This window comes from Patagioenas fasciata, chromosome 5, assembly GCF_037038585.1.
Source record: "Patagioenas fasciata isolate bPatFas1 chromosome 5, bPatFas1.hap1, whole genome shotgun sequence".
Lineage (NCBI taxonomy): Eukaryota > Metazoa > Chordata > Aves > Columbiformes > Columbidae > Patagioenas > Patagioenas fasciata.
Genome location: NC_092524.1, coordinates 19,668,642 through 20,209,899, shown reverse-complemented (window position 1 = coordinate 20,209,899; position 541,258 = coordinate 19,668,642). Strand labels below are relative to the sequence as shown.

Here is a 541,258-nt window from a genome sequence, read left to right as displayed (position 1 = left end):
TAGAAAATTAGTTTTATCTGAAGAATACCAGTATCTGAAAAGTCCTTTGAAATCTCATTAAAACAGTTGAAGAGGATTTTTCTTACCCTTTAAACGTTCATGTGATGTTTTTTGAATTGCTATTTTATTAAAAAACTAAACCAAAAAACAGAACAAACCCCCCACACACACACAAAAAACCCCAAGCAACAACACACCACCAAATTGTTTTTTGTAACAGGCAAAAGTGTTAAGCTTTTTGCTTTTCTGGATGTTGCAGCATTCACTATATAAAAGAAAACAATGATCACAGTGGTTTCAGTTTCACACATCATCTCTCAGATACTCGTAGTCCCTGGTTGTATTTCAAACATCTCCCACCAAGGCTGGATACTGAAGTTGTAAATTGATATGTTCAATCTGTACAGAAATGCTGTATGGAAACTTCTTGGCACAGCAAATACTGATTTATTTGGGGATGATTTTTCTCCTCTTCCCTTTGCCTGTTTTTAAGGGTGGCAAGTATAAGATGCATCTTATACTCAGAAGATGTTGCTGTAGTTGTGCATGATGCATGGGATTAATCAGGTCTGGCTGAGATTAAATCCTGTTGGGAAGTATTAGAATAAAAAAAAATTAGCTGTTAGATTAAACCTTTGAGCAAGGAGGAGAAAGTATGAGGTTTCTTTCATCTGTTTTGGTTTTCCCTCACTTTCATGGCTGTAGACCAATGTAGGCTAATGGGGTGGAAGTTGGTAACCAAAAACAGAAGGAAAAATCAATTCTGGTTTCTTCTTGGATTAACTGTATGGATTAACTGTAACTTCATGGATGAAGGATACTTTGAAATTGTTTTGGGTATTTTTTGTTGCTGTGGGTTTTTTTAAAACACACAATTCCTAAAAATGAAGCCATTAATATATAAATTTAAAAGTTCAGGTTCATTTCTGCTTTCAAGGAAACTTGTCTTAAATGACCATAAGTAGTGGTACATTTTCTAAACTCTGAAATCTTTACGGCACAGGGGTGACAATTCGAAGATTTACATAGTGAGTTGTAAGGGCGCTAAGACCAGAAGCTGGAAGCCAGCTGTTTCACAGAATCACAGAATAGTTGAGGTTGGAAAGGATGGCTGGAGGTCATCTGGCCCAACCAGATGGTTGCCTGATACCATGTCCAGATGGCTTTTTGAGTACCTCTGAGGACAGAGTCTCCACGGTCTCCCTGTGCAACCTGTGCCAGTGCTTAATCACCCACGCAATGAAGAAATGTTCCCTGATGTTCTGAGAGAGACTCCTGTTTCAGTTTGTGCCCATTGCCTCTTGCTCTGTCACCAGACACCACAGGAAAGAGCTTGGCTCTGTCTTCTTTGTACCCTGTCTTCTTTGCACCCTCCCTTCATCTCCAGGCTAACTAGTCCCAGCTCTCTCAGCCTTTCCGTATAGGAGAGATAGTCCAGTCCATTAATCATCCTCATAGCCCTTTTTTGGACCCTCATCAGTATGTCCCTTTCATACTGGGGAGCCCAGAACTGAACACAGTACTCCAGGTGCAGCCTTACCTGTGGCGAGTAACACTCTTTTACATGGATTACAACAACCTAGTACTCAGTACCAGGGTCCTAGTTAATTTTTTACTCCTTGTAATGCGAGCTAATTTCCAAGGGAAGTTAAACTTTAAATACAAAACAAACAAAAAAATCCCCATAGCCCCCAGCCAAATCCGCAGGCTGTGTGTAGGCACACTGCTGCTCCTGCGAACGGAAACACTCGGCCGCGTTGGTGGTGGGGGCGGGGGGAAGATGGAAGCGGCGCTCTGGCGCATGTTTAACCTCAGTTAACGGTCTGGCGCGAGGTTCCCCCCACTCCCTGGAGAGCGGGCGCCAGAAGGTAAATTGCCCGGGGAAAGCGGCAGAAACGTGCCCTCTACTGAGGGCCCGGGTTGGAGGTGGGGCTTATCCATTTTTCTTCTTCCTTGGAAACTGGCATTGTGATGGGGAGTGAGGGGGAGGGCAGCTAGAACTTCTGGGCAGGGCTGGTTTCCCTACCCTGCCCTGCCCTGCCCTGCCCCGCCCCGCCCCGCCCCGCCCCGCCCTGCCCCATGATGTCCCAGAGCTGGTAGTGGTTGATTCGTATGGGTGAGAGAAACGAGCTTTCAGAGGGCTGCTATATCCCGGTCCAGTCAGGGGGACATGGGTAGCTTGACCCACCCCCTATTTGCCTTAGTCTAAATCCAGAAATAGTAGTGACGACAGTGCAGTGGATCTTGGACTGTATATTTTAAGTGGTGGCCTTGTGATACTCTGGGTGGAGCTGCTTTGGCTTCTGTTGTCTGTAATGGCAAAGTGACATGGCGAGTACAGGCAAGGTTTGGGCTTAATGTGCTCTTTACTGGCGCAAACTTAAACCAGCATATAGCTGTCTATGTCAAATTTAATTTATTTTTTTTCACTACTAAAGCCAAGCGGCAGAATTCTCATTTAAGTCTGAATGCTGTTAATGTGTTTAAAAGTTACAAAGAATGTGTTCCTAAGGTAAAAGCAGGTTGGTTGTGTTGGCATGGTGCCCTGTGTTTTTTGAAAGCTAGATTCAGAACCCAAACAACCTCTTCTAACATTGTGTTTTTAAGTTTCACAGTTACGTGTTAATCGGGTTAATCTTCAGTATTATATAAATGTGTTGTTTGGTTAAGACCATTTCATTCATTTATAGACACAAAAACTATTCAGAAGAAAGCTGAAATAGAAAATTTAATTGTCTTCAATGAAAAAAGTCAGTATGAACCAGGTGACAGTCTGTCCATGACTATGGAGAATCAGATGTTGCTTGATATAAGATCAGTAATAGACAGTGGGCTTGTAACTGAAGTATTTAGTCAAAATAGCCCTGTTAGTTCTGAAAACTTTAGTCTGGAAACTGCAGTAATTAATAATCCAACTGAAGAAGGATTGCTGTCTAGTCAAAGACAATTGTTTATGCACTGTGAATGTGGGAGAGACTTTGTTAGATCACTTCAAGTATCCACTTACCATTGACAATCAAAATACAGTATTAAAAGTTGAAGTGTATCCATATGGAAACAACAGCTGTGATGATTAAGATCTTGAAAATTACAAGGAATTAAATATACCAGAAGCTGAACATATGCATTCACTTTATCTGCCTTCAAATGGTGTCCACATTATTTCTTCATTAGCGATGCAGCATAAAAATTGCAGTGTTCCAGCCTCAAGCATTTTCTCTCCTGAAGGAACAGTCAATCAAAATGTCAGAATGATACCAGTAAGATTAAGTGGAACAGAAATTTTTATATATTCATGCTTATTTGTGACTTAAATGTGAGGAATTGCCACATTAAAACTTACATGGGCTCCACATAATGTTTAAAGTTATTTCATAAATTTTATACTAGGACAAATTTAGTAGTAAATACAGAAGTAAATTTGTTTTATATTTCCAGAAATAACATGCCGTGTGAACATATGGTTCTGAATGGTATTCTGTTATGTCCATGTTATTGAGCTGTTATTTTTAAATGGCTGGGTAGTTATTTTCATCATTAAAAAAACTTACCATGTCGCAAATATACCCACTTTGGTTTTATATATTATCATATATATTAACAACCATTAGATACTTGTACAAAGTAGAAATAGGATATTAACTCCTGTTCTTTAGTTCCACAGATGAGACACTTGTCATCTTAAAATTTAGAATCCAAATGAGTTTAAAAGTAACTTATTTGCAGCAGTAAACTGTAGCCTTTATTGTTAAATCTCTGTGGGGAAAGTAGTTTTCCAAGCAAGAGGGCTTTCCCACTGCTTACCACATTTGGCAGTTTTTCTCTATCATTTGAATTTGCGTTTTCTATGTTGAATCAATGACTAGCTAGAAAGGTATGCAGCATAAAACTTCTTATGATGCTCACAGGACCAAATCCATCTGCTTAATGTAGGCTATTAATATGTAGAATACATATGTGTCCTCACATCTTTGTTTATGAATGGAGAATATAATCTGAAGAAATCTCCAAATTTTGAGTTTGTACTGTGGCTGCTTCTAGAAGGGCACTGAGGTTTTCTCTGAGAAGCTATCTTGAAATAATTAAGCATAACAGTGATGTTTTTTCCATGTTAATATTTTGACAAACAGTGCTGTTGTTAGATTCGAAACTCAAAATCATTAAGAAAACAAAACAAAACAAAAAGCAAACAAACAACAACAAACAAACAAAAACAAAACCCCACCACCACAACACCAAGCAAATGAAAACTCACAGAAATTACTTGATTGAAAATGAGATCTGGTTTTCCCTTGCAGTATCCCACCATGGTGCCAGGCTGTAACCAGGTAGCAGTTGTGAGGCTGTCTGTGCTGGAAGCTTCCTATCATAGAAATGATTGCTGACACTAGTATGTTTCTCAGTGCTGTTTCATCCTGAGATGCTTGAGGTCTACCATGGCAGTTACCTTAGGTGTTTTGGTTTTCTTCCTGATTTCAGGTTATGGTTTAAAAGTGTCTCTTTCTTGGAGGGTTGTTTACACACATGCTCAGTATTATCAGTAGTCCTTTAATAATCGAGACCTTAACTCTTTTGAACTGTTAATAAGATTTAAAAGACTGGTGGAAGACTCTAGAAAATAAATATGTGATTACGGCATAGCAGTTGCTTTATTCAAAGTCATGTTGAAAATAATGAAAATTTGTTAGTCTCTGTACAAGAAGTTAACTAGACATAGAAAAAAACTTTCTGACCAACTCACTTCCTGGTATCTTTACAGTTTATCACACTAGATCTGTATGTTTCCTTAATTGGCACTGTTTCTTAAAGGTATTAGAACAAAATTCTAATCAGGTTACTTGTGTAATTTTATTGAAACAAAGAAAGCTGATGGGTTGTTCTATGCTGCTTGCTTATCCTCCTAAACTGCTGTCTATCCTAAGAGAGGGCACAGCACGCACAGAGAGCAAATTGTCTAGATCAAACAATGTCAGTTCTAATTTGAAACCAGAAAAAGTCTGGTTTGTGTCTTTATTTCATTTTCTGTTCATTTGGTTTGTTTTTGAAAATACAAATGTAGGTATTAAGTATTATGCTTTTATAGTTGTAAGTACATTAGATATGAACCATATGTTGAACAGAAAAAGCAGAAAAAATATTCAAGGTATATAAAAGTGTCTGGTAATGCTGACTGGCTGGCAGCATCTAGGTACTTAATTATGTAATTAAAATGTAAATAACTTCCAATTTTCAAGGTCACTTTAAGTCAGTTTTTTGTTTATTCATTTGGCTTTTAAAAATTAATCATTTAATGCAGAAAATAATTTTAAATAAAACATTCTTTTCTTCAGGTGTTCAGATCATTCATACCTCCAGTTGCAGGTGAGAATCAGTGTATTTGTTATGATCAGTTTAAAGGGATATAAACCAGTATCTCGCAGTTACAAAACTTGACCAATTGCTTAAATGGTAGGCACCCCGGGTGACTGAGGGGGATTTTGTTTTCTTTTTCTCCTCTTACAAGCTTAGTGAAGGCCTTAAATAGCTAAACCAATTAATTTTTTGATTTTGCAAGTTGCAATATGAGCCTTTTCTGGTGATGTTACTATAACTAAGAATGTTTGAAAGGAGAATGTACCACTGTTTGTTCATGTATGTTCATGTTGCTTTGAACCACGTAGTTCAGTCTTACTTTTGATTTTCCGCTCCTCTCATACCATGTCCTTATTCCTTCAGGGGACTGTCAAGAATATATTCCTTTTTGCAGCATTTTCTTTCTTTTTTAAACTGAGTTGAAATGTTGAAGAGTGTTTTTATTTCACTTCGAAGTTTGACCACCAGTTCTGAAAGTTAGGAGGTTTGCACTCTTGCTGCTGATGACAGTAAGCTCGTGAACAGTTGTTTGATGTATTCTACCTGTTCACATTCCTGCTCAGGGTTAAACTGAATGCTAGATTTGATCTTACAAGGTATTTTATTCTGAAGCTAAATTAATTTTGCCAGATGGGCACAATAAACCTTTTAAAGACATCAAAAGACCCAGACTGAAATCTCTTTTCCCCAACCAGTCTGTTAAAAAAGAATATTAAATATTTCACAAGAATGTAACACTGTAGTGATGTCCGATCTCTTTTACTGATGCTGTAAAGGAGTTCTTGGTATAAAACACTGATCTTTTTTTTTTTTTTTTGTAAACAAAACATGCTTTGTTTTATGTAGTAGGATCTTCTAGTGATACCTGTGGCTTACCTCAGACTGGTGCTTCTGTCTATGATTAAATAGTGAGTATGCATGCAAGATTTCATCATTATTGAAAGAGTCTGTCCAAGTGCTGAATCGTCTAAAATGGGATTTACTCTAAGTACCAGAGGGTGAAATGTTCTTTCAAACAGTGTCCTATCTCATCTGTTCACAAAAGTGAGGGAAAGAAAAATGTTGCTGCATAGATTTTTCTATACTGCCACATTGTGGACGAAGGAAGAATAGCATCTAGATTTTTCACCTGTTTCCATTCCTATTGACTCGAGTCTAGTTGGTGCATGTCTGCCACTTGCATAATCTGGTTCCAGTTCAGGCCGGTTGGGGAGGGTGCTTCTTCTAAAACCACCTGAATACAAACTGTCTACTGGAACACTGCCAAATACCCTGAGGCAGCTGATTAGTATTTGCATCTATACCACATGTGCAGTGTATATAAAGGAAAAGAGTTGAGGATGAAAATCTGGCTTTAACATTAGCATTCCCTGCCTATGGAGAGATGTTCTCTGCAACTTAATTATTCTCTTAAAATGTCTGAATTTTTCAAACATAATCTCCTAGATATGTGTAACACAAACTATAGAAATTCAGGTATTTTATGAAAGGGAGATTTCTGAAAATTACTGGAATTTTGTAGCCAGGTTTTTCAGGGTTGTCCATTTGGTGTTTTGACGTGTATACTGAGAGGGACAAGGCTTCATCTGGAAGTGTGACTTTTGTAAAGATGACACTGTAGTAAGTTAATGGATCAGCAAGATAGGTGATAAATCAGTTTTCAACAAGTGCAAGTTGCACCACATCTCTGATGGAATGCCCTGACACACAGTAGTTGATCACTGTAACAAAAGTTCATTTTGGAACAACTTGATTTATAGATATGACTGGATTTGCAGTTGAGTCTCAGATGACTACTTCTTTCTTAGACTAAATCCCAATGATCTTCAGTCAAGTTACATAATTCAAGATTAATTCTTGTTTTGCGTAATTTGATATGACTATATTGCCTAACTTCTCCAAGGCAGTTTAGAAATCAGTTGATGCTTCATGATGTTGAAGAACATAGATACCATTGTTGCTGTGAAATATCTTACTGTTAATTGTTATTCTTCAGGAATATTTTTACTTGAAATATAAACAAAAATCATTCTGCCATTGACAAAGTAAAGCAACTCTTCTCAGCATTACATTTCAATGCAATCCTTGCTTTAAAATATATGATTTAAGCAGATAAATTTTTACATTTATTGCATTTGTTTGGAATTTAAAGTAGATTTAATGTGTACCTGTTAAGTTTAAAACTTCATATTTTGGGCTGAGGTAAGAGAGGCAGTTAGTGATGTTACTGAGAACCACCAAGACAGAGCAATTTTTCAGAGTTCAAATGTTGATGAGTCTGACTGCAAGTTATTAACATTGCACTGTGTATCAGAGGAATCCAGATGTTCACACAGAAACGAGTCCAACCCTGTGGTAGTTATATAATGTATCTGATAGCAAAATTGTATGCTAAGGAAAATTAACTGATTCATACCACACTAGCATCAAGAAGTCCTATTTATTAGTGCTGTATCAAGAATAATAAGGCAGTCCCTTCCTTGGATTCAGAGTCTAAATTTTATTTAGTTATAGTATTACTTTATATATATGTATATAACATTATTTTCTGTTTAACAGCTGGAAACAAACAGGAAACAATATGAAGATTACTTCACCCAAAGGAAGTGTCTTGATTTAAAATCACGGCTAAATAAATGAAATATGAACAATTACAATGGCGTGTTCTGGTTAGGGAACTGAATCTAAAGCCAGCATGCTAGTAAATAGCTAGAATATGCTCTACAAAGCCCCTTGGAACAATTTAGAGAACCAAGAATCCAGATCACCTAGATTGAGGAGCTACAATGTTAGATCTCAATAGCTGCTTCCAAAACTAAATTAAGGGTCAAAAAGCAAACATCTTAATGCATAATGATCCATTTTTTCCATTTTTTCAAATCTATATGCTTAGAATTACAGTTTCCTAGATGAAAGCTAATCATTAGTTATTCATTCCAGGTTATCTGCCAGGTAGAAGGAGGTCCTAAAATACTGTGTAAACAGTTGTGGCACACAAGAACTAAACCCAATTCATCTAATTCCCAAGTATCATGACCAACATAATTACCTTCAAGCAGGTACAAAAAAATGAAAATTATCTCTATCGTATAGTATTTTATAGATTGTTAATGTGCAGCTGCATGTTTATGTTCTTAGCAGCAACAGTTGGAGATGAGCCAAGGCTAATGTAGCTATCATCAGTTATTATTTTATTTTGTAGCTGAAAAATTGCACGGCACTTCAGTGTAATAAGAATGATGTAATGGATATGTTGAATTTGTTGAAAGTTTTTAATATATATATTACTTCTCGTACAAAGCACATTTAGCATAAGCATACCTGCATACCCTTGCTTGCCACCAAGTGTCACTGTTTCTCTGTAAATGAAGAGCAGCATTGAGGCCTATGAGTATACTTTAACCTTGGGATTCAAAATGCCTCAGTAACATTTACATAATTCTGAGAACTTGAAATGCCATCAGTTAAAAAAGTGGTTTCTGAGGTCCTAAAGTTAATGCTAATTAGATGGAGTTATGCATTTTCATCTAAGCAGCAACAAAGTATTTGAGTGTTGTTTAGTTTTAATTTAAAGAAATATTTCTTTACCTAAATATAGCTTCCTCAAAAATATTATTGACATGCTTATTTTATTACAGTGAGGCATTTTGATTGCAATGTGAAAACAAAGTCTTTTAATATTAAGCACCATACAGACACAGGTATTGCTCTCAATATCAGTAGGTCCTGAGTGTGAGCGTCTCAGCAGATGCTCCAGGTATGGAGCCTGTTTACTTATGTTTGTCATAGGCCATTAGAAGAGTAAACCAGGCACACTCAAATTAAAGATCATGTTCCTTTAGAAAATTCAGACTCTCATTCACTTGCTGTAACATGAGGGAAGAAAAAGCTGAGGAGGAGTTCACTTGCATATGTTTTTTAGTTTTTATTTGCTTGAGCTTTTATTCATCATCAAAGCAAGTAAAAGAATTAGATCCAGAAATTAAATCTGGAAGTTTCTAGTGACTAATCTCTTTAACTGTCCTTTGACTTCCATTTTTTTTCCTTTCTTTAGATGAAAAGGAAGAAAGTACAGGTATAAGATTCATCCTGTAATCTTACTGTGACTGATGTTTGCTTTTTTCAGCATAGGCTAGGGTGTTCATGTACTTATATGCAGTTCTCTAACAGGACTCACACAAAGATTTATTCTTAAAGCTCCATGGGTCTTCAGCAATTTTTTTCATAAGCTAAAGACCTCTGTTCCAGATGCTTTCTCAGAACTCTGGAAATTGGTAAAATAAGAACTCAGGATAAATATATTTGTTTCTGACATTTTTCTTATTTTATCAAAATATTTTATGTCTCTATGGCATTTGAATTTTCATGTTGCATAGCTGCTACTCTCTTGTAACAAAAATGCAGTTCTGTAAGAATGCTTTGTGTATGTATCTTGGTAGTCATTATTCCAGTGGCTGTCAGTCAAGACTATGTAGCATGGTTTCAGGTTTTCTTAGGATCAGTGTAGTTGTGCTGTCCATTTGCCTGAAAAACATTTAATTTTCTAAGTTAATGGATGATTCCAAATCGAATTAGCATATGTTTAGCCTGTATTTCTAACACTAACGGAATCCTTTTAATAATATTTGATTGCAGATCATTTTTAAATATGAGGCAGAAACAACCCTGCTGTGAAAGGTGAGGGAGCTTTGCAGTTGCACAGCCATTGCCAGGTTGTATGACTGAGGGTAGACCTGTCCCAAGTAGTGACAGCTGGTGGATGGCGGGAGATCACAGATTTCTTATTCTCTTTCTCACATACTCTGTGAGGCCGCACTTGCTAAATAGCACCAATATTGGTGTAAAAAAATAAAGTCTATATGTATTGTTTCAAAACTACAGAATAATGAGTTTTCTTTGTAGTTGTACATTTTTTTCTAATTTTTTGCTTTTTTCAACCTGTGTAGCTTACCTTTTGGTGCAGGGGTTACAAAGTCTAAGAAGCCATGTAACTGCACAAAATCTCAGTGTCTTAAATTGTGAGTAATAGTTTATCAAAATTAATAAATGCTAATAACAGTGTATAGATGAAAGGACAAATGAATAGTACATATGTGTCAAATGTTACTAATCTGATACTGAGTTAGGAAGATCCACAATTGATGTAAACTACTGTTACACAAGCTCAGAATTTGTTGCAAAGATGTAGATGACTGCATACAATCCAAAGCATGAAAACTAATAAGCTAGAATAATTGTTCAGAGCATGTCTGGAAAATCCTATGTAGAATGTAAATGCTGTATACTAAAATATAAATCCTATGTCTTGCTGCTGCTCTCATACAACAATAATATGCACAGAGATGTACACATGGTGATTAACATTTGATCCCTTGAGGAACTGGGTGTATTTTACAAAATGTAAAATTTAAAGAGAGGGGGAAGCTCTTTGTCTAGGTTTGGATGTGATTCAATTACAGAGGAAGGAACGTTTTTCATGAGTAGCAAATGGATATTCTGACAAGAAGTAGAATTTAAATTTTAAAAAATATGCTTAAACCAGTTAATATTTTCATTTCTTATGTTATTTTTCATGTTAATCACAGATACTGTGGTTGCTTTGCCAATGGTGATTTTTGCAAAAACTGCAGCTGCAATAATTGTTACAACAATCAGCTTCATGAAACTGAACGACTTACAGCCATTAAGGTAAAAAAAAATGAAAAAAGAAGCATAGTACATGTTGATATCAGGTTCATATATGAAAAATATAGTAGCATTATTTTTTCAAGTCATTATAGTATTTGAAATATGGTATTTTTAAGCTAAATAAAGCTAAGTGTTGCCTCTGTAGTATTCTTACACAAAAAAATTTAGGTATGTTTTTCCCTTATTTTTATAGCACTTCTGATACTTTGGATTAATACTAGTGATGTGTTAACTGAATGATAATTTTTATTCATGGAAGGAACTATTCAAACCTGATTTTATTCAAAAAATTTTGTCACTTGAAGGAGCATTTATTGTATCCCAAAGTCAGATAGTAGTTAAAGGAAAAAAATATATTGCTATACAAATTACTGTTCTCATTGATAGATCTTCTGCAGTTGTCTGTATTAATTTTTCTGGTTGACTCAGGCAGAAACACAAAGTTAGCTCTCCTAGCAGCAACACTGAACCCTGCACTAGTGAGAAGCGGGTTGCTTCTACATTTGGAGACTGATTTTATTAGTGGAATAAAGAATAATATGTAGGCCGGTTTTTGTGTGTATATCAAACTGCACAATCTGGGCAATAGTTTAATCTAATATGTATGTTATGTTTTGTAATTTCTACTGCTGATGCTTTAAGGATATATTAATGGCTTTGTGCTTCTTGTATACAACTTTCCAGAACTCTTTTTGTATCATTCACGTAGTTTTGGGATTGTACAAGATGTTGATCTGATTAGAGCTTTGCCATATCCAACCGGTCAAAGCCACAGCAGTTTTTGCTGTCATTATGCAACAATTAGTTTTGAAATTGTCTGTAGTTCAGCTGATGGGATTGTTTGTGTCTAAGTACTCCTTTCACTGCTGTAGATGGCATCTTGTAAAGCATAATAGGTCTTATTTGTCACTGATGAAAGCATACTTGTGCCATCTATAAATACTGTACATAGAGGGCATATAACCTCTTTAACCTGCCTTTTAATAGTCTGTGGCATTGTGAGGTCTTGTCACCTAATCAAAACCTGCTGTTCCAATCCAATGCTGATTTAAGTGAATGGTCTTTGTATTGGGCCATTAATAAAATATGTTTAAAACTTCTGAGATGAGTGTAACTTTGTATGCAAGGGTTCTTACTTCACTGAGAACTTTTATTTCTGGTGAAATTCGCATCAGCAGTGACAGAAAACCAGCCCCAAGTGGATAGGTCACTTAGGTTATCCCATAAAGACAATGTGAGTTACTTTCTATGGCAGAGCCAAGTCACTTAGTGTTCTGGAATCTTTGAATTCCTGCTCTCGTTGCCATGGAAGACTCCTTTATCCATGTGCTTAACACCAGCAATAATTAGAGTGGAAAGCAAGAACTTCTTTGTTAAATGTTGGACCACAGTCATTCAGATGTTTAAAAGCATTTCTTTGGATTTCTCATAATCTAGCAATTTTTGTCTTAGGCCTCAAAAATCAACTCACTAAGATTCCCAGTGGACGTAAGGTTCAGTAGGGTCAACGTTAGTAAGAAAGAAAATAGGTTTAGGACTAGTGACATAAGTATGGACTGAAAACAACAATTAGGAATAGAAATGCAAAATAAAATTAAAAATTATTATGAGGAATAGAAAAAGATAAATACGTTGTAAGAAGAACTGTTAGAATTCTTGAAAATATTAGTGTGATACAGTCTCATCTTCAGATGCATCTTAATTTGAACACATGCAAGAGTTAAAATGACAAGTTATTAAGACCAAAAGAGAGATAAGCTTGAAGGAAAAAAAAGATCAGAAAGAAAAATAATAGGATTTTGACTAGTCAAGAAGTTGGAAAACAATAAAGAAAAAAAAACAGAAGAACAATTTAAAATAATTAATACTGAGAATTAAAATGGAAATAGAGTGGGAAAGATAAGAAAATTCTACCACCAAAAGTAAAAGGTAGGGGTGCAGGGGAAGGATACAAATAGCATATCAAGGGAGATTAATGAAGACATGAGCTACAACTTTGAGTAACATCCCTAGGCTCTCATCTCTGATAAACATTATATATATATGCTGAGACTTTCACCCAGGGTGCCAGCTAAGAAGTCTTGAGGGAAGGTTTCTGCATTTTCTGCATAAAATTTTGACGTCACTGTATAAATAAGACTGGCATAAATGAAATTAATTTTAATTTTATAAAAAATAAAAGGCACTAGAATGTGTAAGAGCAACAAAAAACTACTAACTGTAAAAAACTGACATTAATTCTCTTTTTCATATGGAGAGGTAAAACTGGTTTAATTTATTATTTTTTTTTATATTACAGGTGGTATAAACGCCATCTGTAAAAACACTCCCAGATTCTGTGGTGACTAGGATTATAATTAGATTCTGATAACACAAAATAAATACAAAGCTGTGGTTGGTAATATATAATGTAATAGACCTATCAGACCAATTTCTATAGTTGTTAACAAACTGAAAAACTCTGTCAAAGAAGGTTATATATTCAATGAAGAAAGCTAAAACTAGCTTTGTGCTCTTACAAGAAATGCTGTTTTGCAGTCAGTGGTGAAATTACTGGACAACTTTGACAAATCCACAGATTTCTCCCTGAAACAGTCAGGCAGGAAATACGTATGAGTTTTCTTAACTAAGTATAGCTGTTCTGTACTAAAGAAAGGTTTGGTTTCATAATAAAGGTGAAAATAGTCTTGAGGAAAAGGATACCAGAAACCCAGTCCTAAGTATGTCAAGAGGTTGTCAGCTGTACAGAAAAGACTGAGAAGAAAAACTTTAAGTGAATAGAATCAGAATATGTGGGTACTGTCATAGGGGAAAATAGCTTTTCAAGTAAGTTGATAATTTGCCTTTCAGTTTCATAGAATGGTCTTGGAAATGAGACACTAATGAATGGAACTTCTTCAAATGGCTTTACATGAACAACAGCTAAGCAGAATTGCCTTCAGTCATTGCTGCTTTGTCTAGCAAAAGAAAGCCTGGCCTCAGCAAATAAGTAAATAAAAAGGAAAATGATAGCTAAGAGATGACGCACAGATACCTCTCTTAATAGCAGCTATTGTGCTGTTCTGAGTAATGGGTCTTTTTTTTTTTTTAACAGTGTTTTATCATTTGTTCAATTTCTGAATATGAAATTTTGACATATCAGAAACACAATGTATTCGTGTTTCTGAGGAAACAAGCAGGAATTAAAAAACAAGCAAGCTCATGGATTCATAGCTCCATGAACTACTTAAATTTTAACCTTGCAGATAAAATACCTTTTTTAAACTGACAATGTGTCAGTTGCATCTGAAAATAACAAGAAATACTCATATTTTAAAAATAAGTAAAGATAGAGATTACTCTGATGGGTACAATTGCAAAGTTACTTAAATGTCTTCTTTTCTATTTCATTTTTTACCTATGGGTATATCAGACAGTAATCTAAAGGTTTGGTAAACTGTTGTGAAGATCTTCAGTGCAGAGACCAGGGTGCAGAGGAACATGAAAGCAAATGGAGGTATAAGAGGCACACCTCAGAAAGAATGTCAGCTGAAGCAAAGTAGCAAGGTGTAAGAAATAGCTTCTAATTTTATATATGTTTTGCATAAGTTTGAGGCAAGGGGAGGACAAAAGAATTATGTGAATTATGATGAATTATGGTGAAACAAAATGTTACTTTAGGCTACCAGTATTCATTCATTTCATACAACTATGAAAAAGCTTAATACTGTTTTGGAGAATATTAGAAAATAGGTTTTTAGTAGTGTCCTGGTTTTGTTAAAAAACATGTTTCTCTTTTAGTGAATTTGCCTGTCAGCTAAAGCCTTCATATTAGCTGCATTTTCCTGGAGAACCAGATACATGTTTTGGTAAACATAGCAATGGAATGTGAAGTTATTAATAAGCATGGATGGACATCTCCCGAGAGGGGCAACAAGAAACAGGTGACCAAGAAACTGACCAACTGTGTATAACATTCCATTCACATGAATAGTTCATATAAAAGTGGGAGATCACAAGGAGCTTGTCTCTTTTTTCCCTTTTGCTTATGGCCGACATTAGGAGAGGACCTTGCTAGTTGTCCCTGCGAACTGAGGCCTAGTGACAGACTGAATCCAGCTCCGGTTGGCTGCAGAGTCCAATCCAGGACTTTGGATGCTGGCTCTGCAGTTGCTGAGACTTTCAAGATTGTTTTTGTATGTTTTGTATTATTTTTGCTATTCTTATTAGTAGCATTAGTAAAACGTTTTTAATTTTTCCAACTCTCTTTTCTCTGTCCTTCTTTTCCTCCCGATCGCTTGTCCTTAGTGGGAAGGGGGGAGAAGGAGGGGCAAAAGGGGGAGAGGGAGGAGGAGAGGAGGTTAACAGTACATCTGCCAGGGTTTTATTGTCACCCTGCAATCAAAACCCTTGACAAGTAGAGAGAGGAAAATGTTTCTGTTATTTTATAAAATGCTGCTAAATCTTCATTTGGAATATTGTGTACACTTCTGGTCATCTGTGATCAAGAAAGATACACTTTATTTGGAATAGATGCAGTTCTCAGAAAGGCTTCTGGGACAAATGAGAGAATGGAATATCTGTCTTTAGGTGCAGAGAAGAAAATAATTTGATTTAGTCTAGGCAAATAAAGGCTGAGAAGATATATGCTTCCTCTTTATAAATAAATTCAGGGCATAAATATCGAAGAGGCATAGAAGCTGTTCAAAGATACATATCACTTAAATTTGGAGGAAAGTAAGTTTTCCTAACCATTCAAAGCGTAAGGTTCCGAAATGGTCTTCCGGATAGGATAGTGTGAGCTGTTTAAAGTTCCATTTAAAAATGGAACTTCAAAAATCGAATCATTAAAATAGATTTTCTGGAGACAATAAACTATATCTATGGTGTTTTTATGGCTGCGGGTGTCTTTATATTGATACATTCAAGGGATTTTTAAAGAAAAGACAGTAGATTATTCTATCAATTGCATTCTATTTTACTGCGCTGATTGTGGTAGCAGTCATTTCTTATTGGATGATATCACTCTCGTGCCATCATTTAACCCCTGTGTTTAGGTGATTTTGATTTATATTTTTCAGCTGCAGGAATTAAACAAACAAATAAACAAACAAACAAATAAATAAATAAGTGAGAGAAAAAGATAACTACTATACCTGTTATAGTGACAGTCCTATATACATTTGGTACTTTGGGTATGTCTATTTCTGCTTCTAGGTAGTGGTAAATCCTAGTAATGGTAAATTAGTTCATTCTGTAGAACTACTTGTAATTAATTAATAGATTGCATGGACAACTGTACACAAATGGCCTTCGACTGTTGCAGTGTGGCAACCTGCCGTGGCATACTTACTCATTATAGTTCTTTTGTACAGTCATAGCCAATGATTAATTAAACTATGTCAAACAGGCCTTTTGAGAGGTGCTAGTAGTTAGCAAATTTACTAATGTATTGCACATCACAGAGCTCTGTTTTCAGAAATTATGTGGTTTGTGGCTAAGGAGCTAAAGAGAGACTTTGAAGACCTGAGTTCACTTCTTAGCTCTGCTGTGTGCCTCCTGGCTGGTCTTGTGAGATTCACTGAATTTCCACAGCCTTGATTCAGGGAAATATTTGAGTGAATACTGAATAATAAGTCAAGCATGTTGTTAAGGACCTTCTTGAAGTAGAACTCTTAGAAGCAGGATGAGAGACCTCCCCCACATGCCCCATTTTCCTTTAGTCTGCCAATTATTTAGGGCTAAGTCCATAAACCATCAAAAATCTCTCCAGTTGCTTCAGCAAATCTGAGTCAGGAGTGACAATCTAGCTGAAGATGACACTGCTTATTGCAGGGGGGCTGGACTAGATGACCTTTAAAGTTCCCTTCCAACCCGAAATGTTCTGTCATTCTTTAGAAAGAATAAGGAGTATCAGATCCTGAGCAGGTGGCTAACAGAATGGGGCCCTGATCCCAGCTCCAGCTGTGGCCTCTACTATAACAGAAATTATAGAAATACTGCCAATATGTTTGGGGAAAAAAAAAAGACGTCTATAGTGAATTTGCAAGGCTGGTAGCTATCCTATAACCATACCCCAAATGCATTCATAAATCTTCGTTACAGTGTGGATATTTGCCATTCAGTATTACCCACTTCAGGGACCAAATGTGACTAATTATTAGATGACTGCAATCCGTGCTGATGTAGAAGCACCCCGACACAACTCTTTGTGAGCAGTTTCTCCAGAGTAATTGCATTAGTAATAACCGATTACAGATCAGTATTATGTTCCTACAAAATTAAGGTAATTACTGTAGCTAGAAACACTTCGCTCTATATACTGTCCTAGCAAGGAAGCTGGTAAAAAGGCAATGCCTCAGTTCATTGTAATGAGAGAAATATTAAGATATAATTATATTATTGATGTGGCATAGGAGAAGTTTTCATATCTGAAAGGAGTATGAAAACAAAATCATAATTTGAAGCCACAAATTCCTAGTCTGTAAAGCGAAAAAAAAAATCTTTTGCATTTAGGTTCCTTAACAAGTATGGAGAAAATATGTAAGTTTATGTTCTGTAGTTTGAAAGTAGTAGATGTCTGTCTTTTAATTAGATTCATTATGCAAAAGGTGCATTTTTCTTTTAATTCAATCGTCCAGAGAAGCTGGTATGGATTTATTTTTATACTGAAGTAAACAGATATTAAGTCATTCATATGGCAAACCTCCTGAATACTATAGTCAGCTTCTAATTAGCCTGCATGCTATAGAATTCAGTTAGTGTTTTGATTTTCATGTTTCTTTGTGTCTTTGAGGGAAACCTGACATTTCATATTTTCTTTAATACAATATTAGATGTTTAATGTAACTGAGGAAGGACACACAGACCATTCCCTGTGAACTTAGTTAAGTAATTAAATCCTAAAAGGTCTAGAAGGGATACTGAAAAGCCAATCTCTTCACTGCTTATCCAGTGTCAAAATTCATAGACGGAGGGTGCCACTAGGTCATTTGAAAGTGGCAGTTTGTGTTTGGATGTAGGCTAATGAAAGTGTATTGCATGATATAAGTACTCCTTGAAGGTTTTACTTTCTGTTGCATTAATGTGCCATGTTTGAATTGCTGAGTGCAAGATGATTGCCCTGGAGTAGAAATGTTCATTTGTGGACTATTTTTGGCAATATGTGATATAGAAAACTGATAAGAATAACAAGATGCCCCGCATTGCTTTGATTCCAAAGGTACAGCACAGCAACTGAGTATGGATTGTTTAATTAACATAGTAGAATATGAGAAAGTCAAGTGTCAGATTAAGCTAAATTCCTTTGATGCTAGGGTCTTAGCAAATGTTGTATATTGTTGCCATTTATTAATAATATTTATGGTAAATAAAGTAACTCCTTTAAAATGTCTAGGAATGAGAAAACTTACGGAATCAGAATAAGAAGTTTAAAAACATTTTTTTTTCAAGAAGAGAAATTATGAAAGAAAATACTGTATTTTTACATTGCATACCAGCAGGACTGGGGACAATGAAAAGCAACTTCAGTAGGAAGGTGTTCAAATTTACATTTTTTTCACATTTTCATTTCGTTGCGTGTCTTTTCTCTTGTGTCTTCTTAAGAAGCCTATTAAAATGTGCGTAGTGTCAAAAGCAGCAACAGCCAGACATCAAAAGAGGTTCTGACTGCAGTGAGTATATAATAACAATAATAATTGTCAGAGATTGCTGCAGGTTTGCTGTGATGTGGAAGCTGTCAGTGCTAGTGCAGATATAATTATGGAAAAGATATGTGATACATTGTCAAAGTCTGGTAATGATATCTGTATTGTTAATAGAGCTTGGTTAGGCGCTACTATTTGAAAAATTAAAAGAGTAGCAATAGAACCATAAGTATTTAAGTTTAACTGCCATCATAGAATCGTAGAATGTCCTGAGTTGGAAGGGACCTGTAGGGATCGTAGAGTCCGTCTCCTGTCCCTGCGTATGACAAACCCACAGTTCACGCGATGTGTCTGAGGGCATTGTCTAGTCTCTTCTTGAATATTGACAGACTTGGGGCCATGACTACCTCCCTGGGGACTCTGTTCCAGTGCTCCACTACCTTCTGGGTGAAGAACCTTTTCCTAATGTCCAACCTAAACCTCCCCTGAAACATTTTCTTACCATTCCCTGCTAGTGACTGGTCACCAGCCTGACATAACCCCACTTACTATGACCCTTTGAGCCTGACCTGTCAGCCAGTTGCTTACCCACTGTATTGTGTGTTTATCCAGCTGTATACTGGCCATCTTGTCCAGGAGAATACTGTGAGAGACAGTATCAAAGGCTTTACTGAAATCCAAAAAGATCGCATCAACAGGTTTCCCTTGATCAACTAGATGAGTAACCTTGTCATAGAATGAAATTAAGTTTGTTAAGCAAGACTTTCCCCTCATGAACCTGTGCTGTCTGGGACCAGTGACTGTGTTGTCGTTCAGATGTTTTTCAGTAAGTCCCAGAACAATCTTGTCTATTATTTTGCCAGGAACAGAAGTGAGGGTGACAGGCCTGTAGTTGCCAGGGTCATCCCTGTTGCCCTTCTTGTAGATTGGGCCAATGTTTACCAGGTTCCGGTCATTCGGGACCTCTTCAGATTCCCAGAAGAGTTGAAAAAATCACGGTGAGAGGTCTTACTATGATGTCAGCCAGCTCTTTAAGCACCCTTGGATTAATCCGATTAGGCCCCATCGACTTGTAGGGATCTAGCTGTTGTAGCAAATCCTGTACAAATCCTGAGGTAATAGGAGCCAACAGGAAAACAGCAGTTAAATACTTCAGAGGAATTAAGGGGTGTTCCTCTGAGAAGGTGATGCAGCCAACAGCCCAGCTGAAGTGCCTCTACACCAACACACACAGCATGGGCAACAAACAGGAGGAGTTGGAAGCCACAAAACTGCTAGAAGGCTACAACCTAGTGGCTATTACTGAAACCTGGTGGGACAGATCCCATGATTGGAGTGCAGTGATCAATGTCTGCAGGCTGTTCAGAAGGGACAGGCAAGGAAGGAAGGGTGGAGGAGTTGCCTGTTAATTCAAGAGACGGATAGAATGTGAAGAGCTCTCTCTGGAGAATAATGAGTAACAATCAGAGACCAGGGCAACAAAGAAAACCTTGTGGTTGGTGTCTACTACAGGCTGCCCAATCACGGGGAGATTACTGATGAAGCCTGTGGGAGGCAACACGTTTGCAGGCTCTTGTCCTGCTGTGGGAGTTCAACATCTGCTGGAAAAGCAGCAGAGTGAGCTGTAGGCAATCCAGGAGACTCCTGAAGTACATTGAGGATAACTTCCTCAGCCAGGTAATAGACAGCCCTATCAGGGGAGATGTAATACTGGACCTGATGCAAGGGAGCTAATTGGTGACATCAAGATTGGAGGCAACTTGGGCAGCAGTGATTATGCATCTGTGGAGTCTGCAGTCCTGAGGGAAGTGGGACAAGCAGAAAGCAAAGTCAGTACCCCGAATTTTAGGAAAACCAACTTCCAGCTCTTCAAGGAGTTAGTCGACAGGTTCCCCTGAGAAACTGCCCTCAGGGACAAGGGAGCAGAACAGAACTGGCAGATCGTTAAGGACACTGTCCATAGAGCACAAGAGATCTCAGTCCCCAGGTTTAAGAAATCAGGTAAGCAGGGCAAGAGGCTGGCATGGCTGAGTCAGGACCTGCTGGTTAAACTACAGGGCAAGAAGGAAATGTACATGCAATGGAAGTAGGGATGAGTATCCTGGGAAGAGTATAGGGACACTGCCTGGTTGTGCAGAGATGTGGGTCAGGAAGGGCAAGGCACAGCTGGAGGGATGCAAAGGGATGCAAAGAATAACTAGATGGACTTCTACAGGTATGGCAACTAAAAAAGGAAGGTCAAAGAAAGCATATCTCCCGATGAGCAAGACTGGTAAACTGGTAACAACAGACAAGGAGAAGCCTGAGGTACTCAACAAGTTCTTTGCCTCAGTCTTCACTGGTAAGCTCACTTCCCATACCTCTCAAGTGGATGAACTGCAAGACAGGGACTGAGGGAACAAAGTCCCACCAACTGTTAAGTGAGAATCTGGTTTGTGACCACTTACGGAGCCTGAACATACATTAGACCATGGAACCTGATGAGATGCATCCCACACTCCTGAGAGAATCGGCTGATATAGTTGGCAAGCCACTCTCCACGATACTTGAGAAGTCATGGCAGTCAGGTGAAGTCCCTGGTGACTGGAAAAATGGAAATATTGCACCTGTTTTTAAAAAGAGTAGAAAGGATGACTTTGGGAACTACCGACCTTTCAACCTCACCTCTGTGCCTGGGAAGATCATGGAACATACCCTTCTAGAAACCATGCTAAGACTCATGGAGGACAGGGAGGTGATTCAGGACAGCCAGCATGGCTTCACCAAGGGCAAGTCCTGCCTGAGCAACCTAGTGGCCTTCTACAACAGAGTAATTACATTCGTGGACAAAGGAAGGGCTACGGGTGTTGTCTATCTGGACTTCTGTAAGGTCTTTGACACAGTCCCCCACAACATTCTGCTCTCTACATTGGAGAGTTATGGATTTGATGGGTGGACTGTTCAGTGGATGAGGAACTGACTGGGTGGTCGCATCCAAAGAGTAGTGGTCAATGGCACAATATCTGGACAGATACTGGTGCCTTGCGTTGTCCGTCAGGGGTCTGTATTGGGACCAGTACTGTTTCATATCTAATCAATGACATAGACAGTGGACTGAGTGCACCCTCAGCAAGTTCGCAGATGACACCAAGCTGAGTGGGGCAGTTGACATACCTGAGGGACAGGATGCCATCCAGAGGGACCTGGACAAGCTTGAGAAGTGGGCCCATGTGAACCTCGTGAGGCTCAACAAGGCCAAGTGCAACACCTTGCACCTGGATCGGGGCAACCCCTAGTATCAATACAGGCTGGGAGATGAAGGGATTGAGAGCAACCCTGCAGAGACGGTCTTGGGGGTACTGGTGGATGAAAGACTGGACACCAGCCAGCAATGTACACTTGCAGCCCAGAAGGCCAATCTTGGGCTGCATCAAGAGGAGTGTGGTCAGCAGTTTGAGGGAGGTGATTCTGGCCCTGTACTCTGCTCTGGTGAGGCCCCACCTGGAGTACAGCACCCAACTCTAGAGCCCTCAGTACAGGAAAAGAGATGGACCTGTTGGAGAGGGTCCAAAGGAGGGTCACCAAGATGATCAGAGGGCTCTCCTGTGAGGAAAGGCTGAGAGAGTTAGGGTTGTTCAGCCTGGAGAAGGCTACAGGGATACCCTGTTGCAGCCTTTCAGTACTTGAAAGGAGCCTATAAGAAGGATGGTTAACAGACCTTTTAGAAGGATATGTTATGACAGGACAAGGGGTAATGGTTTTAAACTAGAAGAGGGGAGATTCAGGTTAGGCACAACGAAGATATTTTTTACAATGAGGGTAGTAAAATACTGGAACAGGTTGCCCAGAGACCTGGTAGAAGCCCCATCCCTGGAGATATTTAAGACTGGGCTGGATGGGGCTCTGAGCAACCTGACCTAGTTGAAGATGTCCCTGCTCATTGCAGGGGGGTTGGGCTAGATGGCCTTTAAAGTTCCTTTCCAACCCAAACTATCCCATAATTCTATGAAACCTGTTCTGTCACACAGGCTTGAGCTTTTTCATTGTAGAGCACTATTGCCACCTTGTGGCCATTGAGACCGCCTAGTGTTACGCTCAGAAGAATTGGACTCGCATATAGTGCAGACTTCTGAAGTGGCATCCTTCTTTGCTTTATAGTTGTCCTTTACTTTCACCTGGATGCCCTCAAATTAGAGAACTACAGTATTAGGAACTAACCATCCTAACATGCCCTGCATATTATTTTAAAATCAAAACCATTTCTTTAAAATAAAAAAAAAAAGCTATAAATGTTGATCCTGGAAATACTTGAGCCTTTTCTTCTGGAAATCCTTACCTTGTTTCCCTCAAAGTTTAGCAAGCAGTGATTGTTTGCCTTTAGGAAAAGAATCCACAAGGGTTGTGACAGAGTGCAATGCAACTGTCTTGAAACATACTGGTTTAGTAACAGCAAAGGAAGAAATTATTCCCATGCCCATGGTCAATAAAACAAATGCTTCATAGAAAAAGCAGAAAGAAAGTTGCAGTTCTATATCAGGTAATGATTTTGAATAGTAAAGGATAGTGAAGCACTTCCTAACTAATTTGTTGGAGGAATAGTAGAGACTTTAACATTGGTCTTAAAAATAAGCACCCTTCAGATACAATTTATGAGCAGCTGATCCTGCTGTGAACTAGAGAATCATTTAGATAACCCCTTGCATTTCTTTCTTGACCAATAATTTTATGAACTGAAGAATTATCAGATTTTAAAGTGGGAAAATAAGTCCCTCTGTGAGGAATTCCTGGCATTTCCTTGGTGGATTGGTTGGCTTAATCAATCGTTTATTTATGTTAGAAAAACATACCATGACAGTGGCGTAGCATCTAGAATGTATTCTGCTATCCTAAAAGTGAAAAACAGATTCTTTAATAATGTTTTGCAGAATTTCCCAGTGTGTGCACTCCAGTGCACAGCAGCATTTTGAAAGGCTATTTCATCGCAGAGTGAAAGTTATCTGAATGTGAAAAACCTTTCTAAGATTCTGTATCGTCTCAAACCTCTCCTCATTCTTAATGTTACATTTATTGTGTATGGGTTTACCATTCTGGTCCCAGTACGTCAACGGGATGTAATCCCCTAATCATAGAGATTAAGTATGTATTCTATTGTTTTGCTGGCCTCAGACTAAAGCATTTCATTTTATTTTTTCTTCTTTTTTTTTTTAAATCTTGGAGGGGATGGGAGAGTTTCTTCATTAAAGAATACAGATCCAGTAATCTTTACTCATAGGATTTGTGTAAACCTATTACCTGTGTAGAACAGTTAAATTTGTATTGTGTGAAGATATGCTTTGCTCAATGGGCTGGTGTATTACAGGTGAATAATATGAAATTTCAAATGAAGATGAGCTTATTTCATATCTATGAAAATATGAACAGGAAAGCTTCCATGAAGTATAGAAGTATGGACAGATCTGTGAACTAAAAAGACTCTCTATGGCAGCAGTTTGAAATCACTGCTCTTTCTCAGATAGCTAAAGTACTCAATACAGAGCATTTGTTTTATTTTACTGTAATTTTGCAGAGTATAGATGCAGTGTAATCTTGCAGTTTAATCTGGGCTCTGTATATGGTGTATTGTGTGCTGACATGTAATTAATTTTAAATTGAAACAATGTAGTTGCTCCTTATTTTTATTTTACCATTTACCTACAGAAAAATTTTACCAAGGCAAAACTTTACACCACAACATCACAGGAAAGGAGTGGAAAAAAAAAGGGGGGGGGGGGGGCGACACAAACAAAAAAACCCCAAACAAACAAAAAACAGAGGGCCCAATGCTGTTTACCATTTCTCAGATTAATGCAAACAATACTTCTTATATTCAGCTCATCTGGTTCTTCTGTTTTGAATTGAATCTAAATCTACACTACAGAAACATAAAAATGCATTCTTCCTCAAAACTGATTTGTTTCCTCTGGTGAAGGTAGTTTGTCAAGTGCTCCTACCTCTGAGGGAAAAAAAAAAACAAAAACAAACAACAACAATGGTGAATTAACACATATATGAGAATGAAATACAATTTCATTAGTGTATCTATATGTATATTTTTTTCCTTCTCTCAACTACAAGAGGCAAATCCTTGAACTCTTCATATTTTAATGTATAAACTACTGGGTTTTTTTTCTTTTGAATGTTACTGTCTCTCTGGTATACCCTGGTATAATTTTTATAATGTCAATTGATATCGCTGGATCCCAGTACCTCAAAAGTTTCAGTATAATCTAATTACAGCCCTCATCCTACAGCCCACTGTATACAGGAAGCCTTTAAAGCTGGAGGGAGGAATTTTCAGCAGAAAGAGCTGAAGGCCAATTTTAGTTATTTCCAAGATACTTATTGGTAGTTAAAATATTAACTTTATCTTGCAGATTGAAACGTATGTCTAATCTGAATAACCAATACCCTGAATTTGAATCCCATGACTGGGAACATTCCCTCTCCCCACAAAGGAATACATTTAAACCAATATATTTAATGTATTAAAGTTTCATTTGAGTTAAAACATTGAAGTGTCTCTACCATAATAAAGTATGTTTTTCACCTCTTATATCTACAGTTCTGATTTTGTGTAAGAGTTTGTGCTAATTCTTGTCAATAAATATTTTTAAGGGATAATATGGTGACACCCTGTGTCTTTCAAAACATGGGAATACAAGAACCTTCTCAGGGAAAAGCTATTTTATATGATCTGGAGATTCCTTTTTTTATTAGGACAGATAATAATACCAAATTTTCTGAATAAAACCTGTTGATTACCATCACTATCCTATACAAGGAATTGCTACTTAGAGTTACAATTCAGCCTTTTTTGCTCATTTGCCCCAGGGAAGTAGTGATTTGTATTTCTTTGACACAAATTTTATTTTCTTGCCCAATTTAGCAGCTCTTAGCCTACTCATCCAAGAGTGCATGCTTCAGCTCGACATATTTCACACCCTTTCTCTGTGTCCAGTTATTGATTTTGCTTCCTAGGCTCACACAGCAGGGTAAAGGAGTGTTCAGAGCTCCTTTCTCTAGTCACAAAACAAACAAGCTACTACTTTGTCCGCAGTAAGTATACATGCTAATAATCTACTTTAAATACATATTTGAATTATCGCGGGCTGTTAGTACTAACCATAAAGAGTTTTTGTTTCAAACACAGTTAATTCAATAAACACTGGGTTGATATGTTCAGTAGTGAGAATTATTTCACTTGGGTGGATGAAAATAATTTAGAAAATGTTGCCAAAGAGGTCTAGAATTTTGTTTCCTAAATACACAGAAAATGAGCAGATCTCTTGAAAGTGTCTTTTAATAATGAAATTAAAATACAAATATAGCACACAGTTCTTTGTTACTAGTCCACAGCATATACTTGCCACAATATTTCTTATTTATATACAAAGGTAAGAATATACAAGTTACATATTTCTTGAAATGTCTGCTTCCTGAGACAGAGAATTCCTCAAACATGTGCACTAAAATAATTTCTTCCTTCCTGTTGTTTCTTCACATGTATATATTATGGTTTTGAACATTTTGTAGACAGTTTTAGAATGGCCGAAGGTTTTTAAAAGCTCAGAATTATGTGTGAGGTTCTTTTTGTGTGGGTTTGTTGCTTTGCTTTTTGTTTTTGTTTTTTTTTTTAAACAAAGCAAAACTAATGAAAACTCAGATGTGGTCAGGTTTCTTTACCTAATGCCATAATGAAGTTACTATTCTTATAGAATCAGATGTAAGCTCAGTTTTATAATTCTTTTCACAATTTTAAAACTCCACAGAGATTTTACTAGCAGCATTTTGAGCTGATTGTCAACATTCAGCTTAGTGTTTTTGCAACCACATGATGTGACTTGATTGTAGAACACATGCAGAAAAGGAGATTTATTTCTTTTGCCACTGACAAGTGTCTCAGAATTTCAACAAACTGTTCTTGGTAATACTTCAATATGTTATTGAATTGTTTTATCTTAACTCCCATGTACATAGTTTTCAACTCTTCTAAAAGCTGGGTCCATACAATTTTAGTAGTAACTATTATTATTTTCACAGTGCCCAGAGTAATCAAATGGTATTAGAACCCTGTTATGTTGGATATTCATTAATCTGCAGTTTGGCAGGACACTACTTACCCTCTCTAAATCGGGCCTATTCCTAAGTGCAGTAAAGTGGAATTGACAGTTCCTCTGCCAAACAAGACACACTGTTCAAAGCCTTGCACACTCAAATCTGTAGGAGACTTGTACATTCAAGGACAGTCCTGTCTTCTCAGTAAATTTCACACCAGAAAATGTGAAAGATTAAAAAGCTATTAACTAACCTTTAAGATGTAAGTACGTCAAAAACTCAATTACTGTGCGCATGATGTTTTCATCAGCCACTGGTCTTCCAAGATTCCCTGTAAAACAAGCTGGTTGTTACTTAACATTAATATAGTATAAAGATCTATTTTATGTGACTTTGTGGCTAGGTTTATGAGCACTCTGATAAAAAAGCTGTCTGAAATTTCTTTCTCCTTAAAATTCTTAATAGCAAACGTCATTTCATGGAAGAGCAAATCTGCTTTAAGGTAGGTCACTGCAGTTCTCAGAATCAATTGTCCAGCTTTGTATGCTACTGCTGCAGAAAAACTGTTTTAACATCTTAATGGTCGTGGTCTTTAAGGCCTTATGTTGCAGAGGAGTGTTATCCTCTGTTCTAAACTCCCTCCTTTATGTCCACAAGCCTGAGATTGAAGGGAAGGGTAAAACCAGCAAACAATTTTTTCAGATTTTCCCAACTATGCTCATAGATCCCCCCCCTCCCGCCACTCCCCACCCCTGCCCCCCTCCCCCACCTAGTGTTATATAACTAATACAGCTTACAATTTCTCCAAGGTTATAAGGAGAGCTTGTGAATTTTGCAGTGGTCCTTCAGGGAGAGTGACTAGTCCTTTGCATGAATTCTTTTACAGCAATGAGGTGTATGTATATTGCCATTTTAAGATACTTTTGTAAATAATCAGCAGAATTTACCTAAAAAAAAAAAAAAACTTTCTTATTTTAATTAAAAATGAAAGTATTTAAGAAATCTTATTTTAATTAAAAATGATTTCTGAAATACTTTTATTTTTAATTAAAATAAGAATTCTGACTACCTTATCTGTTTACTATATTGAAATCTCCTTTGGACAGGAGCTCTATAATAGCATTCAACTTCAAAGAAAATTTTTTGTAAGAGAAGAGCATTTAAAATGAGGTTCCTAACAGAGGAAGTTACGTAATCTGCAGATCCCATCCAGACAAGTTTGGTCGGGTTTACTTGTAGTTGTGGAGCTGTAGCAGCATGCAGCAAAGGAGTTCTGTAACCCTAAAATATCATATTTCTATAAAGAAGGTGGTAGTGTATCCACAAATGATGACATGTTGCAGTGTGAGCTGCATTGTTAGATGGCACTAAACAAACCAACAGAAAACCAAAACCCACAAACGACAAAGCAACACACGCAGGACTTGCACAAAACCCCAATACATAACTATGTATCAGAACTAAACTGGCAGTCATTCTGAGAATGTAACAACTAGTGTTACTCTTCTGTTTACAAAGTAATTACATCTATGAAATTGCAACCAAACACACTTTATTTATAAACTTAGCTAAGTGTTAGCTAAATTTGCATTGTGTTGGCTAGACTCAAAAAAAACCTGTGAGAGCTGTCTGGGAATCTTTGCCCTTTAGCGATGAGTACTTAAGTAGGCACTGCTTGCTTTGGTTGCAGTGAAGAACAAATCACACTTTGACAGTCCAAAGGTGATGTTCATCCCAGCTCACTTCATATGTCTGCAGCAGATTTAGTTTCTCCTCAGAAGAAACAAACATGTTTTTGGAGACGTTTCTAATCTTATCCAGAAGTCAGTGTTCAAAATAAATCCTAAAAGCACCAGCTTCTCCACGTAAAGACGGTCTAGACATAAATTGTAGAGGCCCAGCTTTGGATGACAAACACAGAACAAGGTTGCATCCTTTTCATTGCCATGCAACCTCAAAACAGTATGTTGACTTGACCAGTTTTGACCAGATTCGCAATCTTTTAATGAAGGTGATCCATCTTGCTAAATACAGGAAAGAGTTAAATATAGATAAGACTTAACATGGTGGGGTTTGGGGTTTATTGTGGTTTGTTTGTTTGTTTAATAGTGAAGACTCTTATAACATAAACAGTGCCATACAGTTCTGAGGTCTGGTTTCAGCTCTGGAATAACAGAATTAAAAAAAAAAAAAAAAGAGAGAGAGAAAAAAAGTATAGCTTTCCCTACTGAAAGTTTTGTGTATGGGCTCACTTCTTTGCTGAAAAAAGTTAACTCTAGAGTGCATAAGGTGACATTTGAAATACTTATTTGAATATATGAAAAGAAAAAATAGGTTTATTCAGAGTAATATCGTCTATTATACTTTAAAAGCAACATAACTATTGTACCTTTCCCTGGGCACCAAGATACTTTAAACTATGCCAATGTACAAAGAGCACACTGAATGGCTGGATTTCATTTTTCTTCCCTTCATATGTTTATTAGGATTCTTGTTAAAGGGCAGGAATAGTCCTGTATCTAGGTAGTTAGTTAACTCAATAACATTAAATAAATTACTAAACATTAAAAACAACTCCACAATATTTGCTTTCAAAATTTACTCACCTGATTTAATATGCTCATCAGACTGTATTTCACGTTTACCAGTGAAACGATGTTTGTCATTAAAAGATCTATGGTTATCTACTGCATCTAATAAATGAATTAAAAATCAGAAAAGTTAATCAACTTAACAACCAGCTTTGCTATATTGCTTTCTTTTCATGGACTTCAAAGAAAATAATATGCACTGTACAAAATTACCAAGAAGCAATTAATGTGTCATTAAATAAAATAACCTTTCTTCTGAATTTGTGCTTACACTTTATGTAGTTTACAAACGCAGTCCTGTACTACATACTTGCTGAAGTTACAACTGAATGCAGAGAGGAAGTTGTAAAGAAAATTTAGGAAATTATTTTTGCTACCCTTTCCTCTGTTTTTCTAAAACGTTGCCTGTGATTCCGCTTAAAAAAAACAAAACAACCAACCCAGCACCACCACTCCCCATCCTCCTCCCCCACCTCCCGCCCCCGATAGTTTACACGACTGATCTTTAAAAACTATCTCACATGCCCCTGGTGTTACTTCTGTCCTCCTTGCAATGGGCATTTCCTTTATCAGGAATCAATACCACAGGCAACAAAGGATGATTCCTCTTATCTAGTCTTAGATAAATGGCACTTTGACAAGTACATTTCCCCACAGTATCTTTGCCAATCGGGTTAGATCTGCTTCAGGGCAAATATACTTCCAGACATTTACAGAACCAGTTAATATGTTTAAAATGCATTAATCTCTTTTTTAGGTACCCTTAAGGTTAGTTAAAAAGGATTAAGAGAGGCATAGTAAATATCTGTATTATTTGTCATGTATTACTGAGACTAAAATGGTAATGAGTGTCATTACATTAACAAGAAATAATGGTAGAAGGACAGATATTTGAGACAGCTTACCACTGCATTTCAGTTTTCTTATAATCTGCATTTGTGATTCTCCACCTATGTAAACCAATGTGTTCCTGTATTTTAAACACCTTGTACATTAAATATTTTTCATGTAGTGAACTGTTAATATTTACAGTCATGAATTCACATGTTATTGTTTTAATTTGTTTTGCTTTAATTAAAAAAAAAAAGTAATATGATAAAGCCAGGTAGTGTAGCCATTTTCAAATAGATTTAAAGGTGAACTCTGAAATACATTGAGAAGTGCCAAAATGTCACATTTTGTCATTCTTCCCTTGATATTTAAGAGGTTATAAGATTTTGTAACTATTCAAGGGGGTTGGGGAAAAGAGGAGGGGGGGCAGAGAAAGGGGGAAGTATTTCTCAAATGAAAATTAAGGTTCAGAAGCACAGAGAGTGACTAGATGAATTTTTGGATATTAAGCCTCAGAGCACAATTCTGCTTTAGAAAAGAACAGTTATTGTTTAAGACAACACAGTTCTATAATAGGCATGAAAAAATATCTAAACAAGTATTCTCTCAGATGAGTTTATTCAGTCTTTCAGGTTTAGACAAAATTACTGTATTAATTGGTAAAGTGAGTAGCACACTGCAGCAAACTGGTTTACAATAATAAAACTTCTGCATTTCGAAATAATGGGGGAAAAAAAAAAAAGCGCTTGACTTACATGGCCCAAGCAGGTAACCAGCACTATTCAAAGTCCAGCCCTTTTTTTCTTTTGCCTTTAAGAAAAAAATGCAAGTATGTTATTGCATGAAGTACACTATGCAGATAGCAACCAAATGGACATTCTCTTAGCAGAAAATGTCTTCTGAAGGTTTGAAATCAAGAAAGATTGTAAAACATAAAAGCAATTAATATTGAAGCAAATATTAATGGTGAACTCTTGACCCCTCCCCATTTATGTCTATAGTTTTGCTGTTGACATCTATGTAGTGTGAAGATTTCACACCATGAAAGTGAAACTGCAAACCACACCTTGGAGGCAGAAATTTTGACTCTCTACTCCAAGTTTATATTACCACCTGATAATCACCTTAACAAACATCAGTGTTTTCTTTAATTGTTTACATGACAGCCTTTTTATTTAAAAAAATCCATATGTGCACCACCTTTTCAGAGTCAGATAGGACATCCATTCAATTTTAGTCTATGAAGTAGACACTCCTTTTTCCCTTTGGTCATATTATTTGTTACAAGGGCCCAAATTCTTAGCTAAAAACCTGTTTACTGCCCAGAATGTTCTTGAGTGCTGCATCTTGTCCAACCCCTATATCTAGATACAGTGTATAACACTACAAGGTTTACTGTTACTTGCCAGCTGAGACATGGATACTGCTCAATGGGTAGGTCCTCCAACAGTGAAGTTAATACTTACTGAGAAAACCAGTCCAAATGTTTCTGACAGGGTGGCACAAAGGATTAAAGACAGAAACAGGAAACTAATGAACCTCTGCATCTGGAAAGAAACCGTACTAGGGTAAATGCTCTGAGTTATCACTTTGCCTTCCAGTTATGGATCCCCCAGGGCACTTGAGCATCCCCGTCGCCAGTGGGAAGAGGGGGTGAACCTTCTTCCCGTGGGACAGGGAGCCTGTGGCTACCGATCTGGCAACCAAATTCCCACTGGGAGAGAGACTGAGAAGCGGGGAGGTGAGTACCTTGAGCTGGGGCGCGATGGCCTCTCCCTTGCAGCGTTTCACCTGGTGCTGGCAGCGCGGCAACTTGTCCCACGGCTACGGTCTTGCCGGTGGGCACTCACTGCATGGCCACGGTGCGCGAGTGCAGATCTACACGCCCACTCCCTCCGCTCTTTATGGGCTGCAGTACGACCGCTCAGGAAGGGAGCCCTTCGGGAGGGAGGGAGGGGAGGAGAGGGAATGCTGAGAGACGCCCAACCCACTTCTCCGCCTCTCTTGGGTCATTTTCCCCTCGCCAAACCACTGCATTAGGCAGGACAAAAATGATTGCAATTCAATTAGAGGTATTTGGAAGCACGACTTAAGCTGCAAGGAAATAACAGCGCGGGCAATTACCTCTGATTACGGTGGCCTTGGGCAGGCTGGTGAGCAGGAAGAGCTCTGGTCTGGGCAACCTGGCCTGCGCCTGTCACCTGCTGCAGCTTCACAAGGGCTTGGGTTGGTGGTGAGCAGTAAAAAGGCGTAAAGTGAATACAAATCACTTTTCAGAGACTCGGGTATGGAAGTAGAGCTAAGTACAAATGTCAGTGTATGATGCTGCCTAACAAGATTCACAGTGTTTGGGAATACTGAGGACTTCCACATACCCCCTGCTCTGCTTGTGACCCCTGGAACTCCCTGTTATTCAGGTTACTTGCAGTCCCTTAAAATCCGTTCAACTCATACCTCTAATATCAGAGCAAAAGGAACTGAGTCAAAACTACTGTTATTGTACTTTCTCAGTTTTTGGTGTGGTTTTTTTTGTTGTTGGTTTTTTTTGGTTGTTGTTTTTTTGGTTTTTGGGTTTTTTTTTGAAAAAATTGGTATGTGAATGGCTAGGGATGTAGCTCTCCCTAGTGATTAGATTAGCCCCAGCCTGTCTATTTACAAACAGTAGGGTTTCACCAGTTTGATTATCTTAGTTGTGGTTACAGCTGGCATCGGGATGTGCAAAATTGAATTACAAGGCAGAGATTCCAATGTTAGTTCCCTTTTTTTCCTCTGCCAAATTGCATTTTCTATGCAACAGATGAGTTTATTCACTGCAAGCCTCTCAAATTAATCTTTCAGTAGGAAGAGCATTGCAGATGTTGCGTAGAATATACTTGCAGCTCATTTTTCTAAAGTTGCTTAAATTCTCTGCCAATTTTTACACAGAGTGTGTGTGAACTTGAGTGTGAAGCTGAGCGAATTATTGAAAAATGGAATATATCTTACATTCACAAGTTTAAAAGCCAACAATTTTTAAAATTTAATATAACCTAATGTTCATAATCCAGGCTAGAAACAGAAGTTCTGTTTCCTACACTCTTTTATCAAGAGCAGTAGGGTTTTAATAGTCTAGCCAGGTCATTGGATCCTGATCTAATACTGCTGAAATAAAGTTTGTTTTGTACAATTCTTAAATGATAATGCACAGAAATGGGAAACTTTACAGATTTCATTTGATGCTTTTTATCGTTTGCTGATATTCTGTCAGCCATTGCATGATCCCCACAGTTCAGATTAGATAGATCTGGAAAATAGTAATATTATTTTTGCAAAGTGTTGCTTTCCTTTTGGCTGGCGTTCACTAGCTTTCAACTTTTAACTCCCCAAAAGTAATTTTTGAAACTTGAAGAAACTTCTCCATGACACAAAATGTTTTCTTGATGTTATTTGAGTAAAACCACAGAAGTTATATGGAAAGATGTCAAAATTTGCATTCAAGCAATACTACAAAAATATATTAATTCTGTTCTCTTTGACTACAGTTTGTTCTTCAGGTTCCCGGAAAAACTATTTGAAACAATATATTTTAACCTGTAATTTTTATTCCAATTTTTCATCATAATACTTGCATCTTCTTGTCAAATTACAGAGTAAAATGATCTCTTCATCTCCATTAGAGTCAGATGCAAAAGAAAGGCTCTTTGTACACTCAAAGGCACTTGCCCATGATGTTTTTTGTCTAAATCTGTCTTTAGGTTAGTGTCAATTAAAAAAATTTATCACTCATTCCTACAACTGATGTTGTCATTTCCTCTACTTTCCTTGTCAAGAATGCTGTTAGTCTTTTTCTTTTTTTTTTTATTCTGTAGGATTTTTGAATCTCACTGTTCGGACAGAAGAATTAACATTAGGCTGAAGCCTGTCTTTTCTAGTTTAGCTTTAAAAATGGCCATATCTATGACTAAATGATTTATTTTCTTATTGAGGTGACCCTCCAACATACTAAGTCCTCCACTGTTTTGTTTTGTTTTGTTTTGGTTTGGTTTGGTTTGGTTTGGTTTTGTTTTGTTTGTTTTTTTTTTTTTTTGTTGATTGTGAAGGCTTAATGCAACTTGCAGTAGCCATTAGGTTATGCCTAGTCCTCACCAGATGTTCACCATTGGACAAAGTCACAATGAAACTCATGTAAAATTTACTCAGATCAATAGAACAATAAGCATTAATAACAAAACTGTCTCTAAATAGATACTTGAGAAACAGGAGTAGCACGGTCTGTCTCACACAAAAACATGTATTCTGTTCTATAATTGTAACTGCATTTCGTAATTAAATGAAAACACAGGGGAGAATATTATTTTCAGCCAGAGTAAAAAGTTCCCATTTTTTAAGGAAATTATAATATGGATTAAGCAAATGAGAGCATTGAAACTTTTGCTTGGGAAGAAAATAATTGCATTTTTGTTACTGGAGATTTAATTTCAAAAACAACTATTAAATCCTAAGAATTCCACTGTGTTTGATGGTAAACATTTCACGTATATACAACTGATGAGATAGGATGACCTATTTTATTTTTAATTAACAAAAACCATAAACCATCAAGAATAGCTACTTTGTTTAATATTCAGGAAGAACACTGAATAAAAGTGGATTTTGCAGTATATTTTAGAAGGGTCTGGAGCTGCAGTGGTTCTCCTCACTGTCAAGCTTGCTGGGAGACAATGAATGAAGCAGGAAAATGTGTGTCTGCTACTTGTGTGTTAAAGTTGTATAGCCAGGTTTGGTTTCATCAAGTCATCAGTTAATATTAAAATCAAATATTTAAACCCACTGCATTCACAGAGTGATGTCCCTCTGCATGAAAGACAGGGGAGGTTTTTTCCTACTTTCCTGGTAACTTCAAGTGTGAACATATTGTTTAAGACCATCCTCAAGTATGTACACAAAATCTCTAATATTATATGAACAATGGCAATGAATTTTACCCTTGGGAGATAAGTTATCAGAAAAATTTGTCTCACATACGCTGGAGTAATTCCAGTGAAACATTGACATTACTGAAAGTAATTGCTTTATTAAGGGAGTGTTGTCATCCAGCTAACCAGAAATTATTCTTTGTATAAATTTGAAGATGTCTGTATTTTAATATATATATTTTATTCAATGTTTATCAGGGGACCACTAACATGTAGTGACACTAATAACTTGTGTTACTGTATTTTGTGCATTGGAAACAATATTAGAGTTTTGAGATCACTTTTTTAACCCTGAATACAGAGATTTACCATAACTGAGCATGGAGATCACAAACTCAAGGCTTTCTGTGGCTAAATTCAACTCTGAGTGGGAAAGGCACAAATTTCTTTCCAATAGAGTATAGACACTGAGAGATCTGAGTATTCAGAAGCAATGAGGATTTCCAGTTGCCAACAAGGCTGTCAATTGCCTTGCTGATCTAAAGACACTGTTATTTTAGTGCTAAATGAGGACACTGTTGCAGAGCTAAAAAATTATTTTGAGTTTTTCTTTCTGTTCAACAGCATTACCCCACCCTTTAGTATTTGCATCTCAGCTCTTCATTATTAACCTAAATAGAGATAAGTTGAAGATGATGCTGTTTGCATTTATCTGAAGATGACATAGAACTTCAATATGCAACTATAATCTTGAAAGTAGTTTGCTCTTTAAGTCTTTGAGAAACCTCTTGATTATATTTTCCCTCACATGTACAGATGGAAACTTGTTTCTTCTTTAGTGGATGCAGAATAGAGAATATAAGTAAAATTTTAAAAAGAAAAAAAAAAAAAGAAGAGAGGGGTAATTTTCTTTATCCTTCCAAAGCCTTTGCTATTGTTGTTTTCCCGTTTTGTAATTCCTGTAAAATGTAGGCAATTTTCACTGAGTGAATCTTTTGCCTGTTTTACCACCTGCAGCTCAGTGTCAAATAGAACTAAGTATTATATAGATACCTTCTGAATGTTGGGCTAGTTTCTGTTCTGAATTACACTGGTATCAACTAATAATTTCCTCTTATTACATCTGCATGCTACCAGGGCTATTATTCACACAACATTGCAACAAAATTGTGACTACCACATGAGATCATCTTATATCTCTTAAAAATGAGGAACAACAGAATAAAAACTTCAGAGAAAAATTTTGAAAGTTAATTAATGTACACATCAATAATTTTGTGAGAAATGATAAAAATAATTCAGTCTTAGTTCCTGTTTCATAAAACTTTCAGGAGTATAAAGTATCTGTCCCATTTGGTTAAAATTAACTAGTAGGTTCAAATCTATCAAGGACAGGTTGCTAGCCAGCACAATCACCTAAGCTTCATATGCTAAAGAAGTCACACTAAACCAGAGGCTCTCTTGATGAGGTTTTACCTGAGAAAAGCACCAAGAATTTGAAATATTATAAGAAATACCATTTGCAAGGGTTTCCAGTTCTGATAGTAGTGAATCAATACAGATTGCCCACCCTACTGCCATTTCTAGTCTTATGCATCCCCAGACTACTTCTAATTGGGCAAAGTTGCTCTATCCAGAAGCCTCATTGAATTTCCAGGAGACCCACTGCTGCAGCAATTTTCTTCATAGGCCAAGGAGGAGGATGGCTTCAGAGCAACTGCCTTTCTCAGAAGCAAATACAATATCTCAGCTCTGTTAAAGGCAACAGAGCTTGGCTCTCAGCTTGTGCTAATGTTAGAACTCAGCTTTTTGGGAGGCAGCAACTCTGGCCAAGTCTTGCAATAGCAGGGAAACTCTGACTCAGAGACCAGATTCAGAACTTGTAGATACAAAGGCTCTTTTCCCAAGTTGTGAATTATTATGACTTCCTTCTCTTTTGAACAGTAAATTCAGTGGAAGCTCACACCTACCAAACACGAGGGAGCTACTTCTTTTCCTGCAAGATCTCAGAAGGAATTACTGCCTACTCTCTCATAAGAAAAGATGTGAGGAGCAGCTGATGATATAGCTGCCTGTCTCACAGTGAGCAAGTTCTAAGGGCACCAAAAGTTGAGAATATTTTCTTATTTAGAGACAACACGAATCTGAAGTATTTTGTGTCAATCTCCTGCTCAGTGTGAAATCATATGCCTGTTATATTGTTTCTCATTTTAATTACACACGATTAATTACATGTGAATAGCTCTATACAGATGCATAATACCACGATATCCTTTTTTACATCACATAAAATAATCTTTGTATAGTTTGTGCATTTTAACGTTAAGCAAACTGAACCGTCACTTTAAAAAATCCTTCCTGACTTAAAAATATTAGTTCCTTACTTGAAAACAAGACCATCTTATCTCATTTAGAATTTCTGTAGTGGCTTTGAAGGCTCTTAAAATGTGCTTATGAGACATGATGCGAAACGTTCCTACTATTAACTTATAGCTTTGTGTTTAAATCAGGATGAAACCAACATTCTGCAAATATTGTAATTTTTTGCATGGGAATTTATTTCAACATCGCTGGATTAATGAAGTCTGCAAAATGTAAACAATTACCACACATTTTCTGAAACTGTATTTTAGAATGGGGACTAAAATGTATTAATCCAAACATTAGATTACAGTGTGGCAGCAGGAATGGCTGCGTACTCTGCCAGTTGTTCAGCTGCTGTCTGCTCTGCTCACCTACAAACTCAGGCTGCAGCCCTGATGGTGGCTGTGCAAGCCTACCCAGCAGATTGAGGATTCCAGGGAATCAGAAGGACTTATTAGGCAGTGCTTTGAAGTTGTCAGAAGCATGGTGGTCAAAACTAGGCAAGGGCTGTTTGCTACAATAGACAGGAATCAACTACCTGGCCAGGCTAGCCTGGAATTATTGGAGGGAGCCACCCAGACAGTGCTTCCTATGAGGGAAGCAGCTATCCAGGTGAAAGGCTGAACATTCCCTCCACTGTTAGACAATGGTGGAAGTGCAAGCTGTGCTCTGGTGAAATCACTCAGGGAGTAGGTAGAGGAGCTGCAGGAGGAAGTTAACAGGCTATGCTGTACTATGGATAGTGAACAAGAAATAGATTATTACTTTGTAAGAAGAAATATTAGCATCTTGTGGCATGGAGTCCTAAGAACTACCAAACAAAGAGTTTCAACAGTGAACAGACAGCACCTTGGAGAGTAAGGCACACGCCTTTGGTGACCTGTGGGAACAGGCTATCACTTCACTCTCCTTCCTTCTAGGTACCAGCCAGCAACAGCTCTGAAGCCTTGGCAGTAGACAAAGCCAATGAGAAAGATTCACAGGGAGAAATGGCACCAGCAGCACACACTAAAAGCAGCAAAAGGAAACAGCAAGTGCTAGTAGTGGGTGACTCTGCTGAGAGGCACAAAGGTACCCATCTACCAGCCTTCTGTACAGTGAAAGGAAGTTTGCCATGAACCAAGACACAGAATGTCACAGAGAAACTGCCACAACTGGTTAAAAGCACAGACTAATCTTCCCTACTTCTTTTCTGTGTAAAGCAAAACCTGGACAAGATTAATCAAAACTTTAGAGCCCTGGGGCAGAAGTGTCCTGACAGTCAGAGGCAGGAATGCAGGCAGATCAATACCTGGCTTCAACACCAGGGCTTTGGTTTCTATGATCACAAGACATTCTTTGATGAATACAACCTGTTGTGGAGAGGTGGTATCCACCTATCTAGAAAAGGCAGACAAGTGCTGGGAGTTATATATTTCAGAACAGTCTCCTGGGAGCAGAAGAACAGTCCATCCCCTACAAAGGGAAAGCAAGAAGGCAGTACAAGAGATTACCCTGGATTAAGAATGAGCTTTTGGGTATGCTTAAAAGCAAAAAAAGAAAAAAAGCATACCAGCTGTGGAAAGGTGGCCGAATACCCATTGGGGATGACAGGAACCTTGTTAGGGCAGAGATGCAGTCAGGAAGGCTCAGCTGGAACTGAAATTGGCCAAAAATTTCAAGAACAAGAAAGGGTTCTTCAGATATGTGAGTAGTAAGCAGAAGCACAGAGAAGACATAGGCCAATTACTAAATGCATCAGGGAAACTAGTCACTAATAACACTGACAAGGCAGAGGCTCTCAATACCTTCTTTGTTTCTGTCTTCACTGGTGTAGGTGGACCCCAAATCATAGGATCAAATAGCCACGACAACAAGTATGTTGACTAGTCGTGGAGGAAGGACACATTTGAGGCTTCTTGCCTCAGACCCACATAAAATCTATTGTTCAACCCACATAAAATATATGAGCCTGGACAGAATCCACCCCGGCATGTTAAGAGAACTGACTGACATTGTTGCAAGGCCACTGCCTATAATCTTTGAAAAGTCATGGAGGTCAAGGTAGGTCTCTGACAACTAGAAGAGAGCAAATTTGACGCTCACCTGCAAAAAGGGCCCTAAAAAGGAACCAGGAAACTACAGGCCCATTAGTCTTTCTAATGAGTCCTCTTGGGAACTATTACAAGCCAAATGAAGCAGATGACTGGGAAAAGTGAACACAGATTTACCAAGGGCAAATCATGCCTGTCTAACCTGATCAGCTTCTACAACAAAATAACATCTTCTGTCAATGTGGGAAAACATGGACTTCAGCAAAGAGTTCAACAGTGTTCTCCATAGTCTCCTCCTTGACAAACTGTCACAATATAGATTGGATGGATAGTCTGCAAGATAGGTAGGAAATTGACCAACAAACCTCACACAGAGGTTGGTGATCAATGTTTTCTACTCAAGCTGGCAGCCTGCCACAAGTGGGGTCCCCAAGGGATCTATACTGGGCCCCACACTGTTTAACATCTTCATCAATGGTGGAGATGATGGAATAGAAATCACTTTCACCAAGTTTGGTGCTGGCTCCAAACTGGGTCGTGAGGTGAACATGTCAGAAGGGTGAGCCATCTTACAGAGAGACCTGGACAGGTTGGACAAATGGGCTAGCAAGAACGCTATGATATAACCAAAGACCCCAGTACAGGCTAGAATCTGTGTGGCTGGGGAGCAGCCTTGTGGAAAGGGACCTGGAGATCCTGGTGGGCAAAGAGTTAAACGTGAGTCAGCAGTCAACCACTGCAGTAAGGAAGGTAAATCACATCCTGGACTGTAGCCACAGGAGCATTACTAGCAGCAACAGAGTTGTGATCATCCCGGTTTAGTCAACGCTTGTCAGGCCATACCTGGAATACTGTGTTCAGTCCTGATCTGCAGAATTTAAAAAAAAGATAGACAGACTGGAGAGTATCCAAAGGAGGGCCACAAAGGTGATCAAAGGGCTGGAGAACCTGATCTATGAGGAAAGACTGAAGAAGTTTAGTCTCTTCACCCTGGAGAAGGCTTGGGGGGATGATCTCAGCACAAATTTTCAGTACCTAAAAGGCAGCTAAAAAGAGGATGGAGGTGCTCTCTTAACAAGGAGCTACATGAAGAGGAAAAAGGGCAAAGGGTATAAGCTGCACTGGGAGAGGTTTCACGCTGATATAACAACAACAAAAAAAAATACAGTGAAAACAATGTCTCTCAGGGACTTAGTGGAGTCCCCACCACAGAGGTTTTAAAGATTCGAGTGGACTGGGTGCTAGATAATTGGTTGAACCAGGTGATCTTTCAAGGTCCCTTTGTCGCAGATGAGTGATTTAAGGGTCCTGCTTGCTGCAGTGCAACTCAACAGAGTTCAATGGCAAGGTTCACTCTATCACTTACTTCATGGAGGAAATATGCCAAGCAGAATCAGGTGAGAGTTGTTTTAGAGTGATTTCTATGGGGACAGGAAATGTGAAAGGGTATAGGGACGCCCTCCCATTCAGTCATAAGGTTCTACACTCCTTCTCAGAGAGGAGTCCAGGTGTGGTTGGATCCAAACTTAGCCCCAGACTTGATCAATGGTGCATGCCTATGGGACATAGAGGGTAAGGGAAAATAGGTAAAGGATTATATACATTTATGGCCGAAGGAATATATGTGCGTACCCGATTATTTGTATTGCTTGACTAGGATTTCAAAGTTTCATTATTCTGCATGTCGATCTGCTTACCTCCCCTCCAGGGGCCTGGCATCAGGTAGATCCAAAGTCTGGATCCTTGGTCTCTCAAAACAAACTCTCAGGCATCAGTGTTCACAGAAATAAATAATGTACTGGAGTAGTAAAGCAGCAGGGTTGGCTCAAGATGGGTGCCTTCACAGAGGTCCCAGCCAAGCATAGAAATCCCTGGGTTTTATTTTTATACCCTTACAGACTATTTACCCTCCCCTGACACCATGATTCAGTCTAATAGCAATATTTGAGTCTGGGGTCTTCTTGCTTCTCGTTTTGCTGATCTCAGATGAGCCTTTGTTTTGTTTAACTGTAGATATCATTTGCCGTTCATAGCTTTGAAGGTGTTGTTTTGTCTGAATGAACCCTATTTCTTCCCAGCAAAGTGCAGAACAGGCCTTATCTCATAGACTATAGCCACTTTTGTTTACATTAAGTAGATGCAAGTTTGGTAAATATGACTAGAACTTTACAACATACAGCTTAATATTTCAGCAAATTCAGCTTACTGAGTAACATGAAACATACAGTATACTAAAAATCACACAACCTTATAATTCTAAGTGATTATTCAGTTTAGTACACATTTATTTAAGCTAAATGATGGATATGAAACCTAGATTGGGTTCATCCAGTAGTAGAATATCATTGCCATACTGCCAGCTTATTTAGCATAGAGAGCTCAAAGTGGGCTCACCCAGGCTGTCATATGTATGGAATAAAGTGGTTGGCTTACAGTGAGCTTGCATACAGTGGGAAAGGTATGCATGAGATTCCTAGCACCCACAACTTATTGGTGTTCAGTGTGATGTTCTAATTCCTTGTGGGTTTCCTAAAAGGAGTTCTTGACCCAACTGCAGCTCAGGGCTTTATCTCCTTTGGAGTCTGCACCAACCTGCTGCTGGTTTGGCTGAGGCGGGGTTGAATGCATCCATCATACCCTTCCATCCTTGGCTGTTCTATGTTAATCCACTTAAAATATTATTTCTAAATTACAATAAGTGAGTTATCAAATTTTGTGTACTAAATAAAGGACCCACAGGAAAACAGGTCAGTGCTTTCATGACTTTTATTTTTTAATGCAAATTGCTTCATTAACAGGTATGTTGCAATATTATACCAAAAGCCTCCTAAGCAGGCATTTGAGAGATGAAGTACATTCACAGTAATGCAAAATGGAGCTACAGGACAACATTTACACTAAAGATTTCTTCAAAATATTTTTATATTAAGTTCATTTAAGTATAAGAAAATTAGACATAATGTTTTGTATCTGTGTTGTTACTGGTTTTTATTTTGTTAAAACACAAAATAGAATTAGCAGGATGATATTACGCAGCCTTCATAATCCTAATGTAAATTCACCCAATTATTCTTTTTCTGTTTTGGTAAGAAATAACCTATTCTGTCTTAAAAGCTCACTGTGTAATCTGAAAACAGGTTAGGGAAAATTTGGTGTTCTGCATTGTATTCCAGAAGTGGAAAGGCTTGAGCATGTTTGATCTTTAGCAAGCAAGACTGAAAGTTATAGCTGAACAGACAAGACTGTTCTCCCACATCTTCCCAATGGAAAAATAAATTGGGGGAAAAGCGTTCTTCTTTTTTCCTCCGGAAGTCTTTTCACCTGATGCCTTGGTGATAAGAATACACTAGTAGTAATTCTGAGGCAGAAGTTGTTCTCCCCAACAAAAAAAACTTTCAAAAGACAAAACAAGCAAAAGAATCTCCAAAACCAGAATTGTTGGATCTCAGGCTAAAAATACTGATTCTTAGTGGTCCAACTTTCAAAAGTGGAGTTTCAACTCTGATAGAAAACAAGAATTTCATTACATGTTCAGGCGTATGGTCCAAAAGAGATTGTGCAAAGCTAAAAATTACTTTAAAGTTGTCTTTGCTTATATCTGTGATTCATATGGAGGCAAAACTTCTATTATATTTGGTAGAATATATACTGAGATTGTGATATATACTGAAGACTCACAACATTTCTGATTCTCAGTGCGTACAGAAGCGCTGATCATCTTTCAAGATCCTAGTTTCCATCAATATTTTTTTACATATAAAGCTGGATGTATTGATGTATTGCCCTCTTTTTTTTTTTAATTTGAAAACATTTTGTTAGTAATTTTGGTATTTCCAGTCGAATAAGTGGGAGAAAATTCAGTGTGTTTGTACTGCATGTGACCTTTTCCATGGTTTTGCACTGTAAAAATGGCAATGATGTTATGCACAGGATTGATTAAATAAGGTGCCCATGCAATGGTGTTGTATTGCTTAAAAAGAAATGTTTATGAATTAAGTATCAAAAGAACAATTTACATGCAGATTTTTGCACTGTAAAGTACATACTCTTTTCACTGGTGTCAAGTTTAAGGCAAGGTGGCAATAAACCGTGGCAGACGCTCCCTGTTATCCCCCCATTTTCCCGCCGCCCCTTTCCTTTAGATCGGAAAGATGATAAGAAAGATAAGGGGAAAGGAAGAGAGACTTAGACTTCAAGATGGAGAGTTTTAAGGGGTTTTACTAATACTACTAATAAATAGAGACTATATATACAAAATTTACAAAACCAATCTTGAATGCCCGATATAGAGTTGGCATCACTCCAGCAGCAGTGGAGCTGGGTGTGCAGAGCTGGCGTGGCTCCAGCAGGTGCAGGCCAGGCCCCCGGAAGTCACAGGCAGGACTTTACAGCAAACCGGAAACTGGTTGCAGGGATGCAGGGCCTGAGGCCTGTGGATCACAGGCAGACAGACAGGGTCCTCTCTAGATACCAGCCACAGTCGAAGAGAGCTTGACCCCCGTGATCACCCTCTTATATAGGGGGTATGATGATTATGGGATGGAATACTTCCATTGGTCAGTTCTAGTCACCTGTTCCATCCACCCCTCCTCAAACACACCCCTCTCTCAACAGAATGTGGGAAAACTTAGCAGTCTTTCTTGGCTACCATAATAATAAATCTAAACATGAGCTTCTTCAACATTCCGTTGGTCTCTTATCAGCACTGAATACAGCATCCTAGGAAAAAATATGCAGAGAAGTACAGCCACCTAAAAGAACTTAGCTAAAAGAAAAATCACTAAAAGAGAACTGGTCTTGTCTTTAACAAAATCACGACACATTGCTACAGAGGGCACCTACGCTCTTAATTTAGAGAAGGATTTAAACAATGAGAGTTGCCAGGTTATTTTCATTTTGTGGCAGTAAGAGTTTCTTGTCAAACTAAGCCCACAAATAAAATGTTATTAAGGTGTAGAGGGGGCTCACAAAGTCTGCTGAAATACTAGATTTAAAAATAATTACTAAACAGTCCCAACAAAACAGAAGTAAATCAGGGCATGTAGAGAAAAAATTTTCTGTGACTGCTGTGCATGTCTGTGGAGGCGGGGGTGACTTGCCACTAAACTCGCTTCAGTTCCTTAGCAGTGCTCCTCCACCCCCAAGTTTCCCTATTACAGAAAACAGATGAGGGGTTGACGTAATAACTCCCCCCACCTCACAAGAAAAAGCTTGACAATGAAGCAGCAAGATAGACACATGGGATGGGATTCAGCTTAGCTCTAGGAACTTACATGTAAGATATCAAGCTCCCATGATAGTCAGTGGAGAGGCAATCCATATGATCAAGAGTGACTCCACTTAAGCTAATTTAAGTATCTACGTGACTTTTGTTGACTAGTGCTCTAGATTCCAGTGACTCTTTCAGCTAACTATCCCTTGACTATTAAGGAAGCTTTAACATGTGGCTGTCCTGGTTTTGTTTGAAACAAGACCATTTCTCTTTTAGTGAATTTTCCTTTCAGCCAAGTTCTCCTAAGTAACTATACTTTTTCTGAATTTGGCTGCATGCTTTTTGGACATTTGCTTTGGAGCTGATAATGGTAGCAATGGTATGCAGAAGCAGCCCAGTTTAAGACTTATTGCTATGGCAGCCAAGGTTATTGATAAATTCTGCATGTTCCATGTGAGGGGCGTATTTGCAAGGGGGGGTGGACAGAACAGGTGACTAAAATTCACCAGCTAAGTATTGCATCCCATACAAGTCATACACCCTGTAGGAGTAGGAAATCACAAGAGTCTCACCCTCTTTGTCCATGGCCTGCATCTGAAGACGACCCTGCCAGTTCTGCCTATGATCCAAGGTGTAGTTCCAGGCCCTGCATCCCTGAATCCAGTTCTGGTTTACTGTGGGATCCAGCCTAGGACTTCTGGGTACCTGTTTATTGTCGCCCTTCAGTAAACTGTGACAGTAGCTCACCTGTAGTGACCTAAATCAATGGTAAATAACTCCAGTCATTATGACAATCTTTCAAACAATAAAAAAATGTTAGGAAACAGTGGTCAATTGTCATCCGTGCCTAGAAGGTAGAGCTGAATTAATGTTGAGGTTAGTTATTATGAAAAACTTTCTAACTATATGGTCAGAAAAATAACGTCATGAGAAATATAACAGCAGAGGATTTATGTGGAGGCTTCTGTAGAGAACAGGTTCAGCAAACGTGTCATAAATAATGCAGGTACACTTAAAACTCTAACTGGATGATCTCTTTCCATTCTACCTGTATGTCTCTGTCTGCATGTCATGGATGCACTTGAAAACCAAAGCAGACAAATAACAAACTCAAAGCAAAATTTATTCTAACTGAAATAGTCCTGTAAAAACATGGTTTATCAAAATCACTTAGCACTCTGACAACCTTATAACAACAAGTTCAGGATACTGATTAGGAACTAATTACTACATAGACAATACACACAGGACATAGGGAATTCCCAGAGATCCAGAGCGATGATTCAAAGCATGGAATTATTCACTCACAAAGGAGGATTCTCACATGTACCCAGATAATATAATCACTCACCAATAAGCCAAGGGCACTCAAGGACAATCCAGAAGACACAGTCATCAAAGGTGAGGGCACTAAACCTCAAGGAGTTGCTTAGGTAGGGTCCCAGTCCTAAGCAGAGAGAGTCCCCAACTGTAGACCCACTGGTCTGAGAAGAGTGGGGTCTTTGGCAGGCTCCATTTATAACAGACCAAGATCTGATCTGTAGTCATATATGGTCAATGGTTCAGAAGCTTCTCTCAGCTGAGGCATTTCATTGACCTGCCTGCCAGAGGGCCTTGTGTTTCCTGTCCCCCGATTGGGGTAGGGGATGGAGTGGGGGGGATGTGTATGGGGTTAGTGACTACAGTCACTGTGTGGGGTCCATCAGAGGGGAGAGCGGGGAAACATAACTACCACATTGTGTGTCCTGGTTTTGTTAAAAATAAGTTTCTGTTTTAATGAATTTTCGTATCAGCTGAAGTCTTCTTACTAACTGCACTTTTCTGAAAGCTAGATACATGTTTTGGTAGACATAGCAATGGAATGCAAGGTTGCTGATAATGATGCACATCCCACGAGAGATGCAAGCAGGAGGTGACTGAAGCTGACCGACTGAGTATTCCAGCCCGTTCACATGATGCTTCATATAAAAGCTGGCGATCACGAGGATCTCATCCCTTTTACCTATGGCTGACATTAGGAGAGGACCTTGTGAGTTGCCCCTGCAAACTGAGGCCTAGTGACAGACTGAATCCCATTCCAGTTGGCTGTAGAATCCACTCCAGGACTTCCAGGTGCTGGCCCTACATCTGCCAGAGCAGTTGCCAGGATTTTTCAAGATTGATTTTGTATATTTTGTATTATTTTCTCTATTTTATTAGTAGCATTATTAACACATCTTTAATTTTTTCAAACTCTTCCTCTCTGTCCTTTTTTTGCCTTCAAATCGCCCATCCTTAGTGGGAAAAGGGGAGTGGGGAGAGGCTAAAAGGGGAAAAGAGGGAGAGAGGGGGTTAACAATACATCTGCCGCTGTTTATTGTCATCCTGCAATCAAACCTTGACACTGTGTCAACAAAATTCGGAGACAGTGCATTTCTTAGAAATATTTCAGATCTATTTATGCAATGATATAATCTGGATTTTTACTGTTGATTGTGCATTTTAACTTCATGTACTCTCCCAGTACATTCATCAGGTTTACTACCTAGCTTCCCTCATGTGTTGTCATGTTACATTTTGTTATCTCCTTTATTAATTCCTCTATAATTTTTTCTGCTTTGCTGTAGGATCATCGCTCCTTTTCTTATTTTTTTTCTATCCTTGTCTCATTTTATTTCCACTCTTTTTAGTCTGTTTTCCTAAAGAAATACTCTCCTGTCTTCTCTTTTGTCCTTTTCCACATGTGCTTAACATGAAGCATGCCATCAATTGTAACACATTATGTATGTATACATATAATCTGTAGCAAATCAGGTTTCATTAACCTTAATGATGGCAGAATTAATGAAATAATTATTTTTATTTCCATGGACTCATACAGGAACTAAATTGGAAAAATCCCCTAGAGGTTGTCTAGTCAGCCTCCTGCTAGTAGCAAAACAGTCTCAAGTTGTTTTAAGGGGCATTTTTAACTAAAGCAACCCCATTTCCTTCTCCAGAAAGGGTAGTAACTGCTGTCACTTGCAAAGAGCAATTAAATCCTACTGATCCAGTCAGATACACAGTGAATATTCACTCAGCCTTCAACATTAATCAGCCAAGTTATAAAACTAACTAACAGTATGGACAATTCAGAGGCAAACAAGAAACAGAAAGGAGTCCTTATTATGTCCTTTCTTGAAAACTTCTATTAGCTGCATGTTGCAAGAGAATGTACGTATTTCCAGGGTTTAAATTTTAGGGTCTATTATGATACATTTATATATGTGGTTGAGAACTGTAGGTATCATATACAATTCAATTGCATCTTTTTCCTGATCTATTTCCAGATTTTCAGTACTGAAGTTCTATAATACTTGCAATAGGTCTATAGATCAGTCCTGCATGAATTTCGTATGTTCATATAAGCCTGTGTTCTCTTTCTTTTGACTTGTACTTTTTAACTAGTACCTTATTGTTCTGAGGGTTACACAGTATCAGGGTCTGTTTTTCTACTAGCAGGACAGGCAGGCAGATTGCAATGGTTCACTTTCTGTTATGCAGCCCAGGAAAAAAAATCGTAGTCTTTATTCTTTGGGTTACAGGTTGTCACAGATTTCTTAATTTTACTTTATCATCCCAAGAAATAGAAGGGAAAGAGGCCTTCTAGCTGCTTCTAGAAATCAAATTAAGAGTATTAGATGTCAACTCTTTAATATCAAATAAGAAAAGGTTTCCAGGAGTCTGCCTGGTCCTGTTTTCTGGTCTGAAAGAGATTAGAGATTTAAGCCTAGTCTTAGATCTATCATGAATCTTCTTTCCTGAAAAAGAAAAAAAAAAAAAGAATTAGAGAAAGAAGCAGTTGATAATCGCAGAGTTTATTGTACCAGGGGATTAGAGGCCTTCTATGTGCATAAAAGACTCAAACTACATGTATGTATTATACAGAAAGTACTTATGCCCTGATTTGGACCAGGGAAATTTATAATGTCTGGTTAAAGTTCATGTTTTGGGGAAATCTGAACAGCTATTATAAGACCATATCAGTAATGGATTTATGTCAATACATTTCCTAGATTTTCCTACTGAATTTGCATGAAACTAAAGAAAAGCTTCATTTCCAGGTCATAGAAAATGCTGATATTGCATTGTTATGAAAAACCTTGCAGTTTATCTTCTCAATTTAGCTACTTATTCTGTTCAAGACCACATAGTTTGTAGGTTGACATATTGTGCACCTCTTCCCACACAGCCCCTATTTCTCTAAACTCTTGTTTTTCAGTCCACTTTGCTAACTTTTCTTCTGATTGCTTCGCTGAGATAGGTTGTAGTGGTACTTCTGTAAATACCTGAGTTCCACAAAGAAGAAAAAACAGCAGATATGTCTTCTAACATTAAGATTGTATTGATATATTGCTCTGAAAATTATCCCTGCCAGGTATTTTTTGCCTTCTTTTGAATTATACAACAGAAGTTTAGAAAAGCACTGACTATGATTGAAGAGCTGATTTAATTTTTATATACAGGAAATCTAACTAGAGGCATATAAGTACCTAAATTAGGAATCAGTGAGGTCTCAAGAAAGTGATTCTGAATATGCTTTAATAATTTCTCTCTGTTTGTTTGATAAAGGGGCATTCACACCATCAACATTTAGTATCCAACTAAAACTCTTAAGATAAGGTCTTAGCTGCTCAGATTTTCAACAAAGAAAAACAAACTAACCTAAAAACCTACTTGCCTGCATTATATACAAGTCTTTAAAAAAAAAAATTAAATGTTTTACAGAAGTATAGGATTGTTCTTCAGAACTTCAGCCACAGATGCCAAATGCTTGACCTCATAAGCCAGTCTTCACTATAAAAGTTCATTCTTCATCTGAAATTTTAATTTTGTAAATGTGCAAATTTTGAGGTAAAATAAATTTGTAGTTTTTCTTCGGATTAGTTCAATGGTTATATACTTCTCTGTGTGTTCCTTCCTTCCTTCCTTCCTTCCTTCCTTCCTTCCTTCCTTCCTTCCTCCCTTCCTCCCTTCCTCCCTTCCTCCCTTCCTCCCTTCCTCCCTTCCTCCCTTCCTCCCTTCCTTCCACCCTCCCTCTCTCCCTCCCTCCCTCCCTTCCTCCCTTCCTCCCTTCCTCCCTTCCTTCCTTCCTTCCTTCCTTCCTTCCTTCCTTCCTCCCTTCCTCCCTTCCTCCCTTCCTCCCTTCCTCCCTTCCTCCCTTCCTCCCTTCCTCCCTCCCTTCCTCCCTTCCTTCCAACAGTGGTTCAGTTATTACTGAAAATTTACAGGCTTCATTTCCCCCAAATAATTGAATAAAGCAAATTAAATAAACCAGAAAAAAAAATGCCTAGCAGACAGCTAGTTTACTAGTTTTCTTGTGTAATTCAATAATATTTATCAAATAAGCTTTATATTTACTGGAAAAAACAAAAACAAAACCACAAACAAACAAAAAACCAAACCAAACAAGCAAAAACAAAACAAAAAAACAAACAAGACAAACCAAACCAAACCAAGAAACATTACAGTACGGACTTAAAATACTCATGCCTATTTTTCATTAGATATCTGCTGTCTTGAAAAGGTAAATGGTGTGCACTTCAAGAAGAAAATAAGCAATTTCATACATGTTTCTGTAATAAACACTTGTATAAATGTTGATTTTGCTAGCATGATAAACACAGGAATACTTATTCTGGTTTCAGTTTATTTTCCTCTATATGTCCTGGGTATCATAATTATGTCTTTGTGAAAAGAATTTATATCAGTAGCTGCAGAATCTGGTATGACCCACATGTTACAATTTAGCAAATAAATGAAATAGCATGGGTGGCCAAAAGGACTGCCTCCATTATTGGGTAAAGATATGCACACATGCATAAACGTAGCCCTTTGCTTTCCCATCTATCAATTGCTAATGCAAATGGCTTTCTCTAATCCATGAAAGTTAGTAAATACAGACTCTGGTGAAGGTTAAAAGGAAGTGTTTTGTAATCAAAGCCCTAATACAATACTGAAAAACTACATATTGTGACAGGAAGGAGAGTGTTTTCCCAATAGGAGGTTTTAAGTTACTGAGGATTTTAGAGATTGTGTATGGTATTTTGAATTAGGAATATCAGGAAACTGAACAAAATTGGATTCAGGGAGGGGGGAGGAAAGGAAAAAAATTGTCTTTTTACTTGTAGGTTTATTTCTAGGTGTGCCAGTTTGACTGAAAGTGAGTTAATTTTCTTCATGCAGTTAGAAACCTTTCTTTTTCATAGCTAGCACAGTCACTGTTTGGATTTAGTTTGAGAACAAGAAGATAACACCCCAGAACAGACTTAAAGTTTTTAATTGTTGTTGTCTGGAAGCCAAGGTCTCTGACCTCTCTGCCCACAGGTGTGAGGCAGCTAGGAAGGAGAGCATAGATGGAGCAGACCTTGACTGACATCTAGACTGATCAATAAGAATATTCCATGCCATTAGCCTCATGCTTCATATTTAAGGAGAGTTGGCATCTTCCAGCTAGGGACAGAGTCAGGACAGAAAGGGACGGAGACCTGTTCTGGTTCTGCTCCATTTCAGTGGAGTTCCGTTCGGGAATTTCTTTAGCTTGGCCTTTTGCCATTCTGCCATTTTGCAGAGGCTTCTGGGCCTTTCTGCCTTTTACACTCTTCTGTCCCCAAGATCAGCTGTTCAGGACCAGGGTACTACTTGCTGAACACCCAGAGTGCAAATATATCCAGCTGTAGATAACTGTGTACTCTAAGGTAAGAGAGGTCACTTTCCAGATTCCATTGACTAGCTGACTTCATACTATAATGACAGCTTGAACAACTAGTTCTTATGTAAACACCTACACTGTTGACATGAAAAGTTAGGTACTTACCAAACAGCCAAAATTATATCTTGCAACATGCCAGATCTAATTACTTTATAGAAAATGAGAATACAATGCTTGTTTGTAAGGGGAAGACATCTGTACCCCATCACCTTTCAGTTATTTACTCTGACTTTTTTTCTCCTTTATAGATGTACTGGTTTTGGCTGGGTTAGATTTAATTTTCTTTGTAGCAGCTCATATGGTTGATAAAACAGCAATGTTTCATTTATTGCTGAACAATGCTTGCAGAGCATCAAGGCTTTCTCTCTTTCTCATATGAGTGAGACTGTGAGTGTACAAGAAGTCAGGAGAGGATACAGCTGGGACAGTTGTCCTCAGCTTCAATATATGTTCAATGTATTTCAATATTCTGAATATATGACTGGTGTGGCAGACTGCGCTGGCTTCCTGAATGACTTTGTCAGAAAGTTTGTTCATTTATACAAAGCCTCCTTTCAAAATTTTTTGCTAGTAATTGATATTCTAATCCTGCGTATTACTCTATTGGTAATAAAGTCTACTTTTTTGAGTAGAACTAGTACAGCAGTCAACTGCTATAGGAAGTACACTCTACACATTTTCTAAGGAGGTGTTTCTCACTGATAAATTCAAGACTGAGATGAAATTGAACTTCAGATGAATGGAGAAAGATGATGGATGAAAAATGATGAAATAAGAACTCTTTAAAGGATATTTTCACAATTTAGCTTCTAATGTTTCAAGTTTTTTGTTTTAACATTAGAACAGTATCTACACTCCCACTGGCAAACAGCTGGTAAAGACTTGCTGAAATCTTTGGTATTTGAAGAGCTAAACTTGGAGCATAAGCGGTTAGAAGATTTCATTGTATACTGTGGGGAAACAATGCAAATGCTTTTTCTGCCTAATTTAGCAGCAGACAGCTTCTGAATGTATCAGGGAACTTTCTTTGACCTTGTTGCAAGATAAAAATGAGACATGCTTTTCATTTGCTCCCCTTAAGATAAAATGAGATGCCTCAGTTTTGAATTAGGTCACTTCAGGTTTCCACTGGAAAAAATGAATACTTCAAGAAGAGCAACAGAATGGAAGAATGATCACTGTCCCATCTGTTAAATGGCATATATGTCTTTGATTCAACACTATGAGTGATAATTTTCCTTTATTTTATTCATTTACCATGCAAGCTAAATGCAATAAAAAGTAACACCTTTGCAAAGAAATTTTGAAGAATTTTACTGTTGGTTAAATCTTACTTCTGGTACAGACTTCAATCTGAAGAAGACTGATTTGTTAACAAAAGAAAACCTAACCACAGAGTTGAGCAACCTCATTTTATGTTGTCCTAAGTTTCACTGAATTCTTTCAATTCATTAATGTGGTTTCAAATTTCAAACTGTGCTTGTTAAAATGTGTTTTCCTCTTTCACTTGTAACCCAGGTATGAAAAAGTCAGCTAATGAAAAAAAACGCTGCAAGATTCATAGACTGCATAGCATAGAACAGCACAACTTACCATGTATTATAGCTAGTTTCTTTTTTTTTTTTTTGCAGAAGTCCTATAGATATTGCATGCATAATACTAGTAATTGCTGCAGTTTCTGAAGAGTAGTAAAAAACTTACCCTTTGAAGTGGCAGTTCTGCTTTTTTTCTGATCCAAATCTCATATATTGGAAATAGCTAGGTCATTTTCTTTTCCATGATATCTGTCACCACAGAGATGTTGCCCTTGGTTTCAGAAATTGTTACCAATCTTTAAAGAGCTTCACATTTTTCTGTCAGTTATCACTGTATGGTATACAGTTAGCAAATGACATTCATAGTTTATATAGATGAAATTTACTTATTTTATGTATATTTATGGTTTACTTGCTTATTTTATTTGCATTTTATTCCTGCATTAACTCTTATTTGAAGAATGTATGAGATATTTAGGGAAATTTTAATACTTTGAAAGCCATTTTGATATTTAGAGATGTCTAAAACACTTTTTATTATACTTCTGTAAACGAAGACCTTTAAAATGCAATTGCTGTCAACCGTGAAGCCTTTGAGTCATTCTGGGCAGACTCATCTTTTCTCAAGACAGCATTTTTAAAACAAAGTACTAATTCATAGACTATTCAGAAAACATTAAATAGCAAAATACTCATTTCATTGGCAAATTATTCCTCTGTGAGCAATGTGAATTACATTCATTCATTTGTTTCCACTTCCACGTATCCTTATAATTCTGTTTTCCAGATACTGTTTTATTGCTTGGTCTGGTTCCTTGGATATTCTCCATATTCTCCAATTTTGCTGAAACAGTTCTCACCCTTTGACTTTTTTTTTTCTCTTTTGTTTATTCTGAACTTCTCTGTTTCCAGCCCCACTCTGCCAATGAAACTGTTCATGAAACTTGAGGGAGCTGAGCAGTACTTAGCTTAAGACTGTATTAACACTGGTTAGGGGTTGGGGGGATGGAACTATTGTCCTAGTCATACATTGGTTCTTTTTAAATAAGCACTACCCTTATACCGGATGCTGTATGTGCAGGTGTTCACCACAAAGCTTCCTTATTGAGTGTTCAAATAATTTTTAAATTAAAAAAAAAAAAAAGCACCACTAAATTTAGGGTTCTAACTCTGATACCTTCATATATTATTTGATTACCTCTAAATTCTAATTAAATTCTAATTCTGCATCCCTTTGCCTGTAATAATAAGACTTGATAAATTTGTGATGACTTTTTTTTTGTAGTTCTACATTTAGTTGGGATCAGAATTAAAAAAAAAAAAATCAAACCTTCAACCTATATCCAACCTTATTTAGAAAAACCGCGTTTAGCGTTCATGTAATTAACAGCTATTACAGTCAGCTCTAAGCAAAAAAATATTATTGTTGTTCCTTCCCTAATTCATGGCTTTAGAAGGAAAGCCATCAGAATTTCTCATTCTTCCTCACTTTCCCCTCCTGCAGAGATTTTTAAGGCGGCAAATCAGGTGAGGATTCAGTTCACCATGCAGTTATATGTTGTAAATTGCATTCACTGATGTTGTGTTTTCAACCATGACATTGACTTCGATGCAGCACAAGCATAAAAGCACATAATTTAATAATATCTATTTGTTAGTCTATCAACAACCATATCTGAGTAGAAATCTCACAGGAAAATTGGAATAAGCTATAATTACTCAGACTGGCCTTTGAACATGACGCAGAAATCCATTATGTATTCATGGGATGAGTATTATGAGATGCTGATGAGTGCAGGCACACAGAGCAGCTCATTGAGGGACACAGCCATACGAGCTACTCCTCTTAAAGTGTCTGTTCTATGCTTACCCACCCTCTGTCAGGCATTCAAGCTGTAACTTTTTTACCCTAGCAGTGGGTGTTAGGTATGAAGCTATGCCTCTTGGTGTACCTTGAACAGAGCCATTGGGCAGGCTATATGGTCTTGAGTTCAGTCATTCAGCTGTACTGCAGACTTTACCTTAAAACTGGCTTTATGCTACACCTTTTATTTTTACCATATTTTCTCCTACAAAATTATCAGTGAGCCTCTTGCTCTTGTCTTCCGTGCTGATTTTCTCCTACTCTGTCTTTTTTTTTCTAGATATATTTCTTTTTCCAGTTTTCCTTTTCTTCAGTTTTTCATTTTGTCTATTGCTTGGTGGCTTTCCATTTCCTATGTATGTCTTCAAACTTCACCTGTACCTTTTTGGGCATATTCCTATCACAGAGGTTCATTTTCACTCTGTATTGTGTAAGTGAGGATTTGGATTCAGATCGTCTTTGGATACTGTAAATCCCAGGAAATTAAAATGTCTTGGGTACAAGTCCAGAAATACCTTTTTGAGAAATATATTGGAATGTGAAAGTCATCAATCCTTAGCACATGTATTGAACCCTTTTTCATTTTTGTCTGAGTGACTTCCTGCAACTTGTAACCCCAAAATGGGTTGACATTCCTCGTTGCTATGAGTTGTGAGAGGCAATATTGGCCATCCACATTAGCCTGTAACAGCTAGTACTGACCAAAGTGATGGTTTATGACAAGATCTTCATTTCCATTTTTCATGAGTAAGCCTCATCAGAGAGAAAACTCTACAGTCTTGGTACTGTTCTATGACATATGTCTGCCATTCAGGTACATATTAATAAAAAGTAACAAATGACAGCTTTAAGCCTCAGCTTTGTTATCTCCAGTCCCCAACACTGTTTCATCTATTCCCAGATCAGTTCACATACAAATCTGGAAATGCAATTATTTTATCCTCAGTAGCCTCCATTTCATGGCATACCTGTTGAATGACTTATGAAATTAGAGAAAATGTTTGTGGCTCTGACCCTGAGTTACTTCTTGTATCTCATGGAGATTTGTTGCCCAGTGAAGGATCAGCTGTGATTATAGCCTTTCTATTGACAGCTAGTTGGTGTTTATTTCCCCTTCAACCCTGATTTTCCTAGAAGTCTGGTGAGACTCTTTCCTCCAGTTGGAGAACCTATGTGATATATATCTAATTTTCAGTACCACCCCCACCCCCGAGGACAGTTCTTAAATGCTTAGCAACCCAATTGCTACTACAGCTTTGATTAATGTTTTGTTGTTGTTGTTTTTGTGTTTTTGTTTTGTTTTTTTTTTTTTTTAGAGATTGACAGAATCTCACAGCTTACCATCCCTGACTTCAATATGATACAAGTGGCTTCCTCTGTTCCTTCCTTCTTCCCTTCATTCTTTCTTTCCTTCCTTGCCTGCCTTCCATTTCCTCAGCTGATTCCAGCACTTTCCGCAATGCAGGTCAGATCCAGACCTATTCTGCCTTTTTGTTTAGCTATCATCTGTTATTATACCTGCTCTTGATAGCATATTTCCTTCTTAGCCATAGATGTAAATTTTCCTTTTTATTATACAGTTATGTCCTAAAGAATTACAGACTTTAATGAATGATGCCAACTTTTCTAGAAATATTTTTTATTTATGATTACACTTCTACTTTTTCAGAGTTACACAGTATGTATAAATGCAATACAAAAAAAAAGGGGGAGTGGGGCAATAATTTATTTAAGAGGAATGTTATTTTTTTATATGCTGAATGCAGGATGGATATCAAAGAACTAGACTTCTTTCTACTACTGCCTAGTCCTTAACCCTCAAAAATACTTCCTACTCCCCAGAAACATAGCTTCTAGATAAAGTGATAGAACCCTTAAATGAAACTTCTGGAAATTCTTTCCACTAGTCTGTGGGTTCGTTTTCATAATCTATAGCTATTCCAATGACATAGGTAAATATCAATTATAGTAGAATATCACGGTACTCTCTGTAACAATGTTTGGCAATTTAGCATATCAGAATAATAAAGAAATATTTCATGTGAATTGAACATCAATATATAAGACTTGTATAGTGGTTTCATCATACAGATGGAAAAGTAAATTTTTTATTGAATGAAAACATAAATATTTGCATGTTAAAGGGAATATGCATTGAGAAAATCAGAAAAATAATTGTTATGTAAAGATCAGATTTTGTAGGTCTTGTTCTAATACAGAACTTGTCAATAGGGAAAAAAAAATAGTTTGTAGTTTGCTGTAAAGCTGGACTGTAATGTAAAGAACTATATTCTAACATTTATTCCAAATTCTATCCAGTATTTAGAAGCTCAGAGAAGACATAAGGCATGGGGAAACTTTCTTAAGGGTAAGAAACAGTGTTATAAAAATAGTTTTTATACCATTTTATCCAAATTTAGGCACAGTTAACAATGGTATCGTTTTGTCTAAGTAGATATTAAGCTCGAGTGTAAAGAAAGGGTATCAAGTGTTATCAAGCTTGAACTTTCAAAAGAAAATATTTCTTGAGCTGTAGTTGACAAAACCAACCAACTGATAAAAAAGGACTGTATCTCAGTACCGAATTTGGTGAGTGTGAAGTCAACCTCTGCTTTCAAAGTGCTTTTTATCCCTGTAGGTGGTACTATATGAAAGCACAATAATCTTAGGTAGATTGCTTTGGGATTCATTTTGCTTAGTTGGAGATGCTGCAGGAGTGGAATAAACTCATCTAATAAATCTGAATATTGCTGACAGAAAATTTCCAATTGTACTTTAAAATGTCCATTTACATGAATGAGAAATGTTTTACACTTTAATACTTCATTTTAATAAAGATTTGATTCAGAGCTTACTCTTTCAAGGAGGCAACTCTGACTCAGAGACACAATAATAGATGGCTGGGGAAAGAAGAAAGAAAGAGACAAGTACAATGGTACCACTCCTGGTATACCCCCATTTACCATACTCTGTAGCATGTGGTTTTCCTGAATAGAGGAGTGAAAAGTCCTGACTTTTTTAATTGCCTGTCATTAATTTGTCTAATCACTTTTGAATCTGTCCAAGCGTTTTGCTCCACAGTAACTTGTATCAGTGAGTTCCACATTTAGTTATGTAGTTCCTTTTCTTAAATTTGTGGTTTAAGAATTTAGTTAAATGAATTTCTTTTGGTGGTCTTTGTCATGTTCTCAGTCACTTTTTTCAGTGCAGAAGATTTCAATTCCACGTATGTTGTTTCTGACTACTGATCTTCTCTGCTGTTGCTATCAGTAGATTTCATTGTTATCCTGTATTGTTTATGTGTTTGTTGGGGAAGCAATATTCTAGGTGCAAGTGCAAACTACATTTATAAGAAGTTACTTGTTTCTAGTAATTCCTAAAATTCTTCTAGCTTTTCTATTAATAACTACCCCCTCATAATAAAGTTGATATTTAAAAAAAAAAAATTGTAGGAGTTAATCCCAAGCACTTTGAAATTATCAATATAGACTTTTATCTGCCATCTTTTTGCCTGTTTTATTCAGTATTGCAAAATCATTTTGCAACACTCTCAAAGTTACTTTCATTTTTGCTCCCCTATTTCAGTTTAGAAGACAAACTTTCCATGCATGCCCTTTTCTACATCACTTACCAATACTAAAGCACAGTCCCATCATAGCTTTGTATGGGTTTCCACTAATTGACAACTATGCTTCAAAAGTTAGTGGAGATGTAGGCTAGATGGGATCTCCTTCCCCAGTGTAATACTAGTTTGAGATGCTCAGAAACATAGTTTAGGTTACAGGCATGTATCCAAATATTCTAACAATGATAAACTTTCAATGTGTCCTAAGAGGAGGCAATAATCAGCTTCTCTAACTAAATCAGGACAGTAAAAAAAACAGGGGCAATCTGTGTGAGAAAGGATTACTATTTAGATCAATATAATCCCACAGAACAGTAAGATGTCTAAACACTGCAGTTAATTAGAAAATCTTGTACAACTGGTGACCAGGCTGTCCCTGTACTCTAATGACTTAGCCAGTACATCCTCTCCCTTTGGAGGAGCAATACTTAAAGCTCTGCATACTAATAAACTGAAGTTGAATGTGTATGTGAACTTGGACTCTGTTGTAAGGCAGGATATTTGCAAATAGCTTGACACAGAAGCGTAAGAGACTGATTCAACAGTTGGATCAGAATAACTCAGTTGTTCTGAACAATACCTAGTTTAAGCTCTCTTCTTCACAACACCTTGAGACTGAGCTTAATCTGAGCTTGTATTTGCAAGTGTTCCTGCTGCTTTACATGAAAGCTGGGTTAAGATGCAGTATTTCAGACCATTCTGAACCATACAAGCTTGTTTAGATTTTTATTTTAAGAATGCAAGCAAACAAAATTGTATTAAGAAAGCAGAGGATGGCAGATGACTGGAAATACCAGTGCTAAGGCAATACAATAATCAGCAGTACTAAGGAAATATAGAATAATACAATAGTTTGGGTTGGAAGGGACCTTTCAAGGTCATCTAAGTCCAACCCCCCTGCAATGAGCAGGGACATATTCAACTAGATCAGGTAGCTCAGAGCCTTGTCCAACCTGATCTTGAATATTTCTAGGGGTGGGGCATCTACCACATCAGGGGCAACTTGTTCCAGTGTTTTATCACCCTCATTGTGAAAAAATTATTCCTTGTATTTAGTCTGAATCTACTGTCTTCTATTTTAAAACCATCACCCCTTGTCCCAACACAAGTCATACTTAAATTGTACATATGCTGAAGGTTCCTTCTTAGTTCCATGAACGACATGACTAGGTGTGTTAGAGTAAAAAGCATTTGTGACTCTCTAATGTGAGTATGGTGAGTAGTTCAGCATCAGAAAATCCATTATAGAAGGAACATTTGCATATGGTCCATATTGACTAGGATGCTGCTGACTACTTTAGTGAGCCAAAATAATAGATCATGAAAGAAACACAGAAAATAACTATATTTTTCCACATTATTTCTTTCTGTCAGCCTAAACCTGGAGATAAATATTTGACTGCTATGCAAATGCAATCTGATAAGAATTAGAAGTTTACCAGGGGCATATAAAAAAATTATGAGACAAGGCCAGGACTACCAGGGTTTGAGTCTGTTTCCTATACCTAGGAAACCAGGATACCTACACCCCAAACTAGCCAGGTTTTGCAGGAGGAGGGCCCAACCACCAACCTGATTACAGTAGCTGGCAGCATTATGGGAAGAGCCATCAGCAGGGACAGAGAATAAAGTTTGCTTGGAATAGTTCCAATAGTTAGTTTTGGAAATATCAGAACAAACTACCAGGTGTATAATAAATGTGAGATTCCCTCCAAGTGAATGGCAGGATGATGTGCCAGGGGAGGTCTAGGTTGGACATTAGGAAAAGGTTCTTCACCCAGAGGGTGCTGGAGCACTGGAACAGGCTCCTCAGGGAGGCAGTCAAGGCCCCAAACCTGACAGTATTCAAGAAGAGACTGGACAACACCCTCAGACACATGGTGTGAACTGTGGGGTTGTCATATGCAGGGACAGGAGTTGGACTTGATGATCCTTGTGAGTCCCTTCCAACTCAAGACATTTTATGATTCTAAAATCTTTGTGCTTTTAGTTGCACCTCATCACAAAATACCAAAAACATTGGTAGGTCTTTTTACCAACTCTGTAGATTTAGAAGCAACTTTATGGTGGCATAATTGCACCTCCTTTTCTTTCCTTCCCCCAACCTGATCAAAATATTATTCCTTAGTCTATGGAGGAAAGGTGGCAAAAGCTGCAGTGATGCAAATTCAGCAACCCCACAATCTTAACCCTCGACAACTGGGTTCCTCAGATACAGTATTGCATCTTCATGGGTCACTAACATGTCATAAATCCCCGTGTAAATGAGATTGTTTTAAATAGTGGTACATCCTAAGAATGGGAGGTGGGGGAAGAGGAATATTTTTCTATAGAACAGAATGGTTTTAGGCTCTCAGAGCTATTGTGCCAAGCTGTGTTTCTGCAGTTTGGGATGCTCAGTCAGTGAAGAACAGCTGTTGAAATGAATGTGCTGTTCCACATTTCTCTGCACACAATGGCTGCCCTTTCCTATTAAAATGGCTTATACACTGTGAAGCCTGAAGTGCTACTTCATTCTACTTCAGGCTTTGCTCTCAAAGAACTTTGACAAAGTCCTTTTTTATTTCTTTTTTCAATAATCCCTGTGGGCCAGCAGATATGTGGAAAGTCCAGAACAATATCAGAATTGCTTGGTGTCTATGCAATGGTGTCCTCATTGCTTCTCAAAGAAACACAAAACAACAACAAAGGAAAATTTACAGGCCACTGTTTGCTAATACAGGTGTGTGATTGCTAAATATGCCTGACATTTTTGTATCCTTCAGAATGCAAATGTGGTATTATGTTTAAAACACAGCATTGTTTTCATTTTTCTATGTAACAATTCAAAGTATTAGCGAATAATAAAAATTACTCTCTGCAGTCAGGAATAGCACTTTCTCTTCAACCTCATCCTTGCCTCCCAGCTATTTTATCTCACAGAACAATGCTGTGATCCCAGTCCTTGACAAGCACCATAACCTTTCAGGCAATATTGCACACTGTGTGCACCCAGAGGAAAGAAACTTTCAAATTGTGATTTTAATGAACAACAAAGAAACAGAAAGAATCCTCCCCATCAAAACAAAGCTACAAAAAGCAGAAGGACCTGACAAGCCAGATTCAAGTGGTCAAATGCTATAATTTTTTTAAATCCTAAAATTTCCCTTGGTTTACTGCTGTGTGCGTGTATATACACCCCTGCCCTTTTACACATTTTCATGTATTGCTAGAGAGCTCCATAGTATAATCTTTAGCACAGAAATAAGAGGGGAGCCTCCATTCCTAATATAAATAAACTCATCCTCAGAATAAGTTGTCACAGTCTGTCACAAGCAACTGTTGCTCCAGAAATGAAAAAAAGTTCATTATGTGCCAACAAGAAACTGGAGCATAGGCACATGACTAGCAAAATGTAGTGTCAGATTAAACACATCACAAAACAGAATACTCAACCGTTTAATAATTTATTTTCTTATGTTTATTTTTGGGCTGCATATCTGTATTATGCTTGCACTGTATCTTCTTTTGATTCAGTTCCTGGGGTTATGTGGCTTGCTATGAAGACTGTACACTTCAAACCTACTAATTCTGTGTTTTCAGCACTTTCAACTATTAATACTCTTGGCATCCTGGAAGTATAGAGCATGTTGCTGAGACAACTACAACTCTGTATTTACAAAGCTTCTCAATGCTGAATGCATTCAAATAAGTTGAAAACGGACATAAGGCTAGAAGACAAATTTTTGTTGCTTTTCAGGGAGATAACATAGGAGTTTGTGCATGCTGGAGACTTCTACTTGAATCAAAACATGTATGGAAAGTGATATTAAGATTACAGAGAAAGAAGATCAGTTATTTTTCAGCTAATGTAAATTTGAAAAGACTGAAGTGCACTTGAAACAATGCTTTATCATTGGTGACTGTTGCCAAAGATAGGTTTGAAGGCTAGATCCTTTAGGATGAGGATCAATCAACCTGCTTAGTGCAATGGCTTATAACAAAGGGTACCCGTATACAGTATCAGTATGCTCCACCAGCAAAGTTATCCCTCTGTGGATACAGGTGTATCAGGAGAGTTAAACCTTCATCACAGTATAATAAAGCCATCTACCATACTGATAAAATCAGTTTTGTCAGAAGTTGGTAGAAATTTTGAGTTGCAGATGTCCTGGGACTGAAAGACAGACATACGACACTGAACACAGCTGCTGCAGTGGAAAACAGTGATGTAAACTGAGTATATGCTTTCATTTTAAGGACAGTTCATGGGAAATTTGTGGACACAGGCAACAGGGACAAAGTGTAAGTCACCCAACCTTCCTTACCTGAACTTGTGCTTACTAAAATAATTTAGTATTAAAGGTATTTAGAGGCCTGTAGGGCACATATATTACCTTCAGGAGAAGACAACTCCTAGAAGCAGTTTACATGAAAAAGGAGACAGTGGCTCCTGAGGAGCTCCTCCACACCACTGCAGGATGAACCTTTGACTCACAGAATCACAGAACAGTTTGGGTTGGAAGGGACCTTTAATGAACACCTAGCTCCCTCTCCCATATTATGGGCATGGACATCATCCAAACTGACACTTCCACATCTCAGTGCAAACTCTCAGTATCTCATCAGCCTTAGCTGGTTGTGCTGCCAAGGGCAAGCCAGCATTATTCAGCCTTGCTGGCCTCTAGTAACTCATTTTTTTTTAATCCCAGAAGCAGGAATGCACACACCCTAGAAGCCTGCCATATAGCAGAGTCCACAGTTGATAATGTAGTGTGGTCTTACCATAGGAGACCACATACCTATACCATACCACAAGCCACAGACTGGCTACTTTCTCTAACAGCATTGCTTCTACAGGAATTGTGGATGAACAAAAGAGAAGAATAAAAACAGTGCAAAATTCAACAACTGCTAAGGACTCTGTCATACTTTAAGACCCCTCAAAATTCAGTTTTGAAAGTGCCTATCTTGTCCAAAACAAGATTTGCAACAGATTACTTAAAAGAAAAATTGCAAATAGTTACTGGAAAACATGGAGAATATGATTCCTGATTCAAGCTCAAATTATCTACAGACTTAAAATAGAGGAAAGGTAAGTTTTGTCTTTCAAATCTATTATCCTTGAATTAAGAACTAACAATTTCTGGTATATAAAAAAGCTTAGGAGACACCCACCAAAAAAAAAAAAAAAAAAAGAAAAAAAAAAAAAAGAAATCTTATTTCAAATTCCTGTTTCCAAAACATCATGATTTTGAGATCTCTGTAGCAATAATTTTGTGAGTCATTGTGGTGGTGCAAATGAAATCAGCTCATAGCTACAATTTCACTTGCTATAGCATTTCTGAGTAAACATACTTGTACAATGACTCTTTTTATATTGCTAATGGAATTATCCACATTCCACATTTAAGATTGTATTCTTATATGTAGATTTCTACAAAAAAATTATACCTGTGTCGCAGATCAATAAACATATCTTCATATGACAAAAATTAAGAAAATAAGACCTGTGTTTCTTGTGCAGCTTGGAGTGTAACGTGTGGTGGGGTTTTTTTGTAGTTTGTTTTTTTTTGTTGTTGTTGTTTTTCCTAGATATCTTTATCCTTATTTTTGCAGTACACCTTTGCAACTCAACATTGCTATTACCTAATGGTTATAATGTCTTGCCTTAACTCTAATGGCAGTAATTTTGTTTCACTCATGTACAGTTTTCAGACAGAAATCATACAAGAGCATTTGTCTTTTTATTTAAAAGAAAAAAGAAAAGTAGTAAAATACTAAAATTATTGCCAAACTTTCATCATGCAATTTTTTCTAGCTGCATTGTAAAGTCTTTTTTCCTCAGTGTTCCTGAATTTCTAATGATAAAGAGGCTTATGACTAATTTGCAGATAGAATAATCCTTTTCTAAATGCACACTACTCAATAAATGAACAAGCTGCTTACAGTAATTAATGTCATCCTGTGCTCAAATTGCTTGTGCTAACAAAGCTAATTGGCAACAGCAAGCATTAACTGTGATTACTCAGATGCATCTAATGTCATCACCAGTGCCTATAATTACCTACAAAGAGGGAATTTCACTTCTGGTTTAAATCACTTGTCTGTTGTCAGCATTGGTGTTCTCTCCTATATGATATCAAATATCCCATATTGTATCAACAATACTTCTACTACAATAGATGATAGAAAAGTTGAATTTCCTTTTCAAACAAAGAACTGCACAGTAGAGAACAAGATATGAAGTATTTCCAGGTCACTTATTCTGAAATAAGTGTTTGATTTCAGCTAAATTAATAAATCTGCATTTTCCTTCTTTTGCATATGATCTGACATCTATCCCCTTCTACAGGATGTAAATTATTTGCAACAGAACATTCATCTAATCAATTTAGACCATAAGCTCTATTTCACAGTAAAAGAGACGAGCCAATAGATCCATTTTGTATTTGTGGCTAAAAATGCAACTTTAAAGACAAAAATTTACTACTTACTTTTTTTTTTTTCAGCAGTTTTTTTTCCTATTTGAAGTTTTCCTTCTCTCCTCAGTTTAAGAGCTAACTAGTAATTTCTGCAAGTATTTTTTCTAAGTTACATTTACTAGACTTCTGTAATTCACATAGCTTTCTACATTCTCTGTCCAAATGAATACACTTTTCTGAAAATATGAAGGTATTCTCAAGTTCTCCAGCTGATGCTTTTTGCCTACGCTGGATGGAATAACAATTTCATGTGTTACTTTGTTTGCTACACTGTACCTTTAGAATTACTGCTGCTTGGAATTACTGATTTACGTTTAGCTGATGTTTGGCCTCATGCCTCGCAGCTTCATTGACCACATAAAAACGCGGAGCTATCATATCATCTCAGGATCAGTAAAGGCAAACCAACTGATCTCACCCTACACAGAGAGATGCATAGTTAAAAGGAACATCTGCTTGACGAACAGCTCTGGGGATCCCTTTTGTTTTGCAGCAATTTAGCTGTCTTTTTCTACTTCAGATTTCAGGTATACATCCATTACTCAAAGTTACCTATTTGCTTGTGATTTTTTCATCCCATTTTAGAGTATGATCAGGTCATGACTTTTCTTCATCATTCTTCATTTTCTAAGACTAAGTTCCAGATCTACTCATAAAAATCCTATAAATGAGGAATTGGCATGACATTACTCATATGAATTACATACATGACTATGACTCACCTCTGGGGCTAATGTGACATTAATGTCAGTAGTCTCACTTTCATAGAATAGACTTAAGTTTCACAAAATAACTAAAAACATAGATCGAGCATGATACTTACCCATATCAAAGCAGCAAGTTCTTAATCAGATTCTATTTTCGGCTTGTTTTTGCTTAATAGACCACAAACGGTCTTGTTTTGTTGGGGTATTTTTGAAATCAAATATATAAATCTGAAATCACATCTAGAACTGCAGGTATTAGCTTTTGTTTTATCAGCTGACAACACAAACTTCACGATTTCTTGTTCAAAAGATATGAGCAACTTGTTTGTGAGCTCAGAAGACAGTTGCCATATTGGTTCATTATGCTTCTGGATCTCAGAAAATATTCTTTAACTTTTAGATGGCTTAGTTGGCAAAACCTTCTGATTTTTGAGAATTTAAAGTGGTCCAAACAGAGACGGGAGATTTTTGACAGCTTAGATAACTTTACAAGTACCCAACTTCTTTGGAATAGCAGTAGTTCTTGTGTTTATAAGAAATAGTTGTCCTGTTTGCTCAGGCACATAAAAATCAGTAAACCACCTCTGTGAAATCTCTGAAAAGAGCCCTAAGCTTTTACCTGTGTATACCCAAGAGTTCTATGTATTTGATTTTTAGACCTCAGCACCACCACTAATGACAGCTCATTCTTTCTATCCAATACAGTGAACTCACTGTCAAGGGTTAAGATTGTGGGGTGACAATAAAACCCTGGCAGATGTATTGTTAACCTCCTCCCCCACCCCAACTTCCCCCTTTTTGCCCCTCCCTCTCCCCCCTTCCCACTCAGGACAGGCGATCGGGAGGAAAAGAAGGACAGAGAGAAGAGAGTTGGAAAAATTGAAGATGTTTTACTGATGCTACTAATAAGAATAGAGAAAATAATACAAAATATACAAAACTAATCTTGAAAGTTTCAGCAACTGCAGAGCCAGCACCCAAAGTCCTGGATTAGACTCTGTTGCCAACCTGGAGCTGGATTCAGTCTGTCACTAGGCCTCAGTTCGCAGGGACAGGGAAAGGGAAAAAGGGACGAGATCCTCGTGATCTCCCACTTTTATATGAAGCATTCACATGAATGGAATGTTATACACAGTTGGTCAGTCTCTTGGTCACCGGTTTCTCGTTGCCCCTCTCGTGAGATGTCCATCCGTGCTTATCAATAAGTTTGCATTCCATTGCTAGGTTTACCAAAACATGTGTCTGGTTCTCCAGGAAAATGCAGCTAATATGAAGGCTTTAGCTGACAGGCAAATTCACTAAAAGAGAAACTTGTTTTTTAACAAAACCAGGACACTCACAGACCCTGTCCAGGGAGCACAATTACAACTCCTAGTCCTGTGGATGACTGGGCACAGGAGCTTTACAAGAACGTTTTACAACCAAAAACTTCAGGACCCAAGTTTAGATGCTCTTTCATCTCAGTTACAGAAGTATACTATCACTACGTGGTCAGTACAGCCAACAGGTGGATCATTTCCTGCCATAAGACTCACAGAAAATGTTTCTTGGAAAGAGATGAAGAGAGTGGGCAGGATGAAATACGACGCAACCACAAAAAATGATTTTGAGATCTCATGGACTGATTATGAGGAGAAACCATTTAGCTTGTAACCAAAGGAGGGACTGCAATGAAAGGCAAATTACAAGTTCCTCATGTTTGCCCTCAGGGATTTTAGGTGGAGACTGCAGCAGTTAGTATGGTGATGCTTATGTTGTATTTGCCTCCAAGAGGTTTGCACAAGGGAGAAGTCCTCTGACATCAGAGCTGCCTATCAAGGACAGAATAGAGAATAAATGTTTTTGGAATAGGATGATAAATGCTACTTCATACAAGAGGAGTGGAAAACAGGGCCTATTTTTGGGTGTTTTTAAGGAGATCAAGTTAATAACATGAAAGCATAGATTATAATTAGGAATAAAATCAGAAAAAAGTAGATTAAATATGATCTTTTTGGCAAACATGAAAAGTTAAAGAGAAGTTGTGCCCTACAGGTCTAGGAGATACAGTGTTACAAATCAGACTGTGCCCTGGAAAACTAACCTAATAATAGAAATGCAACATACTTTTGAATTAATTTTTTATAAATTATTGATCAGAATTGATATGCATCTGAGGCACTTCATTTGTATAGTGCTCCTCAAAGTAATAGGATAGTTACTTAATTCCTTAGCATATTCCTTGTCACTGCTTTTTCATGTTGTCCTTCTCAGTTGAAGCTTTATGACTTCAGATTTTATAAAGGACTACCTGTATAATTTGATTTTAGTTAATGTGACTATATTGCTACATGAGCCAGCTAGGTTCCTAGACTTTCCTGATAATCACTGGAGAGGCAGATTCCTCCAGGGGAATACTCTGGATCTACCTTTTGCAGCTCAGGAATGTGGCCTTCTCAAATATAAAACACAATTAAGTAACTTCTTTCAGTCTAAATAAATATGAGAAGGTATTAATAGATATGTACAGCCAATCTAAGTTTTAGAAGTTAAAAATGCAAGCTAGTTTCACATCAACTAATAATGTTAGTCTTATGTCAACAACACAATACCAGTAATTTACAAAAAGAAAAGTGTTACCCTGGTCATCATTCAAATGCATTTTCTCCAGCAAATGCTTCAAAAGTGCCCAATTCTGGCTAAATCTCAGTATAATGACTTGTTAAAAGACTTATTTTAAGTGCATAAAGAATGTTACAGATTCCTTGACAGAATTCCAGTACTACAGCCAAGACTGTTGATACTTGTTTGTGGTTGTTTTTTTTTTTTTTTTGGTAAGAAAAGATTTATTTATGTGGTATTATTCCACACCAGTAAGATAATTCTGGTGTACTTCTTCATTACGAATTCTAAAACTTTTCTTGAAAGATAAAATTATCTAGCTTTTCCTCCTGTATTCTTTCATGGCTATAATAGTAATGAATTTATTTTAATGATTATAGTGTGATGGATGATATATGTAATTGAGAAGTTTTACTATTGCTGTTTAATAGCTGTACTCAAATCTATGAGAAGGGGACATTTTTTCCCCATACTGTTTTTGAAAGGGCAGTTATTTCTTTTAATATCACATTAACCATTTGAGAACATGCCATCACTATTGATTCTTTGAAATCATAAATAGTTGTAAAACTTGATGAAAATTAAAAAAGCTTTAATATCAAACCAATTTAAGCATTCATATATTTATTCAACACCTGTAATGTATTTCAAACAAGTTTCTATCTTCAAAATGAACAAATGTCTATCTTTAAAGATAGTGCCAGTAGTAAAATATATTACAGAAAATACTTTTGAATCTTTTAAATGCTTAGAAAGTGGGTGGAAATGCATAGTGGAAGAAAACAAATGACATAGGATGGGACGAGTGGTCATGTTTTCCCTTCTGGCTACAACACAACTTGGTTGTGCAGCCCAGAAGGTTTTGAAGTTTTTCCTACTACCAAAGGGAGATATTGAACTTTGCTGAGCCTCAACTTCTGCAGGGCATGAGGACCCTGCAAATTAGGACTCATGCTGACTATTGACAACCATGTGGGCTGGAAATCCGGGGACTTTGTTGACCATTAAGCCTTCTGCATCATCTTGGGCATCAGAATTCAAGCAAGCCTCTTCTCACTGTCCAGTTGTCAGTTCTTACTCCTCTTTCAGCAGAACAGATCATTTTTATCTCCTTAAACAGGCAGGCTTCAGTGTCCCAGAGAGGAAAAATATGTCCTATTTGAATTTCTACAATTTTGCCATTTCTCAAGAAGTGGGCAAGGGAAAGGAGGAGAAAAAGAACAAGAATTTAAGCATAGATGAGCTGGAATTATGACTGTATATAACTCAAAGTTAAACTGAGCTGCTCACATATCATGCGGCAGACCCAGAGTCTGAGCTGATCTAGCATGCTTAACTGGGTTAGAGAGGGTGAAAAGAAAAAAAAAAAAAAAGACTCAGGGAAACAAGGCTACAAGAAATTTGATTCTAAAGGCTCAGCAGTAGATGACTTTTGGGTTGCTAGATGACTCTAAAGTCAGTGCTTAGAAGTTACTTATATTTCACATTACTACTAGAAATAAACCAAGCAGTTCTGACCTATTTCCTCATTGTGGCAAAAAAACCCCACTACTAAAACTGCAGTATACTAAGTGATATCCAAGAAAAAGGTGTGATACATCATACTATAGATGTAGTAATGTACTTAAATTTTTCTTTTACGAAAATCTGATTTCAGATGCAAAGCACTGCAGTTGTATGGGTAGCTAGTAAACAGAAGATGTAAGGCCTTTTTTCTGCATCATCTAAATCTTTAGATATGTGGTAAGAACAGCTTTTTAAATTTTCAGTCAGATCTACTGCCTTGACTTATATAATATTTGCCACTTCTGAATTGTAGACCTATTACCAATTACTAACTAGACTACTAAAATGGTATGCTTTTTTGATTGCTACTAGTAAGTTATTTTATCCAGATCTATTGAAAGCTGTCAATGAATATAACTTAATGTTCACCAGTCAGAGGCAAGTTACTAGACTCAAAACAATAGCATTAAGAATGAAGTGAAATTCCGGTCTTTGTTACACAGATTTGCAGAAAAGATGAATTGCCTCTTTAAGCTTTAGACTGAATGCTTTTACTTATAACCCTTCATCTCCATTTAGCTCCTAAATCTATGAAAAAGGAACATCTACTTCACAAATCTCTTTCTTGGGTATGTGATTTTTGCAGTCCTCATAACAATTCATTCTATCTTTGCACAGTTTCAAATCTCAGTTCCATGAAATCTTCCATGAGATATCAGGCAAGAGAGAATGCCACACACAATGCTGTCAGGACTCTTAATGCATAGAAAGCAAGAGCTATTTGCACTGTAAAAAAAAAAAAAAAATTTCAAAGCTGGAATAATTTATCTGTCACCCTATTTGTAATTTTCATCTTTTGAGTGTAGAAAAAAACCCCTCATCTCTAGTACTGTTTCTTTTCCTTAAGTTCTACCAGAAATTATCCTGATTATATAGTTCTTAGGCAAAAAAGTTGGTTACAATAAAGAGTACTAGGCAGTATTGACACTGATTCTCCTCTCTCTTTCGCTTCTTAGAGTAAGACCAGTTTGTTTCAAAGTTCAAGTACTATACATGATGAAACACTGCAGTAACTACACAGCAATTCCATCCACAGCCACTACAGAAGCTGCTATGGCAGCAGCAAAGCAGTGAGCAATCCTTGTACATATATTCAGTAAGTTGAGGATGTAATAAGTCCATGTCAGCTTAGCAGTAGACATGATTACATTTACTTCTCCTCAACATAAAAGCTGTAGCTAATATAAAATTCTATGCTTATTTTTGAGTTTCTAAAATATTCTTAGAGGTTTGCAGAGGTGTGCACCAAGGCCATACATTGTTTATTAAAAAAAAAAAATCATTCTTGCCCCATTAACCTTTCTGCTAAGGTCAAACCACTTTTTTGTTATGAGAATATAACAGTGATGACTGTCAAAGTATTCAAGCAGGGATGTACCAGCTTGAACCAAAGCTGGAGCAAACCAGAAGTCCAGAGGCCATAGTAAGTCCTAAAATCAGATAAGAACTTGTGGAATACCTTGATGATATATACGGTTGGGTTTATGACAATCTCAAAAACAACATTAGAGAATAGACTGCCTTATCTTATTGAATTATTTGGTATAATGCTTCTTATAGAACTTGTTCAGAAACTGTTTACACAGAATTTGCTTAGCATAAATAAGTTTGCTTAGGCTGCAACCTGTGAACTTTTCAACTTTCTGCCTCATTAAGCAAAAAGGGCCCTGGATAGAGGATAAAGGAGCTACATCCCTTGAGATCAGAAAAGGAACAGAATGGTGTGAGAGGGAAAAGTGTTTTGGCTATGCCAAGAACTTATTTTTCTTCCAAGCTACAGGTGTAAAATATCTGAAGGTCAGAACTTTGAGTGACATCTAGTCTGTGTGGTAAAAACACAACTACCCACAGAGATAAGAAACTGCCCGTTTGATGAAAGAGATCCAATGAAGAATGGGGAGAACCCAGACTCTAAACTTCACAATTGACCCAAACTGATGCACAAGGGGTGGGAAGCTTAGATTGTAAGGGTATAATTGTCAAAGTTTTTTTTTGGCTGGGGGTCCCTCTTCTGGAAGCACCCAGCTGAAGATACTCTATGCTGTACCTTGCAAATAAGTTATTTAAGAAGAATGTCTTGAATCCATGCCTGAATCTCTGTACCATGAAACATACAGAAAAAAACTTCACAAATCTCAAAAGTTAACTAATTACACTTTCAAACATGCCGTATTATCAGAGTCTGCATCTTTTGTTACACAAAAGTGAAGACTAAATATGCAGTCCTCATAGCAAGTCTAGACAAGAGAATATCTTAAGACAACTGATGTCAATAGAAAACTAATAACCTTGTAATTTTTGTCTACTAGCAGCAATCATTTGAGTTTCTGAATCTTCACATTCCAGAGGGTCAGATTTCAGTACATAATACTCAGCCCACACCACAGTATAAATTCTGACTTTATGTTATCGACTTATTCAGAGGATTCAGTTACCATGTACTCGGTTTCTTTCTCTTCTGGTGCAACCCACAACTTCATCTTTTTCCCTCATGATTAATTTGCCACAAGCATCATGGCCATGAACTATTGGAAAAAATTCCCCTGGGAGCACAAGGCCATTCAGAGGTTGTTTACAGCAGTCCATTATTTTGCGGTTAGCCAGCTAGAAAGACTTAACCTTCTTTTTCCAGCTCACTTCAAGTGTTGAATGACCGAAAAAAGAAACAAGAGCATGTTTGAGATTAAGAACTCTAAATCCCATTTCCCCTGCTCTCAAAGCTTAAGTTTATCATCTGCTTTATTTCTTTTAAGCCAGTATCTTGACATGTGCAATAGATATTATCCTCCCATTTGACTTTGTTGCCTACCTATAACCTTTTGGTGATCGACTTGCACATTTGTGAACATGAAGAACTTCTTGCTCCTAATAAATGTTTCAGTTTAACTGAGTGATCTAATTTCTGTATGAATGTGTCACACTATCCCAACATAGCTTTCCTTATTCTTCTCCAGACATAAAAATGCATTTTGAAGTAGCAGCTACCCCCCCTCATTGAGGGAACCTGTTACTTAGTCATTTCATAGTCCATAGTTTCTCATATGACAGCAAAGGATGTTGGAGAATAGCTCAGACAAAAGAGCATCAAGCACCCTCATATGCAAATTCAAACTTAACATAACCATTAACCTGCACTTCAGTTTTAGAATGAAAGCCTTTTTCAGAAATACTCAAGTCTATATCATAATTGGAGGTTCACACTAGGTATGCCTTACCTTATGAAGAAAGCTTCCTTCAGAGCTGAGTCATCTACAAAGACTTTTCTATGTAGCCTGCTCAGCTCAGACAGTGAGATAGCTGGGGGCAAGAGGTCCTGCATGCATCTGTAGCTGCTGTTCTTTGGACTTAATGCAAAGTCAAAGGCAATTTGTTCCTCCAGCAGAGACCAGGAATCTCCTAATGAACAGCAGGTAACCACCCAGGTGAGTTTATTTCTTTTGGACTGTTTTCAGGATGCATTAGACAACTCAGAGTAACTAGAGGCTTGTTCCACCACATCAGAGAGACCCTACCTTTCTCACACAGGGTATTATAATGGTCTACACCTGTGCAACACCAAATTCAGTGCTGCAGTCAACCTGTCAGTGGGTTCTTGAGGATAGTACTGGTGACAAGTTGCTGAAACAGATAGATCTCATCATTGTATTGAAAAGAATTTAATGCAGCATGTAGAAGCATAGAGGTTAATACATTAAGAGCATCAGTACAAGTTTACAGATGAACCACTTTTGGCTGGGCAGTGTTGATTTAATCATCACAAATACAAATTCTTGCCTTGGTTTCTGGGAAGGTATAATCATGTAAGCAAAAAGGCTCAAACATATCTACTGGTTGGACTTTGAGAGAAGCAGAGAAATCTTCAATAAACATTGAAGTTGGCCTCAGGAACCAGAGTCACTTGTTCTTCCTTCCATCAAATTACACTCAGGCTAGCCAGAGACCACTGATAGTGTCTACACACGCAAAGACAGGAAGTTAAAAACATTTTATATTTACTCAAGTGCTTCAGGAAACGCTACACCATGTGCACAAGTACTACTTTCTTCTTCTTAGTATTCTACAGTTCAGTGCATTTAGGAAGTGTACCATGAACACTGCAGCTGGCCATATTAAGAAGAAAACACATTCTACCCACTGATGTGCACACACAAGTGATTCTCTCTTATTTATACAGCTTAGTTAAAATTTTTCTTAAGTGCTTGGACATGGCAATCAATATGAATTATGTATGAATCATGTAAGTTAACACACTTGAAACGATTTACTTATCAGGAAGTCACCCACCAAGTTCAGAATTGTCTTCAGAGTACTTCAAACTAGACACGCACAGTACTAACATTAAAAAAATGCTGCACACTTCCTCAGCCCTTTTCTCTAATTCTGAAGTGACTACAGAAAAAGAATAGGACCCTATAGTCCCATGAGCACCTCACAATACCTAGTCACTATCTTTTCTCATTTGAATGCTGGCTGATCATTATGCACAGTACACTATGGCTGACTCTAAAGCAAATTGTCATTTGAAAGCACACGTCAAAATATGATTTAGCAGTGACAACGGAAGAACAACACTTGTAAACAAATACAGCATTAACAAGAAGTTTGTCTATAAGGATATATGCAGGAAAGGTTCTCTGGAGAACTCCAACAACAGAAACAAGGTCACTTGTTATAGTAGATAGAATCAGTAGGCCTATCTTGGCAAGCTCGTGCCATTGTCTGATACGAGAACCTCTAGAAGACAAACAACTCTTCATATATTTCAACTAAAAAAAAAAAAAAAGCAAAGAGGGGTTTTCCAAACACGTATTTCTGTCTGACTTAAGGAAAAGCAAGTTTTATTTATGATGCATGCAGTCAGGCTTCAGTGCCCTGGCAAATGAAGCTCTGACAGATAACTGGTATAGCTAGGCAGGGAACGGAAGAACACCTCCCCATTTAAGAAAGACAGGAAGAGTAACAGAGAGTAGAGTTCTAAAGTGGTCTCCCCAGATCTGTAAGTAACAGATCCAGGTTCCACCAGAAAAAATGAAATATCTCTATTATACCCTTGAGAACCAACAACCAGCCTACCTAATTATCCATAGACTTCATAATTCAACAACAAATATATGAAGTGTTATTCAGACTTCATAATTCAAAGATTTCATGAACTGTCCTAGCTAAAGCAGGCAGGAAGATGCCTCTATTTTTTTTACACTAAGAGTAATTCTAATTTTATTGCCTTTGTCTTCCTCCGTGCTGTAGCCTTACGTATTCGAACAATAAGTGAACAGAAGGATGCCATATCCTTACCTGTTAGGAAGATGCAGTAGTGAGACAACCAGATAAACCTGACCTGAGTAAAGGGATAAGTTAAATCTCATGAGATACAAATCACAAAATCTATTCAACCACAGCTTGGCAAGATTTGGTTCTCTTACTGGATGACTGTATACCGACAGACAATCATGATCCAAATTACAGTCTTCAGAATCCATGTTTTGAGATGCAGAGAACACACATCACAGGAAAGCACCCACACCACTCAGAAAAGAACCAGAATGAGAGGGAAGAACACTCCTTCTGAAGAAGGTACTAGAATCAGAATTACAGTACTTAAGCTAAGACCAGAAAGATGAACTAAAGGGAATGCTACCTCATGTTGCAAGGTACTTAGCAATTTAGAAAATATTAAAGTGCAGAAAAAGTTCCCCTCTCCAATGGAAAAAGATGCATCAAACACTAATCCCAGACTCAGCTATGAGAGAGAAATTCTGAAAGATACTACTAGAAAAACAATGTAAAGTTCAGTTCTTGTTACTCCTTCAGCTTGTGGCAAAATAGTAAGAAGTTCACACTTCCTTGCAATGTTATGAGGTGTAATGACACATAAGTCATTAACCAAGACTAAGCACAGGGCAAAACACAGGAACAACATGAGTTAGAAAATGCAGTCAGGTCTGGTTAAGTCCAAAGGATTTCATGAACTGTTCTAGCTAAAGCAGGCAGGAAGATGCCTCTATTTTTACACTAAGAGTAATTTTAATTTTATTGCCTTCATCTTCCTCCATGCTGTAGCCTTACATATTCAAACAATAAATGAAGAGAAGGATGCCATATCCTTACCTGTTTTGATGTAAGATGCAGAAACTAAGAGACATAAATTTAAAACTTAAAGAGGCTTGTTTCAGCAAGTTTGGGAAACAATACAGACAATTTTATAATGAAACTTGAAGCACTTACATGAGACTGGAGAAAGTACTATTTATTCTGAGACAGTCAGAAGTGATTATTTAAGTATACTAGTAGAGCCATCAGTTATATACAATAAATGCTTCCTGATATAATATGTATGTCAGAAAACAAAAAGATCTCCAAGGAAATTAAAGCTAATTTAAACAGGAAGTTTATAATGAGGGACAGTAACAACCTGATTCATCTTCCTCATAAATTCCTCAATGAACTTCACACAATGAATGTCACAGTAAGTTTCCACAGGAGTAACAATACAGAATTCACCACTTTCAAGAGGTAGATGAAAGGCTTAACAGAAGCAAGAAAGTAAGTTTCACTCAAGAGCATAGTCACACTGGGTTGGATTTACAATTATATGAGATTATTTCAACTATCCTGTTGTCTTCCCAGTGACTGCCTTTCAACTATCTGAACAGGGGGAATGCTTGCTTAACTATTAATAATGTTAGTCAAGACAATGGCTTACACTTTTACTTGAATAGAATAATCTTAGTATAAAATCTAGTACAAGGTTTACTCTTAAAAATAATGGTTTCACTGGTCTAAAAGGCATGATTTATCCACTCTGCCAGTTAATAGAGACACAGGACTGTAGAGGCAATGAACTAACGCTTATATTGCTGGTTTGGCCACCTCTGCAAAAGACTCTCCTTTACCAGAGAAGTCCTGAGGGTTAAATCCATTGCCCTATAATATCAACTGACATCACTATTCCTCAGCTTCAAGTGACTCAGCCTTTAGCCATTTCAAAGAGCACTGTGAAATATGGCAATGCATATATTCAGTATGAGTCACTCAAAACAAGCTTATTTCATCTTAACTGCTCCTAAATACACTGTAGGAAGTCAAAACTGTAAAAAGGTATTAGACTTTAGTCCATCTCACAAATGCATTAAAAATATCTTTTAATAAAGACTCAAATTCTATTTGATGTAAGTCAAATTTGATTAAACATGTTGGGTAACACAGCCATTCATAAGAACTCTCCAAGTATGTTCAAACCTTCATGAGCCCCATGTGAACAGCATAAAGTGTTGCTAAAAGATGGCAAAATGCATATGTGTGTGGGTGTGTACACACACCCATACACTCTCAAAAAAAAACAAAACAAAAAAACCACCTCCAAAGCTTCCCCTTGAAGTTCAGGACTTGTACTTCTTTGTACAAGTAACGCAGTTAGTGGGTAAAACACTCTACACCTCCTCAGAAAAAGCTTACACTACATCCAGTCTAGGTTAAATCCCAGGTTTAACTCACCACCCACACAAGCTATTAAAAGCAACAATAAATGCAAGACTAAGAAACACCTCCCGAGATCATTTGAATCAGCACTAGGTAAATCAACCCAGTTTACCTCTACTGCATCCTTTAAATAAAAGGCAAACTACACTGAAGGGTGAACTCTACTCACCACCACTTTTCACCCCTCCACTCAGCTGATAATACCTCTAAGCAAGCCTTTTCAATTTTGAGCTCAGTATGAACTGGATAGCAGACTGATATGACAACTCATTAACAGAAGGAAGGACAACATACCAGAGGACTTTGCTGAACTGCAGGCAACAGGGCTAAAATAGAGTTTCACCTTATTTCATGCCAGTATCTCCTTCAGTTTTCATGCCTATGTAGCTCATTCTTAGCAAGGGACAAATACCTCCACTAGAAAGGACAAGAGTTTTATTTCTTTTAAGTGTCAAACTTATGTAAGCCAACATACTGCTCTCCTGGATTTGGAATTCCTACTTAGATTGCAATTCCTGTGTTTAAATGAGTAGTTTTGTTTCCAAAACTGGTTGTTCAATAACAGATCAGAAAGCAATAAAGGACAGCCACCAATCTTAAAGCTAACATAACATTTTTGGTCAAGCTGATCTGGAAGTAATTCTAAACTGAAGAAGAACCAACTTAGAAATTGTCTGGGGTTCCATAACTTATAAAGTACAAATAAAAGTTACCAATTCCGCCTACAATATTGTGTTTTTCCCCTCAATTTTTGCACGACTGATTGGTTTGTAACAATTTGCAGTGACAAGTGCCACTGAAATTTGCTGCAGAAAATGGAAGAAAGGAAGCAATAACAACAATGCCATTATACATGTGTTTTGGGATTTTTTTAATTATTTATTTCTGTATGCAATGTAGCCTTTAGGCACGTTGCTTGGGACGCCTTCTAAAATAAATCATTAACCATTGTTTAGAGTATCCTTTTGGCTTTAAATACTGGTCAGGAAAACCAATGACGTAAAAAATAAATGAATATAACTATTACAGAAACAAATATGGATTTGCATCTGAAAGTGCAGGAGGTGAAGTATTTTAACACTTTCACCAGAAAATGTGGCAATATACAGTATATTGCTTCTGTTTGTATAAGAAGGTTGTTGGAGTTTTACACTGACATAGAAAATTATAAATTACACAGAATTAGTTTCCATTATCACTACATATATATACACAAACCAGCTGTAAAAAAAAAACTGGTTTAGAACATACAAATGAAAGCCTCACACAGATCAGTACAATGAAAGTAACATGCTCTGCTGCCAAAATCTGTATTAAAAACACTATATACTTTTAAAATACATGTACTGTAATTACATTAGCAGCATGGGCATTTCATTTACTTGTCTAAAAGGATTACAGCGTTTTAAAATACAGAGATTGTTCTGAAATGTTCCACTGTATAATGCTTGGTATTAAACTAAATCTTGGTGAATGGGTTAAAAGGCAGGTGAATCACTTAAACACAACAAGCCATGTGCACTTCAAATATTCTAGTGTTTCACCTGTAAGGTATTGTTTCAAGCAAACAAGACTTAACAGAACATATGGCTTTACAGTAACATCAATTTGTCAACTATGTTATAGCAATAAATACTTAAAATCTCTACCAATAGACTTACATTTTTGATTTATTTAAACAACACAGAAAACAATTACCAATTAAAAAATTTGTGGTAAAATGTTGAACACAAAAAAATTCTTATTTAAATCACTTTTTGCAATCTAAAGCAACCAAAATAACATTTATATGAATTTGTTTCTTCTGAAACTGCCCTTTTTTTCTTTTCCTTTTACAAGGTGAAAAAACATATGAAAACTGCTAAATACTTTGGTCACACTAATTGTCAAATAGTTGTGTCTCAAATACATTAGATTTGTGTATTCACTTTTTTATAAAACTATTCTTACAGTAATTTTAACTATAGTAACACTACTGCCATCATTACATGGGTAGCAGGATCTTATTTCACAGGCCACCCACTTTTTAGAGCAATACAATATAAACATATGCAAAAATTACTGGTATTTCCCAATGTGCAATATTTTTACACTTATGAATTTCTGTACAATGTCTTAAAACCTAGAATATAAATGTTGCTGGTCCTGATCCCTTGCAAAATTAGTGCAGCAGTGCCTGGCTTAAACCGGGTCTAGATGAAATCCTCAAGAAACACTCAAACACCTGGATATCAGTTCATTTTCTTCAGCCAAGGTAGGGGACATCACATATCATACAGGGCCATTAACAGATGCCTCTCCTAAATGGGTGTGTTGATCAGTCCTAAGAGGCCAAAAAAAAAAAAAAAAAGAGAGAGAGAGATAAGTATACAGGAAACAAGAAGGGTCCAAAACAAGTTTGTGTAGGTGCAAAATCCACCCCCCAAAAAACCACCCCCAGTTTGTTTGTAGCATGACCCCTCAGTAGAAGAGAGGAAACACAAACTAATAACATGCTCATCCCACTTATTTTCTGGAGTCCAGTATTTCTGGAGTCCTTATTGCCTAATTAAGCACAGCACTTCAATTAACTGAGCACACCACTGTAGAGCGTTTAATCTTTATTAATTGAGCTACTAAGTGATCTCCGGACATGCAACATCTCCCCAGGAGAATCACTAATAAAAAGCACAATCCTGATACTTCTCTAAATTTTATTCTGTGAGGCAAAATGTGATACCAGGAGTACTGTTGTTGCATTTGAAAGTAAGCAGCTAAGACACAACAGAAAAAAAACAAGTGTCTTAAAAACTGCTTTAGTTACTAATCTAATCCACAAACTGCCATTTCACAAATACTTCGGAATGTCAGTCTATTAGCATGGAAAGTTCAGGAAATATAGAGGAAAATACGGAGCTAGCCTGCAAAAATTGAAACAATAACAGTATATACATTTCTAAATAAGAAGTTTAGTGTAAACGTGGGCTCAGTTGCTCTGGACTAACACAAAGTGCTCAAATCAGTAGCACATGAGAACATTAAGAATTGCAAGCAACAAACTCCCATTCAGCGCAAGTCTAGTCAATGTATTTGAGGATTCCCTTAAAGAATATAAATACCATTTGGAACTACACATGAAAAAAGTTACCTGTAACTCTTGTTCTCTGATGGTGTACATCACAGAGAAGCCACTCTTGGGTCCGTGCTCTACATGCACATGACCAGCAGGAGTCCCCTAGCTAAGTATTTGGCTGCTAAGTTCTAAAAACACTTTTTAAAAAAAAAATATGTACACATTAGACAAAACACAGACAGCACTATACAAAAGTAAACACTTTTTAGAGAAACCTGGAAGGTAAAAACCAAGTGCTGCACGAATAGGAAGTCTGCAGTCCACAGTAAGTCCATGACAGTACAGAGCTGCTAGCAGATATTTCTACTGCTGGCCACCAGCCAAAGACCTACCTAGGGGACTCCTCCCACTAGTCATACATGCATGGAGCCCCAAAAGCACAATTATGTTTATCTTGATATTTATACTGCGCTTATATGAGGATCTGTTGTGACAGCCACCTTTAGAGAAAGTACTGAACTTCGGTGAAGCCAGCTGGATTCAATGAAAGGAGTTCCTTGAGATTTCCTGCAACTCAAAGGCAATCCAACAGTTTGCTAGCTCTGAGAGCCCTCTGTTGGTTTAGCCAATCATCTTTACTCAAAAGGCAGTCAGTCACCTAGCTCCCAAAGACTTCTTCCCCGCAATTCTTACTTCTTCCCAGCATTAAAAATACTGTCTTGATAAAAACATCACCTCCAGATGAAGAAGCAGCTGTGAAAGACAGTTTCTGTATTTCCCACTTTAACTAAGTATACAGAGTTTTAATAGAATCCACTTCTCAATTGAATTTATGGAATTTATGCAGAGCAGAAAGTTCTGGCTTACAGGAAAAGGTAGTAGGGTTTTCATGTAACATCCAGTACCACAGAGGTAAGACATACTCATAAACAAGTCTAAATAACAGAATCTAAATTTGTCAAACATGCTTGCATCTTTGTCTGCATACAGTATAATGAGAACACGCAGCAGACTTCTCTACATCTTTGCTTACAAAAGCATTTCAATTTTGTCCTCACTAGAAAGCTAGATATCTAAGTGTCCACAAACTCTTAAAAGTGAATTACTTCTTTCACAGTATTTCTTTCTCTAATAATAGTTTAAAATTTCTTGAAGAAACACAACATCCTTTAAAATTATTACAACTATTTAAGTACAGAATCAGAAAATATATACGTGTGTGTATATATATATGTATATATATTCTAAATTCTGATTCGTAGAGTCATACCCTTGTTTATACTGAAAGGCAAAAATGACTCCTGGAACTGTGTTTAAGTAAAAATCCTCTCTTCCTTCAGAACAAGCTCCCATTCAGAACACCTTCAGCTCCCCAACAAGAAAGAATCATGCACAGCTCTGCCCCCACCAAGCCCTGCCCTGCAGGAAGAGGAGCAGACCCTATGCAATACTCAGGGTTTAGTCAATACACATTTAGATTTTCCTTTCACAAGGGTTTTCTTTGAGACAGCACAGTTCCTCTAGACATATCTGAATTCCATCTCAAACAGGAAAACAGCAGTGTACTAAGCTTTACCTTAACACCAAGAATCAAGCCTGTGGGATTGTACCTGATGTTCAACAAGCCATTACTTTTGCTAGGAAACTAGTAACTCTTGCCTAGATATTAATTTTGAAGTACTTATGAACACCTAAGTTCCACAGCAAGGTCTTCACTGAATACTGCCTTCAAGAGTGAAAAATATTCTCACTCACATTAAGCTCTTCATTGTTTTAGGTTTTTAAGATAAAGATTAATCCCAATCTGACTAAAGCACAGAAACTAGCTCAAGATATGAAACATCTACATTAAGCATGTCTAACCTTTGGTGATTAATGTCATCCTATGTGTATTTGATTTTGATGAACCCATACTAGGCTTAAGAGTTCATTGTGTACGTTTCCATAGCACTGTAACTTGGGAGGCAAAAAAGAACCCAAGCAAGTACTTCACTAGGAAATGAAATGAGAAATACTGTCAAATGTCTTTTTTTTGTAGAAAGTCATACTACCTGACAATTTAAGAGAAACAAATCTATGCAAGAGCAGCTTGCTTTGTTCGTTGGTGGTCCTCAGAACTGTATCTTGAATTAGTATTCTCCAAGACTGTACTAGTAGCCAAGCTGCCAAAGAAAAACGTCATCTTTTTGTTCCTCCAATAAGAATGCTGAGCAGTTCATATTGTTCCAAGTTTCAGGCAAGTTTTATTTGAAAAAATTATTTGTACTTTGAAAAATCTTCACAAAATCTGCAAATATTCAGATTAATACCTGATGAAGACAAGGGTGCAAATAATAACTGATTCACAATCAACCAACCATGACCTTAGGCACCATTTCCTTTTCATACACCTGCATGAGTGGACTCCCCCCAAGATGTTCTGTAGTACAGAATACAGGGAAGAAAAAAAAAAAAAAAAAAGAAGTAGCTCTAAGTTATGTAAATTTTCAGGACAAAGTCAAACTTATTTCCCTAATGTTTTTTTTTTTAATCATCATTTTCAGAAGTTTATTGATTCCCTGTTCTAACTCAGTAACATATCACAAAACAGAATGGGGATATTTACAACACCCTGCAAGAGAAATAATACAAGGCAAATACATTTTTGACAGAGAATATAACTTGTGAGAATTTTATAAAATAGATGCAAGGACATGTAGATTGAGCTAAATTCAGAGCTTATAACTAACAGGAATTCATTAATTTCTTTAGAGCAGTTCTATTAGAACAACATGCAAACTTCTATTTAGAGGATTGAAAGCATGCTTGAATGCAGTTACCTCTGTTCCAGACTGCTGTTAGCAGGCTGCAGAGCTGAAGGAGCCTCTTCCACAACCTCTTCTAATACATATTTACAAGAAGCATCCTGTGAGGTAGACAATTTTCCTTCCTCACTTAAAAAAAAACAGTAAAAAAGCTATTTAATTTTTAAGTTAACTTACAGGGAAATTTCATGCAACAGAAGAGAACTGAGAGACAGATCCATATTTCACATGTAAATGGATTTTAAGTTATGATTGCAACATGAAGATCAAACACATGGCTCTAGACCTTACAAACACCTGATAATGCACCAATGCTTATGTTCATTAAAACTTGACTGCATAAAAGGGCTGAAAAGACAGTGATTACAAATAAGATCAAAGGAAAAAATAAATGTGTGTGATGCCTGAAGTGGTAACAATCACATCATGATCCTTTACTATACATACCGATAGGATTTCAACACTCTGAAGCCAAAAGTATGCAAAAATGGAAGGAAGAAAGTATAAAACAAATTCAAGATTCCCTCAGAAATTGGCATTGATGAAGTCCACCCATGAAATGTATCAGCAGAATCATTAACTCATCACCATTTTTATTAAACTCCCTAATAACTCCACAGTGAGATATGGTATTATGCATTACGCAGTACTAAGATGGTAACCCAATCAACCTCATGAACTTCCTCTTGGACACAAAACCTCTGAAAAAGCAGTACATTCACACTATATAAGACATTACCATGTAACTAGGCAGCCTCAAAAGTCACTAGCACAAACTGTGTTTTGTCACTACATTAAAGCTTTTCTACCTCTCTATTCCACCCTCTCCCACCTCAGCCATACCATTATGAGTGCACTAAAACACAAGCTTGATCATATATACCTGCAAAAGATAGTTATAAGTTAGCTCCAAAGTAGACACAAACAATCTTACACCTCCGTGGCAAGAAATCTATTTATGCAAGAAGTTGGGAACATTTTTGAAGCCACTCTCTGCTGATTTTTCTTCCTATTCTTAGAGTCCTCCTTCAAATTTAAATGAATTCAAATTTCTCTTTCCTCCCATACCTCCTTATATCTACAGAGCCCATACAAATATTGTCTTTTGCATTGCAATCTCTCATCAAGATCCAGTTTCCCTCCCCCTGATTTCCCCATCTCATTTGCTTTGATACTCTTTATATTTGTTCAAAATAAAATACTTGTCACCATCACCATCAGCACTGGTATAACACTTTTTATTTTTTAGAAAGGGGGAGTCTCTGCTATCATTCTTCCCTTCTCATTCTCCATTTTGAACTAAGTTTCTGAACCATATTGTCCTTTGTAGCTTTCAACAATTAGCTACTGGGCTTATGATGCTCCTCCTCCCCTCAACATTAACTTTCAACACGATCAATTTTCTATTGGTAGAAACCTATATAAAACTTAGGTCTGGAAGCATCCACTTTGCCAGGTACACAGTCTAGAATAGGACCTTCTCCTGCTACTCTAATTGTCTCTTAATCTAGACTTTTTTCAGCATTGTTTTAAATATTCGTGCCAAAGGAAATATTACTTTTCTCTCCCATTTGTTGTTTTGGCATTTAAAAGTCAGTTTATAAAAAGACACGTGAGCGTTGACTCAGTATGAGGCCACATACCTCTTATTAGAGTAGTGTTCATATTTAAAGACCTCACCTTTCAGCCTTCTCCTACAGTTTTCTTCATCTCCCCTTTCCAAATCAAGATCTCAGAGTCCCCATTGTTAGAGGCTTTCAAGATGTGATTGGACAGTGCTAGATAATCTCATCTGGGCTTCCCTTCCTACTAAAGGCTGGACCAGATAATCTTCTGAAGTCTCTTCTGACCTGGGTGATTCTACCCTGTTTCCCCAAAAATAAGACAGGGTCTTATATTAATTTTTGCTCCAAAACTTATTACTTTTTCACATGTATAGATGCCTGGACACTATTTAAATTTACTTTTTTAGATAAACTGTAACTAGGCCTTATTTTTGCAGTAGGGTTTATATTTTGAGCGTCCTCAAAAGTCCTGAAAAATCATGCTAGGGCTTATTTTCAGGGAAACAGGGTATGATATTGTCTCCCTGTGCACCTCTGTGTCCTTTTAACTACAAGAACTGAAGTGCTTATACCACAGCTCAAACAGATAATTCCACAAAGATGGGTTGGAACTGTCACCACATACCGCCTCTTCATTTTAGTTTTTGCACCAGTATCAGAAGTCACAGAACTTTAAAGCGCCTGTGAACTAAAGCAATTTAAGGAGAAGCGTAAAACCATCACGGATAATGAAATCCGACTGTAAACATCTAACACAACAGGACTGCAGACCATATAAAAGCGCTCCCCAAAATACCAAAAAATACATAAAAATGCACAATAGTGTGCATCACAGTTGAGAGTTATTGATTCAGTCTTCCACTTATCTTGTACCGAAATTAAGGCTTGATAAGGAAAGTAATATGTCATAGTAACTAACTGGAAGTAAAATTTCAGAACAACAACTTTGTAAGAAGGTTTAGTTAAAGCCACAAGAATTATCATTTGCAAATAACTTTTTTCAATGACACAATAGTGTTCCATCAATAGTGCTTATTTTACAACAATGGGAAGTACTCTCACCTTTTGAAAACAGCTGTTTCAGTTTTAGCATCTACAGTAAGGCTCAGTGTCTCCTTCATGCTGCCATTCATTACTGTTTCAGTTACCTTGTCTGCATTTTCTCCCTCATCCTCTCCATCTGAACTGGCCTCCATAGCAACACTTCCTGGGGCTAGATGTACAGAAGTAATTTAGTACATGGCTGGTTATGTTTTTATTTCATTAAGAAGCATACAAGCCAGTATAACCAGTATGATATTTTTGGAGTTTGTGCACTTCTTGAATTCATCCTTACAGAGCAAGTCACCTTTCTACACACATATATAGAGCATAAGTACTTCTTACAGACAGCTTAAGGAAAAGTCATATTCTGTAACTACTTTTTCCACTTTACAAGCCACTTGGTGATTTAGATTGACAATAGTTATTGCAACAGTTCTACCTTAGCAAGACCAGTAGGATTATAGGGATGTATTATTTTTCTTGACAGTCAAATTCATTACACAAGCCCACACAGTACAAATTTGACAGTAAGTTTCCAAGTACATACAAGCCTTTGGAAGGCCCAGTCACTCTGGACTTCCCATCTGCGCTTTTTGTTCTGTCTGTTAATATACACTAAAAAAAGCTAATTAGCACATTATCTGGCCTTTAACCAGTTCATACATATTGAAGAAAGAATTAATGCATGCATAGTGAAGGTCACTTAGAAAGGAATGAGCAGAAAGGGGAAATTTGAACAGGTTGAGGCTACTGGCCTATTGCCACACAGACAAAATACTCTTCCTCGGTATTAGCTCAGCCAGCTAAGTACTGACACAGGTGAGGATTCTCTAAAACAGGGGTGTCAAACTCATTTTTACCAGGGGCCACATCAACCTCACACTTGTCTTCAAAGGGCCAAATATAGTTTTAGGACTGTCTAAGTGTAGGAGTAGTTACATTTATGCTGTCTTAAAATTACATTTGGCCCCTCAAAGGCAATTGTGAGGCTGATGTGGGCCCCAGTGAAAATGAGTTTGACAACCCTGCTCTAAAAGAACACACTGAAAATTCTTTGTAGTGCTTTTCTGTTCATGATGTACTGGCTTTTTACAGGTAATAGTAACACTGGCTCCTGTTTTAAATAGGAAACTATTTTAAATAGTTCAGGAATTCTTTGACAAGCCATTTTCATCACCTGGCAGAACAGTGGCAGAGCCAGATAAGAGGTCTCTGGAAATCTTAAAGTTCAGGGACATCTTTCTTTGGGTACAACTCTTAAAATCAATCTGTTTGCATTTCTAAATGCAGTGTACTTACTCTCTAGCTGTGTTGCAAGAGCAGTTAGATTTGCACTCAATGGATCAATTTGGTCTGTGTTTGTTTCCATTTCCACAGGAGAATTACTTCTTAAGGAATCTTTTGAGCTTCAAATACAAAGTAAAAGCACTTTAGAAACATTTTTGAATAGCATTTTTAGTTCTATATCAAAACTATGAGGTCTAGAACTCTACCCAAACTGAATGACAGCAAGTTTGTTTGTAGGAATCTTAGGAAGACATGCTAAACAGAAGTTTAGTAGTGCAAAATCCATCAGAACTGAGCTGACTGAGTATATGTTTGGTGATGGTTTTATTTGGTTTGAATACAAGTAGTAGTTGACATGTCCCTAGTAAATAAGACATACAAATATCACTGGCTCCTTATAGTGTTTCCAACACTTTAACTGACGTTAAGTGCACTCTGCAACTTGAAATATGGTTCTCTGATGCAACTGCCAACGCAGTCCGCATCGACTCCTATGGAAGTGATTTTACTACTTAATCCTATGTACAGTACAGCTGCCAGTTTTTCATTCTGAAGGCACTCAAAAGACAAGATTTGGCCCCTTGAAATATTTCTCAGAAATACACAGAGGAATTCAGTTATTTTTTATGTAGAGTTCAAGCCAAAAAAGGAAAGTGTAGCCTAAGCATCACAGATGTTTTATAACACCCATTAAAGAGAATCATCATAGATGTTTTAAAGACATTTTATGACCTTTACATTGAACAATTCATGTTCAACCATTCACTGAGTTCAGTCTACACTAACAAAAAAAAAGCAACAACAAATAAAATCACAGAGCAAATTCTGGTCAAAGACCAATATTAAAGGCCCCAAATATTATTTAAAAACCCTCTAAAACAATGATGCATCAGGATCCACTCATCCTACAAAAAGCCTGAGATTAGGCAGATCATACAAAGACATACTGCAATAACATGGAGTCCTTCAGACATTAAGCACCTTGTATTCCACCAATGCAGGCTTGGTTAGAGACACTCCAAAAATGCTAGCTGTCATTACATTTAGTAGTGAAGAACTTGCCCTGAATCACTAACATTCTTACCTCAAAGACGATGTGAACTCTGAAAAGGAAGCCCAGCCAGTTTCTTTTGCTGGCATAGGTTCTTCTGTACTCCACACATCAGACCCAACAGAATCCAGATTGGCACCATGCACAGTCTCCATGGGTACATCAAAGTTAGCTGACCAGTTTGGTGCTGAAAAACCATCACTAAGTTAATGAACTTAAATTTAAATAAAGAACATGAGTGCACATACGCCAAATACACTGGTTCTCTATATATACATTCCTAAAAGAGCAGCAGCATTCATAACTAGACTTTAAAGCACATGAAAAAGAATCCTCTATACACTCTTTAAAAAGCAGACTCCCTAAAACGGAAATTTTGCTAGTACGGCAGAATTTTAAAAACATTAACAGAGTATTCTGCTAAAAAACAATAGTTATCTGAAGAACCAAAAAAAACCACAAACCACCAGACATACTAGATCACGAGTATAATTCCACTTTATTTTTTAAACTCGCATCAACATTAGTTTGGAAAATGATAACAAGTTTTTATAATAATAATAATAATTTAAAAAAATCCCAACACTGCAAAGAGTTTTCATCCCTTTTTCAGTTTCCTAAGCATGTTTTCTTGAACAAAGAAATGAGCATGTCAACTTATGTATGCGCAATCTCTAAATAATTTCTCATGCACTAACACTACTGCTAACTTTCAGAAAAGTTTAAGCCTTTTTACAACTTAAAATATTTATTGGGATTTTAAACTTTGGAGCAACTGTGACTTAACAGCATCTAATTTAGGATAGGTCAATTCAAAATACTTCACCTAACCAAGGGAAACATGTTTTTCATTAACACTTACATACAAAAAAACAGGCTGAAAAGGAAGCTCTGACTAGCAATTAGAAATTCCAACCCAGGCAGATATGGGAGGAGACCCACATGGATCAAAACTTGTTTGAGACACAGATGCCAACGACACCAATCTGACAAAAGAAAAGAAAACCTTAACTTTTCCTTCTATTTTAATTTAATTCCTTACAGCCTAGATAAACACTGGGCTTTTACCTACAGATATTGTCAGTTTAACTAAAGCCAGTTTAGTCTACTGTGACTTGATTGTGAAAACTTTTAAACCAATTTCCACGTAAGAGTCTACTGATGTAGATCTTTCATTCGCACATGAAACCAGACCAATGCAAATCCACTTGGCTTCTGTGGGAAGTTGTTTAAAAGAGCGTTGTTAGAAGAAAAGTTTGTCTAAAAGGTAAAAATAACCACATTTTAGATTTGGAGATTAACAACCTATTAGTTTTGCAGGCATTCAAAATGTATAAGTTATTATGTTTCATCCTTCCATTTCTGATTCTTCCTTCTTTCCTTCCTCTTGAAGAGCAGAAACATAAATTTTAGAGAGACAAAGTAACCAGACTCAAGACACATAAGCAACTGAAACTTCCAGCATTTGCATGGCTCCGTTGCAAGCAGTCTTTACAGTGGGAAAGACTACTTCTTTAAGATAGTTAAAATAAAAATGGTAAATGAGGAAAACTCCTACAAAACAAGACTGCTATATCTAAGACTTTCCTACAATTCCATGCAGCTGGCAGAAAAGCTACGTACGTTCACTTAAGTCTACTTCCATTTTGTCCTCTGTATTGGTGTGCGATTCAAACAGGTCTTGTTTTGTTCCATCCTCTTCTTCAGAATCTGTACTTTCTTCACTGTCTGTACTGCCCGAACTTCAAACACAAAGAGAGAGTTTACCTTCTGCATTTAGTATGAGACACTGGGCAGAATTAACATTTCTGATAGATTAACCGAGGTATAATTTGTTAGCTGTTAGTATTCCTCTGATTTCTCTCTCAAAACCCCAAGGTTTAAGGTTTTTCACTTGATCACATAAAGAAGTTATCTATTTTTCCCCCTCCCATTTGCAAGTAAAAGACAAAGACTGGTTTTACTCCTGCTATGCAAAAAGGATCAGAAAAGGAAATTAAGGAATCAGAGATGTACTGACATTGTTGGTCTATTTGGTCTCTTCACACAAAACGGAAGTGCTAAAATACAACTCTATTCGATAGAAATTGATTTATTTTAAATCTAACAGCAAATCTATTTTAAAATCTTTCCACCTGTATTCAAGTCCGTTATCTTTAACTACATACAAAATTAAACCCTACGGGCACCTCTCCCTTCCTGGTGAGTGCAACTAACACAAAAAGCAAGCTAATACGAGAAGGTAAGGATGTCCCCAAAGCACATCACATTAAGTAATCACAACACCAGCAAACAAAATAACTGATTTTGCACAGAAGGTATTAGCGACGTGTACTTCAGAGGTTGCAAGGGAAGGAGAGATTTGGTTTGTGACTCAAGTCACAAGAAGGTCAGAAAAGCCAAGATTATCATGCGACAAAATTCAGTAGAAAGGAAGTTGCACGGTCCTAAGAGTTTTGGGGCCAACATGCTCCTTTACCCTCAAGGCAGCTTCCCATGCAGTTTTGTCCACAACCACACTGGTACTGTAGAGAGGACAGCATGGTCTAGAGAACTGTGGAGATGGATTGCCTTGTCCAAGATAAAAATGACTGAGTGGGTTTAAAAGCAGAGGGAAAGGATAAGTAGCAGGAAAAACAAACAAAAAACAAATCACCACCAAAAACACAAGTTACAAAAGCTGAAGTCCAGGAAAGGCTGAGTAGACATGGCAACTGCTGCCACCTTTTGCAAATCATGGCCAGAAAGTAGTCACTAAAGCCACCCCTCTAGTCATTTCTTCACAGTATGGAAAAAGCTAGTTATGCTGGACAGCCTGGGCTAACAGTCAGTATGAATCAGAAGACATACTTTGTATTGAGGGATCACTATACTACCATTTGGATGAAAAACACATTTCTTACCTGGAACGCCTCTGGGACTCTGGTGTAAATGCAATATGTTTTTCTTCCCAAATGTCATCTTCATCAGAGCCACCATCATCAAACTGCTGTATTCGCTCCTTACAGCATGCCTCAAACAAGGCTATATTGCCCTAAATACAGCAAAAGTATAAAATCTGTATTTATGATTCATTGTTTCATTTACATTAGTAAATACTTTGGAAATTGTGGCAGAATGCAAACCCCCCTCTCTCCCCCTTCCTCATTCAATATGGAAGGAGTAGACACATCTCCCTCTCTCTCTGCTGTTTGAGGCTAACAGCTTCTTTTGTTTGGGCCCAGAGCACCCTGGCCATGGCCCTTAAGAGAAAAGAGAAGGGAGTGCCAAGGCACCACGGAGCCACTGGGCACCTGCGGCCAGTGTGGGGGATATTTGGAAGCTTCAGGGGCACCCCACAGCCAGAGTGAGGGTGCAGAGAAGCTTCTGGAATGCCTACAGTCAGATCTGATCAGGCTATAAAAAACGGGATTCTCATTGAGACTCTGCCCACTTGTTGTGGATCTCTTGGCATATGAGCCAGATGCTGCCGCCGAGAGCACCCCCCCGGATGGAGACTCCGCTTGCCTTGCCGGCACGTGCGTGAGTAAAATTTCTCCTCGCGGGATTGCGAGTGTATCTACTTTCCATGCACATATGCACGTGTACTTTCTGTGCTCAATAAGAGCACGTGTAAAATTATTTCCTCGCAGAATCGCGAGTGTATTTTTCTCCCATGCTTCCACATAAGCATGTGTAATATTCTGTGTACATTTGCATGTGTATTTCTCCTCACAGGATTGCGAGTGTATTATAAATTTACCCTCGCAGGATTGCGAGTGTACACTTTCTGTATTCAATACGAGTACGTGTATCCCTTTGAAATAATCCCATACTGTGTTCAGGCAAGTGTGTACTCTTCCCGGACTCAGGGGTGGCTCTGGCATTGTTTTGGTGATGCCATGTGCATGCACACTATGGACCTCCTGAATTATTAGTTGCTGCCCCTTAATAATTTTCCTCAACTGATAGCCCAACCTGTATTCAAGTCACTTTTGGAGTGCTAAAACCCTGTTTCTCACTGTTGTTTTGGACCCTGTTGTCCCTTAAACTAACCTCAGGGTGCCTCCGTGACAGAAATCTATGACTATTCTGAAAAGAACCTCAAAACAGTATGGAAAAGGACATTCCTCTAAAAGCAGCAAAAAAATGAATGTCTTAAGAAATTAAACTTGCCAAGAAAAAAAATTCAGTGGTGCTTGTTGTACCCAGCTACCAACAAGTTGAGTGGACTGTCAAACAACAGATTTGAGTTTCCATCATGTTTAAGAATAGCATGCAGGAATGACATAGAAGAGCTTTTCAGATAACCAAACCATCAAGTACTCCAGCTTTGTTCTGTGCAGTGGGGTTTAGTTCAGCTCAACTGACAAACAGTATCTAGGGTTAAAGTCTCTGTCCTTACTTTCCTGTCACCACAATCTCATTGGAAGACTGAAATAGCTTCTAACCATAAAACACAAGTATGTAACATGCACAAATCAGATCCAAGTCTGTTATTGAACCTGATGAGAGAAATTGAAAGCAATTCTGTTTAATACTATTCACAAAGAACAACAATGATGTCTTCCAATTAGAAAATATCATGACACAGGAACAAGGTAGGATCGTTATTTCCCAACAACTACACATCAAAGGAGTTGCAACGACCACCAAAACTTTGAGGTCACACCAAAGTTTAAAACATAATAATCATTCTGACAGTACAGGAACACATACTTACACTTTCATTCGTATTGAGTGTAAAGTTGATGTCTGAGACCCGATCAAAAGAAACACTATGAAAAAGCAGATGTATGCAATAAAACAAGATGTTGTATTATGATGTTGTATTATTCTTATACCTTCTAACTGATTTCACCACTCTATAGAAGGACCTTCTCAACAGGAAGAAAGTGAAAAATACAATAGCAACTTTGTTTCCTAATGAAAAAAAAATGTTTTTAAGAAAAAGTAGAGATTCAATCACTTAAGTTTTTTTTTCCCCTCGAACTAAACACTAAATATTAGGCTTTACACATCCTCACATATTAAGCTATCAAGCAGTTTCACTAGAGTAATTACAAACATTTCTTAGATTAAAAATAGCATTAGGCAAAATAAATCTCTAGGGGATGCAAAAAGAAACAGAGGAGGAAAAGAGAAACAGCATGAGACTTTCAAAAGAGCTAACATTTTCTTTCTCTAGCCACATACAGCAGTGCATTCAGCAGAGCACATACTACTACTCCTCTAATCTTCATTGTATTATAAAGTAGGGAACAAGGTAAGTGGTCTCAAGGAACATTAGTTTTCAATGTGACTGAGTTACTATGCAAGTTACCATCTGAATTACTGCACAACAGCAAGCAGGTAATTTAAGATGTAATTGATTCTTGCACAAAAGGCATCATTTATCTACATCTTAACCCAGCTCTTGAGTACATCATCAGTATACCTATTACATACCTCAAGAGATCTGCTTATACAAGTAGTCGTCTTCTTTCCACCAAGAACATATACTACTAAACAGCATGATCTGAACAGAATCCCAACTCCTATCCTTGCCAAAATCCACTTGCTCCTAACAAAGTTAAGGACTATCCTGAGTTGCTTCCTCTCCCATCATATTTTAATCTATAATCTCAGAAGACTGTGGTGCAAAAAGGCAGCAATGCTTCTTAAATGGCACATAAAAGCTTCAGCCAAGCAGCACTTACTAAACACATCTTATAGAAGAGCACTGAGACATTTTGTCTTTTACTTTAATGCTTTTTACTCTTATATGGATATTCTTGCATTCCAAGCCATGAATTCTTACAAAAATCATGACAAACTCTTTACAGCAAGAAGGTCCATTCTTTCCCTTTCCCATTATGGTATTGGCTTAGTTGGTTGGTTTGTTCTGTTTGTTGGGTTTTGTTTGTTTTTAACCTGACCAAGATTGTTCTCAGTTCATCACTTACCCTATTTGTAGAAATGAGTCTTAATTGCTTTGACCTTGAAAGCAAAGGTAGATTTACAATGCCCTTTCCTTACTGTCCCATACAAAACAGTACACTCAGAGACGGGTTGTTCCTGTCATCTTTTCCAGGCAAACTTAAAAGTAGAGCTATTCATCTGGTCTGGTACATAAATTCACCAGTGGGAAAAAAAACCCACTTTGAGGCACAGAGGAAGTGAAAGTGCACCCAACAATGCCATGTCATTGAACACAAATAGCTTTCAAAAGCTGAGTTATAATTTAGTTATTTATTCACAAATGCTGTGTTCTGATGTTGGCACAACCAGGACATTAGAAATGGAAAACAAGCTGTTGCTTTCCTCTGTAAACTGTCCAGGGAGGCTTCTATCAGTGCACACATATGGTATGAAAAGAGAGGATTGACTGGCAACTGCCTCACATCAGTAAAGGCTTGCATTTATCACCAGCAAAAACACAGCCAAATACTCAGTAAGAAAACTTCCAAGACTATAGTCAAAGCCAGTATAATGTTATACTCACTTGCCGATGTCATCTTGATCAGCAAACTTCTCATCGTTGAAGCCAAACTGGTCAATAAAATTGGACGTCATTTGTTGCATCTGATAATCAGAAAAGGCCTGGCAACCCCAGGACCAATGACAGTGATATAATGATTCTAATAATACTCTAAATCCTATTTGCCCATTTTGCTCCAAAGAAATAAGTCTCTCTAATCTAAACATAAAGGACAGGAAAAGGATCTGTCCTAACCTTTGAATTTTAAATGGTCATACTGACTACATGCCTCTACCGACTTGAAAGCCAGTCTATTAACAGTTCTCAATAACAAAGTTAAATCTCTAGTTTAACCATGTGTTCCTTGGTACCCTTCCAAATGCACCCCAAAGAAACAGTGAAACAACACAATATGAGGTAAAAGCTGCCTTTGTTCAAAATAACATGAAGTTATAAATGGTAAGAACCATAAAAGTACATTATATATAGATACTAAAGCATAGTTTCATATTTATCATGTAGTTGTCACTAGAAATTTCAGTCTCAGGCACACATACCAGCAGGATCTACTCAACCTCTAGAAGAAGGAAACTATTGGACATTTTACATCTCAGTGTAGTGTCATTGACTCAAATGTGCTTTATTTTTTGTCTTTGTTTAAATAAATAAGTCAGTGTCAACTGCTAGCAGATAGGTATATATACATTAAGGTACACATGAGCATTTTCTCTTATCGATAAGAAGTTTTTGTCCCTTATTTCTGAGGACTATAATTAAATTATCACACATTCTCCAGGGACTTTTAGTAGCATTATTTCCACATGTAAAGTCAGCCACTGCTAAGACATTATAGGAAACAGCTGTCACATCAACTCTTGGTTTCTCGCCAAGGTAGTTGAAGGGACAAAGTATACAGACAAAACCTTTCAAGAAGAAATAAAGCTGAATACGATAAGGCGAATATGGAAAGAAAACAAGAGACTGGTCAAAAAAGCAAGTTTGGATTATGGCATGATGAAAGCAGGAGGAAAAAAGAAAGGAGTCATAGAAGTATGAGGTATATAGCAAGACACTGGGCTGGGAGTGGGTCTGAAAATCCTCATGACTGGTAGGGTCACTATGCTAACCCAGGTCAGTACAAAAACTCTTACGTTTTGATCCTATATTTTAAAATCCAACAGTTCTGAAAAACTTTGGCATTTGATACTAACACAATTAGTCTACCAACATGAACACAGAAGCAATCAGATACTGACTTCCCTATAAAATAATTGCTCTGCTTTACACTGGTTACTAAGCTTCCCTTTCCTATAATTATTTTCACTATTATGGATATTAAAAAGTGCATGTGACTAAAATATATTAGTGAATTATCTTCACAGGAAGAAAAAAACCCCAACGTTAAACAGATTTCTTGTGTTTTACAAATGTGCAACCATTAAGAAGACCACTTATAAAGCTAAATAGAAAATTAAGACATTAGGTTTATAACATCAGCTAGTTATAAAACTAGTGTGAAATCATATAACATCAAAATTGCCTAGAAGTATATAAAATGCAGTTAAAGTTCTGGCATTTCTCAGACTCTAGACAGTTCTATCCCATTCTCTAACATATTTTCAGTACACTTAAAGGAGACAAAAAGTGGTACTAAGCTGGTGGAGAACAGAACAACATATTCCTGAAGCAAAAGTTTCTAAGGCCACAGCAGGATAGCATATAAAACATTGCTGGCACAAGAAATCTTACAACCCAGAACTAGGTGAGGGATCATTTTTTTCAAACGTGTCCATTTTGAAGTGTTACTCAGAAATTTACATGAAAAGGGCTTCTGAGGAAAAAGGAGGGGAAAAAGAAACATTCCCTCTAGAAGAAAGGGTCTTCATTAGAAGATAACGGTATCAAACTAGATTTGGATGCCAGGAGAAATAAGTCATAGCAAATGTAATTCTGCACAGGTGAAAGTTACATTTGACAAAAATAAACCAAAGATCAATAGGTTCCTTAGTATTTTCCTCCTTTACCCAATTCCTAATGGGTCCACTTCAATTCTGGAAATCTACCACCTGTTTTCTCCTTTAACATGGTAGAATACTAGGGTATTCCAGCTGATCCAGAGATACCACTATGAATGAATTTGTGCAGCTGTAGAACGTTTAAAGTAATTTCAATGCATTTCCCAGTAGTTATTTAACCTGTCTAGTGTCACGTTTTCTTCACAAGACCACTTTAGAAAGTATATTTCACTACCATAGCTTAGAAAAATATTCAGAAAACTGTGACAAACTTGAAAGAGAACACTGCATCAACCACGTTTCTCCAGATTAACTACTTGGAACTGCTGGGATTGCCTAGGTACAGCAGGTCACTAAGGAGATGCATGAAAAGTACAGATATTTCAAGATCTTACTTTCTCACTAGAGCTGCTACAGACAGTTCACAATTCATTGAATTTGTATTTAGGTGTACCTCACATGCACAAAATCACTGAATCAGGTAAAAATGCATTCAGATTCTCAAAACTTAAGCCACCACAATCCAAATTTAGGCAATTATGTATTATAAAAACTATAAAAGATGCATAAAGTACAGAAGCCAGTCTTAGGACTAGGTATTTACTACATAGCTGTCGGTGAGCTGAAAGATTCTATTTAATAACCCAGGTTAAGCAATGTGTTCCATATAAGAGATCTATTGTCAGTCTCGTGCTGCATGGTTCCCACTTTTACCACTGGTGAAAGAATTGAAGGATATGCATATTGCAGGTAGGACAGTACTATTACAGAAATTCTCTTATTCTCAATTTTTTTTTTTTCCAGTAAACTAAGGGATTAATAGTTATCTTTGAAACACTCACAAAAGATTTTTAAATTAAGTTTATGCTTTTGATAACTAAGTGATAAAGTTAATTGGAAATCTAGTTTGGGAAGATTTGGCTATGTACGTTTACTAGGGATCAAGCATCTATAAAGTTAAAACACACTAGAGTCGCTAGATACAACCTGTTACAGAAGTATACTTAGCTCTTGATTTATAGTTTTGTGATGACTGCAGTTTTATATTTTGTCAAAAATTAAAAGCATGTAATAACAAATAGCCAATCCTCCTTGTTTAGTCATTAAAATAAGGGTAAATATTTAATTAAAAAAAATCTATTAGCAAAACCAAACAAACCCATATTTACTTTCACAACAGTTCACGCTTGCCAGAAAACACAATTAGAAGCCACCTTTTCAAACTTCTACAACTATTAAGAACTAAAGTTAACATAGCAACTATTCAATTTAGCCAGAGAGCTGACATATAAAAATCTGTTCTTTGGCATAATGAGTAGAAATCTGCATACACAGCATGATCGAAGACTAACAACTGAACGGAACACCAAGATATCATGACATGTTAAAAACCATACCTCTGGGTTTGATAAAACACAGTTGCACGCATGCACATACGTCTAAGTTTTATTTTAAACTTTCTAGATTTGCATTTGCTCGTGATAGAAATACAAGTTCCACTACTTTAAAAAAAATCTTGTTTATCTCTATAGAAAAAGCAACTTATGCTGTTAAAAAAATTCAACTCACCTGCTGTAAAGAAGAATCCTGTGAGAAGCCAGTTTCTTTAAAGTCAATTTCATCATCACTGGAAGAATGAATGTGGCAGGTAGTAACCTATAAAAAGGAATTTAGTTGCTTGCATAGTACATGACAGGAGCTTTCAAGGACACTAACTTGAAGCTGTAAAGAAGTCTTCCTTCTTGACAACTTCCTGGGATGAGGTATACAAACTGAGCAACTTCAAGATTCCCATATAAAATATTAATGATATGGCTTTAGTTGAAAAGTAAACTAAAGAACTATCAGTTCAATAGCTCAGCAGCGAGATGTACTTGTTGACACAAGTACATGGAAGTTGCTGACAAAAAGAAACTGGGGTCCAAGTAAACAGCAGCAATTTTGATAACTCACCCACCACTACTTACCAGGTCCACTGTATTCCTCTTGTTAGTTTCTCCTAAAGAGCTTGTGCAGAATGCCTCCCATCGCTCCCTGACCTCCTCAGGAAGCTCTAGCATACAAAGCAGATTAAAAAAAAAAAAAAAAATTGATACTATCAACAAAGGAGCATCATTTAATTTTTAATTGTTCTCTTCTGTTCTACCAGAAATACTGCAGAGAACATATACATCCTCCTAAATCCATAAGGAATACTCCATACAGCAAACAAGTCCAAATTAAGTAGGTCAGCATCTCTTTCCATTTATTTCAAGGAGCTTTGATATTGTTGGAAAAGAAGACTTAAGCATATGTTTAAGTATGTCTGGTTTTAAATTGAATGCGTCAGAAACAAAATTTTCCTCTTCTATCTAACAGCTGTCTTTTAATTTAAGTCTGATTCATTTTCTCAAAATTTGATGATGAAAGCCTTGAAGACAAACTTAAGACCATTAACATTACCTTTAATGAGCTGTTGGACTAGTGTACTGTTTGGCCCCTTATCTGTACTATGCACAATACAGTTTGCTATCCTTGTCAGATGACCCATATAGCCATGCCGTCTTCCTCCTTCAGCCCTGCAAGAGACAAAAGGAATTCAACTGTCCACACTCAGAGCAACTGTGCTACTATATTTTCTTAGAAAACACTCTACCAGAATCAAGAAATTACACAAGAGAAATAGCACAGGGGGCTCCTAAGCAGAAGAGTTGTACCCTAAAACCAAAGGTCAGCAAAAATACTCCAGAATTTCAGACACCAACTGGTTTGACTACTATGCCAATTCAGAAGACTTAAGTATGTAAAATACCAAGAAGGAAGTGAGGAGTCTCTGGACAGATTATTTCTGCTTTCCCATTTCTGTGTGTAGAAAGAAAAGTCTACAGCATTATGAAAACAATTACAAAGTTAACAACAGATCCACAGTTTTCTGGAAATCTCTCTTGCTGAGAGTATTTTTCAAAACCCCACTTCACTGAATGTTCTCTCAGAGCTTTGAGTCCATGATCAAAATGTAGTCATTACCACTTAACAGAATGAATCCCATCTGCAATTGCTAACCTCAAGATATGTAAATCCTCTCAGTTTTAGGTCAGTCTGGTCCTTTAACAAAGATATGGGTGACTTGCAAAACACTTAATCAGAAACTGCAAAGACTACTGACTTTGCAGCTTTAGACATTCTGAAGCCTGCACAATTAGTTGAATCTTGTTTCAACATATATCTTGAGACTGTTCAATAAAGTGTCCTTTAGCTGAATGTTGCTCATTATATGCTAAAAATCAGTACATAACCAATACGCAAATGTGTAACCAATTGTCTCTTCACAACTGTCCTGAAGGTGTGAAAACAGTGATAACATTCTGTATATAATGGCTGTTACTTTTCTTCCTGGCATGCTGGCGTTCTTTCAGCATCCAGACTTGTGCAACTCTGTAATAAAAAATACCTTGTTTTGTTGTTGTTTCTGTTTGTTCATTTGTAATTTTTTTTTTTTTTTTTTTTTTTTTAAATTCTCTCCCCCATCCCATCAAGCGGGTGGGGGGCAGGCAAATGGCTTTGTGGTATTTGGTTGCCAGCTGCAGTTAAACTACAGCAAGCAGCTAAGAGAAAAATATCTTAAGATTATCTTAAAAGACTTATGTTTTATATTTGGACTCTTACTTGTACAAAACTAGACAAAGGGGTGAATTACAACATTCAGCTCATTTCTCACAAACAAAAATTATTTCCAGATAAAAGCACAATCTGAGGTTTGTAACAGTATTTTCCACATTAGTATTTGCAAATACGAAACTAAACTAATTAATTAATTATTAATTCATCCATATGGTAAGCACTGGATCAAGAACATTCTTATCCAATCACAGAATAGTTTTAGGTTGGATCTATGCAAATAATTTCCCATACATCTCTCCTATGAGAGTCTAATTGCTGATAAAGTTCACAGTTCTCTATAATGTCAGGAGAATACGATAAACATGTTTTCCTAAGTGTCTTCTACAGTAAATTAAGTCACATTCTCTTTATACCCACCTTCTTCAACACTATTTTCAGATTAATTATATTAGCCATGTATTTACTATCTGATGCACATGAAATAGGAACAGGAATACTCCGGGGAAAACTGTCTGAAATAATAAGTAAGCAAACCAGCAACACCATCCCAGTCAGCTAATTCAGTATTTCAACAACTTAAAGCTAACATTCACTGTTCAGTATCTCCTAAGCCAAACTTAGGAGCCTTCAGAGAGCTGTTTTACCACCTCAGGTGAAGACAGAGTTTTTTTTCCTACTAGCTACTTGAAACTTCCATCCTATCACAAACACATACTTTCAGAAGGTATTCCATTGCTGAGGACATGACTTCTACTGCTTAGGAGTCTGTTGCTCCTCAATATGCAATATGCTTTGATGTGTTTGTAAATAATTTTAATTGCTTACTGGAAAAAATTATTTTCTGTCCTCTCAAAACTTATGGTATGTTTGTGTACTTGAACATGGGCAGACTTTAAATACCATAGTAATATCTTCCACATGGCAAGAACAACAAACTATTGTATTCTGAAATGACCATGGGAAAAAGCATTAGAATGCTACCAAAAGGTAATATGTGAGAAAGCTTTAATCTAAATAGTAACATACAAGTGTTTTTAAAACTGGTCAGATCAGTTATGAATTAGTCACAAATGCATTTCACAATTCAAGTCTTAGGTAAACAATTGGAGGGAATGAAACAACTGGTTACTCACTGTTTCTTCTCATTCATCTCCCATGCTTCAAGTATTCGTTCTATTAATTGGCACTTGAGGAAGAGCTAGCAAAAGGGCAAAATATGCTTAGTAGCAGTGAAATGGAAAACTATTATGCATTTTACAGTTGATTTCAAAGTCTTACAAGACAAATAACATAAGGTTCATGATAAATACTTTCACTGAAAGGTTTCAAGTCGAGAAGCAGCGGTCAGATCCCAACCAGAAACCTAAAAGTTAAAACTATATTAATTCTACTTCTCTTTATAGCTGCTGGTTTGTAGTAGCACCAAGCTACTGAAAGCTATTTTAATTCTTAAAAATAAGAGGAACACTTTCAAGGAAAATAAATACTTACAGCTCTGCACATATGCTCACTTTGGAGCAGCAAAAATCTACTCTATGGCATTTTCAGGTTTAACACCCTAAACTGACATTTAAAAAAAAAACCAAAAACCAGAAAAATATTCCTGTTCATTCTATACATAAAGTAATATTGGGGTATATTTTACAGAAGAGTATCTGCTACAGTAGCCTGGAGACAACAAAATACAACAGATTCCCAAAACACCCACAACTTACATGTTTCAGTAAGAGATTGCCCCCTGTGGAATCCTGATCTGTAATTGTGCCATTTTCTGTGCTTTCAAGAGGACTTGCAAGAATCAAAGCAATACAGATTTCTACTTGAGTATGCAAAAAGTTGTTCCATGTATACTTAAAGAACATGTCCTATAAAACAAATTCAACAAGGTTTATACAAAGGTCTTCTCATGAAACGCAACCAATAGTCTCATTTCTAAAAGTCATTTGAATGACTACACAGGAACAAATCAATTTTTACAATAAGTATTATTGTGCAAGATAAAATTTGTGACCTACAAAAAAGTTAATTCTTGTACCTGCTACTATCTGAACACAAGGACTATCATACTGGATCAGAACAAACTCAACTGTAACTGGATTTATCCTGGGGGCAAGCAATAATGCAATTTTAGAGAACAGAGAGAGGAAGGAATGACACTCACCATTTATATTCTTTCTGCTAGCTGCAGCCCAGAGAGTCCTACAGTCAGAAGCGTTACTTCTGACCTTAGTAGCCCTTGACAGATTTCTCTTTTTTTTGAGTTCACTTAAGCTTCTAACACCTGCAATACTGTTTATAAAGTCCTCCTCACTTTAGTGAGATTTTTTACAAAACCATATGTACCTGTTTTGGAGTTGTCATCTACTAATTCTATTCTTCTGTTACAGAAGGCTACCTCAGATAACCTAGATGCAATTTAAGATTATTAAATGCCATACACATACTGAGGCTGAGATACAATACACAGCATTCAGTTAATCATGTTCTCTTGTCTCTACATTTTCCCTCTTCAACACAGGAAAGATTTTTCTCAAGCTTTATGTCCAGTTATTTTACACTACTTCTAACTGGAAAACTCAAATGATTGCTGCCACTGGCAAAATAAAATTAGTTATGAAAAGATGTGCAGTGACTGGAACCATATTAAACAATTTCAGTCTCCTTCAAAATAAAGCTTCAGTTTTCTTTCAGTTCTCCTAAACAAATAACATCCTACAATAAAGATATGCTACTGGAACTAGACAATTACTTTTCTTAGCAGTCAAGTCTGCACAGTAAAGCATGTGCTGTTTCAGCAAACAGCAGGAAGCACTGAGAAGTTTGTATGGCTATAGTTACTTTTTTCCTCACCTTATGCAAAGAGGAAATAGCACATTCACCCCTCACTGAATTTAGTTTATGAAATTATCTATTTAACGCAGAATAATAGAATCATTTTAGTTGGAAAAGACCTTTTAAGATCATCAAGTCCAACCGTTAACCTAACACTGTCAAGTCCACCATGTCCCTAAGAATCACCTCCCTACAACCTCCTTTCAGGTAGTTGTAGAAAGCAATAAGGTTTCCTCTCAGCCTTCTTTTCTCCAGGCTAAACAGCCACAGTTCCCTCAGCCATTCCTCATAAGACTTGTGCTCCAGACCTTTCACCAGCTTTGTTGCCCTCCTCTGAACTCGTTCCACTACCTCAATGTCTTTCTTGTAGCAAGGGGCCCAAAGCCGAACACCGTATTCAAGGCGCAGCCTCACCAGTGCTGAGTACAGGGGGATGATTGCTCCCCTAGTCCTGCTGGCCACACTGTTCCTGATACAAGCCACAATGCTGGTGGCCTTTTTGGTGACCTGGACACACTACTGGCTCATGCTCAGCCAGATGTCAATCAACACCACCAGATCATTTTCTTCCCAGGCAGCTTTCCAGTCACTCTTTCCCAAGCCTGTAGCATTGCATGGGGTTGTTTTGATTCAAGTGCAGGACCCCAGACTTGGCCTTGTTGAACCTCATACAATTTGCCTCAGCCCATTGATACAGATTGTTGAGATCCCTTTGTTGAGCCTTTCTACACTCAAGCAGTTTAACACTCCCACCCAACTTGGTGTCAGGTGCGAACTTACTAAGAGTGTGTAAGATAACCTCATCTAGATCACTGATAAACAGAACTGGCCCCAGTACTGAGCCCTGGGGAACACAACTCATGACCAAGTGCCAACTGGATTTGACTCCACTCACTCTTTGGGCCTGGTCATCCACCCAGTTCTTTACCCAGTGAAGAAAATACCCATTCAAGCCATGCATGACCGGCCAGAATCTCCAGAAAAATTGTGTGGGAAAAAGCAAAGGCTTTACTGAAGTCTAAGTACACAACATCCACAGCCTCTCCCTCATTCACTGAGTGGGTCACCTTGCCATAGAATGAGATCAGGTTGGTCAAGCAGCACCTGTCTTTCACAAATTTATGATGACTGGGCCTGATTGTTTGGTTGTCTTGTATGTGCCACAGGATCAGCACTCAGGATGACCTGTTCCATGATCCTCCCTGGCACCAAGATCAGGCTGACAGGCCTGTAATTCCCCAGATACTCTTTCTGGACCTTCTTATAGACGTGTGTCACATTTACCATCTTACAGTCGACTGGGACCTCCCCAGTTTTGCCAGGACTGCTTATAAATAATTGAAAGTGGATTGCTGAGCACCTCTGCCAGCTCCCTCAGTATCCCTGGATGGATCTTATCTGGCCTCACAGACTTGTGTGTATTTAAGTGGTGTAGCAGGTCATTAACCATTTCCCCTTGGATTTTTTTGGGCTTTGTTCTACTCCCTGTCCCTGTCCTCCAGCTCAGAGGGCTGGGTACTTGGAGCACAAACGATCTTACTGAGGCAAAGATGGCATTTAGTACCTCAGCTTTTCACTCATCGTCTGTCACTATGTTTTTCCCTGCATTCACCAGAGGTTGGAGATTTTCCTTAGCCCATATTTAGGGAAGTTTTTTTTTTATTTCCTTTCACAGCAGTAGCCAGGCTGAACTCTAGTTGTGCTCTGGCACTTCCAATTTTCTCCATGCATAACTTCACAGCATCCTTGTAGTCCTCTTGAGTAGCCTGCCCCCTCTTCCAAAGATTATAAATTCTCCTTTTATTCCCAAGTTCCAGCTGAAGCTCTCTATTTAAGCCAGGCCAGTCCTCCCCACCAGCTCATCTTTTGGCACACAGGGACAGTCTGCTCCTGCACTTTTAAGATTTCCTTCTTGAGGAGCAACCAGCTTTCCTGAACTCCTTTGCCTTTCAGGACTGCCTCCCAAGGGACTCTGACAACCAGCCTCCTACACAGGTCAAAGTCTGCCCTCTGGAAGTCCAAGATAGCAGTTCTTCTGACCACTCGCCTTACTTCTCCAAGAACAGACAACCTGATCATTTAATGATCACTATGCCCAAAGTGACCTCCAACCAACACATTACTCATGACTCCTCCTCTGTTCACAAACAACAGGTCCAGTGGGCGGCCTTCTCTAGTTGGCCCACTGACGAGTTGTGTCAGAAAGTTGTCTTCCACACACTCTAGAAGCCTCCTTGACTGCTTCTGCTGTGTTGTATTTTCAGCAGACATCTGGTAAGTTGAAGTCCCCAATGAGAAAAATGGCTAGCAATGCAAGTTTTCTAAGTGTGTACATTCTCTTACACAACACATCTAGGAACAACTTCAGTTATTGTATACAAGTTAGTACCTGTCCACAACTCCAACTTGCGCAGAGATTGATATGGTTACAACTACAGCTGTATTAATTAGTTGAAGCAAAAAGGGATTTTATACTAAAACAACCTAGTGCAGAGAAAATATTTATACCTTGTTTGTAACTGTTTGCTTCGAAGCAGAAGTTTACATACTGTATTCAGAAACTGTAGTATAAGTTTTGGCATGTTTTGGTAGTTATTTTTTAACCAATACCAACTTTTGAATTTTTTGGTCAACCTAAATACAAAAAAATATGTCCTACTGTAGTTGAAGTATGAGATAGGAAGTATTAAAAGTATACATTCCACTTTAGCACAAAAGCAGTGAGTTAACTGACTGAAGGTTTGCTGTGCAACATCTTGCTTTCAGAGGTTTGAAGGCATACGAACTACCAAGAATAACAGTCCCTTTATAGGACACTGCTGAGATACTATTTGGTGTGCTATATATTATTAAGAGAAGAAAATGGGTTGAGGGAACAACTTAATAAAAGAATGTAAACAGCATGGAAGCCTTGAACATGGCTGAAAAATTCAGAACATATAGATGAAAAAATAAGCTTGTTATCTGCAGTGACAGAAAGACCAATCAAGATCTTAACAGCAATCATTAAAAATAAACAAGTCAGTATAAAGTTCTTACCAGTATTACTCCTATACTGTTAAGCTCTATAAGCTCCTGATTAACACTGTTTGTATTTGTCTGTAAAAGGCTAGATATTAATCTAATAACATTTAAACGTGTGTTTCCGACAGGTGGATCCAATATACCCCAGGATGTCTTCATGACACTCTTCTGAAAAAGATACACACATAAAATCCATTAAAATATCTTTAAAAACCAGCCCATCATTACTATGCACAGTGACAGGGTAGTGCTTAAAAATATATACAATCAGTCCTTGAACAACAGTCTTACTTTTACCCTGCAAAAAAGCAACTTTATTTCTGAACCCTATAGCTTATTTTATGTACACAGACCAGAAACACTAAAACCAGCCACATGAAACCAACGACACTGTAAAAATTGATTGTTAACTACAGACAGGATCTCAAAGTAGATGCATTCTACCCAACCTTGAAAGAAAACAGGAAATACTACCTAGGAAATGTGTCTCACTACTTAATCCATGTACAGTTATATTCTACACCACAGGTGTCAAACACACAGCCTGTGGGGTTGATTCCAGCCTGCCTCCTTGTGTTATCCAGCCCAGAACTTTGTTTCCACACAGCAGTGCCAAGCTTCTTGTTCCCAGGCTCCTGCCAGCATGCTGGTCACATGGTGTGTGATGGGCATTGTGCTGCAGGAACATGGTGTTTGAATGAGTCTGACAGATCTGCATTACAGGATTATCACTGCAACAGTTATGGTTAGAGAAAACATCTTTTGGGATTTCTCTGTGCACAGAACAAATGGGCCTTGCGGAAGAGAGCACAGCAAAGTTTTTTAAATAACCTTGCTCTGTTTTTCCCTGAGGTATTTATTATTTTACCAGCTGTATACTGCATTATTACATGATGCCAGCATTTCCCTCTTCCGCTTATACTATCAGAAATATTTTAATTTGCTCAAGTGAAATGTGGAGGAGTAGTATGCTATAATTTCTATGGTATTTCTGATTAGAAATGTGTTCACGTGTAACAGTTTGGAGGATGAGGAAGGTCAGAGAGAAGTATCAAAAAAGCTAAAGGCTGCATAAGAGTACCTGAATGTTTTATCCCTTTTTAGTTAATATACAGTTACAGTTACTAAGTGGAAACTACTGAGTTTCCACTAGTGCTACTGAGTTGCCATGGAGTGGAAAGAAACCACACACCATTTCTGATTCTATTCTGAATGCCTTTTACTTCCCTGTTGCTCTCAAAACCAGTTTCACATCTAGTAGATTAAAAATATTTGCTTTTGTTAATTAAAACAAAATCTAGTATTCTAAAATGCAAGACTTAAATCTATTTGATTAAGTTTATATAGACCTATTAAAACAGGACTGTATAAATGTAATTTTAGGACTGTATAAACAGTCCTAAAATTACATTTGATCCTTTAAAGACAACGTGAGGCTGACGTGGCCCCTGGTGAAAATGAGTTTGACACCCCTGGTCTACACTGCCACAATATACACAAAACAGCTAGGTGGACAGTCTCTAATTATATTGCAATGCCTCAACAACCTTAACTTCACATACTTGAAAACAATTTCATTAAGCAACAAGTTTCTCTGCTTAGTCTAATGTTATACAAGAAACAAGCTCTATCTCGTCTTTGAAGGAGTTAGCTCCAACACCGCAATAACCTCTTTCCATGCCCTGATGAGTCCTTGTATTAATATTACAATCATAAGTTTCATGGTTCTTACATTCACATTTTTGTTTTGCGACAACTCTTTTGGCTTGTTAACCTGCCAAGTGCCAGTCAATAAGAAAAATCTGGTATTAGCTACAATAAGGGCTAAAAATCTAGTAGCAAATATGCAATGAGCAGGGGAATTAATAATGAAAACATCTTCCTGTCTTAAGATATGAGCACATTTTGACACGGAGCCTACTACTGCCTTCTGTAATACTGGATGTCATTTTTGCCTGACCATCTTCACCCTTGCAGGAGAAAAAAGATGACTGACATACTGCTAGTTCATTTAGCCCATAAGGCAAAAATCAAAAGGATGCTCATTTAACTGGTATTTAAAGTGAGCAACGGATTCACTTTGCTAAGTGAGACTCAGATGCTAAGTATGCCTAATCATCAGAAAATATACCTGTAACTTGTCATGTTGCAATAAAGACAGTTTATTTGCATTTTATTTCCTCTTCTGCATTTGGAAATCTTGAGGTCTCATCTTCTTCAATCTAAAACTTTAACACTACCTTGACCCTGTCTGATCTGGTATTTTATACACATTTAGTCTTTATTTTCACTTCAGCCCACAGGTCCTCCTCTCTTATAGACTGTGTCACCCAGTAGAGGGTGCACCGCTTAAGCTGTAATTCTGCCAATAAAAATTTGAGTGGAAAAATATAAATAGATCACTGGTAACTTCCTTATTTATACCTCTCGTATTTATCTTTTACAACAGGATGACACAGATAAGTCGCTTAAATCAATTTAAGAGTTCAAAGAATTTAACTTGACTACAGTGCAGTGTGCACATCATGGAGTTGGCGTACTTGGAGTCCTTGCCAAGCCCAGAGGAACTGAGCAGGCCTCCTGTGGGCCATGTCAAAGTTCCAAACAACTGAAACATAGTTTCATGTTTCCATAGTCCATGTTCCCTATCCAGATACGATTTCCAAGCAGAAAACAGGACCCCACCTTCAGAATACATAGCAAATCTCTTATTGGTTTTGGAAACCAGTAATTGCCTCAGGGCTGTTCTGTTAATTAAACAAAGTTTAAGCTGGAAAAGCATATCAATTAGCACAACACACTGGCTCAGGGACAACAATAATGAGCAGCAAAGCTCAGAACAGGCTGGGAAGGAGCCTGGCCACTTGACCAAAAGTTGTTGAACTGGATTTTGTTATTATAACCTGCCTAAAGTACAGTCACACAGTGATAGGCTTATTTCCATTAATTTGGTAACACAAGATTTCACTTACTTTTGGAGGCTCAAGCAGGAGTTCATGGAAGGATGAAAGTCGTGCCTTTATGGCTTCTAACACACTTCTGTTGACCGAATATGTTGAATTGCTCATGCCTGGAGGACAGATCTCTATATGGCCTTCAAATCTAAAACACACATAAGGAAAACGTGACAATATCAAAACTAGTTGTAAAACATCTTTGAGAGTGACACAGTTCTGTGAAAATAATTAAGAGGCAAGTTAAAAGGTTACAAATATAGTGTAAAGTACTTGTTGAACAAGGTTTTTCCAAACACTAGCCCCAGTACTTTTATATTTATTGTGCTTGAAATCTTCAACATGGTTTTGAGATAAAACATCACAGCTTTTTAAGGCAGACAAAGAGCTTCACTCATCTATCCTGAACATAAAAAAGTTCGTTGTGACTGCCACTTAACAGAATGAATCCTGTCTGCAATTGCTAACCTAAAGATAGGTAAATCCTTTCAATTTTAGGTCAGTCTGACAAAGGTAAGGGTGTCTTGCAAAACACCTGATCACAAACTACAAAGACTACTGACCTTGCAGCTTTAGACATTCTGACATCTGTACGATTAGTTGCAGTCTTGTTTTAAAACATCGAGACTGTTGGATAAAGTGTCCTTTAGGTGAATGTTGTTCATTATATGCTAAAAGGATTATGTAATGCAATATGCAAATGTGTAACCAATTGGCTCTTTAGGACTGCCCTGAGTAGTGATAAGATTTTTATACAAAACAGCTGTTACTTTTCTTTCTGTTATGCTGGCTTTATTCCAGCATCCACACTTGTACAACTCCGTAATAAACAATATCTTATATCTGTGTGCTACAATTTGGCTTTTTTTTGCACACTGGGTGATAGAACCTTGGGTCTGGGTCAACAAGTTGAATGTTCCACAATGATCTGTCCAACAGTTTCTCAAAGTGAAGTTGTAATAAAGTTCCAAATAACTTTTTAAAAAAAACTCAATGCCTACTCACTGCACTGTATATATTTACTCTATTTCTTGTATCCAGAAACAAACTGATGAAATGCAATTAGCCTGATCTGCCAATTGGCACTTTAACTAGCTTCTGGAAAAAACTGCAGAAAGACCAGTCATTTGCTGAAAGTGTACTAATGCCAACTGCAATCACTTGGTTTGCTCTTTTACTTCTTCAGATATAAGAAGCCATAAAAATAGTTCAATCAGAAGTACAGGGAAGACACTTGCTATTGCTGAACAGTACTTGAGTTAAAATACGCAAGCATAATTTAAGCAAAATAAGAACACTTACGTCTGTCGTCTTGTCTCAAGTAAGGTCAATAGTATTTGGATTGCACTGACTATTGCAGATTCATTTTTTTCTTTATGGAAAATATTAGACAGCAGCTGCTCTACAATTTCTTGTCTGAAAAGAAAAGTATTGGCATCAGACGTAACACTGCTTCAGGAAGCAGCTGTTAACAGCAGTAGCTACCATTTCCCTATGTAAAATTAATAAGGGAATAATACAAAGAACACTACTAGCTATTTCAAGATAGCAGGACAATTGCTCCCATCCACACTGTCCCCATCGTGTTTTCTTATTCCTTCCAGTGATCTATTTTTTTTGATATGACAACAAACACTACACAAAGGGAGTTTTCAGCCAGATCAAAAACCTGATTCAGCTTGCCATAACAGCCACACAAACCTAAACCTATAACAAGCAAAACAAGGGAATACAGGAGAATCTTCTCTGGCAAAAACACACACTTAGATCAACTTAAAACAAGTAACAGATTTAGGCCAAAATATCCCATCTGTGCTCTGCACAATATCAAGCTGACCTCCACATGTCTGATTCCACTAACTTTGGCAGTGTGGGAAAATTTTTTAATGATTTCTAACAATTTTTACTTGCTGAGGTATTTTAAATAATACAGAGAGATGATGGATAGCAAAAAAAAACTCACCTGAAAAGTAGAGCCTGCCATTTCTAAAGGTTTTCATATGCAGAAGTTAAACATTTTTTTATGAACTGAAATCAAATCAAATTCAGAAAGGCAACTTACTTCTCTAGACTTGCAAGCAGTGGATCTGGTTCTGAACTATTCTGTACTTGTAACATCTGGTCTCTGCTCAGACGAATAATTTCACAGAGTGACTGTGATGCATTTGAGTGCCTCTGGAACAGGAAAACATAGCTTTGCACTATGGCAGTAACAAGATCGCACAATCATAGAATGTCCTCAGTTGGAAGGGACCCACAAGTATCATGGAGTCCAACTCCTGTCCCTGCATATGACAACCCCACAGTTCACACCATACATTTGAGGGCATTGTCTTGTCTTTTCTTGAATACTGACAGGCTTGGGGCTGTGACTACTTCCCTAGGGAACCTGTTCCAGTGCTCCACTACCCTCTGGGTGAAAAACTTTTTCCTTAAGTCCAAGCTAATCCCTGCCCTGCCACATGGTTCCTGCCATTCCCTCCAGTTCTGTCATTGGTTGCCAGAGAGAAGAGATCAGCACCTACACTTCCTCCTCCCCTTGTGAAGAAGCTGTGGGCCACAATAAGGTCTCCCCTCAGTCTCCTCGAGGTTGAACAAACCAAGCAACTTTAGCTGCTTCCCCTCCAAACCCTTCCCCAACTTCATAGCCCTCTTCTGGACACTCTGCAGTAGCTTTTTCATACTCTGGCACCCAGAACTGTGCACAGTACTCCAGGTCAGGCAACACTAATGCATAGTAGAGTGGGTCAATCACCTTCTTCGAGCAGCCAGCAATGCTGCACTTGATGTACCCTAGGACACTGTTGGTCCTCTCAGCTGCCAGGGCACACTGTTGGCTCAGGTTCAATTTCCAATTGATCAGAACCCCCAGATCTCTTTCTGCTGAGCTGCTCTCCAGTCTCTCATTCCCCCACCTGTATGTACAGCCAGGGTTGCCTTGTCCCAGGTGCAAAATCCAGCACTTGCCCTTGTTAAACTTCCTGTGGCTGGTGAATGCCCAGTTCTCTGATTTATCCAGATCCCTGTGCAGGGCTCTCTGCCCTCTGGAGTGTCAATAGCTTCTCCCAATTTCATGTCATCGGCAAACTTAGTATGCCCTCAAGTCCTGAGTCTCAGTCAAGCTATTTAAGTACCCTCAGATGAGTCCCATCATACCTAATTCACTTGTAGGGATCTAGCCAGAGTGGCAAATCATGTACAAGTTCCAGATTGGTTGAGAGTTTATTGTTCAGGCAGCCATGGTTTTCTAACTCAGGGTTATGTGGGCCCCTAAGTCCACCTTTGGTGTTGAAGACTGAGGCAAAGAAAGCATTAAATGTCTTGGCTTTGTCTATGTCCCTGTTTATAAGGTGACCATGGGCCAATGTTACTTCTAGTTTGCCTTTCGGCATTAACATATCTTAAAACACCATTTTTATTGTCCTTCACAGTACTAGTCAGCTTCAATTCTAATTGAGCTTTGGCCACACAAATTTCCTCCCTACAGCAGCATCTCTGTAGTCTTTCCATGACACATGACCTTGCTTCCACTGACCATTCAGTTTCTTTTTTTGCTGTAGTTCAAGAAGATCCCTGCTCAATTGACTCGGCTTTTTGCTTCACCTGCTAGATTCCTGGAATTTTGGAATTGCCTGGTCCTGTGCTTTTAGTAGGTGGTACTTAAAAATCGACTAACACTGATGGACCCCAGCACCTTCAAAAACTTTTTCCCAGGGAATATTACTAAGTAGTTCTCTAGATTCCAGAGGAGAGGGAACCACACTTAAATACTGAAATCAGCTTACTGAGTAAAGTAAGCAGAAAACAGTAAAACTAAGATTTCTACTACTATGCTGTACAGATAAACCCAGAAGAGTGTCAGATCAATACTTACATCTTCATCTTGAGACGGATGTACAATTTCTACAAGCCGCTGAATAATTCTCTCCTCATTTAACCACTGCAAAAGTGTTTGTGTGTGTTAGTAAGAATGTTATCTAAGTGAACGAATTAAACTAATTAACAAAATGAAAAGAATGCCACAAGTCATACTGTTAGTATCTCTAAATAAGGACTATCAGTACTTTAGAAAAAAGAGTAAAATTAATGTTTCTGAGCAACTGTAAAAAGCCTTAGGTATAATTTTTAAATAAGCTTTCTGATGCAAGAAAGGGTGTTTAGTAAGGTCCAAAACTTTTCAAAAACTGCATCTGGCAGTTTTAAGTTAGATATCAAAGACCAGGGAAAGGGACCAGCCACTCAGGTTTTATGTTGTCCCCACAAGCACTGTTGCTCCACTAGAAGATATATGGGCAGCTCCAAGCAAAAAAAAAAAAAAAAAAAAAACCCCACACCAAATTTCAGTACATTTAAGAACTAAACTTTGTAAAACCAGAAGAAGATAAGCCATTTTACAGTTCACCCATGTCAGACAAAAACTCTTAGACGTTTCACTTACATTTAACACTTCTTGTCGTGGCTGTGGAGGTTCTATGCAAGTCAGTAGCCTGAGCAGTAAGTCCATTATAGCAGAGGTCCCTATGTGCTTAATAATCAGGTCTACAAAATCATGTTTCCTCTTTAAAAAATCCACAATCTAGAAATGAAAAACAAGTAAGCTTACATCTGCTTATCTGTATGTTACATGTTAAATTATACCAACCAGTTGTAGCTTCCTAACCAAATGGAGGAAATAAATGAGAACTTTTTAAACACTTTTGCCACTTAAAGCTTGATAAATTAATACAAGATAAAATAATACATATAGAGTAGCAAAAGTGGCACAGGACAGATTCATATTACAGAGTGTCTTGGGCCTCCTCTATATACCAACTTGCTGACCATCAACTACTTATAATCCGATGCACAGTCAGCTTTCCTTTTTGGTACGAATTACTCTCATCCCTGCTTAGTGGGCAAAGTTTGACACAGCAAAACCTTAACACAATATAAACAAATACAGAACTCACTAAGTTAAAGATACAGAATAGAGTCACAAACTTAATCTGCTCAGGGACAAGAGCCAGTCCTTGCAGCTCTTCACAGTATTGGGCCACATGAATGCTGCATACAACATTCCTAAATAAGGACTTCAAATGTCCCTCACCATGTCCTATAACCATTCTTCACACCAAATTGGACCCACCCCCAGTGATTCACAGTATCACAGTATGTTTGGGATTGGAAGGGACCTCAAAAGATCACCTAGTCCAGTCCCCCTGCTGGAGCAGGAACGCCTAGGTGAGGTCAGACAAGAACATGTCCAGGCGGGTTTCAAATGTCTCCAGAGTAGGAGACTCCACAACCTCCCTGGGCAGCCTGTTCCAGTGCTCTGTCACCCTCACTGAGAAGTTTCTTCTCAAATTTAAGTGGAACCTCTTGTGTTCCAGTTTGATCCCATTACCCCTTGTCCTATCATTGTTTGCCACCAAGAAGAGCCTGGCTCCATCCTCATGGCACTCACCCTTTAGATATACTTACCTTCACCTCTAACAGCAGTTAATGCAAATATCACCACATAAAATACTGAGCTAAGCCAAAAGGTAAGCACTCACAAACTGACTGCACAATTATTATAGCTCAGGCAAATCTGAATCAAGTACAACTTACTCATACACATATATTTTTAACCATGTGCATACAGTTAAAAGAAAGTGTCTTCAACTAGTATGGAAGTTGAATGGTCTTTTTTGAGTCCACTGCTATTCTTCAAATGTGCAGCTTAAAGGTAGCACTGCTGAGTACTACAACTTCATTAGAGCACTTGTTAAACTGCAGAGCTTGTAAATAGTTACCTGTTCTGGTTTTCTACTTATAAGAATACTTAGCACCTTGCTGAAGAAACTGGCCAGTAAAGGGTTTAGAGGAGATTCATTTAAGAGGAAGCTGTACAGTTTCATAAGTAAGGATTCTTCTTCTCCCAGCCTATCATTGATCTGTGAGACATCTGATGTAAGCAGCTCACATGATATGTTTGGATATCTGGGGAAAAGGAAAAAAAATTATCCATCATTCATACTTCAAAGTTGTCATACTTCGAGTTCTGAATTGAGAACCTGGTTAAGGTCTCTGACCAAGTTTTAAAGCAGGGTTGATCTGCACTAATTAAAGCAGCAAACTACTGCAAGTTAATATCACTGCATTTCAGCCTACAAGCTCTATTCTTTCATTTAAGAAATGGGCTACTTTGTTCTCCAGTAGCAATAGGACAACACTAGAGAAGTGGAGAAAAGAAAATGCAGGCTTTTATTTGTAAGATCTAGTGTTAAATTCATCTGTTCAAGTATTGATCCACCTCTTTTTTTGAAGGTAAAAGGAGTTAGTTACCAAGAAGTTAAGCAGACTGATAGTACTGAACCAATACTGGGGAGGGAGCAGTGTGTTTGACCCTTTCTAATGTAACAGGGATTTTATTAAAAAGGTCAAAAGTTCAGAATTATATATATATATGTATATATATATGTATCTCAAATATGTAGAAATTCAGTGAACTAGTCGAAGTCTGACAAAGCCTGCAAAACTAGTTAGCACTGTTTCATGACACAGAGTCAGAAGCACAGTTCAGGACATGGAGTAACGAAATTAAGAGGCCATCAAGATCTAGTTATTTCCTGCCTTGGACAGTATTATCACCCACTCACACTAACGTGAAGTTTGATAGCATCATCAGCTTAAGGTTTCTAAGTGAAAGATGCTTCGACTTCAAACACTACTACAAACACTTACAGGAGGCTTGGTTTACCAGAAATGGTGAAGTGCTACAACTAAGAGTGTAGCTTATGTCACAATATTTTTTAGATACTATTTTAAGAAAAAAATCAGCTTTCTACATAACTCTAGAATAGGCCAAAAATGGTAGAAGTGCTTTTATACTAATTGCTAGGTGTACTTTTGAGTTTGAACCTTCTCAACAAACTAGTTGAAGTCATGGTCATACTCAATTCTTACAGTTCTAGCTCTGCAAAGGCAAACACCAGCAACTAGATGTTAAGTATATTCTTTGAAGGAGTGGTACAGACCTTATTATAAGCATCCTCAAAACATATTACCAATCATCAATAAAACAAAGCTAAGCACTTAACTATACTACCCAAATAGGGTTTTTCATCCAACTATTTCCTTAAAAATCACAACTACAAGTTTCTTCACATGAGCTCCAATTTGAATTTTTAAGCCTCCTTCAGACAGCAACTGGTTTTGGAAGCACTTGTGAATAAGAGGCTTCCATTTGGAAAATACACAAATATTAGAATAATTTATTTAAAAGTTCCACAAAGCCCCTTGACCACAAACTTACTCTGAAGAGTACTATATGCCAGCACACAGGAATTTAAAACACACTATCAAATTAATTGGAGTAAATTACTCCTCTCTCCACCTTCCCAAGTCTCCCCTACCCCCAAAAGTTTTCCTACTTATATCTAATTTTTTCATCCATGTCTTGAGGTGGCTCTTCGATAATAAATGAAACTAAGTCTTCCAAACATTCTGACTTCAGCAGAAACTCTATAAGTTTGCGATTCTGAGCCTTGCACTCTTGCAGAACATCCTCTTCATCCATCAATTCCTTCAGTGTTACATCTTCTCTCTCTAGAAGTGTATCTATGTGAGATGACGAATGGAGATCAAATTTCCAAAACATGCTGGTCTGGATAAAAAGAATATAGACAAAACATTAAGTTTACCGATCTATCTAAGCAGTATTTGTAGTAACACTTCATAGTAGTATTTCATAGTTCCTAGTCCCAAAGGTACCTGCATACATAGAAACTTTCTAGAACTCAAATGAGACACAACAGTAGATGTTGATGATCAAAAGCTACAAAATCAGGTTTGATTAAAGATGACTGAATACTCCATAGTAATTTTTGTATCTTTAGCAGCAGCCAATATTCTAACAGCCAAAGAAAAGTTAGGCAGCTCCAGGGTTTCACTTACATGAAAGGAACATGCTAATCTGCATTAAAGAAAAAAGGATAACTTTAGTTTCATTTTTCAATTTATTTAATCTGCTCTTCCCAACCTTTGTTTTTAATCTATGCGCCAAATCTCAGATTCAGAACAACTTGCTCAGCAATTAAGAGTTAGAAGATAAAATGGGCACTGTATAAAAGCGCTACAATACTATCCATACTGTTGAAGAAAACACCTATAAAAGGTGGAGGAATTACAATAATTTTAACTTGCTTTACATCAAAGTACAGTGGCCCCAACCACTGAAACAGAAAAAGCTGTAACAGAATTGTGTAAGTATGAGCAACTTAACCTTTCCTTACAAAACACTTTGGCACCTGTACATTAATCCTGTTGCTCTTAGACACCTTGCAACCAGTTGCTACTGAGACAACTGTGCTATCAGTCTATGATAGATCCAATGAACTGCTGATTTCATCTCTTAAGCTCAATATAAGAATTCACTCTGTTACTCCCTTTCTAAAACAGGGCTTTTATATGACAACCTCTGATATAGTATCAGCTGGTCTTATGTGAATGCAGAATTTAAACTGATTAAAAGAGATACTACAGATAGAGACCACTAAGAGAAAGTATCCTTAAAACTGGAAGGAATATGGTTTTGAGCAGTACTCAAATAAGGAAACACTCCTTTTGCTTCTTTAGTAAATGCCTTCCATGTGTGAAGAATTAATTAAATATGTTAATTACTGCTGTGCATTAGCAACATCACCAGCTGCAAGGACATGTAATTACCACAAAGAAAGTAGGTGAATAGTACTATTTTAGCCAGAATGCTTCTGTAAGCTGCAGGTTGTATGCAGAAGCAAGCTTAAAGACAATAATCAAACTATGCTTTTGCCATGCACTGTTGTAAAAATCTACAAAAACTAGAATATAAATATCTAATTCTTATGCAAAGAGGTCAACAGCTTTAAACGTTTACTTCCAAATTAAAATTGATTGAGCATGCACACTACAGCTACTTAGAACAGTGGACTGTAAAATTTATTATAGTCATTGTGAGATGTTTAGAAAACAGATACTAGTCCAAGGATCCAGCAAAACCCTTATGACTTTCTTCATCAGCAAGATTTCCAGTATTTGATCTAAATATTGAAAAGCCTGGTATACTCAGTATGAAGAAGTTTTAACTGATTTTAGGGTTTTCATTGTTGCTTTAATCATTACACACTGATCACTTAATACCACCTTACTTTGCTTAGCCTTTTGTCAGAGGCTGTAAGCATACTTAACTGCCCCTAGATCACAGAGCTTTCTGTTTAAAGATACGGGAATCAAACAAAATAAATCAGGAAAAGATCCAGATAATTTCGCTTGCAATATCAGTACTTATGATCATCTGAGATCACACACAAGGATTAAGTGGTTACAAATAAATAAAATTTATTTACTAAAAGTATTAGTAAACCTACAAGCAGGGTTCAAAACATCTTATCTCACAAATTAGCTTACATCAAGTTATAGAAAGTCATTATTAAAAACACCAGCTTGTGGGCAATTAGGTTACACAGAGAATTACTGTACGCAGGTGAAACTAGCGCATTATTAAATTCACAGAATTTTTTTGTTTTTTAAGCCTCTAGAAAGATCAAATCCCTCTCCTTGCCCCATTTAGTGAAAGTAGCATCTTTACAAGTAACCACTACCAATGCTAACTACAGCAATTAAAGCTCATTTCAGTAGCTTCTATTTATTTGTTACTTATTTCAAGAGAAATTCAACAATGGAAGATAGCAACAACAACAACAAGGCCTACTACTGCAAACATGTTACTGCGTTATTTCACAAACTGTGTCCTGGGCAAGCTCTTTTAGGTGTCCTCCCTCAACATGTCAGGTGCTGGCCAGAGATTATTCCAGCACTTTTCAACAGGAGCCCAGATCCTTTGAAATAAGGAAAAATAAACAATATAAAATGTGCCAAAGAGGAAGTCCAGGAACCCTGAAGAGAATTTCCTTAGGTGATAATCTAGAATCAGCCTACCATAGGTCTGAAGTTTTAAAACAGCTGTTATTCTTCCCACAGTTCTACCCTCCCTCCCAAAATGTATCAATTCTGAAATTCTGAGTTATCTCCATGCTTTTTCAAATTTCAGTCCCATTCACAGTCAGAATTACACCCTATGTCCACAAATCAGGAGTGCTCTTCCCAAAACGTCACTAACTGGAAATTTAGGACAAACTCCACAGGTCAGTCGGATTGTGTTATTCCCCATGTACAAATACATCAGCAATATGACAAGAAAAATCACAACCTTTGGTTGCAATGCAAGATGTAAAAGACTGCCAAATACAAGGCGTTGCTCAAAATTAGATACTACAAGAAGCAAAATAATCCAGGACACTATTAAAAATTATCAGATGTGGAAAGAAAAATCATGGTAAAGATAGTAAAGCTGCTGCAGATATTTGACCATCTTTTTAAACTTGAGTTAGCTTTCCATAATCTCAAAACTCCCAGCAAGTGAGACTAACAGACTTCCAATTCATGTAAACAGAACTTCTAAAAGTTTACATCAACTTGCTAACATACGAGTTATGACAATTCAAGATCCCAAGGAACACCTAGCATTCACAAAAATAGTTTTCTTAGTTAATATTGTTAATAGATTCTTTCTTCTCTAAATGAATGCCTAAATGACATTACATGTAACAAACACCTGACTTAAATCTAAAAGAAAGTTCACCAAAATGAAGAAAGCCTATCAGCTGCTCTGAGACACAGGTAACTGAAATTCTCACTATAATTGTTTGCTGAAGGAAAGAAATAAAGCTTAGAAGCGATTCTTCCAGACAAGGAAAAATTGAAGTCTTCTGACTATCATAGCTGAAGAAAACCACAGATTGTGGTTAGTCTAGGGGCCAAATCCTTAATTGCCACACGCATTGGGGGGGGGGGGGGGGGGGAGTAACAATTGTATCACTAAGTTTATCTGTAGCTTTGAGTTGACCTAGCCATCAAACAACTTTCCTGAATACAGACATTCCTGTTTTCAAGCTACAGGACAAACACATGAATTCTAGTCACACAAGCATAGTTTAATTTTAGAAACGCCTCTTATATTGAATCTTTTACAAAACAGACTTGTTGCTTTAACAAGAATAAGAAAACTATTAAAGTAAGGTGCTCATCTAAGTTAAGCTTTACGTAAAACAAACATGAGAAACATACTTCGCAAGGAGTTAATTCCAGCTTGGTACCTCATACCTCAGTTCAATATTATTGGTAGCTGCAAGTATACATGGGCATCTAGAATAACTAGAAAGGACTAGAAGGACCTCAAGCTAGCCAGTTGAAGGCTGTTTTACCTGATAACTGGATGTTAAATGCATATACACAGAGCTTTCAGTAGGAACTCTGTAGATTTTTACAGTAATACCCAATTTCATTCTTCAAGCAAGAGAAACTTTTTTAAAAAAAAGTGTATCAGTGTCAAGTTGAAGATCCTGTAATATACGAAAGTCTGTGAGATGCCAGAGCTGTAACAAGGATTGTATTATAAAAAAACTAAACTGCGAATGTAACTCAGTTTTCTCTATGTACATTTTCTTACCATACAGTCCAAGTATGCAGATGAAAAAAAATTATTTTCACACAAACTTCTCCATGATTGAAACACATCCTAGATTACATAGCCTCCTTCAGGAAAACAGGTTTTAACAACTCTATGGTGTAGCAAATAACAAAGGACAACTTTGTTGGATGCAAGGAGAGAAACCATCAAAGGAGTCCTCGATGTCCAGATACTTCACCCCCTCTCAGCCGCTATGGGGCACTGCATCACTTGCAGGGAGCCAGGTCAGTGGAAGGTCAGTGAGAACCCCAGACTCTCCTGCAACACTGTTGCCACCACCTCATGCAGGGGATCCCAGGCACAAGATAAAGAGGGTGCTGGAGGCCATGCATGCAATGGGAGGCAGAGTGCAGTTCCTGTGCCCAAGGGGCAGCAGAATGCCATAAGAGAGCAATCTCTAGGAAAGGAGTCCTCAGCCCTCCTACCCTTCTCCTTTCCCACATGAGGGCATCTTTCAGGCCACAGCTGCCCCAACTCCCAGAACAGTCATGTTCGGCTACATGCATCATCATCACAGTGGCCTCCTGATGCCAGGCTCTATAAATACAGGGACCCTGGGAGCTGGCCAACAGTTCACTGAGCTTCAAGGCCCTCAGCTTTTGAAGATGATTGGAGAAAAAAAAGGCCCCACAACAGCAAAGTGAACAGCTACCTACTTTTGTGAGGGAAGACAGATAGGTGGTTGCAGGAGACACAGGAAGAAGAGGCAGCATCATAGTGGGGGTACGATCAGCCATATGGTAGTGATGCACACCACTCATATGGCTGATGGTATGGAGCCCATGGAGGTGGACCCACCCAAAGATCAAGAAATTATGAGAGTGGATCCACCTCCAGCATGGCTAACCATGATACTACAACACCATGCCAGGGCTCCCTCCCATGACACCAACAACACACATCACAGGAACACCTGGCCAGCACCCTACCATCAGCTCAGCCTCTGCAACAGATCAAGCAAAGAAGTTACAGAGACAGTTGATCCTATAGAGGAGCAGAACACTGCAGTTCTGCTATAGGATGATGTGCTGGCCTGCAGCATTAAGGTCTCTTCTAGGTGCTTCATTAGGAGCTCTTCTCAAGGTTGGTAAATAAAAAAAAAAAAAAAAAACAAACAAAAAGAAACAACAACAAAAAAAACCCAAAAAACTCAAAACACAGCAAAAACAAAAAAGGAAAAGCCCCAAACAACAAACCAAGAAAATAACAGTAAAAACACTCTTATTTGGTACTTTTCCAACTGCATATGGACTCTGTCCCCTCCTGGTCTCCCTAGTCCATGAAAGACACTAACGTGTGAGGTGTGGGTCCAGCCCAGGGCCTTCGAGATGGTGAGAGGCCAGGGCACATGACACAGAACGACACACTAAGAGAACTGCCTTTGGTCCTGAGGGTGGTAATACACTGGAGAAGGTTGCCCAGAGAAGCTGAGGATGCTCCATCCCTGGAAGTGCTCAAGGTCAGGTTAGCTGGGGTTTTGAGCTATCTAATCTAGTGAAAGTTAACTGCCAGCCCCACCTCTGTGCTGGGAAGACCATGAAACATTATCCTAGAAGCTAAGCTAAGGCACACAGAGGACAGGGAGGTGACTCAAGACAGTCAGCATGGCTTCGCCAAGGGCAAGTCCTGCCTGATCAACTTAGTGGCCTTTATGATGAACCAACTACATCAGCAGACAAAGGAAGAGCTACTGATGTAATCTAGCTGGATTTCTGTAAGGTTTTTGACACAGCCCCCCACAACACTATTCTCACTAAATTGGAGACACATGAATTTGATGGATCAACTACTCAGTGGATAGGAATTGACTGGATAGTTCCATCCAGAGTGATGGTCAACAACACAATGTCCAGACAGAGATCAGTGACAAGTGGTGTCCTTCAGGGGTCTGTATTACAACCAGTACTGTTCAATATCTTCATCAATTATACAGATATCAGGATTGAGTGCACCCTCAGCAAGTATGCCATGACTCCAAGTTGAGTGGTGCAGTTGACACATCTTAAGTACAGGATGTCCTTCAGAGGGACCTGGAAAAAGTTCAGTAAATGGGCCCACGTGAACATCATGAGGCTCAACAAAGCCAAGTGCAAGGTCCTGCATCTGAGTCAGTGCAACCCCCAATATCAATACAGGCTGGGGGATGAAGGGACAGAGAGCAGCCCTGTAGAGAAGGACTTATGCATATTGACTGGATATGACCTGACAATGTGCACTTGCAGCCTAGAAAGCTAATCAAAAGAAGTGTAGCCAGCAGGTCAAGGGAGATGATTCTGGCCCTCTGTTCTGGTGAGACCCCACCTCTCCTATGAGGAAAGGTTGAAAGAGTTGAGATTGTTCAGGCTGGAGAAGAGAAGGCTCTGGGGAGACATCACAGCTTTTCAATAGTTAAAGCAGGCTTATAAAACAGATGGGGATAGACTTTTTAACAGGGCCTGTAGTGACAGGACAAGGGGTAATGGTAACTACATACTCTCGAGTAAAATGCAAGCAAGAGACACCACCTGGCAATCCTGAGACATCAAGAAAACTGCATGAAGACACTAATTTTCATAACATCCTCTTTAATAGCTGCCATCCTCCGCCTAATGAGGATGTAGTTTATCTATTAAGTAGGAGCTTTCACTCCCTTTTCAGACAAGGGGAGAGAATCAATGAATACCTAGTTGGAAGGGACCACAAGGATCATCTGGTCAAACCTTTCTCGGCACAAGCACAGCCTAGACAAGACGGTCCAGCACCCTGTCTCCCTCCTGGGGAGATTGCTTCAATGGCTGATTGTTCTCATCATGAAACACTTCCCTCTTGCGCCCAATCAGAATCTCCACAGGACTAACTTGTACCCATTAACGCTCATCTTTCCTATGTGACTCCTTGTAAAAAGCAGGTCTCCATCTTCTTTGTATCCACCCTTTAAATACTAGAACATGGTGATGAGGGCTCCCTTAAGCCTTCTTTCCTCAAGGCTGAAAAAGCCCAGTTCTCTCAGCCTTTCCTTATATGGCAGGCTTCTCAGTCCTTCAATCACATTTCTGGCCTTTCTCTAGACCCTCTCCAGCCTGACACATCTTTTTTGTATAGTAGGGACCAAAACTGAACACAGTATTTCAGGTGTGGCTTGACAAAGCACTGACCAGAGCAGGATAATGACTTCTTTGTCTCTGCTGGTGATGTCTTTGCTAATGTAGCCCAGCATCCTGTTTGACTTCTTTGCCGCAGCAGCACGCTGTTCACTCATATCGAGTTTATTGTCAACTAGGACCCCCAGGTCCCTTTCCACAGACCTGCTCCGCAGCAGGGTAGACTCCATTCTGTGCTGCACTTTTGGATTATATTTTCCCAGGGGCAAGATTCACATTTGCCCTTGTTGAACTTACTAAGGTTCTTGTTAACCCACTGTTCCAGCTTATTCAGGTCACCCTGCAGGGAAGTGTCCACTTGCTCACCCAATTTGGGGCCATCAGCAAACTCCACAGGGTACACTTGATCCCAACATCCAAATCACTTATGAAGATGCTAAACAGTGCTGGGCACAATATCAATCCCTAGGAGACCCCATTCATGACAGGTTGCCAGTTTGAAAAGGAACCATTTACCATCACCCTTTGTGCATGGCCTGTCAGTCAGTTTCCCAGCTACTGCAGAAGTCTAGAAGGTAATGCATCAGTTTCCCTAGGAGGCAGACCCAGGAAGCTATATCAAAAGACTTTGAGAAAATCCAGGTAAACACCATCCACTGCTTGTCCCATGTCAACTGAGCATGTTATTTTGCCCTAGAAGGCAATCAGGTTTGTTGAGCATGACTTGCCCCTGGTGAAGTCATGCTGGCTATTCCCAATCACATGCTTCAACTGATTTGTGATAGCTCACAAGAGGGAGCCTGCTATGATTGCACAACAGTTAAGAATTGAAAGAGAAGTGAAATCACTTCCACCCTTACTTATCACACTGCCCTCCCTATTTATGTACACTAGCTGCCACTTCTAACTAGGTCAGATCTATAAATATTTTATTATATAATATATAGACAATACATATCCATCATGTGCATATACATACACACAATTTTACTGAACACCTCCCCAAAAAAACAAACCAAACAAACAAAAAAAATCAACTGCTTTAACATCCTGAAGTACATAAACAAATCCAAACTAGTTAATGTTTGATACTGTCTCTCACAGTATTCTCCTGGACAAGATGGCAAGCACACAGCTGGATAAACACACAATGCAGCGGGTGAGCAACTGGCTGATGGGTCAGGCTCAGAGGGTTCTCGTAAATGGGGTAATATTAGGCTGGCAACCAATGACTAGCAGGGTTCCACAGGAATCCATCTTAGGGCCAGCACTCTTCAATGTTTTCATAAATGATGTGGACACAGGACTTGAGGGATTGCTTAGTAAGTTTGCTAATGACACAAAACTGGGGGGAGCTGTTGACACTCTCACAGGAAGAGGGGCCCTGCAGAGGGATCTGGACAAACTGGAGAACTGGGTAATCACCAACCACATTAAGTTCAACAAGGGCAAATGCCAGATTTTGCACCTGGGACATGGAAACCCCTGCTGTACCTACAGACTGAGGGACGAGATGTTAGAAAGCAGCTCCATGGAGAGGATCTGGGAGTTCTGGTCAACGGGAAGCTGAATATGAGCCAACAGTGTGCCCTGGCAGCTGAGAGGGCCAACTGTGTCCTGGGGTGCATCAAGCACAGCATTGCCAGCCAGGCGAGGGAGGTGACTGTCTCACTCTACTCTGCACTGGTTCAGCCTCACCTGGAGCACTGTGTGCAGTTCTGGGTGCCACAGTATAAAAAAAAGATGTAAAGTTGTTAGAGAGTGTCCAGAAGAGGGCTACAAAGTTAGTAAAGGGTTTGGAGAGGAAGCCATATGAGGTGCAGCTGAAGTCACTTGGTTTGTTCAGCCTGGAGGATACTATGTGGAGACCTGATCGCAGTCTACAGCTTCCTCAAAAGGGGAGGAGGAAGGGTAGGTGCCAAAATCTTCCCTTTAGCGATCAGTGACAGACCCGAGGGAATGGCAGGAAGATGTGCCAGGAGAGCTTTAGGCTAGACATTAGGAAAAGGCTCTTCACCCAGAGGGTGGTGGAGCACTGGAACAGGCTTCCCAGGGAGGTGTCACAGCTCCAAGCCTGTCAGTATTCAAGAAGAGACTGGACAACGCCTTCAGACACATGGTGTGATCTGTGGGGTTGTCGCGTGCAAGGACAGGAGTTGGACTTGATGATCCTTGTGGGTCCCTTCCATCTGAGGACATTCTGTGATTCTATGATTTATGTTTACTCAAAGACACCAATCCCTCCAATCCCTCTAAATGCAAAAAGGTGTAACTGTCCAGCTAAAGCACAAAAAACCAGCCGAAACCTATAGTTTGCAATGAAGTTATAAGCACAATTTTATACCAAGTAACAACTGTATCCTTGTCAATTTCTACACACTCTCCCAAATCACAGGTTAGCAAGTGTTAATAAATACCAATCTTTATTTCCTGCAACCTACAAATTAGAAACTGATGTCCCCTGTCCCAGCAGAAAAAGATGAATCATTTTCCAGTAACTCCACTTCAACAGCCAGACACACATTTAAAATATTCATTGGTCACAAAATTCAGTTAGATTCCTCATATTTTGAATTCTCCTAATTATCCTCAAAACAGAAGTGAAGAGATCTATGTATTGAGAAAAGCAGATGGTTCCATAATATTATAATAAAAGCTAAACCATGCATAACTATTCAAAAGACAATTTTACACTGGAGCAAGCATATACCAAAAATTCAATTGTAGAAGATAGTATTACCATACTTCAATATAACAACCTATAGTGCTACACATCATTCGTGCCTAATGTATGTCAGTTCATGAGCACATCTGCTTTGAAATTCTTCCACAGAATTGGAGGCTGGGCAGCAGATACACCTCCTGGCACAAAACCAAAACACTTTAAAACATGCTCCCTCTAAAACAAATAGAATAACCACAATCATGTGTCTAGATGACCTCTGATTGTAAGAACAAGTGGGGGCAGAGAAAGCATACAGTACAACAGCAGAGTGTGTTACAAGACAAAGTTAGAAAGAGACAGCTAGAAAGTAGCCAAAAAAGCTGCAACAAAAGAGAAGGAATGGCCAAACTCTGAACTGCGGAAGGAAGAACAGCTTAGGCGGTAAATGTTAGCCTACAGAATTCAGGCAGATAAGCCTTTAATGAACATCAGGGAAACGAAACAAATTTTAAGTGGTTTCTGAATGCTTTAAGATAAAGCTTCATAGATGCAAAAGGCTAAATCTACTGGTAAAGTTTAGTAGTTTCTTACCTGTTAAACACAAAAATCAGGAAAACAGAACTATTTGTATTCTCTCAGGCTCCTTGCCCATTACAGGGTATCCTGGGTTTGGGGAGGGGAGTGGGGGGAAAAAATCTTTCAATCTACAGTATCAGCAGATTAGCAGGATTGAATTAGGATTGAATTAGATGAAGCAGATTTCTTCCTACAACGAAAAAAGAAAATTTATAATTTAATATTGTTAACGGGTTCTATTCAATAGCTCAATAACTGTACGAATACTAAACATTGCTTTGCAAGGAATAAGACATATGAACTGAAGGAGGAAACAACTTACTAGGAAGAAAAGTGTCAGTTCAGTGTAGTAACTCTGAGAATAAATTCAAAAGCAGCTTGTCATCTGGAAGACTTAAGTACTTTTAAACTGACTTTGATTAAACATCCCCTTTTACTTTTAGGAGACAAAGGAAGAAACTTCATTGTCTCATTGAAATAAATCTGCCTTTAAAATCTGTACTTGACTGTTGAATCTAACATGAATCCAGACCTTTTTTTTTATAAACTACTAGCAATTTCATATGAAGCAACATCTTCAGACCTGAAATACCCATTATTAGAGTTTTTTGCAGCAGTCTCTTTTGTCCTCATAACTATTCTCATTATACTAATACCTGATTTATCTACAAACCTGCACAGAAATAAACATACAAGCATTAAGAGTTCCAGTTATTTTGGCATAAGTCTGCATAAACAATTCAGCCAGTTTCAATTTAAAAACAGTTTATTTTCGCAAAAAACAATACAGTTCACATACAGACTTACAAAGCAACCATCTAAGAGAACAGTCACTTGAAATTCATCATTAAGACAACCTCTGCTTTTGATAGTTTAATTATTTCAATGTAAAGCAAAGTAACATTACAGAGCTTCATTACATATGCATAACTGGCTTCAGAGTGATACCTGCCCACACTTCGGTCAACACTAAACAGGTAAGAAAAAGCATCTTATGAATTGATGCTTCTTTCTGACGTAGCTGTTTCTGGCAGTTGTAAAAGCAACTTTCAATAGAAAAAAAATAACCTCCCCTTTCCACCAGTTTTTGATTTTGCTTTTCAAAGTAGGTTTCAAGCAAGACAAGACTTTTGTTTCTTTCGGAACATGGCTAATTTTGTTCATGGGAAAAAAAAGTAGAAGTACTAGCAACTACGAAGGGTAGCAAATATAGTAGCATGTTCCTTAATTCACGTCAGTGACTACCTAGTCTGTTATAAGAGTTCCTCACAAACACACGCCACCAAAAAGCACACCCACACACGCCACCAAAAAGCACACCCACACACGCCACCAAAAAGCACACCCACACACGCCACCAAAAAGCACACCCACACACGCCACCAAAAAGCACACCCACACACGCCACCAAAAAGCACACCCACACACGCCACCAAAAAGCACACCCACACACGCCACCAAAAAGCACACCCACACACGCCACCAAAATGCACACACCACCAAAAAGCACACACCAAAAAAACAAAAAAAAAAAAAAACAAAAAAAACCCCCATGCACCTCAAAAGTATTCTGCCAGAAAAAAATTATTTAACTTTACGTCTCCCACGTTAAATATAAGAAGCTGTGTCTTCAAAGCTGTTTCTTCATCTTTGTCTTTAATAGACAGGCTCTGTTAACCTAAAGAAATACACTACCAAAAAATCCTCTTCAATGAAAATAAACTCCTGTATTCCAGTTTAAAAAAAAAAAGTCCAATGAATGTGGGGTATTTTTCTTAGCTTTGTTAGGGCTATTAAGTTTTGTGGCTTGAAATATGTTTGTGATTTCCAGGGGTTCTTGAATTAAAAGCCATCACATCTGCTTTTTATTCAAAACAGCACAAAGACTCCAAGCCCTAGCATACACAACACTAATCACAACTTTCTCTAAGGCTATTTTAGTAAGCAGCATGCACATGAACTGAAGGTCAATGGAATACACATACTGTAACACTTTCAAAGGTCACGTGTTTTTCATCCTTAGACCTTCAGGTCCACATGTCAAGTAGGCTTGCTGATCCCTTGAGTCAAGTGACTAACTAAAACAGAAAAAGTAAACAAGTTTACTGGACTTAGTTTGCTTTACTGAACTTTCCTTGGTTATTTCTGCATTTCACACCTATGTTCTGAAGTAGAGCTCCAAGAAGGGAGAGAATCCCACTTCCTCAATTATGTGTGAGCAACATTAAGAAGCCTGCTTAGCTTAACGCACTTTCAGAGGAGTTTACAAATTCTTAAGACATTGTCCAAAGAGACCTGAATTGGCAGTAAAACTATCCAAATGAAAGCCACTATCATAACTCCCCTTACAAGGATGTCCTTCTGATATTTCTCTATTTTTCCTCTCATATGAAAAACAAAATGGAAACCAAAACCAAACACCCCCTTTCCTCCCCCTCAAACTTCATTGTCTAAATACCATTGTTTAGCACCAGAACAGTCAGCTTCCGAATTCCAAACTGTAGGATTATATAGGAAAATAACAACATTAGTGTAATTGAAATTAACAAGATACTAGCAGTGCAGGTATTTCAGCACATCCTGGGAAGGTTGTTCCACTAGAAGCCTGCCATGGTCAACCAGGACCTTTTCAGTCCACCTTAGTCTACAAGAGTAGAGAGCTTGGTAGTGGTATGGATGGTTTATTGGATCAGACTGCTCACCTCCACAGCAGAGATTAGGTATTGAAAAGAGACTGCAGTATAGATAAAGGAAAAAAAGTAAAACCACAGGAATTCCTTCATTAAAATAATAATAATAATAATAATAAAAAAAATGAACTGATTGAATGAGGTTCAATTCTACTTAAGTCTGTTTTTCCTACATCTAGGGATGGCTCATCAGCAATAATAGTTCAGTCACATTAACATGGTACTTCTGTCAGGTGGAAGTGGGGCCATAATGGAAGGTATCAAAAATTTAAACTTGAAGATAACATGCAAAAGGCAGAATGGAAGTATTTCCATGTATACATATAACATTCAAATATGAAACTATGAAAACATGTGCACATGTTTATCTGATATACCTGAAAAACAAAGGCACAACTATCCACTTCATGTGAAATGCAACAGCATGGTAAGGTCTGTTCTGAAGTACTGCCTGATAAACTTCAGTTATGCTTTCTTAGATAGAGAAGTTAACCACTACATGACCAGTTGTCATAAATAGGACTAAACAAACTTTATTAACACTTCATGGACTGGAACACCTACTTTTAAAACCATCCCATGCATATCTATTGACCCAAACACTGAAATTAAAAAGGTCTCTTTGCTTATAGAAATCAATTTGTACATCCTGGTAAAAAAAAAGTGCAAGAACTGCAACTTACTGAGTGCTGCTCTTACAGCAATTCATTCCATGCATTCAAAACAGTAACTCATATAAGGTACTGTATCTGAAATAAAGATGCTATATAAGATTAGTTTTTTGCAATGTAAAACACCTCAGTGAAAATATTCCAGTTTTATTTTACAGTCCCTACACCCCCATCATGGGGGCAATCAGTCTGACAAAACCATCAGCATTCCTACAGCAAGAAGCAGTCTGGACACAACTAATAACAGGAAGCAGAAGCCACTGAATGGTTTAGTTCTATTACCTCTTTAGACGATGTCACACTCAGAAGTACAAGTGTACACAGTACAATACTGTGCTTCAGTGAAAAATACCTTTTTTTTTCTCCTCTTTTTTTCCACTGGTTTATTGGCCCAGAAATATCCCCCATGGAAGTTGCAGTCTAGCAATACAAAATTGTCTAATGGTAATGCTTGAGGTAGGGCACTATGAAATCATCACTTAAGACTCATCATTCTTCCCTAACACACTTCTCCAAATGTCTCACAGGAAAAATAACATGTCTTCCTTGTAAGCCCTAAGACATGAGCGTTCTAACAGAAGTTAATCACGATCATGTCTTCCCAAAAACTTCTATTTAAGCAATGCCTTGAACAGATAGTCTTCAAAGAAAATAAACTCAGCCTTAAAATGATGTCCACAGCCATAATTAAGTACGGTGGAGACAGATGAAGGGCAGAGAAATCAGTGCATCTGATCTAGTCCAAAATTCTAATTTTTGAACTAGTGAAGTTTATAAAACACTGCATGATAATCAAGACAACTTCTAAACACTGTAAGAAGTTGCTCACTTACACTAGGACAAATTTTGAATGCTTTGTCTATTAGTTCTAAATACCTTGCTTAGAGGGAACATTTGTATGCTGAAGTGTCACTATCCACAATCAGAATGAAGACCAAGATTGAAATTCCATGCAGTCTCTGACAAAGACTGCTATAGGAAGATAAGCTGGCTATGCAAAGAAGTCCCAACAGTATCCCTTGCTGTACGGTCTCCTTCTGTTGGGTCCTTGACACAGAAATTACTTGGCAGAAGTCTGACCAAAGTGAAAAATATATTTGAAGAGGTGACAAACAACAGTTGGTAGAAGGCAGGAAGGAGTTTTTCTGCCAAATTCACATGCTGAATCAGCTCAAAGGGTCTGTCAATCAGGGTCACCACAACCAAGAAGAAGGAACACACCATTAGGGACAGGGCAATCAGGATTTGTGTCTTACATCTTCACTCCAAATTACATCACCTTAGGCTTGCTGCAGGATTGCAGATGATAAATAAGAATAAGACAGGTAAGGCTGAATTTGGACAATTCAAGATCAGTTCTACTATTGTCTCAACCACTGGATAATATGCAAGTATAAATGAGTCCTTAATTCCTGTACTACCACTCTGGCAATGTAAAAATCAGTAATGCTGGTGGACTGTTTCAATAGTCCACTTTTTTTTTTTTCTGTTTAAACATTCAAGGAAAAACTACCATAACTTAAGGAAACAGCCTTAAGGTTAGATGCATTAATTTTAGCAGAGGTTTCTTAGGCATTTATTCTATTCTGTTCCAGTTAGTACTCTCAAAGAGTGTGTGGTCGTTTTTTCCCCCAAGTCTAAGAATCTACCATCAGATCACAGGGATACAGTTACCATGTCTGCAATGATGCTGTGCATGACTTGAGCCACATCTTAAATCTCCAGCATTTCACTCAATCTGCGCCACTCCACACTAACCAGATAGAACATCGCTGAAAAGAAGACGAGAGGACTACTGTTTGAGCATGTTTACCAGTATTTGGCAGTAATATGATAAAGAGTTCTTTGAGGTAGTACCAGAAGTAGTGTTACTAGAAGGCAATATGGCTGCAGCAAACACTTTGCTGTACCAAAGCTACTCAGTCCCATCTCTCACATCCCATCATTAATCAAAGTATATCAGCATGCTAACTGGCCACAGAGTTTTTGAACCCAAATCACTACCCTGTATTGTACGCTAAACAAAAGCATATGCATAACTGGCTTGGACATTCCTAGCAAGAAACTGTAGTGTATCATGTAAACATACCCATTTTCTCTGAAAATCTTTAACTCTTCAGATAAACAAGTTTATCCTCCTTTTCACCTCGTTGATTAGACCTTGGAAGCTGGATGCAAATCAAATGTTGTGGCACATGAAAATATGTAGTTCTAGAAGAGCAGTTCTAGAAATTGTAGAAGAGAAATTAGAAGCCAAGCAACATAACGAAAAATCACTGAGAAGGCATTTTGCACGTAAGAGTTTCAAGTGTCTATTAACTTAATATTATCTTTCTTCCTCCTTCCCCCAGCCAGTTCATGTTTTGGAGATAACCACTACAGTAATCTGAGTTTTGCCATGCTGTGCTTTTACAAAGGATGCACATTGCAATTACACCACATTTTTCAGTCACAGATGTCTCTGGTGCCTCCACTGAACAAAAGTATGCTTTCCCCATGGAATTCTTCTATTTTGATAGAAAACACTAGAGGAAAAAAACAAACACACACATTCCACCCCTCAAGACTGCCCAGCAGAATAAGCCACCTTCTTCCAACTACAACACACATCCTACTTGTGAAGAAAAAAAACACTAAAGTTTCATATGGAAATGACAAGCCTACTCTGTTTTCTCTGTAAATTTAAAAATAATCTTTTTTTAAAGCTCTACTTCAATGCTTCTCCCTGGAGCACCAGAAGAGTACACTTGTTATGCATTGTCTTTCAAAACTATCATAGTTGCAAGTGGCAAACTACAGGGCACATCAAGCTCAAAGATTTAGTAGTATTTCTTAAGAAAACTGTTTTCAAAGGGAAATTACTTTCATATTCTTAATCCTTACACTGAAGTGATCATCAGCTGTGGAATATCATAAATGCACGAATATACACGCAGAGTTCAAAAAAAGCCATTTAAGCAACATGTCATAGTTTAGCAATACAATGTCAGTTTGGAATTACTCTTATTTCAGCTATGCTTTCTCTCTCATCTGCTTCATGCCCTTTCAAAACAGAGCTACAACACAGTAATTCATAAAAAATTCTTGTAGCATCCATTCCTTCCTACAAGTCCCTTCTCTAGTTACCAATATATCTGTCAACAGTTTTTTCCCCACTACAAAGTCTCAGCTCTCACCACGAAGTGCTATTCTAGTAACTAGGAATTACCGAAATAACTGTGTTATAATACAAGACAAATAGTTACTGAAAACTGCATTGATACTTTGTAGTGACCAAAAACGCAACTGATACTTCTGTGCCCTATGCCTTCTCAAGGGATTTGAAGAATAAAGTCTGAAATAAAACAAGCTATTTAAAATGCTAGCTCAGAACTTAAAATGGTATTTATAAGAGCATGACACAATATGGCCCTAAAAAGCAATATCCTGCTGAGCAGAAACTTAAAGTCAATTTACTTGAGACCTGAACTTAAGTCTTCTATCTTTCTATAGTAACATTTAGGGTTCCACACAGATTTTTGTCAAGTAAGTCTTACTAACATTCCATAAAGTCAAGTCATGGTTGTGGCACGTAGCACGCTAATTAACTTAGTTCGAAATACCTGAAAGTCTAGAAACAGAACTTTCAGTCATTTAGCTGCAATTAAAAAAAAGACAACTTCATATCTTTCCCTCTTGAAGTTTCTCTATCTCAATTGGCCGTTTGCTTTTAGTTTGGGGGGAACTGATTCACTGGCTGTTGCTTGCAGTTTTCCTATAACAAAAAAAAAATTGAGATCACTTTTTTCTCCATAAAAACCTACTTAACAATAAAGCACATTCACCATTCTTACTTGCATTCTGCTGCTTAGTAGTTCCACTATATACCATCATAGTCACCTAGTTACCAATCCACACTTTCAGAGAAGACCCTAATCTTCACAATCTCCAATAAATTAAAAAAAAAAAAAAGACATTGAAATAATTGATAATCCTTCCTCATGATGATGACATCACTATTGTAGTTACAAATTTTCTATTGTACCTACTAGTAATTTCATTCTTGGCTGCAACTTCAACATGGGAGGGGAAAAAAAAGCAACTGCACTGCATCCTAGTCTCAAGCCCTATGGCTAGCATATTTTTCTGAGAACTGTACGTTAAACTTCAGAATTCCCAAGTCCAGGGAACAGGAGTATCAAACCAATCTATTTCAAAGAAAAAGCTACTGTAAAAGTATTAACATCATTGCTTTCCATTATGCCCTAAAAGGAAGCAAGTTTCCTATAATGAAAAAGAATAGACACCCACAGGTGTTTTGAATATTACAGAAGACATCAAACAACCTATGGCTTTCAAGACTTTCAATAGATTTTCACAGACACCCACATCCGTAAGAGACTAAGCCTTTCTTTTGTCTGCCTTCAATATACCATCTCTACAAGCCCAATTTGGGCAACTAAATTCCTTATTCAGTAACTACAGAGATAAGGATTAATTTATATTTATCAACTGCATTTTTGAAGTAGAGCTTCCAAGTGAGGTGTGGCTAGTACTCAGTCTAAGGTTTTGTTATTGGATCTCAAAATAAATAAATAATACTTAAGTACAGTGGTAGAGCATACTGGAATAGCCAGACACAGAAAAAAAAAGTATGTGCCCATCTATGACTGAAATCACATTAATAAGACAACTGCAGCTGGCACAACTACTGATAAATGTTTGATTGCTTCTATTTCTAATGGTTTGAGAAAGAGTAAACTTCTAAGTTCAGTCCCCAGTCACACATTATTTGTCTCACAGTGACATTTGTAAGCTTTTGGATTATAAGTGACTCTAGAAGAGGACCTCAGACCAAAAAAAAAAAAAGCTACATTATTACAGACACAGCTTTCTTAATCTGATAGCAAAGTAGATTCCTTTTAAATGAGGAAAGACATTCCATAACACCACTGGTAAAGAAACACAAGGACACAGTAATGTCAAAGGGAATTAAAGTTTTACAAGCATCTAACAGTTACTTAAAATTAAGCACAGAATGTTACTATCAACTCGCAGCCATGACAGCAATTATCTTTTCTTACACTCTGCAGAGCTCAACAGTCCAGTGGCCTTACACTATCTTTCATCAACTACTGGATTTCTATCTGCATTGCCTTTAAATCTTCTTCCATTTCCCTTCTTTGAAGGCCAACTTGCTAAAATGAAAACAGCACACTTATCACTACAGTAAAGGTAAGCAGCATGAAAAGACATATTCCATTTTTTTCTTTACGTTGACCATTAAGAAATGCAGACCTCTCACTAATGTTACCCTTTATCACCTCCTTAATCAGACAAATTTCATCTAAATACTATTTTCAGCATACAACACGTTTTGCCATTAAATGTGGCATGAAGCTATAACAAAGAGCCCATCATCAGCATCAAGTACACATGGAAAGATCCTTTGACAAATGCTTGCTCATCACAGCCAAAAGAACTGACTACTTCATAGTCAGGTCAGTCTAACTTCCACAGGTCTCACTCATAAGCAGGAAAAAAAACTTCCCAAAATCCTATTAGCCCTCAGAATTGCCTTGAACAGTGACAAACTCCCCCCTTCATAACAGCCAGAAAGACAAACATGGAAGATGGGAATGCAACCCCTATGCTGTTGCAATTTTCAAATGGACTTCCATCTGAAATGCATGCTGACCAATATCAACATTAACCTGAAGCTGGTTTCCTGTAGATGCAAGCCACTTACAACATCAGCAGGAAACCCACCTAGTCAGAAATGGGTATGTTCCTGCCACCACTACAGTTTTGTTTTAGCAGTCTCTATAGAGTTTCCATCCTTCTTCAAAATGTTTGGTGACAATATCTAAACTTCTCAAATAAATGCAATCTACTATTTATTATTTTCTTGAAGAGTTAGCTTCCAAAGATACTTGGATATCTCACAAGTCTGTCAGGGCAGCAACAGAATAAATAATGTGAATTACTGTAGTTCAAACCAGTTCTAAGGTGTCCAGCTGACCTCTTTAGATCAGAGGTTGGTTAAAGTAGTACATAGTAAGTAAGAGCAAAATATGAAGAAAGCCCTATGTCTGCTTTAGAAGTAAGGTTACAGTGTGTTTCACAGAAAGTTTTTTTCACCAAGACTTTATGTATGATTTTTGACCTACCGCAACTCTTAGTAAAAAAAAAAAAAAAAAAAAAAACAAAAAAAACCACACACCCACACACCACCCCTCACCCCCCAACCATAAAACCCACAAGATTTGGTTTCCACTATATTTACACAAAACAAGAGCAAATAGCATTGTTTTTTTACAGTTTCTATACAAGACACACTAATTGGATAACCACTCTGGTACAAAGATGAAAAAATCTACCCTGTGGAGGCAGCAGCTGATATTTCTTTCATAACACAAGTAGCACTGAAGTAACACCAATCTGTAGGAAGCCAAGCCTTTAGAAATGTCTATTACTCCTTTGCTTTCTGTTTTAATTTGACCACTCAAACCAGTTACAGGACAACAACAACAAAAAAAGTGATGTAATCATATCTTTGCTATCATTGCCCACCACCACTGTATGAAGCACTAGAAGTTTTATTAACTTGCTTTTGATTATCAATTAAGGCACTACCACAAGTGAGAAATGCACAGCACCTAGCTGGGGACTAGCCTCTTACGCTTCACTCTTCTAGAGAAGCATAACATGTATTTACAGAAAACATCCTTCTCTTTACTACTGGTTTGGGATATAATAAGATTCACTCCAAAAACCTCTAGTAGAAATTAAATCTGCACAATAGAATCCTACTTGATATACTCAGATTCAGTTAGAAATTCTACCTGTGGTCATTCAAGATGAAGATTGTGTCACTGCATAGCAGGGATGAAACAGGCCCAGGGTTACTTGATACATAATAACAATGAGAATGCTTTTAGTACTGGAATTGCTATGGTCTGGAATATAAACTCAGAAACAAGTCGCTAGGTTTTACTTCAATAACCACTGGAGGTTTCCATCCTCAATCCCAAACATGTTTTGTTATCAAACTGGAAATCAAATTGCCCTTTCACAAGCTTCATTCAGGGCCTGCCTGATCATCATAAAAAAGGCTTTTAGAGTTTTCTTCATGTTTATAAGTATTTTCCAGCACAACTGACAAAAGCTGGCCTATGGTCTTTCAGTGCTCATTTTCCAGAAGATTCAGTGAACACAGGACGGAGACCACTAGGCCATACATTCCATCTCCTTGTAGATGCACAAGTTAGACTGTGTAAAAATGCTTGAAACAGTCTCATTCAAAATGAAATAGGAACGTTCTCAAAACTTTCTTCAAGGAAAATAACTAACTAACCCGCCAGTCTCATAGGTGCTCTTCCTAGCCCTTTTGTCAATGAGCCTAACACCACATACCACCACTCCTGCAGAATACGTTATTAGCCTGACTGTTCCATCCAGTTGTACACTGAGGTACTTTTGGTATTCTTTCCATTGCTAGCATGCAATACACTGCCTAGATTCTGTTACTAAGCATTCCAAGTTTTTAAGTCCCATGGAAGAGGAAAAGTTACATCCATTTAACAGGATTAGAGGACTACTATACAGAGTAACAGCAAGAAGAAAAAAGGGTTAGTCAGGGACTTTCTCACCCACTCCAAACCACATATACCACTTTAAACGTGCTTCTTTACACTTTATGGAAGTTACTAAATAAAAAAAGGTCATAAAGAGCCTCCTATTTCCCAGTAACAGAATTTTTTTTTCCCCAATATGTGTTTTACAGACAAGTGAGGTGTTAACAGTTTATACCAAATGTCTTCCTGATCCTATCAATTCAGTTTATCCCATTTCCTGAGAAGTGTCCCAAGCTAATTATTGAGTCACATATAATAGCCCAGAGTAGTAAAATATTTTACTTTAGTTGCTTAGTAGTACAGGGTTTCCAAAACAGATGCTGATACTCTGACACACCACAAAACCAAGTAAACATGCTATGCAGAGCTTTCAACATTATGTTCATATTCTGTATTCATTTTCTAATGCATCTTTCAGTCTTGCCTCCCACCCCAAAAACTACACGATCAAACATCATCACTAAATAGTTTCCCTAAGTTTTTGGCTCTCTTCCTCCAACTCAACAAAATGAGACAAGATATTATTTCTCATTTATCCCTACTTGGTTTATTATTGTGGAAAGTTTTGCCAAAAATAGTGGCTCCACATATTGCTCTTCGGATAATCCAGTTAGACATCTGGTCTTCTAGAATTCAGATGTGGTGTCTACTTCGAGGTAACACACTATTCCTAAACCTGACATATCAAATAACAGAGTAAAGAGTCACAAATAAAGTTGATACTCTGAGAGCCAAATCTAGATGGCAGACAATATGCTCGAGGCATCCCACCTTACTACAGAAACAGAGCACTATGCTCATACTAGTGCCCCTTCTGCCCAAGCAGAAAAGGTCACAGTTTCCATCATAGCTTCCAAAGGCCATAAGAAGTGAATATGCAAGCCTTCTACCTACCAAGATGTTGTGTAGTATGCCGGAACACTGAAGCTAGAAATACCTTCATTATACTGATACAGAGTGATCTTAACTAAATGCAGAGTAAATACTTCAAGGCTTCTTAAACACTTGACAAAAGAGTGCATTGGTGGAGATAAAGAGAGTGGACCAGACAGTCCTTCAAAGTTTTTTTCCCTTCTGACTGTTTCAATCCCATTCTGGTTGTTTTTGAGTCAGCTCTTCAGCACCTCATAGTAAGTACATGCATTTCAAGCGTAAGCTGAGTAGACAAGCAAAGTTGTTGAATCATAACAAGAGAGTTCACTCTCCAACCATCTGTTCATTTTCTGGTTTAATACCACTACATTCTGATTCTGTTCTACTAATTCACTTGAATTTCACTCGTAGAACATCACTTGATTATCTGACTGGTATAAAGGCTATAGCATCACCTCTGTTAAGTGGAAGAGAAAAGGGTTCTTGAAGGTGTCAGATTTTCTCACTTTAGCAAGTTAACAGAAGTAAAGTCAAAAGTTTGCACGCAGTATTGTGAAGAGAAACTATTTAGTATCTCTAATTTGATAAGAGAATAATAATGGCTAGTTAATTTATATTTAAAAGAATGTAAAGATACCACAGTCACAGTAGTTTACACATAAATATAACTTGCTTCCAAATAAGCTGTAATACAACTACCCTACTTAAAGACATTTTGGTTGAAGAGGCCACTCTTTCTGAATTTCTAAACTCCAGCTTTCACTTTAACTCAATGTTCTCCTTAAGATCATTGAGAACAGACCTCTTCAACAGTTCTCCTGGCAGTATTAGAAGACAAATTCCTTTAGTCACTCAGGAAGTGCAGGATTCAACACCGTCTATGCATTCTGCTTTTCAAACAGAAAGCAAGTAAGTAGTATCACCTCTGTTCAAGGTATGTCACAGATGGAGAGGGGAAAAAAAATCACTTAAGTGAACTCAAACAAGTACTTAGAACTACAAATTGTCAAGAAATAAACGTGCAGACTGAATATCACATTGGCATGAAGTCTCATTGACAAGTTCTATACTGCAAGATAATTCTGTAGTGTTCTCTTGCAAGCTATGGTTAGTCCATGCCTTACTATTGAAAACATAAATAACACCGAGCTAAGTAACCGCAGACTCTTACTAGAATGCACATTGTACTGAAAATATACATTTCAGTACTCCAAATAGGTTATTTGAACTGCAACAGGGAGACTTCCCAACTTTCAGCATTACTGAAGAAAAAAAAAAAGCCCACATGTAATTTGTGCAGTTCACAAGCCACTTTAAATGCTACCGAGAAGTTTTAAACCAGCTTAATAGTCATCAATTAAAAAAAAAAAAAATCCACACAAAACCAAACACACATCACACTATTAGAGTACATTTAGACTCCTTCCATTGGAGGAGATTTTAAACCTAATATTACTAGCAGTAACACAACCTTTCATTTAAGTCGTCAACATCTCACAAGGAATACTTTATAAAGCTCCTCGCTTTCTCCACACTCCTCGCTCAAAAACTGCCCCGGAACGGCCACGGCGTTCCCGCCCCTCCCTGGCTGCCGGTCAGCTTCCCACCCGGGATGAAGCACCACGGATTTAAAAAGTACTTACGACCCAGTCGTAAGTTTTCTGCACTATTCACTACAAACACTTTCTTAAAACAGCAACACACATCTTCAAAGTATCCTACTGTTTTAACTTAAATAGCATTTACCCTGACAGAGATTATCTTTAGCCTCAGTTGTACTTATGTCTTACGAGACACAAGATTATTGCACTAATTGCCTCTTATGCTTCAAGAAACTTTTAGTGACTAAAGAAAGACAAAACCTAAAGAACTGGCGGGTTCAAAGTCAGATTTTGCCCTAAGTATTTAACAGGAGTTAAAACTTACCCAAACACTGCTACACTCTTAAAAACAAAGAAACAAAAATAACCCAGCAGCATCCTCACAGAAATACTGAGGCACTGATTTAGGGAAAAAAAAAAAGTGAACGCAAAATTATCTATGAGTAAGGCTTATCTGTTTTACTACCCGAGAGATAACAATGAAGACAGAATAAAGTTCTCTAAGTTACAGCAACAGAACACGGGACTACCGGGGGAGGGAGTAGTGCAAGCAGTTTCCCCCATTTCGACAACACTACTCCGGTCTACCGCGAAACAAAGCGCTGCTCACCATACTCAGCCGCGCCACGACTCACACCGCGCCGCACCAGGGCGCCAACACTCCTCGCTCAAAAGCTGCCCTGGAACGGCCACAGTGTCCCGACCCCTCCGTGGCTGCCGGTCAGCTCCCCGCCCGGGATGAAGCGCCACGGATGCCAGGAAGAACATTTGGGGCAGCTACCGAAGGACGCAACATCACAACCACGAGAAGAAAGAGGTGGCGGGTAGGCAGTGTTCCTTTCAAGCGCGGCCTCGTCCTTCCCCTACGCGCCCAGGCCCCTGGCATCCCGAAACCGCGCCGTCGCCCTGGCCCGGGCGTTCCAGGCTCAATGGTGCGCGTACGAGGCGGCGCCGCACACGACAGGCCCCAGCAGGCCCACCAGGCCCAGGCCCAGCGGCACCTGAGGAGTGCCCGGAGCCCCTAAAGCGGAGGGGAGCAGGCGCCAGGCCCGCGCCGCCGCAAAGTGAACCGGCACCGGGGCGCCGGTCCGCTCTAAACAGCGGTAGGGAGAGCTCACCGCTATCCCACCCATACCTCAGCAAGCGCGTCCCCCCGCCACAGGCCCCAGGCTGCCTCGCTCAGGCGGGAAAACCACCACTTGCCACCATCACCGACACTCTAAGATGGCGGACATATCGGCTGTTGCGAGCCCTCCTCTCCCTCCTCCCTGGCTGCCAATCATACCGTCCCAACACCACCCTCCTTCTCGACACGCGCCTTTCTATTGGGCGGTGTACAAAGTTCGGCCTCTCACTGGCAGTCGGGTGGGTGTCAGTCACTCAGCTATGCGGTTGCAACAGGGTCGAACAAGGATGGGGCCGGGCTCTCGGCTTCCTGTTGGCCAGTTAACGCATGGGGCGGCTGCATCTCGCTTCCCACCTTCCCGACTTAGCAACAAGGAAACGACACACCGACAGTCGTTTCCCTCGCCCAATAGAAAAAGTAGGCTCCTTTTAAAAATAAACCCTTTCCGCCCAATCCAGAGCTGGGGCGCCCACACCCAGCAGGAGGCCACAGCGGGAGGGATGGACGCCTGTGGTGGCGACCGCTCCGTAGCCATACCCCCTACGCCTCGCCATTGGCCAGCGCATAGAGCCACGCCCCTCAGGGCGCGGCGCGGGCGGCAAACTGCCTGACAACAAGTCAGTGGAGCCCGCGCAGCCTGTGCGATGTAAATGGATGAGGAAGGGTGAGGAGAGGGAGGAGAGTAATCAGCTCAGATAGTAGAGCACTTGCCTAGCATGAAAGAAATGGCGGGATCAGTGTCCACAGGCAGGGCCTCTCTTGGTCTGAGTATCCATGTGGATGCCTGTGGCACTTCCAACTCTTACCTAAGAACTGGCAATATATTTTAACCAAAGTGCACACACATAAATGTGTGTGAAAACCTGGGAAGGCAGCTTTGCAACCCCACTTGACTAAATCCCACTGGCAAGAACCTCTGCTCAAAAGCTTGAGTGAAGAGGTGGCCTTGTGTACCTCACAACTGGCAAAAAATCCCCACTGGCAATGCAGTGTTTCATGCCTTGTGTCGCAGGCACAAAACACATTCTGGCTAGCCAGGATACCTGCAGCCTTCCCTCACAAACCCTCCTGAATTACCTTTGCTCAAAATGGTAGTGACCTGCCATTGGCGGGATGACATACCCATCCCCAGAGGAGGCACTCTCCTACTGTGGTCAACAGTACTTCACCTGTGGGCAGCAGAGCTGCCATCAGGTCAGTTGACTTGTCGGGTTTCAACAGGTTTTGTCTGGTTTTGGTGGGCTTTTATCTGGTTTCAATTTGGTTTTGTCTGTTTTTAGTGTGGTTTTGACTGGTTTCTATTGCACATGGCTCTTGAAGAGCTGGGGGAGGCTGTTGTTTGGAGGAGGAACCAGCAGGGCAGGGGAGTGCCAAAAATGTCTGGTTGCACTCTGGGATGGCAGTACTGGCCTGGTCACCATCTTCAACTACTTTTGGTGCTTCATCCCTGGGACCACCTCAGTTTTCCTGGAAGGGAAGGTGCAGTTGAAAGGGGGTCTGCTGAGCCCATGCTACTATGTCTGATCCAGCATGGCAGTGCTGCCCTTTACGTTTTGTGTGTTTGGGTTTTTTTCCAAAGTTTAGGGCTGATCATGGTGTTTATGTATTATAAAATGTGTGCCTGTCGGTGAATGAAGGTGTATGGAGGAGACACTGTGTAAAGCAGGGAGTCACCTTCTAGAGCAAAGGGAGACAACCTGTCTACAAGTCCCAGCTCCCACACCTGCCATCTTCTCTGTGCCTCTTCCCAATATATAGTAACAGAGCCAGGAAAACATGTTGTTCTCCTTATCAATTGACATAACAAACTTTCTTGGGGGCTTGCACCATCAGGCCACTGCAGCACCATGATAGCATGGTGTTAGCAGCTCTTCATCAATGTGTGTGAGCAAGCAGCTGAGGTCGTGTGGTGCAGTCCACGTGCGCTAAAGCGGATTTTCCATCGTGCTAGCATTTACCTTGCCCATTATGAGGGTGGTGTGTACTTTCTGTGAATGGCGGCGGAGAGCTCTGTTTTATAAAGACTGTGAATAATGCATGAGGTAATTATTTTTTTATATTTACATATATTTGTTTTGATAGTTCCTCATCATAATATGTTTAAGAAGATTAACAGATATGTTATTGTTAAAACAATGACTTATTTATTTACAGTGGGGGAAGAAACAACAGAGCTGAAAGAACTTAAGGATGGGGTAGCTCTTGTAGAGCACATGAGAACTTAAGGATAGCACAGATCCCTGTGTTTATTTCATATACCAAAAGAAGGGAAAAATGATACATTTCTTTAATTTCATTATGAATCAGCAATCTAGGATAAAGCAATGCTACTTTGAATAACATGTCTTCAGATCTTTCACATGCTCATCTGACATACAAAGTTAAACTCAGTACAGCTGTACATCTTGCTGCAAATCAATGGCCAACTCAGCAGATTAGCTCCCATTAAAACAAAATTATTGATATTATAAAGAGACATAAAAATTGAAGGTGCTGCTGCAGAAAGAAGCATCTCTTTCAGGAGAGAAACAGTGAATCAAGCTAGAAATAGGCTCAAATCTTGGGCTAGAACAATAGGGTCTTAATGGGAGCCTATCTTGGCATAAAACATCTTCAAGTTGTTTTGTGGACAAAGGGAAGATGTAATAGGTAAAGCTCTGTGTTTTTCTTTCTGTGTATACCCCCCCTTTCAGCGTAAGGACTGAATTTTGCCTGCAGATGAGAGGGAGACCACACCTTCCACTTCACACTGGCATTGTGTTCAGGGACTTTAAAGTTGGATGTAGGCTGCTTGGAGTTCCTCTGTTTTTTATCACTTTAGACTCATAGACTACTTCAGATCATCTAGTCCAGCATCTAATAAATACAGAAAGATAGGTTAAGATACTTTCTTCTAAAGAAAAGGTAGCCAGCAGATTTATTATATAATAGCTGCAAACACGCTAACATGTCCTGACCTCTGTCCATGTACGTAGCAGAAACTCTTGCCAGATGCTCAGGTGCTTGGTTTCACAATGCCCATTGCATAAAAGGCGGGACATGGTATCAGCTTTATTTTTGTTTCTGTTTTTTTCCTACAAGTTGACCAACCTTTGGCTCCTGTGCTTTCTTCAGGCATTACTGGTTCTCCCAAAGACTGAATCATAGCACAGCAGCCAACCTTGCTCACATTGCCCTTCAGCATATGGTGGCACATCCTCATTTTGCAAAACCTCTGTAAACAGAAGTCCTCCCCAAGTCATGGGCCCAGTGGGTTGCTTCCATTAGAAGGAGATTGTTGGCTGCTGGCTCGGACACGTGATCATCTTATTTTGCCTGAAGAAATTGCTAGAGCTGCAGCAATTATGGATGCATGTGATCTTAATGTGTCACAAACACATGGTGAAAATGCAGCAGCATGAAATGTGTTTGCTGATCCACTGGGTTGCACAGTTAGGTCTTGAGTGTAGAGCCTGATTTTGTTTTCTTTTTCATGCAAGCAGATAATAAAATGTAGTAGTAATAAAATGTACAAAAAAATGTTTATCCTCAAAACAATCATCATGAAATGAGACATTGTTTCTTCTTTTTTTTTTTTTTCTCTTTTCCTCGTTATTTCAGCTGGTGCTCAGTCCAGAAAGCTCTCTAGGCTGTATTTGTTCCACATCTAGCAGTGAGTAACTGCACTGACCACAGCAAATGGAGATTTCACAGTATAAAGTATATAGAGGCAGTTCAGGTTGTGTTGTCAATTGTCAATGACAGTCTGTACAAACTACATTGCCCTGGAAACTGCAGGCAGGGAAATAATAGGAAAGAATGGTCTGTGGGTTTAGATAGTGGATAAATTAGAGTATAATGTAAAACAGCATTCTTAGGACAAACAGCTAGGTTGTTAAAAGGATGATGAAGTTATAACCTTTGACAAGTACCAGAGGCAGTATCTGGAGAGGGTATTAATAGAGTGTAGAACAGCTACTACAGTAAAATAGGTAACTACCAAGTATATAGTACAGTTTTGACAAGCAGAAGGCTTGTGTTTACAACAGAGTGCTGTGAAACTGTGCTGATGTTGGCACATCCTCTATTTCAAGTAAATGTGCCCTGGATGTAAGGGATGGATCTCAACTTAGAAGGAGCAGGATGGTGTTTACACTGGCACGCATCTGAATTTCAAGGATTTTGTCAATGCCATCTCAGTTCTGGGGAAGTCTGGGACATCACGGGTACCGATTTTGTCTTACAGAGTTCCTGTCAATGTATTTATAAATCTTGATTTCATGTAATTATTTTTTAAATCTACAACTGTCTAGGTGATACTACCATTACCATATAAGTTGGTGTGGCAGATGCACCCACCTTGATAAAGACCAGCATTTCTAACATGTCAGTTGCTAGTGCTTTCATGCCCTTATTTTCATGCCTTTCACTCCCCACTGTAGCTGTCATCATACACACACCTTGGCTGGGTGCCAACCATCACATACTCACTCACCAGGTGTTGTGGTTTAACATGAGTTAGCAATACAACCATGATAGCCTCTCACTTGCCCTCTTGCCCACCCCCACCCTCCTCCTCCCCTGAGAGAATCGAAGAGGAAGGGAGAGACTTGGATTGAGATAAACAGAGTTTAATAAAATAACAAAATACCAATACACTACTAGTAAATATATATAAAATAGAAATAGAGTATTAAATAAAATATACACAATGCAATTCCTCACAAACTCCATCCACAGTGAGCAGCCAGTCCCAGGAAGCAGAACCTGGTCCCAAACAGCTGATCCCAAGGAGAGAAAAAAGGGAAAAAAGGCAGAAAGGCCCAAAGGCCTCTACAAAATGGCAAAAGACCAAACTAAACATACTGAGCTGACCTCCCCAGGGAGATCCTGACTCCCCTCAAATATGAATCTTGATGCTAGTGGGGTGGGATACTCTTATTTATCAGTCTGGATGCCAGTCAAGTTCTGGCCCATCCGTGCCCCCTTTCCTCAATGCCCCACACCTGTGAGCAGAACCTCCTTGGCTCTGAGACCAGAGCAATTTAAAACATTAACTCTGTCCTGGGGTGTTATCTCTTGTTCTCAAGCTAAGTCCAAATAATGACCATGCTAGCTATGAAAAAGAAAGATTTCTAACTGCATGAAGAAAATTAACTCATTTTCAGTCAAACCAGTAAACCAGGGTACAGTGACCCCAGTCTCTCCCATCTGGGGGAGCAAGAAAGGTTGGACCCCTTGGTTAACAGACAAGGTCCACAGCCCAGAGAAGCTTCTGGACTGTGACAAGATAGGACAACAGCTCAGATCGGACCAGAGACTGTCTTTGAGTTGGTCTCCTTGGAGCAGCAGGTCCGTGATCAAAACCTCTCCCCCTAGATTGGGATGCTATTTGATGAAACTTCCCAGGACTGAGTGTCCTTTCCTCCCCCTAGTGAGTGATTATTTCTTCTGGATATATCCTTGAGAGAGCCTTCACCCTCCAGGTGACCAATGATATCTTGAGAGACTTTCCCCTTTGTGAGTGTGTTCATCCTTTGGATCATCACTCTTCTGTGTTTAAGTGCAGTAATAATACCCTAACTGGTACAATGAACTTGTGTGTTATATGTTATCGGAGTGTTGCATGATTTTGGATTATCCCCATTTCACATTGGTTTCTGTCACTTGTTTTTGGCATTGTTGCACAATAAAGTTTGTTTGAGCTTATCCTTTGTTTGGATTGGTTTTGCTATAGCTCCATGACAGCTGGTAGTGCTAGGGCGCTTCTATCTCAAGGTAGAAACAATTCATGTCTACAAGAAGGATCTCAAGGTTTTGCTGAACAGTTAGATCAAACAGGGAGGTGATGTATATTGATTGTCCAGTGTCACACAGTAAGGTAAAACAGAGGCAAAACCCTGAAATCCCAGTCCTTTATCTCTGAGACTTGTGTTCAAATCTGAAGAGTGCCACACAATTCCTACACCTGTGATTACAGGCAAATCAGAAACAAACAAACAAACAAACCAACCAACCAAAACCCAACAAACCAACAACCAAAAAACTGGCCTGCTCTTTGTGAATGTAGTATTTAATTGCTGTCAGACAAACTCTGAGAACTTATAGGCGTGGTCTGTGAACTGAAACTTGATAATATTTCACAAAGTGGGTTGTTGTTAGTATTGCAGATGTCAGTATCTTTGCAATGGTTGCTGTCTGGGGCACTTCAAGAGGCAGCCACTTCTGATGGATTCCTCTGATCATTCAAGTTAGGCACTTCCTCAACATAAAGTGGTATGCAATTAAACAAACCAACCAACCAGCCTGCTCAGTCACCATCATCCCATCAAGCAATGCTGAGCATATTTCCTCTCTGTGCACCATTAACCCCTCAGCCATAGCTGCTACCGCCTCCTGAAGCTGGTAGGGTCTGGTGGACCCCACTGCACAGGTGCCAGGGGGAGTGTTTGCTAGGGACCACTGTGACTCAGCAGCTCTGCCACACCTTGGAGAGCAAGATTGTCTTCCCAAGCAGTGATGTAGCCTGCCAAGCCAGCTCATCCTGTGGCTCTGCGATTGCTAGATGTGACACAAGAGGAGGGGAGGCAAGACTATACCCTTTCAGCAGCATTTCAGCACTTGCTGCTGCATAGTCATGTCAGTCTCTGAGCATGTGGGGTGTGCTGCTGCCTCAGCTCTGCCAGGACAACCATGGTACTGTCCCTACTAATATGTTGTCTTCCCTTTGCCCTTCCAGGACAGGCTGAGGACCTAGGTGAAGTACATTACGAAAAGTTATGTATTTCCAGTTTGCAGACTTGTGTTTCCCTGCAGAAGCAGAGAAGAACCAGTGTCTGCAAGGCAGTGGGAGCACCTGCGTACAGGTCTAGAGCTGAATCTTCCTAGAGGCAACATCTGGTCATTTGATCACCATGGGCACAAAATGAAAACATAGTTTAAACCAGTTTTAATCTGGTTGTAGTTAACTCTTCTGAACACTGACAAGTTACACTTAGGAAACAAACCTAGAAAAAGTGGGACAATTGGGTGCCATGCATCAAATAGTCCACAGTTGTGTTAACACTAAATATTTGTAGAATAAGGTCAGCCAAGACAGAAATATCTCTGATTTAACCATAGGCCTTACTAAATCCTTTATCCCTCCTCATAGTTCAGGAGAGAATAAAGCCCTTTAAAGAATTTTAATGACTTAATTTTTAGCCCAACACTTCTTAAAATCCTGAAAACTAAGAAGCTTTAAGAAAAGGAAAGGAGCATTTCTGAACAGTGACTTCATGGTTATGCTCCTAAGGGTGAACATTAATATTTTGCTGTACCGAATCCACAAGTTAATCCATTTGGTTGAAACAAAATTCAAACAAATTCAGTTTTCTAATCTCACTCTCAGCCCTGATCCTATTAGCATTTTTAAGGCAATGCTGCTAGGAAGTAAGATGAGACCTGTATACCATCCCTGTTGCCTTGCTGGAAAGAGTATAGGCATGGAGGGAAGCTTTGGTACCAACCCATTTGATTTTCACCTGAACCATGTGAGCTTTAGCCATTCCCTGTTCTATCACCATGGGAGGGCTTATGTCAGCACTGGTGGTCTTCCTCTCTCCTCACGTATTTTCTCCCACCTGCCCAGCATTAGCAATCATGGCATGTCACCTGGAAGCAAAAAGCAAACAGAATATGTTAGCTTTGGTGATCTGCCAGCAAGGCACAAAGTGCAAGCACAGCATGCAGACTGATGAGATGTGTGAGCCTGCTGGGTGCCTAGAAAAGCATGGTGGCTCCACATGACAGCTGTCCTGGCTAACCAACCTCATCTCTCTTGGCAGAATGGTTCTCATGTTTTCTCAGAGGATGTTGGATGCTGGCAAGGTGTGCCGGCAGTATGGGCAAAACACTGAGTGAATCCCTAATAAGCTCAACTAGGCTCACCAGCATGAGCTCCATGCTGCTCCTGCTGGAAAAGCGTAGGAGGGGGCAGTTCTGGTGAGCAAGTAAGTGAGCAGCAGTGAGGAGATTCCTGAGACAGGGAGGCCTGCTTATAAAGAGACTACTAAGGTGTGTAGAGGGAAGCTAAAAAGGAAATAACCTACAGGAATTATAGGTTCCTTGGGTCTGGGATGTGATTGGACAAGATTGTTGCTTGTATGAAATTAGTAGGAATGTGTGTCCTCTCTCTGGGAGGTTTTGCAAACAGAAAAGCTGGAAATCACTGAAGGACTAGTGAAGCTGGCAGCTGATATTTATTAAAAAGATAAGTGAGTTTGAGGCAGATTCTGTGCTGTGAAGTCATCAAGAGGAATTTATTGCACATGGTGGGGGGAAATTTGGTGCTAGCCTTCTCTCCAAAGAAAGCATTGCAGTGATGAAGGGGCTTGCTTTAGTAGGAAAGAGTAAATAGATTCACAAGTTTATCAGTAGAAACACATCCCTGTTTTAGTATCAAAGGTTCTGTAGAGCAGTCTGTCTTGGAAGGAAGCAAATTAAAAGTTCAGTAGCAAAGAAGAATACAGAAGAAACTACGGAACTCTACAGCTGGGCTGTCATCTCTGCAGAGGCAAGAAACCCTTATACTGGGAGCTAAAGGGCGGTTCAAACTTGTGTTTCCTTCACTTCTCCAACTGCAGTCAGATGAACAGCAATTACATTGCCATTGACAAAAGCCTGCAAGTATAAGGGTGTCTTATGCCCTCGTAGAAAATCCTCAGAGGACTAGAAGCCATGATTTCCTTTATCTAGTAAGTTTAAGGGCTCCACAATGTTGTAGAAATGGTGAATGTGACTGTAGTGAAGAGCTTTGAGGAACCTTCTCTCAGATTTGATTCTGTCCTATTGCCACATGAGTAGTATATGGTCCTTTTAAATGTTTTGAGCTCTCTGATGTATCTATGTGTTTCCATCCTGTGTTATGTGTATGTATGTATATATATGGTCTTCCTTGCATGTTTTGCACAGCTAGGAAACATAGTTACTTAGCTGAGTACTTCTTGTGATTTCTTCACATTCATTTTCTAAAAGAGCAGAGGAAACAATGATATACTGGGTAGACCATGATCAAAAGCCGTTTGTGCAGCACAAAGCAACTTGATGTAGTTTGTTGGAAACTCCTGTACCTTATTACATCATAAAATGGGTGTAGAATTGGAAGCCAAATGATCCTGAACATTGCTCCCTGGTGTTACCACTGACCCTGTGTATGTGGGATGGCTTCCCTTGAGCAATGACCTGTGGGGTTTTTGTCCAGATAAAAGGGTTGGATGTTTATAGTTTATCTCAAATCCAAACATGATACTGTTAATTAGAAATCATGGGGAACAGAGGAAGACCTAGTTACATCAATTAGTAACATAAGAAACAAATTCTGCTCTAATAATAAAATGTGGGACTATGGTGGGTCTGTGGATTGCCTGACAGAGGGCATGGGAACAGAAATCAGCCTTGAAGATATTAAGCCCTACCCATGAGAAAGATGGGAGTAACCAAGTGTCCAGAGATGTTAAGGATGTACCCGTGAGAGAGAAGGGAGTAAAAGAGTAACATTGATGATAGCAAAAATAGCCAATGAGATGTTACTGCTGTAACTTGTAACCAATAGTGAAGAGATACATGAATTGGTAAAACTGTATAAAAACGCACTTGTGGCAATAAATGGCATCTACTACTTTCATCCTGGAAGAACTTGGTCTATGTCATTTGTCTATCTCAACTGTGACAATAAAATATGTTGTCCTGTAAGCAGGAGAAATAATGAAGTATACTTTCCAACAAATATTTGAGGCTAAATCTCAAGTCTAGGGATAAAGGTTAGCAGAACTCAGTTCAATTACCATTAAACACTCACTAGGCAAAATATGTTTGCAGTGCTCAGAGCAGACACAGAGAAGTTGTATTTGACGGGACTATGCAGCACTCATCTTCTGCGGGTCCTACTGGCCTGACAGAAGGGTGGCACCAGGAGAGCTTGTAACCTTGAGAGGTGCAGGTCGAAGTTCCCATGGGCAAAGAAGGGAACAGGAGCTTTTCACCCTGCAGCTTCATTAAGTGGGCTAGGCACTGGACCAGGACTGTGTTTATATGTTTATGTAGGACCAGTTACACCTGTACAGTCCTAAAATTACATTTGGCCCTTTGAAGGCGACCGTGAGGCTGATGTGGCCACTGGTGACACCCCACCCCTAGACTGTTTTATATGAGGAGCACCCATCTCCATTTCTTTTCCCTATGGCTGCTCTTCAAAATAAAATATAACCAAAGACTCTGAGTTTTGAAGAGTCCAGTATCTTGGAAGCCTGCCTAGGACTTGGGATGCCAACTGAACTGAACTTCTGGGGACTCAGGCCAAGCAAGGCAGAGTTTCTGCATTGTCATTCAGATGTGAGCTGCTTGGCCCTCACAGGGATTTTTTGATAACTTAAAGCTTACAGAACAGCTGAGCAGGAGGATTGCAATTTTAGACTGGAGTGTCTTAATCCCATTTCAAGCAGTTAAATGCTTTGGATATAGATACTAATATCACAGAAGAGGAAAAAGGGAAGAAAGCTGCTAAACAAATAATTGGTAACACAGATTTGGGGAGAGAAAGTTTTTTTTTTTTTTTCTTCTTTAGATGTGTCAGGTATGTTTTTGTTATCCCTTTACTTATCTAAAAAAACCAGTAACACTGAGTTCAGCAGCAGTGCTAATTATCAGCATAACCACATGACTGCTCTAGGCTAATGATAGTCCTAAACCCATGTTCTCTTTTAATAGCTAAGCTGATTAAACTAGCACAGTGGAAAAACAAGTTAGAGAAATACCTTCGTGGTACTTCTAGAAAAATTAAAATGCTTTCCAAGTGTGCAAAGTGAATATCATGTGTCATTTCCCAACAAGCCAAGATATAGCTGCCTGATAACTACTGAGTTCACATTTCTGTGAAACTAGCCCAAGACTGGAAGTGATGACAGAAACAGGCTGGGTCACAGAGGCAAGCTTGTGAGAACATGAGGAATAGTCATCCAATCAGGTGCATGTCGTAAGCAGCAATTGCAATTTATTTTTGCTTTAAGCCTTCTTCTCACTTCTCTTTCTTCCAATTCAATTCCACCACAGAAAAGGGTGTGTCATCCCCCAAATTGGTCAAGATGGAAACTTGTACAGAGTTTAAGTACTGCAACCTTGAAATACAGAGCCAAATTCTGGTTTTAACCCCTTGTTCCACTGGGTAAGAAGGAACAGAGAAGGAGGATAAGGTATTTCCGTGTTTGAAGGCCAGAAGGGACTGCTATGATAAGTTAGCCCATCTTTTGGTAGCTGATTAAATGAGCACATTAAGGTGGAGAAGTTACCTTTACAGTACTTTTAGGAGAATGAAGATGGTTTCTTTATCTCAGCTACCATCTCTTCCTATCTCTCCTAACTGACTGCCCTCATAGCATGACACATATGTTCAAGACAGCCAGCACGGCTTCACCATGAGCAAGTCCTGCCTGACCAACTTATTAGCCTTCTATGATGCATTAACTACATCAGTGGACAAAGGAAAGGCTATGGATGTTGTCTATCTGGACTTCTGTGAAGTCTTTGACATGGTCTACCACAACATCCTTCTCTTTAAATTGGAGAGGTATAGATTTGATGGGTGGACTGTTTGGTGAATGAGGAACTGACTGGATGGTCACATCCAGAGAGTAGTGATCAATGGCACAATGTCTGGATGGACGCTGGTAATTAGTGGTGTCCCTCAGGGTTCTGTACTGGGACCAGTGCTGTTTAGTATCTCTATCAATGACACAAACACTGGAGTTGAGTGCAAGGCTCAGCAAGTTTTCAGATGACACCAAGTTGAGTGGTGCAGTTGACATGCCTGAGAGGTAGGATGCTATCCAGAGGGACCTGGACAAGAGGGAGAAGGAGACCCACGTGAACCTCATGAGGTTCAACAAGGTCCTGCACCTGGATCAGGGCAACTCCCGGTATCAACACAGGATGGGGGATGAAGGGATTGAGAGCAGCCCTGCAGAGAAGGACTAAAGGTACAGGTGGATGAAAGACTGGATATGAGCCAGCAACGTGCACTTGCGGCCCAGAAGGCCAATCGTGTCTAAATGACAACACATAATTAGAGCCCATTGTCTACTCCTGTCCCCTGTTGTTGTTTCCTTCTGTGCATTGTTTGGGCTGTCACCATCAAACCTCACCAAAGGTCTAGAAAGCACCTGCAGTGCATCGGCATGAGAAAAGTCCAATGGCAAAATGGGCATGTTCTCACTTCATCCCATAAGATCAGGTGCCTGAGTGCCTTCATCCAGGCTGCTGTAAGGGGAAATAATAGAATCACTTTTGAAGTTACCCTCAGGATCATGGAGTCCAACCATAACCTAACTCTAAAAATGCTACCCTTCCCCTCCTATTCAACCATGACTACCTAGAGGAAGCAGGACTCCCCAGCCAGAATTGACCTTTTCATTGGCAGTTTAAGGCTATGATGGAAAGTTAGTGAAAGGGCATCTCTACTGTGTTATTTCTTTCTGAATCCCTGGGCATCTTCCCCTGCCCCCCAGCCTTGAGACAGAGCACTTACATTCTTGATCTAAACATGCCATCTGCTGTTTGTCAAAAGGAAGACACTGTATAGTCAATAAAGCCAGTGCATATATATTAACCAAACTAAAAACACATTTGTATTGCAAAACCAATCAAAGGACCTGCACACCATAGGTTAGAGTCTGGTCTCCACCACCGTGAAATGATCATCCTGCTACACTCTTGACCTATAAATATGCAGATGCCATGGAGCAGCAAGGCCAGAGCCTGGACAGCCTTACAGTCTACCACCATACAATTCAGAGCCAAGGCACATTATTGGCACTGCCTGAAAAAGCTGCAATGCAAGCAAACACTACTGCTTCCTGCTGGTGAGGGTTTCTGACATAGGACAGGGAAGGGGCTAGCAGGGACAGAACAAACTGTTGAAGCTGACTGCAAGGTGACACTCAAGGGCTGCTTTGTAAGAACACTCATAGCAGAGAAGGCCCCTAGGAGGAAACAGTGCCTCTGTAAAAGGGAAAATTCTGAATGAAGAAAATTCATAACATGCTTTAATTTTTGGTCAGCCCTGAAGTGGTCAGGCAGTTGAACTACATGGTCATTGTAGTCCCCATCCAACTGAAGTATTCTATTCTATTAATGAGAAGTAGGATGAATATTTAACTACTATCCATGGGTGCTGCTGAGCAAGCACAGAATTCCTGTTCAGCATAAGGAGAGAGTATCTAGGAAGTTTGTGGGAAAGCAAAAGTCTCTCTCAGTGCTGGGCCCAGGAACCTCCACTCAAGTGGAGACTGTCTCAGGGTCTGGGGGCTTATCTGAACTAGGCAAGGAGAGCTTTTCCCTTGTTCTCAGGCTGCAGCCAATGTTCCCTCCTGTTCCCCACCACCTCTCCTAACAGGCAGCAGCCTCGGTGCAGGGGCCTATGTGGTGAAGGATGGAAGGAGCAGTGAGGAGCTCCCTGTGGTGCTCTCCCCATTTGGTGGGAAGCCAGATGTGTCCTGGGGCTCCCATCTCTTCATCCCAGTCCCACCACTGCTCCCTGCTGAGCCAGGCCTACAAGGGACTGATAGATGCTGACAGGCTGGATCCAGATCCTCTTGGAAACTTATGTAGCAACACTGCAGGGCCAACTGCAGGAGGCCTGGCTAGGTCACCAGCATATGAGGGGGAGGCAAGGTGCACTGGGACTTTCCACCTGGTACCTGAGTCCAAATGACTTTGTGGACACTACTGGGGTGATCTTCTGTGGCACATAGACAGAGCTACAACCTTCTTTGATATCATGTATGCACCCTCACTTCAACACTGCCTCCTGGATTATCTACCTGTTGCTACAGAGGTGTCCCCCCAGTCCTAAAGCAGTCTGCAGGACCAGCCACACCTCCCTTGAAGGGCTGGGAGATGGCAGATGCTCTGCAGAGATGGAGGGAGGGAAGAAGGGGTTAAAGGACAGGGGGATGGATGGGCTACAGTTAGCAGATGTCCAGGGCTGGAAAGTAGGTCACCTGTTTCTGCCTGAGGCAGGGAATTTGAAAATTGACACTAGATCAATGCACAAACAAAGCCAAATAATTCAACAAGGAATAAAACTGAGCCTTGGAAGCCTGACATAAATCCTCCAAATGCACACAGCTCCTCTAACACACCATTCACATCTATTAAGATTGTCTGATTAAAAAAACCAAAAAAAGTATTTTTACCTGCATATACATATATAGAGTCACATGCAAGGAAAGACTACTGAAAAAAAAATAGTGAAACTAAAAAACCCACAACTTTCAAAATCTACAAACCCAAGAAAAGCAGAAATTATCAACCATGTACAAGACTTGGACATATATGAGCTTATTTCCACCTTTTTTTTTTTTTTTTCAGCAGCTTTAGGCATATTATTTAGGCCTAGATTCTCAAGGCTAAGTACCAACTTCTATTGATACCTTTGTGAGTCCTTGGAAGACAGGTACTTTCAAATACTTCTGAGGTTGTTGTCCTTGGTGTGCCTATGTCCCTCTTAACATAAAAAGGTTTAAACAGCATCACCAAATCAGGTCAAGAGGTCTCTGCAAGGCATTCCCCATTTCAGATGTTGGAACTACATGCACAGTTAAATGCAGCCTCGTACACTTCTTCGGAACCTAATCCCTTTGACCAGCCCTCCTCATGTTTGCATACGTGTACCATGCTTTGGGGGCAGCAGGTCAAGAGAACTGGGAATAGCAGCGAGATGAGATATAGAGAGGTAGGTGGATTTCTCCAGCCAGGTCAGAGTAGAGTCATTCAGTAAGTATTGAGAGTTTCTAATTTATTCAGAAAAAATAAATTTGAAGACAACTTATGATTGATATAGAAGCAGCCTCCAACAGATACTAGCTGTTCCTGACACCACATTATTATCAAAGGATGAGAGGTATGACTCACTTCAACACAAAAGACTTTTCAGGTAGAAAAAAAATTGACTCTTATTGCTTTCTACAATTTGTTCAGGAAACAGAATATTTCTTAACTTCCACAGATTTTTAAAGTAGCCTGGACGTTATTGAGAAACTTCTCAAATATTTCAAATGCTGCAGAAGGCACAAGGGTGAGGGTTTTTTATTTGTTTGAGGGTATCACAGAATGGTTATCAGGTACTCTTTAGAAATCTTTAGTGCAGGACATTGCAAAACTCTTGTCCTCCTGTTTCTTTCACACCAATAGGCAAATTATTCTTGGAAAAGAAGCTGTCAGATTAAAACCTCAAGCACAAGGGATCAAATTAGCTACCTAAATCCCAGAGTTGAGAGTGGGTGGGTGTTGGAGAATGGCTTAAAAATAAGGGACAGTTGTACGAGCAGAAGCCTGTTCTGAAGGCCTTAGCATAAGTAGCAAGACTAGGCTGCAGTGGGAAGCCCTGACTGTTTCAGTAAAATCAGCAAGGTCACTGAGACCTTGGCAGAATTTCACAAACAGCTTTCAAGAGCACTACAATGTAGAATAAGCATAGCTAGTAGCTGCAAGTAGGAGGACCATGCAAATGTACTGTTAGAGCTTAAGCCAATTAGTAAGTGACAGGTATGCATAATTATCGTGAACTATATAAGTATATGCTATTTGGGCTAATAAATCAAACTATGCTGTATCACTCATATTGAGTCGACCTGTGTGTTCTTCCGCCACTCAAAGGTGGGGGAGATAGAAATAGTGGGGCGCAGGGCAAGTGTTTAACATTTGTTACAAGGCAAGTCCTTAGTGAGATGAGTTTAGTTTGGAGATATTTATTCATGAAAATATCAAGCAGGGGCTGGAAAACTACTACTCACATGGTGTTATTTGTCTTAATCCATCCCAAGGTTAGCTCAAGCTCTGTTCAGCCTGGATATGGCAATCCATGTTATGCCTGTGCCTCTTTCCTAACAAAAAAAAAGATTTAACAGCATTGTCCAAGTAGGTGAAGAGGTCTTTGCAAGACAGTTCCTGTCTCAGAGATGGGGAACTACCTGTACAGTTACTTGTAATCACACTTCTTAGGAGCCTAATCCTCTTGATGGGCAGTCCTCATGTTTGCACATACCATAGAATCACAGAATAGTTAGTGTTGGAATGGACCTTCAAAGGTCACCTAGTCCAACCCCGCTGCAATGAGCAGGGACATCTTCAACTAGAACATGTTGCTCAGACCCCCATCCAGCCTGGCCTTGAATGTTTCCAGGGATGGGGCATCTACCACCTCTCTGGGCAAAGAGTTCCAGTAGTTTACCATCCTCATTATAAAAAAAAAAAGTCTTTGTCGTGTCTAGCCTGAATCTCCCCTCTTCTGGTTTAAAACCATTATCCATCGTGCCCAGTCGTAACAGGCCTTCCTATAAAGTATGTCCATATCTGTATTATAGGCCCCTTTTAAGTACTGACAGGTGACAATAAGGTCTCCCTGAAGCCTTCTCTTCTCCAGGCTGAACAACCCAAACTCTCTCAACCTGTACTCACAGGAGAGGTGTTCCAGCACTCTGATCAGTTTTGTGATCCTCCTCTCGACCCTCTTCAACAGATCCATGTCTTTCCTGTACTGAACGCTCCAGAGCTGGGTGCCGTACTCCAGGTGTGATCTGACCAGGGCAGAGTAGAGGGGCAGAAACACCTCTTTCGACCTGCTGACCACACTCCTTTTGATGCTGCCCAAGACACAATTGGCCTTCTGGGCTGCAAGTGCATGTTACTGGCTCATATCCAGTCTTTCATCCACCAGTGCCTTTAGTCCTTCTCTGCAGGGCTGCTCTCAATCCCTTCATCCCCCATCCTGTATTGATACCGGGAGTTGCCCTGACCCAGGTGCAGGACCTTGTTGAACCTCATGAAGTTCATGTGGGTCTCCTTCTCCCTCTTGTCCAGGTCCCTCTGGATAGCATCCTACCTCTCAGGCATGTCAACTGCACCACTCAACTTGGTGTCATCTGAAAACTCGCTGAGCCTTGCACTCAATTCCAGTGTTTATGTCATTGATGGAGATATCAAACAGCACTGGTCCCAGTACAGAGCCCTGAGGGACACCACTAATTACCAGTGTCTGTAAGGAATGTTTAAGGAAGAAATGTTGTTTTTTCAAAACTAAGGAGCTGGTGCCTGACTCCAGCAGGGCATGGGGAGGACTGGGAGACAGCAGACTATGAATCCTTAATGTAAAACAAAGTCTCTTCAAACTAATCCTGGAATGCATACTGATACCTGTATTTGCAAGTTGATCTAGGGGGGAAGAGTAGCCAAAGAGCCAGGAACCTGTATTTTAAATTGATTGATAATGGAAAGGGCATTTTTCGGATTAGATTAATGAAATTTGTAAACTGAGGCAGGCGTAAGGTAGTCTGTAAACCCTGAAGTACCCAGCCAATGGGGAACAGGGGAGGGAAATTGTGGCTGGGATTTGGGGCAATATAAACAAAGGCTCTTTGCCCTATTTTGTGTGCCTATCTTTAGGTAGAACACCTGATCTTGCAAAATTATTATTAAAATATGCTTTGCTTAGAGATCCTGCCTGGCCCTATTATATTTGCAAGGTAATTGTTTCCTACATGTCCATCCAGACAGTGTGCCGTTGACCACTACTCTCTGAATGTGACCATCCAGTCAGTTCCTCATCCACCAAACAGTCCACCCATCAAATCCATACCTCTCTAATTTAAAGAGAAGGATGTTGTACAGACCACGTCAAAGACTTTACAGAAGTCCAGATAGACAACATCCTTTGTCCACTGATGTAGTTACTCCATCATAGAAGGCCACTAGGTTGGTCAGGCAGGACTTGCCCATGGTGAAGCCATGCTGCCTGTCTCAAATCATCTCCCTGTTCTCAATGTCCCTTAACATAGCTTCTAGGAGGATCTGTTCCATGATCTTCCTGAGCACAGATGTGAGGCTGACAGGTCAGTAGTTTCCAGAGTCTTCATTTTTACCCTTTTTTAAAAATGGATGTAATGTTCTGTTTTTCCAGTCACCAGGGACTTAGCTGACTGCCATGACTTTTGAAGTATCATGGAGAGCAGCTTGGAAACTACATTGGCCAATTCCCTCAGGACTCTGGGAGGCATCTCATCAGGTCTCATAGATTTATGTATGTTCAGGTTCCTTAAGTGATCATGAACCTGATCTTCACTTTACAGTGGGAGGGACTCTGCTCCCCCAGTCCCCATCTTGTAGTTCATCCACTTGAGAGGTGTGGGAAAAGAGCTTGCCAGTAAAGACTGAGGCAAAGAAGTTGTTTGCTTGATTAGCTTGAAGTTGGCTTTCCTAAAATTCAGGGTGCTGACTTTACTCTTCACCTGTCCCACATGCCCACTTACATCCACATTTAAATAACGAGTTGGATGCTGCATCCCCATATCCATTGTGTATAGGGTATTGAGTTCACAGACATTTCAAGCTTCTGATTTCCCATGCAAGGAAGAGGAAATCTCCAGTTATTTCATTAACTAAAAAAAGAAAGGCCATTCAAAGCAAACCCTACCCTCTTGATAGAAGAAGCAAAGCACATCCAGAAATTTGACCTCATTCTTTTTGAAATAAACTCTGGGCTTACACACCTGCACGATAAACAACATAGTCTAGAGCAGGCTTTGTTCGGGCATACTATTTGCAAGCACTCAGCCCTGAGTCTGGCTCTCTCCAGCTCTGCCATCTCCTGCAGCAACATTGAGTCTGCACAGAATCATACTGGTGTCCCTCAGACCCAATCTGCTCTATACATGAAGCCTTCACAGGAGACAGGAGGCTCAGCACAGCCATTTAAGCCTGTGGCATGGAGCAAAGGTTAAAAAAGGGACAGTACAGAAGTTATGGTCAGGAGAATAAATGTATGTTTTCTTTCTGGGAATCTGGCTTGGGTTTGGGTATATGCAGCAGTTCATTTAAGCTGGACAGAGTCAAGGAGAGTTAGTTAATTCCCCAGGATTCCCAAGCACTGATATCTAAGCATATGTAGAAATTATAAATACATATCTAGAGAGATGTATGTAGAGATGTATTAAATATATATGTAACCTCAAAAAGACAGTACAGAAAGGGCTAGGAAGCAAATGTGTATATATATTTGTATGGACAGATAGATACCTGTTTTCAACAATACCGAAGAATCAGTTGTCAGAACTGTTTAAACATCAAGCACTAGTCATGAGACACTTCATCGTTGGGTGTCTTTCTGTTGGCAGTGAACAGCAAAGCATGGGCTGTCCATGGGCAGGTCAGGCACTAGCATATTTCCTGTTAGTAATAAGCGGAAAAACAGTATGCATGAGATAAATTATTTCCATGTGCTGTCAAACCGCACGCAGTCTGCAAACAAAAGTAGCTACAAGTGTCTGCACTTACCTTATGGTTGGTTGTGCCACTTCTTCCTCGCAGTTCTAATTCTTCCACATGTCCCTGTCCCATGCAGGTGTCCCTGCAAACAAGGGAAAATGGGGCGGCCTCTTTTTTTCCAAAAGACCCTTTGATCCCTCTGGGCATTTGCCTTCTTCTGATTGTCATCTCTGGATTTCCATACCTTCTATCTTTCCCTCTAAAGAAGAAAATGCAAGAGGGAGACTAACATAGTTTTAAACACCTGCATTGGTCTTATGATATTCAAGCTGAAGTCAGGCACCAAACGAATTGATACTATGGCTACACAGATAAAGCTGCCTAGCAGAATCGCTGCTTCTACCAGAAAAAAGGGGGGATTTTACCATTACAGATTTCCTAGGGGTGAGGAAAATCAACAATAGCAGCAAAATCTTTATTGTCATGTAATTATTTCCATGGTAGGGCCTTATTCTATAATAAAAAATATCACTCTCAGAAAAGTTACACCCACCTTCAGTGTTTACTCTATGAAACCTAGCACAAGTGGAAGAGAGAGGGTAAATACCTGTTGAAAAGAGCAGTTCTGGAGCTCTGTTTTTTGGAAATGAAGTTTGGTGAGCAACACTTCACAGCAGGCAACTGTGCCACCTTGTGGCTTTGGTTAGTGCTAAAGTCTAAAGTGTTTATATTTTTGTACATGGTTGTCTCCCTGTAAATGCCAGATCTAGTGAAACAGCAAGAAAAAATGCCCAGTAGTTCTGCAAGAAAGGCATTAAGAGTCACGAGTCATCCCTAATGACCTAAATGACCTGCCTAGTAGATGAGGGAAAGGCAGTGGATATTGTACACTTAGACTTCAGCAAAGCCTTTGACTCCGTATCCCACAGCATCCTCCTGGAGAAGCTGGAAGCTCATGGCCTGGATGGATGTACTCTTCGATGGATAAAGAACTGGTTAGAGGGCCATGCCCAAAGAGTTGTTGTGAACGGAGCGAAATCCAGTTGGCGGCTGGTCACGAGTGGCATTCCCCAGCGCTCAGTATTGGGGCCAGTTCTGTTGAATGTCTTTATCAATTATCTGGATGAAGGGATTGAGTGCACTCTTAGTAAATTTGCAGATGACACCAAATTGGGTGGGAGTGTTGACCTGCTGGAGGGTGAGAAGGCCATACAGAGGAATCTGGACCGGCTGGATCATTGGTCTGAGGCCAATTGTATGAGGTTTAACAAGGCCGAGTGCCAGGTCCTGCACTTGGGTCACAACAACCCCAGACATCGCTACAGGCTCAGGGCAGAGTGGCTGGAAAGCTGCCTGGCAGAAAAGGATCTGGGGATGTTGATTGACAGCCAGCTGATTATGAACCAGCTGTGTGCCCAGGTGGCTAAAAAGGCCAATAGCATCCTGGTTTGTATCAGGAATAGTGTGGTCAGCAGGACTAGAGAAGTGATTGTGCCACTGTATTCAGCACGGTTGAGGCCCTACCTTGAATACTGTGTTCAGTTTTGGACCTCTCATCACAAGGAAGTTAATTGATGTACTGGAGAGAGTGCAGAGGAGGGTGATGAAGCTGTTGAGGGTCCTGGAGCACAAGTCTTATGAGGAGTGGTCGAGGGAACTGGGGCTGTTTAGCCTGGAGAAAAGGAGGCTGAGGGGAGATCTTATTGCTGTCTACAACCATCTGGAAAGAGGTTGTAGCATGGAGGGTGTTGATCTCTGCTTGTAAGCAGATTTCAATGAATATTTTGGCTGTGTGATCCCAGTCTTTGAAATGGAAGAAGTTATGTCTGTTTTAGCAGAACAATGCTGCCATAACTGCAGTCTTTGATCTCAGATGGAAGTTATTTGCATATCTTGGGGAACTGTCTGCTCTCTCTAGCCTGTTGACTTACCTGACTGGTCTTTGAGGAACCTATCTTATGGACATCCAGGGTTTTTCATTATTCTTTTTGATTTAGGTCTTCTCCCTATGCTTTGTTCTACAGTCAGTTCTCCCTTACTTTAGTTACAAACTAACAGAACTAATTATTCTTATAAATCATTAATCTATTTTCTATTAAATCGGAGATGCACTAAGACCTTTGGGAAACCTGTGATGTTTAATACTGAGAACTCAGTGTTACCCTGTCAAAGACTACCATACACATTGAGTTTCAATGTCATTTCACATACATTTGTGGAAACATCACAGACAGACACTGGCTTTGTAATAAAGACAGAAAGTGGACCAGTAAGGCAAGACGCTAGCTGTTATATACAATTTAAGGTGATTGTAACTAAACAGCTTCACTTAAATGCAACAAGTTGTTGGTAATACTGAAAATTTTGGTCTTTCTAGACACCAAATATTGATTTTTTGGAAGACTGATGTTTCTGTGTTTCTGTTGGCACATGTGATAAGGAAGTATGAATTGTCTGATCTCTTGCATTACCGGATTACAGGCTACAGAATATCACTTCTGCAGAGCAAGTAGCACAGAATAATCCTGTCTGGTTGTAAATCTTAAGACATAGAATTTGATTTCTAATATGGTTTCTAAAACCAAAAGTGATTTATTTAAGAACATGAGAAAGAACATGCCACTCCAATAAAAAAAAAATCACTAATCCATCTTCAAAAGAAGTAATTCAAAGAGTTTGAAACAACTTTGAATGACACAGAACACGTGAAGGAAGTGAAAATTCCTTTAAAAATTATTTTCACTTATTTTTCTTTAGCCAGAAAAAAGTAACATTTTAGCAAAATTGGAAGAAAAGATACTGTCCCTTTGACACCTGTCTTCTTCTTTGTTTTGTGAGCAAGATGGAAAGCCATCCTATGCCTCTTCAAGTATTCCTGCCCCATAGCCTTAACTGCAACCGTGTTACTGAAGTTACGGCAATGAAATACAATCTTTTGTTATAAGACTGAGAAGCTTTTGTCCCTACATCTCTTGCTGTCTTTACAATGCCTGATCTCTGAGCAGCACTTCTGGATAAAGATTGAAAATAGTGGTCCCAGGGATTCTAAGCATTACTTTGTTGGCTGCTTGTCTAGAAATTCAGCAGGATCTGTAAATGAACTGGAATCAAGTGCTCAATTCACAAAATTTAGCCTTAGTTGTAGGTGGGAAAAAAGGACACCAAATTATAAAAAGGGAAAAAATACTTGTCGCAGTGAACACTGTTTCTCACAAGGCCCAAGTTTCTAGAGTAGGCTACAGAATGCACATATTCCTCAGTTTCATCACCATTTCCTCATTTTTCAGGTCTTATTCTCTAAGCATGCCTACTAGTAAAGGGGAGCTCCCATTCAGTCTAGCTTCCACTTTAAGTGTACTGTACAGATACAGCAGTACACTTTCTACATTTTGGATTTTCAAACTTTGAACTTTCCCTAGCCCTGTTTATTCTACCTGGGAGATGAACGCTGTATGTCAACGAATACGGGAAACGTTCTCCAGGAAATCACAGAATCACAGAATGTTAGGGATTGGAAGGGACCTCAAGAGATCATCTAGTCCAATCCCCCTACCGGAGCAGTAACACCCAGATGAGGTTACATAGGAATGTGTCCATACGGGTTTTGAATGTCTACAGAGTAGGAGACTCCACAACCCCCCTGGGCAGTCTGTTCCAGTGTTCTCTCACCCTCACCCTGAAGAAGTTTCTTCTCAAATTTAAGTGGAACCTCTTGTGTTCCAGTTTGAACCCATTACCCCTTATCTTATCACTGGTTGTCACCGAGAAGAGCTTGTCTCCATCTGTGGAGGGGTTTCGTTAGATGGAGATATGTTGTTGAATTAGTCAGGCCCAAAGGAATCTCAAGGCCACTTCGAGAAGCTGAGAACAGAATCTGCTGTGAGAAAGAGGGGCGTTTCTTCATTAACAGGGCCTCAGCGTGGCGTGAGTCGTGGGGCTCCAGCGTGTGGACTGCTCGTGATACTCATTTAGCGAATCCATGCTTGGAGTGTGGACGCGTGATTAGAGAATAGTGGCGTATATAAGGAGGCTTGTTTCTGTAATAAATGGCTTTGTGTGATTCACATTGAATCGGAATGCTGAGTCCTTTATAGCTCCAATATCCATCCTCATGACACTCACCCTTTATATATCTGTAAACATTAATAAGGTCACCCCTCAGTCTCCTCTTCTCCAAACTAAAGAGACCCAGCTCCCTCAGCCTTTCCTCATACAGGAGATGCTCCACTCCCTTAGTCATCTTTTTTGCCCTGCCCTTTGTTCCCTGTCCTTCTGGAACTGAGGGGCCCAGAACTGGTCTCACCAGGGCAGAGTAGAGGGGCAGGAGAACCTCTCTCGACCTACTAACCACCCCCCTCCTAATACATCCCAGGATGCCATTGACCTTCTTGGCCACAAGGGCACAGTGCTGGCTCATGGTCATCCTGCTGTCCACCAGGACCCCCAGGTCCCTTTCCCCTACACTGCTCTCTAATAGGTCATTCCCCAACTTATACTGGAACCTGGGGTTGTTCCTGCCCAGATGCAATACTCTACACTTACCCTTGTTATATTTCATTAAATTTTTCCCCGCTCAACTCTCCAGCCTGTCCAGGTCCCGCTGGATGGCAGCACAGCCTTCTGGCGTGTCAGCCACTCCTCCCAGCTTGGTGCCATCAGCAAAATTGCTGATAGTACACTCTATTCCCTTGTCCAAATCATTGATGAATATATTGAATAATACCAGCTCCAGTACTGACCCTTGAGGCACACCACTAGATACTGGCCTCCAACTGGACTCTGTCCCATTGACCACAACTCTCTGGCTTCTTTCCTTCAGCCGGTTCACAGTCCACCTCACTACTCAATTGTCCAGACCGCACTCCTTCAGTTTAGCTGTAAGGATGCTGTGGGAGACTGCGTCAAGTGCTTTACTGAAGTCAAGGCAGACCACATCCATCGCCCTGCCATCATCTATCCACCTTGTTATGTCCTCACAAAAAGCGATGAGGTTGGTCAAGCATGACTTTCCCTTGGTGAAGCCATGTTGACTGCCCCTAATGACCCCCTTATCCTTAATATTCCTTGAGATGGTGTCCTGGTTTTGTTAAAAACAAGTTTCTCTTTTAGTGAATTTGCCTGTCAGCTAAAGCCTTCATATTAGCTGCATTTTCCTGGAGAACCCGACACATGTTTTGGTTAAACCTAGCAATGGAATGCAAACTTATTGATAAGCACGGATGGACATCTCACGAGAGGGGCAACAAGAAACTGGTGATCGAGAGACTGACCAACGGTGTATAACATTCCATTCACGTGAATACTTTATATAAAAGTGGGAGATCACAAGGATCTCGTCCCTTTTTTCCTCATGGCTGACATTAGGAGAGGACCTTGCTGGTCGTCCCTGCGAACTGAGGCCTAGTGACAGACTGAATCCAGTTCCGGTTGGTTACAGAGTCTAATCCAGGCCTTTGGGTGCTGGCTCTGCAGTTGCTGAGACTTACAAGATTGGTTTTGTATATTTTGTATTATTTTATCTATTCTTATTAGTAACATTAGTAAAACATCTTTAACTTTTCCAACTCTCTTCTCTCTGTCCTTCTTTCCCTCCCGATCGCCTGTCCTGAGTGGGAAGGGGGGAGAGGGAGGGGCAAAAGGGGGAAGTGGGGGGGAGAGGAGGTTAACAATACATCTGCCAGGGTTTGATTGTCACCCCGCAATCTTAACCCTCGACAGATGGCACCAAGGATGAGTTGTTCCATCACTTTCCCAGGGATGGAGGTTAGGTTGACAGGTCTGTACTTATCCGGATCCTCCTTCTTGCCCTTTTTGAAGACTGGAGTGACATTTGCTTTTCTCCAGTCCTCAGGCACCTCTCCCATTTCCCAAGACTTGTCAAAGATGATGGAGAGTGGTCCAGCAATGACCTCAGCCAGCTCCCTCAGCACCCGCGGGTGCGTCCCATCTGGACCCATGGATTTATGGATGTCCAGATTGCCCAATTGCTCCCTAACCCAGTCCTTATCCAACAAGGCAGGCTCCTCCATTATCCTGACTTCCTCAGGGTAGTGAAATCCCCCATGACAACCAGGGCCTGTAATTGCGAGGCTGCTCTCAGCTGCCTGTAGAAGGCTTCATCAACTTCTTCACCCTGATCTGGTGGCCTGTAATAGACACCCACAACAGTATCACCCCTGCCAGCCTGCCCCTTAATTCTCACCCATAGACTCTCAACTTGCTCCTCATCCATGTGTAGAACTGTGTGACAAACAGGTGCTCTGAATGCTTATACACCTCTCCCCTAACTTTATACTTCTGTATTTCCTGGATACACCTGCCAGAACTGTGGAGTAAAGGGGTACGGAGGAAGCTCTAGAGCCCATGAAATGCTCACCTCTCTGCCAGGATCCCTTGTCAGCCTTCCTGTAAGGGACAGGATTAGTGTGTTCAGGTTGAGAAATGCCTGTCCTAAATAACAATAGTTTCACATGATGAACTTTCTTCCCCTCACAACCACACATGGGCTTTTTGGCAGCATGTGTCCAGTGTTACTTTATGCTTAATTATTTTCTTTCTGGTCTATAACGGATAGCTTCAACACTGCTCTGTTTAGGAGCATTTCACTCCTAGTTGCTTTGGGGCTGTCAAAGCATGGATGGAGATCCAGATAACTGCATAGTTTGAGACTGGGCTTTTTCTCAGCGTAGCTGTGGGTCACCCATGGTCTGGCAGAATGCATTTTTATGGCTTTAGCCACTTCCTAGTGAATCCACAGAGATGCTGCACTGAATCAGCCAAACACCTGGATCTGCTCTGCAGTGGACAATAACAGCTGGAGCAATTTTATAAAAAAAGTGGATTTAGAATTAGGCATCCTTCCCTGTGAGCACAGGATTGGTCCTGGGAACATACACAGAGTCCATTGGGACAAATGGCATAACAGAGTTGTATCTCCCGATTAGCAGATTAAAGCATCTGTAAGCTGTGGAAGTCTAAGAAACACTACAAAGATCCAGCCATACAGCTGAGCAAGATTTTCTGGAGCAAAAAGAAAATACTGTCTCCTCCAGTTTAAAAAGAGACCTTGAAACATCTGTCATAAAGGCATTGGAGGAGCAGGAATGATTGGTACGTCATGCAGAAATCTGTATTCTTTGTGTGAGATGTATGTGCCAAACTCCTCCTACAATCAGCTGCTGTGTCAGTGAGGGTCTGCTCCAAAAGATGAAGACCTTGTGCATCTTCTCAGTTGAGAAAGCCCAGCTACAGCCGAGAGTTCTGGAAAGAAGAGTGGTGCTGCTCTGCTTCACACCATACAAGTTCTTGAAAAGCTTTCTGTTCTTCTGGATAATTTGGTTCAACTTTTCTAACACAACAGGATGATGAATGGCCTGCTCCAGGCTGTGCACAGCACCAGAAGGCCAGATTTTTTTTTTTTTTTTCCCTCAAACTAAAAATATATCAATCATAGCAATGGAATAAGTCACTAGAGTTAGGCAGTTGTCACATGGCTGGTCCATGGTCCACTTATATTAAGCATTATTAGCAAGGGTAATGTGGCTAAGAGGAAAAAGTTTTTGATGTTTTCTGGTTCAGAACAATACAAAACCTGAAACAACTTCGTACGAAACAGAAGCAAGTTTCTGAGTTTGTATATTTTTCTCCTACCCTGGCAAAATCCGAAGAAAGGGAATTGGACATCACAAGGACTGCTGATGACTGGTCAGAAAAACTTCATTCTGAGTCTCATCTAACCAGCATGCAGGAGAAAAGATATCTCGATTAAAGGTTATTTTGACTTTTAGGTTAAGATGGTAAATTTCACAAATCTAAGACCACCAATACTGACCGTGGAAAGCAAGACCAAACTAGACTCAATGGAACTAGTTTCCAAGTATGCTCACTATAATTAAAAAAAAAAAAACAAGTCTGATCTGGTCTAGTCAAAACACAAGGGATTATTCCTAGGGAGTGTAACGTTTTTGATAAGGTCATGATGCTGACAAATATGTGGTAAGCTCTATAACTAGCTAACAATTTTAGTTCTAAAGGCAACCAATTTTCCAACCAACCTCCTAACCTCCTTGCTCTTGCTGTTATTGTACATTTGAAATTAAAATCAAAGAGACAGTAACACTATCCTTATCTTAAACAGTATGTAAAAGAATTGTGACGCTGGCTGGTTGTGTCTACTGTAGATGATGAAACAGCTTCGCTCATAAAAAGGGCTGCTAACCAAATATTTTAAAAGTATTTATTATAAAACAAAAATCCACATAATCTACAGTACAAATGGAGAGTCTGCTATCTGTACAGATATTTAGATAAAATACCAGTTCCTTCAAACAAGACTTTGGTTTTGTTAACAAAAAGAAACATTGCATTTTCATGGCCAGAAAATTTTTAACATACAGTGGTCTGAAAGCCTCAAAGAAGTTTTTCTTAAGACAGTATTATCAAGTTCATTTGTATGCTAGAAGGCCATGCTTGGAAAAATACTCGGTGAAGACTTTCTGCAACACAAAAAAGATTTTATGGTTCTAATGAAAAGTATTCTAGTGACAATCTGTAAATAGCATTAATTTAATCCCCAAATACATAAGTGTCAGTTTGTCAGTTGCTGGTTTTTCTTCTTCTTTTTTTTTTTAAATGTTATGTATTTTTGACAGGTGTCAAGATTTCTGTTGAAATAGATATGAAGATATTAATCAAAGTTCACTTGAAATAACGCATTTGAGACAAATTCCAATATATTGCAAATTCAAGACATGCATGCTCTAAAAAAAATCAGAAGCTGTCAGCTTTCAGTTAGTTCCACAACTTGTGGATATATGTATTTTAACTGAAGAGAACCCCATCAATGATACAAAGTTTTGTTAAAAACAAGTGGAGTACAATCTACATATGATTCTCAGGGCGCTTTTGATTTAAGGTCTTTTTTTCCCCCAGCTAATATGCTGAACTGTTTAAAAAACTCAAGGCACTGAAGTATTTGGTTTGGTTTTCTTTTGCAGTAACAAATGCTACAAAATGATACACATATAAAGCTGTAATTATTAGGCTGTTTGAAGAATACACAATTTAATATAAATTAAAAAAAAGACTGTGTGTGGGTTTTATCATAAAAATTCTTGGTACTCTTTTTATATTCATGTACATTTACAATAGCAGCAATTGCAATACAATTAGGTAACAGTTTGTTCATGATGCCCTCCAAATTTCACATACAACAGCAAGGCTGTTTTCAACAGATTTTGTTTTATGAATTCCATTTACAACTGTAACTTGTAGTTGCAACCAAAATACTTCCATGCTTACTTGCACACTGCAGGATTTCTGTACAAATCGAACCAAAATACTGCTCCCTTTGTCAAACACAGCTACCCAGGGAACACCATCACAGGAGTAGCATCATTGTTATTTAGAGAAAAGTGTGCCAGTGTGCCAGTGGGAGTACTTGCTTTTCAGTTATGTGAATGACAGTGAATTTGTCACTTACTGCAGCTGTCAATACTCCTCTGATAAGTCTAAGCACATTCTCTGCCCATATTTTGTCAATATAAAATGACCCATTCAGGCATTGCCATTGTGGTCTTCCATCCACCAGGATTCCATCCACCCCTGACTCCAGAGGTGGGCTGCAACAAGAGCTGTGGTTCATGCTGGGAACAGCCAGGATGTGACAGCTTGCTGTCATGAGTGACTGGGAGCACTGTCAATATGTCAGGACATGGCATTTTGAATGATTTTGTTGTGGAATGCAGAAGCCATTTGTACCATCAGACTTGTCTCCATTATTCCTATCAGCAGGCTTACCATTTATTTAAAATAAATTCTTCCTCTTTACCCCTCCAAGGAATACAATCTTATGTGAAAGGGTCCACAGCATAGTTAGCCAACCTCAAAATAAACAAATTAAAGAAAAATACCCTTTACAAAATCTAGAGGAAGTGTTCTCAGGAAGGAGAGCTAGAAGACATGACAGGATTGAAAATATCTATGTATTTCTTTTAATACGTGGTAAATACCTTAAGCTGTTCAGCTAAACTTACAATAGGGGAAGAAAGGGGCTTTTTATGTTTAATGATGAACAGAAAGTGTTGCTACACATAAGAGAACAGCAACAGAATCGGCAGACACCTCTCAGGATTCAGCCTTCCCTGAGCATTCTATAGACAAACCACATTTATGGTGAGGACTGCACTCATAATTCATAATGGAGTAATAATAAAAGCATAGAAATAAGTGAATAACTGATTTGTAAATAACTACCATTGATTGTGGGTTGTCCAACGCTCTGTCCAACATGGATATTTTAATAATGTCCTTCAGCACTGTAACAGCAAATATGTTACTTCTAATTCAGGGCTCCATGCCAGGCACTCTTGTCTGTTATTAATTATTGGGAACATGCTTGCCTTCTGTTTTCATTTCCTGACATTAATAGATATTACTTGCATCACAGTTATAAGCACAGCTACTCATTTGAATTGACTCAACATATACCCCAATAAAATGAATGACATCAGAAAATATCTGCTTCTTAAAATTCTTGTAGCAAACAGGGCACACAACTTTTGTGAAGTTTGATCACACTAGTGAAGTAGGACAACATACTCCAGAGGCTCTGAAGAAGGGTATCACAGTTCTCCCTAGCAAAGGGATCTGACCCTGCAGGCAATGGAAGAACATCCTGGTGACTGGCGTATTACTGAGTGCTCCTGCTTCCAAATCTGCTGTGCACTGAACTTTAGAATTCCAAAAGTCTCAGAATCCAAGAGGCGCTAGTTGGCATAAAAATGGGGACAAAATGATGAGTCCTAGCATATGACCTTCTAGATACCAGATGGAAAGAAGATCTAGGATAAACAGGACTGTAGATTTCCAGAAGGCCCATCCTAGGTGTGTGGAACAGGTATTGAAGTAAGAGACCCTTTTGTTGTTACTTTGAAAAGAACCAGAACTTCTAGGAAAGTGCTTGCACCCATTGCAAACCAGAGAGATCAAAGATTATTACTGAAAAAACAAACTCATTGTTCCAAAAGTAGAAGCTTGTTTCCACTCATTACCACATTCCTCTTTAGAATATCCTAATAATGACAGTCTCATTTTTAGACATGGGGCATTTTGTACTATGACACTATCCTAAAGAAAACATTATTTGTCATACATACAGATTTAGCTTAATCTTAGCCTAAGTGCTCTTTAGCAATCTGTCCAGACAGAAGAAAACTGAATCAGTAAGAAAGCTGGGATACTGCTAATGAAGTTTCCTCAAAATCATTCAGCAATAATGAATAAATTCATTATCTCCATTCCAGTTTCCAAGTGCAGTGGCTGTTGACAAGTCTAGCTATAATTTACACAAAACTTTTGGTTGAAATTAAGTAATACTACACTGTCAAAGATCATGACTTGTCCATTTACCTTAAAAGTTCACACACTGTTGCTGCATCTGTCCTGCAAATAGGATAAATGCTACAAAAGAGAACACAGGTAGCTGCTTTCATAACTGCACTGGAAGGCAGGTAATTTGCTCTCTGCTAGGACATCTGTCCTTAAAATCTAGCACAGAATCAACCATATCATTTGCCCATCACTAGCTGCTCTCCAGGCACAGTTCTATATTACACCCTGAGCTGTTTCAAGTCATAATATGCAGTTATAATGGGCTTGGAAAATAGTAGTTGAAAACACTGGTTCAAGTACTCACAAGCTCACACAGGTAGTCACATGGATCCCCATGCAGGTTTGTAAGGGAGAAACCTTATAGTACTTGTCAGCTTTCTCACAGTAAGCTTTTGCACTGTTAAAGCTACACCTAAGCCTTACCAAAACACAACTTTATCCCACTTATTTCCTATTCAGCCCTGAACTACCGTAACTTGTCATATGCATTCACCAATTCCCTGCAACTCTTCCTCTCATCCTGATCTAGAAGAAAATAACACCTATTTTCTACATTTTAGCCTCAAAGTTCACAGGATGGAAACCACTACGAGCACACTGAGGATATTTCTGCAGAGAAGTAGCTCCTGTCCCTCAGGAGACCCTTCTGGTCTTTTCTAGCACCATGTAAAACTTTAGAAGTATATACAGTAATTAAAAATAATATTTAGTATTTAAATGTTAAGATGCTAAACTTGTATACAAACTCTTTTTAGAAGAGGCTTTTAAAGTCAGTATTATGGAGCACTGTGGGGCTTAGATTCTCATCACCAAACTTCAAGCGACTCAGAGGAGGCAATTCTTCAGCAAACATCAGGCTATGAATGTCCAACTGAAATTAAAATGTACACTCTTAATTCACCACATTCGCAAGTGCTTCCTTCCTTCTGAATACCTAAGGTCCAAAAGAATTTGACTCTTGAGATAGTTTATGCTAATTTTCTCTGACTCAACTCCAAATTTTGCAATAGGATACAAGTCTTCAGACAAAGTTGTTAAGATCATCGTAGTTGTGGTTCTTTAAAAAGATTGATGTTTTTATGAAAAAAAAAAAAATCAATGTAGTTTTGCATTCAGTGTCACCACAGGAATACAAGAAAATTAATGTAGTATGTCTCTAAGCTAGAACTATAGCAAAAGCTATACTAATGAATTAATTGTAAATGGTGAATAGTTATCATGCACAAAATTACAAATGATATGAAATTGGACTACCAACTGCTGTAATGCAGAACAAGTACCCCTTTATATGATTAACATGGTCCATAAAATATCCTGGGTATCTATATTCCTATTTTAGTTCACTGAAACATGATCACAAGAGAATTGCTTTGTTTCACCAAATCATTAACACCTGTTCAGAGATTTGCCAAGTCAATCTGAGAGTAACAAACTACAACACTATCCCACTTGGCATAATACAGAATGAATAATGTTGATAGGGTATGGTGAAAGAACCCATTCTTAAATTCCAAAGTTGTATTCTCCAATTCTGAATTCTTCTCCATGAAAAATGGTGGGCACATTTTTTGTGCTAAGTCTCTCAAGTGAAAATTTAGACATGAAAGTATTATAGTAAAAGCTACTTTTAAGAGTTTTAATAACACACCCATGACAGCACAAACCCTATCCTTGAACAATGTAGATAAGAAGAACAAATCTGGACTAATAAATCTGAAAACACAAAATGGATCTGGACAGTGTGGTCCTAGCCCCTCCACCATCACCACAAAGACCCCTCTCCTGGAGTTACAAGGTTCCTCTGCTGTGCTCTTAAATAATCTGCTAAAAGATGCAAAAGTAACTATAATTTAAGTTCAAATGAGAAAAAGTTTTCATTGTTACAAACAATATTAAAGCTGTCAAAGGCCCAACACATTTGCTGAAGAACAGGTATGACTTTGCATATTCAGAACTTCCCTTAGATGTCACAAGTAAGCACTCATATTTTTGTTACTAGAGCTGAATTTATAAAGTGCTATACAATACTCAATCCCTTTTCTTACAGCAAGAGAGCAGTCAACACAAAAATTCTGTATTTTGAAAGGGACTGATCCTAGCTCCCCAATCCCAAAGGGTTTTTTTGGTAGGAGTCTGGGAACATGAGCACTTTACTGATCATGATATCCTTAGGTTACAGCAGTTTGTATGTGAGTTCATGTTTTTTATTTCAACACAATTAAAAGTAATATTTGTGTCCACTCCTTCCTCCCCTGTGCTTTTTCTGTCTATTTCTAAACCTAAACTAATGCTGTGGCAATTTTTTAAGATATATGGCTAAACTGTTTGAATGGGAGGTGTTTAAGTTTTGAGATATGCAGATACCATTTTCTAGAAACACCAATTAAACACCAAACAACTTTCCTCATTTAAATGAATACAAGTGACCATATCATTCCACTTTGGAAAATGAACACTAGATATGAAGCAATTCTCTGATCAAGTCAACACAGATAAATACCTCAGAGACCAGGCACAGTGAATTACTGGACTGCTGGGAAAAAGAGAACTGTGCTTTGAGAAGTGGTTGACTTCCCAGCCTCTTCCCAGACCACCATCAATACCTGACATCCTCGTGGTGGATGAAGGAACTTGGTTTCATCACTGTTAAAATGGTGAGTCTGACCCAATCTGCACTTTCTGAGGCATTTCTGTTAGCTTAAATACCACTTCAAACTTGTTCCTTGCTTTCACCCACAGATCAATACAACTGCTTTGCTACCATTCACCCAGTGCAGTGGGGAAATGATTGGAGCTAAACCAAGCTAAGTTCCAGAACTGGACATGTGTAGTGACATGAGGTAGGGTATGATGCCTGTGGGCCTAGTTAAGCTGGGAGGTTTGGCCAAAATAAGTGTTTTTGCAGTTCAATGCTAAGCAAATCGAGGAGGAAGTTTGAAATACAAGCCTCAACATACAAGTTCTGCTGGGAAGCATTCAGCTCACTTGCAAACAGGGGCATCTGAGGGTCGTGATCTTTGCATGTTTTCTCCCAGTGGTGTGTATCTCCCAAGCAGATACTGACAATTTTATTTAAATGTGGTTTTATTCTCTGCATTGCTTCCCCAAATCCTTTGGAGACTGAGTCATTTTCATGACTTCAAAAAGGCAAACATGGCACAAAAAAATGGAAATTAAGTTAAAAAAATCAATTTTATAAATATCCTTCCTCTGTACAATTTTTCACAGCTCCATCCCCCATCCCTCCCACTCATTTTTATTCACATTTTATTTTTTTAAATTCCCACCCTAATTAAATCATAAAATATATATTTAAAATCTGTTCATATTTTAAAATATTTACAGAAAAAGTTCCTTCTGCTGAGGTCATGAGGAGTCCGTACAAGGAGAGGGTGGAGGAGGATAGAGGTGAAAATAGCTTCGTTCCGTGGCAGGAGATGGAGGGCAACTTTCTTCTGCTGACAAGTACTGACTACGAGGAGTGGGTGGAGGGGGATAAGGGTCTGAGTCAGAATTTAAATCTATATAGTATTTGTTGGCTTTCCATCGACTAGTAGTATAGTCACTGTCACAAACATCTGTGCTGCATGGGGTTGTGGGTGGAGCTATCCCTCGTATAAGGTATGATCTAAAAAAAAAAAAAAAAAAAGGACACATGCATTAGTTGCAATCTGGTGAAAAAAAGGAAGAAAGAAAGAAAGAGATTGAAAATGAACAAGCTCTATGTGCTCTGTCAGGATGCCTGTCCATTAATATTATGTGAACCTTAACTCAAGTTTTCTTAGGAACCCGAGAAGTACACCTGAACTGTGTTAAATTTAAATGGTACAACTACGCTCAGTCAGCAGTGCATTCTTCCAGCCCCTGACCATCCACAGGAGGCCACCATGACCATTTAGCCCAGTCACTAACAAATAGGTTGACTCATCAAAGAGTTTTAAGATAAGCTTGAGGAACTGAACACAAAACACCAGCCTTCTCCATACAGGATGCTTAGTGACTGTTACATATCAATATAGTCTATATATATTGCATTATTACTCAGTAACATTGTACTTAAAGGTGCTAAAACCTGTAGTGCCAAACTAAACACAAAGCCATTGTTTAACACCAAAACTGGCATAACCTCCATTTGAATGGCCATTTATTAAGAGAGGGAAAAGTCTTTTTAAACAAGGCAAAGTCTGAACAAAAACATTTTGCTTAAGATCCAAAACTAAAGGACAGATCAACAGAAGATTTATTATACCTTTTATCTGAGCTGTACCTGTAAGATCTCGTGGTGGAAGGAATGTTTGAGGAATAAAACATCTCTGCATTATACAGCGAGCGATCAGTAGCTGGGGAAGGAGGTGGGTTCAAGATCTAAAAGAAGAGCAGTGTGAAAATTTGGGTTAATTATTCAACTATACTTATTTTGTCAACATTATTGATGCTTTCATCCTGTCACTCATTCTTATTTTAGTTTCCTTGCTGCCTGGGTGGGTAAGGGCATTTTTAAAGATCATGGAAGTTCATTACGAGACTTTACTCTGGGCTTAGGTACACTGCAGGCATCCAAAGTTCTCAGAGCACAGGGAATTTTCTTCCTTGCCACACACATTACCTGGAAGGCAGTGGTAAAGCTGGAAATTAGACTCAGTTTTACAGAAACTCAGTGCACTTTCTTGAACATAAGGACTGATATCATCCTCAGCAGATGCTAATGGTAAATGAAGTCTGTTCCACACTCAGCCCCTAAACATACCCCCAGTCAATAGCAGGGTCAGGAGGCCAAGTTCCTTTACTATAACTAACACAACTTCATCCTTCCCTGAATACTTTTTACTGCCATTCTGTAGACATATCATTTTGGCACAGCTCACAATGCAAACAACCTAAGAGCTAAAAAACAGCTATAGCCTGCCCTAGCCTGTGTGTATATACACATGTATATGAACAAGCTCTGTGTGGGTTTTGTACTGGTAACCCTCACAGTAGGAAAACATTTTATTATGCTTCAGAATCCTTTAGGATTCTTCCTCTGGCAGGAAGCAGAAGCCCTGACACAGCCAGCAGGACACTGGCCTAAAAACAAGGAGAGTGCTTCATCCCTTCCAGTGTGGAAAATTACAGCATTGGTGTTGATGGTAGGGCCTTGCTACTGATGTGAGCATCTTGTACACATCTAGCAAAATGATTCCTGGCCATTGAGTTGAGCTCATCACTACTAAGCGACACGCCTTGCATCTGGATCCATGTGAGGGAAGACAAGCTTCAGCATCATCATTGGCAGCTGTGGAGAATGACAAGTAATTGCCCCAAGAATATCTTTCAGAAATCCTCTTCCTTGGAGGAGCACTGCATGCTACTCCTGGATTCTCTCCTACTAGCACGCTGAGCTGCATCAACACCACTTCACAGTCAGGATGCCTGTGGCCAGGTTCCCAGGTATAGAAACTCACATAACTCCATTGACATAAATTCTTTCCTGGTCTCTATTCACTAGACCATCTCTCAGTACCACTAAGAGGTGTTAAGCAAAACAAAACAAAAAAGCCAAGACAATGAGATGCTTAGATCTCTCATTTTTATTATTAACCTAAAGCTGGGTGATTACCTACCAGCTAGAACTAACCAAAATATTTGGATTAAGTAGTAACTTCAATGTAACAAAGCCCTTGCAACAGCTTCCTTTAAGAGTACAGGCCCTGGCTGACACAGCCTGGAGTGGAAAGTGTGGAATTCTTCCCCATAATAGTCACATTAGCTCAGGCCAGAAGCCCAACTGAAGAGTTGATCTTTTGGCTAACATGTATCCCGTAGAATGGCACAGGCAGATCAGCTCTTAAGCTTCTTTCCTTTTACAAGATTTAAGTAAGAGGTTTTTCTTATAAATTCAGGGAAGCTTTTTCTGTTCTTCCTTTTTAGTGTGTCACTGACACATCAACAAGGTACCGACATGAAATTGTTCAGCAAGTTACAGAGACACTGGTGAAGCATGAAACAAGCTAAATTAGGAGGGCTGCTGAGTTCCAAACTTCTGCTAGCTGTGACTACCTTCTTGATGGTTTCATTGAGAAGGTAATGCAAGAAATTAGTTACTTAATTTTAATCAACAAATAAGCTCATGGGCTTCTCTTTTCTGTCTTCGTCCTTCTTAAAGGAGAGAGAGAGCACATTTGACACTGGTCAAAACACTATCAGTCAAAATTCTGATACATAGCATAATAGTTTACATGTAAACACATTACACATATACCCGCACAGTAAGCAGGTTCCTGATTAAATACTACTGGAACATCAATTCAATAGCTAGTTGATTGACTCTGCAAGCCTGTGTGAACAGAAGAGTGAATATATGTATTGCTCAGAAGCACTAATGAAAAAACCTGTCATATGACAAAATGCTGGTGAACAGTAACCTTTGTATGTCTTTCCTAGATATTCTAGGAAAATAATTTCTGTTCACACTATACATCTTTGAATTCATGAAACTTTGACATGGAGACTAAAATTCTGTTACTTCCACCAGTTAAAAGCCAGAAATGAAGCTAAATTACAGCTGCAAAACCCAAAAAAATGTAACCTCTGCTGGTACCAGTGTTTTCTCCCAGTGTATGCACTTAGTTTTCTAATAAAGTGTCAATAATCGATACTTTATCTAAACAGCAAGCCAAGCTTATTTCTTCATGTGTTTGCATTCTAGTCCTGCCATGTCTTGTTTTTCTTTTAATTCCAGGTGTGCCTGCAGTATTACACAGTGCAAAATGTCACTGGGTCACTGACATAGGAGTTTACAAAGAACAAGGAAGCGGCATCTCCAGGGGACTCAAGACAGAAGAATGGAAGTGCCCAGGAACAACCCAACAAAACATTTTTGACACCATATAGCATTGTGTAATCCTGATGGACTACAACAAAGCCCTTTTGTGAAGTGGACTGGGCCTGCATATCATAAACAGAGAACAACCACTATTAACATCTCATTTAGTAATACAAATTTTGATCTTCCTTTCCTTCAGAAGTGGGACATACCTAACTCACAGGTATATTTTCAAAACATACCTGAGGGTAGAAAGTAGCTTTAGTGCTGGATGAGCTACTCGAAGAGGCTCCGGTAACGTGGTTTCTGTCATATAAGGGGGCACCACTGCTTCCTCCCATGAGACTCATGGAGCTAATCACAGACTTTCCACAAGAGATGCCTGCAATAAGATGGAGAAGAAAACAAGATTAGGTAAACCACAATTTCACCTACCAATGCAAAACAAAACAAATCCACAGATTGGCAATGCTACTGGTTGTCACTTTGGAAACAGTGTTTTATGTAAAAACTTCAGGATTACAAGGAACAACATATTGTGTAAAGCAAACACTTCACCTCCAGACCACCTACTGTCTCACTGTAGCACTGAACTTCTCACAACCTGCTCTCACACTCTGCTGAGAACGGAATCTCCAGAACAGTTGATCCAAACTTTTACCCAAAGCATTAACTGAGAAATTTCCAATTAAACAAACTCGGACATTTGCAAAAAAAGTGTTATACCTTGCCCAAGTAAAATAAGCTACAAACCTTCAAAGTTTTCATTTCCATCCAAAGAAATTCTATTGCAAGTACATGAAAAACAGCAAAAAAAAATATTTTTTTAATAGAAAAGAATCACTGCCCAAACTGGAAATCAGCAGAGGCAAAAGGAAGGAAACCTGGGTGACAGGAAAGGTGAAGACAACATTCTCCTATCTACTTTACTCCAATATACACTTAAATCAGACGATGTATTTTCAGTTTCTTCCTGTCAGAATATTCAGTGCTAATGGAAAAGCCTAGTTTGGGAAGTTTTCAGAAATTTATCAGATGCAGGAAATATTTGTTACAAGTAGAGTGACTCTATTTGTGATCCTCATTCATGACTATTTATCTTTTTTGGAAATAGTATAGTATTAGGAACCTATGTTTTTTCTTTAGAATTAAGTCTATGGCAATATTTTCAGCTGTTGTAACTTGTGACAGCCAGATGGATTAGAAAAAACTAACAAATACGAATGAGAATCAGAATGGCAGCTTAGTTTAGCACCCACAGAGGTACAGATGGAAACCACTGATATTTGCTTTATTTAAAAAAGTTTCAGAGTGAAGTCCAATTTAAAACACTACTGCAAAGATTTCACTTGCTAGGATTTCATCCTCAAATTTTATTTCCTACCACAAAACCCTGTTGATAACCACAAAAACCTAATTTAGACAGGAACAGCTGTTCAGAGTCATTGAAATGCAAGAAAGGCGAAACCTAAGTTGTATCTCCTTACCTTCAAAGCCATGGCTAGAACAAAACAACAATTAGCACATCTCAAAAACTTGTTTAATATTAAGCAGTGCCACATCTTTTCATTTGTCTTTATCATCTATCTGATTTTCAGCTGACACGAAAAGCAGACTCCAAGCACTCCAAAGTATGGATTTCTTGTATTCTGACCCTGAAGAGATGATTTTTCTTCTCAGGGCTTTGTAGTTAAGAATTTGCTACTTCCTCTACAAAAAGTGTATTCTACATTTTTAAATAATAATTTGACGTACATCATGGGGGTCACAACACCACCATGCAATGCCACAAGCTTGGGGAAGAGTGGCTGGAAAGCTGCCCGGTAGAAAAGGAACTGGAGGTATTGGTTAAGAGCTGGCTGAACATGAGCCAGCAGTGTGCCCAGCTGGCCAAGAAAGCCAACAGCATCCTGGGTTGTATGAGAAATAGCGTGGCCAGCAAGACTAGGGAAGTAATTGTCCCCCTGTACTCAGCATTGGTGAGGCTGAACCTCAAATACTATGTTCAGTTTTGGGCCCCTCGCTACAGGTAAGACATCGAGGTGCTGTAATGAGTTCAAGGAGGGGCAACAAAGCTGGTGAAGGGTCTAGAGAACACGTCATATGAGGAGCAATGAAGGGAACTGGAGTTGTTTAGTCTGGAGAAGAAGAGTTCTGAGGGAAGACCTCATTGTTCTGTACAACTAGCTGAAAGAGGTTGTAGTGAGGTGGGTGTCAATTTCTTTTCCCAAGTGACAAGTGACAGGACAAGATTAAATGACCTCAAGTTGCACCAGGGGTGGTTTAGATTGGATATTAGGAAAAAAATATCCACTGAAAGGGCTGTCAGGCATTGGAACAGGCTGCCCAGGGAAGGGGTTGAGTCACCAACCCCGGAGGTGTTTAAAAGACACACAGATGAGGTTCTTAGGAAAACGATTTAGAGGTGGACTTGGCACTTATTAGGTTAATGGTTGGACTTGATCATATTAAAGGTCTTTTACAATCAAAATGATTCATGACTTAAGTGTTTACTTTGATGTCTATATGAGGTTTCTGGGTTCTTATCTACTGGCTGAATATCCTGAGCTTTTATGTATACTTCAAGTACTCCTTCTATATCAGCATCATAGCTGCATGCACTTCTCTGAATGCATGCTTTGAGTCCTTTGTGAGGTAGAGAAGCTTTGCTGTTTTACCGATGGACGACTGAGACACAGAAAGATTAACTACTTTGTCCAAAAGCAAACAGGAAAGCTATCTCAGACGTGAGCTAAACCAAAGGGGATGTTTTCATTACGCTTCAGGCAATGAGCAGCCAGACCACAAAACTGCAGCCAGACTGCTTGTGTTCTACATTTGCTGTTTTAACTTTCGGCAGGGCGGTTTATCCCCTTTTTTGTATTATAGTACACTAAGCTGCTTCACTTCTCTGCTTCTTTCCACTGTGGAATGACTTATCCATCCTGAGCAGACAGGACAAAACCGTGTGAAGACCCTGACAGGACAGAAACAAGGATATCTGAGTACAAGACATGAAGAACAACTCAACGGAGCTTTCACTAGAATGCTGAATGGTACATGCATTCTTAGTTTCCAATATTTCATGTGGTTCACTACTCTTCATAGTGTTTTTCAGGCCTTAGATAAGAAGTACTATGCAAACCCCAGGCTTTATTATACACAACAGAATTAACTATTTAAACAGGATGTTTTCACTGGCAAAATACTGTAGCTTTTCTATCAAAAATATAGATATGTATGCAGATGCAGCCTAGCATGAAAATTGCATTTGAAAATCTGGCAAGATGCCTAATGAAATGCATCTAATAGTTTTGGCATATGATTCAGATGACAGATTTATACCACAACCACTGAGCAGGTCAAAAACATCTAATCTCTGTTCTTTGAAAACTCCACATCTAGCACTCTTAATAACCTGTAAAACTTCAAATCCAGACAATGTAACAGTACTGATTAGATGCAAGGTCCTCACCATCCTTACCAGTAAAAGTGCCATGTTGAGAACTTCCTGGAGCAATAAAATTAAGAGGGACATGAGGGGTTCCACTGACATACTCATGTGGAAAAGGACTATTAGGCCCGGCATAGCGCTGACACACCACTCGCTGACAAACAAAGTACATTCCTCCCATGACAAAAAGTGACAGTATTATACCAATGACAGGACCAATGGCACTACTGTGTGGCTGTGCCTCATCTGAAGCTGGCTTTGTTTTTTCTGGAATGAGAGGAGAAAAAAAAAAGGAGATCATTAAACATGGGGCAATATATATGTTGTTGTCCTGGAGCTTGTGCAGGAAATCAGTCAGCTCATAGTCATTCACACAGTGTCTTTGAAAGTATCTACAAACTCAGGCATCTATAACTCCATATATTTGGATTCAATGCATCAGACTTCCTCCTCTTCCCCTCCATGTACATAGAGCAGTATTAGCATGGTACTCTCCATTTTGCCTATCAATTAATCTTATAACAGGATTACTTACCATCTTGTATGACAACAGCCTAGAAAGTTTCCATTTCTTTCCCCCACAAAGTCTACAGGTTAAGGATATAGCACATTTATAAACATGAAGTCCTGAATCAAAGGGGAATCTGCCTTCTCAAAAGCCTTTTGGACTAGCAATAACATTAAAAAATCAAAAGAGTTTACAACTATGGAAGCTAATATATGTATTAAGCAGTGGTTGCCTTCCTAGCTAAAATAAGTCTTAAAATAGAGTACTTCTCCTTCCTAAAATATTACTTGCTTTCTAAAAAAACCCCTTACAAATTGCAAGGAAAACACAATCCAGAATATTTCAAATACTTTCTACTTGTTTTTTCTGCTTTCCCTATATAGCCCAGTGTTAAATAATAAAAAGTACTGCAGTATTTGAGATGAGCATCATATCTCCCCTCATTATAGGTAACACATTCAAAATTCTTGCCAAATAAATCCAACAGCTTTGTTTTTTGCATATGTGACATCCTTCAGTGAAAACGATTTTTTCCCATGTGATCCACACAACATTTATTATTTTATTTTTTTACATAACCAAATATGTAAAGTGAAAAAAAATAAACTTGGTAAAAGCTGATCAATTTTACATGTTTCAATCAAACTACAGACCCCTTCCCCCCTTAATGAAGTTGTATGAATTGAAATGGTTCATGTAAGATTCAAGCCTTCTCTTAACAAAATTTTTCTCCAGTGGTTCTAGTTTCATTCCCTTCAACGGAAGGGAATGAAAAACAACTGAAATTTGAGGAGGGAGATAAAGGAAATACAAAGATCTACTGAAGAACTCTTTAACAGCTCAGCATCAAGAATTAATTTCTGTCTTAAAGTCTTTATCTACTTTTCACACTTATTAGTGCATGATAGCTTTTATGTCAACTAAGGTCCTAACTTTGAAATAGTCAAATAAGTTCAGTTATGACACCAGAAGAAAGCAAAGCCAAAATTAAAACATGTTCCCAGGATTTTAAAACACACAATTCTCATTTTGGTTAAACCTAGCTTCTTTTCAATACAAGATCCTTGTCTAGAAAGACGCAATCATTTTTATTGCCTACTTGAGTTCTCTCCCTCTGTCAAGCAAGAATCCACAGAATGCTCCATTCCAGAGAGACTCCAGAAGAGACAGTATTATGTCTACAGAGAGACATGTTTAAATCAGTTAAGACTTCATTGTAGGACTGGACTCAAAGTGCTAACAGGAAACATCTGCATTAACTTGGCACCAAAAGAGTTTGCCAAGTGCACAAAGAATTTAAAATTAAAAAGAAGAACTGGATTACATTATCCAGGGAATTGGGGAAACTGGGTGAGACCCGAGAGATAAATTGAAAATGTGAGAAGCCTGAGAAGCATAAAATCATATAAGAGCATTGGAAGGGACCTCTAAAGGTCATCTAGTCCAATCCCCTGCAATGAGCAGTGACATCTTCAACTAGATCAGGTTGCTCAGAGCCCCATCCAGCCTGGCCTTGAACGTTTCCAGGGACGCGGCATCTACCACCTCTCAACCTGAAATTCCCAACAGGAGAGCTAAACAGTTTTTGTCACCATTCTTTTAGCCTTTTCTTATTTTCACTACTTGGGGTCTTTTCACCACTCTTGCTCATGAAATACACTTTTCCTTGCTGTAGCCATCGTGAGAATGGAAGGAAGAAAAAAGGTTACCCTGACCAGACCTGGCGACCCCTCCTCTCATCCCAGAAGTGGTACAGTTTCTGACAACTGGTGCTTCAAAACATGACAAGACTCTAAGATATTAAAAATATCACAATTAGCCAAGGTCCTATAGCCAACAAGTGCAGCATTTCTCTACACAAACCCAACACCACATATTTGTTCAGAATGACTCACTGACAGATCAGCACATCTATTTGCTTTTGTTCAAAAATGCTATGTTCCAACTATTTTGCCAGGCCACTCATGAGCTACTAAATTCTCCCTTTATCTGCCCCATTGCCTGAAAACTTCATGTACTAGTCACCCTGATGGTGCAAAAAGAGGGAAATTGCAAGCAAGAGCACAACTAAGTGAACTTTACTGCCCACTTCAGACTGCAAAATAACAGAACCTGCTAGGGACTAATACAGCAGTTGCCACCAGCGTGCCTGTAATTTGCATATACCTACTGCCATGAAAACTCAAAGTAACATTTTGACCAGAAAAATCAAGGTCTCTCCTTAAATTCTTTCCCTACTGGCACTTTAAGAGACCAGCTTATGGTTTCTTGTGGACATTTGCTTATTATATGCTAGTTCCTCCACATTATTATTCTCCAGCTTGACTCTGTAACTGCAGTGGATAGGGCTGCACATTTTTGAAAGCCACACCTAGCTTAGCAGCAGCTCTGCAAGCTCCAAGGTACTGAGCACAGCAGAATCAGGTCCCTTTCGGTATGGATCTGAAGGCCCAGTGTTGTATCTCATCCAGTATTGCAGAACTAGCTTGAAGTAACACTGGTATTTCAGTTCACCTTCACTACTGCTGTTCCTGTATTATCTGGAATACTAGCATTATAGACTCACTACACTATGCTGCAAGCTCACACTTTTGCTGCACAGAACAATGGCAGAGGATGACTATATTTAGCAGACAAATACAACTGTGAGAGTATTTGGCTTCCTGATTCACTGGGCTACCCTGAAATAATGTAACTATGTAAACACTGGGGATCTGCATAACGATGTAGGGCAGTACACTTGAACATAGCACTTTAATTTCAAAGAAAGGCAACTCACCACACATAAGCTCATCAGAACCATCAATGCAATCTGGAAAGGAGTCACACTGTTGTTTCAGGAGGATACACTGGCCACTTGCACATCGGAATTGATTGGGTAGACAAATTGCTGTGCAGAAAGAAAGAAAAGATTAAGTAGTACTTGCATGGGAGCATTTGAGTATCTTAAGAAAACCAAAAGTAAGTCATGAAGAAACAGTGCATTTTGGATTATGATGAGGTAGGCACCTGAACACCTTGTTTGCTGCTGTGGGTCAAACGCAAGTCTGTATTTCTCAGATTCCTCCTTCTTCTTATATGTCATACTCAGTGGGGCTAAAATAAAATTCTGATCCCAGTAACTCCCCATCCTTTGTCTGGGATCAAATCAGCAAGAATCTCTTAGAATAACTAACAGAGTGTAGTTGATCACCTGATAGGTTAATAGAACCACAGAATCATAGAATGTTAGGGATTGGAAGGGACCTCGAAAGATCACCTAGTCCAAATCCCCCTGCTGGAGCAGGAACACCTAGGTGAGGTTACACAGTAAGGCATCCAGGCGGGTTTTGAATGTCTCCAGAGAAGGAGACTCCACAATCTCACTGGGCAGCCTGTTCCAGTGCTCTGTTACCCTCACTGTGAAGAAGTTTCTTCTCAAATTTAAGTGGAACCTCTTGTGTTCCAGTTTGAACCCATTGCCCCTTATCCTATTATTGGTTGTCACTGAGAAGAGCCTGGCTCCATCCTCGTGACACTCACCCTTTACATATTTATAAATATTAATGAGGTCATGTAGTAACCTGGCATATTATAAAACCTTACATACTCTATACTATCTTAGGTAGCCCTGTATAATATAACCTTGCAAAATAACTGCTAAATTTCTTTTCTATATTCAGAAGCCTTTGTTTCAACAAAAGGGAACTGTTAATTAACTTTTGAACCTCTGTCAAGCCAAATAACACTAAATTATCAGTAAAGAGACTGTCTTACAAGGGCTATTGACCAGCAATTCTGGAAGGTTCACAGTACAGGTTATTCAATGTAAAAAGAAGAAAGGTTCTTTTCTTCTGGAGGAGAAGATACATGTTCATGTTTTGGGTCACAGCACTTGTGGTGTTGTGAAGTGGACCTCCTGAACAGCCATACTTACTTTGCCCTGATCTAGTTTGCAGAGCAGTTCTTGGGTAAGAAAACTAAATTATGGAGAAAACAACTTAGCTAAAATCTCCAAATGCATCAGGTCCTGATTTGCACTGTTACGCCCCCAGTAAGCTGGATGCAGCTCTGCAGGCTCCTACAGTGTATACAAACACGTGTTGATGGAAGGCTCTAAAAACATCTAACGCTCCCATCAGACTACTTAGGTTCTTGCACTATGAGAAGGGCCACGTTCTGTGTGCACCTTCCTATTTGCCAACAACTGCCAGCCATCTACTGGCTACCTGCTGCTCCTTTGTCTTCCATCGAGACTTCTGTCTTAATATCCTTTTCCTTCTGTTGTGGTTTAACCCGAGCTAGCAACATAACCATGATAGGGACTCGCTCACTCCACCGCCTCACCCTGAATAGGGGACAGAATTGAAAGGGAAGGGAAAAACTCATGATTGAGATAAATGCAGTTTCATAAAAAAATAATACTAACATACTACTCCTACTAATAGTATATATAAAAGGAAAACAGAGCATGAAACAAAAGATACTCAATGCAATTCCTCACGAACTTCATCCACACTGAACAACCAGTCCCAGGAAGCAGCACCCTGCTCCCAAACAGCTGGTGCCAGAGAGAGAAGAGAGGGGAAAAAAAAGGCAGAAAGGCCCAGAGGCCTCTGCAATAGGCAAGATGGCAAAAAGCTGAACTAAAGAAAATCCCAGACAGAACTCCCCCAAACAGGGAGAAACTTGGGACAAACCAGCTCCGAAAAACAGAACTAACTGGAAGATCCTGACTCTCCTTAAATATGAAGCGTGATCCTAATGGGATGGAATATTCTTATTGATCAGTCTGGATATCAGCCAAGGTCTGTCCCATCTGTGCCCTCCTTCCTAGCTGCCTCACACATGTGGGCAGAGCTCTCAGAACATCCTTGGCTCCCAGACAACTTTTACTCTGTCCTGGCATGTTATCTTCTTGTTCTCCAACTAAATCTAAACAATGACTGTGCTAGCTATGAAAAAGAAAATTTTCTTCATGCAGTTAGAAACCTAACTTGTTTTCAGTCAAACCAGCACACCTTCTCATGTGCCGCATCTTCTCTTTCTGTCCTGCCTTATTGGTGTTTGTGCTGGTTTGACTGAAAATGGGTTAATTTTCTTCGTGCAGCTAGAAATCTTTCTTTTTCACAGCTAGCTGGCACATTATTTGGACTTAGTTTGAGAACAAGCAGATAACACCCCAGCACAGACCTAATGTTTTTAATTTCTCTGGTCTGAGAGCCAAGGACACTCTGAGTGCTCTGCCCACAGGTGTGAGGCAGCAAGGAAAAGACAGGGCAGAGCTTGATTGACAACCAGATTGATAAATAAGAGTATTCTATCCCATTAGTGTCATGCCTCGTATACAAGGAATCAGGGTGTTCCAGTGTACTCTGCTCTTCCGCCTTCTTGCTCACTTGCTCTAGGGCACAGCCAGGGGAGTTTTTAGCCCAGCCTTTTGCCATTTTGCAGAGGCCTCTGGGCTTTTCTGCCTTTTTCCTCTCTTTTCTCTCTCTGGGATCGGCTGTTCGGACCAGGTGTGGCTTGCTGGGCCTGGCTGCTCAGTTGTGGACAGAGTTTGTGAGGAATTGCCTTGAGTATATTTTATTTCTGTTTTATACATATATTTACTAGCAGTGTATTAGTATTTTATTATTAAACTGTGTTTATCTCAATCCAGGTTTCTCCCTTGCCTTTTGATTCTTTCCCCTGTTGAGGTGGGGTGGGGGAGGGGGCGAGTGAGCAGCTACCGTGATTGTATTGCTAGCTCAGGTTAAACCATGACAGTGCTGCATAAAGAAGATTAATTTAGCAGAAGTTAAGCCCCCTCTGCTGGGCTGAACCCGAGTGATGCCCAGTTACATCATCTAACCTCAAGTTGGCACTACAAGTCTGATTGTGCTCAACGTCTAGTAAGCACTTGCACAGATTCACAAATTGTATAATATAAGTCTGAGTGCATTCAATAATGTTGAATTTGCACAATAGATTCATTAATAGTGCAGGGCAGTTGCAGTAGCTGAATTTACACAGTTGTGCAGATTCACAAATAGTATAATTTATACTATAAGTCTGAGAGCATTCAATGAGAAATTCTCACTACAAATGATGAGGTCTATTAAAGCAACAGGTGCAAGTTCTTTTAGATGCTGTTGATAAATACACTGTCTGCAAAAACACACTTTAGTTGCAAAATACACTTTAGTTATAAAAACAAATGTTAGTTGCAAGAAATAAGTATTGCTACCATATATATGTAAATTCTAAGATGACCAAATAATGCTACTAATGCTACAAGAATGAAGTCTAAGTGTCTCTGGGAAAACTTGGTACAACTACATGCGCAAATCTTACCCCAAAGCATCCCTTTGGGGTGGAGACAACAGACACAGCCTGTTGACTGGTCTCACAAGTCTTACTATGCTATTCCCTTGACTTCTCAGTGATGGTGTCTTCCCTCACCCTTCCTCTATTGTTAGGGCATTTTATACTATTTTCTACATTTAGGCGGAGCTTGAGTGACTCTAGTCACATAGGCCTTTGTTATTGATACAAAAAATGTTGCTTTGATTTTTAAGGTAAAATCTTCACTATGCATGCTCCAAAGTGTGCTAGAGGCATATACCCTTTGAAATGGAGGTGTGTTTTGGTATTATTATGAGATTATAATGAGCAAATTTCATCCATTGGACAAATTTCTGGCTCAGTAACTAGTATTTTGGATGGAATTGACTACTTACCCTTTTTAATAGACAGCAGTTATACCTTATCTTTAGAACTGGCAGCAGCTGTACCATCTGGTTCCTGTACCTACGGGGCCTGGCTGCGGTATCTTCATATCCCTCTGCTCCCCTTATCTTCTTAATTGGTACTATACTGAGCTCCCCAGGTATTATCCAAGAATGCAGGCCAGGTGCAGGGAGGAGCTGAAACCATACAGAGCTGATTTCTTCTCCACCGAGCAGCTGCCTTATATGCTGAAGATGTGAATATAGCTTTATTCTCAATAAGTGTATCCTTGATAATTAGTTTCAAAGACTTGCCCCCTCAGTAATTATCCCACAGTGGGACCCCTTGTTTCTTCTTGATCCAGCAATGGACAAGTTGGAGCACTAAACTTCTGTTGTACAGGAGATTAAGTTTCTTCAGCAGCATGGTAATCCAGTTGCAGTATCAAGAAACTGTTAACCCTGTGACTTTCACTTGGTATGAGAGGGTCAGCTAGCAATGCCACACTAAATTCAAGAAGATGAAAGCCACAGTCTTGAAGATGTGGGACAAGAACCACAAACCTATCCAGAGACATTTCTTTGGCCACTTCCAGTCATAGTCTGCAAACCCTGTGCCAGTGTTTCAGATTTAACTCTCCAAAAGCATGCCTTGGGAAACCAGAGCACAAGAGAAGAAGCTTCTGATAGAATCAAGGCATTGAACTCAGACCCATGGAATGGCAGTGATTACCACTGCTCTGACCAGAAGGCAATTCCTCTGATGCATGTGGTATAGTAGAAAAGTTCTGTTAAGCCCAGTTAGCCTTGCCACCTTAATAAGTCTCATCTAAAGTAGGAGAATGTACTATATGCTACCTTCCCTCCCCCAAACACAATGGATTATAGGCTGATACACACTAAGGCATGAGAAAGGCCTATTGGTTTTCTTTTTCTTAGGAACCCACTCAGGCCTTGGCCTGTAAAGATTCCTGAGGACTACAGAGGTCACGTTTGCCACACCTCTCTCAGTCTAACCCTGGACACTGAGTATGTTCATAAGCTTTCTAGGGATGTGTCAGACAGCATCCTGGACAGAAGTCTAGTCGTGGGTGGTCCAAGTGCTTTGCAGAGGACTAGGCATACAACCACTGAGCATTTCACCTCTGAAGAAACATGTCTTCAATTCTTCTAGACCAGATGGTAAGGCTCATCTGTGCCTGCAAAGGGGCTGTGCAGGGCAAGGCAGATGCCTACAGTTCATATGGTGCCAGAACACTGGTATTAAGTTTGCTTAGCAGGGCCTACCATTTCACAGAGAGATGACCAAATGCACATTTCACTTTGACTCTGTGTGTGGGTAATAGCACTGTTACACTGCATATGGGCTCCATGGTGGACAAAGCAGACCCTCTTGATGAAGCAGTACAGGTAGTAAGTACCACCTCCCACAAGAAAGACAGGAACTCGGACATGGTTGATCCTCTTCTTATTTGCAAATAAGGTATTGATGTTCTGTTGTCCAGGTTTAGAGTTACAGAAGACATTGCAAATCCACAAAATAGCTCACTGAAATGTCCACAAAAATCTACTCTGCTGGCCCAGTGTCAATGGTTAGCTACTGAGTGAGTAGAGACTAAGGTCTTGAGCCAAAGGCAAGAGCCTCCTAGAGCCTAGAGGCTCCTGAAAATTTGTACAGCAATAAGAAGCCATGGTGCCAGCTCATAGTCAGGTGTCTGTTTCAGTTATGTCTTAATACTAGACACAGAATATGCAAGTTGTCCCAGCAATGAAAGGATGATCAGTTGCACCCATTCATGCTTCTCTCTTTGACCCAGATCCTATGGCTGACTGCACACAAAGCAGCTGCAGCAGTAAGAGTTCCTTGGATGTCATTCCACAGATTTCTCATAGAAAGTTACATCGAGGATTATAAGCATCAGCTTGCTACGAGTGAACTCTCAGAACATCCATTGCAGCCACAGGATTAAGTCCATCTCTTCCTCCCTGTGGCACCTTGCAGTGACCACTGTCCAGAGGTGAAGTGGACACCATGGAAACAATGCAAATCAAAATGGTAATTATGCAGGGGATTAAAAAAAAAAAAAAAAAGCATGTGGTAAGTTCTGCCAGTTTCTTTTCTATTTTCATTCTGAATATGGATTAAAGATACTTTCCCCAATCTCCCTCACGTCTGTAGTTACATGGTCAGCAATTTATGGAGCTATAAAGAAGTTTAATATGAACAATTGAGTAAGGAAGAGTGAAATACAGAATCACTGGATAGCTAAGTTAGGCTTATGGTTGAGGCTGTTTTATCCCATTTGAAACTAAAAATCATATATATATGTATATATAACCAAGAGTTCAGGAAAATTAATCTTACTATCACAATCTGCTTCATCAGATTTATCTTGGCAGTCAACTTCTCCATTACACCGTAAGTGTACATCAATACACTGTCCTTTCTCACACTGGTACTGGGATGCAGAGCATATGGGGCAGTTATCTTCATCACTCTGGTCATCACACTCTGGAAATCCATCACAACGCCATGCCATTGGGATGCAGTCAATCTCTCCAGTTGCACAGGTAAACTGGTCAGGGGAACAAGTTGGGGGTTCTGGAAAAAGGGAAAACAAATCACATTTATATATTCAATTTTAGCTCTTTCAATAGTAAGAATTTGAGTAAAAATGTGACAGACATTTTCAAGAAAAACACAATGATTCCTGGACTGATGTTCTGTGACAATATTAAGATTCCAGCATAGAGGAAAACATGATTTTGCACAGGGAATGAAATTTTGCCAACTTCATAACAAAAACTGTATGCATGCCAATTAGAGAAGCTTGCTCTAGCAGGTAAGCACTAAATTAAGGAAAGGAACTACTACTTTTTGGAAGACACTGTCATACACATAACTTCAAATGAATACTCAATTTCTGATTGCAAACAATATTCTACACAATTCTAATCCCTGCAATTATATTAGCCTGGAACAAATCTTCATTAAAAAAATCTGGCACAGAGGGTTACTTGGCAATGAATACACCTAAAACGTATAACATCTTGTCCTGGTCTTGTTAAAAACAAGACCAGTTCGCTTTTAGTGATTTTTATTTCAGCTAAGTTCTTTTAGGTGGCTGTACTTTCCTGAGTTTTAGCCTGCATATTTTTCCTTGGATGCTGTACTTGGTGCTGATAAGAAGACCAACGGAATGCTGAAGAAGCTCATGTTTAGATTTATTATTATGGTAGCCAAGAAAGACTGATTAGTTTTTCCACATTCCATCATGAGAGGAGTGTGTTTGAGGAGGGGTGGATGGAACAGGTGACTTAAATTGACCAAATAAGTATTCCATCCCATAATCGTCATACCCCCTATATAAGAGGGTGATCACGAGGGTCTCCTCTCCAACCGTGGCTGGTATCTAGAGAGGACGGTGTCTGTCTGCCTGTGATCTACAGGTCTCAGGCCCTGCATCCCTGCAACCAGTTTCCGGTTTGCTGTAAAGTCCTGCCCGTGACTTCCGGAGGCCTGGCCTGCACCTGCTGGAGCCACGCCAGCTCCACTGCCGCTGGAGTGATGCCAACTCCACATCGAGCACTTAAGATTGTTTTTGTATATATTGTATATATTCTCTATTTATTAGTAGCATTAGTAAAACCCTTTAAAACCTTCCAACTTGAAGTCTAAGTCTCCCTTCTCTTTTATCTTCCCTATCATACTTCTGATTTAAAGGAAAAAGGGTGGCGGGAGGTAAGAGGGTAACAGGGAGCGTCTGCCACAGTTTATTGTTGCCTTGCCTTAAATGGTAACACATCTGCTTCTACAATATTTGTTCCTCTATTTTTGCAGTGGTTTCTCTGCAAACAAATTTCCAAGTCAGATATGAACTGAAAAATATGAATGGAGAAAAAGTATCTGTAAAGGTCTGTTAAACATCAAGCTAAGTCCTCTGGAAAGTTTCTGAGCTGCAGGTCAGTGGATGTTCAGACAGCAGCTCTGTAGGCCTGTCCTGATCTTATATGCTTTCACTACAGTCAGAGACAGAACACTAGACCTTCTGCACAGCCATTTTTATGTTTGTTGGACTGAAGAAAGCTGAGACTTCCTTCAAATTTGACCTTTAATGGATCCCAAGATTCTGGCATCAATGCATTCCACATCCATACTGTTACTCAAGTTGCAATCACACACTGATAGCATTAAGCAGCAGCTACAACCTCATGCAGAGATGCAACAGTTATCCTGTAATAAGGCATTCATAGTTGCTTTCTTCAGAATGTCAAAAGACAAAGGCATTCCAGATGAAGAATCTATTGCAAAAAATGCCCCTAATTCTTACATAAAGCAAATTAGCACACACCTTTTCACCATTACTATCAGTGAAAGAAACAGTCAACATATTATATAAGTCCCTTCAGTTGTTACCAGCACCAGTTAGCTATGTGCAAAATGAGGGGACCATCTCAAAACGCTGCTGCAGTGAACAGATACATTTCCACTAATTTCAAAAGCTGTTGTGTGAAATCCCTGTGACCTAATTAAACCAGTTAACAGAGGCAGTCATTAGTCTCCAGATTTGCTGTTGTCAGCTAATACTCTAAGTAGATGCTTTACCACTATGATTAACAGAGTACCACATCATACCCTGTCTAAGACAACAATATTGAGCAAGCTGGAGGTGTGCTCTGACACTGGATGGTAACATCCCTCTGGAAAACTAATGAGGTTTTAACATTCAGGCTCAGGAATGGACTTCACAAAGAACCCAGCAAAAGGAAAGCTTCCCAGTTGTAACTAATGACAATAGTTTTGTACGAGTATTTTTCTCCTGAGGGTGATGTTACTGATCCCAGAGCTATGCAAATACATGCAAACCATTTTCCAAGTACTTCACTAGGGAGAAATGCTCAAGAACAAGACACAGGTATAATCAAGAGCTTGAAAAACAACATACAAATAAAAATCCAAATGCATGTGATTTTTGAAAATGTTATGATATTTAAGTTTCTGACTTATGATTATTTGGTGTAGCAATATGAGAATTACAAATCCAGCCAGTGACCTGACAGCTGTAGGTAAGATAAAGACACCAGATACAGACATCAAGACAATTTTTGAATTAGATTTTGATATGAGTGTGCTGTTTAGATAATTCAACAGACAGATTACTACTTCTGTATTTAGAGCCACATTTAATGTTGCATTATGGTTGCAGTTCACAGGCATAAGCTTGTCTTGTCAAGGGCATTCATAAGGTTACATGGATAAATGTTCTCCAGCTAAAATTGCTATTAATTTATTTTGAAATAGTGGCTATTGGCTGCTACTATGGCAGACAAGATATGTTAAGAAGTTGTTGCAGGCTTAGTGGAGGATTAGAATAAAAAAACCCTGATATGGTCACTGATATGGAGGCCCCTTAATTTTAAGATTTATAGCTGAAGATAACAAAAGAGGAGGTAAGAATCTCTTATGGCCATGTTTTGCAACAACAGCACAAGAAATATAAACAGATTGATTTCCTATGTTCCTGCAGATGTAACCACTACTCTAAAACCACATAGCCTGCTGTGGTCATGAGAAAGAAAAAGTCTATAATGGACATGACTGTCTCAAGGGAAGTCAAGAGTTCAGCCAGAAAATAAGATCCATAGAAAATGAATACATAAAAATAAGTCAAGTGGACCAACAGAACCAAACAATTTAAGATATGATGTTTTCCAGAAAGAAACAATGTTTTATTTGCTTTGTTTTTAATCCCCTCTGCAAGTATAACATAACAATTTTCAGAAATCCTGGGACTGTGAAAGTGAAGTCTAAAGAAAAAGTCTACCATGTGGAAAGAGGATTGCAATAGAGCTTTTGGCCTACATTTCATAATGAGACAGTACAGTGTTTCATGTCATGAGGTCAAATTAATTTGAAGGACTGGTGTATGACACTGTGGGAATCATATGCACAATTTCTGCTGCTAGGTCATCAAAGGTTGATGTGACATCATCTCACAAGCATTTGTTTGAAGCACCAACCTGTCACATCATACAATTATAAAAATGTCTGTAGAATATGCAAATATTTTAAGGTGAAAGAAGGATATTCTGCTTAAAATGAAAAGTCACCTATGTCCAAAAACTGAAGGAAAAAACAGGTGGTAGAAGAATCAAAGGTCAATTTAACATGATGCAACACACCATGTGTAACAAAACTGTGTGTAAATCCACATTTTGGATTGGAATGCAACCTCAACCCCCATCTCTTCTGATGTAAACTGCTTAGCAGTACTGTTAAACAAAGCTCACCTCCGCATGTTAAGAGATTCTGTAGAAGCACGAGGTGCTCAGGACATGAACATCTTGGAGTCCCGTCTCCTTTGGCAATGCAGATATGCGAACACCCACCATTGTCATGGGAACATGGATGGACAGCTGGAGGAACAAACAGAAAAATATATTAAAGAGCAAAAAAGAAATCATAACCAGTCACAGCTAGGGCAAACTCACAAAACCACTTGTGGACCACTTCTGTTTGAGTAACCAAAATTGCACTACAAAATAAGAGGAAGATAAATGCAGGATTTTTCAGTTCAGTGCTCAAAAGTTGATTTACTACTTCATCAGGACTACATTTCTCCCAGTCTCAGGTGAAGAGGAATGAGAAGGCAGATTTGAGAAGGTTGCATTTACAGTGCACCTAGACCTAGGACAGCTCACTGTAGGAGCTTCCTGCCAATTCTCCCTCCCTCACTAGTGTCTTTTAAATCATCGATTGTGCTAAGTCAAACCAGTTGTGCTTTACAGAGGGGTCTAAAACCTCCAGAGAAAAGGCAAGTACAATTATTTTATTTCTTTTTAAAGGTTTTCCAAATATTATCATTTGGTTGTACTTAAAAAATAACAACCATAATTAGAGTGAATTCCATATCATGTGAGCTTGTACAAAGCAGGTAACTAAGTGCCATAAAATCACATATTCTAGCTGTGCAGAAATACTCCTCTGCACAAGAAAGAAGAATTTGTTTCTCCTTCTCTTCTAGGATCCTGACTGGCTAAGTTGAAAGCACTCCATGGCTTACAATATTCAGCTGGATGAGGATTTTTGAGAGAGAGTGACCAAGGCTGAGAGATATTAAAGGTATTGAAATAAACTCACAGAATTCCTCCATATCAAGCTCTTCCACAGCATGAATGCCTGTTAGGTGAGCAATTCGGCCTTGAATTCTAGTCCTTTTGTACCCATTTATTTTCTCCACTCTCTCAATCATCTGCTGCTGACGATCAATCCAATACAAGTGATTCCCCAGCACAGTGAGTCCCATTGGCTGAAGGATGTTGGAGTCCTCCAGGGTCACACGGTTAGCACCTGAGTTAAATAAAAAAAAGACTAGTTTTACACTAGTCAACTTTTAACTAATTTCTTTAAAAAACCCCCAACCAAACCCAACATTGAAAATAGTTAGGTGTAAAGTCATTAGCTTCATTTGTCTATGCAGATGAAGGCTCTGCTTGTTCAGCCTTATCTCAGGTGAATGTGACCAGTTGCCATGTCATGAGGGCAAGTAGATAAAATGTGAAACACAGTTCATCCTTGCATACACTGGCTGGTCAGCCAGCCACGATCAGCCTCATGTTAACACGCTCTGTTACATGTAACTGTGTGCAATCCCTAAAAGCCTCTGTCACCAATAAAGCCTCAACTCTTGGGCCAAAATTTTTACAATACATTCACACACTGAGCAGTACACTTTGTTGGAATCTACAAGCAAGCAAGAAATACTAGCAATTAGCTTTACTGCCATTACTCAGATAAAACACACTAATCATGCAAAGCAACAGGGAAATAAACCCTGTCATATGCTGTATCACAACCACAGAGATATGATCACAAAAGAAAAACTCACATTCTAACAGCCACACTTCTTTCTTCACTTTCTCTTTTTCCTTCAGTAACCAACCAGAAAACCAAAACTCCAAGTAATTCAGTATGCCCTTAAACAGAACTCAAATGCTCAGATTTTCTGCTCCACAGAAATATGCAAAAATCTGCTCTCAGCCACTGTGTAAAAATCAGGATAAATAAAAATGCATTTATGACTGCTTTTAGCTTTAATTGCTTGCAGTCTTCTACTGCATACTATCCTACACTTAGCGGCCTTTAACTGTTGCTTTTGTTATGCTTGTCTAAAGTGAAAAACTATTCCAAATTATTCTTTTAATTCACAGAAACCATTTTAAGGCTGTGTATGCCTATGTATACTGGATATATTTGTTAATAAAAATGAATCAAAACAAAAGCTGCTTCTGCTCTCGTATTTCATTTTGGAATAAAGACCTTAAGTCTGCCTGCATTTAAAAAATAAAAGTTTTTAATATCTACACAAAATAAGATTACAGAATCTGGATATAGAATAAAATGCTATGAGCACAGGATTCCACTATTTTGTGGCAGAAATCATATAGAGCTCAGCCATGCATAAGAATGTAACATCTATTTCAATTACAGATTCTGTTAGTTTGGCACATAAAATTACTGCCTGCAATGACTCTTGCTTGACTGTCATGAAAAACAGCATGCATGCATACAAATATAATTTAGTTGTAGAGAGATCAGAAATTCTTGGACTTGGAGTTTCAGTTCTTTAGTGCTGAATTTCTTTTGTTTCCAAATCAATGAGGAAGACATCTTTGTTTCATTCCGTTTTCTGAAGAAACATGTATGAACTGTATGTGACAGCAGAGTCCTGTAATCTGATATATCCATTACTGTATGCACTTTCCAGGTATCACAGAATTTTACTCTTAGGCAGAGTAAAAGAACAGAATGGATGCACCTGCACTATTTCTACTACATGGGCACTAAACCTGACCCTTAGTACTACTCTCTAGCAGTGCAGTTCCTGAGATGTTCTTTGTCTTCTCCAAAACAGGTCTTCAAATTTAGAAATACTAGGAAACATTTTGACAGAAGAACATTCTCAATTATCAAACATAGGGCTCTTTGGTCATTTGCCCTGCAATCTGCTGAGCGCCCTTGGCTCCTATGAACTTCAGTGTCACTGGATTTTCAAAGACAAGTCCTTTTGTCAGATTAAGTCTTGCATTTTGAAGCAAAGGTACAATTTTCAGCTGCATTCAAGATACCACAAGAACAGGAAAGCCACATTTCAACCTGATATAAAGATAACAACTTCTGCCTTCGTGACTTTTTAAGTGCTAAATTGCTCATCCCTTTAGATATAAAAGGCAAGCTGGTTTCCTGAAGGATATCCTAAAATCATGAATACTTGACGTGTTAGGTGACATTTGCAAGCTAGCATTCCTGTTGCAATCCTAGCCTGTTTGGACAGCCTACCAATCCAGTTCTAAAACACACTACATTTAATGGTTTATAGGGGTGTACATCAAGCATCATCGTTTTTCTCCCTAACATGCAAAAAACTGAACACTGGTGATTTGGGAAGCTGCTGGAGATAGCAGTAGATAAAGTGATTAATCAATGCTATAATTACATTGGATTTGATCTTGAGTAAATGACAGTTCAAATTATTAATTAATAATTTTAAAAGGAGAATGGCACCTATAGCACTGGATGACATCATTAAATTGTTGTTTAGAAGAATGATCAACATGAAAAACTTGATCTGAATAAATAAAAGGATATTTCCAACATATATGGTTAGAATAAAGAAGACAAAACATGTTGCAAATAAAGAAGTGTCAGATTTCCACAGTAATCAGTTTGATTCTCAGAATGAAACAGATGTGTAGTCTTTTCAAGATGGAAATCAATAATAAAATGTAAAAAACATGAAGCAGGAAAGACACATAACTCCTCTATTTAAAGTCCAATTGAAAACAAAGCAAGTCAAATTTATTCAGCAGCCTCAGTTTATACTAAAATCCTTTTGCTAATATATGCCCATTTCAAAGTGTTTTGCTCAGAAAATAGGTTTCAGAGGAACTAATTCAAGCCAGCATAACTTTGGCTGTCAATTTTTTTCTGATGCAAGATTGCAAAATATTTTAAAATAACAATACGCTGTTAACTCATTTAAAAAATCAGTAGCTCACTGAATCAAATTACACAGATCTCAGCTGCAACAAATACAACCATCGTTTTCAAGCTATATTATACATATCTTCTAGTTAATAAAAATTGTTTTCTTTTAATCCTGTAGCTTTCCCCTGATTTTATCTTACCTACAGGGTTTGACTCTTTAGTTGTGGCCCATCAAATATATGTGCACTAAAAGCTTTGGTTCAATATTAACTACAGAAAGTTTAGTTTTCCCTGTAAAAAGATCCAAAGAATGGGATTAAAATACATATCCAGTATGCAAAAATAAGCTTACAGGGAGTTTTAATGGCATGAAAATGAAGAATGTGTACAAAGGAAGTTGCAATCACAGGATACAACTACCAGTATGTAATGGTCTAGTTGCTGATTTATTCATGTATCAGTTTATCTAAGTCCTATCGTCAGGTCTTATTCATTCAAGACTTAGATCTAAAACAATAATAAACAGACTTCTCTGCATTTCATGCTGTACTGTGCAAGGTCACAGTCTACATCTTCCAATCTTTAGCAAGAAAAACTTGCCCCCTGCCCAGCCCCATCTGCTAGCTGTGACTCAGCCTTGGATGTGTACTAAATCAAAGGGGAAAAAAGAAAGTTTATGTACACACAAACAGAAGATCTACACATAGCTAGATTTGCTAGCTACAGTTTCATTAAGTAATATGGCTTCCTCTTACATGGCGGGCCACCTTTTTATCAGTACCAGCACTAGGTGTTGATCCTGTCTTCCCTTCTCAATCCATCAACTTCTCCCTGGTACATTCCCCCTCTCCCAAATCATATGATTTCCACATAATCCTCTTTGGTGCATCTTCTCTAGCTCTTGCATTTGTGGATACCACTGTAGCCACAATATCTGCATGATATGCTGCTTTTCCATCTTAGCCTTTTACTTTTGTATTTCCTCCTACAGAACTTATCCTTTAATCACTAGAGAAAATCCTCTTAGTATCTCTGATGCATTTTGTGTTACATGTCCCAATCTGTCAACCTTTACTTCTCAAACATGGGTTTTTGCACAAGCCAAGCCCTCTGACACCTATCCTGGATTGGTCATTTTGTGGCTACACAGGCAGTTTGACAATACGCCCCCATCCAGCTTCATAACTGATGAAAGACATGGGCTGCTTTAGCTTTGCAGTTCCAGATTCATATTTTTATACCTTCTCTGGCAAACCCGAGTCCAACTGTGACTCAGTTTTAGGTGCTCGAAAGTGAACTGTCCTTGTAAAAAAATGAACAATTTTCTCCTGTTCCAGTTTGTTGCCCCACTACAACACAAGGGAAGGATGTGACTACATGGCAAAAAGAGAAGAGCTGCCAAAAAATGGAGAATCAGCCTGTTAGGGCAGTTGCCAATCACTACAACAGCCCAGCTTTTACTCCCTCACACTAGTTCACTTTTCTCTGTGCTTCCTTTGGGATTTCATTTCTTAAGAGACTGAATCGTGAGTCAGAAAGTAGGGGCATTGGATCCTCTGTGCTATACTGCTCATGAGATAAGTGAGCCCATTTCTCCACTTCTTCAGCACCTTTAAGTGCTTTTAAAAGAAGTCAATGATGAACAGCAGTCTCTAAAATCCATGTGGTGCTATTGCTATGAACATGGACTAATGTTTTATTTTACTGATGTGGGAAAACTGCAATTAATTGACATCTCTCCACTGTTTTGCAACACTGGTATTCCAGATGAGCTGCCTTATCATCCACCTTAGAAAAAGTCCATTCCCCTTCCTTCTGTTTTTTCAGGCTACCTTGATTTACTAAGATATAAATTCCAGAGAAGGAAAAATTGAAGAGTTACGCAAACTTTTCAAACCATAACAAAAAAAAAGGGCACAGGGGAGGTGATTTAGACATTCCATGACTGGCAACATCTATTTAAATCTGATCTTGCAAAAGTTGCTTTCAGAATATACCAAAAGTCAAATGGGTCTCTTGGAGGGTGGCAATCATTACAGACACATTTAACACAATCAGATCAAAGATGGGAGCCCACAAGCAATAGTTCCCTGTGACTGCTTACACAGAAGTGGAAACAGCAGAGATAAAATTTACTGGGGTCAACATTGAAGAGGGAATAATGTCCTATACATATACACACTCTGCTCCAAACATTTAACTGCTACCACATACCTGACAAGTCACAGCTTTCGATGCGCTTCAGATCTGCATCCACCCAGAAAAGCTTTCCAAGTTTGTTGTCAATCACCAGTGCTACTGGTCGGATCAACCCTGTTGTAAAAAGCACTTCTCTCTCTGTGCCATCAAGGGCTGCACGCTCAATCTTGGGAGCTCGATCTTGCATGTTGGTGAAGTACATGTACCTGAGAACAAAGAAACCAGGTACTTAACTGAGAGCTTCAGAAGGGAGGCAACTCACCTTTGCACACAGGTTCTATGTTGTAAGTGGGAATGGTCTACTCAGGGATGACTGCAGCGACCCTTGCTCACAGCTACAAAGGCCCAGATCTGTCAGCTGCAGAACCCCAAACATTTGTTAACTGGCATATTGAGATAGTCTGAAATTAAAAGCATTTTTCCTTAATAGACCAAGCCACAAAATGCTTCAGGACTCAGCACTACTGCACTGTTCCTGCAGAGGAGGTGGGGCTCGTAGGAGACTAGCACAGACTTTCTGCAACCACCCTTGGGTAAAGCCGTCCCCATCTGTGAATCAAAGCCCAGCACCTCTTCCTGACAAAAAGCATTAACTGTCACCTCCTCTCCTTCTGGGCTGCCTTCCTTCTCAGCAAGCAGAAGTTCCTACCAAATGTGAGAGAAGCAAATATCAGAAGGAAGAGGAACTGAGGATGCCACATTCCTGGTATCTTAGTTCCATGAATTCTTTGTATATGTCTAAGCCAGTTCAGATGCAAACAGAAGTCTCTGTCCTCCCCCTGTATAGGGAAGTTCAGAGTTTTAGAGATAACAAACCTAAACACCCATTTGAATGGAGAAAACGGATAAGCTTTTATAGATACAAACTATGTCCAAGTGACTTAGCCCCAATAAAATTAAAATCTTTCCTCTAATCCCCTGCTCCCCCCACTAGCTTTTGAACTGTGCAGAGTACACTGAGTACTGTGTAAAATACCAATCCTATAAATGCTCAAGATAGACTCTCTGGGTACTACTGTATCCACACAGTTATGAAATATTGTCAGTCAAAATCTGTCAAGCATATGCTAGTAAATTGCAATTTAAGCATCTAGCTTATTAAACAGAACAGTAAAGGATCATCTTTGATCCCTAAGAATTAAGGTACTAACCACCTGAGGTAGAGATGAGGTCTGCTGAATCTAACCAAAATTGCTTTGCAGCAAAACAACACATTTTCTTCCCGTGGGAAATCACTCCAATGTATGCTACCTGGTTCAATTAATTTCAGACGTTTTTTGAGATACGCATCAAGCCAGAACTTAAAAAGTATAGAACATAAGGGTTTTGTTTGTTTGTTTAACTTGCTGCTATTACATAAGCAGGAATAGTTGTATCAATGAGAGATCCTGCTTTTTTTCTGGAAGCATTTGTTTTATGATGACCAAAACTCTAATGTTTTTCCCATTAGGGCTGTGCACTCATGCAGCAAACAGGGTAAGATTGTTTTGTTTTGCTGTTCCCACCTGGGTTAGTTTCTCATTATAAACAACCGCAAGGCTGTGTGAACATCTAAGTCAGTACACCAGAGGAGGCAGCAAAGGAGAGAACAGTAAGAGAAAGGTGGATACCTTTAAAAGCCATACACGCAGCTGACATACATTCCAAGAGTGCTCTGTACAAGGTACATAAAAGAATCTCACCCTCGCTCTGCATTCACTACAATGGCTCTGGGCTTGTCATGATCCCCTCTCAGCACCATCCCAATCGACTCGCCATTCAGCCTGTGGACATTGACTGAGTTTGTGGCCTCACAGGTCCAGTACAAGGTATGGCTGTATATATCGATGCTAAGGTCATGTGGCTGCTTCTCTGGGTTCTGACTTTGGTTTGGAGTACTCATGACAGTGAAAGGCTGCAAGACAACATATGGGGAACAATTTCCAGTAATTATTCTGATTACTGACTGAAGAACACCGATAGCACAGAAATACCGTTTACCTACCTGATGGTCCAGAAACACCTAAAACCACTCACAAGGAAAAAACAGATACAAGAAATGTGATAAAGCTAAGCAAAAAAATATTTGATTCAAACTGTGGATTAGAGGAACAACATCTGTACAAAATTTGCTATAAAATTATGCAAAACTCCCCAGAAAGCAGTTGTGGGGCCTCCTATAGTAGAATTAATTACCAGGAGATGGAAGAAAACAATATTGAATGTTTATGCATGGAAAAATCTTGAATGAAACAATGCAAGAAACATGGCAGCCTTCTGGCCAGATCTGCACTGTTATACAATTAAGTGAACAAATCTCTACCTATTTCCAAAATCTCCTTACTTTATTTTCTGTAGTGTAGTAGATATTTATTTTAAGTCCTGGCTTATCCTAAAAACTAAAAAATTTAGTGAAACTGGGTTCTGTCTGCTTACATGTGAAGTGGCTACAGCTCTGTCTCACACCCATACTAACAACATTACCTTGCTTTCACCCTCATGTCTTTATGATGAACCTTATTGACATTATTGCCAAGTTCCTGGAATCATTACCCTAGACCCTTCCCAATCCAACTAACATATTATTTACTACGTTTTTTAACTCTATGTTGAATACTAACAGAGACTTCAATACTTTATTACTGTGGAGAGCACTAGAGCATATAAAAAATCCCTAAAGAAAAATAATCGTTCTGTTGTTTAACATTACACAGGCTTCACTAGTGTACAGCCAATCCCAGTGTCATTGGGATAGTAATACTGCTGGCAGGACTCCTGACATCAAAATAGCCTTCAAAGGTGACTGCTTCTTGTGACGTGATAATGGTGAGGGTAAAGCAGTGACTTCCTTCCTTAAGTGTCCTAATGTGGTGCTCTCAATCCGTACATAAAAAAGTTCATATAGGTCAAGAAAGCTGAAGATAACATTCCGTGCTCAACTTAAGTCCAATGAATTACCCAACACATAATTTCTTGTGAAAGTTATATTTCCACAATTTGGTTTTAGTTCACCAAGTTCTGCAATAGTGATATACAGGCTTTTTTATTTTTATATAAAGCTTTATCCCTATTTTGTCTTGAGAGTGTGCCTAGAAATCATTCTTTCCTGAAATCAAAGGTAATATTACCCAGGTATGACACTCATATTCATCATCTGCAAACAGCACAAGTTGGCAAAACTACGTAAACATAGTTAGTGAAATAGAAAGTCAAAATCTGCAAGGGACCTGCATCTTCAAAGCTGTTTGACCAAGGTAGAAGAAAACACAGCAAACAAATCTCCATTGCAATTTACACTTAGCAAGTACCAAAGAGAAGCTAGACTACAACAATTAGCACCTAGCATAATCACAAAAAGAAAGAGCAAAACTTCTTCAAAATTAATCCACAACCCTGTTGGCTGCTCATCTCAACATACCTTCTCCCAATCTTAAAAGAAATGGTCAAAAAATTGTCACCTCTTCCTTTAAAGGAAACTGTAAAACCTCTAAAACTCTAGATGCATGAAGAGACCAGTCCATTTCTACTGATACCATGTCACATTGTTTAGACATGACTGCTCAAGAACTAGGAAAATGTCCATTCTTAGCTTAATATTGTGATTCAAGGCTTATAGTTTCAGATACCTATGATGTGCTATATTCTATTGCACTTCTTTGAGTATAAATTAAAATCATGATCCTAAAAGTCTTCAGTAATTTTCACATATGAATATAATATTTATGAACAAGTGCTTGCAAGAGTACAGTTGACACCAACGATCCCTTGGTGCAAGGGAGGGAACGGGAAAGTCAAGCACAAAGGACACAAACAGACCAACACAAAACTATATACACCAGGTAAACTTGCCTGGGTGCCATCATCTTTGGCTCTTTTTATAATATTCTGACGTCCATCTACCCAATAGATCAACTTATCTAAGGGATCATAATCAATAGCCTTGACACTCCTTAGACCATGCATAGGCAGGATGATATCTGGACTTCGCTGATCATCTGGTATCATCCGGCTGATTGCAGATTTCTGGCTAAACAACAAGAAGCTGGCAGGGGCTGAAACAAATCAAAACAGAATGCATAAGAAAATGCAACTCACATGGTCAAAAATACAACCACATAGAGACAAAGAATATTTAGGACAAAATCCCAGAGAGACAATTATATTCACAAAGAAAATGAAGGTAATTCATAATTAGAGATTTTTGCTATTAAGCTGAAAATGTTTCTTTATGTAGTTCTGGAGGGTAAATGTGCACAAACCTCACCTAGAAAGTATTTCCTTTTCATATTCTAAAATAACTCTGTTCCCCATGTGGAGTTTAAGCAACACCATTGACAGTGGGCAATACACAGTCACAGGTTTCCTATATTAGTATAGAATAATTTTGGTTGTAAAAGACCTTTAATATCTAGCCCAACTGTTAACCTAGATCTGTCAAGTCCATGTCTATATGTCTTTTACATTCCTCCAGGCATAGTGACTCAACCACTTCCCTCGGCAACCTGTTCCAAAGCTTTACAACTGCTTTGGTGAAGAAATTTTTCCTAGTATCCAGTTTAAACCTCTTCTGGTACAACTTGAGGCCATTTCCTCTTGCTGCTTGGGAGAGGTGACCAACACTCACCTTGCTACAACCTCCCTTCAGATAGCTGTAAAGAGCAATAAGGTCTCCTGCCCTCAGCCTCATTTTCTCCGGACTAAACAAACCCAGTTCCCTCTGCTGTTCCTCATAAGACTTGTTCTCTAGACCCTTCACCAGCTTCACTGCCCTTCTTTGGACATGCTCCAGCACCTCATTGTCTTTCTTGTAGTGAGGCACCCAAAACCGAACACAGTATTTGAGGTGCAGCCTAACCAGTGCCACAAACAGGGGGGACAATCTCTTCCCTAGTCCTGCTGGCTGTACTATTCGTGATATGAGCCAGGATGCTGTAGGCCTTCTTAGCCACCTGGGCACACTGTTGGCTCACATTCAGCCATCTGTCAACCAACACCTCTAGGTCCTTTTCTGCTGGGCAGCTTTCCAGTCACTCTTCTCCAAGCCTGTACCATTGCATGGGGTTGTTGTGATTCAAGTGCAGGACCAAACACTTTGCTATTTTGAATCTCAATTTGCTTCAGTCCATCGATCCAACCTGTCCAGACCCCTCTGTAGAGTCTTCCTACCCTCAAGGAGATCAACACTCCCAGCCAACTTGATGTCATCTGCAAACTTACTAAGGGTGCACTCAATCCTCTCATCCAGATAATCGACAAAGATATTAAACAGAACTGGTCCCAATACTGAGCCCTGGGGAACACCGCTTGTGACTGGTTGCCAACTGGATTTGACTCCATTCACTCTTTGGGCCTGGCCATCCAGCCAGTTCTTTACCCAGTGAAGCGTACCCCTATCCAAGTCACGAGCAACCAGTTTCTCCAGGAGAATGCTGTGGGAAACAGTGTCAAAGGCTTTACTAAAATCCAAGTAAACAACATCAATAGCCTTTCCCTCATCCACTGAGTGGGTCACTTTGGCATACAATGTTAGTTAAGCAGGACTTGCCTTTCATAAACTCATCCTTTCATCCAGTTAAAATTTCCTTATATGCTACTGTGTCAGGATGCCTGAAGCTTTTTTTTTTTAATGTCAACAGTCCACTTTCTATTCATCTGCTATTTTCACTAGAAACCTAAATTCTTATTGGACAACCAGTGAACTGGTGGGCTTATAATATCACATACAGGGGGCAAGCAAACTTATTTGAATTTCAAGTGCATGTGCATGTTGCACAGACTACTTCGGAAAATCTTCAGCCCTAATTCACGTCACAAACATGGATATAAAACCCCCCACTCTGTCCTCCTATTTAAATCAACTTTAAAGCCAGAACCTTTGAAATGGACTTCACTTTCTATACTTGAAAAGGATCATAAGCATCTGGGAGCCAGAAGCACTGAAAAATATAGCAGCAAACAAAAAGGCTTACAACTACAGTTCCTGCTGTTGGGATCCAAGGTATAGTGAGCAGCACAGCCACACCTAAATCCATTTGGTATGGCAAGGCACAAGTGACCACAGTGGCCGTTATTTTGCACACAATCATTCAAGCCATCCTGACGTGAAGAATGGAAGACCAATATATCCATCACAAAATCCAGATGGCCCTGAATAAGTGTCCTGTTCTTCCCACTGGTCTTGTCTGCTCTTTCTATGCTGTGAAGATTCCAGTCTGTCCAGTAGATGTAGTCACTGTATTGGGTTAATCCAAATGGATGAGGTAGATCATCTGCTATGATTTCTCGTTCTTGTCCTGCAAAAATATGGATAATCAACTACAGGGCAATTCCCAAGTCATGAAATGAAGAGTGTGAACGAATAAAGAAAAAAGCTTTTTTTTTCCTTTTGAAAATAAAACCTCATTTCCTGAGTCAGCATCATGAGATTCACTATTAAGCAGTATCAGCTCAAGAGGTAACCTAAGCACTTGCATTCAGAAACCTTATACTGATACCCTCTTGCCTATAGAGCAATTTGAAACTGTGCCAGTGTATTGTTGTTTAAATAAATACTACTCTCTATGTCTCATGCTTATAATCCCAAATAGATATTAGAAAATATATTCAAGAATGCTACCAGCTCCAGGAATCACTTAGGCCAATAAAAACCCCAGTTAATATGCACAAAAGCAACAACATACAACAAACATGAGATTCACAGAGAAACAGCTATGATAAATTAAGGTGTTCAACACAAGAAACACAAATATTTTGCAGTGCAGTTTAACATACAGCTAGCCCAAGAGATTAGGAAACCATTTGTTTGGCAGAAATGCCAATACTCTCACACTCAGTGGCTCAGTTAGCAACATTCACAATAGATTTAACAGTTTGTAGAGTGTTAGATGGCCTCTGCCAGACATGCACTACTGAAGTATATGAATTCTTTCTGTAAATCACAAAAGCACTATGTGAGCTGCAGGAAACAAAACTTCCTTGTATTATGCAGTTATCACGTCAACATCGATGTGAAAGTTCAGTAAATCTTAGCACACTCCTTGTATGTATAAACGAAATTCCAATGGAAGATATGCAAATGTGTAAAGTTGTGTACAAAACATGTCATGATACACTGTAGAGGTAGTTGCACAACCTTTCAGACTACAGGAAACGCAAGCAGTATTTGGCTTTGGTTTTGAACTAATGCAATTAGTGTGAAGGTGCAAAAAAAATAATACTTCAAAACAATATTGGTGGCCAGACTGAAAAGTCAGGGGTGGTAAACCTATAAATTGTCCTCACTTCAAGAAATTCAGAGGCCATCTCTGCTTTGATAGAACACAGGCAGTTTTTCATGTCAATACAGAGAAGTGACACCATTTCTCACCATCATTATAAATCATCATATGTTTTTTCATCTAGAAAGTTATTTTTATCTCCTTAAACATTTAACTCTCCATTTCCTTTCATAAGAAAAATATACAGGCAGATTTAATATCAATAATATAATTCAAATTTCATAATATTCAATTGCTTTACTATGGTCAGTGCATATTTCTGTACTGGTTAGTGTAATATAACACTGGATTACCTAGCATATTTGATGACTCAATCATGCTTGTGTCTAAGTCAGTCCAATATAGCCTTTGGTCCGCATAATCAATAGTGAGGTCATTGGCACGACCCACTTTATCTACCAAAGTAATGCTGTTTGTTCCATCCATATACGCTCGAACAATCCTAGGTTTACCTCCCCATTCAGTCCAGTACATGTATCTGCAACGAGAAGTGGAACAAAAAGAGTACATTAGCTAGGCAGGATTGTATTTAGCTGCATGCCTTGATTTTTCTAAATTTATTTTCAGTTCTTAAAAAAAAAAAAAAAAAGAAAAAGTCATGTGGTTCTGTGCAGTATTACAGTACTCCTTTTTTAGACAAAGGTAGAAAAATATGATTGACAATTCTTATTTTTTCATCGTAACCCATAGGGCTGTGGAGCGTTTATTGTATTTTCAAAGACCCTTGAAGCTTGGAGCTATTGAAACTGCCAAATAACTTGTCATGTACAAGAACATGCACACAAAGCTTTGAAAAACAACACCGCCCCTTACCCTTTGGTAGGATCAAGAGCCAGAGACCTTGGGTTGTCCAAGTCCTTCCACACAAGAACCTGCCTATGCTGTCCATCCAGGCGGGCTACTTCAATGCGATTGGTTCCAGTATCCGCCCAGTAGAGGTTCCTTCCCATCCAGTCTACAGCCATTCCCTCAGGATAATCTAGCCCAAACTCAATCACATGTTCAACAGAGCTCCCATTCATGAAAGCTCGGCTTATGGTCTGGAAAATAATTGTGTAAAAATATTAAAGTGTTTACGGATATGCCACTGCAATAAAAAGGAATAATTATTATGAAGTTTAGAATACAAAAATAAATTAGTAAAAAAGATAAGCCAGTGTTATATTTTTAAAATTCAATTAAATTTCTGTTGTCAAATAATATGTAGCAATTCACAGGATAAAAAGACCTGAATTTTCAGAAAGCTACTGGTTTCTGATGACCAATCTAAGACATCTTAAAAGTACATGACTTTCAGAAAGCACTATGTATCTGCACATTCTTCATTGCCCCTTCTCCCTCCTTCTATTTGCACACAATAAGGAATTTTTTTTTAGTTACTCAATTTGCTGCAATGTTTTAAGTCTCAGAAACACATCTCAATTCAGAGAAATCTGAATTGTTTCTCATGATCAGTCACCTGGAGCAAGTTTGCTGATCCCATCTATAATTTAGTTACACATACTCAACAAAACAAGTCATAAGGCAAGGACTGTGTACATATAAACAAGCCGCTCCTAACAAGGAGTACAATCCCCAGGTAAATAATTAGTAACTTCCAGGACCAATGTACAATCACCCACCCTTGTTATCAACACTAAGCAATCATTTTACATGCCTGCTAATATGTCAGCTATCAATTGTTAATAATGTGATAAATGAACCTATCAGGCTAAGAAACATTCTATATTTTTAAAGGTAAATGTCAAAACCAGAAATCATGGAGTATGTTTTTATAGGTTACACCCAGATCTCAGAAAAACTTTAACCCCTTTTTGAAAACGAGTCCTCATATAACCAGAGGCAGAAGGAGGTCAGGGAAGTAGTGGTTACCAAAGGAAAGGGAGACAACTATGGGCTCTCAAGGTACACTACCTGCTGCTAAGCTGCAGGAGGCTAGGGCACAGGGGGAATGAGAACCCAGATGTGCTGAAACATACATTGATACACATGTGAAAATACAGTATTCTGGATAATTCAGGAGGCCGTAAACAAGTTAAATGTTTTCCAGATCCGCATGGAGTAAGAGTGGGATCTATGCACGGGTACAGTTTAAGTCATGTATTTTCCACTGTAAATGGTTAAGATGATCATAGCTCCAGTTCTCCATGTGTTTGTGTGAGACTTATTTAGTAACTGTGTCTACAGTATGCTAATTTATTACATCGGCACTGTTCCTGAAGGAAAGGTATCCACACCACAAGCAGCACTGTTAATACTGAAGCAAAACCCTCGTTAGTCTTCACAGAGAGGCTATGGAAACTGCAGGTGCCCTGTAGTCACTAAAAGTGAGCTTTCCCCTATTATGACTTAGGGACATTGGCAAGGAAACTTTCTTTGCTCTTGGAAAACCTATTAAGAGGCTAAGTAGAAGAATTCAGTTCCAGTGAACTGCACCTGTCATTTTCTACCATTACTTAATTAACTTCAAAAAGCGAAGTTAACACTGATGAATGGCACAACACTCACTTTAGTATGCACCTGGATGTGAAACAAATATGTCACAGGAAACATCAAACTCCTGGGGAACACACTCAGACAGAACTGGGGCAGGCGGGGACTTAACAGTGTGGAGGGAACCGGGTGAGTTCCCTGGCCTTCTTTGTGCCAAACTGGAGACACAGACTAACAGCAACTAACCCAAAGTTCACTTGCCAAATGTTGACTAAGATTGCCTTCCAAGCCAAAATTGGAATAGGATAGAAAGCTTGGGGTGTTACTCTACTATGTGACATGAAAATAGCTTTTAAAAAAGATACATATTTGGATGCAACACATGCAGCCTCCAAGACTTCGGCATTCGGTATGAGCACACATCACTTCAGACTTTTATTTGAAGCAGGAAGATGCCTGTCACACAACTGTGCTTTCAACAATGCAACTGTCTTCATCTCCAAGAGTCTCCTTGGATGCAATTGAATGACAACATTAGCAACTGCAGGACAGATCATGCAACAGGGATGTTTGTTAGATCAAAGCAACTGCTCTTTATGCTGGCTTTATATTCAGGGAATTCACGTGTCAATAATACCTTCAAACTAACATCAGTCCAATAGATTCTGTTATCAGAGACATCAAAATCCAGAGCAGATGCTTCTTTGACTCCAGTAAGAGGAATAGCAACATCATTATTATTGGTTTCAAGGGAAATCCTATGAATTGCTGCTCTGCTTGTGAAAACTAAGAAGGCTTCAGGAATGATGCAAGTCTTCATGTCACTCAACAGCTCAAGGCCAATGGGACAGGCACACCTGGTCTCCTGAGGTGTAAAGAAACACAGATGGCTGCAGCCTCCATTACTCTCTGCACATGAATTAGTTCCTTAAAAAAAAAAAAAAAGAAAAGAAAACAGTTATTGGTGCACTGTGGAGGTAAGTGGGAAAGAGGAAGGGAGAAGGCTGAATGGAAACACCGTGTAATTATAATTTTTCAAAATAAGTTAACACTGTGCATTGTCAACATGGAATTCTAAAAACATCACTGAAAAAATGTTTCTTTCCTTCTACCCAAGGATTAGGAAGCTGGTCCTAACCTTCTTATAGTACAAATAACAGCTACAAACATATCCTTCTATTTTCCCCAAGGATTAAATTCCTTCACTGAAAGCAGGCAATTACATACAGGTTCAGCTTGGTTATTTTTGGCCAAGTACCTCACCTTTGTATCTTTTTCAAACCTCCGGTTTTACAAATGTTCAGTGATTAAAATGCTGAGAAAAGAGCTGGATAACCACAGTTCTTTCCCAGCTGTCTAATTTAAAGCTGAGAAAATTCATTGGCAGAAGCATTTCTCAGAAGATTACCACAATCTCGCATTTATTTTTTTGTGTGAACAACCATGATCACATGGGGAGGGACTGTGAAGAATGCTAGCAAAGGACCTAAAACACTGATTGCACCTTTCAGCAGATGCAGTGGAAGAACATGAAGCTTAAGCTGCTGAGGATGCTAAGGGCAAGATTTAGTTGTTAAGATTTAAGTACAATTTAGGTGTTAAAGCTAGTATTTAAGTGCCATGTGCTTTGAGTGGCCATTGTAATGGCCACTAATTCTGCCTATATCACCCAACATAGTTTTTACTGCTTTCTATCCTGTTCTGCTAACTGAACATCACTGGGACTTTCCACTGGAAGAAAAGAGTATCAGAAAATGGAGTAATTAAGTGACCACCAGAAGTAACAATTCCTATAGACTGGAGGGAGGAATAAAATTCTCCTCACAAAAATTCAGAGTGTAGTGGAAGTTGTGGAAGACTTTTGTCAAATGTCACTAAATACTGGAAGCCCATACTTCTTTTGCAACACTCTGTTTTCCCAACTTTACAAACAATAGGTGAAGCTTTCCCTTAAAATTATTTAAACATATGAGACCACAGTTATTCTCATTATAAGCAATCAACAGTTGCTTAATGAAAGCAAGACCATCTAGAAACTACTACAGATCCATCCTATGATTGCTCATGCTTACCAAACACTTTTGTAACACTTGTTGCTTTAAGGCCCATTAAATCTGGCAGCTGATCAATTATGATGTCTCTGCTAGCCTTTATCTTGTGAACTCTTTCAATGCTTCGTCTCTGCCAGTCAGTCCAGTAGATGTAATCTCCCAGGAGCGTGAACCCAAATATATGTGGAAGCTTATCTTCTAACAGGGTTTTTCTCATTGTTCCATCAACATTTATGACCTGTGAGGAAAAAAAAAAAAGGAAAAAAATAATCTTCTCTAATGCAGGTACTATTAAAATGGCAATATCAATCATATTTTGACAACTTCTATACTTTTATGCAAGAAGCTCCTGAAATTCACAGCAGGCTTCTTTCAAAAGAATGTACCTCCAGGTTTGTTGAAAGAAAAATACATTGGAATGACAAGACTAGAAGTAGCTTATCTCACCCCTTCTCCACTGGAAAACCTAAGCAACATGAATTTCACTTGCATCAGTACAAACCTGCAAAGACCACTACAAAGGGAGTGTTTCTTGGGATGGGAGTGAGGCTCAGGAGATATTTAATTTCTGTTAATGTCTTGGTCTCACTACTGAACTCTTTCCCCAGAAACAAGGAATTGCTGGACTGACCTTCAACACTCAATCATGGGGAACAGAGGCCATCAGAATTCTTTCAGGGTATGATAAAGCCAAATAGAATCTGTACTTTCTGAAATTTCATTTCTTTTACCATAAAAGAATTGAGTTTTTCTCACTCTTGTGATAAGCAAGATCTTTAAGATGTGGAATAAGTATTGACATATGTAACTGCAGGGCACCTACAGTTTCCATAGCCTCTCTGTGAAGACTAATGAGGGTTCTGCAGTATTCTGCAGTATTCCTAAAACTGCAGAGAAAGCAAAATAGTAGAGATGGGATAAGCTCCACATATATATATGCTATTGGATAATTATTTCATAACCAAGTACTACAATGATCTCATGCTACTCCACTTTGCTTGGTATAAGGAAAGAGATTCATATAGTCTGAGCCTGATCAATAACCATTGGGCAAGATGAAATTAAAATGTCTGCATACAAATCCCCATGCCACATGCCTGAAGTCACCTCCATCTACTACAGGAATCTGCAATTATCTTTTCAATCATCCAGACATCTCTTACACATGGCAAAGAGTGTATATTTATAAGACCTAGGCAAAATATTTACCTGACAAATTCCTATATTCCTCCCCATCACACTTCTTGCAACTGGTAGCTGCAATGTAACTATAATATTTTTAAGGTGTTACTTGAAAATTTATACTGTAAGCAGTATGAAGTTCAGTACCATACTGAAACCAAAAGACCACAACTTAAGACAATTTATTTTCCAACATACTTCAATTAAATCTCCATTTGTTGCTAGAAACGCTTCACAGGTGGACAATCGCTGTGCTTTAATACAGGCTAATATGGCTCGTCACTGAGGTTTTAAATAGTCTCCTCTTTATTATAATTTGGAAATAAAGTTTTTATTCAGATACTAAAGCTGTATCTTGTAGGTGATTAAGTTGCCTTCACTACGAAAAACTTCTATTTTCTTGTGATTTAAAGACAGCTATGGTCGTCGCAACTCTGTATTCCTCTGACTTTTAAACTGCTAAGTGTTTAAGTAATATTTCTTATTAAAAAATATTGAATGCTATGTAATATTAAACCATTAAGTGCCTCACAGTACTATCTACAGTCAAAATCAACCAGCAGTTTTACCACAATTTAATACAGATATTATAAAACAGTAAGTTGTAAGGTTCTGTCCATACAAGTAGAAGCAGCTATGATTTCTGTTTTTTTAACATGACCAATGACAATCACCACATCTTACTAAATTACCATGTGAATTTGAGTATGCTCACGCAAACCCAGGGAAGATATCCTAACAAACTAAAAATTAGAATCTCCGCTTGGAAACCCTATAACTCTTTACAAATTTGTGAAAACAACATGCATTTCTTCCATGACACAGTTACTTTGGGCACAATATTTCCTGTTCAGAGTAATACAAATAAGATGTGATCACCAATTTTACTATATGAATTTTATCTGAAAATACTACTAAATGCTAGTACACTGTATTGGGTTTCATGGTGAGGTTTTGGTAGCAGAAGGCAATACATGGGTGGTTTCTGTGAGAAGCTGCTAGAAGCTTCCCCTCCTGTGCAATAGAGCCAATGCCTGCTGGCTCCGAGAGGGACCTGTCGCTGGTCCCGCTTGGTGACAGCATGGTGATCTTGGTGATACTACGTCTGTGATAACATATTTAAGAAGGGGAAAAAAACCTGCACCAGTGCAGCTAAAGAGAGAAGTGAGAATATGTGAGAGAAACAACCCTGCAGACACCAAGGTCAGTGAAGAAGGAGAAAGAGGAGGTGCTCCAGGTGTTGGAGCCGAGTCTCCCCTGCAGCCTCTGGTGCAGTCCATGGTGAGAACAGCTGTCCCCCTGCAGACCATGGATATCCATGGTGGAGCAGATATCTACGTGCAGACTGCAGAGGACCCCATGCTGGAGCAGGTGGATGTCTGAAGGAGGCTGTGACCCTGTCGGGGACGCATGCTGGAGCAGTCTGTTCCTGAAGGACTACAACCAATAGGAAGGACCCATGCTGGAGCAGTTCATGAAGAATTGCAAGCTGTGGGAAGAACTGACATTGAAGAAGTTTGTGGAGGACTGTCCCCTGTGGGAGGGACCCCATGCTGGAGCAGGAAGAGTGTGAGGAATTCCACACTTGAGGAGGAAGAAGCGGCAGAGATAACGTGTGATGAACAGACCACAACCTCCATTCCCTGCCCCCCCGTGTTGCTGATGGGGGAGAAGATAGAGAAAATAGTGAATGAAATTGAGCCTAGGAAGAAATCAGGTGTGGGGAAAGGTGCTTTAAGATTTGGTGTTATTTCTAATTACCCTACTCCGATGTGATCAGCAATAAATTAAATTAATTTCTCTGAGTTGAGTTTGTTTCGCCCATGATGGTAATTGGTGAGTGATCTCTCCCTGTTGTTTACTCAACCCATGAGTCTTTCTTTATATTTTATCTCCCCTGTCCAGCTGAGGAAGGGGAGAGGTATGAGCAGCTTGGTGGGTGGTTGGAGTCCAGCCAGGGTTAAGGCACCACAAACACAGGACACACACTAGATCTTACAGTCACCACCAGCCAAACTGCAGAGACAAGCAGTCACCTACTGCACCCTGGATTTACCTATTGTCGAGGGTTTAGATTGGGGGGTGACAATCAAACCCTGGCAGATGTATTGTTAACCTCCTCTCCCCTCCACTTCTCCCTTTTGCCCCTCCCTCTCCCCTCTTCCCACTAAGGACAGGTGATTGGGAGGGAAAGAAGGACAGAGAGAAGAGAGTTGGAAAAAAATAAAGATGCTACTAATGCTACTAATAAGAATAGAGAAAATAATACAAAAGATACAAAACCAATCTTGAAAGTCTCAGCAACTGCAGAGCCAGCACCCAAAGTCCTGGATTAGAATCTGTAGCCAACCGGAGCTGGATTCAGTCTCTCACCAGGCCTCAGTTTGCAGGGACAACTAGCAAGGTCCTCTCCTAATGTCGGTCATAAGCAGAAGGGAAAATGGGACGAGATCCTCATGATCTCCCGCTTTTATATGAACTATTCACGTGAATGGAATGTTATACACAGTTGGTCAGTTTTTTAATCCCCAGTTTCTCGTTGCCCCTCTCGCAAGATGTCCATCTGTGGTTATCAATAAGTTTGCATTCCACTGCTAGGTTTACCAAAACATGTGTCTGGTTCTCCAGGAAAATGCAGCTAATATGAAGGCTTCAGCTGGCAGGCAAAATCCACTAAAAGAGAAACTTGTTTTTTAACTAAACCAGGACACCTATGCTATACACAAAAACCATCACTATAACACAGTCTGTCTTGCAATGCTAGAGTGAAGATGTCTTCAACTGCAGAGAACAACTTCATGAGAACTTTAAGACTATCTACCAGCTTATGTGAATTGGAACACATGCTACAACGTAAACCTCTGGATTACAGAATCATAGAATATGGATTCCTTCCAGACAAAAAGTCTCTTGCTGGAGGCATTTAAAAATAACACTGGGATTCCTGAAAGCTAAGTTTCAGGGGAGTTTTGTGTCAGCCCATCAACCTGCAATTCTTCTACTACTTGATGAAGTAGCAGAGACTGAAGATTAATGTATTTTTATTTTGTTAAGCTAATTAGAGTGCATTTAAAAAAATAGGCTATATCTGTGGTTAAAAGCCAAATGGTTCTGCAATTATCTCATTATATCATGCTCAGGCAAACCCCAAATTGTCACTTTTTTACAACAGTATCAATCCCACAAGCAATGCTGCAAGTTCAAAAGTTCATCATGCATACTCAGGCGCTGTAGGCAAACTGGTGCCACACTAAGTAAACTAGACACCATTTCCTTTACAACAATGCATCAGCAGGACAATGATCAAACTAGCACATTTCCAATTACTTTTACAGATATGGGCGATAAAAGCATGATTCAAATATTAGAGCTGCAGATTAAAATACACCAAACAAAGATTAGATCCAAAGATGTAGAAACATACATTATTTAAAACCATTCACATCTGAGGATGTTATAGATGACACTAAGCTATTGAACTTTATGAGCCTCATGAAGTCCAACAAGGCTAAGTGCCAGGTCCTGCAACTGGGTGGTGGCAATTTCCAGTATCAGTACATGCTGGGGAATGAAGGGATTGAAAGCAGCCCTGCCAAGAAGGACTTGGGAGTACTGGTGGATAAAAAATTGGACATGAGCTGGAAATGTGCGCTTGCAGCCCAGAAAGTCAATTGTCCTGGGCTGCGTAAGAAGCAGTGTGGCCAGCAACTGAGGGAGGAAATTCTTCCCCTTTATGCTGCTCTCATGAAATCCCACCTGCAGTACTGCATTCAGCTCTGGGAAAAGACAGACATGGACCTGTAGGTCCAGAGGAGGGCCACAAAAATTATCAGAGGGCTAGAAGACTTATCCTATGAAGAAAGGTTGATCAGCTTGGAGAAGAGAAGGATCTGGGGAGACCTTATTGTGGCATTCCTACATTATATCGCTGTTCAAGCATAGTGGGATGGAGATGTAAAATGTGGAATCAGACATCAATAAAATGCTTAATGGCTTATATTTTGGCTAAGGTGGGGATAGCATAAGTGTTTGTTCTCCCTCTCCCAAACATCCCTCCCCCCAATCCTGTGGGCAGAACACATATGAATCCAAGCAGGCTGCCCTTGAATGAAGAAGGGCACCTCTGACTGGGAGCATTTTTCTGTGCTGTGGGCAATTGAGCTGTCTTAGTGGTAGCTAGTTTGTGGCAACAGGTAGGAAACGCTAACTATAGTTATATTATATTATATTATATTATATTATATTATATTATATTATATTATATTATATTATATTATATTATATTATATTATATTATATTATATATTTAATTAGTTAGTTATAGCTAGTAGCAGGCACGACAAAGCTCTAACAGTGAGCTGTTGCATGCAGTTCAATACAGGCACATATACATAGCCTTTGCTTCAAATTTTGCTGCCATCCATCTTCCCAGAGATTTATGCCTACTCTAGAATATTAACTGAAACCCTGAAAATACAGAATAAACACCTACAAACAGGTCTCACGTTATGGCCAAAGGCACGATTCCTTTCACTGATATGGAACAGCTAATAAAATTCTGTATTAACTCATCATTTAATATTTGAGATGGTGTGTAGCCTGCCAACTGCATCCAGGCAAGTTTTTCAGGGGCATTCCTTATCATTTAGCACAAAGAGACTAGAATAGGCTTTTTTTTACTGAAGGTTTTCATTCTCTTTCTAGAACTGATCAATGGATCTCAACTTAGGTGAAAGGATAAATGCAAAACTAAATTTGTTGTGCTTTCCATACCAAACACTGAAAACCCTCCTTGAACAGAGGCACACACTGAAAGGCCCTAATTAGTCTTAAGACTTCAATGACAAATCCCCTAATGAGGCATTGCCAAGCTCAGCTAAAATCTGTCATGGGCAAAATGAAATCAACATCAAACGCTTTAATGAACTGCATTACACAAAAAACACAGCAAGGTGATAAGGTGTGATTTTTTTTGATGCTGCAGTGTATGCAAAATGATTTAACAAATATTTTTAAAATATAACACTCAAAAGCTCTTGGCTCTTTGAAGATTAAAATAAAACAATGCAATTAAATTCTACACAGCAGTCTTTTGACAGCACAACAAAAAGAACTCAGACACTTTGCTCCTACATTTAATTCATTAAGATAAAGCATAATTTATTCAATTGCTACAGACAAAGCTCTAATCAAATAGAAACAGACTCTTGGGGTGAGGAAAATTATTATGTGAGCAGGAAGCAGACATAGCAGGCTGGCAACAGTAAAATGACATGACTGCCATATTATCATGAGACCCACAGGATGGACTTGTGGATCTACTCCTTTTCCCCTGTGGAAGAGGAGAGCTACATTTTCTTTTGCTGTGAGGGTGACTGAGAACTGGAACAGGTTGACCAGGGAGGTTATGGAATCTCCATCCTTGGAGATATTCAAAAGCCGTGGTCCAGGTCATGGTCCAGGGCAACTGTCTCTAGGTGGCCCTGTTTGAGCAGCATGTTTGGACCAGACAAACTCCAGAGGTCCCTATCAACCTCAACCTTTCTGTGTTTATGTGAATGGCTTCTAATGATTCTCAGTTCTCACCAGGAGACTCTTAAAAAGCAACTCAAGTGAACAATGCCCAGTCATCTTTGACTGGAGAGAGAACTCGTGAGGCAAATCATGTGGTTGGCAGTCAACAGGGAAAGCAAAAGACAAAAATGGAGAGAAGCGGAAAACGCTGGAGGGTAAAGAAGCCTGCCCCAAAAAGAGAAGAGTGAGGCAGCTGTAAGCATTCTGTACCACAGTCTATATTCAGCTGAGTATAAGCTCTTCATTAACATTTCCAACAGCTGAAACACAAACATCTTTCATTGATGCTTCGGGATAAAGAAAACTTTTTTTTTTTCCCCCTGCCCTGAAGGGTCTTAATGCCAGGTATGTATTGGCAGACACTAGCAAGCAGAAAAGAGAATGACATTAAAACAAAGCACAAGAATCCACGTAGGTTTTGATGTTGACATGCATTTTTATTATTATTTTCTGAACTCTCACACTGCTTAGATGTTAGTGTTTGTTGTCAATTGCAAATTATCAGCACCCACCTAGATTTAGAATAAGCTATGAACCAAGAAAGCATGAAGAATGAAGCTATACAACATTATGAGTGTACCCCTCACAAGTACATTTACAGCCTCCTAAAACTAAAGCATTGCAGTAATGGCAAACCATCCCTGCTGCTTGGCTCTATATTGCAGCTGGAGTCATGTGCTATGTATGGCTGGTAGGGCAGCTATGCCTGTTCTACAGACAGGCAAAGCAAAGTAGCTGGTGTGTAATGCCAAATTAAAGCCACTGGTAAACCAGCCCTGTGCTGGCTTGACTGAAAATGAGTTAATTTTCTTCATGCAGTTAGAAACCTTTATTTTTCCTAGCTAGCACAGTCATTGTTTGAATTTAGTTTGAGAACAAGAGATAACACTCCAGCACAGAGCTAATGTTTTTAATTGCTCTGGCCTGAGAGCCAAGGATGTTCTGAGTGCTCTGCCCACAGATGTGAGGCAGTCAGTAAGGGGGCACAGATGGGGCAGACCTTGACTGACATCCAGACTGATCAGTAAGAATACTCCATCCCATTAACATCATGCTTCATATTTAAAGAGAGTTGGGATCTTCCAGGGTCCCTCCCCTCCCCTTCTTTTTGTCTGAGCCAGGACAGAGACCTGTTCAGGGGAGCTCTGTTTGGGAATTTTTTAGTTTGGCCTTTTGCCATCCTGCCATTTTGCAGAGGCAAACACTTGAGAAACACGGGTTCAGTCATGACCCTGTCTTGTGGTCTTTCCACCTCTGTTTTATATGCAATGCTAGGTCACATGCAGTCAACTTCCATTCACAGTAAACTAAAATTAAGTGTTTTGTCCAGCATAATGGGGCCTCTTGCTCAGAACTCAGCTTCTTACTCTTGCCTTGGAGAATCATAAAATTTTCATATTCTTAACCTCACCACAGTGCAATTATCACAAACTGCTTGTACCTCTTAACTCCATCTTCATACTAGGATAATCAAGTACAGCGTTTCAGAGAGACAAGCAATGAATCCTTTAAGGTCTATGTCACCAAAAGTGTCACATATAGAAATTCCAGCAGAAGTCAAAGGTTAAAAGAATAGACCCTAGATTAGCTGACGAATCCATCTATCCATGGCACTACACCTTGAAGAATGGATGCTTTTATCCTAATTTAATAATGGATTAGCCAGGTTTCATGTACCTCCCTTAGTTATTCCTCAGAAATTGAATTGAAGTTCTCTCATTAAACAAAAATGTCTATCAGAGGGAGACAGATGAAATATTAATCCACTAGAAATATAACCAAAGGCAGTGGGCATACAATACCTCCGTTGGAGGGAGGCAATGAAAGTCTAAGGGCTCCTTTATGCATCTATATTCATTCAGTTCCTCATCTCATGAAGCCTCCTGGCGCAACTAAACAACAAATTCTGATCACGATTACATCCTATTTGTACCATTTTTAGAAACATTGCATTAGACTAATCCAATAAATCCAGTCTTATGTATCACCATGCAGGGTGCATGTCAGCAAAGCACAAGTAAAAGTCACACACAGAAACCTAAATAAGGTTGTCCACAGTTAGCTGGAGTATCACCAGCTGTACAGAGCCCAGGATAAGATACTGTGCTAACACAACTACATTGCTAGCTCCTGCAGAACTAAGCCAGGTACCTCAGCACAGCAAACTCTGACACATGCAAGGCCTCTTACATCTGCTGAAAGAACAGATCATGGCAAGACCCCTCCTGCCTTGATAAGATGCCTGCACTCCACTATCACTTGGGAAAAGCAATATTATCAATCATATTTATTTGAGATACTATTAATATCAGTAAGTTATACAGGTAGCATTCAGAGAGTTTATTAACACAATGTAGTTACCAGATAGTCTCCAGTCCCTGAAGATGGTTAAAAAAGCAAAACACAACTTTTGGCCAGCACAATCTTCTCTGTTTTCAAATAAAGCTACCTTTGCTTCTCAGGCGAAAGTCTGACAGGACAGACAGACCCTTAGAGGATGTTCTGAAGCTCAGCCCATTAGGTTCACCACAGGAAATCAAGTTCTGCACAGCTGAAGGCCCTGACTCTGGTGATCGTGGTACAGAATGTGTTTTGTGGTGTTGCATAGGGAGGATGCCACTACTTCTGCAGCCAAAACTCAAACCCTGTTGCGGAGTAAAGGTAACACCGAAAGATGCTCCATTACATCGCTCTCTTCAGCAGCCCCCTCTGGAGGTCAGACCATCAGTTCAATTGCCCAGAATGTCACATTTTTCACGTAGATCTCACAATCGTATGAGCTAACTGTCCCACCCCAGTTCTTAAACAGCTTTTCACAGGATCACAGAATGGTTGGGATTGGAAGGGACTTCTGGAGATCAGGTAGCCCAATCCACCTGCTAAAGCAAGTTCACCTAGAGCAGATTGCACAGGAGTGTGTCCAGGCAGGTTTTGAATGTCTCCAGAGGAGGAGACTCCACCACCTCTCTGGTCAACCTGTTCCAGTGCTCTGTCACTCTCAAAGGAAAGACGTTTCTCCTTAAGTTTAGATGGAATCTCCTATGTTTCAGGCTGCATCCGTTGCTCCTCATCCTGTCATTTGGCACCACTGAAAAAGGTCTAGTCCTATCCTCTTGACACCCACCCTTCACATATTTATAAGCATAAATTAGATCACCTCTCAGACTTCTCCAGGTTGAACAGACCCAGTTCTCTGTCTTTCCTCATAAGAAAGATGCTCCAGATCCCTAATCATCTTCATAGTTCTCTGCTGGACTTCCTCTAGTAATTTCTTGTCCTTCTCAAAATGGGGATCCCAGAACTGAACACAGTACTCCAGATGTGGCCTTGCTAGGACAGAGCAGGGGGGAGGATAACCTCCCTCGACCTGCTGGTCACACTCTTCTTAGTGCACCCCAGGATACCATTGGCCTTCTTGGCCACAAGGGCACACTGCTGGCTCATGGTCAACTTGTCCACCAGGATTCCCACATCCTTCTCTGCAAAGCTGCTTTCCAGTAGATCTACCCCTAACCTGTACTGGTGCCTGTGGTTATTCTTCCCTAGGTGCAGGACACTACACTTGTTGAATTTAATTAGGTTCTTCTCTGCTCAGTCCTCCAGTCTGTCCAGGTCTCGCTGGATGGCAACACAGTCTTCTGGTGTATCAACCCTTCCACCCAGTTTGGTATAGTCAGCAAACTTGCTGACGGTACACTCAGTCTCTTCATCCAGGTCATTGATGAACAGGTAAAACAAGACTGGGCCCAATACTGACTCTTATGGCAGACCACTAGGGTCTTCAACCATAATAAGACTCTGCACCATTAATTACAACCTTTTGAGCTCTACCATCCAGGCATTTCTCAATCCATCTCACTGTCCACTCATCCAACCTACACTTCCTTACCTATGAGGATGCTGTGTGAGACAGTGTCAAAAGCCTTACTGAAGCAAAGTTAGACAACATACTCTGCTTCCCCCTTGTCTACTCAGCCAGTCATGCCATCACAGAAGGCAAACATGATTTCCTCTTGGTGAACCCATGCTGACTACTCCTGATAACCTTATTTTCCTCCACATGCTTGGATATGACATCCAGAATGAGTTCTCCCATCACTTTTCCAGAGATGGAGGTGAGGCTGACTTGCCTATAGTTTCCTGGATCATCCTTCTTGCCATTTTTGAAGACTGGAGTGACACTGTCATTCTTTTAGTCCTCAGGCACCTCTTCTGTTCTCCAAGACCCTTTGAAGATGATTAGGTGTGGATTAGCAGTAATATCTGCCAGCTCTCTCAGCACTCACAAGTGCATTCCATCAGGGCCCATGCATTTATGGGTGCCCAGTTTGCCTGAACTATCTCTTACCTGATCCTCCTCAACCAAGCGAAAGTCCTCCTTTCTCTAGACCTCCAGGGTCTGGGATTTTTTGAGGGCCAGTCTTAGCATTAAAGACAGAAGCAAAGAAAGCATTCAGTAATGCTGCCTTCTCTGTATTCTCTAGTCACCAGGGCACCTGTCTCATTAAGCAGCGGACCTACATTTTCCCTAATCTTCCTTTTGCTGCTGATACACTTGCTGATACACTTATCTTGTGCTGTTATTATCCTTCAGTTTCAACAGGTCTCCTCCCTACCTGTTGCCCTCCAAAAGTCTTTAGAACAGTTTCTTCCTGAATATTAGATATAAATAATAGGGAATGGAAGCTTAGCATACTTCGTCAGACAGAAGGGAACCATTCTCTGGGAAAACATATTTGACTTATTTTTTTACTAAAGAACAAAAGGCAGACACTAATTTCTTTTCCTAGTTACTCCAGTATGAACTGGGAATAATGCCAGTGTGGAGAGCAAACTACAACCTATGGTTAACCAAGAGGCAAGAATTGTATCTGAGTAGTCATCTGTCTAGGAGTTGGGATTTGAAGCATCAAGCTATCAGTGGAGAACAAATACCTATAATGAGGAGAAGAGAGCAGTAGGGATCTGCCATATAAGAGCCATCCTTTTAGAGGCCTTGAAAAGTGAAAGACATTGACCATAGGCTTCCTCCACCCCAAAGAGGCTAGAAAACAAACATATCTGTCATCTAGATCTACTCTCTAGGTAAATGCTGCACCTGCTTCAGGTCAGACTGGACATTAGGAAAAGCTTCTTCACTGAGAGGGTGGTCAGTCACTGGAACAGGCTCCCCAGGGAAGCAGTCATGGCACCAGCCTGTCAGAGCTCAAGGAGTATCTGGACAATGATCTTAGTCATATGGGTTAGTTTTAGGTAGTGCTGTGAGGAGCGGGGAGTTGGATTCAATAATCCTTAGAGGTCCCTTCCAACTTAAGATCTTCTATGATTCTGTGTCTATGCAAAAACACAATTTTATCTGCTCTCTCATTTTTTAATGTTGCTACCACACTTATGTGTTGAATTCAGTGCCCTTCATATGCGTTAGGAATGGTCTCAGCACACATAATGCATCAGGTCTCTCCGAGTGGCTAAGTGTCTCACTGCTGTCTCCAAGCTGTGGTGGCATTGCCACCCATGGAGAACACTGAGACTTCTCACTTCAACCATAAGGGCTGAACATTCATAGATGCTACCTTTAAAGATCCAAGAAGGTCCAAGGTTCAGGACAGAGGGATTGATCGCTGTAAAACAGGCGGCCCTCCAGCACAGCTTCTCTGTATTGATCTTGACTTCAGCACCTGGGGAGGATTTGTCTCACCAGCTGCAGATGTCAATACCTGAGCTCATCACCTTGGGCTACCCTTAATTGAGAGAGTTGTTGTCCTTGACATCCCTGGCCAGATTTAATTCCAAGTGGAGCTTAGCCTTACATACTGCATGCCTGCACACTGTAGCAGCCACCTTATATTACTCCCAGGTGGTCTGTCCTTTTTCCAACATTACATAAACATCCTTCTTCCACCTCAGTTTTATCAGGATCTCAGTGTACTTTAACAAAAAGGAAAATAACACCGTCCTGTTCTCCTGATGGGACAACGGAAGCATTGGATAGAAGTTGCTTTGAATCAGCAACACTGAGAAATCAAGAGACTCAAAGGCCAACCTAACATCGGATTTACCACACCATAGTGCCTTCCTTCCAATGCTTATGTAAGCGAGAGCATTTGACAGGTGGAAAACCCTTTTGTCCTGGTTTTGTTAAAAACAAGACCAGTTTATCTTTTAGTGAATTTTCCTTACAGTTAAGTTCTTCTAAGTAACTGCACTTTTCTGAAGTTAGATACATGTTTTGGTAGACATAGCAATGGTACGCAAGGTCACTAATAAGAATGCATGTCGTGTATTTGCAAGGAGGAGCGAACTGAACAGGTGACTAAAACTGACCAGCTAAGTATTCCAACCCATCCACGTCATATATCATATAAAGGTGGTAGAGCATGAGGTTCTTGTTCTCTTCGACTACGGCCGGCATCTGGGGAGGACCCTGTCTGCTGTCCCTGCAACCTGAGGCCTACTGACAGATCCTGCATCCTTGAATCCAGTTCCGGTCTGCTGCAGAGTCCAACCCAGGACTGCCAAGTGCCTGCCCTGCAGCTGCTGGAGCAGTGCTGAGCTGTGACAGGAATTTCAAGATTGGTTTTGTATATTTTGTATTATTTTCTCTATTTTATTAGTAGCATTAGTAAAACATTTTTAACTTTTTCCAACTTGCAAGTCCCCTCTCTCTCTTTTCCTTAGTGGTGAGAGGGGGATAGCAGGGGGAGGGGGGGGTGTGGTGGTAAGGGAAGGGGGTTAACAAAGCATCTGCCACGGTTTATTGTCACCCTGCAATCAAACAGCGACACCTTTCAAACATGGTTAATGTGCAGTATTTTCCACTTACTGGAAGAAAAATAAATAAATAAATAGCCTCCCTATGGTTCATATACAGGGCTGTTTTCACTCAAGAGAATACAAATTCTTCAGTCCATATCCTGTATCTTATTTTCAGTCCAAGGCCTTACACCTAATCAGCAGAAAATGAAAGATGTATAGAAGGCTCCCAAGAGTAGATCTAAGTAACATTTTTCATCAAGAGCTTGCTAGGTCAAACCAATGTGAAACAGTGGTGTCAAGAGGTTGACTGAAATTCAGGGTGTCCTTTTAGCTTACAAGACATATTTTTTTAAGGGCATGATTCCCTGTATCCCAAAATAAGTAAATAAAAGAGGTATATTTAGCATCTACTGATAGGAGAAGCACAGACATATATAATGTCTTCAAGAAACTAGCTATGGTCAACTGCAACTTGCAAGCTTCTTCTCTGCCTTTATCAGGCTGGTCTAAGATCATAATTAAGAACTCCAGACCAAAAGAAACATACTTAAGAGCCTCTTCATATTCAAAGTTGAGCAGTTAGCTCAGGTACTGGGAGGATTGGCATGGTGTTACAGCTCAAGTATTAGACAAAGATGGATTACACTGCGTAACCTCAAGTAGTCAAATGTCTCCACGTGCATAACATTGATAAAATTTTCTCTTTTCTGAACCCTACTTTATATGTTCAAACTGCTTCTCAATACCAAAGAAAGGAGTCAAGCTAATATATCTTTCAGTGTACACCTTGAAGTTTGGCAGGTACTGCTGCCCAGATCAATTCAAGCAGATGCCACCTTGCTTCCGGTCCCTCATTCCCCTAGTCACACTGACATGTTCTTGCCATGTCAGCACAACTAACTGTGAGGCAGAAAACATATCAGACTGAAAAATATTATGTAAACCTTTTTGGCTGGTTATTTTTCAGCTGGATCAGTTCCCTGCTCTGGTTTTCCATGTGGCTGCACAGTCTTCTATTTCGGCCAGAAAAGAGCAGGAACACACTATAAGAGAGGGAGGACAAGGACCACCTGCAGGTACGGATGTAAAGAACTCATATAACACCGTGTTAAGCAATGTAACAGACCCATGGGAAAAGTACGTCTTTAAAATGTGCCTCACTGGGTAACACGAAGCATTATTTCCTTTCGAAACAGTAAGAGTGATTTTTATACTTAAAATTAATTAGGGGAGATATTATAAAACAATAAATATGTTTAAGAATTGACAACTTATATGTTATATAGTTGATAATTGTACATTAGAGGGCTGACAGTTAATTAGAAACAAATAAGAAAGCTTATGAAACTCAATCCTACGTAAAATGGGCAAAATACAATCTGTGCATGTGACTGAGTCACCCACAGGGCATGTCTGCAAAGCCAAACAATAAAAACTGACCCAACACCACCTCTCACCTGCAATCTGCCTACTGGTGACTCTCCTAAAATAACTAAACTACAAAACTCCAGGCTCACTTTCAAATTATTATCTGTGAAAAGTGAGGAGCCTGATACCAAAAAAAGGGCATAGTTTTTTTGCCCTGAATTTGCAGAGGAGACAACGATTCCACCTGCCTGCACTCCAAGATTTATTTTTCTGCCCTGTATTCCCCTGACCTTGCAAACACTGGATTAGAGCAAAACCTCATCTTTCCAAACAGAGATTGCAACATGATGCTTCTAAGCCTGGAAAGGTTCAGCAAAAAAACAGGATTAAATTTTAAAGGAGTGAGGAAGAAATCTATGTGAATTTGAACAATAATTTAAAAAAAAAAGAATTCATTTATTAAAGTATTTCCCTCCCTGAAGGCCAGAACAACAGAGAAGTTGATATTACAGAAGACTGGGCTTACAAGAATAGGACAATGAAACACCAGTAACTATATTTTTATGGTTTGGGATTCAAGGGCTTGTTTTTGTAAGGACGGTTACTTCTAAAATAGTTGTTTCTGTAGCATACAAGCAACTGCAACCATGGCAGTCCAGACTGGGACAGCAGTGATGAAGTAGCAGATTAAAAAACAAAGCATTTCATGTGAGCCACAAACATTCTTCTCTAACAGTACATTTTAATACAGGTAAAGAACAAAGACAGAACTGCTAATCACTAAACTCTTTCCTCCCAGGATCAATTGTTGACCTGCCATGTCCAGGGAAAACCCCTGAGCTTAAACCTATCGGAAAGACAAAAGAGTAGTTCAGGTAAACAGCATATGCATACCCAGCTTTTCCTCTTCTGAAGGTATCTGTTTTGGCTCAGTGAGAGTCAGATACTAGGAGCAGATGGACTCTGGCCTGACTCCAGATGCCCTTTTTAAAGTTCTTACTCAATAATGTAATAGGAAGTCCCAAAAGAAACGAGAACTAAAAGCTGACTGAGAAAGAAAGACTGGAAATGACCATCTGAGCAAAGTGTTTCCTATCTTCTGATCCTAATTAGGAGGGAAAGTATCTCCAAATTAGAATCCTTTCTGTCTCTGAGCTCAAGCATGACTTTAGCAGCACTCATGCTCTCAAATAAAACAGAGGGATCACCAGGAGCTAATCAGCTGCACCCATTTATCCTTGACGATATTTTATTAATACCTCTTCAAAAGTTGAAGTTTTCAAGTACAAGAAGAGAGATATAGTTGTAACTGATTAATGCAAACCCAAAGCGGTGTCTCTCATTAGTAATAGGCTGAGTTTGCACCTAGACTGGATGTGACATTTCTGTCTCATAATACTTTCAACAGAGAATTGGAGACAACAGTACTTTCAATAGAGAATTGGAGACAAATGGAAATACTGTACAATGTTAAAGGCTTTGGAGGAACTCTGCCCAGTATAATACGCATGCACAGCAGTGAACACAACAGCATTCACCTTGGATGCAACTTTTATCTGCTACTATAGCATAAAGGCATAGCCCTACAACAGCATTTGTGTGAGTATCTTTAAGAATATATGTCAATACATTGCTTTTTTTTGAAAGCAGCATAAAAGAATGTATTTCAAAATAAACAAAAATATTTGCAGTCATATTAGTGGTCTACATTCCAATACTCCTACAGAAAGCTTACAAAATAATCAGAAAGGTATGCCTAGCTCTATTTAAACTTGTTAGGACTCCTGACAACAACAAAAAAAGCTTCAAGGAATCATTGGTAAGCTGCCTATGAAAACACACAAAGAATCTAAAATTTTGCATTAAATTCCTGAAATAAGCATTTATTTTGACACCAAAAAAAGCAAGCAATCTCCAAAAAAAGGTTACTAATGAGGATTTGAGCCACAAATACTTAGATTTGCAAAAAATTATGGTTGTTTAATTGAAACCTAAAGGCAATTTATTCAAGATAGATTACAGATAATTATTTTAACCTTGTCAAAGCAGTCAGATTTCACATACTAAAAATTATAAACTGTAGCAAGGCAAAAAAGCATGAGGCAATTTTAAAATCAGCCTCTTTCACTGGTCTCATACATTAACACGAATTACGGATTTAGCTTTAACTGGAGAAATCTCCAGTTAATTTCACTGGCGGGCTGGTTCCTCGAATTCTAGAACATTAATCTGGTCCTGAGGCATAGGCACTATAAGTCATTCTACTATAAGTCATTCCTTCAGTAACACAGAACTATTTGCCTCTCTTGTGTTCAATTCCAACCTAGCTATGTCAGCCTTGCCCAATCTAAGGCTTAAAAAAGATCACAGCAGTTAATCTCAGTACAGAGAACAAAGTCAAAAAGGAATTTGAAAGAAGCCTATTCTCAGGTCAGAAGAGGTCAATAGCACAACTGAAAGATGTTGCAGACATATTCACAGAAGTACATTTAGGAATCAGATATCTAATATTAGAAAAATAATCCCACTCTAACTGGAAAAAGACTCTAAAAGCTCCTTCTGTGAAAATCAAAGAATGTTTTCTGAAAATATTTTTTTTTGTGTAAAAAGAAAAAAGAACTCTTAGCATTTTCCAGCGAAGAAAAACTGAAGTATTGTAATTCAACAGTGCTATTTCTTCTCAAGGTAGTACCCCTAGAAATGCGTAGATTTCCAATTCCCTTTGTGTGCTTTTTTCAGAGGTATGTGAATGCAAGAAACTGGTTTTCCTAGTTCCTGCAAAACGATTTGGTATGCTTCCCAGGAAAAAGTTCTTCAATCTGATTCTCTTCTTGCTTTGGATTAAGAGCAACAAAAGCCATTGTCATTCAACAGGTATCCATGAGAATGGTTAAATCTTTTTTATCCCAGGTGAGTGTTTGGCTCCACATACTCGAAAAAATTGAAGCCAAAGGTAAAGGTTTAAGATGCTCGTTTACCTCTCAACATAAACTGGGGCTATAATTTTATTACACATCAGTCCTGCAACTTCATGATCATTTTAAGCCACTGGAAGAGATAGTGCAAGAACATCTCCAGCTCATTCTCATTTCCTCCTGTGCCAGTATATGCATTTCTGTACCCATACAGTAAGCTAGACCAAGGATTTGATTCAGGGTAAAACTAACAATTTTTCCTGTCCTATCTCAGCTACAGTGCTGACTTAAACCAATCTCAACACTGGTGTAAATTTGGTTTAAAGCTTTCCATCTCCAAATCACAAATGCCATGGCCACCTGGAGCAAACTGCTCTTATCATATTTTTCCATCAATTTTACTCAGAACACCCTGAAAGGATAGATTAGTGTCAATGCATTTTATAGCACATCATGTGCTGTCTTCCCACATCTGTCATAATATGAATTTATACCAGTGCTGTGTGTCCTGGGTGACACAAGAGAAACACAGCACTCCTGCCTGACCCAGGATGTATGCTGTCAGGTGACCTATGGCACGTGAGATTAAAGTTCAAGTGAAGAAACACCTTAAAGCTGTAAGTAGCAAGGAAACCTAAGACTCTGACACAAGAACAACATGTTCTTCTTCTGCATTTCAGTTTCAGCCTTTCAGAACAACTGGATGTTGTCAACTGCTTAAAATGATAGAAATACAGTAAAGATCTATATATATTAACCACTAGTTTATTTTTGTGGGTGTAATATCCTTTACAACATAGAAATATATTTTTCTTGAGTACCCTAGCCGTGTCTGCAGTAAGGTTGATGACATCGACACTCACATGTTACATTAAACACAATTCTACATAGTACGTACCAACATACACCTACAGTTTCTACAATCCCTTCTGCCAATCCTGTCATTCCTTAGCTGAAGTTAAATTACGTTTGGGTATTCATTCAAAGGTTGTATATGAAGGCTGAAGAATCAGGCTGACAGGAACCTCATAAAGTTCAACAAGGAGAATTGCAAAGTCCTCTACCTGGGGAGGAAGAACCTCAGGGCACCTATACAGGCTGGGGGCCACCCAGCTGGAAAGCAGCTTGGCAGAAAAGGATCTGGGGCTTCCCATGGACACCAAGTTGATCGTAAGCCATCAACATGCCCTTGTTGTAAAGAAGGTTAATGGTATTCTGGGCTGCAGTAGGAGGAGTGTTGCCAGCAGGTCGAAGGAGGTGATTCTTCTCTTCTACTCAGCACCAGAGAGGCTACCCCTGGAGTACTGTGTCCAGTTCTTGGCTCCTCAGAACAAAAGAGATGTGGACATGCTGGTGTGGGTAACACAAAGGGCTATCAAGATGATCAAGGGACTGGAGCATCTCTTTTATGAGAAAAGGTTGAGAGAGCTGGGTCTGTTTGGCCTGGAGAAGAGAAGGTTTAGGGGGAAATCTCATGAATGTATGTAAATATGTGGAGGAAAGCTGTAAAAAAGATAGAGCCAGGCTCTTTTCAGTGGTACCTGGTGATGGGACTAGAGGCAATAGGCAGAGATTGAAACACAGAAGGCTCCCTCTGAGCATAAGGAAATACTTTTCCGCTATAAAGGTGACCAAGCACTGGCACAGGTTGCCCAGGGAGGCTGTGGAGTCTCTCTCCATCCTTGGAGGTATTCAAAGGTCAACTGGTTCTGGGCAACCAAAAAGTCATGGTCCAGGGCAACCAGCTCTAGTTGGTTCTGCTTGAGCATGGGGGCTAGACATGATGACCTCCATAGGTCCCTTCACACCTCAACCATTCTGTGATTCTGTGTGACTGCTGTTCTGTGAAGCCCTATTAGCACTAAAAAATAAGCAGAGATGAGTGCTTTCTACCCCCATCATTTGTACTCCATCTTGTACCCTGTAAATCCCTCCACATTGTGGTCTCCAGCACACATGGAATGCATTGCAAACAGACAATTCACCAGCTGCGGTGGCAATTGAGAACCACAACACCGTTACAAAACAAGAAATTTCAATCCCAATTTGGGTACAGTTAAGTTAATAAGTCGCAAATAGAACCATAACAAGAACAAAAAAACCCCAATGCATTTTCTTTTTCTTTAGATTGATTTAATTAGTTTGAGAAAAAAAAAAAGGTGCTTCCTCACAACTGAAGTTACAGAACTTTAAATTTTTCTTCTAAATTAAAAAAAAAAAAAAATTAAAACCTAGTTTTACAAGGTAAACTTAGATTTCAGATGTATTTCTGGGTGTTGTTTAAAACATACGTATTGTTAACAATATCTGATTTCTGTTTGGTTTTGCTACCTATCGGTTATTACCATCCTACAGGTGTAAAGTCCCCCATATGTAGTCAGAAGCTGCATCTTTATAGTGTTTGTAAGCATATTTTGAAGGAAAAATCCCACACTCTTGAAATCTTATTTCCCTTCATGGTCTCCCGTATTTGCATACACTTGATGAACCATTTAGTAGTAAAAGAGGGAGAACCTCTGCAGTATTATCACAGATTTAATCAAGACTACCTCTTTGTCAGATTTATGTGATTCCACTAACTTAAAAGACTTACCTTATCACATGATAAAAATTTGAGGAGTTGTTGATACAGTTGGGCAAACCTGCATGCCATATGTCAAACTAGCAGGATACTTCATATCAAGAATGTCCTGGATCCAAAATTCATTTTGCCATTGTAATGAAAAAACATCGACAACAACAGACCGGTACCAAAGAGAAAAACATATTCCTCTCACTCAGCACTGCATGGGCTCAGAAGACTCTTGTGATCTTAGTTGGAAACATAGGTATCAGACCCAGCTTTTGAAAGATGAGAGAAGAGACTCCTAGTTAACAAGTACTTCTCAGAGATATCACTAGCCCCCTCTTAGCATTTATTTTACATTAATTTTAGGAAAGCATTTGCACACTCTAAGTTTGTCATTCCTGGAGTTTGTGGTTAATGAAAACAAGTGACTTAGCTGCTCTGTGATCCAAATTATAGAAAAAGCACATGACTAGGGGGCAGGTGGGCAACTTCCTATCAGAAGACCATAGTTTCACTGGCTCAGAGTTCACCACAATAGAGGACTCATTTCCCCAAGTCTCTGCAGGCTTATGCACTTCCTTTATGCATACACTTATGGACAACATAAAAGTGGGAACAAACATACTTTTTTTTTTTTTTAAAAAAAAAAAGTGTAACATCTCATGGTGGCAGTGTGCTTGACATGTTTTCTTTGTAAGCTGTACTGAGTATCTGAGCTCCTTCTTCTGGTTGTTTAGTTAAGATGCAGTCTTCCTCAACGTACGACAGCTAGTATTTCACTCACTCCTTCAGCGAACTTTAAAACAAAGCAGTTCATAAAGTTCATAAAAAGACATATTCTTGTTGATCAGTCTGGATGTCAGTCTAGGTCTGCCCCATATATGTCCCCCTTCCTAGCAGCCTCACACCTGTGGGCAGAGCTCTCAAAAAACAGCAATTAAAAACATTAACTCTGTCTGGGATGTTATCTTCTTATTCTTCAACTAAATCTGAACAATGACCGTGCTAGCTACAAAAAAGAAAGGTTTCTAATTGCATGAAGAAAATTAACTCACCTTCAGACAAACCAGCTGAGAAAGCAAGCAAAGAAAAAGAATGACGCCTGCCTTTTTTTTTTTTTTTAATAAAGAACTTTACTGGGTCAACAAAGGTCTTAACATCTAAATTACAGAATGGCAACAACTTCTTCAAGAACACGATTAAAAAAATTATCTTGTCAGCAAGGAAAAGTGGAGGAAAGGGCAGAAAAGAATGCAGTTGGAATACAGCCAATATTAAATATTTATTAAAGAACACTGCAAACAAGAACTAAATCACTAATTGCACCTGCAGTGATAACACTCATTACTTTCTCCAAATCCCATCCCTCCTGATTCTACAAACTTCTGGAGATTCACAACCTTCTATTTTCTCCCATGTGTGGAAGAAATGGTATACTAGAATGGGAAGATTTTTTTTTCCTGCTACTGGTCACTTGCAAGACTGAATTAGTCTCTTAATTTCAATGCCTCTGTCTCACTTCCCTTTTGTTTTGTTTATTTAGCTTTGGGGCTTGTTGGATGGCTTCTGGGGTATTGTGTTTGGGGTTTTTTGTTTTGTTTGGGGTTAATTGTAACTTACATTTGGCATTTTACTTAAATCTTCAGCTCTTGAGAGACACTGGTTGGAAATCTTGGCTTAAATTCTACTATAAATGTTTCAAGTGTTCTGGGTTTCAGAGAAATTAAAAAAATGTAACATGAATCCCTGAAAGGCTTAAAAGAAAAGGGTAAAAGACAAGTAGTAAAAAGTAATTTTAAGTCCCCATTTTTAAGCAGCTCTTTACCGAGCAGATCCATTTCATGCATGAGCTGCAGTGCCTGGGGCAATAGGCCAAACCCATTGTCTGAGCTTAGTAATACAGGAACAGCCACACACTGTGTTTTCAGGCTGTGACTGGCATTAACAAGGTTCACAGTCTGCATTAAGAATAAAAAATAATAATCTTCACTTTATCCTTATCAGGAACTTTCTCATGAAAGCACACCTTGAGTAAGGGCTAAGAAAGAATTTAAAGATCTGGCTGCATGTGTGTGCATTTGTGCAAACATACATACATACATATGTGTGTGCATGTAAGTGCACATGTGTATGTTTCTAATATGTTTTCAGAAATCCTGTTTCCTGTTAAAAGATTCAAAGACATGAATAATCTACAAATCATGGACAAATCAGTTATGAATTCTTTACTTCTCAAGTAAAATTTTTCTGATGATATATAATGAGATTTTATTTTATGCTTCACTGACTAATTAGATCAATGCCCCTGTCCCTTTTTGTAGAAGGGACTTTCATTGCCAGTACTTACAGAAGTGTGGTTGCTTTTGCCAAGTACTTGGAGACACTGCTAATGGCTTCATTTGAACTCTGCATTGCTGAATATTCGTATGGAGGAGGGGGAGGTTGCATATTTTAATCTATATTGTGATTGCTTTGATGTTGTCTGTAATAAGGAATATGTTTTTGTTTACATATATCAGAGCTGCTACAGGAATTTGTGCTTCCCAAAGGATTAGATTTCCACTATCAAACACACACAGTGTATACTTAGGAGAAGCAGGAGGCTAACTAGAGGTCAAACTACACTGCTTAGGCTTTTTCACAGTTCTTTCACAAATCCAAACACTTGGTACAGAATGCTATCAGCTATCCCCACTTTGCATGCAAGGAAACTGAGTCAGGACACTGCCACACACTGCTGTACGTCACATGGATGGTTAACGCAGCATTAGTAGAGTCACAGGACCCACTGCTGTCTCCAGATTGATGCTGTCCCTGCACATTTTGAAAACACACAGAGGAACTTCCAGAAATAAGGATCCACAATTTTCACATCCCTGACAGGCAGAAAGAGCAAAGCTGATGGGAAGGTTTGTCTGAATAAGTTTTTAAAAGGAATAGAAAAAGTATAACCAGTGGAATATGTATGGATCCTGTTACTCTTCCTACTTCCCCATGCCAAGACCACAAACTACAGCATTACTTTTTTCTCCCTTCAGAAGCTCAAACTCCACATATAAATTACTAGAGGTTCTTGAAATGAGGCATTTATGCCAGAGGCAAGAATGAAAATGCATCTCTACAATATAGAAAAATGTTATCTCATTGCTAATGTCCCAGGTCAAGTACTTAGAACCCAAGATGGAGATGACTGTTCTTGGGGAAAAACAACCAACCAACCAACCAACCCACCACCTCCCCCCAAAAAACCAAACCACAACAAAACCCTCCCAAATACCTAACATGTTAAATGAACTTTCTTGCACACCACACTTCCATGTAAATTAAAGCCTAATTGAGTACAAGGTCTTACTGTACAAAAGCCTAGAAAATAAACCTGTCTTGCCAAAGTGAGTTTTGCCTCCCAGTTGTCAATTTGAAAGTGCTGCATGAGTTTTTATCATTTCAGTTTCACAAATTCCTCTTAAGTCTCATTTAAACATTTAAAGATTAGGATTTTTAAAAATTACAATAACTGAGCACTTGCAATGGCAGAAAAACTTTCCAGAGTACTTTGCAGAGGCTCCAGAGTTTCCTTTTCAGAATGAAAATTCTGCTTGGGGTCTATCTTTGTCTCTTCATATTTATTCAGTGTTTTGTTTTGACCGATTTAGTTCTTTATGATCATTACAGTATTATAGTAGAAAGAAATTATGAGGGTGAAAGTGGAAGGGAAGGAGTGTGAAAGTGTTACAACACTCCGGATCTGGTAGAAAAGGCATTTTTACAGACCTTTCAGCACCTTCTGAAAACAATCAGATTCACTGCAGAAGGAAGAGGGCTCATAGTTAATATATGAAAAACCTGGATGGTCCTGGCTGCCAGAACTGCACTCTTCACTCACAGGTGTGTGAGAAAACCGGAGTTTTTCTCTGACCCAGTGAGTGGCACATATTCTAAACACTTTTTAGACACTAAGAAAGCTGCTGCAATTGCATATTTATTTAAGGAATGCAAGCATCATCTGAATAAAATCCTCTGGTACTGCTGCTGGACAGGACTAAACTGTACCATTCTCCTATGACACAACAGATGAAGATGTGGTGGCACTTTGCCTCACTGGAGAAGAGTGTAAGGACAGATGGTCACCCACCCAGCCTCATGTGCCTAGCACTGTGATAACCCCAGCTGAACACATAGTGTCTTACCTGCTACAGGGAAGGGCTTAAGGCCATACCTGAGCCTTAGCTCCCAGCTTACTGTCAGCAAGGATGAAAAGCCAGGTCACAAGGATGCTGCAGAGAACACTGTGTGTCCCAAGTTACAGACCTCCCCCTGATTTTATTAAACAAGGCTGAAAACCAGAGAGAGCAATCTAAACAGAGCAAAATAGTATTCTACTTTGAGTTACTGGGCTGACATAAAAGAACAGCACTTATAACAACTGTTTTTTGAGTCTGAGAACATGGGAGGAGGTAGTCACTGTGCCTACAAAAATACTGGTTTCCTGTTTAAATTTGAGACCCTATTAAGACTTGATGGGTCATCCTCTGAGAGGTTTCTTGAGATAGAAGGAAGGTTGGTTTGTTTGTTTGTATTAGGGATAAGGCAGTTTCCAGTGTTTATATTAATCAATTTTATGTCTACTGTGAACAAAAAAATAAATTAATTTACTCAAATATTGCCTGTGGTGAATTTGCTCAATACATTCAATACCAATTCCTTTTTTAAAAGAATTGGTCATTTCCACACAAAAAAAATATTTCAAATTTTGGGAATGCCTAGACTATGCAGCTTACATAGTAAACTATTACAGTTTACTGTAATAATATGCAGTTACATAGTAAACTATTAGATACTCAAAGGAAGTTCTTCTCAAAAAGGAATTTGAAGCTGGTTTGATCAGAAATAGGAGACTTCCTATGACTTTCTGCTGTCTTTATCTTAATGCTGATGTGTGAGTTCCAACTGTATATTCATCAAAAGAGATTTCACCTACCCCCTGACCACAAACAGCTGGCATTGCCCCAGTACAACTCTGCCAGACACACCCACTAGCAGGGACACCTCTCACACTGAAGGAAGGAGTGATGGTGCTCTCTGGATGATATAAGCACTCTGAGCAAATGACCTGTCGAGCTCTAGCACAGGCTGAGAGGCATGACTTCTTCCACACTCCTAACCCTCCCAACTCTTAGACCTGGCCTGAGTCCCAAATCTACTCACCTCCAGACAGTTAACTGCAACATGTCACGATTTCGTGATCCATGATGTGAAGGGCACTGATGCTCCCTACCTACAAGAGCTCTTAAACTTCCTAGAAATGGGTAGTGCAGTTTAACCATTCTCTAAAAGGAAAGTACTTATGTTTTACTGTCTCACAGGATGTGCTTGAAAAGTTGTAAAACACAGTATCTCCCTAGGAGAGCAAAACCAAGCCTGGGCCTTATTAAACCTCATGCAACATGAGAATGCAACCAGCCTTTAAGAAAAAAACAGACACTCAAACCCAAGAGCTTTGTAATTACTTCTTCAGAATGCCCCTAAGGTGGTATTGTGCCTTAGGTTGGGCCTTGCCATTCAGAAGGGCAAAGTAAATAGAATCACAGAATAGTTTGCATTGGAAGGGACGTTCAAAAGTCATTGAGTCCAACACCCCTCCAACGAGCATGGACATTTCCAACTAGATGAGGTTGCTCAGAGCCCCCTTCAGCTTGGCTTTGAGTGTTTCCAGGGATGGGGCATCTACCACCTCTCTGGGCAACCTATGCCAGCATTTTACCACGCTCATTGTAAAAAATTCCTTCCTCATGTCTAGCTTGAATCTCTCCTCCTTTAGTTTAAAATCATTACCCCTTGTCCTATCACAACAGGCCCTGCTAAAACGTCTGTCTCCATCTTTCTCATAGGCCCCTTTTAAGTACTGAAAGGCTGCAATAAGGTCTCCCCGGAGTGTTCTCTTCTGCAGGCTGAACAATCCCAACTCTCTCAGCCTTTCCTCATAGGAGAGGTGCTCCAACACTCTGATCATTTTTGTGGCCACCTCTGGCCCCTCTCCAACAGGTCTTTGTCTTTCCTGTACTGAGGGTTCCAGAGCTGGACTCTGTCCTCCAGGTGGGGCCTCACCAGAGTGGAGTAGAGGAGGAAAATCACCTCCCTCGAGCTGCTGGCTACAATCCTTTTGATGCAGCCCAAGATATGATTGGCCCTCTGGACTGCAAGTGCACATTGCTGGCTCATGTCCAATCTTTAATGCACCAGTAACCCCAAGTCCTTCTCACCAGGGATGGTTTCAACCTCTTCATGTCCCAGCCTGTACTGATACTGGGGGTTGCCCTGACCCAGGTGCAGGACCTTGCCCTTAGTCTTGTTGAACCTCGTGAGGTTTGCATGTGCCCACTTCTCACACTTGTCCAGGTCCCTCTGGATGGTACCCCATCCCTCAGGCATGTCAACTTCACCACTTAACTTGGTTTTCTTTGCAAACGTGCTGAGGTTCACTCAATCCCACTGTCTGCGTCATTGATTAAGATATTAAATAGTAGTGGTCCCAATACAGAACCCCGAGGGACATCACTTGGCATTGTATCCATCTGGACATTGTGCCACTGACCACTACTCTCTGGATGCGACCATCCAGTCAGTTCCTCATCCACCAAACAGTCTACCCTTTAAATCCATACCTCTTTAAAGGGAATGATGTTGTGGCGGACTGTGTCAAAGTCTTTACAGAAGTCCAGATAGACAACATCCACAGCCATTCCTTTGTCCACTGATGTAGTTACTCCATCATAGAAGGCAACTAGGTTGGTTAGGCAGGACTTGCCCATGGTGAAGCCATGCTGCCTGTCTCAAATAATCTCCCTGTTCTCCATGTGCCTTAACATAGCTTCTAGGAGGATCTGTTCCACAATCTTCTCAGTCACAGAGCTGAGGCTGACAGGTCAGTAGTTCCCACAATTCTCCTTTCTACCCTCTTTAAAAATGGGTGCAATATTCCATTCTTCCAGTCACCAGGGATTTCAGCTGACTTTCCTGACTTCTCAAATATAATGGAGAGTGGTTTGCCAACTACATTGGCTAATTCCCTCAAGACTCTGGGATGCATCTCATCAGGCCCCATAGATTTATGTATGTTCAGATTCCTTAAGTGATTGTGAACCTGATCTTCGCTTACTTTGCTCCTCCAGTCCCTGTCTGGCAGTTTATCCACTTGAGAGGTGTGGAAGTGAGCTTGCTAGTGAAGACTGAGGCAAAGAAGTTTTTGAGTACCTCAGCCTTCTCCGTTGTTATCAGTTTGCCAGTCTTGCTAATCGGGGGGGTACACTTTCTTTGACTTTCCTTTACTGGTTGGCATACCTGTAAAGTCCTTCTAGTTATACCTTGCATCCCTTGACAAGTTCAGCTCCAGCTGTGCCTTGCCCTTCCTGACCCCATCTCTGTACAACCAGGCAGCGTCCCTATACTCTTCCCAGGATACTCATCCCTGCTTCTACTGCCTGTGCATTTCCTTCTTGCCCTTCAGTTTGACCAGTATGTTTTGGTTCAGCCATGCTGGCCTCTTGCCCTACTTACCCCATTTCCTACGCCTCGGGATTGAGAGCTCTTGTGCTCTATGGAAAGCATCCTTGAAGATCTGCCAGTTCTGTTCTGCTCTGTTGACCCTGAGGGCACTTTCCCAGGGGGTCCTATTGACTAACTCCTTGAAGAGCTGGAAGTTGGCTTTCCTAAAATTCAGGGTCCACATCCCTCAGGACTCCGAACTTCACAAGTGCATAATCACTGCTGCCCAAGCCACCTCCAATCTTGATGTCACCAATTAGTTTCTTTGCATTGGTGACCATCAGGTCCAGTATCACATCCTCCCTGCTAGGGTTGTCTATTACCTTGCATAAGAAGTTATCCTCAATGCACTCCAGGCATCTCTTGGATTGCCTACAGCTTGCTGTGCTACTTCTCCAGCAGATGTCCCCCAGCAGGACAAGAGCCTGCAAACAGGCCTCCTGTAGCCAGAATAGTCTCCCCCTGACTGGGCAGCCTGTAGTAGACACCAGCCACAAGGTTTCCTTCGTTGCCCTGGTCTCTGATTCTTGCACATAAGCTTTGAACATGCTCGTGGCTGTTCTTCAGAGACAGCTCTTCACATTTTATCCAAATTCAAATTGGGTGGGAGTGCTGACCTGCTGGAGGGTAGTAAGGTCATACAGAGGGATCTGGACTGGCTGGGTTGCTGGGCTGGGGCCAATTGTATGAGGTTGAACAAGGTCAAGTGCTGGGTCCTGCACTTGGGTCGTAACAACCCCGGCAATGCTACAGGTTTGGGGAAGAGTGGCTGGAAAGCTGCCTGGCAGAAAGGGATCTGAGGGTGTTGATTGACAGCCAGCTGAATATGAACCAGCAGTGTGCTCAGGTGACCAAAAAGGCCAACAGCCTATATCAGGAATACTGTGGCTAGCAGGACTAGAGAAGTGATTGTGCCACTGTACTTGGCACTGGTGAGGTCCCACCTTGAATACTGTGTTCAGTTTTGGGCCCCTCATCATAAGAAGGACACTGAAATACTAGAGAAAGTGCAGAGAAGGGCAACAAAGCTGGTGAGGGGTCTGGAGCACAAGTCTTATGAAGAGCGTGGTTGAGGGAGCTGAGGCTGTTTAGCCCGAAGGAGGCTGAGGGGAGACCTTATTGCTGTCTACAACTACCTGAAAGGAGGTTGTAGCATGTCTCTTCTCACAAGTAGCAAGTGATAGGACAAGAAGAAATGGTCTCAAGTTGCACCAGAGGAGGTTCAGATTTGATGTTAGGAAAAAATTGTTCATGGAAAGGGTTGTCAGGCATTGGAACAGGCTGCCCAGGGAAGTGGTGGGCTCACCATCCCTGGAGGTGTTTTAGAGGTGTTTAGATGAGTTTCTTAGGGACATGGTTCAGTGCTAGAGTTAGGTTAGGTTATGGTTGGATTCGATGATCCTGAGAGTCTCTTCCAACTGAAATGATTCTATGATCTCTTGATGTGGAGGGCAACCCCTTCACCCTTCCTTCCTTACCTGTCCCTTCTGAACAGCCTGTATTCATCAATCGCTGCATTCCAGTCATGAGATCTGTCCCACCAAGTTTCAGTAATAGCCACTAGGTTCTAGCTTTCTAGCAGCATGGTGGCTTCCAGCTCCTCCTGTTCATTGCCCATGCTGCGTGTATCAGTGTAAAGGCACTTCAGCTGGGCTGTCAGCCAGGTCACCTTCTTAGAGGAACACCCTTTAATTCCTCTGAAGTATTTCACTGGTGTTGTCCTGTTGGCTCACCTCCATAAGACTTCAAGTGTGCCCCGGTGTGGCCAATACATCCCAGGGCCACTGGGTGGGGGTCCTCACTATCACCTTGCCCCTCTAACTGTGGCATCTCACTCCACAGCTTGTCACAGGCAAGCCTGATATTGTCCCTCTCCTCCATCATGTCTAGTTTGAAGCTCTGTCAATGAGCCCAGCTAGCTCATGAGTAATGAACCTCTTTCCCCTTTAGGAAAGGGGAATCCCATCCAATGCCAGCAAACCTGGTGTCTTATAGGTCATCCCATTACCAAAAAACCCAAAACTGTGGTGATAACACTCACCATGGAGCCATGGGTCCATCTGTTTATTCTAATGTTGTTAAGCACAACTGTAAGGAGAGAGGAGAAAATAACTTGTGCTCCCAATTCCCTTACCAATCATCCCAAGGCCCTGAAGTCTCTTTTGATTGCCCTCAGACAACAGGTCACAGCTTCATTGCCACCCACATGGAAGACCAGTAATGGGTAGTAGTCCAAGGGTTGTACCAGTTAGGAAGTTTCTTACTGATGTCCTTAACCTCGGCCCCAGGGCGGCAGCAGGCTTCCCTAAGAGGAGCATCTGTCTGGTATATTGGATGTTCTGTTCCACTCAGAAGGGAGTCACCTACATCTGTAACCCATCTTTTCTGCCTTGTGGAGGTGGTCATAATAGGCTTTTCTGACCATGTCAACATCTCTGTTATAGATGGACCTTCATCTCCTCATCCATTGACTGATCTTCCATATCCAGAGCCTCATACCTGCTGTACAGAGGCACCTGGCAGGGTGAAGTGGGCAAGAAGGGGTTTCACCTGCCACCACAAGTGTGGACTTGCCTCCATTCAACTCCTTTCCCCTTCAGTCTGGCGGGGGGAGGATACAGGACCCCACTGATCTTGTTTTTCTTCTGATGGCCATTCCTCTTTCTGTCTCAGGGCAGCCAGAGAATGGTTCCACAAGTCTGTCTCCTTCTCAGACTCCCTCATGCTTTTTAACCTTTCTACTTCCTCTCTTTTAGCCCTGCCACCAGGCTGAGAATGTCATCCACCTGGTCGCATCTCGCACAGCTGTTATCTCTACATACCAGTGAAAGGCTCTGGCACTCCCTGCAGCCTGAGGTCTGGATGGCTGCATGTTTCCATGGGAACTCTGCCAGGGTTGCTATGTCCTTCCCTGGTGAGTGCAGAGGACATTACTTTGCACTGGCTAGTTACCATAGCCAAGCTTCTTTGGAGAGGGTGATAACCACCAACTGAGCTAATCTCTTGAGCTGGTAGGGTAACTACACCCTCCCTGTATGAACTGCTGTGTAAACTGCCGCAACAATCTCTGCTTACCCACCCTGTTCACAGCACTCCTGGTTGCTAGTGCTAGTGCTCCCTGGGCTGCCTTTATAGGCATGGGGTGGTGGTCACCATTGCCCTGGCAATGCCCAGGGCTTGTCAGTGTCTCCCGTGAGAGAGCTGCCAGCTCTTGGCAGGTCTCTCCACTGCCCTGGCATTTCCCTGCCTCAGAAAAACCCTTGCTGCATCAAGATCTGTTGCTCCACTGCGGATTGGGTTGGCTCTGGAGCAGCTTCCCTCAGCTACATCTTTTGTACCAGTTTGGACCAGCAAAAATGATATCTCCGAAACATGGCACAGTCTTCAGGAGTAACTTCAAAGCTAAGCACAAATTCACAATCACAAGATTTCCCAGTTGAAGTGATTTCTACAGAAGCTGTCACAGGTAGTGACAATTTGGGTATCAAAACTTTGCTTAAGTTGACATTATTTTTGTGGGAGCTGTGCAAACAAACCTACACAATTCTCTTTTTAATGCTCATGACAGATATTTCATTTACACATTAACAAAAACACACACTTCTGTGTTTTCAGTCCAGGTCCTCCTTCATGTTGCTACATGCAGGTAGTACTGGTTCTACATTCAGCTGCTGGTTGTGTCTTCTCTTTTAAGCATTTTTACTAATTTGATTTAATAATATGCCACACATTATGTTCTGACAACAGACTTGGGTAGTTGTATTATTTCCAGTGAGTATGAATCTACGCCAGTAAATCCAGTGTTCTGAAACAGTTATATGATGAGAACAGGGAAGATGTAGATTATCCTGTGCTGCTGTATGATGACACCATTTCTCAGTGGAAAGCAGAGAATTATTTTTACCAAAAAGTAACACAAGTGCTTTGCTTTCCAAAGAAAAAAAAAAATCACCCTCCCCATCACAAATTCACTAAACAGTTCATAGACTTCAATCTCAAAACCATGTAAGAGAACAAGGTACACTTAAATTCACACACATTTATCCATACTGACCTTCCTCTAGTTGCACTGATGATAACTAATGAGCATGCCACAGGCAAAGTGACAACACCATATTGCCACAAAGACACATGGCTTCCACTTCCATACAATGGTAAACCTAAGGGGATCATATATCAGGCTGGACAGCCAGTTTTAGAAAATATTCCTTCCTAACCTCAAATCCTTATGATTCTGCACAGAAATACAAGGTACATCAAGTACCTATTAAAAAAGGATTTTCTGCATCATCTCAGACCACTGATTCCGTGCCATGTCTGCATACGCAGCCAAGGTGAATAGTCTTCTCAGTTGTACATGAGACACAGAAAACTTCTGATTCCTATAGGCTTGGAGCTGGACCCCTGAGCCATGGGAGTTAACAATAATGCTACCACGTGAGGAAAAGTAAAGCAAAGTAAAAACAAAGAAACATATGGAAGAACTCAGAAAATGCAGCATTACAGTAAACACAATGTTTTTATACCTTACATCACTGGAAAAGACAATTCCATAGCTATCATTGTTCACAGATAACATTTGGATGTAACTTAAACATCCGTTGCTTCTCGGTTAGGAAAACTTCACATGACAAGAGCAGAGAGTAACCTGATGAAGTAAACTAGAAGACTGACTATCCACACTCCTTGAACACAATTTCTAAAAGCCTCTTTATTGCTATCTGAGTAAGGAAAGGGAAGCCTCAAACCAAACCACAGACACCGGTGAAATTGATGCATCGAGTTCTTATTGATTATCTGACAAACTGAAGGTCCATTCTGAGATGTTTCAAAGAGACAAGGAGTTTGAGTGGGGACTTTTCTCATGCAGATCTATGCTAACTGCTTGCAGCTAAAACAGAAGGACTTATGATAGGAATGGAAGATGACAACAGGGTAGCTGGGTCTACAACCTTGCTGGTTTAACCAGCTTGATAATAAGAAACCCCAAGGGGAGGTTTTCCTCTGCTTTCCTACAGACAGATCTCACCTGCCTTCTCTAAAAGGACAGATTTCATGACCAGTGGTTTCTAAAGCAGAGGGGCTCTCCTGTGCTTTAGCAGCTAGGTGAGAGAAATGGGGCATTCAGGCATTCAAAATAAGACTAAAATGTCAATAACACATACGACAGAAAGGAGGCAAGTTTTATGTTAGAAGTAACTACGCAGGCTCTAATTATGTCATTCCTGGAAAGTTTTTTCTTGCCTTAAATTTGTCAAAAATGTTCAATAATTTAACAAGGAATAAAAACAGATTTCTAGCTAGAAGAAAGGTGCACTCTGTGCTTGCCAGCCATTTTCACTTTTCAACAGGATATACGTATATTATTATATACGATTATTAATTATACATATTATATATAAATACTATATATAAAAATATCTTACTGATGCATTTTAAAGCACATGATCCAACATTTCATATAATTGTGAACTAGTGAACATAATTAAAAATAAGCCAACACAATATTTGATCTCAAAAAAACAGCATGTGGTTTTTTTTAGCTAGAAAGTAACTTTAAGTCAAGTGAAAAACTCAAAGGCAACTCAGATAAATAACTGCCAAAATAGAATCTGAGCAGCCACTTGTCTTTCTAAACTAAGAGCTCTGCTCAAGCAGAGGTAAAGGTAAAGGTAAAACATCTAATGAAGTAATGTCACTTGAAATTAAGAAGCAGGAAAAAAATTACTGTGAATTATGAGCCAAGATGGTAATAGCGGCAGGCAAATTTTACAGCTGTGAGTGAATGGTAGATGACATCTATAAAGTGGCTTTAAATGTTGGACAAAAATCACTGGAAGCAAGGCAAGACAAAAAAAGTTCATAGAATAGCTCACAAGAGGCTTCTGAGGGAAAGGGAAAAGGCGACAGAAATACCTACACTAGCTGTAAATGCAAAAGAACAGCAGGGCCCCAACATAAGTGAAGTCGGTCACACAATAAAGGTCACAAGGAAAACATAGGACACCCTGGCTGTATGTTGCACCCTGGCTGCTCTTCCTAGATTTCTGCAGGCAGAAGAAAATGTGACACAGAAGGCCTGAGGAGAAAATTAGAAGCAGCTTTCAAAAATAACACCACACAAAACATCACTGTTTAGGAGGGAAAAACAGGAAGCAGGGGGGTGAGGGAAGAAAAAGGGAGAGGGGGAAAAAAGAAAAAGGGAAAATAAAAGAAGTGAAAAAAGCGAAAAAAGCAAATCCAACAGCTCGAGTAATAGGGTCTTCAACACTGCTAACTCACAAACCTGTCAAACATTTTCCTCCCATCCACTACACTTCTTTCTCTAATACAACAATACTTTTGAAAAGGAGAGGCAGAAGAAAAATGATTGCACTAAATTTGCGTAACTGGACAACATGTGAGATTTATGGGCATTTTTAACAGCCAAAACACCCACACAAATTGTCTGCAGAACTGCAACAGTAAGCTATTGGGCTTCTTACTTTTGACAACATCACAATTGTGTTGGGGAGAATCAAGCCTTTTACTATCAAAATCAATCACAATTCCCATTCTGTTCCTCAGTCCCCAAAAACCCAAACCAAATCACCCAACCAACCAAAAAAGCAAACCCAAACAAACAAGCAAAACCACACACAAACAAAAACCCCCAACGCCCAAAACGAAACACAAACAAAACCCCCAAAACCATGAGTGCTGCTAATTTCGCTTTCTCACTGAGAATGAATACCAGATAAAAAGGGAGCTGACAGCTGGCCCAGAGCCAAAAAGAAGGCTTTCAGGCACAAAAATTGCCAAGAACGATGTTTTTTCTGTGCTCAGAAATTTTTTTACATGCATGTCTGTACAGGCAAAAGGGGCGTATCTAGCAACATGGCTAAAAATATACATTTTATGCTGGAGCCCTTTAAAAGGAGAAATAAATTAGAGATTAACGCCTTTATACATAATCTGCAAGAAGAATTCCTGGAGTGATTCAATTCAGCACAAGGAACAAGGTTTCTTTCAAAAGTCACCCTTTAACCCCAGTCTTTCAAAAAGTCGCCCTTTAACTGGGAAGGGTGCTCCTTTGCAGGGAGTCTGAACTGAGAAATACACAGCTTCTTGCTCTCTATTTATAGTCATTCACGCAGTGAATAGTCTCATTCCAAATGCCACAAGGCATACTTACAATCTTTTATTCCTGAGACCTGATTTGTGTTTCATTTCAAAAAGTCCAACCTGCTGAAAAACAAAAAAGAGGCAGACAGAGAAAGAGAAACTGCAATGCAACAGAAACTTTTTTTTTTTCAACTTTACCTTTATGAAGTTGGTACTGAACAGTGTGGAAAAGAGGGTTTCTTTTAAGAAACTTCCCTATGGGACAGAAAAGTGTGAGCTCTGGAAGTGTCAGCATTTTTAGTTATTAACACAGAATACCAGTTGCCCTGCAATATAAGCAAGTCTGGGAGAAAGAGGAAAAGGAGCAAGTGGTGAGAGCATTTCAATTACTTGGCTTTGAAGGACACTTCTGCATGAGAAAGAGACAGAAAACACTTGTCAAATGCAAGATCAAGTGAAAGCTACTTCTGCCAATGAAGTGTGCAGGTGGCTGTGGGGGTTCCAATGAACCCTAACTGGGCCTCTATTATGTCTTTATTGCTCACCAAAAGGCAAGGGTCACCTTCCGTTTAGAATAAGTCAGAATACTTTCCCACAGAATGACTCTGGTCAATCAAGCTAAGCAAAGGAAGTCTTCTCTGAATGACTGCTATCCCATCAGTGCACTGAAGAATTTTTAGAAAGGCTAAATACACACAAAAACCTTTGGTCTCATCTACACTACTGACACTTATCAGAAAAATTTCCCACCATTACAGGCAATCTTGGGAGAACTATGGTAGGCTGTCATGTATGTCTGTTAGATTTCTTTTTCGTTAGGGCCGGATGATAGGTGTCTAAAAACTGTACTGGCAGCTATCAAAATTTCAGTAATAAGACATGTCACACAAAGCTAGTTCTACACCTCTATTTTTAGTGTGCATTCTTCAGAAATGTGGGAAACCCACCAGGCCAGCCTATCATGTCAGGTCTCCTGTTTGTAACAGCATGCAGGTTCACATGTTTCACAACAAAAGGTTGCAGGAATTTCTGCTGATAGGCACTGGTGGTATCTGTACCTGCCCTCCCAGCATTGCTCAAGACAATCCAATCAGTGCTTTCCAACATTATCTTCTGTGATGTTGTGAAAAAATCATCACGAAAGCAGAAGCCTTAAAAAACCCAACAAAGCTGAAAAAGGCAGCAGCTAGAATTTGTTTGTGGCACAAAACTCTGTATTCTTCATTTGAAAAGCTCGCACCTAAGGTGACAAGAAGGGTGCGGCATCCTCTCCAGTGAGTTCAAAGGATTGCACATGAGAAAAAGAATTCCAGACACTGAAAGGTCAAGTACCTCTAATAATTTCCTTCCAAAACAGCAATAGGAAAATATTGTAAGAGCAGGGGAAGTACTTCTTCCTAGAGAAAAGTCAGTTCCCAAACTATGGTGACAAATCAACCTACCTGATAGGGTACACTATGCATATTGAAACAAGTCTCTCTCAACACTGCTGTAAGACAATATTAATTGGATCACAACTCCTGGGCACCACAAATCACCTTCCTTCTAGGCCAGAAGTAAGCTGGATGGCAAAGCTCATAATTATTCTTGGAAGAGAACAGGAGAAAGTAGGAAAACAAAAGCAAAAAGAGGAATAGTAGTTTAAGACAATTCCTCATAGTTATTGGGAAACAATATAGCAAGTAACTTTGAGAAGATTACTAAGTTAAAAACTCTTTTAACTATCCTACCTGCTAGTCTGATAAACTCCCAGGTCCTCCAACTTACACAGAAGCCACCTTTTCTTCAGCAACTAGGAAAAGACATACTTATTCTATGCCAGAAAACACAACAGATTCTCATAAAGGGAGGCCCATTTCCACTTCATAGGTACAGTACAAAAGCCTTTGTAGTGCTAAACACAAAATACCTCTTTTAAATATAGGAAGTTGATCCCAGGTAGGTAATTAAAGCAGAACTCTCTCCCTAGCAAGTGGAAAAGGGTGATTTGATATTAGATAGCCTAAATAATTATTTGGGCAGAGTGTCTCAAGCATGTAAAACTCAAATAATTCTTCAACTTCGTAGTTTAATACATCCTCAGGATTTCCTCTTGGTAAATACAGAAAAAGCTGCATATAGAGAAGTAATTTCTGTGTACTACACAAAGACTAAATTTAGAAGCTGTCAGCTGCTCATTTTTTAAGTTGTCCCTTTAAAAATAGTAGTACAAAACAATATAATCCCTGGAAAACTGACAAGATTTACAGGTCTTTATGACTTTACAGCAACTCTAATAAATCATAAATGGTGGTTGATGAAAATAAGTCCACACTGGTACAGATTCCACTGCAGAAAAACTCAAAGAAGTACTTAAATTGGCAGCTGCCAATATTTGTGGATTTTTCGCTTTGAAGCTAATTGATACAGTACCAAGCTGGGCACATAAAACTTTGGGAAAAGCTCTGATCAAGAGCATTCTATAGAGGGTCATTTAATCAAATAGTTATTTGAGAGTTTTCTACTAGTGCATTAAGCAGGACAACTAACACAGGCTACATCATCTCCTGTATCTTCTACTTTGGACAATAAGGTCACGCTGTGACTGCTTCCACAAATGGGGTTTTGCTACAAGGCTGGTTTTGCTCTGCTTCTTTACAGGTGAACATTTCTGGTTATTTATCATGTAGAAGGTTAAGGCCAACTAATACAAACCCTGGACTTGGAACAGACAGTATTGAAATTTTTTATGTTTTTCAGTTCCTGAAATTGGGAAAAGAGGGAAGGAGGGGATATTAATCCAGTATCTCAGCACAACCCTTGAGAAAAAATTCTCTTTCCTACAGAAAAGATTCACCTTTATTGTGGAAAATCTATTTATGTTCAACAGTACCCCAGACAGCAGTCTTCACTTCAGACGTGTAGTTGCCTTTTCCATATGCACAGGCTAGACCATGAGCAAAAGAACCAGAGTCTCGAATTTGAAGTTATCTGGGACATGTCAGCTTAAAGAACTGAGCATGTGTTTATGGCACCACATGCTGCTGAGGAGACATGGCACAATGTTTTTGGTCCAGGACATTTGCCTTGAGGATTGAAGCCTCACAACCTTGTCTACTGGGCATGTGCATTTCAGCCAAAAGGCAACAAAGACAAGAGCCCTATATCTCCAAAAGCCCTACTGAATACAGGATGGAAATGGGCAAAGTTCAGATGTATCCCTTCTAGCAAACATCATCTTCTTCAACACTGTCAGACCTTTCTGTTGCTCAGGGCTCAGACAGAAGTCGACCTGGTAGCTAACTCAGAACACTGAAAAGAGACAGGAGGGTAATCACCTTGATAAGTTTATCTTCCATTTGGTCAGCGAGTCTCCATGATCTCCTTAGTTTATAGCTTAGAGCGGAAATGTGCAAGACTTATGATTTGATGAGATAAAGCATCTCATTTTCTGATGCTGGACCTTACATTCTTCAGCACCTCCCACACTTGGTAACAGTCCTCTTAAAAGTAAACAAAACTCACACAGTGCAAGGTATAAAAATACATATTGAAATTCCTAATTAAGAAGTAAGCAAAATACAGACGACTTCATCTTGTAGTTAGAAAAGTGGAGTTAGAAGGCTCTGTCCTCCTAAACAGGATATGGACATTCAATGTTGGCAAGTAGAGGCTGGCTATATTTCTGAGTTCCAGAAAGAAGTAGTCTCACACCTGGAAATCCTGAACCAGAGTTCAGGGCTTAAAAACTAACACAGCCAGAAAAATTTAAATTAATAAGAAACCATCAGGATCGTAAATGACTCAGCAGTCTGACCTACTGAACATTACAGATCATTGTATGACATCTCAGCCGTCTCCATTCCCCATTACAAACTGGTATGTACAAGACTGGACCGACTGCAAAATAATTTCTATGGTAGCAAACTAGTTAAGATCAATCCATATAGACCTGAACAGAAAACTCTAAATTTTTACAGCAGAGGAGGTTGAGACTCCACTAACATCCTTGCCAGTCTGAACTGAGGTGATTATTCTTGACTCTAAATCTGGTGATGAGTCTGATGGTGCAAGCAGAACACAGCCAACAAACAGATGAGACGGTGGAGATTGTTGAAGAGGAGGGAATAAATGACCCTCTTCCCCCAGCTGCCAGATCTTCTTCCTAAAGGGGCACATCCCCTTTTCACTGAAGGAGACCTTTAAGGCTTTGTATAATACTGTAGAATTAGTGAGAATCTGTTTCACACTTTATGCAACTCCCCACAGGTATTTGTAATTGTCATCATTAAAGCACCCAAGTAAGAGATAGCTTTCTTCCCTTCCAGAAAGCCTGTGTTTCATCCCAGCAATATCCCTCTGGGAAAACCAATAATAACTGATTTGTCATCAGTCTTAATGAAGTCCAAAAACTCTCAGAACCCTACAACAATATTTTAAGATAGCCCTTCCTCCAAATGACTCCTCCTGTCCATTCTACAAAGACTATCTGGCTGCTGGAAAAAAGTCTGGTCCCAAGCTCATTATAATAGATTATTCCCTTTCAGAATTTTAAAATATATTTAGTTATACACCAGGTCTTTGGACACTGCTACAAATACACCTCTCATGAGACACTCCTTTGCTGTTCTTTTAAACTGTTCTTATACCAACCCCTGAATTTTGCCTTTTTGTTTCCTCATTCTCCTCCATCCCACTGGGGGCCAGGGGTGGGTGAGTGAGCGGCAAGTGGTTTTAGCTGCTGGCTGGGGGGCAGGACTAGGGCTAAGCAGTTTACAGTCCTTTTTGGTGAGCCAGACAGGAGAAACGAAGGGTTGACATAACAACAGAGCTGACCAGAGTGAGTTAAAATACACATTTACTATATTAGTTAAGTAGTCACTGGTCATGATGTTGCTTTGTTTATCCACATGGCTGTATTATGTAAATTCCTACATGCCGTACGTATTCCCTGCGGTGCTGTTTCTCATCTCTGGGAAAAGGATTAGGTTTGTCACAATACCATCCTGTGTAATATCAATTTATGATATGGTTATTTCCTGTTTTGGATGTTTATGTTCATATTTTTATATAATATTCATGTCACTTCCATACCTTGGGCGCCATCTCTTGCAATTGATTAGTATTGCACCCAGTCTGTGGGAACAACAGAGGATGGGGGGATGTCTTCCCTGCTTTGACACCTCACTTTTCACCTCTGGCCCAGGTGCAACAGTTTTTGAGGATTTTGAACACCCTGGGATATTCAAGCTAGCATGCTCTTTTTGCTATGTCTCCAGAATGTGTCTCAAGTCATGTACAGAGTTACAAAAGGATTTGTTCAGACTATTACCCAGAGACTTGCCCCAAGGTTGGATGTTCATGGGTAGAATGGCATGTGGGAAAACATGGGCAGGTATCTAGAGAATTTCTCACCACCAACGGTTTGGAACTTCAATCCTGAACAACTATAGGACCCTGATGCAGTGATAGAATATTTACAATAAAAATGCTCTCACTATTCCAAAGAAGCAAACCTTACTGCATTGTGCTGGGCCCTGAGCAGTAACTACCAAACGCTGATCAATACCATGCAACACTCCCAAGGGGAAGAGTGGGATAAAAGACAGACAGGCACTCTCTCACCCTCACGTCAAATGCTGTAATTGCTTAAACCCAAGCAACAGGCACTGTGGCAACTCAAACCCAGGGCAATAGGTGCTGCAGCTGAACCAGAGAACCAACCTGTGCCTGGATCAGTTGCCCTTATACAGAAAAAGAAATACACAAAAAATCGGTTCACTTAGTGAGGGAGGATGATGACCAGCCCCATCACAAGAACAGGAGGAGGCAGAACCAGAGATAATCACCGATCTCTATCCCCAAGTGAGCTGCGAGATATGCAAAAATATTTCAGTGGCCAGTATAGCAAGTATATCATTGCCTGACTGTTTTGATGCTAGGTCAACAGTGCCAATAGCTTGGAATGAGAGGGGAGGGAAGCCAAGCAGCAGGGATGCCTGTCTAGGGAGAGGGGCATTGACAAGGCAATTAGGAAAAAGACACAAGCCCTCAGCCTCTGGAGGTGGCTTCTGTCAGGTGTGAAGGAAAAGTATCCTTTCAAGGAAGATGACCACCATGGAGAAAGGTATCCAGTACTTGAGGGAATTAGCTGTGCTGGAGGTGATTTGTAATAGCAAGGATTTACCCAGAGATCCAGATGAAGTCCAATGCACACAACGCATGTGGCAGAAGTTTCTATGGGGCACACTATCGTCCTATGCCAGGTCATTGGTAGCAATGTCCTGGAAAGGAGGCGAGGAACAAAACGTGCATGAATTGGCTGGTCAACTCTGGCAATAGGAAGGAAGAGGGGCTTCCCTCTTCCTTCCTATGAGCAGAGAAACTACCAGACATCTTAGCCGAAAAATTATCCCAAGAGTTCCAGCATTTTGAAGACAAGTTCTGCTCTCTACCTGTATGGTCTAGGATCTCAGCTACTTGGAATGAGCTTTTCTTGATCAAGAGAGAGAATATGAAGGGTATACAAAATGGCACACCCTGTGGTTTTTCCTGTGTGACCATGGAGAGGACATGAGGATGTGGGATGCAAAAATATCCACAGTCCTAGAGGCACAAGTACATGAGTTAGAAGGAAAGACAACCACAAGAGGGGATTCTGCTAGAAAAAAAATGCTGCTCCAGTTTCCAGTGAGCAGTCCCCCAGACAGAGTAGAAGGGTGGATCCCCTTGAAGGGACTTCTGATTCATTTTTGTGAAAAGCAAGTAATGAATACTATGACCAGGACTAGAGGTGCCCTGCCTCCAGACAGGCGAAGGAGAGACACAACTGTGCTTATTGAACTGTGTGGATTTGGTGGCCTGGAATGTCAGGCCCACAAGAGTACAAGTCTCCAGTGGACATCAATGCACAATGTACTCTAATTTCATTGAACTACGAAGAGGCAGAATCCATCAGTATTTCTGGAGTCACTGGGAGATGCCAACAGTTGACTGTGTTAGAAGCTGAAGTGAGTCTCACTGGGAAAGACTGGCAGAGGTACCCCATTGTGACTGGCTCAGGCACTCTGTGCATCCTTGGTATAGACTACCTCAGGAGAGGGATTTTTAAGGACCCTGAAGGCTACCAGTAGGCTTTTGGCATAGCAGCCATGGAGACAGAGGATATTAAACATCTGTCTATCTTGCCCAATCTCTCGGAGGACTCCTCTATTTTAGGACTGCTGAGGGTCAAAGAAAAGCAGGTGCTGATTGCTACTGTGATGGTGCACTGGTAGCAATACCACACTGAGGCTCTCTCATTCCGATCCATAATCAGCTTCGTCAACTAGAGAGCTAATGAGTGAGCAGTAAGACTCACTCACCCTTTAACAGTTTGATACGGCCAGTGCAGAGGTTCAAGGAAGAGTGGAGACTAACAGTAGACTACCGTGGCCTGAATGAAGTCATGCTGCTGTTAAGTGCTGCTGTGCCAGATGTGCTAAAGAGGCAAGATAAACTGGTGTCAAAGGTAGCCAAGTGACATGCCTCAACTGACACCACTAATGCGTTTTTCTCCACTCCTTTGGCAGCACAGTGCTGGCCACATTTTGCTTTTATCTGGTGGGGCATCCAGTACACCTGCAATCAACTGCTCCAGGGGTGGAAACATCTCTACCATTTGCCATGGACTGATGCAGACTGCACTGAAACAGGGCAAAGCTCCAGAACACTTGCAATACATTGACAACATCATTGTGTTAGGCAACACAACAGAAGAAGTTCTTGAGAAAGGGGACAGAATAATCCAAATTCTTCCGAAAGCTGGTTTTGCTATAAAACAAAGTAAGGTCAAGGGGCCTGCACAGGAGATCTAGTTTCTAGGAGTAAGGTGGCTAGACAGACATCATCAGATCCCAATGGATGTGATTGACAAAGTAACAGCTATGCCACCATTAACTAATAAAAAGGAAACAAGTTTTCTTAGGTGTTGTGGGTTTTTGGAGAATGCACATTCCAAGCTACAGTCAGATTATGAGCCCTCTCTATCAAGTGACATGGAAGAAGAAAAATGTCAAGTGGGACTCTGTGCAATGACAAGCCTTTGAACAAATTAAATGGGAGACAGTTCTTAGGCCAGTCCAGGCAGGAAAGGTGTTAAAAATGTGCTCTGCACTGCAGCCAAGGAGGATGTCGCTACCTGGAGCCTCTGTCAGAAAGCATCAGCGGAAACTTGAGGTCAGCCCCTGGTGTTTTGCAGTCAAGGACACAGAGAACCTGAGGCCTGCTATACTTCAACTGAGTATTAGCAGAACATGAAGAGGTTAGAGCTGCTTCAGAAGCGGTTGCTGCTGAACCACAGTTTCTCCTGGCATCTTGGCTGCCTGTGCTGGGCTGGATGTTCAAATGAAAGGTCTCCTCTACACATCATGCAACTGATGCTACATGGAGTAAGTGGGTTGCATTGATCACATAACAGGCTCAAATGAGGAATCTTGATCAGCCAGGGATCTTAGCAGTGAATACAGACTGGCCAGAGGGTAAAGATTTTGGAGTACCACCAGAAGAGGAGGTGACATGTGCTGAAGAGGCCCCACCAGAAAATGAGAAGCGATATGCCCTGTTCAGTGGTGGGTCCTGTCATATTGTGGGAAAGCACTGGAGGTGGAGAGCTGCTGTGTGGAGTCCCATATGACGAGTTGCAGAAGCCACTAACGGACAAGGTGAACAAAGTCAGTTTGCAGAGGTGAAATTCAGCCAGCTGGCTTTAGACATTGCTGAAAGAGAAAAGTGGCTGGTGCTTTATCTCTACACTGACTTATGGATGGTGGCAAATGCCCTGTAGGAGTGGTTACAGCAGTGGAAGAGGAGCAACTGGCAGTGCAGAGGTAAACCCATTGGGGCTGCTGAATTATGGCAAGATATGGCTGCTTGTAAAAGTGCACCACGTAGATGCTCATGTGCCTAAAAGTCATTCCACTGAGGAACATCAAAACAAACAGCAGGTTCATCAGGCTGCTAATATTGAAGAGGCTCAGGTATATTTGGACTGGCAACATAAAAGTAAATTATTTATAGCTCAGTGGGCCCATGATGCCTCAGGTCATCAAGGAAGGGATGCAACGCATATATATAACAAGTGCTATCGAGACATGGCACCCCAGAAAGAAGTAAGTCAGACAACAGGACTCATTTCCAAAACAACATCACGGACACTTGGGCCAAAGGGCATGGCATTGAATGGGTATATCACATCCCCTATCATACACCAGCCTCCAGGAAAACTGAACAGTACAAAGGACTGTTAAAGACTACACCGAGAGCAATGGGTGGTGGAACTGTGAGAAATCTGGATTCAAATTTAGCAAAAGCCACCTTGTTACTTAACATTAAAGGATCTACCAGTCAAGCTGGCCCTGCCCAACCAAAGCTTCCACATGTTGTAGAAGGGGATAAAGTCTTACTGTTGTGCACTTAGAATGTGTTACGGAAAAGTTTGGGTTACTCCTGCCTTGCAAAAAGGCAAACCCACCTGTGGGAAAGCTTGTGCTCAGGGGCCAGGGTGCAGTTGGTGGGAAATGCTGAAGGATGAAGGAGTCCGATGTGTAACTCAGGGGGACTTGATTCTGGGAAGAATACTAACATGATGCAAACTGTATGATGGTAATTGCTACTGGTAATTGCTACATAACACTACACAAGATACTAACAGTATTCAGTAAGTACCTTTCAGGTTAATGAATCGTAGAACGTCCTCAGTTGGAAGGGACCCACAAGGATCATCAAGTCCAACTCCTGTCCCTTCATATAACAACCTCACAGTTCACACCATGTGTTTGAGGGCATTGCCTAGTCTCTCTAGATAGCTCCCTGGGGAGCCTGTTTCAGTGCTCCACCAACCACTGGGGGAAGAATCTTTTCCTAATATCTAGCCTAAACCTCCTCTGGCACATCTTCCTGCCATTCCCTCGGGTTCTGTTGTTGGTTGCTAAAGAGAAGAGATCAGCACCTACACTTCCTCCTCCCCTTGTGAGGAAGCTGTAGACCATGATCAGGTCTCCACTTAGTCTCCTCTTCGCCAGGCTGAGCAAATGAAGTGACTTTAGCCGTTCCTCATATAGCTTCCCCTCCAAACCCTTCACCAACTCTGTAGCCCTCTTCTGGACACTCTCCAGTAGCTTAATATATTTTTTATGCTGTGGGGCCCAGAACTTCACACAGTGCTCCAGGTGAGGACGAACCAGTGCAGAGTAGAGTGAGACAATCACCTCCCTCGCCCAGCTGGCAATGCTGTGCCTGATGCACCCCAGGACACAGTTGCCCTCTCAGCTGCCAGGGCATACTGTTTACTCAGGTTCAATTTGCCATTGACCAGAAACCCCAGATCCTGCTCTGCAGAGCTGCTTTGCAGCATCTTGTCTCTCAGTCTGTAGGTACAGCCAGGGTTGCCTTGTCCCAGGTGCAAAATCCAGCACTTCCCTTGTTGAGCTTCAGGTGGTTGGTGATTTCCCAGTTCTTCAATCTGTCCAGATACCTCTGCAGGGCCTCTCTGCCATCCAGCGCATCGACAGCTCCTCCCAATTTTGTGTCATTGGCAAATGTACTAAGCAATCCTTCAAGTCCTCAGTCTAAGTCATTTATGGAGACATTGAAGAGTGTTGGCGCTAAGATGGATCCCTGCAGAACCCTCCTAGTGACTGGTCACCAGTCTGACATAACCCCATTTACTAGAACCCTTTGAGCCTCGCCCATCAGCCAATTGCTCACCCACTGCTTTGTGTGTTTATCCAGCTGTGTGCTGGACATCTTGTCCAGGAGAATACTGTGAGAGACAGTATCAAAGGCTTTACTGAAATCCGAAAAGATCACACTGACAGGCTTCCCTTGGTCAACTAATGAAGAATGAACTTTGACAAAACTGAACAAAGTGCAGCAATGATGGAACCAGAGCTGGTTGGAACAACTGGCAGACAGCTTCCTCCTCGAGGCTGATACCTCTGACCTGCAAACCATAGGCAGGAACTACACCAGGTGCATGAGCTACAAATTCCAGATGCAGCATGCAACAATGCAACACTCCAACATGACATTCCATCTTTCTTGTCCCAGACAACCATCCAAACAGATAGAATCAAAAGTCATGGACTAAATGGACTCAATGAACATTTTAAAGGGATGAGGTTATGCCATGAAGCAAGGCAAAAATATCTCTGTGTGTATGTGTATATATACATCTAAGGTAGTAGTAATTAACTGAAATGTACTGGTAAGTCTAAGACCTGAGCATGACATTAATGGTATAGAATAAGTGGTGGAATATGATGGGTCAGCTGACATAGGGTTAACTTCGAAAATTAGCTGTGAGGATGACACAGCCAGGACAGCTGACCCAGAACTTGCCAAAGGGGGTATTAGATACCATCTAAGTCATGCTCAGTTACAAAGGTGGCTGGTCAGGGGGACAAGTCTTGCTTACTCTCTTACTGCGGGACCGGGGCAGTCTGGGATGCACTGTTCTCTCCAGACCACATGGTTTGGTGCCTCTGTTTTTTGGGCGCAAGCAGTTGTATGGCGGGGTGGAGGTTTTGGTGCAGGCTGCAGTTGGGAATCCACTTGCTGCTTCGGGGGAGCTGGGCTACAGCAGCGATTGCCATGTGGTGACGTTGTGCTGTGTATCCATTGCTTTGTATATTCTTTCATTATTGTTGTTACAATTTGTTTGGTTTCTGCTTCACTGTTCCATTAAACTGTTCTTATCCTAGCCCAACAGTTTTGCCGTTTGTTTCCTGATTCTCCTTTCCACCTCACTGGGGGTGGGAGAGAGGCGAGTGAATGGCACATAGTTTTAGCTGCTGTGTGGGGGGTGGCACTGGGGATAAACAGCAAGACTTACTCAGAAAAAGCAGCCTTAAATTATTTTAGTTGTTAATTTTTCTCCTCAGTACAAGTGAGATCTGAAAAGCCTGCTCCCATTGAAGCAGCAAATTGTTACAAATATCATTTAATGCTACTTATGCAGAATATAATCAAACTCGAAGTAGTCATAAAGCTGGTTTCCTTAAATTTCAAGGAGAGCCCACATAACTGCATCTTTAAAATTTTTTCAGTGAACTCCAGGATTGTCATCTGGTGCTGACTTCGACTTTAGACTTAAATACCCTACAAACTTGCACAGAATTACTGTACATAATTATGAATCTTCTGCAAAGACAAATGAAGGACATTTGTCAATAGAGGGGGGAATGAGGGGAGAAGTGAGGGGAAGCTGCCAGAAAGGACAGTCTGCATACAATTAATTCCAAGAATCTTTCACAAACTTAAGTAAAATGTATATGTAATAACAGGCACCTGAAAATTCAATAATTGCTCATTATGCAATTATACCTTAGGTACTTTAAGCAAATGCTGAAGAAATAAAACATGAGAAAACCTGGCTAACCACAAAATTGTTTTAAGGGGAACTAGGAAAGTCTACACATGGATGCCATCGGGTCTTTGTTTCTTTGCTGAAACCTGGTAATGCTTATTAATCTGTTGTTTGTTCCCGGAAAGTACCTTTTCTCTGTCAGTGAAGTCCAGAGCTCAACTGGATTAATTCACATCGCCTACGCATATTTGAAGCCATGCAGACAAACACTTGATCTCAACAGACACAACTCAAAATCTGCTATATATTTTTCCCTGCTGTACACTTTGTCAACTAACTAAAAAAACAAACAAAAAAAGCTGGGAACAATGTTACCCTAGGGTGCCAAATCCGCAGCTAAAATCCCATAGGGTCTTGTCACACAAAATTTTGACAAGCCTTACCAAATGGTTTCTTCAGGCTGCAAACTGTTTGCGAAGTGACTGAGTCCTTTGTGTTGCAGCTGAATGCTGCAGATGGAAAGGTCAATAAAGGTTTTTTGCCAGGAAAGGATAACTGCTATTTTCACTTCGTGAAATAAGACGCACAAGAAAGAACATACTCTCCTGGTATAAGATTCTGCTTGGTACCCTCCACAGCCCTGGAGCTTTTATTTTCTAATTGTGGAAGAGTGTACCCAAAAGTAATGTCAAAATGTGTTACCAAAACTGCCCCTAAAACAAACAAACCAACTCCACAACCCTTCCCCCCCAAAAAAAACCCCACAAACCAAAACAAAAAAAACCACAACAAAAACAAAACCAGAGAGATTGACAGTACATTTCAAACCCGAGGTCCAGCAAAAACAGGACATACATTTTCAGCTTGTCAAATTTCCAAGCTATACAAAGTTCAGTCACTCTTAAGCACTCTAGGTGTGAACAGGCCTTCCCAGGGATAATAAGATGGCTCCCTGCAGATCTAAAATTCCAGAAATTAAAGCAGAACACCAAGCAGAGATACATACAAACATGCACAAGTTGTATTCACTCTTGTTTTTTTTCTATTTGGAAAGCAACTGAAGGCATGCCATGTGATGAAAGCAATTATCATCTACAAGTTGTTTGTCAGAAAACTACAAAAAAGTCTACATAGTGCACTTTCTACATTATCGGGCATCAGTCTTAATACTGCTTCTCCCCCAACAGGATTTAAGTCCAACCATGCTCCACACAATAGTGGAGATAATGGTTTATTTTATTTTGCAGTTTCTTCACAGTGAGCTGGGACATTTTGACACAGGTAAAAGTAGACGGATAGAGGTAAACACTGGAGATGGGAAATTTCTCCTTTACCTTACACCTTTAGCAGATCTTTGGTTTACATAAAATTTCCAGTTGCTTCTGAGACTGCAGTTTTTGGATGAGAAAACAATCAAGTGACAGCAGTGCAAAAGCCCAAGAGAAACTAATTAGTCTGAAAAAAAGGCAATGGGAATAGAGGATGTGCATTAAGTCAACTATTCCAATGCAGAGCAATATACTGGACCTGCTACTGTCCCTCTCCATTACCACCTAATAGCTCTTTGGCCTTGAATCTTTAGCACATACAAAGCAGCACACAGAGATCCACATGTCACATAACACCTTCTTTGCCTTCTGCAGCACAGTGCTGCTGCAGAGTGCTACTTTCTGAACTGTGTGACAGCCCTCCATTTGGTTAAAGTCTTCCTCCTTCAGGAGCACTCAACATAAATCTGAATATCATTTTAAATGAAGCAAGAATTCTCTTCCTGCAAGTGTAGCTACAACCACCCAAAACTTCATCAACATTTTTTTTCCCCCTACCTAATGAGTTACAAAATAGAGTTACAGCTCACTATCTACTATCCCACCCATGCTGGTTTTAGGTGTTAACATAAATTAAATTTATCCAGTAACATGCTTCAAGGTAGTTTTAGGTGCTTACCAAGAAAAAGAAAAATAGGTCCACTATAGTATAAAATATAAATTGACTTGCAGTCAACTGGATTTTGTTTCTGACAAGCTGTGGATGCAACAGACATACATACACAACAAATCACCAAGACACCAGCTGCATTGGCAAGCCACTTAAATAGCATGCTCTTGGCAACAGAACATATGCGTAACAGAATGAGTTTATGCTGAATAACTACAACATTGAGTAAAAGTCCCACCCCATACAGTGAGGTTTCGCATGTACTGAGGCCAAGCAGAGTAGTACAAGCTTACTAGGAAAATCTAGCGTATCAACAGAACCTCGCAAACACAGAAATCTTGCAGGAAAGGACTGTGAGATTTCAAATACAGCAAGATGAGCAATAAATGTGAAATGCAGTCCATTGGATCAATTTGCTTCTATTCTAAAATATTTCCTTAGCACACATTTTTCATCTTACAGAGAAGTATTAATCAGAACAAGGTCTATTACAGACCAATCTCAAACTGGCCAATATCTGAGCTGTGTCAGTGATTGGTGAAGTCACACAGCTCTTTCCCAAGTGAGCATAATACACAAATATATCTGGTACATCTTCCAAAATTGAAAGAGAAAATTTGTTTTCTAAAGGAAGTTCTGCAATAGACATCTAATATCCATTTCTACTGATAACATGCCAGTGGCATTTTAACTCATGCCAGAGCCTGGAATGGACCACAACAAACCCCTTCACAGCATAGTTCAGAACTGCAGGCATTTTTTCCCACAATATCCTAAACGGACCTATTCGGGTATTTGTAAATACAGCCTAAGAATGAGTCTATTTGTGATAGCTAACAAAAGCAAACTCCAAGTATAAGGGGAAAAATTGCAAAAATTAAAAAAAAAGAAGGGGGGGAGACTTAAAATGAGAATATTTACACCTGTTTTCATCTAAGAAAATGTGAAATCCATTGCTAGGAGCATGGAGATTCCACTCTTTGTGCTAACAATTAAAACAGGGTTGCACAATATATAGTAATCAATGTATCTACAGAGAATCACAGAAAGTAAGTACAATAAGTGAAAGAAAAAACTGAGGGGAAAAAAAGCCCTTACCTTGTCTTCTCTGATTTTCCTAAACTTTGATGCCAAACCAAACTATCCTTGGCTTCACTGCCTTACAGTGAAGTGCAATGGACTGACTAGGCTGCTTAAACCTATGAGACACATTGCACAACTACAGTCCCAGATAGAAAACGTGGCATCTGGAACATTCCCTGTCCTGCAGGCTGAAAGATAAGGGGGGATAGGACCTCTCTGATAGATATCAAGCCCCATACTGCCAAACACTGAAGCTGTATTTCTGGAGCTGTCTTGCTTCCCTTCTTCCTGAGGGCAAAACCTCTAAACAACACAGTCATTCCTCAAGATTTTTTTACCTAAAAATGTTACATATAATACTGCTGAAACAACATGAAAACTCAATCAACTTTATAGGCCATGACCAAGGGAAAAATTTCTATATTGCTTTTCTTAGGTATTGTAACAGTAAAGGCAAAACATGACTTCAGCAAACTAGCCTATACCACAGGAAAAAAATGCTAATTATTGCTTCAAAGAGAAAAAACTATTTTGGAGGGGGGACTTCGCCCTCACATTCTGTTTTGATTATTGTTTTTATGAATAGATTTAAATCAGCTAGTTATTACCCTCATCTTACTTTGAAATTAATTCAAATTCCCTGTAGAACTCTCTTTTCAAAGTAAAATACTCAGAGCTAATTATTTAGCACCTTTAATTTTCAAACTGTTTTTCTGACATCTTTGTGGAAGTCAAACAACTACTTCATACTAAGAACATACCACACCTAGGTGAAGTGACCTATGGCCACCAGTCACCTGGAGCTTAACAAGACATTAAAAAGGAACGCTTGTGTGGCTGACATATCTAACAATCTAAAGAGAACAGAGCAGGAATTTCTGAATTTGCCTGATCTCAGGTCATATCTCACGCTGTCATCCAAACCCTTGGCTTAATTGTAACCTACTAAGAACTTTAGACTGAGGTTCAAAATCCAATTTTTCCTTCTCAGAAATATGAACACAAATGGCCATTAACCAGATGCACTTCTTAAATAACTATTTTATTTAGAAACTAAGAACTGATGGTGGTGGGGAACACAAGAAGATCTTAAGCAACTGTTTGAGACTTCCTCACGATATCTGGCTGTATCCATGTCCTTAGTTGTCACAAATTAAATGGACACACTCATGCAAGTAAGACCGCTACTACATAAAGGTCTTCAGCAACTCCATGAATACATCCACAACCAATGTATAAAATGGCTGTTCATCAGCATTACTAGATTACACAAAAGCCATTTGCCCTTCTATATCACAATATTATCAAGCTATATCAATTTGCTGAATTTCCTCTCAGTTGAATAGTGTTGTTAATAATTCACTGAAACCTCAGAAGCCCAAAAAAAACTTTGCCCAAAACCTTCATTCTAATCTTTCAGATATTTAATTTGCTATCTCTTGCTTTGAGTGAAACTACTTTGGGGTTCAGTTCTTTGCAGTGACGTCGAAGACTTGTTTTGCTTCTGTGGGAGCACAATTATTCTTTTAGATTAAGATACTAATGTGAAAACAATCGGAAAAAAAGGCGCCTCCTTTAGGAAAATGTCTCCTGAAACATCTCCGGCCTCCCTGGTGCAACTGTCAATATCCATGATTAGATCAGTACAGATGCCTGCTTTGACCATATTTTAAATTTAAAGGAGTGAAACTCCAGAATCACTTCACTATCTTGTTCCTTGGAGCACATAACAACAAACAAGCCGATAATTCGTCCGGCTTGTCTAGTGTTTGAGCAATAGGTAGGCAAGATGAATTTTTTGCATTTTTAAGAAAACTCTTCCCAGAGAAAAGGGGGCATAAAGGAATCACGCCAGGTTCTATCATTCTTTCAATAATTAAGAAATAATAAGTATTGTCATAATAAATATTTTTATAAATGTTTATACAACATTGTGAAGAGGATTTCTCCTCCTAAAATTCAGAGGTAGAATGCCTACATTGATTCCAAAAGAGACTGTACATTAAAAATTTTTTAAATTACTTCTTGTCCATGCATCTGGACACCACACCATTAGTAAGGTCCTGATATATGGCTCTCTAGGGTCCCCACATCCACCATCTCCTGCACACAAATGTTGCATCAAGACTTGTGCATGCAGCAATTTTAAATACTAATTCCAAGCACAACACACAAGTCAGAACATCTTTTAAGGATGTTGCACCTGAGCATCCCAATTTCTCACAAAAGTTTCAGGTAAAACCTGAGATTTCAAGCTATTAAATTACACTTGTAGCAATATAGACATAACAAACATAACACTTTACGCAAAAGTTTTCTGAACCACACAAATGCGTTTCCTGTCTTCTCAAATGTCTTGTTATGCTAAATACCATGTTAATATTAATGAAACAACAGACTCCTTAAAAAATGCAAAAATGTACCCGTAACATAAAGCAGCACACAAGAATAGCACTTGTTTTCTAAGAATGCACCCAGGTATGGCTCTATTACTCACCTCAATTTTATCTGTTTTTGCATCTCCCCAGTAAAGCTTGTCTTTTTCAAGATCCAGTGCCAAGCCATTAGGCCAACCTAAGGATGTATTCACCAGAACTCGCCTTTCTGAGCCATCCAAATAAGCACATTCTATCTTTGGACTTTCACCCCAGTCTGTCCAATACATGTAGCTGTAAAAAAAGGGGAAACAGACAATGCACATAACATGCAAGACAAAAAAGTGTCAAGATCTGTCCTGCTTTCGAAAGAACATACTAACTTTCTGCTTTCCCAACTGCAGCAAACAAGCTAACTCAGACCGTAATCAGTGATGACAATATGTGTGACCATTAAATATATTAAACTACTGAAAACATGCACTGCCCCCATTCTTTCATTGTTATGGTAACATTGAAGACACAGAGAAAACTCAGTAAAACACACCATGTATAGGTTCACTGAAGAACACAATATTTAGAAATCTCCTTTTATATACACTGTATTAAACGGATGAAGCAAGGGAAAGCCAGTTATTTCCAGAGCATTTGACAAATAATACACACATAATCTCACGATTTGCAGATTTTCAGTTTCAGGAGACCATAAATTTGATCCAAACACCTATCACAGGGCTATTAATAAACACAACACTTACCCCATTATGGGATTGAGCACTATTGCTCGAGGTTCATCTAGGTTTTCTGAAATAAGGATCTTTCTTGATGTCCCATTCAACCGGGTCACTTCAATGCGGTCTGTTCCAGTATCAGTCCAGTACAGGTTCCTTGCCACCCAATCCACAGCAATACCATCTGGATGGTTGATTTCTGTGGTTACCAGAGTCTGTGCTCCGGAACCATCGAGGTAGGCTCGACGAATTGCCCGGACATCATCATCAGTCCAGTAGATGTAGCCTTCTACAGGATCATAGTCTATGGCAATTGCATGTCTGATGTTGTCTATCTGCAGAATAATGTCAGTGAAATCTGGCATGTCTAGGGAAATCCTTCTCAAGTCAGTCCTTCTAGCAAGCAACAAGACTTCTTCAGCACCTGGGGAGGAAAACATTTATGGTATAATTTCCTTTGCTATTGATGTGGACGCTTCACTACAGCATGGTGGGCTGTGAACTGTCACTAAAACAAGAGTGACTGCACTGTCACTCAAAGAAGAAGAGATTTCCTTAAAATAAGGACATCAAACTTTCATTGAAATATAGACATCTGAGGATGGTTATTCCTAATCAGTTCTTTTCAACTAGCTACTTGTGCTGGCACTCTTATTCACAATGACTGCATCTTTCTCACAGCCTCCTAAGCTAATACGGAACATAGCAATCTCTATCTAGAATCTTAAAAAAATAATAAATAATTTGGTCAGGGGCGGTTCAAATATTTCATCACATTCCTCAGTCAAACTTCTCACTAGCTGTGTATCAGTGTATTAGACATGGTTTTCACACACAAGTTCTACATAATAAATGACAAAGGCTAACAAAACACTTGATTATTTTGTAAACAAATTACATTAATTATTTGAAATTAAATTAATTATGTGCTCCAGACAACCCAACAAGAAAGCAAGCTGCAACTACAGCAAGTATTTCTTATCTGGCCAAAGTTGATGCAAAATTAATTCTAAGCCAACAGGACTGTTGTTCTTTTGTCTCCTCTGTTCTTCCTCCCCACTGCAAAGTTTCACTGCTTGTGGAAAGGGTGCCAAACAACAACACAGAGCACATGTCAGAGACAAATGGCATCTTCAGTGTCGTCTTTCTGGCTACTTTTTTTTTTATAAGTACAGAACCAGGATACACAGTAAAACATGCAGTTGCTTAACACATTTTCCCCATGTCCACCCATGTGTGTTTCAGCACAAAAAAGAGCGATATGAGTATATGTCTTTTTCCTGCCCTGTTACTGAATCAATGCTGTGTAGAGTTTGAACACTGACAAGGAGATTTATTGTTTAGCAACACTCCAAAACTGGAAACCAGAACAAAAGTAACTCGTGGCATTTCAGCTAGACCAGTACACACCAGCAGGAAGTGGAAACTTCCAGTTCCCACCAACAGTATAGAATGAATGAAAATCACCCACATGAGACACATGTTTTGAGGCCACTAAGAACAGTGGAAATTCAAATCCTCACGAGAATAGTCTTCTAGAAATAATTCTCACCTAGGCATGCATATGGAGTTCTGCAGACTCAGAAGTTGAATCTATTGCACATCAAAACCAAATTCACATTCACTGTGGGAGCTGGACTGTGCTGCTATTTGCTTTTGGGTTTGGAAATCAGACCTTAGTCTCCAAATAATATCTCAGAAGCTCTGAAAAGAAACAGTGCTCAGGCTGAAAAGGTATAATAAAAGGAATGGATCTAGAAAAGCAGTATTGTAGCATCACCCAAATAAGTTTGCTACACAGAACAGAGGACATAGTTTGATGTGCACTTTGAACTACCTCAAGTCACCACAGCTTCTGAAAGAACTGATGCTGCCCTTCTTGCCATGGGTTGTTTGTTTTCCACTTGTGTATCACCCCTTCTCACGTGCATACACATCATGGCTGTGTGTTGCAAATCATACTAAAGAGCTGATCCAAAAAAAACCTAATTCAACAGAAATAAATCCATTGGCCTAAGTTAACAACCACAGTGGTTCACTACAGAGCTCCAGAAACATTTGTGCTGGCGTGGGGAGAGACACCAGCAAGAATGTTTCTTCCAGTCAGCAGTAGCTGACAAGGTTTGGTAACTACAGCATCAGTAGCACCAACAAATTTCGAGGGAAGGCTTGGGTAAAAGGAAAGCCACAGTAACTTGAAGCTCAAAAACCATGTAAAGAAAAGGGAGGGAAAGTCATACATTCCCAACAGCAAGGCAAGAGAGATGCCTACCATCAAGATTTCATTAATACATGTTTTCCAGCTTCAAAAGTTGCAAAATAAAAACAGGCTTTCAGGAAGAGTGTTTCTTATGCTTGAAACTTATGCTCGCTACTCTAGGCATAGGAAAACTAGTAACCTCTTGACCAAGTTGAGAAGGGAACAGCCCCAGGTGACCAGACAACTCGTAAGGCTTTCTTCCTCCATTGCCCCCTTAGGTACACACAGCAACAGTTTTTCATTTTTTCAAGTTTCCTTTCTGTTAGGGGACCAACATGCATCAGCAATCCTTAGAAGGCACTGCTAGCAAAAGTATGAATTTTCAAAAGCTTTATGAATTGTGGTGGATGCACTCAACCTCCTCCCAGCCAAACCAGCAGCAGTTTGGTCCAGACTCCAAAGCAGATAATGGTCTGAGCTGCAGCTGGGCCAAGAAGTCCTTTTAGGAAACCCACAAGGAAGCAGAACAGCACACTGAACACCGATAAGCTGTGGGTGCAGGGAGTCTCATGCATACCTTTCCCACTGTATGCAATTTGACTGTGAGTCAACCACTTTATTCTATATATATGAAAGCCTGGGTGAACCTACTTTGAGCTCTCTCTGCTAAATAAGCTGGCAGTATGGCGATGGTTTTACTACTCACAAGTCAGTGGATGAGCCAAATTTAAGTTTCATATAAATAATTTAGCTTAAGTCAATGCATACTAAATATAATGAATCATCTAGAAGCATAAGGTTGTGTGATTTTTAACAGACTCTTTGCTTCATGTTACTTAGTGAGCTGGATTTGCTGAAATCTTAAGCTGTAAAGTTCTTCTCATATTTGCCAAAAGCAACTACAAACTACACCGAACACCTGCAAGGTAAGGTCTAGTTCACACTTTGCTGGAAAGACTAGGGGAAAAAAATAATGACTTCAAGGCTAACACAAAGACATTACAGACATCTGCAAAATGAGGCCTGTTTTGTACTTCTCTGAGAAGAAAAGAATTTATTCAGGCAAAACAGCACCTGCAAGGCTATGGACTATAGACAATATTTAGAGCTAAAAAAAACAAAGGCACATGCGAGATAAGTGAGAAAGATCCAACAAAAAGCAAGAAGACCCCAGACTCAAATATTGCTATTGGACTGAATCATGGTGTGATTGGTTTGTAAAGATATAAAAATCTATAGTTTTCTATGTAGTTTTCTATGCTTAGTTGGACCTCTGCACAGGTACCCAGCTTGAGCAAGCCCTCCTGCTATCCTACTCCTTTTTTTTTTTTTTTTTTAAATTTCTGCAAATGCTGTTGCCTGAAAGTTTGCCTCTGGAGTTCTAGAATACAGACTCTGGAGTGAACGGTTATCAGGGAGAGAAGACACCTGGAAGTTTGCCCCATGAATGATTATCAGGCTCCTGGAGAGAAAGTAAGCAGCATTCAGCTTGGCTTATTTCCTACAAATAATAGAGCAAACTTGCCACCGAACTCTTTTAAGTCACAGTTTTCTTTGAGAAATCTATACATTGTTCTGCAGTAAGCAGAACTTTAAGTCACTCCTCTGTGACAATGAATCCCCTTGGATCTTAGCACCTTTACTAAATAAAAATAATCAGTGTTTGATATTTTACATTATGCTTAAAAATGTTGTTTTACTTCCTGAACAGTGAAAAATCAGTCAATCAACTGTTTTCTTAAAAAAGACCATGGTGGAGAGAAGTCCAATGTAGAGCTTATACCTCTTCTTCTACCACGCTTCTTTGAAAGATTAATGACATGTAATGGCAAACGGCATGAATGTAACGTGGCACTGTCAACTACTTCACTGTAACTACAACTCAAAATAGCATTGGGATCAATAGCCCAGCTGAAGTGCATCTACAAACAGAAGGAGCTGGAAGTCTTTATGTGGCAGGAAAACTGCGATATAGATGCCACCACAGAAATATGGTGGGATGACTCACACAACTGGAGTGCTGCAACAGATAACTATAAAATCTTCAGAAGGCATAGGCAAGGAAGGAGAGGTGGTGGGGTAGCCCCGTATGTTAGAGTCTCTTGACTGTCTAGAGCTTAATGATGGTGACGAGAGGGTTGAGTGTTTCTAGGTAAGAATCGGGGGGAAGGCCAACAAGGTGGATATCCTGGTGAGAGTCTGTTCTAGACCACTCAAACCAGGATGAAGAGGCAGACAAAATATTCTGTAAGCATCTCCGAGAAGTCTGACAATTTTTAGCCCTTGTTCTCATGGGGGACTTCAACTTACTAGATGTCTGCTGGAAATACAGTACAGCACAGACAAAACAGTATAGGAGACAACTTCCTGATGCGTGGTCAGTGAGCCAACTAGGGAAGGCACCAGCTGGACCTGTTGTTTGCGAACAGAGAAGGACTTGTGGCTGGATGTGATGGTTGGAGGCTGTCTTGGGCACAGAAATCACAAAATGACAGGGTTTTCAATTATCTGAGTGGGGGTGGGAAGGCATGCAGCAGAACTGCCACCTTGGACTTCCAAAGGGCAGACTTTGGCCTGTTTAGGAGGCTGGTTGACAGAGTCCCTTTGGAGGCAGTCCTGAAGGGCAAAGGAGCCTAGAAAGGCTGGACATTCTTCAAGAAGGAAATATTAAAGGTACAAAAGCAGGCTGTCCCCATGTGCTGAAGGACAAGCCAATGGGGAAGAAGACTGGCCTGGCTGAACAGAGAGCTTAATCACAAACTCAGGAAAAAAAAAAAAAAAGAGAGTTTATGACCTTTGGAAGAAGGGGTAGGCTACTCAGGAGTGCAAAGATGTTGTGAGGTGATACAGGGAGAAAATTAGAAGGGCCAAAGCACACTTTGAACCTATATGGTTGCTGCAGTAGAACACAATAAAAATGTTTCTATAAATACACTAGCAAAAGAAGGAGGGCTAAGGATCCTTTATTGGATGTGAGGGGAAGCAGTGACAAAGGATGAGGAGAAGGCTGAGGTACTTAATGCTGCCTTTGTCTCAGTCTTTAACAGTAAGAGTAGTTGTTCTCTGGGTACCCAGCCCCCTGAGCTTCAAGACAGGGACAGGGAGCAGAATGAAGCCCTAATAATCCAAGGGGAAATGATTAGTGACCTGCTACACCACTTAAATACACAAAATTCTATGGGGTCAGATGGGATCACCCAAGGGTACTGGAAGAGCTGGCAGAGGTGCTCACCAAGCCACTTTTTCAATCATTTATCATCAGTCCTGGCTAACTGAAGAGGTCCCAGTTGACTGGAGGTTAGCAAATGTGATGCCCACCTACAAGAAGAACCAGAAGGAGCAACTGGGGAACCACAGGCCTGTCGGTCTGCTCTCAGTGCCAGGGAAGGTTATGCAGCAGATCATCTTGAGTGTCATCACGTGCTATATACCAGACAATGAGGTGATCAGCGTGGGTTTATGAAAGGCAAGTCCTGCTTGACTAACCTGTTCTCCTTCTATGACAAGGTGACCCACTTAGTGGATGAGGTGAAGGTAGTTCCCAGACAACTATTTTAAAAAGCCATTAGGAACAAAAACGGTCCATAGTTTGTGATGCTCTTCTCACTCCCTACATCAGGGATTACCCCAGGAACAGTGATCTTAGGGCTGCAGTGACATCTCTGGATTACAAAACAGGTCAAAACCACGAGAATATGGAGAGAACCAACTTCAAGCAGAAAGGGAGGATCTTCCAAATAGTATAAGGGTTGTATTCAAAACTGATCTCTGCAGTGTTAAAAATTGTATTTTTATGGAGTCTGTTCAAATTGAAAGGCTTTCAGATCTCTTTTGTTTCATCAACTTGTTCATGTTGACATTTTGTTAGAAGTCCCTAACTTGTATCAAGTCCCATGGTGCTAAGTATTAAACATACTTGTTTTTTTCTGACCACCTCCAAAGAACTAACAGTGTCACTGATTTGTCTAGAGCATGTTAGCTTGACAACAGCAGAAGCGAAAAGTAACCCAAGTCATATTATATATGCATTAATATTACCTCCCTATTACCGCCAACAGTACAGATTGTCCACCACTGAATAGTTTCTTTACAGGAAGAAATTCCAAAAGGTCTTATTTCTTCATACATTTAAACACACAAAAAACATCTGATTTTCCAATGTAAATTAAAATTACACCTTAATAGCCAAAGGGAAAAAAAAATCCCTGTTAGAGAGAGCACCTGCAAATCAGGACACTGATCTGCAACTGAAGAGGTCAGAGAGCAAGCTACAGCAGCATAGCAACTACAACAGAAATGTCTCATGTAACAAAGTTTTATGTTTTGCTTCTCCATACCTAAAATATTTCACCTGTGGCAGTCAAAATAAAACCTCCTGTTTAGTGCAAGTTAAGTATAAATTCAGGCCTCAAAACTCACGATGAAAAGGACGATGTATCTGGTCATTCAAGTGCTCTACAAATACAGAAGAGTTTTAAATTATAAATTAATTTTGAATTATTTTTGCTCAACTGTCTCAAAAAGTGAGCATCACTGCAGCTGTTCAGCCAGCCACAGCACTCAGTTTCATATCCATCTTAGCTTCTAAATTTCTTCTTAATACTGAAGTATGAGTAGTGTGAAGCAGAGGAGCATGAAATACACACCTAGCAACTGATAACACAGCAATGTATTTCTAAGATGACCGACATCACAAGCATAATTGCACTGGAATAGATAGATAAGAATCAAATGCGTATGTTTTGCCTCTTTACACAACTGATTGCAGCTTCACCTTAGTTCACTGTGAACAAGGTCAGAGTTGAATGTACAAGAGAAGGGAACTGGCAGTCCAAGGCCCAAATTATGCCTAGAGATATTAGTTAGACAACAAGCTGAAATACGCTGTTAATACCACTCTAAAATTCACAAGTAATACCAAAACGGTCCTTAGTTCCTCATAGCAGCAATAATTGGACTCAAATTCATCTCATCCAGCCCTGCCATATGTTCACCCGTGCACATGGTCACACATTCACTTGCACGCAACAAAATATTTTGACAGGACAGCCAGGACCCCTTGAATCAGCAATTACATAATGACTACAATCTTCTTGCAAAGACTAAAAAACATGCCTGCTCCTGACATATTCAGCTGCTCAGGCTTCTTCTGCAGGCAAACACTACTGTAGAAATATTTGCAACCTCAGTTGTGTCCCACAGATGTACATGGCTAAAAACAGGGAGTAGAAAACTTTTCTCTGTTGACCTGGCAGATCAGAAAAAAATCTTAACTTCAGTTGACAACCTGGACATTTTATTGATAGTTGAATTGGATGCTTCTTGGGAAATTCTTCCAATTTCTAACATACCTCTAATTGTGACTTATGGGGAAAAAGAAATAATAAGGGGAATGAGCTACCTGACCAAATTATAGTTCTGGCTGCTTGGCAATTTCTACTGCTTAAAATTAAGTCAGTTACTACACAACTGCCCTGGTTTTGTTAAAAACAATACCAGTTCTCTTTTAGTGATTTTTTTTCTTTCAGATAAGAGCGAATGGGGTAACAGAGAGCGTCTGCCACAGTTTATTGTCGCCTTGCTATAAACGTTGACAAGAAGACCCTTGACAGACATGCATCTATATCCTTGGATATTAAAAAAAGTGTGAACAGAGAAAATGCTATCACAGCATATCTCACTACATTCCGCTTCTCACTTGAAAGTTGGTAAATGAACATTGACATGGGTTATTTTTTATAGGTGCAAAAACCCTGGATTTTATTGCAACACATTCTAAAATTACAGTGTTGGTTACAGCTGTACTTGACTCTGTTAACAAATTTCTGCTATAGAAAAGAGAGTTGGCTGCAGGCTCTGTGCACATCACTATGAGAAGAGAACTTGACATTGGTTCTCTCTAAAAAAACTGGAAAACATGCTTGTCTGCCTCATTATTTTTATCTGTATCATGGAGGTATTTTGATTATTACTGTTGGTAGGAATATTTTCAAGGCTACATAAGTGTTATGCTGTGACTTGCCTACTGTTATCCTAGATATCCTAGAACCTGTCTAATATATTACAGTTAGCTATTTACCTAGTGCTAAAATGCTACGACATTTACTTAGTCTTCAAAAACCTCTCTCACTACAGTCCTTTTGTAAACACATGATTAAGAGACTCCCAGCAGAGTCACATATAACACCACACAATGAACAAATGCCTCTTTGGGGGAGAGCAGGGAATGCATGCTATTCCAACATCACAATTGCAGCAACGAAACACTTCAGCCTAAGTTTATGTGAAGTCCTCTGTGCAAATCACAGGTCAGAAAAAGAGAAGTAATTAGGTCCCCTAAAGTTTCAATTTAGAAAGCATTTTAAAAGACCCAAGTTCAAATTGTTGTTTTATTTTTCCAACAGGCTTAAACTTTGAACTGTTCTGTTGTGTGGTTTTGGTTGGTTGGGTTTGGGTTTTGTTTTGTTTGTTTTCTCTAGTGTTTTTTTGATTCAGCAAAAGCTTTTTGCAGATCTTCCACATAATTTTTCAGAAGGTCTAATAGCCATAAAAGCAAATTAACTGTTCTGGTGAACAGGCAGAATAATATCTGAATTTTAAAAACAAACAGAATAGAAAACAAAATACCATTGAAGGCAGTTATTCTCACTCCCTGAAGACTATATTCTCTCTTTGCAATCAAGAAATTCTATAAAAACAGGTTAAAAGACTTTTTTTCCCCTCACACATGTGATGCTTACCCCCCATACCCAGTAATCAATTACTTGTAACATCTGTGCTACATATAGTGTTTACTTTGATTTGGTTGTTTTGTGCTCTCCTTATTAAAAATTCATGCTTCAGTGCTGGCAATGACAACTGTATTCTATTTGCAAAATGAACTGGAATCAGAGTTGACAGCAGCAAAGCAGGCCAGCTCAACAGCTTAGCAAGAATCCTTTATTCTTCCCTTGTCCCACTTCACGTTTGACAAGTAATACAGTAATACTGTAATACAGTAACAAATGCTTCAATTTATTCACCCAGCCTAAACAAATGCAGACTGTATTGGCTGCCTCTGCTAATCTATGCCAGAAAATGCCACGCTATTCCTTTCCCATTTGTCTGTCTGCTAATTAGGCTAGAACAATGGTCCATTGTAGGACTCTTCCCTCAGTTAAGTTTATGTGCATGTGCATGCAGCTGCACATATAGACTCAGCCTAGTTACAGGCAACTTCAGAAATCTCTGTATTTATCAGGAAAAAAAATATCAGATTCATTGTAAAAATAGGAAACCTTTTAGCTCTTCTCTGAAGAACAAACTAGTAAGCACTTTTTGAAAAGAGTGCATTGGAAGTACTTTGCAGGCAACTTTTTTACAAGCTGTTTGAGTACAGCTATCTCAGTATTCTTGATAAAATAAAAAGATTTATCAGAAAAGCAAGGGATTTTGCTAATTGCTGTAATGCAGTGAATTACCTGGCAAAGTTTCGGTGTACAGCAAAAAGTGGGGGGGGACATGCACAGAATATGGGGGTGGAAGAAAATGTCATTGTTCTGTAAGGAATGCATGAAAATAGGTAACGTTGCCATGCTGTTCAATAAGCTTGCCAATACTCAAAACAATTACAGCACCTTTTATAAGGGTTTAGCATTAGCCGCTCTTCACACAACAGGAAAAAAGCTGTAATGAAACTCACTATGGGAGGTTTAAATCGACAACACTGTGTAAAACCCCATTCCTGCTATTCAGCTTCCACAGAAAATAAAAATATTTAAGGAGTTGAAACAAACTTTGGTAATACCTAGAAACAGACGGCAATTCTTTTTCTGTATTCTCCTTGGGCACCTTAACAGCCAGTTCCAATATGAACAGCACTACACATCTCATTTCAGGTCTTTATTTATCTTCCAGGCTGAGAAGAAGAACATGATGCTTCATACTGCATGATGGCAGTGGGCTGGGAAAAGTTGGCCATGTACTCTCCTACTTGACACTACAAACTGGAGAGAGCACACAATGCACATCAGGTTTACCAATTTAAAACCAAGAGTTGTGTGCACTGGGCATATGCAACCAACAAAACAAACAGGAAAGGTTTCTTTGAAAGAATGTTTTGAGTGCCTACATTCAGACAGGACTTGATTTAATTGAAAAGTAAGTAAGCATAAGGAAAACACTTGTGACAAAGAAAGGAAATACCAGAGCCCTCACATAACTCATAAATTACATCATATCTGTCTGCATGTTACAGTGAAAAGCTATTGTCTACTGTTTCTTCCATTAGCTCAGTAGTAGACTTCTAATAGTTACTTTAGCTGAACCAGAAGAAAAATACTCAATTCAGAGTTTTGACACATTCATGCAGCCATTAAAAATAACCCCACAAACAGAATATTAAACTGAACAGCTGATAAGATCACTAGCACAAAGCAGCTGACTAAGAAAAAAGTCACGTTTCTTCCAGAGAAAGCCATTGCACCACAGAAGTCATAGTTACCCTATTCTAATTTAGGACTAAGCTTCTGTGACACCCCTTAAGTTTGTACATATCCAGTACTACACCTGTGAGCACAAAGCTTTGTAAAGTTACTACTGACAGAGGAGAAGATAACTCTTATGAAGACTTACTCAAAATAGCATTAGTAGAACAGTCATAACCATATTGGTAGTAACCAGAATCAAAGATCAACACAATTTTTTAGCCACCCCTGCACCAAGCAAAGAATATGCCCTTATACAGAGGTCTGATCCAAAAACCTCAAAGCACTTAATCTGCCACTCTGAGGTCTGCTTATACTATATGTACTTTGAAGAATGAGAAAGTTTGAAATGTTAAGTGGTAAATCTGAATGCTAGCTTACAGATATCATACTCCCAGCTTCTAGTTTTTATTAACAAAAAAAATGAATATCCCTTTGCACAGAATTCTTAATAATATTCCATCACAAGCCATGTGAAAAAAAGATGGCTCAAGAAGAAGTCTGTCAAAAACACCTGCTGCTAGAAAAATGGCACAGCCTTGGATTTCAGTATTTCCTGGGAAAGCATGGGTTTAAAGTTTAAATACACCTATTCTCTGCTGGAGATATACAGCCCCACTGGTTCATAGTAAGGAAACACTGAGTTCAAAAATGACAGCCATTTACTACCTAGCTTCTGTTAAACAGAGTTCTGGCACTGACACCTTCAAATACAAACAGACAATAAAAATTCATTACAACCCAACAATACACATAATTAAAAACAAACAAACAAAAACGCAAACTGAAAAGAAACAAACTTACAACACAAGGTGTTTCAAAAAGATTGACCAAGTTTCTAAGCATAGTAATTTCAAATTGGGTCCATGTTTTGAAACACCCTCTTTTTTTTCTACAACCTTGTTTATGTTGACTTCTAATTGCAGATGTTTCCCACTCACCAAGAGACCTTGAACATATTAGTTTCTCTGCACTGTTGTCCTTTTTTACACAAACAGAAAGAAAAATTACTTTACATCCCACGGGCCCTCTCTAAAGCTGAGAGCTCCATAATGCTTTGCAGTTCAACCATTTTTTATTATGTTCCAAGTATGATGGAGCCACAGAAAATTCAATTCTGAGCTAATACCAAACTGACCTCCTCCTATGACAAGGTGACCCACTTAGTGGATGAGAGGAAGGCCATGGATGTTGTACTTCGACTTCAGTAAAGCCTTTGACACCATTTCCCATGGCATTCTCCTGCTCATGAGCTTCAGCAGCTCATGGCTTGGATGGGTGTACTCTTCACTGGGTAAAGAACTGGCTGGATGGCCCCTCTCAAAGAGTTGCGGTGAATGGAGTCAAATTCAGTTGGCGGCTGGTCACGAGTGGTGTTTCCCAGAGATCAGTATTGGGGCCAGTTCTGTTTAATGTCTTTATCAATGATCTGGATGAGGAGATTGACTGCACCCTCAGTAAGTCTGCAGATGACATCAAGTTCGGTGGAAATATTGACCTGCTGGAGGGTAGGAAGGCCATTCAGAGAGATCTAGACTGGCTGGATCATTGGGCTGAGGCCAATTGTATGAGGTTGAACAAGGCCAAGTGTTGGGGCCTGCACTTTGGTCATAACAATCCCATGCAGCACTACAGGCTCAGGGAGGAGTGGCTGGAAAGCTGCCTGGCAGAAAAGGATTCGGGGGTGTTGATTGACAGCCAGCTGAACATGAGCCTGCAGTGTGCCCAGGTGGCCAAAAAGGCCAACGCCATCCTGGCGTGCATCAAGAATAGTGTGGCCAGCAGGACTAGGACAGCAATTGTCCAACTGTATTCAGTGCTGGTGAGGCCCCACCTCAAATACCGCATTCAGTTTTGGGTGCCTCACTATAATAAAAACACTGAGGTATTCGAGAGAGTTCAGAGAAAGGCAACGAATCTAGTGAGGGGTCTGGAGAACAAGTCTTATGAGAAGTGGCTGAGGGAACTGGGGCTGCTTAGCCTGGAGAAAACGAGGCTGAGGGGGAGATCTTACTGCTCTCTGAAACTATTTGAAAGGAGGCTGTAGCAAGGGGGGTGTTGGTCTCTTCTCCCAAGTAGCAAGTGATAGGATGAGAGGAAATGGCCTCAAGCTGCACCAGAGAAAGTTCAGATTGGATACTAGGAAACATTTCTTCACAGAAAGGGTTGTGAAGCACTGGAACAGGCTGCCCAGGGAGGTGGTTGAGTCACCATTACTAGAGGTGTTTAAAAGATGTATATGGCTGATGTCATAGGAGACCTCTCTCCATGATTTTTCAATACTTTTGTGAATCCGGAGGGAACCGAGATGACTGGAAGCTAATGTTGACCAAACATTGGCCAAAACTATGAGAAGGGTTGATGACCCTGGCAACTGCAGGTCTGTCAGCCTCACTTCCGTGCCTGGCAAAATCATGGGGAAGATTGTTCTGGGAGTTATTTAAAAACATCTGAAGGACAACACAGCCAGCACAGGTTCATGAGGGGAAAATACTGACTGACAAACTTATCTATATTCTACGACAAGGTTACACACCTAGTTGACCAAGGGAAGCCTGTCGGTGTGATCCTTTTGGATTTCAGTAAAGCCTCTGATACTCTCACAGTATTCTTCCAGACAAGATGTCCAGCACACAACTGGATAAACACAATGCAGTGCGTGAGCAAATGGCTGATGGGTCAGGTTCGAAGGATTCTAGTAAATGGGGTTATGTCAGGCTGCCGACCAGTCACTAGCAGGGTTCTGCAGGGATCCATCTTAGCGCCAGCACTCTTCAATGTCTCCATAAATGACTTAGACTGAGGACCTGAAGGATTGCTTAGTAGGTTTGTCAGTGACGCAAAATTGGGAGGAGCTGTCGACACTCTGGAGGGTAGAGAAGCCCTGCAGAGGGATCTGGACAAATCGGAGAACTGGGCAATCACCAGGCATGAAGTTCAACAAGAACAAGTGCCAGATTTTGCACCTAGGACAAGGCAATCCTGGCTGTACCTACAGACTGAGAGACAAGATGCTGCAAAGCAGCTCTGGGGGTTCTGGTCAATGGCAAGTCGAACCTGAGTAAACAGTGTGCCCTGGCAGCTGAGAGGGCAACTGTGTCCTGGGGTGCATCAAGCACAGCATTGCCAGCTGGGCAAGGGAGGTGATTGCCCCACTCTACTCTGCACTGGTTGGTCCTCACCTGGAGCACTGTGTGAAGTTCTGGGCCCCACAGGATAAAAAATATATTAAGCTACTGGAGAGTGTCCAGAAGAGGGCTACAGAGTTGGTGAAGGGTTTGGAGGGGAAGCTGTATGAGGAATGGCTAAAGTCACTTCATTTGCTCAGCCTGGTGAAGAGGAGACTAAGAGGAGACCCGATCACGGTCTACAGCTTCCTCACAAGGGGAGGAGTAAGGGTAGGTACTGAACTCTTCTCTTTAGCAGCCAACGACAGAACCCAAGGGAGTGGCAGGAAGATGTGCCAGAGGAGGTTTAGGCTAAATATTAGGAAAAGGTTCTTCACCCAGAGGGTGGTGGAGCACTGGAACAGGCTCCCCAGGAAGGCAGTCATCACTCCAAGCCTGAGAGTATTCAAGAAAAGACTGGACAACACCCTCAGACATGTGGTATGATCTGTGGGGTTGTCATATGAAGGGACAGGAGCTGGAATCGATGATCCTTGTGGGTCCCTTCCAACTGAGAACATTCTATGATTCTGTCATTCTAGATGAGGTTGGTTTAGTGCTACAGTTAGATTATGGTCAGACTCAGTGATCTTAAGTGTCTCCTTCAACCAAAATTATTCTATGATTCTATGATTCTAACATAATCATATGTTTAACTGTAAACACCATGGAAATATGTTATAAACAACTGTAAATTAGGGTTTGCAAATCTAGGTAGCGTCTCAACCTCACTGTTCTTACACTGATGCAGTAAAATAGAGATTGGCCATCAATGTTTGAAGAGGTAGCCAAGCTACAGCAGCTTATCAAGTTATCACTGGGACTTTGTCACTTTCTATGTGTATGCCCCTAGCCCATGGTGAACACAAGATTACAATATTTACACATACACCTGTTCAGTGCAGACACAGGGCATGGTTCTCCTGTAGCATAAAACCAGAATCAATATAGAGACTCAATAGTGCTGAAAAGTGAGACTATCGCTTTTTCCTTTACATACTATCCTTCCTGTCCCCACCCACCCCAACCCTCAAGAAAAAAAAAAGAAAAAAAAGAAAAAAAAAAAAGGAAAAAAAAAAAAACCACACCCAAAACCAAACAAACCACATGCCAAACTAACCACACACAAAAATGAGCTAGTTATCATCTCTAACTAGACAGTGCTTCCTAGCCCTGGAAAGTAGTCACCAATCTGAAACATGCACCAAAGCACAAAAAGAGAGCTTCATTCACTAGCCCAGCAAAACCACTGACAATAGAGCTAGAAGATGATATGGGAGATCTTCTAGAATACTTCTCACTCCCTCGCAAGTTTCTTCTTTACAGCATGTTTCTAATGGCTTTTATCCACTGAAAATATAAACAAGGCCATTTTCATATGAAGCTATTCTATTTTGTCATTACATGAAGTACTCCTCATTTAGGAGAATAAAAGTTTAAATGAATCTTCATAATCTTTTCATACAGATCAAGTAAAATCATAAACATAACATATTAACAAAAGGGGTAAACAGACTTAAGACAAACAAACACAAAATTTTTCTTAAATAGAGTAGAAGAGGTAGCCTCTAGATTTCCTAGATTGTCAGGTACCCATTTCTGGACAGTTTTTACATCCCTTTCTGGCAAATGTATCTCAGTGAAATATGTTTCCACATGACACTATTTCTCATTGAGTAAATAGTACCCTAGCCCATTGTTTTAGGGCTACAGAATCAATAGGATGTGTTTGGAGTAAGTAGCACAACACAGGTCAGATGCAGTGAATGAAATGCCATTTCCTCATTCAGCCCACTGCGCCTCATTTTCATAGCCTGGAATCCGGATAATTATCCACCTTGCACAGGAATCACCGTAGACTACTTGTACATTTGATCTATTGTCCAAATGCTTCCTCTCCTTTAGTGCAAAACACCCTTAGGCCCTTTCAGTAGATCACCTGCTGTCTGGAGGGAATTAATGTGGCTGTAGGCATTGAGAGCAATGCCAATTACCCAAATCCCTCCTTCAGAGAAGGATCACAGTAATCTTTAAGAAGACCCATCTGAGCTTAACAAAGGAAAAACATGAGATCAACAATTCCTTGATAAGCCAAGGAAGCATGATACACTTTTGGGAGGGCTGTAGGGAGAGGCAGAACGAGGAAAAAGTCCTCCGGAACTTCTGGATAACATCTCCCTATGGTAGTCAGATACTGGGCATAGGACGGAAGACACCTATGAAGTCAAAGCATCCTCCAATCAAAAGACCGTGGTTTCCTACAGTTGCATTTCAATCACAGGCTGGGCAAGGAGGAGAGACAGGCATGCATGTACCTGTCAAGGATCTAGGAAATAGGGGAAAATGGAGTTTTCCTTGTTTATTTTCTCCATGACAAACAGATTAAGACATGAGCGCTCCTTCCCAATACAGCCCCAAATCAATGGTAGAATATAACTACAGTTTATCTACTGATATACAAGATCTCTCTTTCAGCATCTTCCAAGTGCTAGAAGACTCCTGATAGTTATTTTAGGTTATTCACACAATGCCAACAGAAGCTTTCTCAAGTACTTGAAAGAGCTGATTTACAGCAATTATCCCAAATAACAAATGTGTCCCTAGCCCTACCCTTTCACAAAGAGGCTGTTCATCTGTAATTAGCAGTTGTTCTGCTTAATCAGAAAGTCTGTATTAGTCCATACTGTTTCTCTTTATTAATCAGGAAGATTTGTTAGCAAAAGGTTCTTCTTCTCAGGTGGTTAAATTGCATGAGAAGAAATACTTCACAATGAAGGTGTTTGCATCTGCCTGCTTGTCTTGCTTGGAGGCTTAGCTGCTCAAATAACCTGATGATTGCTCAGCAAAGGAACCGCATACACAAAACTTCTAAAATGTATGATGTGCACCAATAAACACATGGGAGATGAGAAAGAAGGGCCTTAACATTTTTTCCTTCAGTACTCTTCTATCTCTTGCATAAAAAATAGTGTGACCCCTGCAGCATTAGCCAGCAGGTTCTAAAATCACTTTTCTGTTTTGCATTGTGAAGTATGGCAAAGAGAAATAAGACACTGGGAATATTATCCAACCCTGATCAACTGCCTCAATGTGCTGGGTCATCTGAGACATGGCTAATTTCCACAGGTAGCTGGGTGAATGACAGAGCCGGAACAGCTGACCCAAAACTAGCCAAAGGGATATTACATACCACAGAAGGTCATGCCCAGTCAGCAACTAAAACCATGTGCTGCTCATTCACCCCACCCCACCTTCAGTGGGACATGGAAGAGAATCAGGAAACAAAAGGCAAAACTCCTGGGTTGGGATAAGAACAGTTTAACGGAATGAAGAGAGAAGAGGAAGAGAGAAGAAAGAAGAGGAAGCATATATAAGGTGAGGAATACACAGCACAATCTCTCACCACATGGCAATCCCAACACAGCAGCTCAACTCCTCCAAAGCAGCAATTGTAGATAGCAGACCACAGCTCACACAAAAACCTACTGAAAACACAGCATCAAACTGCATGGTCCAGAGGGAACTGGGAGCATCCCAGACCATGCTGCTCCCAGCAGTGAGAAAGAGCACACTGTGACATACAAGCACTAAGCGTTCCTGCACTTGAGCATTTATAGCACACACTAAGTGTGTGTATATGTGTGTGTATATATATATATTAAAAAAAATATATATATTCTAACTTGTAAGTCAATTTACTGCAAGGCAATAAAGGTGATCTTCCTTCATTCTAGACAATGTAAGGAATTTAAAATACATGTTGTGGTTTAAGCCGAGCTGGCAAGTAAGCACTACGTAGCTGCTCACTCAATACCCCACAGTGGGATGAGGGGAGAGATTCGGAAGAGTAAAAGGTAGAGATTAAGGCGGTTTAATAGGTAAAGGAAAAGCTGCACATGTATGCAGAGCAAAAGAAGGAATTAATTAACTACTTCCCATCAGCAGGCAGGTGTTCAGCCACATCCAAGAAAGCAGGGCTCTCCATCTGGTATTAATATTTACTTGGGAAAACAAACACCATACCTCTGAACATCCGCCCCCTCCTCCTTCTTCCCCCAGCTTATATACTGAGCATCATGTCACATGGTATGGAATATCCCTTTGACGAGTTTGGGTCAGCTGTCCTGGCTGTGCCCCCTCCCAGCTTCTTGTGCACCTGGCATGGTGTGAGAAGCTGAAACAACTTCTTCTTTAGCAAAAACTAAAACATCAGTGTATTATCAACATTATTCTCCCTTAAATTCCAAACCACAGCACTATAGCAGCTACTAGGAAGTAAATTAACTCTACCCCAGCTGAAACCAGGACACATTACTATAGTGTTGCTTTTGCAGCCTAATTCGTTACCTTGAATTACTGCAGAAAATAATTTATGTTTTTATAGCCTTTTTTGGAGATGACTGTGCTCAGTCTACTTAGAATCATGTAATATCTTGAGTTGCAAGGACCCATAAGGATCATCAAGTCTAACACCCTGTTCCTTGCAGGACTACCTAAAACTAAACCATTATGACTAAGAGCATCATTCACACGCTTCTTGATTTATATCTATACTGGGCAATGTTCAGTATATTAAAGAGACATACTTTAGTTGGCACTGCCCTTAGTTCCAGGCATTGCTCCTTTGTGTGAGTTTCAAAATTGCAAGAGCATTTCTCTGAGAGTATGACAAACTTGGAGGTCATGGACAGGGAACGGATATCTCATATAGATGGACATCAAGTTCTTACTGCTGTTAAAGATCAGAACCTGAATTTAGCACTACAAGATAGAAGTAGTCTAGCTACAAAAGGCTAATGATGCAGGTTGCCACTAAGTACTTCCCCTTGCCAGATATTTGCTTAAGTTGCCCTTGATTTGTCGTCTATTGTTTGCATGGCATGCCAGTACACCTATACCTCAACCACCTACATACGTTCTTACCAAGAGGTCTCATCTTGCTTTCAAGTACAAGAAAGGGAAAAGACTCATCATGCTTTCCAAGACAAACAAAAAGAAAATAAACCAGTGTAAAATTAAATCTCCAAGAGTTTCCGGTGTAAACAATGCTTATAGAAATGCACAAAAGTGTTTGGGTGTGGGTTTTTGGTTTGTTTTTTTGTTCGTTTGGTTGGATTTTTGGGAAAGCAAGCACAAAAAGACTCCTATTAATGGAGACTTAAATTTGGTTGTAAAAGGTTTCAGATATAAGAAATGTGTATAACTTAACACCCAGGAATATTTGATTTATTAAACGCACGTCTGACACAGGTTGCATAGGAAACAGAGAAATCACCCAGCATAGAATTAGAGAGTAAAATACATCATACAGTTGTTTTAGGTTAACTGCAGTGGGTAGCTCAGCCCCACCCAGCCACTCACTCCCCACAAGAGAAAACTCATGGGTTGAGTTAAAGACAATTTAATAGGTAATGCAAAAGCTGTATGCTCAAGCAAAGCAACATAAGGAATTAATTCACTATTTCCCATTGGCAGGTAGGTGTTCAGCTAATTCCAAGAAAGCACGGCTCCATCACACATAATGGTGACTTGGGAAGTCAAATGCCGTAACTCCAAAGGTCCCTGCTTCCTCCTCCTTTTCCCCAGCTTTTATTGCTGAGCACGATGCTGTATCATGTGGAATATCCCTTTGGTCAGTTAGGGTCAGCTATGCTGGCTGTGTCCCCTCCAGACTTCTTGTGACCAGCCTACTCGCTAGCAGGGCAGAGGGTGAGAAACAGAGAAGCCTTGACACTGTGCAAGCACTGTTCAGCACTAACTAAAAAAATCCCTGTGTTATCAACAGTTTTCGTCACAAACCCAAAATATAGCACCAGATGAGATGCTATGAAGAAGACAAACTCCATCCCAGACAAACCCAGTACGGCAATATTAGTAAAATGGATCATAAACTAACGATGTCCAGGCCATGTGAAACTGCTGCAACGATGTTGCGTAATGAGTAAAATTCTGTTACTTTTACTGAAATATTTTATCCCTATACTGCAGCAAAGCATTACACATTTAATGAGAAACAAAAAGAAAACTGGAACACCGCTTCCAGAAGCTGCATGGATCTGGACTAATTCTGACATTGTGTAGCTCTGTGTGTCCCTGCTGAAGTTGAAAATATACAATAAAAAAAGAACATTAGTTAAAGCCCTAGTTTATCCTACTTATTACAGCCCCATAGCCATAGGGCCAAGCTAGTAAAAACTTAGGAGGGAAAGGTGGGGAATACTGATCTTTCACTCAAAATGCTTTCTGGTATGAGGTTTGGGTTATAGGTTTTAAAATGCTCTCAAATTAATTTTATTTCATTTACAATTGACTTATTTGGCACCATGATACCAGAAAATTATGTGCAAGGAGAGTAGGATCCTTTGGGAATGCAACACTAACAGGTAGAGGGAATTTAGGAAGTCAGAGTGACCACTTACAGGGAAATATATCCACTTTGAAGAAAAAAGATGAGGTTTTTTATATTCTTTAAGAAGATTGCACCAATAGCTGTATGCCAGAAACACTGAATACAACAGAAGGAAATTATAAATTTGCTAAAAACATAAGAGAAATAGGCTCCTGAACACTGTTAACAGGAAACCGGAGCCATCAGAGACATACAAGAGACTCATGAATCAGACTAATTCTGCTCATAAGGAAGATAAATGTGATCCTTAAACAAAGAAAGAAAAACCTAAGGATAGCCATGAGTCAGCAAAATGACTGAAAGAAGGTCCTCAAGCTTTTGAATTTCCACCTTCTGCACTGCTTTCTCAACTGGCATATTTGCTTTTCCACTGCTGATCAAACCAAACTTTGCTTCCCTGAAAATATGCATAGAGCACTCATAGTTCTTACTTTGGTCTTATGACTTTGCATCAGAAAGCATCCAAAGCAAGAAACTGCTGAAGATCAACTAAACCAGGCTTGCCATTTTATGACTGCATGAATAAAGAGCTAATTAGGTAGAATTACACATTTTAAATGACTGCAACCAAACCTTTTTTCCTTCCTCAAATATTCATGTCATTGCTCAAGCAGGCTTAGAGAAGATTTAAAAAAAAAAAAAAGCAGCAAATTAAAAACCAACAACAAAAACCCCAACCAAACAGGAGCAAAACCCACAAATCAAGAAAGTCGTCTAGTCTAAGAACCGAAGCTCCATTTTGAAACATGAAATTTAAGAGGTCAGTCATTCCTGGACGCTATCTGCTACCAAGAGTTACCACTGACCAGGCCATGCTCTACAAGCACTTCAGACTAGAGCAATCAGGCTCTGACAGGAATTACAAATTGTAACTTCATTATCTTCTACACAGGCAAGACTGGGTTCACATACCTATCTAAAATCATATATTTGGATAAATTCACCAAGACAGTAGTAATCCAACACAACTTCTTATGTAATTCCAAGGATCATAGCTTGAATGCTCACTTTGCTAAGAGTACATGGTCAGGTGTAGCTGATTTACTTTCTAAATTTACAACCCCCCCTGCTCGTTGATATGGGAACTTCAAGCAAGCCCAGAGGATTTTCAGAGCTAACAAACGAAAACAGATTTAATATCACAAGTCTGAAGGGAAGCAACACAAAACATCTACCTGCACAAAATATGTACAGCTTCCTAGAAAGAAGCGTATACTTGATGCCAGTTGCAATCTATGTATTTAATACCCATTATTAGTGATGGATATCTACTATAGAGCTAATTTTTTTACTATTTGTTCAGAGCAACTGTTTAGAGACAGAGAGAAAGCAAGAGAATGAATCAACACCAAAAGCCAAAACTACAGAATAACAAATTATTCTTAACACAGATACAACACTTATGGCTTCAGCATATCAGAAATTACATAATTAGAAAAAGTGTAAAATTCCAATTTTTGAGTTTCAATGCATCTAAACACAACCCACAGCAAAGCAAATAGTGGCACAGCCTGTCCTTGACATCATGTTTTCTTAATTATCTAGGCCCATTACAGTTCAACAGCTACAGAGCTCTCATATCTGAACATTACCAATATATACATTCTTCAATACCCAAGAGATCTGAAATTGCCTTAGGGCTCCAGAGCTTTTCTGCAGAAAAATACTTTCTGACAGAGATACAAAGTAACATTGTATAGTTAGAGTTGCACCAGTAAACTCCCACTGCAGACAAAGATGTTGAGAACAGAACACTTCTTCCCTCTTGGAGACAAATCCGCAGTAGCATCTGTGTAATTCACTTAAAAGCCTAATGTCAAAGAAGCTGATTTGCCCAAGTGACTTTGTACTCTGGCACTTCTGCCCAAGCCAATATAGGGAACAAAATGGGGAGGTGGTCAACACTGTTGCAATCATAGTTCCTGATACAACTTTACTATAAAGGACTTGTACACAGAACAAAAAGACAGCTCATTGCAACCAAGGAGTTAACTAATAAGAGAGGAAATTGAAGCACTTGGATATCGGCGTAAGGCAGACAGGACTACAAAAGATGTGGAATTTGGGAAAGAAATAAACCATAAAACTGAACCAAAATGGCACATTCTTATGCAAAATCAGATTTCCTGTTCCTATCCCACTTTTTTGCCCTCCTTTGACAGAACACCATTGACAGACTGGCCTGAAAATGAAAAGGTGAAAGTATAGTATAAGAAGTCAATCCTGCTTGTGCTATCTGCCAAAATGCTAAAGGCAGGCTGACCTTCATTCCCACTGCCAGAAACATGAGGTCAATATGAACGTCTAAAAAGGTTGTCCTGAGCATTCAGCAATGTTTTTTGAAAGCTGTGAAAGGGAAACTTTCCAAAGCTGGAAGAAGGAAAGAGAAAGGTCTTTCAGCAGCTGCAATAACTACCTCATAAGCCTTTCAATTGTAGCAGGATGAGTTAATAAAGCTGGACCTTAAACCCTGGAGGTTCAGTGTTAAAATTCTGCTTCAAGTTCACAAATGAAAGGAATCTATTACACTTGGTTTAGGACTCAGATGAATCATGTCACATCAGAAAATGACTTTACTCTTTGACTAGACTCATTGAAAACACATCAGAGACAAGCAACAGAGTGTCTTTTAGTCTCTTGGCAGAACATTTTCCAAAACCTTGCTTCCTAGTGTCCTACTGCTGTATCAGTGTTAATTGCTTGCTTTTGTAAGATGCATTTTTAAAAGAGGCTTCTTGATCAATGACAAAAACAAGCTTTCAAAGTATACCACTAGACTCACTCAATTTATGGATATGAAATATGCATCTAATTATACTTTTCAGTTAAAGCATGTACTCCAGCTATTAGTCTCTAAACAGCTTTCTACTGGTAATACTCAAGTGTCTCCTACTTGTATGTGACATGGAACAGCCACCTAGAACATTTTTTTCTCTCGCTCAGTTATCTCAAGCAGCGAACTTTACAAGCCTCTTCACAAAAAGCCTTGCCTCACTTTTTGAAATTAAATATAACATCTGAAAAACACAAGCTAGACCCAGGAAGAAAAAAATCCCAGTGCAAATTTCTCATAAAGCCTTCCCACAAAGCAGCCCAAAGGGAAACAGAGGGATGATTGATCTTTGGAATGACAAAAATCTGTACTTTCAGTTTAAATCTTAATTTTGAATTATTTTGAATTTTTCTGTACAGATTATCTCATTATAAAACTAACTGAAGCAGGGGCAACTCATTGGACTTGACCTTGAACAAATTTTTGGCACATCTGTGCCATTGTTAACTTCGAGATGCAACTGGAAGGCAACAACTTGGCCAACCGCTACAGCATCATTGACCGCTACTGGACAATGAATGGCAGGGAGCAGAAGTCTGTCCATGGCCCATTGTCCAAATGGAAACACGTCTCACAATAGCCTACTTCTAATAAAATTCCTCTGCAATGGGCTCCACATACTACTTCATTCCTACAGAGAACTGGCAACACAAAATACAGTCAAAGACACAAACTACAGTCAAAATGTTCTGATTTCAGATGCAAGGGATTACTTTAGTTCATAACAATCACTTTCTTTAGTAGCTTGGCAGGAGATTTTGGTGCAATATATCTGCCACCTTCATCAGGACAAGAGTGACATTTCAGTGTGTCAGGCAGTTCCTTTCAATTAATTTCCTCAAGGCTCAACTTTTAAGCAAACCCAAAACAAGTCAACACTGGCTCTGTAGAAAAACGAAGGTCCTACCTGATTTGCATGTCCTGCCATCATCTTCTAGCTGCACACCAGTGGGACAGGCACAGCTGTAGAAGGGATCTCTTGGAGACAACAGGCACAGATGGGAGCAACCACCGTTGCTTTCTTCACATGGGGTGTGAACTTCAAGAAATGAAACAGATTTATTTTAATTTTTCTAGAACCCCTAAAGTCCTCTTTTCTCCATGAGGAAGAAATAGATCCCAAATGACTGACACCAGCTTTTGTGCTAATAGACAGAGGAAGCACAAAATAAAGTGTTTGATTCCCCTTTCCCTAGTGCTTACTTCTAGGGGCATCTAAATAGAGGTGCACGCAAAAGTTGATTTTGAAAGAGCTGACAGCTCAGAACGTTCTCACTATACAGTTATTTCAATGCTTCTAAAGCCGAACATGGCTAAGGAACTTTGGACATCTGTTACTTTCTGGATGCTGGGTCTGCTAAGCATCATGAAAAATGAAAACAGGGCTTGGAGGGTAGTGATGGGGCAGTGACCATTTCTATGAAATAAGAACAAATATAACAATTTGCACAATTACTACATTAGAGTAGTGTTGCATGTTGAAAATATCCTTTCCTACTGCAAAGCTTTCACAGCAAGACATATTCCATAATCATCAGGAAATCTAGACGAGTAACATGTAAAGTCCGCAATTTTGAAAATGTAAAAATGGGGGCAGGGGAACAGGACAGGGACAGACAGATGACAACTGCATGCACCTCTCTCGTTCACATGGGAAAAAATGGCAGCAAGAGATGAAACTATAGGCATAAATAATTATGTAGAGTATTGCCAGTTATTAAAAAAAATATTGCAAATTGTGAAAGATCCCTCCAAAATCAATCGTATTTAAAATATGCATCTGACCTGCTTAATATAAAACCATAACATTTATAGCTAATTTGGCTTGTGGTACTTCCACTGACAGCCACAAAGAAGAAAAAAAAGGGAGAGGAAGAAGTCCAGGCCTGATCTTAATGAAGTCAATGGCATCTGAACTATTTTCAGCACATGCTATTTCCCTATGTGCCACATTTCCTTTGTGACTGATCCAGAAATACTATGACCCAAGGCTGGGACATTCCCTGAGCTAAAAGCAATGACAAGAATTCAGCATAGACAAACTCTTATCTGGATCTGTGAGATAAACCAGGGTGCTGTGCATACCAAACAACCTCAATGAAAACTTCCACATGTTCCATCACCAAGATGATCTCCAAACTGCTTTTGCTTACTCTCTAGTCTATCTACTGACATCCTATAAACTTTACTGGAATAACAAATGTTATCTTTAGGGAAGCAGACTTTACAGTTGGCATAAATAAAGAAGCAATTCAAGTGGCAAGAGTATCTCCCCTAAGCAAGAGATTATTTTTCCCAATGGTACTCAACTATATACATTTCCACACCATTGCTTTTAAGTCCCATTCTCACAATCCTAGAAAAAATCTAGACCAACTGCCACATAGAATCACATGCACACATGAAATATATACAGCCCCATTTAATTCTCAGTTGTCTACACTTGTCTTTCTTTGAAGTACCATCACATGTAAAGAAAAAATAGAGGCGTGCATATGTTTCATATAAAAGCTCAGAACTAAATCCCTTCCATACTGAAACATTCATAAACTATTTGTTACCTGTTAAAGATTAATATGATAAAGTCTAGACTGCAAAAACCACATAAGTACAACATGAACACTACATATTTTGTAGGTAATTCTGCTTATTTAAAAAAAAAAATAATAATAAGCATTTTTTCAGTTGTCTGTAAAATAATGGTGTTAAAAAGATGCCAGATGAGTCTCTATCATTCTCATTCAGATATTCCAAATCAAAAGATGTCACTGAAGTACTGCACTGAATTTTGGATTTTGTTACCAACTGGGATGATGAGTGGGCTCATACCAAGTCAGGCTAGAAGTTTTAAAGAAAGAGGTCCTTATACTTTTAGCAACCAACCTCCTGACAAGTGTTCAAAACTTTACAACGTCACACTAACCATTTTAATAATTAACTTTTTTCCAGATAGGTAAGTCACAGTAATTCAAAAAGTTTCAGGGAAAAGTAAAACCTACAGTGTGGCTGCCGATCTGGACTTAAGACCTGGATGTCCATCGGTGAATATAAGGCAGACAATATTTCTCTCCTTTTCTCTCCCGTCCTTTTGTTACACGCATGAATGGAGCGCGTTTGCCAGTCTGTCCAATACAAAGTGTCCCCAGACAACGTCAGTGCAAAGGGATGAGTAAGAGTACCTTCAACAACTTTTTGCCTAGATGAAAGGAAAAACAAGGATTAAATATGCATTACTTCCAGGCAGAAAAAACTCTGGTTCTGCAAGAACTCATACAAGAATCATCTTCCTTTAAAAAATTCACTGGACCGAAAGATTCACCTGGTGATAAAAGACATTGCTCCTTCATAGCAGTAAGGACACAAATATACTGGGTTTCATACTGACACAGTATCTGACTCAGCTTCATATCGACCTCTGAAAGGTCACACCAAAGTTCCTTAACAGGCTGTGCAAATACCCAAATACAATTGCCTTCTGGAAGAAACAGAGGTCTGAAGAGTGATCCTCCAATTAAAGCATTACTTCTTTTTGTCACCCTATGCAACATATGAGATCTTTTCCCAGGACTTCAGTTGCACTCAGTCCTTTCTTGTAGCAGGAAAAGGAAGAAACAATCTGAGAGTCTCTTTAAATTACCCCTCTTAACTTGGTCATCAGCAGAAACAAGCAATTTTCAGATTATCTTTTCAAATGTAGAACAAGGAAGGGCCACGTATATTTTTTCTAAGACTAAATATTTATAATTAATATAAATCAGAAACACTTCAGACATTTTTCAATGACCTCTTTCAGCCACACTTCTCTTCTGGGGATGCATATATTTTCACATTGGTTATTAGCTGAACTGAAAGCCAAAAAACACATGATATTTTCATCATGTTTTCTAAACTCACAGAATTCTCAAATTTACACATATTGCAATAAATCTGTATAATTTAGATTCAATAGTTTTGGAGACATTTACTAAGTCTGTTAAAACACACTTGACAATTCCTCAGTCAAAACAACATGAAGACAATTTTCACAAAATTCCTGCATTTTATGTATGTACAAACTCAAAGACACACACACCTTCCAAGCCAGTGTTACAACACAGCAAAAAAGCATACAAAATTTTTCATCATATAACTTTGAGAAAGCTGAAGTCTCAGCATCATGCTGAAGGAAAGTAAGGAACATATTTTTCTCATACCTGTATTCAGATCTGTATTTAAATTATTTCCATTGAAGAAATTAAAGAAGAAAACAACAAAACCCACCAAAAAAACCCCACCAACCTCACATTTGGGAGTGAAAAGATTGTGTTTCATTTTGAGCAGCATAGCTACCATTTGCATTTTCCAGGGTGAGGGAAAAATAAAAAGTTCCCCCAAATTCTTCATATATATTCAGACATGGACAATTTTAAAACAGACTGACACATACAAACAAATATTTGCATATACACATACAAAGCAAGTAATGTGGAAAACAGAAAACAAAATTATTCTTCTTTCTGTTCTTGAGATAAAAGTGAAACTACTCTAAAATTCCTGTTCTTCAAATTATCACTACTACTCTCACTATAAAACATGATAGAAAAAATAGAAATACTTTCACTTTTCACAGAAATTATTTCACTTTCTCTTTCCACTCTCACCTTTGCTGTTGCTGTTTTACTAGTAACAGCAGCAGCTGTATTCTAGTATCTTAACAGCTGTTTTCCACTATATATTGCCCCCACTTCCATCATTCTTAGATACTAAGACTCTACTTCTCCTGTAATTACATGCCTTGAAACAGTTTCAGCTGATGTGCTTGCAAACTGAAGCTTGCTAAGATATAATCGGCAGGTTGCTTCAGTAACATTAATCCACCATGTAGAATGCAAATTTCTTCTTTATTTGAATTCTGAAGTGATTCTGGCATGAGAGGGGTAGAGAGCATTTGGAACACATTAAGATTTCTTTATTGACAAGTCTGGGTGAAATTTATTCTGCTCTATGTTTAAGAAACGGAAGCAACCTCCAAAGTTTTCATCTAGTTTGAACCACTACTAAGGTTCACCTTGATATCAGAACCTAAGAGTCCTGACTTCACAGACTTCTGTTTCAATATTGATCAGTGGAAGAGAAAAAATAATAAATAAAATTTTCCTTTTAGAAGAGTTGACATTAAGATCAATATTTATGGTATTTTATTAATAAGCATAAAATTTTAAGAGGGAAGCTTTATCGTGTGGTAACAACATAATATATGCACAGCTGAATTACATCAAACTATTATATTGGACAACACCTAGAAATCCATGTGCACATAGACACAAGTATTTCCAGAATGCATCCTGCATACGAATATCCTGACATCAAGTATGCATTTACACCCTCCAGCAATTTAGTAAAATATGTAAGAAGTGTACAACAGTGAGCTATTTTTTTTAAGGCAAAATAAATTATTTTTTCCTAAAATATTTTCATTTAAGGTTCAATAAAACACTACTTGGGAGGTGGTGAACATGCACTAATCTATCACAAAATTATTTGGACAGAATGCTGAAACTAGTGTATTCACAGGCTGGCTCCCTTTCAGGTAGCCTTTCTCTACCTTAAAATGAGAAAAATAAACTTTAATTACCAATTACAACTTTAATTTTTAACACATATATGTGAGTAAATTTTATACAATTTGTATGTGCATAATAACTGCAGAATAAGCCTGGAAACCTTACTCTCTGCCACTTGCGTCCAAATTGGAGAAATATATTTATGTTGTATTGTATGAAAATCTCTCTTTGACTTTTAATTTTGAGAATACATTTTCTTTGTGAATCTGCATACAGCTTTTGGGGTCCCACTCTCTTCCATAAAGGTTTTTTCCCTTTTCTATACTTCTGACTGTCAGGCAGTACTTGTCCCTTACTACAATGCCACCACTATCTAGCTCTTACAGAGTGCTCTCAAAGGAACTTATGAGTGTTTTATAAAGGATGGCAATATTGTTACTCCTCTTCTATGAATGTGAAAATCAGGCACAGAATGCACCTCACTAAAAATCTGAAAAACACGATGGAAAATGTAGTGTTTTTTTTGTGGGGAGGCATATTATTCTATTACACAGATATGTGTGAAATAAAACTCCTTCAGCTTTTTAACAAAGTAAAATTGTTTCTTAACACAGACATTTAAAATGTTATGAAATAATGAAAATGAAAATGCCATTTTAAACTATCTGAAGACCAAAGCTGGACTAGAATGCAGAGACTTGCCTCCTTGGCAAGACATTTCAGTAGCAGATGACAGTCACCCTTCAGGACCACCTCAACCTGCCCTTTGAACACTGCAGAGAATTGAAGGCGTAATTTCAAAGGTTTAGCTCTGCCCTGTCTGAGGGGTCACCTCTGTGTCTACAAAAGCCAAAACTCAACAGCACACTTGTACAGTAGCCACCAACCAAAACTTCCACACTGTGCTTTCTTAGCCACCAACCAAAACTTCCACACTGTGCTTTCTATTAAGCTTCAGGAAAATCTGCTCCCTGCTCATATGCAGTCTGAAATAAGCTGAATTTGGTTAATTTCTAGGCATGCCATGAAGGACAGCTTTGGAAGGGGCCAAGAACAAGTGTGTATCAATGTATAGTTCCTGCTAAAAAAAAAAATACAGTAACAATACTGTAAAATCCCTGTCACTAGTTAAATGTTAGATTGCATAGGGCTGAGGATAAGCACCTTCAACTATTTTCAAGACAACATGAGCCTAAAACCAAAAAATCCTGCTGTACAAGGCATCTATAAGCAGTTCTATAGTGAAATACTGTCTTACTTTTAAAACCAGTTTTGTAGGATGTGAGGTTATTTTACTTTTTTCAAGGCTATTACCAATTACATTTAAAAGAACATTAAGGTATTGGCATTATTGTAGATTACAAGAAAAAAAAAGCCTCAGTCCAAAATTAACGCATGATATGAGAAATATCTTACACCATACTATTCACTAAAGGAAACTTACCTAAAGGAACCATCTAGATTTGCCCTATGAATGAAACTGAGTTTTGCATCAGCCCAGTAAAGTTTCTGCTCATCAAGATCTATCGTGAGTCCATTTGGCCAATAAATATCTGAATCGACAATTATTTTTCGCGTGCTGCTGTCCATTCCTGCCCGTTCTATTCTGGGTGTTTCACCCCAGTCAGTCCAATACATGTACCTGAAAAAGAAAGCAGAGATGCACGCAAATTAAATCACAATTCATAGTGGTTAGCTTTCGGAACAGAAGGGACAGCAGCTCTTTGCAAAGCCTGTAAGTATATATACACCGAGTGTACACAAATGTATACCTCCAAAACTTTAACAGTTATTAACCTATTAACATACTAACATAAATCAAACCACAGTTTCAGAAGGTTAAAAAAAGTCCTTCATGAAAGCATCTCTCACAAGCATTGCCTCTGCATAATGTATTACCATTCTCTTTCCATGTTGGGCAGCACCTGACTGTCATAAGCATTTACAACTGAGTATCATCCTGCATGGCCAGTTATTATTAAATATACTAAATCACATTCTGAAGCAACTAATTACCTATCCAAGCAGGCAGTGCCCATAGCTGAACTTCCTTTTGCAAATCTCTACGCAGAAAATAATAAACCCAAGAGCCCTGCAATGTGTTTGTGTCGATTAACAAAGCATGAATCTGTGCAAACTTAGAATGATATTAGATTAAATTTTTGGTTGCTTTTTTCCCCCTCCCATCCATGCCCCAGTGTCCCTGTCACTCCACCCATGGGCAATTTAAGTAGCCTGAACAGAGAAATTAACAGTACTTATCAATTGGAAAGGACCAGATCACAATGTGGCAAATCATGCAATGTCTGCATGAAAAGTTGAGACTGCACAGTTAGGAAAGAAATTGTCTCATCAGAAGAGGACACTCAATTCCCAGTTGGCAAACATTACCCAGCATAATATATTCAGGTTGCAAACTGAGCATGCCAGTGGTGCAAACACAACACAGGAAACGCCTTGCACAGCTACCTCAAGCCAGTCAGAGAAATGATATTTGCTTTGCCAACATAGCCATTTCTGGCATAGTCTGTGTCAGGAAACCTTTGACCTGAGTGAGCCCTCAAACAAAAATCAGATGCCTGTGCACTGCACTCTCCAGCACTCCACATTTATCCCACTGTATTAGATTAACGGAAGTGCCAGATGGGTGCCAGCTGGGTAAGCTACACCTAAGCTAGGTCCTGCTACCACTGGAGCTCCAGAAAAGCATGGTAAAAAGGCTTCTACTGCATTTTGCCGAGCCCATGCTTAACCAGATTTCTCATAACCTGGACTGTCCCAAACCCTCAGATCCCATGAAGAAGACAGCACTATGTAACCACAAAGGAAGTAAACGAACGTGCATTTAAAACATACATGGAGGAAAAAAGCTTAATGGTTTATTTTACATAAGAGAATGCCATCCACTTCGGGAACAAAGAAGGGACTATATTTGTAATTGCTGTCATGGTCCTCAGCAGGATGTTCTCTCCTTCGCCACAAAAGATGCTCCTGTAAACTGCAGTAGCTCTACAGCTGCTTCACGTGCAGTTGGACCCATCATTTCAGCCAAGGATGCACAGGCAGCTGTACAGCACATGTCCCTCACAACTCAGGCTTAAAATGCTCTATCTTCATGTACATACAGCATTCAGCCACACCTCCAGCGCAGTCACAGCACTTATTTAAACCATTCTGATCACAGCAGCCTGTCTGATCGCTAGCATGTTTAGCCCACTGAAGAGGGGAATATAGATTAAAATATACAGAGGTAGACAGATAGAAATGACTTACTCGTATCACAATACACATACACTTGAGTGCGAGAGGGTAAAACAAGAGTTTTCTAGTTGAAATGATAAACCTACGCTGACAAGTGCTCAGGCTTCTGAGACAGTTCACCTCAGAGTGGTCACAGTGGACCAGATGCCTTCCCCAAAATATCTCAGCTCCAGCAGCTAGGATAGACAGACTGGTCCTGAGAAGCAGCAGCAGAAACTGAGCTGCTCCAGTTCACAGAACAACCTATGAACACAAATTGCCGCTCATTTTGGTTTTCCTTAACAAGTCAGGCTGTAATTTGTGGCAGCTCATACTGTGTGGGGAGGCAGCTACTGACAAACAACAGCAGCCAGAGAAAAGCAGGCATAAAAGAAACTGTCTACACAATGAACTGGTGAATCAGACTGTGATACTGATCCAGCCAAATACTCATTTTTGATCAGGTCAAATCAGTTCTCTGATTCAGCTCACCTGCACTAGCTTGAAGTATTCAAGGGACGCCTTGAGCTACCTCTACAGGAATGAAGAAGACGAAGAATGAACTGTTGAATTAAGAAAAATCTGTCTGCTAAAGGTAACTTTGGGCTATATCACATAGCCATGACAGTCCCACACTTATTCATATATTGAAATGCAAACTAAAAAGGAGCTTAGACCAAAATCAGAAATCCCATGACAGTTATTTAAAAGCAAAAACAGTTAAAATAAAAAGGATGAAAAAAATTATTTCCACAGTTACCCTTGAGCAAAATTTCTGCACTCAAGCCTCCCACTAAAAAAAAAAAATTAAAAAAAAAGAGTAAGCCAAAGGGCCCTTTATGGCTTTTCTATGACATTAGCTCAAGAGCCTCTCCTCCCCCCAAAAAACATTTTGCGAAATTTCACAGATGATATGTTTAACCTTGGCCACACAGAAAGTACTGGACAAAAGCAGTCCTTTCAACTTCATACATTAATTTGGCACTGGAAAATTACATCCGTACATTTTAGCTCATTAACAGCTACCAAGCTCAATCCTTATCAATGCCTGTGTCATTCAAATATCTAAAACTACACAGTATTAGCAAATTAACTATACCACGAAGAAAGGCTAGCAGGATGAAGATGCACTTACACAACACGCAGAGCAACTTGTATGCAAGCAGTGCTCTTTCAAAGCACTTATCCCCCAGTTGGACTTTTTTAATGCAATCTATTAAATATTACTGTGTCACGAGCTCATCCTGATTGTAGGGTGTCTCTGCAATCCTGTTAAGTATCATAAAGTTGATGATATTGGTGAACTTTTCAGAATATATCAAGTCTCTGCAGTAATCAAGCACTTACTGAAGTAATGGTTTTGCTGCCCCCATGTACTACAAAGCACCCCCATAGTTCATCACAGGGATCTCTTACAACATCAAGACCCTGAACTGGGAGTCTGGATATCACTGTAAGAAGACATCAGTTGTTCCTGCAGCAGAAGTGCGAGTCTCTGGTCTATGTAAGCCTACTTAAAACCATGCTGCTGACAAATGGAGTGGATCTTTCCTTGGTTCCTACCCCTGGTTCTGACATTACAACCCTACAAGAGAACAAACCCAGAAACTTTCAGTTGCCTTAGCAAATGATCAGTCTGGCCAATGGTCCCACAGCAGCGATGCTTAAACAGAAGGAACAAACAAAGGCAGTGGCCACACAGCTAAATAAGCCACTCACAAATTAGGGCCTTGGACTCTACAATTAGCTAGGGCAGTCCTCTTCATGCCTCTTCTCCCACCGTAACATGTAGGCTGACATTTTTTGGTCAACACAAGGCACAACACAGTACTGGACATCAGACTCTAACAGGTCGTAAAGTGTCATGTTTTAAACACACGCTTCTGTGGGATTTTCAAGAATTTATGAAGTGTCAAGTTTTCCTTTTTTTTTTTTTTTTTTTTTTTTTACCCTGCTCTATTCTGAGTGACAAAGCTAGTTCAAACCAAATTAAGTACGAACAGCATTCTAGCTGAAACACCGTACATTAAGGTTCAGCTGAAGACAGATTTTTTGGGGGCAAGTTATAAATCCTAAAGAAATAAAAATCCATGGTTATTATGGAAAGAATGATACAAGCCTAGCTAAAGCAACACTGCAAATTCAACTGGAACAGTAACACCAGAAGATAAAATTCTGGGGGCAGGGGTTGGAGAATAGAGGGGATTTCAGGGAAAAAGTGGGGAAGCTTCCTTGATGTGATTAGTTATCAAAAGAAAGCCACAGGTTTCATACCTACCCTTGAAATAACCCACGGATCTGTTCCAAAAATGAATCTTCCATCAAAACTGATATCTGCTTGCATTAGTCAGTTTCATCAGAGAAAGAATCATATAGATACAACAATGGAGAAATTAAGTATTTTAGTAGTGTCCAATGGTAGCCATTATGTCTTACACATCACAGCTGCCAAATGCTCCCAGGACACAGGATCAATTCTTACACAAACAGCAAATATTTTTGGTTGGGGCATTATGGGCAGGTGAAGAATACAGCAAAAAACTCGAAGCAGCTTCTCAGAGAAAAAAGAATCAGTCTGCACAGCCTAATAGTTTATGTGTGAGGAACTGATTTAAATCAACCAGATTTAAATTAACCTTAATTAGTAGAGTTTTAACCTGTTATGATTACCGAATTCAGGAGCCTGGAGTAGTAACTGACACATTATTTCTGCAGAAGGGAAAAAAAAAAGACTTTTTTTTTTAAAAAGCATGCTCAATAGCCCACACTTCTTATTTACCTCAACAAAAACCAAGCACTTTGAAACAGTCTAGACATCATCAGTGTTTCTGAGAGCACTCACAGTTTGGTAATGACATTTCTTTGTTTTTCAATTTATTTTTTTTTTGTTGGTGTACAGTACATAAACAATCCCCACCATTTTCATTTCGCTATTAAAAAAAAAAACACAACAACCACATATATACTTTTAGTCCAGATAGGGTTTCAGAAAAATTCAGTGGAATATGCAAAGAACTGCAGTCCAGTACTACCCGTGCTACTAAACACTCCCTGTTCTGGAAACCTGTCAAAAAGACATACATGGAATAAGAATTAAGAACCTAGCATGTGTATTTTGTTTGGTTGATTTTGGTGGTAGTGTTTTTGAACATAAATTACAGTTTTAAATATCCCTTGGACAGGGTATACCATAACAACTGTAAGGAGCTAAAAATATCAAAACCAGTGTTTGGTATCTTAGTACACATTAGAACAATCACATTTTTAGGACTAAGATTTCATAATCTGGGAGTTTTGTATCCCACCTGGATTGCAACAGGTCAATAAAGGCGTAACAGCACTGAGGCTATAAAAGAAAATTAAAATACTAATATCTGAAGAGCTAATTAAAAAATAGCACTGTGAGCAAAATTCACTGCTAAGCAGCTATCATAGAACAATACCCTTAAAAATACCCCAAACCAAACCACACTAGAGAAGCACTGAGCAAAAAGCAGCCCTAAAAAAAACTCTTGGGTTACTTAATTCAGTTCTTCACACATGCTTAAGTGTCTTCTCCCTTACTGGGTTTTAACCTTTAACTCCAGACTTTCAAGGAAAAAAGCAAGGAATGAGGGGGCAGAAGAGATTAACATCTAATCACACTACCACTAACAGTCCATCCAGCAGTCAGAAGTACCCCAGAGTCAAGAGAGTTTGTAAAATTCAGTTACTGCTCCATTAGAAAGCAGAGTAGCTACCAGCTTCGCTACCGAGCTTCACTATCGAGCTTTCTAGTCACAGGGCAACTAAACAAACGCACTTCAACTGCAGTCAGTAAGTCACTGTTTTTTGGCACATACTTAATTACCACATTGAATCAGAGTGCTTCAGCTGGTAAACTGCACCCCAGTGGTCTTTTTAAATTCCAGCTGCAGGAGCAAATCCAAGATGAAGACCATATTTCCCCCCAGGTTTTTTTAAAGCTGCAGGTCATTTCTTATTTCCTGGTACTTGTCTGTCATCATTCTTGCAGTGACTTGAAATCACAGCCAAAGAGCAGACAGTCAGCCACCTCAGCTAGAAGATGTCACAGACATCATAAAAGGCAATCAAACACTTTTTCCACCTCTTGAAACACAATACGGTTATCAAGCCTTATATAACCTGCTTACACATATGGCGCCAGTTGTACAGATTATGTCAATCAGCACAAACTTCTCCAGTTTCCATAATGTTCTCAAACTTATACAAGCCCACGGCACAAAACAGGAGTTTATAGGAAATTTATATGAAGTTTAGATTCCTGTGCATTTAAAATTTACTTCCCCCAACCCACCTTTAAATTTGCAAAAACTGAACTGTGAAATTAAATAGCACCAATTGTTTACAGAACAGAAAGAATGGCTATCTTGCATAGCATTAAGCTACAAACTACTTACTCAAAATACCTCTTTTCTTTTTCCAAGCACTGAACTGTGAGACTCAGATGTTCCTGACAAAAAAAAACCATTTTTTCAAACACAAAAATACGTCACAGCAGGTAACCATCACAACTAATCACACTGTATTCAAAGACATGTTTTTAAAACAAAGCAAACAATACCCCAAGAACCACCCTTCTCCACTACAGTTCTCCTACCATGTCTTTTATTCTGGCAGGTTTATTCTTTTAAAATACATACATCACATACATATGTAGCATACTATCTGGCAACTGAGAACGAAGAGGAAAAACATAATTGCCTGTCAACTGATGAATGCTCAAATATTATTGCACTGAAGTGCTTACAAGGAAATAACACATTTTCCCTGCTCACCCATATGGAAAGGAGTAAAACACACTAATGATTTCTCAAAGGTAAACAAGCACATATTCAACACAACAACAGCTTGCTAGAGAGTCGTGTTACATGACACCTCCAAGCTGAAGAATCCTTGGAGAGAGGGACTCAAGATTTCCAAACACATTAAGCTAGAGAAGGACAGCAGCAGCAAGGAGATAAGTCGGGGAGGGGGAGGGTTAGGAAGAAAATTTTCAACTTGGAATGCCGTATTACTGCAAATACCTCTGATACATGAAGAAAAATAAACTGCACTGGTAGGGGATTTCCTGGGGGAGTTGGGCGGGGAAGGAATTGCACATGCTTATTGTGTTATGCACTTTCCCCTCCAAAAGAACGTCCAGCACATTTATATGCAAAGACTCTACAGAAAATGGAAAAAACAAACATAAGATAAAATGCAGTGTTGTAACTGCTCCTCACAATCACAAGATATGCTACAAGAGACAATGCAATATAACTTTTTCTTCCTAGACATTTCTGAGGAGAGATGAAGAAATATTATATATAAATGAACTATTTCATATTGAAAACACTTCACAAGCAACTCAGCATTATACCACCACTCTATGATGGTCAGAGAAGCTGCAGAAAACAAGGTAGGCAAAGGATCTCATGAGGTCACGAGCCCTGCACCAAAAAAGCTGCTTTTCACAGAATCATTGAATTCCTGAGGATGGAAAGGACCTCTGGAGATTGTCTACTGCAATCCCACCCCCAAAAGCAGGGTCAACCAAAGCAAGTTACCCATTCAGGTTCTGGGTATCTATAAAGTTGAAGACTCCACAACCTCTCCAGGCAACTTGTTCCAGTGATTCATTGCCCTCTCAGTAGAGACATTTTCTTCCATTTAAGCATAACCTTCCCTGTTTCAGTTTCTGCCTATTGCCTCTAGTCCTTTCACTAGATATCACTGAGAAGAGTCTGGCTCCATCATATTTATTCCTTCACATCACATATTAATACACATTGATAAGATCCCCTGAGATGTCTCTTTTCAGGGTAAACAATCTTAACCAGCCCTACCTGCCACAGTGAATGCCTGTCTTGGCTTTGTTAAAAAAAAGACCAGTTCTCTTTTAGTGAATTTTCCTGTCAGCTAAGTTCTTCTAATTAACTGTACTTCTCTGAATTTTTGCCCGCATGTTTTTCAGACACTGTGCTCGAAACTGCTAAGAGCAACCAATGGAATGCTGAAGAAGCTCATGTTTAAATTTATTCATATGACAGCTAGGAATTCTGATAACATCCCATAATTGAGAGGGGCATGTTTTCCATGAGGGGAAGACAGAACAGGTGACTAAAACTGACCGAGTATTCCACTCATAATCATCATACATGCTACATACGATAGAGATCACGAGGGTCTTCTCTCTCTTCGACCATGGCCAGCATTTAGAGAGGACCCTGTCTGTCTACCTGTGACCTATAGGTCTCAGGCCCTGCATCCCTGAAATCCAGTTTCTGGTTTGCTGTGAAGTCCTGCCCATGACTTCCAGGGGCCTGGCCTGCACCTGTTGGAGCCACGCCAGCTCCGCACACCCAGCTCCACTGCTGCTGGAGTGATGCCAACTCCATATCGGGCATTCAAGATTGGTTTTGTATATTTTGTATATTTTCTCTATTTTTTAGTACCATTAGTAAAGCCTTTAGAACTTTCCCAATTTGCAAGACTCTTTCTAACTTGAAGTCCCTCTTCCTTGTCTTTCTATCACCTTTTATGGTGGGAGGGATTAACAGAGAGCATCTGCCATGGTTTATTGTCACCTTGCTTTAAACCTTGACAATGCCTTAGTCATCTTTGTTGCTGTTTGTTAGGTTCACGCCAGCATACCCACATCTCTCTTGTGCTGAGGAACCCTGAACTGGGCACAGTACTCAAGGGGTGGGCTCACCTGCCTGAGTAGAGGGGAAGGTTCACCTCACTCAATCAGTTGGCACCACTCCTAATGAAGCCCAGGATGATGTTGGCTTTATTTGCAGCAAGGGCACATTGCTGGTCGTATTCAGTTAATTTACCTCAGGTCCTCTTCTTCTTTAAAAAATATGGTTAATTTTAGGAAACGGAAAAATTGTGCAAAACTCACTACATTCAACCCACTTTGAGACACACTGCAGCAACTCAAAAGTCAGGGGACACCACTATCAAAAGGCACAGAATTAACTGTTGAACTCCATCATCTTGTGACATACTTCCCACTCTTTGCTGTTTACAAGCAGACCCAGTCATGACTTAAAACTTTGACTTAACTACCTCTACCTCAAGTTAAGCCTAGAATTTCTCCCTCTCTCCATAAGGAACATTGGATTAAAGAGTGTCAGTCAGGACAGTCCAAGAAATTACATCTACACATTTTGCTGACTTAATGGAGGACAGGAGTCCAGAAAACATATTGAACAATGGTAATTAAATTGTGCAAGTAAGGTGTTGGTTGCTCTCTTACCCATGGATCTCACAACCACCCTTAAACATTTTCCTCACACCAATATATTTTATCTATTTCAGTATGCTGATTTAGTTTAACTCAATGTTTGGGAAAACAGTACACTCAAATGATAGCCAATAATTAGTCAAGGTATGCAATCTAAGTGTGTTCACTTGCACACTTTTAATTTTAAACAAAATTTAACAAATAAAACCCTGTTTAAGTACACATTCAACAGGTTATGTGGAAAAATTCTTACTTCAGCTTATACAATTGCTTAATTTTACATGTGCCAGTCCAACCAGATCAATGCATTGTATATGCCATGATTTACAGACTGCCTCTGTGGAGCTATAAACTTCACCCATCAAGTCCTCTAATCCGAGAATCCCAGCTTCAACCATCTCTTTGGTCCCAGAGCCAAAGCTACAAGACCAAAGCTACATTCCTTACTTCACCTGAGAAAGTAATGCAACACACACTGACACTGAGAAAACCAAAGCCATGCTGTTGTTCCTTCTGTTCCCTTAAGAAGTGGTGTAGAAATTACAAATATAAGCACACTGTGATTCCTAAAATACTTAAGAAAACTGTGTGAAAGGTAAGAAAGCCTCAGTCTACAGGATTCAAGATATGACAAGTCACAGAACCTGTAGCAAAAAAAGAGCGCTACACATTTCCACCTTTTTCCCATGCGATTCCAGCTTGGGGGAGGCAGGGCAGGGAAGGGCAGGAAGTAAATAACTTTTTTTCTGCCATCTCTGAACACACAGCTCTGCTCTCAAATGAAGCAAATGGTCACTGAACAATTTATGCCCTTTAGTCCTATCTATGAGCAGGAAAAGACAGAAATAAGCAAAAGAGATTGATAAAACATTTGTAGAAAGGCTGCCATCACCAAAAGGATCCATCTGAAAATTAGAGTAAATAACACTTCACATAAGAACTTCAAGTTTCTCACAAATGAGACTGTTTGCAGTTATTTGGCCACAGAATATATAAAAGCTTTTCAAGTCCCAGAAATCACAGTCATAACAAGATACTGGATATGACTCATAACCAATTTTATGGTTTAGTGCTTTTCTTACATTCTAAGAAAACAACTATGCTACTTATATATTCATGCTCATTACAGTGTTTCAAATGACTAACCAAAAGCTTCAAAATAATTTTAGACTTGTAATTAATTACTAAATAGAGACACACAGGATATAAACTAATCTTTAGCTTTCAAGGCAGCAATAATCATGTTTCACTCAAAACCAGGGCATCTTCTGCTTTTAACTGAGTAGCCATGAATGAAAGTAAGAATTGCTAAAAGGCATAAACTTTACCCATGCCATGTCTGATGTTTTTCTTCTGCAGTATTTGCAACAGTTACAAGTTTTTATTCAGTATTCCCCTCCTCTCAACTATTCACAGCCATGTAAATCGAAATATTCAAAGCCTCAGCCTACTGCAGCTCATACAGATCAGGCTTCAGCATACAGATCCCAGTGATTTCAGAACAGAAAGCCAACAAGCTTAACCTTAACTATACAACATACTGCTCTGTAGGACCAAGGTCCTGGTGAATCAGCAGTAAATAAATACCACTGCAGTTTTAGTTAAGTGCTACTACGAACACAGTTGTGAGTTATGTAAGAGCAGCTACAGGTCTGGTTCATGATTTTGCCGTGACGCTAAGGAAATGCTGGATTAACAACTAGACATGATTGAGGCTTTTTAGACTCTGAACTGAGAGCACTGTAATCTTGATATCTGTCTCTTCTAAATCAATTTTTTAACACCCCACTTGTCATATTTAGTCATCCAATCCTTTCCTTCCTTCAGTGTCAAACTTCAGTCAATGACGGTCATTACTTGCAGATGTCAGCTAATTTGCCATAAGCAACCTGAAGCAATGGTTAGGCTGGGCTATACCCCACACTTCTCTAACACCATTCAAAACCTGGTTAGACTTGTTTTAACCTCTAAACTAATGGCCATTCTGCGGAATGCCCAAACTGATGATCAATGGCTTTATCCTTTGTATTCACTAATGTTTTTACTGCTGTTTCCTAATTTGCATCTTATTTCCTTCTCCCAAAGCCTCTGCTATTCCAAAAGGGGAAGCCCGCTCCATAAATGAAGGCAGCCTCTGCATTAGTCTGCTGCCACTGCCCAACAGACCCACACCACGTCATGAAAGAGGGGCAGAAATGTAGAAAGAGGTTTGCAGTTTTCCTTCAGCCAGACAAACCAATTCAAAGGTCCCTGCTCTCTGTCTCCACAAACATAATTTCTACAAACCCCACCAACGTTAACATGCCAAGGTACGGCAAATTAAAAAACCCCTATGACTATACCAAGTGAAGATTGCTGTTACATGCACACATGGGTTTTTTGTAGACAATCAGCTTTTATTTTTCTTTAAAATAACTGCTTCATGGATGTCTCATTCAGCTCTTCGTGCTTTAGCAAACAGAAGCAGAAACTTCTCAAGCAGTACTGTTTGCTGAATACACCAAACGATAAAATATATAGCCTAAACTTGAAGAGTAAGCTTGCTCCAGAAGATTCACAGTAAAAGCTCCAAACTCAAACTTAATAAAACTTGAATCCGACTGAATCCCCTATCAGCAGTCCACCTAGCATGAATGTATATAAATCCTGATGTTTTCCAAAACAGTGCCAAGAATTTTAGCTTAATGTCTTCCATTAAATAAACTCAGCTTCACATAACCTACACCAGGTCTGGAATCTGGATGTTCAGAACAAAATGTCAGTGAATTCACAGAAAAAATGGTTTGTACTCTGTCTGCTTCATTTATCTTTAATTTCAGGGAAGTAGAATAATTGGTTTATCACATATTCTGCCTCCTTTGTCTCCTATAATATACAGTGGATCCAGCAAGAAAGCTTTAAGGTGTATGAGAAAGAATGCCATGTTACATATAAAGCAGCTGCCTGTTATGATACTGTCTCAGAGTATCAGAAAATCCTGTTCAATTAATGATTTTCAGTAGTTCTGGGAAGAGTGGAGACCCACAGATGATCTGCAAGAGTCTCTCACAGTTTGCATTACAATAAATTTTAGACGTGCTCTGATTGTTGTTGGAGATGACAAGATCATCTCTCTTTCAAGTTATAACTTTCATATAAGCATTGTCTTTAAAAAAGGAAGGTAGGAAGTGTGGAAACAATGAAGGTCTCTTTAAAAATGTCATTACACCAAAAACATCCAACTATTTAGCAAGCCTGCCACAACATCAAAAAAATCATGCACTTCAATTAAAGCCAGAAACCACAGAAAAACAGGCTTTGAATGGTATCTCCAGAAGTCAAACAGACCATCTCCCGTGCCTAAGGCTTGGTCATTACACCTATAACATTCTCGACTGTATATTCAATACGTTCTCCCCTATTCTCTCAAACTAATCTATGTCTTAAAGAATCACACTCAAAATGTAATAAAACTTATTCATTAGGCAAACGACATGCTGGGTATAACATCCCAGTGCAAACACCACAACATGAAATGGAATCATCTCCCTCTGCAGAACAGCCTTACTAAAGCTAACTGCACAAGGACACGTTATTTTGTCAACAGAAGGAAATTAGATTGGTTTGACACACAGCATTCTTGACAAGCCTGTGTTTAGCCTGTGTATCAGCTAAGCATTTACAAATTGCTTATTTGTCTCATTTTTCTTCTGGAAACTAAAGTTAACTGGCCTATCGCTAATGAAGTTTTCTTCCTCATTTTTTAAGCTACCCCCCACTTCTGTAGAAGAAATTGCTAAAAGGCCAAAATCTTATCTATTGAAATTCTTCCAGACTGAAAGCAAACATCTAACAACTTCAGGTCTGCATCAACTAGTTTTAAGAATCCTAGCCTAAATGTCATCAGATTTCATGATCCGGAATAAAAGCTACAAACTTACTCAAGTGCTCTAATTGTTCTCTTCTATTTTAGTACAAATTCTTACTCTTCTGTCAGTTGTAATAACTACATTAGCCACCTGATCACAATAACTTATTAACAAAAAGACAAATGAAAAGGTATTAAATGTTTCTTTTTTCCTACTGTCATCCATATTCTTTTCCCAGAAAATACCAGTAAAAAAGGAACAATTGATTCTAGGGTAGTTCAAACCCAGAGACTGCTGCGCAAAAATCAAATATAATGATCACTACTTCACAGATGCTCCTATAAAATATTTCATAACTACTATGTGAAATGAAGTGGTTGTAAAGGCAAATCAATTCTAATGTTTTATGTCACTAATACACACAATGAGTGATTTTATTGTTTATTAAGTTTACTATATTAGATAGTTACTTGGGCAAATGTGCCTTTAATTCGACAGGACCCTTGTGCAATACTGGATTTTGTCACTTTTACCCAGAAGAGTTGCTCTACAGAGCAGACCATAGCACAGACGAATCAATTAATTATAAAGGATACACATATCTTCATAATGCATTTGCATGGACCATTCATTTATGTTGCTTTGCTACATGGCATTAATACACAAATCAAACAGACTAACAATTAGAAAAGTCTGACATAAGTTACAATCAACAGAGGTGTTTCATATAAAACTACTGTTCCAAATGAGAGAGGAGAGGGGGGAGGGGGGAGGGGACAACCTGTAGACTGAACTAATGTTCAGGATAGCAGCACTGGCAATCCAAGGAATTGATGTGAGCAAAAGTCAGAAGAATTTTGTTGATCAATACCAGACAGTCTCAAACTGACCAGCTTACATGCAGATGGGCAAATGAATCTTGTTCTTTATATTAGCCCATTCCACAGTAACTGTTGATACTTGCACACCTTTCCTGAAGGAGGAAATGCAAGATACTTAGAAGAAAAGTCCTCCAGGAAGGAAAGAATAGGCTACCACAAACCTACAGAAAGGTAAAACCAATGTAAAATACCTAACATACACTAAAAGAATGTCTTTTCTTCTTACACTTACTGGATTTTGTTTATGTTTAAGAAATGCTGCACACCTGTGCTGCAAAGAACTGCCTTTCAAAGTCACAAAAAATAAACCATGCCTGCATCCTTTCTCCCAACACGAGCAAGAATTAGATTTGCAGAAGCACTGCAACTTCACCATCACTGCTTAAGATTTTAAAAAAGCTCTCCTTTTGACCTGCACCAACAATACTTTCTCTCCTAGTTGTTCTAATCCAGTTTTCATTAAAAATAATAATTTGGTATTTCCTCTAATATAGGAGCAATATACTACCAGAAATCCCCAGTTAATCATAGAATTATTTGGGTTGGAAGGGACTTTAAATATCATCTAATTCAAACTCCCTCTGCAATGGGCAGGGACATCTTCCACTAGCCCTGTCCAATTTGTACTTGAACACTTTCAGGGATGGGACATTCACAACTTCTATGGGCAACCTGTTCAAGTGCCTCACCAACCTCATAGTAAAAAATTCTTTCTTATATCTAATCTAAATCTACCCTTTTTCAGTTTAAAGCCATTACCTATCACTACAGGTCTTTGTAAAAAGTCCCTTTCCAACTTTCTTCTAGGCTTCCTTTAGGTACAGGAAGGCTACTATAAGGTCCCCTCAGAGACTCCTCCATGCTGAATGACCCCAACTTACTTAGCCTGTCCTCATAGGAGAGACGTTCCAGCCCTCTGATCATCTTCAAGGCTCTCCTCTAGACTTGTCCGAACAGGTGCATGTCCTTCTTATGTTGGGGGCCCAAAACAAGAATGCACATTGTAGGCTCACATTGAGCTTCTCATCAACCAACACCCCCAAGTTCTCCTCAGAGCTGCTCTCAATCCATTCTCCACCCAGCTTGTCTTTGATATCACCCCAACTCAGGTGAAGGACCTTGCACTTGGCCTTCTTGAACTTCATGAGCTTCACATGGACCCACCTTTCAAGCCAGTCAAGGTGGGTGCGGATGGCACCCCTTCCCTCCATCATGTCAATTGCACCACACAGCTTGGTGTCGTCAGCAAACTTGTTGAGGGTGCACTCGATCCCACAGCCCATGTTGCTGACACAGACTTTTAAACAGCCCTGGTCCTGGTACCTATTCCTGAGGAACACCAGTCATCACTGGTCTCCACTTGAACAATGAGCCATTGACCACAACACTTTGAGTGTGACCATCCAGCCAATTCCTTATCCACCAAGTGGTCCATCTGTCAAATCCATGTATCTTCAATTTAGAGACAAGGATGTCATGTGGGACAGTGTCAAATGCTTTGTACAAGTCCAAGTACATGACATATCTTGCTCTTCCCTCACCTACCAGTGCTGTAACCCCATCGCAGAAGGCCATCAGATTTGTCAGGGATGATCGGCCCTTAGTAAAGCTATGTTGGCTGACATCAATCATCTCCTTATTTTCCATGTGCCTTAGTGTAGTTTCCAAGAGGATCTGCTCCATGGTCTTGCTGTGCACAAGAGGTGAGACTGACTGGCCTGTACCTCACCAGGTCTTTTTTTTTTTTTTTCTTCCTTTTTTTAAAATGTGGGTTATGTTTCCCCTTTTTCAGTCGGGGGAACTTCACTGGATTGCCACAGCTTCTCAAATATGATGGATAGTGGCTTAGCATCTTCATCCACCGGTTCCCTCAGGACCTGCAGATGCATCTCATCAGGTCCCATGGACTTGGGCACCTTCAGGTTCCTCGGATGGTCTCAAACCTACAGTGGGTGGTTCTTCATTGTCCCAGTTCCTGCCTTTGCCTTCTGTGACTTGTGTGGTGTGGCTAGAGCACTTGCCAGTGAAGACTGAGTCAAAAAAGTCATTGACTACCTCAGCCTTCTCCATGTCCTGGCTAACCAGGTCTCCCATTTCCTTCCAGAGAGGGTCTGCATTTTTCCTTGTCTTCCTTTTAACACTGACATACTGATGGAAGCTTTTCTTGTTGGCCTAGACGACCCTGGCTAGATTTTATTCTATCAGGGCTTTAGCTTTCCTAACCTGATCCCTGGCTGCTCAGACAATTTCTCTGTATTCCTCTCAGGCTACCTGTCCTTACTTACACCCTCTGTAGGACTCCTTTTTGTGTTTGAGTTTGTCCAGGAGCACTTTGTTCATTCATGCATGCCACCTGGTGTTTTTGTCTGACTTCCTTTGTTGGAATGCATTGCTCCTGAGCTTGGAGAAGGTGATCCTTGAATACTGACCACATCTCTTGTGTCCCTCCTCCCTCCAGGGCTTTATCCTAGGTACTCTACCAAGCAGATTCCTGAAGAGGCCAAAGCCTGTTCTCCTCAAGACCTTGCTGTGAACCCTCCTCACTGCCTAAAGGATCTTGAACTCCATGATTTGATGATCACTGCAGTCAAAGCTGCCCTTGAGCTTCACATTCCCCACCAGCCCCTCCTTGTTGGTGAGAATAGCTCTCCTCATTGGCTCCTCTACCACTTGAAGAAGTAAGTTATCATCAACACATTCCAGGAACCTCCTGGATTGCTTATGCCCTGCCGTGTTGTCCCTTCAACAGGTATAGAGGTGGTTGAAATCCCTAGGGCTTGTGAATGTGACGCTGCTATTATCTGTGTACAGAGGGCCTCATCAGATACGTCTTCCCAGTTGGGCAGTCCGTAGCAGACTCCCACTATAATGTCACCTGTCCCTGTCCTCCCCTTAACCTTGACCTATAGGCTCTTGGCCAGCTCCTCATCCATCCCCAGACAGAGCTCTACGCACTCCAGCTGGTCACTGACATAGAGGCTAACACCCCCTCCTTGTCTCCCCTGCCTGTCTTTCCTAAAGAGCCTGTGTCCTTCCATTCCAACACTCCATTCATAGCCATCCCACCATGTCTCTGTGATGCCAATAAGATCATAGCCATGCAAGTGTGTGCACATCTCTAACTCCTCTTATTTATTCCCCATCCTACATGCATTGGTATAGAGCCATTTAAGTTGGGCCTCCAATGAAGCCGACTTGCTGGTTGGAGTGGCTGAAATGCCTTTATGCTGCTCTTCAGGTGCTCTCCTGCTGACTGTGATCTTTCTCCAGGCTTTGGGCACCTATTGCTGGCACTGACATCAAAATGGTAGAAGTGGGATGGATTGAGGTTCTCCTCCTCTGACAACTTTGGTTTAGAGCCCTCTTCACCATCTTGGCAAGCCTATTGCCATTGCAAGCTTTTGTTCTTCTGCATCATTGCCCCCCTCCCTTCTATGTGCGCCAGTGGAGGAGTTTTTGCCTCTTTGCACATGGGCTGTGGGTCCACTGCAGGCTGCACTTCGAACCAGCTATCTTTCTCACCTTTCCTGATGTTACGCAGCCTTCCCACTGTCTCCTGCAGCTCAGCCACCTGCTGCAGGAGGTCCTCCACCTGGGCACACCTTCTGCAGGCAGGTCTGTGCCTGTCCCTGCCCCAGGACAGAAGTACAGGCTCTTCCTGCAGTCTGAGGTCTGCACTGCAGCCTCTCCCTTCAGCATCTCCGTCTGCGTGGAGGTATCGGCCACCACTGGGGTAGATGGTGCAGACCCCCAAGCCAGAGCTGCAGCCTTTGCTCTCAGACAAGTGCCCACCATTCTGCCTTGAGGGTTAGGCAGGATGATTGCCCTTGACCTGTGCAGATGGTCACAGAACAGTGCTCAGTTGTGGGGTTATGTGTACTTCAAGTCTCCCACTCAGTCAGTGGAATGCCTCTCTTTTGAAGAGGGGCCCTCCTTGCACGAACTGCCACAAACAACCTGACAAAAGTTCCAGTCTGTAGCTTGGCAGATGCTGACATGGCAATCTTCAGTTGCCTTTTGTTGCTTAGTTTCTCACCCACCTGAAGAAGGCGGTTTCTCAAAAGACTGTCCATTTCCCAGTGTAGAATAAACTACAAACTACTTTACATTTTGTGGTTTATCCTAAGCCCTTGATTTAACTCAGCATCCCTTTGCAAAGAGCCCAGACTCAGTGAAAATGTCAGTGGGCCCCTGACCTATCTACATATATCAAACACAAGAGGAAGATAAAGTGATTCCTGAGAAAGAGTTGTGAAAACAGCAGCAGATTAGTGGCAAACCACCTTGCTCGTGTGGACTTGTGCACAAAACAGAAGTGCACCCCCTTTTCCCCTTATCCTGTGGGTCCATCTAGCACAGCAGACCTTCATCACTGAGAGGAATACATGGCCCAAGTTGCACAACATCAGTACCATCTGTACTCAGGGATAGCAAATAGCACATCTGAAAAGGTAGGCATTGAGTACTGAAGAGGGAGAGAGGAACCATACAGAAGTGCAAGTATTTTCGAGAGCACTAGAAGTGACACATCCAGCCTGCTCCCTTATTACTTCCTAAACTGGTCACCTTCCAGCATTCAGAGTCCCCACTTTCAACTGGATTCTTTACTTACCAGCACAAACATGATTAATCAACATCACTACTTAAAAATATCTTGTTTACCAGAGCACAGCAAGTGAAAATTTCTGTTTTGACTTGTGCAGATTTACACACCTTGCTGACTAGATACATTGAATAGACATCACATATCAAATGCAAGTGAACTTACCAGAGAAGGTAACTGAGAAAATAACAATAAAAAAAGCTTGGAAAATTCATTACTTTTCAGAAGTGAAATGTAATAAGTTGTGCAATCATACAGGTTGAATATTTGACTTGGCACCTAAGAACAGCTGTATTTTTCTTTTTGGCTCTACATCTGGGCTGTCATTTCTTGCCACAAAATATTTAAGCTCAAACATATGGTTAGATACAGATCTTGAGAAAAATAACTTGGGAACATGTAAACTGAAACAGAAGGCTATGTTTCTTTTTCAGAACTAAAACCTCAAAATAAATCACCACTGTATCAACTTAAGAATTTAACTCAAATTAATATTTACCCATGAGCAGGATCCAAAGCTATTGCCCTGGGCTGATCAAGGTCTTGCCAGAAGAGGACTTTTCTAGATGTTCCATTGAGATTAGCTACTTCTATCCTATTGGTTTCTGAATCCGTCCAGTAAAGTTTTTTCCCAATCCAATCACACGCCAGGCCATCCGGGGAAACCAGACCAGAAATGATGACATTCTGCACCACATTCCCAGTTTGGTTAATGTAAGTTTGCTTGATGGCTTCTTCACTCACATCTGTCCAGAAAACGATGCCTTGCGAATACTGGAAGTCAACCGCAGCAGCATCCTCTAAGCCACTGACCACCACAGTAGACTCCAGCTTTGTGCCTCCAGCATCCACGAGTCGAACATCCCGCCGGTTGGCAAAAAGCAGAAATGGAGATGCTACAGAAGAAAAAAGTGAAAACCTGTTAGCATTACTGGCATCTACAGATACTAAAGCACTGAGTATGAATATGGCAGAAGAGGGTTTCTTTTCCCAGATCAGAGGGGCTGACAATACAGCAGAAGTAACGTGGAAGTTTCATGAGATTAAAATGCGTGTTACCCAAAAACCTCTTCCTTCCAAGTCAGACAAAGGAGTAAAAGACAGAGGGAAGAACAGGTCCAATTCTGTATCTATGGAATATGGATAGCATCTTCAACATAGTTAGTATTTCAAATTGAGGTCCGTCAACAATGCCTTCTGCCAATCCATAAATCCAGGTTTAAAGCAAATTAAGTCTTCATGGTTTAGAAGCTTGGTTCACCAAGTTGAAGTAGTAACAACGCAAAAAAAACAAGTTCTGACGCCTTGCAGTAGCAGGCTGGAAGCTATCAGTACATGCTGGGTCAGCTAAGATAGGGTTAATGTCCACAGGTAGCTGGGGGATGACAGCCAGGACAGCTGATCCAAAACTAGCCAAAGGGGTATTCGATACCATGCAAGGTCATGTTCAGTTATAAACGGAGGGTTGGCTAGGGTGGGAGCCTCTCCCTCTGACTTGCCAGGATCAAGGCATTCTGGGATGCTCTCGGTTCTTTCCGGACCACACAGTTCAGTGCTTTTGTGTTTCCAGTGCGAGCTGCTGTCTGGAACAGGAGGGGGAGGTTTTGGTATGAGTTGCAGTCAGAGTTGACAATCACTGTTTAGAGGAAAAGGTTGCTTGGAAAGGCGGGCTACACCAGAATTACCACATAGTGAGAGATTGCACTGTGTATCCCTCACTTTGTAAATTCTTTCATTATTATAATATTATCGTTATTGTTTACTTTTTTTTTTTGCTGTTCCATTAAACTGTTCTTATCCCAACCCACCAGTTTTGCCTTTTGTTTTCTGATTCTCCTCCCCATCCCACTGAGGGTGAGGGAGGTGTGAGCAAGCAGCATAGTAGTTTTAGTTGCCAGCTGGGGGGTGCTGAGGTTAAACTGCAACACAGTACCAGATACAACACCATGAAATGCTCCTACCAAGTGCCCTCCCAGATGGCAAAGACTGGGACAGAGATTCAGAACTACTGTCTTCTCCCTTGCACAACAAAAGAGAAATTCAAGGAAGAGTTGTTAAGGAAGATTATGTGGGTTGTGGATGTTTGTGGGGACTGCTGGTAGCTTGAAGAGGCAACCAGAGCAAACAAAGGCTCTAACTGTTTGAAGTTCTAAGTGTATGGTGGGAGCTGGAATCTTAGTACTGAATGACAGGGAACAGACTTTGAAAGGGGAGCTAACTTGCAATTGATGCAAAAGGTATGGGAAGCTTGAAGATGTCAAAAATGACAGCCATAGAGATATTCCAGCAGTACCTATTCAAGTTCTAGATCTCTGTATGCAAAGTACAGTTGGACAATGACATCACCTCACAGGATAATGCTGGTATTCACAGACAGAAAATAAGGAGGTAGAGACTCATGAGAGGCAAGAAAATTAACCTAATTGAGTTGGATCTGACAGTAAGGCATACAGAAGCAGTAGTAACACTGTCAGAGATTTTAGCATAGACAAGATGACTTTTCTGTCATAGCAGATTTCATCTGATATTATACCCTAAAAAGGAGATAAGTCTGTTCTTGTAACAAAGGCTGTCCCTCCACACTGTCAGAGGGAAAGGTGTGAATGTCCCAGTCCTACAACTCCTCCCTCCACCTCCCACATAGAGTATTACAAACTCTAGCATAGGGAGATTGTAAACATCCTCTGTAGGATCCACCATGGGGGGAGGAAGCATGATTCAAACAGAGACAAAGGCATGATTCGTCCCAGCTGCTTTTTCCACAAGAGGACATTAAGCAGACATACTGCAGAACATTCCTTTCCAACCATAACAGCCAGACTGATGGCCAAGTTAACCACTTCATTTCTCTCCTAAAAGTGCAGGTTTTCTGCCTCATCTAGCAGTAAGCGAGAAAAATCGTTATCTGCAGATGTGGCTGGCAAGGCAGCCACTGAGTACAATGATGCCACCATATGAGCCACAGCTGTGAATACCACTGGCAGGTAAGAATGCCAGTCTTTCAGAAAAAGCAACTAAATGTTGGAAAGAATGGAGCTCCCTCAGAAGCAACACACTGGCCTGTTCTGTTGGATGGTATTATAGTTACAGCTGGGCAGATGGCGGTAGACTCACCATATTTCATAGAGCTTACGTTTTTAACAGAGATGGATGGAAGGCAGAGAAGAATAAAGCTGATTACTGCCTTTTTATGTATGGTGAAGTGACGACAACTGTAAGACTGTATTTAAAAAAAAAAATCACTTATGAATGCGATAGATATGGTGGTAAGGGAGCTATGGTAGATGTGCTAAAACTGATACTGCTTATAGTAGTCAACCAAATGAATTATACATAAAGGGTACAAATCCCCCAGTCTTATGTCTACACAAGACAGCTTTCCTGATGCTGGTAAAACAAGTAAAATTCAGTAATTACACACAGGCAAGGAGCAGAAGATTTGCCCAAGACCATTCAGTAGATCAAGAGCAAAGCTGGAAAATGAACCCACGCTCGATAACCAGGAACAGGCCAGTGTGTTGCTTCTGAATTCAGCCATTAACTTTCATTTTTTGTTTTAATTGTATCAATGCCACCTACAGCATTTAATTTTATTAAGTGCTTCAGGGGCAACTGTTAGACCCAGTAAAGTGATGTAGGACAAAAAAAAAAAAATTGCACTATATGATCTTTCCTATTGGTTTCAGTAATAGTTCTGAAAACCAGTTTTATGGGGCTTCACTCATTTACCTATTAAGACCAAGATAATGAATTATAACCAACAGAGCATTTGCCACCAGTTGCTGGTTAGCCACAAAGCTGCAACAGTTCTAAGACAAGCTGAGAAAGAGAGTTTTAAAAAGTTGTATTTATACTACTACTTTATACTTGTTGGCATGCCTACATTTTGTCTCCTTACCCTTAAAGCAGAAATAGAAAGACACGAGAATACTGGGGAACGTACATGATTATTACTGTTAAAAGCATCAGAAGTGCAGAACTCATACAAATCCTATGTACAGCACAGGACAAAAGCCTTAATTAACAACTCTTAAAACAGTTAACTAGGCTAAAGGTCATGGAAAGGTTTAACTGTGCTTCTAAGAAAAGCAACCAATGATGTGGGGAGCCTGGTACACAATATAAAATAAAGTTCTCATTTTAATATGCATACAAACTAAAACTGCCATCCAAAAATCACAGTATGTGCAGCAAATTATATTTTAAATATCATTTCAATTCTTAACAGGACAAATGCATAGGGGATATCTGTGGTTTAAGCCATGTGTACAGCTGGACAGAGAGAATAGCATATAATTCTTTCAGCATTCAATGTCCCAAACCACAAAAACATTCATTACCAAGGAAAAAAAACACCCCACATACACTCCTGCCACAGGCACACAAGATGGTAAAAAACAAACATCTCAAAACTTTTGCACCCAAGAGCGTACAGTCTCATGGAAACTCTTAGAATATGGAGTAAACATGCATCAACTTTCGATACTTAAAAATAGCTGCTATGCAGAAACAAGAACATGTAGGTAGGGTCCTAGCAGCCTTAAATTAATCAGCACAAAGCAATCCCTCTTGTCCAGCTCTAACTCTTTTGGAAGGAGGCTTAGACCTTTGATGTATAACATAAGGCTCCTTCCAAACATTTAGGGAAGTTTTTCCACATGCTGCCACCCTTTTGGGTGTTATCCCCATTTTTCATAGCCTAGCTCAAGTGAAGAGAGACAGAAGTTGGTGGCAGCAGGAAGCTCACATGCCACGACACACACACACTACTGGAACTGTAAAGATGCGGGAAACAAGGTAAAAAGGAGAGAGGTTCAGACTTGGAAGAGAAATGAATGTAATCAATAGTTCAGCCAAACCTAAAATCAAGCACAACTTAAAAAAAAAAACAAACAACAGTCTGACAAGAAGGGAATATGGCATGTATAAATCCCACAGATACACATAACATTATTTTACTCCTTCAACACAACTGTTATATATTTAGCAGGAAAAAATAATGATTAAAAAGTTATCTTTCTTAAATACTTCAAGCTCCATATTTTCAATCCTGGTCCTTTTTACTGGCAGCTGCTGCAGAGAACCTGAAATTACTGAAGATGTTGGTCTTCCTGTACTAACTGCACATAACCTAAGTTTAAACTTGCCAGGTACAGTCCTCTAAAGAGGGCTTTTGTTTTCATCCTCAAAAAACCTTACTATAGATAAGATTAATTCCTAGTGTAATTACTACATTATAGAATATTCTAGCTGCAACACAGAAGTAGGTAGTAGCAATTCACAGAACACAAGACTAAAAAAAAAATCAGGCCTCCTTGGTTTCACTCCTATATATACCCCATTAGTGAACTTGAGCAGGTGCTTCAGCCCAATGATGTGTAAAAATCATTCCACCTGCTACAAATACACTCTTTCTGTTGCTGTTAATTATCTCAGAGGGCTGCCACAAAGGCTACTCATGCTTAAAGGAGGCACTTACAGGCCTTCCAGCAGAAGGCTCCATAATGTGCTCAGCTTTTCATTCCTAACGCAGCTAAGACTTTTCCTCTCTGTGAACCACAGAGCAAGTGTGGTCAGTGAGCTGTGAAGGAAAAGAAAGCATTCTAGTAATCAAATAAGGAAGATGCATTTCCATTTTTCCTGACTTTAGGTAGAATCAAAGTCTGAAACTGAGGGGGAGACAGGAATGTTATTTTAAACCACTAAAAACATCCCCCACACTGTGTGCAGGAGATGTCATGTAATTTTTGTAAATTTTACTCTTTACTAGCCTGTATTTTAAATTGTTTACATGGTCATACCAAGTATAAACGACTGGAAGGTAATCCAATCCACGCTAATATCCCATATTATGAAATACATTTGGTGCCGGTTTTATTTATACGTGCTATTACCTTGAGTATCACTTCTGAATACTAGAAGACAACCAGGATCTCAGTGATCTATTTGCCATCAGGCTATAGTAAAAGGGAGGCTGTTCATCCATCAGTGTACCTAAAAGAAGTGACATGGCATTAGCCACAAATACATTGGGGAGGGTTTCTATAAATAAATTATGTAAACTTAAAGAACAGCTGGTTTAGTGGCAGCAAACTGGACAGAGTCCACAGAAAAGCATATATATAAAAAAAAAATTATGTGGGTTTAGAAAACATAAAAGTTTGTTCTCATCTAGGAGAGAAGCTGGGAAGGCACGAAGATAAAGAAGAGTAAAACAACAGTCCAACCAGCAAACGCTCTCATGAGAGGCTGAAGAGAATTTATTCTTGGCTACTGGAGAAATGACACACTAAAGAAATTAGATCTGGTTAGGTTCTGGGCTTTTCATTGATGGTGAAGGGAATGAAGAGATGATGCAGAGAGAAATATACTCCAAGATACTGGAGCACACTACAGAAGCTGTGCAATTGCTTGCAACAGGTGATTTTTAGTAGCAGTTGGATAGCCATTCCCCAGGTTTGGCTTCTGTACAATTAATTCCTGCCTCAGCGAAAGAGTTTCACCTGCGTGTCTTGAAACAGAACACACACACAAAAAAAAAAAAGCTCAGTGGACTGAACTTCCCATACCATTTCACTGAAAATTTTGATTACAAGGGTGTAGAGTTGCTTGTATTTATGCTTGGTTTTACACAAAACAAAACAGTTTTAAAAACTCTCCCAGTAACATAATATATCACTGTTTCTGTTGCTCTCTTGAAGCAGATGATTTTAGTAGCTTTACCAAATACTAACACTAAAATATTGTTAGATAAACTGCTAGCTACTTTTTATTTTCTATGTTTAAATAAATAAGCAGTAAGTTTTTTGAAGACCTTGTTACATTTTCTGGATTGTGTAGGGTTCCCCAACAATAATTTCAGGGTTTTAGGAAGACAAGAGATTTACTTCAGACTGTTGGTTTTGTTTGGTAGCCCAGTTCTTAAATAAAATGCTAGCAGTAACAACAAAATATAGCAGTGATTATATACTATGTCATCTTCATTGGCCTGAATTAGTTAATTTCCCTTGTTCAAGAGATGCCCAAGTATTTCTCAGAAGAACATGCTCTGAAGACGTCCAGCAAAGGTGCTTCATACGAATTATGAAGCTTCGGATGTGTTCAGATTGTATGGAATGGCAATAAAATGTTTTAAAACCTTCCAACAGCACACTCTGAACTTATTCATTATTGTTTTGTCCTGTTTCTAGTTATATTATTTACTTCAAGTAAAAATTCCAGAATGACATGGATTCAGTATGCATAATTTAGTGCATTTCCATCTCTGCAGAGGCTGGAAGCAAGCTATGTGTGTTCAAGACCACTTTCCTATGGACACAATCTTTTAAAAGAGGGTTTCTCAAACTTTTCTCACAGACCACCCATTAAGCACACCACATGAACTTCCCTCCTAGTGCACAAGGCAATGGTACTCTCAGACTGTCCTTAATACCCCTGTGGCAAATACTGAAAATGGCTACATGGAGCAGCATATTTAATCTTTCAATGAAGTTTAGCAGCTGGAAAGGAGGACAGCCAAGTCCATGTAAGCAGCCAACACTTCACAGACCACCAAGCAGCATACAGAACATATTTAGAGATCTGCTGAAAAACTAAACAAAAAAAAGAATACCTGCTGTGATATGGCAACATTTACATCAAGTTGCTGAGATACTCATTTAAGACTCACAAGCACTTCAACCATTTTATTTAGAGAAGAACACAGATTCACTAGAGCACAACGCAATTTTCATCTGCTCTGTGTTTTCAGAATAAATTTCTAAACATGATTGCAAAACTGGCTCTTGGCAATCACTCCATGTGAAATGGACAACTGGTGTTCAGCCAAACAGTTGTGAGGACTGCAGTCTCATGCAGTCCTGACTAGCTAATGCTAAACATATATCTCTGAACCCCCATTTCTTCCTGACCTCAGGTTCTCACCAAAGCATTCTACAGAAGATAAAATATACAAGGGATTTTCCCAAAAGCAGAAGTATACTGTTTGTAACAATTTGCTTATTCTTCTGAGGATTCTGCTGCAATTTGCTACTCAAGAACCATAATGCACACAACAGCTTAAATGTAAATATACTCTCTACTGGGGGTTAGGGCATTTTGGCTCCAGGCAGACACCCAACAACAAGCTTTCACAACCAGCACTTTGAAAACAGCTGTGAAGCTGAGCGTCCTCCAGTCTTAAAAGTCAACTTTTGAGTTTGGAGCTGGTTAGAGATGAGAACCTGCACTGAATTGCAAGGGAGGCTAAACTGACAACTTCAGTCATGATGGGGAGAGCTCCCAAGGTCCACTGGAAATCCCAGTCTAAATGTCAACAATAAAGCCCACAAGGGAGGTGAAAACTTTCCCATTCTTTAAGAACAACTAGGCAGCAGTACCTCACAGGTCTGCACTAGGATGCCTGAGTCCAACACTGTGTCCAAATGGAGGAACTTGATAGCAGAAGGAGACCCATCACAAGTAAGTAGGGGTTTGGACCACATGTTAAACACACGAAGAAAGCAAAATTTTGAATGGCTTTTCAATAAATGAATGCCACCCATCCAGTAAATGAAGCAAGGATCCTGTGGGAGAGGCATGAAGTGGTCACGTATTTAAACATGGCATCACAAGCATACATATAGAGGGAGTATGTTTAGACTGCATACTTCCAAGGCTGGCTATTCAAACTGCTGCACACTTAATGTCAAAACAAAAATTGCTAATATGATTTCTGTGTGTGGAGGGTCAGGGATAATAGTTGCTTTAGAATAGTATTTTCTTTTGAAGGAGAAATTTTCAGATGGAAATCAAGCTAAACATTGCTTGTATGTGCTATTAGCCAGCCCTAACCCAGCTCAAAAAAAAAAAAAAGTATGCATATAGGCGACCTACTGACCAGCATCACAGCCAGTCTCCAAACTTCCTCTTAAGTTAAAAACAATGTGATACAAGGAAGGCTGTCACAGGCCTCACACACAGCTGTTGTCTCAAGACGTGATGAGCAAACATTTCCAGATCCATCATAGACTATTGCACTGGACTCTCACCTTCTCCAGCTATACAAAGCTATGGTCTTTACACTGCTGTCCATAAGAGTGAAAGATCCTGTAAACCACTTAAGATTTGGAACTCTGGGTACAAAAAACTAACTCTACGGGCTATCATTAATGACAAATTACTCGCACTGAGGGGAGTACTGCTTTATGGTATCCCTCACGTAAAAGCCTGCAGTGACCAGACCTCAGCTAGAAGCTCAGTTCAGAAGTCTCTGAGGACTGTGTTCTGAGGCAAGTCACTCAGCAAGTCAATGAGGAGGTATCATCATAAAAATACAGTTGCTGACGACAGGCACATTCACGTCAAGGGCAAGTCCCTGACCCTTTTATGACAATACACTGGCATCAAATACTGCAGCACTAGCTGACGTGTTTGCCAAATATAGTAAAAACTCAAGCTTTTTTCCCTCTAGCTGTTCAGATACTAAAGAACAAATACTTTCCCTCTCTCCTCAGCCTGGTTAACTGATAGAAAAAATTTCTTTATTACCTGATCAGACAGCATATTTGCATCAACATATTCTGATGTAGAACTTCAGAAAGCAATGGCTTAAACTTGATATGAGTAGTGATGTTCATGTGCATGGTGCTAGCAAAGTCCACCCCATTACCCTCTCTTCGCAAGGTAGCAGATTGTGCATTAATTCCTTATTGGATTGAGTTTCTATGCTAGATCCAGAGAACTGAGTTAGGAATGGATGTTCATGGAGTGGCACAGTACTGGGAAGGAATCTGGCAGATAAGGATTTGACTTCCATTCTACCAGACCACCCTGTTCAAATATCACTCCTCTTTGCACTGATTCTGTAATACCAAATACTTCAATTGTCTTGTCAGTAAGGTTTCATATTTTGATTAAGAATTCTTTAAAGTACAAACTTGTATTTTATCTAATACCATAGAACACTAGTTCGAATCCCATAACAGTGTTTAACATACTCAAACCACACTGGAGCTGTCAGCTGACTCATGGTGGTTTTCTTTGGGAGAATTACTATGGCACTCTATGTGTACCCACAAAAATTTGAAACAGCCTGTCCATTGAGGTCTCTGGTATTTTCTGATTTTAGAATAAGCAGAAGTGGCATTGAAGTAGTCTCTTACATGGTACTGCTGCTTTGCCAAAACAGGTAAGTGTAAAGGCAGTGCATAAAAATAGGGATGGGGGATGTGGCAGGAAAAAAAAACATATTTGGGTGTTTCACATTATGTGATGGAGTATATGGCAATAATTTTGTTGTTATTTTAAACGGAGTAGGTATGGGTTCCCCCCACCTCCATGTTATGCTCAGTAGTTTTAAAACTTCAAAGAACATTGAAAATTTGTCCTGCTTCTGCATAAACGGGTTTAGAAGAATGCAAAGGGACAGCTTCCTTGAACATCTAAACACTACTTTTGTTGTGGATAGCAGTTCAGATCTATCCAAAAATGGGAAAAAAAAAAAAAAAAAAAACCTGCAGTGTCTCCTTTTTAGATTCTGGATGCCAATGGAAGCAAGGTTCTGGAGGTTTTTTTGTGGGTTTGTTTCTTGTGGGTTGGTTTGTTTGTATTGGGTTTTGTCTGTTTTGGGGTGTGTTTTGGCTGGTTGTTTTTTTGTTGTTGGGGCGGGGAGGGTTGTGCTTGTTTGTTTGGGATTTTGTTGGTTTGGGTTTTTTTCGCCAGGTTTATTTTATTCCTCTTTGGTTTGGCAGAGAGCTCTTACCAATAATGCTAGATTATGTAGCAATGAGGGTTCCAAACTTTTAATGGATAAAATAGTGGTTCTACATCATTTGGAAAATTTGGCTTGCAAATTTTCTCCAGAACTTAAACAAATATAGGCTTGACAAAGGTATGCTTCTTTCTGATCTGAACTGTTTCCAATTTCTAGTTCCAGATGTTACATTAACTCCAAAAGATGCAAACATTAAGCAAGCTAGAAAAAGACATTTTACTTCCATCTCCACCAGGCATATGATATGTACCCTTGAAACTGTAATATATTTATAAAATGCAGGAAACTACTCAGCAAAAGCACATGCTGGATTCAGCTGCTGGCAAATGTTATTCTTTGGAACAAAAATATAGATAAGTCCAATGTGGAAGACACAAACGTAGGTTCCACAATCTGTCATGATTTTTTTCTAGCAGTGAAGAATCTTCCCCAATAAAGCCATCTTATTAAACAGAACCAGTCACATGATAATGGGTTTTAGAGAGAGTGAAGTTAACAGTTTTCAGCACCAAATTGCAGACAGGACTTCTGATTTTTTGTGCAAATCTGGTCTTTCAGACCAATATTCAAGATTTTGTTTTTGTGAGAGCTCATTAGGAAGGAGAGCAAAAAAAAGATTAGGTGAAAAGAATTATTTAAGATAAAGCAATCTGTAATATTGTGCTTGTTATTTATATTGCTGATAATACTTTGTGTCCTTCAATGTAGCAAATAAATACACCAATCTGCCCCAAGCTTTGTAAATTGCTCCTTGCTGGAGATGATTCTGCTTTAACCAAGAACATTAGTTAAACTAAATTAATTCCTTATGGCTTCTTTTGTCTGTCTAAGGTCAATGTTTGTCCTGCAAGTTACCTGCCCTGGGATATGCCAACAAGACTGCACGCACAGTTGCTTTCCTTGAACCAATCCTGTCAAAAGCATGTTGGTTTAAAAAGGTCAGTACATTTAAAACAAAACAAAAAAAAAAAAAAGTACTAAGGCAACTTCTTCACCCAGTTCATCTGCAGCCAGAATACAGCCTGGTTGCAGACTTGCAGAGCGCTGTCTCTGTGCTGCTGTATCTTGTACACATGATGCTCAGGGGAAGGAACCTTATAGGTGGTTTTGTGCTGTGCTTTAAAAAAAAATATGGTGGCACACACAGGTTTGCTTTACTTCTATGATTTAAACATAGACCTCGCCATCCACAAACTCGCAACTTAAGATTTCAAAATATTTCCATGTAGAGCTACAACAAATTTTAGTTTTCAAGTTAGGCATATTTACATGCAAAGGAAAAGGGTTGTTTCCTCTACATACTAAAAATGTAAGTCATGCTTTAAAATATATATATTATGCCCCAAAGGCAAGGTTTATGTGAATAATTTAAAAAACACACAGAAGACACCTTAAATTTCATTAGTGAATTGTAAGAAAATTGAATGTGGTGCCTGCATCCACCTAGCCTTTGAAGCACTACCTGAAAGAGAAGGCTGAACAACCATAAGAAAAATCTACCTTCTCTAAAAACTAGATGTAAACTAGACCACAAAAGTACTTGCTTTTTATGAAAAACAGCTTCCTTCTCAAATACAACAACAAAAAGGCAATCAACAAAGAAGAAAACCAAACCCACACCAAACAAGCACTAACTTGGAGCACAGTTGACAGAAGCCCTTCCCTTCTACACTACAGTTAGGCTTCTCATTCTGTAATTAAATACTTGCTCAAAGTTAGGGTAAACTTCACTTTCTACTTACAGAAAACACTGTGACACTACAGTTAAAAGTAGTACAAAGTGGAGACATTCAAAACCCACCTGTGCACCATTCCTGGGCAATCTACTCCAGGTGAACCTGCTTTAGCAGGTGGGTTAGACTAGATGATCTCCAAAGGTCCCTTCCAACCCCAACCACTCTGTGATTCTGTGAAACAGATAAATCATTTATCAAGCTCATCTAGTGCAGCAATTAACTAAATAAGATGCAAATAAAAATGCGGATTTCTTTCTCCTTCAAAAAGGGGACCTAAAATCCTGAACTCACTGTTCATGTCAGTCTTCTATTAATTACCATGTGCAATATAGGTCAACCTTGCTATCAAAAGACCTCACTTGGGTGACAGAAAGTAACTCACTTTTGAGGACAGTTCAGGCTTATCTCCTTTGCTGTGACTAATACTTGATATGTAGAGCAGCATTGGGCAATACATGTTATCGACTCAGCAGGAATGAGATTCAAAACGAACAACTCATTTTACCAAAGTTACTGAGGAGCCAGTAACTATTATAGAAGTCATCATCTATCCACTACTTCTCAATTATTGCACCATGAAGCTCTGAAGCAAGAAGATGCACTTTATTTTCCCTCTGTTATCAACATGTGAAAAACATCAAATTTCTTATGTTTTATTTGGAGGAAGTTAGGGCATCTAAAACCTCTCAAGAATGTGGTCCACTGGTTACCATATTATGTTGTTTCCTTTACAAAACTCTACAATGCAGAGTATGTTTATATATACATATATATATATATCACACATTTATACATATACACTTCATAAGGTAAAAGACTTGACATTAAACAGGCTACTGAAGTTGAAGCTTTCAAACTAAAAACTTCATCCCATGCAGTAATTGTCCAAGAACACAACAGAACAGCACAACATCAAAGGAGAAAATATCTATCTACTCCTGCAGAAAAGTTAATCCATACAGTTAACCCTCTATCACATCACACTATAAATGCAAACACATGCTCCATTTCTGTGTGGCTCAGAAGATTCTCCAAGATGCTATTGTTGTTACTAATGAGGTGCAGCACAAACAATTAGACTTGTAAAAATAACACATCAAGTTTAGATTTTATTTATTAAAAAAACCCACAAAGAACAAAACAGCACAAACTGTATAACATCTGAATTGCATGGAAAAATGTGGTGTTATCCTTCCTTCAAAGGTGACTATGTTAGACTCAAAATCCTTGATCTTGAAGTATCAGTTTTATTAGACTAGAGAAAAGTTGATTAAATTAATATTTTACCCTACATCATACAGCAGCATCTCTCTCTTTCTCCTCACTGATGCAAGTTATTTATTAATAAACACACTGCGGGGGCAGAGGAGAGAGGAAAGCAGAGAGAAGAGAGAGAGGATAAAAAACAAAATAATAATTAAAAAAGAGCATGGAAAAGACATCCTACAAAAAAAGAAAAAAAAGGTAACTAAAGAGGTTACTTTCAGCCCAGTCCTCTAATCTAGTTTACTACATAGCCACACATTTTCATGTTGTCACCGGATGTTTTTAATTTACACCACAATTGCAAACAAATTCCTCTTCATTTAGGCTTAAAGTAACACCGTTAGTTATGAAAAGGTTCCTAGTAGACTCTAGAACATTTAAAATTAGTAAATCCACTAACACTGTTGCAAGCTTATTTGCAGTGACCTGTCCCTCATATTGGTGGGTTTGTTTGTTTGTTTAAAAAACACCACACACAAACTTCCCCAGGATTTAGGAAGCAACAAGAGACCCACTTCTTCAGTCCAATTTAAGTATCAAATCAGCCTCTGGGAAAGAAAAATAAATATTAATGAAAATCTAAACAGTAAGCTGCAGGATAAAGTAAATTCAGGACTTTGGGGGCTTTGCATGTAAACTTTTGTGTACTTTTCAAATAAAGCCTTTTTTGTTGGTGCCAATTTTACAACTGTATAGAAAGATGTGCTTTGAGGTTGCTAGTAGACAAGTTTTGGGAGTTCTTTAATATAACATGAATTTCCAGGTGTCAGAACTAGAAAGCTTCATGCCATTTCAGACACTGGGAAGCATTCTGAAAACATTACTGCTTTGCCAAGGCATTGCTGAAGCCAGTACAACAGGTGGAGTTGAAGTTGGAAGATACCTAGTGTCCACCAGAGAGTCTGGTCGTACATTTGGCACATGCTCAGCCAAATGTGGGATACAGGCACAGACTGCTATCTGCTGTAGACTGTTCTATTTGTTCCCAGCAAAAATTATCCTTCTAGGAATAAGCAATATTTATGACGGGACTTCGAATTAATTACCATTCCATGTTTCAAAATCTTTGTAAATAAAGGTAATAAAATACACTCATTTTGGCCACATACACAACAGTGATCTGACAACTGACATCATACACATCAATAACAGAAAAAAGAACACAGACGAAGCCCAAAGTTTAGAAACTGAACTTGGGATAGTATAAAAAGTTAAACTTTCATTGAAAGAAATGTTGCCAAGCACACTAAGTAAACACAACTTTCTGAAATACTCACAGTAACCTGTTCCCAGTGTCCTGCTGATGTTTAAATAGGAAAATAACCCTGTAAAGGCCATTCCTTTTTATAAACAGCCAACATTTATTCAGACTTTGTAATAACAAACTGGTGCTAAAGATTCTTTTTGCAATCATAAGTGTGTGTGTGTAATGCTTCCCCGTCTCCCACTGTGCTTGACTGCTCTATTCTTTCATACAAACACTTCCATTTAAAAAAAAAAAAAAGTTATTAAAAAGTTATAAAAACTCTAGTTTTGGAAAAAACTGGTAGGTTTTTGTAGAATTCAATATATTCCTTTTGCCTCACAATAAAGGAGCAGAAAAGTTACACTGGAGAAAGCATTGCATGCAGCTGTAATTTCGAGCACAGCAGCTGACAAGTTATATTTTTATCCCTGCAACATCTCCACGTGCCTCCAGAAAATATGCAAAGGCTTTTCATTAGCACTGGTACATAGTATCATAATTGCTATGAAGCTTTACTGAACCAGTGATGGCTTTCTGCCAACACAGTGGTTTGTAACAGCAATGAAGTAATTTTAGTTTCCAACACAGACCAAGATTTTATTTATTTAAAAACAACAACAAACTCCAGACTGTGGCTCTAGTCTCAATGAGCACAGGAAACAACGTGTAAAGCAACTTCCTCCCAGTTAATGGCCAGGAAACTAAACAGCTAGAGAATTCAGCAGTAATTAAAAAAGAACAGCAGAATTTACAAGTAAAAGAACATACTAGTATGCTGATTTAAGTGTACCTGTCCTGTAGTGTGAACTCTCAAGCAAATCTTTTCTTGTTTCTTTCAATGGCCAAAAACGTGTCTGGAAGAAACACTTGCCATGTCACCCGAAATATTCTCGTAGGCTCCTGGCAAAATTATTAAGAGAGGGAATACCTAGAAGAAGGCATCATCCCTCAGAAACTAGCATTTGTGGACAAGAGGGTCCTAACAAACTATGAACAAGCATATGGACAGGTATTATGTTATAACATGATACACAACCATGATATACAATAGAAACAACCATGGTATACAATCAGTCTATATCAAGATGTGATCAGCATATGCTCAGATTAAGTAACAGAAACCTGTTACACAGTCCCAATCTCTACAGCACAAAATGAGATCCAAGGCTAAGACTGAAAAAGGACTAAGATAAAGTATTCCAGAACAGATCTTTGTGGAGGAACCATTCCAAAATACAAGCATCCTTGGGGAACTAACTGTGGAATAGCTGTTAGGTTTTGAATTCATATTCTATCTCAAACAAAGCAAGCTTTCTCATCCTACAAATCTGTATAAGGAAAGTTATACTAACAGGTCCCTAGAACATTCCTCAAAGTTGGGCACTGCAGTACATCTCCCTTAAAAATAAAACTTTCTTCCATGTCCCTGCAATGCTGACTTCACATAATTCTAGGAAGCAGAAAGGCACCAAAAAAATCACACTGGAATCTTTACCTGTATCTACTAAGTGCCTTCTGGATGGGCACAGAGGCTTTTACACACACATTTTTGCATGTCAAAGAGCAAGTACAGTGTGGAGGACTGAGTCAGCTGTACTGAGAACGTACAGTATTCCACATCCTCCCTCATTGCACACAGAATTTCTCAGGAGGAAAAACAAACAAACAAACAAACAAACAAACAACGTCAAAACCACAACAAAACCAAAAAGAAAACAAAACACCAAACCAAAAATAAAAAAATAAAAAAACCACAACAAACAAACCCCACAAACAAACACAACACCACCCTCACAGTAACAGGCCAAGAGGTCAATGCTTACAAAGATCCCATAGCCAATGTTCAGAGAAAACATGTCACTTGCATCATTCCACACATGCAATAAGCTCTGGGCTGGCTGTATTCTGCCTCTGAGGACCAACACCAGATGTGCTTTATCTCCAAATGCCAAGAGTTCCACACCCTGGGGATCAGAACCAGAGTTATTTTCCAGGAGTTGTAATTACTGTAGCAGGATGGAGAAGGGCTGCATGTGTCAAGGTGGTAATCCCCAAGGTAAAAGAATCCTAGATCGCTTAAATCTTTCACAGATAACAATGAAGACCTTAATTTGGACCATGCAATTTGAGAGATAATATGGAACAGAGGTCACAAGTGTAAAGTACTTCTATCTACTTGTTCTGGTTTCATCTGGGATACAGTTAATTTTCTTTCTAGTAGGCATGGTTTGGATTTAGTATGAAAAGAGTGTTGATAATACATTGATGTTTTAGTTGTTTCCAAATAGTCAAAGACTTTGCGGCTTCCCGTGCTCTACCAGATGCACAAGAAGCTGGGAGAGAGCACAGCCAGATTAGCTGAATGAAACTGGTCAAAGGGATATTCCATAACATATGACGTCATGCTCAGTATATAAACTGGAGCTGCCCACGGGAAAGCAAGATGTGCGGTTCCAGCCACCTGGATGATAAAGGAAGATCAATATTAATATGACCATCTAGATGGTCAAAGAAATAATACTAACATAATTAGATCATAGCAAAATATAAACGGCCTTGGACAGATTGTGTTGAAGTAGGTTTCTCATAATTGTAAAGAGTGATAGCCCAGACTTGTGAGAATGGTATCTCGGGCTGGATAACTGCCCTCAAATGCATGGGATGTGTGAATGTCCTTGGGCCTGGTCTGTGAATGAGTGGGAACATAACTGAAACAAACATAGCATCAGTGTGGTGTGTTTATAATAACAATTATTGGAAAAACATCTTACGTAACATCTTAGTCCAGGCCCATATCTGTAAATCCTGTAAACTGTAAATGGCTAATAAAGAGGGGCTCAGCTTGGCTCAGCTCTCTGCTCTGCCCGGCTCTGCGCTCCTTCCTGAACAGGATCTCTGTCTGCGTGTGCATCTTTGTCTGCATCTCGGTGTGTGTAGTTTCTAATCACCACAGTTGCCCAGGGGGCAAATACTGCTGCTCAGGAAAAGGGCTATCGCTGCCATGGTGAGCAATTGCATCGGCCATCACTTGTTTGTTTTCTTATATTCTATTATTATGATTATTATTTTTTTCTCTTCCTTTGCTGCCCTATTAAACTGTTCTTATCTCAACACATGAGGTTTTTTTTTCTAATTCATTTCACCCCCATCCTACTTGGTGGTGGGTGAACAAGCAGCTGCATGGTCCTACCTGCCAGCAGGGGTTAAATCACAACACTGCTCATCTTCTCTCCATTGCGTACTAGGCTGAATGCAAAGTACCAATCCCCATCACAGGCTAAGTTGCAGTTTCTACATTTTTACCAATTCTGTCATGGACAGACAATGCTAATGGAGCCCCATGCTAAGGGGACAGCAGGTAGCTTCTTCAAATTGCCAGAAATTGAAGGGTGTTTGGGGTTGGTTTTTTGAGTGGTTTTTTTCAGTGGTGGTGGTTTGTTTTGGTTTGTTTTCCCTCTACTCAATGAGGCTGCCTCATCATCCTACTTAGAGAAGTAATCCAACGAGTTTCCAGGAGCTCTCCTGACCACTGCTTTTAATTAATTACCCACCTACAGGCATTCCAGCCTTTAGCAATCTTGGTTCTTCACACAGTGGGGCAGGGGGAACACAACACAAAGCAAGCAGGTAAAATGAAAAACAATACACACGATACTTGCCTCAAAGAGCTCTCAAGCTGAGAAGAAATACTACCAACACAGAAGAACGATAAAACATACAGAAATAATAAAATAAAAACTCCTAAAGGTATGGAAAGTGTTTATGCAAGATTAAAGATTTAGGTGCACAATGATGATCAGGCATACAATTTTGATTAATAAAATACACACCGCACTACCTTTTCAGGGATACTTTACCTACCATTCTGTTAGTTTCCATCTTCCTTTCTAATGAAACACCAGCCATTGAGAGATTAATACAAAAACAAAGGAAGTTTATTAGTAGAAGATTATCTACCCCATTTCAGAGTTGGTATTAATTTTTGCTCCAAAAGATGCTTATTCTTTACATGTATAGCTGCCAGGACACTATTTAAATTGACTTTTTAAATGAACTGTAACTAGGGTTTATTTTTGGAGTAGGGCTTATATTTCGAGCATCCTCAAAAATCCTGAAAAATCATGCCAGGGCTTATTTTCAGGGAAGGTCATATTTTCAGGGAGACAGGGTAAAAAGCATATGTATAGGAAAAGATTACTAAGAGGTGTTTCTTGTGTAAAACACTCCAAGATGCATTCAGAGAGACCATTTATGTATCACTGTCACCTTTTCTCACATGAAAAGTTGAAGTTCACAGACTTAATGGCATACTTCAGTTAAAATACCAAAAACAAATCCAGGTATACTGAATTCCAGTCCCATATCCAGCGACCATGAAACTTGCCTTCTTAAAATTTATGTATCAAGATCTAAAATCAGGAGTTGAAGTCTACATAAAAAGCAGTTGGTTTTTTTTCCTCAGAAGTGGAAGGTTATTCAATAACACAACCATTCGAATGAAAGGAAAAAAACATAGCAGGAGAAACTGGTTAACCAAGTGTTTAAGCACATAAGAACATACATACATATTATATACACACTCATACATACACATATGTGAGATACCACTCCCTCTCTCCATGTCTCACACCTTTCCACATGTACATGACTTCGGCATAAACTAGCCAGGAACTTGTAAGAGATGATTACTTCTGCCTTGGTAAGCACTTCTGTGAACTTAGAGCAAATCTGTCTCTGCTTCGAGAAACTGAGTGGTCTGGTGGCACATTTAAACTGAGTAACTACCAGTGACTAAGTAAAATCCAGGCATTCTCCAGTTCTCTGGCTCATGCAAAATGGCTTTACTTTTCACAAATGTCTTAAAAGCTCTTTAAAACACTAAATTTTGCAAACAACAGAATGACCTCGGCATCAAGGAGCATCTAATACAGAGATTTTGTCACAATCATCAGGGATTACTACCCCCAATCCTGACAAACATGTTGTTTTCTGTCGCTTTGATAGAAAAAGGGAAATTCAAAAGCAGCCAGGATAACTCCATGGCCAACTCTTTGGCCTTCAAATTTAAATTAAAAATCTTGCTAGCTTAGTATTTCATTTATCAGTTACAGTCAGATGTGATGGTAACGATGACTGGAATGACCACAGTTATGAAAACATTTCAGAGAGAAAATTAATCACAACCTATATCACATACTTTGGCCACAAACCCACTGTGAACAGCCAGCAATGCCTCTGAAAATACTAACCATCTGTAGAATTTGTTTGTCAAAGTTTATTAGGCAAATGAGACCTAGAAGCAGACTGTTAATATGCTTACTAAGTGTCAAGTACATCATATGAAGATCAAATGGTATGGATTAGTTCTGCACACAAGCTACAGAGCTCACTCCAGCTGCTCATCTGCAAGTCTTACAGAACACCTGCAGATAATGCCCCGGTTTTGTGGATGTATTTTAAAGCAATTATTCTTCGCCCCCAAAAACCTTATTTTTATATCTGCACAAAAACTTCTAGAAACTGTGCCGTACAAATTATTTTTAATAATCCTTGAAGAATAATAATAATAATACAAAAGACATAGGCCTTTCACATCACCTCAAATATCAAGTATGCACTACTTCTAAAACTAAAGCTAGAGAAATCTGCTTAGAAGACTTCCTAAAATTCAACATACTGAGCTTTCAACCTTGAACATTCTCTTCAGATAAGGTCTGGTTACATAGGAATAAGCCACAGTTTACATAGCACCCTAGAAATGATGGGTTGATGGAAAAAGACACGACAAAGTGCCCAAGCACCTCACAGAGTGCAAAAAAAGCAAAACCTCATAAGAACAAAGTAGCTGGCAGACCACTCACTCAGTGTCACAAAAAATACCCTTCGGTCTTATCTGAAGAGAAAGACATAAAGAGTACGTTATTCAGGAAGTCTGAGAAACAAGAAAAAAAATTCCACACTACAAAGAAATAAAGCTTCAAGTGGCATAAGCCAGCTACTCCAGAAAGCTCCCAGAGATGTGTCATGGTGGGAAACCTGCAAGACACTTCCCTACACCATGCACAACCCAGCTCTTTACTTCAGGAGCACATACAAAATAAAAAGGGGTACTTCTGAACACCACTGTCATAGTGAGTCTGCTGAAAAAGTGTGTCATCTCTTACAGGAAGATCAAACCCAAATCCTTATTTAAGAATTATCTAGAAAAAAGATTGTGGCAGAAGTGTATCATAACAAAGTGCAGCTGTAAGTCAGGACTTCCTACACACTGGTTAATTCAAAGCAATATAAGTCTCACAAAATATTTTGTTTGGTTGATCCACAAGACATATTGTCACTTAGGCATTCTATGCTGCTGGTTTTTTAATTCATATAAAGACAAGTACAGCAGGCAGGCTTAGGGACATGTGTCCTTCTCAACTGATAAAGGTATAAAAGGAAGCAACTTCCCTTTCTTCACAGCCATAGTCTATAGTGTGAAGTTAAAAACAAACAAACAAAACACACACACACAAAAAAAACCCCACACATATTTCTGGTCACATAAACACTTTTTTTCCCCCTCCTTCTGAAGTCCAGCTAGGACCATTTTAATTTGAAAGAACAGCAAATAATATGTTCATGCAAAATGAATGAAAAAAAAAAAAGTACAAGGACTGGACAAAGCATCCATGAATCTGGAATCCAAGTAAAACCAAAATTTCCACAAAAGGTATGCTGAAGTTATTGACAAGGATTTCAGTGCATTGCTGCTGTTATGCATATTCTGTGCCTAATTCAAAACCTGGACTATTTGGCTTAAGCCACAAGTACATAGAGTGTGCCATAAAAGTTCTCAAATGACATATCAATAACCCATAGATTATCACAGCATGGAATACTTTCATCATGTTAGGAAAAATTTATTCATGGAAAGAGTTGTGAAGCAGTGGAAGAGGCTGCCCAGGGAAGTGGTGGAGTCGCCATCCCTGGAGGTGTTTAAAAGACATATAGATGAGGTTCTTAGGGACATGGTTTAGTGCCAGTGTTAGGTTAATGGTTGCATTCAATGATCTTGAGGGTCTCCTTCAACCAAAATGATTCTATGATTCTGTTTTCTCAGATCCTCATTTTCCTTTTGATTTAGTTAAAACTAACACTGAACAAAACCACATTATAATACACTATTTCATTCCAAAAGCCAAGAAACCTACTAAGCAGGTCCACTCAGTCCGCAGCTCCTCCTCATCTGCCAAGAGGTATAGAAACATGAAACAGACAATGGTTCCTCACACTCTTTTTTTTTTTTTCTTAAATATGGCAGAAAGAAGAAGTCAAGCTTCTGCCATCACTTTCTACCACCTCCTACCTCCGATCTAATTCTTGCAGGCTGAGAATCAAGAGTCCCCTAGGGCTAATTTATCACCTTTATTATGTGTGACAAGCTGCTTTCAAAAAGAAGTATTAATAATTGTTTAATGAAACATATGTAATGCAACAACTTCATTTCTCCAGTTGCATCATTTTTCACCATAGCTCAGGAACAGCACACTTCAGTTTTATTGAACAACTGCCTGGTTTATCTCTATAATCTCAACAGGAAGACCAGAGTCCAAAGACCTTAACTCTCTGTGCCACAAAGACAACTTTTATTACTCTTTAAAGGAAGTCAACTTAAACTGGGGAAGTTCAATTTCCTTATGTGTAAACAATAGATACTATGTTGGCACAATATTCAGAATTAGCTAATATTCATACAGCACTTATGAAAGCCAAAGTGCCAAACGGTATTCAACAATTATTGTATTATTAAGCAGGGACATTTTTAAATACATACGTGTCCTGGTTTTGTTAAAAACAAGTTTCTCTTTAAGTGAATTTGCCTGTCAGCTAAAGCCTTCATATTAGCTGCATTTTCCTGGAGAACCATATACATGTTTTAGTAAACATAGCAATGGAATGCAAACAAAGGGTATAGGTGGGCATTTGATATAGCAGCTGTGGACACTGAGAAAATTGAACAGCTGTCTGATTTGCCTGGTCTTTCAGATGACCCTTCTGTTGTAGGACTGCTGATGGTTCACAAACAGCAGGTGTCAATTGCTACCACGACAGTGCGTCGCCAGCAATATCGCACCAATCGAGACTCTTTGATTCCTATTCAGAAGCTGATCCGTCAATTGGAAAGCCAGGGTGTGATCAGTAAGACTCGCTCACCTTTTAACAGCCCAATATGGCCGGTGCGTAAGTCTAGTGACAAGTGGAGACTAACTGTAGACTATCGTGGTCTGAATGAAGTTACACCACCACTGAGTGCTGCTGTGCCTGACATGCTGGAACTGCAATTTGAACTGGAGTCAAAGGCAGCTAAGTGGTATGCTACAATTGACATTGCTAATGCATTTTTCTCTATTCCTGTAGCAGCAGAGTGCGGGCCACGGTTTGCTTTCACCTGGAGGGGCATCCAGTACACGTGGAATCGCTTGCCCCAGGGGTGGAAACACGGTCTTACCATCTGCCATGGACTGATCCAGACCACGCTGGAGCAAGGTAAAGCTCCAGAACACTTGCAATATATTGATGACATCATCGTATGGGGCGACACAGCAAAAGAAGTCTTCGAGAAAGGTGAGAGAATAATTCAGATTCTTTTGGATGCTGGTTTTGCCATAAAACGAAGAAAGGTCAAGGGACCTGCACGAGAGATCCAGTTTTTAGGAATAAAATGGCAAGATGGCCATCGTCAGATCCCAATGGATGTGATCAACAAAATTGCAGCAATGTCTCCACCTACTAATAAAAAGGAGACACAGACTTTCTTGGGCGTTGTAGGTTTTTGGAGAATGCATATTCCTGACTACAGTCAGATCGTGAGCCCTCTCTATCGAGTGAGTCGTAAGAAGAACCAATTTGAGTGGGACCCTGAACAACAACAAGCCTTTGAACAAATTAAGCATGAGATAACTCATGCGGTGGCCCTTGGACCAGTTCGGACTGGACTAGATGTTAAAAATGTGCTCTACACCGCAGCCGGAGATAACGGACTTACCTGGAGCCTCTGGCAGAAAACACGAGGAGAAACTCGAGGTCGACCCTTAGGTTTCTGGAGTCAAGGATACAAAGAATCTGAGGCCAACTATACTCCAACTGGAAAAGAGATACTAGCAGCATATGAAGGAGTTCGAGTTGCTTCAGAAGTGATCGGTACTGAAGCACAGCTCCTCCTGGCACCTCGACTGCCGGTGCTGAGCTGGATGTTCAAAGGGACGGTTCCCTCTACACATCATGCAACTGAAGTTATGTGGAGTAAATGGATTGCATTGATCACGCAACGAGCTCGAACTGGAAGTCCCAATCGCCCAGGGATCTTAGAAGTGATTACAGACTGGATAGAAAGCAAAGACTTTGGGATGTCTTCAGATGAGGACAAAGCAAAACGTGCTGAAGAAGCACCACCGTATAATACTCTTTCAGAGGCTGATAAGCAGTATGCACTGTTCACAGATGGATCCTGTCGTCTTGTAGGAAAACATCGAAGGTGGAAAGCTGCTGTGTGGAGTCCCACATGGCAAGTTACAGAAGCCACTGAAAGACAAGGTGAATTTAGTCAATTTGCAGAAGTGAAAGCCATCCAGCTGGTTTTGGACATTGCTGAACGAGAGAAGTGGCCAATGCTTTATCTCTGTACTGACTCATGGATGGTAGCAAATGCCTTGCAGGGGTGGCTACAGCAATGGAAGAAAAGCAACTGGCAGCGCAGAGGTAAACCCATTTGGGCTGCCACACTGTGGCAAGACATTGCTGCTCAGCTAGAGAGCCTGCCTGTGAAAGTTCGTCATGTAGATGCTCATGTGCCTAAACATCGAGCCACCGAGGAACATCTGAACAACCAACAAGCGGATCAAGCTGCTAAGATTAAAGCAGCCGAGGTGGACTTGGACTGGCAACATAAGGGTGAACTTTTCCTAGCTCGGTGGGCCCATGATGCTTCAGGGCATCAAGGCAGAGATGTAACATATAAATGGGCTCGCGATCGAGGGGTGGATTTAACCATGGACACTGTTTCACAGGTTATTCATGAATGTGAAACTTGCGCCGAAATCAAACAAGTGAAACGGTTAAAGCCTGTACGGTATGGGGGGCGATGGTTAAAGTATAAGTATGGAGAAGCTTGGCAGATTGATTATATTACACTTCCACAAACACGTCAAGGGAAGCGTTACGTACTTACAATGGTGGAAGCAACCACTAGATGGTTGGAAACATATGCCGTACCCCATGCTACAGCCCAAAATACTATCTTGGGCCTTGAAAAGCAAGTCCTTTGGCGACACGGTACACCAGAAAGAATTGAATCAGACAATGGTACTCATTTCAAAAACAGTATGATAGACAATTGGGCCAAAGAACATGGTATTGAGTGGGTATATCATATTCCATATCATGCATCAGCCTTTGGGAAAATTGAAAGGTATAATGGTTTGCTAAAAACTACACTAAAGGTACTTGGTGGTGGAACCTTTAAAAACTGGGATTCACATTTAGCAAAAGTCACTTCGTTGGTCAACACCAGGGGATCAACCAATCGAGCCGGGCCTGCCCAATCAGAAATTCTTCGTACTGTAGAAGGAGATAAAGTCCCTGTAGTACACATGAAAAATATGTTAGGAAAGGCAGTGTGGGTTACTCCTGCCTCAGGCAAAGGCAAGCCCATTCATGGGATTGTTTTTGCCCAGGGACCTGGCAGCACCTGGTGGGTGATGCTTAAGGATGGAGAAGTTCAGTGTGTACCTCAAGGGGATTTGATTTTAGGTGAAAATATGCAATACTGAACTGCATGATGTGAATTGCCATACTAACAGTGTTTAATAAGTGTCTTCCAGATCAAGACAGTGACGATGAAACCAGAGCTAGCTTCTTTGAGTGGCGCCTGACAACTTCTTCGAAGCTGATGTTTTTAACCCACAAACAGTGGTCATGAGATGCACTTGTACCATTTTTTCCTGCCCTGGGAGACTGTTGTGACAAAATGAACTTAATAAACTTTTCAAAATATGGTCCATTGAGTAAGATTAATTACTTCCGTGTATATATATGTACATATGTGTATATATAGTAGTAGTAGTGATTAATTAGATTGTATTGATAGATTGTATTGATAAGGTTTAAGTATTCAGTGAACGGCATATTATAAGGGGTGGAATGTCCTGGTTTTGTTAAAAACAAGTTTCTCTTTCAGTGAATTTGCCTGTTAGCTAAAGCCTTCATATTAGCTGCATTTTCCTGGAGAACCAGACACATGTTTTGGTAAACATAGCAATGGAATGCAAACTTATTGATAAGCATGGATGGACATCTCGTGATGGGGCAACGAGAAACCGGTGACCAAGAAACTGAACAACGTTGTATAACATTCCATTCACGTGAATACTTCATATAAAAGTGGGAGATCACAAGGATCTCGTCCCTTTTTTCCTTTTTTTTCTAATGGCCGACATTAGGAGAGGGCCTTGCTAGTCGCCCCTGCGAACTGAGGTCTAGTGAGAGACTGAATCCAGCTCCGGTTGGCTGCAGAGTCCAGTCCAGGACTTTAGGTGCTGGTTCTGCAGTTGCTGAGGCTTTCAAGATTGGTTTTGTATATATTTTGTATTATTTTCTCTATTCTTATTAGTAGCATTAGTAAAACATTTTTAATTTTTCCAACTCTCTTCTCTCTGTCCTTATTTTCCTCCAATCGCCTGTCCTTAGTGGGAAGGGGGGAGAGGGAGGGCCAAAAGGGGGAAAGGGGGGGAGGAGGTTAACAATACATCTGCCAGGGTTTTATTGTCATCCCGCAATCTAAACCCTCGACAATATGCCAATATTTGAGGTCCGCAGATCATTGATGGTCGCACCAGGAACTGACTATTGCATCTCCTGTCAGTGCTGTTTATTGCACTGACAATAAACCTTCCCACTCTGAAATGAAGACAATTCTGTAGCTGATTCACAGTCAAGAAATTCCTTCTCCCCATTAAGCTCATCTAACAAAACATACTCATATAAAGTATTTATTGGTTTAAAAGCAGTTTCACTGCCTCTAACCCTTTCATCATCCAGAGCAAATGAACCAATTTAATCAAGCACATGTCAATTTACTGGTACCTTTGCAAAGTCACCCATGGATTTAACCATCAATACAAAATGACACCTTACATCTGCCTATGGTGGTAGGCAAAGCATGAGACAAACAAGAATAAAAGAAACTACAACTAAATTAAAAATCCTGTTTATTATATGGACCCTCAAAATCCTTATCAACACATCACCCATGCTTTACACTTCTTGAAGCTCCTCAGTAGAATTTTGTGGTTTAATACATATTTTCAATCTTAAGTAAACAGAAACCACGAAGATGAAATGCTGGTGAGATCCACATTCTGATTTTTTGAGAAAGAAGGAACCAAAAGAATTTTTGGCCCATAAACTCCTAACAACTGTATTGAAGAACATTTTGTGGGACATACTTCCCATTTTCTCCTCTCACCATAAATGTTTAATCACTCAAAATCTGAAGAACTGCTCAAAATATCCCTTGACTCTATTATGAGACTTTCCACTCCCTAACTTAATAGGGGCAGAACTCTCCAGAAGTATATTTTCCAGTTCAGAAGTCCCAGGTTTGGGTTGTCAGGAGACAGCACATCTTTAACTTCTTCAGAAAGTCCCAAGCATCCAAACAACACTTGGCTTTAGCCAGGCAGTGTCCCCAGCCAATATCCTAATTATTTGCTCCTGTCCTAAGTGAACTTGCAGTGTTGTTGGACATGTCCTGTTGGAAGGCAATATAGTGAAAAAGGAAAATAATCCACATGCACCAAAATTTCAACAAAATGCTGACTCTATTGCGCATAGTAGAACTGCATCATTGCTGACCTGTGCCATAAACTGGAAGGATACTTACTCTACTGTCATTCTTCTCTTGAGGCTCAGGTTGGTACCTATTTCAGTTTTTCACGAAGTTCTCAAGCAGAAAGTAACAACGATTTTCTCCAGTGATGTTAGTGCTGTGTTTTTTTCAGCCATATCATATTTGAGAAATTCTGAACTTACAAAAGCCAAACATTTTTAATGTTTAATAGCTACTGAGTTAAAGGTTTAAGAAAAAATTAAGAGGATTTTGTAAAATCAAGAGCAATCAAGTTACCTTAAATAGCTTATTTCTAACATGGAATTTAAACCTAGTTATTGTTCTCAACCTCAAGATGGCAGGTTGCTTTCATACAATACAGTATGTTTACAAAAATAGTGATCTAACATGAAACTAAACCTTGATATTAAAGCTATTTCTGAGTATCACAAATAATGAAATTTCTTTTATTTCTGCTTTGACAAAAAGAGAGTCAACTAAATTTAACTCTACATTGCTTGCTAAATTTTAACTAGAAGCAAAGTTATATTAGACTCTCTTTATAAGTCAGATGCATATATACTCCAGGAGGGCTTTTGTGACCTTGATTTGCTGTTATGCTGCCACACCTTACCATAACAATAAAGGGTAACAAGTTTCCAGATACAAACTCTGTTTGCTAAAAAGTCACCTTGGCTTGTGTTATTAAAGAAACATGCAGGACTGAGAAAATTAACAGCTGGAACAAAACCCATGGTCTATTTCACTAATGACTATATTATAAACAAACAAAAAATTAAGATAAAAGTTAAAGCAGTTGAAATTTTCAAAAACATTCAAAAATAGCAAGAGGCAATGGTGGAATTTACACTGGGCTATGGATGAAACACATTTGCACTCTTCTAAAGTATTGACTTTGCGCATCATGCTTATTTATTTATTACAGACACATTTACAGTATGAGTAATTTTAAAGCATCTCTGGCTGCTTTAAAATGAAATTAAAATGAAATCAATTTAATTTAAAATTAAATAGTAACTAATGAATTCAAGCACCAAACGTAAAAGATAGTTAAAGCCATTATGCTTTGTCTGGAGATAGAAAATACAGTGTTCTGAAGGTATCAATTAAAACTTCAATCTCACTATTTCAAGAGGACTTACCACCATAATTTGTGACAGACCCTCACATCATACTAGCAGTAGTTACTAGGAAAACAGACATCAATGACAGACTAACTGACATGGCACTGAAATGCAGTTGGTGACTCCTCTGTAGCAAATTTCCCCATCATAAAATTAGCAAGTGTTCTTTCCTGCTACATTCTACATTTAAACATAGTGATAAGTTTCATTAGATTTAAGTTATCTCCAAAAAAACCAGTATGAATTAAAAGACATTTTAGGTTGTGTTTAAATGCATCCCTAGTTTCAAACTTTTGTAACCATCCTCTGTTTGCCTTCCTTTATCTTCTGTTTCTTAATATCAGGCAAGTAGTCGTTCCATTACAGAAAACTACGATACAGTCTTACAATTTTGGGAAATGTTCTAGTACTCAACAAGCAACAGCAAACCAAGCTTTTGTTGAGTTTCAGTAAAACTCATTCTTGCTTGCAATAATTCTTAAACAAGAATTACCTCAACTACTTCCAGGTTTTACAAGACCCACATAAAACACCTGCTGCGCAGTAGTAAGCATTCAGAACTTGAATATTTTCAGACAAAATCATGCCATTGTCATAACCATCTTGTTCCTGTATAATTTGCACAGGCAAGAGATGCCTCCCCTCAAAGAAGCACCAAATGCAAATATCATTTTGTATTATCTCAGTGAAAGAAAAACAGATGAGAAATGAACCAAAAAATATTTACATTGCTGCAGAATATATTGCCAAAATTAACAGACTTCCAGTTGAAGATGTTATAGAAGTGACTGCACAGAATGCCCTGAAAGTATTCCCCAAGCTTTGGAACTTTCTTTGGATATAGACTTTGAAACAAGTAATATTGCAGAAACTTTTGTTATGGTATAATTAAAAACCAACGTGCATACAACCCCTATCTGCAGCACGTTCATCATTATTTCAAGCCACGTAAATAAAACCACTCCTGTGGAGCAAGGACTTAGCTCCACAGGAAACTTATTTAACAGCCAAAGTATTCAGGATCTATTACAACATGCCAAACTTTGTAGAACCTTTAACACTGTGGAAGTTTCAGCACATCCTCAAATCTTGCAGAGATGTATTTACATATTTGTACGATAAGCACATCAAAAAACTTTTAAGAGGTAAAAGTCCCTTAAAGTCAGGCATCTGCTTACGGTTCTCGGAAACAGAACATGCAGAGTTTCTCATAGTACAGGGTGTTTCAAAAAGATTAACCCAATTTGAAATGACAATATCTTGTCATTTCCTCCTGTACTATGAGAAGTACCATCCAGATCAGCCTAACAAAATAATCACATACCTTGCTACTAAGTAGGCTGAACAAAAACAGTATCATTGAGATTTCTAACGAAGAGTCTTTAGCTAATTGCTAAAGACCAGTTGAGGAAGGTGACTATTGATACAGAATGCCTACTATATTAGAAGAATCACTGTCTATAAAATTAGGTAAATGAACACCAAACTCCAAGTTACAACTTATTTTGCATTTTTATGGTGAACTCTTATTTTCCTAAGAGTTCCAAATGTAAAGTTATGTCTTTTTAAAAATATTTCTTTCCATTAGAGTCTCTTAAGTAAATGTAAGCAAACACTCGAGGGATACTATCAGCCTCTTCTCCATTTAAAACACCTATAAATTGATTTCCCCTCCTAAAAGTTTCAGTCAAGCAAGAACATGAACATCTTTACACGAACTTAAGTGTTCAGAAAGGAATAAGCCATACTTCAGGTTCTCTGAAATATTCTTACAAAAATGAGGCAATGTGTCTGGAGAAGGTGCATCCTGAGACGTAGTAGGCACCTTTTTCTTATAATCCTGACAGAATAAACAATACATAATACACACCTACATAGAGCTCCAACTAAAAATATAGAATGACGATACCAGCAGGAGAGGTCCATTCTCTAGCTCTACATGACAGTTCTAATAACTACAGACAGTTTGAAAAGGTGGGTGGCCTAATAAAACAGGCCCTGAGGTGATATTCTGACAGCCTTGGCCACACTGCCGAGTTTTCTGAACTACCTAGGAAATGCCAAGAATTAGGCTTCGGCTGGTGAAGCAGCGGGGCGATGCATTCAGGCAGACCAGAAGTAGCAGCAACAAACCAGAAGTCTTACACACACAGCCCTAACGCCCCATCTTCGGTGACAGAAAGTCGGAACCCAAGTAGCACACAAGAGAGAAAGGATGGTGAACGGACCTTGGCCCTCTCCTCACGGATGCTGCAAGCAGAGCACAGCCTCCGTTTATTTGTGCTTTTAAAGGATTAGCACATTCACTTAAAAACTTATTGCAAAGGGAAAGCAAAGGGCAGGCTCCGTGCCCAGGACGGAGCGCAGGTTAGCGAGGGGGCCAGGGCTCCGCCGGCACGGGGAAGTCGAGCTCCAGCCCTGGCAGCGCCCGAGCGGCTGGGCCCAGTCCGGGCATCCGCACATCGACCCGGGCCAATCCCTGCCCGCGGCTGCCTCCGGCCGGGCTGAACGATTCCTCCCGCCTGCAGCGCCACCGCCGCCCCCTCCTCTCCCCCGCCTTAAAAAGGAGCTGGAGGGAGAGAAACTCGCCTTCGTCCCACCAACTGCCGACCATCGCCAATATTTTGATGAGCGACACCCGACACGCCAAACCCCAGAGAAATCCCTGCCCCGACACCGCGGAAGGACGGGAGTTGGCACGGGGGATGACGACTTCTGCCTCTCCTTATGCAAATGTACATGTTTACCTGAGCTGCCCTCGGGGGGACATGTCCTGAGGGGAGGAAAGGCCTCCTCCACCTGCGCCCCCACTTTGCAGCAAAGAGGGCCTAGACGGGATAGTTTGGGGGCAGGGGGAGGGGAGGGAGAGGGGACGCATCCAGCTTCCTGTCTTCGTCCCGTCCCGTCTCGTCCACGTGCGCGTCCTCCCACCCGCGCGGGAGCCTGGCCCGCGCCCCCACCCCACAGGATCCCGCTCCCGCCCCCCTCCCTGCCGCCGCGGCCCCGCAGCCCTCCCGCCGGAGCGCGGCGGAAAGTTTGCCTAAGTCCGACAACAAAAGAGACAGCGGCGGTCGCCTCCCCGCCGATCCGGGCCTCGCGACGCCCCGATGAGCTTACCCCCGGCCGAGCCCGGCTCGCACCGCAACACCGAAGCGGCCAAGAGCCGCAGTAGCAGCAGCAGCGGGGCCGCCGCCTCCATGTTGGGCCGCCGCAGCAACTGCCGGAGCCCACGGCGCGTCTCAGGCAGGCTCCATGCTCTGAGCTCAGCGAGGAAGGAGGCGGGGAACGGGGGAGGCGCTGGAACCGACCCTCCTCCTCCTCAAGCCGTCGCCAGGGAGGGGGCTGGGATCCTCCGTTCGCACCCGCAGCCCTGGGAGGAACCGAGGGCGCACCGTCCCGACGCAGCGTACCCCACGCGTGGGTACACCTGGCCGGGGAGGGAGGGAGAAGGTGGGATTTCAGGGTTTTTTTCTTTTTTTCTCGTTCCTTCTGGAACAATTACTCCAAAACCAGCCAGGAAGGTCAGAGAAGATGGCTAGCTGTGTGTTCAAAAAGCAACCTTTGGTGGATTTAGAAGTTAAGCGTGAGGCTGCCCCCCCCCACACCCCTTTTTATGTCTCCAGGAAAGAGGGTGGTTGGTTCTGTCCCACATGAAGGTTTGCTTTTGCTTTCCTCCTCACACCAAAACAAACGTGTCATAAAGCTACTCTTCTACAAAACATTACTTTTCAAAGAAAGGCACATTCAACAACGATCTTACGTTGCCTTTTCCCCCTGCTAAACGTGCCACCTGCTCATATAAACACATTGCCACTAGGAAAGGGGCAGAAACAACTGCCTTGTGCTATGAGGCCCTTGCAGTACTTGAGTCAGGCTGCAGAGAGCTGAGCAGCATGAAGCTCACACTGAAACACCCTCCGCCTTCTGCGTGTCAGATACTATTCCACCTTCCTAGCAGGGATAAAATAAAAGATATAAGTCAATAATTTCCATTGGAGTCTCCATTTTCTGTTGTGCTGACACTAATTCTACAATAGAAACAAAGGTTGCTAGATGGAAACAACAAGGGCCTGCCTGGCATCCCATTAAACCATTTTGGCAAGTCTCAGAGCAGGAGCTGTAAATCAAAAGCAAGTACTTAACAAATGGATGTTAAGTTTAATAGTTTATTTTCATTTGAGAAATGCATGAGTTCCAGGTTTCCCAATTGCCATGCAGTTACTTAACTGCCTTGCTGTAGGTGCTACAGCAGCACCTGAGATTACTTCTTGATAACCCTGTAAATCCCTGCCCATCTCAAATATGGGGATCAAATATTCAGGAATTCGTTTACGTCCTGTTGGTTACTCCACTGCAGATTTGCTCCCAGAGTTGCTTTTCTCGGAATGGGAAAAGGCATAGTGGTTTGGTTTGCTCTGTTTTTAAAGTCAGTGGTATTCGACTTAAGTAAGAAAGAAGTTTAAAATCTCAAGGAGTTACAAAAGGTTTATAGTGCTGACCTTAAATTTGACCTACAAAGGAAAATCAAGTTTTCTTCTCTATCTTGCTTCTGCTTTAATGTATAAAGAACATGTATTTAAAAGAGGGCTCATTTTAGGTGACATTTAAAACCTAGAAAAATCTCAACTTTCTTGAAGACAGGAAAACCAGAAGTTGGTCTTTCTTAATAGGTCTATAATAAACTGGAGCCCAAATCTGGGCTGCTGTAAATCATTAATGGCAAAACTTTGTGTGAACGCCAAATGAATAAGAGTTTTGTTTTGGATCTGTTTAAAAAAAAAAAAAAAAAACAACAACAACAAAAACCCAACAAAACTGCGTGACACAGTAACTGGGGATAATTAAAGTCAGAGACAGAGAAAGGGCACATTAAACAGTTGCACTTGCAGTAGGCAGTGGGGAAGAAGCTTGGGAGGAGCACCCTTATGCAAAACTGGTTTCTGTGCCTCCATGGAAAGCCAGGCTGTCCTGTGATGGCATCAATGGCATTGTCTGAGTAATTGGGTTCCCTGCCACATATTCCCACATCTAACAGGACCAGGGAGCAGTTGCTGACTTACCCATAGCACCAAAGCCAGCATCAAGCCACATGGGGTGGGTGAACCATAAGGTTCCTGGAGGGGAGCAGCAACTTCTCTTTCAGTGGGCAGCTGCTCCCAGCACTTGATATCTCCAAGCCCAAGGTTCCACACTAATATGTAATATGGCTGCTGCTATCCCTGCTCCATTTAAGTGTCGCTTGTTTATCTCCCTATCTGATCCTGTCAAATTACACGGGAAATTTAGGATTGGCAGTGTTTTATACCAACAGGGAAAAATAGCAGCATATGAGTGGCCACACTGGAGAAAGAATCAGTATTTTATCCAAGAGGCTAAAGAGATAAATGTGATACTAACAAAGGGATATGGATTGAGAGATTTCAAACCAGAACATTTTTCAAATGAAGGCGCCCACCGTAAGATGAGATATTAAGACCACATGACTGATTAGAGCCACAAGTCCACCTTGCTGTGACGAATGACTATACACAAGTGTAAACCACAGAGTTTCATATCACATTGAAGTTAATTCTTTGCCATAGCATAAATGTGGTATAAAAGTTCGTTTTCAGAGTGTACTGTTCTTGCCTGGTACCCCTTTTTCTTCCTGACTAGGTCTACTGCAATTAGCAGACTCAGTGATAGACTCAAAGCTAAAACCAAATGAGAAGAGAGATTAAGCCATAGAGGTAGGCAACTAGATAACAGATTCTTACCAGAATGCATATTTGGGGCTTTGGATATAACACCTTCTCTAAAAAGACATTAATCATGATCTAAAGCAATGGCAAACCTAGTTACAAACAGGAACACAGTATTCTTCCAACCCAGAAGATGCCATCTTAAACACAGTTAGTATGTTGTAGGGGAATCCGGAGAAAATTACAGTTGAGGCAGCTCTGAAAAGAAGTCTCATGCATGTGCTGAGAAAGCTGTCTTCCACCTGTTTTCCAGCCCTGCAAGAATTCCTCCAGCAAAACCAAAGAGGCAAAGCTGTGACATTCCTCAAATGTCTGATATATGCATTGCTGTAAGAAAGAACAGTTAAATTTAAAACAAAACAAAACAAAACAAAACAAAAGCTTATCAGGATAGCAAAAGCATGATCCTATCCTTCCTCTTCATGGAAGAGAGATCAGTTCCATACTGTTGTATGCTCACGAGTAGGACTGCAAAAGCAAAGCCAATACCCTATTTCAACTAAGATTTCTTGTGTAATCCTGGGCAAATCACTATAGCATTTCCTCAGTTTCTTCTACAAAAAAAAAAACAAAGGACCAGGAGGAATAATTTTTCTAACTTTCATCCTTTCTGTGTATAGTGTGAAGGAAGCTGCAGCAAATTTGGTACCTGGCTGTAAGAAGCAGGAAAGGGAGAAATCCAGACTGGAAGCCCAGTGCTCCCCTGCCAAGCTGTAAGCAGGCAAGTTCCTGCATTCTGCCATTGCCATCACTGATGGAGAAAGGAGGGACATACAGAGACATAGGAGGGAAAACAAAGCACTCAGCTGTATCCAAGATGTCCTCCAGGATAACTTAGCCATCCCACTCCAGCTAGGAAACTTGGCTTGACTGAAATGCTGCAATTGTTTTCTGCATGTCCTCCAGGATTTCTCCCTCCTATCCCAGTTTACAGCATCCTTCTCTTCCCGCTGCCAGAGCTGTCTGTGCTCCTGTAGAGCTAACATTTAATAACAACTGCAGAATCCTCTACAGTGAATTTACTGCCTTATAAATGAATTTACTGCCTTATAAATGACACCCAGGTTTATTTTATGATGACTATCAAGTTTAGTCAAACATTTAGTCAAATGAAGTCATGAAATCTAGATAGGCTGAGGATGTTCTTTGGTGTTTTGCAAAAGGAAGGTAATGCGAACAGTGACAAAGACAGCATCAAAACATTTCCCTTCTCTAATTCTAAGGCCATAGGACAAAAACGTTTTCCTTTCCCAGTGTTACCATCACCACCTCCTTATCCATAGAGAAGGTACTAGTAAGACAAATAATACCTTTGTTTATATTATGCAGTTTCACTGGCATTGCACAAGGATAATAGCAGATTTTGTTCAAAATAATTATTCCTCAAAATATCTCAGTAGCCCAACTTTGTCTACATGGCAGTTTTCTTCCTCCTCTTCTCCTTCTTCCCCAAATAAACTCTAACACAAACTGAACAGTTAAACCAGCACTATCTGTCATGCAGATACAAAAAGGAGCAACTAAAAGTAATGATGAAAAGCAAAACTAACTTTGGTATGTTTAAATTTTCCATAGAGGACTCTTTGTGTTTTGGGAAAGCTTTGAGGTTTGAAAAAGGGTGAAAGACTTAATATGCTCAGGGAAAGGTTAAACATATTTCAGTATTTCACCACCCTCATAATAAAAAATGTCTTTCTTATCTATCATCTGAATCTCTCCTCTTTTAGTTTAAAACCATTACCTCTTGTCCTGTCACAACAGGCTCTGCTAAAAAGTCTGTCCCCATCTCTCTTATAAGCCCCCTTCAAGTACTGAAATGCTGCAATAAAGGTCTCCCTGAAGCCTTCTCCAGGCCGAACAACCTCAACTCTCTCAGCCTTTCCTCGTAGGAGAGGTGTTCCAGCCCCCTGATCATTTCCGTGGCCCTCCTCAGTACCTATTCCAACAGGTCCATGTCTTTCCTGTACTGAGGGCTCCAGAGCTGGATGCTGTACTCCAGGCAGGGTCTCACCAGTGCAGAGTAAGGGGGATGTGACCATCTAACCACCCCCTCATATACTGAAATGTCCATCCATCAAATCCATATATCTTAAATTTAGAGAGAAGGATGTTATGTATTTTCTTACAGAGAAATTAAAATAAAAAGTTGAAGACAACAAGAAAATATGATCTGCCTTCTTTCCCCAGACTGCGAGGTCATTGTCTAGCCTAAGCTATGTCTGTGTAACCAACAAAGCAGGACTGCTTGCAGTGTCATAAACCACAAAGGAAAAAGGACAGCAGAAGAAACCTTCTCCTAATATACCATTAGTCAGACAGAGCTGCACTTGACATAGTGAAGATGCAAGAACAGATACTGAATGGGTCATGGAGAAATGATGTGATTTAGGGTAGCACCTTAACACTACTCCAAGCATCTCTGCACTGCACAGGTATCTGGGTACAGAGTAGAATAAGAAAAGGTTCTTTTGGAGGAAAAATAAAGACAACTTTTATTCTTATGCCAGCCAATCCTGCCTCACTTCATAGCCCAACTACTTGTGGTTGATAAGCACATTTAAAATAATAGTAAGCTGTTACAATCTGGGTGTTAGGCTACAGAGTGCAAACTTTGTAGTATGATTATGCTTTCAGTGAGCACCTGGCAGTACAGAAGAAACATTGCAAAACCCTGTGATCTGTTAGCACTAATACCTGCCCATCATATTCTTTCATACCTTAAATGACAAAGCTCACATTCACCATCACCAACTCAAGTATTGTAGGATTGGAAGATGTAGAAATAGTATCAGAACAACCTGGTGGTAGAGTGTTCCCTTAACTAGATTACACCCAGACTGAGATAATTTCTTCGACATTTTCAGCATTAGGAAAAAAAAAGTTTCTTTTACCTTTGAAAGCTGTTCAAGATAAAGAATGTTGTAAGCATGGGTGAAGCCATGCTCAACTAGTTACTATCTGACTAAACTTCATGGGTGTTTAAGATACCAGGCAAGACTTGCTCTGTCCCAGCAAGATGGGAATCTTTCTTGTACACAATGGGAAAGACCCTGTGATATGGCTCAGTGCCATGACTATTTAGGTATTAAAATGGTGGATATTGAAACCAATCCTGAATGCAATCTGTTACGTGAACTCCACCTGACATCTGTTTGCTGATGGCATTGGGAGTGGTTCTTGCTGGTATTTAACTGTGTGCTCCTGTTGGTTGCCAAAGAAAGCAGAAGGAAGTTAAGGGAGGTAAAAAAGGAAGGTGACCTGTGGGGGAAGTTTGCAGACAGGTGTAACTGGGAAGGGGAGGGCGGGGGGAGGAAAGTCCTGATGAAGTTTTCTACAAGATTTATGTACTGCTAAACATCAATACACACACAAATTTATTGCATTTAACATTCTCTTGAACAATATCTGGCCAGCACTTTGCAACATATAAGAATATATAAATACGTTTATATTGAGTTTGCTGTGTGGCAAATCAAATGACTGAAACTCTGGCTGTACAGACAAATGAAGTTATTTCTAGAAGTGTGCCTGAAGGTCCGGAATAGAGAATAACAACCTGTAGATGGCAGCATTGGGTAACACCCACGATTTTATAGGAAGTCTGTACAGCATCTTTCATTGTGGAAAACAGGTTTTCCCATAATTAATTTACTTTTCACTATTTGTGCTTTTAAAATAATTAGAGTTTACTCTCTCATCCATGTTGGACAAAGCACATTGGCCTGGCAGCAACAGCTCTCTGAACAAAACCAGAACTATTTCAGGAGCTCACGGGAATTCTGGTCAGTGATAAGGGACTCACTAAAATGGGCACTATCTAGCTATAATAAGAATCACTGCTATACCTGGAAGAGTCATTATTCACAATAAATTAGGAGACTAGTGAAGGCAAAACCTGAGGTCCTGTTAGTCTGTCAACACTATTTAAAGAGCATACATTTTCTTTTGCAGGGCGTCCAAGATTAATTATAAAATGAACAAACTTTTGGTCATACACAACTACAAAACCTTTTCTCACTTTAGAATCAATATCATTTTCAAACTTCCATGTGCCAGCTGATGGCTGTTGAGTTTTTGCTGCAAACAGCATAGGGGAACTGATCAGGTTGGACTGTATCCACAGGGATAAGCAAACACAACACTATTTCTGTGAGCTTCTCTACCCTCTAACTGTTAATTCTTCCAAACTGGTGTTGTGGGGCTTTTTTAGCATCCAGAAGAGAAGCTGAAAGTCTTGATCGGGGCTCTTGTCCTGCTGGGGCACTTCAACCACCCCTTCATCTGCAGGAAAAGCAGCATGGCAAGCTGTAGGCAATGCAGGAGACTCACAGAGTGCATTGATGAGGGGACTAGTGGAGCAAAGTCCCTCCCACTGTAAGAGATCAGGTTCATGAGCACTTGAGGAACCTAACCATACATAAATCTATGGGATCTGGAAAGATGCATCCCAGAGTCCTGAGGGAACTGGCTGATGTAGTTGCCAAGCCACTCTCTATGATATTTGAGAAGTCTTGGCAGTCAGCTAAATCCCTGGCGACTGGAAAAAGGGAAATATCGCACCCATTTTTAGAAAGGGTAAAAAGGAAGACCCTGGGAACTACCAACCTGTCAGCCTCCCCTCTGTGTCTGGGAAGATTATGGAACAGATCCACAGTCAGCATGGCTTCACGAAGGGCAAGTCTTGCCTGACTAACCTAGTGGCCTTCTATGATGGAGTGACTATGTCAGTGGGTAAGGGAAGATCTATGGATGTCATCTATTTGGACTTCTGTAAAGCCTTTGATATGGTCCCCCCACAACATCCTTCTCTCCGAATTGGAGAGAGATGGATTTGATGGGTGAACTGTTTGGTGGATAAGGAACTGGTTGGATGGTTACATCCAGAGAGTAGTGGTCGATGGCTGATGGAGATCAGTTGACAGTGGTGTCTCTCAGGGGTCTGTTATTGGGACTAGTACTTTTTAATATTTTCATCAACATAGACAGTTGGATCTAATGGACCTTCAGCAAGTTGGCAGGTGACAGAAAGCTGAGTGATGTGGTTGCCATGACTGAGGGATGGGGTACCATCCAGATGGACCTAGTCAAGCTCACAAAGTGTGCCCACCTGAACCTCATGAGGTTCAACAAGGCTAAATGCAAGGTCCTGCACTTGGGTTGAGGCAACCTCTGGTATCAACACAGGCTGAAGGATGATGGGATAGAGAGCAACCCCACAGAGAAGGATTTGGGGGTATTTGTGGATTAAAAGCTAGACACAGCCTGACAATGTGCATTTGCAGGCCAGAAAGCCAACCATATCCTGGGCTGCATCAAAAGAAGTGTGGCCAGCAGTTTGAGGGAGGTGGTTCTGCCCCTCTACTTGGCTCTGGTGAGACCCCACCTGGAATATAGCATTCAGCTCTGGAGCCCCCAGTACAGGAAAGGCATGGACCTGTTGGAGAGGGTCCAAAAGAGGGCCACAAAAACGATCACAGGGCTGGAGCACCTCTCTTGTGAGGAAAGGCTGAGAGAGTTGAGGTTGTTCAGCCTGGAAAAGAGAAGGTTCCAGTGGGACCTTTATTGCAGCTTTTTAGTACTTAAAGGAGGCTTATAAGAGATTTCGGGACAGACTTATTAGCAGGGCCTGTTGTGATAGGATAAGGGATAATGGTTTTAAACTAAAACAGTGGAGATTCAGACTAGATACAAGGGAGAAATTTTACATGATGAGGGCGGTAAAATACTGGAACAGGTTGCCCAGAGAGGTGGTAGATGTACCATCCTTGGAAACATTCAAGGTCCTGTTGGACAGGGCTCTGAGCAACCTGATCTCATTGAAGACGTCCCTGCTCATTGCAGGGGGTTGGACTAGATGACCTTTTAAGATCACATTCAGCCCAAACTATTCTATGATCAGAGATTTGGCATATTCTGGACTCTACAGTCTCCGTTCATCCATCTTTCTCAGATACTAACTGTATGCATCAAACATACAATATTTGCAGAACACAAATGCATAACAGGCATGAATTTTGACAGAATGATGCAGCAAGTACACACATGTACAAGAATGTGACATTGAAGAACCATTCAGGAGCTAAAAAATTGTGCTCAATAATTTATGCAACGCTAATATTTGTACTAATGAAGTACCAGTGTGGTATCAATCCAATTAAAATACAGAACACATAATGTTCTTCTTAGGAAACAGAAGGGTTAAGGTTTCATGAATTCTTGGACTTTTATGAGATCAGAACAATTGTTTCAGCCAACAAAGCAGAGCACTCCGATGAAGAGGAGGACATGCCTGAGTTAAGGTCTTGGTCCTCTTCACTCCAGAGAAAAACAGAGTCTTCACAAGAAAATTCTATGAGCTCTATCTTCAGTTTACTGACTTCACTTCAGAAACAGTTCAGCCTTGAACTTAGCTTTGGTACACCAATTTCCACCACACTCTGCCACACACACATTCAGCATTTCTTAGTTTTCATTGCTACTATGTTCCCTGAGGGATTTTGTAAAACAAGCACTTAAACTCTTCAGTGTGGCTGCTAAGTTGGAATAATATCTGATAGAGAGCACAGAGATGGCTGTGGTAAATTCAGACCATGGAAAAAGTTATAAACCAAACTGCAAAGCTTCAGCCAAACTGAAACATGACAATGGTTACCTGTAATTTCCAGGGGAAATAAGGGACTCCAGAGACAGGAATGCCACAGATCACAGACTGCTCCACAGGTTGTTCAGCTGTACGTGACAAGAAATGCTGCAGATGCAAAAATCTGAGTAATCATGCAGAGGTGCTAAGTCCTCCCTATTTGATGCTGACAGCATTTAAACAGGCTGAAACAGCAAAGCAGGAACGGAAGAGGGAGCAAGTGATTGAGAGGGAGCAAGTGATAAAGTCTCAGAGTCTTAGGAAAGAGTGAGAAAAGCAAAATAAGCTGCTATAGATATATATAAGCTGCAGAAGTTTAAAAAGGTCAAGTGCCAGATTTTATACTTGGAACATGGCAACACTAGCTGTAACTACAGACTGGGACGACGAGGTGCTGGAAAGCAGCTCTGCAGAGAGGGATCTGGGGGTTGTGGTCAACAGCAAGTTGAACATGAGCCAGCAGTGTGCCCTGGCAGCCAAGAGGGCAACTGTGTCCTGGGGTGCCTCAAGCACAGCATTGCCAGCTGGGCGAGGGAGGTGATTGTCTCGCTCTATTCGGCACTGGTTCAGCCTCACCTGGAGCACTGTGTACAGTTCTGGGTGCCACAGTATAAAAAAAATATATTAAGCTACTGGAGAGTGTCCAGAAGAGAGCTACGGAGTTGGTGAAGGGTTTGGAGAGGAAGACTTATGAGGAGTAGCTAAAATCACTTGGTCTGTTCAGCCTGTAGGAGATTGAGGGGAGACCTGATTGCGGTTTACAGCTTCCTAACAAGGGGAGGAGGAAGTGTAGGGGCTGAACTCTTCTCTCTGGCGACCAGTGGTGGAACCCAAGGGAATGGCAGGAAGATGTGCCGGGGGAGGTTCAGGTTGGACATTAGGAAAACGTTCTTCACCCAGAGGGTGGTGGAGCACTGGAACAGGCTCCCTAGGGAGGTGGTCATGGCCCCAAGCATGACAGTATTCAAGAAAAGACTGGACAATACCCTCAGACATATGATGTGAACTGTGGGGTTGTCATATACAGGGACGGGAGTTGGACTCAATGATCTTGAGTGTCTCTTCCAACCAAAATGATTCTATGATCAAATGGACAGAACTCAGATCTCATGGGAAAGAAGTTCATAGGAGTCTCCAGTCTTTAAACAAGTCATACCTAAGATATAAACCATCCTCATGTAGAAGTGGCAAGAAGAAAGAGACTAAATCAGAAAGTTCTTCACCAACCTCCCCCATAGAGTGGGGGAATGTAGACTGTGGGGAAAGAGCTAAAAATTACATGCAATTATAGTACAGATGGATAGAGATGAAAATCAGGACGTGGCAGAAAGTAAAATAGAAATATCACAGATACGATAAAAGATTATTAAGCTTGCATTAGTACTATATTAATAAAAGGGAAACACAAGCAGAACAGATCTATTAAGAGACAGTGAAAGCTCTTATTAGGCAACACCAAGCAGGCAGTGTTTCATGAATGTTTTGCTTCAGTGGGTATTAAAAACTTCACTGTGGACCACGCAGTCAACAGAATTAACATCAGCAATATCAAGGATAAACTCAGGCTAGAATTCAGAAAGAACAAAATAGATAAGATACATAGATTTTAGTTGGATGAAATTAATCCAGGGAAATTTAGAAGAGCCCTCTGAGCTATCAGCAGTGGTATCTGGCAGCTTGTGCAGGCCTAGCATGTTTCCGGAAGAGTTGTAAAGACAGTGTCTATTTTTGAAGAGGGGAAAGGGAGGAGTCAGAATTATGACTTGCTTCATTTAACTTCAATTGCAAGACAAAATATAACTAACAAACCATTTGGGAGTACCTAACAGGTAACTGGGAAGTAAGTAACATCCAACCCACATCTGTCACAAACAGATCCAACAAAGCACATTTAAATTTGTAGAGACAAGGCAAGTACAAGGAACCACCTACACTGACTCTGCTCAGAGCTTTAACACTGTCTCGCATGACCTTGTTAAAAAAAAACTACAAAAATATGGCCTGGATTAAAATATTACAGAGTAACTGTGATATTTATTGTAAAACTGCATCAGTAGCTGCAATATTCATCAGGACTGGCAATCTAAAGGAAGGACAAGTAAGAGGATAGGTGAGAACAGTATTAGCTTCTATAATGAGAAAAGGAATAATCTACCTTCCATGCCCTTGGTAAACAGCACAAGTACAGGGATCAAATCACACCATGTGGAGGGTCCAGGTTAGATATGAGAAAAAATATTACAATTATATGGATAGCTGGAATAGATACTAAAGGAGATAGAAGAATCAACCCTGCCAGAGGTTTTAGGAGGTCCTGTAACACAAACACCTCTCAGATTTATTGTACACAGTCAGTTCTGTCCTGAGGCTGGGGCATGGGGCAGCTAACCTCTCAAAGTCCCTGTTCTCACTTACCTTGATCTTAAAACTTCCTTACAAAATAATTACATTAGTTTTCTAGGATGTCCAGTAGTATGGAGAAGTAAATCAGAGCTAATGAATAGAAGTACAAATTGGCCAGCTCCTCTTTTGTAGCATATGACGCATGGACTCTTGGTAAGGTGCAATGAGAGACATTTATTACAAATTCAAGTTTGCATTTATACTTGCTATGAAGTTTGCTCAAGCATTTGCTGATGTCCTGGTTTTGTTAAAAACAAGACAAGTTTCTCTTTTAGTGAATTTTCCTTTCAGCTAAAGTCTTCTTAGTAACTGCAATTTTCTGAAGTTAGATACATGTTTTGGTAGATGTAGCAATAGAATACAAGGTCACTGATAAGGATGCACATCCCGTAAGTGAGGAGGGCAAGGAGGAGTGAACTGAACAGGTGACTAAGACTGACCAATTAAGTATTCCATCCCATTCACGTGATATTTCATATAAAAGTGGGAGATCACGAGGGTCTCATCCCTTTTTCTCTTCTTCAACTATGGCTGACATCTGGGAAGGACCCTGCCTAAAAATCTGAGGCCTAGTGACAGATCCTGTATCCTTGAATCCAGTTCCACTTTGCTGCAGAGTCCAACCCAGCACTTCTGGGTGCAGGTTCTGCTGCTGCTGGAGCAGTGCTGAGCTTTGCTGGGGAATTCAAGATTGGTTTTGTATATTTTGTATTATTTTCTCTGTTTTATTAGTAGCATTAGTAAAACATTTTTATTTTTTTCCAACTCTCTGTCTCTTTGTCTTTCTTTGCCCTCCTATCGCCTGTACTTAGTGGGGAGGGGCCAAGGAGACTGGAAGGAAGAGGAGGTTAACAAACCATCTGCCATGGTTTATTGTTGCCCTGCAATCAAACCTTGACAGCTGATTTGCTAAGTTAGTGTCCTGGTTTTGTTAAAAACAAGTTTGTCTTTTAGTGAATTTTGTCTGTCAGCTAAAGCCTTCATATTAGCTGCATTTTCCTAGAGAACCAGACACGTTTTGGTAAACCTAGCAATGGAATGCAAACTTATTGATAAGCATGGATGGACATCTCGCGAGAGGGGCAACGAGAAACCGGTGACCAAGAGACTGACCAACTGTGTATAACATTCCATTCACGTGAATACTTCATATAAAAGTGGGAGATCACGAGGATCTCGTCCCTTTTCCTTTTCCCTTCTGCTCATGGCTGACATTAGGAGAGGACCTTGCTGGTTGTCCCTGCGAACTGAGGCCTGGTGAGAGACTGAATCCAGCTCTGGTTGGCTGCAGAGTCCAATCCAGGACTTTGGGTGCTGACTCTGCAGTTGCTGAGACTTACAAGATTGGTTTTGTATATTTTGTATTATTTTCTCTATTCTTATTAGTAGCATTGGTAAAACATCTTTAATTTTTCCAGCTCTCTTCTCTCTGTCCTTCTTTCCTTCCCGATCGCCTGTCCTGAGTGGGAAGGGGGGAGAGGGAGGGGCAAAAGGGGGAAGTGGGGGGAAAGGAGGTTAACAATGCATCTGCCAGGGTTTGATTGTCACCCCACAATCTTAACCCTCGACAGTTAGTCATTACATAAGCAATGTATTTTGTGTTTCCAACAAAGTTACTGCCATAAATGCATTTTTTGTCTATCATAAGCTATCCCTCTGTCCTTGATGTATCAATCCTGTATCAATCCCTCTGTTCTTGATGTATCACATAGCATATAGTACTTGCTTCTTGTATTTTTTCACTTAGGCTTGTTCTCACGCTGTCAACCCTTGCAGTTTCTCACAGGCCCAATCTTACCATACTGCCACACTCTTCTTTGCTCATGTGAAAATATTCAAACATTCAACACCAAAAAATAATTAAGATAAAAGCAGTTAAGGCTGTTGAACCGCCCGACTTTTGTAGTATCAGACATCACTAAAAAAAAAACAAAAATAAAAAAAAAAAAAAAATAAAGAGGGCAGTATCAACAACTAATACAACCTCTTAAAAAGCCCTGTAAGAAAAAGAGGAGTTTTCAGTAATTTCAGAAACTCATTTAGAATACACTGGAGATTCAAAGGAGGAAGGGGAAGGGTGAAGAATAGCAAGACTGCCCAAACTTACCTTCCCATAATTTATTTTCTTCATTTCTGTGAATGATGTGGAACTCCAACACATCTTTCTTTCTTGTAAGCATCCCAGAATGGCCACACACAGGTACCAAATCCATGACCAGAGAGACTCCCTTCTCCTCTCCTGATTGACCTAGGACTTGCTAGAAGTGATCTGGTGATGCTTTTTACCCCTCCAAGCACTTGAGACTCCTCTTACCAAGAGAGTCTCAAGAGGTCCAGGACCTTGTGAGAGTGCAAGACTTGCAGTGCCTGACCTAGGATTCCCCATGACCCGCAGATATTCCCAGCATTTCTTCTTTCTTCATGAGAGATCTTCTACCCCCTGCAAATAATCCCATGCCTTTTCACGCAACCTCTTGAACAATTAATGATGCTCCCCCATCTAAAACCTTCTTTACCCTTCAAAAATACTTCTACTTATATTACCACATTGCCCTGATCTATCATCACTGCTATAACTTTGCAAACATGTTCCAATCCTTTCTGCAGTTTTGTATTTTTCTCCCCATGTAAGCCTTGGAAAAAATCAGGAGTTGTCAACATTGGCTGCAATAACCTGGAAAAGACACAATTTTTTGGCATTTTTAATCATCCATGTGTATAAACCCTACATACAGGAGAGGGAGAAGCCACACAATTAGGAAGGGCTCTGTCCTGCTCCAAAGGGCTGGTGTTCATGAGAGGTTGTCCATCCAGGCATGGCACACACTCTTCCTCTACAATTTTTGGTTTACCATCTCTCAAAGTTGTTCCTTATCTGTATGCTAGGTTTTCTCTTCCTTCCTTCCTTCACAACTGCTCTTCAAACCCTATCTGACCAGCAGCATGGACTCAGAAGGACAGACTCTAATGCCGCCCTGAAATTACACACGTCTAATTGTGGATTTGTACCCAGCGTGGACAGGAGGCAATTTTGGGCCAATGTCTAAACCATTGAGACCTCCCAGTGTGCCTTAGAATCACAGAATCATAGAATATCCTGAGTTGGAAGGGACCCACAAGAATCATTGAGTCCAACTCCTATCCCCCTGCACAGGACAACCCCACAGTTCACACCATGTCTGAGGGTGTTATCCAGTCCACTCTTGAATACTGACAGGCTTGGAGCCATGAATGCCTCCCTGGGGAGCCTGTTCCAGTGCTCCACCACCCTCTGGGTGAAGAACCTTTTCCTAATGTCTAGCCTAAACCTCCTCTGGCACATGTTCCTGCCATTCCCTTGGGTTCTGTCGTTGGTTGCTAAAGAAAAAAGTTCGGCACCTGCCCTTCCCCTCCCCTTGTGAGGAAGCTGTAGGCTGTGATGAGGTCTCACCTTAGTCTCCTCCAGGCTGAACAAACCAAGTAACTTTAGCTACTCCTCATACGGCTTCCTCTCCCAACCCTTCACCAGCTATGTAGCCCTCTTCTGGACACTCTCCAGTAGCTTAATATAATTTTTACACTGTGGTGCCCAGAACTGCACACAGTGCTCCAGGTGAGGCCGAACCAGTGCAGAGCAGAGTGAGACAAACACCTCCCTCGCCCAGCTGGCAATGCTGTGCTTGATGCACCCCAGGACACAGTTGCCCTCTCAGCTGCCAGGGCACACTGTTGGCTCATGTTCAACTTGCTGTTGACCACAACCCCCAGATCCCTCTCTGCAGAGCTGCTTTCCAGCATCTCATCTCCCAGTCTGTAGGTACAGCCAGGGTTGCCTCATCCCAGGTGCAAAACCTGGCACTTCCCTTGTTGAACTTCAGGCGGTTGGCGATTGCCCAGTTCTCCAATCTATTGAGATCCCTCTGCAGGGCCTCTCTGCCTTCCAGAGCGTCGACAGCTCCTCCCAATTTTGTGTCATTGGCAAACTTACTAAGCAATCCCTCAAGTCCTGAGTTTAAGTAATTTATGCAGACATTGAAGAGCACTGGCCCTAAGATGGATCCCTACAGAACCCTGCTAGTCACTGGTTGCCAGCCCAACATGACCAACTAGAACCCTTTGAGCCTGGCCTGTCAGCCAATTGCTCACCCACTGCATTGTATATTTATCCATCTGTGTGCTGGACACCTTGTCCAGGACAGTACTGTGAGAGACTATCAAAGACTTTACTGAAATCCAAAATGATCTCTGGTCAACTATGTGGGCAACCTTGTTGTAGAACAAAATTAATTTTGTTAAGCAGGACTTTCCCCTCATGAACCCATGCTGGCTGGGACCAATGACTGCGTTGTCATTCAGATGTTTTTCAATAACTCCCAGAACAATCTTCTCCATGATTTTGCCAGGAACAGAAGTGAGGCTGACAGGCCTGTAGTTGCCAGGGTCATACCTGTTGCCCTTCTTGTAGACTGGGAGAACATTTGCCAGCTTTCAGTCATTGTGACCTCTCTAGATTCCTAAGAGTGTTGAAAAATTACAGAGGGAGCTCTCACTATGATGTCAGTCAGCTCTTTAAAGCACCGTTGGATGAATCTCATCAGGTCTCATTGAATTGTAGGGATCTAGCTGGATTAGGAAATCCTGTACAAGTTACGGATTGATTGGGAGTTTATCTTCCTCTCAGCCATGGTTTTCTAGCTCAGTGTTATGAGGGCCCCCAAGTCCATCATCAGCATTGAAGACTGAGGCAAAGAAAGCATTAAATGTCTCAGCTTTGTTTATGTCCCTGTTAATAAGGTGACTGTACTCATCAATTAATGGGCCAATGTTATTTCTAGTTTGCCTCCTGCCTTGCAGTGGGGCTGTTCTGGGAAATTCCAGGGAGGTCCTGCTAGCCCACATAATGTTCATGTAATGGGACACCAGCAGGCAAATTTGCATAGGAAGGGAATGAAAATAGAGGCAGCACTGCCTAATGGGGAGGGCAGGGTCTGAGAAGCTGGAGACTTGTATTCTGGATGTATTCTCAGTTCAGCAGCTGATCTGCTGAATAACTTTTCCACATGCTTTGTTTTCTTTTTTCTTCCACCTGTGAAAGGGCGGTAATTAATCTTGCTTTCCTCCAAAATGCTTTAAAGTCCACCAGTAAAGCACACTACACACTAGTTCCACTAGTTCATCAGTGAAGCAGGCAAAAACTTCTTTACCTCCTTTTATGCACTAAATATGACCACTGCCGGCTCAAACGAATACGCACAGTAGGCAATACTGATTTGCTCTATACAGTCTATGACATGAGAGAAGGCATGCTGACATCTGTTACTCACAGAATCACAGAATGGTTGGGCTTTGAAGGGACCACTGGAGATTATCTAGTCCAACCCACCTGCTAAGGCAGGTTCACCTAGAGGAGATCACACAGGAATGTGTCCAGGCAGGTTTTGAATGTCTCCAGAGAAGCACATTCCACAGTCTCTCTGGGCAGCCTGTTCCAGTGCTTTGTCACCCTCAAAGTAAAGAAGTTTCTCCTTAAGTTTAGGTGGAACCTCCTATGCTTCAGTCTGTTCCTGTTGCCCCTCACACTATTATTGGGCACCACTGAAAAGAGTCTGGTCCCATCCTCGTGACATCCACTCTTCAGATATTTATAAGTGTTGACAAGAACCCCTCTCAGCCTTCTCTGCTTCAGGCTAAACAGACCCAGGTCCCTCAGTCTTTCCTCATAAGAAAGATGCTCCAGCCCCCTAGTCATCTTTGTAGCTCTTCACTGGACTTCCTCCATTAATTCCTTGTCCTTCCTAAACTGGAAAGCCCAGAACTGGACACAGTACTCCAGATGTGGCCTCTCCAAGGCAGAGTAGAGGGGGAGGACAACCTCCCTTAACCTGCTGGTCGCACTCTTCTAAATGCACCCCAGGATACCACTGGCCTTCTCGGCTACAAGGGCACATTGTTGACTCATGGTCAACCTGTTGTCAACCAGAACTCCCAGGTCCTTTTCTGCAATGCTGCTCTCCAGTAGGTCAACCCCTAACCTGTGCTCATCCCTGGGGTTATTCCTCCCCAGGTGCAGGACCTGACACTTGCTCCTGTTGAATTTCATCATGTTTTTCTCTGCCCAGTCCTTCAGTCTGTCCAGGTCTCGCTGGATGGCAACACAGTCTTCTGGTGTATCAACCCTTCCTCCCAGTTTGGTATCATCAGCAAACTTGCTCAGTCTCTTAATCCAGGTCATTGATGAACTGGTTGAACAGGACTGGACCTAGTACTGAGCCCCGGGGAATCCCACTAACTACAGGCCTCCAAACAGACTCTGCACCATTGACCACAACCCTCTGAGCTCTGCCATCAGCCAGTTTTCAATCCATCTCACTGTACACTCATCCAACCTGCACTTCCTGAGCTTACCTTATTATTGTGAGAAGACACCATAACTCAGGAACTACCCAAAACCAAAACGAATATAAGGGGAAAACACAACAGCAACAGTCCTTAGCAATTGGGCAATAACAAGCCAAACGGGAAAATTAAAAGTGGCTACTTGCAAACAAAGAGCTTGCACTTCATCTGCCAGGACTGAAAAAAATCAACCTCAAGAAGGCACGTCAGGGGACAAAAACATCTGTAAAGGGGCAATAGCTCTATATCTGACAACATTAGTATGTGTAGGTTGTAACAAGTTATTAAACAGCTTGGCTTTGAGAAAAAAAATCTTATGTTTATTTCCAAGCCTTTAAAAACTGCAGGCTGAAATACGATCATGAGCTTACTTAGCATAAAATATCATGTCTCCTCATTTTTGAGCTACAAGGTGTATCTTAGTCTGTGAATAATTTGAAATTAAAAGAAAGCAAGTGATAGCTAAATCTATGGCAATTAACTTTAGAAAGAAGCTGTGGAAAGGATTCATATAGCATTTCTTGTTCAAAGGGAGACCATCACTCGGCTCAGAGAGGTAGGAGGCAATCTGCCCATGCCTCCTCTCTAAAGTGGCTGTGTTTGGAATATGAAGTTCTTATTCCCAGATGACTAGAGAGGAGAAACAGAAAAGGCACATCCTGTGGCATTTCAGTTGACTGGGAAGCAGAAGCCAGACCTGCTCTTGTTCTAAAGTATTGTTTGGGGGGTGAAAAGGAAGAGACATCTAGAGAAACAACAGTCAAGTTCTCAAGCTATCCTCCTGAAATTCAGCAATGCCTTATCACCAGCCTCTCCTTCGCTAAGACAATATCCCACTGCTTACCTTTTGTTGCAGTGCAAACTATCTGGGACATGAAAAATATGTCCCCTTTATTTTTAGCTACTATAAGTGATTAAGAATGGTGATTTTGGACCTAGGAAAAGAAAGAAGTTGGAGGAGGAGGGATGGGGAGAAAGAAGGAGGGAAGAAGGAGGCTGGCTGAGCAGTTGACTTCGTTGTTATGGCAGAAATATAAAAAGCTCAAGTTCTTACCACTCAAATTTCCAAGAAATCGATGATGTTAGAGAGGTAGTCTGTGCTTATCAGCCTTTGCTTAAATATGTACTTTGGCTCCATGTCTGCCCTTGTTCCAGGTTCTTGACACCATGATGTCACCATAAGAAGCCAACACCAGACCACTGGTAGGAGTGGCAGTCATCAAGCTGGCTTTCTGCCATTGCCCCGGGTTAGTCATCAGCTACCCTTCTCCCCATTATCACACCAACATGTCCAGAGGGAGCAGGCCAGCTTTTGGCTCTAACCTTCTTATTTCCCTATTGTCTGTACTAGGAAGTCTCATTTAGTTGCTCTGTGACTGTAAGAAAGCATCCAAAAGGACTTTGAAAGAATTTACAAATTTTAGGCACAATCCACTCTGGGAGATGTGGGAACAAACAGCTTTGAATTCAAAGACCAAACTCATCAGTAAATTTAGTATTCCCGTATGGTGGGATATTATCAGTGATAACTAAGAGTCTTACTTAAAGAAGATGCAAAAATCATTTACCCCATCCCTTAAAACAGGAGGGCAATTAGGAATAGTAAAGTGAAACACCCTGATATCTTATACACACAATCCAAGGCCATAAGTGGTCAGAAACAGAACTATATTTTCAATTTATGTGACAATGCTCTACCTGTGCCCGCCTGCTAGTCATCATTTTCTCTTTCCTCCTGAAATCTTTTAAATCTATTTGTCAGTTGTGACAGAAGAAAAGAGGGCTCAAAGATATCAAATCTGAACAAGTTTCATAGAAATAGATGGCTAGTCGAGGAGAGAAACCTTACTAGTATTCCCATAAAAAGGAAGAGAAAGGCAGGATCTGAACTTTTCTTAGACACCAGAGAATCTGTCCAGGACAAGACGCATTATGGAAGTCACATGTCTACTTAATTTTTCAAAACAGAGCTTCTCTCTTATTAGGCACTGAAGATTCTACTTGTAAAAGAGAGATCCATAGAACAGCTTCATTCTCACATCAGCCAAGGCAACTACAAGCTAGATGTTTTATAAACCACAGTCTGACAGCCACACTAAAACAGCAATCCAAGAGTCACTTGTTGAAAACGCAACTTTTAGAAGTGCTTTAGCATTCACTTCTTGAGACCAGGTACTTAAATTAGACTGGCAATCAGGCATTGAAATAAAGAGCTGGATTTCTTAAACATCTCAGTGCACTACATATGAACAAACAGGTCTTGGGGTCACGCTTGAGAAACAGAAGCCCAGCTGCTGGATATTCATAGTATTAGGATAGCTGGCCCCACTCCACTTACACATTATCTGGAAATGTCTTCTTTTCCTTTGGGGAAGGTCCTTCCAACACCATAACCCAGCTCAAGCCTGCTGAGGTGAGGATGGCTCACAGACAGGTTGCAAGCTGAACTCCAGCAAAGCAGCTCTACAGGAGCTGGCAAACAGGGGTCTCATCCAGGGGACACCATACAGCATAGCACACTGTTATGGAGTGTCTCAGTGTCAGCCCTGATGGACAATTTTGTTCCAACACCAGGATGGTACACTGAGAATTTGCCTCCGAGGTGAGACCAGAACATCCTTTGACTGTAGTACTGTCATTCCTGGTGCCCCAGATGTGCTTCAACAAGCACATCACTGGTGACATTACCAGTACAGCACCAAACCTTCTCAGTAACCTGGTTGAGAAGAAAAGGATGAAGGTGTATCTCTCTTCTGCTTTCATTCCAAATTGCATTCAGTTTACATGGACACATCCTGCAGAAAAAGAAGCTGATGCTCCACAAGGAGGACCAGGCAATGGCTAGGAAAGCTTAGTCAGAGAAGTGCAGTGTTGAACAGGAAGAACTGACACATATAGCTGGACTGCTTGTACTTTGACAGTAGCCTGTTGTGTGGCCCTGGGCACGTTACTTCACCTTTCTGCCTCCTATTAACAGCAGGTGATTGTGCATGCCTGTGTGCCGACATGTTTCTAGACTGAACCTGCAGAGCTCTTCTGCACGTCTCTCACCATTGCTTCTACTCTCCACTCCCTCAGCAAAGAAGCCCGAAATACTAGCACTTCTTCCACAGAACAAACTCAAGCTGGCCTGAGAGCAGAATTTAAAATATAATCTAAATAGCAAGCAACATATTCTTTAACATAGGCCATAAAGAGACAAGCGCCTGGCCTCTGGCACAGCTGAGATCTGCACAGCAGTTACTGCCAGGTGAGGTCAGCAATTTGATATTTCAGTGGAGGTGGGGAGGAAAGGATAATCATATACCAAATGCATTTAGGTACCATCTGGGCTGTTTAAATGATTTCCAGCATTGTCAAGGCTCTATCCTGCCTCCCTCCACAGACACTCATCACTGTCTGCCTTCCTGCATCTTTTACACCAGCTCTACCATAATATACAAGGATTCCTTGTCACCAAGTCTTCCTCTTGCTCTCTTATAATGCAAAACAGCTGTGGCAGGCATGTCCCAAACAAAGCCTTACACATTTTTACTGGAAATGCTTCCTCACTGCCAAACCCCCCAGACTGTATATTTACTATAGAAAATACAAAACACAACCACTTTTCCTCCTCCAAGCTGTAATTTCCTGCCTGCCAGGCCTGTCAAATTTAAGATTTCACATACTATTCTTATCTTTATCCCTGCTTGCCCCTGCCCCTCCACTTAGCAAAGCTAACAGCCCTCCAGCATCATGAACTTTGCTATAAGTAGCTTCTGTGGAGCAGAGTAGCACATTCTTCCATTTCTGAAAAAGACCACAGCAGATGGCTTAAAGTAGAGATAGGAAGATCACTGTGGCACAATAAGAATCCATCTGAACTGTTAAGACCTTCTCATCTAGGCAGACCTGTGTTTAAAAACAGGCAGGTGGTGAACACTTCTCCTCTCTCACTTGTGTTTTACTTTGCATCCTATTCTCTGTCAGTTTTGCCCAGAAACTACTATGGCAAAATTCAGTGGGAAAGCCTGGGCTTGGGATCTTCTGGGTCCAGTTCTGCAAACTTAAGAAGTCTGGCTGACTCAATTTGTGTTTCAGTACAAAGTGATAGATAGCTACTTTGAACAGAAGACCAATAAGCATTTTACCGCTTCAGTTTGGCTGTGAAAGCCAAGTCTTGATCTGGGCCTGTGCTGACACAAAAGCAATTAAATTTGGTTTTATAAATTGCACTCTGAAAAATCTGGGGACAAGAAGCATTGATCTGAGCTGCTTCATAAACCCCAGGGAGTTGTCTGTAATTTTTGCTACTCACAAATGAAAAAATAATCATATGCACGCCAATCACATAGCCAAGACATACAGGATGAGTTCAGGCACCAGCAGTACATGTCAATGTATCCTGTTGTAATGTGGTGACTTCGAAGTACTGGAGTGATCTCTGAATGAACCAGTTTGAGTCCCCAAACAGCCCTTAGCTGCCATACAGGGCCTTCAAGTAGGTTTTAGTGTACCCAATGGGGTGCTTTGCACCTCTTCTCATAACCGATAACTGACACCCACCAGTCCACCCACTGGCACCTACTGTCCTGCTCCTCTTCCTTACCCCCAGCAGCAACTAGCACCAGCAAAGGTGTAAGGCTTTTCTCAGTCACTGCTGAGGTAGGTGATGGACCTCAGCAAAAGCCTTCCATGAACAGGATGCAACTCCACCAGCCACAGACTGCAGTCTGGAAATGGTGAGCACAGGGCTGTATTTGTGGCAAGATTTGTGCAGCTTTTCACAGAGGCTTCCCCATAGTCTTGACTGAGCCTTAAAACCTGCTCCTGTGAAGCTGAGGTCTTGTCTGCACAAACTGCTGTCAAACCTTTATACTTGCACTCTTCCAGTAGAAGGTGGTATGTAAATATACACGACACACCACACAGAGAGCTTATCTAATTTCTGACCTAATACAAATCTACCAATAAAATGGGATGGGGACAGCCCATTCTGTGTAAGCAGATGAGCCCTTGACATCTGGCTAGAGCATTGCTGTGGCCACAGCAATCTGCATATTCCAGTGCCTCCAAACAACCAGGTGGGTGACCTTAGGGAATGACTGAGTCAGAGATAGCTTCTGGCCAGCAATCAAAACCAGTCTCACCAAAATCTACACAGGTCAAATATCAACCACTGCATCCTATGATTTCCTGTGTTACACACAACTATATTACTGTTTAATATAGAGGCAGGGCCATTGTATTGTTTTTGTCTCCCTGCACATATAATCTCCAGCACCTAGCTGTGTTCTCTGGAAGATTCCTGGTAACTTTCCTGAAATCAGATACAAAGAAGAAGGAGGAAGAGAAGCAAAACATTTTCATGATACTTACAGAGACATCTGTACATCAATTTTTTTTTACTGCACCAGACCCATAACATTAATGAAACAGAATTATCAGGGACTGTAAACAGCTCAGAATGAAGTTTTAGTACAGCAGCATTCTCAGTAACATGATTGAGGGGAAAGAAGTGATGAGTAAGCAAGCCTGTGTAAGGATGATGTGAACATAAGCAGGTTACAGAGTGTAGGTGCAGCCATACTCCCCAGCCCTCTTGAGTTCACAATACCAGGCATATGTGCCAAGCAAGTTTTGAATATACATAGCAGGGGAGGCAAAAATCACTTCACTTCTCCAATTACATGCTGCCCTTTCCCACAGGTAATTACATCAGCAGCTGAAATGTCTGTGATTAATTTGTGCAGGAAATTGCTGCATCTCACCTCCCATTTTAGCAGGAGATCTGTGGCATTGCAGAAAGGCAGGAGTGTCTGCTGCTCTATTTTGGGAGGAAAGCATACAGTACATTTCTCTGCAGGAATGAAGTTTTAGAATGGGTCAAGGAATAGTCAAGACAAAAAAATAAATGACAAAGGCTTGGTGACTTCAAACTGTGATCACAGTCAGCTTCTTGGTCTTTTATTACCCTCATACATTAACTAACATGCAACATCTTTCCTAAAACCTCATAAAATTCCCCAAAATATATTTAACATCTTCTTCCAACAACATGCTATGAAATGGGGCTTGTCTTGGTACAGAATGCTAGTACTAGAGTCTTCCAGAGAAGTGTTAAACCTGCAGGTCACTTCGGTCCAGCCATGACCCTGCAGAGCCATCCCTGCTAGTATTTGGGCCAGATACTGCAGTTCTGCTGTTTTAAAAAATATATACATTAAACACATGCAAATAAGGGTGAATGATAAAATACACTGAAAGAATAGGAAAGACTCACCATTTCCAGGAAGGAAAGGGGAAAAAGAAGGAGTGATTACATTTCTCTGAATGACTGTTACGCTGCTTTGTTCAGCCACAAGAACTCCCTTCTACAAAGTGCTAGACGTTATTTGTTCACAACCAATGCTATTAAATCAAGTCATGTATGGAAGAGAAGAGATGATGGTAACCTGTACTCAGATCTTTTGTAACAGTTTTAGGTCATCTAGTTTTATAACAACGTGTACAGGCACACACACATATGCAATAGCTGCGACAGAACCTGTCCATCCTTGGGGTAGCACACAGGGGCAGTCCTCAGCACACAGCAGCACCCTGGAAAGCTTGCAGAGAAGCTGGAGAACCCAAACCAGGTTCACTGTGAAGTTTGCCTTTCATCTTCTTCTGGTCGTACAACATAGCACGGGGACATGAAGGCTGAGGTTGGTACCAGGAGGCAGATTACCATCAAACTGTCCAAACCTCACAGCCAACTGCTGGAACCCAACAGCTGAGGTGGCAGTCACTGGTTCCTGGTAGTGAGTCCTTGCAAACAAGGATTTAAGCAATTAACATGCAATTTACTCAAATCAAGTTTCTGCATTACCTCCTCCCTAAACTTTCAAGAAATCATGAATTTCCATTTTTTTTTTTTTAATTGTCACATTTCCCAGCACTTCTACTCATCCTTAAACATCTTATTTCTTATTTGTTTAGCTGGATGGAACTGTTAAGGTAAAATACCACATAAGATGCAAGAATTGGCAGACTAATTTGGCTAGGCCCCAGCATTTAATATTTAGTTTCTCTTGTGGAATTATCAATCAAAGCAGATGAAAAAGGTTCCTGATCTAGTCTAGTAGAGAGAATGATCCTGAATTCTCAAAGTTCATGGCCCATGTGACACCTAACCTGCAGTAATTGTCCGTAAGTATGCTCTCATTCCCTGGCACAGACAAAATGATTCAGTTTAGATTTTTCATGAAGATGGGTTGCTCCTTCTGTTCCTGCAAAGATGTTTTAGAAGTACACAACTCCAAAGTAAACTGTTGGTTATACATATCTGTGAGACGCAGAGTTTTGGTGCTGAGGCACAGGGCTCTGCCCTTTGTGAAGACACACACTACTCCTTCCAGTGGTCTCCACCTGCAGGACAAATGTCTGCATAGTGAAAAGCAAAGTCCAGTGAAAAGACATGTGAGATGCTAACCTAAAGAAAGAGGGGGAACATTAAAAAAAAAAAAAAAAAAAAATCAAACGCACCTATTCCTAAAGGGGAGTAACTGGCTTGGCAAGACACTGAAGAAAAGGATCAGGACTTGGGCCAAACCAAGAGCCAGGAGTGCAGACCAGCTGCCATTTGTCAAAGAGAAGGTCAATCTTCTTCTAAGACATTAGGAGTGATATATATTTGGTACTAGAATAAAAAAAAAGAAAAAACCAAAAACCAAACATAGCAAACATGCTGCCACTGGTCCATACAAACATGAAAGAGATGGAGAACACTTGCTATTTCTCACAATGACACAGCTAATAAGGGATAAGGTGGGAGTGGGAGCAGTGGTTAAATTGCCAGACAAACATCTGAGACAAGCTGTAGGAAATATATTGTGTTTTTTTTTCCTGTGGCTAGCACATAAATTGAGGAACTCAATTGCACCCGATGCTTTGAAGAATAACCATAAAATTTGTATAACCTCTTTTTCAGCCAATTGAATTAGTCTATCGTGGTCTATTAAATGTAGATGTAACCTTCAGCTCAGTAAGTTTTTAAACCACTGAATGCTGAAAGCATGTTATGGAGTAAGCATATCCCAATTTTTATATTTTCCCTGTTCACTACTGGACATACCAAAATCCTGACACTGTACTGAACTGTTTTGTATGAGTTGGTATTAAAGTGTTTTGCTACAATTACAGATCCCTACCGTAGCAGGGTTATAACTTCTAATTCTCTCTCACAAACAGTGATCTAGTTAAAGGAAAATTAATAATATTGATAGTTTAGGAATTATGATCAAGAAAAAAAATTAGAAATAACATACTTGTTTTGCTTCACAGAAAAAAAAAAAAAGAGGAATACATGGCAAAACACCTTAAATACACAAAATTTTTTTTATACTCAAGAACATCATTCAAAAGAACATAAAAGGCTAAATTTATAATTAGCAAGATTGCAGTTAATCATTGAAATAAAACTTCATAATTATGAGGTTAAAAAAGTATTATAGTAGACAACTGAGACTGTAAAATCCTCTTCATGTAGCATCTTCAGGAACATGTATAGACAAATAATTGTCAAGATGTCTACATATGGTCTATGGGGTGGTCTAGGTATGCTTTGTGTTACCTCTTTTAATATGAAGAACTGCATTATTTTATCAAGTCTATTCCAGCCTGCATGTCTAGGACTCCCAAGGATTCAAAATGCCAAGAACAAAATTAGAGAAGACTAAAGAACACAAAGTGCAGACCAGGCAATAGACAACGGGAGTCAGAGCTGCTCCTAGAAAATGATAAATTTGACCAAGTTGATATTTCTAAAGCCTTGTGAGAATATTCAAAACAACTGTGGTAGCCCATATTAGAAACTGACTCGGCAGCAAGAGCTGCATTTGATTATAATAAGTCACTCTGAAAAAAGCCAAATTGATACAACTCTCCTACAATGTACATCCTGTGTTGACTGTGAGACCTCCACAATTTAAAACACTGCAACTCCCCTGTTTCATGCCCATCAGGCAAAAAGTAATACTTTGCTGCTAGTCAAGTGCTATGCATCAGCTGACCAGCTGTCTAGCACATTTACTAGCTGGCCAGACCATATCACGCTGGTTTGGCAAACTGCTGTGACACTGTCCCACTATCTTGATACAGGGAATTGAGAATTAACTAATTACCACTTAAAAACTAACACTTGACACTTAAGGAACTAACCCTACCCCACATCACTAAAGACACTTAGAGAGCTAACCCTTTAACCCACATCACTATTGCCTAGCCTTGCTTAACTCTGTGTAACTTATTGTACAAATTTTTAACCCTATCCCAGGACATTTTAGGTAATTTCTCCCCTTGTTCTCACTGTGAATTGCCTTAAGGGTGCACCCAACCCAGCTCAGCATTCTCCCTGTGCTCCAGCAGCATCCAGTTTCTTAGCATTAGGAACAGCTCATTTCTGGCACAGGCTTCTTCCCCATGTTGGCAACCATGGTGCTTGTAGCTAATGAGCTTTTAGGTATAATTAAACAACAGGTGCTGCCTTGGGAATCAGCTGCTATAATCTGCTGTAGTATAAATGGTGAAAACATTTGAGTCACATGGTGCAGTGAGCATGTGGTATAGGATAACAGATTAAATTGTGGAATGATCTTCAAAACATTAAGTTTCAGGGCTTGATCCAGAGTACAAAATATTCAAAACATTGAATGAAGTCTAAATTACCTTCAGCAGCAGTGGACCAGACCAGCAGTATTTGCTATCTTAGAGTACAGATGCCCTCACTAAAACCAGTGTTTGGTAGTGCCTGAGGCCATGGCAAGTGACAATCCCCCAAAACTGTGGGCACGACAGGCAAAGTACAGGAAGAAAACAGACAAGAAAGTAAGAAATAATACTTTTCATGTCCCCTCTCTCTGCAAAGTTTGCTCCACTTGAGACTGAGCTCCACATAGATTCCTACTCATTTAGAAAGGAAGATCTCAAAAACTGCCAGCATGCACTCTGGGCAACAATGCTCTAACCTCTTACAACAAAGCCAAACATTGGCAACTTCAGTCACCAATGTCTGGAAACATGAGACCTCTCACCCCTGCTGTACTTGCTTCAAAACTGTATGATCCTCTGCCTCCTCACTGAGCACAGGAAGGATGTGGTTCACCAAGAATCATTTTCCAAATTCATCCCAATTGCTCAATTAATTATCCTTTAGCTTTGACATGAGGAACTAGTTTCTACCTTCTGCAGCAGGTCTATTTTTAGTGAAGCATCAATTTTCTCGGTTTTGTTGTCCCTTATGCACTGTCTTGCCCACACAACAAATCTGGCATTGATCACTTGTGGCAGACAAATATTTTTGGCTTAGGCTATTAAAGAGGCAAAAGGAAGGGTGCAGAGAAAAGGAGTCTTAATAACGAGAAAGAGCATCACTGTAAATCACACGAAGAAAGCAAACCTAACAAAAAGAAGAGAAAAAAAAAAATTATATGTATGCAGAAGTGAATGTGTGTTTGTGAATATAAATCTACATCAGTAACAAGTGTCCCTCAGCTTCTGCAAGTGCAAATTCAGATCAGCAAATTCAAGTCCAAGACTGATAGATCATTTCACAGGCAATTTATATCCTCATAATAATTTCTGACTCTGAACAGCTGCCAGACAAGGGACTGATACTGAGATCTCAACTCTGCATTAACTGCTTTCCAGGTGGGCTGAAATGAAAATGGGTACTAAGGATACTAATGTGACCCAGATACAGTATATACAAGAAAATACTGCTCTGAGTGATGGTCCTGTTACTTGAATGGGAGAAATGGAGAAGTCAAAAGAAAACATCCTCCTTGTATACATTCATCCACTTTGTAACGATGTTAACACCTTAAGTGATTTGAATGGCTTTAAGGCACAGTCCAGCTCTTGCATGTTACATGCAAGCTCTGTCACCCTAAATGGGTGACACCTGGCACCAAGTGGCTCAAGCTGCAGCCATCTCTTAACAAAAGTCTTTCTGAAACTGTTATGCATAGTGTCAGCTTCTAATCTCCTTAAAGAAGGTTTGAAGGTGAATCCACAGCTGGACTAGATGCAGGTGATGAAGCAGAATAAACTGCTCCACACCACAGTGCCTCTGCTCCATCATTAGAATTTAATCTTCTCATCTTGCCTCATAACCTAGACCTTCACTGAGACTGCCTAAACTGGTCAAGGTAAAACAAAGCAGCATGACCACCCCACCTTGGCCTGCATGCTCTACAATGGTAAAGGGCAAAAAATACTGAAAATGATAAAACTAGCTGGAAACTTGGTCTAAAGCCCTGTGTTTCTGAGTTTCAGCCTGCTTTATACAAACCCATCCACACTACTAGCTCTCTTTTGTGAGCTGTGTTTAGAGTTTGAGAGCCTTTGAGCACCTTGAACATACTGCCATCCTTTAAATCCCAGCCTGTGAGAAGCAAGGGGCCTCTCAAACTTATGCAAGCCAAAGAAAGTCTAAAATTTGATGACAGTATTTTATTGGACTCAGTACAGCAAGGAGCAGACTGGGCTCTGCCTGAAAATGTCATTAATGCTATAGGTCCTGTTATAGACTGAGAAACCCATAGCAGAAGAGGAGGCAAAGACAGAGGCATCAGGAAAGGCTGAAGGGACAAAACAAGCATGCAAACTATTTGTAAACTGCTTAACACTGTGTACGTACCTGCCTCTCACTTATATCCTTCAGTCATGATTTTGATCTGTGTTGGCCCTGGAATGTGATCTCTAGCCACAGTGTGTGCATGAAAGGAAAATAATCCTCATTTGATCTAGAAATCTCATATTCTTGACTCCAACTGCTGCTTTGGGACTGCTGAAAGAAAAAAATCCTCCCAGTCAGGCCAGGTGTTGCAATAGCTTGGACTGGAATTCACTGCCTGGAACCATGGTTTAGCAGTTGCTAAACCTGGACATCAGCCAGTGCCCCACACTACTAACCATTCCAATAACTCCATCGGCATCTTTTTTATCTTTACAGCAGATAAAGAATAGAAACTAAATATCAGAGATGCCTATTACCAGTCCAAATACACAAGGTGTTCACAGCTATGAGTGTGTCCAACCCTTCCAAGGAGAGAGGGAAGGTAAACCCTGTGGCAAAACATTTATCCTAGCAATAGGCCTCAAAAGTTTTCAGGAAAGGAGTACAGTTTGGGAGGCAAATTAACAACCCGTCACAGCTTCTAGGACTGCTGTCAGTAGCTAGGAGGAGCAGGAATGGAAGGTTATTAGGTTTTGCCTAGAAGTCTGCCCCAGAGCCCCAGGCCAAACGCTGCTGCCTACCATCCACTCCCCTAGGTGCGGCCAAACCTCTTGGTATTGCCATGCCCTTGCCAGCCATGTGCAAGGTTCATGGCCACTGGTGGAACCCTCTCCCATCATCCTCCTCTCCACATCAAACAAAAAAACCCAAGACAATACTGGCTCATTTTTCTTCTGGATTCCCATGTTCCCAACCCAGTAAATATCAATTCAGCAGGGTTTTTTTTTTTGTTATTGTTCACTTCAAGCAAACTAAAAACTAACTTGTCTGGGATTCTGCAAAGGAGAGCTGAAGCTAATGGAAAGAAAGAGCAGAAAACTGTCTTGAGGAGCCCAAAGTGTTCCATATGAAGGACAAGCCAGCCTTCATGGTACAGAGAAAGGATGCGCTGTTTAAGGGAGGTTGCTCAGGATCCTTCAATTGAGTTTCCAATTACAGCCTCCCTCGGTCACCTTAGGTATGCCATCAGTTCCTCTTAGGTCTTATTTTTCTGCCTCTGCAGGGGTAGCAAAATACCTCATTTCTCCACATCGCTTTTATCTGGTCAAACTGTATAGCCCGCAGTTCAGATGTGGTTGTGGTCTTAGTTAAGATTTGAAGAGGCCATGGGTTCACAGTAGAGCTGTGTTTAACCCAAGCAGCTTAGGACACCAAGGGAGGCAAACGGAGATCCCTTCCCATATTCAGATTTGCATTTATTTTGTTCTCATGGAGCAGCACCTATACAGAGCTCCTGCTGTAGTACCATCCATTCCCATTGTGCAATCAGTCCCAGGAGAAGCAGGCTAACATTCTGGAAATGCTCTCCCTCCATCTCAGCAGGGCAGAGGTTTTAGTCTTTGCTTCTTCCACAGGCACCACACCTAAAATATAAATTATATTCCAGAAGGTGGGGGATTTTTTGAGGTTTTTCACCCATTTTAACCTTTTGATAGGGTGTGGAAAATGAATAATTCCAACTGAGCATTCCTTACATAACATACTTACAGTTGGTTGCTTAATTAAGAATTTAATAAATGTGACTTAATTATCTCTTAACAAGATTGCTTTGTTAATGCCCATGGTCATAGCCCTTTAGGGCTCTCAAGTCTTGTCAGATCTCAAAAGCTAGGCTGAGTCAACACTTAAACAGCTGCCAATAAAATACTTCTGCTGCCTGAGGTGGCATTTGAATTTTACTAGATGATTCCCTTTCCAGGTTGAACTCTGTACCTTTGCACAGTGCCATATAAAGCTTTGCTGTCAGAGACTCCTTTTCTGCATCAGATGCAAAGTGGAGAACAGACTACTTTCTACACAGCTTGCAGCAGGCAAAGTTTTAGAAGTCTTACTGGCCAGGTCACACTCCAGTTGGAATAATAATAATAATTCCCTTCACTTCAGTTTTCACCAGGAACCAGTTTTCTCCACTTCTGAAGAACTGTTGTGCAATGCTGCCCATATGCTGTTAAGACCTGTCGACATGACAGACTTCTGGCATCTTCTTAGGTACCTGAAGTACCTATAAAATGCTCCATGGCCATCTAGCACTCTTACTACTAATAATATTAGAAGAGAAGCACATATGGACAGCCCTCATTTCGATTCACAAACTGACTTTTTTCAGTTATAAGCAACTTTAATCTTTTCAGGTGGATTTTTGTCCTTCTGGTTTCTGCCTAATATTTTTTGAAAGTTTGGTTCAGCTGTTTTCAGTTTTAAGGCAGTGAGTAGGCAGGAAAAAATACAACTGTTACCATGATTTAGGAGTTAAAATAAGTATTCCACACTTTACCAAGAAAAGAGAACTTTTAAAGTTGGCTCAGACATGCACTTATTCCTTTTCCAGTGAAAACACTTCTCAAATTAGTTGAATCACATCAATGCTTACTGAGCTAACCTACCCAGAACCCATTACTTAAAATCCAGGAACAAATCCAGAGGTGAGTCTCTTAGGCAATAACCACTCAATACCAGCAATGGTGATAGAGGTCATGGCCCTTGAATGCTAGAAAAGACATTTTGCAGAGCCTGTTCTTCAGGTCAAGGGAAGGTCGCTTAAAGGAAAGGTTGCATCCAAGAGAGAAAGATGGTGCTGGAGAACAGCCTGTTCCTGGCTGTTTTGTTGTTGGGTTTTTTTTTAAGTAAAAAAGCAAGCAACACCCTCCCACCTCAACAAGTCACACTGTTAATTCAGTACAGAGCAGAGCAGCAGAAATAGCTGAATGAGTACCACAGAACAGTTCCTGGGTAACAAGTGCCTAACAAAGTGATACCTCAAATGGAGTCTATAGCTGACAGAACAGCAGCATGAAGCCACAGGTTCAACACAAGACTCTCATCCAGCTATCTGAAGGAGAGCACATATTAGACAATTAAATGTCCCCCCCCGCTTTTTTTTTTCCAGGACTACCCACATCCCAGACAAGGCTAAAAGTAGATTTTTATTAAAATCCATGTATTTTAGGGCTGCGTACTCAGCAGACCATCTCTGCTCCTTTCAAGGCATGCTGAGCTTTGATACCATGTTCCCTCTCCTGCAATTTGAAATACCCAGAGTTTCTAACATGCAAAACAACTGCATCACTGTAACACATTTTCTCCTGGCCTGCCACAAAATGAAGGTGTGTTTCCTGATTTTTAGTTTGTTGCTCTTCCAAACTGCCCTGAGTGGTCTGCTCATCGTTACAGCCAACACAGACGGCTGTGGCATAGCATGCTGAGGAAACATCCTGGAACTGGCATCTCAGAGTAAGCCAATGCCTCATGGAAAGTTTCAAAGCAGAATCGACACTATCTCTAGAGCCGGAGAGCTTCTCTTTCCTTCCCCCCTTTACCACAGATCCTTCTTCTCGTATAAAAACAGTAGAAGCTGTATTGTCACAGGTGGGGCAGTAGCAGTGAACTGGAAACCAGAGGCCCAGTCATTTCTCTTGACTTCACCACTCTTCTCCTCTACTTTCCTTAGTTACAACTTCTCTGCATTCACTCTTTTCTACCCAAAAGATGTCTAGTCTATACAGGTCACAAGCTTTTCAAGCCATGGGCAGCATCTCAATAAATGTATGCTTCCAGCCTAATGCAATGGAGAACATGACTAAAATATTTTAAATCATTACATACCAACTAATAAAAGCCATATTGTATAGGAGGGGCTGGTCAGCTTCTCTTCTTGTTATGCACTTGAAGGCTAAAAGCTCTGTAAAACATTCTATGTCAGCTACTCTGGAGAGTGCAACATTAAGGAAGCATCTCTTACTCTTCTGTTCCAAGATCTAAAAGTATCTCTGACCCTTGGGTGTCAGCCACAGAAGGATGGAGAATGGACCCCACCAGTAAGATGCTCCAGAGCATGAGCAGCAAGGCTGGTTCTTGTCACTTGAATTCACCTGTCACCCACTTCCAGGCACCTGCACTACAGGAAATAGTGCTACTAACACAACACACGGGAAGACTCCAGAGACTAAGTGATCTTCTGGCCCTGGCTCCAACCCCACCAAGCCAATGGGGTAATCTCCTCTGGCTTCAAGTGACCTGCATTTTCTACAGCAGCTGTATCACAACACATGCCACAGCTTACTAGTGACATTTTCAGGCATACCTAAGTCTCCTAGACTGGAGACAACATCAAGCACCACATCCTTGGCAAAGATGCCATCTGAATGTGAGGTTCACCAGTGTGTTTCATCACACTGTGCTGTATCTGGGATGAACAAGGTGCAGTCACCCTCCCCTCCATGCTCTCACCCATCCCACAGCTGCTGCTTTGTCAGCTGTCCGAGGTCATGCCTCCAGCCAGTCTTACAAGCAAAAGGAGAACCTGGTACTCTTCATCAACCTGCCAATGAAAGAAGAGCTCTTCCTGAGCAAGTAGCAAAAGTTCAACAGATAGGGTGCTTGATAAGAAACTTCAAGGACCTGTGTCCTCTTCTTCCTGCTCTCTACTTTTTCTGTAGCTTGCTGAACACTCCAATTTTCTCCCCTTCCCTGGTTCTGGTGAACGCAGCTATGAAAGACACAAAACAAGAACAGCTGGCCCAAAAGCAAGGAGCAGCAGCCCCCTCAGCTCATTTTCAGTTCTCTTAGCCCCTTCTCTTCTGAGCCAACAGGAGAAACCCTGCCCTAACACAAAAGCTAGAAAATCAGCATTTTGCTCTCCCTTCTGCTGCCTGCACACACAGATCACCCAGAGAGCTGCACCAAGGGCAGGAAGCAGCTACAGCCCCACAATTGCCAAGCCACTCACATAACACAGGGAAGAGGAAGTTGTTATCAGGCCTCAGTAACAAAATCCAGCTTGGCTATGGCAGCCATGACTCACCCCTGCTCAGGGTTGAGCAGAACCTGTACTCAGAAAACCTTCTTCTTTAGTTTGTGGTCCAGATTCTCAGTAAATGAGAAGGCACCTCAAGAGATCCCAATGAAATCGGCACCAGAAGTCTTTAGACTTAGCCCAGAAACATCACTAACATAGCCTTTATCTTAAGACACCCATTTTTCTTTGGGTTCTGCTGGCTCAAATAAGTGATGCTGCAGCACATCCCTAATACATGGCAGCTATATCTAAAATGTATTAGCCAGACATTTTGGAAACTTTAGGGGAAAAAAATAAAAGAAAAAGGCAATAAAGGAAGGTGGGGGGGGGGAGGAAAAGAAAGGAAGCAGGGGGAGGAAAAGAAGGACGGGGCGGGGGGGGAAGGCAAGGACGGGGCGGGGGGGGAAGGCAAGGACGGGGCGGGGGGGGAAGGCAAGGACGGGGCGGGGGGGGAAGGCAAGGACGGGGCGGGGGGGGAAGGCAAGGACGGGGCGGGGGGGGGGAAGGCAAGGACGGGGGGGGGGGAAGGCAAGGACGGGGGGGGGGGGGAAGGCAAGGACGGGGAGGGGGGGAAGGCAAGGACGGGGGGGGGGGGGAAGGCAAGGACGGGGGGGGGGGGGAAGGCAAGGACGGGGGGGGGGGGAAGGCAAGGACGGGGCGGGGGGGAAGGCAAGGACGGGGCGGGGGGGAAGGCAAGGACGGGGGGGGGGGGGAAGGCAAGGACGGGGGGGGGGGGGAAGGCAAGGACGGGGGGGGGGGGGAAGGCAAGGACGGGGGGGGGGGGGAAGGCAAGGACGGGGGGGGGGGAAGGCAAGGACGGGGGGGGGGGAAGGCAAGGACGGAGGGGGGGGGAAGGCAAGGGAGGGGGGGGGAAGGCAAGGGAGGGGGGGGGAAGGCAAGGGAGGGGGGGGGAAGGCAAGGGAGGGGGGGGGAAGGCAAGGGAGGGGGGGGGAAGGCAAGGGAGGGGGGGGGAAGGCAAGGGAGGGGGGGGGAAGGCAAGGGAGGGGGGGGGAAGGCAAGGGAGGGGGGGGGAAGGCAAGGGAGGGGGGGGGGAAGGCAAGGGAGGGGGGGGGGAAGGCAAGGGAGGGGGGGGGGAAGGCAAGGGAGGGGGGGGGGAAGGCAAGGGAGGGGGGGGGGAAGGCAAGGGAGGGGGGGGGGAAGGCAAGGGAGGGGGGGGGGAAGGCAAGGGAGGGGGGGGGGAAGGCAAGGGAGGGGGGGGGGAAGGCAAGGGAGGGGTGGGGGGAAGGCAAGGGAGGGGTGGGGGGAAGGCAAGGGAGGGGTGGGGGGAAGGCAAGGGAGGGGTGGGGGGAAGGCAAGGGAGGGGTGGGGGGAAGGCAAGGGAGGGGTGGGGGGAAGGGTCTTTAAGGCACGAGTCTCTTGTGAAGCCTACATAAGCCCACAGTGAGATGGATCTGCAGTGAAAAAAACCTTCAGCAAGGCTGCTATAGCTAGGGGATGAATGAAAGACAAGGTGAAGTGACTTTAAAACCACCTTCCCTGGAGGTACTCCTGTCTCCTGCCCAGTGACTCTTTACCTGTCAGCATCATGAGAACCTTGCAGAAGGACTTGTCAGCACTCCTGCGACTTTCTCTCTCCCACAGCATGTGGGTGGCTCAAGCCAAGTGGTTGCACAAAAAATAATTTTCCCATTGTCAGAGACTAAAATAATCTGTGTAAATATTATAGCAGTAAGTTAAGAATGCAGACTGCATCCACACCCAACCCACACAGTATCACAAGGCAGGCAAGTCAGTTCCAGCCCAGGTCTCAATTAAAGAGTATATTGCAGTTAAAACTGTCCCTGCCTGCTTTTCCTTTGGGTTTAAAGTTCCTCCACAATGCAGCTGCTTTTAGTGCAGGTTTATTATCAGTCTTATCTACATTACAACCTCCCCAACTCACTGGAACGATCAGAAAACCCACAGAGAGAGAACAAACAGCACATGGCAGCTCTGCAAAAGGTACATGGTCACTTGATAAGTGGAGTTTAGTTTTAATTAGCAGTGGTGGGTTTGTCGTGTAGTAAGTCTCAGAATAAGGATTAGCCTCCCTGTGGCACCTTGCTGGTAATTTTTGACAGGAAATGGCATAACATGAAGGAATATTAAACCTCATGCTTCAGGGCTGGAGCCAAACCAATTCAGAGATGTGAAAGAGACATCCGACACATGCTTCGCTTTTTTTTTTTTTTAAAAAAAAAAAAAAACCAGGAGGGGTCTTGCATTTTCCTTTGAAAAGAGGAGTGACATCTGTTTTGGCAATGGGTGAAGTATATATACTTCAAAGCTATTGTGGGATGACAGCTCCTAGACCAATGCATGCACGCATTGCAGGGTGGGAAGGAACAGCCGCAGTGGGTATCCATGCACCCTACTAGGGAGATAAGGCAGTCTCACCTTACTGCTGTAGTGCTCTCTCCCTAGTGACAGGCAATGAGAAAGAACTTTCAAGCTGAGCTAGGAAAAGGACAAGGTAATGAAGCAATCCTTTACACAGTCCTATGGCCAGAAACTGGCTCCATGACCCTTCTATGTGGATCAGCAAAGCCCAGTAATTTCAGCTAGCAACTCAAGTCAATGGGGTAACAACATCTCTTCAGCACTAACACCAGGTACCTTGCAGAATGCTTCTGTTCTGACTTCAAATTCCTTCTGCAGGCAGTTCTGTACAAATGCATGCAGAGGTGTATTTCTCTTTCATCTGGCCAGCAATCACGTACACCCAGAAGCATGAAGACTAATAGACCAGTCCAGTTAAGAAATGACTGTTCTTGTGGGAATGCCTGGTCTTTCTTTTCCTTTAGCAAGCATAGCATTCTCTCCAGCTTATCTGACTTCTTCCATCATTCATTACCTCTTCACAGAAGAGTTCTCAGGTCATCCCATTCATCACCAGGATTTTTCCTGTGCTCCACTAACCCCCAAGTTTTGAACTCCTGTAGGGCTGCTACAGTCTGACAGCTCTAACATTTTCCAGAATCCCCCACTGGTTAACAAAACTGCAGACATTCAAAGAAAACAGCACTACCAAGCCCCAGGCACACTGATGGCAGAAACAAGGCTCACAGCTGGAAAAAAAAAAAACATGGATTGTCTCAGTGCAAGCTATGTGCATCTGCTGCCCATGTGGAGCCCTCCATCCTTTCCAGCCACTGCTCCCCTTCCTGCTTGGGTTCACATGTGTTTTTCAACTGGTGAAATCATCTTTTGCAAAAGTTTTATGTTTGGCTACAAACAGACCCCCGGGCTGCATGTGATCCAGGAGAGGCACAGAGACTATGCTAATGAGACTCACCATTTCCTTCAAAATGGGATACTCAGTGCATGTCACAAACTGCTGGTGGACGAGATTGCTCTCTCCTGCAGAAGAGTCTCTCTACTTCTCCTTGCAGACCAAAGTAGAATGGAAAGTGCAAAACTTTCCATGGAAATCCTTGAGCAGTTCTGGACCACAGGAACCTGCCTCACCCTCTTTGAGATGCTAGAAACTTCAACCTCAGCTGAGTGCTGGGCCTTGGGGAAAACTGCAGTGAAAACTGACCCACTCCAGGGTGCCATTTCCAGGGAAGCTCATTTTTTCTGAAGATCTTTAGCCCAATACTAAGCACAGTCTAAATACTGAAGACATGTAGGAATATGTAAAAATCAATGAATCAGAAAAAGTAAAATAGCTTTCAGCTCTTACAATATCCTTGCAGTACACTTTGTCCCAGCAAACAGGAGAATGAGATAAAAGGGCTGGCTTTTATCCTACAAATCAGGCTTTCTGCTGGCAACCTGTTGACATTGGATTGTAGCACACAGTGCTGTTTTTAATATCTCACTGTTGGGAACATTCACCAGGATGTGCACAGGAGGAACTAGTTCAGAGTCATGAGTCATCTTCTATCAGCAACAGATCCCCCTAATTGAGCTGGTCAGAAGGGCACAGCACATTCACCCAGAGTACAAGTCTCTTACATTTAGTCTCTGCACCTTGAATAGCCATATTAGCACATCCCTACGTAACAGGCTTTACTTAGTTCTGATTAAAGCCATCAGTGAGAAATCACAACATAACCCTGGGATTTTATGTCCCTGTTCAGATACTTTTGAAAAGTCCTTCTAATCTGCAGCAGTGGCTGAAATCTCAAGACCTTAGAACAGAGTTTATGATTAATCTAACCCTAGAATTTGGTTATAACTTGATTTTTTTTTCTTTTCTTAACTAGCACGGTCACTTCTAAATGTGAGCATTTTCATTTTCAAGCTGAATAAATTCCTCCTCCTTTCTTCTCCATTCCTTAGAGTTATAAGTTATGTAGGAAGATTTAAACACTGTTTTACTCACAAGTTCGGGCTCTATTACTCCATCTGCATGCAGTAAAGAACAGGAGCCACTTGCATTAAAGTCCATGACCCTCAAAACAGTGTAATTGGTTTAACCTGTCCCAGCTTAAAGGGGTTAAAATATTTAACCACTTTTCATGAAGACAAGTTGTCTGCTTTTTCAACCAGATTGTACAATCCCATCCAAACAACTTTAGTCTTCTTAATTGGAACTGGCAGGATGTTGGGCAAGTTCTGTGTGCCAGCAAAGGAGCTCTCCTTCAAACATACTTTGTAATTCAAAAATAACTTCAGCCAAGGCAGAAGCTGATCATCAACCAGGAAGACCCAGATCAGCCAGACACTCTTTTCTCCTAGATCCTTTGGGTTTTCCCTGCTAGATAAAGGCTGAACTGGCAAGCTCCAGAAGAGCTGCCCCACAGCACAACCTGCTGGTATCTCTCAGCCAAGGCAGGACTGCTCTAAATATATTTTCCAGCCTAGCAGCAGCACAAAAAGGTCCAAGAACATGAAACTACAAGGAAGTCGACCCAAAATGCTGTAGAGCAAAGACCAGCTTTGCCCACAATAACTAACTATCCAGTGAGACCAAAAAGTCAAAGCAGAGTGCTAACCCTGAACTATTTAGACTTTCTAACAAATAGGAATCATTGCAGCTCTAGGCTTTGCTTTTGTTTAGTCTGGTTTCTTCAAGAAAAGCACAAACTTAGGAGCCCATGCTTTGTGCAAGATGAAAGCATTTGCTTTTGAACCCACTCAGCCAAACGCAAAGCTGATTAAATTTCATGAGACTTAAAGGCCATGGAAAGGAAACAACTAGAGATGCCCTAGTCAGGGAAGATGCTACAATATGAACTTGCCTTTAGCAGTAAAGGCTACTAGAGAACTCACAATGAAAAAAAGCCCTTACAAATGCTTCAGTAGGGCAGGGCTCAGGTTTCCTTTTTGACGCTGGAAATTAGCAGCCACCAGACAAATCCAAAGAAACCAACTTCATGATACCTCTGTTTCCAGAGCTACTTGGGTATTTTCTGACTACGTGCATTAGATGTTTTAAAGGTCACGCTTAAGACTTCTGCATATACTCCCCAGTTCTCTGGACACCACATGGCATATTGCTAACTCACACCTGCATTCAAAATATTCTTAACTCCTATTATTCCTTTTAATATTTTAATATTCCATAATGTCCTTTCTTCACTGCTGTCTAGAACAACATGCTTCTAACACAGGCAATTAAATAACAGGTGACATTTAGAATTAATCTGATTCGTATTTAATTCCAGGATGTTTCTGTGTTAAATTGAGAAAGTGGCCATGCAACAGGTTGAAACTCAGTGTGCTATACTTTGCAGCAGCAGAATGTTGGTTTTGGCAGTCCCTTGGCAGATGTCTTCTAAATAACTTGGTAGGACCCCATCTATTGTTATAATGTGAACGCTGCAAGCAAACTTTCAACAGGGTTTCATTTCCTCATCTGACATACTATTAACTATTACAACATTACACCATAAAATGCAACAGATTTGCCATCAGGAGTACCTCTCTTCAAAGAGAAGAAAAACCAATGCAGCTTCACAAGCTTCCACTCCACTCCACAGAATCTGGTGGTCAACTTTGGATCTGTGAAGAGATCCACAGAGACCAAAAGAAATAAGGCCACAGTTAGTGCAAAATTCAACCAAAAACTTGCCCATTTCCAGGATACAGGATTATAAGTCTGATAATCATAGCTTGTCTTTGTGGAAATGGCTCTGGCAACTTAAAAATACTGCAAAGCACTAGCAGAACAGCTGCAACACTGATCCTTTATGCAGGAAGGCTCTTGCTACAGACAAGAATTCACTTATGTAGGCAGGGATAAATTACAAGGAAGATCACTATTGCCTGAATTCACCCTATCAAAATGCAAGCATTTATCTGAGATGCCTACATGAGGAGAAAAATAAGTGAGCTGAATCTGAGGTAACACACATCTCCTTACTTGGGAGATAGTAGGGAGTGGAGGAGGCAGCTCTTATCTCAGTATCTGGAGTCAAGCTCAAAGACCACATGCTTAGATCTGTGGTTAGTGACTCACCTGCAATTAAGGTAAAACCTGAGGTCCCTATATAAAAATGTTTCTGGATTTTGCAGTTTTAGAGCAGCATCTGCTTGACATCTGCTAACAGCTCAGAACACTTGCACTGAGAGGCAAACAGTTCAAGCATCTTAATGGGGTGCAACTCCCCAGCTACACTGTGAGATGTTCCCAGTACTTTGTTGCACAGATACTGCACACAGGCAGCTTCTGGAAGACAGTAGAAATCAGGGTTCAGTTCCTTTCTGCTGTGGAGAAACCAACTAAAATAACCTCACAATAATATTCAGTCCCTCAAATATTTTTCCCCTCCAGGAAACTTCATGTGAATTTTATGGCTTATACTTCCAGCCTTTCAAGAAGGGAGACTCCCAAAACCCCACTATCCCTTTTACCCTGAGAGATGCTTTAACCTACTGGCACACAGATGTGGTCCATGGAAAAGCACTGCTAAAAAACCAAATGATGACAACCAAGTCATCGCACTTCCAAAGCAATCTCTTTCATTTCCTCAACATACTCTACGTGGTGAATTTTTGTCCTCAAAATTCGTATTGGATAAGATTCAGGAAACAACTTCTCCCCCATTTCTTTCAAACAACCCCTTGCCTCTGCTGCTGCCTGTGTTATTTGCAGCTGTTTTCACAGCACTTTCAGCTTGATGATAAACAAGAAGTCTACAAAGTAACCTCTTCCAGGGTAAAGACTCCCTCCAAATTCTGAAAAGCCAAAGAATTTGGACAAATAACCAAACCAAAAGCCAACAGCTCAAATTCTGAGGTTTGCCTATTATCAGCCGCAAGATTACATGTAAACAGGATTAAAGAGTCAAATGATTTAACGTGAGAGACAAGACTATCAATCAGGTTAAAAAAAAATACAATGCAACTTGATCGAGCATTTTGCTACTGGCATGTATGTGTCCTTCAAATAAGATGCATTAATCAGTGAAGAACACTTGCCAAAAATCAAGTGTTTTTTATACACTCTCTCAGCTGCAGATTTTGGCAGATAAGCTACAACTGCGCATGCAATAAGGTTTCCAAATTTCTAGCAACTCTAAGTTGGTCCTAAATACAAAACCAAAACGGAGCCCAATGCTCTATGCATGAAAGATAATAAGCAGTAAATGGGTCTGCATACCTGGGAGACTGGCAGCATACTGCTCTGAAATTACAGAAGCAGTAGCCTGGAAGATGAACAGCATCATCTGTGACATGTCAATAATTTCAGTGAGGTCTTCAAAGCTCCCATACTTGGAATGTTAAAGTAAAGCTAGTTTGCTTATACCCCGAAAGCCTACTTGCCTGCTTCTGAACTGGCAGAGACAGGAAAGAAAACCGAAATGCAACAAGATCTGCCCTTCAAGGGCCCCATTTATTAAGTGAATATAAAAATAAGATAATTTAAGTGCAGAGGCACAGTAATCTGCTCCATAGTGAAAAGATATCTGTGGTTAGCAGTAAACAGAGTTTAGAATGCCTTGTAAACAGATCCCTTTACAAGCAAGAAGCATACCAAAACCATAACACACATTGGATTAAAAGTTCCCTGTTGCAGCAATACTCTACACTACTTACCTGTCAATTCCAGAGCACTTTGCGAAAGGTGAGAGCACTCTGCTCTGTTTTCAGAGGAGCACACATGAAACAAATGAAACACAAGGAACTCGCACTGTAAACAATTGAAAAAGTGCCACAGCATTTTCTGAGGATGATGTCTCATCCCTTGTTAGGTGTGTTTTGCAATGAAAAATAATGGCCAAAGCTATTGTGCATTATGGAAGTTTTTAAAATTACTAGGGTGTTTGTTTGTTGTTGGTTTTTTGTTTTGGTTTGTTTTTTACCCAGCAAACTGTTGCATGATTGAATAAAAAATATTTTTTTTCTCAATATAGTACATGGCATTTCTCCTTAATTGAACCATAAGTAAATTTGGAAGCACTTTCAGTTTGTCTTATAGGCAAACAGGAAAGAAAAATAAGTCAGGCAGACTTTCAATCTCCTTTCTAAATCTCTGCCCACTGTTTTTCCCCCACCCTTTCACATCTCTGAGTCCACATACATTCCATTGATCAGGTAATCCACTTGTGTGTAATCCTTCTTCTTGTAGCTCTCATAGGCCTGCATAAAGAAAAGAATTATAACACTTATGAAAAAAAATGTACCAACTAAAAGCACTGCAAGAAGCAAACTTTTATCCACTAAGTACTGAGTCAGGGGCTCAGCAGCAATGAGAAGATACTCATTGTCCATGTCTTGAGTTTCTGCAGCGCCTGAAGCTGTTGTTTTGGATGCATCTGTTGGAAACATGGTTGTTGAAAAAATGTGAGATGTTGACTTTTTCCCATACCCTGTAGTAGTTTCTGCTGTAGAGCCAGTAGTGAAAACCACAACACCTCTTGTAGAGCCCAGAGAAGTTGATTTACTCACGGCTGTTGCAGCCGTACTTGCTTCCGGCTCTAAATATGGCAACGTAACAACAGGCTGTGGATATGCAGAGTATGAACTCTCCAAGGGGGTGAGTGCAGTGGCACGAGTGGAAGCAGTGGAAGATGTTCCTGTATGCTGCAGGACAAGGGTGGTCAATCTTGTGCTCAGTGTCTTCAGGCCAGCTCCAACAGTGGCAGAGCTACTACGGTGGGGAGTACTGGTGGTGGCTGAGTTAAACTGCTCTATTTGAGGCACTGGAGTACCTGCTTCAGAAATGACAGTGAAGGGAGCTGAAGTAGAAATGGGGGACAATATTGAGACAGAGCTACTACTTCCTGATTTCTCAATGGTGGTCACAAGTCTGGTGAGATGGCTGGAAGTGGAAGCAGGGCTGTTACCAGAAGTGGGAGCAGGGGCAGTGGATGACATGGCTTCAGTAAGGAGATCAGAACCTCCAGGGGCTTCTGAGGCTTTGGTAGTTGTTTCATAAACTGTAGTGAGGACAGTTGCATTTGTAACATTTGTTGTTACAGTTGTGGCAGTGGTGGTGGTGGTTGCTATGATAGTGGTTGCTGCAGCGGTGGTGGTAAAATTGCTTGCAACTGTTTTTCTTGTATTTGTTGTTGTATCTTCAGTCTTATCCCAAAGCAAATGCCTCAAGTGAATCTTGCGAGTCCAACCAGTTGAAGAAAACAGGTTTTCCATGTTGTATCGGTCAACCCATGAATTCACCATCCTCTCTTTTTTCTGTGGATAGCTTTGGTGGTGAAACAGAACCGTTTCCACTTTCTCACCAACAATTTCTTCAAAAAGACAAAATCAATGAGTTTCATAAGAATAAAATTCTCAAGCACAAATCTGACCTCATACCCCCAACATGCAAACCAGAACATGTATTCTGCAGTACCTGTAGTACAATTAGAATAAATCAGTCCTGAAGTCAGCAAGAACATGAAAACTCAGACCCCTGCTTTTACTGCACATAAAATTGCTTTGGCATTTTGGCTCTGGGGGTGAGGAAGGGACAGGAAAAGAGCAGTGTTTGTTTTTTGCCACAGACCTCTGGCATTTGCCCAACCAGAGAACTAATTCCATAAAATGGGGTATTGAAGTATAGAGATACAATGCAGAAGCACATTATCAATAGGAGCAGAGTTGTGAATACCAGCTACTGAAAAGAAGACTCACACTTTCAAAGTTACAAAGCATCAATAAAGTCCTCATGCTTAGATTCGTAATTTTCATCTCTCAAAAGCAAGTGGAAATTTCCACTTACATCTGCATACTTTGGGAGAGCTTGCTTCACAACTAGCAATCTAGATTCATAGTGACATAAATCACATCTGCTTATCAAATGTCTGGTTGCTACATTGCAGAGAAACCTTTGACAACCCAAAAGAACCAAAAATAAACTTTCCTTTTTTAAAACTCAGGTAGAGCAAACTCTTGAAACATACTATAAAAGATTGATTCCTCAGTTACCAACAATTTCCATTTTCTTATTGTGTCACTTCATTAAAGGCTGGGAAGTCACCATGAGCAATTGCTGCTAAGGCTGCTCTGATTATAGAGGCAGCCTGCTGCCTCTGGCACAAAATCCTGGCAATCTCAGGAAAAACAATGCTGAGACATTCTCCTTTCTCTTAAAAAATAAATACACCTGTTATAACTTGATTTTCCAAAGGACAGAGTCTGAAGTGCAAAGAGTTTGAATGAATAATGTCTTCAACATGGAGACAGTTACTCAGTAACAGTTACAAAAGTTACTCAAAGACATAAAATGCACATTAAGAGCCCCAGTCCTTACTAGCTAGTGAAACAGTTTTTCCAGTGAACTGACTTTACCTACAGAATCATACAGGCATTTCAAAACACATCTCCCTCAACTGAAAGTCAGTGAAGGTTTAAATGTAGACGTTTAAAGCAAAAGAACCAGGATCCTGGATTTAGCAATAGCCAGAAGCATGGCATTACCTCCAAGCAGATCTTTGATGTCTTGTTCTTCAGCATTCTGGCACATGCTCAGCTGATGACACTGCAAGAGGATGCAGCAATTCTGGTAGGGCACAGACCAATTACAGTGATGGTTACCTGAAAACAGCAGAGAAAATGGGTCGGTACACGCAGTATATTGAACATACTGTTTCGTGGCTGTAATGAAAGAATAAAATAAAATTTAAAAAAAAAAAAAAAAAAAAAATAGCTGGAATGCCTGTTCTTAAAGATTCCTGACTCAGTCTTAATGAAAATAACTGGAAAGCCAATGAAATCAATATAGCAGCTCCAGCCTACCTACCTGTTTGTCTTCTGGTACCAACATCTCCTAACAATAGCAATTCACTCACCCAGACAGGGACAGAGAGTGTGCACTACAGTTTGGACCCATCTAAATGCTACCATTCATCCAGAGGTCTTAATGAGAGGCGGAAAAAAAAAAAAAAATGTGATCTGAAACTGAGAAGACACCCATCTCATCACCCATGGGAGGCAACTCTCATCTCAGTGCTTTGAGTTACCCAGAAACTTACACTTCATTTGCTAAACAACTATACCATTAGCCATGGGAGTCATCAGTCTTTTAGTAAGTCAAATCCCAACACAAGCTAAATAAACACAACACAGGAAGAACTCTCTCTCCTGGCATCCCCTCAATCTCACTAACTTCTTTCTGGGCTCATCTACACACACATAAACAAGCTTTGGGGGAAGGAAGGAACCTCCTCTAACCAGTGGTGAGGAGACTTCTCAAACACTGTGTCCAATTTTGGGCTCCCCAGCATATGAGGGCAGTATTGACATACTAGAGCAAGACTATGTGTCTGAGAGTCTGAAGCAGATCTACAGGAAATTCCAACTCAACATCAAGAGCAAAAATTTGTTTCCATCACAAGGGCACTCAAACACTGGCTGGCAGCCAGAGAGGTGGTACACTCTCCATCAGATCTTGAACAGCCAGATTTAAGTTGGGTTTGGATCAGACCTTCAAAAGGTCCCTTCCTGCCTAAATTATGCTATGATTATATGTTATATCAAAGCAGCACAGAATTGATTTCTGGGACATGTGCTGTAACAAAAAGCCAACCAACCAACACAAACAAACAAAAAAACAAACAAAAAACCCCAAACACCACATCAAACCAAAACCAACAAAACCACACACACACACACAAAACACAACAAAAAACCACAAAGAATATAATAGTGCTCAGCCTGGGATGAAGCAGATGTGTGCCCAACTGACCACCTGAATTAAAGGGAACTTAAGTGTACAGTAGAATAATTCAATTTCTGTGTTTTGTTAGAAGCATAAGAAAGGGCAAATAACATGCCTATGTGGTACATATGTCTATATTTAAAGCTCTTATCTAGAAAGAGTTACCCTCACCGAGGACAAAAGCTATGAGAAGCGTGAACTTTCCATAAACACACATTTGTGTTACCACAGTTAGTAAAAGGACTTGTAGAAAATTTATGAACGTGTAGAAATCCCTTTACCAACAACTGCAGTCTGTTTTGACTGCCCTAAAGAAACTAGGAAAGGTGGAATTCTACTGACTCTGATAAAATGTTAAGAAAGTGACTGAAACCATTCAAAGCCTTTAAAAAATGGCCTATTAAAGTGACAAAATTAAAAGCTTCAGCAGTTACACTGCCCAAGAGATACAGCAGCAGGCCTTCAGGACATTAAAATCCACTCTTCAGAAATGAAAGCATGTTTGGATGTGCCCTGATTCTCAATCCCACCTCCTGTCCCTTGCTCAATAAGCCATGCTAGTGGAGAAATGCAGATCATCTACTACTGTAAATCATGCCATTTCTCACTTCTTGGGAAAGGGAAAACAAAAAGCCAGTAGAATATCTTGCACTAGTTACATATTTAAGTCTGTCAGTTTGGAAAGGTCAAGAGACTAATGGGGTCAGCATGGTTAAAGAACCCTGGTTTCTGCTGCCGCTAGGATGGTATCATATCTAGCTGCTCATGACTTCCCCATTGCTCCCCAGGACAACTAGATACCTCTTATGGAACTGGTCTGATTAGTAGTTCCTTCGATGCAATTCCAGACTGAGGCTCCAGCTGATGTGTCTACCACAAGATACATGCTATTTAGTGGCTCCTTTTTGATCACTTCCAATTAGGGGTGGGGGGGAGGAAAAAAAAAAAGAAGTGGAAGGACAACAAAAAGTCTTTAGAGCTAGTTTGAAATGAAACCATGTAGGCAGACACCAAGGTCTTGCCCTATCAAACTGGTTTATTTCATTTTTAAGTCTGCTGTTACTAGAAAATCACCAATGCCCAAAGGCAAGCCAAAGTCAGGTAAGCAGATGCATTGTGGAAGCAGGGAGCAAGAATATTTGCTCTTGCAGCCATGTCATATTTTCCCCAGACTGTGCAAGATAGCCCAGAAGTATGGCCAAGTAGTTCTGTTCTTAGAGCCAGACAGCTCAGATGGCCAAGATGTTCCCCTCCAGCCCTGGACTGGCCAGCACAGAAGAAACTTGGGAGAGCTCTGAATATAGCTGGGGAAGCAAAGGGAAGAGCACCAGCTTATCTAACCTCCCAACATGGGTCCACTCTGCATACCAGGTATATGGGAATCCTGGATTGCAAGATCTCTGCTAATACGGGCACTTTCTCCATCACATATATCACTTAACTTAGCATCATCTAGAGACTTAAACCCATTGCATTAGACAACACACAGAGGTTAGTGTTACAACCCATACTATCAGTCCTAGAGAATTTTGCTGCTCTAATTATCATGTAATTAAAGTGTCAAACCATCTCACGATATTGGTACAACCGTTTTGTGATACGTTAGTTTGCTAACTACATATATCCTGGCCTCTGTTGCTGATATTCAAAGGTGATGCTGGAATAGCTAGACCAGCAACCATTCTGTTTTCTGAAGGGCACATCTGAGATGTGACTGTACTCGCAAAAGCAGTTCTTTTTGTGATAGTTGCACTACTTGTCCAAGCTAGTGATGTTATGTCAGCATGGATTTAAATTACATCTACAGAAGACAGCCTAACCACCTAAGGATGTTATCTTTCCACTTCTCCAAGCAATGTAGCGATGAAGACATCTCCCCCTTGGCCTGCAACTTAAAACTATAATACCTTAAAAAAACACCACTGTTCCTTTACTGACAGTTACAGAGATGTACATTTTCTGACATCTAAGCCTCAGGCCTCACATCTATAGTGAAAGAAAGCACAAAAGTAAATACACTTGGGGAAAATGGGAATGGAAAACGAGAGTAGTAAAGCTGATCTTAAAACCTAAAGCTAATCATGGAAAGAAAAAGACATTTAAGGTCTTGGGTTTAATACAGAACATAAAACCCGAAAAAATTTATGCTTTTGGGTTTAGTTTTGTGTGGTTTCCTGAAGATGAAATGGGTCACCTAATTCTAGGGTCTCAACTCCCTCTGCCCAACAAAGCTAACACTCAACTGAACTCACTCTGCACAAAACATGTTTGGAGACAGCAAGGTGAAAGGTATAAAAAAAGTGGCTCAAGTCAGCAACAGGGCAAAGCATGTACTCAGATAATCTCTGAACACTGACCACAGACTAACTGAAATTCCGGCAAAGAGACAAGGACCTCACCTGAAGCATCTGGGCTTTGACAAGCCTGCCTGCACTGCTTTTCAGTTGTCAGCCTGTTTATTCGCACTACATGGACTCCTCTCCCTTTCAGGACAGAAAATCTGTGTTCACATATACAGAAGGAAATCAGCAGGAAGAACACAATGGCAGTCCACATCTTCAGGGTTGGCCTCGCAGGGAGACTTCTCCTCCCAAAAGCAATTCTTTCTTATGTCACTTTTAGATCCACTGTAATATACCTACAAAAAAAAAAAAAAAAAGAGTACATCATAGAATCACAGAATCATTTTGGTTGGAAAAGTCTCTCAAGATCATTGAGTCCAGCCATTAACCTAACACTCTCACTAAACCATGTTCTTAAGAACCTCATCTGTGTATCTTCTAAATACCTCCAGGGATGATGACTCTATCACTTCCCTCAGCAGCCTGTTCCAATGCCTGACAAGCCTTTTCAGAAAGAATTTTTTCCTAATATGCAACCTAAACCTCCCCGGTACAATTTGAGGCCATTTCCTTTCATCCTATCACTTGCTACCTGGGAGAAGAGACCACACCCTCCATGCTACAACCTCCTTTCAGGTAGGTAGAGAGTGTGATAAGGTCTCCCTTGAGCCTCCTCTTCTCCAAGCTAAACAGCCTCAGTTCCCTCAGCTGCTCCTCATAAGACTTGTGCTCCAGGCCCCTCACCAGCTTCGTTGCCCTTCTCTGGACTCTCTCCAGTACCTCAATGTCTCTCTTGTTATGAGGGGTCCAAAACTGAACATTAGGAGAGTGTTCTACTAAACACACTCCTGTCAGTGAGAACAGAAAAAAAAAAAAAAAGAAAAAGAAAAAAAAGGTACAAATAGCAAGCACGTATCATTACAGAAAACATACAGGTAATGACACAGAGGCAGGAAGAGAAAATACCATTCCCAGAATCACAGAGAGGCTCTTTCTTTGGAAAGGATGATTTGCTCTTCTTCCATCCAGCCCCAATGGAGAACTGCTCAAGTCAAAAGCCACATGTACAAAGCCAAACTCAAAGCCCACAGGCATATGACAACATAGACATGACACCTTTTGGCTCATTCTGGGACCCTTAACATTGTTCCCAGCCTCAGCACAAGGGTTTGCACCTTCTTGAGCACTCTAATATGGGGAACTATAGTTCTGGCCCTGCCTTTACACCAAGTCGATCAAAGCCAGGCATCAACCTTAGTTGTTTCCTGCTTCGGTTTTCTTGCTCATTGCAAAAAGCTAAAAGAAATTTTGATTGAAAAAATTTGCGAAAGCCAATATTTCAAGCCTTCCAAGACATTATATAGGCACATCAGTTGCTACTAAAGAAGATTAATAGCCACAGTAAGCTATTTCACCACATAAGACAATAAATAGGCAATGTATTTTCTTCATTAGCAACGCACACATGAGACTGTCCCAATGGATGGGCTCTCATCCTTAAAGTCACTGGAGCAGGTTCTGTGGACTTCTGAGCAGATCATCAGCTTCTACCTGGATTTTCCCTCTTGTTTCCAAGACTTTTTAAAGCTTTATGTGAGCTTCCAAAAAGTTTAGCCTGAAACCAGACTAATTTTAAGCCTCTTCCTTAAGTAGTTTTTAAGAGCAACCATCTTCCTCATCACTGAAGCAAACTTTAGTCCTCATTCTGCAGGGATGAAGAGATGAAGAGAAATGGCATGGCCTTCAAAAACTGTTGAATTTCAACTTTATGTGACATCTCAGAGGTGTATGTGACAACTGCAGTTGAAGATGCAAAGGCAGTTCACAACACAGAAAGAAAAGCATGTGTGAATGGTATAAATAGCATGAGAAAAATATCCCACAGTCATGCCCTGAGCTCTTAACTCCAGTCCCACCTATGCTTGTCAATTTAAGAATCTGAGTAAGAGCCTTTTTTCTTCCAAGAAAGCCCAAGATAATACATATTAGCTTGGACTCCTGATTGCAACATTTTGATGCTTCATACCATTAAACTTTTGTTTCCAAATATTTCTCCTAGCTCTAAGTCCTGGAGCCCCAAACAGAGTAAAAGATTTGTAGCCTCAAAATCACCCTGCCTAAAAAGGGTGAAATATAAACAAAGCTTTGTGGAGGACATACAACCTACAAGTTCACATTGGACTATCAAAGACGAGGACAAAACTTGACAATAAAATACAGTGCCTCAAAGTCAGCATCCCATTTATTCTAGTAAAAGTAGCTATTTTGCCTGTTGAAAATAGATAGAACATTTCTACATCTTCCACTCTCCCAGAGAGAAGGGGAGACTGAAAGGACCAGACTGCAGGGTACTTACAATATTGACCTTAGCTTATGCACTCCTCTGCAACTTTCTCCCTGGAGTAAGTGTGCACAGCATCACGTTCATTTTTTGTGAGCAGGTTTCTCACTGCAGATAAATGTTCATGCTTGGGTCATCCCCCACTTGGCAGCTGGAAATACTTCTAAATCTGACCTGACAATAGAAGTCTTGACAGGGAGGGGCAGCTCTCCAGATCCATCTAGTTCTGCATATCAGAGACTGCGTCTGGTGTCCAGCCAGCATCAGCTTTGCCGAGGTCTCGTTCCCATCTTGCCTTGCACATGCAAAGCACAGACTGACTTTGCTCATTCCTTCTCATCACTTGCTCTTCCAAGTGCACCTTAGCAAGAGTTGAAAGAATCAGCACAGGAGACAAAATGATCTACGAAATACTCAGCTGCAGCACCCGCAACATGGTACGTGGGCATTGGCTGCAAAGGAAAGCAGCCCCATGTTTTCAGCAGGGAATTGGTAATATGAATTTGTATTATTCAGCCAAGATAATTTCAATACTTTTCCCACTGTTTTGAATTACAAGGCACTTCCACAAGTTTACCTTAACCTTTAGCACACTCTTGCTGTCAATCTTAGAATGTGCTGTAGTTTAATAATTGAAAAGTCCAGTTGACAAGACTGGGAACAAGGGCGAAAGCAAGGAAATATGTGAAATACGCTGTCCACAAGACATTTTCCTAGAGTAGACAGATCTTTATTGCTGATGGACAGTAAAAGTTTGCTTTAAACTCTCAGTCCTTCAACTCAGAGCAACCAACTTGTGTTCCCTCACAGACACTACAGATACTTCACCAAGAAACTCAAAGCACCATTTGGCAACCTGCACTCCACCACATTATGCAGAAATAAGTGCACTTTTTGCAGAGTTCACAGATCACAGGCAGAGATTCAGCAAGCAGTATCTGACTTACGGGAAAAAAAAAAAAAACACCCCCGCACACACAAAAACCACACCATTTTGACTAAATTTTACAATTTCATGAGAGTCCATCTTATGTTTGCTGTCCCTTTTCAAGGTAAAAGGTTTACAAGAAGCAATACTTCATAGCCTGAGAAGTGACCCTGAGAATGAACTGGCTGTACAATAATATATGGATTTATTGTTTTAAAGAAAATAATAAAGAATAACAACAATGAATACAAACACAGAGCACTGTCTTATTATATTTTTCCCCTACCTTTACTAATACCTTTGTAGTCGTACTAGTCAGCCCTCATCTTCCACCGCATTTTGGAAATGCAGATATAGCAGCATTGTATCTACACATAAATACTATAATTATTTTTATAGTTAAGATCTCAGTCTTTCAGGACAAATAAAATGACCTTAATTAATCTCAGCTGACCCTAGGAATACACGTATTTGTAAGATGAAATGTTGGTCACACTCAGTGTCTAGAAGCTATTGCATTAACACAGGTATCTGTTCTGTATGTACAGAGAAGCTTTGTATCCCCAACCACATTAACCCACCAGAATTCCTTCTCATCACAGCTGACTTGGGTCCCACCTGATTGCAACAGCTCCAGAGAAAAGCAAAATCCCAGTAAACGCCTCTGACCTCTTTGAAAGCACCTGGTAGCCTTTCTGGATTAGGCTGGCACTGTTTAGGGGGGATATGCTGAGTTCAGACATGAGACGTTTGTCTCCCCTTTCCTTTAAATTAATTTTAAGTGTTATTTAGCCAATTATAAAAATCCCTTTACAGATTGCATAGTCAGCATGTGAAGGAGACAAACACAATACACACATTTTAAGTACAGCAGACAAGCAAATAGCTCATTACCAAGCCCAGCAAGGGGATAACAAGATGTAGTCATACCTTAATGCAGTCCAGATAATGCTAGGGATGCTACATTAAATATCAGAACCTCCAGCTGTGTGTGGGTTTTTTTGTTTGTTTTGTTTTTTGTTTGTTTGTTTGTTTTGTTTTGTTTTTGTTTTCTGCCTCTTTCACATTAGCACAATCCCATACCTCCAGAACAGGAGTTACAATTACTTGCAGATCACTGTTCCTGAGTCAACAACAGCCTTTTATAATTAAAAGCAATAAGCGTTATTTCTGCCTTCCCATCACAATTCTAGCCAGTCCCACACAGCTCCATTTGTATTCAGAGACCCCACTGAGCACCCGCCCCACTCACCTACTGCCCAGAAAAGCACCAGCTACAGATTCTCCAGATTGTGTTGCTCCTCAGACAAAACCATCCTCTGGCTGTCGGAAACAACATGAAGGAAGAGATGAACACTACTGTTCCCACCAGAAATAATTTTGAGAAGTCAGTGCAAAATTCACTCTTTGAGCACTACCTTCTCCATCTGTAGAGCAACCCCAAGGAAATTAAACGTCAAACCAAACCACAAAAGACAGAAACAAAGAAAATCTGGCAAAGGACTACACTCTGAAAAGTGCAACATTTACTTCTACCATCTGTGGCTGTAACTCAGCAGGGAACAACCATGCTGGAAAATCAGAATAACCTTGAGTCAACAACTGAATGACTGATAACTTTGCTATATACAAACACGTCCAAAGTGCATTGTTAGCTGGGTTTCAGAAACATTTCTCCCTTCTAATTTATCACCCTGTGCTCAAGCCAAGGAATTTGTGGGTGGGGGGGGGAGGGGAACCAACCTTCAAAGTATTTTTTCAAACAACACTGATTGGGGTGATGTCGCAGAGTAAAGCCTTTGGAATATAAACCCCTTGACTTCATGCCCTCCTAGCCAGCCTCAGTTGCTTCTAGTTAAGCAGAAGAAAAAAACATGGAAAGAGGGAATGCATGTGTTAGAGATCACAGGTACAAAGTGAGCACAGTAAATCGTCTAGGGCAATACATGCTCCTTTGAGCTGTCAGTGAAAAGCGAGCAGACACTGCCTCAAACTTCATATTTAGAAGAATGCATGTGCTAGGCATGAAATAATGTCCAAGAGCTGCAAAGAAATCTTCTATCCCCAGTATAACAGCAAAGCACAGAAAACAAGGGCGAAATACCTTTTGCAGACAATAAAGCCACTCTCCCATCAAATTGAGAAGACAAAAGGCCTGGTTTCAACTTAAAATTGCTGCTAAACAATTCTCATGTTGTCAGCTCTCAGAACAAGTGCTGTATTTCACTCTCTCAAAAACAGAATTAAACCACATTTTGCTAAGGGAAACAAGCACATCTCATTTTGTGAATTGAAGCTGGAATGCAGGAGGCAGGAAATTTGTGCTGCAATCTTGAAAGCCATTTGGCTTCCCAAACTTATCTCCAAGACTGAAGTTGCACATGTGGATAGGTCTAGAGACAGAAAGAGCAGCACCAAGGCACATGAGGATGACCCACTGTCAGCTAAGCATGACCAGATGAAGTTATATCATTCTCTGAACAGCACCTTTAGAGGCATTAAGTTCCTTTGGCTCCGGAAGAAAGTTAATGTCAAGTTACAAAGCTGTTTCTACAAAATGTCACACGCTATCAACAATGAAGGATGAACAGAACAAAGGTTGTGAAACAGTAGCATTAGAGATTACAGGGGAGGAAATACATTACTAGGTCCCTGGTCTGGACACAGTTCCTTTGACTTCCCAAGATGCCCACACAACATGAAGCACTTCCACTTCCATAAAAAACCCAGGATACAATGGTAAAAAGTCCATTTACTGCCTCAATACAGGCTCTCCATGCCCCCATTATTTCCAGCAATAATAAAATGCTCCTCTGGGAGGATGACTGAGGTGGGACATGAACAGTTCCACACTTTCAGAGGGAGTTTTGAAGGAAAACATGCCTAGAAATCACTGAACCTTATCTCATGGATACATCAACCAGGCTAGGACTGAGATCAACAAAATGGATCTGGTAATCACCTGAAGCTGACATGAGGCCAGCACAGCATTCAAGGCTGATCTGCTGCAACAGCAGGATGTGATTTGGAGAAGAAACGTTGCCAGCTCAGGTCTGGAAGAACATCACCTACATTCCTTCTCCTACCACACAGCTTCCTCAGAGCTTAACACAGCACAGCTGGCCATGTATTACAGGAGAGCTGGCACATCCCTCCACATTCACAGGCACACTGCTCTCTACAGCAGGCAGAATAGGGTATTGGACAGACATTGGTTTGGTCTGCTGCTGTCTTTTCTGATATTTCTCCTGACACGTGTCCACAGAAAAAAAGATTTTAAAGAATCCTGCAAAGCCAAAAAATTCCACATAGACTGCATGACACTGGCATCTGTTAGCAGCCTGATATGCAACATTAGGCAGTCATTAAGTTATATGTCATCTCCTCCCCTAAATATGAACCACTTCCTTCAGTTTGTAGTGTAGTTCCCATCTATAGCTGAATCTCCCATCATCTGCTAGTGAGCAGATACGCTGCTGTATCATCTGGAAGACTCATATGGAAATGGTGTTTTTAAAAGAAGTTTGCAGCTGCTGAAGTATTTCTCCAGCTGCCACATATTACTTTCTGCAAGAAAATCCTTCCTCCTTCTCTTAAGTGGCAAAACATAATGGATCAGGACTTTCAAGATGTTCTGCATGAACATAACAAACACCTTACAGCCTCTTTCAGTGAGGTGGAATGCCAAGTTTTCCTAAGAAACTCTGTGATCACACTTGGATCTGGCTGACGCATGAAACTTTCACAACTATAAAGCACTTCAGGATCCATGCTGACAAAGGCATGTTATGCTACATGTGGCCAAGGCTGTGCAAATCTCAAAAGGAGCAGCATCTCCACAAGGTCAACACCACCACACTCCCATAAAAGGAATGGAAAGCCATTTCCATGCAAGAGGTGGATTTCTTGCAGTCTCTGAACAGCAGGCCTCATTCACACAGACAAAGTGCTATATCCTTCAGCTTAAAGATTTTCAGCAACTTGCTCAATCTTCCTTTCCCTACCAGGAAACCAGAGAGGAAGGAGGTTTTAGTGGTTAGAGGCCATATCCGACAATGACACAACTCGAGCTCAGGCTCCTTTCCCCCTTCCAGCTTCCTGCAGAAGTGATAGAGTGCTACAGATTCACAATCTTGGGCACGTTTAGCCACAGTGGTTTATATGGGTGGGTCTTTTAGATTAGTTTTCTTTTGGATATTCATCTTTACCCATGTCCAACATTCTGTGCCTCTGTTTCCCACCTGTATTCCTTTCTCAGGCCACAAGGCAGACAGCTTATGCATTTGTTACACCACTAATAAGGACAGCCCACACTGGGACCATTGAGGCTCTGTGGAACCTCATTTTGCTTCTGAGAAAAAAAAAAAGGTAAAGTCTAAAACCCCCAAACCACCATCATCCACCCAGCATCCTTTCTCATCAACATCAGTGCCATGTTCTATAGCTCAGATGGTGAGAAGTACTACTCAATGGGACACTTTTCATGTGAGAAATGACCAGGCAGTTATTTCATTTATGAAATTGTGGCTTGGTTTGGAATATCTGAAATAATTCAGTTTTAATAGAAAGAAAAATGAAGTGCCAAAGGCTAACTGCATAAAGTTATGACTGGACAATAAATCTATTAACAAAAATACCTCCAAGCAAAAAAATGTGCACCATGGCCAGACACAACCTTCCCTAGTCTGATTTGCACCTGAAGTAGCCAGTAAATTTTCAGACATGCTTTTGTCTCATGGAACAGGAGATTAAATGCAGGGTATTTCCTACCACATGTTTCAAATTAAACAGCTTTCAGCAAGATCCTCAATGTAATCATCCCAGTGGGTTCTCACATGAACTCTGCAGCCATCAAGCTAATACAGAGCAAAAGAGATCAAGAAGGCAATCTCATGATTTTGCTTTTTCTAAGTACCTGCAGAAGCAGGTACTCTGCAGCTTGGGTGCTTCATGCTTGCCAAAAGATGCCATTAGAAGCTAGAACCTGCACAGTGTATATACACAGGAATAAATTATGTCTGAGTTGCTATTAAATTCAAAGCTGCTAAGTCTGGAGCTAAGAGAGACTTTAAACAAGTAGCAACTTCAGCCTGAAGGTACAATTAACCAAGTATTACTTTTGGAGCAAATAAAACTGCCAAGATGTTGAAGTCTGGTCACCCACCCACCTCCTGTTCTGCAGAATTTTACCTCAGTCAGCAATTTCCCAGCAATATAGGTCAAGTTAAGATTCACTGAAGTTGATAGCTTCAATGTTATCTTTCACTCCAGATATTTTTGAGAAATCATTATCCTTTTCTACAGGTTCATCTGTAATACTAATTTTAGGCATGTAGAAACAGAGGACACATCTCCATCCAATACACAAGGTTCTACAACTTTCCTCAGGAATTTAGGTCTGTGCATGGTTTTCAGCAAGGTTGCAGTGATGGCACCTGGTATTACAAAAGCATCAGGCAATAATGTGGAGAGCTCAGAAACAGATAAGAAAGTTCAGACAGTGTGGAAACAGCCAAAACATGGTACCAGTGCAACAACCGAAGGGGAATATCTGCTCAATGCTAAAAAACTGGACAGAAGGAAAGCATTTTTGGCTATATCTCCTTCCTGTGAGGCTTCCTGCGAGGAAATAGGATCTTTGTGCATATCCTGAAATATGGAGAATTAAAAAAAAAAAAAAAAAAAATTATATATAAAATCAAAAGATACATACCTCCACCTCCCATCATCCTCATGAGCAACATAACTAGCAACACTCCTAGATTATCAGAGGTCTCTTCTTTTTAAGCTAACAACTCTGGTTAAAAACCAAGGTAGCTTTATATGGAAAGTCTGCCAGGTGAGATGCAGCAAAAAGACGTTGCGGCTTATCACAACACGATGCTGGGGTGCTTTTCAACATGTGTGCTAGCACAAATCAAAAGATTCTTCCCAGACTGTTCAAACCAGGAAGACATTTATAGCAACAGCAAATGAAGGTTGCTGGCACATGCCTCCCTGCTTTGTGATTCTGACAGCTTAAAAGATGTGGAAAACACAGGACAGGGTGTGTAGGGAAGCTCAACCAAGTCTGTTTTTTCCAAATGAAGAGAGGATCAAACGCAGTAGTAGCTCTCCTCATCCTTGGTGGTCTTCCCTGTGGTAGGTTCTTCATAGCCAGTAAGCCTTCAAGTCATGCACCAACCTGAATTTAAACCTATGGGTCATCAAAACCTAGAGGAAAAACATCCTTCCCTCTCCTTACTCTCATGGATGTCCAAGGCAGCTTCAGCCCAGCTCTTGGATCTTGTCTCCTCCATGGCACCAGGGCAGCAGCTGTGCTCCCCTACCTTGTTCTAGGTTCTCTCTTTTCAGTTTCAGAGGAACTCATTTAAGTTTTGAGTCCTGGTGCTCATGAATAGGTCAAAGTAAAATAAGCTTGGCTTGAACTCCTCAAAGCTTTCGCAGTATAAATATCTTTGTACAAAGAACCCCTTATTCATGGAAGAGGGACTGCAGAGGTAATAGCAGGTTCTTCTGAACGGCTCTGAACTCAATATGGAAGGTCTGTCTATCTATATCTGCCTGCTGCTGACACTGCTAATGGTGACTCCAAAACTATTCCCTGGGCATCAACAGACAGTCAGCAGAGCAGCTCTCTGAAAGAGATTACAACTCCCACAAATATCAGCTTAAATTACAACAAAGACATGGAAGTGAAAATCCATGTTTTCCTATAAGCTCTCTCATGTTCTGCATTTCACCAGAAAGATGGGGTCCAAGTACAGGTGTTTTCTGAAGCACTCTTGAATGCCCCCATGCTTATCTCAGGCTTCAATTTTTGCCCAGCGGTACAGCAACAGAACACGGGGAAGAAAAAAAAAAAAAAATCTCTCTCTCAACTTGTAACACCAAACTAGAAAAAAAGCAGGAGGTTTTTCTTACTCCTCCAGAAGCTGTGACCTAAAAGCAGCAGCAGACTGAATCCATTAGAAATTTCTGGCTGCTGATTTTATGCCAAAGATGCTCTGATCACATAACAAGAGGAACAGTAAACTAGAAAAGACAAAATACCAGTAAGATCAGCCCACCCTGGTCTGAAAATGAGGTCAGCATACACTAATCATCTAGGTCAAGAGACTGCCTGAGAGAAGCTGTTCAAGCACTGACAACAAAAACAAGTGTGGCTTTCATATGTTTGTCCTTCAAGCAGTAACTCTTGCTGCTCACTTTGATATGTTGAATGGTGTTTTGAAGACTTCTGCTTCAATGTAACCTAATACAAACCTGTCTGAAAACATCAGATTGCAGTGGAACACCATTACAGGTCAGGAATCAACAGGTGGAAAAGGCTATGACTGAATGAAACCAGATACAAAACGAAAGACAGGCCAAGAATTAAATAGCTCACACCTGAATTAACATGCACATCCTGCCTACCAAAACCCACCTTTTGCTCCAAATCCAGTTTACTGCTAAAGCCTCTGCAAGCCTGGAATGAGAAAAGGCTACAAATGCGGAAGAATTAGGATGCAGGTGGCCAGCACCAAGGTACAACACTTCTTCAGTCTCATCTTTAAAGCAAGATTAGGATCCTCAGAAGCAGACATCAGACAAACAAGTTCAACTTGGAGGCTGGAGGGTCCCATTGGCTGGTTGTAGGGGCGTCCACCCACAAACCCACCCCTGCCCTCTCAACTGCTCTTGTTCCTGTTAGAGACTGTTCAATTACTCACAAAGCAGCAGTAAATCACACCAGTAAACTGCATCGGTTTAGAGCCAGGCACACAAGGTGAACTGCCACCAATTCTGCTTTCCTAGAAAGCTGCAATTTGTAGTAAATCAAGAATGACCCATAAGCAGCAGAGTCATCCATACAGAGGGACAGAAATCTCTGAGTGACATAATGCATGCTCTGGCATAGCCATCAACTACCACCAAGTGTATTTGCTTCTTAAAATCATCCAGAAACCTCAAAGTTTCCAAAGGAGATTAGAGAAAACTCCAGAGATATCTTTTAAGTGACTGCATGGGTCAGAGAACCAGCAGTCTCCTCTTCAGGTTCCCTCTCTATTCTGGGTCCAGTACCTTAAAACTGAACATGACCTTCTATGGTATGAAATACCCCTTTGGCTAGTTCTGTGTCAGCTGTCTTGGCTGTGTCATCCCCCCAGCTACCTGTGGACATTAACCCTATCTCAGCCAACCCAGCAAAAAGAAAAGAACAAGCACCTTCTCAGGACCTGAGAGAGAAGGGTCCTTTGCAGAAGGATGTGGTTATCACATTAAGAAACTGGAAGAGCAACTCCCCAAGTTGTTTCTTGTACATCTAATGCCAATGCTCGATTTAGGAGGCAGAGAAAGTTAGTTCCCCTAGCCTTAAAGCATGGTTGGGCACAAAGTGCCTTGGCAAGGCAATATGAAGGAAGATCAATGCCAGGTTTTCACCTTCTTTAACAACCAGTGGGCATCAGGCTTCAGCAATACGAAGCCAAAAACTTTCAAACATAAACACACACACAAAATGAATATTTCCACTGGATGTTGGGCAACAACCCTCAGCTCTCCTCTGTAATTCCAAAGTTGCTTTTTTGGTTGTTTGGGGGTTGTTTTGTTTTTTCTTTTGTGTGTGTGCTTACTTGGTGGGTTTGGGCTGGGTTTTTTGAGGGGGTGATTTGTTCTGGGGGGTTTTTTGTTTGTTTTTACAAACTCTGAAGCACCTTTTTAAAAGAGGTACTTTGGCTTTTCACACAGAAATGTCTTTAGGCTTATAAAGCAAAAGCCAAAAAGCAAATCTCAACCTAGCAAGGGTTAAGTCTTACAAATTCTGTCACAGTACTAAAAAAACGTTCATTTGCTTTCGATGGAGAAAAGACTCGGCACACTCCACTTTATGGAAGAATTAGCTTCAGTCAGGGCACTGTGACAGTACCTCTATCAGACCAGAAGCTGTGACTGAGTTGCATTGTCTAATTATCTAGCACAGTTAACCTGCACCTAAAGCTAGCAAGAAGCTTTAGTCATGATGAACAGAACATTTGCACAACCTGTTCTTGGCTACAGAACATTTATGTATCTAGCAAAGACCTGAGATAACCTGAAAACACACCTCTAAGCCTGACAACGTTTTATCAGGCATCTTTTCACGAGCAGGAAGTACATAGATTATCATAATGCCAGTAACCATGAGGACTTTAGAAGGCAGAGTGCAGATAATATGCAGGTGAACCACCATGGAGAAGAATGGTTCTCCAACAGAAGAGGCTCTGCTGCAGCTCCAGGGTCCCAGTTCAGAGCAATGATGCCAAACAGGGACCATGAGCTTCAGCAGAGCAAGAAGACACCGCCACCCCACCAACTGTATCTCAAACAATGCAAGCACCCACAGGAATGCTTAACAAGGCTATTATAACAGCTCACACTTCAAACTCACTAATTTTTTTGAGAGCCTAGCTGTAACTGAACAGTCAAGTACTTTCAGCGTTCTGTGGAAGGATCTTCAAAATTTCAGTTCGCAAGTGTGGAGAAATTAAAGGTTTCCTCTGCCCTAGAAAGCAGAGCATTTCTACTTCCACCAGCTTCCCAATAAAATCCAGCTTCTGTCTCACATTCAGCTTCTGGGGCATCTTAGCCATACTACCTGAGGGCACTTTCACTTCACTTGGAGCATGTATTTTGTGCTGGGTCAGCCAAGATACGGTTAATGTCCACAGGAAGCTGAGGGATGACACAGCCAGGACAGCTGACCCAAAACTCCCAAAGGGGAATTCCAGGTCATGCTCAGTTATAAAAGGGGGACCGGCTCTGGGGAGCCTCTCTCTTTCTTACTGCTGGGGTGCGGGGCAGTCCTGGATGCTCTTGGTTCTCTCTGGACCACATGGTAGGGTACTATTGTGTTTTGAAAGTAAGCTGCTGTCCAGGACAGCAAGGGCGGACAGGAAAGGGTAGGTTTTGGTGCAGGCTGCAGTCAGAGTTCATCATTGCTGCTTTGGAGAAACTGGTTGCCCACAAAAGATGAACAGCAATACCAGGATTATCACTTGGTGAGAGACTGCACTGTGAATCCCTTGCTTTCCCCTTTTTTTTCCTGTTCCATTAAACTGTTCTTATCTCAGCCCACCAGCTTTGCCTTTTGTTTCCTGATTCTCCTCCCCATCCCACCAGGGGCAGGGAAGGGATGAACGAGCAGCACGTGGTTGTACTTGCTGGTTGGGACTAAACTACAACATATTTTAACTCCCAAAGGAACCCCTGCAGGTGTAATCTTACAGATTTCAATATGGTTCTGCAAGTAAATTTATCCCAAGACATGCAATAAACTAGGTGCTCATTTAGCTCAAGGGTTTGGAGCTGTCAGTCAACTCCCAGTGGACAGCTTGGCCACCCCACAGTTTACACTACATCTGTTACCACATTTAGAGACATTAAAGACCAAGTGAAGAACATACCACCCAGAAAGAATTGCTTGCTAATATTGGCAAAATATGCAGAGGGAAAGGAAAAAAAAAAAAAAAAAGCATCAGCCAAACCCCACAAAATCCCAAACCTCACCAGTGTTTTCTGTTCATATTTTATTCTAAAAACTCTCATTCAGATATTCCTTATAAGGATGTGTCATCAGCACCAGAAATCCACTTCTGTTACAGCTGTTTATTCACTGTATTAATTTCATCACATCAACACATATCCAGCTTCTAGGCATTATGAAGTTTTCGAAGCCTCAAAATCCTTGCTCTCTTTGCAATGGGACAGAAAAGCAACAAAAGGGAATCTATGAACACACTAGATCCAGCCAAAAGCTGTCTGCTAAACAGAAAACAAACCCAGCTTCCATCCTTTTGCTTTTCAAGTCAGCTGGTAACAAAAGCCATCTGCATTAGAGCTCCATCCAGGTCATGTACTTCTCAAACTCAAGCAGCAAGTGTCCCTGAAGAACGTTACTAGCTGTTTCCATGCCATCCTCTCTGCCTTAGGCAGCAATTCTTCAAATTGGCAAAGCATGTGTTCAACTTTATATGTGAAAGTAAATCTAGGAGAACCAGTGTAACCTGCAACCTGCATAGAATTAAATCATGTAACCACTGGCAGGCTCATGACATTGCATTCCCCTGCTGGCTTCACTGCCAAAAATGTGCCCGCTAGAGTCAGACATAGCCCAATTACCATCAGTGATGCATTTCAGCCACAGCACATGCCTATCCCAGCCATCTCAGAGATGGTCACTGCAGGAAGACCACATGGGTCCTGGCATATCTACAAGGCAAATATAAACTGTTGGCCATCCCTCAAAAAACACCATCATAGATGAAGACATAATTGTTCTTGGTGTCAATTATCTTGCTTCATGGCTTCAGACTCAACTTAGTTTCCATATCTAAAATTTTTGAGGCTATTTGTTACATATGAATTTGTATAAAGGTTTTGGGTAAGGGACCACTTCAAAGTTCTAAAGAAAACTAAAATGTTGTCGGCTACAAAGAAAGGCTGGTAACTGAACAGAATAGGAAACAAAGAGCAGAAAGAAGCCAAAGGTTTTCATGAGGACAAGTGGCCCCTAGTGAAGTTCCACAGATCTGTGCTGGGGCTATGCTATTCAACACACACAAGATTTGAAGAGGAAGGGAATAGTGGCATGATACGGGCTTTCAACTGAACTACCAGACAATCTCATGATACCAAGTGTCAGAGGATGATATCTCTCCAACACTACTGAACATTGCTGAAGACAATACTGTACTAGACAGAACTCTGCTTCTACCTCATGGAGATAATCTCAGGCACTTAAGGTCCGCTAACGTGGTGCAATAAGATGACTGGTGAACAAGTTTACAGCTCTTATTGACTGAATGCCCACTGCATGGTTTTTAATTAAGTCCCAGAAGTAGTGGTGTGGACATCCAGTTCAGATGACAAAGGCCAGAAGCTCCTCTAGAGACATGGGAACCTACACACCATGCAAACTAAATTTATTTTGTACCAAGTATCACACAGTATCACAGTATCACAGTATGTTTGGGATTGGAAGGGACCTCAAAAGATCATCTAGTCCAATCCCCCTGCTGGAGCAGGAACGCCTAGGTGAGGTCGCACAGGAATGTGTCCAGGCGGGCTTTGAATGTCGCCAGGGAAGGAGACTCCACAACCTCCCTGGGCAGCCTGTTCCAGTGCTCTGTTACCCTCACTGAGAAGAAGTTCTTTCTCAAATTTAAGTGGAACCTCTTGTGTTCCAGCTTGATCCCATTGCCCCTTGTCCTATCATTGTTTGCCACTGAGAAGAGCCTGACTCCATCCTCGTGGCACTCACCCTTTATATATTTATATATATATTTATAAACATTAATAAGGTCACCCCTCAGTCTCCTCTTCTCCAAACTAAAGAGCCCCAGTACCTTGGTCAGAGTTATTAATTCCAGATAGACATTAAAAAAGCTCTGTGTGAAATTTTCACAGAATCACAGAATGGCTGAGGTTGGAAGGGAACTCTGGAGGTCATCTGGTTCAAACCTCCTGCTCAAGCAGGGCCACCTATGGCCAATTGCCCTGGACCACATCCTTTTGAGTATCTCTAAGCATGGAGACTCCACAAACTTCCTCAGTAATCTGTGCCAGGGTTCAGTCAACTTCACAGTGAGAAAGTGTTACCTGATGCTCAGAGGGAACCTCCAATATTCCTGTTTGCGCCTATTGCTGCTGGCCCTGTCACTGTGCACGACTGAAAAGAACACCCTCCCTTCAGGTATATACATTGATTAGATTTCCCTGAGCCTTCTCTTTTCCAGGCTGAGCAGTCCCAGATCTCCCAGCTTTTCCTCACAGGAGAGTTTCCCAAAACAGAAGTCACAACACCAATTCAAGAACAGAAGCCTCTACAAATGCAGATGTGAAGGACAGTTCATATGGACTACACTAATGGCTATGTGATATGGCTTAGGTCACTGTCAGGAAGAACTGTCACCTTCAAAGGCATAAGCTATACTTCACTATCAGGTGAGAGGTGGTCTTGAGCCACAGCACTTACACTTCTTGTTCCTAAAGGAGCTCTGCATAGCAGTACCACATTGAGAGAACACTGGAGCTGCTGCTCTTGCAAACTAGGCCATTTCCAAGCATGGAAAGCATCTGAGATGCATCAGGCTTAGTAGCTCTGCATCAGCGTAAGCAAATATTGTAAAGACACTACACCATCTGTATCACAAAACAAGGAAGATACCATGACTATTCCAAAGACCTCGCTATAAAAAGGAACTGGAAAGATTAAGTATGTTTTACACATTTTGTAAAGCTCTAGATAATCAGGATTCATTAACAAAAACAACTAATGACAAAGAACATTTGAGGAGGGAACAAGTTTTCACACTCAGAAATGAGTGAATGAGGTATTTTCCAAACAATTTTTTTTAAATGAAACCCAGGTACAGAACATCTTATTTTAAAGGAGGAAAGCACATTGCTCCTTTTTTAAGCATCATTAGGTCAAAAAGTGGCAGAAATCCACATGAAGGTTCATAGAAGCTGCTGTGAAATCCTAGTGACAATATCATCTTTTCAGAACAGTTAGGATACGAACAGCTTTGGAAAAGGGAAGAAATGATAACTTAAAAGAAAACTGGTCTTCGCAGAAAAAAAACCCTTGATCAGCACAGCTGAGAAAGGCAGGAAAAAAAAGCATTTGTAGCAATACTTACTGTTTAATTTAACAATTAAAACTAGCACTCATTTACTGCAGGTAAAGACCTAGGGAGTAAATGCTCTTTGTGTGGACATGGAGAATTTCAACATGCCAGTGGGTTTTTCTCACCTGTCAGAAACTCCTGTCCTTAACTCCCTTAATAAGCCAACCTGTGGGAATGGCAGGACATATGGCTCCAGCCAGGCACATGATAAAGGAAGATCAGTACTAACATGACCATCTGGACAGTCAAAGAAGAATTAATACTAACATGGCAGAGTATTAGTTTGAAAGAGCAGGGCAAAGGTAAATAGAACAACCTTCCTTTATCTTACAGGGTAGAAAAACAGGTGTGAGAAGACTAAGCCATTTGTGTATAGCTATAGGAGGAACCGGTCAGAGCTGGAAAAGAAAACAATCTCTTGAAATCCAGCTTAGTGCATGAGCTACAAGACAGTGTACTTTTCCTATGAAAGCATATATTTAGTTAGAGTGCCATCAACAGCATCTCAGGAACATCCAGAAATACCTGCTCTGAGGTTTGTCTTTTCTGAAGGAGACATGGAAGAAGAGTTTTCCTTTAACAAAAGCCACATACAAATCAAAAGTAGTCAATAGTAAGATTCAGGGGATTACATATATTGATAAATGAGGAAGTAAAGAGGTAGCACAAACACATGAAGTAGCCTCCTCTCCAATTAATGGCTTGCTTGCTCTTAAGTGGATCCCAAATATTTCCCTTCGATCAGTTTGCATTCATAACACTTCTATCTTTATTCTCTGTTCTTCAGTTTATTCCCAGTTCGTGAATAGGGACGAATTTTGCCATCACCCATCCGTACATGCTCAGTTCATGCTGACTTATACACAATTTCCTTCTACTAATGGACTTGTTTCACAGCAGTTTCCAAATCCGTCCATAGGGATCAAAAGAAAAAAATAATAATTTTGACTGCAGAAACTTACCAGGCAAACTCTTGTAACTGTTTTCTTTCTGTCAGAATTATTGTGCCGTTAGGTGAAGCAAAAGCCAATAAAAGCCTGGATACAGCAGGACAAAAGCTGAAAGCATAGAAGAAAAAACAAAAAACAACCAAAAAAAGCACAAAACAAAACAAAAACCAAACAAACAAAAAAACCCAACCGTGTAAAACATAACTGTATGCAACCAGAGAGACACTTCTCTGAGATTGTCAAAGCATTTTCACAAAGAGACGGAAGAGTGGGAAGGTTTATCCTGCTTTTTAATACAGAGAAGTCAAACAAAGAAAGGCAGAGAAGACGACTTAGGAAAAGAACGTATTTAATGCTATTAAAATTAGTGGGATTTCATCCTGGTTTCCATACACGAGTTGTATTGGGAGTTTAACTTAAGTGGATTTAAACCCAGGTTTAGTTAAAGTGCTGCAAAGTCCCCCCAGGCCAAACAAATATCCAACACAAATATACACACAAAATTCTATGTAAATTTCATCAAATCACTTTTTTCTTCCCCCCCTTTTTAAAAATAAAATAAGTCTAAAACCAGTGCATTTTCTCTGTGTTCAAATGTTTTGCTGAACTATTGTGTAAGCAGTTCTCCATGCCTGGCACCAAGTCAGCTGGAGCTCAGGGAAGGTAACCCCAGTGCCCTCTTGGACAGTCAGAGGCATAAGGGTCATCACTAGCAGAAGCAGTGATGGTTGTGAAGAGGACTTGTTGAATATCTCAATAAATTAAAAAAATAGCCCTTGTACACAGCCAACTTCCCCTTCCCTCTCTGTGCATTTAGCAAATAACAGAGGTTACTGGGGGCTTGGACACTCTGTAGCCACATTTTCATAGCACAACTTAGTTGTCCTTTAGGGGCACAGCTCAAATGAGACTCCCTAAGTAAAGGTGACAGGAGCTGTAGTAACATACAGAGATAATCCAGGCATGCAACTACAACTTGCACCTACTGTGCAGGCCTGACTTCCTACTCAACAAGAGGACCCAGCTGGTTCCTCAAGCAGGTGCAAGATGCACAGATGGACAGAAGGTCCTGCCGCATGCATTGGGGGACAGTACAGCTGACTGCAAATAAACAAGTACCCATATTTCTGGCTCTCTACCCTCCATTCCTTTCTTCATACCCCACTGTCCTACAAGAAGAAAACAAGCAAGCACCCAAAGCACTTTCCAAATGGTTGACAAGTTATCACGTGATCTGAGAGGAAAGGACATGATGGAAAATCCAGGCTCACACACTATCACTCCAGAGATCTCATATTGTGCGAAGTGTATTTGAAGACTAGCTCTCCTACCATGGTGATGCAGTCATTGGTGACCATATTTCAGTTCCATCCTGTCCAACAACACTGCTAAGCACCCACTCACTGCAGTAATAAACCCACCTCTCAGCACTGAAACCCAAGATCTGATCCACAAGACCAAGTCCACAACAGCAAAGAAAAACAAAGCCAGCAAAGGTAAGTGAAGACTGCCCGACATTTTGGCACCTACACTGATCGACACTCAAAACTGCCCAGAGGAAACCTTGTTTCAGTGATAATCACAATAACAGCACAACAGAGCCATTAGCAGAGCTAAGTGCAGGGTTTCCACAAATATTTCTAAAGAACCAAAGCAACAAGGAAGCCAGACAGCACAATAGCAAGCAGCTAAGTGCTGCTCTACATACCAGCAAGGCAAACATGTGGTTCCACTGGGCCTTAAACATCACTTCTGCAGTTCTTGCCACTTGCTTTTGTTGGATAAGATGTTCACAGGAACATGCATCTGTGTCCATGCCGGCACTCCTTCAAGAAGGGGGTCCCCATACCATGCTGGAAATATGCTGTCCTTTCATGGATGAATTTCTGTACCACAGGCATGCTGGGTGCCTTACCTGCATGGTAACCTCCTTGGGACTGCCCTCAGTCAAAAGCTGGGGGAGCTGTGAACAACATTTCCAAAGTGCACAACCAGCTCCGGCTAGCTCTCATTTTCAGCATTGTTATTGTCCCTGCAGCACAAGCAGCATCTTTACACCCCAGCTGCCAACTCACAAGCCCCACTGACTCCTCCAAGCCTAAGTTGTAGAAAGGGAACCACAACTTCAGTCTAAGGGAACAGAATTGGCAGGAGGAATGAACACATTAAGTACTTGCTACAATCCAGAGTCAAAAGATTCAATCACAGTTTACTTCACAGGACTTCTTGGCTTCCCATTAAAAAAAGTCTACAGCCATTTGTGAGTCCTTCCCAGACCCAGAGGGCCTGGGTATCATTGACAGGTGGGGTATGATGAAGGGTTACACCTGTGGGACAGGCTGGAAGCCATGAAGGGAAGCAACCTTACTGAGCCAGAGCACACAGTGTCAGATGGCATCCAGCAACAGTGCGCACAGTAAGGGATATTGTCCTCCCAGTCCTTTTAAGGGTAGGAAGAAAAAAGTCACAAAGATCATCTGTTTTGGCTCCTGGTGCAGCAGAAGCCATGAAGTGTCATCCAGCAGTTACTGTGCTGGAGCAGGAGGTGAGACATATGTACTTTGTACCAGCTCTGTGTTTGCAGGGATGAACATCTCATTCAGAAAGGCATCTGATCCCAATTTAAACACTTCAAAGGGCAAATGCCCAGCTGGTGTGGACTGCCGTTGCTCTACAAGGGAGCTGTAGCAATGCACAGCAGCTAAGGACCTACACCCTTCCTCCAGCTTTCCCAGGGCATAATTGCTCTTGCTATTAGAACTCTGTATCAAACACAAAGCTAAAATTAGAGAGCAAGGATAAACCTAAAAGAGATGTTGGTAGTGCCTGAACATGCTTATATGCAGGGTCCAGTGATGCAAGCAGAAACAGGTCAGAGCAGATGGATCTGAGCATGGCTGTTCAGAACAGACATGCAGGCAATGTAGAAATCTCCATATGGAGACAGGGCTGCAAGGAAATGCATGTGCATGTCACCCAGCCATTCATGTGATTGCTCTGAGCCATAAGCTCAGCATCGTTCAGAACAAGCATGTGCTGCAATACACCTGGTTTGTGGGTATGCAGCAGAGCAACAAGCTCATTCCTCCTACATCCAGGTATCCATCATTTTTCACTGCAAACTTGCTAGCATGAGCTCTTCCTTGACCAGCTTTACATTGATTTCAGTTTATAAAATGGTGTTCAAGCATAGATGATGATACAAAGAACAGGTGCTTCGTTATCACTGTGTCAAAACATAGTGACATATCAGCAGAACTGTACACTAAAAGTTTCATGGATAAAAATTTTATGCATGCGTTAAAAAAAAAAAAAAAAGACACACAACAGAGAGAGGCAAGAAACTCAAACAAATGAATTCTTCGAAGTTTCTTCAAGCAAAGCTTTGGACATTTCCAGCATGCACTGCTTTAAACAAACATTTCCATTTCTTAACGTCCCTGTGACATTGTCCCTTGAAAGCTTAGTCACTCATACAAACAAAAAGGCAGCTACTGCATTTAAAAGCAGCTACATCATTTAACCCTGTAATCCAGCATATGCAGCCAGACATTTTAAATGCATTATCAGGCCTTCAGCATGGATGTTTTTCATCACTGAAGCTTGAAATTTCACTTGCAAATTACTCTCATCACCTCTGAAAAGTCTGTGCCAGGAGACATCACTTAGAAGGCAGAGGCTGCAGACTGCATGGATGTACCAAATAGAATTTCAAGACCAGATATGAAGTTTGTTTTCTAGCACGTGGTTTTATAAATTCAGCAGGTAACTTGCAATTAAAACAAACAGATGTCTGAATCAACCTGTTAAGAGGCACGTAGTCTGGAATTTCGCCCGAGAAAAATATTAAAACAATACACATGTGTATGCATAAATTATATATATATATATATACTAGATACATAAACTATATATATTTATCTCTCTAAACTAGAACCAAGCAGCAAACAGCAAGCACGCTAATGTACTACAGATGTGAAAGCTAATAAAAATGGATGGATTCCTTCTAAACAATCCATTACAATGTAGTGGACTGCTGTAACATATATAGTAGTGAATGATTAAGGTAGATAAGTAAAATTAATACAGAAATACATGCAGTTCTGAGGGAGAAACATTGCATCAACATGCATTTTACAGCCTAGTTTTTAAAGCTACTGATCAGCCACAAACCCTCTGAGGTCTAAAGGGCACCAAAGGCTAACGATCAGTGAGTTCACCTCACTCAGCAAGGCTGCAACTTAGCTCAAGGCAGGGAGGATTGGTATTTCTATGGGTTTGTGCTTCCAGCAAGCAGTCAGTTAACTCACTTTATCAGGAAACAGGAGTGCTGTTGCATGACCAATCCTAGCAGAGATTCAGCCAGCTAACATGTAGGACATTAAGGTACCTTACTTGACAAGATCCTGAGACATGGTTTTTCTTTACCAACCCTAGAAGACAAAGTTTGGGACACAGCAGAAAGAAAAGTTAAGGGATTCACTAAATCCACCAGAACAATATCCACTGTGGTAGGATTTCCCCACAGAATGCTGTATGTGACACTTCAGTAAAAGAACAGTGTTCTTCCCACCATTTACCGGATTCCAGCTCATACCTTGCTAACATTGGCCAGGATAGAGTTAAACCTACTGACAATTTTTAGTTAAGGTACAATAAGATGAAAAATAGTTCAGTATGATACAACATAAAGCAGAATTGCATTTACAAAGGTACTCTCAATCATACACACTCAACATTATTTATTCAAACAAAAGATATTTTTACATATCTGTGATGCCATGCCAAAGGGTGGTCTGCTACAGATACCATAGGGCCTAAAAATATTACATTTCAGGCAGTGAACTAGTCGCTGAGTCAATCTGTACTCTTTCCCGCAACAAAACTGAGTTTCCTCCACTCCTACCTCCCCAAGAACAAAACCAGCTATGAGCAAACACACATTGCTGTCAGGGGAGCAACGGGGGAGTGCAAAGCCATCACTTTCACGCTTGTTAATAGAGACGTTGAAACTTGTTTGCAACTTTTGTGGCAGTTTATCGGAACGGCTGGCTAGAGCCTCCTCCTCCACAGGCCGCGGCCATCCGTCCCCGTCCCGCCCGCGGTCGGCAGCGGTTCAAACCGACACCCGCTCCGCGGTCCTCCCGCCCCAAAGACCTCCAGCACTGCCACTCATTGGCACAGTGGCCCCCCCGTCCCCACTCCCGCAATCCCAGGAAGAGCTAGCTTGCTTGCTTACTTACTTACTTGCTTGCTTGCTTGATGGCCTGCCTGCCTGCCCGCCCGCCCGCCCACACTCTCTCACTCACTCACTCACTCACGACGTGGCAAAACCCGACAGGGGCTACGGTCCCAAGGAGAGCGGGAGGGAAGAGGCGTTCAGCCCAGCAGAGGCAACTGCACGCCCAGCGAGAACGAGAAAAACCAAAACCCCAGCTGCCGGCCACATGCCACGGCCTGGCCTCGCTCCGGACACGCCCCTCATTCTCCCATTGGCCAGCCTGCCTATCGCCCCGCCCCGGACACACTCCCTCCTCCTCTCATTAGCCCGCCCGCCTACTATCTCGCCCCTATTGCCCCGGCCGTATCGCCTTTTACAGAATCGCAGAATGCCAGGGATTGGAAGGGACCTCGAAAGATCACCTAGTCCAAGCCCACGCGCGAGCAGGAGCCCCTCGCCCGCCCCGCCCCCTCCGCTACGTCGGGGCGGAGCGTCTGCGTCCGCAGGCAGATTTTTTTCACCCCGGAAACACCGAAACTCTGGGGATGGAGGGTGGGATGGCGAGGGATGGTGATTTGTCCCGCGGAAGTGACGCACGGCTCGGGGGGGGGGGAAGGGGAAGTATGGGGAAGTGGCGTAGGGGGCGGGAGTGGTCTGGGTGCATGGGAAGTGGTCGAGGGGCAGCGTTGACACTAATCGGGAGCAGCAGAGCCGGAGCAGGTGCCACCAGTCACCTCCGTGGTGCGAAAGCTGGGATTGTGTGGTGGCTGGAGCTGGCCTCACCTGGCGGGAGTGCGAACTCGGCACCAACCGTCTCCGCGGCTGACGGCTGCTGCCTACTCCAACTCTGGCCTGGGCGCCCGATTCCGCCCGTGTCCATAGGGAGAGCTTTGCTACCTTTGCTGTGGACCCGCTGAGCACTCGCGTGGCTCCGAACGGCAGCCCTGGCCATACTGTCTTTTCTCTATCGTTACACCAAGCTGGAAATGGCCCCGGTTGCTGTTAGGTATAAGTTACCCTAGTTGTGCACCGCAGTGTAAGGTACGTGGTTTTTAGAGTTTGGTCTGGGATATGCCAGTGAGAAGCTATAGTCAGATTATGTATTTTCATTCTCCTGAATTTTCACAACACAAACTTTGGCGTCCACCATATTCTGCAAGTTGTGGCACAGCAGCAGGAGTGTCTTTTTTGCAAAGCTCAGTTTAATACCAACACATTTTGCCTGTATTTTCTGCAGACAAATGTCTTAGAATTTTTTGTGATGACCAGAGGAACAATGGCTGGATTAGCTGAGCCCATACTTTCATAATTGCCACCAAGGAGGAAGAATTAGAAAAACGTAGAGGCTAACATCTTATTGCTGCCCTGGACCATAAAAAAACACAGGTACTCCTTAATCTAGGCATAACTTTCTTCATATGATCCCTAAGCTATGCAAGTCTCTGATTTACTAGACATAATAGTCTACTGGGAACAGCATTGTTCAAGTAAAGAATGCTCCTGAATTAAATATTGAATCAAATATCAGAAATCAGCTCCTTGGATATTGTTTTACTATTCCTAATGCTGCTGCCTATGCCAAAAGTTTACATATCAGCAGCCCACAGCTGCTTGTGACAAATCCTAGCAGCAGTGAAGCTTTGAAGTTTTTATATACCATGGTATGTACATATATATACAGAAACATGTATGTCTGAGCCACGTTCTGAAGTGTGCCATGAAAAGGCAGAAGGTGCAGAACTTCACACCATGGATGCCCATTTTAGAGCAAACGCACCTTCTCCTGAATTCAGCGCCTTTGGGTTATTTCCAGGTGACCCAAAGAAGAGTCATCAAAAGTACAGAAAACAGCATTGTGCACCCACAGGCTCAGTCCATATTGTGAGACTCTTTACATAGTGGTGGTGGCATCGAACAGATGAAGAAGGAGCCCTTGCTACCTCTAGTCATGTAAGGATTTCCACTGCTACTGCTAAACTGGCCATAGATGAGTCATAGAATCATAGAATAGTTTGGGTTGGAAGGGACCTTCAAAGGTCATTTAGTCCAACCCTGCTGCACTAAGCAGGGACGTCTTCAACTAGATCAGGGTGCTCAGAGCCCTGTCCAGCCTGGCCTTGAATCTCTCCAGGGATGGGGCATCTACCACCTCTCTGGGCAACCTGTTCCGGTATTTTACCACCCCCATTGTAAAAAATTTCTTCCACATGTTTAGCCTGAATCTCCCCTCCTTTAGTTTAAAACTGTTATCCCTTGTCCTATCACAACAGGCCCTGCTAAAAAGTCTGTCGCCATCTTTCTCGTAGGCCCCTTTTAAGTACTGAAAGGCTGCAATAAGATCTCCCCAAAGCATTTTCTTCTCCAGGCTGAACAACCTCAACTCTCTCAGCCTGTCCTCACAGGAGAGGTGTTCCAGCACTCTGATAATTTTCATGTCTCTCCTCTGGACCCTCTCCAGCAAGTCTTTCCTGTACAGAGCTGGATGCTGTGCTCCAGGTGGGGTTTCACCAGAGCAGAGTTGAAGGACAGAACAACCTCCCTCGAGCTGCTGGCTACACTCCTTTTGATGCAGCCCAAGATACAATTGGACTTCAGGGCTGCAAGTGCATATTGCTGGCTTGTGTCCAATCTTTCATCCACCAGTAGCCCTAAGTCCTCCTCCACTGGACTGCTCTCAGTCCCTTCATCCCCCAACTTGTATTGATACTGGGGCTTGTCCTGACCCAGGTCCAGGACCTTGCCCTTGACCTTATGAACCTCATGAGGTTAGCATGGGCCCACTTCTTGAGCTTGTCCGGGTCCCTCTGGATGGCATCCTGTCCCTCAGGCTTGTTAACCAAACCACTCAGCTTGGTGTCATCCAGAAACATGCTGGGGGTGCACTCAGTGTCTGAGAGAGACACAGACACTGTGTCATTGATGAAGATATTAAACAGTACTAGTCCCAATACAGAACCCTGAGGGACACTGCTCTTCATTGGTGTCCATCCAGACTTTGAGCCATTGACCACTACCCTCTGGATGTGAACATCCAGCCAGATACTCATCCGACAAATAGTCCACCCATCAAATCCATATCCTTCCAATTTAGAGAGAAGGATGTTGTGAGGGACCACGTCAAAGTGCACACAGACAACATCTATAGCCCTTCCTTGATCCACTGATGTAGTTACTCCATTGTAGAAGGCCATTAGATTGATCAGGCATGACTTATCTTCGGTGAAACCCTGCTAGCTGTCTTGAATCACCTCCCTGGCCTCCATATGCCTTAACATAGCTTCTAGGAGAATTTGTTCCATGATCTTCCCAGGCACAGATATGAGGATGAAAGTGATAATGAAATCATTCACGCATCCCAGTGTAATTTTAGAACACACAAATTTTCTTTTTGAAATGAGCAATAAAGAGGAAGAGTTGATACCCTGGTCCATTAAAAGTAGCCAAAATGCAGAGCTGGCCACCACTCCACATCAAGGACTCAAAGTGTATCTGTGTGTATATATTATATAGATATATCATTCTATCATTTGTGTAGGATACTGACATCTACTGAAATATTCCCTCCTTTCCAGAGAAGGAGGAAGGGAGAAGAATGCCCTGCAGTGTAAGAGAATTACAAGATATAGTTGGAAGGGGGAAGAGGATTGTCTGCTGTAGAACAGATTGTCTGGCAGGACTAAGCACAACGATGAAGGAAATAATGTGAAACTTGAGAAAAGCAGGAGGGCACATGGCTCTTAGGGTTAGTGTAGTGGGGAACAAGCACATTTCTGGTAGTGTCGAGAGAAAAAAAAAGTTCATGTGAAGAAGCTGAGATGTGGAATGGGAAATACAGGCACGGAAAAACAGCTGCGAACCTGCAAGTAAAGAGAATGGAATGTCATGACTGTAACCTCACTCTCCTCTCTCCCTGTGATGCATGGAGAATGTTAGCTGGTCAGGCTGTTTCCTTTGAGAATCCCAGAGGACATATTTTTGAAGTGTTTAGTGATCTTTGCAACTTTACATGCTATCTTGTCCCAATGAATGGGATGAGGGATGAGTTAACTCTGAACACGACACGCGCTCTGACTCAACAGATGAGATCAGGTGTGAGTTAACTCCAGGTAATTCTGTGCAGCAATGTGAAGTGAATGAGACAATCACTCTGGGGGTCCAATTCAATTATGAATTTACTAAAAGCACATGGTGGTATACAAATTACAGCAATCAGTGACTTGGCAAAAGTATGTTATAGTACCACAAAACTTATCAATACATTGACAGCAAAAGCCCTTCTAAAAACAGTGGATTGGCAACAATTAGTAACTGTAATGCAAAACTTAACAAGACTTTAGCAGTAGAACTTACAATGATATTACTTTATATACTTTATATATGTTTAAGAAAAAGGAAGAGAGAGAGAGAAGAGGACAACTAAGATATCAGAAAGAGAAAGGGAGAGAGAGAGACAGAGGCAGAGATGGAGAGTAAGATATCACCACTCCACAGGTACATCGGTCCCGCGGCAAACTCTGGAGAGGGGTAGTGTTGAAAATTTCACGCCGCCAACTTGTATCATACATGAGGTTGTTTTATAACTCAGTTCATTCACATGCAAGATAGGAGAAGGGGGTTCGTCTCTTCCCTCTGCTTGCTCTTCATGCTAATTAGGAAGACTCTTCTGGAAATGGGTCTGGGGTCTTCATGGTATTGACCAGAAGTGACTTGTCTTGCCCGTCAGGGGTAGCTTTTGGTTCATGGTTTCTTCTGGTAGTTCGTTGTCCGACAGATGGTTCATCTCTATCATCCCAATTAGGCCATGAGGCCTTTCACAGCAACAATGTTAATTGTCCTTATCTTCCAAGGTGTCTGCCTTCATGGCCATAAAACTTCGGGAAAAATAAGATGAGGTGTCATCTATCTCTTCCTCCCAAAGTAATAAAAACCAGAAGTTTAAGACATAACAAGGTGTTTGTTCTGCTAAGCATGGGGGGAGTGTTTCAAGGCTGTCACACATGCCTCGTGTGAAAATCTGGGGTGCTAAGATGTGCTTGCAATACCAGGTTTTCATAGAATGTAAATGAGAGCTAAGCCACCACTGAGCATTTGCTTGGTTTGTATTTATTCCAAATTGTCAGGAGAGTAGAGATTATGGGACGTAACGAAATGCTATCAAAGGGGGTTGGGCTGGAGGCACAGGAAAGGATATTTTAAGGTATCAGATTAAACAAATGGCTCCAATATAGTCAAACTATGTCCCAAAGATAACCCCTTCAGGGATTTTGAACTGACTGAACTAGAGACCAAAAGGCAGGTCTGCATTTAAAAGATGACACATTTTTGTTTTAAGAACAGATGGTGATTGGATAGGGAATATTTGCTCTTCTGGACTATGAAAATAAACTTAGTTGATGCTATGCAATGAACAGTCACACGGCTATTATGTCTAAGAAAAGGTGGAACTACATCCCTTAAAACATGTGGAAGGTTCATCTTCCCTGCTGTATGTTGTAATGACCTTTTTTGTCCAGTGTCAACAGTGTCTCTCAGCCTGCTTGGAAGAGCTGTTCCCTTGGAAGCATAATCCCTGCAACTCTGTCTGTGGTAGGTACAAGCCTCTATAACAAGAGTTTTAGCTTGGTGTGGGCTAGATTCACCACTGGTATAACTCCAGTCTAATTAAGCCAAGAACTTATTTAGCTTGCTATCATTTTTCCATAACCTTCTTTTCACAGAGGACATGCCTCTGCCAACTCTCAGGCTGTGATTAGGGAAGAGTCTGGAAAGAACTGTTGACAACATGTTTGCAGAGTGCTTAATATCATTGAATATGATCTCTAAATATTTACATTTGGAGAAAGAGATTTGTTCTTTGCATAGTTTGCATGCTGGCATCTGCTAGGGTGAATAAATTACTAATAAAAATCACGTTATGAAAAAAAAATAGTCCATGCTGATTCTTTGCAGCTATTTTATAAGAGAAAATGGTATGATAAGGAAATACATTATTGAGAATTACATTTTCCCCAAAATTTCAGTGCTGGATTAGGCACTGTTGCTCTGTGGAACTGAGGCAGCAAACACTGCAGGAGTGCAGGTTTTTCCTAGCAAGGAACCCTAGGTTTACACAAGGGACATTTTAGTTGGGGCATGAGAGTCCTTCTCCAGCAGGACTAGCACCTGCAGCCAGCTATACAATGGCTCACTTTGGCATGACAGTCTTGAAGGGATTTGGCCACAGTTTCTTTCTGGTCTTGCATTTCTCCCAGCCCTGAATTCAGTTCCAGCAAATCATGAGTATGGGCAGTTCATGAAATTTTGAGTCTTTTCCAAGCATCTTCCTCAATCAAGGTTCTGCATGAGAATCTTGACTATCATTTTAAAACAACTTTGGTGTATGTGAGGAAACATCTGGAAATGTGAAACAAGTGCCAATCAAAGTGGAAATATGGATAAGCATATCTAAATTTCAGTGATTTAAACTCATATTTGAACAACCTTTTGGAAGGAAAAACACCAAAAAATAAAAGTTTCATTCCAAGCCAACAAGAGGGGGTGTGGAGGAGAGAAAAGAACAGGTTGCACCTTGGATAGCAGCATGGTGAATGTGATAAGACACAAGCTGAACACAGATATATGGAGCCTTGCAGAAGACTTAGCAAAAACAGCTAATACAACTCTGAGGTGAGTTAACAAGAGATCTCTGTTGGTATGGAGGAAAATATTTTATTGGATACTAAGAATTAGCTCTGAACTGGCAGAAGCCATGTAGATTGATCAGTCTTGAGGAAAGAAGAGACAGGACACAAAGCCAACAATTCAAACAAACTTCTTTTCTTGCCTTTTACTCTCATGAATCTTCCTTACTTGGAGGGAAAAAAATACAACTAGATGACTCGTCTCTCTATTTCCTTAGCTCCTTTCTTTGTGGGTAATAACCCAGTTCAGTAGCTGTTAGGTCCTTTCAGCCAGTAACCTTAGCCAGACATTTCACACCAAGAGAGAAAGAGCAAAAGGTGAGAAGGGAGTAGGTGACTTGGGAGCTCATTTCAAAGATCTGTGTATCTTAAAGAGCTGTATATAAGGGTATCACAGGAAAAGGAACCTGGGAATTATTCAGGGCTGACAACTGGCAATCAGATTGAGAGTCATGAGTCACATCTGTATGATAGGCACCTCTTTGGTACTTTACATGTATTCCATCAACAGTGAGAAATAACAGAGGACTCAACATCCCTGATATTGCAAAAGCACAGAAAAAAATCATAATCACATCAGGAAAGAAAAAACATTAAGCAAACAAGTATACTTGCAAGATTTGTTTATCAGTATGAAGCAGTATGGCCACGTGCCCCTTCTCATTTGGTCGTCAAAAAGAACCCAATTAGAGCAAGTTTAATCACTCCTGTCCAGAGAAAATATTCACAGCTGTTGCAGAAAACAGTGCAAACAAACCACTGATACAGCATGTGGTCCCTAGTTCCTCTTGAGGTGAAGCTGGCACCATGCTGTTTGAATTAATGAAGTGCTGAGTCCAGTCCTTCTAAACCCTGAGTGGTTGCACAATGCATTGAGCAACAACGTAACACACTGAAAAAAATCTGTCATTGCTGGCATATGATCAGAATGAGTGAGATATGTGGCCCTTGATTAATTAATGACTAAGTGCATCACCCGAGCCACATCAAACCTTCAGCAGACCAAGCAAGTTAGACAATGCTTCACACAGTTCACATAGTTACGCAAATGCTAAATAAAACTCCCTAGATTTTTAGCAGCTCACAAACCATTTCTAGTAGTTTTTATCTTACCTACAATAACATGTAACCTCTGGTTTAATAGACTAGAGAGCAGAGGGGGAAGTGAAAGCTGGAGTTCCTGCAAGAGACGGCTTCAAAGAAATAACTAAATTTCACAGGTCATATTCATGGATTGCAACCACAGCCTTCCCTTTGAAAGGGCTAAAGCCTCTAAAAGAACCAGGAAGACACTTGCTCACGGGGTATCTTCCACAAAGAAAGATGTTGCTCAGTTCTCTTGCTTACTGCAGTGATGTATTTCCTCTTTGGTGTTGGCAGGAGCAGCAGGTGGGCTTCAGAGATTATCTCAGTTCAGAAGTTCAATCAGCCGCTGAAAACTAACCTGGGAAATCATATAATTTGTATCCACTACACTGGTTCAGAAGCTGCCAAGACCAACTCCTCAGTTGCCCACCCACGGAGTACCAGATGAGGTCAGTTACTGCAGTTAGGCATTTCAGGAAGCTGCTGTCTGCTTTCAGTCTCCTGAATTATCACATACTAACGTTGCTGCAAAACACAGGATTATCCTTCCTGACTTCTGCTAGCTTTATGTCAACTGCTTGCTAGCTGCCAGGAGACATTACTCATCAAATGAGAATTAAAATTGTTGTTGGCCATATTTTTCACAGCTGGACTTTGACTGGTTTCATTTTGCTGAAGGTTAGTATTGTTGAGCTACTTTTTTCTTTTTGGTTCATGTCAAGTTTTATTTGAGCTGGTTGTTACTGCATGCACTGAGTGCTACTTGTCTGAATATGGAGGTACATATATGCCATTGGAGCTTTTACCTCTGGGCATACTGGTAATGTTGCTTCTCACATATCTCCGTTTTGCCTGAATGCATTGCTGCAGGTCACCTACCCCAGTACAAACGATCACATACACATACCATTTATTCCCAGCCCAGGAGGTAGACTGCAGTCTTAAAGCTGGTGGTAGAGCCCAAAGGCAAGAAGGCCTTGGGAGCATGGGATCCCAGCAGCTTTGGAGAGCTGAGAGGAGCAGTGACACTGTCTATACAAGTATGTCAGGAGGGTGTCAAGTGGAACTGTGGCTTGTTGGACCAGCTCCTGCCAGCAAGATGCAGGAAGACAGAGCATGACTGTATTAGTGATGGCCCAAGGGTTTGTTCAGGCTACAGGGGAAGAGAAGACTCATAGGCCAGATCTGCGGGTGAGAAGATGGACTGGTCTTCTGAAGGGAAATGAGCACTGCCATTTTATCCACACTTAGAACCTGTGTTACTGCACTACTGCCTCTACCAGCACTGAAACACACCTGAACAGTGTGAACAAAGAATGAGAGAGTGAGCTAATCATGGCGTTATTTCATCTCTCAAGATATCGTACATCTTAAATAAATTACCATGGCAAGAACATTTAGACCAGGGATGTCAAACTCATTTTCACTGGGGCTACATCAGCCTCATGGTTGCCTTCAAAGGGCTGAATATAATTTTAGGACTGTGTAATTGTTGGAGTAGTTACACATTTACAGACCTAAAACTACATTCAGCCCTTTGAAGGCAACCGTGAGGCTGATGTGGCCCCCAGTGAGAATAAGATTGACACCCCTGATTTAGACCATGTCTGCTGATCCTAGGCCTTACCATGCATCTTACACCTCACTGGTAAAGCAGCCACAGATCTGACACAGAAGAGATTCCCATTCCAAGTACTTATTTTTAATTCTCAATGATATATTTGTTGCTCTGGCTTCTGCAGAAACAGACCCCAGCTCTACTGGAGGGCAACAGGTCTTTGGGCCTTGCTCCTGCCACTGACAGTAGAGGAATCACTGCAGGAAGCAAGCCATAGCCTGGGTGTGAAAAGAGCAAAGAGGTAAGATTGTGGGCAGACACAGATGGGCCGTAAGTCTCTTTGTGTTCCCACTTTCTTCTCACACTGTGCCAGCTCGGTTCAAAGCTCCGTCATGCTGATGAAGCTCCCCAGTGTTTGTCGTGGTTTTGTTAAAAACAAGACTAGTTCTCTTTTACTGGATTTTCCTTTCAGCTAAGTTCTTTTAAGTAACTGCACTTTTCTGAATTTAGCTGCATGTTTTTTGAGATGCTGTTTGCTCCGGAGCTGATAAGGTAGCCAATGTATGTAGAAGAGGCCCATAGCTATAGCAGCCAAGGATACTGATAACATTTCACACGTCCCATAAGAGAGAGGAGCATATTTGCCAGGAGGGGCAGACAGAACAGGTGACTAAGATTGACCGAGTATTCCATCCCATACACGTCATACACCCTATAAAAATTGAAGATCATGAGTGTCTCGCTCTCTTCGACCATGGCCAGTATCTGAAGAGGACCCTACCTGTTGTGCCTGTGATCCCAGGCCTGGTTCCAGACCCTGCATTCCTGAATCCAGTTCCGGTTTACTGCAGGATCCATCCCAGGACTTCCGGGTACCTGCCCTGCAGCTGCTGGAGTGACGCCTACTCCACTGTGGGAGGGGGGAAATGCTGTGCTACCGCAGGAAATTCAAGATTGGTTTTATATATTTTATATTATTTTCTGTATTTATTAGTAGCATTAGTAAAGCATTTAAAACTTTTCCAATCTACAAGTCTCTCTTCCTTTTCCCCCTATTGCCTTTCCTTAGTGTAAAGGGCAGAGAATTAACAGAGAGCACCTGCCACACTTTATTGTCGCCCTGCAGTAAACAGTGACAGTGTTACAGGCAAGGGAGGAGGAGGGCACACTGCTGACGTATCTGCGGTGCATCCTCTCCAGTCCTCTGTCCCAGCAAAGCAGCGAAGCCTGCCACTGGGGAGGGAGGGAAGCATAGAGGTGTGGAAATTCTTCAGTTGCAAATTTGATGTACAATTGCATTTCCTCAGTTGGGGTACACTGAAGAGCTCACTGGCCCCAGAACACACTGGCTCCACTTACGTGTTGGTGTACAAAAACAAATGGGAACATTTGGGATCAAGAACTAGAGTGATCTGGAGGAGGAGGGCACTGCAAGTGATCCCTGAGTCTCTTTGCAAAGCATCACAGACCGTTTTTGAGAGCCTGCCTGGGTGTGTCCCAACCTATACCTACTCTGCCAGATCACCAGCAAAACGGTGGGGTGGGAGATCCAGTGACACTGTGTTTGAGCTATTTTGCTGTGGTTGTCTGTTTCTCTTCCCTCCCATCTTCTCCCATGAAATAATCAGCAGGTTTTAGCCTTGCAGGCATGCAGAGGGAGTCCAGCTGATCTTGTGGAGGCAGTAGTATCCTCCAAGCTGCTGGGGACTAGCAGTCTGAAGGAATCTTTTCCAGGGACACATTTAGAGTTGAAGCATAGAATTGAAAGAAAAAAACAAGCAGAGAAAAGGCAGGGAGGTGCAGTTTATTCCAGAAACATATAACACAGAGTCCAAGGTCTCAGTGTTTGTTTCTCACAGTATTTTAGGAAGAGGAGGTATTGTTTTGCAGAGGTTCTGAGTTCAAACAAACAAACAAACAAATCCAAACTACAAACATAAATACTCATCTCTGTGGAGGAGGGAAGAGTATAGAGTATAGGAAGAGTATACCACTCTCCGTCTCAAACTGAATTTCCACAGGCTGGCTCAGGAAATGGATGGCAAGTAAGAACATGGACAGAAAAAGTGCCTTGTTCAGCATCACAGCAGGCAATGAGATGCAATGGGATTTCTTGTGCCTGGCTGGCCTGGCAACTAGCCAGCCCAGGATAAGGCAAGAGAAGCCATGGTCTCACAGTGCTGGTTGCTTGCTTTCGCCTGAAAGAGTCTAGCAGTTGTGAAGCTAGAGAGAAGCATCTGCCTGGGTACCTCCATCTTTTTCCCTCTATGCCATCAAGTTACCAAAATCAGCTTGTTCAAAGGAAGAGAGAGGACACAGTCTGCTACCAACCCACTGTGTTCACTGACATGTTACAGCACACAGAGTTTGCAGCCTTCAGACATTCTATGCCCATTTTCTTGAAATCAGTGGTTCAGGTGACATGAAAGAAATTAGCAGAGGTAACTAACCTCTACCTCCTCTGATACAAAAGCTCAAAGGGTTCTAATGAAGACAAGACTGGCAGATTCAAAACATTCAGGAGGAGGCAGCTTTCACATGGTGTATAGTGATGCTGCGGAACTGCCCACAGCAGGATGTGATGGATACTGGACGAGAAATACCAAACAGGTTCAAGAAAGACAAATCCACCAGAACACAGAAGCCATACTTGGCTCAGGTAGTGACTAAACCATACAATGAGGCTGTGATAACCCTCAGAAGTTTGACTCTGGGCTTGTTCTGTTCTTAGGTCCCCCCTGACACTGACACTATGCACTGGTGGTGCATAGATACCACCAGAAGATCAGTTGCTGGTAAATAAGGACTGGATTAATTTTAATCAAACACAACAATATTTTGTTGAGAGTCCTCCTGTATATATTTCTAGGAAACCAAGTAACAATTGTATGTCAGAGAAGTTTCGTCTGTTTTATCGGTGATGAGGAGATGGAGAGGTGGTTCAGAGCAATTGGCTTTTGTTTCCATTCTGGGTCTTATCGTGTAAGGTATCTAAAGGAACCCCAGAAGATGTTTTGAGTTTGTACTGGGACTGTAAATTAGAGCACTAGAATATCAGAATTGTACAAATTACTAACTGGTAAAAAGACAAACCAAACCAAACCAAACCAAACAAAAAAAAAAACCAAAACACAAAAACCACAAAACAAACAAACAACAACAACAACAACAAAACTCTTCAATGCATTTGTTTTCCTTATTAGTATGGCTAACCAGCCTTCTCCAATATTTGATAATAACTCTAATTGTTCTAATTCATACTATTCTATTCTATTGTAGGTTGATTTGTAATGATAATGTTTAACAGAGAAATGACACATAAGTTATGACGGTCCACAGTGGGCATTCAAACTCACCAACAGAGTGCCTCCTTTTGACTTTGGAGGCAAGAAGTGAATGTACCACCACTCCAAAGTAGCCTGTCAGATCATGGCTGTGGTCACAGGGTGCATTGTGTGGCAGTTGCACATTCCCCTGAGATCCGGAGCCTTCAATGGGGCTGTTGATGGCTCTTTAGCATCTTTTGTGCCCCACTGTGCCTGTCCCCACTTACACACCTAGGGTGGTACCAAGGTGTTGTGAGTCGAATCCTTCCCTGTCCCAGGTCAGGGTGAGTTCCACCTCTACCAACTGGTGTGGCAGGAGGGGTGGGACCCTCAGTCAACTGACAGGGTCCTTAGCAAAGGAGGTGTCTAGAGTAGCTGCAAAGTTTCTGGACTATGTTGTAATACCCACAGCCACATCTGACCAGACTATAAAATGGGGTTCCCACCGAAGTCACCCTTTGAGTGGTCTTGGAGCTGTGGGTCTGTGAACTGGAGCCCTTTCCTTAGACTGGAACACTGTCTAAGGAGACTTCTGGGGACTGAGAGTGACTCACCTCTTCATTTGGGTGAGAGATTATTTACTGGATATATCCTTGAATAAGCCCTCACCTAACCCAGGCAAGCAATTATTTCTTTTGAGTACTGTGAAGTGAGAGGCCTTTAGTTTTCTTTCTTGTGAGTGACTACATGCACGTTGTGGATCCTGATTATTCTTATGTTATTGTACTCCAATAATCTCAACTGATATCTGAACCTGTATTTTATGTTGTTGGAGTGATAAATAACTGTATATAACCCTGTTTCTAGTCAGTTTGCTGGCTACACTTTTCCAGCTACAATTAAGTCTGTTTTGGAACTTGTTGCCCACCTAGAACTGACTTTCGAGTGCCTCCATGACAGAGATAAAGAAGGAGTCAAACTTCTTTCTGATGAGACTGGAGAGTAGTCATCTAAGAGAAAGAATAAAACTCGACAACTATTCACACCTCTGCAATAAACATATGCGAAGCAGCCCTGTTTTGGATAGGAGATGAACAGAACAATTGGCTGCCAGAGTAAAACTGCATTGTGATTGGGAATATACTCAAAAGAATTTATGTGTAACACCGTTGATATGGATTTATAGTGTTTATGAGTGGACTCAAGTGAAACAACATCTCCAGAGAGCATTCTCAGCTAATGTGCAAGGCCTGGTTCAGGATTTAGCCAGTGCCCTGCAAAAACAATTGCATAATTTGCAAGAATTAACACTGCAAGACATAATGGATGACATTTTCTAATAGCGTAAAGTGGTTAGGCCCACAACCATGGTTTTCAGGCCTCAATCTGCATATATGGGTTTTTGTGGGAACTGGATGTACTCGTATAATATTTTTCCTTGTAGTCCTCTGAATCATCTAGAGAATGATACAGAACATAAAGAAGAATGAAGCTAGGGTCTTTGCTGCATTCATTGTGAAAAGGGGGAGATGTGGGAATGGCAGGATGTTCAGTTCCAGATAAAGAGCCTTGGGACAGGTTATACAGAAGTATGTTTTTTATGAGTGTAAGGAGTGATAGCCCAGGCTAGGGAGAATGATATCTCGGGCCAGAAAACTGTCCCCGTATATATGATATGTGACTATTGGACCTGGGCGTGTGAATGAGTGGGTCAGAACGCCACCCACAAGATGTGCATGGGAACGTGACTGAAAACAGTCGTGAGTGTGGTGTGTTTGGAATAACATCTTTTGAAAAAAACATCCTGTCTAACCTCTTGGTCTAGGCCCATATCTATAAACCTATAAATTGAGAACAGTTAATAAAAGTCTGGCTCAGGTCTTCTCAGCTTTGCTCTCGCTGCTAACAAGAACTCTGTGTCTGTGCATCTCTGTCTGCATCTGTACACAGACATGGCCGCAACAGCTTCTGCAATTCTTTTTATTCAAAAATCTCACCAAGCTTTACCAACAGTAGTGAAGCAAGTCTCATTCCCTAGCACCTCTGAGAACCAGAAAGTAAGTTAACTTCATCCTGCAGTTTTCTGCTCTACTGTTCACAAGCTATCAAGATATAGCTAAAAATCATATAGCAACTGAAGAGTCACAAGTTAGAGGACCCTCAATTCAGCTCCTTGGATGAAAATAACTCTTTTTCTACAGCTTGTTCTGTCATGGCCATAATGACATAAAGCTTTACAAAGGTAAATTCCTAGACAGAAAATCTGACATCATGCAAGTCCTCAGTGGGATAGCTTACCAGACAGCACAAAACAATACAAACAGTTTCTCTACAGAGAGCCAAATGTGTCCTGCCAGGTTCTTTTTAAGTGATTAGTGCTGTATTTCATAGTGCACAGACCCCAACATTGCGATGTTGAAATGTGACAAGTGGCATTTTCTTGACAGGCAAGACTGATCTACAGATGAACCTTTAACTAAAATGGAAATTATGTGAAAAAGAAAGTAACAAAGACTTTCAACATTTTTGTACTTAAAATCTGAAATATGTTCTGTACCTTTCCATTTTTCCCTTGCCAGCAACCAGGGTTTACCAAATTTTAAATCCCACACTGTCCTGTCAGCATGCAAAATTTCTCCCCCTTGAATCAGATTCCCTACCCAACCCATAAGTGCAGGGGTGGACCTTGAGGTACCTGGGACAAGTGCTTGCCTTTGTGCTCATGTGCCATCATTTTTCCATCATTGTGCCAGGTCATATGAAAACAAGGTAATTTTAGGTACAGTGGGTGTAATTGTTACAAAAATAGTTGAATTGGCTATTATAGGCACAGTACTTTCTCTTGAAATAAACACGCTCTTCAGATACATTGTAGGATGCTACTAAATTTTAGGCAATTTTCCCAATCTGAATGTGTGGGAGTATGTGTGAGTGGGTTTAAAACAAACAAACAAACAAACAAAAACAAACAAACAAACAAAAAAACAACTTAAAATGCTTCGCAGCCCACCTCCTGATGTCTCATAGATCACAGATTAAGAATGGCTATTCTATATCAAACCATACCACTTTTTAGAATCCATCTCAAATTTCCTTTCTTGCTTAAAAACCTGTAAGGATAGCAACCAATAACAGATAAAATACCATAAGCCTTCAGATTGACTGAAAATAATAGTAAGTTTGGAACAGTCAATCTCCTAGGGATTTTCAGCCAATTGAACTAATCTGTGTTATGCAACATCTTTAGGTAAGTCCATACCAGCAAAAAAAATTGTTCAGCTTCAGAACCAATAATAAATATAAATAATTCTGTTAATTATTTTCAGCTTCTGAATCTCTTCTAATTTTCCTTTCCTGGGCATGCACTCAGATTTGTAGAGTTCATTTTTTCACCTTTTTCTACAACTGTGGGCAAGATGCAAGGAGCCACATCAGCCAGCCGATATCATGCAGCATGCCCTGCAAGCACTGGATCTGCTGTTGAATGCTGTGAGGAACTTACCATGTAGCCCGTGAGTCTGTTTAATGCCCAGATTGTCCTTCTGTTTAACACTCCAGACTGTCCTTCTGAAACACAATGGCATGTAGCTTCTTAGTCACATTTAACTCTGCGCGAAATGACTTACATCTTAACTTTCTAACATTTTCCCTTTCTACTTGAATGTTGGAGTGTGATATCTCAGCTCAGGCACTGTTCTTCCAAATAGCAGTTCTTTGCAGATATGTTTTTGACTATTCCACTTTACTTTGACTGTGCTATTGCTAGCAAGGGGTGGTTTGCAACCCTTCATTGGAAAATCCTTTTCAGTTTGACGCATTGTGCTACAATCCTAAAAACATCTCCTCATCACATGAGGAATCTTTTTCCTCACTCACTGTGCACATTTTCCTGTATTTTGTAAATGTTTTAATGGTGGCCTAGATCTGTTATAAGTTCTACATATTTCTTCCATCATTTCTGCTGATTGCCACACCATTGGTATTGTATTCTGCTTTCTGTTTTTCTGCCCTCAACAAAATTTCATTCTGTTAACTTTTTCCTAACCAATACAGCTATGTGAACTGGGTGATCTTTTCAGCACCCTTATCTTGTAATTATACTTGCATATGATCTTTTGACTTAGTGTATTCGTACTGGCCTTTCCCAGTGTCAGACTCACTAAAGTAGCTGTTTCTGAACTTCTTTATTGCTGTGCTTTATGCCCATCTGCTCAGTAAACTTTTAAATGTCCTATATTGATAGAAATAACCTCTTATCCCTGGGCAAATCTCTGTACTGTTTTGCCTTTTTTCCATGCTGTTACCTTGAGCCCTTTCCTCTCACATTTTGTACTGATGTTTTCTTGATGAGCAAGACAGATTTCAAGATAAAGCCTTCATGACAAAGCTATGCATGGAATAAGATTGAATAAATAAATAAATAAATAAATAAATAAATCTGCTCTAGATGCCAATTACACTGTCCCTGTGTTCTTTTCTTTGACATTTAGCAGCCTGGTGTTCTGAGAAACACACTGTACTGAACACCTCTTAAATCCTGCCCATACGCTACGACTGGATTTCTGCATAACATTTTATCAAACCCATGTATCTCATTAAATTTCAGGTTTTAGTGCAAACCCACAGCTTCACTAGATTTGCTGAAATCTGCTCACTTTCAGAAGCTTTTGGATTAGGTTTGACCAGAGTGGGGTGACTTCAGGTGGAAGTCATAAAAAATTTTGAAGTTTTCATTGGATTCTCTCACAATTTGACCCCAAAAGGTAAATTCTAAGATGAATCTGAAAGGTTGTAAGACTTTTTTTTTTAAACTCTCTCCTGAATTAATCGTTTAAAACACAGTAATCCAAATTAATGTGACATTCAGGATTTACAGTAATGGAATAACATCTAAAAGTTCATAATGTATCTGCCACCTTAATTCTGCTCTCCTCATGTAGGTCCAGATTGCTGTATAACTAAATACAACCCTATATATTTTTCAACAATATTTGATAATGAAGTTTTAATCTGGCGTGTTCACAGTGCATGAAACTGTTACTGTTAAATGACTGCAATCCTACCTTTTCAGGCCAACTACCTGGATTTGCCTTTGCAACATTGTGCTCAGCCAGTTCATCTTACTGAAACAAAATTGCATTCACTCAGTGGCAAATTCAGACAAGAGAGAAGGAAAAAACTATTTCAGCTTTGGACCTTTTCTCTGCCTTTGTTGTATCGAATAGGTGTGTGTGGCAGAGGATCGCATGAATAAAAGCTTTGTCCAGTGCTATCCTGCCATCTGCTTAAAGTCAATATCCACATGCTCAGGGCTAAGGCATCCAGGGAGAAATGATGCCATTCTGAGCACAGTTTACAACATCAAAAGATTTCTACATGGCTGAAAATTTTCACTGCTCCAGGATTTTCATCACAACACAAGCATGGATCTGTCAAACCAGCTCTGGTCTCCCTGGAGACATTCAAAGCCAGGGTAGAATGGTCTTCAACTGGAAGATGTCCCTGTTCTAGTGGAAGATGTCCCTGTTCATTGCAGAGGTGCTGGACCACCTGACCGTTGAAGGTCCCTTCCAACTCATACTATTCTATGATTCTATGATATGTGCACATATACAAATGCAAAAGTCCAAACCCTCTCATTTATATAGCTACTTTCATCTTCGGACTATCTCACAGCAATAAGAACATCCTTCTGAGATAAGATAAAAGGAGCATCGTCTCTTGCTAATATGCAGCAAAACAGAGAGGCATGAACTTTATCTACAAGAAGTTGAGTCTCCCCAGCCTATTAATTGAAACTGAATGATTAAAACCACTGTAGAAATTTTACAGAGGCAAGTTTATGGACTCAGATGGGCAAATTCTTCACAAATTCTTCCTGAGGCACCTTGAGATACCATCATCCTTGGGTTTCTGCAAGCCCTGATGTGGCAGTAGCACACCTTGCAGCACAGTTGTCAGAAAGGAAGAAATTGCTGGGTGCTCCAGTTCACAGACTAATATCTTAGTTCGAACTCCTCTTTACTAGCAACTGAAGCTGAAGCAGTGGACTATGAACAAGGGGCATGTGAATTCTCCTTTGCATGCATTTTGGGCCATGGGCAGGCCCATTAAGCAGTTGTACATTCTTACTTAGTGTCATCTTAAACCTGTGCAGGTAAACGTGAGATGGAACCTTGTGTGGGACATCCACAATGGGCCCAGATTAGACTCTGGAGCTACTCTGGTAGCAGGCTGCCATGCACATCCTTGGTTATGCTGGAAACTGGAGTTCCAGATGCAGAATACCCTAGATGTGAAAACGGACAAAAACATTCTACTTGCACCTTTCAAGAGAGTGAGAGATTACTGCTTAGGCCAGATGTGGATGAGTCTGCACAAAGTAAAGATAGATAATAAAGTGTACACTGGCATAATGGACACTTAAAATATCCAAATTTCTATATTGACATCTTATTTTATGCAGTAGCATTCCTGTTTCTTTTCAAGAGATAGCTAGTGTGTGATAGCTAGTGTACTGATCTGATCCAGAATTTGCTCTGCTGTCCTCTCTTTGTTAGTGGAGATATGTTTCTAAGTAATTTTCTACTTCAGACGCAAGTTACAAGACCTAGTTCAAGACTTACAGAAAGAAGATTTGTGCCCTCTATTAGATGGGAAGGATGGAGCTAGGCAATAAGAATGGTCCTTTCTGGTTTAACTCTCTAACTCTGCCTTTCTTCATTAGCCCCACAGGAACAATCACACTGATCTTTGAAAGCAGCAGAACTTATAAAAGATGAAATAGTGGGAAGGCAGGATGATCTCCATGGTGGAGCTGACAGTGGTGGTGGCTCTTGCTTGGGAATGCACATAGAAGCAAAATCACAGAGTGTCTCGGAATGCTTTCAAGAGGGCAATGGCTGGGGTTTTGCCACAGAAACTTAAAAGCTGAATCCCAAGGGAAAAGGAAAGCAAACTGCTAGCAATTCAGAAGATGATTGCATTATCAAGCAAAGCTTACAGAATGAAAGGACTCTGACAGAAACAAATGTCATAAGACAGACAGACAATTCACTGTGATGAACAAAGTCAAAGAAATTATTGTCTCCTTGGCAAGCTGATAATTTAGAAACAGGTCAGGTACAAGCTGCTAAAGCTCTGATGAATTTCAGAACCACTCTGTTCCAGGCCACAGGTACCCAAAGGGAAACTCAATGGACCAGGAATGTAACAGGAAGGCAAACAGAGAAGGAAAGGAGTGAGTTCTCCAGAGAAGAAAGTGGAAACAAGAAAAGTTTGTGCTTAGGGACTGTAGAATTCAGGTGCTTCTGGTTAGTGTGTTTCTGTGGACACTGCGATTAGCCTGAGTGGTTATTTCCAGCCACTCTCCTTTCCTATGTGTCCCCTTCTACACAACAACAGGAAAAAAATCCATTTTGAAATCAAATAATTCAGTGGGCTACTGGACAGACCGTGGGATCTAAGATGCTCCCCCTCCTTCCTAATTCTAGAATAAGTGTCCTCTAACACCTTACAATAACAGACTGTAAAGCAAGCACAAGATTTTTTTGACTTTTCTGTACATCTCTGTTGGTTTAGGAGAAGCCATAGCTTTCAGTTCTTTATCATCTATGCTGGATTACTGATAGCTAACATTTGCTGAGTGCCAAATTGTATGACACGGTTTATATATTACATTTAAAGTAATTCTACTTCAATTCCTAGCTTTACTTGGTTGCTAATGTATCTGAGTGGCTGCAGTACAATGGAATCAATGTCCACCATATGCTAGACATTCCCTCATCTTTTTTTCAATAAGTATGTGCAGTAGAGTGTCTTCTATCATGCAGGTCTGTTCATATCTGTTGTAAGGGATTCTATCACATTTTTTAGAAGGGAAGAAGTGGTTTTGTTTTGTTCCTGTACATGATGCTCTTTGTGTCAGGGTAAAGATGCAAGCTTTGCTGTTTGTAGAAAGTCTTGCAATGGTGCTTAGTCCTTGCTGGCCTCCATGCTGGCTGCCAGGGAAGTTCTCTCTGATTTGAAAGAGCCCCCTCCATTTGTGAATAGTCCCCAATAAAGGAAAGGAGCTGAGAAACCACATATCTGCTGATGACAACAGTCAAAGTATGTTTCTTCCCTGGAAGAAACCTACTGAAAAGTATGCAAATTCTGAATCTCCATTAAGGTCCAATTTGGTTTACAAAATCTTATGTCTTACCCCAACCTGCAAGAGTCCAAGGACATTGGTACCTGTTTCAGCTTCTGCAGAACAGCTCCACTAGAAAGTCCATCAAACTCCCTGGACACACAGGCAGGCAAAGTGATGGAAGGAAGTGCTTCTACATTTAAGAGGAGGAGCATGTACAGACATAGGTCCCTGGGCTGAAATGCTCTCTAACAGTCTGAGTGCTGCCAGAGAAACTCTCCAGATCTTCCTGCAGGCTAATATACCCTCTTACTGCCCTCCTCACCACCCAGCACTGACACTACCATCAGGTGACTTGTGCCAGTTCTCTCTGACCCTGGCCCTGGGACCTCCTGCACTGAAGAAAAAAGAAGCTGAGCTAGCCAAAGCACAGGCAGGAAATGTTGGTCCTCTCCTGGGAATGCTGACACCAGAGCTCCAAAAGCAAATTAGTACTGTTCAAAACTCAATGACCATATTTTCAGCCTCCAGCCTTCAGAAGGACTTTCAGGGTTCAGTGGGGTGAGGGCAGAGTATTCATATAGCGGCAGAGTGGGTCTCCTAGCAATTTCTACTGCACATGCAGGAATAGTAACTTTCAGATTCTTAGAACACAAGCAACTTGGGCAGGATTTTTGCAGAGATGGCAAAAACCACCTTTTTTGAGTCCAGGAATATTTCCTTTCCAAACCTCAAAGTCCTGTGCCAGACCTCTAAGGTATTGATACTTTTTTTTCCCCCCAAATAGATGTTAACACTGGCATAACTGCCTACATTTTCACAGCTAAAATAATTCTCCAAATTAGCCTGAAAGAATATGAAAAAGTTAGCCTGAACCTAAGCATGATTTATCCCAAGATGTTTAAAGTCTGAGACATTCATTTGTGATGGAAAAGGAGGAGGCTGCTCTGCAAAGGTGTTCAGCATCTGAAATATAACTCCTAGACCCCTCACTTGCCCAAAATGAGGAAGGTATATGAAATGGTCTAATTTTCAAAATCATTTGTACTAAAATAGTAATGAAGGAGAGGGCTCACTGGAACTGTGGAGCTGCATCTATTTGACCTCATTTCTGTGGAAAACTGAACAGGTATGTCCCCTGATTCCCTTTTTCCTCCTTGGCCAAGGCAGCATTAGCTGGACTTCCCTGCATGGTACGTCCTCAACTAGCACTGTTAAAACTTTTCTCACTCTTAAGGGCAAAGAGAGTGAGAAAAGAGGTGAAGGTTAGAAGGAAGAGGGATCTGACCATTGAGTTTCCAGAAAGACCTGGCTTTGGAGTTACCTCTTTTCCATAAAGTTAAACAGAAAGCACCATGATCATAAGCAGAGGCACTATCATAGAGTCCTGAGCATACATTAAATAAGCCCTTTGGTGGTTTGTTTTTTGTTTTTTTTTTAAAGGTGACTCATCTGAATTTTGGAGAAGTTGGTGTTTGGGCCTGGGCCGTGTGCAATGAGGGAGTTGCTCTATTGGCAGCTCAGACTGAGCACTACAGTAGAGCAATTAACTAGGAATGGAGAGAAAATAGTAGGGAGGAGACGCAGTCTGACTGCACAAAGATTAACTACTTTCTCCCATTTCCCATCTCCCTGCAAAACTCTGTCAGAGGCAGAAAACTCTGTTAATATTGCTCCCCTCCTGTAGCTGGTCAGAAGTACATTAGGCTGTGACTGAGATTGGACCTGCTGAGGTGGACCTGCTTGTCCCAGCCTCACCTCCTGGCATTCTGCAATGGAGCAGATCATAGAATAGAATCATAGAATCATAGAATCATTTCAGTTGGAAGACACCCTCAGGAACATTGAGTCCAACCATATCACTTGCAGTGGAGGCAACCACACAGTGCTCAGAAACACCAGCTGTGCTTTCCTTCCAGCTCTCATTAGATGCTGCTCAATTTCCTGAATTCTTTGAGTTAGTTTTCATTATCCCTGCCTTTGTCTTGCTGATACTGGCTGCATCTCAGTCCTGCTGAATCCAGGCAGTGCTGAGACTGCAGCCATCCCCAGCCATCATGGTTTTGAACTTGATTCCTTCAAAAGGGGACAGGAAAGCCCTTCTTATTGTAAGGCACAATCTTGGGAGTTGAAAAGAGGATCAGGAGATTATGGGATTTAACTCTTTCCTATTTCCTATTTCAAGCAAATATCACTAAAAATAAAGAGCAGTGTTCACTCACATGACTCCCTCTACTCTCGCATACTTCACCTCCCCCAGCCCCAAGTCTGTACTTCTTGTTTGCTTTTTCTGAGCACTTTCCTCTAAAGGTTTTTGTATAGTCCGGATGCTAAGTGTGGAAACAGCAGGATGTATGACTTCAGCCACCTTGATGATAAAAGAAGATCAATACTAACATGATCATCTGGATGGTCAAAGAAGACTAATACTAATATGATTGAATCACAGCAATTAGTCAAAACACATGCGGCCTTGGACAGGTTATACAGAAGTTTGTATGGTTGTGAGGAGTGATAGCCCAGTCTGAGAAAGATGCCTTGGGCTGGAAGACTGCCCCCAAGAATGTATGCACGTATGAATGTTGGGCTGGAAGACCACCCCAAGGACATATGGGCATGTGAATGTTCAGACTGGGCACGTGGATGCTAGGCCAGAATACCAGCCACACAATATGCATGAGAACGTGACTGAAACCAGTTGAAGATAAGCTGACAAATTATGTATACTGTGATTAAGTTATTAAAGACGCAGCCATCATTAACCAATTCACATGAGATAAATGCTTTCTGACCACCTGTAAAACAAAGGGATGTTTTTTTGAGTCTTAGATCCTTCTGCACGACAAGAGGGAGATAGAAGATTAAGTGATACATTTTTCAGAAGCAGAGTGCTTAGTTCATATTTAACTAATAATTAATAGGTGTATTGTAAGTAAGAAACTAAACAATTACAACTAACATCATCAATTATTTATTAGTATAGATGTATTACATGTCAAAATTTTCAAAAATTGTAATGTATATGTAATAATCATGTGAATATAACCAATGCAAGAGCATCCAGTCACTGGAGCACTTATGGAGGATGATCCCCAGTGTTCCCAGCTCTGAGAAAATAAAGAATGCCGCTTAAGAGTGTAATTGACTCTGCTGTTATTTCTTCATTTCACTTTAGCTTGGAGGAGACTGAGGGGTGACCTCATTAATGTTTATAAATATGTAAAAGGCAAGTGTCACGAGGCTGGAGCCAGGCTCTTCTCAGTGACAACCACTGATAAGACAAGGGGCAATGGGTGCAAACTGGAACATAGGAGGTTCCACTTAAATATGAGAAGAAACTTCTTCATGGTGAGGGTGACAGAGCACTGGAACAGGCTGCCCAGGGAGGTTGTGGAGTCTCCTTCTCTGGAGACATTCAAAACCCGCCTGCACTCAATCCTGTGTAGCCTCATCTAGATGTTCCTGCTCCAGCAGGGGAATTGGGACTAGATGATGTTTCAAGGTCCCTTCCAATCCCTAGCATTCTGTGATTTCGTGATCACACAACGGGCTCGCATGGGAAACACCAATCACCCAGGAATCTTAGAAGTGATCACAGATTGGCCAGAGGGTCAGGATTTCAGAATATCGCCAGAAGAGGAGGTGATGCATGCTGAAGAGGCCTCATCGTGAGACAAACTTGAAGTGCTCCCTCCCAATCCCTAGCAAAACAAAGGACCCTGTTATTCCTTAAACATCTAGGTGTTGTTACTTTGGGAGGATAAGATAGATGGCTGTGGAGGTAGACATCTCATCATCTCATCTCATCTCATCTCATCTCATCTCATCTCATCTCATCTCATCTCATCTCATCTCATCTCATCCCATCCCATCCCATCCCATCCCATCCCATCCCATCCCATCCCATCCCATCTCATCTCATCTCATCTCATCTCATCTATCTCATTCTCATCTTTCCCAAGGTCTTGTGTTTGGCTGTAGTGTCAGATACCTTGATCAGTGAAGGCCCAGTGGCCTAACTGGAATGAAAATTGGAATGACAGAGGTGAACCACCTGTCAGACAACCAATTATCAGAAGAAACCATGAACCAACAGCTACCCCTGATGGGCAAAACAACTCACTTCTTGTCAGTACTGTGAACTTCCCCTAGTTTGAAGACCCCAGACCTATTTCCAAAAGAGTCTTCCTAATTAGCATGAAGAGCAAACAGAGGGAGGAGATGAACTGCCCGCATGTAAATGAACTTGGTTATAAAATGACCCCGCATGTGGCATCAGGTGTGGTGTGCAAATGCTGTGCAGCATGACCAAAGTCTTCAACATGACCACCCTCCCTCCACAGGACATCATCACTCGGCCGATAACCTGTGGAGTGATGATATCTTACTCTCTCTCTCTTATATCTTAGTTTTTCTTCTCTCTCTGTTCCTTTTTCTTGAACATATAAAAGTAATACCATTGTAAGTTCTGCTGTTCAAGTCTTGTTAAATTTTGTATTACAGTTATTAATTGTTGCAAATCCACCGTTTTTAGAAGGACTTTTGCTGTCAATGTATTGATAAGTTTTGTGATATTATAACATACTTTTGTCAAGTCACTAATTGCTGTAATTTGTATTCCATCACGTGCTTTTAGTAAATTAATAATTGAATTGGACCCCTGGAGTGACTGTCTATCATTCACTTTGCATTACTGTGCAGAAATACCCAGAGTTAACTCACACCTGATCTCATCTGTTGGGCCAGGGTGTGTGTCATATTCAGAGTTAACTCATCCCTTATCTGTTGGGATGGGAAACACCATAAAATAAACTACCAGAGAACAAGAAGTCATATGCTTTGTTCGCTGATGGATCCTATTGTATGGTTGGAAAACAGTGGGGGTAGAAAGCTGCTGTGTGGAGTCCCACATGACGAGTCGCAGAAGCCACTGATGGACAAGGTGAATCGAGTCAGTTTGCAGAGGTGAAATTCGGCCAGCTAGCTGTAGACATCGCTGAATTAGAAAAATGGCTAGTGCTTTATCTGTACACTGACTCACGGATGGTGGCAAATGCCCTGTGGGGCTGGTTACAGCAACGGAAGAGGAGCAACTGGCAGTACAGAGGCAAAACCATCTGGACTGCTGAATTATGCCAAGATATTTCTGACCGGCTATAGAACCTGCCTGTAAAAGTGCACCACATAGTTGTTCATGTACCTAAAGGTCATTCCACTGAGGAACATTAAAACCACCAGCAAGTGGATTGGATTGCTAATATTGAAGTGGCTCAGGTATATTTGGACTGGCTAGATAATGGGAAATTATCTGTAGTTCAATGGGCCCATGATACCTCAGGGCATCAAGGAAGAGACACAACAGTCTTGAGGCTATCTTCAACCTGCTAACCATGAGCATGAAACACGCCACACACAGTAGCTAAGATTTTCAGATGCAGCATGCAACCATGCAACACTCCAACATCACATACCACCTGAGTGACTGTCATTATAGATGGAACCCAAAGTCATGGACTACATTAACTCAATGAACATTTGGGAGAGATGAGATAATGCCATGGACTAAGGGAATAATACATGTGTGTATATGTGTGTGTGTATATAAATAAGAAAAGTGGTAGTAATGAATTGGAATGTATTGGTAAGTGTAAGACCCAAGCATGATATAAATGGTACAGAATAAGAGGTGGAATGTGCTGGATCAGCTGGAATAGTTTTAATACTCATAGGAGGCTGATAATGTCCTGAGTTCAGCTGGGGTACAGTTAGTTTTTACAGGAAGCTGGGAGGGGACACAAAATTGCTGACCCGAACTAGCCAAAGAGATATTCAATACCACAGAAAGTCATGCTGAGTGTGAAACTGAGGGGCTGGCTGGGGGATGGAACACTCGCTGTTTGGGGATTGCATGGTCCAGGGCAGTCTTTGTTCTCTGGGACCTATGGGGTGACATGGTCATGTTTGGGTGTGAGGTGGAGTCTGAGTCTCCATTGCTCCAGGATGGGGGGCGTTCAGCGCAAGTGTGTTTGCATGGGAGCTGGGGTCCAGTGTTCGTGATCACTGCTCAAGGGATTGCTGATGGAAATGGTTTGGACATTGCTTTTCCAGGTTGGTGAGTGATTGCTACATATCCTTCACTTTATATATTCTTTCATTGTTATTATTGTTAATGTTTATCTTTTTTTTTTTTTTGCTTTTGCTGTTTTGTTAAACTGTTTTTATGCCAAACCATGAATTTTGCCTTTTGTTTCCTGATTCTCCTTCCTATCCTACTGGGATGGGAGAGGGGTGAGCAAGTGGCATGGGGTTCTAGTTGCCAGCAGGGCTAAATCACAACAGTCCTTTTTTGGCACCCAGCATGGGGAAAGAAGGGTTGGAATAACAATAGATCTATCTGACCAGAGTGTGTTAAACCAAAATTTGTTACATGCATGTGTTATATTAGTCAAGTAGTCACTGGTCACAATGTTGTTTTGTTCGCCCACATGGCTGTATTATGTAAATTCTTACGTGCTCTATATGTTCAGGATTATCATCTTGCTGTCCTGTGTAATATTGATTACAGTACAATAGCATCTCTGCCCACATGGCAATGGTGAGCAAGCAGTACATGGTTCTAGTTACTGGCAAGGCTAAACCATGACACCAGACAAGACAATAAGAAAAAAAGTCTAGATAAAGAAAAAGTTTGCTACGCTACAGGGAATTGATAACTATCTGGTGGTAGTTGTAAAATGGTAAGAGAGAAGTTGTGGAGCCAGGTTCATTCACAGGATGTCTTTACAGAAGAACTGGCTACATAAGGCTGAATTATTAATAGCTCAATAGGCCCACAAAGCCTCAAGTCATCAAGGAAGGGGTGCAACATATAGATGGACTCGTGATCAAGAGTTGGACTTGATCATGGACACTGCTGCACAGGTTATCCGTAAATGTGAAATATGTGCTAGAGTTGAGCAAGCCTAGTGGTTAAAGCCTATATGATATTGGATGGTGATGGCTAAAGTATAAATATGAGGATGCCTTGCAGATTGACTATATTACACTCCCATAAACCCACCACAGCAAGAACTATATGCTTACAGTGATGGAAACAACCACCAGATGGCTGGAAACATATGCTGTGCCCCATGCCACTGCTCGGAACACTATCCTGGGCCTTGAAAATCACGTCCTACGGTGACATGGCGCCCTAAAGAGTCAAGTCAGGACTCATTTCTGAAACAACCTCAGAGAAACTTGGGCTAAAGGGCATGGCATTGAGTGGGTATATCACATCCCCTATCATGCACCAGCCTTTAGGAAAATCAAACAGTATATTGGACTGCTAAAGACTACCCTGAGGGCAATGAGTGGTGGAACCTTCAGAAGCTGGGATTCAAATTTAGCAAAGTTCACCTGGTTAGTTAATGCTAGGGCATCTACTGACTGAGCTGGTCTTACCCAACCAAAGCTTCCACATATTGTAGAAGGTGATTAAGTCCCTGTGAGAAGCTGTGCCTCAGTAACAACCACTTCTGAAGCAGCTCTAATCCCTTCGTATGCTGCCAATATATTTATTTTTCAGTTGGAATATAGCAGGCCTCAGATTCTTTGTGTCCGTGACTCCGAAACACCAAGGGCTGACCTCAGGTCTGCCCTGATGCTTTCTGACAGAGGTTCCAGGTAGGGACATCCTCCTTGGTTGCAGTGCAGAGCACATTTTTAACACCTTTCCTGCCTGGACTGGCACAAGAACTGTCTCCCATTTAATTTGTTCAAAGGCTTGTCATTGCACAGAGTCCCACTTGGCATTGTTCTTCTTCCAAGTCACTTGGTATAGAGGGTTCATAATCTGACTATAGCTTGGAATGTGCATTCTCCAAAAACCCACAACACTTAAGAAAACTTTTATTAGTTGGTAGAGTCATAGCTGCTACTTTGTCCATCATATCCATTGGGATCTGATGACATATGTCTTGCCACCTTATTCCTAGAAACTAGATCTCCTGTGCAGGTCCCTTGACCTTACTTTGTTTAATAACAAAACCAGCTTTCAGAAGAATTTGGATTATTCTGTCCCCTTTCTCAAGAACTTCTTTTGCTGTGTTGCCTAACACAACGATGTTGTCAATGTATTGCAAGTGTTCTGGAGCTTTAACCTGTTTCAGTGCAGTCTGCATCAGTCCATGGCAAATGGTAAAGATGTTTCCACCCCTGGAGCAGTTGATTGCAGGTGTACTGGATGCCCCACCAGATAAAAGCAAAATGTGGCCAGAGCTGTGCTGCCAAAGGAATTGAGAAAAACGCGTTAGTGGTGTCAGTTGAGGCATGCCACTTGGCTGCCTTTGACAACAGTTCATATTGCCTCTTTAGCATGTTTGGCACAGCAGAACTTAACAGCAGTGTGATTTCATCCAGTCTACTGTTAGTCTCCACTCTCCATTGGACTTCTACACTGGGCATATGGAACGGTTAAAGGGTGAGTGAGTCTTACTGCTCACTCCTTGGCTCTCCAGTCGACAAAGTAACTTATGGATGGCAATCAGAAAGTCTTGGTTGGTGTGAAATTACCACTGGTGCACTGTCATGGTAGTAATCAGCACCTGCTGTTCTTTAACCCTCAGCAGTCCTACAACAGAAAAGTCCTCTGAGAGTCTGGGTAAGGTAGATAGCTGTTTAATATCCTCTGTCTCCATGGCTGCTATGCCAAAAGCCCACCGGTACCCTTTTCAGTCCTTAAAATACTCTCTCCTGAGGTAGTCTATATCAGGGATGCACAGAGTGCCTGGGCCAGTCACAAAGGGGTACTTTTGCCAGTCTTTCCCAGCTAGACTCACTTCAGCTTCTGATGATACAGTCAACTGTTGGCATCTCCCAGTGACTCCAGAAATACTGATGGGTTCTGCCTCTTTGTAGTTTGATGACATTAGGGTACATCAGGCACCAGTGTCCACTATAGTCTTATACTCTTGAGGGTCTGACACACCAGGTGATCAAATCCACACAGTTCAATAAAACCCGTTGTCCCTCTCCTTTGCCTGTCTGGCCATACTATTCATTACTTGCTTTTTGCCAAAATGAATAAGAAGCCCCTTCAAGAGGATCAGAAGTAAGATCATCCCTTCTACTCTGTCTGAGGAACTGCCCGCTGGAAACTAGAGCAGCACTTTTCCTATCAGAATTCCTTCTTGTGGTTGTTTCTCCTTGCAATTAATGCTCATGTACCTGTGTCTCTAGGACTGTGGATGTTTTTGCATCCCACTACCTCATGTCCTCTCCATGGTCACACATGAAAAACCATATGGTGTCTTATTTTGTATACCCTTTATATTCTCTCTCTTAAGCTGAGAAATGCTTGTTCTGAGTAGCGGAGATCCTAGTCCATACAGATGAGGAGCACGACTTGTCTTCGAAATGCTGGAACTCTCGGGACAATTTCTCAGCTAACATGTCTGGCAGTTTCTCCATATTCAAAACACAGGCTTATAGGAAGGAAGAGGGACTTCCTTCCTATTGCCAGAGTTGGCCAGCCAATTCATGCACCTTTTGTTCCTCGCCTCCTTTACAGGACATTGCTACCAAAGACCTGGCATAGGACGAGAGTGCACCCCATAGAAACTTCTGCCACATGCGTTGTGTGCATTGGACTTCATCTGGATCTGTGGGTAAATCCTTGTTACTGGGATCATTATAAATAACATCCAGCATGGCTAGTTCCCTCAAGTACTGGATACCTTTCTCCATGGTGGTCCACTTGCCTGGGTGACAGGTAACATCTTCCTTGAAGGGATACCTTTTCTTCACACGTGACAGAAGTCACCTTCAGAGGCTGAGGGCTTGTGTTTTCTTCCTAATTGCCTTGTCAATGCCCCCTTCTCTAGACAGGCATCCCAGCTGCTTGGCTTCCCTCCCCTCTAATTTCAAGCTACTGGCCCTGTTATCCCAGCATCAGATCAGCCAGGCAACAATGTGTTCACCAGGATGGTGGATGAAATATTTTTGCATATCTCGCAGCTCATTTGGGGATAGAGATCCATGACTGTCTCTGGTTCTGCCTCTTCTTCCAGTTTTTGTGATGATGCTAGGTCATCATCATCTTTCATTAAACAAACTGATTTTTTTGTGTATTTCTTTTTCTGTGTATGGGCAAATGATCCAGACACAGGTTGGTTCTCTGGTTCAGCTGAAGCACCTGTTGCCTGGGTTTGAGTAGCCACAGTGCCTGCCACAGGAGGTTGAGTAACTGCAGTGCTTGGCGTGAGGGTGGGAGTAGCCACGGTACCTGTCTGTCTGTTATGCTGCTCTTCCCCCCGTGGGTGCTGCATGGTATTGAGCAGTGTTCGGTGGACACTGGCCAGGGCCCAGCGCAATGCGGTAAGTTATGCCTCTTTTGAAGAGCCACAGTATTTTCCTTTGAAATATTCTGCCGGTTCATCAAGGTCCTATAGTTGCTCAGGACTGAAGCTCCAAACCATTGGAGGTGAGAATTTCTCTAGATAACTGGCCATATTCTTCCACATGCCATATCACCCACAGCCATTCAGCCTCAGGGGAGTTATCTGCGTAATATTCTTAACAAACCCTTTTGTAACTCTAAACAAGAGCTGAGACACACTCAGGAGACCTAGCAATAACAGCATGCTAGCTTGAATACCCCCAAGGTGTTAAAAATTCAAGTTCAAAAACTGTTTTTCCTAGGCTGAAGGAGAGAGAGTGAAAGAGTGGGGGGATAATATCCCTTCTGCCTCTGTCTTACCCTTCAATTGGGTGCGATTACTAATCAAACCCGAAAGGTGGCGCCCGACGTACGGGAATGACAAAAATCATAGCCTCATAGAATAGTTTGTGTTGGAAGGGACCTTCAAAAGTCATGCTGTCCAACCTCCCTGCAGTGAACAGGGACGTCTTCAACTAGATCAGGTTGCTCAGAACCCCGTCCAGCCTGCCCTTGAACATCTCCAGGGATCTACAACCTCCTTGGGCAACCTGTTACAGTGTTTCACCACCTCCATTGTATAAAATTTCTTTCTCATATGTAGCCTGAATCTCCCCTCCTTTAATTTAAAACCATTACCCTTGTTCTATCACAACAGACCCTGCTAAAAAGTCTGTCCCCATCCTTCTTATAAGCCACTTTTAAGTACTAACAGGCTGCAATAAGGTCTCCCCAGAGTCTCCTCTTCTGCAGGCTGAACAACCCCAAGTCTCTCGGCCTGTCCTCACAGCAGAGGTGTTCGAACACTCTGATCATCTTGGTGGCCTCCTCTGGCTCCCCTCCAATAAGTCCATGTCTTTCCTGTACTGAGGGCTCCAGAGCTGGATGCTGTACTGCAGGTGGGGCCTCACCAGAGCAGAGTAGAGGGGCAAAATCACTTCTCTCAATCTGCTGGCCATGTTCATTTTGATTCAGCCCAAGGTATAATTGTCCTTCTGGGCTGTAAGTGCACATTGCCTGCTCATGTCCAATCTTTCGTCCACCAGTATCCCCAAGTCCTTCTCCGCAGGGCTGCTCTCAATCCCTTCATCCCCCAGCCTGTATTGATACTGGGGGTTGTCCCAACCGAGGTGCAGGACTTTGCACTTGGTCTTGTTACACTTTGTACTTGGCCTTGTTAGACCTTGCATTTGGTCTTGTTTACACAATGCCATACACAAATACCAGCTCAGCCATGTGGGCAGAGATGCTATCGTACTGTAAATCAATATTACACAGGACGGCAAGATGATAATCCTGATCCTTCTCACAGAGGTGATAAACTGCACGAGAGGGAACATATAGAGCATGTAAGAATTTACATAATGCAGCCATGTGGGCAAACAAAACCACATTGTGACCAGCGACTACTTGACTAATATAACAAATGCATGTAACAAATTTTGGTTTAACACACTCTGGTCAGATAGATCTATTGTTATTCCAACCCTTCTTTCCCCATGCTGGGTGCCAAAAAAGGACTGTTGTGGTTTAGCCCTGCTGGCAACTAGAACCCCATATCACTTGCTCACCCCTCTCCCATCCCAGTAGGATAGGAAGGAGAATCACAGAATGTTAGAGATTGGAAGGGACCTCGAAATATCATCTAGTCCAATCCCCCTGCTGGAGCAGGAACACCTAGATGAGGTTACACAGGAAGGCGGCCAGGCGGGTTTTGAATGTCTCCAGAGAAGAAGACTCCACAACCTCCCTGGGCAGCCTGTTTCAGTGCTCCGTCACCCTCACCGTGAAGAAGTTTCTTCTGAAATTTAGATTGAACCTCCTGTGTTTCAATTTATACCCATTGCCCCTTGTCCCATCATTGGCTGTCACCGAGAAGAGCCTGGTTCCATCCTCATGATACTCACTCTTCACATATTTTTAAACAGTAATGAGGTCACCCTCTCAGTCTCCTCTTCTCCAAGCTAAAGAGACCTAGTTTCCTCAGCCTTTCCTCATAAGGGAGATGCTCCACCCCTGTAATCATGTTTGTGTCTCTGCATTGGACTGTCTCAAACAGTTCCTTGTCCTTCTTGAACTGAGGGGCCCAGAACTGAACACAATATTCCAGGTGTGGTCTCACCAGGGCAGAGTAGAGAGGAAGGAGAACCTCTCTCGACCTACTAACCACCCCCTTCTAATACACCCCAGGATGCCATTGGCCTTCCTGGTCACAAGGGCACAGTGCTGGCTCATGGTCATCCTGCTGTCCACCAGGACTCCCAGGTCCCTTTCCCCTACAATGCCCTCTAACAGGTCATTCCCCAGCCTGGCGTTGTTCCTGCCCAGATGCAAGACTCTGCACTTGCCCAGGAAACAAAAGGCAATACTCATGGTTTGGCATAATAACAGTTTAACAAAACAGCAAAAGGGAAAAAAGATAAACAATAATAACATTCTTTAATGTACAGAGTGAAGGACATGTAGCAATCACTCACCAACCTGGAAAAGCAATGTCCAAACCATTCCCATCAGCAATCCCTTGAGCAGTGATCATGAACACTGGATCCCAGCTCCCGTGCAAATACACTTGCGCTGAACCCCCCCCATCCTGGAGCAATGGAGACTCAGACTCCACCTCACACCCAAACATGACCATGTCACCCCATAGGTCCCAGAGAACAAAGACTGCCCTGGACCATGCGATCTCCAAGCAGCGAGTGTTCCATCCCCCAGCCAGCCCCTCAGTTTCACACTCAGCATGACTTTCTGTGGTATCGAATATCGCTTTGGCTAGTTTGGGTCAACAATTCTGGCTGTGTCCCTTCCTGACTTCCTGTGAAAATTAACAGTACCCCAGCTGAACTCAGGACATTATCAGCTTCCTACGAGAATTAAACCTATTCCAGCTGACCCAGCACACCTGGTTAGAATCAAAAGTTGTGAATTCATAGTGCTGACACTAGGTGATTTTTAGTCTTGTTCCACAGCCGCTGAAGTGACCAAGCATTTCAATTCAATCCAGTTGCTCCCAGTTCTTTGTTGAAAATTGCTATGGCAGATTTGAGACATCTTTCTAACCACTCCAAGTGTCTCTCATGTTTTCTCTCAGTTTTCTGTCTAGGTCTTTCTCATTCAATAGAGCCCTTCCTCTGGCAAAGTAAAGCATGTTGGATCAGACATTATTTTTTTTTTTTTTAAGATGACTGGCACCTGTTCTTGTTAGATCAGAAATCTAACAAACCCAGGTAGAGAGAATTCCTAGGTGTGTAACAAATGATCCTTGTTTAAGACAAGATTGTAGATAGGAGCAAATGCTTCTACAGAGTTGAAGCTGCAACATTTTTTAATTTACCAGTAACCACACATTTTCTGGAAGTCTTCAGTGGCATATACACCAAGGCGCAGATCCTAGGAGGTTACTTAAACAATTAAATGGAAATTAGAGATCTCATGGCTCACGTATTTGTGATGAAGTGACATATTCAAAGTGATGACCAGGGTGTGCATTTAGCATCTCTGAAATTCAGCTGTGCTCAGGAACTTCAGGTCAAACTCTGTTATAAAACAGGGTGAGTCATGAAGAATACAATAGCCTTGAAAGTCTCTGAGCTAGAGACTATTGGAAGCTTGGCATGCCTACACCAAAGTAATGAAAAGCAGATTAATCCTTGCCAAGATTTGAACTGCAACTCCGTCACATATGAAGCTTAGAGTTATTTGATAATTATTTATATAAGTAAGCAGTAGTGTGTACCACATGTTAATGTTTTGTCATGGAGACTCAAATCAACAAGGTAGCAACTAGAGAGCAAAATCAGTAGATAATTTTGACAGGATAGCATCTCTCTCTCTCTCTCGTATCTTACTTATTACTGAAATAAATTGTCCCAAACAAGTATGAATATAGACTTGAGGCACTCCTAGTCTAGAGAAATTTGAATTCAGTGCTATAACAATAATCTGTAACACAAAATGCTTATTACATAGAATTTAGTAAACTGCTTTGATAAATCTGGAAGACAATTGCCCAGACTGGTGCCTTTGAAACATTTCCATTGCCTTTTTAAAAAAATAAAACTTAGTATTTTGTTTTCCTCCCTACTCCTGAAATACTGTGCTGCTTCTTTAAATGGGGCCATTACTCGGAATTGCACAGAGATGCACGAGGAATGCAGAAAGCAAGAAATGGTGTAATGCAAGCATGCATTTCACCCTCCCTTTAAAACATGCTATCTATTAAAAAAAACCCACACATATAATTTTTTAACTTCTTATTTTGGCTCCAGATCATTAGTATTTTGCTCAGTTCATTCAGAGATTAAAGAATGGGTTCATATACACGAAGTGAGAAGAAAATGCTGCAGGAGAAGGGGAAAAAATATAAGGAGGGGAATGTTAGATATGAAACAATATCCCTCAGGCTGTTATGTTACCCAATTGTGTTTTCATTAACAGTCAATATTTATTTTTTTAAACTTGCAACTTGTATGCCCTGTATTTTAAGGCATCAAATTGTACTACCATATTGAGGATTATTTAAGCAATCCCAGTAAGCAGGTCAGCCAGTAATTTACTCTTGGTTTATCAGAGGGTGCTAAAAGAAAAGAGCAACACCATTATTTGTTAAATGAACACCTGGACCCAAATTGTTGGGGAAGAAAAAGCCTTTAGTTGACAAAGTGTTTTGTTAAGATTTCTATCTTAAAGTATGACAAAATTTTTGTTTGCCACCCAAATTTGTGTAGTGAGCAAACACAATTAGAGCAGCCTCTTTTGTGCAGTAGGTTAGATTAAGCATCAGGAGGAACCATGCAGAGAAGAGCTCTGTATGACCCAGGGGACCAAGATGGAGGATACATTTAGTCTTGTGTAGCCTGATTAGACTAGGTTTTTCCCGAACTGTGTTAACAGTCCAGAAGCTGCCACAGAAAGAAAGAAGAGTAAAGGATCCCAGACAGATTTCTTAATGATCACAGGGAAGAACTATTCCATTATGATTTTGGCATACATAAAAACAAAAATGATGAGGTTGTCCTTATGAAACTGGAATAGCCTTCTGGCACCAAACCTCAGATACTTACTTGTGAACTGATCTCCAATTTCCCAGTGTTCCCTCTGGAAATTCTCTCCAGTACTCTAATACAACAAATTAATTTTAAAGATAAGGTGTTGATTTTGATGCACGGTTGTAGGTAAATATGCAAGGCTAGCTAAAGGTTTTAAAACACACCACCTGAATGGCACAGAAGGGGTGAAAAGACCTGGTCTTAAAGCTGTCAGATCAAAGCCCTAACACTTATTCTTACATTGGAATGCAGTATCAGCAGCTCTTCTGTGTGAATACTCTGTGGTGATTTTCATGGGTTTGGGTAAAGATGAGGGTAATGTCCAGCCCGTGCATTGTCATCCTCAAAAAACTGTCAGAGTCACCCAGAATGGGCAATTGTGTATGTTCATACTTAGCATTCATAAAGGAGGTATATGGTAATGTTGTTCTGCCTCCGTTATTTTACAACAGTGCAACTGTGCCTGGGCTGTGGTAGTGAATCAAATATTTTGGTGATGTTGGCCTCAAGAGCTTCATTGAATAATAACTCTCAATTACAGTTTGTCTTTTCCTTTACTTTGCTCCTTAAAACCAAGTTTTATTCATGAACCTAGCTCTAGCTGGCCTGTCTCAGCACCAGACACTGATTTGAATTAAAAAGTTCAGTTTCTGTTCCCCTTCTCCCTCCCTCACAAAGGTATCTTTTTTTCACAACCTCTGAATCAAAAACATCATTAAATTTCCAAATCACTGCCAGAGGTTTTTATGGGAGGCTTAACTTTCCAAAGGAGCCTACAAGAAACCAGAATGAGGGTTTTATTTACAGCTAATTAAAAATATCCTAATTTTTTTTTTTTGTATTTATAAAAATGCAGAGGGAAAGTAAGACAGTCATGTTGCTTTGCTATAGAAAAGAAAGAATTTGGGGCAGTGAGCAAGAAGAAATGGGTATTCAGAAAGTCAATATTGGGACAGTCTTTGGTTTGTATTTAATTCTCAGTTTTCTAAGTTCATAGCTTGTGGTGGATAACAGGATGTTCCTATTAAATATTGGTGAATATTAGGCAGTTACACAATACATGTTTGAACGTATTACAAGGACCAGCTTTCTGTAGAACGTAGCATGTCCAAGTTCCTGCTGTTCAGAGCATTAGGAAATTTTGGGCACATGCATACACATGGGCATCCTCATTTTTGAAGGTTCAGGAAAACAAGTCAGTAACTTAAGGTTGTACCAACCTGATGAGTGAAACACATTTCATCAGAAATTCATTTTTAAGAAAAGTTGTAGATCCTTCTCTGGGAGCCATCTTGTGATTGAAGAGTTTATTAACCCAGATACCTCAGACAGTCTTGTAAGCAGCAGGATCAGTCTCTCCTTCAGGTAACCAGGGACCAAGATATTTAGGACACCATGCATCACATTGCATCTGACAATCCAGAAGACATCAGAGATTGCACAGCAGAAATAGTTGTTTCCTAAGGAAAACACTCTGCAGTCAATGGACAATCATATCAGTTGAAGTTCGTGGCTAGTCCTAAGGCACAACCATATAAAGAACACACAGTTCATGTGTGTCGAGGTTTAAAGCAAGGCGATAATAAACCATGGCAGATGCTCTCTGTTAATCCCTCCCACCATAAAAGGTGATGGAAAGATAAGAGAGTCTTTAAGTTAGAAAGAGTCTTGTAAGTTGGAAAAGTTTCAAAAGGCTTTACTAATGTTACTAATAAATAGGGAAAATATACAAAATATACAAAACCAATCTTGAATGCCTGATATGGAGTTGGCATCACTCCAGCAGCAGTGGAGCTGGGTGTGCGGAGCTGGCGTGGCTCCAGTAGGTGCAGGCCAGGCCCCTGGAAGTCATGGGCGGCACTTCACAGCAAACCAGAAACTGGATTTCAGGGATGCAGGGCCTGAGACCTATAGATCACAGGTAGACAGACAGGGTCCTCTCTAAATGCTGGCCATGGTCGAAGAGAGAGGAGACCCTCGTGATCTCCATCGTATATAGCATGTATGACTCAGCTGATGAGTTTTAGTCACCTATTTTGTCTGCGTCTCCTCAAACATGCCCCTTGCATGGCGGAATTTTATCAGTTCTTAGTTGTTATAGCAATAAATCTAAACATGAGCTTCTTCAGCATTCTGTTGGTCCTCTTATTAGCACCAAGCCGTGTCCAAGAAAAATATGCAGCTACTTAGAAGGCACTTAGAAGAACTTAGCTGAGAGGAAAATTCACTAAAAAGGGAACTGGTCTTGTTTTTAACAAAATTAGAACAATGTGGCATCCTTCAGGTGGCACAAGCACAGACTGCTACTTCATTGTTTTCTTCAAATTCATAACCAAACTTCATTGTTGATAGCCATGGCCACCTTACCTGCATCCAGGTCCTGCTGCCAGCAGGATACTGCCTAACTGGCCAAACAAGCCAAAACAATAAATATGGCTGCCTTCAATGTGTTGGTGACAGCATGACCTGCATGGCCTCACTGTTACCTTGAAATGGCTCCAGCACTGAAGAGGGGCTGATGGAGAAGCTTAAAATTCTCAGTTCCCTTTGAGATAATAGAGGAAGATGATAGAGCCAAAAGAGGTCAGCAAAGCTTACTAGTGTGTCTTGCCAAAAAGTAAAGAATAAGTCATTACAGAACCTGTATGCCTCTGCCATGAAGTCTAAGCATATCAGTACTTCCATGGTCAAGAGAATCAGAGAGAGATGACCCAAAAGGATCAGCGTTGACAACAGGAAGCCACAAAACTAATGCAGTCACCCAACTTTGCACAAGGCACACAAACTATTCAGGCTCCAGAGAGTCAGATGGTGTCAGGCATTGTGACGGATGAACCACCTTTCTTCATAATTCTGTCCTGAAATAGGAGGATTAAGCACAGAATGATAAATAAGATTGCCAACAGCAGGAGAGCAAACAAGTATCTAGTAGTCACTTGCTTGAAAACAATCTTGACTCTCTGCTGCCCTTCCCACAGAGCACTGTCATTCTGTCCTGTGTGCCTACGGTCTTACCACAAGACGTTAGAGAGACACACAGAGTCCATTAATAGAGTCTCTCTGAAAAATTTCAGAAAACCTTTTCCTTCCCAAGAAACTGAAATAAAAATCGGATCATCTTACCCACAAGATATGACAAAACTTGTCATGTCAAGAGACAGATGAACAGCTAGACAAAGGCAGCAGGAATTTGCAAAATGTCTGATATATAGTATCTGCCTGATATCATGAAACACTGAATTACTGGATAACGGAAGCATAAAGTCATAGAATGTCCTGCATTGGAAGAGACCCACAAGGATCATCAAGTCCAACTCCTGTCCCTGTATTTGATAACTCCACAGTTCACACCATGTGTCTGAGGGTGTTGTCCAGTCTCTTCTTGAACACTGTCAGGCTTGGGGCTGTGACACCTCCCTGGGGAGCCTGTTCCAGTGCTCCACCACCCTCTGGGTGAAGAACCTTTTCCTAATGTTCAACCTAAACCTCCCCTGGCACATCTTCCTGTCGTTCCCTTGGTTTCTGTCATTGGTTGCCAGAGAGATTGGCACCTACCCTTCCTCTTCCCCTTGCGAGGAAGCTGTAGACTGCGATCAGGTGTCCTCTTAGTCTCCTCTTCTCCAGGTTGAACAAACCAATTAACTTTAGCTGCCCCTCATATGGTTTCCTCTCCAAACTCTTCACCAACTATGTGGCCCACTTCTGGACACTCTCCAGTAGTTTAATATATTTTTTATATTGTGGTGCCCAGAACTGCACACAGTGCTTCAGGTGAGGCCGAACCAGTGCAGAGCAGAGTGAGACAATCACCTCCCTGCCCAGCTGGCAATGCTGTGCTTGATGCACCCAGGACACGGTTGGCCCTCTCAGCTGCCAGGGCACACTGTTGACTCAGGTTCAACTTGCCATTGACCAGAACCCCCAGATCCCTCTCTGCAGATCTGCTTTGCAGCATCTTGTCTCTCAGTCTGTAGGTACAGCCAGGGTTGCCTTGTCCCAGGTGCAAAATCCAGCACTTCCCTTGTTGAACTTCATGCAGTTGGTGATTGCTCAGTTCTACAATTTCTCCAGATCCTTCTGCAGGGCTTCTCTGCCCCCGAGAGTGTTGACAGCTCCTCCCGATTTTGTGTCATTGGCAAACTTACGAAGTATTCTATCTTGATTTCAGTAAAGTATTTGACACAGTCTCCCACAGCATCCTTGCTGCTAAATCGAGAAAGTGTGGACTAGATAATAGGGCAGTGAGGTGAACTGGGAAGTGGCTGAAGGAAGAACCACTCCTGCTAGTTCTACAAATACCACTTACTTTAAGCAAACACATTTTTCTGCCTTTAGTAAATAAACGTATGAGGAAAAAATGAACAGCTAAGGGAGGCTTGTTTATTTTTATTTTTATTTTTTTTCCCTTTTTTGGTCTAGTTTAAGTAATAAATAGATTGCTTCTCAACTGATGACTTCTCAGTATGGGCCATTTGGCTTTTAAGAGCTTACAGGGACTGTAACTAGACCCCTGCTGCCTGCTTGTCATATATGCTTGTTATCTGAAGTTTCATCTCCAACACAAAGCAACAGGAAGAAGAATGCAAAAAATCTGTATTTGTATGGGATTGCAGAACGTATCACCTGAAATCCACACACAGAGCTTAGGTTTAAAGATACAACAGCCGTATGAGTATCACCCAAGCTGAGGAGCAACAGATAGTCCAAGCAGCAAGAGAGTCACTGGATGGAGAGGACATCAGTGTGAAGTGGCCTCTTTGGGGTAAGGATGCATGAGTCTGGCCAAACCATGTCCTACAAGGCCTGCCTGCTAAACCCAATGGATGCTGGATGAAAACAAAAAAAGCCTAGAGAACAGGTTAGTGGTTACTTTGGGTGCAATAGGCCTGGCAGACTGGAGACCACTGCAGGCTCACAAAGGAGCTGATGCAGGATAGGATCTTGTGAGCTAGAATTTTGGAGTTTAGCATTGACCTTCATTTGCAACCCGAATAACACTTTAAGCAGGTTTTAACCTTGTTTTGTTTTGTTTTGTTTTAAAGTATCTATATTTTAACTGAAATCATTGATCTGTTCTGTGTATCCATACTTTCTGGACAAAAAAGGATGGTAGAAGCCAAGAGCATACCTATATCAGATGTTAGATGTTACTGTGAAAAACTTAAAGCAAATTTATATTATTTGGCCATAATGGAAAGAAGGTTCAGACCTATCAGGGAACTATAACAAAGAAGTTCTGGTTTCAGTTGTGCAGTCCTTTAAAGTTCCTATGAGCCAGGGCGCTGCTAAGGTCTGGTTGCAGGTACTAACTTTTCGATAAGAATGGACTTAAAATGGATAAAATGCTGTTATATATCAGCTCTTCTGCTTTCTTGCGGAGATGAACACACTACCAAAAGCAAAGCTAGACTGGAAGAAGGATTATTTTTGTGCTTCCTATTTCAGCACAGAAGCTGTTTCAAAGTGAAAAATAAACTCATTGTATTTCTTTATGCAGCTGAGGAAAACCTTCGTGGTTTGCTGTCAAGGTACACTAATCTCTCTGCATTCAGCACAATGCTGTACATGCAGCAATATCTTTGGAAGCTGGGGCTTATACACACTGCCCTTTATGCACAGAAATACAAGCCAGTCCTTAATGCCTGATCTCGAGCCTGAAATTCTGTTGTGGGTATATAAGGCAGAATCTATCAGCCTAATAAGTCATTTAATAAGGCATTGCTCTTACCCTTACCTTACCCTGGTTTCACCGAGGGCCTTCCCACTACCTTCAACTTTCCCTAAAAAATCACAAGCTGTGTGCATCGTGTAGTGATCTAGATGGCTCTTCCTTGCCAACTCCCATGCCATGTCGCCTACAGATTTGAATCTAGTAGCCTTTTCTTGGGACTAAGCATTTATCAGCTGCCTAGCAGCCAACAAGTAGTTATTTTTTCCAAGATAGTTCGGATGTGAAGAAGGCTGCATTGTTAAACTGGGATATGACTCCCTGAGAGAGAACAGTCACCCTCTGCTCATGGTAGGTCAGGCCAATATGACCTTTCATGTTGGCAGACATCTGTTGGAGAAGCAGTTTTCTGACAGCATGGTGCAATGCATTTCTAAAAGCAGAAGAACCATAATGTTCCTCCTCATGTGAAAAACCACTGACTAGAAAAGCCAGATTCTCCTTAAAACAAAAAGAGGTTTCCCATCAACATTCAGAAGTTTCAAGCAAAGTTTTGCTTATCATCAGATGTTCTCTTGCACTCAGGTAATAGGAATGAGGAAGGACAGCAAAGCATAGAAAGGAGAAACAAGATTTATTTGCTTTCTGTATGCAGACATGTGTGCAAGGATCTACTCTGATCAGGATCTACATCCCTGTTCTCACTAATCCTGAACATGGAAACTCCTTGTTTATCGTGGTAGATCACTGAAGTATTTTCTCTGTTCCTCTCCACCTCCCCTCAGATGGCATCTTGGAGTTTTTCAAAGAAGTAAATGGGTTTGGCGTTTAAGTGGCTGGGCTTCAGCTACAGACTCATAGCTCTGAATCATGTGAGCCAGATGTACCCGAAGTCTTGGACCACAGGTTGCTTGTTTGTCAACACTTCATCAATGCAGTATCTGCACAGTGAGGCCTTCTTTCTCCTGCTAGTAAAACTAGACCCTCCTATAAATCTGATCTATGTCTTCCAAACCTGCAGAGATTTCATGAAAGATGAAATTGACAAATCAGCCTTCATCTTGCAAGACCCATCATCTGCACTGCTGCCACCATGGTTGCTTTTGTCAGAAGATTGAGAAGAAATGTCATAAAGTCACAGCAGACCAAATAACATATGTGGGTATGATTGCATTTTCAGTTGAGGAGCAATAATAGTATACAGACTATAGTTTTGATACTTTTCCTTCTAGATGGTCTGAAGAAGAATGACAATTTTTGTTTTCTAATAATACTAGAAAGCTGGATGCATGTTCATTTATCCTCTAAATAAAGGGAGAGGGGCAGAATGTGAATGGCTGAGTTTCAAGAGGATGTTTTACTTCCTTGCAATGCACTTTTTAAACACTCTTAAGTCAGATAGCAAATCTTTGGGGTAGATTTCATTAACTCACTGATAGGTATAAAAAAGAGGATTAGAAAAACAATGAACTAATAGAAGGAGACAGGAGATCAGTGAAATGTTTCACATGCAAAACTAGAACCGCATTGAGGAATCTGTCAACCCTGTCCTTCCCTAACCTCTAACGGCACTGCTTTCAGCAGAAGGATTTCATGTTTTCACAATGCTTCTTCTGTAAACTGCTAGCAAAGTATTCCATCTAAGCAGAAAAGCAGACAGCTTTTGAGATTGACCAAGAGGGAGGTTTCTTCAAAACAAAACAAAACAAAACAAAACAAAACAAAACAAAACAAAACAAAACAAAACAAACAACAATCAAAACAAAAAGAACCTCACCCAAACAGAAAAAACAAACCCCAGAAGAACAGGCAGGGGCATACCTACAACACATTTTATCCTGATTTTTTGAGTTTGTCTGATCCCATCCTTCCATCATTAAAAGTATTAGCCCTGCTCATCAAGTTCAGAGCTTTCAATCCTGACTCTTACATCTGCCATTTTGCAGTTTCACACACAGGCCAAAGTCATCAAGATGGAGTTCATAAAGGAGAAAAAAACCCCACAAACAAACAAACAAACAAAAACCCACAAAAAAACAACCAAACAAAAAACCAAAAACCTTTCAAGCCAAAAAAACCTTGCTGCCAAGGCAAAGCCTCCTTCGGGTCTCAAGGGAAACATGATTCACATATGGATCCAGTGCTCACTGTGAGGTAACTCTTTAGTACCGACAGAACATAGGAGGAGTGAGTATCCCATTAATTAAAAAAAAATGCACCTGAGAACTATGCTCCATCAGGAGAAAACCAAAGGCCTGTCAGACTCTTGTAGGAGAGGGACAAAGATGAATACCCACCTGTGTCTCCAATATAACCAAAAGTAGTGATGTGAAGAAATTACAATTAGTTTCTGTAATCAGGTAATGAGCAGAGCAGTGTCAGTGCAAACAAAAAATATGAAACAAGCACATTTTGGGGTCCTTTTTTTCCCTTTTCCTGCTTTTTGGATTATTTTTGAAACAGATACTATTTTTTTCAGGTGTGAGACAACTACTACAGGTAATATATATGGGTAAATAACACCTCGATCAGCATGCTCTATTGGAATCAGGTCAGTACCCATCAGAAACTTTTCATGATCCTGTACTTATAAAAAAAAAAAACAAACAACAAACCAACCAACAAACCAAAAAACCAAAACAAACAAACTTTTACAGTAACAAAGCTTGTTAGGTGAAAATGTGTGAAAAACCTGGCTAAAAGAGGGATACAAGTGAGAGACATTAAACCATAGCACTTGTATAGAACTAATAGCCTTCCTTTTTGGTATGACAAAACAAAATGAAAAATCCCTGCCAGTATCTCTGAACAACCATAGAGTTTTGGGAAGACAGTAACTCCTCACTCCAAAGCATGAAAATTACAAAGTTCAACACAACTTGAGGGTGATACTTACCAAGCTCTCCATTTTTTTTGTGCAGCATCCTTCATATAAACTGAGTCCAAAGCAAGCAAACAGACACAGACATGTAAAAACAAGCAAAAAACCCCAACCCTAACTCCAGTTTGAAAAGGAAAGAGATGGATTCCAATAAAATTTGAGAGGAAATGAAGGAGCCTCCTTTAGAAGCTCTATGTATGGTTCCTACATAGTTAAAGGTAATCAAGGAGAGTTAAGCTTTTAGAGATATGTTACTACAAATCCATGAGCAATTTCAAAAGCATCCAAAGGACAGCATTTCATCCCAGAAAGCATAAAAGAGGATGACAAAAATGGCTCTTTTTTTTCCCTGTTTCTTGATACCTTTCTATGCACTTGTATAATATCTAACATAGTGGGATCTGGATGTGATTGGGCTTTGTCCATGACACTGTAAGAGCAATAAAAGGCTTACTGAAATTAGTAAACTCATAATGATTTCAAAGGGGGTTGTCTCAAGGCAGTGAACAATTTCTGAAGCCTGCTTTTCTTCAAAATTTAACCTTTGTTTTCTGTACAAAGACTGTGTTCCTTCTATTCACACCTTTTATGTAGAGGCAGGTCACTCAGGCAGACAGATGTTGGTGAAGGAAAGCAGGAGTAAGGCAGTTACCTGTTTGGTACCAAAGTAGTATTCCTTGCTGAGGACAATAACTGCAGCACTCTCCCAAGGACCAGTAAAATATAACAATCAACAAACAAAACTAATCTCAGAGAAGAGAAAAGGCTGGAAGGGTTTTCACTGGAATCTAGCTGGTGTCCAAACACTTGCTATGAGTTCTGTTGATAAATGCTGCATCTTTAGCAAAAAAAAAAAAAAAAAAAAGGCACTATTTGCAAATGAATTCTAACTGTTCCTTCTTGCCGTGCAATTCTTCATCACTTTCTGTATCTCACTTTTCCTCTCCCTCTACATCTTGCATCACTATTTGGAAATGTGTCCCATGTCTGAGAAACAAGATTTAATATCATCCTAATCTCCTTTTTTTTTTTTTCCAAAGGGGAAAAATGAATGGAAAATAATATTATTCCATTTGCTTGCATATGCTCACATTAGAAGAGTGCAATAAACCTGGCAACCATATCAAGAAATTTTTCCCTTTCACCATGAAGGAATTTTATGGGGAAAATCAAGGGTTTTTTCCCTGAACAGGGACAGTGGTAGGAGATGGGACAGTCTCTTTCTTGTACACAAATAGTTTTGGTTTCCAGGTGCATTTTCTAGCCTTCTGGATCTGTTGCCTTCTTCCTGAACAGAAGAATCCAGTTATTATTAGAGACAGCACTTACTCCTGTTTAGCACCCAGCCGCCTTCTATCTTTTTGTTTTGAACATAGCCTAATGTGCACTGAGGCAGTGACTGCAACAGTGAGTGACAGAGGTTCCTGGATAAGATGCTGCCATTATTTGTATTTGATGGTGGGGAAAACAAACAAAAAACCCCAAACAAATGTGAATTTATATAAATCTCTGCAGATTTTGATTAGCTTATTTCAAAAATAAAGGATTGCTGTTGGTATGCATTAGTGGAGAAAATCTGCCTTTACTGCAGGCAGAGAGCTGAGCTTTTATACTAATTTCTGCACCATGCCCCTGTATCAGAGTCACAGAAATGGTCCCTATATTAATGAAGAAATACAAACCTCTGTATTTTATAAATAACAATCTGCAGACCCTAAGTGAATACAAGGACATAATTCACTCTAGGATGCCTGCAACTGTTAATAAATCACTCAAGCTGCATTCTGGCAGCTTATGACATCAGCAGATCCCTTCAAGTGAGTTATATCCATTCATTTACAGAGAGGAGGCCATCTATCATCTATTATTGACCATCTCTTGCTAAGAATATGTACATTTTTGATAAATTAACAAGCATTTAGATAGAAAACGTTATTCCTGTGTATTTTCATTTGCAATGTTTAAGTTTGGGTTTGCAATTGTCAGTGAAAACTGACTTGTAGCATCAGCCAGAGGCAATTACATGTTGACTGCAATGGTATGCCTCACAGCAAGTTTAGCAAGGCACCATGGCTTGTGTTTAAGGCCATGCTCCTACACAGGTGAAAGGAATTGATCCTCTCAAAGATGTCACAGGAAGATATTTATTCCCTCAGCACACAAATGAAACAAATTCTCTGTGTGCCCATGCCAACAGAAAAGTGTAGTTTGCAGTGCGAAACCTGTTACCCTTTTCACATCATCATATCTTCCCAAAAGTAAAAATGATGGCTATAGAGCATGTGCTTGCTGTAAACGGAAGATAAAACATTGCCATAAAGGAAAGATTACACCTGAAGATTTACTTCAGCTCCTTCCTTTTATTTCTTTCTGTTTCCTCATGCTTCTACTTCACTGTATTGCTGCGCTCTTAAAACTGGCAGAACTGACAGTAGGGATTTGGGCACAGGATTTCCAGTTTAAAATTCCGACATAAGTTACATACAAGTTATAGCGCAAGACATGGTGTACTTTAAAACTTCCACGGCCTGGTAGACCCTGCTAAAGAGCCAGAACACATATGACCACTCAGGTTTGCTGTTGGCACATAAACACCCCCAGATTGCCATTTCAGAAATGCTTGCATTGGGTCTATGTAAAAGTACTGCAGAATGAAAGTAAGCAGAAAAGCCCTAAATGCCTGTGTAGTTGAGTAAAACTATCAGGTGATGGACTTTTTAATTGTGGTTATATATTTGTAGTCCTCCAAATTACCCATTGCCATAATATTTAAGTCAGATTTGGAAATAAATTAAGAATGGACATATAAGTATACATCAAGAAAACACCACTTGCTCAGCTTGAGCTGCATCTTTTCAGCTGAAGATGGATTTGCCTGCATATCACTGGAAAGGTTTTGCTGCAGGGGTGGTTTTGAATAGGGAGTTTTAGTGCTGGATTCCAACCCTGCAGCTGTGGGCAGAAGTCTGGACCAATACAAAGCCCCAGAGATTGCAATGCAATAGCAGCTTCTACACCTAACTCAAGTCTAAAGTTCAAGCTTTGTTTCTTAAAAGATGTTTTTTACAAAACCACTAATGACATAAATATTTTAGTAACCACAGTTTTTCAGTGAAAACTGCATAACCAAACATGTTTGCTTTATTAGGACTGTGTTATTATAGCCTATATGGGATGTTGAGAATGTAAAAGCTAGTATTTCCAAAGTGGGAATGCCTACAAAATCATCAAAAAGCAAATTTTTATAACTGTAACCATTTTAGGAATACTACTTTGGGAACTAAAGAGTACTGATTCTTGCCATTGTACACTGAAATAAGCTCATCCATTGCCTGGCATATGCTTAAAATCTTTCAGTCTTACAGTATCAGAAAAAAAAATCTCCAGCGAAGTCACAAAATCACAACAGATATATTGAGTAACATGACTGAATGAAATTCTTACACCTTTAATATAAAATGCCATCATCATCATCCTTTGGTAACTAATTAGAAAACTGTAAAAGTTCATTATCTGAGACCTTTCATGTTCTGGTGAGGGTTAAGCCTGATATGGTAGTATTCATTCCAGAAGTGAAATGGTCTTTCATAATACAGACGTGTAATTTCTGAAATTACATCTACTTGGAGCTAGCCGTCATGCTGGTTTCCAGGAAAAAAAAAAAAACCATGGGGACTCAAAATTGTTCAGTGTAGCAAATTTATTCCTGAATCATCCCATCATGATTTGACCATGGTTTGACCACCCCATTTTCTTATTTTCAAAGGCAGTATTTTGTTTTATTGAATGAAAGATCTAAAAGGGGAAACTGCTATAATGTAGAAGAAATAACAAACCTAACTGTAATAAAACTGGAAACAGTGCTTATTTTTTCTTTAACTTTTATAATCATTACCAGAATAGATGAGGAAATAAGTTTTAGATAAATGTATTCTGAAAAAAAATAATATCCCTTCAGATGCAGCCAGACCACCTGCTAGAGCCCATGGTGAGGATGTAAATCAGTTTTTTTTGTGTGCATTGCTTCAACCACAACAAGGACTCGCCATCTGTTGTTGGAGCTATGGAAAGTAAAACTCTTGTTGCCATTACGGCCAAAGCCAGCATCTTCCAGTCTAGCAACATCTAAACTTCTGAGATTACTGTAGCCATTCCCATAAATACACAGAGCGAACTGGTGCATCTATAAAACAATATACAAATGTTGTTACTAACATTATCACAGTGTCGCTGCCTGCAGTACTATTAATAGTCTGTTCTGGTTTGAAATAAATCTTTTAGAGGTTTATAATTTAACTGTGAAAGTCTGTGTTAAACTGGTTTAGCAATGGGGCATGCAAAATCTCGGTTTTAGAGGCAATTTCATGTTATCAAATAATAGTAAAATCAATTTAGCTAGCAATTTGGTTTGTTGGGACATATGCCACTTCCAGATATTGTTCACTTGTATAATCAAGGCAAAATTAAACCCAGTTTCATGTGAAACTACATTTTATCAAAAACTTTAGCATGCTACTATAAATAAAGCTGAGGATTTGGTATTCCTGGTGAGTAGCTGTTGAAAGGAAAGATGTGGCAAATCACAACAAATCTTTTCTCTTCCGCAAACATTTATTGTTACCTTAAAATGAATGCAAATAACCTAAAAGTTTCTAGTAAACTTTTAAAAATAAAACTTGTACTTGAGAACAGTCCACAATCACCATATGACAAGGAACATGAAATATTAAGTACATAATAAAACTTCTGAACTTTGAGCAGAAAAATGTTTGCTTTCAAGTTTTCCAACTGCTGCAAATGTAGAAATCATAGAATCATTCCAGTTGGAAGAGACCATCAGGATCATCAAGTCCAAACATAACCTAAGTCTGGCACTAAACCATGTCCATAAGAACCTTGTCTAAATGCCTTTTAAACACCTCCAAGGATGGTGACTCCACCACTTCCCTGTGTAGCCTGTTCCAATGCCTGACAACCCCTTCCATGAACAATTTTTTACTGATATCCAATCTAAACCTCCCCTGGCACAGCTTGAGGCCATTTCCTCTCATCCTGTCTTTTGCTACTTGAGAGAAGAGACCAACACTCTGCATGCCACAACCTCCTTTCAGGTAGTTGCAGACAGCGACCAGGTCTCCCCTCAGCCTCCTTTTCTCCATGCTGAGAAGCCGCAGTTCCCTCAGCCGCTCCTCATCAGACTCATGCTCCAGGCCCCTCCCCAGCTTCATTGCCCTCCTCTGCACTCTCTCCAGTACTTAAGATATTCAGCAGCTATTGTATTAGCATTTTTTTTTCCCCACAAGCACATTTAATTCAGCCTGTTTCTGCATCAGGACCGCCACTTCCCATCTCGCAGTCTGTACCAGGTCTGACAGCAGCGAAACCACCTTTTGTTTCAAGGGGGCTCTATCGAAGCGGACAGCCCATGGAGCTGCTGCCTTAACAGCACCCTCCTCTAGGGGGGCGCTCGCACCCACGCCCGGGCATCAACAGGCGTGGGGGGAACGCGGCGGTGCATGGCGGGGAAGGGGCGGCGGAGAACAGCCGGGCGAGCAGCTCAGCCCCGCTACTTCGTCGGGGACTGCCCGGCGGCCCGGGAAAGTAGGTGCCGTCCCAGCCCCTCCAGGCCGCAGGGGCCATTTTTAAATGCCTCTGTCAGTCAGCGACGGGGGAATATCAGAGCCTTCAGGCAGAGTAGGGCAAACTATCCACAGATCCCAGAACCAGAATAGAAATGGAACCTAAAACCTCCACCAACCGACCACACACCTAAACGGACCCAGACGCCCCATAGCCCCAGGGTGGGGAGTCCCTCGTATTTAAAGGCCAGCTTAGAGCGGAGGGATCCCTCCACCGCGTGAGTTGGTCGGAACTTATTCCAGGTACACACGGCCGGGCGTCCTGAGCCGCGGGGTGGCCCGGACCTTGTTTTCTTTCAGTGAAATCCTTCCGCAGCGGCACAGCGCCCAGCTGAGTGGATATGGACAGCACTGCTCCTCCTCCGCGGGTGAGGCGCGGTGGCTCGCAGGCTGGCGGCCTGCCTCTGTGCCGCGAGGTGTGAAGGGGCAGTGAGGGGAGGAGACAGGGAACGGAGAAGGTTGGCGGGTGGCTAGACTGTGGTTTCTTTCGAGTGCTGTATCCTTCCGCGACAGCGGGCGAAGAAAGCGTCTTCCCACCACGGTGTCCCTCCGCCGCCGGGAGCGCAGGGGCAGGCAGTGTCTGCCCGGACAGGGCGTAGGAGGTCGTGGGCATCGCCTGGAGGAAGAAGAAACTTCGGAGCGCGGTGGCTGGAGCAGCGGCCCGCGTTGCTCGGCAGGTCGGCGAAAAGAGGGCTACCAGCAGGAAAGAAAGAAAAGGAGGAGCAGCCGGCAGCAGCAGCGACGGCGGCTGATCCTCGCCGTCGTCCCGCGGGGTCTCTGCGAGGAAGCCCGCGGGACTCTTTCTCGCGGGGCTCGGCGGAAGGATCTCTAGGAGCCTTTTTCGTCGTGCTTACACTGCACCGCTCGTCGCTTGGCGCCGCCATCTTGGATTTTAATCCGCCATTTTTTTCCTCCCCCCACTGGGAATTATTTTTTGTCACTACCGCTGCCTGCCTTTCCCCCCCTCCCCCCCCGCCCTCCCCAGTTTTCCTCCACTTCTCCCTCGGTCAGTCTTCGCTCCCCTCCCCCGTGCCCCTTCCTCTTCTTTTTCCTCCTCGCTCCGTTCCCTTTGATGATTCATTTTCCTCCAGTGGTGGCTGAGGCAACGGCGGCGAGGGACCCAGCACGGAGAGCAGCCGGGAGGTGAGCGTGTGTGTGCCTTTGTGAGGGGGTCGCAACTCTCGTGGGCCCTTTGAACGCATTGCCCCCGCGCGTGGGAGGCGCCATGGGCAGCCTGTCAGCGGGTAGTGAGGCTGAGGCGCCTAGGGCTGTGAGGAGGCTGTGTCTTTCAGCTGGTGGGGTGGGAGCGGACGTGAGGAACCGTGCCCGGTGTCTTGCTCCGCGGCCCGGGGGATGTTCTTGCAGCTGGCCGGCCGAGGAGGACGTGTGCGGGGCCGCCGGCGTCCCCCGCCGCCTCGGGCAGGGCGAGGACGGCTTTCGGCGGCGCTGACGGATGGGCTCCGCGGCCGCTGAAGGGGCGACCCGCGGCCGCTCGGAGAGAGAGTCATGTGCAGGCAGCGCTGCCTCCCCGCCGCACCTGGGGCCTGGGCAGGTGGGTGTCGTGGCGGGGCCGGCGTTTGGTGGCGGCGCCGGCGGGAGGCGAGCTCTAGGGGGCAGCACAGCGCGGGGGGCGGTGCCGCTGGGTTTTGTGCGAGTAGTTTGAGCCTAGGAAGGCTTGTAGGGAACTTGGGGACGAAGCTGTTAGTTACTTGGCACTTCGTGGCACTTCTGGTGTTGAATAGTTAGTGGTCCTGACGGTGTGGCTTTCCTCTGTGTGAGCCGTGAGAGGAGTTTTAATCGGTGTTTGTGCTATTTGGTATTTTTTAAGGTCTGTTTTGAGTGACTATTACAGACTCAGCGCTTTCTGCAATTGGATCGAAACGCCTGATATCTTGGGATTTTTTTGTGATTTTTTCATTGGGGAATAAATGTTTTTAAGGAAGAAGTGACATACATTTTTGTCTGGCATCTATATCTGAAACTTTAAAGTCGATTTATCTTTAACACATTATTCTACAAAAAAAGTAAAGATGAGGACTGAGAGAGCATGTGGTGTTTTGATGAATTGTGTCACAGGCAATATGAGAATCTTAAGTGTGTAACTTTGTGTAGTTTTCTAGTGGGTTGAGTTCAGTGCAGGGTGACACATACAAGATGACAGTTTGATTAGAGTGTTTAATAGTGTAACTATTCAACATTATTTTAGAAATTAATTTAATGTTTAATGTTAATTTAAATTTAAAATTAATATTTATTTAATAGTTTAATTAAATATGTAGTGGTAGGTTTTAAACAGATTAAAATGTATTATAGAATAAGTTCACACAGAGTCATGTCCTGTTTCCATCATCTGGGCACTATAGCTATGGATGCCTTTTCTTCTGTTTTCTTTAAAAATAAACTTTTGTCTTGAATTCTTTAAACCTTCCTCCTTGCAAGTAATGCTGTGTGAGGAAATTAAGACTTACTTGACTGGAAAATGAGAAAATTTTTTTGTTGCTTTGTTTATTTTGTTTTGTTATTGTTTGTTTTGTTTTGTTATTTGAGCCAGATGAACACATACAAACATATCTGCTCTATATGCATTTGAATTTGTGAAGTGGAAAATAAGACTTATTTAAGTAATTACTTAGTACATATTCAATGAATAAGTGGGATGATGTAACCCTGTATGCTCAGTAACAGGACTGAAGGGGGGTCTTGAACTGCTCTGAACTGCTACGTCCAGCTAACCTGTGTAAGTCACATAGTTAAACTGTTGCAACACCTGATACTTCTCCTTTCAGTGGTCCTGCTTTTGCGACTCCAGTACCGCATCGTCTCTTACTCTGATGCCCACTGGATCCTTTGCTAAACCTGCTCAGCATATAAAATCAATAGAAAATTACCTGCTCTTCCCCTTTGGGTTAATGAGGTTAAGTTGAGTTATGCAGAGGTCCACTGAGCCTCTGGAATTGGGGAAATGTTTCTGTGAATTGGCAAGGGGGGTGGAAGGAGGTTCTCCCTCTCTGGAAGCATTGAGCTTTTGGATTGCTCTGTCAAAATTTGCTGAACACTGGAGTTGCTGCAGTGAATTGAGAGGATCATGCAACCTTTGGGCTGGTTTGCTCAGCCAGTTACTTGACTTCATCCTGAGAGGGCACCTAGTAGAGGAACTGAAGGAGAGAGGGAGAAGGAGCAGGGGCTGCCTTTTGTATGCACGTTCCCTCTCTGCTGCTCATTTGTACTATTGCTTCTGTGCCTGCACTGTACTTGGATTAGTATCCAAATTGAGGCAAAAAAAATCGTGACTGTGAAAGAACTGGCACAAGAGAAACTGGGACTGTATACACTGAGCTATTGGTAGGGGATTGAAGCCTGGGTTTGAATCAGTTTTGGATCCATGTGTGCTCTCACCAACGTGCATCGTGGGGCTACAGTTCTGCAACAGTTTGAACTGACCTGAGTCAGTTTTGACAGAGTCTTACAGCCTCCCACGTACCACTCTTAATCCGTGTCCAGTTCTGTACTGACCTTATTCTGAGAACTAACTAGCTGAAAAGAAACACTCAACAAACATATTTTTTTTTTCCTGGTGGTTTAATTTACTGAAACAGTTCATCCCATGGGCAAAGAGAGTCCAAAGTGGATGTGAAATTAGGTGGCTAAAATTGGCATCTACAGGGGGGGACTGAAGTAGCCCTTCCTAGGTAGCTTTTATCCTGTTGAGGAATTGCAGCCTCAACTCCATAATCTTTGAAGTGCAGTGGGACCACCTGACCTTTCTTTAAGATACAACATTGACTACAGAAATTATGGGAAAATAAACTCTCGGATTTCTTTTTTTTTTGGTCACCTTCTGTGGTTGCAAAGACCTCTGTTCCATGCCTGGTTTTGCTGTGTTTTGCTATAATCAATAATGATTTGTAGTGTAGCTTATAACATTAGATTCCTATTTAAAGTGACATTGCATTGGTTGCACACCCTTTGTGAGCCAGAAGCATTCACTGCCACCCTTTCCTCTCTGGCTTAATGGTACTTGTCTGAACTGTCAAAATAGTAACCAAAATTAGATTTGAGGCTGTTTTGAATAACTCCTTAAACTGTGCAAGTTTTTATTCAGTTTTGATTTTGCTCAGTCTTTTGTATTATTAGAAACTTGAACACTTTTTAGGATTGGGTAGGGGTTTTTGCTAGCAGGATGTTGGGTGGCTGTAGTGAAATCCTCTACAGCTTGGTGATCCTATAGAAAAACTGCTTGGATAGTTTTGCTCTGCATCCCAAAGGTCTGTGGTCTGTTGCCTTTTTTTTTTTTTTTAAATATTATTTTTTTTAGCTATCAGTAATGAAACATATCATTTGCCTCTTGATACCATTGGTTTGTCCAGAAAAGCTGAAGCTGCGGTCATTTGGTCTTGTGTTTTGTTTTTGTGGCCTGTATTTGCTTTAGACCACTGTCTTGTTGAGGATGGCTTTTTGCAGTTATAGATAATCAAAAAAGAACCAAACAAACAACAGCAACAAAAACAAACAAACAAAAAACCCACACACACCAAAACTGGTTACATGTTTGAGTTCTTTGTAAAAATAAAGAATCAAGAAATGGCATTTTAGAAGGAGGTAGTTTCACCTGTGTACCAGTAGACCATGGGAAAGGGGAGGATGATCCTGCCTGCTAGGAAACCTCCAGTTCTTGTGTCTTTGCCTGTGCCCTGGAGAGTGGTGAAAAAAATGCACTGCCTCTGTTTAGAAGCTGTCCTTGTCCTTTAAGTAATAAATATTTATATGCAAAAACTGTCTCATGGAAGACTAAAATAAATGATATTTGAATTTCTTATGATTACTAGTTATGTGTTTGGGTGTGTTAGGGTTTTATTGATTTGGTTTTGTTCAGCTTTCTCCCCCCTCCCCCAACAACACTTTTCTGAATTGATAGATTTCACAGATGAAGACCCAAAACTTGTGAGGCTCAGACAGCTTCTGAGATCCATTTTATCAACCATAGAATTTCTTTACTGAAATTCACAGGGATTTACTAGATTTTTCTAGTATAAAAGGACTGATTCTTTTCATATGCAATATAAATCTGAATGGTACTGTTTAATCAGTCTGGTTAACACTTATAGATAAATCTGGTGTTGTAAGCATTAATTGTGTTTGTGCTTCAATTGTTGATTGGTGCTTCTGAATGTTACTGAAATGCAAATAATACTCACAGAGTATGTTAATAGGTTTAATACATTTAGAACCAGGTGAATGAAACTTTCTGAAAGTACTGTTGCAAGGAAATGCTAAATTCCCTATGAGACGTGCTGAATGCGATTGAGCTATATTTTGACATTTGAGGAAATGTGCCTGTAAAGTACCATAGTAGAATTATAAAAGGTAGTGTAATTATAAAGAGGAGTGGTATAATTAATAAATGCTGAAAACAGCAACGTGGACATTCACATTGAAATAAAAAAGGTCCCTTGGAAGCTGTTGGTAAACTTAACAGTATAGATAAACCCAAAGTCATAAGTGATCCATGCATGCTGTTATATTATTTGGTGGCAGAGCCCTTTAGCAGGAATTTTTAAGTATGTGGAGGTGTAAATATATTCCAGTTCTTTCTTTGATATGAGGGCGGTATTCACCTCTTCCTTTTCTGCCTCTGTTCCTTAAGGACTTGTCAGAATGAGTTTGATGTAGAAAGTACTGAGAGCAAATCGTATCTGAAGGTGTATTAAAGATCACGTGATGGTGGTAAGTGAGGCATCTGTTGCTCTCTTTTATGTTATCTGTTGGCATTAGGAGCTTTGATATTCACTGGGAAAGGAATGCTCTCTGTTGGTTCTGGCTTTTGATACAGTCTCTTGAAAGCAGTGTGTGTGTATTGGGAAAAGGAATAGAGGCTGAAGCAGCATACTTGCAGTTTGGCTGATACTAGGAAATAGAAGGCAGTAGATGGAGACAGGTTTTCTTGCTCATTAGGCAGTTAGGCTCAAATAAATAATGATTTTTCACAAGAATGTTTGCTAGGCTTCACTAAATGACTTTTGATTTTACTTGTGGAGGAATTCTATTGTCATCTATATCGATACATTTGGCAGCAAAAAGCAAGGATTTTTCTTGAAGCTTAGTATGTTTTGAGTATTCTTCTGTGACCACATTCCTTCTTACTTTTTGCCATTGTACTTTGTCATTACTGTATTTGTTAGTGTCGTGGGGGACTAACTTAGTATACTGCTTGCTGCAGAACAGTGTTTAGTTTTCTTAAAGAGAAGTGTGACTTAAGAGTTTGGTGGCAGGTTCACTCTATTGTTTACTACATGGGGGAAATATGCCGAGCCAAATGCTGCTTACCTTCTCTTCAGATGCCTGTTCGCGAAGCAAACTTTCAGGCGCCTTCCCTCCCTGATAACCATTCACTCTGGAGTCTGTGTCGTGGAACTCTCAAGGCAAATTTTCAGGTGAGGCCTGTATCTGTTGCAGTGCAAACTGTTGGGATTCTTCTTTCACTGATAACTGTTCACTCTGGAGTCGGTATTTAGAGCTCCAAAAGCAAACTCTCAGCAGGGGGCCTGTACCTGTTCACAAAAGCAAGCTTTCAGGCATTCCCTCCCTGATAACCGTTTCCTCTGTAGTCTGTGTTTTAGAACTCCAGAGGCAAACTTTCAGGTGAGGCCTGAATAACCTTATGCAGAGCAGACTTTCAGGAGACAAAATTCTCAAGAAAAAAAAATTTAATGGAACAGAATAGCAAGAGGGCTGGCTCAAGCTGGGTACCTGTGCAAAGGTCCACCCAAGCATAGGAAACCATAGACTTTTATATCTTTACAAAACATTTATACCATGATTCACTCCAATAGCAATATTGAACTTTGGGGTCTTCTTGCTTCTCATTGGATCTTTTTCTCTGAGTTCATGTGGGCCTTTGTTTTGTTCAGCTGTAGACTTTGTTTATTGTCCATAGCTGTGCAGGTACTGTTTTGTCTAAATAAATACTTTCTTCTCAGCAAAGTGCAAAATAGGCCTCGTTTTGCAGATGTCTGTAATGTCTCTACGTTAGCCTTGGATTGTTATTTTTCCCAGTCAGTTCCATTTTTCCCAGCAAAGTGCGAACTAGGCCTTATCTTGCAAGTGTTTAAGTGTAGTTTGTAGTTCCTTTGGTAAATATGTGCAGAACTTTACAGCTTAAAATTTTAGCAAATCCAACTTACAAAGTAACATGAAGCCAAGAGTATATTAAAAAACATACAACCTTATATCTCTAAATAATTCATTATATTTAGTGTGCATTTACTTAAGCTAAATGATTGACATGAAACTCAAATTGGGCTTATCCACTGACCTGTGAATAGTAAAACCATTGCCATACAGCCAGTTTATTTAGCAGAGGGAGCTCAAAGTAGGCTCACCTAGACTGTCATGTTTGTAGGATGAAGTGGTTAACTTGTAGTCAAATTGCATACAGTAAAAGAAGTATGCATGAGACTCCCTGTGCCCACAACGTATTGGTGTTCAGTGTGCTGTTCTGCTTCCTTGTGGGTTTCCTAAAAGGAGTTCTCAGCCTGGTTATGGCTCAGGCCTTTACATCCTCTGGAGCCTGAAGCAAACTGCTGTCGGTTTGCGGGGGGGGGGGGGGAGGTGGGGGGGGGGACTAGTGCATCTGCAGCAGTTAGATAGTATTGTCGCAGCCCAGATTGTACTCACTTCCCCAAACTGGACATAGGAAAGATCAGTTTCCTTTCTTTGTGCAGGTGTAGCTACTGTACCTGTTGTCAGAAACTCTACTGTATGGAATATTTTTCCTCCAGATTGCTGCATATTAGTATTAATCTGCAACTGGACTTTGTGTACTTATACTGCTCGTGAACTGCAGCACACCAGAGTGTAGTTCTGTCCTGGTTTACAGAGAAATCAAGACTGAATTTAGTGGAAGTCTTTGGTGTGGTTTCTGTTTTAATGCCCTTTATTACCACTGCTATAAAAATGGGAAACTGCGTTTGATTAGAGTATGTAGAGCTGTAAAATAAATCGACTCAGAAGCAGAAGGAGGAAAGTTGTAAGAGTGAGTTTGTCATTAAGTGTTTACATGATAGTCAGTGCAGATCTTCAGGAGCTAGCTGTCTTGTGAAAGAAGTTCATGCGGGATGCTTAACAAGTAAGCTTTTTGTGTAGGTGTTGATGGTTGTGGGGTTTTTTTGTTTGTTTTTTGATGTATGTTATCATGCAAGCTCTGTGAAGAAGGAAAAAAAAGCAGCTTAGTGTTGTCTACTACAGGTTTAGCTGCAAGATTTCCAAGGTTTTTTTTGGAGGTACTGTGTAAAAATGTCTGGTTCCATGTATAGCTAAGTGCAATGAGTAAGGGTTTTCCCTAGCAAATTCTAAGTCTCTCGTTTGTTTTTTGAAGGCTGTATCTGGCACCTTCCTGAAGAATTTGTTAGTATGCAGAGTGACTTTTGCATTGTGGTAGTCAAACCATTTGGTTCTAGCTCTGTTAGAGAGCTATGTTAAGGCTTGCTGGTCCAGTAAAATAGACATTTAAACTTTTTTTTTTTTTTTTTAAATCTTGAGGTGAAAGGCAATCACTTCTGTCGTTGGCAGCAAGTAAAATTCCTTGTCCACTGAAATTATCTCAATTCTTTATATTGAGGCAGTATTTCAGCCAGCTTTTTCTCAGTATGATTCTGTTACACTTTCAGTAATCCTACTCTCCGTGACAATTTGTAAAAAGGTTTCAAAATCTGTAGTTTTCACTGTGATAGTTCTAGTAAGGTGGTTGAGCCAATACATCTGTTGAGTAGTCTCTACTGTCTTCCTGTACTACCTCAGTCTTCTGAATCTTTGTAAGTAACTTAATTACTAATCATCTGGCCGTAAATGTTTCTGTAGTTTTAAGTAGCTGGATCACATAGTTGTCTAACAGAAATCCAGTATTTTGCTACTCTTAACTGATGGAAAACAGAATTTCTGCCAAAAGAGACACTTCTCTGAATCATAGAATGATTGGGGTTGGAAGGAACTTCTGGAGATCATCTAGTCCAACCCACCTGCTAAAGCAGGGCGTGTATTTGAAAATACTCCATTTTTGGAGTCACATCTTTGTGTATATTTATCCACGTGCATATGTAATTATATAAATACATACATATATGTGTGTGTAGTTCAACTCTTAAAAGTGATTTGTTCTTCACAATTTATCAGCTTTAGTATTTAATTTTTGCTTGCAGATGTGCTTGTAAGTTGTATATGTGGGTATCTATTTGCAACAGTTCCCTGTACTAGTGCTGACAAACTGATTTCCTTCCTAATGCAAATGCAGACCACCATCTTTCCTCCATCCCACCATCCCCTCCTTTTTTTTTTTCTTTTCTTCTTTTTGTTAAAATTTGTGCCTTGGAAACAGTTTCTAAGTAAGTTCTAATCATGTTTGTGTTTTGCTTCCAGTAGGAATCAGAACTGAAGTCACTCACCCGCTTCTCCAAGCCTTTTGAAAAGTGACTAAATGCAACTGAGTCAGATTGTCTGTAGGAATGAAGTGGCTGGGAGAATCCAAGAACATGGTGATGAATGGCAGGAGAAGTGGAAGCAAGTCGTCTAATGACCATGTGCAGAATCAAACCAAATTGCAACATGCAGGGAAGGAGAATCCAAAGACAAGCAAAAATGGAGCTGAGAGAAGATCAAGCAGATGTATGTTTATGTGGCTTAGTGTTGTATGTGATTCATGTATCAGCTTGCAAGTCAGTCTTCTGTCTTGTCTTAATTCATGTAGGAGGTCTGCATTCGCCATGAAGCAGCATTAATTATGAAGTATCAGAAGTATTAATTATGTTTGTATTTGCTCAATGTGTTAACTTTAGGAATATAGATCTCTTCAAATCAGTTTAAAAATAAAGGCTGTAAATACATTTTGAACTGCTATAAGTTTAAAATCTATGATTGGCATTAAGTGAGAACTAATGTGTTTGGAAATGGATAACATAATTTGAAGTACTGGCCCAGTTCTTACTGAATGCATGTGTAGAAGTAAACCCCATTTTGAATGAAGTCACATGTATCAGTACTTCTTATGAAACTGTTTTAAGGACCATGGCTGTATCGTAGTTATTGATCTGAGATGAAGGACTAAATACAAATTCAGAATAAGTCCTTTTTCCAGATTTTGGGAAAATCAGGCTTGAAATTTTCATAGCTTCATCACATTTATAGGTCAGAAATTTTAGAGGCAGGCATGACTAAACTGAGTAGTGTGAAAGATAGGGTAGGGGAAAAGACAGAAAAATGGAAATTAATCAGACACCCATAAATACATATTCTAAAATACTGTCTCCATTGGATGCTATGTAAATGAACAAAACCAAGAGTGAAATATGGACCGTGCTCCTGCTTCTTCAGATATTTTATCATCTTCCTTAATTGTTATATTTTTTTTGTCTCTGACCTGTAGCTATTTGTCCCCAAGCATAGCTGGTCTTTATAACATTCCTTAAATAATATCTAATTTATACTCTCTTATTTGCAGGTAGTGGTTCTTCAGGATTCGAGGGTCAAAGTCGTTATGTGCCTTCCTCTGGAATGTCTGCCAAGGAACTGTGTGAAAACGATGACCTAGCAACTAGTTTGGTTCTTGATCCTTATTTAGGTTTTCAGACACACAAAATGAATACTAGGTAACTTGCCTTCATTTTTCTAGAAAAGAATTTATCGTCTTAGTTGATATAATGAGGATAAAACTGTGGAATTTCTTGCATGTTTATGGAAGTCTGAAAAAAATGGCAATTTGTGAGTAGCTTCTGCCTTCAAAACTGCGTTGCTTGTGAAACTGGAACTTGGACCTCTGTAGCAGCCTGCGCTATTGTAGGTCTTTCTGTTAGCCCTCGTGTGCTTATGCTGTAGAACAGGTTGTCAGTAAACACTGTTTCCTGCCTTAAACAGGTAACTAATCATAAGTTTTAAGCCATTCATCTTTTGAAATACTTCAAAGACAGATGTTAGTGTTTGGGGACTTTTGTCTTTATTTTGTGTGCCTGGGTGCTGCTGCTGCTTTCCCCCCCTTACTCTTAAAATGTTACAAGAAAGATATAGTTCTTCAGCACCTGAGTGTTGGTGCCACTTGATTTAAAGTTCTTGCAGACCCATACTGAAGGAATGCTGCTACTTAGATGTGTATAAGATGTGTATAAGATAGACTCATGTGCACACTGGGAACTTGATTACCAGAATTGCATATACTTTTGCACTGTTATACACGTGTCTGAATATTTGTATTCTACATTCGGTGTGGTCTTAGGGTTTAGTTGTTTAATGCTTCTTCCTGTTTTACAGAGATACCACTGTTAATAAGTATATTGTATAGATCTCTCTTAAGCTTTCATTTGCATACAAAATCTGCATTGCTACCTTAATGGAGAAACTACATATAAATGATAAGTTTCCAAGGACAGGAATAGTAATAGTGTGCTTATTGTACAATAGTAAGAGTTGGGGTTTCCAGACAGCACATCAAGGGGGGCAGGCTGCTTAACACTTCAAACTGTTGCTGTGGCTATTTTTCAAGAACAGTTTACCTATGCAGCAGGGTCAAATAAAGAGAATATCAGTTAAGTAAACTGATTGCTTCAAAAATGACTGGTGGTGTCATATAGCATAAATGGTTGCTGGTATAACCTGACAGCGTGAGTTGCATGTGAAATTGCTGCAGTGTGGTCCTAATAACTGTAAAGACTTACTCCAAAGAGATTTTTTTTTTTTTTTTCTGGAGAATGCAACATCCATCTTTAAGAGGAATGCTTGAGTTCTTCCAGTTTCTCCATACTATTTGTTACAATAGCACATGTACCCAGAACAGTGTGTAGGTAGATACTCTTACAGTTCCGTTCACAGTGTCTTTGTATTTCCAGCAGTTAGTTGAGCTAACTCAACTTGCTCAAACAACTTGTTTTATTGCATGAATGTTATTCTACAGGTTATGAATAGGTACGTAGTTCTTATGCTTTTTGCTAAGGAAATTATGTTAATTGTTTAATAGTTGGAGCAGCTACTTTTGTGCTGTCTTCTGCTGATATGTTTTCAATACCTAAAATACTTTTTTAATTACTAATTTGGATGAAAAGACTACACAAAAGCTATCGTAATGTATTTCTTCCTTTCTCAGACTTGGAGAACAGTTACAGGCAGTCTTCAAGGACAATAGTTAATAATCTTGGAGCACTGTGGGAAAGACTTAGGTGAGGCTTGCGATTTCTACCAGAAACACATCTTCTTGAGTCTTTCATAATGTCCTATTGAGTGAGTTTCTGTTGTTGCGATTAATTTAAATAAAGGCATCTGCATAGTTCTTGTTTATCTTTGTGGTACAGTGATGATATCTGCTTGTTATTGTAGCTGTGACACTTAGATAATCTTTCCATCTAGTAAACTGTAGTCTTTCTAGAGCTCCTGAGTCTTACTGTTATTGAATGGCTTTGAGGGAAGGAGGTGGGAAAGCAAATGTCAGAAGACCAGACTGTTTTCAAAATAGCAGCAGATGCCAGTATCCAAATGCATGGTTGTAGTAGAAGTTAAGATTTACAGCTTATGTTTGGGCATCTTTTGCTTCAGTGTGATAAAGTCATATTGGTTACATAGTTTGTGTATTGAGATGCACTTGAAACAGCTGTTTATGATGGCAAGAAAATATTACCTATTCACTTGTTCTGTTTGAAGATGTACTGTGGAAGTGACTGTGCCAGCAGTCTGTTTTGCTGTTAGAAACACGTGAGAGTTTTGCATGTTTTTTTACAACTAGCGGCCCAGTGTAAGTTAATGACTACTTTCTGAAGTTGTAGTTTACCTTACCTCTGGAAGCCAAGTCTGTATTTTTTTGTGTATATGAATGTCTTCTATATAAGCACTTAATGTACTTCATTCATTCCCATAGTTGAAGAGTTTGTAAAGACCTCTTGTTTTGCCCGGAGTATATTGATTAGAGGGGAAAAAAAAAAAACCTCATAACATTCTAGTAAAATACGTAGATTATTGTTGGGATATGTTTGTTTGCTATCTTCTTTATACTGAATTAGTGATCTTACGGTGGAGTAGTGACAAAAACATGATTGATTATTTGTGTGTGTGTTCTGGGGGAGCATAAAAATCCTGTAATTAATCCATTTTAAAAGTCCTGTAATTCGTGAATGTCCTTCATCTTGAGAATTGGACTATTAGCTCTGTAAATTGTCAAGTCAGTAATGTCTGAAAGAGCCGAAGACTAGTCCTCAAAAGATTACAGTTGGATCCCCCCCAGTCAGTTTGTCTGGTGTTCCTTTGAAATATCTTCTTATCATCGGGGATTTGATGGACAGCATAAAGTGTAGCTCTGGAAATGTCTTTAGTGGCTTTACCCAAAAGTAACTTTTTTCATTCTCTTGGATTTCCAAGAGAAAGGTTGTTTTCAGAGATTCTGGCCATCTTTATGGACCCTCTGGTCATTTTTTTCATCAAATTGGTAGCTCTTATCTCGAAAAAATGTCAGGTTAGCAGTTAATAAAAAACCCTGCCATGTGTTAGGAAGTCTTGTACAAATCCTGTTGTGACAGAATGTTTTGTGACAAAGGCTATCCTGGCTGTTCGGTTTACTTAGTCTGGTGTGCCTGTCCTTTTTGTAAAAACTGGTTTTGCAAGCTGTTACTTCCTGAGTTGAGGGCTGTCTAACACTAGAGATTAAAACTCTTGGGTGGGAACAACTCCAGGTTCCAGTAGAAGTTGGGGAATGACCTGTTGGAGAGCAGTGTAAAGGAAAGGGACCTGGGGGTCCTGGTGGACAGCAGGATGAACATGAGCCAGCACTGTGCCCTTGTGGCCAAGAAGGCCAATGGCATCCTGGGACATATTAGAAGGGGAGTGGTTAGTAGGTCGAAAGAGGTTCTCCTTCCCCTCTACTCTGCCCTGGCGAGACTGCATCTGGAATATTGTGTCCAGTTCTAGGCCCCTCGTTTCAAGGACAGGGAACTGCTGGAGAGTGCAGAGCAACAGAGATGCTTAAGAGAGTGGACCATCTCCCTTACGAGGAAAGGCTGAGGGAGCTGGGTCTCTTTAGCTCGGAAAAGAGGAGACTGAGGGGCAACCTCATTAATGTTTATAAATATATAAAGGGTGAGTGTCATGAGGATGGAGCCAGACTCTTCTCGGTGACAACTCATGGTAAGACAAGGGGTAATGGGTTTAAACTGGAACACAAGAGGTTCCGTTTGAATTTGAGAAGAAACTTTTGCTCAGTGAGGATAACAGGACCCTGGAACAGGCTGCCCAGGGAGGTTGTGGAGTCTCCTTCTCTGGAGACATTCAAAACCCACCTGGACACATTCCTGTGTAGCCTCATCTAGGTGTTCCTGCTCCGGCAGGGGGATTGGACTAGATGATCTTTTGAGGTCCCTTCGAATCCCTAACATTCTGTGATTCTGTGAAAACCGATACTTGTAAATAAGCAAGTGAATTCTTGCTTATCTTACTGTCTCTTAGATGCTTTTTCCTAGTTTGAATGGTAAATCTTGAAGTTGCATGCTTTAATGTTTAATCCACTCTTTACTATCTTGCATACAAATGTGTTAGTATTTAAGTCTTAAGCCAGATTTCTGATAATACTGCTGCTGTTACCAGGCACTGTTGTTTCCTGGTTCCCTAAAGCACCAGCATTATGCCAGGGAATACTGAGAGCAGTTCCAATGTCTTTCTAAGTTTGCAAGTGGTTTAGGAAGTCAAATGCATTGTAGTCTGTTTTAAGAGGTTGTACAGAGATATTTTATCATATTGCTGCTTTCAGTGATGTTACAAACTGGTGTGTGGTGCAAGGGGTTTTATCTGGTAACGTGAGACTAAAGGACCAAATTTCTTAAATTTCCATGTTTTCTGTAGCAAATGTGAAATGTTTGGGGATTATGTACAGAAAGTTGTTTTGTCTCAACAGTGCACCAAGAGCAACTGCTGGCTTGAATTTGACAGAGTAGGTCATTCTTTGTCAGTCACTGTTGAGCAGTAAAGATAAGTAAAGTAAAAAGGCAAAGCAGTTTCATATTACTTGTGTTCCTGAGTCTGCACTGAATTTCTTCTGCACTCCTTAGTTTATTTCGATATAATAATAATTAAAGGGCTCAGTATTAAAGGGTTTGGAGGTAAAACAAGTCATGTAGGTAAACAAGGTTCTGTGGCCACATAGCTTCAGTGTTGTGACGCTATGGAGATGCTGGATGAGAAATACATAGCTCTTATGTAGTGACACCTTTTCAAAATGAAGCTTTTACATTCTTCAGTCCTCAGTGTCTCCTCGTACTTACAAAAACTGTTTTGTTTGACTTGTGTAAAATCTGCTTTCTCTGTGTGGTGTGTTGTGTGTTTTATTGGTTTGGGTTTTTGGGGTGTTTGTTTATTTCTTTGGTTGTTCTTTTCCAATAACTTAATTCAGTAAAGTCCTTTAGCTTGCTTCTAATTGTCTTCCTTCACTCTGTGTAATCAGACACAGCAACTACATTGGAACTAAGTCTATTGCTGATGATTGATGTTTTTGATTTAGAAAAAAATCACAACCAAAATACCCCACCAAACAACGAAACCACCCATCCTCCAAACCAACACCCACCACCTTAATCTTACATAGATTTCCTAGTGTACCTTAACTTCAACAAAAATGGTTGTATCTCCAAAAGATGGAGTGGCTTGCATCTAGTAGTCACAGTAACTGCTAAATAAAATCTACCATATAGGGTGTCATAATAAGAATGAAGGAAAGTGTTGGGGTTTTTTTGTCCCACATATTTATTTTTAAAAAGCATTCATTTGCTAGCAGTATTAAGGAGAACGAAATTATGTGGCTATTTGAATTTTATTTACTTCTATTCTAGGCTGTGGTGGAATTTTGATCACACTGGTGCATGTATAGTTTCAGTTCAAGAAATCTAAGTAACGTGGATTACATTTTTCATTAAAAGTGCCTTTTTGAATTTTTGGCCTTTGAAGAGTATTGTTGGTTTGTGGAGTTTTTTTTGTTTTGTTTTTTCTCCTCCCCAGGTAGTAACACTGGAGATTAAACATAGAATGAGTTGATTTTTATATAGCTAGCTTTTAATTAAGATACTCATACTATAGGTTAGACAGGACTGAAGCCAAAATGTGTGTTAACTAAATAAATAGTTGCCACTTGTAATAAGTAGATTATTTTCCACTCTTGTTGTGCTGTCTTGAATGTTTTACAGCCTTGCAGTGAATCTCTCATATTAGATGAACAATAACTTGCTATCTTTTCATAGCCACTTAAGTAAAAATATCATCCAGACAAAGTGCCTGTTGTTAAGAGGCTAATGGGTTGTTATGTTGTGATAAATTCACTCTTCTTGATGTTTTCTAGTCCAAAGTTAAGAAATAGGTTTAGAAGTATAACTCTTTATCATGCTCTGGTACACAACGTGGAATTCCATACTGGATCTCTGGCAGGATCAGTTTATCCTTGTTCAAACTCACTGCTCTCAGTGACTGAGACCAAGAAAGGTACTATGCTTCTGAACTTACCAGAAACTCTCCTTTAACTTCCTTTATAGGCAAGCATCTCACTGACCTTTGGCTTTATACCTTGAAATTTCAAGATTCTTTAAGTATTCCCAAGGTAAGCAAAACTTGAGAGAGAAAGAGCTTTGCTTCTCCAAGCGATTCTCCTACATCTTCTTGGTTGAGACCACCTCAGTTTGCCCTTACGTGGGATAAGGTCATCATCTAGTTGATTTTGAAATTTCAATAGACACAGCTTATCTGGATCTTGTTGACTAGGGAAGAATAAAAACTTCATAGGGAAGTGTGAAAACTTCTGCAGCTTGTCAGGAAGAAGGCTTGGTACTATTTCTTTAAAGATACTGTGATAAGAGTTTTTCATTCCTAGATTACTTTTAATAATGGACTGTTTTGTGGCAAGTCTCATGTTCTGTGAGACCTGATCCCTGAAGCTGTTTGTAGGGTAGATCAAGGAGTCTGTGTCTGTGAGCAGATTCGCACACCCAAGTGTCTTGTTCAGTTTCCATGGAATCTAATAAAGGTGCTGTTCATAGGACCAAACCAGAAGTCTGGATAAACCATTCTGATTTTAATGGACTTTTTGTTTAGAGGTTGGGTTGGCTGGTTTGTTTTGTTGGTGTTCTTGTGCTCTTTCTATCTATCTAATTTGAACTAGTCTCCTGTTTTACTATCACTTAGAAGCCTGTTTCTTTGGCTCATTTTATATATGTACATTTAGCTATGAATCAGCAGACCCTCAGATTCTCAGGAACGCTTGACTCTAGGCTTTCTTGGCATATTGGCTTCTTCAGTGTCTCACATCAGAAGGTATCTTTTGAAGTATATATGGAAATACACCTGTAAAAGTACTGAAGCTTTCATGAGGAATCTGGGTTGCAGTATCCTCCAGGCTGAACAAACCAAGTTACTTCAGCCACTCCTCATACGTGAGAGACCCCATCAGGCCCCACTGATTTGAAGGGATCTAGCTGGAGCAGCAAACCTCATGTAAGTTCTCCCACAAGACCCTCTCTGTTAGTGAGAATCAAATCTGGGAGGGCACCTTTCCTGGTTGGTTCCCTTAGTACCTGCACCAAGAAGATATTATCCAGATGCTTTAGGAATCTTCTGAACCTGTTGGTGCCAGCTGTGTGATATTCCCAGTTGACATCTGACAAGTTTAAGTCTGCCATAAGGACAAGGGCAGATGACTTGGAGGCTTTGCTTAGTTCCTTAAAGAATAACTCGGCACCGTCATTATCCTGACTGTGTGGCTTACAGTAGTCACACGCAACAGCATCGGCTTTATTTGTCTGATCCTTAATCCTTATTCAGAGACTCCCAACTTTGCCATTGCCAGCTGCCAGCTTCATGCAATCCAGCCCCTCCACTATGTACAGTGTCTCCTTCCCTGCCTAGCCCTTCTGAATAGCACGTAGCCATTCATCATGGCACACCAGTCACAGGATTCATCCCACCAGGTTTCACTAATGTCAGTTATGTCAGATCCCTGGGACTGGGTGAAGGCTTCTAGTTCATCTTGCTTTTTCCTCATGCTGCACACATTAGTGTTAGAAGCACTTCAAGTGTGGTTGTGTTCTTCACCTCGTGGTACAGTCTGAGGAATCTCACTGCCGAGCATCTCGTCAGGTTTTGATGTACCTTCCAGCTGCTCATCACTGACTGGCCTGGTACTGCCCCCTTCCAATCTAGTTTAAAGCCCTATTAATGAACTTTGCAAACCCCTGAGCAAGCACTCTTTTCCCCTTCTATGAGAGATGCATTCCATTGGGAGTCAGAAGACTTGGCGAAGGACTGGCCATCCCATGGTTGAAAAGTCATTGATGACACCAGTCACGTGGCCCTGTGTTGATAGGGCCTGCCTGTTCTGTTCTACATTCCTGCCTGCTGCTGAAAGGGTGGAGGAGAAAACCACCTGAGCCAGTGATCAACCACCCCAAATCTCTAAAATCCCTTTCATTTTGCTTAATACTATTTTTTTCCTGTACCCTGCCAACATTATAAAACAATAGCAGGTAATAGTTAGAGGACCGTACCAACTTGGGGAGTTATTGACTCACATCTCTTACCCTGGCCCCAGGGAGGCAGCAGACTTCTGTGTGGATTGGGTCAGGTCAGCCGTGATATTGGGCAAGGGAGTCACCTATGACAATTACCTGGGGTTTTTTGTTTGTTTTTTTTTCTTTTCTTTCTCTTTACATGTGATGTTTTAATGGGTTTGCTGGGTTTTATGTAGAGTGTTGGTTGCCTAAACAACCCCTCCTTTCCAGAAGGGTCTTCAGCAGCGGCATCAGCTGCTTGCCCATCCAGTTCCAGGACCTCATACCTGTGGTATACAGGCACCTGCAAAAGTGGGGCAGGCTGAGGGTGTTTTGCCTGCAGCTCCGAGCAGTAACCAATTTCCATCCTCCCCCATCTGCTGGGTCTCCTGGTTCAGCCTGGTGGCGAGGGGGTTAGGGGTTCCTTTGTATCTGATGCCGTGGTTGGCTTGAATGAAATGCTATACAGCATGATGTTGGTTTCCAGAATTTTTCTATGCACTTGTGGATGCTTCTTGCTTTTTTGGATTCCTGTTTATCTTTTCTCATTATCTCTGTCTTTTCAAAATGTAAAAAAAAAAAATACCAGTTCAATACTTTGATAAAGGAAGTCTCTGGTAATAATTTTTGAACCGCTGGGTGCCAAGAGTTGTGTTTTTTGAAAAACTCAGTTCCTGTTTCAAGTTCAAATGCATGGCGTACAGTGTAACACTCATTTGACCTTCTAATGTTTTGGGTTTTTTATAATGTCTTTGCACTCTTCCTGTTTCCAGCCTTCTTTTTGGCCTTTTCAAGGCTTGGGTATACACTATTCTGCTCCTCAGGAATGATGTTACATAAGTTTCTGCTAGACACTTGAAGGAATTCCACCAGCAGTGTGGAATGCCTGCAACAAGAACCTGCTGAATGTGATCCATGGAGGTATGCAGGTTACTTTTAAAGGCTTGGGGCCAGATTCTGAGCTACCTAAGGTAGGTAGTCAAGCAGACATCTGGTCAGCCTCTGAGGCTGGTATGTTGTGAAAGACCTGAAATATGAACATCATTTTGGGGCTATAAGATGTGCTTCTAATTGCTAGAAAATATAGAGTATTGATTCTTTTTCCTTACATCTTGAGAGGCACTGTTTAAGTTTAGCATCTGCTCTGGTTGGTGTTTTTTTTGGTGTTGTGTTGTTTGTGGGTTTTTTGTGTTTTGTTGAGGGGAGGGTTGTTTCCGTTGTTTTTTCCACGAGTAGTTGAGTTGGGATACTGCTGCCTTTAGCCTGGACCAAGATCATTGTTGATGATAAACAATTATGATTGTGTCTGTCTGCACATACATTGTCTGTCTTAGGTGCTAATTCAATTTAGAATGTGATGTTTTTTCCACCTACCTTTGCTCCTGCAGGTCACTTCGCTAAAAAAAATGGTGCATTTCGGCATATAACAAAATGTAAGGGAGAGGGCAATCATTAATTTAGCTCAGCAAGAATAGACATAGCTGAAGACCATAATCATGTGGCTTTTCATCCTCTAATGTTTGCAAATAAATATGTAAACAAAATGTTGACCTGTCATGTCTATGCATGTTGTTGTGCTTTGTACTTCTCATTATGTAAGTACAGTTGGGGCCTTGTTGGGAAAACTGTTTCTGGTTGAAACTGAAAATGAGGCCAAGTCCTATTCTGAAACTAGTTAGGTTCCATCCAGGCTATATAATTTTAAATTCCCTTAACTCCCAGAGCTTTGCCAGACATCATGACTATCAAATTTGGGAGAAGCCTTTCTGATTTGGGGAGAACCAGGAGATAGTCTTCTTGTATGTAACTGGCAAATCAAGGGAGACTTTGGTGTGCTCTAGAACAAAAATAGTAATAATCATGTTATCTGTAGTCTGAAGGGAGTCTTCTTCCATGATGAGATCTCAGCAGCTTGTTAGGCAGTTAGCTTCTTAGAGGGATGGGATAAGTATATTCTTTATTAAAGAATTTGATTGGAAACTTCTTGGCATGGTAAATACTAGTGTGGACATCTATTTCTTTACACACTCTTGCTACATGTTAGATGTTATCCCAGCCAGAAGAAAACTTATCTAATGTGTTCTCAGAACTACTTGCTATATCTTCTTTTCTGAAAGCTCACAGGTTTATGCTGATAATTTTTGCCTTATTCCAAAAGATCTGAAAGATTGCTTAGTTGTTACATTACAAGGAAATTTTTCAGATGCAGAATGCAGAGAAGATGTGTAAAAGTATTAGCATGGGATGCTGGTAACCTGCATTGCTACTGGAAGTGATAGTGCTGTTAGGAGGTCTGTCTTTATTGTATCAGGAGCAAAAATACAATATTTTACTTCTAATGAAGGAAATTGAATCCTCATCATTTTTAGTTATTTCTAATTAAACTCGTACTATTTTATAAGGTAAAATAAAATTGGCATGTGCAACACTCAGGGTATTTTGTTTCCTTCATAGAAGTTGCAGAGAAGAAGCAGATCTTATTTGGGCATCTAAAAAGAAGTAACTTGCAGCGTTCAGCATTCTAAGATGGGGATAAGCCAAGTGTATGGTAATTTAAAAAACAGGGTATCAGTGAGGGAGTTGATGAGTGTTCCTTCCACCAACTTCAGGAATTTATTTCCCCTTGTTTACTTTTGTCGTCAAATAGAGACTTAATTTGGTAAGTAAGATGAAATAAAATTAACATGGTAACACACTTCAAGCAACAAGTAATGGGAATTAGTCTTATGGATTTAACCAAAAGCTGTTAGGTTGTATAACACTTCTGTCATATGTTGTGTAAGCAAAAGGAGCTGCAAACAAGTGTTTTACATGACCCTAGAAAATTTTTATCTTTGTGAAGAGTCCCATGGGACATGCCATACACCTAAAAGTCCGCACACCCCACCTCCAACCCAAAGTGGGGCATACATAGGTATGTACTCAAAGGCAATATGTAGACATTCAGCATAATCTGTAAGATCTGCTTTCTCTTGATGGTTTGGGGCTCAGAAATGGAGCTCCTGCTTCTTGCAATCATACAGGTGTTTTCTGTAACCATTTTTTTCTTGTCGATGACATGAAGGATAGTTTTTCTTAAATCTTAAGCTTTGTGAAGAAGGCAGAATTCTCTGCTAGTGTGCAGGAGTTTATTTTCTTATTTTATCTGTGCATGATTTTCAGCTGCCTATTTCCTGTAGCCAGCATCTTGGGTGAAAATTCTTGTGATTGTACTAACTTGTGGAACTTCAGTCTTTCACAGATGTAGGATCTATGCTGTATGTTACTATTTTTTTAGATACTTCTTGTGTAGTCGTTAAGAGATGCATTTTATATGAATACAAATGTTAAGTTTGCAATCTACGTAAACCCATATAGTGGATTTGTCAATATAATAAGGCTTTGGGTGGGGCAAACATTGATGTGAAATCACTCTTCAAGATAGTTGTGCATTTTTTCTGTTCTGATATTTCTTACTCAGTCTTTTCAGTTGCCCCATCTTAGTTGTTTGCTCCCTATTTGACAAATTTAGCGTAGTGTGTGAGGTTGTAGAGGGCTTAAATTTGAAATCACACGCATACACCCACACACACACACATCCCAATTCAACTATAAAAGCCAGAATTGTGCATAGATCCCTTGATACCAGTGTTGGCTAGGAAATTTACAGTATCCAATTTATTTGCTGGATTTATTTATTTTTGTGCACATACCAGATTTGTTAGGAAAGTAAGGACACATTTACTATACTAGTTCTTTAACTGCTTTATTCCAAATGATACGTATTGAAAACAGTGAAATATTTTTCTGTGTTGGTTAAACTTGGCAGAGATTTGTTTTATGAATAAATAGTGCTTCTCAGCACAATGGAGGGTTTTAACATTCTTAGTATTCTTAGCTTTACTTACTTCTCCCGTCACCTCAGGAAATGAGGGCCTGTGATTTGAGTGCATAACAGTTTCTTTATACTAGAAGTTAAATATTTATATGGCTAGCAAAACAACCTGTGCTATAACTGTGAGACAGAATTGAGAATGAATCACAGTGGACTCGAATAGCTTTATTCTTTATTTCAGATTTCGACCTATTAAAGGAAGGCAAGAAGAACTAAAAGAGGTGATTGAACGTTTTAAGAAAGATGAGCACTTAGAAAAAGCCTTCAAGTCCTTGACGTCAGGTGACTGGGCCCGGCACTATTTTCTTAACAAGAACAAAATGCAGGAAAGGTTGTTCAAGGAACATGTAGGTGTATTTGTAATTAATGTGCTTTTTCAGATGGTTGAAAGGCTAAGAAAATGTAAAAAATTCTTAAGAATGTAGCAATAGTAAAAGAAAGGATTCCACTGCTCTGTTATTTGTTTGATTGCTTTTTAACTGAAACCTCCTTTGTTTTTTAAAATCCAGCCAGCTCCCCACCCTCCTCTTTTTCTGAGTTAACTTACCGTTGCCTTTTATTTAATAGACATGTAGAAAAGAAAATGCATTTGCCTCTTTTGCTGTTGGCTTAGGTCGTAAGCAGAAGAGAGAAGACCTACTTCTGGGAGACAGGAGTTTCAAGGGCTTCTTTGATTGTTTGGAAGGGTTGTTTCTTTCCCCCCTTTTTTGTTTATTAATTTTGTGAGTTGTGTGGTTTTTTGTTTGTTTGGGGGGTTTGTTTGTTTGGTTTTTTCGCCCAAATTTTTGTTGTTGTTTTTGTTTGGGTTTTTTTTTGTTTGTGTTTTACTTAGAGCTATTGTAAATCAAATTGTGTGACAAAGAAAGGAAAAGGAAAAGGGAGAATTGTTGCTACCTGAAAATACACCAGTTGTTAAGCAGTCAAAAAATTCTGTTTTCCCAAAGTGTTGTTTGAGTAATACAACTCCACTTTAACTAAAAATAATTGATCCAGCAATCCCTAGATTTGTCATGGAAGTAATATCATTTTCAGAACTGGAAAGAATGAAATTTGATTCTGTAAACTGTTAGGTCTCAGTGATTCTTAAAGAGCTAAGAAGTAGTTTTGAATGCAGCTACTTAGTGACTTTAAGAAGAAATTATCCATTTTCATTGGTTGGGCCGATTTTGTACCATTGGAGACATCTTTAATTTTTTAAAACTCTTTAGATAGTCATGTTATTCATGTGAGGATTCCTGCAAGTCACTCTAAGTAAAAAAAGATTAACATAATGCACATAGCTAAAATTTATAATCAGAAACGCATTTCAGCAAACATCCCATTGCAGTATCCATTTTTTGTGTTTCTTGTCAGTTCACTGATTTTCATTATTTTTATATGAAAGTTCCTCTCTGCTTTTGTTTTGCTTGTAACAGAAAAGTACTGTTTTCTTTCATTGCAGGTATTTATTTATTTACGAATGTTTGCAACTGACAGTGGGTTTGAGATACTGCCTTGTAATCGATATTCTTCTGAGCAAAATGGAGCCAAAATCGTTGCAACAAAAGAATGGTAAAAAATAGTTTCCTCTTGCATTCTGTTTCTGTCAATTATTTTGAAATATTCTAAAAATTCTATTTTTGAAAGTATGGAGAATTAAAACTGCAACCACTGCAATACAGAGTTTTGTATTTTTACTTACAAATTACTTTTGTTATCTGTTTGTGATAAGTACTTAACACACAATGTGTGCATCTGTAGGACATTGGACGTAGCCACAAAGCTACCAGTATAAAAGGTGGTTTTATCTTCTTTTCAGTCAGATAATTATTTTCCTCTAATCGTGAGTTTTTTGCCTCCTGTTAGAAACATGACTATGTCAATACTCGCATTATACTGAATTTGTTATGCAGCAAATAATTGTGGGGGAAATTCGTTTTTCACCTTTTTGAAACTGAGGGGTGTTACTTGCATATTTTGATTGTGCAAAATAAATCTTTCCGGGAAACAGAAAGTTGGAACCCCAGTGTATCTTCCCCACCTCATTTTGGCACATAGGAGTTTCATCCTAAGCATGTCTGTGGCAGATCTGTGGGTTAATTCAGATTTTAAAATAAATACTCCCCTTCCTTCCCCCACCCAAGTTTATACTTGTTTTGCTTTATGACAGTGCATACTCGTAACAGCACATCTGAGATTATGATATGCTATTATGTGTGGGCTAGGGCTAGGATTGGGTGGCTAGACATTATGCTCGCAGCGTACCAAGTAAGCGTGCTGCTACTGTGGGGCTATGGCCTCATTTTGTGGGAGAATAAACTTCAACAAGGCTGAGATCAGTTTCTAGCTCTTCATGACTGTAGCTGGAAGTTCCACAGTCATGGTATAATCAGTGCTTTTTGGATTGTGGTGGTGGTTGGATGGTTGGTTTGTTTTTTCCTGTTTGAATTCTCTCCTTGGCTGATTCTTTGTGGTAGAAGCTTTGTACTTGGGTTTGTTGAAAATAAATTAACTTTTCATGCTCAAAATCTTGAGTGACCTGAGAAGACTGAAACAAGAGATTTGCTTCTTGACTCTGCCAGTATCTAGAAGACGACTGAGGCTCAAAACTAATAGAGTTCTCAGCACTCTAAGAAGAGGGTTTTGCACTTATAAGGCTTGGCTTCTAGTTTGTGTCCTTTATGTGTATTTAGAATCTCCATATTCATCTGTGTCAGAGTAATCTGGCTAAAGAGCAGTGAAAACAAATAACTTACAAGATAATGGAAATTGTGCACTTCTTCCTAGGCTGAATATTCAGTGCCTCTCATCTGCTACATTTATGATGGCAGATTGGCTGTCCACACATGAAGGCATTGTGGTTTTGTTGGTTTTTGTTGGTTCCTCCCTGCTTCTCCAAAGGTCTCTTTTAAGGACCAGCTTGATGCTGAAGAACTACTCATGAAAGAGGATGACATCTTGCATGAATTCTGGCCTTTTTTTGAGTCAATGCTGGGTGTTTGTTAAGAAGGCATGGAGCATCTTCACTATGTTGTGTTTTCTTGGCCAAAGGACGAAGTATAGGAAATGTAAACAAGAACAGCTGGAGGAAGTTAAAATACCTGAAGTGCTGATAGGGATGAAAAAAATCTTGCTTTTGGTTTTAACAACTACAGGAGCTGAAGTAATCAGCTCCTGCAATTTCTTGGTTGCAGTCTCAGAAAATTGTAGAAACAACGATGGTAATGTCTGTCAGAATTGATGTAGTTGATTCTATATAGTAACAAAAACATTTATTTCATGTCTGATAAAAAGTCTGTTTAGCCTAATATCTTATCTCTAACTGAAGTAAAACATGAGGTTTACAGGGGTTGAGTGAGAAATGATATACAAAACACTTCCTGTTATTGACAACATTTCTTTTTGTGAAATTACTTTGTAATTTTGGCATGTTTATTCTTATTTCTTCTACTTTTTTACACTAAAGGAAACGGAATGATAAAATAGAATTACTTGTGGGCTGTATTGCTGAACTGTCAGAAATGGAAGAAAACATGCTGCTGAGACATGGGGAAAATGACTTCAGTGTCATGTATTCCACACGGAAAAACTGTGCACAATTGTGGCTTGGTCCTGCTGCATTTATCAATCATGGTGAGTAGTAAGTATAGGAAGTATGTTAAAGAACATAAGCAATTCTGCTCAGAAGTGTTTTTATATGTGAGCTGAACAATACAGGACCTTACCTTAGAGAAACATCTCTGAATCTGGCATACTGGATCACTGTAGGACAAAATCCTGTTGGGATTTTCCCAGACCAGACCTGAATGACTGTGAACTGGGAAACTCAGAGGGCTCTAGGAAGTGATGTCTCCTTCCTTTACACAGACTTTGAATCTGGCAGGTAAATTAGTGGAGCATATTTTAAGTTACCTTGAATTCATTGTGAACTTAGTCAACAGTAATGTATTTGTTAGATGAACTTCTTATGCCTTCTTTAACGTTTCGCACAGAAGCTTAAGTGATTCTGTTGCGTTTGTATGCTGAAGAAAGAATCTGCAGGATTTAAGGTAAATCCTATTACTTTAAAGAGGAGGGAAACTGAATATTTGTGATAGCTTAGGGAAGAGCTCAGAAACCAAACTATACCAAAATAGGTATCTTTCGATGTATAGTTTTGTGCAATACTAACATAAATCCCAGTATTTAGTTGAGATTCTACAATTATTGAAGTCAGAGTGAATCCTTACTTTAGATATCTACAATTATTCATGTTTCAGGTCTTATCAACAGTTAATTGACTTTATCTTTTGGACCTTTTTCAGATTGCAGACCTAACTGTAAGGTAAGCAAGAAATTAAAAGTAAATAAATAAAGCACCCCGCATTTATTTCCCCTTTTGTCCCTGCATCTCTTCCTCCCCAACTGTTTTACTTTTGTTTTTTTCCTATTCAGATACTCTTCAACCTTAATGATTTTTTTTTTTTTTCTCCTTTCTGTCATATTCTTTCCCAGTTTGTATCAACGGGCAGGGATACAGCATGTGTGAAAGCTCTAAGAGATATTGAACCTGGAGAAGAAATCTCTTGTTACTATGGAGATGGGTTTTTTGGAGAAAATAATGAATACTGCGAATGTTACACCTGTGAAAGGTATGCATTAGCGGAAATAAGTTTCAAATCGGTCATATTAATGATAAATTTTGTGGAACTGAAAGTCCTTAATTATGAGTACTAAGATTTTTGGACACATAATTGCTTCCTAGGTATTTGTTGTAGTGATTTTTTTTTTGTTGTTAATGTTATTACTGAATGGCCGTGTTTTCTGAGAACTCCTGCATTCTGTTTTTCTTCTGATTCTCTGTTCTGGAAATAGCCCAAAATGAAAATAACAAAACAAGTGTAGATTGTTAAGAATATTTATACCAAATAAACTAGAATTGGAAGGAAAAGCAGTTGTAGCTTCTGTGAGACCATTAGCAACTGACCCCCAACTTCTGTTCTGTTTTTGCACTAGAAAAAGCAAATTTCATTAGTGTTCTTTATGTTGACCTGAAGTTCTCTTCTACTGGGAATGGGCAAAGTACTTTTCACCCTGTGTTGTTAGGACCTGGGGGTTTGTGCATTCGTAAAGATCTACAGGTTTGTACAGCACTTGCCTATATCTGTCCATCGTACAGTAGCAGCGAAGTTGTTGTTATATTTGTTTTTCACCTGTGCTGTCCCGACCTCATTTCTTCACAAAATCAGTTCAAAGGAATTCATAGTTAGTTTTTGCTATATTGAAACTTCTGCTTACTGTGAGCATGGAGGCTCAACATCATTTGTGAGAGCCTCACCTGATTCCAAGAGGAACTATGTAGAACCTGTTACAGTTTTGTTACCGTTTTGACCTAACTGTAGAGAGAAAAAACACCTATAAAGGTCAAAATATTAATAATATTGAGAAGTAGCTTAGTACACCTACATATGAATAGCTTACCTTCATTTTTACTAGCCAATTAGGTCACTACCAATTCTTGCAATTCAAGGGAAAACCTTCTGGTGTGGACCTCCAAACTCATACAATGTCAGGAGATCATTCTAAGTGAAGGGTACGGTCTCAGACTTCATCTAGAGAGCTGCTAGTAATAACATGCATCAGTCCTGGAAGCTGTGTAGTACTCTATAAGTGTGAACACTGATTGTTCTTTCCTTGTTAGTTGGTTTCCTGGTTACTTTGCCTTGTTTCTTTTTGCTCATGTTACTTTGATTGTTGATTTTAATGTAATTCTGACATACTTTCTCTTTCAGGACAATTGAATTTTGTGTCCAAACATTTTCATTAACTTGTCATCTTTGTATTTTAAGTACATTAAAATGTTATATTTTAAAGCTAACGTTTTGTTAATTTTAACTTCAGGAATCTGCTTTTCAGTCACAGTCCATGTTACAGCAAATATGAGAGATTTGGATTTAGGGGAGTTGAGCAAGGAAAAATGAGTCCTAACCAACAATAACAAGGCAACTGTCGCTTTGTACATCACAAAAAAGTCATCTTGAAGTGACCCAATTCTGACTATGCTGTAAAGGGTGTTAATTTTTAATGTTAAAATGCCTGACTTCTAAGAATCTGTGGGGTATGTTGGAGCTGTGGGAAGGTTAGCACTTTACAGTTTGTTTTGTTGTTTGTTGTTGTTGTTGTTGTTTTTTTTTCCCCAAGCCTCCAAAAATCATCACCAAGAAAAGATGCGTATCTTTACATATGTACATGTTGTCTTTTTAGGTGAGCCTGCTGTTCACGCTGGCTGAGACAACTGAGCACCAAAGACATGTCAGGAGACACTTATGGTTGTTCATAGAACCATTACTTTTTGATCTGAAGTGGCTGTTTCTTGTGCCATGTTCAGTCTAGTATCTTAATCTGCCTGTAATTTGCTGAATTCAAAGTAATACAGAAATAATGTTCTATATCAAACAAATACCAGCTAACTTCAGAACAAGTATTGTGTCTGCATAATAATTAACGTTGTGGAGCTTAAGATCCTGTCTCATTTTTCTGATGCAATTTTAGTCAAGTTCTGTAGATTTCCTTCCAGTACAACACACTGGAATCCAAACTGAAGTTGTCTTCAGTAGTTCTGTGAAGTGCAAGCATACTGGATTACTGCAGAGTATCAAAGGAATCCTAGTTGTACTGGTTGAAATGCAAGTACAGGAATTCTTAGTCTTCATCCTTTTCTGTGATAACTTTTTCTTTTCAAGTAATAAGTTTGCTCAGTGATTTAATGATCCTTGTAAATACATACTGGATTCTTCCAGTTACAAAAAAACACAGAACTGTGTGATAATTTTATTTCATTTTCTGTACTTTCCAACCCTGGTTGGTGCAGTAACAAGCATTGTAACTGAAGCTGGCGTTTTTTTACTCGCCCAATGTGATTAGGACGCATTTACGTTGTTTTCTAAGCTAGTATAAGTAGCATTTTGAACTACTGTAAGTAATTTTCAGCTGTATAGTTTGACGATGAAACAATAGGCATAAAGCAAGGGAAAACTTACTTTTGCAGTTTTTCTTCTTGCAAGAAATAAATAGAAGGTTTTTCTGCACATCTTACTAAAATGAAATAAGTATATAAACATCTTATTAAAACAGCCCATAAAATGCTAATAAATTAAGTGGCTATTGGTATTTTTTTAATCCATATATACTTGGGATTCAAACTATTGTATATTAAACAAAGTTCAAAGTTTATATTATGTCCTGTTTTTCTTTGTAGACGTGGAACTGGTGCTTTTAAATCAAGAGTGGGATTACCAGCACCTACTCCTGTGATTAATAGTAAATATGGACTGAGAGAAACAGATAAACGATTGAACAGACTTAAAAAGTTGGGTGACAGCAGCAAAAATTCAGACAGCCAGTCCGTCAGCTCTAACACTGATGCAGATACCACTCAGGAAAAATCTAATGCAAGTAAGTAAGGGGAAGAGCTTTTGAATGCAGGATTAAAGGTTTCATAAAAACATAAAGAACTTTCACGGTGATGGAATTCCTCGCTTAGTGTTGAGATGCATCTCAGATACTGGTCTGTAGAACTGTAATTTATTCAGAAATCTAAAGGCAATTTAAATAGCAAATGCATGATTTTTCTTAAGCATGTCAAGAACAATACATGGTATGTTTCTCTTCTGTTTTATTTATATTAAAAGCAAATAGTTTGTGTCATATTTCTAAGCATGTCAGTTAAAGTTCTGTCATTAAGGTATGTATTTCAAAGTATGGTGAACTATCACATGCAGTAGTATGGTTTAGGAAAGAAAACATATGTAGTTATCTACAACACTGTTAGTAGAGATTGTTAAAGAAATAGTTGTTTCCTTTAGAGACCCATTAAATTGGGCAGCTATTCACTCTCCACATCCAGGACATCCATATTCAGAAGGGATAGGTGAGGAAAGAGAGGAGGTGGGGTAGCCGTGTATGTTAGGGAGTGTTTTGATTGTCTTGAACTTGATGAGGGTGGTGATAGGGTTGGGTGTCTATGGGTGAGAATCAAGGGGAAGAGCAACAAGGTGGACATCCTGGTGGGGGTCTGTTACAGACCACTCTATCAGGATGAAGAGGCAGATTAAATATTTTGCAGGCAGCTGGGAGAAGTCTCCCAGTCACTAGCCCTTGTTCTTATGGGGGACTTCAACATACCAGATGTCTGCTGGAAATACAGCAGAGAGGAAGCCGTCTAGGAGACTCATGGAGTGCATGGAAGACAAGGTCCTGACACAGCTGGTGAGTGAACCTCCAGGGAAGGCATCCCACTGGATCTGTTGTTTGTAAATAGAGAAGGACTTGTGGGCAGTGTGTTGGTTGGAGGTTGTCTTGGGCATAGTGACCAGGAAAAGACAACAAAAAGGGCTGCTTCAAGTATATCAGCAGCAAAAGGAAGATTTGGGAAAATGTAGGTCTGCTGCTGAATGAGGAGGGTGTTCTGGTGACAGATGATACAGAGAAGGCAGACTTATTGAATGCCTTCTTCACGTCCATCTTTACTGCTAAAACTGGCCCTCAGGAATCCCAGACCCTGGAGGTAGGAAAGAAAGTCCAGAGAAAGGAAGACTTTCCCTTGGTTGAGAAAGATCAAGTTAGAGATTGTTTACACAAACTGAACATCTGCAAATCCATGGACCCTGATGGGATGAGCTCACAAGTGCTGAGAGAGTTGGCAGATGTTATTGCAAAGTCACTTTCCATCATCTTTGAAAGGTCTTGGAGAACAGGAGAGGCGCCTGAGGGCTGGAGGAAAGCCAGCGTCACTCCAGTCTTCAGAAAGGGCAAGAAGAATGACCCAGGAAATTACAGGCCAGTCAGCTCACCTCCATCCCTGGAAAGGTGATGAAACAGCTCATTCTGGATGTCATCTTCAAGAATGTGGAAGAAAATAAGGTTATCAGGGGTAGTCAGCATGGGTTCACCAAAGGGAAATCATGTTTGACCAACCTGATAGCCTTTTATGATGGTATGAACTGGCTGGATGGCAGAGCTCAGAAGGTTGTGATCATCAGTGTAAAGTCTGGTTGGAGGCCTGTAGTTAGTGGGGTTCCCTAGGTGTCAGTGTCAGGTCCAGTCCTGTTGAACCTCTTCAGTAATGACCTGCATGAAGAGACTGAGTGCACCCTCAGCAGGTTTGCTGGTGGTACCAAACTGGGTGGAAGGGCTGACACACCAGAAGGCTATGCTGCCATTCAGCAAGACCTGGACAGGCTGGAGGACTGGGCAGAGAAGAACCTGATGAAGTTCAACAAGAGCAAGTGTGGGGTCATGCGCCTGGGGAGGAATAACCCCAGGCATCAGTAAAGGTTGGGGGTGGGCCTGCTGGAGAGCAGCATTGCAGAGAAGGACTTGGGAGTTCTGGTTGACAGCAGATTGACCATGAGGCAACAATGTGCCCTTGTGGCCAAGAAGGCCAGCAGTATCCTGGGCTGCATTAAGAAGAGTGCGACCAGCAGGTTGCACTTCACTCTCTACTCTGCCCTGGTGAGACCGCATCTGGAGTACTGTGTCCAGTTCTGGGCTTCCCAGTTTAGGAAGGATAAGGAATTACTGGAGAGACTCCAGTGGCAGACTACGAAGATGATTAGGGGCCTAGAGCACCTTTTTTAAGAACAGAGGCTGAGAGAACTGGATCTGTTCAGCCTGGAGAAGAAAAGGCTGAGTGGGATCTCATCAGTGTTTATAAATATCTCAAGGGTGGATGTCAAGAGGATGGGACCAGACTTCTTTCAGGGTGCCCAACGATAGGATAAGAGGCAACAGGCACAGACTGAAACATAGGAGGTTCCATCTGAATATAAAGAGAAACTTCTTTTCTTTGAGAGTGACGGATCACTGGAACAGGCTGCCCAGAGAGGTTGTGGAGTCTCCTTCTCTGGAGACATTCAAAACCCATCTGGACACATTCCAATCTACTCTAGGTGTACTTGCTTTAACAGCTGGGTTGGACTAGATGATCTCTAGAGGTGCCTTCCAACCCTAACCATTTCATGATTCTGTGACTGAGTTTTCTATTCTTGGAGAAGTTAGAAGGGCTGTCAGCAGATCTGCTGCTTTGGACTTCCAAAGGGCAGATTTGACCTGTTTAAGGGGCTCGTTGGCTGGTGAGGCAGACCTGAAGTACAAGGTTGTCCAGGAAGGCTGGTCTCTCTTCAAGAAGGTAATCTTAGAGGCACAGGAGCAGGCTGTCTCCGTGTGCTGAAAGGCAAGCCAGCAGGGAAGAAGGCTGGCCTGGCTGAATAGAGAGCTGCGGCTGGAACTTAGGAATAAAAAGAGAATTTATAACCTTTGGAAGAAGGGACAGGCTAAAGAGGAATACAAGGATGCTGTGAGGTTATGCAGGGAGAAAATTAGAAGGGCCAAAGCCCAACTTGAGCTGGGCCTGGCTACAGCTGTAAAAGGCAACAAGAAATGCTTCTATAAATATATCAGCAACAAAAGAAGAGCTAAGGAGAATCTCCAACCCTTGATGGATGCTGGGGGAAACATAGTGACAGAGGATGATGGAAAGGCTGAGGTGCTAAATGCCTTCTTTGCCTCAGTCTTTAATAGTCAGAACAGTTGTGCTTCAGGTACCCAGCCCCCTGAGTCAGAAGACAGGGATAGGGAGCAGAATGAAGCCCCAATAATCCAAGGGGAAATGGTTAGCGACCTGCTACATCTCTTGGACACCAACAAGTCTATGGGGCCAGATGGGTACACGCAAGGGTGCTGAGGAAGCTGGTGGAGATGTTCACTGAGCCACTTTCCATTATCTATCAGCAACCCTGGCTAACTGGGGAGGTCCCAGTTGACTGGAAGTTGGCAAATGTGGCACCCATCTACAAGAAGGGCTGGAAGGAGGATTCAGGGAACTACAGACCTGTCAGTCTGACCTCTGTGCCAGAGAAGGTCATGAAGCAGATGATCTTGAGTAACATCGCATGGCACATACAAGAGAACCATATGATCAGACCCACTCAACATGGGTTTATGAAAGGCTGGTCCTGCTTGACCAGCCTGATCTCCTTCTATGACAAGGTGACCCATCTAGTAGATGAGGGAAAAGCTGTGGGTGTTGTGTACTTAAACTGCAATAAGGTGTTTCACACAGTATCCCACAGCATTCTCCTGGAGAAGCTGGCAGCTCATGGCCTCGATGTGTGTACTCTTTGATGGATAAAGAACTGGCTGGATGGCCGGGCCCAAAGAGTTGTGGTGAACAGAGTCAAATCCAGTTGGTGGCCAGTCACGAGTGGTGTTCCCCAGGGCTCAGTATTGGGGCCAGTTCTGTTTAAACTCTTTATCAGTGATCTGGATGAAGGGATTGAGTGCACCCTCAGTAAGTTTGCAAATGACACCAAATAGGTTGGGTGTGTTGATCTGCTGGAGGGTAGGAAGGCTCTACAGAGGGATCTGGACCAGCTGGATTTCTGGGCTGAGGCCAATTGTATGAGGTTCAACAAGGCCAAGTGCCAGGTCACAACACTTGGGTCACAACAACCCCAGGCAGCGCTACAGGTTCAGGGAAGAGTTGCTGGAAAGCTGCCTGGCAGAAAGAGATCTCGGGGTGTTGATCAACAGCTAACTGAACATGAGCCAGCAGTGTGCCCAGGTGGCCAAAAGGGCCAGCAGCATCCTGCTGGTTGTATCAGGAATAGTGTGGCCAGAAGAACTAGAGAAACGATTGTACACTTGTACTCGGTGCTGGTGAGGCCCCTGAATACTGTATATTCAGTTTTGAGCCCCTCATCTTAAGAAAAACATTGAAGTACTGGAGAGAGTGCAGAGAAGGGCAACGAAGCTGCTCAGGGGCCTGGAGTAAAAGTCTTATGAGGAGCAGTTGGGGGACCTGGGGCTGTTTAGCCTGGAGAAAAGGAGGCTGAGGGGAGACCTTATCACTGTCTACAACTACGTGAAAGGAGCATGGAGAGTGTTAGTCTCTTCTCCCAAGTAGCAAGTGTTAAGACAAGAGGAAATGGCCTCAAGGTGTGCCAGGGGAGGTTTAGAATGGATATTAGGAAAAAATTCTTCACGGGAGGGGTTGTCAGGCATTGGAACAGGCTGCCCAGGGAAGTGGTGGAATCACTGTTCCAGGAGGTGTTTAAAAGACATTTAGACATGGTTCTTAGGGACATGGTTTAGTGCTGGAGTTATGTTAGGTTATGGTTTGACTCGATGATCCTGAGGGTCTCTTCCAACTGAAATGATTCTATGACTGATAGTTCAGGTACCTATTTTAAAGTGAAAGTGTACAGTTAGTAATCTTCGAAGAAATTGGAAGGGATTTTTGTTTGTGATGCTCCTGAGAGACTTCTCTTCATGGAGTAGTGAGTATCATTTATTTACTTTACCCCTTCCCCAAGCCTCCCATCTTCAGTATAGGCTAAATATAAATAACTTCAACTTTGACTTAACTATTAGGTTGGTGCAAAAGGAATTGCAGATTTTGCATTGTTGAAATTTGCTGTTTGATATTGAAATACATTCTTAAATGTGGGGTTTTTTATATGTCATTTCAGTGCGCTCTTTTTGCTTTCTTTTTTTGCTACTGACTTATTACTTGCTATTTATTTTATATTTATTTTAGACTATGGAAATTATATTAGACAAAAAGCAAATTCGAGCATGTTTCTTATTTGAGTTCAAAATGGGTCGTGAAACAGCAGAGACAACTCACAACATTAGCAATGCATTTGGCCCGAGAACTGCTGATGAACGTACAGTGCAGTGGTAGTTCAAGAAGTTTTGCAAAGGAGACCAGAGCCTTGAAGATGAGGAGCATAGTGGCAGCCATTTGAAGTTCACAGTGACCAGCTGAGAGCAATCATCGAAGCTGATCCTCTTACAGCTACATGAGAAGTTGCCAAAGAACTTAACATTGACCATTCTATAGTCGTTTGGCATTTGAAGCAAATTGGGGGGGGGAAAAAAAGTGCCTCACAAGCTGGCTGAAAATAAATTGTCATTTTGAAATGTCGCACCCTCTATTCTTTTACACAACAACGGTGAACCATTTCTCAATCCAATTGTGACTTGTGATGAAAAGTGGATTTTATATGACAACTGGCGATGGCCAGTGGTTGGACTGAGAAGAACCTCCAAAGCACTTCGCAAAGCCAAACTTGCACCAAAAAGAGGTCATGATCACTCTTTGGTGGTCTGCTACCAGTCTGATCCATTACAGCTTTTTGAATCCCAGTGAGACTATTACATCTGAGAAATCTGTTCAGCAAATCAATGAGATGCAGCAAAAGCTGCAATGCCTGGAGCCAGTGTTGGTCAACAGAAAGGACCCAATTCTTTTCCACAACAATGCCAGACAGCATGTCACACAACCAACATTTCCAAAGTTGAATGAATTGGGCTACAAAGTTTTGCCTCATCTGCCATATTCACCTGACCTCTCACCAACCTACTACCAGTTTTTCAAGCATCCTGACAACTTTTGGTAGGGAAAACACTTCCATGTCCAGAAGGATGCAGAAAATGCTTTCCAAGACTTCATTGAAATCTGAAGCACAGGTTTTTACGCTACAGGAATAAATGAACTTATTTCCCATTGACAAAAATGTAGTGGTTCCTATTTTTATTAATAAAGATGTGTTTGAGCCTGGTTATAATGACTTAAAATTCACAGTCCAAAACCGCGATTACTTCTGCATCAACCTAATAGCAAACAGGTTTAGAACCACATAAAATATGGTTCCATCTGGCTCCTCTTTGACCCTGTGATTTTTTTTTTTTTTTTTTTAAAGGCACACAACTTCCCAAAACTCTCTTATGATCTCTAATTTAAAAAGCTTTAGAATTACAGCTTTGCTTGGGTAGACAAAACTACTTTGCTTACCACAGTAGGTGATAGGAAACTAGATACCTGAAATGGAAACCATTACAGTAGTTAAGCAGGTTTTTTCCTTCCCCTGTAGGAGAAAATTCTGGGTTAATACTACAGCATGCTGATCATAAGATTTTGTTGGAATAATACTCAGTAAAATCTGTGGGTAATGTGGGACAGATTTTTGAAAAAAATGGGAGAAGAATTATTTCAGTAAAAACCAAATTTGGTATATTTGGGGCAGTAAGGGAAGTGTAACTGGAATTCAGGTGTGCTTGTGACTTGACAATTTTTTTCATGTCTGATTTGCAAGTTAAGCGGTCTTGCCTCTTTACTGTGTACTCTCTAGCCTGTTTCACAGATTTCGATGAAGTGTTTAAAATTATAAACAACTGCAGTATTTGGGACTAGGAATCTCAGGATAAAGCAGTGTCATAACAAAGCCACCTTTTTGTTTTACAGATAACAGAAAATCTTCAATTGGCGTGAAAAAGAACAGCAAAACCAGAACATTAACAAGACAGTCTATATCAAGAATTCCAGCATCATCAAATTCTACCTCATCTAAACTAACTCATATAAATAATTCCAGGGTACCAAAGAGACTGAAAAAGCCTGCAAAGCCTTTACTTTCAAAGATAAAGTTGAGAAATCAGTGCAAAAGGCCAGAGCAAAAGAATGCTTCCAGAAAGCTCGATATGGGAAATTTAGTTCTCAAAGAGCCTAAAGTAGTTTTGTATAAAAATTTGCCCATTAAAAAGGATAAAGAATTGGAGGGACCAGTCAAAGTTGCAGTCTCTAGTGGATGCTTAACAAGGCACGCAGCAAGAGAACATAAACTGAATTCTGTGAAAGGTGCTCACGAGCATGGTGATATACCACCCTGCACATATGTAACAAGGAGGTCAATGAGAGCAAGGATGAATTTGAAGGAGACCTCTGACATAAAGCTTGAACCAAATATGTTGGATAGCTATAAAAATAATTTGACCGAAACACAATTGGATATTTTAGAGCAACAGTCTCATGTGAAAAATGAAAATGACGTGACTCATGGACCATCACATAAAGGGCAGATTAGATACCAGAAAAATGATGCAGGCATGTCAAAAAAGAAATCTCGACAAGGAAAACTTGTGAAGCCATCTGCAAAAATAGAAGAAATTGATACTACACACAGTACACCTGTGAAAGATGGAGTACCAGATTTGATTAGTTCTCATTCAGAACTCAAAGAGAGGAATAATGTGGTAGACACACCTGTTGGCTATAAAGACTGTATCCCTGGATCTGGTGGCTGCTCTGTTTTAACATCTGACAATTTTACAGCAAAAGATAGCTTTAGAACTGCAAAAAGCAAGAAGAAGAGACGAATCACGAGATATGATGCACAACTTATCCTTGAAAATAGCTCTGGGATACCTAAACTGACTCTTCGTAGACGCCATGATAGCAGTAGCAAGGCAAATGACCAAGAAAGTGATGGAATGAGTTCTTCAAAAATAAGCATCAAATTAAGCAAAGACCATGAAAAGGATAATAATTTATATGTAGCAAAGCTAAATAATGGGTTTAACTCAGGATCAGGCAATAGTTCAACAAAATTAAAAATACAGCTAAAACGAGAGGAAGAAAACAGAGGGACATACCCTGAGGACCTTCATGAAAATGGTATGTGTTGTAGTGAAACTCTTTCCCTTTTGGAGTCAAGAATGGAAGTAGATGATTATGGTCACTATGAAGAGGAAACAGCAGATGAATCTTCATCAGAAGAGAATGATGAAGAGGAAGATGACTATGATGACGAATTTGATGACTTTATTCCTCTTCCTCCAGCGAAGAGATTAAGGCTTATTGTTGGCAAAGATTCAATAGATATTGATATTTCTTCCAGGAGGAGAGAAGATCAGTCTTTAAGACTCAATGCATAAGCTTATAGATCTTAAACTGACCTGGATGTCATTTAAAGAGAAAATCCATTTGATTATTCTTTAACTGAAGAACTTTCTGGAAAATTTAGTGGCAGCACTTCTTTATTGTTTATTCACCTATCAAGATAATGTAGAAAGTGTACAGCATACTGACTCTTCTTAAGTCTGATTTGTGCAGATTTTTATTGTACTTTTTAATAGCCTTATGTGCAATTCTGGGATAGAGGTAATGCTCTGTTGTAAAATAAAGGCTCAAGCGAAGTTATGAAATTGCATCAAATCTTTCCATGCAGGACAATGAGAATACAGTGTGGCTACATAATTATTTTTTATTAGTAAGAGCATTAGTTTGCTCTTACAATATTTGACTAAACAATTTAAAAAATCATAGTAGCAGTATAATAAGGTTTTCTAGTATATGTTAATATCACCAGCAATGATCTACAGCTTTTCAGTTTATTTGCTAGATGTTTTTTTTCCCCCTTGGAGTTTGTCAATTTTAACACTGTATGCTGTCCGAGACATACTGTTTGCGGCCTTTGTTATAGTAGCAAACAGTTGGTTGGAAGTCAAATTGATTTCTTTAAAAAAAGATTTTTTTAAAAAAAAATGAGAAGTTGTTGACAGTTTGCTGACTTTTTAGTACATTATATGTACAAGGGTAGCAGTATGCATAATAAAAGTTTGGATAATGGTGTATTTATTGCTTGTTATGTAAATTAAACACCTTGTATTTAACACTTTTCAATACTTTTAGATAAAATTGTTCTTTGCAAGAATGATTGGTGCTTATTTTTTCAAGAATTTGCTGTGAAATAATGTGATTACGATGGGCAACATTTATCCAATGAACTGCAGTGTCCTAAATTGGTTCTTCATATTTTCTGTTGCACTTGTAAAATGCTACAAGGAATTTAAAGAAAATCTATTCACTTTAACTTATGATAGTTTTATGAAATTAAAAAAAAAACTAAGTCACAGCTTTTGTTCTGTGGTAACCTATAAATTGTTTGTCTTTTAAGAACCAGTTGTAAAAGACTGAAAAAATATGTATATGTTGTAAATATTTGTGTGTTGTGAGAAATTTTGTCATAAGAAATTGAGGTAACTTGCCAGAAGGGTTTTTAAGTTTAGAAATACATCCATGCAAATAAAGTAGGAAATTGTAAACCTAGTTTTAAACTCTGCATCAGCTGGAGTTCTTTGCTCGTACATAGTTCATGTTATACTTCAGAGTCTGCTTTATAACAATGAAGAGTATCAGGGCAATCTTTGGCTCTTTTGTTTTTAATAAAAGAATGTTAGGAAACCTCTGGGCACAATGGACTTGTTTGTATGCATAGATCTCCTTTGTAAGCTATTTCTTTGAAACAGGCTTAAAATGTTACGGTGGATATAACTGTATAGCACTGTGGTCTATGCTATTTGTGTTTTTATGGAACCATGGATTAAGGTTTGGAGATTTTTTATCTAAGGGTGTAGAAACAGAAATAGCATCTTGACTGAAATGTGCTCTTGGGTTAGTTGAATCCATTCTCAGCTCCATAGTATTTGGATGTCAGGTCCAACCCTCTCTGCCCAGAAGAACAAGAGTTTGAGTTACATGGCCACTGTATTTACCCAGTTTTGAAAGTATTAGTGGAAATGGGTGGGTGAATTTGCACATGAGTTCATCATAAGGGTTTGGCCCATCTCTCTGACCCTCACAGAAATGAATAATTTTTAAAAAAAATCTCCAAAAGCATTTCAGTATTTTTTAGACTGCAAATCGGATGGTAGAACCTGCCTTTATCTGTCCTTCTGTATTCTTAGCAGAGAATTAAATACAGAATTAGACACAATACTTGTAACTTTTTTTTTTGTTGCTGTGCCCAGTCTCTGTTAAAGGCAAGCTGTGTCTCGGGTACAGAGAGTATATTTAAAAAAAAAAAAAAAAAAAAAGGTAGGCCTTTATGCAATGCAGAGCCTCTCCTGTCGGTCCTGGGGCTTTAGTACATGGAAGACTGAAGATGAAACCTTTGGTAAGTGTGCTGATATTTTTGAGTACTGAGTTCAGCTACAGTTGATGACAAATAACAGTAATACAGCTGTTTCCTCAAGAATTCACCTGCAATTTTACTGGTGATGTGCCCTGCAAGTATGTGGCTATATCAGTGAAAATGTGAAGAGTTTGTAACAGAGTTGCATGCTTTCTGTTCACTGCCTTGTAGATCATTACTGTCGTGCGCACTGGGATACCAGTTCCCGTAGTTTGCTCCATACACCATTTTTCTTGTACCTCGTCTGCCTCCCTGCTCCTCCTGCTTGCAAATTCATGCTGAATGGTCCCCCAGCAGCCTTGGTGGGTCTAGTGGATGGTGATTGGTTTGCAGAAACATAGTTCACTTGGGTATTTGAGAAAAAGGGGTTGATGCAGCACGCAAACATTGCCAGCTGTTGTTGGTATTTGCTGACCGCTATGCTCAAGAGTAAGTTTAGGGCTTGCTAGACCAACATGAAGCAATGAAAGCAGATAATGAAAGAGGTGATGAAGGAATGACAAGAGAATCCTGCCCTTAGAGGTAGACGCTGTTTTCCTGGAGTAGATGTTCCTACTAACTCATAGTTCAGCCAGCCCCTTAATGGGAGCTGCGTTTCTTTGATACAAAAATATGTACAAATACCTCTTTGGGCATCAGGAACTCTGGATTGCTCCAGTTCACAGAACAATTATCTTGGAGAATTCAGAGCAAAAGCTTTTAGTTATTTCCAGGGTAGACATGTCTACAGATTTTTGGTGTTACAAACACCTTAAAAATAAGTAAATGTGTTCCCCAAAGTTGATCAGGTAGGCAGGGATTGTACAACCCTAGTCTCTTCTATCCTTCCTCTACTCCAGAAAATATTATTTTTCCATAATTTCTATGTGAATTGGCAGATCGTTATGTTTCCCTATCCTTTGTAGGATCCCTAGTAATCGGGGGAAATATGAACGTTTGTGTCACATGTGTGAGAACTTGACAAACTGGGGATGTTTCTGTCTGGGTCATGAAACACTGTAAAGTTAACAATGATTTGAATGTCAGGGACCCTCTGTAGCCTTTATGTCTCTTAATTTCCCAGCATACTGGTAAGAAAAGATGCTACAGACAGGTAGGTTTAGGATGACCCCAGTATGTCCTTCAGCAGGTTGAAGAGTTGGAGGAAGCATATTACAGATGGGCTTTGTCAGTTATCTTTGTTATGTGTAGCAGGTTGGGAGGCTAAAAAGGAAACATTATAACCACCATGAAAATAGCAGTTTGGCAGTGGATTTGTAAGCATCCTGGCACAAGCAGTGTATACTGGGCTGCCATCTAGTTCAGCATGAGCCTTTGAACATTCGTGTAGCAGATGTAGCGGACTTTCACCTTTGATGTGGTGAGTTAATAGGGATGGGGAAAAGGTGTTGACTCTTCGTAAGACAAAAATACTGTTTCTTCACAAAACTGTTATAGAATTGTGAGCTTAAAAAATACAGTGAGCATATGGGAGAGGGAGCACTTCTAAGTACCATGCTCAAGTAAAAGCTTGCATAGTCTTACTATACAGTAAAACCACTGCAAAATACATTACAGACAGTTTGATCCTATTAGATACTCTTCATGTCAATCCCAGAGATACAGAGAAGAAAATTAGTACGTGTCTGCCGGCCTTGCACAGGGCAGTTTAACCTTTCTCATGTCTCTTTGGAGTGATATAGAAAGGTAATTTAAATTTGAGGAGGAGTGATATAATTGGAAATAGCCAAATGAAAAATCAAGCCTTTCCTGCTTCACGTGTACAGGGACATTCCCATGGACACCAGGGAATTTCTGGAAAATTGCTTATGCTGAGAAGAAGCAGTTTCTGCAAACAGCAGAAACTCATGATTGTTGGATGTTATTGTAATATTGTCTGATATAAGCCCCCCCATGAGCTGATCTAGCATGCTCTTTCCTACCTCATCTGTAACTCCAGATATAGTGTGCAAGCCAGGGAGATTTGGACTTGAAAAACATTGTGTTTGATAAAATTGCTGTGGATTCTCCGCAAGACATGAATGTCCTGATACTGTCTTTTTTTCTTTTGCTTTTCCAATGTGGTTTGTTTGTTTGGTGTTTTTTGTTTGTTTGGATGCTTGGATATTAGCTTCTGTGAAGCTTACGGTCATTCAGGGTGTTACTCTGTTATTCACAATGCATTGGCTTTATTCAGTTACACTGCCAGCCACTATGTGCTAAACACACTGAGGGTACTCCCCAAAGTATGTATTCAAGTCTGCTTTTCCCTGTTTTTTGTTTTCTGGTTTCTTTGCCTATTTAGCCTAGTGCTACCAGTGCACGCTTTTAAAAATAAGCTCAGAAACAGAATTATTTTACTCCCCATGTTTGTATGGTTGATTGCTCTTTTTAGAATGAGAGGGCGAAGGTTTGGAAGTTGTGCAGAATAACTGGAAATTAAAAGCAAAATAGCTTAAGTTTGCATTATATCTGCTACTGTCATGTGTTTTCCTAAATCCCCTTCCCCAGTGAGTATTCTCTCATTTGGACTGGATCATAAGTAATCCTGTGGCCTTACATAATCTCTGTAGCCCCTTCCTTAACTCTTGATTTCACAAATTAACAAGGTTATGGTAGGTTGTTTGTCTTCAGCATAATTGCATGGCAGCAACACTAGCTATGTATTTTTTCTTTTTTGCCTATTATAGCTGCTGGCTTTTGCCCACCAAGGGAACTTCTATGGTAGTGATGCCTGACTTACTACCTTATTTACACTAATGCCATGAAATATTTTTATTATTGCAAGGTATACACAGTTTTTTCAGTATTACTGCTCCTTCCAACAAACACTGTGACTTCTTCCTAGGCAACTACATTTGATTTAACTTTAAATTTACTCAGATTCATCCTTGTGTGAAATTTGATCAGAACAATTCCTACCACAGAAACAGTAGCTTAGGTGGTGATGTTGGAGGACTCCTTGTTGTAGGTATAGGTATGTCAGCACTGAAACAGGTATGGGGACAGTTAAACAGTGTTCTTCAGAAATTGTTTTAACAAGCAAAAGATAATGGTTTTGGTAGTGAGTTTCAGTCAAGTGTGCAGCTGTCTGTGGGTCCAACAAACTGTAGATTTTTTCCACTGGTGCTTTATGATGTGCATCAGAAGTCAATTCTATTCGGTAATTAGGTTTATAGTCTCTTCTGCTCCAATTAATATGTTTGGCTGCAACACTTTACAACAGAATTGGTTTTAAACTGGTAGACTTAAGGTAGAGAATAACAATCATAGAAATGTGTTGGATAGAACACAATTTTATTGATATTGGCATAACTTCTGTATGTGAAGCATTACGACTGATGAGTAATTCATGGTCAGGGTTACCAAAATCTCTTGAATAATATTGAGTGCTGAGACAGAAAGATAGTCTTTCCAGATCCAGAGATTAAGTCCCCTCCTGTAGCTCACATGCAAGACCCACCCAAAATGTTTGAGAGCCAAAGATTAGCTATAGGCCATCCAGTGACAGTAGACCGCAGCCCAGGAGTCCCTTCCCATAAAGCCAAACTGCTAATGCTTCAGTGAATAACCCTTTACAACTTCAGAAGTAACAGCAAGCTTTGAGATGCAACCTTGGGTGTAACCTCAATGTATACCTTCTTAAAAAGGAAAACACTGTGCCAATGCTTTCAGTATTAACAGTGAGACAGCATTTACAGTTACTTTTAAGAACCAGATTTAGGCTTTTAAATTACTTAAATGCTTCTGAAAGTTTTCTTCTTGACATGCCACAGAAAAGTCATGTAGAGTCCAGCTATTTTAGATATACAGTGAAATCCAGAAGCCAGGCTACTTGTATGCCATTTAAATATGGGACCAAACATAGGTTCTGAGGTCACGTTAATCACTCCTTAAAATTCAATGTATTTTCTTTATTTTTCAGAGTTGTTTATGTGTTGATAGCTGCATAGCACACATTTTAAAAAAATACCAATTTTTTAAAAAATCGATACATGTCCCTTGCATTTTCTTCATGCTGGCTTTCATTTAAAACCATTTTGAAATGAAAAGAATATTTTTGCATTCTTCGAGGCGGGGGGAAAAGAAGGGATATGTTTTGAGACAGAGTAGTTATTAATCTTTTACTGTCCTCAGCTGCTTTATTAATTTTTGTATTGAAATTGAGTGTTGTAAAATCAAGTGGAAAAATAGTTTCACACGCCCGTGCCCACCCCCTCCCCACCCCCACACCCCCACCTCCCTACCGCCCCCCGCCAAAATCCATGCTGTTCCGTGCTGCATTGCGTAAGGTTTAAGCCTAGAGTATGTCCTCTTCTGTAGAAGGCAATTCTGGGCCAGTGATGAGTAGCAGAGATGGTTCAGCTGCCTGGAGTGATTGATGATGAAGGATTCTAGCTCGGGGAATATGTTGTGCAGTAAAATGAAAATCTTATTAGGCTTCTAGCAAAAAGCCCAAAGCTGTTGGTAGATCTACTTGTAATTTACAGCACAGGATGGCAAATGTAATTTCTGGTGAAACTACCCCTGGGTGTGTTTCAGTTATTTTGGTAGATACGAATAGAATCAAGTGTGAACTCAAGATAGTAGGAAGATAGAAGGTAATAAATGGCAGAAGGATTAAGGAAATATTAAAAAATTGAGATACTAGAAGTATTCTGAACTTTTTTTTAAAGTCTTTCAAGAAAGACTGAAATGTAGCATCTCATCTTTTTATTAAACAAACAACCCCCCTGCCACTACCACAAAATTATTATTTGTAGAAAAAATACACAAAACATTAATATTTCCTAGGTTTGTAATATGCAAATTATAAAGCTGTAATTATACCTATGAAACTCTGATGGTATTATTTCTAAGTGTAGTCACTTAAGGAGGGAGTTTGTACTTAAGGAGGGAGCTTCAGCTGGTTGTGGGGAAACAGTGGCAGTATTACTCTTAAAAGCAGGGTGTAAACCTGTTACCTATATGCCAATCTTGTGTTATTAGTCACTGTCCGAGATTGCATGCCAGGATAGATGGACCTTTTATGGTCTGAGCTATAACAGCTTTACTCTTATAAGGTGTAGCAGGATAGACAGAACATACAGGACTTTCAGAGGCTTGAAGAGAGGGGAAACCCAAAGAGGGAAGAGCTATGAGGAGTGTTTGGCAGGAAGGAAGAGAAAGTGATTGCTGTTGGCTAGCAAGAACACACAGGTTAGATAAGGGATGAGCTGATAGCTGTCTCATTCCTGCTTCTGTGTAACATTTCTCTGTTACATTGGGCAGTACAGTGTTGTAATCAAATATGGATAGTGGTATTAGGCTAATTAGTAATTAGTTCATATGCACATACCCCTTCTCGCAGCTGTCAGGCACAGCACATGGATACCATATCAAAGCCAACAAGCATCCAATTAAATGGTATACTTACTTGCTGGGAAATGCTTGGGTCACACAGTTCTGCTTACTGCTTCTTTCTGGGAGTTTAATATTTTATTCTGTCATCAGCTCTTTTCTTTAAGGGCTTTTCCAGTATCCTGCTTCCATCCCATGCAGCTGACCTGCTGTCATAGTTTAGCCCCCGCTCCCCAGTCGGCGGCTAAAACCACATACTGCTCCCTCTCCCACCCCTGCTGGGATGGAGGAGAATCAGGAAACAAAAGGCAAAACCAGTGGGTTGGGATAAGAACAGTTTAAGGAAACAGCAAAGGAAAACAAACAAACAAAAAGACAAGGGACAAACAAGCAGTAACAACAATAATGAAAGAACCTGCACACGCCATGGGCGCACAGCGCAGTGAGCAAGCTGCTGCTGCTGTGCTCGCGCTGAAACCACTCGCGCCCGAAATACAGAAGCACCAAACCACATGGTTGAGAAGGAGCCGATCCGGACCCAGACAGTGAGAGAGAGGGCACACCCCAGGTTTCTCTCACCTTTACATCTGAGCTTGACCTTATATGGTATAGAAAACCCAAGTGTCCTGGCAGTGTAGAAATTAATCCCATCTTGACTGAGCCAGCACATCTGCATGCAAGATGCAGCTGCTGCCCTAGAACTGGTGCATCTATGGAGGGAGAAGTGTCTGGAGATGGAAAAAAGCACCTAACACCTTGTGTCTAGGACTGCAGAGCTAGCAGTCAGCCAGAGCCCTGAACGGTGTTCCCAGAAAGTGCTAATGTTTGTCCTTATGCTGATGTGGACAGTTGGTGCTAAGTGTTACCTTAAGGACCACTGCCTTAGTCAAACTGAGACTTTCACCCCTGTGCAGTTGGAGTGCAGTCTGATCTCTGGTGAGGCTATACTGGCAGCACCGAAGCAGTCGAGAGTGGTCTTGCTGCTGGGAATCAACACTGGCACCTCATTGCCATCTTAGTTGCTGAACTGGGTGACATCACTAATGGCGTTCATCTGTCCTGCTACATCAGAGCTCATGTGCTGGAAATTCCAAAGGAGGCTGGAGTCTGGGACAGGGAAGTGCAACAGAAAATTCGACTCTGGTGTTGTTCTCCCTGCCTTCAGCAATCTGCAACTTTTGCTGGTCTTCCTTTCCCTTCAGGATGTGATGTTATGTTCTGTCAAAAAGCTGAGATGTACTATTCCTCCCCACATGTAGTTTTGGTGGTTAATCACTAATGGGAAAAATGAGCCATCTAGCTCTCTTAGTTTGACTCAGCCTTTTGAGTATGTACATAGAGGGTAACCTTTGTTTGCATCTCTGGTGTTGCTGGAGACAGAGGGACTGCTTAGATGTGTAGTTTGGAATCACGCTTTGTCTAAGACCCTTTGGGATAAGAGGTATGTGCTCTAATTGCACTCCTGTGACAGTCAGATTTCTTTTTAATGTAACTTGAATTCTGAATTTCCTGGGTTTATCACTTTTGCTCTAAGAGAAAACAGTATTGTCCTTGTGGAGTTTTAATCTTTAGAGTACCTAGCTCTAGTCTTAAATTCAGGTTACTGGATTCTGATTGTGAATAGTTTTCATGAACAGGATACTCATACCCTCTTCCTTTCCAAGGTGGTTTGCAAAGGAATTCCTACCTTACTAGAGAAATATTTTCCAGAAGCTGGTTTGTTTTTTCCCCCTCTTAAGTTTTTGAAGAACCCCTGGAGTAAATAAAACTCAGCACAATACTATCTCCAAGTCCGTAGGCAGCTTGCAAAAATATTCCAAGTTTTAAAAAGATTAAACCTAAACTGATGAACAGCGGTGCAAAATCTTTTAGGCTGACTTTGAAATGTATTTTCACACAGTAACAACCTCCCATTTTTGAACAGTGTAAAGAAACAGGCATTTTCAGAAGTTCATTTGAGGCACCTCATATAATTTGACCAGATCAAACTTAATCCATCTTTAGAGTATTATAAAAGCCTCAGAGTGAATTTTAAACAATAAGAAATTCAAAGCCTGCTTTTCTTTTCCCCTAGCAAACCAGCTGGCTTCTCTCACCTGCACATCAGTTTAGGATAGCTGTATTTTGCATTTGGAAATTGCTCTGTAAAATGTTTGTTGCATTTTAACAGTTATCTTCATACCTATATTACTTATAGGCTTATCTTTATCCATTGCAAACCAGGCTCCGGTGTAGATGTCAGTAACACTCAGCAAAATTTTACTATATGAGGTCACACCTTATTTCTCCCTGGACTTGTCCATGCTGAGGACAGAGCTGATACCTGTCAGATGTAGCTGTTTCTGCATAGTTACATCTGAGGACTGACTTGTTTGGGTTAGATTTTGTGCTGCTGTTTGGGGCCAGAGTATATCTGCAAAGAGCTGCTCACTATAGCTACCTGGCCCTTCCAAAAGCAGAATCTACACTACAGCAGGATATTAAGAGTGGTGCTGGTTGGTAACAGGAGGAAAGATCTCCAAAAGCCAAAACACCTATTGCAACTTTGCTCCTAAGATGTCTTCTTGTCCCCCTTCTCTCATTTGCTTTTCTGGACAAGTTGGTTTTCTATCCATTGACTGTTGCTGTTCCCAGCACAAGGTGGCCCTCACATTCCAAGAGAGAGATTTCTCGGCCCTGCAGCCCCACTCCATTTTAGAAACCAGTACTATTAGTTACAATCTGTTTGGCCATTTATTGTATTTTAATGTGTGATATTCTAGGAGTGCATCTGAATGATACCTGGGGGAAGAAAACCATCCAGCAATGATCTGGAGGGAGGGAATGATCCAAGTTACAGAACAATGTTGGGCAAGGGAAGTCAGGGAATAACCTGATGCTGAATGCAGCTGTACTCTTGCTAGTTTTAATCCTTTTGCATTCCATCAGGAGCAGCTTCCCTCCTCAGCACTTTCCATGCCTGTCTCTTGAGTTTCTGCTTTTTCCTGTAGTCAGGATAACTCCTGCCAAGGGCAGGCGGGCTCTGAGCTGCTACACCTTGCATCCTGCTGGCAGCCACTCGCTGCTGTGTCTAAGGTCCTCAGACAAGAGAAGGTACAAGTACAGAAGGAAGGGGTTAGTGGAGAAAAAATGGAAAGTGTAATCCTCCTCTGGTCCGCTGAGTCTATAGACATCCTTTCTTGGTCAAGATCCAGCCTCAGGAATGCTGATCACGTTCTTGGAGGGGAGGGGTTGTTGGCTGATCTTACAGCTCTGTTCTGTTGCTATGCAGTACTTTTAAATCAATATTTGCTTAGGGGTTGCACCTCCATGCTATGTGCTATCAGAAGTAGGAAGATCCTGGCCATCTCTTTCTGGAATACTCATATTTGGTTTATGTGATATTCTCCACCACACTGTAAGGCATTTATTTTCTAAACTGACCTATCAGATTTATTTCTATGAAATAGAAATGAAAACTATGAGGGATACAAATAGTGAAAGAGGCAGCTGAACACTGTCTGGTCTTCCTTCAGTCCAGGTTATGTCACCCTTCTTTGTTCTGCAGCCCTAGCTTGCTGCTCTCACAGAAACCATGGGGTTAACTCTCAGGACTCTTACTTTTGCCCATGTCTTTTTTGGATAAAGAATTACTGAGAATAATGTAGCAATACTTTACCAATTATCTATGAAGGAGGTCAGAGTTACAGTGGTAGAGAGGTGGAGGCACTGGGGCACAGAAACATGAACTGGCTTCCTTAAGGTAACATAGCAGAGAAGTTATGAACTCTGAAATAGCACTGATCACCTAAACACTGCTTAAAATCCAGAGGAAAGACCTGATGCGTCACCCTCTTTGAAGGTTTAAGCATTCCTTGACACTGACTGGCTAGTCCAGTGGGATGACAGTGGTCAGAGATGCAGGAAATCCCAGCTGTTGATTAAATGCTGTTTGTGTGCACTTGAACTGGGCCCCAGAATACAAATTTTACTCTATAGAAGGAGAGAGTAGAACAATACCAAAATGCTGATCTGCTCTGCAAGTCTGGATTAGGCTAGGTGCCCCAAAAAATCAAACTGGTCCACAGAAATGAAGGTGAGGAGATAGGAGGCTCTGCCAAATCTAAGGCATATGTAGATGATTTTAAACAGTGAAGAAATAGTCATAGTTATTGGTGGGTAAGGGCCTTGTGAGCTGAGCTTTTCCAGAGCTTACTGAAAGAAATACCTCTGCCAGAATTAGCAGGCCAAGAGAGACAGAAAGGAACCTGCAACTCACCCCAACCACCCAGTTTGCATAAGCATACATGATTGTTGGTAGTGGTGGGTTGGTGACAAAGCACAGGGCTGTGCACTGTGGAGTCTGAGGCACTGGCTGCCATCCCATGCTGCAGCCCCAGCAGCAGACATTGCAGTCCCCAGGGAGAAGAATCAGTTTGTTTGAATGCCTGGGAATCGGACTGCTTGGTTGCTTTGGTCAAGGAAGGATACAATGGATATTATCTTCTGTAGTCTTTAACTTTTACTTCTGTTCCTGCATGCCCTTCGCACTTGCCTTATTAGACTTGCCTTACATATCACCGAAGCATTTCAATTCTGGCTCTCGGTCTGTGTTCTTTCTGGAAAACAAGGATGATACTACCTGTCACCTAACAAAGCTACAAGCCTAATAAAGCCTGTAAGTCTAATAAAGGCATAAGCTCCTAAGGACAAGGACTTTCCCTAGTTATGCAGATTTTTATGTATGTATTATGAGTCTTAAATTAGGTAGCCATAGCTAGAACAGTAAAATAATTATCTCTTTCCTCTTTTAGCTTGTGGAAGATGTAGGGCAACAGTAACTTTCCTCCATTCCTTCTGTATTTTGGAAAAGCTTTTCCCCCCTGCTCCATGCAAACCTAGAACATCTGTAAAAGTGAGACTTGCACTCCTTTTATGTTGTCAAGCAGCTGCAGATGCAGTCAGAAACAATCTATTTAGGCTAACTAGATTTTGCAAATCCATTATGGTTCTCTTTTTGTTGCCTGTAGACAAAAGAACGGTGTGCCTGTTACAGAGCCTGACTGTTATGGTAGGGCTTTCCAGTGCTTGGCAGGCATGAGTGCTGCTGCACTTGACTGCAAAGTGATGTAAGAAGGAGGAGTCTTGGCTCTGGAAAGCAGCTGTAGAGCCAAGAGGAATGGCTGTATGTCTTGTGACCTTTGCTGACTGATTACCCAATGTGGTGTCATATGATGACTGTCACAAGACAAGGCTTTTTTTCATCCTTGCATCAGAAGGATGGAAGCTGCCACAAAAGCTGGCATAGCACATGCAACTAGACATGGTGGATGACACCAGTCAGATTCGAGGGATTTGGAAACTCTTAGGTTTTTTCACAGCCCTGCCACTGCTTCCTGCTTACAGGCAAAAATTGAAGTAGTTGCTCTCTCGTTATTAATTGTGTGTATTTAAATCATAACTTTTCTACAGCAGAGATCATCAGCTGGGCAAGGATTTAGAAGGAAGAGGTTAAAGGGGCATTAATCATATACCAGTATCAGCCAGTATAGTATATGCTCGTGAACTGTTAAATTCAGCAGAGCCTTTCACCTCTCCAGTGCTGCTTCATGTTGATATTTACTAGGTGCTGTAACGTGCCATTTTTCAGCAGCTGGCTCTAATCTTATTGCAAGACTTCCTGAGCTAGCTTAATTGCAAAGATTTTGACTAGACTTTGGAATCCTAAAGGAGTAAAAGGTAGGTAGATGGTGAATATTCCTCACCATGAGAGTATGTTTCAAGATTGTTCTTCCTTCTTTTTGCTCACAGGCTCCAAAATTTATTTCTATGGCTAAGAATGTCAGTCCTTACCAGCACTCATGATCGGAACTGACCAGTTCCCAGAGAAGAGGCATTTCTGCTCCAGCATTTACCCTGAAAAGTGCTTGCAAGCACTGTTTCCTGGATCCTGGCCTGTTGCACCACTGAATCACTCCACTAGTTTGCAAGTGGAGGGTGGTGCTTGGCAACAGTACCACAGCAGGGAGAAGACAGTGTTGCTGTCGTCTGTGCAGGCTGGACTGGTGCTTAGCTCTGAATCAGAGTCTGGAGGTTACAGCTTGCTTGACCACCTTCGGTTCCTCTAGCCAGGAACAGACCCACACACTGGGAAGGGCAGAATGGAGGTTTTGCACCCTGCCCTCTCCCATGTGAACCTGCAAGCATGGGGACTGTCTGCCTATGAGCCCTGTGAGTGCATTATTTACTTGAAGAAATGGTTTGGGTTGTGATGAATTTTTTTTTTTTGTTTGGCAAGGTTTCCCCAGGAGAATGACCAGTCCACACAAATGATGTCAAGGGGAATTAATTAGCTTGTTCCAGCTCTGGCTAAACTGCATTTGCTGTGTTGCTATGAATACCTTCTTCATGCTCCTTATCTTCAACTCCTCTTCCCGCATTTTCTGCTTCCTCTCATAATATTGCATTACCTTTGCCTGTGCTAACCCTTTAAGGCTGGTATTCAGTGAAGATGCTTGCACTTCTTTCCCTTTTTAAAATGCCTTTCCCACCACAGCGTGCCTCAAAGCTACTTCCAATGCCCTGTCCCACAGCCCACATCTCTATCACTGATCCCTGAGTTCAAGTCACTTCCTTCCAAGCACTGCGTCATCTTTGACCTGAGCTGCAGACCGATGGGTCAGCGGCATCTCCTGCAGTCACTATAGTGGTAGTGATCAGGCAAAACAGGACATCAGTTAACTCAGAGATTTGGGGATTCGTTGGTGAAAAATCTCCTTTCAATTCTAGCAATAGTGACTTCCAGAGGCTTGCTGCTGCTTAGATATTTATTTGGAGGTTGACTGTTTCCCTCACAGCCAATTTTATTTCCAGTGACACATGCATAGAAAACCAGAGGAAAATTAGCAGTTGTGGCATTTGAAACCTCTGCTGCCAAAGTTCCTGTCTTCATTGTGTCATTATATCATGAAAAGTGATAGCCTAGTAACCTCTTGAGGAAGGGTTTGCTGTTTCTTGCTGATGACTTCTTCCTTTATCCGTTCCTTTATTTTTCCTTCTTTTTTCTTTTTTCCTTTTTCCTTTTTCTTTTTTCTTTTTTTTCTTTTTTCTTTTTTCTTTTTCTCCCTCTTTCTCTCTTTCTTATTTCTTTCTTTCTTTGTTCTTTTTTTTTTTTTTAATAACCAAGAGGGGATGTAACAGAGCTAACCTTATGATAATTAAGCCTCTCCTGCATTTTATCTCAGTACATTTGATACAAAAACAGCTACTGACATGTGCTGTGATTCTTAGTGCTGCTGTAAAATGACCCTCTCTGGGAAATTTTCCAAGGAATAATGGGCAGAATTCTCAAGGTCAAGATGAGTAGGACAGCAATAGGTTTGAGGCCCTGGATCTTGAAGAAGAGGTAGGTGAGGAGGTGGTGCCAAGCCTGCCTACAAGATCACATAGGAAGAGGCGGTTGACTACACAACTTAAGACTGCCTCTGATAAGAAAGAAAGAAGGGTGATTGTAATAGGAAATTCCCTTCTGAAAGGAACAGAGGGCCCAATATGCAGGGTTGACCCTCATCTTAGGGAAGTCTGTAGTCTACCCGGAGCCCAGATCAAGGATATTGCTAGAGAGCTCCCCAGACTGGTGCACCCGACAGACTGCTACCCACTGCTGGTCTTCCAGACAGATGGGGAGGAAGCTGCTTCCCGTAGTCTGAGGGGAATGAAGAACGATTTCAAGGTCTTGGGAAGGATGGTGAAAGACTCAGGGGCTCAAGTGATCTTCTCTTCGCTCCTCCCATCTTCAAGTGACGATGTGGGGTGGAATGGGAAAATTTAATCTCTAAATGGTTGGCTCCAAGACTGGTGCTACAGGCAGGGCTTTGGATTTTTTTATAATGGCTGGTTTTATAAGACTCCAGTCCCGACAGTGTTACGTCGGAAAGGTTTATCTCACAGGGGCAAAAGGATGCTGGGGCAGGAATTAGCTGGGCTCATTTGGAGAGCTTTAAACTGGGCTCGAAGGTGGATGGGGTTGTAGCTGGGCTTGTCCCAGTGGGGCAGCATTCTAAAATAGATGAGGACCGGGTGGCCTCCTGTGCCCCTAGGGAGAAATTGGTGTGCTCTGCTCGCTCCCTGAACTGCCTGTACACCAATGCGCGCAGCATGGGGAATAAGCAGGAGGAGTTAGAATCCTGTGTTCGGTTGGGAGATTGTGATCTCGTGGCAATCACAGAAACGTGGTGGGACAGTTCACATGACTGGAATGTGGTCATGGATGGCTACGCCCTTTTCAGGAAAGACAGGCCAGCCAGGCGTGGTGGTGGAGTTGCTCTCTATGTGAGAGAGCAACTGCAATGTACTAAATTCTGCCCAGGAGTGGATGAGGAATGCGTTGAGAGTGTATGGGTCAGGATCAAGGGACAGGCTGACAGGGGTGATACAGTTGTAGGTGTCTATTATAGGCCACCAGAGCAGGCCGAGGAAGTTGATGAGGCCTTCTATGGGCAGCTGAAAGTGGCCTCACAGTCACAGGCCCTGGTTGTTGTGGGTGATTTTAACTTCCCTGATGTCTGCTGGAAGGACCCTTCAGCCAGCCAGCCACAGTCCAGGAGGTTCCTCCAGTGCATTGATGATAACTTCCTCATGCAGATGGTGGAGGAGCCGACCAGAGAGGTGCACTGCTGGATCTCATCCTCACTAACAAAGAGGGTCTGGTCGAAGCAGTAAAGGTTGAGGGCTGCCTGGGTTGCAGGGACCACGAGATGGTGGAGTTCAGCATCTCGTGTGGCAGGAACAGAATAGCAAGTAGAATTGCAACCCTGGACTTTAGCAGAGCTAACTTTGGCCTTTGCAAGCAATTGCTAGGGGAAATCCCGTGGGCAAGACTGCTTGAAGGAAAAGAGGCCCAAGAGAGCTGGATTGCATTCAGAGATTGCTTCTTGCATGCTCAGAATCAGAGCATCCCCACACGTAGGAAGTCGAGGAAGGGAGCCAGGAGGCCTGTGTGGTTGAATAGGGATCTGTTGGGTATGCTCAAGCAGAAGAGGAGAGTTTACAGGTCATGGAAGCAGGGGCTGGCCACTTGGGAGGACTATAAGGCTGCTGTTACAGGATGTAGGAAGGCAGCGAGGATAGCCAAGGCCTCCTTAGAATTACAGCTGGCGAGAGGGGTCAAGGACAGCAAAAAGAACTTTTTCAAATACATAGCAGATAAAACTAATACCAGAGGCAATGTAGGCCCACTGATGAATGGGGTGGGTGCCCTGGTGGCAGAAGACACAGAGAAGGCAGAATTACTGAATGCCTTCTTTGTCTCTGTCTACTCTGCTGGAGGCTGTCCTGGGGAGCCCTGTACCTCTGAAACTCCGGATGAAGCCAGGTCAATGGAGGAGTTTGCTTTAGTCAATGAGGACTGGGTTAGGGAGCAATTAAATAGTCTGGACATCCATAAATCCATGGGTCCAGATGGGATGCATCCGTGGGTGCTGAGGGAGCTGGCTGAAGTCATTGCTAGACCGCTCTCCATCATTTTTGCCAAGTCTTGGGAAACGGGAGAGGTGCCCAAGGATTGGAGGAAAGCAAATGTCACTCCAGTCTTCAAAAGGGGCAAGAAGGAGGACCCGGGTAATTATAGACCGGTCAGCCTCACCTCTGTCCTTGGGAAAGCAACGGAACAGGTTATCCTTGGTGTCATCTCAAGGCATATCAGGGATAACAGGGTTATTAGGGGCAGTCAGCATGGCTTTACCAAGGGTAAGTCGTGCTTGACCAACCTCACAGCCTTTTATGAGTATGTAACAAGGTGGGTGGATGATGGCAGAGCGGTAGATGTGGTCTACCTTGACTTCAGTAAAGCCTTTGACACAGTCTCCCACAGCATCCTCACAGCTAAGTTGAGGAGGAGTGGTCTAGACAATAGAGTAGTGAGGTGGGTTGCAAACTGGCTTAAAGAGAGAAAAGCCAGAGAGTGGTGGTCAATGGTGAGGAGTCTAGCTGGAGGTCAGTATCTAGTGGAGTGCCTCAGGGGTCAGTACTGGGGCCAATATTATTCAATATATTAATTAACGATTTGGACGAGGGAATTGAGTGTACTATCAGCAAGTTTGCTGATGACACTAAGCTGGGAGGAGTGGCTGACACGCCAGAAGGCTGTGCTGCCATCCAGCGGGACCTGGACAGGCTGGAGAGTTGGGCGGGGGATAACCTGATGAAACTTAACAAGGGAAAGTGTAGAGTCCTGCATCTGCGTAGGAACAACCCCAGGTTCCAGTATAGGTTGGGGAATGACCTATTAGAGAGCAGTGTAGGGGAAAGGGATCTGGGGGTCCTGGTGGACAACGGGATGACCATGAGCCAATACTATGCCCTTGTGGCCAGGAAGGTCAGTGGCATCCTTGGGTGTATTACAAGGGGGGTGGTCAGTAGATCGAGAGAGGTTCTCCTTCCCCTCTACTCCGCCCTGTTGAGACCCCATCTGGAATATTGTGTCCAGTTCTGGGCCCCTCAGTTCCAGAAGGACAGGGAACTGCTGGAGAGGGTCCAGCGTAGGGCAACAAAGATGATTAAGGGAGTGGAACACCTCCCTTATGAAGAAAGGCTGAGGGAGCTGGGTCTCTTTAGTTTGGAGGAGACTGAGGGGTGACCTTATTAATGTTTATAAATATAAAAAGGGTAAGTGCCATGAGGATGGAGCCAGGCTCTTCTTGGTGGCAAACAATGATAGGACAAGGGGTAATGGGATCAAGCTGGAACACAAGAGGTTCCACTTAAATTTGAGAAAGAACTTCTTCTCATTGAGAGTGACAGACACTGGAACAGGCTGCCCAGGGGGGTTGTGGAGTCTCCTTCCCTGGAGACATTCAAAGCCCGCCTGGACATGTTCCTGTGTGACCTCACCTAGGCGTTCCTGCTCCAGCAGTGGGATTGGACTAGATGATCTTTCGAGGTCCCTTCCAATCCCAAACATACTGTGATACTGTGTAACTAGTGTGGCCAGTAGGCTGTTGTAGTAGTGCCTGGCATTAATAACAGCGTTACTCTTTATCCTGTTGTGCCAGCCAAGATTTAAGAGCTTTCTGAGTGGATGTATCTCAAATTAAGGGCAAAACTTGTGTAGTGGATTTTGCAACTTGAAGTTATACAACTGTTAGAGGAATAAACTGTTTTCACTGGGTTGAGATGTGCAGCTGTCTGCTTGGAGATAGTCATCCCTAATTAAGACATATCCTGAAACAGAAGCAGTCTTTTAAGAGCATAACTGCAACAAGTACATCTCTGCTGTGTCCTGTCTCTGCATTTTTGATATCAAAAACTCTACAGGCACATGCTGTGATTTTTTAATGCTACTGTCAGATGAACCATTCTGGGAAAGTTTATAGGGAGAACTGGGCAGAGTTCTGAAGGACAAATTGAGAACAATGCAAAGTATCAATGCTAACAGCCGTCCTAGGAGATTACTGTGCTAGAGACATAGGCTGAAAGCTGATGATCTTTTAAATGTGTAGCTTATTTTAAGTTAGTACAAGCAGGCATGATCAAGTGCTTTTAAACAACTTGTGCTACAAGCAGCCCCCAACTCTCCAGTTTACCAGTATCTAGGTCCATGCTTAAGTCCCCTTTTATGTACGAGTGAAGTGGGATATTGGTTAGAAAGCTGTGTGTGTCCTTTCTTTGGGTTAAGGAATATATTACACCTGAACAATGCTGCAATTCACAAGGCAGTAGTTTGAGTATGACAGTTTACTTCTCTAGTGTTGCTCTGTCTGCTGTTAATGAATGTTATCTAAGCCCATCAGCTCATGTAGTTCATGTTGATTTTGGAGCCTGGTGGGTGATACTACCCAGTGATGGGGGCAAACAGTTCACACTGCAGCCAAAGTTCACCCTAGCAGGTCTGAGTTGTCATTTCTTTTCCCAGTTTGTATTGACAAAATGGTATCAAAAAGGGCAGGGGTTAGTGGAAGTGGGTGAAGCAGTTTAACTCATATTGCTGAAGTGTCCATTCAAAGAGCAGCATCAGAGTCAGCTGAGCATGAGTAAATTCTCATTTATGATGGCCTGACCTTAAACTCTGGACCTCCACTGTTCAAGAACCACTAAGGGGCCACAGACTTACATGTCCATTGCAACAAGGATGACTTGAACTTCGATATAAATGCCATGTCCACTTCAGCTTTGTAAAGTGCTCTGAGATAACAGTATGTGTGACTTTAGAGGAATCCATTTTGCCATCTCACCACAGACCTGTTGGCTGGTACCATCCAAGGGTCAATGCTCTTATAGGGCTTATAATGTCCAGGACTTTCTGTTCAGAAGACGAAAAAAGAAGGTAAAGAATTCCTGCTTCTTGTTAAGGCTGGGTGTGCAGCAGATTTTGTCTGCTGACTTTGGCAAGGCTCTTCAGGCTTCATTTTAGTGCCTCTTCTAGCTCTTTGCTTGGATATTTCATTATTTCAGTTGTGTGTCTTAAGTTTTAAAATTATTTTCAGATGTTCTTTCTGCCTGCTGGCACCGCACTACCTGGATATGACTGCATCTGAAAACACAACAGTGATGCTTAAACTGTGATAGTCATGCATAGTAGGTCTCCCAAAATTTTGATTTAATCACTTTTTGCTTGACTCAGGGCACCTATTTCAACAAGGAGAAAAACTACTAAACAGTATAAGATGTTGCAGGAAACTGAGTTCAACTGGAATTTTGAATGAGACCTTAGCAGGGTTCTGACAACTAGTGGGCTCTCTGACTTCTACTTTGATGTAAATCTATGTAGTTAAAAAGTTTCTATTTAAAAGCTTGTGATTTTGTATCTTTGTGGAGCAGTCTGGTTAAAGGGCAGATCTCAAAGTGCTGTTAGGAAGAAAAGGATATTTGTCTGGAAAGCTCATCTCTACTGCCTGTCCTCTATCACCAGGGCACTCCCCAACCCGGTGCACCCGACAGACTATACTACCCACTGCTGATCTTCCAGACAGGTGGGGAGGAAGCTGCATCCTGTAGTCTGAGGGGAATTAGGAAAGATTTTAACGCATTGGGATGGATGGCGAAAGGGTCTGGGGTGCAAGTGATTTTCTCTTCCCTCCTTCCATTTTCAGGTGATGATGTGGGATGGAATAGAAAAATTCAGTCCATAAATGATTGGCTACAAGACTGATGCTACAGGCAGGGCTTTGGATTCTTTGATAATGGCTGGTTTTATAAGACACCAGTCCAGACAGTAATACATGGGAAAGGTTTATCTCACACGGGGAAAAGGATGCTGGGACAGGAATTAGCAGGACTCATTTGGAGAGCTTTAAACTAGATTTGAAGGAGGATGGGGCTGTAGCTGGGGTTCCATCAGTGGGGCAGCACGCTAGAATTGATGAAGACCAGGAGGCCTCCCATACCCGTAGGGTGAAATCAGTGTGTTCAGCTCACTCCCTGAAATGCCTGTACACCAATGCACACAGCATGGGGAATAAGCAGGAGGAGTTGGAAACCTGTGTTCGGTCAAGAGATTATGACCTGGTGGCAATTACGGAGACATGGTGGGACAGCTCACATGACTGGAATGTGGTCATGGATGGCTACACCCTTATCAGGAAAGACAGCAAGGCGAGGTGATAGAGTTGCTCTTTATGTGGGAGAACAAATAATTTTTATTGAGTACTGTCCAGGCACAGATGAGGAGCGGGTTGAGTCTGTGGATGAGAATTAAGGGGCAGGCTGGCAAGGATGATACTGTTGTGGGTGTCTATTACAGGCCACCAGATCACGGGGAGGAAGTTGATGAGGCCTTCTATGCATAGCTGAGAGCAGTCTTGCCATTACAGGACCCGGTTATCATGGGGGATTTTAACTTCCCTGATGTTTGCTGGAAGGACTACTCAGCCAGCCATCCACAGTCTAGGAGGTTCCTCCAATGCATTGATGATAACTTCCTGATGCAAATGGTGGATGAGCCAACTAGGAGAGGTGCACTGCTGGACCTCATCCTCAGTAACAAGGAGGGTCTGGTTGAAGCAGTAAAGGTTGAGAGCTGCCTTGGTTGCAGCGACCGTGAAATGGTGGAGTTCGGGATCTCACGTGGCAGGAACAGAACACCAAAGAGAATCACAACCCTGGACTTCAGTAGGGCCAACTTTGGCCTTCTCAAACAATTGCTAGGGGAAATCCCATGGGGCTACTTGAAGGTAAAGGGGCCCAAGACAGTTGGTTAGCATTCAGGGGCTGCTTCTGCCAAGCTCAAGATCAGAGCATCCCAACACATAGGAAGTCAAGGAAGGGAGCCAGGAGACCTGCTTGGTTAAACAGGGAACTGCTGGGCAAACTCAAGTGGAAGAAGAGAGTTTATAGATCATGGAAGGAGTGGCTGGCCACTTGGGAAGAATATACGGCTATTGTCAGAGTATGTAGGGAGGCAACTAGGAAAGCTAAGACCTCCTTAGAATTAAACCTGGTGAGAGGGGTCAAGTACAACAGAAAGAGCTTTTTCAAATACATGGCAGATTAAACTAACACCAGAGGCAATGTAGGCCCACTGATGAATGAGGTGGGTGCCCTGTCTACTCTGCCGCAAGCTGTCCTGAGGAGCCCTGTACCCCTGACGCCCCAGAGGAAGTCAGGACAATGGAGGAGTTTGCCTCGGTTGATGAGGACTGGGTTAGGAACCAATTGAGCAATCTGGACATCCATAAATCCATGGGTCCAGATGGGATGCACCTGCAGGTGATGAGGAAGCTGGTTGAAGTTATTGCTGGGCCACTTTCCATCATATTTACTAAGTCGTGGGAAATGGGAGAGGTGCCTGAGGACTGGAGGAAAGCAAATATCACTCCAGTCTTCAAAAAGAGCAAGAAGGAGGATCCGGGTAACTATAGACCAGTCAGCCTCACCTCCATTCCTGGGAAAGTGATGGAATAACTTATCCTTGGTGCCATCTCAAGGCATATCAAGGATAAGAGGGTCATTAGGGGCAGTCAACATGGTGTCACCAAGGGGAAGTCATGCTAAATCAACCTCATAGCCTTTTATCAGGACCTAACGAGGTGGATAGATGATGGCAAAGCAGTGGATGTGGTCTGTCTTGACTTCAGTAAAGCATTTGACACAGTCTCCCATGGCATCCTTGCTGCTAAACTGAGGAAGTGTGGACTGGATGATCTGATAGTGAGGTGGACTGTGAACTGGCTGAAGGAAAGAAGCCAGAGAGTCATGGTCAATTGGACAGAGTCCAGCTGGAGGCCTGTATCTAGTGGAGTGCCTCAAGAGTCAGTACTGAGACCAGTACTATTCAGTATACTCATCAGTTACTTGGATGAGGGAATAGAGTGCACTGTCAGCAGGTTTGCTGATGACACCAAGCTGGGAGGAGTGGCTGACACGCCAGAAGGCTGCACCGCCATCCAGCAAGACCTGGACAGGCTGGAGAGTTGGGTGGGGAGAAATTTAATGAAATATAACAAGGATAAGTGTAGAGTATTGCATCTGGGTAGGAACAACCCCAGGTACCAGTATAAGTTGGAGAATGACCTATTAGAGAGCAGCGTAGGGAAAAGGGACCTGGGGATCCTGGTGGACATCAGGATGATCATGAGCCCTTGTGGCCAGGAAGGTCAATGGTATCTTGGGGTGTATTAGAAGGGGGTGGTTAGTAGGTCAAGAGAGGTTCCCCTTCCCCTCTACTCTGCCCTGGTGAGACCACACCTGGAATATTGTGTCCAGTTCTGGGCCCGTCGTTTCAAGGACAAGGAACTGTTTGAGAGAGTCCAATGCAGAGGCACAAACATGATTAAGGTAGTGGAGCATCTCCCTTATGAGGAAAGGCTGAGGGAGATAGGTCTCTTTAGCTTGGAGAAGAGACTGAGGGGTGACCTCATTAATGTTTATAAATATGTAAAGGGTGAGTATCACGAGGATGGAGCCAGGCTCTTCTCAGTGACAGCCAATGATAGGACAAGGAGCAATAGATACAAAGTGGAACACAGGAGGTTCCACTTAAATATGAGAAGAAACAACTTCTCAGTGAGGGTATCAGAACACTGGAACAGGCTGCCCAGGGGGGTTGTGGAGTCTCCTTCTCTGAAGATATTCAAAACCCAACTGAACGCCTTCCTGTGTAGCCTCATCTAGGTGTTCCTGCTCTGGCAGGGGGATTGGACTAGATGATCTTTTGAGGTCTCTTCCAATCCCTAACATTCTGTGATTCTGTGATACCTCTCCCACAGGGCTGTGAATTAAAGAAGTTTTCAGTTCTACTGTGGGATAGAGGAAGCAGTACAAGTTCACAGAGCCCAAGGGTGGCATTTTTTTATAATATCAGCTGCCACATAGGCCAATGACAGATTAATCCCTGACTGCCACTGTAGTTGCACTAGGCCAACATTGTATGCTCTAGGAAATCATTCCCTCAGGCTCTGTAAATCCTGTGCCATTGTCCTGCGTCTGGGGCAGTAAGAGGTTACCCTGTGTCACTCATGCTCTAAGAGCAATCTATGCAGCCAGGGTGGTGATAGTGCTTCAACCTGTTAAACTTAGTGTGCAGGGATGAAGCTGAATATCTAATTAAGAAATATAAATAGCCAGACCACTGCCAGCGAGTGAGTGTCACTTGTTCGTTTTGGTAGTTGCCAAACTGCATGCTGCCACTCTAGTTGCAGAACTGTGGAAAACAGAGATTACTTGACCTGTTAATCAGAGAGAGAAACACAGCAGCTGACACTATGGACTACCCTTATTCTTTGTTGGAAATACTGTTTGCTGTGGTTCAAGCTGAACACAGCCCTCCAACCCTTTCTGCTGTTTCTCATCTGTTCTCATATCCAGCATGCACATGCCATTTTGGTATGAACTGAGATGCAATGTGAAAACATCTCTTCACCCAGAACAGAAGGGCAACAAGTCTCTTTCTAGTGACTTCCACTTATGAGGGACAGCAAATCCATTTGTCCTGTAGTCAGGTTTGAAAGCTTTGATTTCTCTAACTTCTGCCATTTTTCTCTCTTTCAGATGCTCTGGAAATGGATCAAGACTCAATGAGTTACCAAGTGAGACAACAGAGAGGCTGAGTCACAGTTGCGTGAAGGATGGCAACAGGAGAATTGGGGAGGTAGAAAGTATGGGACAAGAACAGAGGTAAGAGTGACCTTGATAGAAGAGAATAACTGGTAGTGATGGCCCAGGAGCCAGAAGTGCAACAGGCAGTGGAAAGGGCAGACCTTGGGAAGATTAACAAGACTAAACTGTACTGAAGAGTACTGAGATCTCCAGGCAGCTGTGCAACCTGCAGTGAATGCACCATGTGGTAGAAGTAGAAATCCAAGAATAACGGATTTTTCTGTTTCCTGTCTCAATTTTGTGAAAAAGTTTGCCCCTTCTCTAGACATGCTGAGTTATCTTGTAGAAGCTACCCTTCAGAAGGCATGGTCAATTTTGCAGCTCCCCAGAGTGTCGATTTTAATTACACATGTCAGTATAATGCCTTTGTTTGGATGTAGGTTGATACAGTCAGAAGAAAGCTGGAGTTCATTCTAGCCACTACTAACAGGCAGTGATTTCCTGCAGGATGTGTCCCACATGGGTAATGGCAGCAGCTCTCAGCTTGCTCTGGTGTGTATGACAGATAGCACAAGGTCAATCCAAGATCTGCAACTTTGGGGCTGCTTTTGGCCAGATACTTCTCAAAAGCAAGATTGTGAGTCTTGGTTGGACCAGACTGATATCAGTAAAGCCCTCCTGGCATTTAGAACAGAATGTCCCTCTGGCTTAAGAGCTTTGGCAGATGCTCCTGCTCTCATATTCACTTACTTTGCATAAAAGGTGCTGCTAAAAGTTGGTAGTCTAGACAAGGTGCTTTTGATGCATATTGCTTTAACCTTATTAGAAAGCCCCTTTTCCCCCAAATCATGGAGGATTACGCCTCATTATATCCTTTTTGCTGAGCTTTATGGGGCTACTTCAGAATTTGGAAGTCAATAGGAAGACTCCTGTTAGCTTGAATGATTGCTAGCTCAGGTCTTTTGCTGTTCAGTGCCCATTACACTCTAGACTACCAAATGAGGACTACTGATGGATGGAGCACCTAGTCCAAGAGGGCTGAAGAGCTGAAACCCAGGCGTTACTGATCACCACGAGCTCCAAAAGAGCTTGGCTCTGAATTGTCAAGGGTTTTGCACAAGTTGTGAGCATGAAAGAATAACATCACCTGATCTGCTAAATAATAAACTCACTCAACTATTATAGAGACAGTCAGGACCTGAGAGGACACTTAATACTCCACAGCATTAGCTGCAGGTAAAGTAGTAAATGCATGACTGAGGTGTAGATAAAAGTCAGCGAAGGATGCTTAGGATTCTTCCTTTCTTATGCCGCATTGCACCAGAAGACTTAGTTGACTCTCTAGTACAGGGTTAAGAAGGGAAATAGCACAGGAAAGAGGGTTAGAGAAGGAAAGGCTGGAATTAAATGATCTCTGAAGAGGATACAAAGTACAGAAGTGGAAGACCTACTCTAAGGCACAGTGAGATCCCTAAGCACTAAGGTGTGTGCTGATAGCAACAAACTAGCTGTGTGTTTTGGGTGAGGGGAGTTACCTCACTAATCTCAGCTGATACCATAGAAGAAAAACAGTAAGAGTTGAGTAAAGAATGGGACACTGAGAGAGAAGAAAATAAGGAAGCAATTGACTCACTATAGGGCAGTACAGAAGAGGCAAAGGGCATCGAGTAGCAGCGTGTAATCACAGATAAACAGCTCTCATCAGGCAGATCATCTGCCTTTCAGCCTGCTTTTGTTTTTCAACTCACTTATTTCTTCCTCCTCCAGTTCTTCTCCTTGAGTCATGAAGTGGATGGTTTCCTCAAAGTGCTAAAGCTGCACATCACTTCTCCTGGCTGCTCCCCTCTGCTTTTGCATTTGTTTAACAGCAGCAAATACTTTTCATTTAAAGATGCTGCTGTAGTTTGAAGTTTCTCTGAATGTGTCCTTGGCGCATGGATTTCCCCATTTGCTCAGCATTTGTGTGTAACACTGGGTCCCAGAGGAACAGCTATGTGCAACTGTAGCCTTCTCTGTGCAGAGCATGCTCTGGGTGCACAGCAGATGAGAAACCCAGCCAAGGTAGCAGTCCTAGATTGCTCCAGGTGGAAGCAGCACACCACCTCTCACTGTTGCTGAGGTTGCAGCTCTGGTACACAGGCTCCTCGGCTGAGGACTGGAGCTTTGTGTGACTAACAATGCCAGTCTTAGAGGTCCTTGATCCAATTACTTTGTCATTTCCTTCTGAACCTTAAGCTGTAGCAGTTTGTCTTAGGATGGGTTTCATCATACTGAAATGGAAGCACCCTATCCATATAGCCTTTCTGAGCTACCCTCTACCAGTGCCACAGATTGGTGGTGAAAATGAATGGGTTGAATCTCTCCTTTGAACACTGAGATGACTAGCTTTCAGTAGATTCCCAACACAGAGGAGACTTGCTTTAAACGAATTTATTTCTTCCTTCCTCTCATATTTATGTGTTGAACTACTATTTTCTGTTCATCAAGTCAATTAGCTGTGCCTGCCACTGTGCAACAAACATCCAGGTTTGCTTTAATTCTTCTTTCAGAGAGTTCTGCTTATCCTGCCTGTATACAAGAGATCTACCTACACCTTACTTAGGAGACCTCTATTTGCGGTGAATATAAAGTATTTTGGAATAGTGGGTTCATTTGTCCCTGATAGAGTGCTCCTAACACAAACCTTATGAAGCGAGTGGATGGTGGATATAAAAACTCTTTCCAAGCTTGCAAAGGTTTGGTTTGGTTGATGGCATCTTGTCTTAAGTGACACAAGTGAACTTGGAGACAAGAAAGGAGATGTTATTGACTGGTGTGTTTCTAGAGGTTTACACTGCTGAGGTGGCAACTAGCCCTGCTTTTATTTCCCCCCAAATTCATGCATCTATACTTCATGTCAATTTTAGTGTCAGCTACAGTCATTTACAATCTTCCCTTCCAGAGGTGACGTTTCTTAAGCAATTATAAATTAGTAAAACGTGTTTCTTGCCAGTCATCTTATCTGTCCGGAAGTGGTAAGAATTATTCCAGTGGACAGAGGTATTTCACACTTAGAACAGTTCAGGAATCTGGTAAGGAAGTGTTTTCTGAGGAAAATACATGTCTTTAGGATATGATATTTAAAAGGGCTCCATACTGTATCTCTTTCTCTCCCAGAGTAGGCCTAGACACAGGAGTCCAAGTCCTTGCTATTGGTGGTACTGGTAGTGAGTGTAGAGCTGGTGGCTAGTGTGGTAGAGACAACCTTCTTTCACCAAGATTTTTACAAAAGCAGAGCTGATCTTTATGGTAGCTCCACCTGTCTCAAACAGATGGATCAGCAACCTATTTTTCTGGTTCTTGGAAGCTGTTGAATTGATGGCGTGCAGACATCTGGCCTCAGTGCTGTGGAGGAGACCATCTTCTAAAAGCAGCCTGCCTTCCAAGGCCATATCCAGATACACGGCATGTTTCAAAAGGCATTGGTATGTTATTGATTTGTGAAATTTCCATTTCCTGTGATGATTTTGCCTCAGAAAGAGGAGCTGCGGTTAAGACTGTAGCTGAAGAGGTTTTGATTCACATGGGGCTTGGAGGGGAGAAGAGGGAGGCCACTGTTACTGCTTCAGAGAGACAATGGGCAGGGAGACTATTTATTTGAGACGTGCAGACATTTCCCAGTGAAGAGAAGCTGCTAAATTAATGTATGTTGTGATTAAGTTATAAAAGACATACCCATCATTAACCAATTGACATGAGATACATGCTTTCCAACCACCTGTGAAATGAGAGGATACTTTTCAAGTTTTAAATCCGTCTGCATGACAAGAGGGAGACAGAAGTAATATATTGTTTAGAAGCAGCGTGCTTAGTTCATATTTAACTAATAATTTATAGATGTATTGTAAGTAAGAAACTAAACAATTACAACTAACATCATCAACTATTTCTTAGTATAGATGTATTGTATGTCAAAATTTTCAAAAATTGTAATGCATAGGTAAGAATTATGTGAATATAAGCAACACAAGGGCATCCAGTCATTGGAGCACTTGTGGAGGATGAGTCCCAGTGTTCCCCAGCGCTGATTAAAAAAAGAATGCTGCTTAACAGTATAATTGGCTCTGCTGTTAAGTTTATTTCTCTCTTTCACTAGAGCTGGATCTCTGAAGTACCTGCTGCCTGAAACATTTCATGCATTCCTGTGCTGTGCTGCTAAGCCCATGCAGTAGCAGCTAATACTACTCAGGCTGCAGCAGCCTAGCCTTGGCAAGTGGCTTTAATTCAGTCACAAACTCTAAGATCCACTCCTGTAATTAGCAAATTTACTATGTGGAGTAGCACTGCAAGCTATGAATTTGCAGCTGCAACTGCAAGAGAAGATGGATGTGATTTTAGTGTGTTGCTGTTGTGAACAGACCTGACAGAAGCTATCCACCACAGTTTTTTCTCCTAAGGTTTCCTGGGTGTTTTGTGCATGGTCCACAATCTGTAGCTCTCCACAGACCTTACCCCTCCCATAACTACTGTGTCAAGTTGTGTTTACACATAGCATAAGTGGTAAAGATTCGTACCATCTCACAGTCAACAAACTTGTAAATCATCTTAATAGTCACAGGTAAGATAACATTAAATACTAAAGGCACTAAGAAATCCTTCCCACCTCACTCACCCTCCCCACCAAGTACTGAATCTTGTCCAAAGCTGCACAAACAGGATTCTAAGATAAAGACCTTGGGTAAGAACTACTAAAGCAAACAGAGTGTGGAGTGGTGTGTTAAGGTACCAGCCTTCTCAAGGCCAAAGGGTGGGTGTGGAAGAACACACCTCACTGAAAGAAAAGTTAAGAACATTTTAAAAAATATGTATTGGAACAAACAAAGCCCTTCCCAGAAGTCTGTAATATTTTAATTAAATTGATGTACCATGGGAGGAGAATCATACTAGTACCATGCACTCTGTGCAAAGTATACTGTCTGGAATTTCAGTAACTAGTAGCACAAAAACTTTCTTGAGGCATAGGGATCCTATTCTGCCTAGCATGATGCAGTGTAGCAGAGTTACTCACAGTTAAGGTAGCCCTAGCAAGAAATGACATGCTCCAAATTACATTTCTTTTATTTTTTTTTTCTCTGAGAGTGCTTTAAGAGAACTTACCAGTCATCTGCAAACTAACTGTGGACATAGAGAAAAGAGCAGAAATATCCCAGTTTACTTCTTCCCTTCTCTGCTATATGCAACAAACCCTTCTGTGGCAGTATAATTCCTGGGGGCATGTTAGTTCAGTCACTGTGTGGTGCCTGTCTATTGATGACTGGCTTGATGTCAGGGTTTTCTTTCCTATTTTAGTTGTCTCATGGATGAAATCCACTGTTAGAGCATTCTCTGCTATTGATGTGGGCTACATTCTGTTTCAAGGGCAAAAAACCTCCAAATCTGTGATTTTGCTAGCCTGTGATCAGGGACTGGAGGAGATGTTTGTAGGTGGAACATGTTGGATCACAGGACTGCAGTTTTAGGTCATGAATGCCTTAAAAGCTGTTCCTTTTGCAGCTTTTTCCCTAGAAGACTATATGGTCTATAGCTTTTAGTCAGTGCATAGGGGTAACATCTACATCCCATTGAGTTAAGGCTTGTTTAACTTTCCTATGTTGCTGCAGGGCTATTGTTAGTTTGCAGATAAGGCAAGTGTTATACTTTTAGCACAGTCTAAAAGAAAAGGCTAGGAGGAAGCTACTAGATTCTCCACTGTGTTACTCTCTGCCTGGTGGCAGGGTTGTCCTTTACAGATCTCTCAAATGTGGTAATAATAACAGTAAACCTTTATTTTTACTGATTATCAGCCAAAAGCAACAGCTAAGTTAAACCAGAAAATATCATCCCTCCTGCCTTTGCAGCACATGTGCTGAATCTTTGTGCTGATGCTCTGATACTTCTCTAGATATTTCCTGAGGAGGCAAGAGTACACAGAGACCTTCATCCCACCCCAAACAACCTGGTTTACCTAATCTTGGCCGCTGTCTAAGAACAGGCCTCCTACCCTCTTCCCAGCAGGCTGACGCTCTCCCATCCTCCCACTGCTAAGACCTCCCTTTTCTCCTATCTTGCCTTTGCTATTAAGACATTATAGGTTTTTTTGTTTGGTTGATTGTGTTTTATTGTTTTGGTTTTAGTTTTGGTGTTTTGTTTGTTTGGGTTTTTTGTTTTGTTTTATTTTTTGTTTGTTTGTTTTTGGTTTTGTTTTTTTACAGCTGCCTGTATATGCCTTCAGCAGTTGCTACCTCTCCTTCCTCTGTGTGTGCATGACAGCCTTCTGTTTTTTCAAGGGTTTCCTGTTACAAACAAGTAGCCCAAGTTTGAAATCAAGGAAGAGAAAGGATGTGTGTCTGACCAAAAAGCCCTTGAGGCCTTGTAAGGGCCAGAACTGGGAAAAGGCATGGACTGATTTTCGTGTGGACATTTTACATCTTTCTGGAGTGCAGATGCTCTTTACAGAAATAATACAGACTACCTCACCCAAGGTGTTGAGGACTATACTGAATTTAGGTGGATCTAATCTTATTTGTTTATGGCATCCTTTTAAGGAAATAGACCCTGCTGCAAAGGCTGCAAACCAGGAAGTCTGGTCCTCCTGGCATGCTCCTGGCATGCTAACGTGGCATGGCTTAACTTTCCCTTCATTTGTGTGAACAGTGGGAAAACAATCAGGAGGTAAATCCTGTTCAGGCAGAAGTCAGAGTCACTTTGGATGATGTTCATCTTCATTCTAGACATCTGCAAGGTAGAAGTGTGCACCTGAGCTGCTGGGTCTGGGTTCCTTCAATAGCCAAAGGAAAGAAATTGGTACTTGTTTGAAGAATTTTTAGGGGTAAGTGAACCTTGCCCTTGGTACTGTTGACTATACACAAGAGTTTGGGCTGAGCTGAGATGCAGAGGTCTGTGGTAAATCCCACATTTGGTGTAATAAAACCTTGGAGGAGATCCTGGGATCTGAATTGTTCTGCACTAGGAAAGGAAGATGTGGAGCACAGAAGACTGTAAATGAACAATCTATCAAGAACAAGAAAGTCTTGTTAAGGTTGTGACTCTACCAAGTTTACACGAAGATGGATGATTTTTGAATAGGGACCTCTGTAGGCTTCAATATGGGAACCAAAACACTGCAGACAGTAAGTCATCGATTTCAGCGCTAGCTTGCTGGACCATGTAGCCTTAGGACACTGAAATAAAGCCCACATAGTGCTTGCCAGTAGGTGCAAATGATGGGAATAGGATTTTCTAGGAAGGCAGGTGGTGTTTGAATAGCACTTCTATTTCTGCTTTTTTTTTTTGAGTTTACTCTATTTGTTTTGAAGTAATTCTAACTTAGTGCTGGAAGGGAGCAGGAGCTGGTTTTTTTTACTACAAACTTGGTTTGAACCTTAACTGAGCGGCGTCTTTCTGTGGCAGTTAGCCATGCAGCCATGAGGAAGGATTTAGAAGGGCAGTTAGAGGCAGCGTTGGCAGTATCCATCAGACTGAACTGACAGATCAGTCATGCACAAGGGCCAGAACAGTCTGACCCAGGCCAGGGCCATCATTGCTGAGCCTCTGCCTCCCACCTCTTCCTGGTGAGTCTGCACCTCAAATACTGTGTTTGGTTTTGGGCTCCTCATTACAAAAAAGCCATTGAAGTGCTGGAGAGAGTTTAGAGAAGTGCAACTAAGCTGGTGAAAAGTCTGGATAACAAGTCTTATGAAGAATGGTTGAGGGAATTGGACTTGTTTAGCCTTGAGAAAAGGAGGCTGAGGGGAGACCTTATCACTGTCTACAGCTACCTGAAATGAGGTTGTCGCATGGAGGGTGTTGATCTCTTCTCGCAGGTAACAAGTGATGGGACGAGAGGAAATGGCCTCAAGTTGCATCAGTGAAGGTTTAGATTGGATATTAAGAAAAACACGTTCATGGAAAGGGTTGTCAGGCATTAGAACGGCTGCCCGGGAAAGTCGTTGAGTCACCACCACTGTAGGTGTTTAAAAGATGCATAGATAAGGTTCTTAGGGACATGGTTTAGAGGTTGACTTGGTAGTGTTAGGTTTATGGTTGGACTCAATGATCTTAAAGGTCTTTTCCAACACAAATGATTCTCTAATTCTGTAATTCTGTTCCTCAGGATAACAGCACTCCTGGGGCTGTGCTAGTGAACACCAACTGCCAGATAGGTACAGGGACACTGATGTCCTCTAAGAACAAATACATAAAGTCCCAAGCCAAACAGGCTAATCACAGGGAAGAGACGACCTGACTCTGTTCTTCTGTTGACATGCTATGTGGCTGTGTTTTTGTCTGTTGGGTCCTTAACTTTGGACCTCCAGGAAGAGTAGAATTGTAAGGCACAAGACAAGAAGATAGCTACATGCTTCAAAACATCTGTATGGGGAGGATCTTACCAAGATCCTGCATACTCTGTCTGTCAGTGTGCCAAGCAAGTTATCTGTTCTTGAATCAAAACCTTTTTAGCAATAGCCTTGGCAGGCACAAGTGAAAGAAGGAAACCTCTTAAGTAGGCCTTTTCATCCATTCCCCAAGGAAGAGATTTCTTGCACTTGTTTGGCAGAAATGCTGGTTTCAAAGATCCTCAGAAAACAATTTTTGGCAAAATCTCCAAAAAAGGAGTAAGAAAATAAATTAACTACTTGTGCCTGAAAGAGCTTATTTGTGTTTAAATGCTCTTTAAGGAAGTCTCCTGAAGACCACAGAGTGACAGTAACCTTAAAGATAATGTGTTTGGAATCAGAATAAATTTAGATTTTTTTTCTGTGAATGTGGAGGCCTGTAATCACGACAACTTTTGGTTTACATAGTTGATGAGCTAGAATTATTTCACATAGCAGACCAATTTGCTGAGAGAGA

General features: G+C 40.6%; 5 protein-coding genes and 2 long non-coding RNA genes across 44 annotated transcripts; 3 read left to right on the top strand and 4 right to left on the bottom strand.

Annotated features, from left to right (window-relative positions):
• Positions 1 to 4,994: 4,994 nt before the first annotated feature.
• Positions 4,995 to 10,864, top strand: LOC136102435 (uncharacterized). Of its 3 annotated transcripts, XR_011739318.1 has the most exons (4): positions 4,995 to 5,361; positions 6,199 to 6,260; positions 8,293 to 10,029; positions 10,299 to 10,864. It is a non-coding gene; the product is annotated as an uncharacterized lncRNA (long non-coding RNA). The 3 variants fall into 3 exon arrangements; XR_010651436.2 differs by having other exon boundaries at positions 8,293 to 10,864; XR_011739317.1 differs by having other exon boundaries at positions 7,912 to 10,864.
• Positions 10,865 to 24,303: 13,439 nt separating this feature from the next.
• GAL (galanin and GMAP prepropeptide) lies at positions 24,304 to 46,226 on the bottom strand. The gene is made up of 7 exons (XM_065839751.2): positions 46,016 to 46,226; positions 31,910 to 32,098; positions 31,627 to 31,707; positions 30,916 to 30,970; positions 29,345 to 29,431; positions 26,992 to 27,069; positions 24,304 to 24,636 (listed from the first exon to the last, which is right to left on the bottom strand). The coding sequence occupies exons 3-7, from the start codon at positions 31,705 to 31,707 to the stop codon at positions 24,584 to 24,586; spliced, it is 354 nt and encodes a 117-aa protein (XP_065695823.1). The 5' UTR covers positions 31,910 to 32,098; positions 46,016 to 46,226; the 3' UTR covers positions 24,304 to 24,583.
• Positions 46,227 to 78,089: 31,863 nt separating this feature from the next.
• Positions 78,090 to 141,484, bottom strand: PPP6R3 (protein phosphatase 6 regulatory subunit 3). Of its 13 annotated transcripts, none has more exons than XR_011739314.1 (26): positions 141,340 to 141,481; positions 126,769 to 126,943; positions 116,297 to 116,529; positions 114,677 to 114,863; positions 113,341 to 113,478; positions 112,777 to 112,842; positions 110,965 to 111,077; positions 110,205 to 110,318; positions 108,921 to 109,050; positions 105,964 to 106,116; positions 101,808 to 101,957; positions 101,226 to 101,290; positions 98,935 to 99,050; positions 98,460 to 98,545; positions 98,062 to 98,148; positions 94,502 to 94,599; positions 92,741 to 92,795; positions 90,942 to 91,072; positions 89,662 to 89,780; positions 88,072 to 88,225; positions 87,000 to 87,106; positions 85,719 to 85,869; positions 83,539 to 83,556; positions 83,107 to 83,220; positions 82,597 to 82,706; positions 78,090 to 79,558 (listed from the first exon to the last, which is right to left on the bottom strand). XR_011739314.1 is itself a non-coding variant. In XM_065838056.2 (26 exons), the coding sequence occupies exons 4-26, from the start codon at positions 116,521 to 116,523 to the stop codon at positions 79,507 to 79,509; spliced, it is 2,631 nt and encodes an 876-aa protein (XP_065694128.2). In that variant the 5' UTR covers positions 116,524 to 116,529; positions 126,769 to 126,943; positions 132,204 to 132,339; positions 141,340 to 141,481; the 3' UTR covers positions 78,090 to 79,506. The 13 variants fall into 13 exon arrangements, 9 of the variants coding, with proteins under 9 accessions (XP_065694128.2, XP_065694127.2, XP_065694135.2 ...); XR_010651372.2 differs by lacking the exon at positions 82,597 to 82,706 and adding an exon at positions 80,363 to 80,484; XM_065838056.2 differs by lacking the exon at positions 82,597 to 82,706 and adding an exon at positions 132,204 to 132,339.
• LOC139828093 (uncharacterized) lies at positions 140,659 to 181,292 on the top strand. Its single transcript, XR_011739316.1, has 2 exons — positions 140,659 to 141,028; positions 178,715 to 181,292. It is a non-coding gene; the product is annotated as an uncharacterized lncRNA (long non-coding RNA).
• LRP5 (LDL receptor related protein 5) lies at positions 168,825 to 347,592 on the bottom strand. Of its 7 annotated transcripts, XM_071809071.1 has the most exons (25): positions 347,414 to 347,504; positions 339,312 to 339,847; positions 321,177 to 321,276; positions 316,027 to 316,178; positions 296,900 to 297,097; positions 292,912 to 293,108; positions 290,820 to 290,951; positions 266,866 to 267,262; positions 266,230 to 266,401; positions 213,398 to 213,614; positions 211,963 to 212,252; positions 209,706 to 209,932; positions 209,186 to 209,370; positions 207,585 to 207,908; positions 205,465 to 205,667; positions 203,319 to 203,530; positions 201,652 to 201,842; positions 196,591 to 196,800; positions 195,741 to 195,866; positions 191,815 to 192,051; positions 185,540 to 185,650; positions 182,283 to 182,519; positions 179,041 to 179,180; positions 176,243 to 176,358; positions 168,825 to 175,621 (listed from the first exon to the last, which is right to left on the bottom strand). In XM_071809071.1, exons 4-25 carry the CDS (start codon positions 316,077 to 316,079, stop codon positions 175,360 to 175,362), a joined length of 4,437 nt encoding a protein of 1,478 aa, XP_071665172.1. In that variant the 5' UTR covers positions 316,080 to 316,178; positions 321,177 to 321,276; positions 339,312 to 339,847; positions 347,414 to 347,504; the 3' UTR covers positions 168,825 to 175,359. The 7 variants fall into 7 exon arrangements, with proteins under 7 accessions (XP_071665172.1, XP_071665174.1, XP_071665173.1 ...); XM_071809073.1 differs by lacking the exon at positions 339,312 to 339,847 and having other exon boundaries at positions 347,414 to 347,553; XM_071809072.1 differs by lacking the exon at positions 321,177 to 321,276.
• A 42,171-nt stretch (positions 347,593 to 389,763) lies between these two features.
• C5H11orf24 (chromosome 5 C11orf24 homolog) lies at positions 389,764 to 419,756 on the bottom strand. 13 transcript variants are annotated; one of them, XM_071809064.1, is made up of 6 exons: positions 419,520 to 419,559; positions 418,587 to 418,709; positions 398,921 to 399,107; positions 396,463 to 396,701; positions 392,824 to 392,940; positions 389,764 to 391,652 (listed from the first exon to the last, which is right to left on the bottom strand). In XM_071809064.1, exons 4-6 carry the CDS (start codon positions 396,617 to 396,619, stop codon positions 390,460 to 390,462), a joined length of 1,467 nt encoding a protein of 488 aa, XP_071665165.1. In that variant the 5' UTR covers positions 396,620 to 396,701; positions 398,921 to 399,107; positions 418,587 to 418,709; positions 419,520 to 419,559; the 3' UTR covers positions 389,764 to 390,459. The 13 variants fall into 13 exon arrangements, with proteins under 13 accessions (XP_071665165.1, XP_065695850.2, XP_071665164.1 ...); XM_065839778.2 differs by lacking the exons at positions 418,587 to 418,709; positions 419,520 to 419,559 and adding an exon at positions 419,590 to 419,756; XM_071809063.1 differs by lacking the exon at positions 418,587 to 418,709 and having other exon boundaries at positions 419,524 to 419,603.
• Positions 419,757 to 470,191: 50,435 nt separating this feature from the next.
• KMT5B (lysine methyltransferase 5B) lies at positions 470,192 to 509,328 on the top strand. Of its 6 annotated transcripts, none has more exons than XR_010651398.2 (11): positions 470,192 to 471,014; positions 479,286 to 479,528; positions 480,361 to 480,508; positions 492,466 to 492,631; positions 493,726 to 493,835; positions 495,730 to 495,896; positions 496,568 to 496,587; positions 496,758 to 496,894; positions 499,501 to 499,697; positions 500,368 to 500,510; positions 506,551 to 506,687. XR_010651398.2 is itself a non-coding variant. In XM_071809062.1 (11 exons), the coding sequence occupies exons 3-11, from the start codon at positions 479,369 to 479,371 to the stop codon at positions 508,017 to 508,019; spliced, it is 2,574 nt and encodes an 857-aa protein (XP_071665163.1). In that variant the 5' UTR covers positions 470,192 to 471,014; positions 476,207 to 476,302; positions 479,286 to 479,368; the 3' UTR covers positions 508,020 to 509,328. The 6 variants fall into 6 exon arrangements, 5 of the variants coding, with proteins under 5 accessions (XP_071665163.1, XP_065694477.1, XP_065694478.1 ...); XM_071809062.1 differs by lacking the exon at positions 500,368 to 500,510 and adding an exon at positions 476,207 to 476,302 and having other exon boundaries at positions 506,551 to 509,328; XM_065838405.2 differs by lacking the exon at positions 500,368 to 500,510 and having other exon boundaries at positions 506,551 to 509,328.
• Positions 509,329 to 541,258: the final 31,930 nt, after the last annotated feature.

What these genes read in the sequence shown, in the direction of transcription:
- GAL (XM_065839751.2), bottom strand. Translation starts at nt 31,707, where the DNA reads ATGCAGAGGTTCATTAGTTTCCTGTTTCTGTCTTTAATCCTTTGTGCC. An exon ending in CATTTGGACTGGTTTTCTCA is followed by an intron (nt 30,971 to 31,626) that starts GTAAGTATTAAC and finishes TTTTTCTTAAAG; the next exon opens with GCAAAAGAAAAAAAGGGCTG. An exon ending in GACGTACTTACATCTTAAAG is followed by an intron (nt 24,637 to 26,991) that starts GTTAGTTAATAG and finishes TTTTTCCCTCAG; the next exon opens with AGGTAGGAGCACTTGACAAA.
- PPP6R3 (XM_065838058.2), bottom strand. Translation starts at nt 116,523, where the DNA reads ATGTTTTGGAAATTTGATCTCCATTCGTCATCTCACATAGATACACTT. An exon ending in AGGATTCTTCTTTACAGCAG is followed by an intron (nt 94,600 to 98,061) that starts GTGAGTTGAATT and finishes TGGGGTTGCCAG; the next exon opens with GCCTTTTCTGATTATCAGAT. An exon ending in GGAAGTAGACTTAAGTGAAC is followed by an intron (nt 88,226 to 89,661) that starts GTACGTAGCTTT and finishes ATGGTTTTTCAG; the next exon opens with CACCAAACTGGTCAGCTAAC.
- LRP5 (XM_065838052.2), bottom strand. Translation starts at nt 347,495, where the DNA reads ATGGAGGCGGCGGCCCCGCTGCTGCTGCTACTGCGGCTCTTGGCCGCT. An exon ending in AATCTAGATGGTTCCTTTAG is followed by an intron (nt 293,109 to 296,899) that starts GTAAGTTTCCTT and finishes CCTTTCATCTAG; the next exon opens with GCAAAAAGTTGTTGAAGGTA. An exon ending in GGACTGATGTTAGTTTGAAG is followed by an intron (nt 209,933 to 211,962) that starts GTATTATTGACA and finishes ATTATTTTCCAG; the next exon opens with ACCATAAGCCGAGCTTTCAT.
- C5H11orf24 (XM_065839781.2), bottom strand. Translation starts at nt 396,619, where the DNA reads ATGTGGACTGCCATTGTGTTCTTCCTGCTGATTTCCTTCTGTATATGT. An exon ending in TCAAAGCCCAGATGCTTCAG is followed by an intron (nt 392,941 to 396,462) that starts GTGAGGTCCTTG and finishes TGCTGTTTTCAG; the next exon opens with GTAACCATCACTGTAATTGG. An exon ending in CATCAAAGATCTGCTTGGAG is followed by an intron (nt 391,653 to 392,823) that starts GTAATGCCATGC and finishes GTCTTTTTGAAG; the next exon opens with AAATTGTTGGTGAGAAAGTG.
- KMT5B (XM_065838405.2), top strand. Translation starts at nt 479,369, where the DNA reads ATGAAGTGGCTGGGAGAATCCAAGAACATGGTGATGAATGGCAGGAGA. An exon ending in TGAGAGAAGATCAAGCAGAT is followed by an intron (nt 479,529 to 480,360) that starts GTATGTTTATGT and finishes TCTTATTTGCAG; the next exon opens with GTAGTGGTTCTTCAGGATTC. An exon ending in ACACACAAAATGAATACTAG is followed by an intron (nt 480,509 to 492,465) that starts GTAACTTGCCTT and finishes TCTTTATTTCAG; the next exon opens with ATTTCGACCTATTAAAGGAA.